General features: G+C 39.4%; 2 protein-coding genes, 1 long non-coding RNA gene and 1 pseudogene across 8 annotated transcripts; 3 read left to right on the top strand and 1 right to left on the bottom strand.

The window, feature by feature from the left end:
- Positions 1-16,947: 16,947 nt before the first annotated feature.
- Positions 16,948-238,312, top strand: CCDC85A (coiled-coil domain containing 85A). 6 transcript variants are annotated; one of them, XM_062208671.1, is made up of 7 exons: positions 16,948-17,208; positions 23,559-24,510; positions 193,480-193,556; positions 226,970-227,104; positions 230,080-230,199; positions 233,504-233,602; positions 237,378-238,312. In XM_062208671.1, exons 1-7 carry the CDS (start codon positions 16,948-16,950, stop codon positions 237,465-237,467), a joined length of 1,734 nt encoding a protein of 577 aa, XP_062064655.1. In that variant the 3' UTR covers positions 237,468-238,312. The 6 variants fall into 6 exon arrangements, with proteins under 6 accessions (XP_062064655.1, XP_062064656.1, XP_062064657.1 ...); XM_062208672.1 differs by lacking the exon at positions 233,504-233,602; XM_062208673.1 differs by lacking the exon at positions 226,970-227,104.
- LOC133772166 (uncharacterized) lies at positions 225,353-326,902 on the bottom strand. The gene is made up of 3 exons (XR_009867757.1): positions 326,834-326,902; positions 262,025-262,072; positions 225,353-225,502 (listed from the first exon to the last, which is right to left on the bottom strand). It is a non-coding gene; the product is annotated as an uncharacterized LOC133772166 (long non-coding RNA).
- LOC133772164 (vasculin-like protein 1) lies at positions 306,122-307,778 on the top strand. The gene is given in 2 exon segments (XM_062208669.1): positions 306,122-307,239; positions 307,241-307,778. Coding segments are annotated over 2 exon segments (1,422 nt in total). The 5' UTR covers positions 306,122-306,355.
- Positions 326,903-328,171: 1,269 nt separating the features above from the next.
- LOC133772338 (small ribosomal subunit protein uS2m-like) lies at positions 328,172-330,736 on the top strand (annotated as a pseudogene).
- The last annotated feature ends 245,980 nt before the right edge of the window (positions 330,737-576,716 follow it).

Raw genomic sequence — 576,716 nt, forward strand, 5'->3', positions numbered from 1 at the left:
ACACTGACATACTTCCAACTCTGAAAATGCCACTTCTGAGGAATGTCAATTATATTTATGAGCATTGATAACAGATCCCTAAGCCATTTTCTGAAGTTTTATGATCTTCTTATTTGCATATCATCCTAGGAGGTTGGCTAAAATTATAGGCAAAGAATGTTTAGGAGGAAACGGTGGAAACAGATCTCAGCTGAATCTCCGAAATTACCATTGCTTGACCTCTCATTGCTTGCAAAAATCAAATTCAAGTTTATCAAGCAGATACTGACCCACCCACTCCACTGAAAGTTCGATCAGAGCCAAAAGAAGCAAAAGAAGCCAAAAGAAACAGCAAACAGTTCGCTGTCTGCCTGTCTGCAAGCAGGAATGGTGGTCTTCTGCCTCTGTACTTGGACTAGACCTGGAACTTATGCCATGACTTTTCTGATTCTTGGGCCCTTTCAGACTTAGACTAGAACTTATGCTATTGACTCCACTGGGTTTCAGGCCTTCAGAGTCAGATTAGAACTACATCCTTGCCTCTTCTACATCTCCAGCTTGCTGACTACATTTCTTAGGTCTCCTCAGCCTCTGTAACTGCACGAATCAGTTCCTTATGATAAATCTGTATCCATCTGTCCACCCCATGTGTGTGTGTGTGCTTCTGTGTCTTGGGAGAACCCACCCTAATACACTAGAGACACCAACTGAGCAAGGGTTGCCTTTTGCTAATTCACACAAAGTTCCCCTAAGGGACTCACTGGATTTACGGGCAGTGACTGCTTACAAAAATCCAATTCAAGTTCATCAAGCAGATACTGACCCCTCCACTGCACTGAAGGGCTGCATCTATGAGGATGAGAAAGAAGTACAGAACACTGCTCGGCCCCAGTGAGCTTATACTGTCCTTGGGAAGACAAAACATTCAGGACTGAAAGAGAGGCAAGACTTGTTTCTCTGGTCACACTATCCTGGGATAAGTTCATGATGAAATTTCCTCTAAGCTAAGTAATTTCATACATTCCAAGGGATTTCCTTCCTCTAGTTCACCAACCTTGTATTTGCCATTGGTTCAGCACCGAGCCCTTGTCACGAGGTAACTTCCCATTCAGTAGTTCTGGGGTGGGGACAGAGGTTCTGTAGTTCTAACATGGTCTTTGGTAAAGTTGGTATTGGTGGTCCATGACCACATGATGAATATTAAAAACAAAGAGTGAAGTTCATATCTCAGGTACTCTACTGCTTTCCTATGCTTTATTTTGATGCCACCTCTGTGTATCTGGGTCCCCTACTCTCTACTACTAGCACTTCCAGCTTTATTTTGAATTTAATGTTTAGAGAACATTTAAACCTGGTGCTGCTTAAGTGTTCATTTGACAATACCAGGTTGTCTAACTTCTGAGAGAATTACAAGTCTCTTATAATCTCCCAAAGGGTGCATAACAAGAAACTTAGAACAAGTTTTATAGAAAGCAGAGTTCCCTAGTTGCCCTAAACATTCTCTCAAAGACTGGTGGCATTGGACTCTCCTTTTTCTTGGGAGTCTTAGCTCATGGTGTATTGGTGATAACAATAGCTCTAAAATCATATCCATAGCTTCTGGTGGGTAGACAGGAAGTACAAATGTAAATAGAAGTCATAGACTACTCTCAAGCATCCCACAACCCAGAAATGAGTGTGTGAATTGGGCTGTTGTCATGACTCTCATTGTAAAGCAAACAAAGAAATATTGTGTGAGGGAGGCAGACGAGCTCCCACATGCTGGCTGACTGCATCAGAAGCAGCCTTTACAAGCATCTTTTCAGGGTGTCACTTCTGACCCACGGAATCAGAGAGTTCCTGGAAGGAATTCGTATTCTTATGAAGCACAGCATGGCTAGGGGCTCCCTGTGCTCTGCTGTGCTGTGTTGAGCAGCAAATATTGAAACACCTGCAATTCATTTACTCAATAAAAGAGTTAAGGGAGGGACTACTACAGGGAAAGCTTAACACAAACAACTCTTATTTCTTTTACAGCTTAAAGTGGAAACTAAACCAAATAGAAAATAATTGCAAATGATGTGTTCTGAGGGAACAAATGAGCTGGTAAACTCAAGACAAAGGATGAGGCGCTCCAGGTGAGTTGGTCAGCGGCGATATCTCTAGTGCAGGGCCATGAAAGCTGAGACTTGGAGGGGCAGGAATTACCCAGCAGCAGAGAGGTTCTTGGGCAGAGAGTATCACATGTGAACAGCCCTGTGGGAAGCAGTGTGTTTGGGGACCTTCTGCAGAGGCTGCCAGGCAAACAGAAGGAACAAGGTCCAACTCCCAACCTTGCAAATTATCCTGAAATTAGGACTCCTTTCCCACGTGGCAAAAGCATCAGGGCTTCATCACCTTTGGAGCCTGTTCACATTCTTGTAGCATCTACTGAATGTAGCACTCTTTGAAGACCTCTGTGGAAGGCCGGGGCCTGACAGCCACCATTCCTGCCTCTTCTGGTGAAAGCAGTCATCAGGCTACTCCATCTTACCCGCACGGGTCTGGCCTGAGCCTCAGACTCATCTTCTGTAACACAGGATACTAACGACTGTCGCAGATGATTCAATAACATGATGTTCCTCATCCCCGAGGCCTCCTGTCCAGTTGCAGTGTGACTATGGCACCTTGGAAGGTTCTGTTCTGAAAGGCAATGAGTTTCATCTGTCATTGATAACTTTTGATTACACTGGTGGCATCAGATGCAAACATCCCAGGTGATACTGTTGGTTCTGGGGCCTGCACTATTTGAGAAATGTCAAGGGCAGATTCCCCCAATCTGCCCAAGAGCAGACTTTTAAATTCAATCGCATTCCATCAGGGTAGCTGGTTTCTGTGTTAGGAGGAAAACAATTTCACTGAGCAAATGTGTGAAGAGGTCTTTTCTCTTGAGAGTCTCTTGCTATTTCAGGCATCTCAGCAAAGGGACTGAAAACTTCCAGATCCCGAAGGGATGGATTTGCACTGGGACAGGAAGGAGTTGGCCAGTTTTGCAGGGAGTTTGCCTTATAGGTCAGACTTGATAGGAAGTGGCCGCTTTTAGCACTTTCTTCTTTTTCTCTACTTGGAGGATTATGGCTTCTCAAAAACAAAGCAAAACATAGAGCACTTCAGGTGACCAGCGCATCCATGCATTATAATAGATGCTTGAGTCCTGTGCAATCTGTAGTTTTCCTATATGGAGATCTCTTCAGGGAGTGGCCTGCCCTCTATGCTTTTCCTGAGCACAAGCCCAAATATAGGCACCCTAGGGACTGAGTATCAGCTCCATCTGAACAAGCTTCGCTGTGCTCCCACCACGAACCCTCTATCTGCCTGGGTGGCAGAAGGAGGGCTCACTGATGAATGTGACAAATTCCCTGCACTCCACAAAGAAAAAAAATCAATAGGTACCCACAAGAAAGACTGTGATAACTACAGTAGGGATACAAAAAAAAAATGTAGTGCTTTGTTATAAATGGTGCTGTATTAGTTTCCTATTGTGACCACAAACTTAACAGCTTAAAAACAACAAAAATTTGTTTTCTTACAGGAGGTCAGAAATCCAAAATAAGCTTCATGGGGCTAAAATAAAGGTGCTGGCAGAGCTGTGTTCCTCCAGAGGCATTAAAAGAGGTTCAATCTTCGACTCTTTTGGTTTCTAGTGACTGTTGGTCTTCCTTGTTTTGTGGCCCTGTCACTCCAACCTCCGTCACATTGCCATCTCTTTTGTGCCTGTGAAATCTCTCTCAGCCTCCCTCTGACAAGGACACTTCCAATTTCATTTTGAACTCACTTGGTTAAGCTAGGATAATTTTCCCATTTTAAGATCTTTAAAGGGATCATGTCTAGAATGTCTGTTTTTCTGCCATATAAGGAAATATTCATGGGTTCCAAGCGTTAGCTCATGGTGGGTATCATTTAAGTAGAGGTCATTATGAAGCTCAGTGCAGGTGCGTTATTGTAGCCGTTAGTCACATGCGACCATTTGACACTTGAAATATAGTGTGTCTGAATTGTGATAGGCTCCATGTGTAAAATACCCACTAGATCTTGAAGACTGAATACAAACTGTAAACTACCTTATAATTGTTATGTTGATTAAATATTGAAGTGATAACATTTTGGATATATTTGGTTAAATACAATATATTATTAAATTAGTATCACTTTTTAAACTTTTTAAATGTAACTACCAGAAATTTTATATGTGGCTTGCATTTGCGGTTTGTATGATGTTTCTATTGAACATTAATAGCACATGGTGAGCTTTTTGAGACCCCAATGCCCAGACAGCACTTATTCAATTAGAGATTTCCAGGAAGGGGGCCAGGCACAGCATGTTTTAGCCTCCCCAGATATTTCAACAAGAGGTAAAGTTGAGAATCCATCAAGTGGAGACCTGGAAGAGGTGCCATAGAAGGGAGTTAGGCAGGGGAGTTGCACCTGCTAATGACTGTATTACTAATGCTGCACATTGCTAATGCTGTACATTCATGCGTTCTTAAGCACAAATCTATCATCTCTGGGAAGGTAGTTTCAGTCTGCATGCCTCTATATTGCTAAGGATGGCTGAGTCTGGGGTCCTGATGAAGGGACAGTAACTACCCCAGGTTGAACTTTCCTCCCAGTGAAGTGTGAAAGTACAGAAGGTTGAGTGGACAGACAGTTGCCTTTTGAGACCTCATAAGAAAAAGAGTACACCATCACTTGCACCCCATTTCCATTAGTAAAGGAACTTTCATGGCCAAACCCAGTACCACTGGAGATGGGTGGAGATAAACTGCTCCCTCAAGTGGAAGGCACTATAGGGGCTGGCGCTGTGGCATAGTGAGTAAAGCTACTGCTTGCAGTGCTGGCTTCCCATATGGACATCGATTCAGTCCTGGCTGCTCCATTTCCATTCCAGCTTTCTGTTATGGCCTAGGAAAGCAGTGGAAGATGGCTTAAGTCCTTGGGCACCTTTACCCATGTGGAAGACCAGGAAGAAACTCTGGCTCCTGGCTTCAGATCAGCGCAGCTCCTGCCATTGCAGCCATCTGGGGAGCAAACCAACAGATGGAAGACTTTCTCTCTCTCTCTCTCTCTCTCTCTCTCTGCCTCTGCCTCTCTGTAACTCTGCCTTCCAAATTAATGAAATAACTTTAAAGAGGTACTATAAAAATTATGAGAAATCATTCGGTCTAGGAGGTGAGACAGCTAGACTTGACTTTTTTAAGGTTGTTCACTTGTGCAGTAGTATAGGGAGCAGATTTAATGCTGGGCTCAGAAACACCAGTGAGAAGGATCAGGAGAGACTTAGAATTTGGGATGGGAAATAGTGAATGAAATGAAGTTGAATCAAACCATCATATTAAACAAACCATCAAAACTTAGGGCCATTTATAGCTGCTTTGCAAATATCTCTAACTTTCATAAATCCAGGTTTGCATAAAGAACTCTAAGTTGTTTACCCAAAGTACATTTTCATTTCTTTTTTTTTTTTGGTGGCAATTTTTAAAAAATTTGTAAATTTTTAATTTTTGTTGTTTTCCTCCAGAAACCTTTATTTAAAGAATACAAATTTCATCATTACAACTTTAAGAACATGGTAATTCTTCCCACCATACCTGCCCTCTCACCCACTCTCCCACCCTCTTCCTCTTTCCTCTCCTATTCTTATTTTTTATTAAGATCTATTTTCAATAAACTTTATACATATATGATTAATTCTATACTAAATAAAGAGGTCAACAAATAGTATGAAAAAAAAAAAACTCTTCCTCAACAGTTGAGACAAGGACTCTTCAAGGTCATTGCTTCTCAAAGTATCAGTTTCATTTCTATAGATTGCCTTTTAGGTGCTCTATTAGTTATCACAGGTCAGGGAGAACATATGGTATCTGTCCTTTTGGACTGGCTTATTTCATTAAGTATGATATTTTCCAGTTTCATACGTTTTTGTTACAAATGACTGGATTTCATTTTTCTTTACTGCTGTATAATATTCCAAGGTGTAGATATTCTATAATTTCTTTATCCAGTCTTCAGTTGATGGGCATTAGGGTTGACCCATACCTAAGCTATTGTGAATTGAGCTGCAATAAACATGGGGGTACAGATAACTCTTTCATATACTGATTTCATTTCCCTTGGAATAATTCCCAGGAGTGGGATGGCTGGATCATATGGCAGGTCTATATTCAGATTTCTGAGGTTTCTCCATATTGTCTTCCATAGTGTCTTTACTAATTTATACTCCCACCAATAGTGGATTATGGTACCTTTTCCCCCATATTCTCACCAGCATTTATTGTTTGTTGATTTCTGTGTGAAAGCCATTCTAACAGGGTTGAGGTGAAACTTCATTGTGTTTTTTTTATTTTTTATTTTTTGACAGGCAGAGTGGACAGTGAGAGAGAGACAGAGAGAAAGGTCTTCCTTTTTGCCGTTGATTCACCCTCCAATGGCCGCCGCGGTAGCGCGCTGCGGCCGGCGCACTGCGCCGATCCGATGGCAGGAGCCAGGTGCTTCTCCTGGTCTCCCATGGGGTGCAGGGCCCAAGGACTTGGGCCATCCTCCACTGTACTCCCTGGCCACAGCAGAGAGCTGGCCTGGAAGAGGGGCAACCGGGACAGGATCGGTGCCCTGACCGGGACTAGAACCCGGTGTGCTGGCGCCGCAAGGCGGAGGATTAGCCTAGTGAGCCGCGGCACCGGCCTTCATTGTGGTTTTGATTTGCATTTCCCTAACAGCTAGTGATCCTGAGCATTTTTTCATGTGTCTGTTGGCTATTTGGGTTTTCTCTTTTGAAAATGCCTGTTTAAGTCCTTTGCCCATTTCTTCACTGGGTTGTTTGTTTTGTGGTTGTTGAGTTTCTTGATCTCTTTATATATGCTTGTTATTAATCCTTTATCAGCTGCAAAGTTTGCAAATAATTTCTCCCATTATATAGGTTGCCTTATCACTTTGCTGAGTGTTTCTTTTGCAGTGCAAAATTGTGTCAATTTTATGTAATCCCATTTGTCAATTTTGGCTTTGATTGCCTGTGCCTCTGGGGTCTTTTCCAAGAATCATTTGCTTAAGCCAATGTCTTGCAGGTTTTCCTCAATGTTCTCTAATAATTTGATGGTATTGGGTTGTAGATTTATGTCTTCAATCCATTTTGAGTGGATTTTTGGATTATAACTGCCCTGTAGTATGTCTTGAAATCTGGTATTGTGATGTCTCTGGCTTTGTTTTTGTTGTATAAAATTGCCTTAGCTATTCAGGGTCTCCTGTGTTTCCATATGAATTTCAACATGTATATTTTTTTCCTATATCTGAGAAGAATGTCCTAGGTATGTTGATTGGTATTGCATTGAATCTGTAAATTGCTTTCAGTATTATGGACAGACAAATAACCAAGACAGAAATTGAATCAGTAATAAAGACCCTCACAACAAAGAAAACCCCAGGATTGGATGGATTCACTGCTGAATACTACCAGGCATTTAAAGAAGAACTAACTCTAATTCTTTTCAAACTATTCAAAACAATTGAAAGAGAGGGAATCCTCCCAAATTCTTCCTATGCAGCCAGCATCACCTTAATTCCTAAACCTGAAAAAGATACAGCAGAAAGAGAACTACAGACCAATTTCCCTGATGAACATAGATGTAAAAATCCTCAACAAAATACTAGCCAATTGAATCCAACAACACATCAGAAAGATCATAACCAGTTTATTTAAAAGACTTGTTAAGGGACTTAAAGGGAGACTTAGACACCAATACAATAGTACTGGGGGACTTCAATACTCCACTCTCAGAGATAGATCATCAGGACAGAAGATCAACAAGGAGACAGAAAATTTAAATGACACTATAGCCCAAATGGACCTAACAGATATCTACAGAACTTTTTATCCTACACAGAAAGCATTTACATTCTTCTCAGCAGTACATGGAACCTTCTCTAGGATTGACCACATACTAGGCCATAAAGCAAGTCTCAGCAAATTCAAAAGAATTAGAATCATACCATGCAGCTTCTCAGACCACAAAGGAATGAAGTTGGAAATTAGCAACTCAGGAATCACTAGAGCATATGCAAACACATGGAGACTGAACAACATGCTCCTGAATGAACAATGGGTCATAGAAGAAATTAAAAGAGAAATCAAAAATTTTCTGGAAGTAAATGAGGATAAAAGCACAACATACCAAAACCTATGGGATACAGCAAAAGCAGTGTTAAAAGAAAAGTTTATATCAATAGGTGCCTACATCAAGAAATTGGAAAGGCACCAAATAGATGAGCTTTAAGTTCATCTCAAGGATCTAGAAAATCGGCAGCAAACCAGACCCAAAGCAAGTAGGAGAAGAGAAATAATTAAAATCAGAGAAGAAATAAACAGGATTGAATAAAAAAAATTACAAAAAATCAGCCAAATGAGGAGCTGGTTTTTTAAAAAATAAACAAAATTGACACCCCATTGGCCCAACTAACTAAAAAAAGAAGAGAAAAGACCCAAATCAATAAAATCAGAGATGAAAAAGGAAATGGAACAACAGACACCACAGAAATAAAAAGAATCATCAGAAATTACTACAAGGACTTGTATGCCAGCAAACAGGGAAATCTATCAGAAATGGATAGATTCCTGGACACATACATCCTACCTAAATTGAACCAGGAAGACATAGAAAACCTAAACAGACCCATAACTGAGTCAGAAATTGAAACAGTAATAAAGGCCCTCCCAACAAAGAAAAGCCCAGGACCAGATGGATTCACTGCTGAATTCTACCAGACATTTAAAGAAGATGTAACTCCAATTCTTCTCAAACTATTCAGAACAATCGAAAAAGAGGGAATCCTCCCAAATTCTTTCTATGAAGTCAGCATCACCTTAATTCCTAAGCCAGAAAAAGATGCAGCATTGAAAGAAAATTACAGACCAATATCCCTGATGAACATAGATGCAAAAATCCTCAATAAAATTCTGGCCAATAGAATGCAACATCACATCAGAAAGATCATCCACCCAGACCAAGTGGGATTTATCCCTGGTATGCAGGGATGGTTCAATGTTTGCAAAACAATCAACATGATACACCACATTAACAGACTGCAGAAGAAAAGCCATATGATTATCTCAATAGATGCAGAGAAAGCATTTGATAAAATACAACACCCTTTCATGATGAAAACCCTAAGCAAACTGGGTATGGAAGGAACATTCCTCAATACAATCAAAGCAATTTATGAAAAACCCATGGCCAGTATCCTATTGAATGGGGAAAAGTTGGAAGCATTTCCACTGAGATCTGGTACCAGACAGGGATGCCCACTCTCACCATTGCTATTCAATATAGTTCTGGAAGTTTTAGCCAGAGCTATTAGGCAAGAAAAAGAAATTAAAGGGATACAAATTGGGAAGGAAGAACTCAAACTATCCCTCTTTGGAGATGATATGATTCTTTATTTAGGGGACCCAAAGAACTCTACTAAGAGACTATTGGAACTCATAGAAGAGTTTGGCAAAGTAGCAGGATATAAAATCAATGCAAAAGAAATCAACAGCCTTTGTGTACACAGGCGATGCCTCGGCTGAGGAAGAACTTCTAAGATCAATCCCATTCACAATAGCTACAAAAACAATCAAATACCTTGGAATAAACTTAACCAATGACATTAAAGATCTCTATGATGAAAACTACAAAACCTTAAAGAAAGAAGTAGAAGAGGATACCAAAAAATGGAAAAATCTTCCATGCTCATGGATTGGAAGAATCAATATCATCAAAATGTCCATTCTCCCAAAAGCAATTTACAGATTCAGTGCAATACCAATCAAGATACCAAAGGCATTCTTCTCAGATCTGGAAAAAATGATGCTGAAATTCATATGGAGACACAGGAGACCTCGAATAGCTAAAGCAATCTTGTACAATAAAAACAAAACCGGAGGCATCACAATACCAGATTTCAGGACATACTACAGGGCAGTAGTTATCAAAACAGCATGGTACTGGTACAGAAACAGATGGATAGACCAATGGAACAGAATAGAAACACCAGAAATCAATCCAAACATCTATAGCCAACTTATATTTGATCAAGGTTCCAAAACTAATCCCTGGAGTAAGGACAGTCTGTTTAATAAATGGTGCTGGGAAACCTGGATTTCCATGTGCAGAAACATGAAGCAAGATCCCTACCTTTCACCTTACACAAAAATTCACTCAACATGGATTAAAGATCTAAATCTATGACCTGAAACCATCAAATTATTAGAGAGCATTGGAGAAACCCTGCAAGATATAGGTACTGGCAATGACTTCTTGGAAAATACCCCAGAAGCACAGGCAGTCAAAGCCAAAATTAACATTTGGGATTGCATCAAATTGAGAAGTTTCTGTACTTCAAAAGAAACAGTCAGGAAAGTGAATAGGCAACCGACAGAATGGGAAAAAATATTTGCAAACTATACTACAGATAAAGGGTTGATAACCAGAATCTACAAAGAAATCAAGAAACTCCACAACATCAAAACAAACAACTCACTTAAGAGATGGGCCAAGGACCTCAATAGACATTTTTCCAAAGAGGAAATCCACATGGCCAACAGACACATGAAAAAATGTTCAAGATCACTAGCCATCAGGGAAATGCAAATCAAAACCACAATGAGGTTTCACCTCACCCCGGTGAGAATGGCGCACATTCAGAAATCTGCCAACAATAGATGCTGGAGAGGATGTGGGGGAAAAGGGACACTAACCCACTGTTGGTAGGAATGCAAACTGGTTAAGCCACTATGGAAGTCAGTCTGGAGATTCCTCAGAAACCTGAATATAACCCTACCATACAACCCAGCCATCCCACTCCTTGGAATTTACCCAAAGGAAATTAAATTGGCAAATAAAAAAAGCTGTCTGCACATGAATGTTTATTGCAGCTCAATTCACTACAGCTAAGACCTGGAACCAACCCAAATGCCCATCAACAGTAGACTGGATAAAGAAATTATGGGACATGTACTCTATAGAATACTATACAGCAGTAAAAAAATTAAAACTGGTCATTTGCAACAAAATGGAGGAATTTGGAAAACATCATGCTGAGTGAATTAAGCCAGTCCCAAAAACACAAATATCATTTGTTTTCCTTGATCGGAGACAACTAACTGAGCACCAAAGTGGAAACCTGTTGAAGTGAAATGGGCACTATGAGAAACAGTGACTTGATCAGCTCTTGTCCTGACTGTTGATGTACAATGTAAATCTTTATCCATTTTAGTATTCTTTTTGTTCTAGTACTATTGGTTGAACTCTGTAATTAACACACAATTATTCTTAGGTGTTTAAATTTAACTGAAAAGAGATCCCTGTTAAATTTAAGAGTGGGAAAAAGAGAGGGAGGAGATTATAATTTGGGGCATGCTCAATCGGACTTGCCCCAAATGGTGGAGTTAGAAATGTGCCAGGGGATTCCAATACAATCTCATCAAGGTGGCATGTACCAATGCCATCTCACTAGTCCAGGTGGTCATCTTCAGTTCACAATTGATCACACTGATAGGTCTAAGAGTCAAAGGGATCACACAAACAAGACTAGTGTCTGCTAATACTAACTGATAGAACCAAAAAGGGAGAGAATGATCCAACATGGGAAGTGGAATACACAGCACACTCATAGAATGGCAGATGTCCTAAATAACACTCTGGTCTCAGAATCAGCCCTTAAGGCATTTGGATCTGGCTCAAGAGCCCATGAGAGTATTTTAGGCATGGAAAGCCAAGACACTCTGAAAAAAAAAAAAAAAAAGAAGAAGAAGAAGAAGAAGAAGAAGACCTAAATCAAAGATCTCTGCAAGTGAGATCCCAGTGGGAAGAACAGGGCCATTGAAGAAGGAGGTACCTTTCTCTGAAGGGAGGAGAGAACTTCCACTTTGACTATGACCCTGTTGGAATAAGATCAAAGTCGGCAAACCCTAACGGCTTCCATAACCTTGGCAACTCATGACTAGAGCCTAGGGAGATTACTGACACCATAAACAAGAGTTTCAAATTGTTTAATCAACAACAGGCGTCACTGTGTACTTACATCTCATGTGGGATCTGTCCTTAATGTGTTGTCCAATGTGAAGTAATGCTATAACTAGTACTGAAACAGTATTTTTACACCTTGTGTTTCTGTGTGGGTGCAAACTGATGAAACCCTTACTTAGTATATACTGAATCGATCTTCTGTATATAAAGATAATTGAAAATGAAAAAAAAAAACCACTTGGTTTTAAATTGGAAATTGCATAGAAAATTAATCAATTCTTAAAAAAATATCATGTAGGATCGCTGTCCTTAATGTGCTGTACATTGTGATTTAATGCTATAACTAGTACTCAAACAGTATTTTTCACTTGGTGTTGCTATCTGAGGACAAACTGTTGAAATCTTTACTTAATATATACTAAACTGATATTCTGTATATAAAGAGAATTGAAAATGAATCTTGATGTGAACGGAAGGGGAGAGGGAGTAGAAAAGGGGAGGGTTGCAGGTGGGAGGGAAGTTATGGGGGGGGGGGAGCCATTGTAATCCATAAGCTGTTCTTTGGACATTTATATTCATTAAATAAAAGTTTTTTAAAAAAAGAAAGAAAGATCATCCACCCAGACCAAGTGGGATTTATCCCTGGTATGCAGAGATGGTTTAATATTAACAAGTAAATCAATGTGATACATCACATTAACATATTGAATAACAGAAACCACATGATTATTTCAATAGATGCAGAGAAAGCATTTGATAAAATTCAACACCCTTTCATGATGAAAACTCTAAGCAAATTGGGTATAGAAGGAACATTCCTCAACACAATCAAGGCAATTTATGACAAATCCATGGCCAGTGTACTATTGAATGGGGAAAAGTTGGAAGCATATCCACTGAGATCTGGTACCAGACAGGGATGCCCACTCTCACCATTGCTATTCAATATAGTACTGGAAGTTTTAGCCAGAGCCATTAGGGAAAAAGAGAAAAAACAAATCAAAGGGATACAAATAGAGAGGTAGGAAGTCAAACTATCCCTATTTGCAGATGACATGATTCTATATATAAGGGATCCAAGAACTCCACTAAGAGAGTATTGGAACTCATAGAAGAGTTTGGTAAAGTGGCAGGATATAAAATCAATGCATGGAATTCAACAGCCTTTGTATACACAGACATTTCCACAGCTGAGAAAGAGCTTCTAAGATCAATCTCATTCACAATAGCTACAAAAAAAAACCCACCCAAGTACCTTGGAATAAATTTAACCAAGGCCCTCAAAGATCTCTGTGATGAGAATTACAAAACATTAAAGAAATTGAAGAAGAAACAAAAAAGTGGAAAAATCTTCCTAGTTCATGGATTGGAAGAATCAATATCATCAAAATGTCAATAGATCTTCATCTTAGAAAATCTCTGATTTTACTTGTGACATTAATATGCCCAAATTAAAAAGAAAAATGTATAGCTTCCCTTTCAGCTTGGGGTGATCATATGGCAGGCTTTTGCTGGTAGGAAAGCAATGAGATTCACTAGGTCCTGTTACCAAGATAAGTGCTTAAAGTGGTATGTGTCATTTTGCTATTTGCTCCTGCCTTGATCTTGCTCTAGTTAGAAATCATTGGTTGGAACTCCAACAGCCTTCTTGTGGACATGAGACAACTCGGCCTAAAATGCGTAGAGAGATGGAACCATAAATCTTTGATGACAACAAAAAAATGTCACACTCTTCAACTGCCTGTATTTTGAATACTAGTTATGTGAGAAAATTTTAAATGACTTTCTTGATTTTTTTCTGTTCTCAGCAGCCTCACAAAACTCATAGCTGATACCACAGCTGACCTTAACAACACAGAGCAGCATCATTCATTTGCTAAGTACCCTGAATCAGTGACCAAAATGAGAAACATTCAAACTTCCTCAGGGTGATTCAGCCCAAGAGTAAGCAGCTGCTAGTATATACATTCACAGAGAAGCTTTCTTTGGTTCCTTCTTCCTCATGCTCCCAACACAAATTCAGTCCTTCTCTCAGCTGTCTATCTGACATCTAGTATGTTCTTGGATATTTACTGGTCTGAGGCAGTTAGCCAGGATGGGGGCTGGCTGTGTCATTTTACATTAGAAGTCCTGGAGAACAAACCTATGGGAGGAAGGAACTCAGCAGAGGCCGTGGCTCCAATTCCAGACAAGCGGCTGCCCAGATATGGTATCAGCAACAACACGGTGACTCAGCAAAGCACTTCATGTACCTCACATCGTGAGCCTGTGAGGTTGGACAGACGATTTGTTCAAGGACGTGAACAAGCAACAGACCGGATTCGTATTTTCCCGACTTGTAATTTCCCTTCCTGTGCACAAACTGGCAGTAGGAACTGTGTTGAAGAGAGCGTACTGTGGGCAGGTGGGAAGAGGAAGTGTGAAAGAAACACGACATTAATCAGGCAAGGGAGACTTTATTCCAACAGCAGGGTGACTCAACCAGCTCTACTGCAATAAGGCAGAGAGAAACCCAATCAACACCATTGCAGTAAAAGGAGGGAAGGCTGTTAGGCGCTAAGGCGAGCTGTTGGAGCAGTGCTGCTGGACAGCGGGCTGCGGCATTGGTCCTGGGCAGAGGCACCTGTGTTTGCCACTTGCAACTTAACCACGTTAGGCTCCTATCCACCAAAGAAACTGGGAGTGGCACCACGTCATCTTTGATCTCTTTGATCGTGACATTGCACAGGGATGCCTCGTGGTCCTTGAGAAAGACCTGCTTTTTTTTTTTTTTTTTAAGGTTTATTTATGTTATTTGAAAGGAAAAGTTACAGGCAGAGAGGGAGAGAGAGAATCTTCCATCTGCTGGTTCTCTTCCCAAATGGCCACAATGACTGGAGCTGGGCCACATGGAAGCCACATGGATGCAGGCGCCCAAGCACTTGGGTCAGCTTCCGCTGCTTTCCCAGGCGCATTAGCCCGGAGCTGGATTTGAAGTGGAGCAGCCGGGACTTGAACCGGTGTCCACGTTGGATGCCAGTGTTGCAGATGGCCGCTCAAGCTGCTGTGCTGCAGCGCTGCCTGACCTTCCTGGCTTGTAAAGCCTACAGAAAGCTGAGAGCTTTATAACAAACTTTGCTGAAGTACGTACTCTAAGACAGGGCCGGCCAGGTGCCCAGAGTTATGAGGACGTCAGTCTAGAAGATCCATTTAAAGTTCAGTCAAGCTCAAGGGGATGGGAAGGGGTTCTGGGTCCGAGGGCAGCACTCCCACTTCCCTTTCTCTCCAGGAAGCCCAATCCCAGAGCCCCTGCGAGCACCCTCTAACAGGTGGCAGCTTTATCGGGTGACACACCCGGACCCACTGGTGGCGGGACTGTTAGAACCTCATTCTGCCAGAGAGCTGCCGCTTGACGCAGGTTCACTGAGGCCCACTGTGGCCCATGCCTGCAGTTTCCCGGCCCTGTCCCCATCGCTGACGTGACAAGCCCAGGGCGGGCCGAGGGATCCACTTCTTGAGGCAGAAAGCGTGCTTTCAGCTACACGTCCATTTTGCTCATCTTCAGGAGAGAGTGGCCGGAGGTAGCAGTCAGCGACTCCGAGTTCCTTCTTCCAGAAAACACCATCATGAAAAGATGACCCTGTGGAAACGTCCTTGGCGGGCATCTCGGCGTGCCTAGGGGGCCCTGCTTTTACTCCGATGGGAGGTTAACTGGACTGACCTGAAAACCCAGGGCTTGGGGAGCAGGAGATGAAGGCATTCTATTTTCCCCTGAAGGCGCTGATGCTTTCTAATTAAATTTAAAGATTCCGTACCTTCCCCTGCAGCTCCTTCACAGAGCAGCGGATTTTTGGAAAAGACAAAGGCCTGGGGGTGGAGGTGGGTCTTCCCGATTGGGCAGTGGCCTGCAGCCTCCTTTCTCCTCTTCAGAGCGCTTCCTCAAACTCACAGCCCTCCCTGTCTTACCCCCTTCTGCCAAGTGCTCATTTCTCAGCTTCGGCTACCTCATCCGTCCTGATCCCCAAATACCAAGCCCCTCTCTTTCCGTTGCTGCTGTTCACCCTGTTTGCTGACAAACCCGGCGTGCAGAGGGCGGAGGATGGGGCTTCTTCGGCCACACGGTGGCGCGCGCGAGCCTCCCAAGGCCCGGCGGCCCCGGCGCCGCACCTTTCCCCGCTCTCGCAGCCCCGCCCGCGCCCGGGCGCCCAAGGAGCCGCGCCCCCAGCCCTCCCGGGCCGGACGGAGGCTGAGCGCGCCTCCGGGGTCCGGGCCGCGGGCGAGCTGCCGCCGCGCCTGGGCCGCGAGGGAGGCAGGTGCCGCCGGCTGCGGGCGACCCCGGCTCTTGGCTCCTCCTCCTGCCGGCCTCCCACCCTCCACCCTCCACCCTCCACCCGTCTTGGGCTCGGCTGTGCCAATCGAAGGCTTCCCGGAGCAGCCTCGGAGCGGCGGTGGGGGCAGCGGAGGCTGCAGGGGGAGCGCAGCCGGCCGGCCCTGCGCGGGGAGAAGCGGGGGGCCGCAGTGGGGCCCGGGGAGGACAGTGCGAGTGCGTGTGCGTGTGCATGAGAGAGTGTGTGTGAGCGCGAGAGCGAGCGTGGGGGGCGACCGTCTCGAATTAGGGCGGGCCATCGGGGCTGCAGCCCCCGGGGCGCCCCCACGCCTGTCTCCCGGGTTTGCCCGCGGCGGCTCGCGCTCCCTGGTGTCCTTCACCATGGACTTGCGCGCAGTTGGGACGGGCCTCGGCAGCACCGCGCGGGCAGCTGCCCGGCCCTGGGGCTGCGCGGGCGCGCCCACGGGGATGGCGCGGTAGGATGGGCGCCCAGCGCGACCCCCGCCGCCCCAACCCAGCGGCCCCCGGGCGGTGCCGCTGACTCCGCCGGAGCGCCCAGGGGTGGGCGGAGGCAGCCCCGCCGCGCCCGCGCCTTCGGGAGTCGCTCTGCCTCTTCAACCCACTCGCACCTGCCACCGCGCCGATACCATGTCGAAGGCGGCTGGCGGCGCGGCGGCGGCGGCGGAAAGTTGTCCGCCGGCTCCAGCCGGCTCGACCGCGCCCGCCGCCGTGGAGGACCTGTCCAAGGTGTCGGACGAGGAGCTGCTGCAGTGGAGCAAGGAGGAGCTGATCCGCAGCCTGCGGCGCGCCGAGGCGGAGAAGGTGAGCGCGATGCTGGACCACAGCAACCTCATCCGCGAGGTGAACCGCCGCCTGCAGCTGCACCTCGGCGAGATCCGCGGCCTCAAGGTGAGCGCGGGCGGGGCTGCCTTTCCCTGCTTCCATCAACAGGTGGTCCTCCCCCCTTCTCCCAGTCAGCACCCCGGGGGCCCCCGGCCCCAGTCCTTGGGAAACTTTTCCAAACTTTGGGGGCGTTTGCGCCCCTCCTTTTCCCCAAGCGGGGCGCACCGCCCCGGCGCCCGCTCTCTATGGGATCTCCGCGGCAGGAGGCGCTGGCACCTAGGGTGCTGGCAGGCAAGCAGAAACCCGAATTTCCCGGGAAACGCGCACAGTCAGCTCTTTGGGGAAACTGGGTTAGGAACGGCCCATGGGGACAAGGTGAGCGAGAGAGAGCGTGAGTCCCTGGCATTTTTCTTCCTTGAGGGTCGAGATACAGCTGCTCTGGCCCTACCAGCTCTCCTGCGGGGCAGAGGGGCTGGCGGGGGCCGGGGGAGAAGCCGGAGGCGCCACCCCCGCAGCCGGCCGGTGTCACCCGGTGCAGAGGAGCTTAGGCGCTGCCTTCCAGGGCTCTGGGAGCTGCTGTGCTTTCCTTCTCCTTGCGATGGCGTTACCCGGAGTTGTCTTCCTCCTTCTCCCCTCCCCAATTCGTCAGCAGCTTGATTTTCAATTTTCTGCAGCTCGTGGGGGTTGGGGGACAGGAGGCAAAGGGACTCAGTGTGGAAGGCGCGCTAGGTTTGGGAAAGGTACCCCAAGTGTGGCTCAGTGAGCCCTCCTCCCTCTGCTGTTAGGAAAGGGGGTACCCTCGAAGCCCACCAAAGTTTCTTTTCTCCGTGGAGAACCAGGGTGCCCGCGGCGTGCTGGCCTGGCTGCAGCAGGCCGGTGGCGGGGAACCGCCCTGCCGGCCTTGTGCACTGCAAACTTCCTCTGCTTCCAGCTTGAGCCGGTGTCTCCAGCTACTCCTTCCTCTCATTGTTCTGCCTTTGCTTATAGGAAGCCAGGCACAAATGAAGTCACCGGCAGGGACCTCAGGGAGCGAGTCCCCGCAGGCACACGCTGTTCTTGTCCCCTTTGCCTCCCCTCTCCTCTGGCAGGGGACACTGTTCTTGGACTGCCTCTGTGCTCCAGCGCTGGGACTCTGGGGCAGAGAAGAGTGGGAGGTGGGAAATGGCTGGGTCCAGGCTGGGTCAGGATGCCCCTCCCCCGAGGCCCCAACTCACTGTCACATGGTTCCTCCAGTAGGTGCAGGTAGGAAGAGCCACAGTCAGAAAAACCCCACTGCCAGCCCTCTCCTTTGGCTTAATTCATCGCTAATGGAGTATTTATTAAGTCCCAGGCTCTTTGGGGAATAGAGGCAGGTTAATGGAGTAGGAAGCTCATCTCAGAGACCTGAACCTGGAATCCTCATTTGCCAGGAAGGTGAGCCTGGGTATTGGGTGATTAATTTCTCAGGCCCTTGTTTTATTCACTAATGACCTGTGAATGATCAGCATTTCCTAGGGTGTCATGACCGGAAGTTACAGTAACGTAGAGGGAGGCTGAACACTGCACTTGACTGCACAGAATGGTAGTTTTCAGTTCAGTGGATGACACAGACGTGTGCAGCTGTGTGCCTTCAGGATGTAGGTTTCTTTGGCAAAGCTGAGTAATGGTGTTAGTTTGAAACCCTCCAATTTAATCTTTTTTGTGTGGTTTGAACCATAATGTGCTTGGAAGTTTTAAACTAGTTGATTTCCTGAAGATTCCACTGTGGAACACTGGCTTAATACTTCAGCGTTTTCTTTTGGTTGTGTGGATTTACTGTATGTGCGTGGGCTTATGTGTGCATTGTGGGGGGAGTGGCATGAATGGTGGCGTGCCTGGCCTTCCTGCTAGTAGCTTCATTTAGAGAAATAGCTATGAAGCCAGTTAAGGGCAATCAGACCCAAGTAGGAAAGTCTCCTTATGGTCTAGATTTATGATTTGGCATTATAAGAATCTCTAGTACAGAAATGATAGAGGGTGATTACTTGCTAACGTAGCATCTATTTTCCATTTCATGCCCTCCCTGGCCAGCTGCATGGGAGTTGACTCCAAGGCTTCCGGCCCACCTCTAGTGATGGTGTGGCTTTCAGGCTCTGCATTGGCATGCCTTAGACACAGCAGTTAAGATACCACTTGGGATTCCCACGTTCTGTAGCAGAGTGCTTGGGTTCAAGTCTTTGTTCCACTCTTGATTCAGGCTTCATGCTAATGCATACCCTGGGAAGCAGCAGGTGATGGCTCATATACTTGGATCTTTGCCACCCATATTGGAGACCTGGATTGAGTTCCTCACTCCTGGCCTTGGCCTGGCCCAGCCCTGGATGTTGTGGGCCTTTGGGGGAGTGAATCAGTAAATGGGCAATCTTGCTGCCTTTCAGATCACTCCATCTGTCTCTGCTGAGAGGTCAGCCTTCTCCCCTCTTTATGTCATTGTGACTCAGAACTTCCTTGGACACCATAGGGATCTATAAGTGAGGTTGACTGAATAAATGACAGGTACATTTACTTATGTGAACTTAGCTGGAAGAATGGGATCTTATTGTTTGGTCTCTGAGTGGTTAGGCACTCTCGACTGTAAATGCAGGGCAATTGAGGGCACCACACTTTTCTTTTTGATTCCCCCTTTTGCAAGTGGATTTAAAGTTGCATCTAAACATCTTTAAGGCTGCTAGGTTGTCTTGCAGCTGTTAACATGGGAAATGGACACATGGATTCTTTCATTTTCTTTCAAGGACTTGTGGCTGGGTCCCAACTCTGGCAGACTTGTTTGTGTTCAGACACTGGGGACACAGGGCCCTGTGGGAGCAGTGGGAAGATAAAGGTGGCTTGGGAAAACTGTTAACCTCTCTGTGCCTCAGTCTTCTTATCCCCTCAATGGGCATTTTATTATTACTTGAGGTTTTATGAGAGTTAAATGTTGCCTAGATGAAGAAACCTTGTGAAGTTAGATAGCTGTCTCAAGGTCACAGAGGTATAAAGTGTTCAAATCGGCTGCATTTCTTTTCTTACAGTGGATTGATTGATGCTCCTTGCTTACAATGAGTGGTTCTGTAAGGGGTGGAGAAAGGAGATCCAGGTAAGGGTCTGACGTCATCAGAAGTCTTATTCCTGAGAACCACATGTGCATTCCAGTGTATTCCAGCACTCCAGCTGCCTTGAGGACAAATCCTCCCCAGGCCCATTTAAAGGAACTGAATCTGTTGGTTCTCCACTGTATTAGTGTCCCTCCTTGCTTCTGATGCACCAAGCCCCTGCCCTGCAGTAAAGAGAAAGAACAAACCAGAACAATTTGTCTTTACTTGTAAATCCAGTCCTGTTGTCCTAAGCTTGAAATGTTGGGTGGTATGAGGTGGACTTAAACTTTTAAATGTCCCCTTTAGACTCGGATAATATCTGGTGGCCTGTGCCAATGTTAAAAAGACACCTAATGTTTTGAAAAAGAGACCCTAATTTTTTTTATTAGAAGATTTATTTATTTATTTGACAGACTTACACAAAGAAAGGGAAAGACAGAGAGAGAGAGATTAACAGAGAGAGAGAAAGAGAGAGAGAGATTCTCCATCTGTTAGTTCACTCCCCAAGTGGCTGCAATGGCCAGGAGTGAGCCAGGCCAAAGGGAGCCAAGAGCTTCATCTCTTGTGGGTGGCAGGGGCCAACCACTTGGGCCACCTTCCACTGCATTCCACAGGCCATTAGCAGGAGTGGGATTGAAAGTGGATTATCCAGGACTTGAACTAGCACCTATTATGGGATGCCGACCTCACAAGGCCATCCCTGAGACGCCAAATCTTAATGTGTCAGATTTGAATTGAAGAGGTTGGCTCCCAAACTGGTTGCTTCGCTGTTCATGAGAAGGTAATGGGAATACATGAAAATTGGAGAGTAAATATATTCCAAAGAAAACTAATAATAAGAGTGAGAAATTGTGTTAGAGAACATTGAATGAGACCAGAGCCTTCCCTGTGACTCCATCTGAAATCCCTGGGAGTCTGTTTCACTTCCATTAATTCCGGAAGGCCCATGGTGGCACCAGTCCTGTGTACTTTCTCATTCTTCAGAACTCAGGGATAGCCATGGGGTCGTTAAAGGGAAGTGTTTTTAGGTGGAAATTCACTTATTTAAAGAACATGACTTGAACATTCTACGAAATGCCAGGATTAAACTACATTTGAGTAATTTTGAAGCTCAGATTAATTTCCATAAGTGTTATTTACCCCCAAATATCTGTAGCCCTCCATGATCTCCAAAGCTTCAGTATCAAGTGATAACAGCTGTAGACTCCAGCATAGCAGGGGTTTGCTGAAAAGAGGAATAAGAAACCCTTTCTCAGTACTCATGTCTGTAGCCTGTGTTATTCATGGGTCCATGGCTTTAAAGGGTTGATCAGTCCGTAAACACACGCTTTGTGTCTACTATATGCAAGGCACAATGCCATGTATGTTGTGTATTACAAAGAAAGGAGCTAAGATATCCATATTAGAAAGGAGAAAAATAAAATTGGTACCCCTGAGAGGCCTAGCTAGTATGAGAGGCATGAAGCTGTGACTAGGAAAGTGACCTCGTCCATTCATTTGTGGGTGCTGCTCTCATGCTTGGGGAGACCTCTCAGCAGAATCTCTGTGCTGAAGGGTTACTTTCTTGTTCAAATATCAGGCGTATCGGGATTCACAGCTCAGCTGGTTTACAGAAGGGGAGCTAACGGGAGAAAGGCGGGAGAAAGGCAGGAGAAGGCCGTTCAGGCCTGGCCAGGGGAGGGGATCAGGGTTGACACATGGGGAAAAACGTGCACAGGGGGTTTCTGAAGCTACCTCTGATAGAGGAGATTCTGGAGTGGGCAGGGGAAGACAGAGGCTGGGGCAGACAAGGCGGGGAGGCGTGGTGCAAAGCTGTTGGCAAAGGTCAGGCCTGAAGGCAGAAAGAGCAGAGAGAGGCAAGAGGAGGTGGTGGGCACGAGAAACCAAGAGACAGAGGCGAGGGCAATGCCACGAATTAGGACTGGAGTAGAAATCTCATCCCCAGCCTCTTCCTCAGGCCTGAAAAATCCTCTCCCATCTTTGGCTTCATGACGGCCAGGAAGTGAACAGAGGGTGTGGTTGGCAGTTGTTTTATAGCTTACTTTCTTGTCAGTGTCTGGGAGAATGTTGGACTCAGTCTCAGTTCCAGAGAATTAGGTCCCCTTTTTGAGTACCTCTAGCTCTGTCTTGGATGAAGGAGGAGCAAGACCAGAGGTTTTTAGGCTTTGTAAAGTGGGGGCATCTTGGGCTGTCCCTGTCGCATCCTTACCAAATCATGGTGCCTCAAGGCACAGTCGGCCCCTTTCCTGTGTCTGGGAATGAAGGGAAAGTGGGGCTTCACAATATATTGTAGAAATTGCTTGGTTTCATGTGTCTCCAGTGGGTTGCTGTGCTCTGGAGGTGGATAGAAGAGATGAGGTCTCCATTCTCAGAACTCTAACGAGGCTGTGGACTTGAACTGATGGGCATGCATTTGCATGTGTGGTTATGCACTGTACTAATTGCCGCAGAGGGAACATCTGCAGGATGATGGTCGAGCAAGCTGTGGATTGGTAGTGGACCTTCAGAATGGCTTCTGTGGGGAAGTGGCCTAACAAATAAGACCTGGTGGTTGTCTAAAAAGACAGCTTTGTGACAAGATGAGCTGAATTTTGGAGGTAAACTTCCAAAGACTTGTTTGGCTCACAAGTGGAAGGTTAGGGAGAAGGGATGCCAGAGATGACCCCAGGTTCTTCTGAAGAGCGTCAGGGTGGGTGGAGGTGGCAATTGCTGGGGTGCATTTTGGGGAGGGATGCTCTATCTGTAATTGCAAGATGCCTGGGAGACATCTGGATAGGTTCGGCAAGCAAGTTGGATGTGTAGGATGAAAATGCCACTAGGGGGCAATTGTGCAATTCCTTTGTGTGTGTGGCTGAGGGGGGATTGTGGCTGCTCTTCCCCATGGGATGGGCAGGAAAACCAAGCAGAGCTTGTTTGCTCTTTTGGAAGACATGGTGCCATCGAGCTTATGAGCATTTCCTTGGTTTTTCTCTGGATTGATTCCTGCCAATTAAAAACTGACTACTGTGGGGTGACCTTGAACAAGTGAAGCTTTATGAGCTCTGATTTCCCCTTCTGTAAAAGAACCATAATACTTATCCCCTAAGTGTTTTGGTGAAGATTAAATGAGATAATGCACATGGAGTCTTGTATAACTGATGCCTGTTAGCTTAAATTTTATGTATAGTGATAAGCCTGCAGCTTACTGCTGCCCTCTCACCTCCTCCCCAACATGGGCGGGAATTCACCTTCATCACTTCCAGGCTCTCCCACCTCCCAGGCAGTATGAGCCTGATGCCTGCTCATATGTGTACTGCCCTCATGTGGCTGGGTCTCTCTTTCCAGGACATCAACCAGAAACTCCAGGAGGACAACCAGGAGCTGAGGGACCTCTGCTGCTTCTTGGATGATGACCGGCAGAAAGGGAAGAGGGTGTCCCGGGAGTGGCAGAGACTGGGCCGCTACACGGCCGGGGTGATGCACAAGGAAGTGGCCTTATACCTGCAGAAGCTGAAGGAGCTGGAGGTGAAGCAGGAGGAGGTGGTCAAGGAGAACATGGAGCTCAAGGAGCTCTGTGTGTTGCTGGACGAAGAGAAGGGTGCCGGCTGCGCGGGCAGCCGCTGCTCCATCGACAGCCAGGCCAGCCTGTGCCAGCTGGCCGCCCCTACCGCACCCTCAGTGCGTGACGTGGGTGACGGCAGCAGCACCTCCAGCGCGGGCAGCACAGACAGCCCCGACCACCACAAGCACCACGCGAGTGGCGGCAGCCCGGAGCACCTGCAGAAACCCCGGGGCGAGGGCAGCCCTGAGCACTCCAAGCACAGAAGCGCCAGCCCTGAGCATGTGCAGAAACCCAGGCCCCCCGGGACCCCGGATCACTCCAAAGCACTCAAAGGACCTAGCCCTGAGCACCACAAACCCTTGTGCAAGGGCAGCCCGGAACAGCAAAGGCACCCGCACCCAGGGGGCAGCCCTGAAACGCTGCCCAAGCATGTGTTGAGTGGGAGCCCAGAACACTTCCAGAAGCACAGACCAGGGGGCAGCCCTGAACACGCCAGGCACAGCGGAGGGAGCCCTGAGCACCTTCAGAAACATGCCCTCGGCGGGAGCCTGGAACACCTGCCCAGAGTCAGGGGCACCAGCCCCGAGCACCTCAAGCAGCATTTTGGGGGAAGCCCTGATCACAAACACGGAGGAGGTGGCGGCGGCGGCGGCGGCAGCAGGGAGGGCACCCTGAGACGGCAGGCACAGGAAGACGCATCGCCCCATCACCGGAATGTCTACAGCGGCATGAATGGTGGGTCAGTATGTGCTGGGCAACTGTGGGCAGCTGGGCAGTCAGGAACGATGATGGCCTTTCCAGCCATGTTAGCAAGTGCGGAGTCGGGGCAGGAGGGAAGCTTTGCTCTCAGATCATAATGTGTGTTTCTTCCTGTCCCTGTGTTTTTCTTTTCCATAGAGAACAATCAAGTAGCCTGAAGAAGGCATGACAGAGGTCAGCAGAGGGCAAGGAGCGGGTTCTTAGGGTCCTGAATTGTCAGGGTTGAATTTGTGGGCATCAGGGATAACAATGGAATGGAACTATTCTAAGATTTTTTTTTTAAATTATTGGACTTGAGCATTTTCTTAGAGGTATGCTGTTTCATACGAGGGCTTGCTTGTGAAATGGTGACCAAAATATTTTTGAATACAGGTAAAAGAATATTGGCAGGAAGAAGTGAATATTTATCATGAAAAACAACAACAAGCTTAAAAAAGAAAGACAGTGTTCCCAAGCAGGCTTGATATTTGAATGATTTAACTTTGACCTTGAGGACTTTAAACATTGTGTTGGGGACTATTGCATGAATCTGTGACTCTCCTTTGCATCTAAAATGCGATAAATAGTTGCCTTCCCTCTTACCAACTCTCTGACTAAACTCCCTTCACTGTGTTCTGGATAGTTTGCTTTTTCAATACAGAAGCTATCTGTCCTGTTGTTGAAATGTCCCTCTTTAACACAGATGTATTTAGATGCTCTTCTCGTTTTGAAAGCGTTAACATCCACATTTGCTGAGGTGGCTCCGAACCTGAGCTTTTAAACCTTTGGAAGAGGCTTAATTTTCTGCATCTTGGTTCTGAAACCTCTTTGAACTCAAGAGAGAAAGAAATCATTTCTTAAAGAAGAAATAAAAAAAAAAATGCACAATTCTCCTGTGTTACCTCTGGTTGATTTGGAGCTAAAATGGTCGGTTTTATAAACTATGGATTTTTTTCATTCAAAACGTCTGAGGCTTTTTGCTCTATGTGAAAGATGCTGTAGAGTCTATATGCAGACAGTTCTGAGCAATGAAGGAGACTGACCGCTTTAGCAGCCACACAAAGGGGTAAATTTTCAATCCTGTACATGGGGATTTACCTGTTGGATTCCATTTCATCCTAATCCTTTTCTCATAGTGCTGCAAATGACTCCAGAAGCTTGGTTTCTAATGCATGCAGGCTCCCTTTAAGTGCAAAGGGAACTAGAAAGAATAGGGCAGATAGGAAGCTGCTGTTGTCTTGGTTGTTGGTGTTCAGAGGTGGAGGCAGGGAGAAACCAGTTCACCCTCAAGTTGAGGCCTCCTGGTTGGTGCCTTTACCAGTGATTGAACCTTCACTGTCTTCCCAGGAGACGCAGGGATGCTGCCCCCGTTGCTGTGGGCAGCCTTGGCTAAGCAGTTCCCTACAAGAGATGAAAGTAACATAAAAAGATATTTTGGGTTGTTACTATCGAAAGATGGGATCATTGGCATAACACTTGTCTTCAGGGCTAGTAATAGGTTAATGAGAAGGTAACATTAATGATTTTTCCTTTACATGATTACTTTTTAAAGAGCTTGAGAAGTAAATATCCTATCTTAATGAAACTTTGTTTCTTAAAATAAAAAAATAATAGGGACAGGTAGTTTACTTGCAAAATAATTTTCTTTCCAAAAGTTCTCTTAAAAGAACTCTGTAGTTTTTTATTTTATTTTTAAAATCTATTATTAATATTATTTTGGATTGACAAATCAGAATTGTATACACTTATGGGGTACAATGTTATGTTTTGGTCCATGTATACAATGTGACGTGAATAAATCAAGCTAATAATATATCCACTACCTTGCTTACCAGTCATTTTCTATAGGGTGACATTTGAAATTTACTTTCTTACTGACTTTGAAACACATGATCCGTTACTAGTGACTATATTCTACTGTGGGGTAGATCATAAAACCTAGCCTTTCCACCTTCTGAAACTTTGTACCCTTTGAGCAGCGACTCCCTATTTCTTCCCTCTCCCCCACCCAGCTTCTCAGAACCGTTGTTCTTTCTACTTCTGTCAGTTCAGCTTTATTACATTCCACATGTATGTGGTACTTGTCTTTCTGTACTTGGCTTATTCTACTTCACATAATATATTCCAGATTCAATCTTGTTGTTGGACATGACATGATTTCCTTCTTTTTAATTGCTGAATAGTATGAGGGGTCTTTGGAGATGAGTAGTCCCCAGAAATAGTATGGATTCCAAATTAGTTTTGTACCAAAATTATCTTTTAATTCAGTTTTCCATGAACTTTCTGAAATATCCATGTAGATCTGAATATCCACATTGAAATCAATATATAGAAGGGATAGCTGCACTCCCATGCTTGAAGACCCCTCATATATCCAGGCATGGAAGTACTTGTGTCTGAGGGTTGGCAAAGCATGAAATGCCCCTTAAACTGAGAAGCTATCTGGAGACCAGAGAATGAGGATAAGAATAAAAATGTTTCCTACACAACATATATCTGGAATTCTAGACCAGGATGGATGGGTGATCTAGGCCCACAAAATCCTGCAGCATGCATTTTTTTCTGCAGAGGGTAGCAGAACAGGCAATGTTTTATTCCTTCACAAACCCAAAGGGAGATGGGAGTTGGAACTTGTGATACAGCACTCCTTTACTATTGGAATTTAGCCCCTTGAGAATTTTGCTGGTTTTCCTGAACCTTATCAGAAAGGGTTGTGACAGCACTTAAACTGTATAGCTGGATGGTGGCGTTAGTTAACTTGGCATGTGGTCACCATTCTTCTGGGAGAGAGAGGGCAAAATTGAAGGACATTAAAATGGTTTGCTGTGTATCCGGAAGTGGGATTGCTGGTTTGTATTGTAGTTCGACATTTGGTTTTCTGAGGAAGTTCAATACCATTTTCTGTAATGACTGTATTAGTTTATATTCCTACCAACAATGTATTAGAGTTCCCTTTTTTCTGCTTCTTCTCTAAAATGTACATTTCATCTTTTTGAAATAAGCTATTCTAACAGGAATGAGGTTCTATCTCATTGTGGTTTTAGCTTGTGTGATCTAATGATAGTGATGTTCAGCATTTTTTCATGTATCTACTGGCCATTTGTGTATCTCCTTTAAAGAAATGTCTGTTTAGGGTCTTTGAGTTTTTTTTTTTTTTAATATTTATCTATTTTTTTAAAAAAAGTCAGAGTTACACACACACACACACACACACAGAGAGAGAGAGAGAGAGAGAGAGAGGGAGAGAGAGAGGGAGAGGTCTTCCATCCACTGGTTCACTCCCCAATTGGCTGCAATGGCTGGAGCTGTGCCAATCCGAAGCCAGAAGTCAGCAGCTTCTTCTGGGTCTTCCACGTGGTGCGGAGGCCCAAGGACTTGGGCCATCTTCCACTGCTTTCCCAGGCCATCAGCAGAGAGCTGGATAGGAAGTGGAGCAGCCAGGACTCGAACTGGTGCACATATGGGATGCTGGCACTGAAGGCAGCAGCTTTACTCGCTATGCCACAACGCCAGCCCCTTGGCTATTTTTTAGTCAGATTTTCTTGATGTTGAGTTCTAGAGTTCCTTATATATTGCAGATATTAACTTGCTATCAGATGTAAGGTTTACAAATACATTTTCTCATTCTGTAGGTTTTCTCTTCTCTCTTTGAATTGTTGTCTTTCCTCTGAAGAGGCAATCCTACATTTTTTGTGTGGTTGCCTGCACTTTTGTGGTCATATCCACAAAGTAATTGTGCAGACAGTGTTGTAAAACTTTCTCCCAGTATTTTTTTCCAATAGCTTTACAGTTACAGGTCTTATATGTAAGTCTTTAATCCATTGTGATGATTTGATAATGGTTTTCATATGTGGTATAGGATAATGATCTAATTTCATTCTTTTGCATGTGGATATCTTAGTTTTCCCAACACCATTTATATCAGAGACTGTTTTCTCCCCATTGTGTGTTCTTGGTACCTGTGTGAAAAACATTTGACTGTAAATGCATGGGTTGGTTTCTGGGGTTTCCATCATGTTCCATTGGTAGATGTGTGGATTACAATCGCTTTGTAATGTATTTTGAAACCAGGGAGTATGAGGCCTATAGTTTTGTTCTTTTTACTCAAGATTGTTTTACCTATTCAATATTTTTTTCTTTTTCTTTTCATTATTCTGTACAAATTTAAAGATTTTTTTTTTGTTTCTGTGAAAAAGGATATTGGAATTTCCATAGAGATTGCAACAGATCTGTAGATCGATAACTTAGGGTACTTGTGGACAGTTTCACAACACTATATTTCTTTCAATTTGTAAATATGGGATATCTTTCCATGTAATTGTATTTGCTTCAATTTCCTTCATTGGCATTTTAGTATTTTTATTTTTTAAAAGATTTGTTTATTTATTTGAAAGTCAGAGTTACAGAGGGAGAGGGGAGAGGGAAGAGGAAAGAGGGGAGAGGACTTGGGCCATCTTCTAATGCTTTCCCAGGCCATAGCAGAGAGCTGGATTGGAAGTGGAGCAGCCAGGTCTCAAACCTGTGCCCATATGGGATGCCAGTGCTTCAGGCCAGGGCGTTAACCTGCTGCACCACATCGCTGGCCCCTAAAGATTTATTTATTTATTTGAAAGTCAAAGTTACACAGAGAGAGAAGGAGAGGCAGAGAGAGAGAGAGGTCTTCCATCCGCTGGTTCACTCCCCAATTGGTCACAATGGTCGGAGCTGCACTGAACTGAAGCCAGGAGCCAGTAGCTTCTATATCACTATTTCATATATATATATATATATATATATATATATATATATATGAGATACTGTCATCAGAAAATAGATTCAGTTTCTCTTCCTCCTTTCCTGTTTGGATGCCTTTTGTTTCTTTCATTTGCTTACTTGTTCTGGCTGGGACTTCCAGTATTATGTTGAACAGAAGTGATTAGAGTAGACATCCTTATCTTGCCCCTGATATTAGAGGAAAATCTTTCAGTTTTTTACCACTAAGAACAATGCTAGTTACAAGGTTGTTGGATAGGGCCTTTATTTTATTAAGGCACATTTCTTCTAAACTTTCATGTTGAGAGTTTTCCTCATGAAGGATGTTGAATTTTTTCAAAGATTTTCCTGCATTATTTAGACTGTCCCTTTGGCATGATTAATGTAGAATTTAACTGATAAGAAAAGTTTTAGGTGCAAGTTTTAAATACCTTGCATAAGGTGTATCTCTAGATAAATAGAGTTAGTATATCATAGCTTATTATTACCTGAATTCAAATAAAGCTAGTGGGTTAGACAAATGTTTCTTAAAATTTGCCAATTTAATGTATAGATTTGATATAACAGATGTACTATAGAATGATACTATAGTTCGATTCTTGTGTCTACTTCAAGTTGTCTCACTCTTACATGGCGAATCTTCTGCTGACAGTTGATATCCTCACCAGAGTATATTTGCAGTACATTAGCATTACATTTTTATTTCAGTAATTAATTGGAAAATGAAGTGGCACAATAAGATGTTTATGAATCATCAGCCTATAAACTTGGGCACTGGTAGCTTGTATTTATCCTGCTGTTACAAATTAAATTTTGATACGGATGGTAAGACATGCTTTCTCATACTTTTAAATCCCCACACAATTTGTTTGAATCATTGGTGTATAAACAGATAGGAACCAGTAGCGATGTTAATTTCAAATTACACATTTGCTGAGTCATTTCTAGAGCCAATCTGTAAGGACTTGGTGTGAAAAATGAGTGTTTTGCCTGAGCATTTGCATTTTTTTTAAAGATTTATTTTATTTATTTGAAAGGCAGAGTTACAGAGGAAGAGAGAGAGAGAGAAAGAGAAAGAAAAGGAGAGAGAAAGAGAAAGAGGTCCTTCATCCACTGGTTCACTCCTAAATGGCTGCATTGGCCAGGGCTGGGCCAGACCAAAACCAGGAGCCAGGGGGTTCTTACAGGTTTCCCTCATGGGTGGTGGGTGCAAGGACATGAGCACTTGGGCCATATTGAGCTGGATCAGAAGTGGATCTGCTGGGACTTGAACCAACGCCCATATGGGATGCTGGCATCACCAGTGGCAGTGGCTTTACCTGCTACACCACAATGCCGGCCTGAACTTAAATATTTTTACATACAGTTTAATACAAGTGGAAAATGTGTCTACATTATGTCTGACTGAGATGGAATATATATGTGCAGGTGTTGTCCTACCTACAAGGATGTGCATTTCTTCCAAATACAGATATGTATGCACACCATTGACTGAGTCTTGGGCATCTTTAAATCTTCTTATGCTTTCAATTATAGACTCAATGGACAAAGCAGCTGAATTTGAATCCGAAGAGTTTCTTTTGGTTAAAAGAGTTAATCTCCAACTGGAGTAAAAAAGGTGGATTTCAAGTATTTTTCTTCTCTTAGAAGTATCTAAGCCTATATAACAATTTCTTCATTAGTAGTTGATTAAAAAAACAGCAAATGCAAAAGAAACACAAAACAACCTCTAAACGAAGCAAAATCCTTGTGAGTGCAATTTCTTCGATGCTTTCCCAAGCACATTAGGAGGAAGCTGGATGGGAAGTGGAGCAGTTGGGACAGTTCTATTTTCAGATAATAAGTAGATTTCACATTACCACGTCTAGATGTTAAAACATTTGCCCATTCATTCAAGTTTCTTGCTGTATTCCAGATTTGTAAATTAAGTAATGGAATAGTCACTACTTGCTACAAATGTATACAAATTGTCAACCTCAGCTGGTAAAAATTGGGAGTTTCAATTAGCTCATTCCTTTGAAATCGAAGGTTAGTTTGAATTTTGTTAAGTGAAAGTGTTTCTTTCCACAGTGAAAGCAAGGAGTTTTGTTTCCACATACCAGCTGCCAGATCTTTGCTTTTCAATGATAACTGTTTTAGCCCAGGTCATGGATGTCTTGCTTGATTAAGGTTCTTCTTGCAATAGCTGTTACTTGTTGAACTTTCAGACCAGGATGATTCTGATGATCAGAGGCTCTTCCAAGCAATTTACCTACTGGGCATTATGAATCCAAATTAAACATGTAGTAAAATAGTTTGCTGTTAATTCTAGAGGTACATATTCTTGATTAAAAGCAAATCAATAGAAATAAATAGAAAAAGAAACTACCATTTATTTTATTATTTTCACTCTTCTAAAATATAGACTCACATAATTCTCCTTGGAGGGTCTTATTCCTTTTACTGTCTTAAAGCACAATGCAATGAACAGTAGGGTCATATCCTCCTTCGACATTGCCCGAAGTGTGAGAGCACAGGGGAGGAAAGTTTCACTTGTGTTGGACAAGGTCCGTTTAGAACTACTTAGGCCTTGCTGGTTGCAATATCAGGGATTTAAGTCCTCAGTCTGAGAGCTTATTACTCCTTCTATTCTTTTGAGAGGGTATCTCTAGAGATCGAAAGAGCAAGCTCTTTGTCCCAACAGCTCCTCTTCTAGTTCAGGATTTCTTACAGTGGCACCCAGGACATTTTGGATGGGATAGTTATTTTTGTGAGGTTCTGTCTTGTGCATTTTAGGTGGTTTAGCAGCATCTCTGGGCTTTACACAAGGGAGACTGAAGCATGTCTCCAGACACTGCCCAATGTTTCAGGATGGAGTGTGAGCAAAATGGCCACTGATTTAAAACTGCTGCTTTAGAGCAGTGGGTTTCAGTCTGGCTGCAGGTTAAAACCACTATGATGGCTTTGAAAAAATACCAGGAGGCTGAACCTTCCACTTAGAGATGAAAATTGAGTGGGTCTGGCACTGGGTCTGGGCCTTTGTCAAAAAGAGCTCTTCAGGTGATTGAAATGAATGGCTCAGGTGAGCATCACTACCCTAAATGAGTTGGTGTGAGATTCCCTTAAAAACCCTAAGCATCCTGGGAAGAAGAAAGCTAACATCTCCTCTTTGCTGAAGTCTAGGATGAAGAAGGACCTTCTCCAGCTGGTATTGTGAAACTTCTCCCTTTTCAACTCCAGTCCAAGGCTAGCTAATAATACACTACTTTGGGGGATGGGTTTAAAATTTACGTTTTTGGCAGCTGGGATTGTTAGGTTATTTGGGGGGAAACTTTTGGCATATGAGTAGTTCGAGATTGCTTTGTGTTGAAACGCCTTCACATCCAGGTGGAGCGAGGACCCCTTGGGTTTCTAATCCATTGACTGTGGATGTCTGCGATGCTTAGAGAACATGAACCACCTTCAGTGCTAATGAGCATTTCTCAGAAGAAAATGTTATATTGCAAATCTCCCACCTTATAGGTGTTACTCTGAGTTCTAAGGTTGCTCCTTGTTTTCTATCGAGGCTATTAAAGAAATAAACGCTGATCACCTGAAGGGGCCCTGTCTGCTAGGACTACGATACCCTGAGTGTGGAAGGAAGACTGTAGCAGGCTTCCTCTGAAGCATGGCTGGCTGTGAATTTAGTAGAGGTGTGCTAGAACCTGAGTAATTACCCTCATAAATATTTTATTTTGCTTAGAAAAAGTCAGAACAACACTTATGAATGAAATTGGATGTTAGAATGTCTCTTGGGAGAAAAATTCAAGCAGTTAATGAATACTAGAACTGATATTGAGGGTCTCTGAGTGTTTTTTTTTTTTTTTTTTTAATTTTTGACAGGCAGAGTGGACAGTGAGAGAGAGACAGAGAGAAAGGTCTTCCTTTTTTGCCGTTGGTTCACCCTCCAATGGCCGCCGCAGTAGTGCGCTGCGGCCAGCGCACCGCGCTGATCCGATGGCAGGAGCCAGGTGCTTCTCCTGGTCTCCCATGGGGTGCAGGGCCCAAGCACTTGGGCCATCCTCCACTGCACTCCCTGGCCACAGCAGAGAGCTGGCCTGGAAGAGGGGCAACCGGGACAGGATCGGTGCCCCGACCAGGACTAGAACCTGCTGTGCCGGCGCCGGTAGGTGGAGGATTAGCCTAGTGAGCCGCGGCGCCGGCCTTTGAGTGTATTTTCTGATACACACAGATGGTTAGAGAAATAAAGGTTGATTTTTTTTTGTTGTTGTTGTTCTTTATGCTGCAATACAGTAACTTAAACCTTATACACTTTGATAGGACACCAAATTAAGAATTTTTTTTTTTTTGACAGGCAGAGTGGACAGTGAGAGAGAGACAGAGAGGAAGGTCTTCCTTTTGCCGTTGGTTCACCCTCCAATGGCTGCCGCGGTTGGCGCGCTGCGGCCGGCGCACCGCGCTGATCCGATGGCAGGAGCCAGGGGCTTATCCTGGTCACCCAGAATTTTTAAAAAACAGAATCAACTTATTGTATTATACTGGCATGTAAAAAGACTACTGTGTTTATTACAAGACTGCATTTTGATTCAATGACATAAAAAGCTTAATACTAGAAATGTAGTTTAAGGAAATTGCAAAAATACCAGGTGAACTATTAGAAAATTTAGATGACTTAGAAAAGGATTTTCTAGTCCAGTGTAAGGTTTTCAACTCTGCTTGAGTTTGTACAGTAGTACAAAGCTGTAAGTGTCCTTTGAGTCTAGGGGGCCATTTTTGTCTTTCCACTAAGGAGATTGTCTATCCATATTATGTATATGTATTCATGTATATTTATCTGGATGTTGGTAACATCAGAGTTGCATCTGAACAATGCCAAACATTCAGCTGATTTTTGTTAAGTCAACTATTCAGCTGCACCTGGCCTCCAGTCACATAAGCTAGTTGCTGCTGTAAGGTAAACCAAGAACTCAGCTGATTGTGATCTTGTCCTCCTAGATCCACTTAATCAATTGAGTTTTTATAGTTTTGTTTATTGCAACTCTTCAGAAGATACAGTGGAAAACAATAGATGACTGAATTAGCGATGCATTTATTTCATTGTAAGTGAAATAATTTAGCCCCAAGTACGAGGAAATAAAAAGCTCTGGTGAGTTACTCCATTTCAAGTAATAAAGCTTTGCCAGGTATCAAATGACTCAGATATGTGAAAACTCATAAATACATGAATAATTGGATACAAATACAGAATGTATGTATCTGCACATTTCCTCATGTTAGTGATATACCATTCTGGAGACATTGGTAGAAGGTCTTAGGCCTCACTGGTCAGAAATAAGTGTGTGGAAGCAAACCTTGCTAAAGCTTTAAAAAATGAATGATGATACTGTTAGAATTGACTTGTGTTATACCGTTGGGCCAACATGTACTTGATGAAAGCATTTCCCAGACTGAAGTTTTATGTGACCTTAGAATCAAAAATTTCTTATATTTTAGCCACTTCATTTTGATGGTTAAAACTACAACTGTGAGTCTGTAATTAAATGGCCCCCAATGGATATCCTTCCCCATCCCCATTCCCAGTAGCTCCTTAAAATAATGGGATTCTAGGCATTTCTAATAGCACCGTGGTGTCACCTGTACCCCTTACTGCCCCCAGAACACCCAGATCTATATCATTTTCCCAATTCTGCTGAATTCTGTTATTTCTAGTGGCTGATGATGGCTTTGGAAAATGGATAACTGCACTGGTTACAACTGTGTTTAAAATGAGAATAAATAACCTGAGTACTTAACTTTCTAAGAATAAGGTGGTGCATATGTCCTCCATCTATAAGAGTTTTTGGCTGTGCAAGTTTCCTGCTTGCTTATTGGCTGGATCTTGACTTTCCTTGATATAGTTTAGATATTTGTGTAATAGTAAAAGAACTCTTATATTTACTTCTCAGGTACTTTGTTATAACTGTTTTTTCCTAATAGTAATTTAATGCATTGTACTTACGGTAGGTACTGTGCATACTTGAAATGGTATTTGAGTTTGGTTCTAGGAATATTAAGAATTCTTTCATGTTTTAAAATGCACTGATTCTCAAGAATGCTGGGAAACTTGAGATTTAGTCTCAAGAAGAGACCATGGGTCCTTACGAATATAGACATGGAATCCCGCTCTAATTTATAAGAGACTCTAATCTGCACAAGAGTGAAGTTCGAGTTACTGCAGCTTCTGACACAAATTGCTTTCTCTTCAGAGTGCCTTTCAAGTGTTTCCAATAAAAAGAACTGCTCTTTTTGAAACAGGATCCTTAAGTAGCAGAGAGGCAGAAGAGATATCTAGAAAAGAGAAAATGACAAAATAGTAGTGGGTTGCATTATCAGCCTTAGAAAGGCTGTACTGGCTTGTTCTTAAGATCAAAGGCAGTAAATGGGAGCTCCATACAATGGTTGTTCATTTACAGTTTTGCATCACAGAGAATTATGTATCATGGAACTTTGGTGCTCAGGTCACTATAGGAGAGTCCAGGAAGTCTTGGCACTTAGTCCTGGCCCTCAGCCATTTCTGGGTGATATTTAGTTGTTGGAGAAATGCAATTCAAGACTAATATTTTAGAAAAAATTTTCTTTTTTTTTTCTGAATGTTGATATTTAGGCCTTCTGAAAACTTTTCTGTAAGACATAATTTAGGGAAAAATACTAGATTTAATAATTACTTAAACTGTATTTCAGTTATTCGTGCTCTCTCCTCCCCTGTCTTTCCCATGGTGTACACAGCACTTAGGATTCTTTTGTGTGCATTTAATAGAATATGACATGCAATAAACTTAAAGGCATTAGATGGCTTTTTCATGCATATTTCATCTTTGTTTTCAGTCATAGAAAACAAAATAAATCTTAAATTTTAAAATCTGGTAAACAAAGTGTGTGTAGCAGCATTTTTTGCCTGCTCATATAGCTGACAGAGTATGTTGGCCAACTTTTGATGACCAGACATTGGAAGCTGCTTCCTCATGGTTCTTCAGTGATTTGGCTATTCTAGTCAAGTCTGTTCATCATTGCATTAAACTCAGAATTCTGTCTTTGGGTCTTGATTATCTTCTCAAATATTGAGGGGTATATTGGCTTTTAGGGAAATTTCTGATCCTGATTGTAGCCACAGCTACCTAAGTGTCCATAATTGCTAATTGGTTAAACAATATTAAGCATGATTTTTTGTGTGCGTGATGTGCGTTTTCTTATATGAAAATGAATTGGTGATGAATATGTTTATAGATATGTATATACACATAGATGAGTCTGTACATTTGCCAGGGTACTTCAAGAATCTTGTGGGAAATAGAATTAAAAAAAAAAGTTTATTTGGTACAAAGTTTTTAAATTCATGGTTTTCTATAATATTCATTTTCCATGGAATTTTGAAGACCCCTTATGTGCATGGATTTTAAACCTTTTTGCAAGAAAATAACTTTACCTTTCAATTCCATTTTCCAGATTTTTTGCAGTACCCTTCTACAGGCACACACTGTGAAACAATTACAGTTTTGGATGATGATGGACTACATATAAAACGGTGGTCCCTTAAGTTCTAAATGGCGCTGTAAAATCCCTGTTCCTTGTTTGTTTTTTTTTTCTCTATGATTTTCTTTGTTTAAATATGTTTTATGCACAAATACTTCACTAATGTGTTAAGAATGCCTGAAGTATTCAATAGAGTAACATGCTGTATAGGTTTGGAGCTCAGGAGCAGTAAACTATATACACCTTATAACTGAGATGCATAATAGGCTATACCATCTATGTTTGCATAACTACACTATGATTGTATAGTGACAAAATAACCTAACAATGCAGTTCTCCAAACATATCCTTGTTTTTGTCATTCTTGACTTTATGTGTAAGTATATAGTTGTTTATTCCTAAGTTAATTGAGAATACCTGCCTTGATGCCAAAAAATAGAAAGAAATTAGGGTTTAATTCAGAAATTCACATAATTACAGAACTTAAAGCTGTTAAATACTTTACATCTCTGGTGCAATTCTCATTCCGAATGAGAAAATTGACTTTGAGAGAAGTTGAGTGAATTTCTCAAGGCCAATTTCCAACTTGTAGAGGACTAGAAGGAATGAAGCTGCTCTCAGGGCACAGAATCAGTTTTAGAAATGAGACGCTTATTCTTTAACCATTTGATTGTGGTAGAGGTGATGTTAATGCAAGAGGAACCATTCTTCACCATTTCTACTGGAAATCCCGGAGGACTAGAGAAGTATAATTTTGAAAGTATGAGATAAGATGGGCGTTGAGAAGGTATGGCATTGACATACCAAAAAAGACTTGGTGAGTTCCTAGGTGAGCTTGGGTCAGTTGTCTGGGAACCTTTGGCTTAGCCAGATGGGGTGCACAGTTCACAGCTGGATGGACAACTGCCAAAGTGCATTCCTAATGGAAGGAGTATTCTGCCTACTCAGCCTGGGAGTCCAACTTTGCTACCCTTTTTCTTCCCACACAAACTCTGTCCACCCCAAGGTCATATTCCTTCCAGATAAACATTCTTGAACATGGACTGACCTTTGTCCGGTCATTCACACACCCATGTGTATTCACAGCCAAATGCGGTGTGTCTGAAGTGTCAGATTCTGGACTGCAAGAAATGGAAGGGAAAGAGACCTGGAGAAAAGGGATTGGCCAGATGGCAACACCAACTGCTCTCAAGGAGTTGCTTTTTTTAATAACTCGGCTTACTGCAAACAAAACTAATTAAGCCAGTTATTCTGATTTATGCTACTATAGGCAGAAGTAAGTACACTTACATTCCATTTTGATGGCACTTAAAAGGTCAGAATAACTGAGTTGCAGATTTTTGTTCATAGCAGCCTGGTCTGTTGAACCACTTGAGAATTCAAATTAACTGTGCTCATTAATTCAGCATCTCTTGTATTTCCCTGGATAGCAAGTGCCAGTTCACCCATCCACTGAAACAGAATAATAAAACCCTGAAAGATGAGTCGTTAGTCGGATCTGCAGATGATGGACTAGATGAGATACAATGGGAAAATTAGGTAAAAGTCATCTTACAGTAAGGGAGAGAGAATAAAAATAGCAGACAGCTAGTTGAGAGACACTGGTTTGTGAGGAGGTCTCTGGAGATTTTAAAAGAATTTGTTTGGTCACCCGTGGCGTTAATGGTTTTATGCTGATGGCAGGGCAGATCTCTTCATAGATACAGAAGCTCACCAACGTGGCCCTGGTTATGGAGTCGGGGAAACTGGCTGAACTGGCCGGTGTGTTCTACATCTGAGAACTCTTCTGAAAAGAGTTCCTTTACAATTGGGTCAGTCTGAGGTCTAGGAATAAACACTGGTTCATTCTCCAGTTCTCCAGAAAGAAAGGCTTAGAATTAGCATGTTTTCTACCGTATCTCTTGAGCACTTAAATAGTGACCAGTTCTTCTGTTCTTACCCTAAAACTATATGCCAAGTGGTTTTCATCCTTAATTTCTTTTACTTTTTGTATGTGTTACAGTTTTAAAATTAACCACTTTGGAGTTTGTTGGCCTACCACATAAATCTCTCCTTGATAGAAACGTTGTTTTCAGAGTCTCTACAGGTGTGTATGCATTGGTTTTAAAAAACAGAACAAGGCTGGTACTATACCTACTCAAAAATCATAGCTAGGTAATTTTTCTTCATGGGTATCTCTGTGGAAGTTCAGTCTGTTAGAGGAATCTATAGGTTTCCATCCTTAAGTTAGCAAATGGCATCTAAGTCCTATTTACAGCTTTTAAGCAATGCAAACAATTGTGTAAATGCCTTTCAGTTAAATTCTCTTTTAATAATGTGTAAAAATGAGATTTAAGATGTGTTTTAAAACACCTTAAAATAATAGATTGAAATTACAGGTGCACTAACTTCCTAGAAGACAGGATGGCACACTTAACCAGATGGAGGTGGAAATACAGGTAGATACTCCCACTTTGTTGGTGTGTAACCTTTAGTGCATCATCAAACTCTGGACAAAATAACTTTCCTAACAATAGTGGACAAGGAGTAGAAACTTTCTAAGTCAGTAGTTAACAGAATTTGGATTTCACAGATAAATTAAACGTGAGAGTAAACCTAAAATTGCCAATTCTTCACTCGTTAGATTTGAACAGTAAAATAATAATCTTCATCTTTTTTTCTGTTTGTTTGTTTTTGACAGGCAGAGTGGACAGTGAGAGAGAGAGAGACAGAGAGAAAGGTCTTCCTTTGCCGTCGGCTCACCCTCCAATGGCCGCCACGGCCGGCGCACCGCGCTGATCCGATGGCAGGAGCCAGGTGCTTCTCCTGGTCTCCCTTGGGGTGCAGCGCCCAAGCACTTGGGCCATCCTCCACTGCACTCCCTGGCCACAGCAGAGAGCTGGCCTGGAAGAGGGGCAACCGGGACAGAATCTGGCACCCCGACAGGGACTAGAACCTGGGGTGCTGGTGCCGCAAGGCGGAGGATTAGCCTGTTGAGCCACGGCGCCGGCCATAATCTTCATCTTTTAATGTGATCATTTCATAAAAGAAGATTCTTTGAACAATTCACAGAAAACATTTGCATTTACTGGAGGAAAGTATTCAAATGTTAAATTTATTTGAAAAGCAGAGAAAGAGAAAGATCTTTTTATCTACTGGTTCAGTCCACAAATGCTCACAAACGTCTGGGGTTTGGACTAGGCTGAAGCCAGGAGTCAGGAACTTGTTCTAGGTCTCTCATGTGATTGGTAGGGACCCAAGTACCTAGGCAATCATTAGCTACAAGCTGGATTTAGGAGTGGAGGTGGTGTTTGAACCTAGGCACTCTGGTGTGGTACACAGGTGTCCAAAGTGGGGTCTTAATTGTTGCACCAAATGTCCACTCAGATAAAGGTTGTCTCTGAAGAAATGGCTGATAACGTTCTACTAATGCATAACTGTTGAATTTTTTTGAGTAATAACATAGCTCAGGGTTCAAATTCAACAATGTAACACAAAGTGCATTTCAAATGTCATATTTTGGAACTTTATACAAGTTATAGGAAATCTAGTTTCCCATATATCTATATTTAATAAACATGGAAGGCCCAGTTTTAACTCAGTTTCACTTAGAGTATGGGCAAGGAAGCCAGGAACCATAACACATCTGCTGCTTCTAGCTTCCTGCCATTCCTGTTAATAGGAGAGGAAAAAAGATTCTTCAACGAAGCTGTAGTGCAGATGACCTGAGATTTGTATAGCTCTAAAATATGTTGATTCTAAATTTATTTTGCATGGTCATTTCTCAGATGGCATATGGAAAAGGATCTGGCCATGTGTGAAGCATGTGTGTCCTGTGTCTAGACTCTTCTGTGTTTTCCCATGTTGCTTTGTGGGGTGCTGCTCTGAAAAATCAGAGTGAAGATTTTATTTTCCATTCCCACTGTAGACTGGGTTTTCTCCAGTCTCTTTACTGTCTCTACCCCTGATGGGAGGGTAAGGCTTATCAACTAAACAGACTAAGCCAAAGTAATGGCAGTGGCACTAGGTTCATTGTGGGCTTGGGTTTTATCCCATATAGCCAGATGCCTTTGTCCATTTTCTGTGACTGTGACAGAACATCAGACAATGAATAAACAGATTTTTCACTTTGGATCACAGTTCTAGAAGTCCATGCACATGGTGCTGGCATCTGCTGAGCTTCTGGTGAGGGCCATGTGCTGCTCCAACTCTTGGCAGAAAGCAGAATAGCATGCCATGAGATTGAGGGAAGGTTCTAGGTTTGCTTATAACAGCTTCCTGTTTTTGATAACTAGTCTTAACTAATCCAGTCTCTCAAAAAAAAAAAAGTTAATCTCTTGTAGAGACCCCACTACCTCTCAACATTGTTATAGTGGGGAGAAAACCTCAGTATGAGTTTTGGTAGGCACAGAGATATTCAGACAATAGCACCTGATGGTGGTGATATTTTCCTGGAGCTTGTGGACAGAAGACAAGACCTCACTCTGCTCCTTTGGCACTTCAGTTCCATGACTTCACAGCTGTCATTTGAACCACTTGGACAATGAAAATGGGATAGTAACAGTAACTAAATGGAGGGCACAATCTATACCAATTTCGTTATAAAACATTGCCTTAACTAATCAGGCAGCCGTACATTGTAAACAATGTCAGGGATAATAGAGATTTATTACAGCAAATTAAATGCTAATCAGAGTGTGTCCTTAGATGAACAACATGGTAAAAACAAACATAAATGATAATAGGGGTAAACAGGAGCTGATCAACGACTCATGGGTTTAGTTGGTAGAAGGAAACCAAAATCTGTTTTTCACTTGCTTAGTACAGATTTCTGTATGGTTCCATTGACAGTTAAAGAGATTGAGGATAAACCCATACTTACAGAGCATGCCATGTGCGTGTTAGGAAGGTGACAGATAATGAAATGGAGCAGAAATGTAAGCCATGGGCCCTTCCTTCCAGGAGTGAGTTGTCTGCCATGTCCCCAGGAATAGGTAAGTAACGAGGAAGGTGAGAACACATCGCACCCATGGTCCTCCATGGGCCTGGGTAATGCCCTCTTTTTTTTTTTTTTTTTTTTTCTTGGACAGGCAGAATGGACAGTAGAGGGAGACAGAGAGAAAGGTCTTCCTTTTTGCCGTTGGTTCACCCTCCAATGGCCGCCGCGGTAGGCGCGCTGCGGCCGGCGCACCGCGCTGTTCCGATGGCAGGAGCCAGGTGCTTCTCCTGGTCTCCCATGGGGTGCAGGGCCCAAGCACTGGGGCCATCCTCCACTGCACTCCCGGGCCACAGCAGTAGAGCTGGCCTGGAAGAGGGGCAACCGGGACAGGATCGGTGCCCCGACCGGGACTTGCGGCGCCGGCCCGGGTAATGCCCTCTTAAAGGAGGTTTGTTGTATGGTTGATTGCTAAGGAGGGGTTGGATGTGGATACACTGGGAGAGGGGATGAGGATGCATGGCAATAAAGGCTCAGAAGTGGAAATGAACAAATTGTGTTGAAGGAACAGTGAGAAAATGAGTAGGAGTGTGCTAAGGTCTTTGCTAGGCTATGGCAGACAGTTTTGGAACATGGGGAGAAGCCAGAGTACAGAGGGTGTCAGGTGTTATCCAGAGGTGTTTCCTTATACTGACGCTGCTTCTGCATACAGTGAGGAATGCAAAATGTTCTTCCTTCTTTAGGCCTGTGATTAAACTGAGTGGATGGAAAGCCAGCATTTTTGGCATTAAGGGAAAATCCCCCTTTAGGATTTCGTAACTTACTTTAATTCCTGTAGTTTATGGTTTTATTTCTTAAGGGTTCCTGAACCAAGAGGTTTATTATGATCAGTGGTTGTGGTCTTTATGCACCCAGATTTATGCCATCATTTAAGCCTCTTCCATTTATTTTATTTTTCTAGCAAAGGTTACACTGAATTACTGTTCATCTTAGTGGGAGAGTTTTACCCTGAGGGAGTAATCAGTTAAGAAAATTCATTTTCTGGCTAATATCTTCTGAGTCAATAATGAAGATGTTGTAAGGTTTTGAGGGAAAATATGGCCCAGTTGCCTGGAAGGCAGAAATACACTGCTAAGTGAAAATCAATAAGCTAATTCTGTTAAAACAGTGATGGTAGAAAAGTAATCTTTGAGCCTTTTTCACCCTTTGGTTGGTACAATGCAGTAAAATTAATATACCTTTTAAATTTTATGCATTTTAAAGTTTTTTTTTTCCACCTTAAATTTTGACCTCAGTTTAGCTTGCTGGGTTCTGTGTTGAGTCTCAAATGATTCTTCATCCTGTGCTCCATTGAGCCCTGGAGGGTTTGTGGAGCTCCATTGGGGCTGGTGAGGGATAAATAGGGAAGAGTAGATACCCTCTGCCACCCCACACACAACCAGATGCTGTTCAACAGGAGCAGTTCTACATTTAACCCGTCTGACTGTTCTCACTTGTGGTTAACTGTTTTAACCCTAGTCAGCCAATTCGCAGTCAACATTGCAGCTGGCCACTTACTTACACATCTTTTCGATGGAGCCACATTGGTCCTAACTTCTCTAAGCCTTGCAATTATTTAAAGAAAAGCGACTATACGTAGTTTGAAAATCTCTTGTCTAATCTAGTGACACCAAAACAACCCAGCATTTTGGATACAGCAGCCAGATATCTAGACCAGGAACTAGATGGTCCTAGATAAGTTTCTTGATTCCCCTTGACACTGAGTGTGGGTTGCTGAGCTCAGCTAGGATGACAGGCATGTTATGAAAACATACAATCAAGTTAATTTATAGTCATGGGCCTTTGTTCTTCACAGGTAGGCATTTAATTTGGTGTGTCTTTGAAAACACTCACCTTCAGTTTCTCCTTAGTATCCACCATCTGTTCTTTATTTTGTGTTGCCTCCTGGGACTGGAGAGGAAGCAAAATATGAATTGTTTAATGGAATCCAAGTTTTTTGCAAAGTTCTACCTATAGTTGGTGAGGTGCTGATAATATTTAATGGTTTTTGTAGGAAGCAATAAACTTAAGAAGCAACCTCATGTTTCTATTTGATGCCACCGACACTTAGTCTTTTCCTGTTTGAACCTCTTGGTTATTATTCTCTGCAGAACTATTGGGGCAGAATTTGTCAGTGGCTTATGTGGTAACTGTGACCTTTATTATGACATAAGTGAATTGTCATTCAAAAAGTTGTTTGAGATTGACGTTTCTTAGTTGCATGAATGTCTTCAATTCTGGGTTCTTATAGGAATGTTTATTTTTTAGGAGCTAACTTTTTATACTATTTTATTAGCCCAGAAAAAAAACTAAGCTAAATCATCTATTTTATCTATGAAATTAAATTGTGTTTTAGTGCCATCTTCCCCTGCCACCCGCCTACTCATGCACACATAAAAACATTTGCATAAACCAACACCAACTTTGGAAACTCCCTCAAGATAGTGTTTTATGGCAGCAGGGTATTTTGAAATAGTAGTGTGTTATAACACAGGATGCTTTATTTTTGGCAGTCACAGCTTTTGGAATCCTGGGATAATGTAAATCAAGTAGTGTCTGGTTTAGCAGGGAGGATCTTGGTAGAATTTATTGGGCATATGGTAAACCACTTGCCATAGGGTCAGGCAATGTCTTGAGCCCAGCTTGACTTAGAGCAGTTTTCTTAGTAAATTTTAGAGGCTTGAAAATGATAAAATTTCAAGCTTCCCCCTCAATCTTCTCCAGGCTTACTTAGCCTTGTGATAAGGGGAGGCAAGGGCTGTTATCAGGAAAGTCAACAGCCTGGACTCATCTCAGGATGTTTCCTCCCATCTTCTTGTAACATTCTATTAATTTATTTGAAAGGCAGAGTTACAGAGAGAGAGAAAGAGAGGTCTTGTATCTGCTGGTTCACTGCCCAAGTGGCTGCAATGGCTAGAGCTGTGCTGATTTGAAGCCAGGAGCTTCTTCTGGGTCTCCCATGTGGGTGCAAGAGCCTAAGGACTTGGGCCATCTTCTGTTGCTTTCCCAGGCTGTAGCAGAGAGCTGGATTGGAAGTGGAGCAGTTGGGACTAGAATCGGTGCCCATATGGATGCTGACACTGCAGGTGGCAGCTTCACCTGCTACACCACAGCGCTGGCCCCCTTCTTTTAACTCTTAATACTCCAGTCTTCAGTATCCACTCATAAATAGCAAAGAAACTGGGATTTCCTGGATATCTCATATCAAACTTCAGAGCCTTTCTATTTATAATCTAGGTTGGAGGAAGCAGGACTTACTGACCTTTTTCAGGGATTTCCTTGTGCAGATAGGCCTGAGGTCTGGTCTAACTCATGCAACCAGCAAAGAAAGGAGAAGATCATTTGGTCAGGATGTTAAAAATGTGGCCATCAACCAACACAAGCTTTTTACAGATTTACCAATACAACTCATCACAATGTACATATTAAGCATAGTGGCTGATTATAAGAATAACTTTTCAGAAAAATTTTAAAGAAATGGAGTATTGTAAGACAGCTTCACAATATACAGCACTATTACAATGACTGCATGATTATGTCAAAATAAAAATATTTACTTTCTGTTGGAAAAAAAAAATGTGGCCATCACGAGCCATTCACTTCTGAAGGCCCGCTGACCAGAACTGAGGTGACAAATTGAAATTTGCTGTCCGGGTATATATCCAAAATTTCCTTGATATCAAAATTAAATATCAAGAAGCTCACTAGCACAGATGGCTGTGGTATAGTGATTTCACAGAAATTAAATAGGTTGTATTCAACAAATTAGCATTTCTATTTGAAAGTAAACATTCTTGCTGAATCCCACGTGAGTTCTTGTCTCTGTTCCTCATAAAGAAAATTAAACAGACCAACAAATAAAATCCTAGTTATTTACAAGAAGATTCATTTAGGCCTGAGTAATATTTGGGATAAATTAGAGATATAAATGTTGTTTTTCTTTTCAGAGCTAAATGTTGATTTGTATGTAGAATTCCCTAATGAAAATGTCATTTTGGGTTTTCCTAATACTTTTGTTTTGGACAAAGTTTTTAATGTATAGTGGACTTTAAATGAACTAGCTGTATTAGTAGGTCTTTAGTTATGGAAGTTCAGGAAACTCATTTTTTTTAGATCTAATTTATATTAGTTTAGGGTATAAATGCATATAAATTAAATCATAACTGTGGAGATACAATAGTAGAGTATAAATGAAGACCAGACCACTCATCCGTTAATATTATTTATCCATGCATTTATTTATGCACTTATTTTTTATTGAGCTACTGCTGTGTACTAGGCTCTGGCTCTGAGTTCTGTACTGCCCTTTCGGTCCACAGCTAAATTCTTGCTTTGTAGGTAATAGATTGCAAGTGTGTCACTTGAGTTCCTATGTATGACTTCCAAACTTACTGGCCCTTGACTTTTGTTTTCATCTCCAAACTTACTGGCCCTTGACTTTTGTTTTCATCTCCATGGCTTTGGGGTGTTAGAGTATGGACTTTAAATCGACCAGTTTTAGAAACCAAGTGAATCCTGGAATGTTTTGGGAATCAGTTTTGGAATTATCTTGGTTTTCTTTAGAGCCAACCCTTGTCCAGTGTCTTTTGAGGAAAACAGCACCAAAGGCCAGTGTGGTTCAGAGTGACATCAACAAGGTGGTCTGAATCACTGTGTGCTTTTTGAAAGTTGCTGCAATGAGGGCACATCTCTTTGCCTTCCAGAAACCTACATACTCTTGAGGAGTTGAAGCCAGTGATCCAAGGGCCAAATCTAGTCACACAAAAAGTAGCAATTGAGAAAGTTACTTATAAATCCAAGTTTCTGCTTTCTCTGGATAAACTGCAAGATTTGATACTGACTATGGAAACAGGGCAGTGGCTCCTCTTTAGTGGAGGTATTCTGGTTTTCTATGGCTGTGTAAGAAATATAGGACCTGACACTTAGTATTGTAAAATGGCAATCCTTTCACTAAACTCACAAGATTGGCAGGCCACATTGGTTTTTAAGATTAATTTATTTATTTGAAAGGCAAAGTTAGACAGGGAGAGATAGAATCACAGGCTGGTTCACTCCCCAAGTGGCTGTAATGGCTGGAGCTGGGCAGTCCAAAACCAGGAGCCAGGACCTTCATCTGGGTCTCTCATGAGGGTGCAGGGGCCCAAGCACTTGGGTCATCCTCTGCTGCCTTCCCAGGCACCCCAGCAGGGAGCTAGATTGGAAGTGGAACAGCTGGGACTTGAGCCAGTGCCCATATGGGATGCTGGTGCTGCAGGTTGTGGCTTTGTTGGCTTGTGATCACTATGCCACAGCACCGGCCCCCTGTGGGCCACATTTTTACTCCACTATATTAGAGCCTCAACTGAGAAGACCTAAATTCTGGGGCTTGGATCATCTGGAGGCACCTTGACTCACATGTCGGGTGCCTGGCTAGCATGGCTTGATGTAACTGGGGCATGCCCTGAATCTCTGTCCGTGTGGTATTTCCATGTGTCTTATGGCACATGATAGCCTCGGAATTGTTGACATTGCAACATGGCTGTGTGATCCAATAGCAAGTCTTCTAGTAGAACAGAGCAAAACCCACCTTATATGAACTAACTTCAGGAGTCCTGCTGCTTCACTCTCTTATGATCTGTTGGTGGAAACAGTCACATGCCCCACAAAGGTGCATAGAGAAGGGTTATAGTCTCCACGCTTTGCTGAACTAAGTGTTTATTGCAGCTGTGTTTTAGAATCACTGAAGGGAGCCAACATACTTCCTTTTGTGGCATTCTCCACCATTCCCTCTCAAATTTCATCAAGGCCACACTACCAATTTCTATTACCTGGCTGTCCCTGAGGGTATTTGAGTTGGGAATCACTATCTGCATTGGTGACTCTAAATATAGAAAAGCTTAAGATCTAGCTAGGGTTTAACTTTTGTCTGCATTCATAACGATGAATTTGAGTGTTCCCCTTGGAGAAGAGAGTGGGAGGCAACATGGAATCACACAGCAACCTTCCTGTAGAAAACTGTGGGATTTTTGTAGGGAAGATAATCTACCAGGGTGTGATTCAGGCTACTTTTGGTAATGTCCTGTATTTGTACTTGCAGAAATGTGTTCTCTTATTCATACATTTATTTCCTTGTTTCTTAATTCAGGCTATGTGCACTTCCTCCTTCAATTCCTTATTCTGGGGATATGGGTCAGCTCCATTTCCTTGATGATTTAAAATACCCTATGGGTGTTATTACTGTCATTGTAAATAATGAAATCTTACTTAGTGGTTCTACATTACTAGGAATGTTAAAAAATAAGGCAACCACAGTTTAAAAACAAACTAAACAAAAGTATGTAAAACTATTATCTTAATTTTTACCAAACTTTATTCTTGTAGTGAAGTTTCACAAAATGATCTTTTATCACAGTTGCCCCCATTTAAATACTGGATGTTATTCCAGATTATTCTGTGCTCATTATTCTGGACTATCAACAAATTGGGGCAGTGTATTCTCCCAGTTACTCCTTCTTCTGTCTACTGTCCCCACTATTATTCCCTTAGTGCAGACCTATGTAATTTCTGAGTTGGGGTTTTGGGTAGTCAAACCAAAGTGATGTTCCCATTTCTTCTATCTTCTCATTCCAAAGCATTCTGTATTTTAGAGCCATCTTCATAAAACCTCCATCCAATCCTGCTAGGTCTCTGCTAACAAGCCAACAGTGGCATCTCTGTGCCTCTGGATAAATTCCGTTTCCTCTTGCATGTGGCACAGGAGTGCCTAGAAGATCTGGATCCAGCTTAACTTAGGCTTCATATCCAAGTTGCTTCCATACTTTCATGCTCCAAGTTGTGCTAGTCACAAATGGCTTCCTGTTTCCTACCTTCCAGGTTTCCCTACCCCAATTCTCCACGGGTGTGTGTGTGGGTGGGTGGGTGTGTGTGTAGAGTTTTTTGTTGGTGTTCTGTCTTTCCCATGCCAAATGCTTCATTTCTGTTTCTGTAGCATCCTATAGCATTTATCCCAGTATAATAATTTGTTTACTGTCTGTCTTCTCAGTTGTAATTCAAATTTCTTGAGGGAAGAAACCATCTTTTGTCGCCGTATATCAATGCCTCTCAGTGACTATTGGTGGAATAACTAAGTGAAGCCCACCAATGATTCAGTCCCAAAATTGCAGTTTCTGAACAGCAGTGTTCAGAGAGTTCTTGGAATAAATAGAGAGGACCCTTTGGGTGCGTAGTTGACAGGGAGGATACATTGTTCCTGTGCTTTCCACACTGGAAGAGAAAACATAAATATGTGTTTTGCAGGAAAACTATGAAAGATATTTACCTGAAATTCATCTTTCATTGTGTTTGCATATATCAGCAGTGAAAGACTATAAACCAGAAAAGCATCCCTTCGTGTGTGTCTGCACTTTGACACGTCTTAGCTGCTCTTCCCTCGGTGACCAACCAGAATCTTCAGATGCAGTCTAGTACAGTGGGAGGGACTTGAGCTTTGGAGCCTGATTCTAGTTTCTTCCTAAGACTCACATAGTTGCAGACGGATTACTTTGCCTCCCCAAGCCTCACCTTATTTATAAAATGTAGCTAGTTGTTCATAGTGGCAGGCAGAAGATGTTAGGTCCCTTTCCCCTTGCATAGGGGAAATACAAATGTTCATACTTTGATAGATTTTTTGACAGATGGATAGCCATCTTCTTCACCTCATGGCTCCTTATTTTGTCATTTTAATCTCAGCCACTTAGACATTATTAATCTTGCATGTAAGCTAATTGTCTCTGACTATGTGTAAAGAGGGTGTAATATCACAGAACCAAGGAAATGAGAGGCAAAGAACTCTCAACTGACTACAGTCTTGGGGAAAATTCTTAAGTCAGCTCTCTCAGCTCTCCAACAAGTCACCTTTAGCACTATTGCTTGTGAAAGAAGAAATGTGAATTTAAATGTGCTTTGAGTGTGTCTGAATGTAATGATTTCAAGTTCTGGATATCTGATTTAATTTAATGATTCTTAGTCCTGGAACTCTGTTACCTGCTGTTAGGATATTAGGGCAATATTTTATGCATATTTATATCATTTTGCATCTTGTAGAAAATGGGTAAGTATGATTTGAGTGGCAAGGTGGTTATGTGGTCATTGGAATCCACAGTCTTGTTTTTTGAAGAGTTTAGATTTGTTTTGGGAGCAGGTTCTCTGTGTTACCAAGAGTCAGTACTGAAACTACTTATGTTTCAAACAAAGAGCTCTGGGAACTGCATTTTTCTAGGAGGCTGGAGAAAGAGGGGGGATGGATGACTGTAATGTGGATCCCCAGACTCTAGGATGTATGCCAAACAGGGATTGAACTGCTTCTTCAAATTTTTATTACTATGCACTCTAGGAACCCCTTGAAAAGAGACTAATGTGCTTTTAATGACAAGATATTAAAAAGTGTTTATTTCAAGGATAAAAAGTTGCTGTTGAAGTGATTTTCTTTTGTCCTCTGCATCAATTCGGACATAGAAGGGGCAAAGTCTAATAACTAGAAATAGAACGACCAAAAATAGTGTTTTGACATCAATGAGATACAATTACAGGGGCTTGGGTTTGTCAGGGAAGCATTTTGTAGTGAATTGGGATTTAGTGGGTGGGGCATGCAGTCAAGAGCAGGGATGGGAGGTAGGTAGAGGGCCATGATACGGCACCAGTCTTGTCCATTAAGGCTAGACAGGCATTGGAGACCAGGCTTGGCTGATAGTGGTAGGCTTCAATGCTGTACTCTCAGACAAGACTGCATGGATAAGCACATCCTTCTGGGGAAAAGTTAACATTAGTATATGTACTATGTTGTTAAGAATTCAGGCTTTTGGGCCAGACTATGTGTGAATCCTGGCTTTTCTAGTCACTGCTTGAATGATGATAGACAAGTTCAACCTCTGTAGGCTTCAGGTTTCTCAATTGTAAGAGGATGTAATAATTTCTACCTCATAGGGATGTTGTATTGGGGGAGTCAGTGTTTGTAAAGTTTGTAGATGGGTACCTATGCATTGAAAGTGCTACATCAATGTTGAGGTTGAAATTTTCCATTGATGGCCACACTACATAGAAACTACACATAACAGTTAATCAGCATGCTGAGAGTCTTTCATGTGTTAACATTATCTAGTGGGTGAATTTTGGTTTTTGCATTTAAGTGTGTGATCCATTTTGAATTAATTGTGTTGAAATATGTAAGACCTGTGTATGTAATAATTTGATGGTGGAGTAGACAGGGAGCTGAGAGAGGCCAATGAAATCCTTATTTGTGGGAAAAACTTTTTTAGTTGAATTGACTTCACTGATTTGTTAGAGAACAGTTGACCATGTTTTTGTGGACCTATTTCTTGAGCTGTATCCTGTAAGTATCTGTTCTTTAATTCTACATTGTCTTTATTACTGGGGCTTTTGAGTATTTTACAAATAGGATATGTGAGTCCTCCAAATTGGTTCTTCAGGATTGTGTTGGCTTTTCTGGGCCTTTTGCCTTCCCATCTAAATTTGGAATCAGTCTGTTGATAACTACACAATGGAATTGATTGGGAATTCATTGAACATGTAGTTCAAGTTGGGAAAAATTGATGTTTTAACTAAATTGAGTATTTCAATCTGTAAATGCAGAATGTATCTTGGCTTATTTAGATTTTTTTTTTAATTTCTTTCAGAGTTGTGTAGTTTTCTACATAGAGGCCTGTTTGATTTGTACCTCAGATTTCAAGTCGTTTGTTAAATTTTGAATTTCAGTTGTTCATTGCTGGTATATTGAAAATAATGGACTTTTGTATGATGTTGGTTGGGATTAGTAATAAGGACATTCCTGTCTTGTTCCCAAACTTAAGGACAAATGATCCAGTTTCTCGCTATTAAATATTATGTAACTATAGGAACTTTTTGTAGACGTTATCAAGTTAAATTCCTTCTATTCCTAATTTGTGGAGAGTTTTATCAAGACTGGGTGTTGGATTTTGTTAAGTATTTTACATTATCAATTAACATTAAATAATTCTTTAGATTCTCTAATTTTTTAAAATGCTCAATCTTGGGCTTGAAGGTTCATCAATCTTGTGCAAGTAGTTGTGCTTCATAGATTTTGATAATGCTGTGTGTCAAGAGTTGGCTTATAAGCCATGACTACGCAGCTGCTTGTTTTTCTATGACTTGCAAACTGATAATGAGTCTTACATTTTTAAGTGGTTGAAGAATATCTAAAAATAATTTGATGTGAAAGTTTTGACAATGAAATTTCATTGCTTATAAATACATTTTGATTGGAGCATGACCATAGTCACGTACATATGTATTGCATGTTGCTGATTTTGTGTTACACTGGCAGAGTTGAGTAAAGACATCATAGATTCTCAAAATATAAACTATTTACTGTCTGTTTTGCAGGAAAATTTTCCTTATTGTATTCTATGTGATCATTTCACAAAATATTCTGATGGGCTAGTTTTTAGCAATTATGTGAAGTTGTCATGAGCATTTCTCTATGAATATATTCACTTGGGCTTCTAAAACTGTTCTTTTTTCCTCCAATTTCTCTTTTTGATGACTTACTCAATCCTGTCTACTGTTTTTGATTGTCAGTTTACTTGTATCATTCTATTTCTACTTCTAATTATGCTTTCCATTTCATTATTTAAATTTTTAATCTGAACTCTGTCAGATTATTTTCAGGAAACTTGTTTCTTCTTTTATGAGCTCTTCTATCTAAAATATCTCTGGAGTTATGGAGTGCTATTTGCCTGAGTTTTTTCATTTTCTTGTTTTTCTTACAGGGCTAGGGGAACATGAGCTGGAGAAACCTGAATCTTGGTTTTACCTTTTGCTTCAAATGGCCACTCACCTAATACGTTATTTTCATTGCCCTGTTTTAGTGTTTAGCCTTTAACAGGTTATGTGACACACAGCAAAGATACAAGTATCAAAGGTGTTGGGTGTGGTGTCCTGGCCTTGCTACTTTGTTCCTTACAGTCTCACTTCTCAGAGGTTAGACTGGTGGTAACACAAGTCAGGATGCGAAAAAAGGTTCCTACATGAGCCCATAACTCCATGACATTCTGGCTGTTGTGGATTTTCATTGCCTCCGGATGTTGCCCGTATGACCACCATCCAATCTCCCTGTCCCTCCCCAAGCCTGCAAATGAACACTTTCTTCTGGTTGCCCCGGTCATTTCATGAGCATTTCTCTAGTGTGTCGAGCTTTTAGGAGACCCTGTTTGACCTGATGTAGAAGGAGGGCTAGGGAGTAATGTCTCCCTCTGTTGTTGCTGAGTTGCACTTCACAGTTTGCACTTGGGAGTTGTCATGGTGTACATATTTTTTAACATTTAATTTTTGGTTTGTTTCAATTGGTATTAAAAGAGGGTGGTTTCTTTGTTTAGCCACCTTTAACTACAAGTTATAAGTTGCCTTTGGTGCTTTAGAGTATACTAATGTTTTCTTTGACCAAATAAGTAGATAATTGATTTGTTTTGCTTTTATACCCCCAATGTGTCAGTGTCACTTAAAGGGAGCCAGCATTAGTAAGGTGCTTTCTTTCCAAAGGCATGGACATCTGGAATAGAAGGAAAAATCTTTTCTTTTTTATTTTGTTTTTGTTTTTTAATTTTATTTGAAAGAGTTACACAGAGAGGAGAGGCAGAGAGAGACAGAGACAGAGAGGTCTTCTCTCTGGTTCACTCCCCAGTTGGCCACAAAGGCCGGAGCTGCACTGATCTGAAGCCAGGAGCTTCCTCCTGGTCTCCCACGTGGGTGCAAGGGCCCAAGGACTTGGACCATCTTCCACTGCTTTCCCAGGCCATAGCACAGAGCTGGATCAGAAGAGGAGCAGCTGGTACTAGAACCGGCACCCATGTGGGATGCCGGTGCTTCAGGCCAGGGTGCTAACCTGCTGCGCCAAAGCACCGGCCCAGAAAAATCCTTTTTCTACAGGGAATAAAACCAAAATGCTCAAAATAGTGATTTTTCTTTCCAAAAACTTAATGTTGTATGTCTTAATTATCCAGGATTAAAGCATATGATACAGATACTGTATTAATTGTACATGAAAATCATGCCAAACATCTGAATATACATCTTTGGATGTAATTTGCCAACTTATTTGTTAGTCATAATTATCTCTTTCTTAATTAGGTTTGCCAAGTTATTGGTTTCTTAAAATATGTGCATATTTTAAGGATCATAGGAAGTCAATTTATGGAAGAACATCGTTAAACTCATTTTACAGGCTCTGAGTTGTTCTGCTGAGGTATAGGGACATACGGTGTCTTATATCTTGTGTGAAAAATCTTACTCAGAAACCAAAACAAAAAAACGCAAAAAATAAAATGGACTTCAGCAACATAAAATTTTCCTCAATGTTAATAAGTAACTTTTGCAAATATACTAGTTGTGACTACAGACACAGTGCTAAATGTATTGTTTTTATTTTGAAAGCATTTAAAACAAATTGGAAAGTGGAAACTACAATATGAAATATTTTAAAGCAGAACTATATATGCAAAAGAATGATTTATAGTTTCCTATTAAAAAAAATTGAGAGGAAGAGAGAGAGCTCCCGTCTGTCGGTTCACATTCCAAATTCTTGCCCTAATTTTTTCTAATTTGAGGAAATAGAATAAAATAAAGTGGTAGAAGGGCATGAGCAGAACATGAAATCATGAGGACAGAATCTTTGAGTATTTGTATTGATGTCATCTAGATGCCTAGGAGAGTACCTGGCACATAGTAAGGGCTAAATAATTATGACTGAATGAGGGTTGTTCTCATATAATGTTTTGCCCAAGATCTTACTAAAAGATAATTAAAAATATGTAATTTCAGGTCCAGCATTGAGGTATAATGGGTTAGGCTGCTAACTGCAACACAGGCATCCCGTATGGGCACCAATTCATGTCCTGGCTGCTCCCCTTCTAATCCAGCTCCCTGCTAATGTACCTGGGAAAGCAATGGAGGCTGGCCCAGGAGCTTAGGCCTCTGCCATCCATGTAGGAGATGCAGAAGTTCCTGGCTCCTGTCTTTGGCCTGTTCCTGCAATCATTTAGGGAGTAACCCAATGGATGCAATATAACTATTTCTCTCTCCCCCAGCCCTCTTCCTCTCTATAAATCTGCCTTTCAAATAAATGAGCAAATATTTAATAAATAAAAACCCTTTTAGGTAATACAAAAGCAATAGTTATACATAGATTAAAATTATTGAATAGAAATAAGAAAATTCATGAAAATGAAAACAACATCTTCCCACCATACAGCTAATTATTGTTAATGCTATATCATACATTTTAACATTTACATATATATTTAAATATATACACATATATAAACATGCATTTTATAACAGTTTGCATGTATAGCTCTATCTGTGGATTTCACATCTGTGTATTCAACTAACCTTAGATTGAAAATGCTCATAGAAAAAAATTAAGTCTGTACTGCTCAGGGACAGTTTTTCTTGTCATTATTCCTTTCAGAATACAGTTGATCAACTATTTCTATAACATTTACATTGTATTAGGTACTACAGGTAACTAGAGCTGATTTAAAATAGCATAGGGTAGCATGCGCGTAGCTAATGTGTAAATACTATGCCATCTTGTATAAGGGCCTTGAGCATCCGTGGATTTTGGTATCTGGGGGGTCCTGGTACTAATCACTTGAGGATACAAGGGACAACTTTATCTGGTTTTTGTAAACTGAGATAAGATCACACTCTAGGTGCTTTTTTGTAGAATGCTTTCTATAGTTAATAATCACCAACTTTATTATTTCACAACCACATCAATAAATGCATATTTTCTATTAGCTGGTTCATATTCAAAATGTAGTAAGTATCCCCAAAATATCCTTTAGAGCTTGTTTGTCCATTTAGGAGTCCATTCCAGACTCCTGCTTTTAGCTAGTGATTGTGTACCTTGATAACTTAGTCTCCACCTTTTGTCCTCACACTGACTGGTTGAAGAGGCTGGGCCTGATAACCTGAGCGAGATGTGCTATTCTCCGATTGTTGAGAATGTAGTTTTCTGAGGTAGTACTTAGCTTCTTGGTTCATTAAAAATTCACTGCTTATGAGGTTTACAAAGGACTAGAGGCTATAGTAAGGCAAGAGAGATATGAGCACATTAGTGATAAGAGAAAAGCCTTTTCTTCATCTGCAAGAGCATGCCAATTATTGGTTACCTAATTAGTAATTAGTCTAAGAGAATGTTTTCCAAAATTGTGAGGCTCTGAATTTGGTAAACCCCTCTTCCATTTTTTTTTACTGTATTAAGCCAGGATGATCATCGCATTAATACACTAAAGAGATTGGTAGTAGCACAGGGGTTCCTTTGTTAAATTTGGTTTGTACGAGTTTTTGTCCTCACACTGACTTTGTTTAATGTAAGTGCATGCGTCTTTGCATGTACACACACAAACACACTTCCCCGAGCCACTCCAGACCCCTATGCACATGCTGAAACAATATTTTAGAGTACCTTCAATGTGCCTGTGTTAGCTGTTAGGGACACAACAAAGACTCAATGATAAGTTACACAGTGTCTTCCATAAAGGCATCCCTATAAACAGAAATATGGAGAAAATTTCCACTGGAAATATGAAGAAATAGTCTAAGGGCATTGATTTGGCATTTACCTAATAATCAAGGTGGCATTAAAATACATCATGATTGTCCCTTATATATAATAATAAGCATCCATGTAAGTGCCTTGTCTTATTTTGAACTGTCCCTTGCTTCATCCTGTTGCAGTAACAGACTACTTGTGAAGTCTCCCACACATTCTGCCTCTTTGTCCTTCCAATTGTTCAATGTATTTTTTTGATTTTTTGCATAGTTCCTCTGTCTAGGTTGCCCTCCACCCATTCCTAGATTCCACATCCTCCTCTGTGTTCCTAGAAGACCATGTGTGCCACACTATTTATCAAAGAGTGACTGCTTCATGTTCTTCTACTTCACCTGTCCCCATTGCCAAACATTGCATGTTCCATTTTTGTGTTTCATTCACTTGGTAAATATTTGTCCAGTGACTGTTATACTCCTCTATCAGGCTTAATGTTAGACCCTGGAGTAGATAAAATTTAGACATTGTCCTTTTTTTTTCTTTTTTTGACAGAGTTAGACAGTGAGAGAGAGAGAAAGGTCTTCCTTCCATTGGTTCACCCCCCAAATGGCCACTATGGCTGGCGTGCCATGCTGATCCGAAGCCAGGAGCCAGGTGCTTCCTCCTGGTCTCCCATGCAGGTGTAGGGCCCAAGCACTTGGGCCATCCTTCGCTGCCTTCCCAGGCCACAGCAGAGAGCTGGACTGGAAGAGGGGCAACCGGGACAGAGTCCGGCGCCCTAGGCACCTTAACCAGGACTAGAAACCGGGGTGCCGGTGCCGCAGGCGGAGGATTAGCCTAGTGAGCTGCGGCACTGGCCGACATTGTCCGTTTGTTCATGGGGCTAACATATAGAACTGACAGTGAGAAACAGTCAAAATACAGTGTGATAAAGGTAATAGAACTAGGTGCCTTTGTCTGTGGGAGCTGGGAGTAAGGAATGATCAACCTTTTGGGGAAGAAAGTGCTTTTTTTTTTTTTTTTTTTTTTTTTGACAGAGTGGATAGAGAGACAGAGAAAGGTCTTCCTTTGCCATTGGTTCACCCTCCAATGGCTGCCGCGGCCGGCGCACTGCGCTGATCCGAAGCCAGGAGCCAGGTGCTTCTCCTGGTCTCCCACGGGGTGCAGGGCCCAAGGACTTGGGCCATCCTCCACTGCTTTCCCGGGCCACAGCAGAGAGCTGGCCTGGAAGAGGAGCAACTGGGACAGAATCCGGTGCCCCCACCGGGACTAGAACCCGGTGTGCCGGCGCTGCAAGGCGGAAGATGAGCCTATTGAGCCATGGCGCCGGCCAAGAAAGTGCTCTTCACCAAGGTTACAACTGAAGTTAATTCTAAAGACTGACTGGGGGCCGGCGGCGCCATGGCTCAACAGGCTAATCCTCCACCTAGAGGCGCGGGCACACCAGGTTCTAGTCCCGGTCGGGGTGCTGGATTCTGTCCCGGTTGCCCCTGGAGGATGGCCCAAGTGCTTGGGCCCTGCACCCCATGGGAGACCAGGATAAGCACCTGGCTCTTGCCTGTGGATCAGCGCGGTGCACCAGCTGCTGCGAACCAACGGCAAAGGAAGACCTTTCTCTCTGTCTCTCTCTCTCACTGTCCACTCTGCCTGTCAAAAAATAAAAATAAAGACTTACTGGGGTTTGCCAAATAGAGATGAGCAGGGCAACTGAGTAGAGGAAGAAATAAATATAAATGGCAGCTGCGTGGTGGTCAGAAGTTAAGACCCGTTTCGGGAATTCTGAGATGTTGGTGTTCTTGGAAAACCCTTTCTTGGATACGAGTATAATTTGTGCAGGCACAAATATTCCATCTGTAACCCCTTTTGATTGAATTTCCTACCAAATCTTGTCAATTTTTTGAAAGATTTTACTTGAAAGTCAGAGTTGCATATAAGGGGAGAGAGGGAGAGGGAGAGAGAAAGAGAGGAGAGAGAGAGAGATCTTCCATCTGCCATTTCACTCCTCAGATGGCCAGAATGGCCAGGGCTGGATCAGGCTGGAGCCAGGAACTAGGAGCTTCATTTGGGTCATGGGTGGCAGGGGCCCAAATACTTGGGCTCTTGTACACTGATTTTCTCAGGCCATTAACAGGGAGCTGGATTGGAAGGGAACTAGTCCTCGTATGGGATGCTGGTGTTTCAGGGTAAAGTGGTGACTTTACCTGATATGCCAGCCCCTAATCTCCTAAATTTATGAAATTACTTATTGGCAAGGAGAGAAAGGGTAGAATTCCCATGTGCCCATTCACTCTCTAAATGCCTGCAATGCCTAGGGCTGGGCCAGAACTCCAGCTAGGAGCTGGAATTGCAATCCGGATCTTCCACATGGGTGGCAGGAACCCAATTAGTTGAGTCATTACCATTGCCACCCGAGGAAGCTGGAGTCAGGAGCCAGAGTCAGGGGTTGGAACCAGGCACTCTGATACAGGATGCAGGCATTTTAACTGCTAGGTAAAACATTTGATTCCTCTACTTAATTAAACTTCTTCACTCTACAACTGTATTTTTTTACTTAAAGGGATGTTTAGTCAGATAGTTTCCACATTCAAAAACAAAAAACCAGGATTTAAAAAAAAAATGAAGTCAGGCTTGTGTAATACACAGATGAAATAGTAAACTATTAATATCAGGGAATGTGATGCAATTATTTATAGCAATTCAGCATTAACCTTTCATTATGCATTTGAAAACAGCCAGCTTTTATAGTAATGATTCTCTGAAGGAAGACAAATACACTTCCAAAGAAAAAACTAGGACAGAAAGCCACACAGAGGGAGTGATTGTTTTCCAGAAGCTTCATCACTTAATATTCCTTTCATAGCAGACAGTTTAGCAGGTCAGACGTTTCTGAGAAGGCAGCTTGTACTTCATTATTTCCTCTCTGTAGCTAAATGGCATTCCGGAAGATCACACATCAGAAATGTCAGCGTGCTTAATGATAGGACCAGCCACAAATGGATTGTCTAAAAGCTAAGTAAGACTGGCTTTACCTAGCAAAATAGCAGTGAAAGTGGATCTCCATTGATAACCTTTTCTCTTTTGTTTCCTCATTACCAAAAATAGCATGTAAGGGGAAAAATACGCAGGTGGTCAAACATGCAGGGTCTCTTGATGGACTCTTAAATGCCTTCTGCATTTCGACCAAAGCCTCCAGCCACTACCCCAACGCCCTATTTGGCTCATTAGATTGGGCTACCTCTTCTCTTTTTTTAAAAGAAATTCTGATATTTTTAAAACATCCACATTTAACATACCAGTTCTCTAGATTTTTTTTTTCTTGTGGTTTGATTTTCTGACTCTTATTTCCTGGTATACCAATAACAAGCATCAACTTATGAATAAGATATGAGCACATAGAAATGTATTAGGTGGCCTTGGAGTCATAAATAGCTACTCAAGCATAGAATCAACTTGTGTGCAGTTTCTCATGGCATTTTAGATTATCAACTGCAAAGCATTTTGGTCTTATCACAAAGTCATGTACCACTTGTACGCTTACTGTGTAATAGATGCGTATTTATGCAGCTTCTACTTAACCTATTTAATATAACTGATGCTTTCCATTTTTCTGTAAAGTATATCGACTAATGACCATTGTATTCATAACATTTGCAGATAGAAGAACACTTTTATATGATTGTGTATTTCTGGTTGAATTATTTGCTTACTAGGAGTTTTGGTATATATTCTCAAATCTGTTTTATGTCACTTGAATTTGGTATAATTTTTTAATTTAGTAAAACAGTATATAGATGCTGAATTATAATTGTAAAATGAGAGTTACTTTACAATGATAAGTAAATAAAAAGCTATGGAAAGATTCAGTAGAGGTAAAGTTTCTTTTTAAATAAAAATTGCTATCAGAGTTGGATAAGAAAAAGGTAAAATATTTGGAAATAAAATTTTACAAAATCTAGAATGAATTTGCTAGGGTGTAAATTCTCTCTACATTAAAATTGTTAAATGTTCTTAATTTCTTACTATACAAAATCAAAACTAGAAAATTTAGGTGGTGCATTTTGCATTGGTTTTTGAATCATTACAGTGTAGACCCTGAGAAAGTGGTCTTTGACTATATTTATCATTTAAAAAATTACTCCCAACTTAATTGGATCAATATAATTTAAAGTATATATTTTGATATATATGTACACTGATTCCCCACTCTTAAAATTAACCTCTGCTGTATCTCCTGTGCAAGACTTGAGAAGCAGCTGAAACACAAATGCTCCCTGCTTTCTGTGCATGCAAAGAGGACTACTTCCTGTTAGTTCTGCTGGGCTGAAACACTTCACTTTTATAAAAGAACGAGATTCTGGACCTAGTCAGGAAAGGAGACATGCAGGCCCTTCTGCTATTAGGAACCCCATCATAGATAATTGAACCATGGAGAGTTCATGTCCCTGTAAATCTGTTTGCCTGGCACATAATATTCAGGGGCATATCAGCCACATTTTCCCACTCGTTGATAACAAGTGTAGCATAAGTCCCAAATATGAGATGTGACTGGGAAATAAGGAGACAGATTTAACCAATATACCAGAATTTATACATCCAAATGAGCTTTCTTTTTCAAAATAATGATGGTAGGAGGTTCAACAATTATTCCAAAGATGCTGTCTCTACTCAGTATCATTTTTGGAATTCATTTGAAATTACTTTCAGAGACAATTTACATGATTCATGGGAGTGCTGGTTCAATTGCTGCAGAGACATACCTGATTTTAAATCAATGATAGTTACATCTGTCTTCATTTAGCATCTTGGTTGAAAATAGCTACCTACCTACCCATAAGTGCCAGTTCCATTGGTAGAATATTTTTCCATGGGTAGAAAACTTTTAAAAATCTCACATTTCAGACTTATTCCCATGGGAAGTTTCAGGAAATCCTTGAACAGTGCTGGCATCACTGAAATAAATATATGCCATGTAAAGAGGTGAATGTTTTGAAGAGGAAATTATGTGTTTGGATGTATATGTGATTTGTTAATTAAAAAGTCAATTTAGTAGTTTTTTCTAGAAAGGAGTCAGCTAAATTTTTTTCTAAAAGGCCAGAAAATAGATATTTTAGACTTTGCTATAGATTTTTGTCACAATTAAGCTGTGCACAAAAAAAGATAAATGAATGCACAGGGATTTATCCACAAATTTTGATAGTAGCGTGTTGAGTTTTACCCATGGTCCATAGTTTGTCAGCCTTTATTCTATGGAGTCCTGAAAAATAACTTATTCTCAAAAGTTCAATCTCAGTCTTATCAACTGAAAATATAGATTGGAATTATTATATGCACCTTGGATACAATAATCACATTTTACAGGCAGCTATTTGGATCAAAGAAAAAAATTCTGTCCAGTAGCCTAAGACATAAAGGGGAATTTACTTCTGTGTTTAATCAAGTAAAAATGTTCATGACCCATGCAGTGTTCTGGCTTTCATTAGGTTGTCCCCAAGTCCAGTCTTGCTCATACCTAGAATGGCTCCCTCTGGGATTTAAGCAGGATCTGAGGGGGCGAGTCTTGCCATTTCCCTCACTGATATTCTAGGATCCACTTCAACTGTTAAGTGGCATGTTTAGGCTTCTGGCTAGCTCTCTTTCATGCCCTGTCTTCTCCTTCTTCCCTTCTTTAATCTGTTATCTTTATGATACTATTCACATACTATAAAATGCACTCACATAAAGTATATAGTTCAATGGTTTTTAGTATATATTCAGAGATGGTTAACCATCACCATAAGCAACGTTAGAACATTGTTGTCTTCTCAAAATAGAATTTGAGTTTAACCCCATACTCATTAATAGTGAATCCACATATTTCCCTACAACCTCAAAGAGACCACTTATCTACTTCCTACTCTTTTAAAGATTTATTGTGAAAGGCAGAGATAGAAGGAAAGAGAGAAAGAAAGACTGACCAATCCCTCTATCCGCTGGCTCACTCTCCAAATGGCCCCAATGGCCAGGGCTGAGCCAGGCCAGGGCCAGGAGTTTCTTCGAGGTCTCCCAGGTGGGTAAGGGGGCCCAAGAACTTGGGCCATTTTCTGTCACTTTCCCAGATGCGTTAGCAGAGAGCAGGATCAGAAGTAGAGCAGCTGGCACTCAAACCGGTGCTTATATGGAAAGCTAGCACTGCAGGCAAAGGCTTAACCTTCTACACAGCGCCAGCCCCTCTACTCTCTGTCTCTACGTATTCTATTAAGGACATATCATAGAAATGGAATCATATAATATAAGGCTTTTATGACTGTATTTTTTTCCTCTTAACATACTTTTTTGGGATTTATCCACCTTTTAGCATATATAAGTACTTCATTCCTTTATATTGATGAATAATATATTGTAAACATGTTTATAATTATCCGTAAGATGATGGACTTTCAGGTTGTTTTCACTTGCAGGTATTGCTACCATGAAAATTATTGTGCAGATGTTTTTATATTTGGATAAATAGCTAAGAATATAATTGCTGGGTTATATATCCACATACAGCAACAATATTACCTGTATTCAACATTTTGGGAGCTGCCGATGTTTTCCAAAGTGACTATATCATTTTACAGTCTGATCAGCAATACATGAGTGTTCTACTTACTCTACATTCTTAAACACTTATTGTTTCTTTTTAACTATCACCTTTCCAGCGAATATGAAGTAATATCTCAATGTGGTTTTGATTTGCGTTTCCTTAATGACTAGTGATGTTGAATATTCTTTGATGTGCTATTGACTTTTATATGTATCTTTGGAGAAATGTCTATTCAAGTCTTTGCCCATTTTTATTATTGAGTTACAAATGTTTTTAATATAGATATGTCCCTGATCAGATGTGTGATTTACATTTTATTTTGCATTCTATGGTTTGCCTTCCTAGTTTTCTTGATGTACCTTTTCAAGTACAAAACAAAAATAATATGGATTTGGTGAATAATTACAAAGTTTTTTTTTTTTATTAAACTTTTATTTAATGAATATAAATTTCCAAAGTATAGCTTATGGGTTACAATGGCTTCCCCCCTCCCATAACTTCCCTCCCGCCCGCAACCCTCCCCCCTCCCGCTCCCTCTCCCCTTCCATTCATGTAAAGATTCATTTTCAATTCTCTTTGTATACAGAAGATCAGTTTAGTATATACTAGGTAAAGATTTCAACATTTTGCCCATATAGCAACATCAAGTGAAAAAACTACCATTGGATTACTAATTATAGCATTAATTAGCAATGTACAGCACATTAAAGACAGAGATCCTACATAATTTTTTTTTCAAAATAATTAATTTTCTATGCCATTTCCATTTTAACACCAGGTTGTTTTTTTTTTTTTTTTTTCATTTCCAATTCTCTTTATATACAGAAGATCACTTCAGTATATAATTAGCAAAGACCTCATCAGTCTGCGCCCACACAGAAACGCAAAGTATAAAAATACTCTTTCAGTACCAGTCCTAGCATCACTTGGCTTTAGACGACACATTAGGGACAGATCCCGCATGGGGTGTAAGTACACAGTGACTCCTGTTGCTGACTTAACAATTTGACACTCCTGTTCATGGCGTCAGTAATCTCCCTGGGCTCTAGTCATGAGTTGCCAGGGCTATGGAAGCCTTTAGATTTCGCTGACTTTGATATTGTTCCGATAGGGTCATAGTCAAAGTGGAGGTTCTCTCCTCCCTTCGGAGAAGGGTACCTCCTTCTTTGAAGGCCCCGTTCTTTCCACTGGGATCTCACTCACAGAGATCATTCATTTAGATCTTTTTTTTTTTTTTCCCATGATATCTTGGCTTTCCATGCCTGCTATACTCTCATGGGCTCTTCAGCCAGATCTGAATGCCTTGAGGGCTGATTCTGAGGCCCGAGTGCTGTCTAAGACATCTGCCATCCTATGAGTCTGCTGTGTATCCCACTTCCCATGTTGGATCTTTCTCTCCCTTTTTGATTCTATCAGTTAGTATTAGCAGATACTTGTCTTGTTTGTGTGATCTCTTTGACTCTTAGACCTATCGGAGCTATCAATTGTGAGCTGAAATTGATTACTTGGACTAGTGCGATGGCATTGGTACATGCCATCTTGATGGAATTGTGTTGGAATCCCCTGCACATTTCTGACTCCACCATTTGCGGCCAGTCCGATTGAGCATGTTCCTAATTGTTCATTTCCTCCCTCTCTTTTTCCACTCTTAGATTTAACAGGGATCACTTTTCAGTTAAAATTTAAACACCTGAGAATAATTGTGTGTTAATTACTGAGTTCAACCAATAGTACTAGAACAACAACAACAACAACAAATACTAAAAAGGATAAAGTATTACATTGTACATCTAAAGTCAGGACAGGAGCTGATCAGTTCATTGTTGCTTATAGTGTCCATTTCACTTAACAGGTTTTCTCTTTGGCGCTCAGTTGTCACCGATCAGGGAAAACAAATGATATTTCTCTCTTTGGGACTGGCTCAATTCACTCAGCATGATGTTTTCCAGATTGCTCCATCTTGTTGCAAATGACTGGGTTTCATTGTTTCTTACTGCTGTATAGTATTCTATGGAGTACATGTCCCACAATTTCTTTATCCAGTCTACTGTTGATGGGCATTTGGGTTGGTTCCAGGTCTTAGCTATTGTGAATTGAGCTGCAATAAACATTAATGTGCAGATGGCTTTTTTATTTGCCAAATTAAATTCCTTTGGGTAAATTCCAAGGAGTGGGATGGCTGGGTTGTATGGTAGGGTTATGTTCAGGTTTCTGAGGAATCTCCAGACAGACTTCCATAGTGGCTTAACCAGTTTGCATTCCCACCAACAGTGGGTTAGTGTCCCTTTTTCCCCACATCCTCTCCAGCATCTGTTGTTGGTAGATTTCTGAATGTGAGCCATTCTCACCGGGGTGAGATGGAACCTCATTGTGGTTTTGATTTGCATTTCTCTGATTGCTAGTGATCTTGAACATTTTTTCATGTGTCTGTTGGCCATTTGGATTTCCTCTTTCGAAAAATGTCTATTGAGGTCCTTGGCCGATCTCTTAAGTGGGTTGTTTGTTTTGTTGTTGTGGATTTTCTTGATTTCTTTGTAGATTCTGGTTATCAATCCCTTATCTGTAGTACAGTTTGCGAGTATTTTTTCCCATTCTGTTGGTTGCCTCTTCACTTTCCTGACTGTTTCTTTTGAAGTACAGAAACTTCTCAATTTGATGCAATCCCAAATGTTAATTTTGGTTTTGACTGCCTGTGCTGTTGGAGTATTTTCCAGGAAGTCTTTGCCTGTGCCTATATCTTGCAGGGTTTCTCCAATGCCCTCTAATAATTTGATGGTTTCGGGTCGTAGATTTAAGTCTTTAATCCATGTTGAGTGAATTTTTGTGTAAGGTGAAAGGTATGGGTCTTGCTTTAAGCTTCTGCACATTGAAATCCAATTTTCCCAGCACCATTTATTGAATAGACTGTCCTTATTCCAGGGATTAGATTTGGATCTTTGGTCAAATATAAGTTGGCTGTAGATGTTTGGATTGATTTCTGGTGTTTCTATTCTGTTCCATTGGTCTATCCATCTGTTTCTGTACCAGTACCATGCTGTTTTGATAACAACTGCCCTGTAGTATGTCCTGAAATCAGGTATTGTGATGCCTCCGGCTTTGTTTTTGTTGTACAGGATTGCTTTGGCTATTCGAGGTCTTCTGTGTCTCCATATGAATTTCAGCATCATTTTTTCCAGATCTGAGAAGAAGGTCTTGGGGATCTTGATGGGTATTGCATTGAATGTATAAATTGCTTTTGGGAGGATAGACATTTTGATGATATTGATTCTTCCAATCCATGAGCATGGAAGATTTCTCCATTTTTTGGTATCCTCTTCTATTTCTTTCTGTAAGGTTTTGTAGTTTTCATCATAGAGATCTTTAACGTCCTTGGTTAAGTTTATTCCAAGGTATTTGATTGTTTTTGTAGCTATTGTGAATGGGATTGATTTTAGAAGTTCTTCCTCAGCCGTGGCATTGCCTGTGTATACAAAGGCTGTTGATTTTTGTGCATTGATTTTATATCCTGCTACTTTGCCAAACTCTTCGATGAGTTCCAGCAGTCTCTTAGTAGAGTTCTTTGGGTCCCCTAAATAAAGAATCATATCATCTGCAAAGAGGGATAGTTTGAGTTCATCCTTCCCGATTTGTATCCCTTTAATTTCTTTTTCTTGCCTAATAGCTCTGGCCAAAACTTCCAGAACTATATTGAATAGCAGTGGCGAGAGAGGGCATCCCTGTCTGGTACCAGATTTCAGTGGAAATGCTTCCAACTTTTCCCCATTCAATAGGATGTTGGCCGTGGGTTTTTCATATATTGCTTTGATTGTATTAAGGAATGTTCCTTCCATACCCAGTTTGCTTAGAGTTTTCATCATGAAAGGGTGTTGTATTTTATCAAATGCTTTCTCTGCGTCTATTGAGAGAATCATATGGTTTTTCTTCTGCAGTCTGTTAATGTAGTGTATTACGTTGATTGTTTTGCGAATGTTGAACCATCCCTGCATACCGGGGATGAATCCCACTTGGTCTGGGTGGATGATCTTTCTGATGTGTTGTTGCATTCTATTGGCCAGAATTTTATTGAGAATTTTTGCATCTATGTTCATCAGGGATATTGGTCTGTAATTCTCTTTCAATGTTGCGTCTCTTTCTGGCTTAGGAATTAAGGTGATGGTGGCTTCATAGAAAGAATTTGGGAGGATTCCCTCTTTTTCGATTGCTCTGAATAGTTTGAGAAGAATTGGAGTTAGTTCTTCTCTAAATGTCTGGTAGAACTCAGCAGTGAATCCGTCTGGCCCTGGGCTTTTCTTTGTTGGGAGGGCCTTTATTACTGTTTCAATTTCTGTGTCAGTTATTGGTCTGTTTAGGTTTTCTCTGTCTTCCTGGCTCAATTTAGGGAGGTTGTATGTGTCCAAGAATCTGTCCATTTCTGATAGATTTCCCTGTTTGCTGGCATACAAGTCCTTGTAGTAATTTCTGATGATTCTTTTTATTTCTGTGGCGTCTGTTGTTACGTTTCCCATTTCATCTCTGATCCTATTGATTTGGGTCTTTTCTCTTCTTTTTTTAGTTAGTTGGGCCAATGGGGTGTCAATTTTGTTTATTTTTTCAAAAAACCAGCTCCTCGTTTGGCTGATTTTTTGTAATGTTTTTTTGGATTCAATCCTGTTGATTTCTTCTCTGATTTTAATTATTTCTCTTCTCCTACTGGGTTTGGGTTTGGTTTGCTGCAGATTTTCTAGATCCTTGAGATGGCTTGAAAGCTCATCTATTTGGTGCCTTTCCAATTTCTTGATGTAGGCACCTATTGATATAAACTTTCCTCTTAACACTGCTTTTGTTGTATCCCATAGGTTTTGGTATGTTGTGCTGTTATCCTCATTTACTTCCAGAAAATTTTTGATTTCTCTTTTAATTTCTTCTATGACCCATTGTTCATTCAGGAGCATGTTGTTCAATCTCCATGTGTTTGCACGTGCTCTAGGGATTCCTGAGTTGCCAATTTCCAATTTCATTCCTTTGTGGTCTGAGAAGCTGCATGGTATGATTCTAATTCTTTTGAATTTGCTGAGACTTGCTTTATGGCCTAGTATGTGGTCAATCCTAGAGAGGGTTCCATGTACTGCTGAGAAGAATGTAAAGTCCTTAGATGTAGGATGAAATGTTCTGTAGATGTCTGTTAGATCCATTTGGGCTATAGTGTCATTTAAATCTACTGTCTCCTTGTTGATCTTCTGTCCTATTGATCTGTCTATCTCTGAGAGTGGAGTATTGAAGTCCCCCAGTACTATTGTATTGGGGTCTAAGTCTCCCTTTAAGTCCCTTAACAAGTCTTTTAAATAAGCTGGTGCCCTGTAATTAGGTGCATATACGTTGAGAATCGTTATATCTTCCTGTTGAATGGATCCCTTAATCATTATATAGTGCCCCTCTTTGTCTCTCCTAACAGTTTTTGTGGTAAAGTTTATGTTGTCCGATATTAAGATGGCTACGCCCGCTCTCTTTTCATTTCTGTTGGCGTGGTATATCTTTTTCCAGCCTTTCACTCTCAGCTTGTATGGATCATTGTTGGATAGATGGGTTTCTTGTAAGCAGCAAAAGGATGGGTTTTGTTCCTTAACCCAATCGGCCAATCGGTGTCTTTTAACTGGACAGTTCAAGCCATTAACATTCAATGTGACTATTGAGAAGGAGTAACTTTGCCCTGCCATTTGCCAAAGATATTTTTTAATATATGGTTTGAGATTCCTGTGATCTTTTGCTCTGAGGTTTCCTTCCTTTACCTTCTTTCATATTGGTGACCGTGTTTCTGTGTTTCTGTATGTAACACATCTTTAAGCATCTTTTGCAGGGCTGGACGAGTGGCGACAAATTCTTTCAATTTCTGTTTGCTGTGAAAGGTCTTAATTTCACCTTCATTCACAAATGAGAGCTTTGCAGGATATAATATTCTGGGCTGGCAGTTTTTCTCTCTTAGTACCTGGGCTATATCTCGCCATTCTCTCCTGGCTTGTAGGGTTTCTGATGAGAAATCAGCTGTAAGTCTAATTGGAGATCCTCTGAGAGTAATCTGGCGTTTCTCTCTTGCACATTTTAGGATCTTTTCTTTGTGTTTCACTGTGGTGAGTTTGATTACGACGTGTCGTGGTGAGGATCTCTTTTGATCATGTTTATTAGGGGTTCTCTGAGCTTCCTGTACTAGGATGTCTCTGTCCTTCTCCAAACCTGGGAAATTTTCTGCTAGTATCTCACTAAAAAGGCCTTCTAATCCTTTCTCCCTGTCCATGCCTTCAGGAACACCTAGAACCCGAATGTTGGGTTTTTTAATAGTATCCTGTAGATTCCTGACAGTATTTTTTAGATTTCTGATTTCTTCTTCTTTTCTTTGATTTGACTGTTTCCTTTCCTGTTCTCTGTCTTCTAATTCCGATATTCTCTCTTCTGCTTCATCCATTCTGTTTTTAAGGCTCTCTAATGTGTTTGCCATTTGATCTATTGAGTTCTTCATTTCATTGATGTTTTTTGCCAGTATTGCAGTTTCCTGTTCCAATAATTTTTTCATTTCATTTTGATTCCTCCTTAATATTTCATTTTCACGGGAGAGATTTTCTATCTTGTCCATTAAGGATTTCTGTAGTTCAAGAATTTGTTTTTGAGAACTTCTTAATGTTCTTATGAATTTTTTAAAATCTGCTTCTTGCATTTGCTCTATCTCTTCATCTGCATAATCTTGCATTGGCGTGTCTTGATCACCTGGGGGCGTCATAGTGCTTTCGTTGTTCTTGGTACCTCCGCTTCTATGTTTCTTGCTTGGCATGTTGGAGATAATTTGTGGTGTTTTTGTTTTTGTTTTTTTTTTCTCTCGTTATACTATGCCTCTAAGTGAGCTGTCTGTTTAGTTGGAGCCTTAGGGGCTGTGATGGGTGTGGCCAGAGAGCTATGCTTGTTTCTTGAGGTTTAAGGCTGTGTAAAGAGTGACTCTCCCAGAATACTTGCTCCTTGCTGGGATACTCACTCTCTCTCTCTCTCTTTTTTTTTTTTTTTTCTTTTGACTCAGTTGGGAGTGGAGTTGAGGGTAGTTGAAATCTAGCCTCTGTGAGTATTCCTTTGATCTACCCCTGGGACCACACAAAGAGTTTATGCAGCCCTCAATGTGTTCTCCAGTTTCGCTAAAGATACTGAGTTTGGCTGAGCTTTACATATGTAAAATCGCGGTGCTCTTTGTTTTGCTTGGTGAGTGAAGGGAGAGGCCTCTGTTCCCCCTCCCCCCAATGTCTCGGACTTCTCAGGTCTTTGTCTTACCCTCCTGGGTTCCCGCGCTGGCGAGATTCTGTGGCTCTGGCTCCGCTCCCGCAGCTGCCGCTCGGCTTGTCTCGGTTGGTTTTCCACGCGGTGGGTTCCCTGTAAGTCCTCTGTGTCTCATCCACAAGATCCGGAAGCGTTTCCTCTGCAGTTTTTTTTCTTGAGTCTTTTCCTGAGGCTACAGTAGTTCCACTTTTATGAAAGTTTATTTTCCCAAAGTAAGGCACACGTCCTCACTATCCGCCATCTTGGCTCCGCCCCCCATTTACAAAGTTTTAATATTTTAAATTTTGATGAAGCTAATTCCTGCTTATGATTTTGATACTATATCTAAGAAAGCATTGCTTAACCCAAGTTTATGAAGATTTACCTGCTTACTTGTAAAAGTTTTATGGTTTTTGCTTTTACAGTATGAAGTGGAGAGGATTCAGATTAATTCCTTTGCACAGCGATGTCCAGTTTTCCCAGTCCCATTTGTTGAAAATGCTTTTTATCCCCTTTGACTGTCTTTGAGACCCTTGCAAAAATTATGGCCATAAATGTTAAGGTTTACTTTTGAATTTCAATTCTGTTCCATTTACCTCTATGCCAATTATTTTTTTTAAAATTTATTTTATTTGAGAGAGAGGCAACAGCTTTACCTCCTACACCACAATGCTGGCCCCCACTATGACAGTTACTTCAGTACCACACTGTATTACTATAGCTGTACACTAAGTTTTGAAATGGGGATCTGAGTCTTCTAGCTTTGTCCTCTACCACCATGTTGTTTGAGCTATTCCGGGTGCTTTGAATTTCCATATGTGGCCTTCGCTGTGTCATAGCTGGTAAAGCCTCTGCCTACAGTGCTGGCATCCTATATAAAGTGCTGGTCCAAGTCCTGGCTGCACTACTACCGGTCTAGCTCCCTGCTAATACAGCTGGGAAAGCAGCAGAGGATGGCCCGAGTGCACCCACGTGGGAAAACCTGATGAAGCTCCTGGTTCTTGGCTTTAGATTGGCCCAGCTCTAGCCACTGTGGCCATTTGGGGAGTGAACCAGTAGTTGGAAGATCTCTTCCTGTTTCTCTCTCTCTGTAACTCTGCCATTCAAATAAATAAGTCTTAATAAAAAGATTTTCTTTTTTTAAACTTTTATTTAATATAAATTTCCAAAATACAGCTTTTGGATTACAGTGGCTTTTTCCCCCCTATAACTTCCCTCCCACCTGCAACCCTCCCATCTCCAGCTCCCTCTCCCATCCCATTCACATCAAGATTCATTTTCAATTATCTTTATACACAGAAGATCAGTTTAGTGTATACTAAGTAAAGATTTCAACAGTTTGCACCCACACAGAAACACAAAGTGTAAAGTACTGTTTGAGTACTAGTTATAGCATTAATTTACATGTACAACACATTAAAGGCAGAGATCCTACATGGGGAGTAAGTACACAGTGACTGCTGTTGTTGATTTAACAATTGACAGCTCACACACTTTTACTTCATTGCACTTCATTATGTTTGGTGTTAACTTTAATATTAAGAATTTTATCTTCCTTGGATTTTATTGAACATTTGCATCTTCATCCTTGTGCCCTCCATATGTGTAAGTGGCAGCCATTCTCCAGCTCCCAAACTCTCCCCCACTGGCTTTTAGTATTGATGAACTTAGTGATCCTGGTATTCATACCCTTAGAGTTGGCCAAATTTTCTCCTTAGTACAGACATGTGACTTCCTAGCATGAGAAGAGCGCTGTTAGGATAGATTGGAGATGCACTTTTAGAATTTTTTGTGTATTGATCTTTTAATATGAGTATAATCATTTCTTGATAGCCATGGAGGATTGGTTCCTGGACCTCCTATGAATACCAAAAACAACTAGTAGATGGTCAGGTCCCTTACATAAAATGAAATAGTACTTGTATATCAACTATAAACATCTTCCTGTAGATGTTAAAGTGTCTCCAGGTTACTTATAAGACTTAATACAAGGGCTGGCACCGTGGCTCACTTGGTTAATCCTCCGCCTGTGGCGCCGGCATCCCATATGGGCACCGGGTTCTAGTCCCGGTTGCTCCTCTTGCAGTCCAGCTCTCTGCTGTGGCCTGGGAGGGCAGTGGAGGATGGCCCAAGTGCTTGGGCGCCTGCACCCGCATGGGAGACCAGGAGGAATCACCTGGCTCCTGGCTTCGGATTGGTGCAGCGGCAGCCGTAGCGGCCATTATGGGAGTGAATCAATGGAAGGACCTTTCTCTCTGTCTCTCTCACTGTCTATAACTCTACCTGTCAAATAAATAAGACTTAATACAACGTAAATGCTGTGTAAATGAGCACACTGCATTGTTTAGGGAAGAGTCCACAGGTTCAGTACCCTTACACTTTTTGTTTGTTGAAGCTGCGGATTTGGGAGCCATGGGAACAGAAGGGTGACTATATTCAATTTGGGGGCATGCATCGAGTAATTTTAATAGGTAAAATTTAGCACTTTTTACTTCAGAAAGGGACAGGAGCTCATGAAAACCATTCAGTAAATGAAAAATGCATAATTGCAGCTAATGTCATAAGAGCAACATTGCTCTGTTTTCCTGTCTGTAGCAGTTTAGATAACTGCGTAGAATATTCCTTTGCTACTCATTCTCCACACTGAGGCTTCCGCACTTGAAGAACTCATGGTGTGCTGTTCCCAGTGATTTCTTCGGAGTTTCATTTCTACCTGTCCCCTTCTCTTTTACTTATTTTTCAGAAGTTCACTCTGTAACCAAGGTATGCTGTTTCTATATCCCTTCTATACAACTGAGGAAGTTAATCAAGATCTCAGATTGTATCACAGCAAAAGTGTGTTGCTTAGCAACAGAGGCAAAGATAAAATGTTTTCACATTTTAAAAATTCAAGGTTTTATTATTCTTTTTATTTAAATGGTTTCGTTATTTGTGGGAAAATAGCCTCGAGGAAGAGAATGGGCCACAGCAGCAATCTTTCTTCATCTTCTAGGAAATATTCTAAGCAACAAGAGGTGTGTTTTTTTTTTTTTTTTCTTTTCCCAATTTGGGTTATTAGATACTCTGGCTGGCTCTCAGGTTCTTGATGGAGATGATGTGTGAAGCAATATTCTATTTCTTCTTTTCATAGTGCCACTGCAAAACATTACAGCCCACAGGTTCTGGTTCTCCAGAAACCTTGCCCTCAGCCACAGCCTCTGCCTGACACTGCACCTCCCCCACCTTCTCAGTGTTGTTGAATAGTTGTGTATTCATAGTGATTACATATTGGGCCAGCCTCCCTCCCCCATCGAAGCCCAAGGTACCTGAAGGCTTATCTTGGAACCCCTGGTGAGGTTGTTTTAAGGTTTGCTGATGGTCTGATCGTCCGTTTTCTGAAGAATGACCAATTGGATTTCAAGAATTGTGAGAGGTTCTGTACTTGGGATTCCTATACACTCTGCACTGTACTTAGCACTGGTATGTGAGCCTTTGCTGTGATTTGCACGATAGATCAGTCCTATTTCGGAATCACAGAAACAACTGAGCTGTTGAGAGATTGAGAGAGACTTTTCTGAAAGGCCTGGCACACAGAAAAGCTGGGGACTAAAGTTTTCAAAGTAGCACCAGGAGCTATGTAGGGAACTGGGTTCTTCCTTTACAATGCCTCCTTGGAAGTTCCATGATACGGAAGTTAACAAGTCTGTTAACTTCTCTGTATTAATTTATTGAGTACAATAATAGTATCCATATGATAGGTTCTCATAATTAAGTGAGACAATACCCTATCCGACAAAATAAATGTACAATGAGTATTTGCCTTAGTTAATGCTAAAATTAGAACTTAAAAGCAATAACTTCAAAGTCCATACTATGTCTTTTATCTTCCTCCCCTCTCCTTATTCTTCCTCCCATTTCTTTATTTCTGTTGTACTTGTTTATGTCAAATTTTAAAATCAAGTAGAAATAAGAATTTTTTATCTGCCTCCCAAACATTATAGTCATTAGACACACTAATATATTTAATTAGCTTTCATATTAAGGCTTTTCTTACAACACAATTGAAACAAAAAGAACTGGATCCGTAGGATGATTTAAGAATTTTGAAGATGCTGTGAACTTCCTGATTGAATCTCATTTGTAATGAAAAACAACATGACCCAAAGAAAAAATGCCCATCATTGTCTGATTGCTGTGACAAATGTACATGCCCCAGTAGATTTTAAGACCTTTTTTTTTTTTTAATTTGACAGAGTTAGACAGTGAGAGAGAGAGACAGAGAGAAAGGTCTTCTTTCCGTTGGTTCACCCCCTAAATGGCTGCTACGGCCGGAGCTACACTGATCCAGAGCCAGGAGGCAGGTGCTTCCTCCTGGTCTCCCATGCGGGAGACCAAAGGGAAAGAAAGAAAGTTTTAAAGTGAGAATATAATTTTCCTCATGGGTATTGTCTACCTTAGAAAAACTACTACAGAACATGCCTGTGACTATAGACTTGTAGTTCAGGCCACCGAAGATTAGAGATGGGACTTGGGCACTCCCTTGACTTGCATCCTCTGGTCTGCTTAAAACAAAAACCAGGAGGAAAAGAAAGCTCGGCATCAGAAGCAATGGGTGGCAGGCCTATTAATGGCTGATCTGTACAGTGATCTGCCCTCAAGGAGACCCAACAGGCCAGTCCACTGCAGTGGCTTTCAATGTGGTAAGCCTGGGCTTCAGCAGAAGTCAGCTTGTGAAGAGCCCTGGCAGCTCTGCCAAGAGTGGGATCACTGGAGATGGACCTGCCCTGGAGTCGAAGGATGCCCAGGTCAGAGCCACAGATCTTATTGGCTCTAAGCTGAAAAGCCCTTCACTCAGCCCAACTTCCAAAGTGACCACTGCAGCTGAGGGGATGGTCAAGTAGGGTCAGCAACATTGCAGGCAGAACTGTAAATTTCTTGTTAGAGATGCCCCCTGCCTTTACCTGGCCAGCTCTCCTCCCAGCCCAGCCAAGTAATGAAAGTCAACAGAGTGCCTTCCCCTGGGAGGTTCACACCTCCCTTAGGACGTACCCCATGTGAAGAGATAGATAGGTCTGGGCCTCTTAACTTACAAGGCCTAAAGCCCACCAGATTATTATCAAGCCCCTTCTGTCAGGTTCTATTTGCCTCTCAATCAGAAAACTTAATTGTAGCTTAGACAGCTCCTTTCTTAGCTCCTCTAATAATGACTCTGTCCTTTGTTCTAGACCCTGTCTAGCGCACTTGGGCCTCATTCCTTTGTAATCATAACCTCTACTCTACCACCAATGGCTCTACTCCCAACCTGTGTGTACTGATGGTCCTCTTCCCCACTTAATGCTGTATAATTGTTCAGACCTGGTTCATGCCACTCTTAGGATCATTGGTTACTATCCTCACCCTGTCTTTTATGACCTTGTCTAAATATGATCAGAGTCGGCAAACTTGGAAGGCTTCCATAGCCTTGGCAACTCATGACGACAGCCTAGGGTGGTTACTGGCGCCATAAACTAGAGTGTCAATTTGTTGGGTCAACAACAAGAGCCACTGTGCGCTTGCTCCTGATGTGGGATCTCTGTCGTTAATGTGCTGTACATTGTGATTTAATGCTATAACTAGTACTCAAACAGTATGTTTCACTTTGTGTTTCTATGTGGGTGCAAACTGTTGAAATCTTTACTTAATATATACTAAATTGATCTTCTGAATATAAAGAGAGTTGAAAATGAATCTTGATGTGAATGGAAGGGGAGAGGGAGCGGGAATGGCGAGGGTTGCAGGTGGGAGGGAAGTTGTGGGAGGGGGAAGCCATTGTAATCCATAAGCTGTACTTTGGAAATTTATATTCATTAAATAAAAGTTTAAAAAAAAACAAATATGCAAATGATCAACTGTTGAAAAACAATATGTGGTTCAAATTGGTATTAAAGAGGCTATACTGTCTTTGTGTTTTATTTGGAGCAAAGAGGAGTCACCTCAACAAGTGGGTTTTCCTCAGGAAATCAGGGTGACTTTTACCTTCAGCTAACTGTGCTTTCGAATAAACAAGATACATCTGAATTTTGCCTCTGATATTTCACCAAGAAAACTTGTTTCATTTTACACTTGTCAAAATTGTATTGAGATCAATACAGATATTAATGTCAGTAAAAATATGCTTTGGTAAATACTGCTGGCCAATTATTTTAGAAGATTCTGAACAGGCTGACTCATTGTCAGGATCTTTAGTGAAATTTAGCAATTATTTGTCCAGCATATTCAACATCTTGCTTTCTGTATCTCATGCATCATTCAAATTTTTGTTCTGAACATTTTCTTGAGGCTGGTGAAATTTGCAGTTACTTAGATTAAACTAATGCTTTCTCTGCTCATGATTTTGGTGACTTGTGACTGATACCTTGGAAATAGCGACTTATTCTAGGGACAGATACTTTGGGTACATGATGTAATTCCTGGGCACAGGCAGTGAAAGTACAAAGCAGTTGTTATTTTTCTGTGTTCCCTACATTCTTAACTAGGTATGAAAACATCATAAAAGAAGTAATGACTCACTCCTTTTTATAGGCAATCCCAGGAATTCATGTTTATTTTCTTATTAGAAATACTGCTGGTAAACTGCAGAGCCTGAGCCATTTGCCAGTGGTTTTAAGCTTTATGTTGGAAATGTGATTTTAAAAACCCAAGTTGAATCTTCTGAGGGTGGGTTATCCTTGTCTCTTGGGTCTCAGTTTAAAGTAAGTTTATTTTGCTGCAAGACTTTTTTTCATCCTACATGAACAATGTGTATTATGACAGAACTATGCATGTACTTCAAAAATTGTTGCAATAAAATAAACTTATATTTTATAATATTTTGAGAGGTAGAGAGAAACAGAGACAGAGCTCCTATCTGCTGGTTCACTCTCCAGATGCCACAATGGCCAGGGGCCAGGGCAGGCTGAAACTGAGAGCCATGACTCCAATCCAGGTCTCCTGCATGAACGATGGCGACTCTGTTGCCTGAGCCATCATCTGCCTCCTAAAGTGTGCAAAAGCAGGCAGCTGAAATTGGGAGCAGAGCTGGAACATGAATCCAGGTACTGGAATATGGGATGGGGGCATCTCAAGTGGTGTCTTAACTGCTACACTAAATGCCTACTCCAAAAAATATCTGTAATCACATTTTTCTTGAACTTTTTGAAGTATTCTCATATTACCTCTTCTGAGAGTTGTCTACTGACCACCCAATTAAAATCCATCTTTCTTCTCCTGACCCTTGCTTAATTTGTTCAAAGCAACAATCTTTGTTTGAAAATTGGTTAATTCTTTGCTTTTATTTGTTTGTTGTTTTCTCTCATTTGCGTAAATATGAGACTGCATAGTTCAAGGACCTTATCTGTGATCTAGACAATTTGTCCCTGACCTCTGAAAGGGTCTCATGGATGACTGCTGGAGGAAACAAGGAAAGAACAATAATGAACTATTTTAGATTCAGATTCTGCTTCTGCTTTATTTTGCTGTCGAAGATCTGTTTATATGCTTGAATGAGATGTAAAGCATTGTGGATAAATTTTGCTTATTTGTTTGTATCTTCTGATTGCTTTAAAAATTAGAATAAACTTGCCCTGCACTGAGCAGTATCTTTCCTTACAGTAAAGGGCAACATGTCAAGCAAAGTTGAGATTTATGGGTGAACTGGGGGTATAAAATATTAATTCATTAAATAGTAGTTTGTCTTTATCAAATTTTGACTCTTTGATATACTAAACTTGATAGTATGATATACTTAGCAGCTCAATTAGCATGACACCAGAGTCTGTCCTGGAAGAATTTGGAAGAAGAAAAATGTCTTGACTGCCTTCTTGGCAAAACATCTTCCGGGAGTCATATTCTCCTGATCCTGAGATGAAAAGCAAGTCAGACAAGATACGGTATTCATGCCTCTGAATATGGTCTCTTGGGAGCCTTGGTTCTGGCACAACCTCCTCAATCTAGCAAGTGGCCCTTAAAGAAAGCAGGGCAATAGCCCAACTCATTAAAAAGATTTATTTATTTATTTTGAAAGACTTCCAGAGAGGGAGGGTTCTGGTTGACTCCCCATAAAGCCATAATGGCCATGACTGGGGCAGGTTGAAGCCCGGAACTTTATCCAAGTCTCCGACATGGGGGCAGGAGCTCAAACATGTGGGCCATCTTCCACTGCTTTTCCTAGGCCATTAGCAGGGAGCTGGTTTCAAAGTAGAGCAACCCAGACATGAACTGGTGCCCCTATGGGATGCTGCTATCACAGGTGGTGGCTTCAGTCTCTACACCACAAAGCCATCCCCAGCCAGACTCCATCTTAACTAGCATAATCATCTGAGTCCTGAATACCTAAGGACTAGAAGAGCTCCACAGGGAAGGTGGGAGGCCGATAACACTAGAGTTGTCTGTGGTCTTAGGATTTTTGGTTTTAAATTAAGAATCAGTTTGGATGAAAGGAGCTAGCACAGCACATGTTTTTCTAATTTCTGTTTTTACTTCCTTGCTTTCATGTTCCTTTCTTATCCAAATCCAGTAGTTCTTCTGTTCCCAGTACTTCACTGAGACAGCATGGTGGTAATCCCAGATGGCCTGCTCTCCTGCTTGATGAATCACAGCATTGGACAAGAGTGACCATTTCTGTCCTTGTAACATATTGTCCCTTGGTGTTCATGACAGCACACTCCCCTTGCCTGCTTTTCTGAATGTTCTTTCTCTTAAACTTGGCTCACTCCTTTGCCAAATTAAGGTCCCACATAACTAGGTAATTTCCTTGAATTCTTTTTTTAAAATATTAATTTAATAAAGATGGCTTCCAAATATGTACCCAGAGTCATGATTTTTCCCTAGGAATTCCAGTGCTCATAAGTAGATACATGTCTAGGATGTCTGTTTGACATCTGACACTTAATATACCCAAAACAAGACTCTGGATTTATTTGCCATAGCTACTTCCCCTGGTGCTGAACTTGGATTTTAGGCCTGAGCAATCGAGTGGCACCATTTTCTATCAGTTGCATTTGATTCCTTGAATTTCCTGCCATCCATATCTAGCCTGTTGATAAGAACATTTTTCTAACTTGACCTCTAAAATATTTTGATAATCCTGCATTTTTAATATAACATAAGTTCAATGTGCCATCATTGTTCTTGACTCAACAACTTTTAGTTTTTAGATACAAGTCTTGGAATTGTCATCTTTATGTACTTTTACAATAAATTCATTGGAATACTCCATGAATTAAAACTTACTAGTTCAAGTAGTTCAAGTTTCCTTAACTTCTAGAAGATTCTGCATTACCTGAACTGCTCCAGCCCACACTATCCCTTATTTCTTCCTCCTGAACTCACTGATTCTTCCCTCCTTTGGGCTTTTGAATTGGATAGTGCTGCTTCCTGGGCAGCTGTTCCTCCCAGCTTTGTGTTACTGTCTCTTACATTCATTTCTCATCTTAACTCTTGCTTCTTAAGAGATCACTTGGTACTCTTTGGTATTTGTAAAAAAAAAAATTTGTTGGGGGGGTGGGGTGGGCAAAGAGATCTCATCCACTTGTTCACTTTCTAAATGCCCACAGCAGCCAGGCGCTGGACAAAGTCAGTTTGGGAGCTAGAAACTCAATCCAAGTCTCCCACATGGGTTGCAGGGACGCCGTTACCTGCTGCCTCACAGGGTGTGCATTAGTAGCAAGCTGGCAGCTGGAGCAGAGTTTGGGCATGAACCTGGTGCTCTGCTATGGAATTTAGATGTCTTTACCATTAGGCTGAACATTTTTCATATTGATTTATTTATTATCAATTCACCAAATGTATGTGAATGCATATAAGGATGCACTTTTTAAGTTTGGTTTTTTTTTTTTTTTTTTTGCCAGGCAGAGTTAGAGACAGAGAGCTATAGACAGTGAGAGAGAGACAGAGAGAAAGGTCTTCCTTCCGTTGGTTCATTCCCCCAATGGCCACTACAGCCAGCTGTTCCAAAGCCAGGAGCCAGGTGCTTTCTCCTGGTCTCCCATGCGGATGCAGGGACCCAAGCACTTGGGCCATCCTCCACTGCCTTCCCGGGCCACAGCAGAGAGCTGGACTGGAAGAGGGGCAACCGGGATTAGGGGTGCCGGTGCCACAGGCGGAGGATTAGCCAAGTGAGCCACGGCGCCAGCAAGATTTATTTTTTAAAAATTTATTTATTTGAAAGAGTTACACAGAGGAGGAGAGGCAGAGAGAGAGGTTGTCCACCCACTGGTTCACTCCCCAGTTGGCCGCAACTGCCGGAGCTGCACCTATCCAAAGCCAGGAGGCTTCTTCTGGGTCTCCCATATGGGTGCAGGGACCCAAGGACTTGAGCCATCTTAAACTGCTTTCCCAGGACATAGCAGAGAACTGGATCAGAAGTGGAGCAGCCGGGAATTGAACTGGTGCCCGTATGGGATGCCGGCACTGTAGGTGGTGGCTTTATCTGCTATGCCACGGCGCCGTCCCTGCACATTTGATTTGAGTCTTTCCTGTAGAATATCAGTTGTCCATTGCTCTATGTTGATCATCTGAGATGTGCCTGCTACGTTGTGAGAGCTCTACTAATACTCATTGAATGAACTGATGGATGAATGATTATACTCAAATGGACCTAAGGACATTATGAATGATACTAGCAACACCACTGGTTTGTGGTTGTTATCTTTTGTGTCATATATGAACAATGCTTCTCATATTGTATAAATAGAAACATCTCAAACATGCATGTCAATGAAGGACTTGCATCTGAAGTAAGAATGTAAGGCCCAGAACTCAATAGCCTGTTCAGCTGCTGGTAGACATGAGCCACTGATGGGTTGGTGTGAATTGATAATACTCTTGGATAGGTGAGGAAACTAGGCTGATGGGCTAAATCACCTGACAGATTACAGATCTGGTGAATGAGGACCCAGAACTGGAATTCCATCTTTCTCATTCCAGATCCTGTTTCATAATGTATGAGGCCATACACCTTCCTTGTTCCATCCTTTGAAAAAATAGAGGAAATTCATACTAAATACCTGTGCTGAAAAATCACGGCGTGCTTAAGTTGGATAGTAAGACTTAGGCTGGCCTCGCATGGCAAAGATCACTGTTCGAACTACCCAGCCCTGATATTGTAATACCAAGAAGTCACAGAAAATTTTTGAGTGCCTATAGCTGTGTTGTGTTAGGATTTGATTTGTGGACATGGAAATTGGAATTCATCAAATTGTCACATCACAAAATATTTAGAATTTTTTTCAACCATTTAAAATTCAGAAATCATTTCAAGCTTATAGACCAAATAAAAGCAGTGGGTTGGATTTAGCACAGGAGCAGTCATTTGCTGACCCCTGCTCTGAGAGAAGTTGTTGAAATATGCCTATCCTGTAACTGGCCCCTGAATTGCAATGGTTGTGAGCTGCTTGAGGGAACAAAGGGCTTTATGATGTATTTCTCACCACATTTCTTTATTGATGCTTTTTGAGTAGACCTCATTTGTTCAGTCTTATTTTGCAGTATGCATGGATTGAAGACGCTCATACTTTTGGTCAAAAAAGGGAAAAAGCTGGCCAGTGTATAATCAGATTGGAAATGATCAGGATTGTGTTTTTCAAGCATTATTTTCATTCTTTATAGATAAAACTTACTTTAAAATCCAGTGTTGTAGAAACTTGAAAAATACTGTCTCTTTGAGACTAGCTAGAACATCTTATTTGTTGCTACTATTCATCAGTAGTTATGTGTGCACTTAATTAATGCCCACCATTGCTATAACTTACTCTGATCCTCTTATTTTCAGGTTATTTCTTTTCAGTCTAATTCTATGCAAACGAGGAAAATCAAGTTTACTTATAGAAGGATTTCTGTTTGACTTTGTGTTTTTCTGTGAATGAGAAGGGCTCATGATGAGTGTCCTTCATAAAGAGGGGCTCTGTCTCTTGCTCGTTTCTCTGGGTTCTGCTCTCCTGCCAGTTAGTGTGCCATGTATCATGGCTTTTGGGTATGGTGCTGTGCTTTTTTCATTTCCATGGGCTACAGGAGGGCAGGATCCATTCAGCAGCTCATAGTATGGTGATTTGCGCCTAGTGGGATCTCAGTAAATAGCTGATGAGTGTGGCTGGCTCCCCTCTGAGCTGTCTAAGCCTTTCATTGCTAGTTACTGCTCTTATCACTTAAAAACGTCTTGGCTACAGTTAATTTCATGATTAAAAAACAAACCTCCATGGATTTTCATTGTCACTCATATTTCATGCACCTTTCCATCTTGGTTCATTATGGCACTCCTCAGTCTTTCAAATTTGCCTTTCTCATTTCAGTCCCTCATTCTTCTCATTTACCCTTTGTCCTCGCTGGGTTTCTGTTCCCTTTCAGGGGTATGTGTTCTCCAGAGTCAGCTTGTACTTTGTGGAAGACGTTGGGAACTGATGCAATCTCCCTAATAACTTCTGATTATGCATTCATGTTCCTTTGCCTGAGTGTTTACCCATTCTTCTCTTGTTCTGACTATTTGGTAACTTTAGGAAAGACACTATGTTTTAATTATTTGTTGAATAATAATCACCACATTATGAAAGGTTGAACAGTTTTTATTATCTCTGCTGATAGGAATAGCTTAGCAGTTATTTGGATATCCTTATAAGCTTGAGCATAAATGAGTTCATCTCAGGTTGTGAAAAACAATTTATTAAAATCAGAAATGAATCAAAATAAAGTTTTCAGTCTTTAATTTGCATAAAATTTCCATTGAGACCTATGACCAAACTAAAGAAACCTTCAGTGAATTATATGAAATTCCTTCAATAATGTGCAATGCGATAAAAAGTATAAAACTAAATATTAAGTTATCCCTAATCTGCAAACTTGTCTAAATGAAAATGTGGACAGTTGTATTACTTGGAATAATTAATAGTCACATAGCAAATTTTTGGTACAGATTCTGCTCTTAATTTCATCTTAAGGTACATTTACTATAGAAACAACCAGAACTTTGAAAAAACAGCTCTCAATAGATTTATTTAAAAATAATACTGTAGGATACTAACTTTAATATTGGTTTTTATGTTATTAAAAAAGGGTAAATTACAGAAAAGACTAAACAACTCAAGCATAAAAAAGTAGAATGTATAATACACTGAGAATAGAAATTAGATGTTCTTAAAGTTGATGCTTTCTTAAGACATTCCTGGAGCAAATTGTATTGTGCATCCAACACTGAACACAAGTATCAATATCATAATACCCAGTCTCTTGAAAGTGGGTGATCTAGCCAAGGAAAGACAAATGCACACAGTAAAATTTAAGTTTCTCAAAACTAGTACTCAAAAGATCTGAATTAAGAAAAAAGACTTAATTTTGGATAAGATGTATGAAGTTCTCCTTGAGAAGGTAGATCAACTTTGAAAACAGGCTATATTTTAAATAGGAGAGTGTTTGTGCTGAAGGTAAGACCACTGATCAGCAAAAGACCAAAGGGGAAGAACTTTAAGGCTTGGATAGAGAATAGGGAAGCAATCTGTTTTTCGTTTTTGTTTTTGTTTTTTTTTTGACAGGCAGGGTGGACAGTGAGAGAGACAGAAAGGTCTTCCTTGTGCTGTTGGTTCACCCTCCAATGGCTGCTGCGGTAGTCGCGCTGCAGCACACCGCAATAATCCAATGGCAGGAGCCAGGTGCTTCTCCTGGTCTCCCATGCGGGTACAGGGCCCAAGAACCTGGGCCATCCTCCACTGCACTCCCGGGCCACAGCAGAGAGCTGGCCTGGAAGAGGGGCAACTGGGGCAGAATGCGGCGCTCCAACAGGGACTAGAACCCAGGGTGCTGGTGCCCCAGGCGGAGGATTAGCTTATTGAGCCATGGCGCCGGCCAGCAATCTGTTTTGTTAGGGTTCAAAGAACAATGCTGCAATATATATGCAACCAAACATACAGTTTGGTTAATATGAAATATAATTTTAGTGATAACAGAAAAATCACAGTATCGTGAAAGGGTCACTGTAAGCACGGGGCATAATGAAGGGAAGGTTCTGTTTAGTACTTTGTAATTAATATGCCCTCCATGTTGGTGACCCTGACTGCAGGGAGGTGTTCCTTGTGTTGGAACAGGGAAGTGGTATCGTGTGGACACTGGAAGATTAGGACGTATGCCTGATGGGTTAGAGTGGGCAGAGGTCTGCAGTTGGGAGACCAGGAGAGATGACGATCTATGGTCTGTGCCTGCCTTCTGTAATTCATCTCTGACTTGTCCTCCATCTGAAATTGGAAGTCGGGTACAGATGATAAAGGAATAGGAAGTTGGAGGAAGATTTACCGAAAAGGGAAGAGAAAGCACAGGTGATGGATAGGAGACAAGAGATCTCCCACTTCTTAGCCTATTATGAGCGTGCCTTATTATGCTTTGTTAATTATTCTCCCACACTTTACACATTCCACTTCAGAATCTAAAATGTCCTGCAGAATGTCAGGACAAGGGGTGATAATGCAGGGCAGACAAGATAAAATGATCATGAGACACCCAGTAGAGGAAGGAGAACCCTAACTCTTGTACGTCCTTTATACTTTGTAAATGGTGACTTGAGTCTTGTGGCCTCACATTTGAGGAAACTGGTAAGGTTTTTTTATGTCTGCATTGTCCTCATTCCTGTTCTTATGCCTGAATGACTAAATAATTCTCAATTACAGTTACCAGCGGGTACCACGATTGTCTCTCTGGAAGTTATGAAGTTACATCCCATGTAAGAATGATGATTCTGTAGTATTCTCTTCTGTCACGCCCAGCTTTTCTGTGAACTTCCTATTTACATAGCTCATCAAAATATACCGTAGCTGATTACCACTCTGTTCAAAACATCAATTTGTTGCAAAGGGGGAATTTCTTAAAGGTACTTAACTTTAGCATTTTTCGGGGTAGACCTTGAGTCTTATGGCTTCACTAAGAGGACTAATGGCAGGCCTTGCACATAATGGAGGGTTGTTCATACAGATGAGATTTATGTGCTTCCACCACAGCCAGATATCCTTATTAGATTTCTGGCATGGTATAAAGAATACAAGTCTACACTTCGTCAAATTTATTCTTGTTACAGTTACCATTGAAATAAAAGGCTAGCCCCATTCATTTGGCTCGGGAGCTTGGGTTCAAGAGGCAGCAAGGAGGTATCTGTATATGTTTCTATCTTGATACTGCTTTTGTGGAATGTGATAGAGATTCAGCAGGTTTATACATAGAGAAATTCAGTGAAAATTTTTTCTATGTAATTACTGAGTACCAAGCATTTTGTTAAGCAATTATATGGATATTTTTTTAAGATTTATTTATTTATTTTTAACTTTTATTTAATAAATAAATTTCCAAAGTACAGCTTTTGGATTACAGTGGCTTCCCCACCTCCCATAACTTCCCTCCCACCAGCAAACTTTCTATCTCCTGCTCCCTCTTCCATTCCATTCATATCAAGATTCATTTTCAATTATCTTTATACACAGAAGATCAATTTAGTATATATTAAGTAAAGATTTTAGCAGTTTGCACCCACACAGAAATACAAATTGTGAAGTACTGTTTGAGTACTAGTTATAGCTTGATTCACATTGTACAACACATTAAGGACAGAGATCCTACATGAGGGTAAGTGCACAGTGACTCCTGTTGTTGATTTAACAATTTGACTCTCTTGTTCATGGTGTCAGTAATCTCCCTAGGCTCTAGTCATGAGTTGCCAAGGCTATGGAAGCCTTTAGGGTTTGCCAACTTCGATCTTATTCTGACAGGGTCATAGTCAAAGTGGAAGTTCTCTGCTCCCTTCAGAGAAAGGTACCTCCTTCTTTGATGGCCCATTCTTTCCACTGGGATCACTTGCAGAGATCTTTCATTTAGTTGTCTTTTTTTTTTTTTAACAGAGTGTCTTGATTTTCATGCCTAAAATACTCTCATGGGCTCTTCAGCTAGATCCAAATGCCTTAAGGGCTGATTCTGAGGCCAGAGTGCTGTTTAGGACATTGCCATACTATGAGTCTGCTGTGTATCCTGCTTCCTATGTTGGATTGTTCTCTCCTTTTTAATTTTATCAGTTAGTATTAGCAGACACTAGACCTATCAGTGTGATCAATTGTGAACTGAAGATGATCACTTGGACTAATGAGATGGCATTGGTACATGCAACCTTGATGGGATTGAATTGGAATCCCCTGGTATGTTTCTAACTCCACCATTTGGGGCAAGTCCGATTGAGCATGTCCCAAATTGTACATCTGTTCCCTCTCTTATTCCCACTCTTATATTTAACAGGGATCACTTTTCAGTTAAATTTAAACACCTAAGAATAATTGTGTGTTAATTATAGAGTTCAAGCAATAGTATTAAGTAGAACAAAAAAAATACTAAAAGGGATAAAGTATTAAGTTGTTCATCAACAGTCAGGGCAAGGGCTGATCAAGTCAGTTTCTCATAGTGTCCATTTCACTTCAACAGGTTTCCTTTTTGGTGCTCAGTTAGTTGTCACCGATCAGGGAGAACATATGATATTTGTCCCTTTGGGACTGGCTTATTTCACTCAGCATGATGTTTTCCAGATTCCTCCATTTTGTTGCAAATGACTGGATTTCATTGTTTTTTACTGCTGTATAGTATTTTATAGACTACATTGGATATTTATTTTGAACACCACAGGATGACTTTTTCATCACTATTTCAAAGACAGGACTTTATTTCATTCTTTAGTATATTTTAGCATGTATATATACCACAATTTCTTCATCAGTCATCGGTTGATGTACATCTGGGTTGATTCCATATCTTAGCTATTTTGAATTGAGTTGTAATAAACATGGGGGTGCAGATCACTGTTTCATATGCTAATTTCATTTCCTTTTGGTAAATTCCAAGTAGTGAAATGGCTGGTATATGTACTAGATATATTTTCAAATTCTGAAGAATCTCCATACTGTGTTTTTAAAGATGATACTAGTTTAGTTTCCCACTAACACCATATTAAGGTACCTTTCCCCCCATATCCCTGCCAGCATTTTTACTTTTTGATTTTTGAATGACAGTCATTCTAACTGGGGTGAGGTGAAACTTTATTGTGGTTTTTATTTGCATTTCCTTGATATCTGGTGATCCTTACCTTGTGTCATTTTTCACATTGGCCATCTGTATTTCATCCTTTGAAAAATGCCTGTTCATGTCCTTTGCCCATCTCTTAGATTGCTTGTTTTGTTGTTGAGTTTTTTAAGTTCCTTATATTTCCTGGAAACTAATCCTTTATCAGATAATAGTTAGCAAATATTTTCTCCAAATCTTTCATTTGCCTCTTTGTTGAGTGTTTGCTTTGGTGAGCAAAGTGTTTTAGCTTGATGTATTATCATGTGTCTGTTTTTGCCTGCATTTCCTGTGGTTCTGGGGTCTTAGGCAAGAAGTCTTTGCCTATGCCAATGTCTTGTAGCATTTTGGCTGTTTCCCTCTAGTAATTTGATTTCAGGTCTTAGATTTAGATCCCTGATCCACTGTGAATTGATTTTTATATATGGTATAAGGTAGGAGTCTTATTTCATACCATTTGTTGAAGTTACTAGTTACTATCTTTTCTCTAGAGAGTGATTTTAGCTCATTTGTCAAAGATTAGTAGGTTGCAGATGTGTGGATTAATTTCTGGGGCCTCTAATCTGATTGGTGCACATGTCTATTCTTATGCCAGTATGAAACTGTTTTGATTATAATTGGCCTGTAATATGTCTTGAAATCTGGCATTGTGATGCCTTTAGCTTTATTTTTATTGTTTAAGATTGTTTTAGATATTTGGTGTATTTTGTGATTCTGTATAATTTTTGGATTGTTTTTTCCTAGATCTGAGAAGAATGTCTTTGTATTTTGATTGGGGTTGCATTGCATCTGTAAATTGCTTTGGGTAATATGGATGTTTTGATAATACTAATCATTCCAATCCATGAACATTGAAGACTTTTCCATTTTTTGTGTCTGTGTGGTCTTCATTTTACCCCTTAATGTTTTGTAATTTTCATTGTTGATTGTTCAGGTCCTTCGTTAAATTTATTTCAACCAGCTTACATTTTTTTTGTAGCTTTTGTGAATGGGTCTGATTGTGCATTTTCTTTCTCAGTCTTGGCATTATTTGCGTATATAAATACTATTGATTTTTGTGTCTTGATTTTAGAACCTGCAACTTAGCCAAATTCTCTTATGAATTCCAATAATCTCTTAGTGAAATCTTTTGGCTCCCCTGTATATAAGGTCATGCCATCTGTAAATAGGGATTATTTGACTGCTCTCGCTGTATCTTACAAATTTTTATATGTTGTGTTGCCATCTTCATTTGTTTCTTGGAATGCTGTCTTTCACAACAAAATAGATGCAACTGGAGACCATTATGCTTAGTGATATAAACCAATTGCTAAACTGCAAGTATTACATTTTCCCTGATTAGTGGTAACTAATATACAGAATACAAAAAGGTAATGTATATGAATGAAATTGACATTTTGAGATTTGATTATTGTTTATATTCCTTTTAATACTTGCTGAATTAAGCTTGTGGTTTTTAAGTAAATTGAAAGTATGTCATAGCAAAAAATTAAAAGAAAAATAAAGAGAAGATAGGTATCATTATGCTCTGAAAATTACATATATGAAATACATGAAATTTGTTCCATGTATATAAATAAAAAAATTAAAAATTGAATGAGATTAAATAAAACTAAATTTATGAACAAAAAAGAGACAGTGGTACTGAGGTTGAGAGCTTAAGAAATTTGGTTCAGATTGATGAATCAATATGCAATAGAGCTAGGATTGAGATTCAGTCTCATGCTTCTTGTATTGGATTACTTAACTGTGGTGCCATACTGCTGAGATTAAATTTAGAGAAGAGGGCCAGCGCTGTAGTGTAGTGAGTAAAGCCGCCACCTGCAGTGCCAGCATCCCATATGGGCACTGGTTTGAGTCCGGCTGCTCTACTTCTGATCCAGTTTTCTGCTATGGTTTGGGAAGGCAGTGCACCCACAGGAAAGACCTTCAAGAATCTCCTGGCTCCTCCCTTTGGATCAGCACAGCTCTGGCAGTGTGGCCATCTAGAATGAACCAACAGATAGAAGACCTCTCTCTCTACCTCAGCCTCTCCATAACTCTGCCTTTCAAATAAAATAAATCTTTCAAAAGAATTAAAGGAGGGGGCAAAGTTTGCTACAATAGAATTTTTTTTTTTAATTGAAAATGAGGGTGGAGATATGGAGAGAAGGTTGGGGGTGGAGAGAGAGGCAGAAAGTCAGACAGATGTTGATCTCTCATCCACTGATTGACTCCCTGAACCCCTGCCACAAATGGCAGCACTGGGCCAGGCCAAAGCTAGGAACTGAGAGCTCTATCCAAGACTCCAAAATGGATGGCAGGGATCCGAGCACTTGAATGATTGCCTGCTGTTTCCTGTTGTATGCACCATCGGGAAGCTAGAGTCGGTAGTGGAGCCAGAGCCTGGACCCAGGCCCTTGGACGTGGGGATCCAAATGGTGTCCCAATTTCTGCACCAAATGTCTGCCCTGCAATTTCTTTTGTAAATGAAGAGAAGAATATTGACAGGAATTAGTACTTGCTCTAGTGTGCCATGTACTGCATTATGCGTGAAATACTTATTTTCTTGCATCCTCATGGCAGCTTTGAAAAGGGAATGTTTCTGATGTCAGAGTTGAAAGCTGAGGTTTGTAGTGGTAACAGCCAGTTCATGGCAGTGCTGGAGTTTGAACCTAGGTCTGCTGGACTGTGTTGTTGCTGTCAGCTATTTCCACTGTGCATCTTGCCACAGGGCAACATATTAATATGAAAGCAGCACTTAGCCTTGAATTAACTCATTTAAAAAACTGAAACATAATATATATTATTTTTTTCAGCACAGGGTGCATTATCTACGTCTGGTTTCTGACACACACTGTGTAGCTCAAAGTTGGATTTGTTGAACTTTATGCAAATCAAACATGTAGAATATAAAAACTTTGAAAATTATTTGGAGACTTTATATTGAATGTTAAGTAGGAGTGACTAAATTGTGAAGTTTGTTCATTGTAATGTCATTGGAATTCTTTCTTGTTAAAGAATTTTTCTTCATAGAAGGAGCCAGTGTGCAACAGTGAAAAGCTCATACTGTTTTTTAACATGTGTTTGATGTACACAAAACTAGTCTTTTTTACTGAGGACTGACCCATTCGGTAGTTGTCATGCATAACCTTAGTTGTAAGGCTTTGCAGTGGGTTTTACTAAGGATTATTTAGCTACTTTGTGTTTTTATAAAAATTAATATTTTCTTTGAGATAGAGCATCATACTGGTCTGCATACTACTTCTACAAGAGTGTAATTGATCTCTGTAATTAAGAATTTCCTTGGCAGCTGTAAACAAATGTAAGGAAACTTGAAGATTTGGCTTCCTCTCCAAAACGTGCTAAAATTTAAAACATCAAGGAGAGAGGAATTTGCCTGTTGAGAATCCCTGAGTAGACATTTCACTATTAGTTTTATTCAACCCGACGTCAAAGTTGCTGTATGACCATAGACTCTGCATAATCAGCCTGTTGAGGCCAGTAAAAGATAACTAATAAATGTCATCATTCTCAAGATATTTGTCACACTGTTGTTTGAGTGGTGGCTAGGAGAGAGAAACCTCTGGATGATGATGCCCCAAAGACAAATGGCATAAAGCAATATATTTTTGAAGCTACCTGGGGTACACACTGTCAGGAAGTTATCAGGAACAGAGCCAGTATCTGAACCCAGGCACGTGAATATGGGGTGCATGCATTCTAAGCAGTGACCCAACCATTGCACCAAACACCTGCCCTGTAATTTCTTTTGTAAATGAGGAGAATATTGGTTGACTGCCTATTATAAGTAGTGCTACTCTAAAGTCAGCCAGACTTATGCCTTGTTGTGTTGTGGGGCGCACCGATGAAAAACACAGCGAGACTTTGGAGGTCAACTTAGGAGTCTTTATTGGCCGGCTGGTGACTGCCCTCTCACAGAGTAAGTCTGTAGGAGACAACCTCAATTGCAATGGTTGGGGGTTTTAAAGGCAGAAACTACATTTTGCTGGCCTTCACCATTCTCAAGCAGGCAAGCATAAGTACAGAAGCCAGAAATGTGCCAGTTAGAGCCGGAGGAGCAGACTGGTATCTATAACTTGTTTCTCTCAAAGGAACAGTCCGTGCTTAAGCAAGATAACCTAAACCACTTAAGCAGGCTATGTCCCATGGGAAAACCTTAAACTTAAAGCCACCCTGTCACATTCCCCGCTGGTTTTACTTGGGAGTCAAACCATTGACTCTCCTTGAGGCTCTCCTTTTTCCTCCTTAGTTGTTGGTAGTGAGTTTGAGGCACTAGTAATATGACTATAGCCAATCTACTGGTAATATACCCTGAGAAACAATTGAGGATGCATGGCCCTATAAGAGTTCCTGTAAGTACGAGGGCTGGTGGTCCAGTAGGGGATGACAACGTGTGTTTAGTCCTGTCTACTTTGTTGGCCTCTCTGTAACAAATGTTAAGGATAATGTTGGCTGAAGGACCGGAGAGTTACCGGGCATGGGCTGGGGAGCAGGAGGGGGCCTTGCAGGTGGTAACTGTGGTCTCGTCTCCCTTCCCAGCCTGATGGGATTAAGGCTTCGCTTTGTGGGGTAACATTGAATGGTGATTTTTTAATCTAGGGTCATGGCCAAGTACATACAATCTAAGTCCCCAAATGTGTCCAGTTGCCCACCCCTTGCCTTTTATGATAATGGGATTACACTGGCCCTTTTGGCATCATTGTTTATAAGCCTCTCCCAGGTACCTAAAGTGGTCTTTGTTAGTCCAGTCTGCTATGGTCTCACTGTCTCAGCTAGCACAGTGATTAGTCTGTTCCCTCACACTTGGGAAACTCCTAGAGACAGACATAGAACCAGTCTTTTGAGTGATTTTGTTCTACTGAAGCTTCCCCACAGTGTAGGATCATGGGTAGAGCCCTGATAAGTAACAGGCCTGGTCCCCCTTTTTCGATAGTAAATTCTTTTAGTGCTGGATCCAAACAATGAAGAAAAGTCAAATTGAAACCAAGGAGATGCTAAGAAGGAGTTTTTTACAATGACAGTGCCATCCCCAGTCCTAGGCAACTCCCAGGTATAGTTGACCAATTGGTATAGATGGGTGTGTCCACACTCTCCCCTGTTGTTAGCATGTTAAACACCAAAATGCATATAAAGCATGGGAAAGTCTTACCTTCAACAGGCCTCCCAGAGGGCTGGCGCTCCATCGCCCTGGGGCCTTTGAGGAGGAGGCTCTTTTTACTTGAGTGTTTTTTTTTTTTTTTTTTTTAACTTCTTCGGCTGCCGTCATCATGCTCTTAATTCCACCTTTTTGGTAAGCTGCAGTGGCCAACCTTTAATGTTGGGTGGCCACTGGAAGGAACCACTAATCTCTTTATAGCTCTACAGGTTCAAAGGGTGATTTTTGGGAAACCAGGTCATCCTGACGAGGCCCCGTATATTGGTCTGGATGGATTTTATCATAGACCCCCCCAACATGGCTGAAAGCCAGCCTAAAGAAACAGGTAAGGTCATCAAAGGGAAAGAGTGTTTGAGCAACCCGAGGGAAAGATAAGCCACCCTGTCACAGTTGACCGATTATTTTCCGTAGATTTCCTCTGGTGTGTTCCAATTTGTCCAAAACAACTTTGTAGGAAACTACTTGTTTCTGGGAAGAAGCCAAGTGCATTTCAGTTCAAATCACCTGAATTAGGAGCTGGAGCCTGGCAAAAGCGTTCTGATGGAAACTAGAGCACATTACTTACATGGGAAATGGATGTATTTAATTTTTTCTGATGAATATTTTTCTTAAGATTTTGTTTATTGGATTGTTAGTTACAGCCAGAGAGAAGGAGAGACAGAGAAAGGTTTTCCATCTGCTGGTTCACTCCCCAGATAGCCACAATGGCTAGCACTGGGCCAATCCAAAGCCAGGAGCTTCTTCTGGGTCTCCCACATGGGTGCAGGGGCCCAAGCACTTGGGCCATCTTCCGCTGCTTTCCCAGGCCATTAGAAGGGAGCTGGATAGGAAGAGGAGCAGCTGGGACATGAACTGGCACCCATATGGGACACTGGAATTGCAGGTGGCAGCTTAGCCTACTCTGCCACAGCAACAAGCCCCAAGATGTATTTAGCAGTGTTTCTGGGGTGTTTTGTTTTGCTGAGAGCATTCATAAGTTACTGAGTTTGAAACTGAAGAGGAAGCTAAAGAGAAATCCCGGGCTGGGAGTTGAACCATGGTCTGGCTACCTCCAGTGAACATGTTGTTGTGACTTTTCTAAGTGGCAATAACTGGACATGTGTAAAAATTCGTTGGGAAATTCTCTTGGAAATTACTAGAATCCTACTTTTAGGGACCATCATAACTTGAGATATTTTTTCTGCTTATTACTTTGTATTTGAGGTACTTGAAAATGTTTGAAGACTTTCGATGCCGAAAAATTCAAAATCCATGTGAAATTGTTTCCTGATAGACATTTACTGTGGACTTTCTTCGAGATGCTCATATCTGTGTCTGTTCTACGGTAAATTTTTTGATGGAAATACTTGAGCTTTTACTAGAAGTTCAAATACTTTTTTTTTTTTTGACAGGCAGAGTGGACAGAGAGAGAGAAAGGTCTTCCTTTTGCCGTTGGTTCACCCTCCAATGGCTGCCATGGCCGGCGCACTGCGCTGATCCGAAGGCAGGAGCCAGGTGCTTCTCCTGGTCTCCCATGGGGTGCAGGGTCCAAGGACTTGGGCCATCCTCCACTGCACTCCCGGGCCATAGCAGAGAGCTGGCCTGGAAGAGGGGCAACCAGGACAGAATCCGGTGCCCCGACTGGGACTAGAACCCGGTGTGCAGGCTCCGCAGGATTGAGCCATGGCACTGGCCCTAAGTTCAAATACTTTTAAAATCTGCATAAAACTCAAGTGTGATCTGTCTTCTAAAAATTGAGAAAATTCACATTATCTGGCGATTCATGCTTTTATAATTGAGTGGTTTAAATATATTTATCAGCTACACAACAAACAACGTTATCTAATATCAGTCCATCCGCATCCCTGCAACAGAAACATAATACCTATTAGTAGTTGCTTCTGGTTGTCCCCTCCTTTAGCCCCCAGCCAGCATTAATATACTTTCTATGGTTTTGTCTGTTTTGGAAATTTAATGCAAATGGACTCATGCAATATTAAGTGGACTTTTGCATATGCCTCTATTACTCAGCATGATGTTTTTAAGGTTCATTCATATTATAGTATATATCAGCACTTTATTCCTTTATAAAGCTTAGAAGTAGTCCATTTTCCGCCTTGCGGCACCGGCACACCGGGTTCTAGTCCCGGTCGGGGCACCGGATTCTGTCCTGGTTGCCCCTCTTCCAGGCCCAAGTGCTTGGGCCCTGCACCCCATGGGAGACCAGGAGAAGCACCTGGCTCCTGGTTTGGGATCAGCGCAGTGCGCCGGCCGCAGTGCGCCAGCCGCAGCGGCCATTGGAGGGTGAACCAATGGCAAAGGAAGACCTTTCTCTCTGTCTGTCTCTCTCTGTCCACTCTGCCTGTCAAAAAAAAAAAAGTCCATTTTATGGATATACAATATTTTATATATTGATTGATCAATTGATGAGCATTAGAGTTTCTATTTTTTTTTTTTTTTGCTATTATGAGTGATGCCACTATCAACATTTGTGTATTAGTGTTTATGTGGATACATGTTTGGAATACTTCTTGAGTGGAATTGCTACATCATATAGGTACTCTGTTTAACTTTTAAAAAGAATGCCATGCTGTTTTGCCATTTTACATTCCCACCAACATATTTCCACCAGGGTTTTTATTTCTCTGTATCATAACCAATATTTGCTGTTGTCTGTTTAGATCATGGCTGTCCTATTCAGTGTGGAGTGATACTTCACTATCATTTTGATTTGATTTTTTATTTGAATTTCCCTACAAACTAACATATACCATTTATGTCCAGTTATCCATTTGCATAAGTAAGAATGTGTATTCAAATTCTTTGACCAATTTTTAAAAATTGGTTTATGCGGGCTGGCACCATGGCTAACTTGGTTTATCCTCTGCCTTTGGCGCTGGCATCCCATATGGGCACCAAGTTCTAGTCCCGGTTGCTCCTCTTCCAGTCCAGAGGACTCCTCTCATGGTATTAAGTATTAAAGCCTTTATTCAGCAGGCTTCACATTGTATTTGGATTGCTTGTCCTGCTTTCAACCATGTATAGACACATCAAGAAGGCCCTCATAAGATCAAATGCAAGCTCTTTTAAAGATTTTTTTTTTTTTTTTGAGAGGCAAAGAGAAAGGAAAACACTCTTTTATGTGGTGGTTGATGTACCAAATGTTGCGACAGTCGGGGATAGGCCAAAGCCAGAGCCAGGAGCCAGAAATGCAATTTAGGTTTTCCATATTAGTGGCAGGAATCCAATCATTTAAGTCATTACTGTTGTTTCCCAATGTTTGAACTGATGGTAAAGCTGGATCAAGAACTGTAGTCGGGAATTGAATACAGGCAGTCTGATGATAGATGTGAGCATCTTCACTGCCAAGACAAATGCACTGTCCCAGTTGTTAGCTCCTTGATCTTGGACTGTTCAACATCCAGACTATTAGAAATAAGTAACTATTCCTTGTATATTGAACAGTGTCAGGTGTTCTTTGCAGCAGCAGAGAATGGACTGGGACAGGTTTTGTGTGTGTGTGTGTGTATGTAAGTTTTATTGTTTGTGAGTTCTTCATATAATCTAGATGTCATTTGCCTATTGGATGAATTATTTGCACATGCTTTTTTTCTGTTTGTGAATTGTATTTTCACTTTCTTGATAATGTCACTTGAAGTTCAAATGACATTAATTTTGGCGAAGTTGTTTATTTTTCTCTGCTTATGTGTTCAGTGTCAACTGTCTAATACAAAGTTATAGATTTATACCTATGTTCTAAAAGTTTATAGTTTTAGCTCTTTTAGTGATTTGATTCAAGTTAATTTTTGTATATGGCATAAAGTTGAGTTCCAACTCTGTTCTTTTATATGTAAGTATCTAGTTGTCGTAGCACTATTGCTTGAAAAGACTACTCTTTGTCCACTGAATTGCCTTGGCATTCTTGTGTAAGAATAAGATAGCCATAAACATGAGGATTTATTTCTAACTATCTATGTCAGTATCTATCCGTATGTCAGTATCATTGTCTTAACTACTGAGGCTTGGAAGTAAGTCTTGTCTTTGGAAAGTACAAGTTTTCTTTGTTCTTTTTAAAGGTTTTTTTTTTTTTTCTGTTATTCTGGGCCCCTTGGAATTCCATAACTGATTTTTGGATTTTTGGATCAGATTATCAGTTTCTGCAAAGAAGGCAGTTGGGATTTTGATACAGATCGTGTTGCATCTATAGATCATTTGGGGAATATTGTACTATTAACAGTGTTACATCTTCTGATGGATGAGCATGGACTATGTCTAATATTATGTCTTTAATTTCTTAACAATATTATAATTTTCAGTGTAAAAATTTTAAACTTCTTTTATTAAATTTACCCCTAAGTATTTTATTCTTTTGTATGTCTTTATAAATAGAATTTCTTAATATCATTTCTGGGTTATTCATTCCTAATTTGGAGAAATATAATTAATTTTTAAAACAGATCAATCTCTCTCTGCCTTTCAAATAATTAATCTTCCATTGCTGGTTCATTCCCTATATGGCTGCAATGGCTGGGGTTGTGCAAGGTGGAAGCCAGGAGCCAGAAATTTGTTCCATGTTTCCCACTTGGGTGCAAGGGCCCAAACACTTGGGCCATCTTCTGCTGCTCTCCCAGGCCTTTAGCAGAGAGCTGCATCAGAAGTTCAGCAGCCAGGAATTGGGCTGGTGCCTGTATGGGATGCCGGCACTGAAGACCGTGGCTTATATTGCTGTGCCACAGGCCAACCCCTATGCAAACTTTATTTTTTAAAAGATTTTATTTATTTGAAATACAGAGTTACAGAGAGAGGTAGAAACGGAGGTCTTCCATCCGCTGGTTCACTCCCCAGATGGCCGCAATGGCCAGAGCTGCACCCATCTGAAGCCAGGAGCTTCTTCTGGGTCTCCCATGTGGGTGCAGGGGCCCAAGGACTTGGGCTATCTTCTGCTGCTTTCCCAGGCCATAACAGAGAGTTGGACTGGAAGAGGAGCAGCCGGGACTAGAACTGGTACCAATATAGGATGCCAGCACTGCAGTCCAGGGCTTTAACCCGCTACGCCACAGCTCCAGCCCCGCAAACTTTTTAAAACACAGCTTAGCAGAGTCACAAACCATTGAAACAGTATCAGGGAGGAAGGAGAACACAGAAAAAAGGTCTCTGAACACAGTACGATAATTAGGTTAGGTTTGAACATCTTAGTTTTCATTATGTGGTCTTTGAGATTTTCTAAAAAAGATAATAAAAGCTAACATTTATTTACTGAATATATTTATGTCCTGTTCTGTTTTGGTAGGTCAGTGACTTCAGGATCTTTCACTTCTGACATCGTAATTCGAAAATATATTTATTTTTGAGAGAGGACAGTTAATTTCAGTTGTTCTTGCCATCCAAGCATATGTGAATGTCTTAAAGAAATAATGGTAATTACAATTTTCCTCAACATTTTCCTATTCAAGTTCATCAGAGTTTCAAACTCCATGATATTTTTATGATGACAACTTAGATACACTGCATACTAAGTCATGTCCTCTCAGAACTTTGTTATGCCATCATACAGCTTCTGCCCAGGAACCCAGATGGGCATGGGTTTGTATGACAAGCGTCTCTGCTCAACATCAGTGGAATAATTTAAAGATGACCAGAACACAGTGGGATTCCAGATCTTTTCCTGTCTGTGTCATGTATCCTACTTGGACTTGCACAGGGGGCTTTCTGACCTTGGGTTATAAAGGAAATAGGTTATAAGGGAAGAATAATGGTAACTCTCTATATACAGTGACAATGAGTAATGAGAAAGTTTAATTTTATTTTAATGCCGATCTGGAGAGGGCATGCATGGAAAGGACAAGGTCTTTTCTTTTTTAATTTTTTGTTCCTGGAATAGGAAAGATGAGGATATAAACTTGGAAGACATCTTCCTTCTGCAGTTTTGCCTTACAGAAATTATAAAACTGGTACGATTACAAGAGGGTCCCTCCGCAATTTTAGGTTAGTTGGGGTGTTGTCCTGATTTTTCTTATTGAGACTTCTAGTGCTTTTAATGCAGTAAGAGCCCACAGGGAGAAACAGCATTTTTGAAGCCACCTTATTTAAGGTTGAAGTGTTTTGTTTGTGTATTTCCAAACTGCCTTGTTTTTGATGACAACCGATAAAAGTGTCTCCTTTGTGCTTTGATAAAAATGTGAAATGAGAAAGACCAGACTATTAAAAAATACCAGTATATAAAAAGATATCGTAAAGGATTTAAGGGACATAGAAGATATCTTTTTCCTCCTAATACAATTTCATAAAATCTAGCTTTAATTCTCTTTAGATCAGAGAAAGAAAGGCACGCATTGATTTAAATAACTGGGTGAAAGATCTGGGGGTACTGGAAGTAGGACCAATCAGTCGCTGATACTGGGATCTATTCATGCCCCTTGGAGGTGCTGCAGAAGCCCTACTATCATTTGCCAAGGATCATGGAGGCAGGTCTGTTAACTGATGCTGTACATGCTCAGCAGAAAGTCACAGCCACTTTATTTTTCTCATTGGGTCATTTCAGAAAGTGACAGGGGATTGAAGTGATACTACTCAGATGGCTATTTCTAGATGTCTCAGTTTCTGGAAGTCACAGAATGTCATTGTGATAGATGCTGTTACTGCTGAATATTCCGCATGAAAATTGGCTCTGCCAGCTGGTGGGAAGGGGGATAGGTTTGGGGTGAAAGGCATCCTCAGGGCTTGCCTGGCCCTAGATGGGATCCTTAGCTTGGGCCTCCAGCCTTGGTGACTTCTGCTTTGGGGTCAGCCCTGGTGTCTCAGGATCCAAGTGTGGCAGTGGACTCCATGCTGTCTGGCGTGTTTCTGTTTTAACAAGAGACTGACAAGACAGACAACACAAATGAGAGAGAGAAAGACAGCAGTGGAAGTCCGTGAGAAAGGAGCTAGCAAGTGGTGATTGTAAATAGTAACCATGATAAAAACAATAGCTCACTTCTTTTGAGCACCTTCACACAGCAGGGACTGAGCTAACACCCACCTGTATGGTTTAATGGTCATTACTCTGTAATTGAGTTCCACTGGGATCCTGCTGGTGAGGAACTATGAAGAGGGCTGATCTAAGATCTCATTGATACTGGCTGATAAAAAATCCAAAGTCATTTTGGGTAGTCTGATGTCAAAACTCATACTATTAGCTACTGTAGATGAAAAATCATGTCAGGGTGCTTGTATTGGTCAGGGATCTGGCAAAAACAGATGGGACTCTTGGCAAGGACAGGGGCATGAGGCTATGGCCTTCAGTTAAGGGGTGAACAGTGCTTGGCCAAGGTGACTTTGGAGGGAGGCAGTGAAAGGAATCACTACCAGGATTTGAGTTAACTCCCATGTGTGGTGTTTTGTGGGTACTTTCCAGTTACTGAGCCTAGAGAGAAGCCAGAGGCCAGGAGGACCGACTGTTGGCAATCCATAAAGATCAGAGCTGTAGGGCAAAGGGGAGGAAGTGGTTATTGCCATAGGAATAGGGAACGCAAATATAAGCTTGGAGCTTGGACTTTGGAGGAGGAGTATCAAACCATGGCTTTTTACTCCTTTTTTTCCCCCTCTCACTGGCAGTGCCCAGTGAGGAGCTAGAAGACAGGGACCTGGGCTGATGCACAGAGCAGGAGCATGGAGGGAATCTCAAAAAGCAATGGAAGAAAATGTCACACAGGGCCCCTATGTAAGTTGGTTCCTGAAGCAAACCTCAGAAGACACAGGCTTTAGGGTCACTGAGTTATTGGCCAGCAGTTAGTTGCCTTTGTCTGTACAGCGTCTTTCATGAACCCAGTAACTTGACCTTGTTAGACAACAGTTTTCTTCCAGCCTTCAAGAAGCTTGCATCAATTTGTTTTTCTAAGTAAAATCCAGTATGTTTGCAGAAGGCTGATCTCTCCACATCTGGATTTGTGTGCTTAGCAAATTCTTGACCTTGGGTGACCCTGGCATGTAGTTATTCCTGTGTCTACACCTGGGGCCTGGGGCAATTGTGTCCTTTGGATGCCCCTTCTTATGGTAAACTTCCTGAAGGTTCAGCATTTTCCGTGTCTCATTAAAATTTAATTTGCTGTAACATTGCCAGGCCCTCCCTGCTATAGTTATATTTAAAATGTTTCTTTTTTCTTTCTTTCTTTTTTTTTTTTTTTTTTTTTTGCATTGCTGCTGCTTTTGAGGATTTAGTAGTGGTAAATAAATGCCTTTAGTTGTGCTGGAAGCCATGAAGGGCAGTGGGACTTTGCGGATGAAATGTATATTCATAGGTTTTGCCCCTCTAAAGTATGCAGGCAAGGACGGTGGGGTTATGAGAGTGAAAGAGATGGGAAGGGCCTAGTGGGACAGAGGAAATATCTAGAAATAGTGTTAATTCATTTAAGAACTCCTTACTTGTTTGGTTTGGGAAAGTCATGCAAAAAATAAGATTTTAAATCGGAATGCTCTTCCAAGAATGGAGAATGGAAATGTGCCCTGAACTCCTTTCTGCAGTATTCCCAGAGACTGTGGTGGATTTTTACAGTTATCTCCATGCACCTAAGCCTGTGTATGTGCAATATTTAGCAAATATTTTTAGCTCAACGTTAGAAAGTAAATTTTTTTCTTTAGCATTGTAGAGAAGAATATTGTGTTACTATTTCAAGAATAAAATGGATAAAGACTAGCCAAGGAAAATAAAGAAAAGTCCTTATTAGATACACTGACATGGCCCTCTAGTGACCTCAGGAAGCAATTGGGTGGATGGAAGACTCTGGGAAGTTGGAGGATTCAGGGCTCCAGACCTTCAGGCTGAGGACAGAGAATTTCAGGTTTCCTTGGAAACACTAAACAGTAATTTCTTTTCTGGTTTTCAAAAAATGGATATAGGATCATTATGCTCTTAAAGCTGTGTATCTGCAATACATTAAATTTGTTCCCTTCATATAAAAATTATAAAACAAAAGTGATATATGGGAAGGATTATAATGTGATTCATGTTGTGTACCTTTTTTTTAAGGTTTATTTATTTGAAAGTCAGAATTACAGAGAGGGAGAGACAGAACAGAGCAGGTCAAATGTAAATGTCCCCTGAACTATTTTTCTGCAATTGTCAGACAATGGTTTTCAGTTTACAGTTTTACATTCCGCTGGTTCACTCCCCAAATGGCCACAAGGACAGGGGCTGGGCAGGGCCAAAGCTAGAGCTAGGAGTTTCTTCTGGACCTCCCACATGGGTTCAGGGCCGCAAGCACTTGGGCCTTCCTCTGCTGCTTTTCCAGGTGCATTAGCAGGGAGCTGGATTGGTAGTAGAGCAGCTGGGAGAGAAATGCGTACCCCTGTGAGATACAGGCATACCAGATAGCAGCTTAACCTGTTGAGCCACAGTGCCAACACTCCTCTTTCTTATTGGGTGCCCAATACTTCTATCTGACCGTCTTTTCTTTGTTGGTGTGTTTTTATTTGCTCTGATTTATCTGACTGACTTCAATCCTTTTTAAATTTCAGTTTTGTTCTTTCTCGTGTGTCTGTGTGCTATTCTTGTTAGATGTTTTTGGTCTGATGCTATATTTCATCTGATATTACCTGTGCCAGGTGTCTCATCCGTTCTCTCCTCCCCCAGGGGTGTCCCTTGGAACCTGTAAGGAATGTTGCAGAACACTGGGGAACTTCAGGGAAGCCCTGCGCCTAGGTTGTGATGGACTTTCCCTCAGGCAGCGTTGTCTTGGACCGCTTTGCTTCCTCCTGGCAGGTGGCAAGTTCTCTGTGAGCCAAGTCTGCCCAGTGCCTGATATGTTATTAGGTGTTTGTTTAATGAGTATTTGTTGAACAAGTTATTGGAAAAATTGGATGCGTGTGATTAGAGAAAAATAAGGATTGCTGTTGAGGGAAATAGTTTCTCTTGGGTTGCTCCTCTTCTGGTGGCTTTGCCATTTTGTTTCTGTTTAGTCTTGACTGTTTATTTCCCAACTGTGTATCTGCGAATTCTGTTTCCTAACCCCCATGTCTATAGATGTTTATATCATGTTGCTGCTCCCCCTGTGATTTAACTTCTCTTGGTCTGCCTGGCTGCTTGCCCAGGTCTGCTTTCTCTTGTCTTCCTCGCTGTTTCCATGCCAGCTCCTTTCTGAGTTTTGCCCTGCTCTGCCTCTTCTTGCTTTTCCTGTGATTCTTCACCTTTTTCCCATTCTTTGGTCCTTCTATTCTTTCCTTCTGCCTTCAAGAGCAACACAAGGTTTGATCTTTGTAGGATAAGAATTGTTGTGGCCGGCGAGGTGGTAAAGTGGGTAAAGCCACCTCCTAAAGTGCCGGCATCCCATATGGGTGCCATTTCAAGTCCGGGGGCACTTCTGATCCAGCTCTCTACTGTGGCCCAGGAAGGCAGTGGAGGATGGCCCAAGTGCTTGGGCTCCTGAGCCCACATGGGAGACCCAGAAATTCCTGGCTTTGGATTGACTCTGCTCAGGCCATTGGAACCAGCAGGTGGAAAGCACCTCTTTCTGTTTGTCTCTCTCTCTCTGCCTCTGCCTCTTTGTAACTCTGCCTTTCAAATAAATACATACATCTTTAAAAAAATTGTATCAGGTGGGTACTGAGAATTGAAAGGGATGCTCAACAACAGAATGTGCAGAGCAAGAGAAAGCTGCCGTTGTTTCCTATCAGCTATTCTGTGCTATTCAAAATGGCCTGTTCAACATGCAAGGTTCATCCTAGAAGTTTCTCTGTCCAAGCCATCAAATATTTCAAAATATTAGGCCAGGCATTGTAGGATCAATGATGAGTAAATCTGGTGTGCTTGCACAGGATTTACATTCCAATAGGAGGCAGATAGACCATCAAATAATATAAAATGATGGCTATGAAAACATAGTTTGTGAAAAAGGAAATCTACTAGGGTCAGGATGCTGTATGTATCTTACAATGGCTTTTTGTCAGCCAGCGCCATGGCTCACTAGGCTAATCCTCCACCTGCGCCGCCGGCACCCCAGGTTCTAGTCCCGATCGGGGTGCCGGATTCTGTCCTGGTTGCTCCTCTTCCAGTCCAGCTCTCTGCTGTGGCCCAGGAAGGCAGTGCAGGATGGCCCAAGTGCTTGGGCCCTGCACCTGCGTGGGAGACTAGGAGGAAGCACCTGGCTCCTGGCTTCAGATTGGTGCAGCGCGCCGGCTGTAGTGGCAATTTTGGGGGGTGAACCAATGGAAGGAAGACCTTTCTCTCTGTATCTCTCACTGTCCAACTCTGCCTGTCAAAAAAAATAAAAAATAAAACAATGGCTTTTTGTCAAAATGTACACATAGAATAATATGCATGTTATAGATGAATAGCTCAACCAATTTCCCCAAACATTAACACTCCTGTGTAACTAGCATGCATATGAAGAAAGAGAAATTCATCAGCACCCAGAGCTCTCTGTTTGTTTTCTTTGAATTTCTACCCCCATCAGAGGATAAATTGCTGTTGTGACTTCTAACAACACAGGCTGTTGAGGGATTTTTATCTAGTATAGCAGCCAGAAAAGACCTCCTAAGGAGTGTTGCCTGAGCTGAGAGCTGGAGGATGAATAGGACAGAACTTGAAGCAAAGATGGGTAAGGAAGAATCCCAGTGTTAGAAATCCCATTGCAGCAGGGAACAGGGAAGCATTGGAAGAACTAAAAGATCAGAGTGGAATGGGGAGAGAGGGTTCCTGGTAGAGGATAAGGCTGGAGAGAAAGGTCAGATTGGCCATGCCAAATTTCATGGGCCAAGATAGGTGGTTTTGTTTGATTCTAAAGCAGTGGAGTTGGGGGGAGGGATGATAAAATTTGAATTTCAAAAAGATCAATTTGGATGGAGGGTGGAAAATTGATTGAAGAAAGGGTTGGGGCTGGCGCTGTGGCGAAGTGGGTAGAGCCACTGCCTGCAGTGCTGGCATCTCTTATGGATGCCAGCTCATGTTCTGCCTGCTCCACTTCTGATCCAGCTCTCTGCTATGGCCTGGGAAAGCAGTAGAAGATGGCCCAAGTCCTTGGGCCCCTGCACCCACATGGGAGACCTGGAAGAAGCTCCTGGCTTCGGATAGGTGCAGCTCTGGCTGTTGCAGCCAACTGGGGAGTGAACAAGTGGATGGAAGATTCTCTCTCTCTCTGCCTCCCTTTCTCTGTAACTCTGAATTTCAAGTAAATAAATAAATCTTAAAAAAAGAAAAAGAAGAAAAAGGGTAGAGTAAGGATACACCAGTTATAAGGTATTGTGATATTCTGAGCTTGAAGAGGTGACTTGTTCAAGGATGGTGATAGCAATGCTGAGAAGTGGGTGGACTGGGGAGTTGGTTGAGAACAAAGACCGACATGATTGATTGATGGTTCAGCCATGAGCTCACAGGAAGGTGTCAAGGATGGCTTTGACCAAGAATGGGCAAGCCAAAGCCGGCGCCGCGGCTCACTAGGCTAATCCTCCACCTTGCGGCGCCGGCACACCGGGTTCTAGTCCCGGTCGGGGCACCGGATTCTGTCCCGGTTGCCCCTCTTCCAGGCCAGCTCTCTGCTGTGGCCAGGGAGTGCAGTGGAGGATGGCCCAAGTGCTTGGGCCCTGCACCCCATGGGAGACCAGGAGAAGCACCTGGCTCCTGCCATCGGATCAGCGCGGTGCGCCAGCCGCAGCACGCCTACCGCGGCGGCCATTGGAGGGTGAACCAAGGGCAAAGGAAGACCTTTCTCTCTGTCTCTCTCTCTCTCACTGTCCACTCTGCCTGTCAAAAAAAAAAAAAAAAAAAAAGGGCAAGCCAGTTGCTGAGATCGTCCACCAGCTTAACCAGAATTACTCTGTACTATGGAAATTTGGGACAAAGGGTGGCAGAACTTGTAGTTGATACTGTAGCCATCTAGGCAAATGTTGGTTATGATAGTTCGAAGTTTCAGATTGGCACATTTGGGAATGAATGGGCTAGTTTATTCATGCATCCCTTCACTTATTTCCCTCATCGCTACTAATGAGTAGGATACACACACATATGTACACCTATGCACACACATGCAAGTGTTCATAGAATGTGTATGTATTTTGACATAGTTTATGTGTATTTTTGCTCAGTAGGCAGGGGTTGGCTAGAATACTTCCTATTCAGTATTTGAAGTAATTATGAGGGCTGTTGAATTTGATGAATATGAAAGGATTAATACTTGGCTCCTATTCACAGCTCATAAAAATCTACTTAACAAGTCCTCAGAGGGGCTGCAACTGTCTTGATGCTGCTGGTAGGTTTTATTGAAGCTGTCTCCCTGTACTTGGGGGTGGAGGTGGTAGCAGTGATATCAAAATTAAAAATGTAGACCCTGCCCTGGATCAGTTGAGTAGAGAGGATGAGACATTCATTCCACCATTGTTATGGGAACACATAAATATGATATCTGGGATGACCCCCTAAAATGTATATCAAAATGTGGCCCTTTAAAGTTCCCCAGAAGTGCCATCTGGGATGCCACATATGTTACCGGACTTTGGGATGCCATACGATATCACCATATGCTTATTAATCCCCAAATTAATAAGCCCTAGAGGGTTCTTGCCTATTATTTAGAGAAGAACTCTAAATACCGGCATTAATAAACGAGCAGCATGGTACAAATAGAGGATTGGATCTAGCAGGGACCTCAGCAGAGGCTTCCTGGGGGAAGTGGTGTTTTAAATTGAAAGAAGAATGGTATTTGAACAACAGAAGGAATAGGGAATAGGTTCCCTATAATAGGGTTATTTGAAAAGATGAGAGGGAAAGCAGGCTGTTATCTGAAGAATACATTATACCCTAGATACCAGGGGCTGAACATCACAAAGGTTTGTTTTTCTCACTACATGAACTATGCAGCTTGGGGAGATGGTTGTACACTTCATGGGTACTTAAGGAAACTTACGATGGAGACTTTCTGTTCTGGAGCATTGCTGGTTGCTATGGCAGGAGAAGGGAACACATGCGGGTCTCATACCTGTTTTTTCTGTTCCTGTCTAGCTGTAATTGAATGCTTTGACTCACGGTCTCTTGGCCAGACTGATCAAATGACCTCCCTAACTGTAAGGGACTGAATGGTTGTTTTCTGTGTAAGAATATAAAAACCTTCTTTGAAGTATGATTATGGCTATGTAAAAAAGTAAAGGATATTAATAACCAAACCATGCAAATGATGTCCCAGAATGATGTGGTAGCTGGTAACATGTGGGTGGTGAAGGAAGGAAGGGGGCGTCAAAGAGGGAGGCAGCCTTTTGTACGTGGATTAATTGTAGAGTTTTGGTATCATTTGCAAAATTAAGGAAGTGACAAACTTTGGGGGAAGGGAAATGGCTGAGGTCATATTTAGTTTGGGGTAATAAGATATCCAACAGGTTGGTGAAAGTGTACGACTGTAATTTAGTAGGGATGTGAGGGTAAGAGAATTCTTAGGTACTACAAATAGAAGTGATATGTAAAATAAAGGAGATAGGACATAGTATGCACTAGCCCTGGGGGAACATTTATGTACAGCTGGCACCAAAGGGAAGAAGCATCATCAATGGAGCAATAAGAGGATAACACATGGAGTTACTGTAGTCAGGAGAAGGTGCATTTCACAAGGAAGGAAGAGCCAGCACTGTCAAATGCTGTAGATAGTGAAGAGTAAGGCCAAGTCATCGAGTTAGCGAATTGAGGAGGTCATTGATGATTTAACAAGGTTAAAGAAATGTTAGAGTCTTGTGTGATTATCAAAGTCATGGCTCAGGATTATTGTTATTTTCAGTTTTGGTTTGTTTTGGTAGGGGTGGAAGAGGGAGTAAAACCTGAACGTGATGATAGAAAAAAGAACACGTGGAGAAAGAAAAATTGAAAACACAGAATAAGAATTAGAGGAGACAAAAGTGAATGGAATACAGGGCTATTACCCTTGGCAATAGGGAAAGGCATTTCTTTCTGTTGAGATAAGATCAATAGAAGGGAAGAGAGTGAAAATACAGGGAACTATCTAAGGCAATGAAGAGATGGAAATGTGTGCATATCCTGTATAGCATTAAAGATCTTTAGAGATTACCTGTTCATAATTCTGAGAGGCACAGTAAATTGCATGGCAGAACTACATATTCAAGTTAGCTCAAAGGAGTTAAAATTAGTTATATATATTGATACATTGTATATCATTGTATATTTGAGTATCTATATAGATATATATAGGAATATAGATAACTGACTACAATACTAATGGTTCCTGAAAGAACTAGTGTTGGAAATTGAAAGCAATAGTAAATGTTGCATTTTGAGTACTATGCATTTATTATTGTGCTGTATTTTATGAGAACATAGAACCAACCTGCTCAGTAGAATTGACTACATATCTTTTAAACAGAGTCAGCACACCTTGTGGGATTATGTATAAGAATTAATTAAAGAGAATATCTTTCAGATGTCAGGAACTTGCTTATTATCACTGTTTATTATGTGGGCACAATGTGTCCTTGGTGGCCTATTGATCAGTATTATCGGTTTAAACCCTGTCAGTCAGCCTAGCTGTGAACTGTCTAAAGAAAATTCAGTTAGATAGTAGTTGACTAAAATAGCTCACAGGTAAGGAGGAAATGAGTTATATTCACCAGAATTTATCTGAAGTATTAACTCAGATATTCTTAGGGGATTAGGGCTGCAGTGTTCACTTATAAAAATCAAAGTAGGGAAGGCCTTTTTAATTCTTATTTAGAAGCCACATACACCCTTGCCCAGACAATAAAATAAACTTCCTGGCCCAAGGCCGAAGCTGTGTGAATGACTTCCATTGGTGAGTTTTCTGTGCCTTCACAAGTTGTGAAAACGGTGAGCAGCCCTCAGACTTATTTGAAAAGATTTTAAAAAATCAAGCACCAAATGCAAAGTGTTACTGGATGAATGCCATTTATTTGTTGCTTTGTGCTTCAAAGTTTTAAAAATAACTGGTAGTAATTTCAAACAGATGAAGCTTGTCAAAATGTTTGAGAGAGAAAGGGAAAGAACTCAGAGTGGGAACATTAAACTGAGCTGAAGTCCATATGATGCCAGCCTTCCACGCCTTAATATGGAATAACTAAAATGACCCATGACCCTATTGTATAATAGTCCTCGGTTCGTTTTTTATGGTACTCACTAACTAATGAGTATCTCCCACATGCAAAGTGTATGATCTGGGCATTCTGAAAGCACAGATTTAAAATAAGACCCATTCCTTGACCTAAGAAATCTGAAAGTATCACATATGTCTGTGTAGAGGGAAGATAGTAGCAAGGCATGAATAATTATGATGCAAACCAAAATGTGATGCCGCAGTTTGGGCCCAACATACTATAAAAGTTTCAAGGAAGGAAGGGAGGCATTATTATCATTTAAGGACTAGGAAAGCCTTCATGAAAAAGGTAGCATTTGAAGAAAACCTTAAATTATGAGGTAGACCTAAATTATGGGGGAAGAGGAATGTGGGCAGCAAGGGATACAGGCACCACAAAGGATAAACAATAGGAGAAAAACACGTGGTAAGAAAATATGAGATGTGCATAGCCATGTACTTTGACCGAAGCAATATGGGGAAGGATGTCACATGAAAAACTACTGCCAAGATGGTATATTTCGGCACATTGAGGAGACCCTTAGGAACCTGAGTGGTACTTTTGAGTGGAAGAGTGAGAAAACCAAACAGAATTAAGAAGCTTGGCTGGCGCCGCGGCTCACTTGGCTAATCCTCCACCTGTGGCGCCGGCACCCCGGGTTCTAGTCCTGAGGGACGCTGGATTCTGTCCCGGTTGCTACTCTTCCAATGCAGCTCTCTGCTGTGGCCCAGGAAGGCAGTGGAGGATGGCCCAGGTCCTTGGGCCCTGCACCCGCATGGGAGACCAGGAGGAAGCACCTGGCTCCTGGCTTCGGATCGGTGCAGTAGCGGCCATTTGGGGGTGAACCAATGGAAGGAAGACCTTTCTGTCTCTCTCTCTGTATAAAAAAAGAAAGCGGAGTCCAGCAGTCCACCTGCAGTTAGGAGGTGGTGGGGAAGGTGTTGAAGCGTGACTGAGGGAGGAGATGGAGTAGCGTGGCAGTCAGGCAGGGAGGAAAAGGATGAGGCCATGAAGCGACAGAGAACCCAGTGGAAGGAAGAGGGAGGAGAATGAGGAAAACTAAGGAAGAGAGAATGTCTGTGGACACTGAAGGTCAGGGTGCAAGAATTTATGGGAGAGGGGCTGGTGTAAAAGTGAAGGCTGAATGTTCATCCATCTCTGATACTCTGTGCCATGCTCTCTGCTGCCTTCCTCCCTAGCCACCCAGTCAGACTTCACTATGCTTCACCATTGGGCATGGCCTAGGCTTGGCTCGAGGGTCCCTCTCTGCAGGGAATTACAGCGAGCCTCTACAAAACAGAGTTGGCCATAGGATGACAGTGTTTGATGTCACCGTTTAAGCTTTCCTGTCTGCAGTTTTGATAGAGTAGGGAGGTAGTTTGAAAAGGAAAATGGGAGCTAGGACAGGAGAGACCTCAATAAAATTGTGAGAGGATGAAGTCAGTAGACCTTGGGGTGGAATTATGAGAGAAAGGGGTTAAAGGATATTAAGTCTCTGCAGAAACACAATGGGATGAAATCAAGTCTGGATTTGGCAAGACAAGGAGAAGGGACATTTAAATATTTTTTATTTATTTGAAAGAGAATATGAATATGAATAGAGAGAGATCTTCCATCTGCTGGTTCACTCCCCAAATGGCCACAACTGCTGGAGCTGGGCTGATCTGGAGCCAGGATCCAGGAGATTGTTCCAGTCTCCCACATGGGAGCAGGGACCCTAGGACTTGTGCCATTCTCTGCTGTTTTCCCAGGTGCATTAACAGGGAGCTGGATTGAAGTGGAGCAGCCAGGACCCAACTCGGCGCCCATATGGGATGTCAGTGCTGCAGGCTGGAGCTTCACCAACTGCGCCATGGTGCTGGCCCCTGAAATGCCTGCTTTCTGAAATGAGCCTCTTTAGGTACTTAGGATGGCACAGGTCATTCTTGTCTATTTAGATACTGAATGTTTAACTTCTCATTGCTCATCTTTGGAGCCAGTCAGATAACGGGATCACTCCCACCAAACCCATGTACATTTTTCTTTATCTGTGTTGGTAAGACCTAAATGCTCATTTTAGGATATTGCCATATTGAATTGGGGCGTTAACCAAGAGAGTAGTTGAACATACAAATGAGCATTTAAGACAAGGAAATAGAAATTGAATGTGAAGAGACTCAGAGTCAAAAAGCAGAAAGACATGAAATGAAAACCAGAGGAATGCCAAGATATGAATCAGTCTCAAGGGCTGAACAAGTAATAAAAGACCAAAAAGGGAAAGTGGACAGAGCAATGGATAATATAATCAGTTACTCATGCTATCCCTGAAACACTCTTTAGTTAGTTTCCTGCCGGAGTAGAGATTTTCTAGAGCTTCAGTTTCAGCTAGAATTGGAATAGAGGTGGAGATAAAAATAAAGGTATATCCTGACAGAAAACCCAAGATTGTTTCCTTTGATCAGTGTGCTTGTCAACATGTTTCCCACTGCTCATAATGTGAGAAGTCATGCTTGAAATAAACACTTTAGTGGAACCAATTTATTCAAACTTAGGTTTACATGAACATGATAAATTTATCCAATTTTTTTGAGCTGCTCCAATGTCATGGCAGCTTATCTGCCAGCAGGAGTAGCACAATGATACTGCTGTGGAGTTCAGCCTAATGAGCGGGGCAGGGTTAGTGATCCTGGTGCATCCATGACCTTCACTAGGTACTGTAGCCAGGAGGCATCATTTGAGGTGAGGTTGCCTGGAATTGCCATAAGCTTCTTTTTCTGGAATATATTATGTATTCATATATCTACATATATGTGTATATATATATATATACACACACATATGTGTTTGTGTATACACATACACACACTCATTCAGGTGTAAACTTGAGCAGGTTTTTACTTCAGTATAAGGAAAATATCACTTGGACATATATAAGAGTGTTACCTTTTAAGCATTATACTGATTCCATTTGTTGGTTTAATGTCTTATTGAGCCTGATTATCTCTGTATTAATTTTTGATTATTAGATTTCCCTTTTCTCATTAACATTGCCTTCACAAAAACTAACAAAACTTTTAAAATGTACTTTGACAGTATAAAATCAACTTGTACAAAATTAGTGTTTTTTTTAAGGTAGGAAAATCTTATTTAGTGATGAAATTGACACAGCACTGAGCAGGCACCCTTGGTTAGCATCCTCAGTCAGTCTTGTTGTGGGTGCTCAAGGGAAATTTACAGAGCCTCTCGGGGCGGAGGGGCATCTAAGCTCCCACTTGGAACTACTACATCCCATTTTGGGTTTGAGTCCATTGCAACTTTTTGGTCTTTGCCTTTTTGGTCTTTTGTTATTTGTTCAGCCCTCCAGACGCAGACTTTGTGCTAGTGCACATCCCGGGAGGCAGCAGATGATGGTTCAGGTAGCTGGGTCTCTGCTGTCCATGTAGGACACCCAGATTGAGTTCTTAACTCCTGCCTTTGTCCTGGCCTAGCATTGCTCTTGTGGACATTTGGGGAGTGAACCAATGAATGGGAAATTTCTCTTTTTCTCTACCTTTCAAATAGCTAGCCCAAAACCACTATCTCTTTTTCAAATTTTTAATTCTTTTAAGGTAAACAAATTCCATGTATTTCATGTATACAGATTTAGGAGCGCAGTGATAAGTCCCACCTTACCTTCCCTCCCACCCATGCTCTCACCCTTCGGCCTCCTTCTTTCCTTATTCCTCCTTTTAAGTTTTACAATAACATACTTTCAGTTTATTGTTTATAGCCCTTGCCTCTACTGTTGAGGGTCAGTGTCTTTTTCTAAATCAGAATCATAAAAGCTTCTTGGATATGCAGTTCCCTTATCTCATAAATGGAAATAACGAGGCTTCCTTCATCAGGGAGAAGATGAAGGAACCTGTGAAAGCACGTTGAAAATCATAGTTCTATACACACATGCTATTTTGGGGCTAGAACTAAGACTCTAAACCTTGCAGAGAGATAATGATACAAAATAGTTAGAAGCACAAACGTTCTTGCCCTCTTTTTACCCCTTTGTTGGCTTTGTATGCACATTGCCAATGTACTTGGTTGTATACCTCATCCAAGGTGACTGTCACAGTCTTGTTGCCATTTTCAGCATCCACATATCAGTTAACCAATTCATATGAAAAGATTTATCTCTCAAGCCAATCTGAAATTTGACATGCATTGTAATGCAGTAGGATAATTTATGTTTCATGTTGCTTAGTTTAATTTACCTAACAGCATTTACTGAATGAGCATCTAATATGTCCTAGGTATGGTACTGGGTGCAGTGGAGTATTATACAAAGATATGCATGATATAGACCCTGTCCTTAGGGACTTGCTCTCTGATAAAATGAAAATAAGGTAGGTAGAAATAGAGCTTTGAAATAGCAACCAGGCCCAGTGACTTGATCAATCATGCTGTAGGTGAAGTATGTTGGAATACTCTAATATGTCCATTCCTGATACCCTCTGCTCAGGTTCTATGGCTCTTAACTGTCCAGAGGCAAAGGCCATGCCATGTTCTGGGCCTTCATATTTAGTATCCTTTAGTACCCAGTGTCCAGGTAGGCATCCATGAAAGAGCTGATGAAATCAACTATTCATTCATTCACTAGGTATGTAGTGAGCATCTGTCATATTACATATTACAGGGTTTTGAAGACCAAAGGAGGTAATTTCCCGAGTCAAACACCACTCTGGTTGTATTAGGAATATGACTGTTGAAATTTGAAAGATCAGTGGGACAGTCAGTCTCCTATAGCTGCCATTAACCCTCCTATATGTTAAACAAATTCTTATATCTTGATTGAAGTAAAGATAATTAAAAGGTGAATTATGTAGAATTTACTGTTGGTTGTACATGCTTTGTTGTTATTTTAGTATAGTAGGAATATACTACACATTCTGGGAATTGCAAAGAGTAATAAAGTTTGCTTACAAAGAATGCTTTGTTCATTTCTGTAGCTAATTGCTGGAAATGTGGATTATTTTTGTCACTCTAATACAAATTGGCTTTTGCCCAGATTTCTGTGGGTTCTAATTTTTTTTTTTCTGTATAAGAAAGTCTGGACTGGGAGATTTAGCACTGCTGGATAAACTGGTGTGACTCAACTGCCGTAGGAAATCAAGAATTGTCTTCATCTCACTGGGAGATGTTCAGTACTAATGGTGACTATCAATAAGCCATCCACACAGCGCTAAGGTTTCATTAAATTCTCTGTGGTATCAGGTATCAGGCAGCAATTGTTTGTGAGAGACCACAGCAGGATCGGACCTGGTGTTCTAACTAAGGTTAGGACACATTGTTGCTGTCTCTAGCTTCTCAGTACTTGTATTATGCTTTCCAATGGGGCCATCGCAGGCAAGCTCCTTGGCAAAGAAGGTGTCCACATAATGCCAGGACAGCAACTCACAAATAGGAAATTTAAGTGTTCAGCCGTGTGTCTCTAACCTGGGCATCTTGTTTGGCCACTTCTACCTCCTACTGGGTCATGCCATTTCTTTGGCAAAGTACAGCTACAGCTTCTGTTCTGTTGCTTGGAAAGTAAGAGGTACATCAGAAAACTTTTTTTTTTTTTATGACCACTTAAAGCATTGATTGACAGCAGGGAGCAAATACTTAGTTCAAAACAGCACTGGAAATACCACAAGCAGCCCAAAGCAAGTCAGGGTACTTAATTAGATTGTGTAAAACTTGACCTTTCTGCGGGGGACTGTGACATTCTTTGGAAATACAGTGCAAATCAGAGGTACAGAGCCCCTCAGAGCTCAGTACCCTCAGCCTTGCCATAGTGCTGATGCACAGTGAGAGATGATATCATAGAGTTCTTTGTCTTGTTCTACAGGGTAGTGTTTGTTCTCTAAGTATTTAAACTTAATTGTTAAATCCATTCTTACTTAAGACTTCAGTGAATGGAGACAAAAAGAAAAATTTGTTTCCAAGAGGAGCAAATACCAATCTATGTAGTTGAATTTGAACAAGACCCCAGAGTTCCAGAATTGAGTTCTGTGTTCCAATTCCCTTCTGTGTTTGACTGGAAAGGTGAATGAAGAGAGTCCTTGGGTCCAGCAAAGTCCTGGTTGGGATATTTCCAAGAGTGTCCTCTCACTGGTCCTGTGGAAGTGTGGGTTGGATGTGAATGTGTATATAGGAGGAATATGTTCCGGGATGAGAGATGAGTGGGATGGGTGGACACTGGAACAGACTTCTTCCTGCAATAGAGAGCGTGGCTCTTGGGAACTGTGCATCCACTGATTTTCCTATTACAGTGGGGAAAGTATGAAAATGTATACAAGACTCTTTCCCAGTCTCCTCTATTGATTTCTCTGCCTCGCCCCAACTTAGAAACTACAACCTAGATTTCCAGGAGTCTCAGTCCTTGATCCTCTTGCTTTTTCTGTCTCTACTTAAACTCGGACAATTTCATCCAGCCTCATAGTGTTCATCCATTCTTGATAGTTGTTCTATTCTCTCAACTCTCAAATTTTATCTCCAGCCTAAACCTTCTCCTAGATGCCCAAATTGGTATTTTTTAAAGATGTTTATTTATTTGAAAGAGAGATTGAGATTGATTTTTCCATATAGTGGTTCACTCCCCAAATGGCCACAACAGCTAAGTCTGGGCCATTCTGAAGGCTGGAGCCCAGAATTCCATCCTGTCTCCTACATGGATGGCAGAGACTCAGGTTCTTTGACCATCTTCCACTGCCTTTCCAGGCACAGCAGCGGGAAGCTGGATCAGAAGTGCAGTAGCTGGGACTTGAACTGGTGTTCCAGTGTAGGATGCTGGTGTCAGAGCAGCAGTCAGATCCACTGTGCCATAATTCCAAGCCTTAGAACTCCAGTTTTTTTTTACATCAGACTGCCTATTTGATATTTCTTCATGAATATACAGATTTTTTACCTTAGCACATCCGAAAACTTCTCATGTTTCCCTTCCTCCTAAAACCTCCTCTGCCTGCCTTCCCCTTAGTAGAGGGCAATACTATCTTTTCTGTTTCTGGGACTTGTATCCTAGAAGTTACCCTTGTACATCACAAATTATTTGTTTCATAAATAATATCCAGACTACCAGCAAATCCTATCAGCTTTATTATGGGAAAAAAAAAAAAAAAAAGGACTCAATCTGTTCAGTTTCCCTATCGACTCATCCTGAACTGAATCACCATCATTTCTCTCCTAGATTATTTAGTAGCTTCCTAACTGGCCTCCCTGCTTGTAACTGCTTCCTGTGTCACATTTTTAAGGAGACCTTCCTGGGCTTGCCTATTTAAAACAACACAATAAACAACCCCTCCCCTTTGGTGTTACATCTGCCCCTTATTTTCCTTTATGTTTCTCCATAGTACTTACTATGCTATTTTTTGGCCCAGAGTACAGGCCTGGCTCATAGATGCTGCCACATCTTAGACAAGGAGTAGAAGATGGAAGATGAAACAGAGATGCTGAAATGGAAAGGAAAAGCTATCTTTCAGTTGCCTACACTTAAACCAACTCAATAGAGTAATGTTTTTCTGTGGAGAACATTTCTGTTAACACAGATACTAATGAAGATTAATGGTGATTTTTACAACATGAATTGAAGAAAGGCTTGGGTTTTGTAGATTTAGGGCTCATGGCTTTGAATTTTCATTAATAGTCTTCCAGGTTTTAACAGCCTCCTGATTGCTGGTATGTGAGTTTCTCTGACCTTTGCCTCTATGGGACTGCTATTGTCACCTGCTTATAGCTATCTCTTTTAGCTACATATTCTTTATTGAAAAGGAATGCTAGCAAGTTGTTCCAATGAAAAAATTTGATACAAGAGCAATGAATTAAGGCTTTTCTGCTTCAGTTACATGAAGAATAGGCTGAAAAACATTAACATTCGAGGGGATGTATTGGTTTGCTTGAAAGACACAGTGGATAATTGTCAGAATCATTCCCTACTGAGAAACAAGATCTCTGGGGTTTTTTCTGTTCGACAAGTTCCATGTGCCTGCACACACGAGGATAGCATTATCTTTTTTCCACCAAAAAAAATGTGTTGTAGGAATAATGTAGCTTGTAATTATGGACAATGAAATATGTTTATGGGCTTGGTTTGTGATATTTCCAACTGAGAAGTAGACATTCTTCTAAAATGGAACAGTTTTCACTGGCACTAAAAATAGTGATTAACTCCTCCTCCACTGTCCTCCGGGCCCCAGTCCCTTGCCAGTTCTCACCATCCCTCACTGAGACTGCAGAATAGGTTCCGAGCCAGCTCCCAGGCTGTGTCTGTCTAACCAGGCTGCTCTTTAATGTTTCTCCCTCCCTCCCTTTCTACAAAAACTCTCTTCTGTGAAAGGGTTGATTAAATCTGAGAGTGACAGTGTCAGAAGTGCTCATTGTGTTTTTACATACGGTACATGGTTAAATTATTCTAGCTAGATTTTTACCCATGCGGATTTGGGGTTCTTCCTCAAAAAGGTAATTGTTATATTCAATGTAGTACATAAACTGATGAATTCACTCTCAGGGGACCAGATACGATGAATGTGGAATGCTAACAGGGCTTGGGAGTACTGGCATCCCAAGTGAGCTCACAAGACTTTAAGGAGGTGTGTTGAATGCTCACAGCCCTTGTGAAGCATAAAACTATGTTTTATAGTTAACCTCAGAAGGGAACCAGATAGATCCATAATTTACTGAAAACACTAAGAAGTGGAATTCAGTGTTATTCAAGTATATGGGTGTAACTACTAGGATTTAGAAACATCTGAAATTCTCCTTGAACATAATTTAGAGGAAAAGGCTAAAAAGGGTAGCAGTGCTAGAGGCAAAAACATTTTGTGTGTTGTTTGATAGGCTCAGAAAGCCTATGTTAACAATCATTCCTAAGGAGCAATTTCAAGGATAAATCTCAAAGACTTGGAATGTTCACTCTTCTGTGTGGTGGTTGAATGGTAGCCCTGAAGCTTCATATACAAATAAAAGAAAATCTGGGGAAGGGGGTAAGAGGGAAAGAACCACTATATTCTTAAAGTTGTATCTATGAAAAAATGCATTCATTAAATAAAAACTAAAGAAAAAAAAAACTTAGATCTGATTATACAGTTAGACTTTTTGGGTTAATGTATTTTATATTGGAAAATTTACATGAGCTCTTCAGGTTAACATTAAGTAACTTAAGTTTGTAATTTTTTCTGGGATATATATATATATATATAATAGTACTTATAGTATACTATATATTATGTATATTATGTAGTATAATTATCCAGTGTAATGTTGAAGATAAGGATTTTTGAGGTAGAGGCAGATCCAGGTTTGGTGAGACTTGAAACAAAATTTTAGGGAACTTCTTAAAGGAAAACTCAGAAGGTTACAAATAATTTACAAATAGAATATTCAGAATGAGAAAGTAGATCACAAAAATATAACTTTTTTTTTTTTTGGCAAAACTGACATACTGCCATTATACTAAAATATCCAGGAAAATTATCCAGCATTTTTTTAATAGTTGCCCCACTGTTTTGTTAAAGTAAAAGAAGTTTAGGAAGCCAAATGTTTAAGTATATCTCTATAAGATGTTAATGACTTACTGTAAGTATATCTCTAAGATTTTAAAGACTTTTCCATGATTTGTTTCTGGCTCTGAACATTTATTAGTATGCTCTTTTTCTCCTTTTCACCCTATTTCTTGGTGTTGGACAAGGCAGGCCACATTTATTTCCTAATCTCTGTTTTTATATCTTTGGGTCAATAGGGGAAATTGGGACAGTGAATCGTAGGAACATTCTGGAAGCCATTTCTCCACCAGAGCCTATAGCAATAACCTACTTTACTTAAAAGCACATAACACATCTCACTAAATCCCAATTAAATGTACTCCCTGCTCAACTTCTTTTAGATGGATCTGAAAATGCCCATAGGCACTACTGAACCCTTTTGCAGTGGTGTGTGTGTGTGTGTGTAGGAGGAATAGAATGTACAGGAGAAATCCTGATGGTAGAGGTAATAGAGCTGACTTTTTGAGGGTCTGTGTGAACATATTTCTAGGGCTTCTTGAAAGAGGTCAATGCAAAAGTGGGCCTCCAGGCGTATACTTCATTATCTTCACAGTAAATTTGCTTTTGCTAATATGTATTGATGATTCATCGAATCCATCACCAAGGGTGCTCTCCAGAGAACAAGTATGGTATTTTCCCTCACCAGCAACTCCAGTCCTCAGTCACATCCAGGTCTCATAATTTAATCATGTGCATTAAAATCCTCTAGACTTTAATTGTTACTGTCTCATTCCTCTCATTAGTACCGACATTCCTCTCACTAAAAAAAAAAAAAAATCTTTATTTTTAAAGTGATTATACGTAGATGTTAGGCTGATTCTGGGTACCAGGTGGATGGTGGATTTAACATCCATTCATTCCCTTGAGTTATCTCATGTGACCCACTCCCATCAACAGCACTATTATATTTTCTAGCCGATTTAATTTTGCTGGTAATTTTTATTTTACACTCAACATGGTGTATGCATATCTGTCAGTTGGAGTGCAGTAAGGAGTTCTGTCTGCTAAATGCTTTATCACAGTTGTGCCATTGTCAGACTATGTGAATGTCAGTTTCATTTTGTACAGAAATAGCTTGTCAAGTGCACTCTACCTGTTTTCTCTTCTGCAGGCATTATTATCTTGGTAGGTGAGTCTACATGTGTGTTTATACTGATATGTACTGGCTGATTTCATTTTTCCTTTGTACTAATTAGTGGTGCTATTTAGAGAGAGTTGATGATTCTTAGCTAGTGGAAACTGACAAAATTTCAGAAATTATGGGAAAATTTGCATTATTTTTCTAAGTACTATTCAAATAACTTAATATTTTGTTAGCAAGGGGCAATATATTCAAGAAAAGTTCAGTTAGTTTCTTCTATTAATTCACTAGATTATATTTGAATGCCTTTTTTAAGATTTATTTATTTGAAAGTCAGAGTTACACAGAGAGGAGAGGCAAAGAGCGAGGGCGTCCTCCATCCACTGGTTCACTCCCCAGTTGGCCACAAAGGCTGGAGCTGTACCAGTCCGAAGCCAGGAGCTTCTTCTGGGTTTCCCATGTGGGTGCAGGGACCCAAGGACTTGGACCTTCTTCTACTATTTTCCCAGGCCATAGCAGAGAGCTGGATCAGAAATGGAGCAGCCAGTTCCTGAACTGGCGCCTATATGGGATGCCGGTGCTTCAGGCCAAGGTGTCAACCTACTGCGCCACAGCACCAGCCCCATATTTGAATACTTTTAAGGAGTCCTGGGTAGTTGGGTAAAATGTTGCTGCTGTTCATATTCTAATGAAAATGTGATCTGAAAATGACAAAATCTCTGAATGGAGTAGTTTATTGCTTCTTTCATATAAATACCTGCAATGAAAAGTTGTAGATACTTTATAGGTATCTGAAATATTATATCTGTTCCTAGAAGAGCTATTTTTCTTAAATATTGATTTATTTGAAACTCAGTTACACAGAAGGAGAGGCAGATAGAGAGGTCTTCCATTCAACAGTTCACTCCCCAACTGGCCACACAGCTGGAGCTGCGCCGATCCAAAGCCAGGAGCCTCCTCTGTGTCTCCAACATGAATGCAGGGGCCCAAGGACTTGGACCATCATCTACTGATTTCCCTGGCCAGAACAGAGAGCTGAATCGGAAATGGAACAGCTGGGGCCCCAACTGACACCCACATGGAATGCCAGCTCCACAGACTGTGGCCCTACCCTTTATGCCACAGCACTGGCCCCAAAGAGCTATTTTTACAGTTATTTATACAAGTTAAAATTAATTTTAATAACCTCTCATTTTTTATTTTTGTTTAATGTGGATAGAGTACTTCATTGGCTTTGACTGATGGGCCTTTTGTGTATAATTGAAGGTTGAGGAATTTGGAAGTATCCAGAAGTCAGCAATGAAGATAAAGGTAATTAGGAACTCAAGGACTCCATCCAGGCAGATAGTGTCTGTGTGATGTTTTCCAGACACGCTGTGCAGTCCTTTATGGGAAGACTACTAAACTTACTGGTTCAAGTCAGCTTTGGTGGAAGGGGTGAACATTTATCAAGTGTTTACTATAATCAAGTACTGGATAATTGCTATATTATTTCATTGAATCCTCACAACTCTTTAAATTGGGATTTACTGTTGTCTCTATTTTCCAGATAAAGAGATAAATTCAAAGAGATGCAATGATTTGCCCAAGATCTATAGCAAATTGGTGGCAAGTTAGAATTGAACCCAGGTCTGTCTGGCTCCAAGGTGTACTCTTACTAATGTACTCTGTCTCCTCTCCTGCAGAATTTACTAGGCAGGAGTTATGAGGAAGAGCCAGATTGAAGTCAGTTGTAAGTTTTAGGAGCTGATTTGGGTCAGGAATTGTACTTCAGTAGGGATAAGAATAATTTGAGGAATGAAACTCAAGCAGCAAACAGAACACAGCGATTTGGTTGATAGATCCTGAGTATGTTTAGGTAAGCAAGGGATTGGATCCACACAACTAAGCCATAGTGAAGAGGAACAGACCAGTATCGTTGGGTAGGTTTCTAGGATCAAAATCCTAGAAAGCAAGAACATTAACCGGGGGTGGAGGACTTTGTATGTGAACCAGAGCTGCTCCCTCTGTTGTTTGATGCAGGCTGCTTGCTTTGCATTCACAAGCACTACACAGCAGGTGTTCAAGTGTGTTTCAGGGTAGAGATACTGGGCATTGCATTATGAAGAGACAGGCTAGAGGCATTAGATCATTTTTGCTTTTTTTTTTTTTCTGTCAAGTTCCCATGGTCCATCAATATATCCCAGATACTGGACCAATTAGGAAGTCTCCATTGCTGAACAACTATCCAAGCTGCTGGGAGGGTGAGGCATAGACTTAGTACAGTTCCTGCCTTTGCGTCTGAGCAGCAGAGATGCACCAGGTCGGGACGCTAAGTCAGATATTGGACTCCTTAGCCAAAGTGATGCTTGGGAGAGAAAGATGTCAGAACTTGGCTATTCCTTTTAGTAGCAGACCACATGTGGCCAGGTTCCTGCTGTATTTGGCAAAGGATGACAAAAATGAGGTAGAGGATATAGACTCAATTCCTGTACCATTTGGATATGTGTACTTCCCTCCAGTCTTATGATCTTTTTTTTGTTTTTTAAAAACTTTTTATTTACTTAAAAGGCAGAGGAGGAGGAGAGAGATCTTTGATTTGCTAGTTCATTCCCCAGATGGCTACAAAGGTCAGGACTAGGCCAGGTGCAAGCCAAGCAACGAGAGCTTCATCTGGGTCTCCCATATGGGTGCAGGGTCCCAAGCATTTGGTCTGTCATCTGCTGCTTTCCCAAGCACAGTAGCAGGGATCTGGGTTGGAAGTTGAGCAGCCGGCACCCAAACCCATATGGGATTTCAACATCTCATGTAGCAGTTCAACCTGCTATGCTATAATGCTGGCCCCCGGTCTTAGATTGTTACCTAGAAATGGAACTCTGGTTTGGGCTAAGGAAGAGGGAGGATTATGTTTGTTTCCAAGTATGCTTGCCTAGGGGGCCGGCACTGTGGCTCACTTGGTTAATCCTCCTCCTGTGGCACCAGCATCCCATGTGGGCGCTGGATTCTAGTCCCGGTTGCTCCTCTTCCAGTACAGCTCTCTGCTGTGGCCCAGAAAGGCAGTGGAGGATGGCCCAAGTGCTTGGGCCCCTGCATCCACATGGGAGACCAGGAAGAAGCATCTGGCTCCTGGCTTCGGATCGGCACAGTGCCAGCTGTAGCGGCCTTTTGGGGAGTGATCCAACAGAAGGAAGATTCTCTCTCTCTCTCTCTCTCTCTCTCTCTCTCTCTCTCTCTCTCTCTCTCTCGTTGTCTATAACTCTACCTGTCAAATAAAAAAAAAAAGTATGCTTGCCTACGTGTATATCTGATACTAAGACTGTTTAAGTACCTTTGCTTTAAAAGCCATATTTGCTATGGTAAATTGACTACTTTTATTTCTTCCTCTCCACTCAAGAGACTACCAAATAATACTAAAGTGATTAAGTGTTAATATTAAGTATTAATCATAAGGGTAAAGAAGATGGGGGAGGAGGTATGGATGAGCAAATGGTTTTGGTAAAGGTTAGTAAGTTAAAAGCAGGTGGAAGAGTAGTAATCAACTTTGTAAAACTGAGAAAGTTACAACCTGCCACCCTGCAAAGGCAGATAGATACTAACTAGAAGCAAGTAAATTGATTTTATTAACCTTGTGGGTCATATAAGTTCTGGATCTCACAGAAGGTGGCCATTGGATGGGGCTAAAAACACTCAGAAGGTTCATAAGTTATTGAATCCTTGGCCACCCTTCCACCTAACATGGTCCCTTGATACTCTCCTCACCACCTCCCATCCCCTTCTCACAGATCTGAGTCTTGGTATTTGGAGAAATAACTGGGAAGCTCCACACCCAGGGAAATCATGTCATGAAGAAGACACAGGTGAAGTACAACACTGAACCAGGGGGACTTGGTAAATCTACACAGGAGGTGTACCTGAGGCAGGAGAGCAGAAAATTAATGTCTTAAGACATAGAATGACTCTTGCATAAAAATATTTCCAGAACCTTAAATTGGGGTCTCTCAAAAATGGGGCAAGAGGGGGGTCTTAGCTTTGAGAAGCTAAACTTCCATGAAGCTTAAGGCAACATCTTCAGTCCATACGTTCCAACCTCCCAAAGACAGTTTTAGTGTCTCATTTTAAAACATGAATATATAGGCAAAGACTATTATAAGGCCTTTGCAAGAAGCTTCTGACATGGAAGGTAAATGCACATGAGCAAATTGGAAAAAAAGGTAGTAGGGGAAATTAAAATGCCTCTCTAAAAATAAACAAAAAGCAAGGATATGAAAAACAGGCTGTAAAAGATAAGGAAAGTAGGAGATATAGTTCAAATCTAATAGGAATTGTAGAAGAAAGACCAGAGGGATAGGGGACAGGAAATTAACATAGAAGTGACATAAAAAAATCTCAAAACTGAAACATTTAAGATTTATTTATTTGAAAGAATTACAGAGATAGAGGGAGAGACAGATCTTCCATCCCAGTGGTTCACTTCCCAGATGGTTGCAATGGCCAGCACTGGGCCAGGATGAAGCCAGGAGCTTCATCCAGGTATCCCACATGAGAGGCAGGGGTCCAAGCACTTGGGCCATCTTTTGCTACTTTTCTCAGGCCATTACCAGGGTCCTGGATTGGAAGTAGAGCAGCCTGGACACAAACCAATGCCCATGTGGGTTGCTGGCATGGCAGACATTGGCTTTACCTACTAAGCCACAACACCAGCCCCAACATCTATTTCTAACAGGTACACTGAGCACATTACTAAGCGGGAGGGTAAAGTCTAGGTCAGTGAAGACCATTATAGGATTCCACAGCACAGGAGAAAGAAAGGAATTGGAATTACTGGATTATAGTGAGGACAGTGGATTCAAGAAACAAAGTAACATTGCCTTTAAAATTGAGAATGAATTATTTTCAACTTAACATTTCATATCCAAGCAAATTATAGTCAAGTGTGAAGTAAAATAATAATTTTTGGCAATAAAAGGATTTGAAAAATGTGCCTTCTGTGTAACCTCTCAGGAAGTTTTTGGGGGATATACTCTGGTAAAATATGAATAAATAAACCAAGAAAAAGGAGGGTAGATTCCAGAAGGAAATACAACCCTGGAAAATGAAAAGGGAAGTCCCAGGATGACCTGGTATCGCAAAACTGGGACTGAGAATAGGCTGATCTGGGTGTAACTCTAAGGAAGATGCCAGATGAAGCATAGAATTGAGGGTTCTCATTTTGGAGGGAACATTTTTGTCAGCTATATGCATATTTAATGGAAAATACTGAAGAAAAATGAATTGAAGCTTATATTAGTGCAGAAACCGGGCCACTATTCTCTCTAGGGATAAAAAGGACAATAGTATATAATACTAAAGTTTTAATTTAACTGTATTTGGAGGACAGGAGAGAGATCAAATCAGTTGAAAAGTATAAAACAGCTACCTTGGATGTCACATGGCTCTGTAATGCTACCTCAACCCTGTGGGTACCTTGAGAAGGATATGTGTGATGTTTCCTTTACCCCTGCAGCCACCACACACTTCGGTGTGGTCCATGTTTTTTTGATACTGTTCCGCTGATCCTGTGTGTCAGTTCCATAGAGCAGTAGAACCAATATATGTGCATTTATGAGTATTTGTGTGAGAGAGAGATGGGAAAGTGATTTTAAGGATGGTTGTGGATGGTGGCCAGTCTGAAATTTGCAGTACTAGCTGGTAGGCTGGAAACTTAAGAGTTGATGTTGCAGTTTTGATTGGACTCCACAGGACAGGGCAGCAGGCTTGAACCTCGGGTAGAGTTTCTGTATTGCACTCTTGAGGCAAGAAAATTTTTGGAAAAACTCAAGACACTCAACTGATTGGATGAACCCCACTGGGGTTATGGGAGATACTCTGCTTTACTTAAAGAGTACTGGTTGTAAATGTTAATCACATCCAGAAATACCTTCGCAGTCAGATCCAGGGCAGCATTTGACCAAATAAGTGGGCACCACCATCAAGCTGCGTTCACCTATGAAGTTGACCATCAGAACCTGCTAAGCACAACCTTTGTCTTAGTCTGTTCTTGCTGTTATGATAAAAACACTATAGATGGGATGACTTAAAAAGTTTTGGAGCTGAAACTCAAGATCGAGGGGTCAGCAAGGTGAATATGTAGTGAAGGCTGTTGAGTTGCACATCCTGCCTTCTTGCTGATAAGTCCGCAGTGAGGCATTGCTTTAACTCTGTGTGTGGTGAAGAGAGAGAAAACACCGTCTGGTGTCTCTTCTCATAGACACAGATCCCACGAGGTTACCACTCATGACCTCATCTAAACCTAATACCAGATACCATCCAGATAACATCACATGGAGGACAAGGACTTTGTGAAGGTTCCTTTTAGGTGTCAACTTGATTGGATTAATGAATACCTAGAAACCTGGTAAAGCATTGCATTGGGTGTGTCTGTAAGGGTATTTCCAAAAAATATCAGCTTGTAATTCTGAGCATCCTAGGTGGGAAGACCTGGCTACAATGTGGTGGGCACTATCAATTAATAGGGAGCTGGGAGAGAATAAATAAGAATAAATATAGAAGGTGAATTGATCTCTCTCTGAGCGCAGGATTTCTTTGTTTCCTGCCTTAAATATCAGAACTCTAAGCATGGTGGCCTTTGAGCTCTAGCACCTAAACCAGTAGTCCACTGGAGGGTACTTACGCCTTGAGCTGAGTTATACCATAACTCTGCTTCCCTGGTTTTGAGGCATCCATCCCGACTTGGAATGAGCCTTGCTACCAGTATGTCAATGGCTGTAGTCATCTAGGGCCTACTGTGAATCAGTTCACCTAATAAATCCCCTTTTGTAAATGTGTGTACATAGGTATCCATCCATCTGTTCTTCCATCTGTCCATCCATCCTTCCATCCTATTCATGCTGTCTATAGAATGCTAACTAATGTAGACTTCAAAATATGTAGCTGATGGAGGGCCTAATTCAGTCCATAACAATGTGCTAATGTGCTTAGGCTTACCATTGATCTGTTGTGATTTGGTTGTCATATTGGCCTTGCTGGCAGCAAATGCATCCATCTCCAGCTATGCAATGGCAGGAATGAAACAACCATATTTGTAGGACTTTGCATAATGTCTCTCCTGGTGTGTATTCCAGTGGCTCAATATAGCTGTAAGTTATAGTTCAAATAGTTTCACTGTGGAGCATATAGTCATTGCCACAGATGCCACTGAAAAAGAAATTAGTTTTTTTTAAAAAGATTTTATTTATTCATTTGAGAGGTAGAGTTACAGTCAGTGAGAGGGAGAGACAGAAAGGTCTTCCTTCTGTTGGTTCACTCTATGATCTGAAGCCAGGAGCCAGGTGCTTCTTCTTGGTCTCTAATGCAAGTGCAGGGGCCCAACCACTTGGGCCATATTCTGCTGCTTTCCAAGGCCATAGCAGAGAACTGGATTGGAAGAACAGCCAGGACTAGAACTGGCACCCATATGGAATGCTGGCGCTGCAGGTAGAGGGTTAACCTACTGTGCCATGGTGCTGGCCCCTGTTTATTGATTTTGAGAGTTAGAAGATTTCTGTCTCTTCTCTCTCTAACTGCTGGTTCACTCTCTAGATGGCCACAGTGGCCAGCGCTGGGCCAGGCGGAAGCCAGGAACCAGGAGCCTCATCCAGGTCTCCCACATGGGGTGGCAGGGTGCCATACACTTGGGCCATCTTCTGCTGTTCTTCCAGGCCATTAGCAGGGAGCAGCATTGGAAATGGAGCAGCTAGGACATGAACCAGCACCCATATGGGATGCTGGCATTGTAGGTGGCGGTTTTACCTGCTGTGTCACAGTGCTGCCCCCCACAGATGCCATTTTTAAAGAGAATCAGTTACACCTGCTGTGTTGCACCATGTAGACCACACACTCAAGTTAATAAATGGATACCCACTTCTGAGCTGGTTGTCAGTACCCTCTATTATAGTGAAAGTGAGAATTAAGTTAGTTTTAGACCAGTGACCAATATTGAGCCTGAGTACACAGATCTATGAAAGGTTCCACCTTTCAACTGGCTTTCAGGTGTTGTCGGCTTAATGTAGTATTTTGTAGACATAGTTGTAAATATATCCCTGTACTCTTCTGGTAGTGTTTATCTTCATCATGACCTTTATACCTTGATTCACCTGTGACAAATTAGATTTTGTTCTGTTACTTTTACCCACAAGCAAAATGGAAGTCATTTCTCACTTCTGAAAATCAGCAGGTGACGTTCATTGTGAGCCTCCAGAGTAAGTCTGTCCTTTGGTTTTAGTACTCTTTATGGGTCTAGTTTTGTTAATGAGGAGAAAAGGCTGAGATCCTGAGATAGAACATCAGTATTTTGTAGGTTAGCCGCATGATATTTCCTCACTCTGCATAAATGTCCTATTGAAATTTGTTTCAGGAATGAAGGATTTCATACTTAATCCATTTAGTCAGATTGATACCTTTGAGAGATTTTCATGCCATAAGAAATAAACATAGGGTGCACCCCTCTTATATTCATATTAGATAAATTTAAAAACCCATTAATTTTTTTACTGGGACTATTTGTATAAATCTAAATTATTCCCAGGAATTTGTCAAGATTAGTTAACAAGGTTATAGACTTAAAAACATTTTTTTTCTTGAATATTTTTTTTCCTGGCTTTTAGTATAATGCTTTGAGATGATGAGTGAATAGGGTGTCCCAGAGAATACATATAGTCATTTGTGTGTATTTTAACTGGAAGGTTGATGCACATTCAGATTGCATATGAAAAGCAGTAAACATTAACCCAAAGACATCTGCTTCAGCAGCTAGCTTTGTATTCAGCTTCTAGCCAGTGCTGAAGACACTGGGGTCTTAGAATCATTACATAACCTAAGGAGAGAGAACATAGTCTCCAAATCCCCCCAAGCAGGTGATATCTAAGCTGACTTGTTGGACTCTGGTCTGAGTTGCAGAGTCCTCTCTATTTTTCCTTGAATTATTGTTCGATTCTTTGGTAACACCTCAGTAGCTTAAATGAAGGAGCTGAATCCTGGATGCCAAATTGGCAATTCTTTTGAAATATTTCCCCTGATCTTCCCTAATGGGCCTTTGAGGTCTGTTTTCTAATAATTAGGAAGGGAGAAAGGAGGTAAGTTTAAATATTAGGCCACTTGGGACAGATGGTCTGCTTTTTTCCCCCTGAAAACTCCTTGTGAGCGGAAAATCCAAAAAAGCCCCCCCACTTTATTCCGTTTTAAGAGGTTGGTTCTTAGACCAACTAAAACATCATCTAAGTTAAATATAGTATTAAATTGGGCTCCTTTCCCTATTGATTCTGCAGGAACAGAGAGTCATAGTGCCATTTTGGAGCTGCACAGAAATCTTTAGAGATTATTGAGCTATTCTTTCTTTTTGACATCAGAGACATGGAAGCATAAAGAAAAAAATTGCAGGATTTAAAATCATAGACTAGTACCCAAAGTGACTTACTATATCATGAATGCTTCACATTTTTCAAAAACTTCTGGAAGAAATCCTTGACAGACTTTGTCTTCATTAGTACATTCACTTACTCCCTCAGCTGCCCTTAATTAACTACTTCTATGTACAAGGCCTTTTGCTCTGCATGGAGAATACTACCATGAGTAAGGGGAGATTTATGCCTTAGGCTTAGAGTCTCCTAAAGAGCTACCCTTTAATGTTTTCTCCTAGACAGTGTCATAATGTAATAACAATAGCAGTATGCCAGCTATGTTTTTAAGAGGTGGTGACTCTTGCTCTGAGTTGAAGAATATGCATTGGAGTAGCTCAGACAAAGGCATTAGTAAAGCGTCTACTAGATAGAGTAGTTTGCAAAGGAAATAACACAGGTGACATCATGTGTCTTCAAATAACTTGGTATGGATGGGACTAGATAAGCAGATAAAAACATGTGAGATGTGACTGGGGAGGCAGACAAGGTCATTACCTTTTTTTAAAAAAAATTATTTAAGGTATACAGATTTCATGCATTACATGTACACAGATTTAAGAACATAGTGATACTTCCCCCTCAGTCCTCCCTCCCACTTACAATCACACCTTTCCTCCTCCTTCCTTTCCTGTTCCCTTTCATGATTTTCACAGTGATCTATTTTCAGTTCACTTTATACCCATAAGATTAAACCTACACTAAGTGAAGAGTTCAACAAATAGTATGAAGAAAAAAACACTGTACCTCAACAGTAGAGACAAGGGCTGTAAACAATCATTGAAGCTCTGAATGTCAATTTCACTCAGACATTACATTTTTGGTACTCTATTAGGTCAGAGAAGACACATGGTATTTGTTTTTGGGGGTTGGCTTATTTCACTAAGTATAATGGCTTCCAGTTGCATCCATTTTGTTGTGAAAGACAGGATTCCATTCTTTTTAACTGTTGAGTAGTATTCCATAGTGTATATATACCATAATTTCTTTATCTAGTCATCAGTTGCTAGACATCTGGGTTGATTCCATATCTTAGCTATTGTGAGTTGAGCTGCAGTAATCATGGGGGTACAGATCACTCTGTTACATGCTGATTTCATTTCCCTTGTGTAAATTCCCTGAAGTGGGTTTTCTGGGATGTTTGAATATCTATTTTCAGCTTTCTGAGGTATCCCCATACTGTTTTCCACAATGGCTGTACTAGTTTACATTGTCACCAACAGTGGATCAGGGTACCTTTTTCCCCACATCCTCACCAGTATGTATAGTTTGTTGATTTCTGTATGAGAGACACTCTAACTGGAGTGAAGTGAAACTTCACTGTGGTTTCCATTTACATTTCCCTGATGGCTAGTGATCTTGAGCTTATTTTCATGTGTGGGCTAGCCATTTGAATTTCCTCGTTTGAAAACTGCCTATTCAAGTCATTTGCCCATTTCTTAGCTGGATTGTTTTGTTTTTTAGTTTCTTGGGCTCTTTATATATTTGTGATATTAATCTTTTATCAGTTGCTTATTTTGCAGACATTTTCTCCCACTCTGTCGTTTGTCTCTTGACTTTGCTGAGTGTTTCTTTTGCAATGTAGAAGCTTCTCAGCCTGGTATGAAACAAGACTCCTGCCTTATACCTTATAGACAGATCAATTCAAAATGGATCAGAGATATGAATCTATGACATGATACCATCAAATTACTAGTGGAGAACATGCGGGAAACTCTGAAAGACACTGGCATAGGGAAAGACTTCTTGGAAAAGACCCCAGGAACACAATCAAAGCCAAAATAGACAGAAGAGCCCATACTTCTAATGATTTTTGATGTTGAAGAAGCCATCAGGAAGACTTTGAGATGTAGATGGGGAGAACATGCTGTGATCAGAGTTGTTCCTCCAGATTGTTATAGCATTGTTGGAGAATGACTGCAACAGAAGAGGAGGTGGGTTGGGGATGGAAGAGGAAAGTGGTCCATATGAGAGCTAATCAAAGTGCTGAAGCAGTACCGGGTGAATCAACTGAGAATATGTTAATGTGAGAGCCAATGATTATATCAGTCTTGAATTTACCGAGTGTGGGGAGCTTATAAAACACCTCAGTTTGATATCCTGTGAGCAGTTGGAAATGTTGGTCTGGAACTCAGGACTTCAGTCCTGGCTAGGGACTTAGGCAGGTTACTGTCTGAGTGAAAGTGCCTTTAGACTCTTTGTCCTTTGTTGTTGTTGTTGTTGTTTTTTTTTTACCATGCCAGTCTTCAGATCCTCAGTGTTGGTTGAATTATCTTCTCTACTCTTCTTTTTCTTGCGAAGAATATTTTCTGATCTCATGAACTGTGTTTTTTGAGTCTTAACAGGATTGAATGTACATATGAAATGGTTTTGTTTTTCTTTAATCACATTCTTCAACCATGCTGTGTTGAGCTGTTCTTTGTTGTCTGGGGTATATCTCACAGCTTTCTATTACATGTAGGTACATAGCAAAGTCTAGAGCTGCCTAGTTCAGCTGAATACTGAAAGCTTATATCTGACCTGGGGCCCACATTATCCTCTGGTCTTTAGTGTGCTCACTCTGAGGTACTTGCTGTAGGGAAAGCATGGTTTGCTTGCTTATTCTGTTCATCTCTTCTGGGTCCCTTTCTTTTCTCATGTGCGTGTTAGCAGAAAGAAACATGATTGGAGGGAGAGGCAAACCACCTTCTTAACTGGTGAAAGCTGCCGACATTGTTGGCAAGGGTCCATGCTTTGGGGTGGTCCAGGCCCAGAGGTGGTTTCTCAGAGGGCTGGGTGTTCCACAGTCCTCTCTCTGCCAGCCTGCGTCTGTACTTCGGTTGGCATGAAGCTTCATGGGTCATGAGCCAGAACATGCCCCTCAGGCAGACTCAGGATGGGTATGTGGCCAGTGCTGTCTCTTTAAAGTCTTTAGAAATTGGAATTATATCTCCAAAGCTATGGATAGACTTTTAGAGAAGCAAATTTGTGCTGTCACTCTAGGTTCTTGGACCATGAAGCCAAGTTTTCTAATCCCTAAACCCAAAACCCTGAAAGAAAGGAAACCCAAACAAAATGTGTTATTTTAAAGTCTGTTGGAAACTACTTGGCAAATCTCCCTCACCCCCCAAAAACACAAAACACACATTCCCTAACCCATGGTGCTGCATTTTTCTCAGAACCATCCTCTCTGTGGTACTTTGCTGCTCCGCAAAATTTGATGGTTCACAGAGTTGTGCTGCCTGGGCATCTGGAGTGGGTTCTGCCCTGTGCAAGGGCTTCTTCCTTCCTTACCCTGAGGTTATGTAATTTGCCTGGAATTATGACTTTCTGGGCCTCAGTTTTCTTATTCCTTAGAAAAGCATTTTATATTTTCTTTAGAGACATCTCAAGTTCCATTAACTTGGTGTTTGGAAAATGCTTCGTAGCTTTAGGGGAGCTAAGTCTTAGTCAAAAGAAGTGAAATGCTTGAAGATCAAAGCAGTTTGCCAGCAGTGACTGGAATGAAGATCTAGCCAGGGAGAAAATCCCTTCTTATCGTGTTTAGTGTCAGATAGTATCTGAGAAAAAAGTAGGAATGGGAGACAGTGTTAGCAAATACATCTAACAGAAAAGTTGTTTCTGGCTCATTCTCTGTCTTCCTCTCACAGACTTTTGGTGGGGAGCTAGTTACATGCTAATCAAGTTAGATTGTTAACTGAGCACACCCACAAAACAATTAAACTTCAGACTATCTTTGGCATTAGAAATTAATAGTCATTTTTGCTAAGATTATTTTGACTATTTGAGGTCAAGTATGTGGACATGCCTTTGTATCAATTTCTATGAAGAAAGCCTGATAAATTTCAGTTGGAATTCTGTTGCATCTATATATTTTAATAATAATGAATCTCCAAATCTATGCTTCGTTTATTTAAACTTCCTGCCAATTTCTTTTGGCGGGATTATGTAGTCTCCAGAATAGTAACCTTGCATGGATTTTGTTAAATTTATTCCTAAATATTTAAATTTTGTACTTTTGTTAATAGTATTAAAACACTCTCATTTTTTTCTCCAAATATACAGAAATAGTTACTTTTGGTTATATATCCTATGATAATATTTAAATTCACTTATGCAAGTCACTAATATTTAAGAGTTTCTTTGTCAACAATCATGGCATTGGCAAATAGACATTTTTGCCTCTTTTTTTTTTTTTTTTTTTTTTTTGACAGGCAGAGTGGACAGTGAGAGAGACAGAGAGAAAGGTCTTCCTTTGCCATTGGTTCACCCTCCAATGGCCGCCGCGGTTGGTGTGCTACAGCCGGCGCACTGCGCAGATCCGATGGCAGGAGCCAGGTGCTTATCCTGGTCTCCCATGGGGTGCAGGGCCCAAGCACTTGGGCCATCCTCCACTGCACTCCCTGGCCACAGCAGAGAGCTGGCCTGGAAGAGGGGCAACCGGGACAGGATCGGTGCCCCGACCAGGACTAGAACCCGGTGTGCCGGCGCCGCAAGGCGGAGGATTAGCCTAGTGAACCGCGGCGCCAGCCGACATTTTTACCTCTTATTTTCCAATACATCCTTATTTATGTGTATGGCCTTGAGGTACATGTTAAGAATTCAAGAACTGTATCTCCTAAAAATGATGAAGATCCTTTCTGATATTAAAGGAGAAATACTGAATATCCAATGTTAACTATTGGTTTTTTGTAGTTGTCTTTTATAATACTATTTCTTTGTATTCTGGTTTTCTGAGAATTTTTACTATAAGTAGATATTCATTTTGTCACGAGCTTTTCTGTAGCAATTGTGATAAAATTAGTTATCTTTCATTCTTTTAATGTGAATGACATTGAATTTTAGCAACTTCTATTTTGGGTACACCCCATTTTGTTATAAAGTTTTCCTGTTCAGATTTTCTGGGATTAGATAGGCTACTATTTGGCTAAGATTTGTGGGGATTTTTTAGTTGTCTTTTTTGAAGAATTTTGATAGCATTTTTTTAAATCATTCTTCTTGAATCAATTTGCCGATCTGTAGTTTGAAGGAATATGTTTGTTCTATGTAAGTTCTTAAAAGTAGTGGTATGAGATTGTGATATCTGTGGAATCTGTAATGATACATCTCTCCTTTATGATATTGACAATTTTCCTGTTTGTAAGCTTTTTTGTATCAGTATAACTAAAGGTTTATCAATTTTACTAATCTTATAAATGAATAGACTAGCATTATTAATTTTTTCATTGCTTGTTATTTTCAATATTTTTTACTTTTGAATCTAATTTTCCTGTTAAAATGTTTACTTTCATTGTATTTGAAAGAGGGAGGGAAAGAAAGGAAAAAGTAGGAGGAAGGAAGAGAAGAGGAGTGAAAGGTAAATGGAAAGGAATCTTCTATCCTCTTCACAGATACCTGCAACAGGACTAGGCCAATCTGATTCCAGGAACCTAAAACTCAAGTCAGGTCCTCCCCATGGGTGCTAGGACCCTAAGTCATTGAACCATCATCTTCTGCCTCTCAGGATGCACATTGGCAGGAACCTGGATCAGAAGTGGAAGGACAAAGCCTCAGACAGGCACTCTGATATGATGATATGGGATGTGGTTGTCCCAAACTGTTACTCACTTAATCCCTGCCCCTCTTTTTCTGTATCTTTTTAAGAAGGAAGCTTAGCTTACAGATTTTAAACCTTTTATCTTTAAGTATTTAAACTTCTTTTTTTCTTTTTTCTTTTTTTTTTTTTTTTTGACAGGCAGAGTGGACAGTGAGAGAGAGACAGAGAGAAAGGTCTTCCTTTTGCCGTTGGTTCACCCTCCAATGGCCGCCGCGGTAGCGCGCTGCGGCCGGCGCACCGCGCTGTTCCGATGGCAGGAGCCAGGTGCTTCTCCTGGTCTCCCATGGGGTGCAGGGCCCAAGGACTTTGGGCCATCCTCCACTGCACTCCCTGGCCACAGCAGAGAGCTGGGCTGGAAGAGGGGCAACTGGGACAGGATCGGTGCCCCGACCGGGACTAGAACCCGGTGTGCCGGCGCCGCAAGGCGGAGGATTAGCCTGTTGAGCCACGGCGCCGGCCTTTAAGTATTTAAACTTCTATGTGCCTTTCTAAGCTCTACCTGATCTGCATTTCCTAATTTTTTTAAAAAGTTTATATATTGGGGTTGATGTTGTGGTGCAGAGGGTTACACCACCACTTGTGATGCCAGCAGGCTGTATGAAAACATATTTTAAGTTGATATTACAGTAAAAAAGGCTAATGCTTCACAGAATAAGATGTTTAACAAGTAAAAAGCAAAAAGACCCTAGCTTGGGAATATACATGATGGCTATAAACCATTATTAAATGGAGAATGACCATTTAAAATCATTGCTCTGGGAACTATAGTAGGCTCATGGAATTTATCATAGTTTTCTGAGGATGCATATTATATGCTTTGTGTACATTGTATGATATTTTCTTCATATAATTCTCATTTTTTGTGTATTGCCATTTTTTTCTATATGCATTGTACAGTCTGTAATGTAGTTGTATTTTGCCATTAAATAATCATAATTCACTTAATGAAATTAAGAGATGTTTGCTTTTTCTGTTAACCTACATATTTACTGTCTTCACTGCTCTTCTTTCCGGTGAGTACTGGGCTGGTGTTACTCCCCTTCAGCCTGAAGAAATTTCTTCCTGTAGTGCAAATTACTGGAAATACATCTTCTTAGGCTTTGTATTTATTCTGATTTCTTGATTTCACCTTCAAGATTGTAAGATATGTTTGCTGGGTATAAAATTCTAGTATCACAGTCTCTCACCCCTTGGGCTGGATAAAGATCTGTTTCTCTGTATCTAATACATTTGTTTTACTCTGGCTGCTTTAAGTAATCTCTGTATCCTTGGTTTTCAGCACTTTGGCATTGTATGGTTAGTGGTGATTTTCTTTGTATTTATTTGTGGTTCACTAAGCTTTTTGGATCTGTAGATGTTTTTCATCAAATTGGAAAATACTCTGCTATTATTGCTTTAAGTATTTTTCTGCTTTTCTGTCTTTCTGCTGATCTAAGTCTTAGACATGTAGAGACCATTAGGCATTACAATGCTGTCTTCACTGAGGCTCTTTTCATTTTTCAAATACTGTTATCTGTGTTCTTCAAGTTGGGTACTTTGCACCGATAGGTCTTCAAGTTCTCTGATCCTCCATACTATACTCACCAGTCTACTACTGAGCCCCCTCAGTGAGCTTTGTTTTAAATGTATTACTTTTTCAGAACTGGAATTGGTTCTCTTTTATTTTTCTCATCTCTGTTGAGATCACTCCATCTGTTCACTCATATGTCCATATTTTCCTCTGAGCCCTTGAATGTATTTATAATAACTTTAAAAAAATCCTCTGTTCATTCCTACGTATGGGACATTTCTTGGTCTCTGTATTGGCGGCTTATTTATTATGAGTCGCATTCTCATAACTTTTTGTGCGACTTGTAATTTTTATTGTAAATGGGACATTGAGGGTACATTCTTGTAAGGAATCTGGAGTATGTTGTCTTTGAAAGGAAGTTGAAGTTTCTTTGGGCAGGCAGTTAAATTACTGGTGGATCTTCTTGATCCTGTTGGACTCAGGTTTGTTCTCTGTTAAGATGGCTGTTTGAGGCTTTGTTCTTAGACCTAGGACAGGGCCTGTACTTTGGGAAGTGGTATTTTCCTCAAAGGTCTAGCCTTTCTGAGTCTTAATTTAATGCTGGGGTGTTTGAAAAAATTTCTCTGGCTGCCCCAGAGCTCCAGTGTCTGCCAGCATAGCTTCAACACCTGCTGTCTCTGCTCTCTCTCAGCATCTGGGTAGCTACTTCCTGTTGCATCTGGAAGAACATCCTCTTTGTCAAAGCCCTGTGGGAGACTTTCAAAGCATCCTTCTTGGTGCCCCACTGCCTCCTGGGAAACCGTTTCCTTCTCAGTATTCCGCCTATCAAAGTCTGCCTGTTCCAGTGCGCCTATCAAAGTCTGCCTGTTTCAGTGGCTGTGAGCTTCAGTCTCCATCTACTCAGCTCAGGGACAAAATGCTCGGCTCTGGCCCCACTTGTGTGTACCACAGTCTGGGAAGTGTCCCCATACAGAAAGCCAGAACAAATGGGCTCAATTTAAGAGGGTTTTAATTTTCTCATGGATTACTGTTTGCCAGTGCCTGTTGTGTAGTTTCTGAAAACCCATGCCTGTGTTCCTCCAATTTCTTAGCTGATTAAAACAGGAGGATGAGACCAGACAGTTACTCTGTTGTGGCCTGAAGTGTCAGGCACTTTCTCTGGAATGCACATTAGAGTTGTGTGACTGATGCTATGTCTTCTTTTTCTACCGGCTCTGTGCCAAACCCAGCCTCTCTGACCCAGGGTTTATGTGGCTCCTCTTTCTTGGACCTAAGCCTGTTCTTTCTCCTTTATTGTCTCGCCTTTTCCCTTTTTGACTGCTTCCTCATTTCACAGTTTGCCTGAATTTAAGAAATGAAACACTGTAGCACCCAAGACACAATATTCTATGCATATAAATGTGGTCTATTTTGGGGAGTGTGAGATTTTCTTTCGAATTTGGAGCAGACATTAAATCTCTTAAGTCTCTGCCCTGTTTTCTGTGGGTTTTTCCCTGTTCACCAGACTCTTGCCACAAGGCAATGCCAATCACAGTAGAAACACTTTGGGGAAACTTTGGTGCCTATTGCCTTCCATTCCTTCTCTGAGGCCCCTTTGCAGACCCTGCAAAGCCTCTCATCTGTACCCCATTCTTGGGATGATTGAGAGTTCACTGCTACCACTGAGGGGCAGACACTGATGTCCTGGTGATTATTCATTACAGGGGGATGGATGGACTGAGGGAGATAGAGGTCTCACATGAATGGGATGAATGGTTTTATACCTGTTCACAATTCCAGTGTCTGTAATTGCAACAAGCGCCTCATGGCTCACCAGGCTTTATCTTTGCTTGACACTGCTTCCTACTTAAAATTTCCTTTTGTTCTTTATTCTTCCCCTTTTAGCATCAAAATAATCAGATGCTTATATATTTCCCAAAGCAGAAAATGAGGAATGAGTTACAAAGAAAATCACTGCCAGTTTTAAGCTCTTCCTATAAACAAACTAGTTTAATGGTTTTGATTGACACTCTTCAATAAATAGATAATGAAGTTATTATGAAATAAGTTAAAATTAGTTGTGTCTGCATATTTTAGCCTCAGAGTGTGTTTAATTAGATACTTGTGATGCATTCAACATAATTATGTTTTCCTTTAATTTGGCATGAAAACAACATTTCCAGAACCCAGTTTAGTGGTGTATTTCTAACACACCAATCGAGGACTACATTCCATCTCCTGGGGCTTTGTTTCTGCTTCCCCTTCTCACTGCCACCATCTTTCAGGGCAGTTAAGTAATTAATTTTCTGGCAAATCTGGTTGTGCCCAAATTGTAAATCGTTAAGACCAGAGCACCACAATTAACACCATATTCCTGGTCACTGAACCTTACAAATTTGTAGGTCAGTGTGTGCACTAATGAATCCTATTACTTGTGGGTGGGTGGGTGGGTGGGTAGGGATGTCACATCTGTTTTCAGTAGCAGAAGAGTGATAATTGTGCAGGGAGCCTTGTGCCCATACTGATACTCATACAGAGTGATCTTTGGTTGTTGGGGGTTTCACGAACAATGCTGAGAGCATCTCAACAGTGTTAGCAGAGGTGACATAAAAGTACCACTGGGCGGGGGAGGGGAGAGTGAGGCCTGGGGAGCAGACCAGGGTTCTGGGGAACAGGCAGAACTGCCCAACCTGTAGAGGAATTTCAAATCAAAGTGATAAGCAGCAGGGCCCATGGTTTCTGATTGTCTGAATTCAGTTTAAGGATTTTTTCATGTATTTATTCATTCTACAATATTATCAATCCCTGTTTCCTATTCAGTATGGCAACATAGGAGATACAGGCCTGTACAATAAGTTGTCATTAGAGACCAGAGTCTGAGTGTTCTGGTATAAAATTGTCCCTCAGTATTCATGGAAAATTGGCTCCTAGACCCCTGGTGGACATCAAATTCCACAGATGTTCAGGTCCCTCAAATGGCAAAATATTTGCATATAACCTACACACATTCTCCCATATACTATATGTTTAAATCATCTCTAGGTTAAGTATTTTTATATGTAAGTGCACATTTTGTTCTTATTGATATAAAGAGAACCAATGTCAAAGTAGTTCATAGGTAACAATAGCTGTTGCAGTACAGCAGCATCCCACATGCGGCTAGTGTTGATCATTAAGTCTAGGTCATCCTGGGACATGACCCAGGTGTCCACCCCAACATTTTGTCTGTTTTGCCATCTGAAGTATCATGTTCCTTAGAGGTGTGTGTTGTGTTGTATGGTTAGTCTCAGGGGAGCAAAATTTAAGTATGTATCAGGACAAAGTAGTATAGCTGACATTAGAAGGAACTGAGCATGTTTACAATGAGTAGTGTTCTTCATCTTTATCCCATTATGTTTAATACAATGTAAGTGCTATGTTAAGAGTTCTTAGACTGTATTGTTTAAGGAATAATGATTAAAAAAATTCTGTATTTGTTTAGTACTTACACACTTCAAATTTTTTAATCCATATATGCCAAACCCAAAGATACAGAGGGCAGGCTGTTACAATGTGAGCACTGGGGGATGCAGTTTACCCAGGCTGAGATGGAAGGGAGCTCATGGGAAGCATCTCAGCCGGGTCTTGAAAGAGGAGTGGGATTTGGCTGGGGAGCCAGGGGGTGATGTGGGTGATGTAACCAGATGTAGCAGTGTGAGAGAACATGCCTTGCTTCACAGCTGTGCAACTTAGTATGCTTGGGGTGTAGAGTTCAAAGTGGATATTTTTAAAAAGGAGTGTTTATATACATATGTGCATTTGTGTGTATGTATAAAGATGTGATCAGAATTTAAGCAGTGATTACTAGAGGCCTGGAAGGGTGAGGGTAGGGGAGTGGAGGGAGAAGGGGTAATGGATACTAAAACACAGTAAGGTGAATGTGACAGGTTCTGGTGTGGGCAGCACAGTAGGGTGACTGTGGTTCCTGATGGTGTAGGGTGTAATATTCTGTATAAAGATCTGGAACATAGGGGTTAGTTGGCTCTAAGCACAAAGAAGAGAAGGAAATGAAAGGGTTAGTTGCCTGGTGTGGTCAGCTTAAGCTGTGTGTATGTGTTGGACATTTTTAAGGCACACAAGACAATGTCTCAAGGGTTAGATGTTAATTCAAAATTTAAAAGTAAGCTAAAAATAAAGCTATAATGGTGTGTATGTGTCTGGATGTTTGTAATATAGGTGCACATGGGGTTAGTGAGAGATGCTGCTGGAGAGGAACATACAGGCTAGTTTCTGAAAAGCCAGACATCCCAATTGTCACCCTACTATTTCTTTCCCTGTTTCAGTTTACTGTGAACTTCATGGAGTATATAAACTCTAGCTGTGCTGTCAGGATTGTCTTGAGTTTCAAGTAGTGAAGCTTAATTCAATAGCTTTATTTTTTTAAAGATTCATTTATTAGTTTAAAAGGAAGAGTAAGAGAGGCAGAAGCAGAGAGAGAGAAAAGTATTCCATCTGCTGGTTCACTCCCCAAAAGGCCACAATGGCTGGAGCTGGGCCATGCCAAAGCCAGGAGCTTCTTCCACATCTCCCACGTGGGTTCAAGGGTCCAAGGACCTGGGCCATCATCCACTGCTTTTCCAAGCCATAAGCAGAGAGCTGGATCAGTAGTGAAGCAGCTGGAATTTGAACTAGTATCAATATGGGATGCTGGCACTGCATGCAGCAGCTTTACTCACTAGGCATCAGCGCTGTCCCCTAGCTTTATTACTTTTAAGGGGATAGAGTTACAGCCCACGAGAACATTCTAGTCATAAAAGAACATATAGGTCATGAATTATAATCTGTCAGCTTTTATCTATGTTAATATTTCAACTACAAATCAAGATAGGAGCTTACTCTGTACTAGGCTCCCAGTCACACTTTATGCTGGACTCATTAGGGTGGGAATTATTTGGTTCCAAGTCAGATCCATTTTTCCTGCCATTATCTGGTTCTGACTTGGTCTCCCGTCTACTTCTCTCTGTGTTCTGTCCTGGCCACATCCTTCTACAGTTCCATTCTCTTACCTTTGCCTTAGTGCTGATACTTCCTTTGTAGTGAGTTCTCGATCTCTCTGTCTATAATCAAAGATCACTCTTAGATAGAAGCCATTATCTTTCTGACATTCTAGCTATTTTGGTTCTTAATTATAAACTATATCATATAACCCATGCAAATGATAAAGATATAACTTTGTGAGCACTAATACTGCATCATTTTATCTTTAAATGTGCCTTCTCCCCTTGGTTTATTGGGAGGGGCCTTAGGAAGATGCATCATCTCATGGATGAGGTGGGAAAGATGATAGCTCTGTGCCATTTCCTGTGTTTATAAGATGATTAAATATGCCTGATTCATGGGCTCTTTGTTATAGCACATGAGGTCAAATGAACTATGTTTGTGTCTGTGATGAAACTTTTGTGTTTAATTGTTGCAGACTTACCAGTCTTTGAGCCTTTAGTTAGTAACATCACTAATTATCATTTGACTACCTGAAAGATAAACCAAAGAAGAAAATAATGTAGACAATTCTGAAATCCTGTAATCAACTTCTGGTCTACACTTACTTGACCTTAACTGACTACCATGGTGAATGTTTCAAATACAGCTCACCAGCATCATCGCATTGAACTCATTGAATCTCTCAAGAAAATTCAATTTGGCATTTTCTTCTGTACATTTTTAGAAAATATTTCAAAGTGTGTAGCAAAGAATATTATTTCTTAGGGAGGTTGATAAAAAGCTGGTTTTGCTGTCAAATATTCAAAGTCATGGGTAAAACAAAGTTAATCAGGTTTCTTTTGGAGCCTTTAATAATTCTTTGGGAGGCTTTAAAATGCTAATGTACCTTGTGAATTTCCAAGGCAAGAGAAAACAAATTTATTTGCAATGCTTCCCAAATTCATTTGCATAATTCTTTTGGGAGATAATTTTCTTTTTTTTTTTTTTTAAAGTATTTACTTATTTGAAAGGCAGAGTTTGCCAGAGAGAGAGAAAAAAGAGATATCTTCCATCTACTGGTTCACTCTCCAAATGGCCATAACAGCTTAGGCTGGGACAGCCAGAGCCAGGAGCTTCTTTCCAGTCTCCTATGCATGTGTAGGGGTCCAAGGACTTGGGCCATCTTCAACTGATTTTCCAGGCCACTAGCAGGGAGCTGGATAGGAAGTGGAGCAGCTGGAACTCAAACCAGCACCATATGGGATGCCAGTGTCACAGGGGGCAGCTTTACCCACTATGCTACAGTGCCAGGCCCAGGAAATATTTTCAGAATACATACATATTGTATGGTAATAATAATGACCACAACTGATGATGACTTGTGAAACTTTAATCTTAAAAATTTTAAATGTATTAGTTTCTTTTAGACAGTTACTAAAGAGTTGAAATAGATAAATGAATGAACTGATGCAACAATAATGAATTAATGTATAAAACCATGTGTTAGATTCTGACTTATCAGTCATTGAGCAAGTACTAAAGGAATACTCCACTATGAGACAGGCCCTATGCTGGGCACTAGTGACACTGCTGACCAGGAAAGCATTAAAGAGTGAGATAAAGACCTTCCCAGGGACTGGCACTGTGGCACAGTAGGTTAATCCTCTGCCTGCGGCACTGGCTTCGCATGTGGGTGCCAGTTCTAGTCCCAGCTGCTCCCCTTCCAATCCAGCTCTCTGCTATGGCCTGGGATAGCAGTAGAAGATGGCCCAAGTCCTTCGGACCCTGCACCTGCTTGGGAGGCCAGGAAGAATCACCTGGCTTCAGATTGGTGCAGCTCTGGTCGTTGTGGCCATCTGGGGAGTGAACCAATGGAAGGAAGACCTTTATCTCTGTCTCTCCCTCTCACTGTCTGTAACTCTACCTCTCAAACAAATAAAATCTTTAAAAAAGACCATCCCAACCAAAAAAAAAAAAAAGGATAGGATGGTTTCACTGTTGAATTCTACCTGACATTTAAAGAACTAACTCCAATTCTGAAGCTATTCAAAACAATAGAAATAATTCCTTCTATGAAGCCAGCATCACCTTAATTCCTAAGCCAGAAAAAGCTGCAACAGAGAAAGCAAACTACAGACCAATATCCCTGATCAATATAGATAAAAAAATCCTCAAAAAAATAGTAGCTAGGCCGGCGCCACGGCCCAATAGGCTAATCCTCTGCCTGCGGCACCAGCACCCCAGGTTCTAGTCCTGGTCAGGGCACTGGATTCTGTCCTGGTTGCTCCTCTTCCAGTCCAGCTCTCTGCTGTGGTCCAGGAGTGCAGTGGAGGATGGCTCAAGTGCTTGGGCCCTGCACCCGCATGGGAGACCAGAAGCACCTGGTTCCTGGCTTCGGATCAGCTCTGTGCGCCAGCTGCAGTGGCCATTGGTGGGTGAACCAATGGAAAAGGAAGACCTTTCTTTCTCTTTCTCACTGTCCACTCTGCCTGTCAAAAAAAAAAAAAATACTAGCTAATTTAGTCCAACAACACAACAAAAAGATCATTCACTTAGACCAAATGGGATTTATCCCTGGTATGCAGGGATGATTCAACATTTGCAAATTAATGAATGTGATACATCACATTAAAAAATTGAGGAACAAAAACCATATGGTTATCTCAATAGATGCAGATAAAATATTTGATAAGGTTTACAATATCATTTCATGATGAAAACCTTTAGCAAATTGGATATAGAAAGAGCATTCCTCAACACAATCAAGGCAGTTTATGACAAACTCATGGCCAGCATCCTATTAAATGGGGAAAAGATGGAAGCATTCCTCCCGAGATTTGGAACCAGACAAGGATGCCCACTCTCACTATTGCTATTTAATATAGTCATGGAAGTTTTAGCAAGAGCCAGAAGAGTATGGTAAAGTGGCAGCATATAAAATCAACGCACAAAAGTCAATTGCCTTTGTATACACAGGCAATATCATGGCTAAGAAAGAACTTTTAAGATCAGTCCCCTTCACAATCGTTCCAAAAGGAATTAAATACCTTGGAATAAAGTTAACCAATAATGTCAAAGACCTCTACAATGAAAATCACAGAACACTAAAGAAAAATAGAATTAAAAATGGAAAAAATGTTCAACATTCAGGGATTGGAAGAATCAACATCATCAAAATGTCCATACTACCTAAAGCAATTTACATATTCAATGTGATACCAGTTAAAATACCAATTGACCTACAAAATGATGTTAAAAATCATATGGAAACACAAAAGACCTTGAATTGCTAAAGCAAGCTTTTACAACAAAAGCAAAGCTAGAGACATCACAGTACCAGATATCAAGACATACTACAGAGCAGTTATAATCAAAACGGCCTTGTACTGGCACAAAAATAGATGTGTAGACCAATGGAACAGAATGGAAACTCTAGAAATAAGTTGCTTTTGGATGCTGGATTTATCTTTGATAAAGGAGCTGAAATCAATCCCTGGAGCAAGGACAGTGTCTTCAACAAAGGATGCTGGGGAAACTGGTTCTCAACATGCAGAAGTATGAAACTAGATCCCTACCTTACAACTTACACAAATCTACTCAAAATGGATCAAAGATCTAAATCTACAACTTGATACCATCAAATTAATAGAGAACATTTGGGAAACACTGCAAGGCATTGGCCTAAGCCAAGCCTTCTTAGAAAAGATCCCAAAAACACAGGCAATCAAAGCCAAAATTGACCAATGGGATTACATGAAACTGAGAAACTTCTATACTTCAAAAGGAAAACTCAGCAAAGTGAAGAGACACAGAGTGGGAGAAAATATTTGCAAAATTTTGAACCAATAAAGGCTTACCATCCAGAATCTTTATAAAGAACTCAAGAAATTCAACAACACCAAGACAAACAATCCAGCTAAGAAATGGGCAAAGGACTTGATTAGGCATTTTTCAAGAAAGGAAATTCAAATGGCCAACAGACACTTGAAAAAATGCTCAAGATCACTAGTCATCAGGGAAAGCAAATAAAAACAATAATGAGGTTTCACCTCACTCCAGTTAGAATGGCTGTCATACAGATATCAGCAAATGACAAATGCTGGTGAAGATGTGGGGAGAAAGGTACCCTGGTCCACTGTAGGTGGGGATGTAAACTGGTGCAGCCACTGTGGAAGACAATACAGAGATACCTCTAAAATCTGAATATAGACCTACCATGTGATCCAGCCATCCCACTCTGGGAATTTACCCAATCCAAAATAAATCAGCATAGGAGAAAGTTATCTGTACCTACATGTTCATTGTAGCTCAAATCACAATAGCTAAGATAAGGAATCAACCCAGATGTCCATCAACTGTTGACTGTATAAAGAAATTATTATACACACACACACACACTATGGAGTGCTACTGTACTACTCTTCTGTAAAAAAAACAAAAAACTATCTTTTGCAACAAGATGGACACAACTGGAAACCATTACATACTACATGTTACATTGAAGTTACATGTCTAACTTTTATTCAAAGAAAAATGAGAAGCCTTTGTAGAATTTCAAGGAGAAGGATGGCATAACCCAATTTTTATGCTAGAAAGTATATTTTGACTCCTGAGTAGAGAAAATTGTAGAGGAAAAGAGTGGAAGTAGAAGGGACCATTTTGAGGCTGGTGCAGGCCCTAGTGAGAGATGGTAAAAGCTGACTTGTACTAGGATGGTATTTATGGATATAAATGGAAGGAATTAGACAATTTGAGGTATCTGTTTTATTTAGATGCAATTCTCAAATAAGACATTTACTATCGCAAAAAAGGCACATATTGAGTTGCAGTATAATTTTCAACTTAACCGAGGATACACATTTTCTTCTACTTCCCTATAGTCCAGTGTATTTATTTTTGATACTGTGAAGAAGCTAGATGCCTCTCTCTCCATAGCATTCTGTTATCTCCTGGGAAAAAGATGGTCATATGATCAGGCAGTTGGAATGATAGGATGAGGGACAAGAAATTAGTCTGGCATGCCTTTATTCTTGTAGGTCACTTGGACCTACATCTCATCCAGACCCCCCCCAAAAAAAAAAGGGGGAATGCCCCATGTGATCCATCATTCGGGGCTCTATCCTTAGGATGTACCCTTGTGCATAAATCTTCCCAGTGGCCACAAAAGCACTGTGACTGACTTAAGGCAGAATTTTGACATTGTATATTTTGGCTCCTGGCTGAATATCAACCCATCCCCTTATGGCTAACAGTAATACTATCATCTACAAAAAGAAGCTGACAATGAGGTAGTGTGCAAACTAATATGGTGTCATTTTCCCCAGATTTTAAGACTAGAATATATAACCCCATGAATCCAACATATACACAAACTGGAAGAAAGAAAGGAGGGTTACGACAGATCCCATGCTGCTTCATGTCACGGTAACTACAGAAACGATAGCATCTGCAAAGTACGATGCAGTAAGTGGGTTAGGCTACTCCCAGATGGGGAAGACCAGAGTCAAGGCTCAGCTTCCTTGAGTCCTTGATTGTGGTTTTGATAGAGGAGGATTGACCTCTTTGGCATATTAGTTACCCACAAAATAAACCAGTTGGAATGTTGTAGGCTGGAGGATTCCATTTGAAGAGCCAAAGGTATGCCAGTAGTGAGCCAGTTCTCTGGGTCATGATGTTTGTTTCCATTCTGTAGCACTGGTTAAGGTTAGTGACATCTGCTCAGTGAGATTCTTGGTTTGGGTGTGGCCAGCCTCTTGGAAATAATTTATTTCCTTGTTGATTTCATTCACACAGCTCTCCGAGTTGAATATTAGATTCACAACTTAAAAAATTTTTTTTTCATTTTATTTGAAAGGTGTACACATGAGCATGCATATGCGCACACACAGAGTCTTCCACCTGCTGGTTCATTCTCACGATGCCCACAACAGCCAGTGCTCGCCTAGACTAAAGCCAGGAACTTGATCCAGGTTTCTCAAACCGTTGGCAGGAACCCATGTGATTGAGTTATCAGAAGATAATTCAAGGGTACCTCCAAGGGTATGCATTAGCAGGAAGCTGGATTGGAGGCTGAGTTGGGATTGGAGCCCTAACACTGATATGGGATGTAGATGTCCCATAGGGTCTTCGCTGTTGCATCAAATGCTCACACCCCCATGTCTTATTTTAGTTACTTGTTCTGTAGTCACATAGGAAATAACTGACCATAACAGGCAGTTAAACAGCATCAGAATGTGGTTATTTGTGTTTGTAAAGATTATAATATTCCTGGGTCACTGAACTGGGGAAAACTGGGATATTGAATTGGGGAAAATCACACTTAAGAGTAAGACCTATGTAGTATAGTGCTTTGAAGAGAGATTTAACTACAAGGTAGTACTTGCATAATGGTTCTGTAGGCCAGTACTTCTAATTACTAGCTCCTCGAAATACTCAGAATGGATTGGTGTTAATAGTAGTAATAATGATGACCATAATTGTGGCAGTGCTTGAGATTAAATACATGATAGCATAAACGTGGGTTGCTGAGTCATTGAGTTGTATGCATTGCTTTTATGGATTCAGAGGTCTGCCAGGTCTTGGTTGCTATGTTTTGCTCTTAGATTGTTTTTCCTGGATTGACCATTTTTTTTTCTTCTTAAAGTTTAATGAGTCTGACTTCCCCCTATATATTTCTCCCTAAAAATATTGTCTGACAACTTCAAAGGAAGAGGTCAGTTTGACCAGTAAGCTTATTCACTCTTATTTTTCTTCATAGTTGTTAAGATCATTGTTTCTGAACTTCGTTATTAGACTGTTTTTGGTCTTTTATGGTCATTTTGGGACCCTAATCAAGGTTTCTATTTTGTTAAGTCATAATCTTCCAGCTGAGTTGGTTTGCTTCACAAGTGGCCAGATTTTCATATGATACTTATATAACTTAATACTGTACTGCTAGCTTTTCCCTCTAGTAATGTGGAGGCTCAGCCTACACATTGTTAGTGAAAAGAAGGTTGACTTCTTTCCGAAAGGATGAGTTGGAGTCACTCTAAGGGCCCTTAGAGGGTCTACAATAGGTGTGGGTGGCAAGTGCTTGACTCTAGTGAAGAGAAATGGCCCCTCTCTCCAGGAGTGTGGAATTTTGCCAGTTATTATTGTTCTTTCTGTCCAAATCATGGCTTAATTTGTCCATACACATATTAAGAAAATTGTGTTTGTGCAGTGACTTCTTCCCATGAAATAGCTTTGGCATCAGTGTCTTTGTAAGGAAGCTCTTTAGAGCATAGAATTGGAAGGACACACTGGGAGGAATCCACCTCCCTCCCACACCATGATAACTCTTGGCTTCAGGCAGAGGCCCAGTGGTGAGAGTTAAGAGGTAAGGTGGAAGCCACCAGTATCACTGCCCAGGTACTATGTGCCTGAGGATTTCTGTGTCAGAATTCTGCAAATCTAGCTGACAGGTTTTTCTACTGCTTTCCAATTAAGTCTGTAAGTGTTGACATCTTTCTTACATATACGAAAAGGAAAGGAAGGCAGGTGGCCCAGAAAATGAAAAAGAAATCAGTTTTTAAAATGTGAAATCTACAGGCAGCAATTTTCCTTTCCTCAACGTTAAAATGACACCAGGAACTTTAGCACCCTGGCAGGATCTCATGGGCATAACTTTCATTAGCTTTTTATTTTGCTCCTCAATATTCCCCACTTATGTAAGTATCCAAATGTGTTTCTGATGGCATGTGTGCCCTTTTTTTGCTACAATAACAGCACCTGTGTTAAAGGCTTATCCCCAAGAGACATTAATAGTTCAAAAGGGTTACTTCTTGCACGGCTATGCCAGGAGCTTACGACATACCTTAAAAACACTTCATAACATACTTACTGAGAAGTGCCGACAACGTGGTGGTTTCTTTTTCCCTCTCCCATAACAGCAAAAGAAAATGAGACGAGGAACCACTGAAGCCTGCCACACCTGTAGAGAAGACTGTAGAACTGTCACCAGGACACTCTGTTATTACTTAGATGGGGGCATCCTGGTGGTCCCCAACCAGTGTTTTTTTTTTTCCCTAAACCAAGGTGGTAGTTTGTACAGCGACAAAGGGAAATTAGTTGACTTCTGTAAATGAACCGTAAGCAGACATCCTGAATAGTGTTCCTCTAGCTTGTAACCTATTCTGTACAAGAATCATAGGACAACTGTGTATCTTGGGCATGTGGAAGGGTCCAGTTTGTTTTGGAAGGGGATTTTCCATTTTTTTTTTTGTGGCAAGTAATGAACTATCACTAATAATGGAAAGAGAAAAGAGTCATTTAAACAATTTACATAGAAATTAATAACAGTTATCTGTTTATTTAAAATGGGCTAGAAATGCCTAGTTTAATGGGATATTATTTTATCACAAGTATTAAAATAGAATAATACCATACAGAAGAGTAGTAAAAATGAAATATGACTTTTGAAAACAAATTCATATATAAAATATTTATGATACAGGCTCAGTAGTGTTTGCATTTAATCATTTTTATTATATATCAGGGGTTAGTCACTTCATTCTAGATTCTGAAAAATGAACATAAGATGTTTTGCAAGCACTGCTCTTTTTGGAGTGTGTTCTCAGTGGGATTTACTGAGGAAATGCTTATTTGTGGAGAGGTGGGGGTACATGTCTGTAAACGCATTACAAATGCTTCCCACAGAGGTACTAAAATGATCAGAGGAAATGAGGGGCAAGCTGAGCAAATTTGTTTCATTGAAATGGAGTCTGACTGGTATGCTATGTGGATGGATGGACTGTGGATGAGTTGGCAAAATTTATTCAGAGTAGGGAAGGCAGTGTTTCCTTTCTAGCTATGTATTTAGAAAACCATCTCCCTTTTTTAGGTTTGTTGGACATTACTAGTCTCTGTAGTAATGCAGGTTTCCCATTGTGTGATCTTTGTCTGGAATATTGTACTTTGCTGTTTCCAAAGCATGTATATATGATTATTCAAAGATTAGAGCCAAGGATTTGAGATACAGCTATTCAATAATTAAGAGTTAGTTGGCTACATAATGATACTATTCATATATTTGGTGGAATCATGATGTACAGCCATGGAAACTGGTTCCTCATTGTTAGCTTTTCTGTGTTAAACTGAAATTTTGGAGTATATACCTCTACCCTTCATTTAGTGAAGTCCAATGGCATAGGGCAGTGGGAAAACCATCTGCTTGCTAAATATAGATGAATGTCAGAACTTGCTGCTTGAGATGATGTGGGTGCCTTGGATATAGAGTCCAGATGCACAGTCTCTTTCAGACCATTTGGCCAAACTGGGTGGCACTTGCATTCAGTTAGCTGGAGATTGCAACAAACCATTGGCAGCGTTTAGGGCTGTAGAAAGGGCTCTGAAATGGTTCCAACCTGATCTGTGTTGGGATACTATGACCTGCTAGCAGAAACATATTCATCTCTGGGAAAGGTTACAGCTGTGGTTGCTGGCTGTGCCATACAGCACAAACTACAGAGGAGATTTACCAGGTCATGTCCCAGGTACCAGAGCCACCTTCCATAGCCCTGAAACCTTCCTGGAATTGATGTTATGTTGAGAAATGATGATTCCATATGAATGCATGCACTGGCTGAATGGAAACTTGAGCCAAGAAGGTATTTTCAGATAATTTGAAGTAGACTGAGTAGTACTGATTGAGAAATGGCAGAAAGAGAGGGAATACACAAGACTGAAATGATACCCAGTGCTCTGAGTTTGATACAGGGGTCATTAGAGAAAGAAGGTTCTGGTGTGTGAAAAAAATTCTAGACAGACTCCTGCATTGCCTAGAAAGTACCATGGAACTTCAGATTGGAAAGGGGCCTAAATGAAGTGATCTTGTTCCCCAGTTGGCTAAAGGGACATAGTAACACCTACAGTCCATTGTCCTATCTTCTGGTTTTCTTTGGCTCAGGTGAATTTTAATTCTGAAATTTTTGAGAAAACCTCTTTTGCGTATGGTATCATGCATTCCCTGAGGATTTAATGGGCTTAGGGAATCTCTTAAAACTATTGTCCTTTTTTTCCAGATTCATTTTTTTCAAGTCTTGTTGGGACAGTTGGAATCCAGGAAATGACAAAAATGAGATGCGGTGATATCAATGATCCACAGATTAGAGCACACCTGGAAACTAGGAGAGGCAATGATAAATAGGTTTGAAATTGGGGGACTTTGAATTGAGGTTTGACTTGAAGGAGTACATAACCATGCATGTCATTTCTGCTTGTTTTCATGGTCTTTGACATGCTGTGATTTTATTAGCTAGCCAAGTCTCAAGGCTCTGGAGGGGAGAGCACTGGGGCTTCTGGCACAGAGTAGGCAAAAAAGCTGGAGGGGAGCCGAAGGACAGGATCAAAGGTACAGCTTCTTCCTCAACTCTGTCATTCCCATTACCATTTTGGACACACAGGGCAGCAAATCCAGTCACACTGCAGCAAATGCCAGGCTTAGGCTTGCATTAGCGTGGCAGGCCTGAAGAAAGCTTTCTGCACCTGTAGTTCTCATGCATTATTTATCCCTGGTACCTCCGCTCTCGCTCCTCTTACGACTGCACTCAGTCTGGAAGAGTAAAGGGTTTGCAGGAAATCCTCAGCTCCTGGCCTAGTGCACTTAGAGAATATCGCCTGCCAATTTTGTAACTGTGATAACTGCAGCAATATTCTTTGGTAGCTTGTTTCCAGGGCATCTTTAATGGGAGAAGAGGATGTAAGGAGGCTATTAGCCTTGGCTGTGCTAAGTTTAGATTGCTGTCAATGATCCACAGCGTGGATGCCCCCTGCTGATTTCTTCCTTGATTAGTCTTTTCTAATGTTCTTGCCTGGATGCCTTTGTGCTGCAATAGAGAATTAAAATTCATAATCTTGGCTTGGGATCCTGAGGCTGTACTCTGCTCTGGAGCCCAGATGTCTTTTGTTTCCTATCTTTGCCACTGGAAACAGATTTGCTGGCAAGTTGGCTGATCTTGGAGAAGAATTGAACAGGGTAAAGAAGATGCTGGGAATGGAGTTTGGTCTGTTGCAGTCTGTCTGACTAAGACGATGAGATTCCAGCTGCTCTGCAGATTAGAAAGGGTCATAGAGAGTGAAAATGTTTGTCCTAAGTCAAGAAACTGGATAAGGTCAAGGACATGGCACTTTGCAAATACAGACTAAATAAAATCCCTAAATACTGTGAGCTGTGACTCTCCTGCCATTGTCCTAATGGAATCAGCTAGTGCATGCCTGTTGCCCCCATTTTTAAAAAAATTGTTTTTAATATTTATTTGAAAGATGAGAGAGCGCGAGAAAGTGAGCGCACAGGCGAGCAGCCAGGACTTGAACTGGCATTGCATGCAGTGGCTTAACATGCTGTGCCATAATGTGGGCCCTACCCCCATTAATTTCTATAACTGTGTTAATATGTCTGACATGGGGCTGAGGAGTCAGTTTTTCCCAACTAGAGACATGCAGTAATTCAGGACAGGTGCAAAGAGGACACCTTTCTTAGAGCTCTCTGATGCAGTGACTCAAAGAGCAGAACATAGAAGTAGAGGAGTTAACTGGACAGAGTTGGGGACAATGAGAAGAAAGGAGCAGTGAGGCCAACATGTTCAGCCTGTCCTACTGTAGGAAAAGAGGGAGAATGGTAGGAGGTGAGATGGAGGCGTGTGGGTGACAAAAGAGGTGTATTCCAACATAGCCGGCAAGGCGGCCACCATGCAGAAACAGAGCATTTCAATCCAGAATAGACCCTTCCATGGAGCATGGGATTCCCAAAACTAGAGGAATTGCCTTTCTGGACAGGTTAAGGACAAATTATCTTGGATATTAGGGGAGTTGATAGATCATACTCCTCCTTTGTTGAAGGGAGGGATGGAGTTTCACTTTATTACCTAGATCTTAACACCTTTGAAAATAAACATCATGTTCATACAAAGAGGTTCTAAATAAATCTTTGAGTAGGTCAATGAACTTGGAGAAATCCTATTTCTTGGTGCTGAGAATAGACTCATATGAAGTCTGCCAGAAAGGGTTATTTATTTTATTTAAGGAGCAGAGAGAGACAGGTCCCATCCTCAGGTTTACTCCCCAGATGCCCATACTTACTGAATCCAGGAACTCAACCAGGTCTCCCGTGTGTGTTTCAGGCACCCAGTGACCTGAGCCATCACTACTACCTCCCAAGGTCCACAGTAACAGGAAGTCTGATCAAGTGACTTTAGTGGGTGGAAGAGAAATGGAGGAGCAGATGACAATATACATGATCCTGTGCTCAGATACACTGACTTTCAACACCTTTGCATTTATGAATGCAATGAATTCGTGCTGTTTCTTTTCTTTCCCAAATGGTCAAAGGAAGCTATCTGTTAAAACATAACCTCATGTGATAACAACAAATCAACAAAAAACAGGTGATAGTATTGGGCATTCCAGTCAGTCTGGATGGGACTGGCCCATTCTTCTAATCTCCCATCTGAGGACAGTGCTTTCTGTAGGCTTGATTTGCATTTTTTTTAAATTTTACAGGTAGAGTTATAGACAGTGAGAGAGAAAGAGGTCTACCTTCCGTTGGTACACTCCCCAAATGGCCGCCACGGCCAGAGCTACGCCAATCCGAAGCCAGGAGCCAGATGCTTCTTCCTGGTCTCCCATGCGGGTGTAGGGCCCAAGCACTTGGGCAATCCCCCACTGCCCTCCCAGGCCACAACAGAGAGCTGGACTGGAAGAGGAGCAGCTGGGACTAGAACCCAGTGCCCATATGGGATGCTGGCGCTGCAGGCGGAGGATTAACCAAGTAAGCCACAATGCCAGCCCCACTTGATTGTATTTATGATGTTTGCCCTTCCAGGGCAGTGAATCTTGCCTCACAAGTCTGAGCAAAATTTAGTTGTAGTAGTTTTCACTATAAATACAACTGCAGAATTTGGAGTATCATCTAGATAATCTGGATTTTGACATCCTCATTTTTATGAGTGCAAACAGTGAGAATCATCTTTTTTTTGGAATCTGAAAAGGCCGCATAATAAAGTAAGTTTGCATTGAAAATTTTGTACAAAGTGAACCTCTAGATTATGGATGCTGTATTTACAAAATAATAACTTTATCATAAAACCTTTTTTTCATTCAGAATAGCATTCACTTCTGTTGTGTTAAATGTCCTTGAAGCCAATTAAATCACTCTGTGGTCACTAATTGTGTTATGTGTTTCTGTATGTTGTGTATGATGGGTACAGTATGTCCCATGTGTGCACACACGTGTAGGTGTACACAGTGCTGTAACAGGCTAAACTCAGAGTCGTGCACTGTTAGAGTATGACCTTCCTACCACTTGTGGCATAATTGCCTGGGTGCTGTTTCAGATGTCATTTGTTGGGTCCCAAGTTCTCAGCCAGAATTTCTTGACTGGGGCTGGTGCTGTAGCATAGCCCGTGAAGCCACTGCCTGCAGTGCTGGCATCCCTTATGGGCGCTGGTTCGAGTCCTGGCTGCTCCACTTTGGATCCAGCTCTCTGTTATGGCCTGGGAAAGCAGTAGAGGATGGCACAAGTCCTTGTGCCCCTGCATTCGCATGGGAGACTCTGAAGAAGCTCCTGGCTTCAGATTGGCGCAGCTTTGGCCGTTGTGGACAATTGGAGTGAACCAGTGGATGGAAGACTCTGTCTCTCTCTCTGCCTCTCCTTCTCTCTCTGTGTAACTCTGACTTTCAAATGAATAAATAAATATTTTAAAAAATTTCTTGACTGGGGATCTTTATTGGAAACAAGTACCTTTCCAGTGATCCTGCTACACGAGGATATAGGTATGAACAGTGCTTTTCTTTTGACAATACATGATCAATACCAAGTGAGTGAGTAGTAACACAAGAAAGGTCATTGCAGATAGTTTTGAGATTTTGTATACAGATTTTATAGAAAATATAGAGTCTGATTATTTTCCAGGTGATGGCAGGGGCGCAGACATTTAGTGAATTTGGAATGGCTTGAACAAAAGGTAGAGTTTAAAAGAAAGTATTTCTGCCCCATCAGAGTAAAGGATTTGTTTCACCTAGGGTGGCAGAAGATACTTGGATAGGTAGGATGATAGAAGGTAGAATGAGGGGGACATCTGAGGGATTTTGGAGTTGAACTTTAGGGGGCAGGAATGAGACTGGTGAAGCCCTTGAAATAACACACAGTGCCCTAGCCCATGTGGGCACTTTGCCTGCCACCTGTCAGAGAATTTTGGAACAGAAAAACAAAGCCACGTGATTGCAGGAGGAAAACTATTTGGGAGAAATAGTTCATCCAGACACCATCTTTCCAGTGCAAAGAGCTTTCGTAATCTTAGACTCTGATTGTAATTTCAGCCTAGAGCTCATTTTCACAGACATCTAAGTCACATTCACTGTGTGTGAATAATAAAAGCTCCCTAGCTTTTATCTCCTACACTGTAGCTAGCCAGTGTCAGGATTGAGAGCAAGCCCTTAGGAAGCCACATTTTCTTCTCCTTCCTCTCACTTGAAGTTCACATGAACACTGAAAGACAGGCGAGTTCAACAGACATCGTTAGGACATTTGAGCTGTGATGGCCAAGTGGGAGGAAGGTTCAGCCAGGCAACTTGCTCAGTGTCCTGCCCAGCTACATGAGTGTGAGACAAGACAGGTTTGTAGGTGCCCAAGGCCATTCTTTGTTTATACATCATGTCTCCGTTGAATGGACCCGCCGATTTCCCATCCCAGGGATAATCTTTCACAGATCTCTCTCATTGCATTGCATTTGTTTACTTACCTTTCCATTTCTTGTACTAGATTCAATGGGATATTTTTGAGGCCTAGGATGATGTCTCCCTCCTGTATACCATCTATCGCCAGTCTTGGCATGCAGTGCAGCCATTATGGAATATTAAATGAAAGACTCCGCATGCTTTTGTGGTTAAAACAAAAATAATTCAAAGGTCATAATACTGAACTACAGGAACCAGGAGGGCATTGGCTGTTACATCTCCCTTTCTTGTACCCTCCATTCCTGACACAATACTGAGTATAGCTGAAGTACATAATTAGCTTTTATTGCATAGAGAAATGGAGGAATATCAGAAAAGACTGTTTTGGGTAGAAATAAAAGAACTTGATTAGCACTGTGAGCCTGGTCAAGTAAGTAGGCCTTGCTTGGAGATCACCAAGGAAAAGAAGCACCATGTTTGTTTTCTTAAAGTTGACAGATAGAGCTCCTATCTGCTAGCTCCCCCTCCAGATATCTGCAATGGCCAGGGACAGAGCCAGGAGTCTAGAACTCAATCCAGGTATTCTAAGTGGATGTCAGGGGCCCAACTACGTGAAACATCACCTGCCACCCCCTGGAGTCTGCACTGGCAGAAAGTTGGGGGGAGCTGGAGCTGAATAGAAAACCCAGGTGCTTTACTGTGGAATGCAGACATTTTAATCACCAGGCCAAACAACCACCCCAAGGAAGGCATTCTAAGGATAGTAGTTGATGTGAGCAAAAGACTTGGCAGAAAGAGATGTTTGTCTTTATGAGAGCTGCAATATATTTTCCTGCTTTGAATGGTTGCTATGTCTACAGTGTAGACAAACTACCAAGCGCTTTTTTTTTTTTTTGGTAGAAGAAAATTACTACATCCATAAGGATTTCAAACTGCCTTTGGTGAATGCAAGGATCAATTATTTGATCAGTATGAATTACAATGTAGACTGTTAGGTTCTGGTGTCGCTAATGGATGAGCAGTGTGTTGGTTGACATGAGTGTCTCCCAGTGGAGATTGCTTAGCAGCTAAGTCTAAAAGGACATTTTGGGGAATGACACTAAGAGCAGAGGACGTGCATCATATCCAGGAAAGCCACAAGGAGCTGGGAAAGAGATAAGAAATGGAACAAAAAGAGGAAAGAGTGGCTATTAATGATTTGCACCAAGTGAAAGCAGTTATATAAGTTGTTCCAGTTAGGTGGTCATTGTGACTGTCTCCTGCATGGCTGTAAAGTGGGCTGTGTTTACTGTGTTCTCATTAGGAGATATGACCTGTCACTTGAAACCTGTCCCATTTCGTGACCAATGCCTCTGACAATAAGGTTCACTTTTGATTCTGTAATTGTAATTGAATGTAGCACCTGTTCTTTGGGATGTCTTGGCTTACAGAGAATTCACAGAACTGATATTTCAAACAAATAATGTTTTTGAAATATTTTCATGTTCACACTAAACAATGGCACTGAAGATGTATTCTGAGTAGAATTTTAAGTCTGAGGAATATGATACACATGTAAATTTGACTTTTGTGCAGTGGCATCTATAATTTACTCTAGGGCTGATGTATTCATGTGAGAGTTCACCAGGCCAAATAGACTTAATTATGAGGTGAGAGAACACTCTGTGATCTTATTTGGATCTATGCTAGTGGCAGAATAAGAAATTTACATTATGAGAAGAACTGTTATAGTGCTCACAATAATATTGTGATGAAAGTGAAACAGAAATGTTAAAATAGCAAATGTAGAAAAAATAGAACCTGCTTGATCTTACTCTGAACTTTTATTCATGGGGGTATTTGGGAGATAAAAACATTTCCCAAGAGTTTTAAAGAAAATGTCTGACTTGCATATACTACTTTAGCACTGTAAAAAAAAAAAAGCATTTATATTATATTCAGGATTATTAGGAAAACAAAAGTATAGTGATGGCTATTGTTTTGTTTAGACATACTGTTGATATTACTTGAAGGAATAGAGGTGAATATATGTGTCTATCATTAATGACTAACATATACTAAAGAGTTAAGCTTTAGCAAATATTGTTTTAGGCATTTTGTGAGCATTTTTTTATCTTCTAGCAAGCATGTGAGGTACTATTATCCCCATTTCACTGATGCATAAACTAAAGTACAGAGAGCTTATGTAACCTACTGTGGGTCACACAGCTGGTTAGTAGTAAGTTCGATTTGGGCAGCCTCTAGTTGCAATGCTCTTCACCATCATAATATATTCCTTCTGTGTTTGGAGATGGGTGACTACTTTGAGTTACTCAATTTCCACTGCCAGATTTACCAAAAATGTAAGGCCACTGCCCACAGATAATGACATTTCCAGGAGATTCTGCAGTTTATATAGCTGCCTCACAGGCAGCACAATTAGGTTTCAACAATGACTTAAGTTTCATTACTTGCAGAATTCAGCAAGTTGTATCTCAACATTTACTGATTGAGGTCATGGTCTCTTTTAATTGATTGGCTGGTTTATATGCTTAAAATTCAATATTGATATTTATAAGTGGGCACACTGGTTTTGATTAAGTGCTGAATTTAATTCAGCACAGAGTACCTCTGATCTTGTAATCAACATTGCTGATTTAATAATCAAGTCCTCCTGCCTCCCAGATAATGACATTAGCTACAAAAAAATGACAATTGGAAGACTGACACATTTCTTTTTAGTTGAACTGTACCCTTGTTCCAAGAAAGGATTCCCTCCTGTCTCTTGACTCTCTTCCTTCTTTCTTTGCCTTCACAAACATTGTAGTAAGTCTTGCCAGGTCTGAGAACTCTGCTAACCATGTTGGCTACCATGATGAACAGAACAGGGATGTGGTTGTCTCTCCCTGTTTATTATTTCTGTAAGACTTCCCAATGCAGCAGATCTTCTTCATAAACATTACTTTTTAATTGGATTCAAAATGTTTGGCAAAAATATTCAAATTTGAACTCATATTACCTAACTTGATATAACCATACACTCAAATGTCATTAGGTCAGAGAAATTGTAGGGTTATTGGGTTAGAGGTACTAAAAGACATGAATTACAAGTGCTTTACTCCCATCCTTGTATGTAGTAACCTGAGCAAAGGCCTATACTATCTCTACCCAGGTATGCTAAAATTTTAGGTAGGCCTATTCATCACTTGTTTGGGAATAGCTGTTTATTGAACAGGCCCAAGCTGGGTTTGAGTTATTGAAGTGAGCAAGATGCAGCATATGCCCACCCAGATAGGGTAATCTAGTAGAACACTGCCAGATTTGAAAAGATAATCATCTACACTGGGTTACATTTATTTTTTCTCTCTCAGCTCTTGCCATGTTAGGAGTATGGCTTGTCTAGATAAGGAAATTTTGGCCTATTTCAGATTGATTGAAAATTCAGAATTAGTGACTTTACTTGATCCAACATTTACGTGACTCTCTAAAGATTTAGATTTTAAGATGGAGATAAACTTAAGCACTTTTTAAAATGTCCAGATCTACAACCCAAACCAGAGAAATCTAAGAGGTGTCTTTAAAACTTATTGCCTATGCTTTGAATAAATGCTTTTATAAAGAATGTTTTATTACAAATATGCTTTTAGACTTTTTAGTTTCTTACGTTAAAGGGATTGCCTAGTTTTAAAATTATAAAGCAGCAAAAATGATAACAAAGTTTATCATGAAATATATTAATTATATGGTACAGAAATTATTGCATATGCTTAAAATACTAGGTACAAGTCCCAGTGAAGTCACATCAGCTTTTCAGCAGAATCTAGCTCTATGCAAACTTACCTCATTTACAGGGGTACAGGTATAGGAGATAAGATAGAAATTTAATGAACTAATAAATACTTGTTGCATAAATGATCCCACATGCATGAACTTTGGGTTTGCTCTTTGTTGATGTCATCAGGTAGAAAGAATAATAATCACCATGATATAGACTAAGTTAAATAAAGGAAACAAACACCTAGTTATTCCTTAGTCTTAGAGCAATTCTACAAGGGATTATTATCTTCATTTTACAGGTGAGGAGACAAGCTCAGGGAGATGACTGCCCTAAGTGAAGTACCCAAAACTGGCGGTGCCAGAATAGAGAGCACGTTCCCATGGCTTCACAACCCATGTGTCCTGTCCACATGCTGTGAAGACGGTAGATTCTGTTATGGCTTAGTTAGAAAGAACAGCATGCACACAGAGCCAGAGGACATTCCAGTATTGTTCCGAAGTGAAGCAAGGCTGATAGAGTAGCTTGTAATGTTTGTTGTTTAGTTCTACTTATTTCAACGCCTGTGATGTGTCTGCCTACTTCCAGCATTGCTACAGAAGGCGAAGGACTTCTGTCTAAAGTAAACCTGTTACAAAATGATTTGACACAAAGAACTTCTTACTTAAAAACACAAAAACTTTTCTAGATTCATCTATTATGAATGCACAGGTAAATACGGATTTTTATACAGGACTGATTTCTTGAGTGCTATGAGTAGTGGTTATTGACAGTTAAAGTAAGCATGGCTATGCATAAGAATAGGCCTTTCTGAACACAGTCATGATGACATCATTGTCCGCATCAAACACTTCTGTGTCTTTATGTTTTATGAACATTTCCTATGAATCACTCCAATTCTGAAGTTCATTCATCCCCATGCCATCCTGTCTGTGCTCTTAGAGCGTGAGTCGGCCTGTAAGGAGGATGTCTGATGACCTGGTGGGCTGACAGCACTCCAGACCACTCTGAATCTTGACATGTCCTCAAACTAGTCCTGAGAAATCGGCATAGTTCCCCACTTGCAGATATTTTGTTAAGATTTTTCATTTAGTTCATCAAAACGTTCTTAAGTCCACACTTTGGTCTGTATCCCTATAGAAAGAATTTCTGTCCTTCTACCCAAACTGTCACGAATGCTAGCTAATGTCATGAAAGACAATGTTCTGCGTTCTGATTCAATTCATGTACATTAGAGAGAGTGGTTTTATGTAGGAAGCTGCAAAACTGAAGATTCTCTGAAGATGGGTGGGGAGAAGATGGGCTTTTGGACTCTGAAGACTAAGGTTCAAATTGAGGATATGCTGCTTTCCACCAGGGCACACATGAAAAACAGCAAAAGCCAAGAATGAAATTTCTCTGAGCTTCGGTTTCCCTCTGAGAAATGAGACCTAAAAATACCAACTTTGTATGTTTGTAATTTTTTATTTTTCATAAGTTTTAAATATTTATTTCCTTATTTTGAAAGTCAAAGTTGCAGAGAGGGAGAGATTGAGAGAGAGAGCGATCTTCCATCCACTGGTTCATTCCCCAGATGACCACAATGGCCAGTGCTGTGCCAGTTTAAGGCTGGGACACTGGGCCTCCCTCATGGGTGGCAATGGTTCAAACCACTTGGGCCATCTTCTGCTTTTCTCAGGCCATTGACAGGGAGCGGATTGGAATTGGAGCAGCCAGGACATAAACAAATGCCTATATGGGATGCTGGCCTTTCAAGTGGTGACTTTACCCACTATGCCACAACACTGGCCCCTGTCTATTTGCTTTTGATATCAACTTTCACTAAAAGTAAAGTCAGATTTGATTTCGGGTGGTATTTGTTTATGAGGCAGAAGAAAGAAAACTTTTTTTTTTTTTTTTTTTTTAATCAGAGATCAGAAGGAGAGGGAGGGAGAGCAAAAGTGAGTGAGCTCTAAGTTGCTGGTTTACTCTGCTGATGCCTGCAATGGCTGAGACTGCGCCAGGTCAAAGCTGGGAAATCAATCTAAGTCTTCTATGTGGGTGGCAGGGTCCATCACTGCTGCCCCCCAGTGCCCGCACGGGCAGAAAGATGGAGTGAAAAGCTGGAACTGGATATCGACTCGGCACTCTGATATGGATGTGGGCCTCTTAATCACTTGACCAAAGACCTACTCCAGATGAATCCTATTGATTCATGTCTACTCAGCTAAATCTTTTGGCACATACTGTGTCATTTAATTTCTACTACAGTGGAAAGAACATGATTTGGCTTTGAAGTCATAGATTTCAGATTAAGTCTTGGCCTTGTAATTTTGTAAATTATTTACATAAACTGAATAATTTCATGTATTTCATATATACAGATTTAGGTACATAGCTTGTAATTTCTAGGCTTTCAGATGGTGTATAGGGAAGCAGGAGAAGATTTCGCCTTTTACCAGGAGTAGGCTGGAGAAAAAGGAGAGGAGGGTTCTCAAGAAAGCACAGCTGTCTGTGGAGGTAGAGAGATGCTTCCTCCTCCCCCAGCTTCTAAAGTTCCCCAGTTGAGATTTGGGACTACGCTTCCTATAGAAATTAAGGGATGATACTATTAATGGATAGTTCTGTTGTACTGAGAGTTACTTGGTCATGTAGGAACTTAGGCATTACTTTTGTTAGAAAATTAAATAGGAGCATAGTAAACATTTATCGCAGAACTTTTTCATAAGAAGGTAATAGAGTCAAATTTCAGAAGGTTATTTCTTGCTCATGGATTGTTCAGAAGAAAGAAACAAATGGCTTATAAGGTCTTCCTGTGATGGTTAAAATTAAATTTCTTTACATCAGACCTAGCTCTTGAATCTGATAGGCAGCTATAACAGATGTAAATGTTTGGACTTCAGCTTGCAACACATTAAATGACACTGCAACATAATTGACACAAAAGCTTCACAGACCCTATTGGCATTATAGATGAGGTTCCCAGAACACTTTATTTTGTAATGGTAATTTGTTTAGTACCACAGAGTATGACATTGGTCAGAAAGTAACTGATCCTGCAGTAAGGGGTATCAACATTATTTGGAGCATTTGGTTAACAAGAAAATTGATTTTAAAACAGAGAAAGTTGAGTGAATTGGAACAGATGACTGGACTGGGGCAGGTGAATCTTTTTGCTAATGGTTCATGTTTTGACCATGACATTTAGAAAATAGCTTTCAGAAGAATTTGAACAAATAAGGAAGCTACCATGTGTCTCAATGGGAAAGGCTGCTATTGATTGTGACTTCGGTGCTCACTGAGGGCATGAAAAGATGTTGACTAAGAAACTGAATTCTCCAGAGAGTGCTCTAGGCTTCTGGCAGTGAGTTTGAGGCTGGCTCCCTCACAGCACGCTTGGCAGGATGTCATCTCCATGCCTGCATTTTTTATGGTTGCTTCCTAAGTGGTTATAATGTGCTCTTAGCCTAGGAGAGAAAAAGATTTTTTTTTTTCTCACCTTTAGTGCTTGGCCTTTTATGTAATTGTACAAGGCCCTAAAGAAGTCACACTGTTTACATCATCAATATTTACCTGTTTGTTCCTTATGATATATGAATTGGAAATCTAAAGAAATTTCTTGTTCTAGGCCCCATCTAACTTATAACAGGATTAGAGTCTTTTGCTGTCTCTGTTTGCATGCACTGTTTAAGCTAGACGTATAGTTCCCAGTGAGACAGTCACATGCCTTGGGTGAAGTATCACAATCATGTTCTCTGATAAAACTCATTGTTGGCTGGATGCCTGTGCATTTTGCCACAAAGCAAAGTCAAGGCAGGGGTGCTGTCCCAATATAATCAGTTTTTGCCTGAGGACCCACTTAGCGTACTGAGGAGGGTTGCATGTTTTCTGGCTAGAATTTAGTTCTGTTACTCAGGCTTGTCAATTGCGGCTACCAGAAGCAACAAAAAATCCCGCAACAGGAAGTTCAGAACAATTCTTTTGGGAAAGAATGGCTTGCCTATATTCCATGTTTGCAAAGTGGGACCACAATGATGGGTGATGATATGTTAAGAACCAAGTCGATTCAAAGGACACATGTCAAGCAAGTGATAACAGCTGATTTATCTCAGCACTGCAGAATGCCCTTTAGACTGTGCCCCAAAGATGGCAAAAGAAAAACTGAGTTCTCGTGTTAGGGTTGTTCCTTTCACACATAATGGTATAAGCTTTACAGCACACTATACCATTATGGAAAAATGGACCGAATTTTTTCTGTATGCAGAATGGAAGCAAGGTAATATGGACAACTGCACATGTTTTCAGGATGAGGGAGTTCATGCAAAGGTTTTCCACTTCATGTTCACAAGTCTGCTAGTCAGAAAACATGGCGGCTGCTGAAGCCCTGTTCTTCCCACCATGCGAACCTTCAAGGAACTCGACTTCTTGTAGTGCTAGTGACTTCTTTTCATTTATGAAGAAAATAGACAATAGGACCTTCTTCACCCAAATTTTTCGTAAGTTCAATAACAATGTTCTTAGAGCTTTAGGGTCTGATTCTTAAATGCTAGTGTTTTGACTTATAATGTAGGTAGGACATAATAATTTTGATCCATATTTTGTTCCAGCTTTCAAAAAGTCCTCAGAATTCTTGATTCTGTGGTATGAAGGTTCAGAGGGAAAGAGAGGAACGTGAATATGATATGAGCCATTCATATACCAACCATCGTGGGTCACTTGGAGCAGCCTTTTTTGCTTCCCATTTCTGTTTTGCCTTCATTCATACTGCATAGTGCACACATTCATCAGGTGTCAATGCTTTACCTCATTTGATAGTTTCCATCTGTGCTTAAACATAGGATTTTTGCTTTTGCTGCTTTTGGAAATTCTGCTAAAAATTGTTTTTTAGACTGTAAAAGCTCAAACTAAATGACCTGTTAATTTTTGTTTTGTTTTGTTTTAATGTCTTTGCAAAGGAGAGCAACACTTAGTGAGACTCTAACCATATGTCAGGCTCTGTGCTAAGAACTTTCACATGAGTTCTGTTGATCTTTGTAATCCCAAAGTGTAAAATACAGCTTTCCTTTTGCAGATGTGAAAACAGCTCTGCAGGTTGTACAACCAACTGCGGGTCTCAGCAGGTGTGGGGCGGAGCAGGGATTCAGGCATCTGTAGGACACTGATATTTTGCTTCTCAAAGGGTTGACCCTAGGCTAGTTGTGAGAAAATCATCCCAGAACAGTTTGCTATAGTTTAGCAAAATCCACAGGAGAGTTGAATGCACATTCAGGTGTAACAAGGACTGCTTTACTCCCAAGTTCATTTGTGCTCAAATCTGTAGTAGATAAGAGACTGAGGCATTTGCTTCCTGGTACACATTCCAGTGTGATACTGGGCATCTGGTTTTCTACTTTTGAATGAAGCAGGGGATATGAGAAAAAAGTAAAAAGAAATGATGACCTATGGACTAATTTGGGGGGTATAGGAACACGACTATTACTATCATCATCAATAGCAAAACATCTGTGAAACACCTCTTGGTTCTCAGTTGATGAAGGTTTAGAATGCCTCTGCTACAAAAGACATTTGTCAGGAGAAAATTGGAGCCTAAATCAAGATTTCTTGGACAGTGTTTGAACACCTGGAGGCATGCTAAGAAGGCAGGAGACCATTGTTAATTAAATGTCAGATATTTATTATAGCTACCACAGTAGTTATGTTTGACTATATACTGTTATATTTTGTAGTGTAGGTACAATTGATGATGCATTGGAGCCCTTTGTATAATCAATGTGTACTGTGCATGTTTCTCATATTATTGGAATTGAACAATAACCTTCTTTAAGTGATTATAAAAATATTTTATCTTTTATGACATTAAAGATCATACTTGTGACAGCTGTTTGGTCAGAAACACTCAATTACCAGATAGTCCTGGTAGGAAAGCATAATTTGCTTTATGTGTGAACTTTTTAAAACATTTTTAAGGATTTGAACTTGGCAAAAAGGAAATACTGTCTATTCAGCTCTTTTGTCATCTCAGTCCTTTGACATTTATTTAGTGCCTATCAAGTGATATGTAAATCCACCCCCAATTCAAAAATTGTGCAGTAGTCACAAGTCCTAAAGCTGGTTTCACTTGATCTTAGCTAAAAGGTCTACATGCAATCTGAAAATGGTTTTAGTAATATTGCTAGACTTTTCCATGTCAGGGGTAACATTTGTTATAGTTTTATCCTGAGATTACAAAAGCATGACAGCTAAGTTGATAGAGCACTTTCTGCTTCGAAAATACATTCATACACATCATCACATTTAAGTATCACATTGGGTAGGTCTTAACATGCCCATTTTGTGGAAGGATGGATGAGTCGGATCATCTTACTGCCCTTTGTGTGTTGAAAGTCTTTTATGTTCCCAGTTGATGAATTGCCATATTGTTCTGAACTTCCATGGTTGTTACAGTTAGTAAAAGTCAATTGCCCATTAATCATGTTGCTTTTTGTGATAACTCTGCCCTCTAATTTTTATCTTAATAGTCTTTAAATCATATTTATCTTTTAATACATTTCAGTCTTATTTTATGAACTAACCTGAGACTCTCATGTGCATTATATTTTTTATATAACTTATTTTGCATTGTAGGTCATCAATAAATATAGTTGAATCTGAGGCGTGAATAAGGAGAACTGATACTCCGACTTGCATATTATGCTCACTCGTTTCATTCCCTGGGCAGTGTTTGCTAGGCCACTCACACCTGGGCTGCGCTCTGCTTTCCAGCCCTTTGCTTTAAGCTGTGTCATTGTCTAGCAGACCATGGAGCAACAAAGAGGATTTGGAGGCCGATATACTTGGTTCTGCCAAACGTTCACTGCTCTAATAAATCATCTATTGGCTAAGCTAACTTTGGGGAATTATCTATGGGCTGTAATTCTATTTGCCAGCCCCATCTGGTTGCCATGGATACTTGCTGTGCAGAAGGTTGTCCCACAGTTCCTGGTACATGATGTTGCCTGTGGAAACAAATAGCTCAGTAGGTGGCAGAGGAGCAGGGCTGGGGCACAGGTACCAGGTACTTGGAAGGGGAAGACTTTGCTGGACCTAGCAGAGGCTGTAAGAGTCACTCTCATCAGGGAGTAAAGTTTGGGCCTGTTGAGGGGAATAGGTGGTATGAGGAGACAGTGTTGTTTTAAGCAGGGAATTAGCATTGAAGAGTTCCATTTAGGACAGCAGGTAATGTTTTGACTGGTGATCAGCTGTGCTGGGACAGGGATTCTGGAGGCAGTTAATTTGCAGACATGCAGCTGAAACTGGGCCTGGTATTAAGGAGGACAGATAAGGGGTAGGAGTCAAGGGCTTTCTTGAATGAACTTGGGCACTTAGCCATGGGTGGAGGAGGAAAGCAGGGCCTCAGGATTATCAGGCTGGGAGGTAGGGCTAAGGCCCAGCTTCTTAGAATTCAGCCTGAGGCTAGAGCTGAGGTCAGAACAGGTGTGATGGAGCGAAAGCAAGAGTACTGACCTAGAGTAGAAAATTCCGAGTTCCAGTCCTTGCCCCCCCATATAGTAACCTGCAATCTTTAGGAGTTAAGTTGCTTCTCTATGCCTTGTCTCATCTGTAGAATAAAGAGGCTGGGTTAATGTGTAGTTTTCAACCTATAACCTACAGAGAGTTATTCTTGGCAAAAAGTTGCTTGTGTTAAAATAGTTTTAGAAATGTTGTATAGGGCCGGCACCACAGTTCACTAGGCTAATCTTCCACCTGTGGCACCAGCACCCCGGGTTCTAGTTCCGGTTGGGGCGCCGAATGCTGTCTCTGTTGCCCCTCTTCCAGGCCAGCTCTCTGCTGTGGCCCAGGAGTGCAGTGGAGGATGGCCCAAGTCCTTGGGCCCTGTACCCGCATGGGAGACCAGAAGGAAGCACCTGGCTTCCTGGCTTCGGATCAGCGCAGTACACCAGCCGCAAAGTGCTGGCCGTAGTGGCCACTTGGGGGGGTGAACCAACGGAAAAAAGGAAGACCTTTCTCTCTCTCTCTCACTGTCTAACTCTGCCTGTCAAAAGAAAAAAAGAAAAAGAAAAAGAAAAGATGTTGTATAGATATCTACCCCCAACTTTGCCAAAGTTTACATTGTTCATTTTTATCTTAAGATAGCCAGTGATGGACCATGACTGATTTCATTTAGCCTAATGATCCTGATACTTATCAACTATGTAATGTTTCTTTCCCTTCCACAGCCGTTAACTTGTAGAGGGAATCTAGAATTTGAACAAACAGAGCTCAGGAAGGAATAGACTCTGATTTCTCACATGCCTTCCATTTGACCCTAACTTCAAATACATCATCTATTCACTTATGAGACTGCTGACGTACAAGTGCCCTATATAGCTGGGTGGCCTCTTTTATTCCCACCACTTGAACATGGTGTCTCCTCTCCCGTTTCTCTAGATTAGTGTAGTGTAGATTCTGCTGCTGCTGATAGGCGTTTCCTCTCTCACAACACTAATACACTGGCCCCTGCTTCCTAGATCATCTCTTGGGGGAAGGGGTGTGGTTAGTGCCTGTAATTGTTCGTCCTTCCTCTCCAGAACCCTGGTGTTGAGTTGAAGTCAGTCTCCCCAGAGTTTCTCTTCCTCCTAGTGCCCTATACTTCATCTATCACAGTACTCTGGGAAACTACCCTCTACCCATAGCATCATTGGGATTGTGTTTTCCTCTTTCCAACAACTGATTTACAAATAATCTTTTGGAATTCTGCCCACCCGTCACCTCCCATAGGATTGACTGAGGTAATTCCTTGAACACAATCTGTTTAAACAGTTTGTAATATGAGTAGAAAAAATGCTAATTGTTTTATCAGATTTCATTTTTGCATAAATAACTTAAGAACAGCTTGCCTTTTATTTTCACAGCAGCTTTTTGGGAATGAGAAAATTTTATAAAATAAAGTTGGTGGAAATAAATAAAAGTAACTGCTGTTGAATTAAGTTATGGTAAATCTTTTAAGACTGGAAATACTTACTCAAATAGTATTTATGTAGTTTATGGCATGCATCTACCAGTGTACCTGTATTCAAACTTCTGCCCTCAAGAAAGGCACACAACTAAGGAGGAGATACCACCATATGGAATGAAAAATAATTCACTATTAACTGTATAGTATTTTATTGATTTAGGGAAGTATGCTAAAAACTCAGAGATGGACATGACACATATAAGTTAAAATAGTCAAGGGAGGTACGGCTAGATGGAAGGATCTAAGGGTCTGCTCTACAAAGTTAGGTGCAGAGAGAAGGGATAATGTTGATATGGGTAGAAACATAAGCAAATAAATTCTCCTCAAGTAATAAATATTTTATACCTTACTGTTAGCTAGGCAATGCATTTTGTATCAGGTGATACTAAGAACTGCCTCATTGAGGTAGCAAGTTGAGTATGTAGGACGTGTGAGAATGCATGTGTGTAAATAGTAACTACAGAGTGAGAAAAACAGCTGCCCCCAACTTCCATGCATAGCTTTAAGTTAGATTGTTCCTAGCTTTATGGGATTGTGTAGACCAGTTAGAGGGGAACAGTTCAGTGGTGCACCTGCTTTTGGGACTCCTGGGTCTAGATAGAGTGGTGGCAGGGGAACATAATGTCAAGGTTCCCTCTGAGATGTATTTATGAAAAACATTTAGAGTTTTGGACTAGTTAGCACCTAATGAGATTATAAATTAAAAAAAAATTGTTGGTGATTTTCATTTGAAATAATGTTAAGAACTTTCCAGTGGCAAACTTGGCTTGGAGAGCTTTTAACCATTAATCTCTGGAAAGGCACAGTTGGCTATGTGGCCCCCTCATTATCTGTTCTAGGATAGCAGAAAAAAGCTGATTTGTGCACATCTTGGATATTTTTTTTCCCATATACTTAAAGCCTCAGCATTTTCATTGCTTTAGAGTGGGTTTGAGGACCTATGCAAAGGATTTTTGGTCTATATCAGTCTGGTGAATCACTTGAGTTTTATTTGTAATTTCATTGTTGACATGAATTGACAGACTCTTGATGAAGCTCAGTGGTCACTTCTGTCAAAGCTTCTGAACTGGTTTAGTGGTGTAGACACAATCTTAGTTTTCATTAAGGAAGTGCATCACTTAACTACTGAATCCCATCTGCCCTGTCTGTTGAAGAGAGAGAAAACTATTGTGAGAACAAAACAGTGTCACAGAATTACATAGTAAGGAGATGTTCTGTTAAATAGTCTCTTAGACTTTTTACTTCCATACAGACACATAGTTGACTGCCCATGAACGTGTGAATAAATTGTGGTTGAAAATTCTAACTGCTTGTTCATGCAGTTATTCACAAAATGGCAAAGTGTCACTTTTCCACAGTAAACAGACATCATTGACATTCATTAAATTGAAAGTATTAATAATAGTTGTCACAAAGGTTTTTAAAATGCCTTTTTCTTCTTTGTGCCTTATACATGTCTAGGAAAATATTTCTAAACGAGTCATAATTTTTCTTATGCTGTAGTGGGCTTTCCATTTGGCAAATTTTAGCTTCAAATACTGAAAAATTAACTGAGGTTATCTCCTGTTACAAGAGTTGCACATATAAATAGAAGATGGTAAAGTGGAAAATTTGTATTTTCCTGTTATTAAAAGACTGTATGTCTCATAGCTAAGCCAATTTAGCAGACTTTTAAGTACCAGTTATTTAAGGTTTTTCTCCCAAGCAGAAAGCTTTAATTAAAATATATAGTTGCTATGGTTTCCTAGCCATCCATTTAAGCAATTTATCTATAAAGATTTTCACAAAATAAATTCTGTATTAATTGGAGGTTTACTTTCTGTATAAAAAAAAGCACACCTACGCTAGTCTGAAGTAATTCTGAGGTCTAAACAGGCATTAGAAGTGTAGCATTTCCCCCATATATTCTCTCCAGATGACACATTATATCATTTTTCACAAATACTAATATATGAACTAAAGTTGTCTCTCTTGTCTTGCATAGTAAGTAGAAAATTAAATACATAGCCAGGCAATCCAGTTCATCTGTCCCCATACTTTGTCTCCTCATTAAGAGGAAATTTTGTTTGAAATATTGGAGTTCTATTAATAATTGGAAGTGAGTTTTTCAGAGGGACTTTGAGAAAGGCATTTATTTCAAAGTCTCTCTGCAGAGTGTTTTGATGGATGCTCTTGAACAATCTTTGGAGTTTAAACTTTTTTAAATCCTCATTTAAGTTTAGGAAAGGGAGTTAGAGGAATTTTAAGTTCCAAGTTCTTTATGAATCTGTCTGTCTGTTTCTATGTAGTATCTGCTTCCCACTTTATCCATATGACCAACACTCTCAGATAGGGTCCTGTAGGCATGAAGTTGGGGAATTATCTATATTGAGTCATGATATCATTTACTAACTAGATGACCACAAAATTTCTTAAATATAATCCATCTTCTAATGAAGGCTGAAGACTACTGTGCCTATCATCTGCTGAAATGCCTTCCTCTGGCATTTTTCTACAGTCCACCCTAGGTGCTTCAGTCATTGAATCTTATCCGTGCCTATTGATAGATCACTTCCTACAGAAATTATAGGATTTTATTTGAAAGGTGAAAGGAAAAAGTTTGAAGGAATCAAATGACACTCATCATCTAGCTGGTTTGAGAGACCAGACCTTAATGCTTAATTAATACTCTTTTTGAATTGTGCTATCCAAAAAACTATTTTCCTATAAGACTCTGTGTAACTTTGTCTCTGCTTATCTCATAATCTTACTGTTAGGTTACAATATACTTTAAGTCCCTCCATCATGCTAAGCTCATCCCTACCACAGGACCTTTGTATGAACTGTCCCTTCAGTGTCCCTCAGCTTCAAACCATAACCATGGCTTTCATTCATTCAATCATTATTTCATAGGTTATCTTCAATGTCTCTGAGAATTCAGTCTTTCTCCTTTCATTGTACATAGCACATTTTCAATTTCATTTTTGTTTATTTCTTGTGTACTATTATCTATTTCTTTGTTCTCCATTATGTCCCTATATCTGGAACATCTAAGTGTTTTCTGAATAAATTAATGTACTATTTATTTAAAATCTTTTCTTTGGGCCACATTGAGTGTTTACTAGCAGTCAGATCGTAGCTAGTCATTTAGTAATAGTAGTTGGATACATTTTTTGCATATAGTCATTTGGTCAGTGCTGTCCAGAAACATAAGACATCTACTCTCCTCTAAATCTTCTCATCTGATTTTCACTTGTGTTTCATAGATTCCTCCTGCTTGTGTTTAGTGCTTTGTAAAGTGGTCAGGGTACACTCCATGAAAGGTGCTGACTTTTGCTGGTGTTAAAAATTAAGTATGGGTGGCTGAATGACAGGTCAGACTGTGAAGGTCTAGGTCAGGAACCTGGACTGAAGACTGTGTGGGCTGCAATGGGTAGAAGGTGGTTTAAAATGCTGATCATGATCCAGTCTGTCATCATGGCACTGGTACTGGAGCATAGAGTAGGACTACTCTCATTGAAGCAGCCTACTCTGGTGGAGTGAGTCAGACTTCGGGAAGTGGTGGTGGTATCAGCACACAGTACTAGAACAGAGAAGGGTAATAATAGCTAGGACTTACTACATGCAGGTACCATCGTAAGTGGCTTACACATAGTAACTCAGTTTTCATACCAGTCCTATTTAGGGGTAGGTACTGTTATTAATGCATTTTACAAACAGACAATCGGAGACACATGCTTGAGGCTACAGAACTGGGAGTAGAACCAGGCTTGAAAACCAAGCAGTCTAGCTTAAGCATTCTTACTTTTTTTTTTTTTTTAAGATTTGTTTATTTGAAAGTCAGAGTTACACAGAGGAGAGGCAGAGAGAGAAGTCTTCCATCCACTGATTCACTCTCCAATTGGCTGCAATGGCTGGAGCTGTGTCGATCCAAAACCAGGAGCCAGGAGCTTCTTCTGGGTCTCCCATGTGGGTGCAGGGGCCCAAGGACTTGGGCCATCTCCTACTGATTTCCCAGGCCATAGCAGAGAGCTGGATCAGAAGAGGAGCAGCCAGGACTAGAACTGGCACCCATACAGGATGCCAGTGCTTCAGGCTAGGGCGTTAACCTGCTGCACCACAGTGCTGGCCCCCAAAGAATTCCTACTTTTAACTAATAGTCTTCACAGAATTCCAGCTGAATATCTTCAATAGCATAGAAGGAATATTGACAAAGAATAACTTTTAAAGACACAAAAAGAACAGTTTTAGATTTATTTGTGAGGTAGAGCTCCTAACTCCTGGTTCACTACCCCAAATTCCATCAACAACCAGAGCTGGAACAAGAGTGAAGCCAAAAACTAGACATTTAATCCTGGTGCTCCACATGAGTGACAGGAACATGACTATTTGAGTTGTCACTGCTGCCTCCCAGGGTCTGTATCACCAGGAAGCTGGAATTCAGAAGCAAAGCCGGGAATTTAATCCAACCACTTCAGTAGGGAACATGAGTGTCTTAACTGATTTTTTTTTTTTGATTAAAGATTGTATTGTTTCATTTTTTAACTTTTATTTAATAAATATAAATTCCCAAAGTACAACTTTTGAATTATAGCAGATTTCCCCCCCCATAACCTCCCTCCTACCCACAACCATCCCATCTCCCACTCCTTCTCCCATCCCATTCACATCAAGATTCATTTTCAATTATCTTTATATACAGAAGATCAACTTAGTATATATTAAGTAAAGATTTCAACAGTTTGCACCCACACAGAAACATGAAGTATAAAGTACTGTTTCAGTACTAGTTATACCTTTAATTCACATAGTACAACACATTAAGGACAGAGATCCTACATGGAGAGTAAGTGCACAGTGACTCCTATTGTTGATTTAACAACTGACACTCTTGTTTATGGCATCAGTAATCACCCAAGGCTCTTGTCATGAGCTGCCAAGGCTATGGAAGCCTTTTGAGTTTGCCAACTCCAATCTTATTTAGACAAGGTCATAGTCAAAGTGGAAGTTCTCGCCTCCCTTCAGAGAAAGGTACCTCCTTTGATGGCCTGTTCTTTCTACTGGGATCTCACTCAAGATCTTTTGTTTAGGTCATTGCATTGTTTTTTTTTGTTTTTTTTTTTTCCAGGGTGTCTTGGCTTTCCATGCCTAAAATACTCTCATGGGCTCTTTAGCCAGATCCAAATGCCTTAAGGGCTGATTCTGAGGCCAGAGTGCTGTTTAGGACATCAGCTCTTCTATGAGTTTGCTGTGTATCCTGCTTCCTTGTTGGATCGTTCTCTCCCTTTTTGATTCTATCAGTTAGTATTAGTAGACACTAGTCTTGTTTATGTGATCCCTTTGTCTCTTAGACCTATCAGTATGATCAATTGTGAACTGAAATTGATCACTTGGACTAGTGAGATGGCATTGGTACATGCCACCTTGATGGGATTGAATTGGAATCCCCTGGCACATTTCTGACTCTATCATTTGGGGCAAGTCATCTTGAGCATGTCCCAAATTGTACATCTCCTCCCTCTCTTATTCCCACATTATATTAAACACCTAAGAATAATTGTGTGTTAATACTATTGGTTGAACTCTGTAATTAAGTAGAACAAAACATACTAAAATGGATAAAGTATTACATTGTACATCAACAGTCAGGACAAGGGCTGATCAAGTCATTGTTTCTCATAGTGTCCATTTCACTTCAACAGGTTTCCTTTTTTTTTTTTTTAACCACTAGGTTGAACAATCATCCCAAGAATAAAATTTAAAAATAACAGGTTAACTCTTGTTAAATGTTGTTTTTCAATCAATAAATACTGGTGCTTTCTTCAGATTTTGGTAAACATAGAATGAAGTATATAGAAAATATAATAAAAATATTTTAAAAATTTACTCAAGAGAGGAGGAAAGATAAGTTAATAGTAAACTTGTTGGTTCACTTTCCAAATGCTCATATTGGCCAGGGTTGGGCCTGGGGCTGAAGATGTGGGCCAAGAAATCATTCCAGATCTCTGACATGGATGGCAGGAACCCAGTACTTGAGCCATCGACTGCTGCTTCCTAGGGTGTGCATTAGCAGGAAGGTGGAATTGAGAGCTGGATTTGGGAATTGAATCCAGCTATTCCAAAGTGGGACATCAGTATCTTAATTGGCAATTTAACCATTAGATCAAATGCCTGCACAAGATAATAAGTTAAGGATGGGTGTAATCGATACTGTAATGATGCTGAACATAAAGAAATCTGTAAATTATATTTTATGCATCTATCAGTCATAATTTCAAGTGCAACCTCTAGTTTGACACTTTCAGATTGGCTTCACAAGTTTTGTGTGGACAGCTGAAGTCAGGCAAAATATCCTGCTTCTGCAGAGAGAACCCTGGGTGATGTCCAGAAGATTGACTGGATGCCACATTCAAAGGATTGGGCAATGAACAGACTTCAGCTGCTGAAATATTGAACAGCAAGACAGTGTTTAACTTCTGAAAGTAGAGGGAATGGGGGCCAATCTAACCATTGTGAGGTAGACTGGCTTAAAGCTCCAGAAAGATTTTATGTTGAGGCTAACTTTGGTGCTCCTATGCCATCTGCTTGTTTCTTTTTAAATTATTATTTTTTAAATGCTTACTTATTTGAAAGGCAGAGCAACAGAGACACAAATGGACAGTCAGACATAGAGACAGATCTTTCATCTGCTGATTCACTACCCAAATGATTACTACAGCCAAGTCTGGGCCAGGCTGAAGAAAGGAGCTAGGAACTCCATCCTGGTCTCCCACTTGGGTGGCAGGGACACAAGTACTTGAGCCACCTTCTGCTGCATTCCCAGGCCATTAGCAGAGAACTGCATGAGAAGCAGAGTACTTGGGACTTTAACCAGTACTTGGATATGGGATGCCAAATCTCAAATGGTGGCTTAAACTATTGTGTCACAATATAGCCCCCATCTTTTTGTTATTTAGCCCAATGAGCAGAAAATTGTAACAAATTTCCTGACGCTTGGGTTTGTGATCTTTCAAAAGTACCCTTTTTTTTGTATTCCTTTCTGGGGCAGATGCTTCCTTAAGCTTATGGAGGTCTTGGCTGAGCTCCTGAAATTATTTTTCCTCCCTATCAATCTATCAAATATGCAATCATGGTAGGGATCAAAAGCAAGTGTTTGTCTAAATCTCTATTCAAAAAAACTAATTAAATCTTATGAACATAGAATTGAGAGTACCCTTTCTAAGAATTCAGTTTTTTCCATAGGTATTAGGAACTAAGTTTTCAGTTTGATAGCAGTGATAGAGTGAGAAGACAATGTCTCTTGCTGATAAACTGACTTCTCAGCCACCCTTGTATAGACAGCAAATAGAATAAAGTTCAAGTGAATTATTATTAGACTAAGTAGAATAATCTATTGATCAGTTAATTAAAATGACCATTAATGGAAAAATATGTACTTTGGCAAATATAAGAATGAATGTGCATCATTTTCTATGGATTTGAATTTACATGGGCAAGGGCCTACTGTTTTGCTCGATTCTAATGTTCCCAGTTACTTGTTAAGGACAGACTGTAAATTAAAAACAATTCATCTTGCTTCATTGCTGGGTCTAATTTGATTTAAGAAGCCCTTATCCGTAAATATGCTACACCAGTAACCTCAAATAGAAGCTCCAGTTTGGTTGTTTTTGTTAACAACAGAAAACGTAGCTGCTGGAAGAGGGGGGAAGGGTATATTTATAGGTAATTCTCTTAACAGACTATCCACTTTCTTGCATTGTCTTAAAATCCCACGTAGTTTCCTTATTCCCAGGAGAAAATAGACTCATAATTCTTTTTACATATGACAGAGCTCTCTGTAGCTATGTACTCCCAGAGGGGTAGGAGAATGACTTTAGTAATTAACTAAAAAAATAAGGCAGGAGGAACCCTACTGGCCAGCCTTTCTTTACCCACTGTGCCCTGAGATATATTATTGGAATGAAATTTTCACAAGTTTACAAAAATGGATTTTTTTTCTTTTAGCATGACTCATCAAGCCATTTGGGGTCTAGTAGACTTGTTTTTTAAAATGTGTTCTAAAAAAGAATTTTTAAAATTGTGATCTTATTTGTGCTTAAATATACTCAAAGTGGTATTTGAGATCAATTGCATGTATTTTCTTTAAAAAAAAAAAAGGATTTATTTATTTGAAAGGCAGAGTTAGAGAGATTGATCTTCTATTCACTGGTTTACTTCCCAAATGACTACAACAGGCATGGAGGGCCAAGGGAAGCCAGCAGTCTGGAACTCCATTTGGGTCTCCAATGTAGGTAGCAGGGCCCTGAATCCTTGAGCCATCTTCTACCACTTTCCCAGCCACATCAGCAGGGAACTGGATCAAAAATGAAGCAGCTGGGATATCAACAGGCACTACTATGGGATACCAGCATCACAACAGGCACTAATATGGGATATCCAGCACAGGATACCACCTGCTGCACCACAATGCTGGCCCCACAGGAATTTCTTATAGCTCTCAAAATCTTGAACTTTATGGAGAAATCTTTAACTCTTAAAATGCCCAAACATAATATTTTTATGTCAAAGAGGCGTGCATCTTAGTTTGACAACTATTTGGTGTTTAATATTGGTTCAGACTTGTGCTTACAAAGATGGGTAAAATACAGTTCCTTCCTATGGGACATGAGGTTCACGGTGTATTTTATGATTTCAGTCTACACAGTCTATTCATTTTTTAACATTTTGATTTATCTATTTATTTATATTACGATTTTTCCTCAACAGAATGACTATGTACTGCAAAGAGGCAATTCAATTGAAAACTTAGATTTTCAATTCTATCAGCTTTGAAAGTTAAAGAAGCAATCTTGTGTTTTGTGAGGGTGAATAACAATCATTGATTTAAAAATGTCATTTTATAATACAGCACACAACATTTCTAGGGTAATATAAAATCAATGTGAAAATTAGTGTAGGCAGAGTACAATTTAATGGAATCATTGTATGGCCAAAATGAATTTAAAATATCCTTTTGGGTTTTGTTTGTGTAATTAGAGGCTATATGCAGTTGTATTTGGCTTAAGAAACCATTATTTGAAGATTATAGTTATTTAGGTATAGAAGTTTATTATTCTTACCCCAGTTTCCCAGGAATTATAAATATTGATTTATGTTCTCTGAGTCCATAGGATGTTGTGTGGACAGAGATGGTTATTTTTAAAATAGCATATTGAGATACTTGATTTGGGGAAATAACCAATTTTTGCTCTAATTCCTATGATTACTTCTGTTAGGTGACAGACATTCTATCCTCTTTTGTTATCACTCAGGAATGGTGTTTACGTATCACTAGGAATGACTTTAAGCAGAGTGAATGCCTCACTAGGTTCTGTAGTTGCCCAGAAGAAAGTCAGGCAAAATTTGGGGAAGCACCTCCTTTGAAACCAAAATTAGATATTTACATGTTAGAACAAACCATCTTTACGTCCATCATTTTCTTCTAAGCCTACAGAGTTCTGAGATTTGAGTCGTAAAAAGTTTGTGAAAATTTCCATAGGTTGAATTGTGAGTGGCATCTTATTTATCACCTCCCCTAACAGTTTAGTTGACCCAGGCACTTGGCTGGACTTGAGATGACTTGGTTGTTCCTGACTGTGAAACTTGGTGTCTTCACATGGTAGACTGTTCTTTACCTGAAGGCATCACTAAATGAATTGAAAAGATGATGCAGTTATTGTATCTTAGGAAAAACACAGCTTTCATTCCTTCAAAAATGGATCAATTAAGTGATGGTATAATGTTCCAGTGAGGAAAAGGCTTAAACACATTCTTGGTGCCCATCAAATTCATTTTTAATTGTTTAATTTGGCCTTTACTTTGTCTCTCTGCAGGGTTTAAGTTCTCCAGCAGTGAGACATATTTATCATGCTGCTGCTGATGGGCTTTGCAGGGAAGACTTTGGGTTGAATTACAGAATGACAGCCTACTACTAGGTTTGTAACTTGAATGAGTTCCTAAACCTCTTGAAGCCTTCAGTCTTCTGTCTCTAAGATGGGGCTAATAATAACTGCCTTTGAAGTTCATGGTGATGATTAAAGCATCCATGCATATGAAAAATGTGGTACATGATAAATCAAAGTTCTTGTGTCATCTGATTGGCTTGCTTAACTACGTTGACTAGTGTATTGATGGTTACCGAACAGTTTTGTGAAAACAAAATTAATGAATGCCTGTGAAACTGTAAGAGCCCAAACGAACTCCAAGGTCAGCAGGAATTTTCCTGGCTAGAACTTTCTGTCCCCCACCTTACTGTAAAATAGCTCTAAAACCAGAGTATGAAGAGCAGGGTGATTGCACTGAGGTTGTCCTGTGCTGGGTGTATATGATGGACCATTTAGATTTAGTTTATATTCCAATTTTACTAATGACAGTAAAAATACCTGATGTATTAGGGTTAGGCAGAACAGCACTGTCAAATAAAATGCTTGAAGTGATTCTTTTATGATTTTTGGATTAGTTTTTAGAATTCAGTAAATTTTTCCTAATGATATCAAATACTAATTCTTTATTTTAAGATTGAAGTTTTTTTTTTTTTTTCAAAACCTTATATTTCTGTTTACTGGTAGCAGTTTTTAGAAGGGAAATCTGTAAGGAGATCTTCTTAAATAATAATATTTTTAAATGTACACAGGTCCAGATAAACGTGACTAACTGTTGTAATTGAAACTGGGATACAGTATCACATGAGTGTGCTTTGTTCCCTTTATATGTGCGACCATGACTTAGATATTCTCTGCTTCCTCAAGACCTTGTACCTGGTGGATATTCCATAAATGTTTGTTTAATGAGTAAGTGGAAGCATAGCAACATAACATAATATACCTTTCACAATACAATTTTTTTCTGCCAGTAGCAATGAAACCACTAGTAATGATTATTGTAAAATGCATAACAATTCTAACCCAAGGAATTGTGAGTGTTAAAGAAAGGTCATCTACTTTAATGTTCATGTCTCCTGATTGAAAATTAAAACCTGTAATGACATTAATGTGCCTAGGCACCTAGAGAGCTGGAATTAAAAATGAACTCTAACTTTCCAGCCAAGAGCTGTTTGAATTAATAAATTCCTTTCCTGTTGTGGTGGTTTCTTAGAATGCATAACAGAATAACTTGAGCTTTCCTTGTATGTGTCTTCTGTTATTTATAATCATTCCTAAGGCTCTGTATTATTTACCTTTTATGCTAAACCACTATGGTTTGCTACATTAAAAAATTAAACCATGACAAATGATCTATCGCATCATCTTAGAAGTATAAATAATCTAATCTTAGTGGAAATGTTCAGCATGGCATGGTTCACCTAGCTAGGTCAATTCTTAAAATGGAAGTCCATAGGAATAAGTTGAATTAGATGTCTATATTCATGGGAAGAGTTTTGTTTTTCCTTTGCTATAAATCAGGAATGACAAGAATCATGGACCAAGTGCTGAGATGATTATAGTAAGGCAAAGGAAGAATTTTTTTTAATTGAACTTTATTTTTTATTAACATAAAGAGAACACATTTCATACATTTCAATGATATAATTCTAAGAACATAACGATATTCCTCTCCCACCCCCACTTCCTATCTCCCTCCTTCCTTCTTTTTACTTTTAATTTTTACAATAACATGTTCAACTTATTTTTTTTCTTTTCAACTTTTATTTAATAAATATAAATTCCCAAAGTACAACTTTAGAAGTATAGAAGCTTTTACCCCCATGACCTCCCTCCCACCGGCAACCATCCCATCTCCCACTCCATCTCCCATCCCATTCTTCATCATGCCTCATTTTCAATTATCTTTATGTACAGAAAATCTAGATTTCAACAGATTGCATCCACAAAGACACAAAAAGTATAGAGCACTGTTTGAGTAGTAGTTTCACCATTATTTCTCATAGTACAACACATTAAGGACAGAGGTCCTACATGGGGGGCAGGTGCACAGTGACTCCCGTTTTTAATTTAACAACTGACACTCTTATTTATGACATCAGTGATCACCTGAGGTTCTTGTCATGAGCTGCCAAGGCCATGGAAGCCTCCTGAGTTTACCAACTCCGATCTTATTTGGACAAGGCCATATTCAAAGTGGAAGTTCTCTCCTCCCTTCAGAGAAAGGAACAGCCATCTTCGATGGCCTGTTCTTTCCGCTGGGATCTCACTCACAGAGATCTTTCATTTAGGTCTTTTGCAAAAAAAAAAAAAAAAAAAAAAAAAAGTGTCTTGGCTTTCCATGCCTGTGAAACTCTCATGGGCTTTTTATCCAGATCCGAATGCCCTAAGGGCTGATTCTGAGGCAAGAGTGCTGTTCAGAGCTTTTGCCATTCTGAGTCTGCTGTGTATCCCACTTCCCATGTAGGATCATTCTGTCCTTTTTAATTATATCAATTATTTGCAGACAGTGGTCTTATTTATGTAATCCCGTTGACAATCCCATCTTTTTGATCAATTATGAACTTAAACTGATCACTTTGATTAGTTAGATGACATTGGTACATGCAACCTTGATGGGATTGAATTGGAATCCCCTGGTACATTGCTAACTCTACCATTAGGGGTAAGTCTACGTGAGCATGTGCCGAACTGTACATCTCCTCCCTCTCTTATTAAAGGAAGAATTTAAGCATTGACCTTCACTCTTTGATTTCTCAGACTGATGCCCACTAAATTCCTACTCCTAGGCCATCCTTTACATATTTTCCATTATTCACATAATTCTTACAACAATCCAGTAAGAGAGGTACTGTTATTGTCCCCTTGAACAGATGAGGCTACTATGGCATAGTGAGTTAAATGAAGTCACGCACTCAAAGGTTTTACAGTGGAAGGGAAAGCGCTCTCCTCTGAACCCAGAAGTCTAACAGAGATAGCTTTCTAGTTACTGTGCTCTACTTCCTTTATCCCTTACAAAGTTATTGTTGGAGAGCAAGTGATCTCAAATGAAGGAGGGAGCCACACTTGTTCTAGTAGATGTGCAAAAAAAAAGTGAGGACCAGGTTTAGGGACAAAACAGAGGGCCAGAGAGACCTTGTTAAAATGTCCCCCAGCAGAGGAGGCACAAGATTTGTGCCTGTGTCCACACGGGAATTGGGGTACTTGCTTGGAGCTGAGCAGAAGGGCACTGCAGACAGATGCCTCGACGTGGCACTGCCGTCTGCAGACCCTTCTTACTCCCGGCTTCCTTCCCACAACAGCTCTGGACTCCACATTTAATCCCAAACCTCAGACCTGTGAGTTCCAGACTCATGCATTAAGTTTCCTCTGTATTTTACCTCAGCTGTCTGAGGTAAATAAACAAAACATAACTGTTGATTTCAAGGCCCAAGCTTGTTCTTATCCATCACATAGTCATCTCCATTATCCCCTAGTTGCTCATGCCAAAGGTAATACAGGGATTCAGGTACTATATTTACTTTTTTTTTCTTTTTAAGTAATTTGAAAAGCATAGTTGCGTGCGCGTGCACACACACACACAATGTGCATTATCTTTCACCCATTGGTTCACTCTCCAAATGGCTGCAATGGCAGGGGGCTGGGCCAGGCTGAAGTCATGAGCCAAAAGCTTCATCTGGGTCTCCCATGTGGGTGGCAGGGACCCAAGTTCTTGGGCCACTTTCTGCTTCAGCCTACCTCCACTTTTGTTCCTCTTGTCTCCCTCTTCCCTGGAGAAGCCAGAATGACCATTTTAAAGTAGCAATCAGGCTGGCATTGTAGCATAATGCATTAGGCTAACATCTCAAACAGCCTCAGGTTCAAGTCCCAGCTGCGTTACTTCCTATCCTGCTAATGGTCCTGAGAAAGCAGCAGAAGATGGCCCAAGTGCTTGGGCCCCTGTCACTCAGCTGGGAGATGCAGAAGAAGCTCCTGGCTTCGGCCAGGCCCAGCTTATGGCTGTTGTGGCCATTTAGGGAGTGAACCAGCAAATTAAAGATTCTCTCCCCCCCCTCCACCGCTCCCTCCCTGTAAACTCTACCTTTCAAATAAATACTCTTTAAAAAAAATAAAAATCATGTGATGTTGCTATACACACTACATCCTCCCTTCCCCAGTGGCTCCCTACTGCAAATAGCACAAAAGTTATCACCCTAATGTTAGTTTACTGAGGCACTAGGACTTGTCTCCTTCCTGAGACAACTGTATCCTATCTCCTCTCCCCTTGTTTCTTCCCCTCACTTTGACTGTTTGTGCCTTTGCTCTGTTCTTGAGTCTCTCAGACTTATTCCTATCTTGGAGATGTTTCAAATGCTATTCTTGTTTCTGCCTGGAAAGTTCAGTGTGATGTTTGCATTGACATCTGGACTTGGATGTCTCAGCTCTTCTTAGGTGATCTAGATGTAAGTTAAGGAGGTGAGAGACATACAGGGCAATGGAGAACTTATGTGTCTGTTTTCTTAGCAGAGTGTTCCTTGTCAGAAGTCTTGTTTTTTGTTTTTATTTTTTCAATGAAGAATCTCTAGCACATCAAGTGCTAGGACATACGGAATACTCAATAAATATTTTAAGTCATATTAGTTAAAAAGTACTTGATAATTAAACCAAGACCACTAACAAAAATATTTCAAAGTATGTAGTCTTTTCAATACTGTTAATGTAAAATAGCTAGATTAATCTGATATCTACTTGGATACAGAATGGTTATACGGCTAAAATATTGTGAAAACTTTGCTTTACTTCTGTAAGGGAACTTTGCCTTCATTATTATGCTGTGAGGTTTCATTTTGTTTTGTTTCATGTTTTTGCCAACTGTTGTTTCAGAGCCAGTACAGAGAGTACATGTAAGATAAATTCAACATGATTTTTATGAACTTGCAATTAAGAGCTTACAGTAATGACGCTTTGTTGTACAATTTGATTAAAAAAAAAAACCTTATTTTTCTAAAATGTATAATGACAGCCAAAAAGCAACTAGCTCTAGACTTTTAAAAACATCCAAATAGACACAAAAAGTGAGAATAATTATCTTAAGAGGAAGTAACATTTTTATAGGTTTGCTGTCTTTTGAAATCTTGTTTTTTTACAGATTTCCATCCTCCTGCATTCACTGACAACATGCACTTCAAGGGGGCTGTGTACATTAAGGAAAATTGTTACATTTATTAAAATGGCATCCATTTTTATCCTCTGGCATTAGGGAAAGGCAGTTATTTTCTCTGGGAAATGACAACAGTAACTGCAGCCACATAACCATGGAAAGACAGACACATTTAACCCCGAAGAGCTGTTAAAATGCTACTTATGCTAAACAGCTCTTCAGAAGTCAAAATACTTTCCATATGGTTCCCAGTTCTTTAGCTGAAGTCACTGCTACTTACCTAGAACCTTCTGTGCAGAGGTGATGAATTCAAAGGGAAGAATAAGACGGAAGACTACTTTAGAGCATCTGAAAGTTGCTCCGAGCCAGCCTTCAGTATTGAGTTAACTTCGTCAAACTGTGCTGCGAGCACACAACTTCAGCAGTAGCAGCAGTTGGGAACAGACTGACAAGGGCCTTCGAACATTCCTCCAACAACAACTTGTATATTGGGAGGAAGGATGGGGAGCAGCAGTTTCTTTTCATTACTAATTTATTCCATTTAAAAAATTTTAGACAAGGGCCGGCGCTGCGGCTCACTAGGCTAAAACTCCGCCTGCGGTGCCAGCACCCCGGGTTCTAGTCCCGGTTGGGGTGCTGGATTCTGTCCCAGTTGCTCCTCTTCCAGTCCAGCTCTCTGCTGTGGCCCAGGAGTGCAGTGGAGGATGGCCCAAGTGCACCCTGCACCCGCATGGGAGACCAGGAGAGGCTCCTGGTTCCAGATCGGCGCAGTTACGGCCTTAACGGCCATTAGGGGAGTGAACCAATGGAAAGAAGACCTTTCTCTGTCTCTCTGTCACTGTCTATAACTCTCTCTCTGTCTCTCTCTCTTTCACTGTCTAACTCTGCCTGGCCAAAAAAAAAAATTTAGACATGTTAAAGTTGTACTTATTTATGGGGTATCATGATGTTTGCTACATGTATATGGTGTATAGTGTTGAATCATGGTAAACAGTAAGTTGGGAAACATTTGTGTAGCACTGTGCTGGTCTTAAGGCTGCTTGCCACATAGAGCCCACAGGTTACATAGAGAAATGGAAGCTGAAACAACCAGGTGCCGATTCTTGAGGAGCAAGGAAATAAGTGTCAAGCAGCAAACCCCTGACAAAATGCCATTTCCCTCTATTATCAAAACCCTTTCCTAGGGAAAAGGATACACTTGAGCAAGTATATAGTTATTATTTTCTAATGCAAAAAGGGCATAGACTGATTTTTTTCTGATTTCTAAATTGACTTATACGCAGATCATCAGTTTTAGATGCCCATTGAACTACTTACTCTTTTCTAGAAAACAATAAAATGTTTGGACCCAAAAAATCAGAACTGTTTGAGGAAAAGCAGCACTGGAAGAATAGCTAGCATTCATGATTTTTCTGTCAAACCACACTTGGAAAATGGTTCAGTATCTCCAGGCCTCATTCGGATGAAAATGAACAGGACAGTGTGTTGCTCTGCTGTTCTTTTCCTTTGGAATGACAGTATCCTCTCATCATAAAGCGAAGCCTGTTTGGATGTGGCCCACTGCCCACCAGCTGTCATTGCACAGCTCAGAGCCCCTCGCTTACTCCGCAGTGGATGCCTGCCCATGCAGCGCCTGCGGTTGCGCACTCTGCACCCTCCTTCAGTGAGGGACGTGGTGCGAGACTGTCCGCGAGTGTTAATTCCTTCCGGTGGATGTTTCTGACCAAAAGGGCGCCCGATTCACTTCAGGTTTCCAGCTGCAGGGCATTTGCAGTGTAGTCCAAGATTGTCCTAGTAGGAACAGTCTCTATTTTCTATACCTTTAGAACTTACATGTCCACCTCTCCCAACCTACCACCATCTAAATCCTATCAGGATGACATAACAATATCTCATTTTGGGTAATTTGTAAGCAACAAAAATGTGTTTCTACAGTTCTGAGGCTGGGAAGTCCAAGGTAAGGCACCAGCAGCAGACCCAGTGTCTGGGGAAGGCCCGTTCCTCAGAGAACGCACCTGCCTGCCATGTGGCAGAACGGCAAAAGAGCTGCCTCCACTGTTGAAGGCGCTGATTCCATGTCCTCCTGACCCAGTCACCTCCTGGAGGCCCCCACATCACAGTACCATCACCAGGGGGGTTAAGTTCCAGCATCTGAATTCTGGGGAGGACACAGATGATCAGATTATACAACAAACACATACCCACACGTAGATTCTCTCTCTGACACACACACCCCATTTTGAGTCTTGTGGAAATACATTTCAGATTTTCTTATTGACATTACCCACAAATGGATGAATCTGACATCATTTGAGAATCTGTCTAAAGCTTGCATCCAATGTCTATTGTTCCAGAGAATGATTTTCAAATGACACAACAGAATTGATATTATACTCCATTTAAATACAAATGCTGTCTTTCCTAGAATGACTGAAAAGTATACTTACACTATGAAACACTTTCTTTTCAGGGTACTTTCTACATGATTCACTAACTTCATTCAGTAAAATTATATTGTGCCAGACACTAGTTTAGGCACTTGGACTGTGTCACTAGACACAATCAAGATTGGTGTCTCGTGGAGTTTACGTTCTTTGTGGTAGGGAGAGACAAAGATTATGCAATAAACACAGCATAGGAAGAAGCTAAGTTGTATGCTAGAAGTTGATAAAATACTTTGAAAAAGTACAACAGAGGTAAATCAGGAGTATGAGATAAAGGTGGTAGCAGGTGCTGGATTACATGAGGAGGGCTGAGGGAGGCTACTTGAGAAGTTGAGATTTGAACCAAGGGTTGTAGAAGGTGAGGAAGTCAGCCAAGCAGGTTTCTGGCAAAGAGCATTCCAGGAGGACGGGATGATTAGCCAGAGTGTTCAGAAGCAAACAGATGCCTCATGGTTGTAGCAGAGTGAGTGAGGGCATGAAGTTGGAGAGGAGAGGTAGTAGGTGTTCAGATGATGTCAATCCCTGCTAGACTTGTCAAAGAGTTTGGCATCTATGTGGGCAAAATGGTGAACTACTGTAGGGTCTGGAATAAGGATTGATGTCATTGGACTTTTTAAAACCCTGGCTGCTCTGTTTGAAATAGATTTTGAGTTAAAATAGACCAGGGGAGGAGGCAAGAACAGATGCAGAGCACTTGTTAGGACACTTTTGTGAGGATGCGTTCTCGAGATATTTTGGAGGTAGATTCACCAGAATTTCTCAATGGATGAAAAGTGAGAGGATGTGTGAGAGAGGAACCACTTATAATGCTATGATTTGTTAAAAAGAGAGCCGGACAAAGAATCTAAAACTAGGTCCACGTGCAAGCAGCCCAGAAAGGCAGAGTCTTAAAAATTGAACCAGAGGAGAAAGATAAGACAGATCCCTGTCTGAAGCTGCTGTCACTTCTCCCAGAGAGAATGGATACCAGAATAGAGGTTGTCCAGCCAGGGTCTGAGCACTGTGTTTCCTTTTGCCCAGAATTCTTTTCTCCACGATTTTTGCATAGTTGGCACATTCATAGGTTATAGTCCTCTGAGCTCTTCCCAGCAAGTGACCCCTAAAGTAAGTTGCCTTCTCGAAAGCTCTCTATCCTGCTGTGCTGTTTGGTTTTTTGGCCTTTATCACATATATCACCTTCAAAATACCCTATTTGCCTTCTTTTTATTGTCAGTCTTTCCCAGCAGCATGTGAGCGCCATAAAACACAGATCTTACCACTCTTGCTTGCTGCTGTATCTCCGGTTCTCTGGACAGCGTCTGACACATAGCAGATAACAAGTATTGTGTGGAAATATGTTCTATTATTAAAGTAAAACATCAAGTATGCATTAAACTCCTACAGGCAACACCACTAGTCCGTTTATGGAGGCTTGGGGAATACTGTCTTGTAGTATATTTGAGCACAAACTGAATATAACATGAGAAAGCAGGTAGAGAAATCATAAGATGCCCTGTATATATGTTTCATTGGCAAATGAGCTTGGAGAAGGGAAACTGAAAGATTCATGGAATGGGATGGATTTAAAATTATAGAATTATTGACCTTCAGAATTTACGGGACTAGCCCAATAGCATACATAGGTGAAAAACTCTGCAAATTTTCATTGAACTTTTTCTAATCACCCCCAATTGTATGAAATGTTGTACAAAGTAGTTTATTACAGTCTTTGGTGATTCTGTTTAACACAAAGCTAATTTTATTTGTATGAATAGAAAACTATTCTCACATAGAAGGGAGTATTTGATTAGGCAGAGTGAAATAATGAGAGTACTTCTGTGTGGAAGAAAATGTGGCAGAGACACAGAGCAAAGAGGACACTGGACCACTGAGAAACTTGGCACGTTCCTTCTGGGATCCTAGTAGAGAGAGAATAATTATTTTCTATTTCTTTCAAGTTAGCCCAGAGAGAAGGATCAGAGAAGGGTGGACTTTGCTTCATGGATGGTGAAACAGACCAAGAGTTAATACCAGTTTTTATTTATTTAGGGCAATTCAGTGCTATTAAAAATTCTCTTTGCCAGTAAGGTATTGTGAAATAGCCAGACAAGGATAAAAATGCTGATTCAGCAGTGTTTTTAATAAGAGAAACATCAAATTATAGTGAAGATTATAATCACTTATGCTTCTGTAGCAAATATGAATTCTAAGTAGAAGACTGAACTTTGCTTGCCTAAGGAAGAAATTTTTTTTGTCAGAACAGTAATAATTTTTAAAATAATTCTTAAGTAACTTTGTTACAAATGTGTAAAAGCCTACGACTAGTGGGATTAATTTGAGACTACATAAGTGTCTTAAGAGCTTGAGGTTTATTAATGAGATGGCCTGTGAACTGGAAATCACGTGGTTGTTGGATTATTTTGCTGGGATAAACTAGCTTAGTCTGTTTTGTGCTGCTATAACACAGTACCACAGACTTTGTAATGTGTAATAATCAGAAATTGACTGACTCGGTTCTAGAGGTTGGAAGTCCGAGATGGAGGGATCAGCACGTGGAGAGGAACTGTTTCCTATATCATCCTTGGCTGACAGCAAAAGGGCAAGACCAAGAAGGGGACTTAGCTCACCTGTTGTGATGGCACCAATCTTAGCCACCAGGGCAGAGTCCTCATGGCCTGAACACTTCTTAAATAACAACTAAATTGTAACAAAATCCACTGCCTGCCTGCACCTCCTGACTCTAGCTTCCTGATGATGCACATCCTGGGACACAACAGTGATGGTTCAAGTGATTGGGTTCCTACCACCCACTTGGGAGAACTGGATTAAGTTCCTGTCTCCCAGCTCCATCTCTGCCAGTCCAAGCCACTGTGAGCATTTGCAGAATGAGCCAGTGGATGGGGCAGCTCTCTCTCTCTCTGCCTCTCAAATAGAATAAATTTCATTGTAAGTTTTAAAAGAGACAAACATTCAAATCTCAGCACACACTATCTGTTAGCTGTTGCAAAAACTAACATCTATAAACTCATGCCACTGTAGACTTCCAAATGATTTTCCTTCTGTATAGTCTGGAGATGATGTAGCTTGTATTAGACTGAACCATTGCTAGGCTTTATTTTCTACCCTAAAATTTTGAAGATGTCACAGCATTTCATCTAATCAAAACCACTCAAATTTGACAAACCTTAGACAGTTGCAGCTATCCATGATAAGTCTTTTATAAAGCACATAACCACAGTAATACACAGGCAATTTCAAGGATAGATGTTTCACTAGAGAACGGAAACTGCTTCAGAAAACAAAGGGAAATACACAGTTTAATATTTTGATTATAGTATTTTTAGACTAGCAGAGGAAAAAAATGAGGCCCTTATATAATTAAATGCATTTCAGGTAAATTGAACTGAAATCAAGTCAAGGAAATTGTCTAAGGAAACTATCAAGTTATTGCAAAGGTAAATCCGTCAAGAATATCTAAAGTCAGGAAGAAAAAAGGATAATTTGTTTTTTAACTGTGTAAGTAGTTTGATATCCTTCATGATTAAAATAGCCAAGAATGGAATCACTGTGGGACACCAGGAATGAAACAAAATCTTTTAATATACTTAGATTTGACTAATCCTTAGTGTTACGGGCTAAGTTCACTACATTTTGGACTTCAGTTCTGTCATCTGCAAAATGAGACAGAGGCTTGGGGGACAAGTTGGATTACCAAAACCCTAAGGCACATTCCACCTCTAAAATTGGAATTCTTCAGAAGATGCAGAGTTTAGCAAAAATCCTGTGCATGTTCCTTACGCCTGTGTAACTGCAGTTAGTGCTATGAACTTCTATGTGTAAATTGAAAGAAAAAGATGCATGTAGCTAAGTGGTTTCTGCTTTTAAAATGTGCCCAGGATGGAAAGAGCAATGAAATACTTTTCAAAGAGGTGAAAAGTGCAAATTTCCACCTGGAGGACTGGGATTTGAAGTTGGCTTTTGCGGATCTGTGATTGTGGGACACGAGCTCAGCTTTGCTCCTGTGACCTCAGCAGGTCCCTTTCTCTTCCATCAGATCTTTTCTGTTCACAATAGGATCATTCTTGGCTTCTGGACCTTGTCTGTTCTGTGGCACCATTAGTATTTCTCCAGCCTATCAAAATTCTGTTGATCCATTTTAAACTTGAGTTTCTCTTTCATAAGAACTACAATTAATTCTGATCTCTTCCTTTTTTCCTGTTACATGTGATTTAGCATTTAATTTCATATTATCTTACTGGATTTAAAACTTTTTCCCCTCTTATTTCCCTCCAACTAGTTCTGTATTTCTTGAAGATAGTCATCCTCAGATACACAGTATATATTTGTGTGCTTAACAGCAAAGGATTTGGCTAGTGTTGGTGTTCTTTTGGAACTTGATTCTCAGAATTCTGGAAGCTGAAATGGCATCCTGAAATCTCATTTTTATAAACTTGTCAGCCAACGTACAATAGGTAATGGTCAATTAAAATAACAGCACATCCCAGTGCAGTCTTATGGTAAGAAACGTGCAAAGTTTTGTCACATACTTCTCATAGATCAATGTCCAGGTGTCCTTGTGTTCCCTGCTTGTTATGAGAGAATGGATTATTTTCTAGCTGACACCCTGGAGAAAGGAATTAAGAAGAAAGAGGAAAAAGGAGCATTGAACAGATGTGGTCAAATACTCACATGTTCCAGGACCTCAGTGGCGTTTTCTTTCTTACTCCATAAGAAAATTCTACCCAGTATTTCTAGTAGTTATTTCTTCTAGGACTGGGATGTGGATTGTGACGTAACTGTTTTCAAAGTGTGGAGTTTTTGTACTTAATCCTATTCCATGTTATTTAAAAATCATATACTCATTTTCTATCCCATTAATAGTTATGTAATGCTGGTCAGGCTCAAACAATATATAGTACAGTAACAATTCAACCATGAAAACCCAACAACATAAATAGCTTTCTTTCATGGTATAGCTGGTGAGTTTTTTTTTTTTTTTTTTTTTTTAGCTCTTTGTATATAGATTCAGGAATCCAGTGCTAATCAAACAGTACATTCCAGAGAAGTGTTTTCTACTCCATTTCAAGTAAAGGACAATACGATTCCTCACTGAATACAGTTAATAACCTGAATATTCTTATACTTCAGGAATTCTTTTGACCTTTTTTTTTTTTTTTTGAAATTTTTTTATTTGAAAGAAGTACAGCGAGAGGGAAAGAAAGTGATTTTCCATCCTCTGGTTCACTCCCAAGATGGCTGCAATGGTCAGGGCTGGGCCAGGCTTAAGCCAGGAGCTTCTTCCATGTCTCCCATATGGGTAGCAAGGGCCCAAACACTTGGACCATCTTCCAATGCTTTTCCAAGGCCATAAGCAGGGAGCTGGGCCAGAAGTGGAATAACTGGGACATGAACTTGCATCCAGAGAGGATGCTAGCATTGCAGGTGGTGTCTTTACCAGCTAACCATGACCCTGGCCCGTAATTCTTCCGATTTTATTTCTCCCAGGAGAGTACTGTTAATTTGAGATGTCTGTTAATTGTTAAGCAATAATTGCAACAGAGGTAAGAGCTTGCAGTAATTAGTGGGACCTTCTGGAACATAGTACTTGAGTTTGTAAAGGGAATTTAGATTCTGAGAATGTTGTTAATACTTAAGACAACTGGCTTCTCTTCCTCCCAACCCCAGGACAGTGTTTGACACAAATTGGTGACATAATATTTATTTGTTGAATGAATGAGCTCCAAACTTCCTTAACTTTATCTTCACTGCCTGTTTAAATTTTTTGTTTTGTTTTTAATCTCTTCCTGGCCCAGCCCATGTTTGTAGTAAATGATTTGGAATAAAGATTCAGACTTGATCTATTACAATCCAACATTAAAAATGGGAGTTGGGAAATATTTTCCAAAGTCAGGAATTTTCCCCTCTTTTTCTGAGCTATTTTCATAATTTAGGGAAGAATCTTAGTGATAGCACCAAATATGTAAACTTTAAACATTTAAAAGAGAAACAAATTACAGTGCTGGAGATAGTCACTGATTCACAACAAATTTTAATCTGTGGCACTTTGATATCACCTGAATCATTCTGTATAGCCCTTTCAGCCAGTTTAAGTGTTACAGCCTCAGAGTCAGTGCAGTATAGGGGTAATAAATGATAACGTGTCAGTTGTGAACAAAAGAGAAAATACATTTTTGTGTGTGGGTTAATTAAAATATTGCTGATCCACTTTTCATTTGGGCAGCACTTATGAAGTGGTTGTTTTTCTAGAGAGACTAGGGCTGACAAGATGTGTAAATCAGGCAATCTACATTCATATCTTGATGAACTGCAAATCACTTATTCATTTGCTAGAGAAACATAGAATCATGAAATTGATAATTTTGTTATGTACTTTTTTCCCTTTGAAAGAGTCTATAAAGTAGTTTTAACATTTGACTATGCTAAAAAAATGAAAGCAGGTCTCTGCAAATGTCTTCAGTTTCCTTTATCTTGTGATTCTATCTTCTTAAATGAGGGATGCTCAAGGCTAATCCCATTCATGTGAGGTTACTGTGTCCTTATTAATGACAGTGAAGGGCTTTCTGCAAACCTTTTATGAAAACAGGCATTCAGTAAACTGGTCAGGGATGAGCTTAACTGTTCCATTTATGAATTAAGGACTGGTACTTCTTACGTATTTTAGAATATAGAAAGTTAATTTGTTGCTTTAGAGGTCACAAAAATGGAATTTGCATTCACCTAAACAATTTCCATGTAAGAATAACAATAATTTTTGCATGATTAATATCAGGTGCAGATATTAATTTGCATCAATATCCCATCCTAACTTGAATTGTTAAGGGCTCTAAATACTTTTTTCTTGAATACTACCATCATGCCTTTTGATTTTGTGTTTCTGAGGCTAAGGAGCATGAACATAAAGGAAGTTCTGCTGCGTTAATACTAACCATGGAAATATGTTCTGAGAAATTCTACTGCCATGTACCTTTCATTATACCTGAAATACGATTGCCCTTGGGTAATGAATTAGTTGCAGCTATGTTGCTGTGTGATGCACTTGGATGCACATAGCTGCTATCAGATTGTTCCCAAAATGAAACTCTACTTTCTTCTACCCATGATCATTTTTTTATGACAGAAAATTATAAAGTTGAGACTTTGAATATGGAGAAGAAACTGATCATGATGGTGATATTTGGCTTTCAGCACATGTGTGAGCTTCTGAAAAAAAATAAAAACAAGAATAAATTCTACAGGCCAGCGCCACGGCCCAATAGGCTAATCCTCCGCCTGCAGTGCTGGCACACCGGGTTCTAGTCCTGGTCGGGGCACCGGATTCTGTCCCGGTTGCCCCTCTTCCAGGCCAGCTCTCCTGTGGCCCGGGAGTGCAGAGGCCCAAGTGTTTGGGCCCTGCACCCACATGGGAGACCAGGAGAAGCACCTGGCTCCTGGCTTTGGATCAGTGTGGTGCGCCGGCCACAGCAGCCATTGGAGGGTGAACCAGCGGCAAAGGAAGACCTTTCTCTCTCTCTCTCTCAGTGTCCACTCTGCCTGTCAAAAAATATATATATATATATATATATATATATATATATATATATAGGTCTTCCTCTGGTTTATCTAAAGATTTGGGGAAAATCTGGGTCTTTGTCTCATTCATGCAAGATAAAAACCCAGCCTATATCTAAATGGTTAGCCCTGTCATAGCTGTTCTCTGAATTAGTTAATATCTGTAGAATTATGAGAACAAACACTGCTAAGAGTTGGAACATTTATGAGGAAAATGAAGGTAACTAAATATTTAAAATGTTTTTCTTGTATTCTATTTTTAATAGCATCTTGTAGTTTAGTTTGGTTAGTGTGTATACAAAATCTATTGTGTGGGATGACTCATTTAAAATTCACAATGTCCAACATAAGGAGGAAAGAGGGAAACATTGTCCTCATGATACCTAATGTTCTGAAAGCTGGTTGAGTGTGTAAAAGCCTACAATTTCACTTCCTATAAACTTCTGATACTTACTAATACTGTATGATTGTTCAAAACTGTAGTTTTATTCTTGTTTTTCAGGGAGGGGGGAGGGCGGTTACTACTTTGTTTTTCTTAAGTAATAGTATGTAGTCACTACCTAATTTGAATATGTCAAACCAGAAATACCCTTGAGCGTGCACCAAGTAAGAGATGTGTGGATAATGTGAGTTCTTTCTTTTCAATTTTAGAATCAACCTTGTCCTATGTTAGGCAGCTGGAGGCAAGAGTAAGACAGCTGGAGGAAGAGAATCGCATGCTGCCCCAGGTGGGTGACTTCAAGAAGCTCATAGCTAGTCAGTGTCATTTGAGTTGTAGCATTTTATTTAGAATTTAAAGTCTCAGTGACATTTCTCCTTTAAGTGTTCAAAATCATTTTGTTAACAACCATTCATCAATGTATAGTGTGATTATGTTCCATGATGGCCATCATATTACCCAGATTTCTAAGTTTGCACTAAAGGGTTCAGTTGTCCAAAATAAGAATGTGAAGTAAGTTTAAAAGGAAGACAGAAGAACTCAAAGGGGTTTGAAAATGAAGATACTTCCATATCATCACTCATATACATCAAATGTGTAGTTGGTGGATATAGAAAAGGGACTCATTTACAAGGAAAACTTGATAATTTATGAGCTAGGTAAAGTTGTAGGTAGTTTGAAAGTTTCAAACTTAATTAAAAGTAGTAATTCCTAGTACTCTTTGTGGTATAATGGAATTCCTTCAGTGTAATATAGTGATGTCAGCAATTGACAATTTTTACTTTGGGAATTGATATTTTTTCTCTGAGTGCAAAATGGCACCTTTTCTGGGATATTGAATGTATTATCATATATGTCATTTCAAAGATGATTTTTGTGTCCTGTTACATTGGTGAAAATGATGGGCTTTTTAAGGTAGTAGTTTTCAGAAAATGTTTTGAGTAGTTGAACAAATCTAATGATTTTGTGTTTCCTTTATGGCATGCACATAATGATGTATTATATATTTTATACAAAGAGGTTTTCTAAACAATTAGTCACTAGTGCTCATTCTTTCCACATTCTGGCAATGACTTTTATCTTTTAACTAGCTAATGTAAAGTCACCATCTAAAAAACTAGTAAACAGTAGTTTAAATAAAAACAAAGACTAGTTATATTTCAAGAGGAGAGATTTAAACATTAAGGGAAATATTTTTGGAAAGACACTAGAGTTCTTTTCAATCTTTTTTTTTCTTTTAAACGACCCATATTCATTAATGATGATTTGTGCTATCACTTCCTGTGTATAAGAATGCTTTTTTCTTTTTCCCATTGCCCAATAAATTGCCTAGAAATCATGAAATTAAAGAAATGAACCTAGTCTCCTTTCTCAAAAGTGTACATATGTTAAAATTCAAGATGACACAAGGGGTTATTTGCATCACATAATAAAATACTAGTAGTAGGAATTTTTATTCTTGTTCTCATTTACTGTTCCCTTATTTTCAAAATGTTTGTCTTTTTATGCCTTTTATAGCAGATCCACAGTAAACCTCACTAGGGCCTTTGACTGAAAATGTCTACCTTCTTTCCTGTTATAAAGAACACTAAAAAATATAGTTAATTATACATAGTTAATACCACCTATCAGGCAACTGAAATGTCAAAGAAATAAAATAGAAAAAAACCCTCAAGAAATGTTTCTTGGTTTCCCTCTGAGTGGGCATTATGGCTTACATCCACATTGAAATGCCAGTAAGTGTGCCCTTTTATTAAAAATCAGGCATAAAAATATGAAAATAGGAAAATTTTTAAAGTCTGAAAGTATTGAAGGACAATCAGAAGAATCAACTATCTTTGATATATACATGTATAACTTAAATGCCTAATACCTGCATAGTTAAGGAGAGATTCAACAACTTGTCACTTAAAGTCTTCAATTATATGCTTTCAAATGCATTCCTGTTTTGCTATCAAGAAATGATGCCTTGTTTCATTTTCTTTTCCCTCTCAGAAATGGCTAAGCAAGATCAGGTTTTATCTAATTTAAGATGTTATTGATATGGTATGCATCTTTCTTATATGTGCCACTACATATAAAGGGAAAAGATATTGTCAATTATATTTTGTCAGATCCTTTTTGATCTCAGAGATGTTAAAAATGGGAAGTTTATATTTTAGATTTAATAAATAGCTATTTATATGTCAAAGTACTTTAATGAAAACAATCATTTTTAAAATATGCTATTGGACATACACAAAGAATACAATAACTATGTCTCAGTTCAAAAACAATATTGCTGTTAAATTTCTAATTGGAGTGTTTCATTTACAGCTAAGGTAGATATGATAGAATCAGCAGATACACCTACTTTGTAAACACAAACTGACATGAACAAAATTATTAGATGAGCCCTAGGATAGAACATGATATGTGGATCTTAGAACAGTGGGAATAGATAAATGGAAATTTTTATGGAAGGCTAAAACTTGGGATGGCATGCACAAAGCCATCTATAACTTATTCTTAGATATTGTTGGTACTATTAAAAATGATGTATAATGTGATTTCCCTGCAGAAATAATTTCTCACTGCATCATGTTAGCTGATTTACAAGGTCAATTCAATGCGACAAGCTGACATTTCTGCATAAATTAGCCTCAATGTTTGAATACTTGATTTTTAATTATAAGAAGCTGTACACTGTGCCTTGATTGGAAAGCTATCCTTTTTAATCCCAGCTTTATATATAATGATATGTCCATTTGTCTTAGAATAAACAGAAACAAGAATATAGATGGCAACTGGAATCCTAAGTGTGTCAGATGTCTACTGCAGTAGTGGGTGACCAGGTTCTTTATTTATAGTTGAGGCTAATTATGTAAAGCACCCAAAGCATTTTTCTGAAGGACCTACCATCTTTCCTTAATTCTTACCTTTATTCTGTATATAAAACTGGGTATAAAAAGTAGAATTTTGCCATATAAAAGACAAGGGTGTAATGCTTGTGATTATCTTGATTATTTTATGGTTCTTCAAAGGCTTGTATCTGTGCCTTATGCCCATACACAGCTACCAAGTCCCAAAATGAAGAGCTCTTTAGTCAAGAACAGATGGAGAAAGATGGTGCAAATTGAGTTGGTTCTGCCCAGTGGTGAAAAGGAGCCCACAGGAAGTGCAGGTGGAATGTCAGCTGAGCTGCCAAGGCAGGTCAGCATGTGGCAAGTACAGTGTGCTTTTCTCTGCTGAGGTGACTGCAATGCCCCACAGGAATCACTGGGCTGCACTTTGAATCCGGTTTGTGAATGCAACATTTCACAAGTATACTAAATAAGCACAGTTTTATTATTTTTAGGGACTGCAGTATTATTTGCTAGCTATTAGTATTTGAAAAAAACGTGCTTTTTAAAAATTGACACAAATGGTACTTAAATGTCACCTAAGTTAGGGTGTTCTTTGAGTGCTCAAAAAAACTAATGTGAACAGTTTTTAAAAAAAAAAATTTAAAAACATTGCAAAGGATTATGTATACCCTCTCATGAAATCTACAATGCTAAAACTGTTCAGACTGGTCTATCAGTTCTAGTATGTACATATTTATTGTCTTCTGAACCCAAAATGAAGACTGTTATTTAAATAAATCCAGTTTCTATATATGAAATGTTAATAACATTTGAAATGAAAAATAGTGACCCACAATAATATAAGTAGCATGTATAAGTGACTTTATGGTATAAAATTATGGTTTTCATATGCACCTATTTTCTGTATACACTTATAAAACAAATACATTCACTGGATAATGAGTTGTAGATTTTGAGAGCTGAGTAGAACCTTACATATCACATAAGGACAATTTCCTTTTAAACCAAAACATATCAGATTAACAGAGGTTAGGTGTGTTGTCATGATCAGATAACTAATTAAGGATGAACTCAAGCCAAGATATCAGCTGATCTGGTATTCTTTTTAGCAGTGTCTCCAGTAGTCATATCATCCATTAATGTAATTCAGGATAATTAAGCCATTAAATCTGTTTTCATCTTACTGTCAAATTCAGTTTCTTCAATATTTATCCAGAAAATTAACATTAGATCTGTTTAGCCATTTAAGATTTGTTAGACATTTATTCTATTACTGTTTCAAAGGAATTAACATTCTATTTTTCTTAATGGTATCTCTTATAAATAAAAACTGTATATTTTACAGGGTCATCTTCTCCCCAACATATTTCCAAAAAACTTTGAATCTTAAAATTTTTTTAAAGGTAGAGTTGAGAGAGAGAGAGATCGAGAGAGATCGATCTTCCATCTGCTAGTTAACTCTCCAAATGGCCACAAAGGCAGGAGACAGGAGCTTCTTGCTGGTCTCCCTCATGGGTACAAGGGTCCAAGCACTTGGGCCATCCTCCTCTGCTTTGCCTGGCATATTAACAGGGCGCTATATTAGATGTGCAGCAGCTAGGGCTGGAGCCAGCTTCTGTATGGGATGCTGGCACTGCAGACAGCAGCTTAACCCACTACGCCACAACACTGACCTTTAAAGTTTATACATAACACAAAAATACTCATATCTGCATAGAAAATTCATGCTTAATAGAATTTGATTAGAGGGGCTTTTCTGTTCAGCGTAAAGTGGAGGTGGGTGGTTGAAGGGAACAAAGTGGCGATTTTAAAGTTGAGATGTGGTTTTAAAGCCACGTTCAAAATCTTATTTAAATTTTTCTACTCATTTCGTTGTCCTTTTTTCATGGTCAAAAGCACTTTGTAATCCATAGCCAGTATCTTTCTGTGCTGCATTGCAGTTAAGAATTCTATTCAACTAGGAAGTATTTTTTTTCCACATTTATTTTCTTTATTTGAAAGGCAGAGTTATTGGGGGGGGGGGGGGGGGAGAAGATCTTCCATCCATTAGTTCACTCCCTAAATGGCCACAACCGCCAGGGTTGGGCCAGGCAGAAGCCCAGAGCTTCATCTGAGGCTCCGGTTTTGGTGCAGGGACCTAAGGACTTGGGTTATCTTCTGCTGCTTTCTCAGACACATCAGCAGAGAGCTGGAACAGAAGTAGAGAAACTGAGACTTGAACTGGCGCCTCTATGGGATGCCAGCATTGCAAGCAGTGGCTTAACCCACTACGCCACTATGCTGGCCCCTAGAAAATATTTTTAAGTGGAAGGTACAGAATATCTACCTGATGACTTTATTGCAAATAAAAAATACTGCCCTTTGAAGATATTTATTCAGATCTAGCCCTGGTGTAAAATGATTATTACTTCTTTTAACTATTCTCATCTATTCCATAATGGCTTTGGGTTTTGCATCTTGAAGAGGGCTAGAGCAGTTTGCTGCAGCTCCAAAGTCAATTCAGTGCATTTTTTTAAAAGTCCTATTGAGAAAACTGTTCCCTTTGATCAAATGCTCTGGCACCAGCATGTGCTTGGCCAAGCATTGTAGCTGCTTTGTGCTTCAGAGACCCTCCCCAAAACAAACCACCCACCTCTTGAGACTGGCATTTGAGAGCCAGTTTTCAGAAGCCATGATGGCACCTGGACTTTCTGCTGTCTTACTCCTGCCCGTGTGTTCTGTTGCTGCTATTTGAAAGGCCATGTGCTGTTTGAAAGGCAGACCCTGGGATTGCCACTGAGTGGTCCCCTTTCAGCAAATGTTTCTATTTCTGTTGTGCTAGCACACACAAAAGAGGCTAATTTTAGGAATGGAAATGAAAAATCTTGCTTGCCTGTAATTTGGTCACAATGTGAACTCACAATGTAGTCTTTCAGTGCCTTAGGAAGGAGGCAGGGCTGTTTGCAGAGCAGTTTCAGAACAAAGGAAAAGAGCCTGTCACCCTTGCCAGAAGGACTAAGAAGGATACACAGGAGCTAGGGAAATCAAGCTTCTCACTTCCATGGCAACACAGCCTGGATCCTGCATCACGGCTCCGAGGTGCTCCCTCACCTCGCCTGTGTTCTCATGCAGAAATTGCCATCAGGCTGGGCATAGATGGGAGTGGGTGGGACTTCTGCAATGTGTAGATTCCCTTAGGAGCTTTTTCTTTCCTTTTTTTTTTTTTTTTTTTGCCATAGAAATAGTTAGGCATTGTTTTTGTTCTTTCTCCTTTTCATATTTTCTGACATTATGTTTTTGCCAATTTGTTTTATCTTACAAGGCCACAAATACACGGCTTTTTAGCATTGGAATTGCTGGGAGAAAAAAATCAGGAACAGTCACACAAAAAAACAGTCACAGAGTATGCTTTCCAGGATGCTTAAACCAGCACGTGTATTCTTCCACTGTTACTTGCATAGAAATTACCATTCAGGCACTCATAAGGAGTTACTTGCTCAGAATTATTTTATACCTATGAATAGCAATACTAATTTTGGTTGCATAACCTGGGTAGAAGCCGGATGCTACTACTAATAGGGAAAAATAGTTAAATTCATTAAAGGTTGGTTGCTGCTGGAGTCATATTTTTTTTGGGGGGAAAATGGACTGCACTAGATGAACGGTGCCGTGGATGAGCGTTTTCTTCAAGTTGACATCATTATCTGATTAAAGAAAAAGGTTCTTATGTGTAGTTCAGCACAGCCTTCAGAGGCTAGAGGGGAGATCCTTGGGAGGTGTGGGGTATGATGGAATAGAAGAGATAAGTAGATATGGAAAAGTCATCCCAGGAAACGCAAGTAAGTGAGACTAGGTTAAGGGAAAAGCTAACATTTATACCAGAGAAAATATCAAAGACAGAAAAATTCATAGACAGAATGTCTAAGGAACGACGGAGACTGAAAGAGAAGGAATTTATAACATTTTTTTCTGAGATTCATGCTTGAGAGTTCTTGTAGGAGAATCTCTGAAATGTGATGAGAATTTTTTTTTAAAGATTTATTTGAAAGAAAGGGAGAAAGAGGGATACACACACACACACACACACATGGAGCAAGAGCAGAGAAAGATTTCTACCCACGGATTCACTGTTCAAATGGGTACAAGAACCCAAGCACTTGAGCCGTTCTCCACTGCCTTTCCTAGGTGCATTAGCAGAGATATGGATGGGAAGTGGAGCTGCAGGGGCTCAAACTGGCACCGATATGGGATGCTGGTGCTGTAGGCAGCAACTTAACGCACTGTACCACAGTGCTAGCCTCTAGAACTCTTTGTTCTAATGAGAGAGTATAGTTGAAACGGGAATGCAAATGGAAGATATGTGCCAGTTCCTAACTTTATTAATAATATAATTGCTGAATTTAAAAGTAGTGAATTGTTTGTGGGACTTTTTAAATCAATAATTAATATTTAATAATGTTGCATTTTTAGCCACACTTGGCACATAAATAATTCTAACACTACACATTCAGTTTTTAAAACATAGTATTTTATCACCTGCCCTTGACAGAATGTGTCACAGAATCTTATGAACCATATCAGTATCTGGTTTTGCTGTTTAGAAGTATCAAAGAAAATCATAGATATTTGAATGAGAATTAATATCAAGCATTATTTGGGAAAATTTTGAAGGGGAACTATAACAGAAACTATTATCGCCTTATAGAATGGCTTTCTAACCAGACTTCACTTTTTGAAAAATCCAAGATAAAACCAAAAACTAGAAGTTAAAAGATCTGTCTTCCTTTTCTAATAGGATAAGGTAACATTTTCACAGAAAGTGGAAAAACATAGTGTAAATCTGATTTTAGGATTTATTTATTATATAAAAAATCAATTAAATGCAATATCACTGAAATATGGATATTAAAAAGGCTGTAAGTTCTGACAGCTTGGCTTCATTGAAGCGTCTAGGGTCTGTGAGTCCCTTTAGATCCCAGTCTTTGAGCTCTATTTCCTGCTGAAGAGCAGTACCTCTTGGCCTGATGGAAAAGAAGTATCTAATCTAAGCTGTATTCCTCTGGTTGTTCAGAGTTTTCACAAAGGAGTACAGGATTTTTTTTTTTAATCTAAAAGTATTGTATGTCCAGTCCTTTGCTGTAGCTTGAACAAAGTGAATGTTTCTCAATATAACATTAAAATGAAATTTGGAACCTCTTAATTATCTACATATTTCACATTTAAAATAGATCAATTAAATGTAATATCTATATTGCCTTACTATAAATGTAATATAGGAAACTAGCCATGTTCTTTGACAAAATAAGACAGTTTAAGTGAATAAATTTCTATGTGATTTGAGACTTCCTGAAATTATATTTCAAAAGCTGTCATTGTATGAAAAATAAGCAAAACATAACAGAGTCATGGTTAGGAAACTCAGAAATAATCAGCAATGACTTTGATTAAAAGAGTTACTATGATTTGCTAGAAGGAACACTGAATAAGGATTTCCAGAACTGGTTCTTGGCCTGCTCTTTCCTTACGTAGCTGTAAGCCAGGAGCCCGCTGTTATCTCTCTCTGACGTGGAATGCTCTACTCGGCTCTGCAAATCTACGACTTTGCTTTCCTAGAGAACATTTAATGTTTATGTACACTGCTGGATATACAAATAGTACAAATAGATGTGTACTTTTAAATTTTATACTAATATTCCTTAAAATTAGGACTTTATATCATTTGGGGCCTTCTATTTACAAGTATCTATTCATGTCTATTGTGGGTTATTCTACACTCTGGGTTCAAATGTTAAAATTTCATCAGATAGCTATTAAGTCTATGAAGTAGTATACAGTCACGGTTATATAAGTTTGCAGCTCATATCATTTCAAATACACAAATATACTAGTGCAAACACTGGTAGATAATGTGTATTATGAGATATGCAGTCCCTTTAATGCTTTTAAAAATTACTCATATAAAATCGTGTACAGTGAACACAAAGGTAATAGTTGTCCCTAACAGTATACACACTTGTAAATAAAAGGAGTATGAAATGCTTCTGAGTTTTCTCTTGGCTGATGTAGTTCAAGTTTGGTTTGCAAGTATTGTTCCTCCTATCCACATCTGCGAGCCAAAATGCTAACAGCAGCTTGAGCCTGTGACATATGTCATGCAAAGTTACTATGCCCTAGAAAGAATGGCTCTCCATTCCAGAATAGATGGAGAAAGGGGGTCCATGCTGAGCTGGTTGTGCCCACTGGTGAAGAGGAGCCCCTGGGGAGTGCAGGTTGGCTGTCTGTAGGGCCACCATGGCAGGTCAGCGCCCAGTGATGGCAGTATCCCACAAGGATCACTGAACTGCATTTTCAATTCAGTCTGTGAGTGCAACATTTCAAAATATGAATAGTCATTATTTTTAGAAAATGCAGTGCTGTCGATGGGTATTTGAGAAAAAAATGCCATTTTAAAAGTAGTTAAGAATGATAGCTAAAGATCACCTGCACTTAAGAATATTCTTTCCTGAAGACATAAGCAAAGTGAACATCTTAAAGACATCACATTTAAAAACATTTCAAAGGGTTGTATACAACAAAAGGAAGCATGACATTTCATAGAGGGAATTTTTGAAATTCGGATGAGAGAGATTGCCAATATAGGAAATGTAAGAAAATTAACTTTTATCTTCCTCTAATTTATATTCAAGCAATGTGTATTCTTTATTTCAGAATGTAGCACATTTTTCTGCAATTCAATTCTGAGATGAGCCAAAATAAATTACTACAAAAAAAGGGATGACAAAGACATGAGATAGCACACATTAGTTGTTTTTTTTTTTTTTGTAGTGTAGCTAGACTGAGGAGAATAACAAAAGAGAAATTGCATATAAATCAAAGTCAGCTGCACTTGCACACATAAAGAACAATGTACAGAGGAGGAAAATGTTTTCTCAAGCAGGATCTGACTTACTGGATTCATTGTGTAGACTAAAGCATCTGAAATAATAGCCAACAAGAAGTGGACAGAGCCTTTCTTAAAGAGTTTCTTGTCGATATGGAGAAGGAAAGAATTGTCAGTTCACTGTGAGACAATTACCAGCTTTTATAGGTTACAACAGCTCTTACACATTGTCTTTTAGGTCGAATGCCATTGAGCACTGATGCTAACTGAAGCATGCATAGAGAAGCAATATGAAGAAGGGCAGCATCTAAAATAAATAAGACTTTTGCTCAATTGTTTACTACTTAAGGGCTTTCAGTGGCTTGGCAAATAATGCTAAGAAAATATGTGAGTTTATTTTATAATTTATTATAGAAATTCTACAACATATTTTTATATCGATAAGCAATGGAGTATTTTGAAAAACAACTTACAATGGCAAATTTGGCATTACTGAACAGTAGTGTTTCCTCAGGCTATTCCAGCCCAAATTGGAGTCATGGAGATGGGACCATGTGTTATCCATTGGCTCCACCCATTTGAGTACTATTCCTTCCTCAAGGACACAGATTTCCATCTACTCACTGAAGTTCAGTTCTATGGGTTTCCAAGCTTCCCCCTATATGAACCTGCCTTTGGCTGTTGACTGGCTGCCCCAGTGATGCCTTGGCCATTCCTTATGATGCCTATGATCAGAGCTTCCACGTGCTCTGATATTCTCTAGGCTGAGAAAGTTTCCACACCCTTACTTGGATTCTACCTTATCCCAGCCCCTAAACCCACTGAAAAAGTAGCTCCTTATTCAAGGATTTTAGTTGTAAGCCCAGGTATGGAGGTGGGAAGGAATAATTACCATTAAGAGATAGTCTATTCAAAATTGTTCCTCCCTTTTGAAAACATGTCATGTCCTCCATTCACATGTATCTACAAGATCATGATCTATTTCTTTTTTTAAAAAAATGGATTTATATGAAAGGAAGAGTGAGAGAGAGAGTGTGTGTGTGAGTGTGTGTGTGTGTGTGTGTGTGTGAGAGAGAGAGAGAATACCCCATCTGCTGGTTCACTCCCCATATGGGTGCAATGGCCAAGTCTGGATACCTTTGGGAGTGTTCTTATTCTCAAACTTCACAGTACTTTATGCAAATTGACTCATCTCAACTACTTGCAATTTCAGCAGTGTTTAGTTGAAACACAAAAATACTGAAACCTTCTGTGAAAGTTTTTATACTCTGGAGATGTTTGTAACCTCTATAATGTAGGTTGGTGGTGTAGAAGAAACTTTTGAACTATTCTTAAAAAGGAGAAAAATACAACATAACAAAGAGACACCTAACTTCTTTAAGGATCTCTGGATTAATTATTTCTGCTAGTTTATTTAGTTTTTTTTTTCTTAGCAGTTATGTTAGGAAAAAGAGAAATACACAGATTCCAAAAGAAAAATAAATCTCAGATGCAGAATAGCAAATAAAAGAATATAGCACTGTCTATTCATGACCTGGAATGCCTCACATTTGCAACAGAAGAACATTCAAGGCAGGAGTTCTGACGTTTGACAGATAACAAATAACTAATAAACCCAGGACCAGATGGGAGCCATTCTGGACTTACATAAAAGCTGGCTATAAGAAAGGAAGCTTTTTAATCGCCAAGATATATCAGCTGGTTTTGACACCTAAAGCAGGTGTGTCTTAATGTCAAAGAGAGATAATTTTTTCTTTAAACATTTTCATATGCTAGGAAATTTAAAACCTGTAACTATTGAAATTTCATAAGAAGAAAACCTAAAATGCACACTCAGAAATAAATCATCACACATTAAATTTGATCATAATTAAATTTTGTGAAAATGATTGGTTTTTATTCTTTTGGATGCCTCACAAGTGTTGAGTGCCAGAAATTAACAGACATTGCAGTTAGAATTTAGATGCCATTTTTCTGACAGAGTTTTAGACAAAGGGATAGGCGCTTTAGCAACTTTGTGCTTTAATTCTTTTTTTTTAATTTTTGGAGAGACCATCACATTCACCTTCCACTCCAGTTTCCACCCCACTTCTTTTTTGGTGTATGATTCCTGAACCAGCAAAACTCACGTGTTTTGTCTACAAGTTCTACAAATGGTAAGATACAGACAGTAGCCCTTTGAAAACCCCTTGGGAGAGGTCAGTTTAAGACTGGACCATTTAAGTCACTGTGAAGGAGATAGCTCATTTATGGCCTCATGGACATGGGTTTTATTCGGAGAAGATGCTCTCAGGGAAACTAGTTATCCTGAGCTTTTCATGCTTGAGGAAGGGATGTAGATGGCTAAGAGCAAATGTAAAGGCAGCTGCTATCCTGTTAAATATAGACCTGCTGACAATGTTGATATTGATGGAGTTCACTAAGCTCAGTCATGACAGTGTGACAAGGCAGTTCTCAGTTCTAGACAGAGGTATATATGTATGGTTTCTTATGATTATAGATACTGCCATAGTAACTTTTTAATCATTAGGACTTTAAATCAGTAGAGGGTATTCAATGTTATTATGTTTCTAATATATTATTGTCTCATTAAGTTATACTTTTTATATAGATTTTATGTAAATCTTTTAAAAGGGATTTATCCTACTGGATTTTCAGTGTGTGTTTTAGTACCACAAGTCTTAAATGAATATAAGTCATTGAATACTTTGCAATTCCTTTATTTTTCTGTGACCTTTCTCCTATTAAATGTTGGGGTTGCAGCCTGAAATGAACTTTCTTTCTCTGATCAGAACTTGGCTGACAGGAGAGTGGATATTTCCCGAGCAGCTGTAACCCTTGCAGCTGGGTCTGCTTTAGTATGGAGTGCATGGGATAGAGACAGTTGGGTAACCAGTTCTACCCTGGTTGTTTCTGAGTCAAGCTGATCTGTTAGATCAGCTGGGATCCTGGATGTTTCCCCTGCAGTCAGTCCTTCTTGGTGTTGATTCCTCTCCTGACCACGACCCCCATGACTGTCTTTATTTTGTGGATGGGTATCATTTGTGTGAAATTGGGAATTGGTCAGGGTGGTGGTTCAATTTCCAAGTCCATCTGTTTTGATATTCACAATGAGATATCAGTGCTGTAACATTGATTTGCCTAGAATGAGAAGCTATTATCTTTTAACAGTGTTAAGGACATTTCTAGCCCCCAAATGATTCCTCAGGAAATCATTTTTGTTTGTCTGTTTCAATGATAACTTCCTTTTAAGCCTTTGCCTCCTTCTCCAGAAATATCCCACACTATTCCAATCTGCAGTCTTCATTAGCTTTACTAGGAGATGGTAAACCTGTTTAAGTCAAGGGCTTGATAGTAAACATTTTCAGACTTCTGGGCATATGGGACCTTGCATGTACTCATGTCAACCATTGTAGCATGAGAAAGCAGAGAACAGCCACAGAGAATATATAAATCAATGAGCCTGGCCTCGTTCAAGTAAAACTTTATTTACAAAACAGGCAGTGGGCTGGATTTAACACTGGCAATAGTGTTCTTACCTCTGCTCAACACAACAATTGCTTTCTAATCAATTACTCTGGGCTATTACTTGTCTTTTAGGAAAAAATGACTTTAATATTGTCAATTCAGTTTTCATTTGCACTTAGACTTTATTGTACCCAAATAGTCTTCCCTGTATTTGCTTTATATTTTTTCAGTAATTTTTTTTTTTATTGGAAAGTAAAAGTAGCAAAGTTTATTAGGGAAGGGACATCTGTAAGAATGGATGGGCACCTCTCCAGACAGGACCTGAGAGAGAGTGCCCAGTCGCTCAGACTGGGGGGGAGGAAAGGAGCGAGGTTACATGCTTGAGTGGAGAGAGTACACCTGGCCAGACCAGGCAGGCAGCTCAGCAGAGGCAAAGGGCTGAGCGCGCAGTCCTTGAGGCCGGGGGTGGGGGGGTTTAAGGAGTTGGGTCTTTGTCTTTACACACTTCCTCCTGAAACAAAGGACTTTATGGAAGAAACATCTCCCTGAGTTTTGCAAATGTTAAGAAGCTTCTCCCTGAGTTTTCTGAAACAAAAGGACTTTATGGATGCAAATATTATCCTACAGGAGAAAGAGAGCAGGGTGTTTGAGATGCAGATACTGGGCTTCACCTGGGAGATTGTGGAAGATTGTCAGGCAGAAGGGGTGGGGACCTCCACCTGGCAGGTTATCAGGTAGAAGGGGGCAGGGCAGGGCAGGATGTGCATACCGGGCTGCCCCCGAAACACCATCAGGATGACCTTGAGATGCAGCATATGCTGGACATAGATGTCATTATGTCACACACACATAAGCTCATAACTGACTTCCTACCTAACATTCCCCCCTCAAGAGGCAATACCCAAAATTCTTCTTTGGGATTATGGATGGAGATCCATTTTCTGTAACTTCTTCAAAGCTGGCATATGGGCGTCGAGGGGGATTTGGGTATTTCCTCTTGCTATCTGTCCTATGGTGTGCCTTGGAAAGACTGTCCTGCTCGGTCCAGAGGGCTGCTCAGGTCATCCAGTGGAATGGGCTGGAAGCCTTGTCTGATGACCATTTGGAGTTTGACAGCTTTTAGTCTGTTAGTGACAAAACAGAACAAGGGCATTAAAAACACATGGTCCAAAGAGAAGCATCAAGACTACAGAAGTTATTGGGTCAAGGAGAGGAAATAGCCAGGATTTCCATGACCAGATGTCAGGCCAGAAGTCCCAGCCCTGCTTGGCCTGGTCCTGGAGCTATTTGGCTTTGTCCAGGAAAAGTACGAATTTGGATTTGTACCTGTCTAGTCTGATTGACCCAGAGACAACATTTTTCCTGGAACATGGCACAGATACCTCCTGGAGCAGCAGTTAGCATGTCCAATATTTTTTTTTTATAACCTTCTGTGATTTTCGCACACCTTCTTTAACTTACTTGAAACATTTCATAATTTTCATTTTAGTCTAGAGTAAACTAGCCATCAGGATTTTTAGAAACCATGTCCTTTTCTTTTTTTTTTAAAAAAAAAAAAACTCTTTTCTTTTTAACCTTCCTTACCAAGAACTTTTTACTTTTTAACCTTTTTTACCAAGCACACATTTTTATACTTGTGATGTTTTTTATAGAGCCTGGTTGGCTCTTTCTACCTTATTGGAAGACTGAGGTCTCCATGCAGAGTGAAGGGCTGGGTTGTTTCTAGGGTCTTACAAATCCCTTGTGTAGTCTGGGAGATGAAGGAAGGCCCGTTGTTGCTTTGTAAAGATTTTGGGAGACAAAAGCATGGAATAACTTCCTTCAGGAGGGTTTTGGTCACTTCCTGAGCTCTTTTAGTTCTGGTTGGGGAGGCTTCTACCCATCCAGTAAAGGTGTCTATAAGTACAAGCAAGTAGGTACCTATATATTGACAGAGGCTGTGTAAAATCTGTTTGCCAGTCTTCCCCAGGGTAAGTTCCCTTTTGCTGCATCGGTTTAATTAAAGGTGGGGATCGAGACCCTTGGGAGTTATTTATAGCACACAGAGTGCAATTTTGACAGACTCTTTGGATGGTTTTGGCTAGGCCCTTTTCACAAAATAGTTTATCACACAGCTTCTTAAGTTTATCTCTCCCAAAATGACAAGAGTCATGAAGCCCTTTTATGACTTTGCATTGTAATGCCTGGGGAAGATATGTTATTTCTCCCCACTGGTACCATCCTTCTATTGTCCTGGCATATCCCTGTTCTTTGGCCCTGGCCTCTTCCTTGGGGTGTAATAGGGAGTCGGGGCCTCTCCAGAGACTGCTGGGATTAGAGGACCTAGGAGGTCAGGCTAAGCAGTGGCAGCCTTTTTAGCTACTGAGTCTGCAAAGGAGTTACCTAGGGAAATCTCGTCAGAGCCTCTTTGGTGGCCTCTGCAGTGCATGACTGCAGTCTCTCTGGGCAGATTTACAGCCTCAAGGAGCTTGAGGATCTGAGGTCCATACTTGATGGGGGTGTCTCTAGCTGTCAGGTATCCCCTTTCTTTCCATATTGCTGCATGAGCATGCAAGACTAAAAAGGCATATTTTGAATCTGTATATACATTAATTCTCTTGTCCTTACCCAGTTCTAGAGCCCTGGTTAAGGCAATCAGTTCTGCTAGCTGAGCAGAAGTTCCTGGGGGCAGGGCACGAGCTTCAATAACGTGCTGTGCCGTGACTATTGCATATCCTGAGAAGCGGGTTCCGTCCCTGACAAAGCTGCTTCCATCTGTGAACCAAACTTCATTTGCATTAGTCAGGGGGCTGTCTTTTAGGTTCCTTCTGCTGGCATAGATTAAGTCTATAGTCTCAGTACAGGAGTGGAGGGGACCACTTTCCCCTGGAACTGGCATTAAAGTAACCAGGTGTAGAGTAGAGCAATGCCTTATTTTTACCTGAGGGTTTTCTAGAAGGAGGACCTGATATTTTAGTATTGTACTATCTGTGAGCCAGTGAGAGCCCTTTTGCTCTAATAGAGAATTTATTTGATGTGAGGTATAAAGGGCGATATTTTGCCCCAATGTAATTTTAGAAGCCTCCTTTGCCAGCAAGGCTGCTGCTGATATTATCCTTAGGCAGTGAGGCCATCCTTGTGGAACCATGTCCAAGGTTTTAGAAAAGTAACCCACAGGTTGCTTAACAGGTCCCAGATCCTGAGTTAGCACTCCTAAGGCGACTCCCTGCCTCTCAGTGACATACAACTGGTAGGGTTTCTCTGGGTTTGGCAATCCTAGCGTAGGGGCTTTAGTCATAGCATCCTTTAGCTGAGCAAAAGCTGTAGTTTGCTCTTTTTCCCAGAGAAGGCGGCCTTGTTTTGGGCTATCTTTTAGAGCCTGGTATAGAGGCCTTGCTACTTTTCCATATTTTGGAATCCATAACCTACAATACCCAGTCAGTCTGAGGAATGCTCGGAGTTGCCTTAAAGCGGTAGGGGTGGGGATTTGCTGTATGGCCTGTATTCTCTCTGGGGCTAGTCTCCTCTCCCCAGGAGTGAGGATGAGCCCTAAATAGTTAACTTCCTGGCGGACTAGCTGTGCCTTTTTCTTGGATACTTGGTAGCCACATTCTGCCAGGAAGTTAAGGGTTTTGATTAAATGCTTAAGGCCAGAGTCTCCGGTGGGAGAACAGGTAAGCAAGTCATCTACATATTGGAGTATCCTCCCACCCCCCTCAAGAGATAGGTCCCTGAGGTCCTCTGAAAGGGCCTGCCCCAACAGGTGTGGCGAATCCCGGAACCCCTGTGGTAATAGGGTCCAGTTTAGCTGTTGCTTTAAGTTCTATTGACCCATTCAAAGGCAAACAAAAACTGACAAGAGGGGGTCTATAGGGATACAGAAAAAAGCATCCTTAAGTTCTAAGACTGAAAACCACTTAATCCCTGGAGGTATTTCTCCCAGTATTGAATAGGGATTAGGCACAATAGGGTGAATGGGTATTACTGCCTCATTACTGCCCGCAAGTCTTGAACTAATCTGTAGTCCCCATCTTTCTTTCTAACTGGCAGGATAGGCGTATTGCAAGGGGAATTGCAGGGTGTCAACAACCCGTGCTTTAGGAACTTGTCAATCAGTGGCCGAAGGCCTTCGTTAGCTTCTGGCTTTATAGGATATTGCTTCCGATTTGGAAAATTATTAGGGTCTTTAAGTTTGATAAAGATTAGGCGGGCATTCAAGGCCCAGCCAGGTATGTCTGAGGCCCATACCTGTGGGTTACCTTGTAGTTCTGTCTCTTTACATGGTATGTCAGAAGACAGGGGATGGCACATGGCAGTAATAGGAATCTGGCCATCCTCATGTGCAGAGAAAGTCACTCGAGTTCCCAGCTTACTTAGGAGGTCCCTTCCAAATAGGGGAGTGGGACACTCGGCCATTACTAAGAACTGGTGGGAAAATATGGTCTTCCCCCAAAGGCAACATAAAGGGGGTGTGAATCTTCTTAGGGAAGGCATTTTTTCAGTAATTTAAGTTGCTTTGTCCGGTCACTCCTGATTTGCCCTAAGTTACCAGAAAAGAGATGTGAATGTGCTGAATCACATGAGTAGCTGAAAAAGAGGCTAGGTACTCTTTCCTTGAGATGAAAATTTTAGGCAGATTGAGATGCTTGCATTTGACCTGAAAAGACAATACTCTGTCACTTAGGAGAGACAGTGTTGTGGTACCATTGGAAAGGAAATTTGTACTTCTCTGAAATGCATCACTTGAGTGAGTGATTATATTGCTTTTGTGTCCTGGCTATTCTTGCATGTCTTAGATTGCTAGGAAAATAACATGGGACAGGCTTGTCTTTAAAATAGATATTACATGGTGACAGCTTGGAAAGAACATGAATTTCTGTACAGTCCTTCGCAGGTGAAATTCTAAATCCACATTTATCAGTGTATGAGGGAAGACATTTCTGGAGTCAATTTCTTGTTTTCCTTAAGTAAGGGCATTTCAGGAAAGAATGAGGAAGAGGGGGATTACTAATAGGAAGTGATTCTGCCTTTTTTAGATCCTTGAAGTTGATATTTTCTTTTTTTCCAAATTTTATTTAATAAATATAAATTTCCAAAGTACAACTTTTGAATTATAGTGGCTTTTCCTCCCATAATCTCCGTCCCACCTACAACCATCCCATCTCCCACTCCCTCTCCCATCCCATTCTCATCAAGATCCATTTTCAATTATCTTTATATACAGAAGATCAATTTAGTATATACTAAGTAAATATTTCAATAGTTTGCACACACACAGACACACAAAGTATAGAGTACTGTTTGAGTAGTAGTTTTACCATTAATTCTCATAGTACAACACATTAAAGGCAGAGGTCCTACATGGGGAACAGGTGCACAGTGACTCCAATGTTGATTTAACAACTGACACTCTTTTTTACTTATTTATTTTAACTTTTATTTAATAAATACAAATTTCCAAAGTACAACTTTTGAATTATAGCGGATTTTTCCCCCCATAACCTCCCTCCCACCCACAACCATCCCATCTCCCGCTCCCTCTCCCATCCCATTCTTCATCAAGATTCATTTTCAATTATCTTTATATACAGAAGATCAATTTAGTATATACTAAGTAAAGCTTTCAACAATTTGCACTCATACAGACACACAAAGTATAAAGTACTGTTTGAGTACTAATTATGCCGTTAATTCACATAGTACAACACATTAAGGACAGAGATCCTACATGGGGAGTAAGTGCACAGTGATTCCTGTTGTTGATTTAACAATTGACACTCTTGTTTATGGTGTCAGTAATCACCCAAGGCTCTTGTAATGAGCTGCTAAGGCTATGGAAGCCTTCTGAGTTTGCCAGCTCCACTTTTATTTAGACAAGGCCATAGTCAAAGTGGAAGTTATCTCCTCCCTTCAGAGAAAGGTACCTCCTCTTTTGATGGCCCATACTTTCTGCTGGGATCTCACTCATAAAGATCTTTCATTTAGGTCACATTTTTTTTTTTTTTCTTTGCCAGAGTGTCTTGGCTTTCCATGCCTGCAAAACTCTCATGGGCTTTTTAGCTGGATCTGAAAACCTTAAGGGCTGATTCTGAGGCCTGAGTGCTGTTTAGGACATCTGCCATTCTTTGAGTCTGCTGTGTATCCTGCTTCCCATGTTGGATCGTTCTCTCCTTTTTAATTCTATCAGTTAGTATTCGCAGACACTAGTCTTGTTTATGTGATCCCATTGACTCTTAGACCTATCAGCATGATCAATTGTGAACTGAAATTGATCACTTGGACTAGTGAGATGGCATTGGTACATGCCACCTTGATGGGATTGTATTGGAATCCCCTGGCATGTTTCTAACTCTACCATTTGGGGCAAGTCAGCTTGAGCATGTCCCAAATTGTACATCTCCTCCCTCTCTTATTCCCACATTATATTTAACAGGAATCACGTTTCAGTTAAATTTAAACACCTAAGCATAATTGTGTATTAATTAAAGAGTTTAACTAATGGTATTAAGTAGAACAAAAAAATACTAAAAGGAAAAATAAAATATTAAGTTGTTCCTCGACAGTCAGCACAAGGGCTGATCAAGTCATTGTTTCTCATGGTGTCCATCTCACTTTAACAGGTTTCCTTTCAGGTGCTGTTGTCACCATAAGGGAGAACATATGGTATTTGTCCCTTTGGGACTGGCTTATTTCACATTCAGCATGATGTGCTCCAGATTCCTCCATCTTGTTGCAAATGACCAGATTCCATTGTTTTTGACTGCTGTATAGTATTCTATAGAGTACATGTCCCATAGTTTCTTTATCCAGTCTACTATTGATGGGCATTTGGGTTGGTTCCAGGTCTTAGCTATTGTGAATTGAGCTGCAAGAAACATTAATGTGCAGATGGCTTTTTTATTAGGCAAATTAATTTCCTTTGGGTAAATTCCAAGGAGTGGGATGGCTGGGTTGTATGGTAGGGTTATGTTCAGGTTTCTGAGGAATCTCCAGACTGACTTCCATAGTGGCTTAACCAGTTTGCATTCCCACCAACAGTGGGTTAGTGTCCCTTTTCCCCCACATCCTCACCAGCATCTGTTATTGGTAGATTTCTGTATGTAAGCCATTCTAACCAGGGTGAGGTAAAACCTCATTGTGGTTTTGATTTGCATTTCCCTGGCTAGTGTCTAGTGATCCTGAACATTTTTTCATGTGTCTGTTGGCCATTTGGATTTCCTCTTTTGAAAAATATCTATTGAGGTCCTTGGCCCATCTCTTAAGTGGGTTGTTTTGTTGTTGTGGAGTTTCTTGATCTCTTTGTAGATTCTGGTTATTAAACCTTTATCGGTTGCATAGTTTGCAAATATTTTTTCCCATTCTGTGGTTGCCTTGAAGTTGATATTTTCATCTCTGATGATCTTTCTCACGTATTTAGTGTTTAATCATTATAAGGAAAGAAAAGGCCTGTGGTTGGCCATTGATGCAGCACAATTTTCACTGGGGATTGGCAAAGTTTTTTGAAAAAAAAAGAAATACAGGAACAGCTACTACCCATCTCTAGTATGCTTTCTATAGATCAGGACTTAACAGAAAATGCAAAGAATCTTGATGTGCTTGTCTTTGTCATCAGTAAAAAGCCAAGAAAGAGCCAAGGGGAGGAGGAGAGCTTAAAGATTAGCCAATGTGATGTTTCACATTGTACCTCATCAATACATGCAATTAGTATTTGCCAATGAAAAATAAAATGTAAAAAAAAAAAAAATTAGCCAAGTGGACTGAAAATGCTTAGGTGGTAACTGATGGCAACCCAGCAATTATCAAGCCTCTGCATAGCACTTCATGTTGTCAGAGTACTTGGCAGGCAGCTTTATTAGTCACTCTTCACAACCACCACATGAGCCAATTGATAGGCCTCTCCATTTCCGCACTGAGGACAAGTGACTTGCTAAGTGTCAAGTGGTGTGAGGCTGATGGAGGTTGTTAGTCTGAGTCATTGCTCTCTGTAGCAAGGAGTATGCTTCTAATCTTTAGAAGACACCTCTAGGTGGCCTTGGAAAAATTAGTACTCTTTACCTGCAGCATTCTCCCAGGTAATACTATTACAGACATTCTTATTTTAAAATTTCTTTTTATGATTTGCCTTTCTTAGAGCTTTACACTTTTTCCAGGACTTCTCAGTTGCTTTTTTCAGAAAATTATGGCTCTACATTTAAGGGTAGTGCCTTCAGAATTTTGGCCATGTTCTCTCAGGTCACTCAACCAGAGATTTCAGGAAAAATAAAATATTTTTAACTGGGTACTCTTGTTTTGTGGCATTAGCTGTGGCCAAAGTTTGTATGGAGGGAAGAGATGAAATTTTCCTTAGCAGCTGTTGATGCTTTTCCCCCCAGAATATCATATACATTACATAGAAGCAATAACTTTTGCAAATTAGAATGAGAAATATTGACAGCATTGGATTGGTACAGGGCTATTCATTCAATTGTCGGTGATTTGTGTATTTCCTCTGCTTTCCTTAGCACAACCAAACACTCTTAAGAGATAGGGAGTAGGATGTTTGTAGGTTATAGAATGCTGATGTGTTGGCTATTCATTCAGTCTTTTACCTCTTGATTATTTATACCATCTCATGTATAAAGACAGTTTTAGATGATGGTGTATACAGTCATGGATAAGTGAGTTAACATCTTGAGCCAGGCATTGTGGCACAGTGGGTTAAGCCACTTCTTATGATGCCCACATCTCATATCAAAGTGTCTGGGATCCAGCCTACACTTCCAATCCAACTTCTTGCTAATGCACACCATGGAAGGCAGCAGATGCTATCCCAAGAACCTGGACTCTTCCCACATGGGAGACTCAGATGTAGTTCCTGGCTCCTGACCTAGACCTGGCCCAGCCTTTGCTCTTATAGGCATTTGGGGAATGGAAGATTCTCATTCATTCTCTTTCTCTTTCTCTTTTTCTCTGTGTGTGTGTGTGTGCGTGCATGTCACTTTCTCTGTCTGCCACCCTATCCTTAATAAAGTAAGTTTACCTGCTAATAGATGGATTATCATTTTCAAAACTTTAAATATGTAACAAACTACCTGGAAGAGCTTATCACTATGTAGAAAACAAAAGCAGAGTGTAGAATTAATTGAAGAATGATTGGACTGAGAGAATTTTATGTGGAGTTACAAAAGGCCTCTCTGAGGAAGTGACATCTGTAAAGAACTAAATGAGAGACTGAATGTGGCAGGTAAAGAGTATTCTAGGAGGTGAGGACAGCAAAGACAAGTCCTATGTAGAAACACGCTAGACATGTTCGAGGAAACAAACCAGAAAAATGTCAGCATGATTGGAACAGAGTGAGATGGTGAATAGCAGAAGATAGGTTTGGAGAGAGAGAGGCGTGAAACATACCTTCTGGTCTCTATTGGCCAAACTCAAGTGTTTGGATCTTGGAGGAATTGGGCAGAGGTGTCCATTCTACTTATATAGCTCTGCTTCCATGTTTGAAACATTACTCACAATGTTATGTAGAAATCACACTGAAGGTAGAGACAGGGAGAGGAGACACAGGGACACACATTAGAGAACTAGTTTTACAGTCTAACAGAGCTGATGGTAGCTCAAACTATGTGGTAGAGAGGTGATGAAGAGAAGGGGTTGGATTCACAATACATTGTGAAATAGAGCTAAGAGTAGTTGCCAATAAATTGAGTGCAGAAAAACAGGTCCTCACAGGATAACCCCAGAAGGAACCATTCCCAGAGACTATGCAGTGAATTTTGGGTATCGGCACTGCAGGCAGAGGCTTAACCATCTACACTACAGTGCTAGGCCCAAAATATAGATATTTGAAAACTGTGTGACTGAATGAGAATTTGAGTGAATGTTGAGAAAAAAAGATGTTTGTAAACTGTATCCTAAGTGGACCATAAGATTTAAATATAGGGAAGGAGAGAGGTGGCAATGCAGAATGGAAAGACAGACTAATTTGTGTTTTTTTAGTTTTCCAAAATTATTAAGGGCTTGGGAACTTCTCTGTGAATTAACCCCACAAAGTTATTTTACATTTTAACTTTCTGGTGGGTCCAAGGCTTTTTCTTTTGAATATTATTCATTTAAATGAACATATGTAGTCTGCATCTGAAACTTGTATTTTCCATCATAAATTATTTTAGGTGAGGAGGCAAGCTACAAATATATTTTAAATATTTTCCGTCTTTCTTTCTACTAAGAGCTGTTTGTAAGGAAAAAAACAACTGTATTTCTGTGATGCTTCCTTTTGTGCTCTGGTGATGTTCTCACTAATGGCAGATTTCATTTTTCCCTGCTGGTGACTTTATTACTACTAAGTATGGAGAAGCTATATTGCCTAGCTTCATTTTTGGCCACTCTAACTTATGTAAATTTTAAGCTCTCAGATAGAACTCTGAACAGATAGGCATGGATGGAACTGCTGTCTAAAATGCAGGTGTACTTATTTGTATTACTGATTATATATATATATAATTTCTAAAAGGTATCTGTCATTGTATAAAGCCGACCCTTTTTACCTCTCAATTGGCATCCCTTGTGTTCTTTTTTAATGTCCTCTTTGTTTATTTCTTATTTTTATTTGTTCAACAGGCAGAGAGACAGATAGAAAGAGCACTCCCATCTACTGCTTCCCTCCCCAGAAGTCCACACAGGCCAATGCTAGGAGCCAGGAACTCCATCTGGATCTTACACATGGGTGGCACGTGTCCAAGAACTTGGGCCATCTTCCACTGCCTTCCAAGGCACGTTAGCAGGAGGCTTGATAGGAACTGTGGAGCTGCTAGGACTTGAACCAGCACTCAGTCCGAAATGGGATGCTAGTGTCACAAGTGGCAACTTAATCCACTGTGTCGCAACACCCGTTCCAACTAGTAATTCTTGGAATAGCTGTGTAGTTACTGGGACTCGAGTTCTATGTCCCACTGGGCTGGGATCCCATGCTGAGGTATTTTAACACACTCATTAATGGGCCATCCTCTGCAAGGTAAATGCAACGTTGATTAGCAGTACTATTTTGCTATTGCATCTGCAGTGACATTCAGTTCCATGCCTTTATATTCTCTGTCCTACTTATGCCCCACTTTTCTCCCTTCTTTTTTTTTTTTTTTTTTTATAAGTCCAAGACTTGAAAGTGCTGGGATAATGTTTCTCTGAACAAAAGTGTCACGAGGTTTTAATATTTAGTGTCAATCTGATTGGAAAGCATTTTAGATACATTCTTCTTTTTTTCCTAGAAAATTCAGTATTTTTCACTGAAGGCTGCATGGCTAATAGAAGGCAAAAATTAAGTGAATAACCTCATCATCTTGAATGCATGAAAATCCAGTTGTCCACGTTTCCTACCTGTTGAACAGCTGTTTTTCACCAGGCCTTCATTGTTGTTCTTTGTGTGCTACTATTCTGTCTACAAAGATTCAGGGTGTTTACTGTCTTAGTTCTTTCAAGATACTAATTCTTTTACTCCTTTGATTTGCCCTCTGTAATTCTTGCAGATAGGCATCTGCTAGCCTTCTGTAATCAATTTGCTATTTTTTCTGGATACTTTATCTGTACATTTCACCTGGACTTGTGCATATTTCAATATTATTTCATATTCCTTCTAAGAACTTTACTTGATCAGATATTTTCATCAGTGACACAGTAGTCATTGAATGATGTTAAAATCATTTTTAATTTAAGTATTTTGCAAACTCTTTTATCTCACATGTTAGAAGAAAACTATTTGGAGGGCATCTGTGAGAAAGAATGCTTCAGGGTTTTGTTTTGTTAATCATGTCTTTGATCTTGATTTTAAAAATCAGAGGAAGGAATTAGATACGTTACTTTCCTGGTATTTCCTATCCTGGTTAATGGCATGACCATTTAGCTGGTACCTTGCCAGAAGGCTGGGAGCCATTCTTTATTCCTTTTGCAACTTCACTGCCTTCATTCAAATAAACATTGAGACTCAAAAGATTTCATCCTTTAATCCATCAATATCACCTTTTCCATTCCTTCTGTGATTATGCAGTCTAGACCATAGTCATCGCTTGTCACTTGAGGTTATTTAATCTCCTTACTGGAACTTCATCTCAGCTAGCCTTTCCTTTTAAAGCCCAGATTGCTCTAAAAACATAAGGTAGTTTCTCATACAGCCCATGGGTCTACATGGAGTAAATTTCCATGGAAAGTTCTCCATGACCTGCCTTCTGCCTGTCACTTCAGCCTCAGCCTCTGCTGCCCTGTGCCTTGCATTACAGGCTCCCATCCTGTTTAATTGCTTCTAAGATTTCAAGCTCTGTGAACTGAAGTAGGAGAGAGACATGCTGGTTCACACTGGTGTGGGACAAGTAAAACAAAGTCACTTAAAGTCATTCATGAAAAGCCCACTTCAGAATACTGTATGGTGATGCTCAATGAAGTGCAATATGGGTCCAGTAAATGCAGTGATGATATCAACAGAGGAGCCTATATCCTGTTGTAACTTTTTTGGGGGGATTCCATTGATACTTTTCTGGATCCTATGTTTTTCTTGTCCCAGATCTTGGTAATTGTGTCCCATATCTTGATTCCATATCTTGGTAATGGAGACTACTGTTACAATGGTCATGAATGGAAATACAGATGTCTCTTCACCATGCTGATTGAATTTCTTTTAGATTTATGCCTAGCAGTGGAATTTCTGGATTAGATATATGATTCTACTGTTTAATTTTTTGAAAAACCTCCATAATGTTTTCCATAATGGCTGTATGAATTCACACATTCCCACCAATTAAGAGTAAGGTTTCCTTTTTGTTCACATACTTGTCAATACTAAAAGATGTGAGGAGATCTCATGATTGTTTTGATTCATATTTATGATGATTGGCAAGGTTGGGCTTTGTTTTTTCATATACCTATAAGCAATTTGGATTTTTTTATAAAAAATGTACATATTCCTTGCCTAGTTAAAAATGTGGTGGTTTTCTTGCTATTGAGTTGATTTCCTTATATACATGTATGCAGATATTCACTATTAATGATTGAATAAGTATCAGCATGTAGTAGGAGCTCATATTAGCCAGTTATCAGTAATCTCTTAATTGACAGCACTTAGGGTAGTCCTAAAAAGTAATAGTTCAGTGACTAAGAGCTGTTATGACCAGACATACCTCTAGGAGGAGTCTTCTCTCTACTGAAGAGGCAAATATGTAGGTAGACTGCCACCCTTAGCCAAGTATGAAGAAAATAATGATCACTGTTCTGGTCCAGCTTTCTTTCTGATTTCTCTGCATGTTGTGTAATGCTGTCATTGGCACTAGGGTGTTGTCTCATTTGTCCAGGACCTTCCATTGTATTTGCTGGAAATTTTTATTTTTCCTATTGTGACTAATGAAGTTAAGCAAAGAATCTTTTCCTTGTGTTGTTAATGAATCTTTGTTTGGCATAATTTCCACAAGGTGCCCTGTCAGTTTTCTTTTGAATTCTAAAGTGTTACAGTGTATTCTCTCTCTCTCTCTCTTCTTAAACTTCTCTGTTCTTTGGACCACTGCCCTGTCCCTGACCATTTTGTATTCTTTCTGCTGACGTTGTTGTTGCAATAGAATGTTTTGAGTACGTCTAATCCTTTTGTTAAAAAGAGGAGTTTCCTATTTTGGGGTGCATGCATTCCGTATCTTGCCTTTACCCTTAGAACACATAGGGACTGAAGTTCAGGCAATTTCCATTTAAATCATCTGCTATGGGGCTGTCATGAGAGTTTGCTTTGCAATTTTCCAACATAGTTCTTTTTCTGTAAATCAAGGTTTCTCAACTTTTAAATCAAGGACTCTGTAGGCTGGGTAATTCTTTGTTGTGTGAGGGAACTGTCTTGCATGTTATGCAATGTTTAGCAGTATCCTTGGCCTGTATCCACAAAATACCACCAGAAACAACCAGCTTTGACAACTAAAAATATCTGTAGACTTATTTGCCAAATGTCCCTCCTGCAGGGCCAGATCTCTGGTTGAAGACTACTGCTCTAAAAAACATGGGGAAGTAAACTGACAAGTTATAAAATGTGTTGACAAGCAAAACAAAAACATTCATGATAGTGACAGTAAATACTTAGAGAGCTCTTTTGCAACCCAAGCACTGTTTTTATAACTCTTTTCTTACTAAACCCATGGAGTGTACCATTTTTATCCACATTTTATAGGTAAGAAAACTGAGGCATAGAGTGGTACTATGGCTTGCCCGAAGTCCCAGTTTATGTCAGATAAAGAATCTAAACCCAGGCTGTGTGACTCTAACATACATGATTTGAACTCACTGTGTTTCTCCAACAAAATTTGTTAAGATAGGTAACTATATGGCATTGCTTCTGGTAGATGCTTAGTAAATTTTCAAGTGAATAAATATATTAATATCTGTAAGTACAGAAAATTATTTAATATTTAAGCAGTATTGAAAATATTCTTTATTAATTTAAATGAGAAATGCACTTTTCTATTAATATGGCTAACTAAATAATTTATCATTATAGCAAATCAGAAATCTCCAGCACTTCTAAGTCTATGCACAGGAATCACTTGGAAGGGATTTGCAAGGTGACCTTTCAAGTCTTTTCTAATCTGAGCTTCTATTTATGTGCTAGTGCATTTCTTCAATATGTCAGCATGAGGATTGGCCAAACTGAACAAAATATTATTTTCCTAATGATATTAAGCAAAACATCTGTTCATGCCCTCTAATAAGCAAAGACTGAATCCATCTCCTCTCCTTCCTAAAGTAGCCATGCATTCTAATGAGGTAAGAGGCACTGTATGATAGTTTGACCAAGCTTCAGGACTTAAAAAAAAATTTAACGTCTTGAACTAATAGGAAACCACCTAAGCTGATCAATTTTTAAGATTCCATACTTGTCTTCCCATAATAGGTAAAAGGGTTGGGCTCTAAAATTAGTTACACATTCATTACATCTGATTTACACCCAAGTGGGAAACCTACATTTTATATGTCTCTATAATATTACTTTATGAATGTGACTTTAGTTAATTGAAAATAAACACTCATTTACACACATATATATCTCTGTATATTAGTAAGAATACTATTTATCTATCTTCCATTATTCCCGAGTAGAAAAAAAAAAAAAACAAACAGGAAGCATTTTTATTTTAAACTTACATTTACTTTGGCTCTAATACTAAAAGAAACATTGTAAAGAATTTTTCTAGCAGGTCTATAGTTGAATTTTTTCCATCACAGAGATCACAATCAAATTGAGTGGTCATACTTTTGTGATTTGTGTTTTTACAACATGTAATGATATGTTAGTGTTTTTCATTATTCCTATTAATGAACAATTACACTTTTTGGATACACTGATTTGAGCAAAGTATGACTGATTAAAAAGATAAATTGTGTATTTTTTTTTTTTTGCAAAATAGGTTTTGTTTCCTTCATTTATATATAGAACCCACTGAGAGAGGCAAGAGAAACTGTTCTCTTATGGAACCTGGTATGTATTTAAGTAAATAGATGAGAGCTGTTTACTATTGGAATAGTCATAGTTTGAGGGCAAAATGTTGGCGATGTAGTGTTGTTTTAAACTCCCAGGTTGAATTTAAATTTAAGCACACAGGTGAAGAGAGAACCATCCTGCCTCTAATTCCTACAAGTGCCGACACTACAGGCTCTGGCTCATGCCATGCTCCTATGAAGGCCTGTGTGAGAATTAATCTGCCCATTTCTTCTTCCTTTGAAAGTCAGCAAAGTCAAGTCCCCAGATCAGACTGACTCATAATCTCTTAGCTTAAGCAGAGGTCACTTTTTTTATTTTCCAATTCCTTATTACCCACAGTTTCCAATGAATATACTTGATAATTTTTTCTTCTATCAATTTTCCAAGAGAAACAGTTCTTCAAAAATTTTATTTTTAAAGATTTATTTGAAAGTCAGTGTTAGAGGGAGAGACAGATCTTCCATTTGCTGATTGACTTCCCAAATGCTGCAATGGCCAGGGCTGGGCCAGGCAGAAGCCAGGAGCTTCATGTGGGTCTCCAGCGTGGGTGCAGGGACCCAAATATTGTGCCATCTTCTGCTGCTTTCCCAGGCACCCCAGCAAGGAGCTGGATTGGAAGTGGAAAAGCCTGCCCATATGGGATGCTGGCATTGCAGGCAGTGGCTATGTGACTATGCCACAGTGACATCCCCCACAAATTTTATTGTATATTGCCCATTTGCAGCCTCTCAAAGAAACTATGACATCCTCTCTCATCTGTTGGCTAACTTTCCAAATGCCCACAATAGTTGGGGCTGAAACAAGGAGCTTGTGAATCAACCCAGGTCTAAATCTAGTGTGGTATGAACCCAATTACTGGAGCAGGTTTTCACTACCTTCACGCGTCTGCGTTAGCGGGAAGCTGGAATCAAGAGCCAGAGCTGGGAATTGAACTTAGGTATTCCCATGTGGGACATGGGCATCTTACCCATTGGGCTGAATGGCTGCCCCATCCAAAGGAACTGTTGTGTATGATATCAGAGGTTGACTGTGGTGGCCTGAGCACAGCCTGGATTGTGTCTTTTCCCTTCCTCTTGGGACTTTGCTTTCATTTTTCTTTCTTCCTCACAGATTTCACAGTTACTTTATTTTACATAAAACTATGCAGTATCCTTCTTAGAAAGGTTTTCAGAATTTTGAAGGAATAAAAACTGTGGAGTAGCATACAATTGCACTGTAACTTTTTTTTTTTCTTAAGATTTATTTTAGGCCAGCAAAGTCAAGATTTTTTGTTTTAGGCCAGCGCCATGGCTCACTAGGCTAATCCTCCGCCTGCGGCGCCGGCACACCAGGTTCTAGTCCCAGTCAGATCGCCGGATTCTGTCCCGGTTGCCCCTCTTCCAGGCCAGCTCTCTGCTGTGGCCTGGGAAGGCAGTGGAGGATGGCCCAAGTGCTTGGGCCCTGCACCCGCATGGGAGACCAGGAGAAGCACCTGGCTCCTGGCTTCGGATCAGCGCGGTGTGCCAGCTGTAGCGGCCATTGGAGGGTGAACCAATGGTAAAGGAAGACCTTCCTCCCTGTCTCTCTCTCACTCTCCACTCTACCTGTCCAAAAAAAAAAAAAAAAATTATTTATTTGAAAGGCAGAAAGGGAGAGACAGAGATCTTCCATCCACTGGTTCACTCCCCAGATGGCTGCAATGGTCTGGGCTGGGCCAGGCTTAAGCCAGGAGCTTCTTCTGGGTCTCCCATGTGAGTGCAGGGGCCCAAGCACTTGGGCCATCTTCCACTGCTTTCCCAGGTGTATAGCAGGGAGCTGGATCAGAAGTGGAGCTAGCCAGGATGCCAGTATCCCAGGTGGTGACTTTACCTGCTATGCCACAACGCTGGCCCCGGTTCTTAATTCTTGACTTTTACTTGTCTACCTACCAGTATATATATATATTTTGTTACTGATGCACACTGCATAATTAAGTATGGGAATTATATAGAGGAATGTAAATCTTGGATAATTTTATAAATTTCAAAAACAATCCCAATTTAATGACAAGTAGATGACTAAATGTCACATGGAACCCAGTTCTATGTGGCTATTTCTTTCTTCTTCATAAAGCTAGGTAATTGTTCAACTTGGGTAGTTAGGTTAGCTAACTGCATTAGTCAGCTTTTCAGTACTCCAGCTAAAATACTTAGGAAGCCATAAAGTTCATTTCAGCTTACAGTTTTGGATTTTCATAATTAAAAACCAGGCAGTCTTATATATAGTCTGGCATCTGAATAGGGCAAAGCACAGGAGGAGCAAGGATCATATGGCAAGCCCGGAACCAGGGAGCCATTCTTCAGATACCATCCTTGTTGCCTCGTCTCATAAAGCCAGCGTGATTCAATTGGGGTTTCACTGTAATACAGTAATCCCATCCAATCCTGTCCGTGTTTGAAAGGTTTCATAATCAAATAAGTACCCATAATTGAACTAAGCATCTACCCTTAATATCAACCATTACTCTGTTAACCATTAATATAAGACTTTAGGGTTTAAACATCTGTATGAGTTTGGGGAACAAAATCCTGTTCAAATAATAACACTAATGAAACAACAGCTCTGAGAGGTGGAAAATGTAAACTTCAAGTTCCCTCTGAATTTTGCTCTGCTTTGAAGACTGTTCTTTTATTGGCCATTCTTGCTTATAAGATGAATAAAGATCAGGGTAAAAAGGGGCGGGACTGGCACTGTGGCTTGGCGGGTAAAGCCACCACCTGCAGTGCCAGCACACCATATAGACACTGGTTCAAGTCCCAGCTTCTCCACTTCCAATCCAGCTCCCTGCTTATAGCCTGGGAAAGCAGTGGAAGATGGCCCAAGTGCTTGGACCCCTGCACCCCTGCACCCACATGGGAGACCCAGAAGAAGCTCCTGGCTTCAGATGGGCTCAGCTTCAGCGGCCATTCAAGGAGTGAACCAGCAGGTGGATGATTTCGGTCTCTCCCTGCTTCTGCCTCTAACTCTGACTTTCAAATGAATAATTAAAAAAAAAAAAAAAGGGTGGGCTGGATAAGACCCCTATATACCCTTGTGAAGAGAAACATTATGTTATGGTTGTGAATAGTGTCTTTTTTCTTTTTTGGAAAGAAATACCTATGAATCTCATCAGAATTTATAATAGTGGGAATATTTAAAGAATGTAGAGTTGTTGTTGGTGAAGAAGAACTATATTCACTTTATTACAAAAAGAACATATTTTGAAAATCTCAAAAATAGTTAAAACACAAGATTTTTTTGCTTTTATTTTACTTCATATGCCAAAGCAAAAAAATAAAATAAAATAAACCAGGATGTTCTCGTTATTTTTTAAAAATGTCATTCTGTATGGAAAATAAAATGGAAACTTCCAGTGTGAATTTTACGAAAAATAACTATAACTAAAACATGAAATAGCATAGGCAATCACAATAGCTTCATCTTGTACCAGTGTTGTTTAATTCATGAATTAATAATCATTTTACCATAAATCTGTTTTTTACCTTAGATTTTCGGGGTATGGTAGTAAATTTTGTTACAATGGAGCATTATGATCTTATCACAGATTAATGAAGATATGAAAGTAGGAATTCCTGTGCTGGTTGTTGAATCTGAAACACATAAGGTCAGAAAATTGCATAAATCATGGAAAAGAACCCAATCTAGGATGAAAAATTTTCTGATTTATAAAAAGTTACTATAACAATTTGCATAACTCAGAAATACAAAGGTGAAGATACTGGAAAGAGGTGAATTTTAAGCCACCTGTATCTATACACTGTATTATAAACTGTTGGATACAACTCTTTTGATTATGGAAAGAGACACTTGTAAAATAATTACCAATAGGGAAATGTTGAAAATTAGTTTTGCATTGTTACATTTACATTTGGGCTATAATGAAAATTGAATGATTCTGTATGTTTGTGAAAATAGAGTATGTCATCTTTATTTAGTAGGTAAATGGTGCTGATTTCACAAATGCAGAAGAGTTTCATGGGTATCAGGAGCTAGACATCATTGCTTCTCATTTTTATGCAGGATATGGCACATTTTCTTTATTGGTTAGCCTACATAAGTTACAGAAGACTGAAAATTAGACCAGTGATATTTACAATAGAGAACTAACTTCCAGGAAAATAAATCGGCCACAACTAAAACATTACGTTTTCAATTACAGTCTCTTAAAATTAACCTCTACATTTAGTCTCTGGAATTTTTGGACCATTTTTTGAAATTTCCATAATACTTTTTATGTTCTTAATCCTGGAGACACAGTTCATAGTTAAAGGTATTACTGAAACTTGGCAGGAATGGAAAGTCATGTTCGGATAAGTATATTTTGCTTTTGATCATTTTAATAGGAATAAACATTTGGTCACAGAAAAAGATGAAATTTAGGGAATTTTTTGCATTTTTATCTCAGTGATGTTATATCAGTGAGTGCAGACAGTGTAGAGCTAACAGAAATTTTGATAAGTATTAGGTTTCCTATGCACAATAATAATTAGTTCATTCCATACTGAAGTGTAGAAATTTAGTTGAGAATTTGATGCAGTATCATTTTTCTCAGTATTCTTGGAGATTATATATATGTGTATATATATACTTTATATATATTTATTATATATATGTATACACCCAACTTGCATTTCTTAAAAACAAAAGGGCATAGTGTTCAAAATTCTATTTCAAATTGTTTAAGTTCGGAAGTTACAGTGTAAATACTTGGAAGACCATGGTAATTCTCTTTCTCACAGGTAAAGTCCATGAATCAAACTTGTTTAAATGACTTCACTTTTTTTTTTTTTTTTTTTTTTTTGGTAATTTTGTCAAGTACACTTTTTGATAGCTTGAGAATACAGTCATACTTTTGCCAAAATCTGAAAAAGAGTATTAGCTCTAATCTATAGGACTGTGGATTGTTTTTATTTTTCCCCTAGTGACAGGTGCATGTTACAGCTTGCCATTGTGGTCATTGTGGTTCATTTCATTAAGCTTCTTGTTCTATCTGCTTTATTGAGACTTGGGAAACAGTATTTTTCTGAGTGATTGTACCATGTTGTTCCAAATATAAGGCCACCCAGAATAGAAGGCAACCTCCAACTAGAAACAGCTCAAATATGGAGAAAGGCTGGGGGCCCAGAGCCCGGCGGGTCTTGCAGTGGTGGCAAGGGTGCCGAGGAATAGGACGATGCCTGCCCACTCTGCCGGTGAGTGAAGAGGAGTCAGCTGGCTGCACTTGGCTGCATAACCAGATGGCTTCTGTTGTTAGAGGAAACAGTTATGCTGGGTGGGGGAGAGAATAAGGCCATTTACACGAAAGACAGTTGCTGGATGTCTGACTCTGGGGAGGAAGGATGGGAGGAGGAGAGACTTTGACCTCCTTGACATTAGTCTTCAGTGTCCTTTTTCCTGAACCTGGAGGTTAAAGTTGAGCAACTCCAAATGGAGAGAAGAACAAAGGTACCCTGGACCTTTTATGAAAAGAAATATATAAGGTCAGTGACCATGAAAATTAACACCCTCAGATGTATCTAGAACAGCCTAGAAAATTATACCTTGTCTTTTCCAAGAGGTGGTACATGTGGTCATGTGTAGCTTGAAAATAACTCCTATCCAAGTATTAACCTGGCCTGACCCTGCTTAGGTTCTAAGATCAGGTGGTATCAGGCACATTCAGTGTGTTAGGGTCTGTTTACATTTTATTTGTCGAACTCTATTTAGTGGAGCTAATAAGCCTCTGACAATGAAAATTTAAAATGTGCTGTCTCAAACAAATATTAAAAAAAAAAAAAAACTCAAATTGGGAGTCCACTTCTCCAGTCCTGTTAAGAATTTTCCTCTTTTTAAACTTCCTCTCTCCTGAGTCAGCCAAGAACAATTTAAATAAATGGGCTTAATATTATTGAAATAAACTCAAAGGTACTGTTCAAGATCATTTGGTGTTCAGTGAAAATGTTTTAGTCAATTCAGAGTACATGCCAACTGAACCTAAATAATTCCCTAAATATTGGTATTATTCTACTGAGCACATTAAAACCAAACTTTTCATTCTATGGCACTAGATGAGGTCTAATAAAATGAGGTGCTGGATTCTTTTGTTCTAGGAAACTATATAGCACTTGTTAGTGCTAAACTTTACCAGTCAAGCATTTGATCATGTCTGCAGTTCACAAAAAGCATAAAGTAAAAAACTTTAATTTTCTGGTTGATCTCTAGTCCTAATTAACTGTTAATGCTAATTAGAAATAGAAATTTAATCCCCCTCCCCCCCACACACACACTGTATATTCCAAGAAAGAGCCTATTGTAGCCTTTTAAGATACTACTTGAATAAATGAGTGTCTTTTTTTTTATGAGTAAGTGTGGCCAAAACAGGACTCTCCTTAAATACAAACAATACAAAATTGCCCAGATGACTTGGTTTAAAGAGGCTGTTTACATTGATCTTAGAAATTCTCCACCCTGAAAGATAGAGGCCCCGTGACCAAACTAAGACATGCTAGCATTGATACGCCTGCTGTTTTGCCAAATTTGCGAAGGAAACTTTGACAACAGAAAGGCTGTATAGAAAGGGAAGGAAGAACTGGATGGAGCACAGTCCAGAGGGGAAGGATTATTGGCTTCTGAAGTAGATGACCAGTCAGAGGGAAAATGGTGCTGCCCTCCTGGGTCTTAAATGAGAGGGCTGAAGTGCATTCTGTGAAAACTCAGAAGTCTGTGCAAGAGTTCATAAGGATGGGTCCAGTAAAGAAAAAGAAGAGTTTCCTTTGTATCTTCTGAGTTTTGGTACAATTTGATCTCTACAGAGGAAGAAGCTGTTCACACTTGGACAGTAGGGGCAGGAGAAAGTGCCTCCCCCTTTAGCATCTTAAAACATTTTCCCTTAGTTATCTGCATCAGGCATTATGATGTCTGGCTGGATCTGAGTTAGAAATTCCAGAAAGTAGATCTTGTCATTGGGACGGTTATGATCAGCCATCCTATGCCACCAGTTGCTATTACTTTGTTAGTAGTAAGGGAGGACAGAAGCTGAAGAAGTTTCATTCCACCTGAGTGCGGAGCAGGGCGGGACTTGATTGAACAAGAAATGACAGCAACAAGAGAAGGGAGAAAATTTTCCAAAGTGAATCAATAATTGTCTCCTTAAAAATGAATGTTGATTGTAATTTTATAAATAGCATGGTTTACATACAAACCATACCTGTAACTGTTGCTGTATGCAGCACTTCCCTCTCATTCCCCACGTGTACATTGTAAAAGTTCAAATTCATATCCCAAGCCATTGTTGTTTCTCCCTTAGTGATATACCTTCAGTGGCTCCTACTTAGGGGATTGGATTGATGGAGTCAGTTCCAACAAAGCAGTTGCTACTCTATTAGGAGAAAAATCTGTGGATAAAATCTCTGTGTCTCTGAGTATAATGATTTACGTAAAAGCTGGTTTGGAAAAAATCCAGTTTGATTGCTATTTCTGGAAGAGTTGGTGACTAGTATCCTCCCCACCACACTGATCCATCATCTTTCCCCAAGCAACCTGTTGAAAAAGTACAGTCCCCTGTACACAAAGGTCTAACTGATCACACTTGAGTTCTGATTTCTTACCAATTAAGTTGAAGAATCACTAGGAGAAACATAGGTAATTTGTATATTTTGTTTCATTTTTTTAAATGGCCAGAAAATGAAGAATTGTTTAATGTCAAATTTGGTTAAATCTCCTTGGAAAATGCCCTACTGTAGGTCTTTTTTTCTTAAGAGTTTTGTAACAATGCAAGGATGTGATGCGTCTGCATTTTCTGATACATATGGAATATGGCATTTGGCTTGCTGAGTGAGCATGTTTAACTCAGCTGTGGTGTAACTCAAATATTCCCCATCCTTGAGTATCTTTAAGTTTCAAAAATCACTCTTGAAATATTCTTAATGGCCATTCCCTTTGGGAGATTGTTCTTTGGTAAATCAGAGATGACATCTGGACATGCATAGAGATGACTTTTGGTTAAGGTTTTTGCCAGTCAAGCAGCAAGTGTATTCCACTTAACAGGTTAATAGCATTGCAGGACAGTCTAGAAAAAAGTAACAAAATGACTCATTGTCATTTGGCAGTGAAACTGAATATTGAATGACATCTATATAGTTTTAAACGACTTTTGTTTTAATAACAAAGTTGTTGATTTTCTACTAAGGGTTCTTTTAGGTTGTCATCAGGGGCTGATGGGAATAACAGTTCACCCAACTCTCCTGCTAGCTTCAGTGGACATACCACACCTTCTCAGCAGCCTGAACCTGTGGTACATTCTCTTAAGGTAACCAACTGTGTGCAACCATTTATCCAGAACTTCAGTTGTGTCGTGGCTTGTTTGCTGTAGTCTGGTAGTCTTCACAGTCTTTCTTTATCCATAGATGCTTTATTTTTTTTGACCTCGTATGGTGTAACATTTTTATCTTAATTTGTAAAGTATGATTTTTGTTTTTTAAAAAAGTGAGCTCGAGTACTTATGGGTGCCTCTCTAGTTTTATCATTTTTGTTTTGAGTAATGTGATTCATAGTGATCTGCATTGAAGTTCAAGTCTGACATGCATGTGTATCCCTGTATGTAAAATATTGTTAGAGGTAAATTTTGTGCAATGTTTGTAGCATGGATGTCTTCAAATGTAGGGAATTAATAGTTGGTCAAAATAAAGAAGGACATTGTGTCTTTCTTTATGCAATGGAAGTATACTATGCAACTTAAAGTACTGAAAATAAAACCTACCTTCCTTTACTAAATTAAGTTTTCAATTTTTGCTGTTTTATATAGAGTATTAGGAAAGAATTCATGGTCTAATACATAAAGACCATTTAATTTTGGCCTTTAGTTCAGATTATGCAATGATTTTATAGAAATCTTGACTGTCATTTATCAATTTTAACCAATAATTAACTTCTCAATCAGTGCTATACCTAAAATTAATAGGCAAATATTTACATTATTTGTTTACCTAAGAGGAGAAACTGATCCTGGTAATAACCATCCTGGAACTTGAGCCAGCTACTAGAAATTTATCAATTCCTAAGCATGAAACATTGTCCTTTAGATTTACCTTTGTTACCTGTGGTCTTGTGTACCCTTTTGAGCTGTAAAGTGGGTAGAGTGCCTCAGTTCTGCTTTTGCCACATGCATTTCACAACCTTTCTTCAAATGGTTTCAGTTTCAGAATGATTTATCAGAATAAAGATATACTTTAGAGTGGCCTACACTTTCCTTGACATATATAAAGCAAATAAATAGATGGGAACCCCAATATGTTTGATTTTGTGAGGATTTAGTTTTAACAGAAAATTTAGCTCCCTTAATATACTTTGCTTTAGTTTTTGTAAAATGCTTTAACATTCTCAAAACGTTGACTGTTGATGAGGGAAGGTAGGACCATGCTGTTGGCCAGTGGCCATGCACTTGGCATTTCCTGTCTGGGTTGGGACAATTCAGATTGAATGAGAGGAATCCGTGGGAAGGCACAAACAGTGTGGGCACTGCTCTGCACCTGGTACACGTTGGTTCACCCACTAGTGAACCAGTGCAATAGTATTTGTATGAAATTTAGCATGAATCGGGCATTAGCTATCCGAAAAGCACTTTAGAAGTGGAAAATGAATCAGAAAATGGCTTTAATATTGTAGTATTATAGTGTCTGCACATACTCCAAAAGCAATGCTTTGTTACCACTAAAGATTTTTGAAAGCAATTGCAGCCTGTTGAGTTTTTAAGTGGCATGTGTCCTTTGAATCTGATGGGACATAGGGAGTTGCAGTGGAAACTTCCCCTCATTTCTCAATACAACTGTTAATGTCGCCCACAGGGAGGTAGGGCAAGGAAAAGCTCAATTTTTGTCCTAATTCATTCTCTAATTTTCATATGAAATTTTATCTCAAGAGGATCAGATAATATGTTATAATCAGAAAAGTGTCCTTGGTTGGCAGATGGGTGATACTGAGCAATTGAGTATCTTTATTGGATAACTAGGGGCTCTCCACTGTAAAATGTGTTTGCTTCCATAAGTTAATTGTGCCATGAAATGGAAATATGTGCAAACATAATCGTTGAGAAAAGTATCTTAGGAGGATCTCAGTGTAAAACAAAATGGGGCCACTTGACACATTGTTCTTTAAAGCTACCTATCTTGAGTTGATTTATATAATAACACTATTCTGTTTAGAAATGGATAAATCAAACTGGCTCAGTTTCTCACTTTCCTCTAGGCTTTGACAAACTTGATGGTCATGGGTTTTGAGGAAACGTAAGTCAGAGGGAGAAGTTAGCTCCTTTGAATTGATGCCATATTTCTTGTGGCTTTAAAATTCATGGTAACTATTAATTGGAGCTTCCTTTCAGGAGCTTCCTTTCATTTTGAAATTATCAGATTTGAAGTACATACTTGTGATGTATTACAAATCAAATCTGCAAGAAAATGAGCTTGTTTAAGGAGCTCTTTAAGTTTTCTATGAATATTCACTGAGTGCAGACACTGATTTCCTCTAAGTATGTAACACTTGTGAATTGGCTGTAAAATGAGCTATCCTGACTTTGAGGAAGTGATGCCTCTCTGTTAATAATGGCTAAGAGTTCTGAATGAGAGAGCAGTTTATCAATTAGATTATGCACTGCAGGATTAAACTGTGGTCAGTCTTGGTATCTATGAACTTGACACAAAGCTCCCACTTCAAATAGGTATTTAATTTGCTTCTTTTGGTCCAGTTGTCTATTGGAACAAATTCTAAGGGGAAAGTTTTAGTCATCAGCATCAGCATTGACCACGAGGTCAATAGAACAGTAAGTAGTTTAGCTGTGTGAGCTCTCTAGAAGCTCTTAAGACACAAATATTTTTGCTACATTAATACTCCGGTTTCTCAAAGCCAAAGTTTTGCCCCTCTTCCTATTATAGAAAGTATCCATTTAGGGATAATTTAGTTGAGTGGAACATGGACTTCTAAAATTGTTTAGAGCAATGTCCAGAGATTCAAAGCTCAATGAAAAATATTTAAAGTAGCTCACATGTTTTTTGTATAAAATGCCAATATTTCTCTCTGCTACTGTGAAAGAGCCATCTCTGCCTCAGGCCCCAGTAGCTGTACAGGCAGGAACTGTGAGGTCAGTAGTTGGGGCGTATTCTTGGGTTCTGACTAGTTCTACCTGTCACTATCATCATTTGTTAGTCATCTTTTCTATAGGCCATGTCTACATATCATTTGGACTGTTTGACACATATGATTAACGACATTGCTTACCATAATGGAGTGAGATTTATTGAGTATCTACTGGTTATTAGACTATCTTAATAACCAAATTAAATGCACCTAATTATTTTACACATGATTGAATTCAATTGGTTATTAGTGATGCAATGGATTGCTTTTAGTGGCTATCCAAAAATGTCATCGAATCCGTTCCAGATAAGTTTCAGGACAATCAACTGCTTTTTAAAAGGTCTTGCTATATGCTAATCCATTCTGATGTGCAGACATGGAGAAAAGTAAAGATTTTACAAAGTGGAGTTCCTTGATGGTTTTATCATAACTAACAAGTTTGTTTCTTTCATGTGAAATTTGCTTTTGTTTTTCAACAAATCCAGGTCTTGGATGTTCAGGAAACTATAGATCGTCAACAGGGTAAAGAGTATGAACATGACCTTAGTGAGACAGAAAAAGCTATAGTCAGAGAAATGTGCAATGTAAGTTTAATGTGCTTTACTGTGTATTCTGTGTTGAAAGCCTCATTATAGCTTAGTTACCTGCTTTCTAAAATGCTGACCAAATGCTTTTGTTTTATATGAAGATAATAGAACCAATTCCCCTTGTTCTTATCTTCAGCATGGTTTATTACAGTTTTACTAACAGAATAATCATGTTACAAAATATTCAGGATAGAGATTATCAGCCAATTATCTATTCCAGAATTAATTATAAACATTTCCAAGTATTGAATTTATTGCCTAAAATATGTACTGCTAATTTTGATGAAATCTTTAAAAAGGGTTTTTTAAAGGTCAGTATTTAAAAACTGATGCTAAATAAAATAGAGCCTCTTCAGATTTATTTGTAACTATTAGAAGTCAATATCTCCCCTGGTAACATGGCTTATTTCTTAATACATGTGATAGGTGTGTTTTATGTCTTGCATCCAGTGGTTGACCCAAACTCAAAGCAGTTACACAAATAGAAATCTACCCAGGAAGAATGCAAAATAGTAAAAAGATGAAAAAAATGCTATTTACCTGATGCATATCCAGTGTAATTATTAATATAGTTTGGATTTTATTAATCCTTTATTAAATTTTTGGCATGATATGCATGGATATACACTTAATTAAGAACACAATTTGTGAAGCTGTAAAGAGCTAAATGGAATACTGTAGAGACTGTCATTTGTAAGCACTGGTTTTATGGGGTATTAGAGGGTACTTCTAAATGTTTATGGAAAAATGGAGTTGAAAGATATTTAGGTGCATAATTTTTCACAATACATATTTTCCATAAACTTTTTGAGGTAGCCTTATACTTTTACCCTGTGATTTTTTTTTCTTCACTACTTTATCAAAATTACTTAGAAATACCCACTAGATTTAGGAATAGTAGGACCAGCTTTTCTCAGATATATTTATCAACCTTCTTGATGTTTCTGGACTCTAGTAACTGTTACATAATAAATGCCATAGGCATTTTATATTGCTGGGGTGACAGTTTTAGTCTCCTGCTTACCTGTGTCGTGGCTGCTTTTTCTTTTGTGACCCTTCTCAAGTTATTTTTCTTTCCTGCATATCCTTTGTTGTCTGTTTTCCTGGAATCACTAGTTCTAGATGCCATAATTCCCTAAACACACCACTGTTCAACGTGTGCTGTGCTAATTTGACTGTTTCCCTCAGATAAATTTTAAAATTCAAGTGAAATTGCTAAAAATGCCTGTTTCTTTCCATCTGTTGACTATGGGATGAGCAATAAAATTCAAGCAATAGGTGTTAGATAACAAAAATGGGATCAGTGGCCACAAAAGAGTAGAACATCAGACCATGAGCAACTCAGAAATGTACCTCTGGGTAAGAGCCCCCAACATGCACCCCTTTTAAGAAACCAAGTTCCCTTGAAATTAAGTTATTTAAAAGACTTTCTAATAAGCAGTGAAGTTGGGACTATACCCCCATTTCCACTGACAACCACCTCTTTCCATTTTATGAAATGTGGTGAATCTGGGGACTTCCCTTTGCTTTCCTCTGTGTCTTAGAGAAGACCAACTCCACTGTGTTTAATTTCAGAATTTCTGTTAAGAAATCCCACAGTTTTTCTCCTTCATCTGCCCTTTTTTCCTTTCTTAGAAAAGATGTCTCTGTCCCAGAAGAAACCCACTACTGGATTAGATCTTAACTAGTTTTTTGTTCATGTATATTTCCAAAAATGCTTCAAAAATCACCATCCAGTAGTGTTCTTGTTAGTATTTAATAGTTTCAGGATGTTGAAATCTTGCCCTATTGATGTTATGTAGGATATCTTTTCTAACTGTTCACTTTTATCTTTCATTTCCAAAGTTTGAGGAAAATAAATGAAAAAGCAATGTAAATAATGACTTATATGAAACAATTTAAAAGCCAAGAAAAATGTTGGTTTAAAATACCAGTTGTGTCACCATTATATGAACATCAGAAATACTTAGAATCTGAATAAAGAAAACTGCAGGTTTCAAGGAAGTAATTTCTTAGAAACTTGCAAACATTACAGAGTTCCTATTGGAAAAAATCTGCTTTTATAATGTTGTGCAAGTATAAAGCTTAAGATAATATAAGATTTGCCATAGTTTCTGATATTCATCCTGAAGATTAATTGTTGCCATCTATATAGTGAAGAGACTATTATCCATAGCACCATCATATTGGTTGGTGACCACTTAAACTATGATACGCAAATATACTTCCCTTTAAAGAATAATGAATCTATATTGTTTTTAGTAGGCTCTTGTAAATTCCCTGAGGACAGCTGAAATACATGACTAGTCTCATAGCTTGCTTTTCTTAGTTTAAAAGTCACTATGTCTACTTTGGAATCCTTGGTTTATTTCAGAGCTCTGCCTTCTGGGAGAGTTGATTTTGACAATGTAGTGATACAGTTATGTTAAGATCCACTGTGTTCCATACTTAAGGAAATGTACTTTTGAGTGTTAGCCATCTAGTGCTTTGTGTCTATAATCTGTGTGAGGGCTTCAAGTATATCCTCTTTCTAAACCAGACAATGTTTAGAGGCTAGAAAAGCAAAAATTCTTGATTCAGTGTTTGTTCTTCTTGAGCCAAATTAGAAAACAAGAATCTACTAACCTCCCTTGTGGATAGCATGAACAGATCATTGTGATATCATTCCTTTCCAAATATTTAATGACCATAGTAACTAATGCTCCCTTCAAGTATAAAAGGACATTTTACATGTAGTAGTGTCTGCTGAAACAGACTGAGTTCCACTGGCTTGGAAATGATGTCAGAGCCCTCTATCCTTACCTGTTTCCATGAAAGGTAATGGGTAATGATAAAAGTAGTATCCATTTCTATTTCAAAACAAAACACATTCTATGAATAACTAATAAACAAACTGGTTTTATATCAAGTTAGAGCCCCATCACATCCTGTGGAATTTTATTAACCAACATTCTCATGTGAAACCCTCCAGAAGGGTTATGGCTGTTACTCTGTATGAACATATCTGTGTGTATTCCAGTTAGTGTAAGTTTACTGGCAAATTCAGTAGTTTCCTATTGATAACATTCCTTGAAAATGGCCCCATCTTTAACATGTTTATAAATGTTATCTCTTCCATGATTTTTTTTTTCCATCCTATATTTGGATGGTTTGTTTTGTAAATCTGAAAGATCCTGTTGTTTAGTAGCTCAGGATCATGATGGATGAGTCAGTCTCCCACTCTAGGAGAAATCCAGGGAATTTAATAAGTAACTGACCATAGACTACCAGCTCCAGAATTAAGTAGCCGAAGACTAAAACCTCCTTCATTTTCTCCAATGGATTAAGAATTTGATATCCTTTGCTGTTTGTATGAGATAGGAACTGGGATGATCTTGCTTGGGAGTTCTTAATTCTTCCATCACGTTAAGAATTGCTTCGGGAGCTTTTAAAACATGTCTATGCCTCACCACCACCAATAAAATCACAATTTCTGAAGGAGGGAGTTACATTAAGAGTTCCCCAGGTGCTTAGTGTATAGTTAGAGTTGAGGACCACTAATATAAGAGTAAGTTGGCACATGACTGTTCAGTTTTGGCCCTGGTTACTATCCAGGTGTGACAGTCTCTCTCTTGAGCAGTTCCTGTGTTTCAGAAACTTGTCATCACATTTTATTTTATGTTTGAGCTCATTCAATTGGATATTTTGTCTTCATATCCATTTTTGCCCCTCTCATAGTTTCAAATCTCTTGGGAGAAAAAAGACAAGTAAAATGCTTTTTTCTTTTTTCAAGGTTGTGTGGAGGAAACTTGGAGATGCTGCAGGTTCCTGTCCTGGAATTAGGCAACATTTATCAGGAAACCAGTACAAAGGACCAATGTGAAAAGCACTCAAATGTGACATCAACACTGCCAGAGAACAAAGAAAAGAAGAAAAAAGACTGAATTTCCACCAACCTAGACTCATGCAGTGATTGTACATTGCACATATCTCTTCTCAAAATATTTAGTACAACTTCCCCTAAAAGCTGATATTCTGTGTGTTTCATTTCAGTGTCCACAACAGTCCATCTCAAAGAAGGTAGCTTTGACAATTACCATTTTGGTACCAATATTTTCATTATGTCTAAAGCATTTTTAATTCCCCAGGTTTAAGAGAGTAAGGCAACCTGCATGGTTAGAAGAATCTAGTAGAGCCTTAGTGGTCTCGATAGAGTTGGCTCATTGCGTATAGTGATGGAGTTTTCTCCCATGTTGTGTTCAAGAATAAAGAGGTGTTTTTCAACTTCTCAGTTTTGAGAGTTGGGCACCTACCTCTTATACTTCAATAGACAAAGTATTAGTTTATAATGCATAATTCATTTGGATGCAAGATATTATTTGGTTTAATTTTTTGAGGTGCTAAAACTACAACAATTCTCTTCCAATCTAGAAGAGTAGCAAGATTTTGTAGAGTGCTTATCAGAGAATACCATTTGTTTCAATTCATCAAAGTCAATATATCTTTTTTTTTAAACAAATGCTTATCATGGGGACATATCAACCTTCATAGTCACTCAGTATATCTTTGATGTTAATACTAACAGTCATCTAAAAAACAAGAAAAAATTTTTTCTAAGTGTTTTGAGCTGTGGGACGTCGATTTCTACAATTTAGTTTCTAGACATGCTATAAATTTATGAAACTTTATGTAAACTTTAAAATATTGCACTGCATTTATGAAAAGCTTTCTTTGCCTACTACAGCTAACATTTTATGAAATTCTCGCATGCCTTTCATTATTGAGACTAAAAGCTCTTATTCAGATTGCTTGAGGTTTGAAAAGAGGTGTGCTAGCTTTGCTTAGTTTTTTATTTTTGGTATATATAAAAAATACACATATAATAATAGAATGTGTGTATTGGAAATGCTATGATAGGTATTTTGTGTTTATCTAAATGCAATGATAGTTTCTTGTATGAATGTGCAAGAGGCCTGTGACAGAATGCTACGTTTTTACTGTAGTTTAAGATTATAAAAGTAGGAATGCAACAATTCCCAGTTTTTTAATATCTTCTAAATTATTGAAATTTGATTCATAATAGATATTTTTAAATAGGCTCATTATACAGTGTATTAGTTGTCATTGGTGGGGAAATGTAAAGGAATTTTGTTATACTTTAAAAACATGTTACTGTGATGAAAACCCAGACCTTCCTTTTCAGAAAGTATTTATGAATTAATTCACTATAGAATTCTCTCTAATTATCATAATTGGATTATAGTTTAAGCCTCTCATTCTTTTTAAATGTTATATTTTTTAAATATTATTACTCTGTAAGGGGAAATTGCTTGCTATATTTACACCTTCTCTCATAAAAGAGCTTTCATCCATCCTTAAATTGTTGTATTCCTACGCTCCAAGTTTTCATGCCGGCAGCAGAGCCTGCAGAAACTAATACAAGAGACACTGGTCTTTTGACAATATATGTGTGTAAATTTTGATACTGTATTAAAACTATTTTTTTAAAGTTCCACATAAAATTGAGTATCAAGTATATGTGTTCATCTTAGCAATGGTAATAAATTATTTAATCTCACAGTATTTTTGTCATCTTAAAATGTTTTTCCTAAGTTGAGTGGATTTCTCCTAGGTGATGGGATAATAACAGTAATATGGATGATTTGTAATCTTAAATATAGAACAAAGACTTTTAAAATGTTTATAATGACATTAAATATTCATTCTCTCAATTTGCACATTCTCTATACTAATGTAGTTAAAAATTTAGAATGATATTGAGCGATGCTAAAGACTATTTTAAAATTGGTTATAAAATCCTCATTCTTTTTAATTTATACAGATTAAATTATTAACTATTAAAACACTAATCACAAGAAGGAAATATACTATAAGGGAAGGACTACAGAAATGGGAATCTTTGCCATTTGCCAAACTTAAAATTATCTTTAAGAAGCATACACATTGGGGAAAGGCATAATATATACATATGATTAAGACACAAAGGGGAAAACATACTTCTCTATCACTAGTGAGATTGTGGAATAATGCTTCCTACACTTAGCATTTGTCCCAATTTTAAATTACAGACTGGATCAATCAAAATGAGTGCACCATTCTCTTTATGTGACCACTTTTTTAGATTATTGTAAGGAAGAATTGACCAATCTTGGCAGAGCCTTGAAGCTGATAGACTGGCAATCAGCATCTGGCTTTTAAATGAATACCTTTACATTATTTACATATGCTTGAAGCAAAGTAGAAAATTCAGGTAAATTTCTATGCCTTTAAGTAAAATACTGACAGCCTAATTGGCACAACTGTTCCCTCGGTCAGCATGTAATGACTGCCTGCTGCTGCCATGGGAATAAACAGTTTTGATTCCTGACCCGTGGTATTAAATAATTTCAAGAGATGAGTCAGAAGGGTTAACAAGATGGCAGCTAAGATGCTCCAGTGTCACTGCACCCCCCTGCCCAGAGACAGCAGTTTAAACAGCTATTCACTCAACAAACCATCTTCACAACAACTAAGGAGACCAGGTAACAAAGAATGCCTCACTTTAGTAAAATAAAAAAAGAAGAAAACATTAAACAAAGGAATTAGTTGCTTGAGTCAATGCCTGTCTCCAGCCCCCAGCAATACTGTTTGGTGAGAGGTTTCTTCTCTCACTCTTGGAATTAAGTCTGGGCCTTAGGTGTGAAACCCACTACCAGGCTCACTATGGTGAAACCAATGCTAGACAGAGCCCCAGAGAGTGTGCTCTCAGAGAAGTAGCTGCAGCTTGGAACTCTGGAACTTCCTTGGCCAGGTATCCAAGGGATTCTTTTTTTTTTTAACTTTTATTTAATGAATATAAATTTTCAGTGTATAGTTTATGAATTACAATGGCTTCCCCTTCTTTCTACCACTCCTGCCTGTGCCTTGGAGCTCAGTGTTGGGCCTGCCATAGTGACACCCAGCAGCAATAGACCTCAAAGCTATCTATCCCAAGGCCAGTGCTCACAGATGGAGCCTCTAGACCTGTCCTTTGTCAGCTGGAGACCAGTGAGCTTTGACCTGGTTGGATGAGTTTGTTTTGGCTTACATGCACCCCCTAGACTGCAAAGGCTATGGTGGATTTGAGATGCAGGGGACTACCTCCACCACCCCTTTTCCAACATTGGAAGGCAGCAAGGAGTGAGACTACAGCCACAGAAAATAGAGTGGGAACAGTAGCTCAGAACTGCCTCTTGGGACTCAGTGCTCACCTGGTAAATCCCAACTCAGGAGTGGCAGCCCATAGCAGTTCGACTCTTTATCCTATCCCTGTGCTGTTGTGATCTTGATGAGCTTGTAGGCACCAGAGTGATCTTGCATTTCAGCATTGGTAGCTTTAGGATTAGCTATCTGGGCCTACCAAGAGAAATTTCAAGGGATGGAGTGCTCATTTTTGGGCATTTCCCCAGTTCATTTTAAACAATACATCAACTGAAGATTTACAACAACCTGGAACTGGGGTGCTTTTTAGTGCTAAAACTGGGAGAAAACAGAGGACTCATAGAAGCATCAACTTAGGTTGCCTCCTATTTCTATAACAGAAGAATTTCTGATGACTCAGAGAAAATAATTTGCTTAGAATTTTGAGAAGGACAACAACAAAGCCAGATTATGAAGACTGGGAGAAAAAAATACCTGAAACTTTAATATGCAGATGGCTTCATAGGAGAAAAAGGACTTTCGGGGAACCATGCCCTCACCAGAGAAACAAAATAATGTGCCAGAAACCAAACAGATAGCAAATGACATCTGGAAATCTGCAGGTGAAGAACTCAAAATAACTTTTTAAGAAAACTCAATGAACTTCCATAATAAAGGAATAGAGTGATTTAACACTCTAACAGAGATTTAATGGAGAGATGAAAGTAATTGCAAAATAGTCAAATTCTAGAGATTAAAAAACTACATTAAGAAATTAACAATGTGATAGAAGGCATCAATAGCAGAATAGCTCTAACAGAAGAAAAAATTTGTGAGCTCAAACCTGGCCATTTGAAAAACTGTTGGTGAGTAAAGTAGAAAAAAAGAATAAAGAGGAATAAAGGAAATTTAGAGAAACTCTGTGACAGCATGACAAGAGCAAATACTCAAGCTATTAGAGTTTAAAGGTGATATGAGAAAGATATAGTCAAAGAGGTAAGAAGAGAAAACATCCCAAACCTGGAAAAATACACAATTATCCAGATATATCACCACTGAAATTCAACTCAAACCAAGTCTACCCCATGTCATCCTATAATCAAGCTCTCTAAAGATAGAAATAAAAATATTTTCAAAATTGCATGAGAATAGAAACATTTAAACATGTCTTAATTTCCCCAATTGTCAATTTATCGGCAGAACGTGTGTGGGCCAGGAGGGAATGAGATGTAATTTTGACAGTGCTGAAGGAAAAACAAGAAAAACTTCCAATCAAGATTCTATACCTAAGAAAGCTAGCCCTTGGATATAAAAGAGAGATAAAGATATTGCCAGAGAAATGGGAGAATTTAACACCAGACCCTGTCTTACAAGAAATGGTAAAGGAATTTTGAATGAAAGAGGTTCTACGAACTAAGAAGACATCAGAAAGTAAAAAGCTCACAGATAAGATTAACTATGCAGACAATATTGGAAACGTGGTATATCGACCATGCTTTTAGTACTAAGACTAAAAACAGTTGGGAATGATGTTAATATGTGAAGAGACAAGCAATATAGAACTATAGTTAAATGGGACATCAAAAAATTTTAAATATGGGGGCTGGTGATATGAAGCAGCAGGTTAAGGTACCACTGCCAATGGCAGCACTCCATTTCCAAGGGCATTTCAAGTCCTGGCAACTCTGCTTCCAGTAGTTAACTTCCTGTGTACATTCCTGGGAAGATTAAGATAGCAAAAGATAGTGAAGGACCTAGATGGAGTCCGTAGCTCCAGGGTTTGGCCTGGTTCAGACCTGGCTATTGTGGCCATTTGGGAAGTGAGTAAGTGGATGAAGATCTCAAAAAATCTAGACCCTATGCTTGCTCTAACTCTCGAACTCTTCCTGTCATCCAACCTTTCACATAAAGCTTCCCAAAAAGTTAAGATGTAGGAAGAAGTGGAGTACAAATACAGAGTTCTTTATTTTTAGTATTTTGTATCTCTTCCTTTGTTTCTTGCCTATCTTTATAATCAATGTTAAAAAGCTATTATTGCAAAATAACTTGTTATAATGAAAAGATTTTCATAAATGTCATGGTTAACCACAAAGTGAAAATCATAACAGACTTACCAAAACTAATAAGGAATGAAAATATACTAGTGAAAATCACTTAAATACAAAGGAAAAGTTCTAAGAGAGCAAGCAAGCAAGGAACTACACTAAAACTAGGAAACAAGTATCAAAATGGCAGTAGTAGGACTTTGCTTATCAATCATTACCTTAAATATAAATGGGCTAAATCTCAAATTGCAAAGAGTGAATGGATAAATAAAATCCAACCATATGCTGCTGAGAACAAACTCATTTCACCTCTGGATATGCTTACTCAGGGAAGGAAGGGATTTAGATATTTCGTATTCTACACAAAATGAATCATGAATAGTCATACTTCTATTGGATAAAGTAGATTTTTAAATGAAAAGCAGTAAAAGGACAAGGAAGGTCATCATATTGATAAAGGTTCACTTAAGCAAGAAGAAATACATGTATATATTTATATACCGAATACCAGAGTGCTTAATATATAAAACAAATATTAATAGACTTAAAAGAGATAGTGGGGAAAGTCTCCTATATTATAGTATGAGTCTATCAGCAATGGATAGATCATGAAAACAAAATCACTGAAGAAACCAGCAGAGTTAAATTGCACCCTAGACCAATTTACATCTAACCAATATCTAAAGGCTGTTTCAGGCCGGCGCCCTGCCTCACTTGGTTAATCCTCCGCCTGTGGCGCTGGAATCCACATGGGCACTGGGTTCTGGCCCGGTTGCCCCTCTTCCAGTCCAGCTCTCTGCTGTGGCCCAGGAAGACAGTGGAGGATGGCCCAAGTGCTTGGACCCTGCACCCGCCTGGGAGACCAGGAAAAAGCACTTGGCTCCTGGCTTCGGATTGGCGCAACACCAGCCGTGGCAGCCGTTTGGGGGGTGAACCAATGGAAGGAAGACCTTTCTCTCTGTTTCTCTCTCTATCTGAAAAAATAAAAATAAAAAAAAAAGGGTGTTTCATACAATGACTGCGGAGCATGCTTTCTTTTTCACAATTCATGGAATGTTCTCCAGAATAGATCATATGATGGATCACAAGGCAGATAACAACATATTTTTAAAAACTGAGGCATATCAAATATCTTTTCTGACCACAATGCAATAAAACTAGAACTCAGTAAGAAAAACTATGGAATCTATACATATATGGGGAAATTAAATAACATTCCTGAATAATCATTGGATCAAGGAATAAATTAGGAAGTAAAGTATTTCTTGAAATATGGAAATGGAAATACAACACACTACAACCTATGAGATTTAGTGAAAACAGTACTAACAGGAAAAGTTTATAGTAATCAATGCCTCATCCAAAAAGCAGAAAGATCTCAAAAACCTATTGCTTCATCTAAAGGTTTTAGAAAAACCAGAGCAAACCAAACAAGATTTTAGAAGGGATGATGTAATAAATTTCAGGGCATAAATAAGTGAAATTGAGATTTGAAGAGCATAAAGGAAACAAGGAAACAGACTGGGTTCTTTAAAAAGACAGAACTGAAAAACTTATCTGAGAGAGAGAGAAAACTAATAAAATCAGAGATGGAAAAGGAGGCATTACAATTTACACCAGAGAAATAGAAAGGATTGTTGGAAATTACTAGAATGGTAATTTTTCCATTTTATTTAAAAGGCTGAAGGAAGGAGGGATCACCCATCTGCTGATTCACTTGCCAAATACCTTAACACCTCTGGGGAGCTAAGCCAAAATTAGGAGCCAGGAATTCCATCCAAGTATCCTACGTGGCTGGCAGGGACCCAAATACCTAATTGAGCCATCATCTGCTGCTTCCCAGGAAGCACATTGAAACAGGAAGCTGGATTGGAGGTGGGGTAGCCAGGATTCGACCCAGCAACTCTCATATGGGATGTGGATGTCCCAAGGGGCAACCTAACAGCTCTGCCAAATGTTCACCTCTACACCAACAAGTCTGATAACCTAGAAGGAATGGACACCTTCCTGGACAAACAGTCCTTACCAATATGGATGATCAAGAAACAGAATGCTTAAAGATAACAATAAGGAGTAGCAAGGCTGAATCTGTGAAACAGATTTTACATCAAAGCCCAGAATGAGATGGCTTCACTGCTGAAATCTACTAAATGTTTAAAGGAGAACTAATACTAATTACTTTTTTAAAAGAATGTTCTAAATTCACTCTGAGTCCAGAATTACCTTAAAAATAAAACTTCATAAGAACACAACAACAACAAAAAGAACACTACAGGCAAGTATCTGTAATAAACATATGCAAATCAGTAAACAAAATATACCACATCAACAGAGTGATGTACAAAAACCATGAGATAAACACATTATGAGCAGAAAATACATTCGATAAAAACAAACATCTATTCATGTTAAAAATTCTGAACAAGTTAGGCATGGAAGAAATGTATCTTTATATACTAATGGTTGTTTCTCAGAGGGCTTTAAAATTAATGAAAAATGGAATAAAAAAGTAAATAAGCCATGTTTTCCTTGAACACTTGAAACCCCTCATTTACAAGCCAATAGCTAACATAATACTGAGTGGGAAGAGCTTAAGCCTTTTCTGTAAGATCTGGAACAAAACAAGGATATGTGCATTCGCCACTTTTATTCAGCATAGTACTCCAAGTCCTTGACAGATCGATTAGGCAAGAAAAAATAAAGGGCACCCAAATTAGGAAAGAGGAAATAAATTTGTTGCTATTTGTAGATGACAATCTTTTATAGAAAAAAACTCCAAAGACTCCACCAAAAATAAAACTAATAGAACTAATAGGTAACCAAAAACACACAAGCAAAATTTCAGAATAAAGAGTCAAAATACCAGAATTAGTAGTACTGTTATACACTGACAGTGAATTTTCTGAAAATCACATCAAGAGGGGCTAGCATTATGATGCAGTGAGCTAAGCTGCCACCTGCAATTCTGGTATCCCATATTGCAATGATGGTATATTGGAATGAGTCCCAGCTGCTCTGCTTCCTATCCAGCTCCATGCTGATATGCCTGGGAAAGCAGTGGAGGATGGCCCAAGTGCTTGGGCCCCTGCCACTCATGTGGGAGACCTGGATGGATCTGTCCTCAGCCTGGACCAGCCCTGGCCATTGTGGTCATTTGAGGAGTGGACAAAGTATGGAAGGTACTACCATATGGCATTTGGGGCATGAACCAGAAGATGGGAATTCTCTATCTCAGAAATAAATAAATAGAAATTTAAAACATTGATGAAAGAAATTGAAGGAGACAGATTCAATACCTATGGACTTGAAGAATGAATATTGTTAAAATGTTCATAATACTCAAAGACATCTACAGACTTTATGCAATCCCTATCAAAGTAACAATGACATTCTTTACTGAACTAGCAAAAACAGTATTGAAATTTATGTGGAATTGCAAAAGATCCCCTATAGCCGAAGCAATCGAGCAAAAATAACAAAGCAATAAAATGCTTGCCATCAAAATATACTACAAAGCTATAGTAATTAAAACAGAATGGTGTTGACATAAACACAGCACAATGGAGCAGAATAAAGAGCCTAGAAGTCAATCCCCACATATGTAGCCAACTGATTTCTGACAAAGGTGGTAAGAACATGTATTAGATAAAGGATGACCTTTTCTGTAATGGTACTGGAAAAATTGATTGTCTCTATCCAGAAGAATCAAACTTGACACCTGTTTTCAGCATATGCTAAAACACAAAGTGGATCATACTTTTAATTCTAAGACTTAAAACTATTATAATGAAGCATAGGAAAAATGCTTTAGGATATTGGAATGTGCAAGGATTTTTTGGATCAGATCCCCAAGCATAGGAAATATCAAAAATAGACACATGCGATTACATCAAACCAAAACCTTTCTCACAGCAATGGAAGCCATCAACAGAGTGAAGAGATAACCTACAGAATAGGAGAAGGTATTTGCAAGCTACACATTTGAGAAGGTGTTAATAACCAGTATATGTAAGGAATTAAACTTTGTTTTTCAATACAAAATGATAAATGTTTGGATAAATATGCTTGCTCTGTTTAAATACTACAAAATGTATACAAGTACTGAGCAATCACATGGTATTCCAAAAATACATACAATTTTTGTGTCAGTTAATTTTTTTAAAAAGTCTTAAAAACGTACATAGAAGAGTGCCATCTTGGACTCCAGATGGACCTTCCCTTCTCCTTGAAATTAAGATTTCTTCAAACAGCCATTTTCTTGCTCAGAGGAAGTAGCAAGCTTCTAATTATGTCTACTCATTTTAGGAGTTTGTACTTTGTGGTGAGCATCTTATTTCTTCATCCCATTTGCACCTCAAGGGCAAAATTTTTCCATTAGAAATCTTGGCACGATTCCTGAGTAGGCTCTGCCTACCTCAACCTGCCTTCCCAAGGTAGATTCCCAACAGGCTCAAGGCAGCTTTATGAAGAACCCATACATTGGCTTCTAAAGAATAAATGTATCTCTACACACTTATACAATTAAAGACAATATATTAGGTATCAACCAATATTTGGCCATCCTCAAACTATGAAAACAGCAGTTTCACTTGGCTCAATCTCATGATGAAATTTTTTTGGTGGAGATTAGAGGAAAAATACAAAAATTAGAAAACAGAGAGTCATCCCATTGGGCTGGGGACATCTTAAAATATGCCCTACCAAAGCATAATATTTAAAGAGTGTTTAACTTCAGAGAGGCACACTTTGAGCCACCAAGTTCATCAGTTGCCTCTGTAATTAGGTCTGTGAGTTGGAACAACTTGACCTGACTACACCTTGTTTTCTCACATGATGAATGGAGATAACATCTATATTTTTGGGTTAATATAAGGTTCTTACTGACCTATTTAATTCTAAAGTTCAATAGTCTTCCAGTACATACATAATAATAGCAAGTCTTCTAACATATATAAACTTCAACCCACGGGCTTTGGTAATTTGTAGTATCAGGCTGGAAGAGCGAAACCACATTAACACTGAGGGGTCTATTTACCAACACAAAAAGAAATCATAGCACTTCAATATCTTAATGGAATAATTAAAATGCCTTTGGAATCCCTGCATAGTTTTCTCATAATATGCATTTCCCATGAACTTTTTTTTTTAGGTACCCTTGTATGCATGATTTTCAAAACTTTTTTCTGAAGCAAAACAAACATCTTTAAATTTCAATTTCCCATGAACCTTTTTTTTTTTTTAATTTCAGAGAAAGAAAAAGAGATACACAGAAGCAGAGAGTTCCCATCTGCTGCTTCACTCCAGACATGCAAACAGTCATCTAGGCAGGGCCAGGCCAAGGTGAAAAGCTGACAATTCAGTCCTGGTCCATCATGCAGATGAAAGCAATCTAATTACTTGAACCATCCAATGCCTCTTAGAGTCTGCATTAGCAGGTAGTGGAGTCAAGAACCAGAGTTAGATATCAAACCCAAGTGTTCTGATGTGGGATGTGGGTGCCTTAATTTTTTTTTAGCCACTCGTTTAGATACCTATCCCTTTCAACTTTCGGAAGTACTCTCATCTATCAGTCTTTATGCTTTACATGTCATTCAGCCTACCACAGGCCTTGTCATGGCCAATTACTGAACATGACACTTGAAAAACACACTTTCTATATACACTTAATTATGCAATTTTCAGTCACTGAGAAAACATGAAAATAATGACTTCTATTTCTATATTGCTTCAAGTTCCTCTTTTTGCCATAAATTCTAAACATGACCTAAACTATACTTTAAAAATAAATCAATAATCCCAATAGACCATAAAAGATAGTGTGCTCCATAGGCCAGCGAATATAATTAATTCTTTCTAGGGAGATAAACAATATCTGAATGATGAATGAATTCATAATGCAGAGTACACGAGGGAGGATAATGCTATCAAGGGAGACAGCAGTGGGGGTACTCTAAACAGGGAAGAGTTTGATACATGCATTGTATGGAATCATGGAGAGACTGATGGTAGCCAGATATATTGATCCTTACATATAAGCACTCCCTCTGTGGGCCACGCAGATAACAACAGAGAGTGTTTCTGACCACAGCGGTGAGAATATCTGTAGTAGGGTAAAGGGGCAATGGCCTCACAGTTGGCACCACCTAGGGGAAAAATAATTCTCTGTACACAAATCATTAGCTACTGGCTCAGTCTACCTAGAAATTCACCTCACTGTTTTTACACCTTAGAGAGGTATAAGCATCTCTTCTCCTACAAGCAAGCTGAAGTCGGACACGACCCCCTAAATTCTACACTGAAATGTGGTCCCTTAAAGTTCCCAAGAAGTGTTATCTGGGGTGCCACATGTGCTACCGGATTTTGGGGTGCCATACGATTTCATCATGTGCCTATTAATAAATCCCCAATACTAATAAGCCCAAGAGGGTTCTTGCCTAAAATTTAGAAAAGAATTCTAAATACCAGCACAGATAAATGAGGCAGCATGGTACATTTTAGGCTTTTATTTAGTGTGAGAGGTATCTAGGAAAGTGAGGGTTTAGTTCAGGTAGGAGAGGGGGGAAAGTCTGGAAACTAGGGGAGCATCCATACCAAGCAGGGAGCAGGCTAAAGCCACGTGCAGCAAGCACCTCGAGCTGCTATCCACCACTTATCACCAGCAGCAATGCAGAGGCCGAGAGTAAGGTAAATCTGGGTTCATACCAAGCACCAGGAACCAGCCACGTGGAGGAGCTGACGTCACACAGGGGCGTGCCAAAGGTATCAGGTAGGGCCTGAAGTCACACAGGGGTGTGGCGAAGGCGTGGTCTTCCAGTTTCACAAATCTAATCAATTTTAGCCTGTATGCCTGCCTACTTCAAAGCTATAGAATAAACAATACACTAACATGGAAATTTTCAAATAAAGATAAGCACACAACCAAAAATTGTACAACACTGGGGGAAAGCCATGGCCATGAATCAAAGGCACAAAACTAAACAATAAATAAATAAATAAAAAATAAATGGAGAGAGAGGAGACAGACTATAAACAAGGATATGAATTTAAATTGGGAGGACTTCAGAGGACAACAAATATTCTTAGAAATGTAAGTACTGCGCTACTTAAAAAGAACTTTACATCTTAAAAGAAATTTTAGCACAAAAGAGCACAACATACTGACTACATAGTAGAAAGGACACTGCTGAAGAACAGTTAGTGAGCTTGAGGTCAAGAAAGGCTGCCCAAATTCCACAGGTGTTTTAAATTCTGAAAAGTAAGAGAAATCTGGTCTCCATTCTAAAGTCCTCACAGCTCTCTCTCACCTGTTTCCTCCCACTTTTAGTTGCTTTATAATTACCCTATGTTATATGACTCTTAATACTGAAGGCTATTTCAAAATCATTTAGAAGTAAAAATAAATGATGAATGTGTATAGTCCCATTTCCTTGAGATTCACCAATGTCCCTTTAAAACACAAAACTCTTTCATTATGCACAAGGTTTGTCTTCATTCTGATGTTCAACTTATAATTCCATTTGGCCTTATTACCAAGACGCATTTGTTTTCTATTCCAGGGCTTTCAATTTTCTAGATCCTGTTCTGTGGTGATAATTTACAACATAGGACTTCATAATTGCCATAGCAATAGATTCATATGCTAATCAGGAACGCAGGTTTGTAGCAGCACAAAGCACCTGAGTTTCTCTCCTCCTTGATCCTATGGAATGTTGTTGGGTAAGGGCCAAGCTGCATGAGCATGATACAACATTTCAGGAAGGCCCTATGAAAATCTGTTTTCCTTTTGCAAGAATACTGGATAGGCAGGAATGGGTTTCGTCAGACCAAGTAATAGTTTCTAGGATACTTTTTCTCTTCACCATAACCACTCTTCAGGTTCAGTTTGCCATTCCATTACGTAGTAAATACATTGATTAGCTACCCAGGATTCATTTTCTCTTCCTTATGCCTAAAATAAGCCCTCGTTTGCTTTCAAAACTCACCCCTTCCACACTGCCCAATAGAAGCAGGAGAAGCAGTTTCCAACTCCTAAGCTGACTTGCGATTAATGTCATGCCTCACTCAACACAAAGCTTACCTTGGTTATCCCACCCTACAGGGTACTCACTTCAAAAACACCCATTCTTAAGCTAATCATCATATGGTGTTTCTATGTCTCATGCTGGCCATGGGATCTAATACGCTTCATTTAACCTCTTGAGGAAAAATTTTATTTCATGGGCAAAGGAGGATTTTTTTTCCTATTTCTTGGTGGCTGTGTTAGGGAAGAGTTGTTTGTTCCCAGCAGCTATGTCTGCCATTAGAGAAATCATCCAGAGAAGAAAGCATACCTGGAAAAGAGTAAAGCAGCGAGAACACTGGAGAAACAGAGTTACAGTATTGATTCTTTCTTGCCTGAAGTCCTCTCTGCTTCCAGATTCCTAACTAGGGAGATTTCAACTTGCCTTCCTGTCTTAAAACTAATTTGTATTTGGAATTTTGTTACTGACTGCCCAAAGTCATGCTCAACTAAACTGTGCACTTTAAATATTATGAATTTGATATATAATCTCCTGAAACAGAAAATTAGAGGATACTTTATCTGATGGTTTACTTATAGTACGAAGAATAAAGAATGCATTTATTTGCTAACCAGACATGCCCTTTTTAAAAAGACAATTTGTGGCCGGCACTGCGGCTCACTAGGCTAATCCTCCGCCTTGCGGCGCTGGCACACCAGGTTCTAGTCCCGGTCGGGGCAACGGATTCTGCCCCGGTTGCCCCTCTTCCAAGCCAGCTCTCTGCTGTGGCCAGGGAGTGCAGTGGAGGATGGCCCAAGTCCTTGGGCCCTGCACCCCATGGGAGACCAGGAGAAGCACCTGGCTCCTGCCATCAGATCAGTGCGGTGCACCGGCCGCAGCACGCCAGCTGCAGCAGCCATTGGAGGGTGAACCAATGGCAAAGGAAGACCTTTCTCTCTGTCTCTCTCACTGTCCACTCTGCCTGTCAAAAAAAAAAAAAAGAAAAGACAATTTGTATTCATTTGAAAGGCAAAGTGATAGAAAGAGGGGGGCAGCAGGAGGAGAGAGAGCAAGCGAGAGAAAGAGAGAGAAAATCTAACTCCTCAAAATGGCCGGCTTTGGTCCAGGCCAAATACAGGAGCTTAGAACTCCTTAGGGTCTCCCACATTGTGGCAGGGGCTGAAGTACTTGAGCCATCTTCTGATGCTTTCCTAGGTGCATCATCAGGGAGTTGGATCAGGGGCCAGCGCTGTGGTGTAGCTGGTAAAGCCGCAGCATGTAGCGCCAGCATCCCATGTGGGTGCTGGTTCAAGTCCTGGCTGCTCCACTTCTGATCCAGCTTTCTGCTATGGCCTGGGAAAGCAGTGGAGGATGGCCCAAGTCCTGACCCCTGCACCTGCATGGGATGTCTAGAGCAGGTTCATGGCTCCTGATTTCGGATTGGCACAGCTCTGGCTGATGCGACCATTTGGGGAGTGGATGGAAGACCCCCTCTCTCCCTCTCCTCTCTCTCTGCTTTTCAAATAAATAAATAAATCTAAAAAAAAAAGTGGAGCATCTAGGACTAGATCTACCCTCAGATAAGGTATATCAGGGTTTTAAGTGGCAGTTTAACCAGCTGTATCACAATGCAAGCCCCAAAGGAGTGTATTTCAGCAACTAATACCTTTAACTACTATCATAAAACATGTTGTGCTATCTTTATGTAAAGGAATATGAAGAAGCCAGGAAGTACTATTGCACAGTTTTCCTCATTCTTTTTATTTCATTTCACTTTTATTAGCTGCTCCCCTGCTGATTCCGCCATCCTATAATTCATCTGGGAGAAAAGGCCAGAAACACCGCAGAGACAATGCCAACAATAAACTAAGACGGTTTGTTGCAGTGTGAAGATATTTGCAAGGAGAAAATAACTTAGTGTAAGCCATGGTGGGGCTGAAAAAAGAGGAGGAGAAGTTGGAGGAATCAGAATGCTGAGTCCAGGTTGATGTGGGCTAGAGACTGTCACTAGGAAGAAAGGAAAGAATCCTCACAGTAATAGAGTTTCCAAGAACAAAAGTGGATCAGAGTGTTAAATAAGATTCCAGATTGGAGGCTTCCTAAAAATAAAGCAAAAATAGAGAGTGCTTTACTGAATGTTAATATTATTGTAAGTAATCTGCAGATTCAACGCAATCTTTCTCAAAATACCAATGACATTCATTCATGATAGGACTAGAAAGAAGTCCTCAAATTCATATGAAGCCACTGAAGACGCCAAGAGCCAAAGAAATCTTAAGCAAAGAGAACAAAGGAAAGGTGTTATTTTACCTGGCTTTGAAATATACTACAAAGCTATAGCAATCAAAACACCATGGTATTGGCATTATAGATAGCTAGACCAATGGAACATAATAGAGAATAGGTAGCTAAGTAAATAAGTAAGCCCAGCAGTAAGTCCACATATCTTCAAGCAACTGATTTCAACAAAAGTTCTAAGAGCACATACCGAGGAAAAGACAGAGTTTTCAGTAAACATTTCTGGGAAAATGAGCATCCACACACAGAAGGATTAAATTTATCCAGATTTATTTCCACGTGCAGAAGCATGAAGCAAGACCCTACCTTTCACCTTACACAAAAATTCACTCCACATGGATTAAAGACTTAAATCTACGACCCGAAACCATCAAATTATTAGAGAGCATTGGAGAAACCCTGCAAGATATAGGTACAGGCAAAGACTTCTTGGAAAAGACCCCAGAAGCACAGGCAGTAAAAACCAAAATTAACATTTGGAATTGCATCAAATTGAGAAGTTTCTGTACTGCAAAAGAAACAGTCAGGAAAGTGAATAGGCAACCGACAGAATGGGAAAAAATATTTGCAAACTATGCTACAGACAAAGGGTTGATAACCAGAATCTACAAAGAAATCAAGAAACTCCACAACAAAACAAACAACCCACTGAAGAGATGGGCCAAGGACCTCAATAGACATTTTTCCAAAGAGGAAATCCAAATGGCCAACAGACACATGAAAAAATGTTCAAGATCACTAGCAATCAGAGAAATACAAATCAAAACTACAATGAGGTTTCACCTAACCCCGGTTAGAATGGCTCACATTCAGAAAGCTACCAACAATAGATGCTGGCGAGGATGTGGGGAAAAAGAGACACTAACCCACTGTTGGTGGGAATGCAAACTGGTTAAGCCACTATGGAAGTCAGTCTGGAGATTCCTCAGAAACCTGAATATAACCCTACCATACAACCCAGCCATCCCACTCCTTGGAATTTACCCAAAGGAAATTAAGTTGGCAAACAAAAAAGCCATCTGCACATTAATGTTTATTGCAGCTCAATTCACAATAGCTAAGACCTGGAACCAACCCAAATGCCCATCAACAGTAGACTGGATAAAGAAATTATGGGGGCCGATGCCGCGGCTCAACAGGTTAATCCTCCACCTTGCGGCGCCAGCACACCAGGTTTTAGTCCTGGTCAGGGCACCGGATTCTATCCCAGTTACTCCTCTTCCAGGCCAGCTCTCTGCTATGGCCCAGGAAGGCAGTGGAGGATGGCCCAAGTCCTTGGGCCCTGCACCGCATGGGAGACCAGGAGAAGCACCTAGCTCCTGGCTTCAGGTCAGCGCAATGCACTGGCCACGGCGGCCATTGGAGGGTGCACCAATGGCAAAAAGGAAGACCTTTCTCTCTGTCTCTCTCTCTATCCATTCTGCTTATCAAAAAAAAAAAAAAAAGAAGAAGAAATTATGGCACATGTACTCTAAAGAATACTATACAGCAGTAAAAACAATGAAACCCGGTCATTTGCAACAAGATGAAGGAATCTGGAAAATATCATGCTGAGTGAATTAAGCCAGTCCCAAAGAGACAAATATCATTTGTTTTCCCTGATCGGTGACAACTAACTGAGCACAAAAGGGGAAACCTTTTGAAGTGAAAAGTGAAATGGACACTATGAGAAACAATGACTTGATCAGCCCTTGTCCTAACTGTTGATGTACAATGTAATACTTTATCCTTTTTAGTATTTGTTGTTGTTGTTGTTGTTCTAGCACTAGTGGTTGAACTCTGTAATTAACACAAAATTATTCTCAGGTGTTTAAATTTTAACTGAAAAGTGATCCCTGTTAAATATAAGAGTGGGAATAAGAGAGGGTGGAGATGTACAATTTGGGACATGCTCAATCGGACTTGCCCCAAATGGTGGAGTTAGAAACGTGCCAGGGGATTCCAATACAATCCCATCAAGGTGGCATGTACCAATGCCATCTTACTAGTCCAAGAGATCAATTTCAGTTCACATTCGATGGCTCTGATAGGTCTAAGAGTCAAAGGGATCACACAAACAAGACTAGTGTCTCCAAATACTAACTGATAGAATCAAAAAGGAAGCGAATGATCCAACATAGGAAGCGGGATACACAGCAGACTCATAGAATGACAGATGTCCTAAATAGCACTCTGGCCTCAGAATCAGCCCTTAAGGCATTCGGATCTGGCTCAAGAGCCCATGAGAGTATTGTAGGCATGGAAAGCCAAGATGCCATGGAAAAGAAAAAAAAAAAAAAAGACCTAAATGAAAGATATCTGCGAGTGAGATCCCAGTGGAAAGAATGGGGCCATCAAAGAAGGAGGTACCTTTCTCTGAAGGGAGGAGAGAACTTCCACTTTGACTATGACCCTATCGGAATAAGATCAAAGTCGGCAAACCCTAAAGGCTTCCATAGCCTTGGCAACTCATGACTAGAGCCTAGGGAGATTGCTGATGCCATAAACAAGAGTGTCAAATTGTTAATTCAACAACAGGAGTCACTGTGTACTTACGTCTCATGTGGGATCTGTCCTTAATGTGTTGTCTAATGCGAAGTGATGCTATAACTAGTACTAAAACAGTATTTTTATACTTTGTGTTTCTGTGTGGGTGCAAACTGATGAAATCTTTACTTAGTATATACTGAATCGATCTGCTATATATAAAGAGAATTGAATGAAAAAAAAACTTGGTGTTAAATTGGAAATTGCATAGAAAATTAATTTTTAAAAAATATCATGTAGGATCTCTGTCTTTAATGTGCTGTACATTGTGATTTAATGCTATAACTAGTACTCCAACAGTATTTTTTCACTTTGTGTTGCTATGTGAGGGCAAACTGTTGAAATCTTTATATTAAACTTATCTTCTGTATATAAAGAGAATTGAAAATGAATCTTGATGTGAATGGAAGGGGAGAGGGAGCGGGAAAGGGGAGGGTTGCGGGTGGGAGGGAAGTTATGGGAGGGGGGAAGCCATTGTAATCCATAAGCTGTACTTTGGAAATTTATATTCATTAAATAAAAGTTAAAAAAAAATTAATCCAGATTTCCTACTATATACAAACATCAACTCGAAATGGACAGATGAAAGGCTACAGGACATTAATTCACACCAAGGAGTATGGATAAGATCAAACACAGGAAACAAAAGCAATGACTGATTAGATATCACCAATCTAAAATGTTTCTGCACAGTCAAGGAAGCAGTCAACAGAATTGACAATCTACAGAGTAGGAGAAATTATTTTCAAATTATACTTTTAGAAGAGATTACTATATAGAATACATAAGGAACTAAAAATCCGCCCCCCAAAAAAATTAACATCAAAAATAAACAACAGAGGGCCGGCCCTGTTGCTTACTGGGTTAACACCCTGGCCTGGAGCACCAGCATCCCATATGGGCACTGGTTCGAATCCCGGCTGCTCTTCTTCCAATCCAGCTCTCTGCTATGGCCTGGAAAAGCAGTGGAAGATGGCCCAAGTCCTTGGGCCCTGCACCCACATGGGAGACCCGGAAGAAGCTCCTGGCTCCTGGCTTTGGATTTTCACAGCTCCAGCCTTTGCAGCCAATTGGGGAGTGAACCATCGGATTGAAGACCTCTCTCTCTCTCTCTGCCTCTCTTCTCTCTGTGTGGCTCTGCCTTTCAAATAAATAAATAAATCTTTAAAAAAAATTATACAACAGACCTCAACAGATATTTATTGAAAAAAGACATAAAAATGGCCAACAGGTATATGAATGAACAGTCATTATCATTAAACACTGAGCAATGCAAATCATAGCTATAATTAGATAGCACATCAATCATGTTAGAATGGTAAGGACATGGAGAAAAGGAAACACAAAATGTTGGAGGAAATGTAAATTAACATAGTCACTGTGGAAAAGTGTAAAGAGTATCCAAAAATTAAAGCAGAATTACCACACAATCCAGCAATCCCACTACTGGGTATCTATCTAAAGTAAATGAAATCATATGTCAGCAAGACTTCTAGACTACCATGTTGATTGCAGCATTTTTTCGTAACTGCCATCATTAGTGTTTATGGGTCTAAAGCTTTTCCTCTTGACATTTATGCTCTTTCACTGTTTCTCTATTAGGTTGTATTTTTCAGGGATTTATACATTCATTTTAGCATGTCTTTGGGGGCTATATACATTACCTTCAATTTTTTCATGACATTTCTTATATAGAACTCTTTTGATGTTTATGCAAACATTTTGGTCTGCTCAGTGATATCTGCTTTTCTGCTTTTTTAGGAAGTCCACCTTAAAATTAAAAAGGAAATCTTGAAACTGGCACTGTGGCACGGAGTCTTAAAGCCCTGGCCTGCAGCATCGGCATCCAATTTGGGCTCCAGTTCAAGTCCCGGCTGCCCCACTTCTAATCCAGCTCCCAGCTAATGTGCCTGGGAAAGCAGTGTGGGATAGCCTTAGTGGTTGGGTCCCTGCAGCCATGTGGGAGACCCAGAAGAAGCTCCTGGCTCCTGGCTTCACATCAGCTCAGCTATGGCCACTGTAGCCATCTGGGGAGTGAACCAGCAGATGGAAGACCTCTCTGTCTCTACCTTTCTCCATAACTCTGTTTTTCAAATAAATACATATTTTTTTAAAAAAAGATAATCTTATATTCTAAAAGTTTCAAATTTTTGCTATTCTCATGTTTATCTTTATTCATCTATAATTTATTTTTGTTTTATGAGGTAAGGTTCTAATTTTATTTTGTTTTCTTATTATCTGAGAGCAATATGTTAGGTAGCACATTCTTTTGCACTAATTTATAGTTCCACCACTGTCATCTACTGTGATCTACCAACAGTGTGTATGTCTGTGAATATGATTCTCAAGTTTAGATTTCCATCTTTATTCATTGCTTTGTCTATATGTGTAACAATATCTCATTGTTTTAATTATTTACTTTATCTTCTTTGTGCCTATACAGCTTATTCCTCTCTTTCAATATTGATTCTCTCTGCAATATAAATTTAGGAGATTAATTTATCATTTTTCATAAAATGTCCTGTCTGGGAGTTGGATTAGAATTGAATTGGATCTGTTTATCTATCTATAATTTTGAATTTACCTTCCATTAATATTCAAATTTACTCAGATATTTAATATCCTTTAATAATAGCCTGTCGTTTTATTCATGAAGGACTCACACATCTTTTGTTAGATTTATTCCTGGAAGCTTTAAACATTTTGTTGATATTATGACTAGGATATTTGTTTTTATTTCATGTTTTTCTAATTAGTTATTAAAAAGGAATAAGAATACTGTTTATGTTTCCTTGTTGATCTTTTATCAAGGAGCTCTGGGGAACAGTGAGTTCTTATGCCCTGTTGATTTTCCAATGTATACAATTACATAATTGTCTAGTTACAGCTTTGTATCTTATAGCCATTCTATATGTGCTGAGTAGTTAAGAGCACAGTCTTTGAAATTAGATTGACTGGACTTCAATCCTTATACGCTGTGTAACCTTGAACTTCACACTTTACATTCCTCATCCTTATAATGGGCTAATAACATCTATTCTTGGTGAGGATTAAATGAGTTAATAAATGTAATGTAAGCCAAAAAAGTGTTTCATATATAACATTTAAATGAATAATGCTATGATCATTACAATTTTTATTTTTACTGTTGATATAGCTAAAGTATATGGTGTCATGTAGAAATAGAAGGTATGAATAAAGGCATCATTACATTTTCATTACTTAAAAAAATGCTGTTAAGCTAAAACCATTTGGGGTAATATAAAGTTAACAACCTCTATGGCTTATTTAACTTTTGGATCAGATCTAAAATGTTTCTAATAAAAAATATTGGCTTTGCTAAAAAATGTCCACCTGTGAGTATAGACAGAATAGACCAGCTCTTCACCCAAAGGAGAATAGTATACTGTTGATCAACTGTTATAAGAAAATATCAGTTTATCCACCGGCTCATTTGGTTTGCAAAGCACTTGGAGCTGGCTTCAATGCAGAGTCAGTATAGAAATCTATGTTGCAATCACTGGTCAGAGAATTTAATTTTTCTACCATGTACCTCTTAACAACCTGAGAAAAAAATCTACTAAGGAAAAATAAGGTACTTACAACTTTTAGAATTTAAAGCTGTCATTAAAACAAATTAGATTGCCATGTTTGCATTAAAAACTAGACTAAAGGATGACCTTCACTCACTTGCACTAAATATTTAACATAGTACAATTTTGTTTTACATTTAAGTTTTTTATTCCTTGTGAATTACCTTTTTTTTAAAAAAAAAAACTTATTTAATGAATACAAATTTCCAAAGTACAGCTTATGGATTACAATGGCTTCCCCCCTCCCATAACTTCCCTCCCACCCGCAACCCTCTCCTTTCCCACTCCCTCTCCCCTTCCATTCACATCAAGATTCATTTTCAATCCTCTTTATATACAGAAGACCAGTTTAGTATATATTAAGTAAAGATTTCAACAGTTTGCACCCACATAGAAACACAAAGTGAAAAATACTGTTTGAGTACTAGTTATAGCATTAAATCACAATGTACAGCACATTAAGGACAGAGATCCTACATGAGGAGTAAGTGCACAGTGACTCCTGTTGTTGACTTAACAAATTGACACTCTTGTTTATAGCATCAGTAATCACCCTAGGCTCTTGTCATGAGTTGCCAAGGATATGGAAGCCTTTTGAGTTCACCGACTGATCATATTTAGACAAGGTTGTAGTCAAAGTGGAAGTTCTCACCTCTGGTACCTCCTTCTTTGATGACTGTTCCTTCCACTGGGATCTCACTCGTGGAGACCTTTCATTTAGGTCATTTTTTTTTTTTTGACAGAGTGTCTTGGCTTTCTGAGCACCAAAGGGGAAACTTGTTGAAGTGAAATGGACACTATGAGAAACAATGACTTGATCAGCCCTTGTCCTGACTGTTGATGTACAATGTAATAATTTATCCCTTTTAGTATTTTTTTTTTGTTCTAGTACTATTGGTTGAACTCTGTAATTAACACACAATTATTCTTAGGTGTTTAAATTTAACTGAAAAGTGATCCCTATTAAATATAAGAGTGGGAATAAGAGAGGGAGGAGATGTACAATTTGGGACATGCTCAATCGGACTTGCCCCAAATGGTGGAGTTAGAAACGTGCCAGGGGATTCCAATACAATCCCATCAAGGTGGCATGTACCAATGCCACCTCACTAGACCAAGTGATCAATTTCAGTTCACATTTGATGGCTCTGATAGGTGTAAGAGTCAAAGGGATCACACAAACAAGACTAGTGTCTCCAAATACTAACTGATAGAATAAAAAAGGGAGAGAACGATCCAACATGGGAAGTAGGGTACACAGCAGACTCATAGAATGATGTCCTAAATAGCACTCTGGCCTAGAATCAGCCCTTAAGGCATTCATATCTGGCTGAAAAGCCAATGAGAGTATTTCAGGCAAGGAACATAGTACAATTTTATGAAATGATTATATACTTGCTGTAAAAATGTTGTCAAGCATAATGTTCATTGATTAGACAGATCTCATATCCATTCTCAAATGAAACATTCATTTCACAGTTTGTAGCTGGGAAATGCTTGACTCATCAAGTAAGGAAGTGGTGAGGTTTTCTCTCCTCTTCATCTGGGATGTTTAAACTTTGTGGGGTCGACCTTCTAGTTTGGTTATCAGCAACTCCAGAGCCATGTTAGAAGTTCAGTTACACAAACAGGATTGACCAACCACTCTATTATATTTAAATTTCTATTTCTTTAACAGTCCCTATTTTCCTTTTCTTAGTTTTTAATTTGCATTATCCATGCCCTCATATTCTTTCTGTAATCTTATTAAATATTCTGAGAGGTCTATGACACAGATGCATTCAGGACTTTAAAAGTACTGTCAAGCTACAGGAACAGTATTAAGGTAATATTAAGCCAAACACAATAAAAGCAAAACAAAGAGTCTACGAACTATGGTTCCTCCCCCCCCCCTTTTCTTTTAGATTTACTGATGTGAATAAACCTTTCACTTAAATTTTGGAGTAAATGATAAATATTTTAAGATAATTGGCATTTTGAATAAACATTTAGTGTTTAAGTTAAGCTACTTGAACTAGCTTTTCCCATAATGAATACAAGTAATTCTTATTCTTTGCTCAGATACTAGAACTACTTCTAAAATTTCAACAGGAGCCTTTCATAGAAAAGAGATCTTTGCAGACAACGTACATTGACTTTTATCCCCACAATGCTAGTAACTCACAGCAGGGAGCCTAATTTCTTTTATCTTGAGCTAAGTTTCCTCAGCTCCCAATGGGAAGATGGTACAAGTTGAAGGCATGTCTCATGATTAATAAACATATCTTTTTCCATATTACAACCCCAAATTGACATTTATATTGGATGAAGTATATTCAGCTCACAGAAGAGGCCTTGCACAAAGATTTTAAAAAACAAAGAATTCAAATTGGTTCAGTTTGATAGTTAAAATTCTATGCAGTCAAGCATAGAGAACTGATTTTTCTTTATCTGCTCTTCTGTGTTCTTTGCCATAACATTATTCAGGAGTTCAACTTGCAGCAATTTGATGTCACTAAGTGACAGTACTCACCAACGTGTTCCTTCTCCAATGAAGAACTCTCGGTGAATGAATAATGTACAAGTTCTCTCTCTTGTATTTAGTGCTCACTAATCTGAACCATTTGCAGATGGCTCCACCCCCTTATCAGAAGGGAACAACAGTAGCGGTTTTGAGCTAACACCCTTGTCAATGCTATGCCTTACTGATGTTGCTCAAAGTCACAGATTTTAAACATCATTCAATCCATCATAGCTTTAAGAATAAAATCTAATGGGAAGAATGCCAGGGATAATGAATTTGATGCAATTGGTACTTACTTGGCTTTTGTTTTGAATCTCTCCTGTCTTCTAAAGAAAGTGATGAGACTGAAAAATAAGGAACAAAAAACAATAGTTAGAGAAAGAATGCCTGGAAGGGTTGAAAACTGACAACTGCATTCCTAAAGACTCCCGGTTTTTGGAAATAGGTTTTGTTTACCCAAAGCAAGTCATTCAATCTACTTAATGCTTATTCAGTTCCATGCACTATGTTTTGCAATCTACATACCACAGACAAGGTTAGACACTAGGGGTATAGCAATAAACAAGATATTCCAATTCCTTCTCTTGTGTAGTTCATACACTAGCAGGAAAGATAAGCTTTGAAAAAACAACTGCCCATGAGTTCAATGAAATGAACTATAAATACAGGGAGGTATGAAAGCTCAAAAAATATTTTAGGTTAGGTTTTTCTGAAAAAAAGGAAAAAAAAGATGCTTGTGCAAGATAAGTACTCTGCAGAGAAATGGGAAAGGAAATGGGGGAAGCAGGACAGTAAAGGGGAGGAACTCGAGCAAGAGCACAGCTTCTAGAGGCCGCCTTTAACCTGATGCAGAAAGAAACCACAGAATGTAAATTGCACCTTGGGGTTTGTCTTGAGCCAAAGCAAGTAAGCTGGACTTTCGTCCTGCCATACCATTCACCACTTGGAAAGGACTGAAAAATCACAAAGAGTGTGAGCATGGTGGTTGTGACTGTAAGTCCAGACACTTTCACCTGTTTGCACAAGTGCCTCTGGTAACTGGGAGAGCAGTAGGGCCAAAAAGATTCACAGGTGCCAGCCACTGGAGGCAAAACTACAAAGGTATTGGGAGCAGGGTGGGCAGCAATGATAAAGGGATATGAGGGACTCCGGATATAACTGGGACACTTTGCATTATGGTCCCACTCTTTATGTTTCTCTCACCATTTGCATCCTGCATTAAGTTTAATTTATCCTGTTTTTTTTTTTTTTTTCTTTTTTGAGGGGGGGGATTGTGGTCACCTTAATTTCCAGGGGAAAACATAAAAATTAGTGGCATGGACAACAACCCCTATGACTGCTGTTGGTTGCAAAGTCCTAATTGATTTTTATCACCTATCTTCTCTGTCATGTAAGTCCCTCTCACTCTTAAATAGTACTTCTGCTGGTCCAGTTGACTTGCCTCATGAGATGACCTAGACTTTCCTTACTAAAGATTTTATTTATTTGAAAGGCAGAGAGACAGAGACCTTCCATCCTCTGGTTTAATCCCCAAATGGATGCAATGACCTTAGCTAGGCCAGGATGAAGCCAGGAGCTTCCTCTGGGTCTCCCAAGTGGGTATAGGGGCACAAGCACTTGGACCATCTGCTGTTTTCCAGGCATATAAGCAGGGAGCTGGATTGGAAATAGAACATTTGGGACTCAACCAGTACCCACATGGGACGCCAGCACTGCAGGAGGTGGCCTTCTTTGTTACACTACAAGCACAGGCCCCAGTGACCTTTTTTTTTTTTTATTTGACAGAGTTAGTGAGAGAGAGAGGGAGACAAAGAGAAAGGTCTTCCATCTTTTCGTGTTTCACTCCCCAAATGGCCTCTGCAGCCCGAGCTTTGCTGATCCGAAGCCAGGAGCCAGGTGCGTCTTCCTGGTCTCCCATGCGGGTGCAGGGCCCAAGGACCTGGGCCATCCTCCACTGCCTTCCTGGGCCACAGCAGAGAGCTGGACTGGAAAAGGAGCAACCAGGACAGAATGTGGCGCCCGACCAGCACTAGAACCAGGGGTGCTGGTCCACAGGAGGAGGATTAACCTAGTGAGCCACGGCACTGGCCCCCAGACCTAGAGTTTCAACAATGAGAGTTGTCTTGTGGTCATCAGGCCCTTATCTGTTATGGTTGTTGAACTGCCCATTCACATTTGAAAATAGGTAGAGGAACAAAATAGGTAGAGGAAAAAAAGTTTGAGGGGTGTTTTATCATTAACAGGTACTGAATTTTGCCAAATACTTCTCTACATCTACTCAGGTGATCAGTTTGTTATTGTCTTTAATTTGGTAATTGTAGTGAGTGGCACATAATATTTTTATATGTTGAATCAACCTTGCTCTCTGATGACATTCTTCAAAAACAATGCTTACATGGGTTTTGTGGTGAAAGCATTTTTTAGGAATAAATGCCTATGTAAGGAGAAGAAATGAAATTATATTTTTCTGAACAATTAAACATTAACTATAAAACGTTCTTCATATTTTTAAATATTCTTTGGTTTAATCTACTGAATTTGATGTAAATAATAGCTATACCTGCTTTCTAAGTCTTATTATTTGCATGGTGTCTGTTTCATATTTATGCTTTCCACCTATGTCCCCATGGGTGTCAGAAACCCAAGTACCTGGGGCATCATCTGACGCCTCACGGACACATAAGCAGGACATTGGATTGGAAGCAGAGGAAGACTCAATCCCAGCTACTATGATATGCGACACAAGCATCCCAAGCATAAGGTGAATATCCATCCCAGGTTGGTTTTAAAAAATGATCTAGTATGACATTCTTTACTTTTCCTGAACAATATTTTAATTAGAATCAATAATTTCCCTAGTTTTTTTTTTTTTTTTTTTTTTTTTTTTTTTTTTTTGACAGGCAGAGTGGACAGTGAGAGAGAGAGACAGAGAGAAAGGTCTTCCTTTGCCGTTGGTTCACCCTCCAATGGCCGAAGCTGGCGTGCTGCAGCTGGCACACTGCGCTGATCCGAAGCCAGGAGCCAGGTGCTTCTCCTGGTCTCCTATGTGGATGCAGGGCCCAAGCACTTGGGCCATCCTCCACTGCACTCCCGGGTCACAGCAGAGAGCTGGCCTGGAAGAGGGGCAACCGGGACAGAATCCAGTGCCCCGACTGGGACTAGAATCTGGTGTGCCAGCGCCGCAGGCGGAGGATTAGCCTGTTGAGCCGCGGCGATGGCCTAATTTCCTTAGTTTTTAAAATAAACTTTGTCTTTTACAATTTTAGGTTCAGAGCAAACTTGAGTGGAAATTACAGAGTTCTTGTATTTCTTTGTCCTCACATATGCAGAGTCTCCCCCAGTATTGACATTCCTCACCACACTGGTACACTGGTTATAATCAAAGTCCAAAGTCCACAGTCTACATTAGGGCTTATTCCTGGTGTTATGCCTGCTATAGGTTTTCACAAATGTATGACAACACATATCTACCATTGTAGCGTCATACAAAATAGTTTCATTGCCCTACAGTTTTCTACCTATTCATGCTTCCCGAAAACCATTTCTTTTTACTTTCTCCACAGTTTGCCTTTTACAGAGTGTCATATACAAGGAATGGTGTAACATGTAGGTTTTTCAAATTACCTTTACTTTTAAGTTTCTTCCATGTCTTTCCATGTCTTGATAGCACATTTCTTTCAGTACTGAAGAAGTGCATTTATTCCAAGAGTTGAATACTTATAATAAATACTACTTGGCTATGGTGTATAACTTTTAATACATTGCTGGATTTGATTTTCTAATATTTTGCTCATGGCAATACCCCTTTGTTTATGAAATATATTTATACTTTTCTTATATTGCCTTTGTGTCAAACTGTTATTAGAGAAATGCTGACCTCATAGAATAAGTCAGAAAGCATTCTTTCTGCTGATATATTCTGGAAGAGATTCTATATAATTAGCATATTTTACTCCTTAAATGTTTAGCAGAATTAATCAGTGAATCAACTTGAGCCTGACACTCTATGTTTTAGAAGATTATTAATTATTAATTAAACTTCTTTACTAGATATAAGCCAATTAATATAGCTTGTCTCTTTTCAAAAGATTTATGTATTTCTGTATTTGGAAGTCCATGAGAGATGGCAGAATAGGGAAAGGACTTACTGCTTTAGGCTAGGGAAAAATAGTAGCAAGAAAGTAGAAGAAGTGCATTCCTAGGGGAGAGTTGGAGAGAAATCTGCAGTAAAATTCCACAGAAGGAAGAGGCACACAATGGATCAGCTAGAAGGTGAGGATGCACAGCAACAAGGGCGGACAAAACACATGATCTCTGTAGCGGAGAGCCGAAGGAAGCACCAGCTTTGGGAAGCAGGTAAGAACAGACTGCAGCAGCCCATGCCATTGGCAATATAGCCACAGTAAGAGTCTGGCAGAATACACTATCTTTGAGTCTGGCCTGGAATCCTAAGGGAACAGGGTAGCTGCCTGACCAGGGAACAAAGGGCATGCTTCTCTCTCTCCATCTCCCCAAAACGATGCCAGGCAACCAGCTGGAAAATGACGCCATTTTGGCATCAGTAGCAGCTGTGGCAGCTCTTGTGCATGCTTGTAATCCAGGGATTTTACCAGAAGGAAAAATCTGCATTCCCCACTGACTTTGAGTATGGCTGGGAGTAAAGAAGAGACTGAGCGAATATGTAAGACCTTGAGGTGCCCCCAACATCTAAATATATCAAGGCCCCAGGGCTCACCACCAAGTTAAATCATCTACAGACAGCTGGATCTGAGAATGTCTCTACCTCTCCATCAACAGGATAGGCTAGTGGGGCAGAGCAGATCCTCTGCACAACATGACATTGGGGCCTTGTATGCAGAGACTGTGGAAAATCTGGGATGGCACAATGGAGTCACAGGGTGTAGCTGGCTTTCTGGGCAATCACTATGTGTGAATCAAAAGGCCCAGAGCTCCTGGATTGCCTGGGGTGGATCATTGCAGTGGGACCCATGTTCACATGAGGGCTGCACAGAACCTTTGTGTGGTTCATGTGGCAGCACAGGAGACTGTTGCACTCACAGTGGGCTAACAAAGGACAATGATCATCTTGGAAGAGGTAAGGGTATGATTACAATAACAAAGGTGATCATCATACCCTCTTCCATGCTGACAACAGAAGAGACCAAACACACCCAACTTGGATGTCACCCTAGGTAGTTGCCAAACCCTGGAGCACTGATCAGAGCTCCCAGGCCATACTATGCACATGCCTCTGAGTATTCACTAAAACAACAGACACTCCACTAAGCTACAGAGGTACAGTTCAAAAATAAAAGCCATCAGGGGAGAGAATCAATAAGTACTTCCACAAATGCCAAAAAATAAATGCAGAAATTCAAGAAACAAGAATAAGGAAGATAACGTGACTCCACCAAAGGAACAAAACAACACTTCAATATTAGAATGTGATGACAAAGAGATTGATGAAATGCCTGAAAATGAATTCAAAATATTAATCATAGGATTACTCAGAATCAATGAGAAAAATATTCATGAGTTAAAGAAATTCATATTTGACATGGAAGAAAAATTATCACAGAAGATTGAAATTAGGAGAAAATGGAAGACACAATCCAAGTCTTATAAGAAAAGAATTGTCCACCCAGAATATTTTACCCTTCAAAGCTCTCATTTATAAGAGAAATCAAACTGAAATATTATAAATCAAGAAATAAATGTGTTGTGCAAAAACTACAGCAGAAAGTCATATCAACAAACTTGCTGAGGCAGAAGAAAGGAAGTCTAAAAGACAAATCTGGGGAAATTTCCCAGACCAAAAAAATCATAAAAATTAAAAAACCGTGTTGGAGATTTATGGGATACTATCAAATGACCCAACATATGGGTCTTAGGTATTCCTGAAGAACTGTGGAAAGAGATAATGGATTAGAAGGCCTACTCAATGAAATAATAATAGAAAAGTTACCTAATTTGGAAAAAGGGACATCCAAGTACATGAGGCACAGAGAATTCTTAACAGACATGACCAGAAAATATCTTCACCATGATACATTGTTGTCAATCTTTCAACAATGTAACATACAGAAGAAAGTGAATGAGAGAAATGCCAGATTACTTTCAGATGATCTGCAATTAGACTAACAACTGACTTCTCATCAGAAATCCTGTAGGCTAGGAGAAAATGGAAGGCACAGTACAAGTCTTATAAGAATTGTCCACCCAGAATATTGTACCCTGCAAAGCTCTCATTTATAAGTGAAGGTGAAATGAAGGCTACCATGACAAACTGATATTGAAAGTGTTTGTCACCACTCATTGTCACCACTCACCCAGCTTTACAAATGACGTACTAAATGATGTACTACATATAGAAACACAGAATAATAATAATTATTATTAAAGAATATGAAGGTCTAAAATCTCTCAGTAAAAGTGCAAAGGAAATCTAAAGCAAACAATAGGAGTATTCATGGAAAAATGGCAAGGCCAAACCATCATTTATCAATAGTAACTTTGAATGTAAATGGCCTAAACTCTTTAATTAAAAAAATACAAGCTGTCTGAATAGATTAAAAAGCAAGACATATGTATTTGCTGCCTTCAAGAAACTCACCTCATCAACAAAGATACAGACAGACTGAAAGTGAAAAGATGAAAAAATTATTCCATACTACTGGAAAGCAAAAAAGAGCAAATGAGGTGAGATGAAACCACTGTAGCCCATGTCACTGGAAAAAAACCAACAGGAAGAGCATAGAGGGAACAAGGCTTGAAGCCCCGTGGGGGAAAGTGTACCAGCCAAACTAGGGGAGAGGGGAAAAAAAAAAAAAGAAAGAAAGGATGATACAGAGATATTTCCTTCTCTCCAATAACCTAATAAAGGTTTACAGGCCAATAGAGTGGGTGCCATTTTGGACATACCTAACAGCTATACCGGCTGATTGCTGGGCACAGACCCGAGCTAAGCGGAGATTCTTGACTCCTGTGGAGAGAAATAAAAGCAGGGTAGAGCCTGTGACTGTGTGAACCTTCTGAACCAGGACTGTGAAAAAAAAAAAAAAATGAGGGTGTGTGGGAGAACTCACAGTGTGGCAGGGACTTTGATCAGTCTAAGTGGGAGATGCCACAAGATTGGAGGTTCCTGGTTACCTGGTAAGAGACATTGCTGGGTAATCTGAATTGGGACAGAGCAGATGAATATGATACCCACTGAGGCTAGCGCTCAGGCACTAGACTCCATCAAGGGGAAGAGCTCAGCTGAGCAGAAGTACTTCCCTTCTGATTAAAAAAGAGAGAGAGAGAGATTTACCACACTAAACTTAGTGTGTCACCTTAGGCACACCCTTAATCCTGGGGAACTGAACAGAGCTCTCTGGCCACACCCATTACAAATCTCTAGAGATTCACTGAAAGCAGACAGTCTACTTATCTACAGAGTCATAGTACAAAATAAAAGCTGCCACAGCAGGAACCAATGAGTATCTCCACAAAGCTGAACAACCAACTCAACAATCCAACAAACATGAATAAGGAAGATAACATGATGCTCCCAAAAGAACACGGCACTTCAAGACTAGATTATGGACGGCGCCGTGGCTCAACAGGCTAATCCTCCGCCTGCGGCGCTGGCACACCAGGTTCTAGTCCCTGTCGGGGCACTGGATTCTGTCCCGGTTACCCCTCTTCCAGGCCAGCTTTCTGCTATGGCCTGGGAGTGCAGTGGAGGATGGCCCAAGTCCTTGGGCCCTGCACCCCATGGGAGACCAGGATAAGCACCTGGCTCCTGCCTTCAGATCAGCGCAGTGCGCCAGCTGTAGCGCGCTGGCCGCGGCGGCCATTGGAGGGTGAACCAACGGCAAAGGAAGACCTTTCTCTCTGTCTCTCTCTCTCTCACTGTCCACTCTGCCTGTCAAAAAAAAAAAAGACTAGATTATGAAGATGATGAGATAGAAGAAATGCAAAAATGGAAATCAAAAAATTGATTATAAGATTACATAGAAGTAATAAAAGCAAATGCACGAACTGCTGAAATCCATGCAGGACATGAAAGAAAATCTCTCCCATGAAATTGAAATCTTAAGGAGGAATCAAAAATAGAAGAATTTAATAGAACACAAAGTTGTATTCTAAAGAGAAATCAAAATGAAATGAAGAATTCAATAGAACACATAAAAACTGAAGTGGAGAGCCTTAAAAACATAATCTGTGAGGTAGAAGAGATAATATCCAACCTAGAGGACACAGCACAGGAAAGTTTATAGTCAAACCAAGGACAAGAAGAGGAAATTGGAAATCTAAAAAACATGGTTGGGAATCATAGGATACTATAAAAAAAATCCAACATTCAGATTCTAGGAGTTCCTGAAGGCATGGAGAAAGAGAAAGGATTAGGAGCCCTTATTAGTGAAATACCAGCAGAAAACTTCCTGCGTTCAAAGAAAAAAAACATCCAAGTAGAAGAAGCACACAGAACTCCCAATAGACATGAACAGAAAAGATATTCGCCATGACACATTGTAATCAAACTCACCACAGTGAAACGTAGAGAGAGGATTCTAAAATGTACAAGAGAGAAATGCAAGATTACTTTCAGAGGCTCTCCAATTAGACTCACAGCAGACTTCTCATCAGAAACCCTACAGGCTAGGAGGGAATGGCGAAATATAGACCAAGTCCTAAGAGACAAAACTGTCATCCCAGAATATTATATCCTGCAAAGCTCTCATTTGTGAATGAAGGTGAAATAAAGAGCTTTCATAACAAATAGAAATTGAAAGAATTTGTCACCACTCATCCAGACCTGCAAAAGATGCTTAAAGATATGTTACACACAGAAACACGGTCATCAATACAAAAGAAGGTAAAGGAAGGAAATATCTCAGTAAAAGATAACAGGAAGTTCAAAGTTTAAATTAGGAATATCTTTGAAAAATTAGCAGGGCAAAATCATTATTTATCAATAGTCACGTTGAATGTATATGGCCTCAACTCCCCAGTTAAAAGGCATAAACTGGCTGAATGCATTAACAAACAAAAAGCCATCTATATGCTGAATACAATAAACACATCGTTCTAACAAAGGTGCATGCAGACTGACAGTGAAAGGCTGGAAAATATATTCCATGCCAACAGAAACCAAAAAAGTGTTAGCGTAGCAATCTCAGTATCAGATAAAATAGACTAACACAAAAACTGTTAAAAGAGACAAAGAAGGACACTATATAATGATTAAGGGATCAATTCAATAGGAAGATGTAACTATTAAAAACATATGCACCTAATTACAAGCCACATGGTTATTTAGGATATGTTAAGGGATTTGAAGGGAGACTTAGACTCCAATACAATAGTATTGGGGAACTTCAATATTCAACTTTCAGCAATGGACAGATTTACCATACAGAATATCAACAAGGAAACAGGAAACAACAGATTTAATTCACACTATAGACCAAATGGTCCTAACAGATATCTACAGAAGTTATCATCTTACAGTTGCAGAATACGCATTCTTCTCAGTAGTGCATGGAACTCTCTCTAGGATTGACCACATACTTGGCCATAAAGTTTCAACAAGTTCAAAAAAATTGAAATCATACCATGCATCTTCTCAGACCACAATGGAATGAAGCTAGAAAGCAGCAACTCAGGAATTTCTAGTACATATGCAAACACATGGAGACTGAACAATATGTTCCTGAATCAACAGTGGGTCACTTAGAAATCAAAAGAAAAATAAAAAACTTTCTGGAAGCAAATGAAGATAACAACCCAACATATCAAAACTTATGAGATACAGCCAAAGCAATATTAAGAGGAAAATTTATAGTAATAGGTGCCTACATCAAGAAGTTGGAAAGGCACCAAATAAATGAGCTATCAATGCATTTCAAAGATCTAGAAAAACTACAGCAAACCAAACCCAAAACTAGTAGAAGAAATAAATAAAATTAGAGCAGAAATCTACAAAATTGAATCCAAAGAAACATTACAAACATTACAGAAGATCAGCAAAATGAAGAGGTTTTTGAAAAAAAAAAAATTGACACACTATTGGCCAAATAAACTAAAAAAGGGGTAGAGAAGACACAAATCAATAAAATCAGAGATGAAAATGTGAATATAACAAAAGAAAGCACAGAAATAAAAAGAGTCATCAGAAATTACTACAAAGAGTTGTATGCCAACAAACTGGGAAATCTAGAAGAAATGAATAGATTCCTGGAAACATACAACCCACCTAAATTGAACCATGAAGACATAGAAAACCTAAAAAGACCTATAACCAAGATGAAAACTGAATAAGTGATAATGTCTCTCCCAACAAATAAAAGCCCAGGACCAGATGGATTGACCGCTGAATTCTACCAGACATTTAAAGAAGAACCAACTCCAGTTGTTCTCAAGCTATTCAAAAACAATTGAAAGAGAGTAAATCCTCCCAAATTCTGTCTATGAAGCCAACATTACTTTAATTCCTAAACCTGAAAAAGATGCAGCAGAGAAAGAGAATTACAGACCAATTTCCCTGATGAATACAGATGTAAAAATCCTCAATAATATTCTAGCCAATAGAATCCAACAACACATCAGAAAAATCATCCACCCAGACCAAGTGGGATTTATTCCTGGTATACAGGGATGGTTCAACATTTGCAATTCAATCAATGTGATAACACCAATTAACAAACTGCAGAAGTAAAACAATATGATTATCTGAATAGAAGCAGAGAAAGCATTTGATAAAATACAAACTTTCATGATGAAAACTAAGCAAATTGGGTATAGAAGGAACATTCCTCAACACAATCAAGGCAATTTATAACAAACCCATGGCCAGCATCATAGTAAATGAGGAAAAGTTGGAAGGATTCCCACGCAGATCTGGTAACAGAGAGGCCTACTCTCACCATTGTTATTCAATATAGTATTGGAAGTTTTAGCCAGAGCCAGTAGGCAAGAAAAAGAAATTAAAGGGATACAAATTGGGAAGGAAGAAGTCAAAATATCCCTCTTTGCAGATTATATAACTATTTTTTTAGATTTTTTTTTTTTTTAGAATTTACAGACAGTGAGAGAGAGAGAGAGAGAGAGAGAGAGAGAGAGAGAGAGAGAGAGAAAGCTCTTCCTTCCACTGGTTCACTCTCCAAATGGTTGCAACAGCCGGAGCTGTGCCAATCTGAAGCCAGGAGCCAGGAGTTTCTTCCTGGTCTCCCATGCAAGTGCAGGGGCCCAGCCACTTGGGCCATCCTACACTGCCATCTCAGGCCACAGCATAGAGCTGGATTGGAAGAGGAGCAACTAGAACTAGAACCCGGTGCCCATATGGGATGCCAGTGCTGCAGGCAGAGGATTAACCTAGTGTGCCATGGCACCTGATACAATTCTTTATTCAGGGGATCCAAAGAGCTCCACTAAGAGACTATTGGAACTATAGAAGAGTTTGGTAAAGCAGCAGGATATAAAAGCAATATACAAAAATCAATAGCCTTGGCTGGTGTCGCAGCTCACTAGGCTAATCCTCCACCTGCGGTGCCGGCACCCGGGGTTCTAGTTCTGGACGGGCCACTGGTTCTGTCCCGGTTGCTCCTCTTCCAGTCGAGCTCTCTGCTGTGGCCCGAGAAGGCAGTGGAGTATGGCCCAGGTGCTTGGGCCCTGCACCTGCATGGGAGACCAGGAGGAAGCACCTGGCTCCTGGCTTTGGATTGGCGCAGCATGCCAGCCGTAGCAGCCATTTTGGGGGGTGAGCCAATGGAAAGAAGGAAGACCTTTTTCTCTGTCTCTCTCTCTCTAACTCTGTCAAAAAAAATCAATAGCCTTTATATACACAGACAATGGCATGGCTGAGAAAGAACTTTTAAGATCAATCCCATTCACAATAGCTACAAAAACAATCTAATACCTTGCAATAAACTTACCCAAGGATGTCAAAGATCTCTACAATGAGAATTACTAAGCTTTAAAGAAAGAAATAGAAGAGGATACCAAAAAAAAAAGAAAAAAGAAAAAAGAAAAAGAAAAATCTGCTATGCTCATGGATTGGAAGAATGAATATCAAAATGTCCATTCTTCCAAAAAAAACTTTACATATTCAGTGTGATACCAACCAAAACCCCAAAGACATTCTTCTCAGATCTGGAAAAAATGATGCTGAAATTCATATGAAGGCACAGGAGACCTCAAATAGCTAAAGTTATCTTATACAACAAAAACAAAACCAAAGGCATCACAATATTAGATTTCAAGACATACTACATCAGGGCTGGTGCCGGGGCTCATTTGGTTAATCCTCCACCTGCAGTACCAGCATCCCATATGGGTGCCAGATTCTAGTCCCAGTGGCTCCTCTTCCAGTCCAGCTCTGCTGTGGCCCGGGAGGGCAGTGGAGGATGGTCCAAGTGCTTGGGCACCTGCACCCGCGTGGGAGACAGGAGGTAGCACCTGGATCATGGCTTCAGATCAGTGTAGCTCCAGCCTTAGCGGCCATTTGCGGGGTGAACCAACTGAAGGAAGACCTTTCTCTCTATCTCACTGTCTAAAAAAAAAAAAAGACATACTACAGGGCAGTTATAATCAAAACAGTATGGTACTGGTACGAAAACAAATGGATAGACCAATAGAACAGAACAGAAATGGCAGAAATCAATTCAAACATCTACAACCAACAACAACAGGAGTCACTGTGTACTTACTTTTCATGTGGGATCTGTCCTTAATGTGTTGTTCAATGTGAAGCAATGCTATAACTAGTACTAAAACAGCCTTTTACACTTTGTGTTTCTGAGTGGGTGCAAACTGATGAAATCTTTACTTAATATATACTAAATCAATCTTCTGTATATAAAGATAATTGAAAATGAATCTTGATGTGAATGGAATTGGAGAGGGAGTGGGAGATGGGAGGGGTGCAAGTGGGAGGGAAGTTATGGGGGGGCAGCCATTGTAATCCATAAACTGTACTTTGGAAATTTATATTTACTAAATAAAAGTAAAAAAAAGAATAATTTTATAGACTAAAATATGCAGAAATATAAAGAGGTACTTATAGAAATTACAATTCAAATATGATCTTAATAAATCAGTAACTTTATAAATCATAAAAAAAATTGATAGTATTAAAAAGTAGAAGCAGGCCACACAGCAGACTCTAAACAGCACTGTGGCCTCAGAATCAGCCCTTAAGGCATTCGGATTTGGCTAAAGAGCCCAACAGAGCATTTCAGGCATGGAAAAACCAGACACTATGGCAAAAAATGACCTACATGAAAGATCTCTGTGATTGAGATCCCAGTGGAAAGAAGGGGCCATCGAAAGAGATAACTTTCTCTGAAGGGAGGAGAGAACTTCCACTTTGATTCTGGCCTCGTCGAAATAATGTCAGAGTTTGTGGACTCAAGAGACTTCCATAGTCTTGGCAGCTCATGTCAAGAGCCTCAGGTGATCACTGACGTCATAAATAACAGTGTCAATTGTTAAATCAAAAACAGGAGTCACTGAGCACTTGCTCCCCATGTAGGACCACTGTCCTTAATGTGTTGTACTATGAGAATTAACAGTAAAACTAGTCTTCAAACAGTACTTTATACTTTGTGTATCTTTGTGGGTGCAAATTGTTGAAATCTTTACTTAGTATAGAGTTGATCTTCTGTATATAAAGATAATTCAAAATGAATCTTAATTAAGAATGGGATGGGAGAGGGAGTAGAAGGTGGGATGGTTTGAGGATGGGAGGGCAGGTATGTGGGGAAGAACCGCTACTATATAAAAGTTGTACTTATGAAATTTATATTTATCAAATAAAAGTTTTCTGTAAAAATGTAAACATCCTAATATCAGACAAAATAGTCTTTAACATGAGAACTATTAAAAGAGACAAAGAAGGGTACTATGTAATGATTAAAGAATCAATTCAACAGAAAGATGTTACTATAGTAAATGTATATGCACCTGGTGCAAGAGCACCTGGATATTTAAAACAAATGTTATTGATCTAAATGGAGACATAGACTCCCATACAATAGCAATGGGGGATTTCAATACACCACTTTCATCAGTAGATAGATCAACCAGTCAGAAAATCAACAACAACAACAACAACAAAACACAGCTAATTGACACTATGGACCAAGTGGACTTAACTGATATCTACAGAACCTTTCATCCCACAGTTGCAGAATACACATTCTATTCATTAGTGCATGGAACTTTCTCTAGGATAGACCACATAACAGGCCACAAAGCACACATTTCATCAAATTAAAAAGCACTGAAACCATATCATGTGTCTGTTCTTACCACAATGGAATTAACCTGGAAATTAATGACTGGAGAATCTCTAGAACATATATACACACATGGAGACTGAAAAATATGCTCCTAAATGAACAGTGAGTCATAGAAGAAATCAAATGAGAAACTTAAAAAAATTCTATAAATGAATGAAGATGACATTACAACATATCAAAACCTATGGGACTGGGGCTGGCATGGTGGCATAGTAGGCTAGGCCTCCACTTGCGATCCCAGAAGGCCTCCAGTTCTAGTCCCAGCTGCTCCTCTTTCAATCCAACTCTCTACTATGGCCTGAGAAAGCAGTGGCAGATGGCCTGGGTGCTTGAGCCCCTGCACCCACGTGGGAGACTCAGAAGAGGCTTGTGGCATTGGATCAATTCAACTCTGGCTGTTGCAGTCATTTATGGAGTGAATCAGCAGATGGAGGACCTTTTTTTCATCTCTCCCTGTCTCTCTGTAACTCTACCTATCAAATAAATAAATGAAATATTAAAAAAAAAAAACCTATGTGATATAGCAAAAAGCAGGTTAAGAGGGAAGTTTATAGCAATTGGTGCCTACAACAAGAAATTGGAAAGGGACCAAATAAATAAGCTGTCAATGCACCTCAAAGACCTAGAAAAACAAACCAAACCCAGAATTAGAATGGAAAAAGAAATAGTTTAAATTACAGAAGAAATAAACAAAATTGAAACCAGAAAAAAAAATGCAAAAGATTAGTGAAATTAAGCGGTGAGTTTTTGAAAAAAAAATTCACAATACTATATACTATTGGCCCAACTAACCAAACAAGGGGGAGAACACCAAAATCAATAAAATCAGATGAAAAAGCAGATGTAACAACAAATACTACAGAAATAAAAAACAATCAACAGGAATTACTACAAAGAACTGTGTGCAACAAATTGGGGAATCTAGAAGAAATGGACAGATTCTTGGACACATACAATCTACCAAAATTGAATCATGAAGACATAGGAAACTAAAACAAAACAAAACAAAACAAAAAACAACAATGACAAAGATGGAAACTGAATCAGCAATACTCTCCCAACAAAGAAAAGTCCAGGACTAAATGCCTTCACTTCTGAATTCCATCAAATATTTAATGAAATCTTTAAAGAAAATATCTTCTTTAAATTGAAAGAATTCTTCTCAAACTCCTACAAAACCAGCATCACCTTATTTCCTAAACCAGAAAAAGATTCAACAGTGCTTGAGAACTGTATACCAATATCCATGATAAATTTAGATGCAAAAATCCTTAATGAAATACTGATTGAATTCAACAAGACATCAGAAAGATCATTCACCCAAACTAAGTGGGATTTATCCCTGGTATGCAGAGATGATTCAGCATTCACATATCAACAAATGTGATACATCATTAACAAATTGAAGAACAAAAACCATATGATTATCTCAACAGATACAGAGAAACATTTGATAAAACACAACTTCCTTTCATGACGAAAACCTTAAGCAATGGGATGGCGCTGTGCCATAGCCAGTAAAGCCACCTCCTGTGATGATGGCATCCCATATGGGTGCCGGTTCAAGTCCCGGTTGCTCCACTTCCAATCCAGCTCCCTGCTAATGTGCCTGTGAATGTTCCAAATCCTTGGGCCCCTGCACCCATGTAGGAGACCCAGAAGAAGCTCCTGGATCCTGCCTTCAGATAGGCCCAGCATTGGCTATTACAGCCATTTCAGGCATGAACCAGTAAATGGAATATTCTCTCTCTCTGCCTCTCAAATAAATAAATAAATCTTTAAAAAAATTAAGCAAATTGTGCATAGAAGGAACATTCCTCAACACTATCAAGGCAATTTATGACAAACCCATAGCCAGCATCTTATGGAATTGAGAAAAGCTGGAAGCATGCCCACTGAGATCTGGAACTACAGAAGCATGCCCACTCTCACCGTTGCTATTCAATACAGTACTAGAAGTTTTAGCCAGAGTCATTAGGCAAGAAAAATAAATCTAAGTGATACAAAATGGAATGAAAGAAGTCAAATTATCCCTACTTATAGATGACACTACTCTATAAATGGGATCCAAAAGACTAAGAGATATTGGAACTCATAAAAGAACTTGTAAAGTGGAAAGATATAAAATTAACACACAAAAATCAATAGTTTTTGTATACACAGCCAATGCTATGGCTCAGAAAGAATGTACAAGATCAATCCCATTTACAATAGCTACAGAAAAAAAATCAAATACCCTGAAATACATTTAACCAAGGAAATGAATGATCTCTATGATGAAAATTAAATAGAAGACACCAAAAAATGGAAAAATGGTCCATGTTCATGGATTGAAGATTTAATATCATCAAAATAATCATTCTGCTAGATTTCAAGACATATTGCAGGGCAGTTATAATCAAATCAAGCTGGTTCTGGCACAAAAATAGACATTCAGACCAATGGAACAGGACAGAAACACCAGGAATCAATCCACACACCTACAACCACTAATTTTTTACAAAGTAGCTAAAATAAATCCCTGGAGAAAGGACAGTTTCTTTAACAAATGGTGTTAGGAAAATTGGATCTTCACAAGCAGAAGTATGAAATGAGTCCCCTACTTTACACCTTATGAAAAGATCAACTCAAAATGGATCAAGGATCTAAGTCTATGAGTTTATACCACCAAGTTACTAGAGGAGAATAATTGGAAACTTTGCAAAACATTGGCATATACAAACAGTTTGGGAAAATACCCCAGAAGCACAGGCAATTAAAGCCAAACTAGACAAATGGGATTATATCAAGCTGAGAAGCTTCTGCACTGCAAAGGAAACACTCAGCAAAATGAAGAGGCAACCAACAGATGGGAGAAAATATTTGTCAACTATGCAGTGGATAAAGGATTAATATCCAGAATCTATAGAGATCAAGAAACTCAACAACAAAAACAAACAATCCGGTAAGAAATGAACAGAGGACTTGGACAAGCATTTTTCAAAAGAGGGAATTCAAATGGCCAATCCACAAATGAAAAAATGCCTAGAATCACTAGCCATCAGAGAAATGCAAATCAGAACCACAGTGAGGTTTCTTCACCCCAGTTAGAATGGCTCTCATACTGAGATCGATAAACAATAAATTCTGGTGAGGATTGGGAAAAAGGTACCATAATTCACTGCTGGTAAGATTATAAACTAGTACAGCCATTGTGGAAGACAGTATAGAGATTCCTCAGAAAGCTGAAAATAGATATACATTATGACCCAGCAATCCCACTCCTGGGAATTTACCCAAAGGAAATGAAACAGCATATGAAAGAGTTATCTGTACCCCTATGTTCATTGAAGCTCAATTCAAAATAGCTAAGACATGGAATCAACAAATGTCCTTCAACTGATTACTAAAGAAATTGTCATACATACACACACACACACACACACACTATGGAATACTATTCAGCCATAAAAAGAATGAAATCCCATCTTTTATAATGAAATGAATGCAGTTGGAAAACGTTATACTTAGTGAAATAAACCAATCCCCAAAGATATAAATGCCATGTTTTTCCTGATCTGTGTTAACAGTGTACCAAAAATATAATTATTAGGAGTTTAATTGACATTTTGAGCTTTGGTGATTGTCTACAGCCCTTGTCTCTACTGTTGAGGAACAGTTTTTCTTCTTACTATTTGTTGAACTATTTACTTAGTCCAGGGCTAATCTTAGGAGTATAAAGCAAACTGAAAGTAGATCATTGTAAAAAAATCAAGAGAAGGAATAGGGGAGGAAGGAGAAAGAAGGGTGGGAGCATGGTTGGGAGTAGGGAAGAGTGGGAAGTATCTCTATGTTCCTAAAACTGTCTATATAATATACACAAAATTTGTATTCATTAAATAAAATTTTTAAAAAAGTGACCTTTACAAGGAGAAAAATTGAAAATCAGTGCAACAGAGAAAGAAGGAGAGGAAGAGAGCTTCCACCTGCTGGTTCACTTTCTAAATGGCTGCAATGATGGCCTTCCTGAGGCAGATCAAAGCCAGGAGCCTGTCTCCCATGTGGATGGCAGGGCCCAAGCTCTTGGACTGTCTTCTGCTCCTTTCCCAGGTACATTAGCATGGTCCTGGATCAGCAGCAGAGCAGCCAGCACTCAAACCCATGCTCCCATACGGGATAGCTGCATTGAAGTTAGTGGCAAACTTTGCTGTGCTACAATGCTGATCAAGTCTGTTTCCTCTTTTGTGTGTTTTTAAATATTTTGTCTTTCAAGGTTTGGTCTGTTTCATCTACATTATAAATTGAATTAAATAGTATTTAGTTCAATTATGTAAGCCAGTTTCAACATCTGGAAGTCAGTTAATGTAATATCACACCAACAGGCTAAGAAAGAAGTATCATGACGACAACATCAAAAAATGCAGAAAAAGTATTTGCCAAAATGCAACACCTACTCATGACAAATAAAGGTGCAGCAAGCTGAGATAGAGGGAACTAATTCAACTTGATTAACAACATCTACTAAAACTTACAGCTGTGAAACTAAATGCTTCTGTGGCCATGGCATTATTAATAATGTTCCCTTATATTTTTAGTGCCATGGTATCTGTGGTGATATTTCTTCTTTCATTTCTGATACTAGCAATTTGTGTTTGTTTTTTTTTTCTTAATTCACAGGCTTGTCAATTTTATTCATCTTTTCCAAGAATCAGCTTTAGGTTTCATTGATGTTTGTTTTTAATTTCATGTATTTTTTCTTTCATCTCTTTCCTTCTGTGTATTCTGGATTTAAGTAGCTTTATTTCTTTCTAGTTTCCTAAGAAGGAGACCCAGCTGGTTGATTTTAGTTCTGTTTCTAAACAGAGACCTTCAAAGCTATACGTTTCCCTCTAAACACTGTTTTCACTGTGTCCCACACATTTACAGTTTACTTATGCCCAATATTTGTACATATTCATGAGGCACAATATACCTTGAGATATGTGTACAACCTGTAATGACCAAATCAATGTAACCAGTATTTGTACCTTCGCAAACATTAATCTTTTCTGTCACAGAACCAGCTGGAGCTGGCTATTTCTCTTTCTTCAGGTAGATTATGCTCTGATAAAGCTAGGCTCTGACAAAATAGTTCCTCCAGAGGGTAGCCCTTAGTAAGGACAGAATACTCAGGTCTATTTCAAGATGGTTTCTCCTTCACTTCCCCTTCTAGACGCATGAGGACATTTTGTCCCTTAACATTCACTGTGATGATCTCAGAGAGTTCCTGGATATAAAACTAGTAAAAGAATATGCTTCCAAACCAGACATCTCTCTGTGGTAGTTATTCATTCATTTGAGAGAGATGGAGGGGGGGGGGAGGGAGAGAGAGAGAGAAAGAGAGAGAGAGGAAGAGGGGGGAAGGAGGGGGGGAGGGTACTCCTCAAAAGCTGACAACAGAGAGAACTTCTGAGTTCCTCTATCTGTTCTTTTCTTTGCCCAGATCACTCTATTGAGATGCATTGGCTTAGTAGCTACTCCCTGAATTCACCAGACATGTTCCCACCTTATATCATAGCTATCAACTGCCCTTGTTTCTGAGAATGGTCCTTTTCAAGATTCAAATAGCCTCAGCCTCCTCAAATCCTTTCAGGCAAACTGCAGTGAGGCTCACCCTATATAATGTTACAACTCCCCCACATATACACTGCTGTATCACCTTGCTCTGCTCCATTCTTTTTTCCACATAGTGCTAACCATCTTCTTACATCATATGAACATATTGACTTTTTTGTTAGGCTGTGTATCTGTTTTGTACTAGAATGTAAGCTCATGAGGGTGCAACTGTTTCCAGTTTTCTTCAACAATTTGTTCTGAATGCCCACAACAATGCTTGGAATATGGTAGGTGCTCAAATAGTATTTTCTGGGTAAGAAAGTTCATTATTCTGATATTTAAGTACAAAACAACATTTTACCTTATTTAGTTTGGGACATAAAGGAATGCATCATGGCTTAAATATGTCTATATACCTGGAGAAAATATATATTATAGAGAAAACCTTCCAAGTATCAAAAGACAAAGAAATGAAACTGGTAAATAAAATAACCACCACCACCACCACATGAAAAATCCATAGAATCAATAAGCAACAGCAATAGTGGACAGCAAAAACCCCAATTTTGCCAGTGTGTTTTATTAACTGTAGAGCTTACACTGTAAAATCTTCTACAAGAAATTATTTCCATGGCAACATGTCCAATCTCTACCTTATGATATAAACTTACAAGACAAAATGAAAAGGACTCCACCAAACACAGAAAAACAAAATAGGGAACAAGGAATAATTGCAGCATACAGGTAATTTATATTCACTGACTACAAATGAATAGTAACATAAAGCTACATATTTTTATCATTTTAAAATTTAGCAGTTTATACTGCTAGGTACAAATCTCAAATACCTAAAAAAACTATTTTTCAATAATCATCATTTGAAATTCAATACTCACAGCATAATGATACTTTGTATGCAAGTGATAAATTCCTATGTTGGTTCAGATTTCTTACAGAAAGATTTCAACCCTGAGTGAAAGATCAAGGACATCCAGTGGGGATTCTCTTTAATTACCATTTCTTCCACAGTCTAAAGGGACTCAGACTGGAGAAGCAACTAGCATTTCATTTTGACAGTTATTTGAATTATTGCAAATAACAGGAGACTTTACATGATACATTTATGGTTTTGGCAAAGCAATCAGTTGTAAAATGCCTTTTGTGTAACTGCAGAATTCAGTGGGACCACAACAAAAAGAAGTGGGGGGAAGCTAATAAAGATAAATTCATTTTACTTTTCAAGTAGCACTTTTGTTTTCATCACATTGGAGACTCTGCTCTTAACATTCCAGTTTTCCGTTTTCTTTTTCCACTGCCAAATAAAGCCCTAGCCTTACTTTTCAATTTCTCTCCTACAGTCTCCCCTGCCAAATACTATTAATAAGAATTTATATTTGTGGCTGTGTGTTTTGCAGCAAGTAATTATAGTAAGTCTCTCCTTTATCTCTTTCATTATGGCTAAATCAAAATTCTCTTGAAAGTTCCTCTCAAATCACATCAAGTGCTCTATGATGGCACTTGTATATTTCTGAGTAGCTCCATTGCCATTTCTCAAGCTTGTCACCAATGTACCACATCTGTATGGGGTTTTCAGACTAAATGGGGTAGGATTTAGCGCACTCTTTGGTAAGCTTGCAATTTTCTCCATTACACCAAAAGCAAGTTGTATTGCATTCCAATTCCTCAAAATTATTGAATCTTTCCCTTATTCCCTCCGTTTCCACTACCTCAGGGTTAGAAATGATGGCAGCTTGGACACAGGCAAAGGTGTGTACAAGAGCCCACAGTAGAGGCCAGCGCTGTGGCACAGCAGGTTAAGTCACCATCTTCAGTGCCAGCATTCTGTATGAGTGCTGGTTCAAGCCTCGGCTGCTCCACTTCCATGTGGCTATATGAGAAGTGAACCAGCAGATGGACGCTCTCCATCTTGCTGTTTCTCCCTTTCTCTCCATAATTCTACCTTTCAAATAAAAATGTTTGTAAAAAAAAAAAAAATCCCACACAATTATTGAGATTGTGTTAGTGTTTCAAGTTGTCTATTTCTAAAAGAAGAAAGAGTCAGGCATAAAGTCCAGGGTCCCTGGGTGACTCTGAATGTGACACAGTAGGTATGTAAGCCTTGTGAATTTGAACAGACACTGTGTGTGGATTTATGAATTTAACTAGAAGTTTTCCAAAATCCACCAAAAGTCACTTATAATGGAAATTAGTTTTCTGTCACCTCTTGAGAATATATGTCCAGTATTTCCATGCTAACAGTTTTGTTGACATGCTGGGAGATATCTGAAATCTGCACATTTTGGTTCACACTGACATTTATCCACTTCCCCCATCCCTAATATCATCAATACACAGTACTTGCTAAGTAGTTAATTATAGAAGGAGTTAATAGCTGACAATGGTTAGGAATATTGCTTTGGAGCTAGGCAGGACTGGACTCAAGTCCCAGCTCTAGCACTTTAAAATTTTTTTAAAAATTTTTTTGACAGGTAGAGTTATAGACAGTGAGAGAGAGAGACAGAGAAGAGAGGTCTTACTTCCGTTGGTTCACTCCCCAAATGGCCACCATGGCTGGCGCTGTGCCAATCCGAAGCCAGGAGCCAGGTGCTCCTCCTGGTCTCCCATGCCGGTGCAGGGGCACAAGCACCTGGGCCATCCTCCACTGCCCTCCCGGGCCACAGCAAAGAGCTGGACTGGAAGAGGAGCAACCGGGACTAGAACCAGCACCCACATGGGATGCTGGTGCTAAAGGCGGAGGACCAACCAAGTGAGTCATGGTGCCAGCCCCTCTAGCACTTTCTTAAAACTAGCCTTAGGCAAGTTACAGACTGTCTAAGCCCAAGTTATAAAATGGATATAAGAAGTATACTTGTGGCTGGCGCTGCGGCTCACTAGGCTAATCCTCTGCCTTGCGGCGCCGGCACAGCGGGTTCTAGTCCCGGTCGGGGCGCCGGATTCTGTCCCGGTTGCCCCTCTTCCAGGCCAGCTCTCTGCTGTGGTCAGGGAGTGCAGTGGAGGATGGCCCAAGTGCTTGGGTCCTGCACCCCATGGGAGACCAGGAGAAGCACCTGGCTCCTGCCATTGGATCAGCGCAGTGCGTCGGCCGCAGCGCGCTACTGCGGCGGCCATTGGAGGGTGAACCAACAGCAAAAGGAAGACCTTTCTCTCTGTCTCTCTCTCACTGTCCACTCTGCCTGTCAAAAAAAAAAAAAAAAAAAAAAAAAGAAGAAGTATACTTGTCTCATAGGATGATTTTGAGGAATGTCAATAATGCAAGGAAAAGTACACACAAAGATCTGAAAAGTTCATGTCTTAATAAAATACGTTTTTCCCCCCCCCGGTTGCATGGGATTTATTACGAACCAAAACCAGATTGAAACAGCCTCCTAGTGCTACCTGTGTCCAGCTTTCTGACTATACAGACCAAGGCATACTTGCAGGAAATAGCAAAATGATATGTTACCGGAGAAATGTAGGGTTCTTGTCTTCACGCAAGAAAGAATTCAGGTGTGAGACAGAGTAGTGGGAGGTAAAATAGCAAGGTTTATTAGGGAAGGGACATCCGTAAGAATGGATGGGCACCTCTCCAGACAGAACCTGAGAGAGTGCCCAGTCGCTTGGACTGGGGGGGGAGGGGGGGTGGCGAGGCTACATGGTTGAGTAGAGAGATTACACCTGGCCAGACCAGGCGGGCAGCTCAGCAGAGAGGCAGAGGGCTGAGTGTACAGTCCGGTTGAAGCCAGGGGTTTTTAAGGAGATGGGTCTTGCTTCCCAACCTCTGCTCCTCTTGGAACAAAGGGCTTTTTGGATGTAAATAGAAAAACTTCTGAGTTTTCCCTTGAAGGTCTGAAACAAAGGACTTAATGGAAGCAAATATTAAGAAGCTCCTCCCTGAGTTTTCCCTCCTCCTGAAACAAAGGACTCTGGATGCAAATGTTATCAGACAGGAGGAATGGTGAGCAGGACCCCCTAGAGAATTGGGATGGAGCAGGTTGTTTGAAATGCAGATACTGGGCTGCACCTGGGAGATTATGGAAGATTTGTCAGGCAGAAGGGGTGGGGACCCCCTACCTGGCAGGTTATCAGGTAGAAGAGGGCAGGGCAGGATGCGAATACCAGGCTGCCCCTGAAACATTGTCAGGATGACTTTGAGATGTAGAAGCATATGCTGAACATGTGGCCTGCCACACACACATAAGCTCATATCTAACTTTCCTACCTAACATTTCCCCGTCAAGAGGCAATACCCAAAATTCTTTGGGATTATGGATGGAGATCCATTTTCTGTAACTTCTTCAAAGCTGGCATATGGGCGTCGAGGGGGATTTGGGTATTTCCTCTTCCTATCTATCTTATGGTGTGCAACAGTGGCCTTGGAAAGACTGTGCTGCTCAGTCCAGAGGGCTGCTCAGGTCGTCCAATGGAATGGGCTGGAAGCCTTGTCTGACGACCATTTGGAATTTGACAGCTTTTAGTATGTTAGAGACAAAACAAACAAGGGCATTAAAAACACACGGTCCAAAGAGAAGCATCAAGATTACAGAAGTTATTGGGGCAAGGAGAGGAAATAGCCAGGATTTCCATGACCAGATGCCAGGCCAGAAATCCCAGCCCTGCTTGGCCTGGTCCTGCAGCTGTTTGGCTTTGTCCAGGAAAAGTACGAATTTGGATTTGTACCTGTCTAGTACAAAGACAGAGACAACATTCTTCCTGGAACATGGCACAGATACCCCCGGAGCAGCAGTTAGCATGTCCAATATTTCTTTCTTTCATAACCTTTTGTGACTTCCGCACACCCTCTTCAACTTACTTGAAACGTTCCATCATTTCCATTCCAGTCTAGAGTAAACTAGCCACCAGGATTCTTACAAACCATGTCCTTTCCTTATTTAAAAAGCTCTTTCCTTTTTAACCCTTCTCACCAAGGACACTCTTTCCTTCTAAACCTTTCTTACCAAGCACACATTTCTGTACTTGTGATGTTTTCCATAGAGCCTGGTTGGCTCTTTCTACCTTACCGGAAGACTGAGGTCTCCATGCAGAGTGAAGGGCTGGGTTATTCCTAGGGCCTTACAAATCCCTTGTGTAACCTGGGAGATGAGGGAAGGCCCATTGTCACTTTGTAAAGATTTTGGGAGACAAAAGCGTGGAATAACTTCCTTCAGGAGAGTTTTGGTCACTTCCTGAGCTCTTTTAGTTCTGGTTGGGAAGGCTTCTACCCATCCAGTAAAGGTGTCTATAAGTACAAGCAGGTACCTATAGCCTTGACAGAGTGGCATCTGTGTAAAATCTATTTGCCAGTCTTCCCTGGGGTAAGTTCCCTTTTGCTGCATAGGTTTAATTAAAGGCGGGGGTCAAGACCCCTGGGAGTTATTTTCTCTCGTCCTTACCTAGTTCTAGAGCTCTGGTTAAGTGATCAGTTCTCTTAACTGAGCAAAAGTTTCTGGGGGCAGAGCACGCTTCAATAACGTGTCATGCCATAACTATTGCATACCCTAACAAAGCTGCTTCCATCTATGAACCAAACCTCATCTGCATTAGTCAGGGGGCTGTCTTTTGGGTCCCTTCTGAAGCATAGATCAAGTCTATAGTCTTAGTACAGGAGTGGAGGGGACCACTTTCCCCTGGAACTGGCATTAAAGTAGCTGGGTTTATAGTAGAGCAATGCCTTATTTTTACCTGAGGGTTTTCTAGAAGGAGGACCTGATATTTTAGTATCCTACTATCTGTGAGCCAGTGAGAGCCCTTTTGCTCTAATAGAGAATTTATTTGATGTGAGGTATAAAGGGCGATATCTTGTCCCAGTGTAATTCTAGATACCTCCTCTGTCAGCAAGGCAGCTGCCGCTATCATCCTTAGGCAGTGAGGCCATCTTTGTGCAACCATGTCTAAGGTTTTAGAAAAGTAGCCCACAGGTTGCTTAACAGGTCCCAGATCCTGAGTTAACCCTCTGAAGGTGACTCCCTGCCTCCCAGTGACATACAGCTGGGAGGGTCCCTCTGTGTTTGGCAGTCCTAGCACAGGGGCTTTAGTCATAGCATCCTTTAGCTGAGCAAAGGCTGTGGTTTGTTCTTTCCCCAAAGGAGGGGGCTCCGCTTTGGCTGCCTGTCGAGATCCTGGTTTAGGAACTGTGCTATTTCCCTGTATCTAGGAACCTGTAACCTGATAGAGAAAAGCTGGGACTGCCTGAAGTTTGCAGAAGTAGGGATTTGCTGCATGGCCCATATCCTCTCTGGGGCAGGTTTTCTCTCCCCAGGGGCGAGGATTTTTATGGACTGCTTAGTTAATGGAATTATCCCTTATATCTCTTGTCTACCTTTATTTCCTCAGTAATACTAAAAAGATAAAACATAAATCACAACTGAAGATTGGATGAGATGGGAAAAATACCCCGATACCTACAAAGCTTTACAAACCTCGCACATAAGGCAGAAAAGCAATTCTCTGAGAGAACCATTAGATATTTAGGAAAAAAAACATGAATATGCATCTCTATCTTTAACAAACTCAGATTCCCCTGGACCGGGTTCCTTTCTTTTCAACAGTTTTTATGTATCTATCAATAACAGATTCTAAACACATAATTTTTTACAAACATAATTTGATTTATATTTTTATTTATGGTTGGGAAATGCCAATTGCATTGCCTTATTTTATGATTCAGGGTGTGAGGGGAATGTCAACAGCTAGTGGAATATCAGAAATCCAACTAGTAACTCCACAGGCAAGAAACTCCTCTGAAAATGCAGGAACTTGGGAGTAACTATGAGTTACCACCTTGGACTGCAGAACTGAGAAAAGCCACAATTGAGTGGTAAGAAGAAGTTACCTTTGTCTTCCCTCCCGCAAGCCAGCACAGCACCCCACACAGAAAAATTTCCTGGACTGGTGATTTCACAATGGCAGAAGTAAGGTGAAGGCAGACATTCAGCTTTTATACCACATCACGACCTACCATAGGAGGCTCACTCTTGTCACTTTCCACCGGAAACAGTGGGAATACCAGCAGGGAGAGTCTAGTTGGGGTCATTTGGAAAACAAAGAAAAAAAGTGGTACAGCGCCCATCACACACATTTTGGTGGTTGTTCTGCATTCTAGACAATGGAAGTTCCACTAAGGAGAAGCCAAACAAAGACCAGCACTATGGTGTAGTGGGTAAAGCCTCTGCCTGCAGTGCTGGCATCCAACATGGGCGCCAGTTTGAGTCTCGGCTGCTCTACTTCCAATCCAGCTCTCTGCTATGGCCTGGGAAAGCAGCAGAAGATGGATCAAGTGCTTGGGCCCCTGCACCCACGTGGGAGACCAGGGAGAAGCTCCTGGCTCCTGGCTTCAGATTGGCTCAGCTCCAGCTTTTGTGTAGCCATTTGGGGAGTGAACCAGTGGATGGAAGATCTCTTGCTCTCTCTCTGCCTCTGCCTGCCTCTCTGTAACTCTGCCTTTCAAATAAATAAATAAATAAATCATAAGAAAAAAAGAGAGAGAGAAAGAAGCCAACCAACAGTGTCACACTCTAGGAAACATGATCCATGGATCTTTCAGGTTTGGGTCCCTAGCTGGCTTCTTCACATAACCCAAGTACTCTCATTAAATCTTTCTCAGACTGAGAGACAGCAGCAGATCAGTGATCACCCACCGAGGGAACATCTGGCCCTGCTGAAACCCTAGCAGCAGAGAGGTGATCAAACTAAATTTCAGTCCTTAATGAAGTCTCCTCTAGACTGAAAAGCCATTTCAGGCCATCAATTACCTGCAAAAGAAACATCTGGCCTGGCCCAATCTTACTGACGGGAGGTGGTGAAACTGAATTCTAGTGTTCACATTATGTTTTCCACAGTCCCAGAAGCAACTGCAGGTCAGCAATTACTGACAGAGGCAACAGCTGGCACCACCTAGTCCCTGCTGAAGAGCAGTGACTCCACCAAGCCTTTGCACTTGTCTTAAAATATTCTAGATTTGGAGGCAAATCCAACTATAAACATTTATATAGTATCTGCCCCTACACATCCAATGCTCCCCAGCAGCAACCCCAGGAACTCTATCCATCCCTGGTGCCACTTACATGGACATGCCCGAGTACAGATTCAAATGGCAATACTTTCCAGGCAGGGAAGACACACCTGCAGCCTTGCCTGACTGGATATTATCACAGAGCAAAGTCAGCAGCCTCTCCTGACAGCAGACTCTAGCTAGTGGTATCATCAGCCCATGGAGCATGGTCAGCAATACTGCCACACCCCAGAGCTCCAGAGCACAGGAAAAAAAAAAAACAATAAGAAAAAATAAAATAAAAAAACCTGGCCTATTTAGAAAACCTGACAACTAAGGTCTGTCTCTCTGGTATTTCTACCAGCTGGCGCATGCATAAATCAGTGTTAAACAAAATGAATTAAGGTCTATTCTCACTAAAGAACACATGCAAAGGTCAGAAGAGCTGACCATCTTTCCAAATTTGTAAGCATCAGTGTAAAGCCAGAAGGATTATGAGAAATCAGAGAAATATAATACCACTATGAGAAACTAATAGAGCCCCAGGCATGGACCCAAAAAAATGGAGATCTACGAAATGACTGACAAAAAATTCACAATAATCCTCTTAAAAAGGTTCAGCGAACTGCAAGGAGATATAAATAGAAAAATTGGATTTGGACAACAATTCACATACAAAGAAATAAGTTTGACAAAGGAATAGAGACCAGAAACCAATAGAAATCCTAGAGATGAAAAGGTTTAATAACTCAACTGAAAATTCAATAGAAAGCTTCAGTGATAGACTGATTCTAGCAGAAGACAGAATCAGTGAACATGATGATCGGACATTTGAAATCATGCAATCAGAAGAACAAAAATGAAAATATAAAGACAATGTACATAGATTATGGGACATTATCAAGTGAACAAATGTGCACACCCTATGATTTTTCCAAGGAGATGAGAGGGAGAAAAGCCCTGGGAAGCATCATTAAGGAAATCATGGCTAAAAATCTCCCAAATCTGGGGAGAGAAACTGCTTCCAGGTAAATGAAGCTTTGAAAGCATCAAAGAATTCAATCCAGAGGAGTTCACCAAGACACTTAATAATCAAATTGTCAAATGTCAAAGATAATGAAAAATGAAAGTACATAGTTAAGGATTCCACTTGAGATTTAGGAGGATTTTTAAGTAGAAATTCTGCAAGCTGGGAGAGTAAGATGATATATTCAAAGTGCAGAATGAAAAAAAAAATGCCACCTACCAGTGTACTTCGCTTAGCAAAAATGTCCCTCAGAAATGAGAGAAACAAAAACTTTCCCAACAAATCAAACCTAAGGGAGTTCATCAGCAATGGACTTTCTTTCCAGGAAGTGCTAAAGGTAATTCCTTAAGATGAAAACAAAAGATTCTAATTAATAGCAAAAGAATATAAAAACATAACACTCTTAAAAAATATGCAGTCATGCTCAGAAATATATAATACCATAAAGGGGGGTATATAAAACAATGTATGCTTACTATGGGGAGTTAAAGGAAGTATTAAAAATAAATGTAACAACAACAAATTGGTAAGACACAAATTGCAAAAGAAAATGTGTATTTTAATTTCAAAATATTAAAAAGGTGAGAAAGAGGGAGTAAAAGGATACAATTAATATATTCAATTAAAGGAAAGTTATTGGTTTATAGAAGCCTGTTAAAAAGATATTTTATATAACCCTGATAATAGCCACAAGCAAAAACAATAGTGGTTGTATGTAACATAGAAAGGATTTAAAGTATATGACCACAGAAAACAATCAAACTATAAAAGAAGACCTCAGTATCCCACTTACAAAAATGGATAGATAGCATAGATGGAAAATAAATACTGAACTTGAATTTCATTTTAGATCAAATGAACCTAAAATATCATGTACAGGATATTCAATCTAACAGCAGCACAGTACCCATTCTTCTCAAGTGCACACAGAATAATCTCCATGATAGAGCATATTCAAGACTGTAGAACAAATCTTAACATGTTTAAGTAGATTTAAATTATATCAAATTTCTCTTCAGATCATGATGGCATGAAACTAGAAATAAATGACATGATTACCCTGGAAAATATACATGCCCCTAAAACAACATGCCCCTAAAAAACTAGGAGGCTATAGAAGAAAACACAAAGAAAACAAATTACCTTGAGACATAGGAAAACAGAAATATACCAAAACTTAGGACCTGCAACAAAAACAATCATAACACAGAAATTTATAGTAAAAAAAGGATAAAGATCACATAGAGCCTAATGTAACTCCTCAAGGAGCTAGAAAAAGAATGAACTGAGCACACAGCAGGAAGAAGGAAGTAAGAACAGAGATTAAACAACCAATTAAAAAAACAACAATGGAAGTTGATATTTTGAAAAGATAAAGTCAACAAATTCTTAACTAATCCAACTATAAGAAAAAAACTACCCAAATGCTCAACAGAAATGAAAAAGGATATATTGCTAGTGATAACTAGAAAATACAGAAGAATCCATGAGTAATTGTACACCAACAAATTGGGTAATTCAGAAGGGATGAATTCCTACACATATATACAACACACCAACACTGAATTATAAAGATACAGAAAGTCCAAATAGACAAAAATGAGTAAGAAGATTGAATCTGTAATAAAAAGTCTTCCCTCAAAGCAGAGCTCGGATCAGATGGTTTCACTGCTAAATTCTACCAAACATTTAAAGAAGCATGAAAAGTAATTCTTGTCAAACTATGTCAAGGGAATATTTCCAAATTGAATTTATGATGCTCCCATTATCCTGATATCAATGCCATAAGAAATATGAACAGATACAAGTTTTTTAAAATATTAGTAAACAGAATTCAAGAGCACACTTTTAAAAAGGAGAAAATTTTAGTTCAGAAAGCTTAAAATTTATAGAAAACTTAAATTTAAAAGTTAATTTAAAAATAAACCGCCATCAGTTGTGATTTATCCTAGACATGAAAGGATGGTTTAACATATGCAAATCAGTAAATGTGATATATCACATTAGCAAACTGAAGGGCAAAATTATGATCATCTTAATAGACAAAAAATGTATTTTACAAATGCTTTCATGATAAAAGTCCCACAGATTTAGTAGAGAAGGAACTCACCTCAGCACAATAATGGACATCTATGAAAATTTATCAATAACATGATTCTAAACAGTGAAAAGTTAAGCTATTTTACTATAAGATTATGAGAGGGAAGGATGCCCAGTTTTACTACTTCTTTGTAATGTAGTATTGGATATTATTCCAGAGAAATTAGGAAAGAGAGGGGCTAGCTCTGTGGTACAGTGGGTTAAAGCCCTGGCCTGAAGTGCCAGCATCCAATATGGGCGCCGTTTCTAGTCCTGACTTCTCCTCTTCCATTCCAGCTCTCTGCTGTGGCCTGGGATAGCAGTAGAGGATGGCCCAAGTCCTTTAGCTCCTGCACCCGCAGGGAGAAGCTCCTGGCTCCTGGCTTTGGATCGGCGCAGCTCCAAGTTTTGTGGTCATCTGGGGTGTGAACCAGCGAATGGAAGACCTCTCTCTCAGCCTCTACATCTCTCTGTAACTCTTTCAAATAAATAAAATAAATCTTAAAAAAAAATTAGAAAAGAAAAAAAAAATAAAAATTATGTGGGAAAGAAGATATGTAATTGTTTCTATTTGGTGACAACAAGATCTCTCTATAGAAAACTCCGGCCGGTGCCGTGGCTCAACAGGCTTATCCTCCACCTTGTGGCGCTGGCACACGGGGTTCTAGTCCCGGTCGGGGCACCGGATTCTGTCCCGGTTGCCCCTCTTCCAGGCCAGCTCTCTGCTGTGGCCAGGGAGTGCAGATGGAGGATGGCCCAAGTGCTTGGGTCCTGCACCCCATGGGAGACCAGGAGAAGCACCTGGCTCCTGCCATCGGAACAGCGCGGTGCGCAGGCCGCAGCGCACCGGCCACGGCGGCCATTGGAGGGTGAACCAACAGCAAAAGGAAGACCTTTCTCTGTCTCTCTCTCTCACTGTCCACTCTGCCTGTCAAAAAAAAAAAAAAAGAAAAAAGAAAGAAAACTCCAAAGACTCAATCAAAAAATAGTTCTAACAAATGAATTCAATGAAGCTGCAAAATACTAAATTCAGAATACAAAAATCGGTGGTAGAGAGTGATGGAAGCAAATGGCTGACTAGAAGTCCTTAGTGCTTTTCTCTCCACCCAAAACACAAATAAATAATGAACAATTATATTTTAATGAAAAAAACTAAAAGTGAGTACTGAAGTAGATCAGAGATGTAAGCAGAAACTCTGTTACACACAGAAGCCAGGATGGTCAGGTAGAAAACAGGAGGAAATCTGTGGCTCTGCAATCCCTTCCCCAATAATGATGAGCTCAGAATTATGGGTAGACTTCCCTCTTCAGGTGACAGGTAAACAAGAGTATTGCAGGGGCCGGCGCCTTAGTGCACTGGGTTAATCCTCCGCCTGCGGCGCCGGCATCCCATATGGGCGCCGGTTCTAGTCCTGGTTGCTCCTCTTCCAGTCCAGCTCGCTGCTGTGGCCCAGGAAGGCAGTAGAGAATGTCCCAAGTGCTTGGGCCCCTGCAGCCATGGGGGAGACCCAGAAGAAGCTCCTGGCTCCAGATCGGCGCAGCTCTGGCAGCTGCGGCCACTTGGGGAGTGAACCAATGGAAAGAAGACCTCTCTCTCTGCCTCTCCTCTCCTCTGTCTGTAACTCTACCTGTCAAATAAAAAATAAAATCTTAAAAACAAAAAACAAAAAAAAAACAAGAGGATTCCAGCATCTCTTGTCAACACCTTGGACCCCTACAGTCATCACTGGTAGGGACCCTGCAGTCCTCATAGGCAATAAAACCAGTTGAGTAAGCTGCCCCTAATCCATACAGCCGAGCACCTCCAGAAAAGGAGCAGACACTTAGTACAGAGTTACTGTACTAAGCCACCTTGGAGCCACAAACAATGCTGGATCTTGTCCTGTTTCAGGGGAAAGTGTCCACAGCTCCTCCCAATCCCTGAGGCTGAATCACCACTGAAACATGACCATCCAGTGGGCTGCCATCCATAACCTGAGTTGTATGATTCACCTCAAGTCCAAGCTCCCATCGAGCTGATCCATTTACCCTTCTCAGTTGCTGATCCAATTTGCCTGCCTTAGAGCCTGAGCTGAAGCTACATGCTGCCTCCTAAGAAAACAGTACCTTGGCCAACCAAAGAAATCATTCCTGCTCCATGTGCCTGAATTATAGTAGCACCCTGCCTCCCAGGAAATGCAAGGGGTCATACCTCTGGTTGTCACTTGTAGTGGCAAATTACCTAGACAGAATCAGTTCCTTGACCAAGCAAAGCAGTGATACATCCATAGACTGATGTGATATGGTATTCCATTCACCAGGAAAACAGACCATTGGCTAAGGTGAAGCACTCTAACAGACCAGACAGCCTTAGTATTCTGCTTCAGAGGACAGGAGCAAAACTCTAGAATCTGAGTTGCTGAGACAACTACCTCCACCTGGGTGTGCTGTTGCTGGCAGTGCCCTGTCCTTCTACATTCTAAGTGACAGCTGTACTGTTCTGGGGTCCTTGAAGCCACTTCATCTAGCCTCACAGAATCTGAGATTCTTCTGTGTCCTACCACCCCAGGATCACTGCCACATGACATCAGATCCCACAGCACCTGAATTGCTGCTGTGCCCTAATGACTTTTATTCCTAAATGCATCTATGGCCAACTTTCAGGGACAAAAACTCCTGACCACTCTTTCTACCTTGCATTTCAGCCAGTGCTGCATCCTATCTCCAGAGTCAGAAACACAGCTACAGCCTGAGCATCTGGACTCAAGATTTTAGGAGGTTCCTCAGAGTTACGGACCTGATCTCCAAGGACAACCTGCATCCAATTCTGCCTCAGAGAGTGAACCTGTACTCCAAGACTGATATATCAAAATAGGTTTGTAAGATTGCAAGCCTAGCACACTGGCTCTACAGCCACACTGAACACCTATACCTGGGACCCAGTAACACTGCAACTGCATGTAGACTGTGTCAGATCTAAAATGAAGAGGGAATCCCTTGGTTAAAGCTCCCTGTAGTGGAGAAATAAAAAATAGGAAGACTCCAAATTCCTTGCTAATACAGACCTTAACAATCTGTGCTGTCATTGCCAATGCCACAAACTCTTAGCACCTAGGCCACTAAGGAAGCACAGTCATTACTGATGGTTGAATGCAGCTGAAGAAGCTTTTCGGAGGACATACCACACCCTTCCCAATCACCACACTGAGACCTATTGGCATGGGAAAGTCTTTATGAAGTCTTTCCACACATTTTGGAAGATGTGATTTTTCTACTGTTTGAATAGACACCAAGGCAGGGACAAAAGCAACATGAAGAACAAAAGAAGCATGATGTCACCAAAGGAAAATAGTATCTATCACGTAACTGATTCTCAGAAAAGTTTACAAATTGCTTGTGAAGAAATTCAAAAGGAGGATTGTAAAGAAATTCAGTGAGATACAAGAGAATGAAGATTGATAATTCAGTGAAATCAGAATAGTTCACAATCTGAGTAACTTAATAGAGAGATAAAAAGAACCAAACAGAAATCTTAAAGTGAGGAATTCAATGAATGAAATAAGAAATACAATTAGAAACTTTAATATTAGGCAGATCAATAGAGAAAGAATCTTTGAAGACGATTCTTTTGAAATTTGCAGGAAAAAAAAAAAACTGAAGACAGCCTGTGAGAATTATGTGATATCAAAACACAATAAAAATATGCATAATAGGAAATTGAGAAGGAAAAGAGACAATGATAGATGGAAGAAACTTATCTAATGAAATAATCGCCAAAAGCTTCCCAAGTTTTGAAAAAGATATAAAAATCCAGAGAAATTAAGTTTAAATTTCCCCAAAGATTCTTCACTGAGGCACATTATAATTAAACTGCAAAACGAGTATTTTAAAAGCAACAAGAGAAAAGTTTCAGGTCACATATGAATATAAAAAAATCCTGCATCAGCACATTTGCTGGTAGAAACCCTGCAGCCCAACAGAGAATGGGATGATAGATTCCAAGTCCTAAAAGAAAAAAAAAAAAAAAGACCAAACAAGAGGACTATGTCCAGCAAAGTTATTCATCAGGAATAAAGGAGAAACAAGTTCTCTCTCAGACAAATAAAAGTAGAGTGAATTAATCACAAGTCCCATCTTATAAGAAATATGTAAGGGCTGTCTGCAAGTAGAAATGAAAGAAACAATTAATGGAAAGTATGAACGTGTAATATTCATTTGTAAAGCAATACTGATGTGGTGCTCTGCAAATCAAATCTACTATGAAAGTTAAAAGTCAAAATAGTCAAAAATAATACTTTAAGAAATAAGAATTTTAAGAAATATGTAACATAAAAAGCTGGAAATTGTGATTTTGTTTGCAAAATAGAGATTTTGTTTGCAATTAAAGTTGTCAATGTAAAATTATTTATAATAACCATAAGATGTTTTAATAAACCTCAGAGTAACCACAAATAAAAAATATCATATACTCAAAAGCTGAAGAAAAGACGGCCGGCGCTGCAGCTCACTTGGCTAATCCTCCGCCTGCAGCGCCGGCACCCTGGGTTCTAGTCCAGGTCAGGGCGCCAGACTCTGTTCCGGTTGCCCCTCTTCCAGTCAAGCTCTCTGCTGTGGCTGGGGAGTGCAGTGGAGGATGGCCCAGGTCCTTAGGCCCTGCACCCCATGGGAGACCAGGAGGAAGCACCTGGCCCCTGGCTTCAGATCAGCGCGGTGCGCTGGCCACAGCGGCCATTGGGGGGTGAACCAATGTAAAAAGAAGACCTTTCTTTCTGTCTCTCTCTCACTGTCCACTCTGCCTGTCAAAAATAAAAAAAAAATAGATAAATAAAAATAAATAAAAGTTTTTAAAAAGCTGAAGAAAAGGAACCAAAATACAGGATTAAATAAAATCAGTAAAATCACAAAGAAAGGGACAAAAAAATCTGCAGAATCAGCAAACTCTAAAATGATGCTAAGTCCTTACCTATAAGTAATTACTTTGGATGCAAATAGATTAAAAAACACTGTGGAGTGACATATAGTAGCTATATGAATTTGAAAACAAGATTCTACATGGTGTCTACTAAAGAACCACATATAAGTTATAAATAAAAGGATAGAAGGAGATATTACATGTAAATGTTAGCTAAAAGACAGCAAGGTGTCTATACTTAGATAAAATATACTTTAGCTTAAAATGGATACAAGAGACAAAGAATGTCATTTAATGATAAAGGGTTCAATCAAGAAGACATTGTGAAAATGCCTTTACTAAACATTGGAATAGCTAAACATATAAAGCAAATATTCATGGACATTAGGAAGAAATGGATAGTAGTACAATAGTAGTGCACTTCAATATCATTTTACAAAAGTGGGCATAAACAAAAATTTGTAACAGAAATATTCAAGTTGAACTGCATATTAGACCAAATCAACCACTACATATATATATAATATATAAATGATATTGAAGTGCACTACTATATATAAATGTATATATAGTAGATACAGCAAAAGCAGTGTTGAGTGGGAAGTTTATAGCAATCAGTGCCTACATGAAGTAATGGGAAGGCAGCAAATAAATGAACTATCAATGCATCTCAAGGGCATAGAAAGAGAACAAACCAAATCCAAAATAGGAAGAAAGATATAATTAAAATTAAATAAACAAGACAGAAACAAAAACAATAAAGATCAATGAAATAAAGACCTGAGTTTGATAAAAATAAACAAAATTGATGCATCCTTGGCCCAACGAGCCAAAGAAAACAAATACCAAAATTAATAAAATCAGAGATGAAAAAGGAAAGAATGGATACCACAGAAATAAATAGAATTATCAGGAATTGCTATGAAAAGCTATATGCTAACAAACTGGAAAATCTACAGAAAATGGAGAGATTCCCAGACACATACAGTCCAAAAAAATTAAGTCATGAAGACATAGAAAGGGGCTGGCGCTGTGGCGCAGTGGGTTAACACTCTGGCCTGAAGCACCAGCATCCCATATGGGTGCCAGTTCAAGACTCAGCTGCTCCATTCCAATCCAGCTCACTGCTAATGGCCTGGTAAAGCAGTAGAAGATAGCCCAAGTCCTTGGGCCCCTGCACCTGCATGGGAGACCCGGAAGAAGCTCCAGGCTCTTGGCTTCAGATTGGCGCAGCTCCGGCCGTTGTGAACAATTGGGTAGTGAACCATTGAATGGAAGACCTCTCTCTCTCCCTCTCTGCCTCTCCTCCTTCTGTGTAACTCTGACTTTCAAATAAATAAATCTTTAGAAAAAGAAAGAGAAAACCTAATCAATAACCAAGATAGAGATTGAATCAGTAATAAAGATTCTTCCAATAATGAAAAGCCCAGAACTAGATGGCTTTACTGCTGAATTCTACCAATCATTTAAACGATCCTGTCCCGGTTGCCCCTCTTCCAGGCCAGCTCTCTGCTGTGGCCAGGGAGTGCAGTGGAGGATGGCCCAGGTGCTTGGGCCCTGCACCCCATGGGAGACCAGGAGAAGCACCTGGCTCCTGCCATCGGAACAGCGCGGTGCGCCGGCTGCAGCGCGCTACCGTGGCGGCCATTGGAGGGTGAACCAACGGCAAAAGGAAGACCTTTCTCTCTGTCTCTCTCTCTCTCTCACTGTCCACTCTGCCTGTCAAAATAAAAAAAAAGAAAAAAAAAAAAAGAAAAAAAAAAAAGAATCTATAAAGAGCTCACGAAATTCAACAACAACATAACAAACAATCCAGTTAAGTATTGGGCCAAAGAACTTCAACAGTTATTTTTCAAAAAGAAGAAATCCAAATGGCCAATAAACACATGAAAAAATGCTCAGGATAACTATCAGGGAAATGAAAAATCAAAAACACAGGCCGGCGCCGCGGCTCACTAGGCTAATCCTCCGCCTTGCGGCGCCGGCACACCGGGTTCTAGTCCCGGTCAGGGCACCGATCCTGTCCCGGTTGCCCCTCTTCCAGGCCAGCTCTCTGCTCTGGCCAGGGAGTGCAGTGGAGGATGGCCCAAGTCCTTGGGCCCTGCACCCCATGGGAGACCAGGAGAAGCACCTGGCTCCTGCCATCGGATCAGCGCGGTGCGCCGGCCGCAGCGCGCTACCGCGGCGGCCATTGGAGGGTGAACCAACAGCAAAAGGAAGACCTTTCCTCTGTCTCTCTCTCACTGTCCACTCTGCCTGTCAAAAATAAAAAAAAAAAATGTGAAAACAAAATTCCATTTCATATAATAAATGATATGCAAATGCTCTTGACAAGATAATTCTTTAAAAAAAAAAAAAAAAAGAAAAATCAAAAACACAATGAGGTTTCACTTCACCCCAGTTCATACAGAAATCAACAAACAACCAATGCTGGTGAGGGTGTGGGGAAAAAAGGCACCCTACTTCACTGTTGGTGGGAATGTATACTTGTCCAGTCACTGTGGAAAGACAGTCTGGAGATACCTCAGAAATCTGAATTTAGACCTACCATATGACCTAGCCAACCAACTCCTGGGAATTTACCCAAAGGAAATGAAATCAGCAAATGAAAGAGTTATATACCCCCATGTTTATTGCAGCTCAATTCACAATAGCTAAGATATGGAATCAACCCAGATGTTCATCAACTGAAGACTGGAGAAAGAAATTATGAGATATGTACCCCATGGAATACCACCCAATGGTAAAAAAAAAAAAAAAAAAAAGAAACCTTGTCATTTGCAACAAAATGGATGCAAATAGAAAACATTATACTTAGTGAAATAAGCCAATCCCAAAAAGACAAATACCATATGTTCTCCCTGATCTATGGTAACAGAGCACCTAAAACCTAATCTATAGAAGTGAAATTGACACTTTGAGATGTGATGACTTTGAAAAGCACTTGTCTCAACTATTGAAGAAAAATGTTATTTTTAATACTATTTGTTGCACTCTTTACTTAGTGTAGGGTTAATCTTATATGTAAAAGTTACACATGTAACACAAGTCCTTTGGCCCCTACACCTACATGGGAGTCTCGGAAGGAAGCTCCTGGCTCCTGGCTCCGGAACAGATCTGCTCCGGCCATTGTGGCCAATTAGGGAGTGAGCCAGCAGATGGAGGACCTCTCTCTCCTTAATATAGCTTAAATGTTTCTAGGTATATAAAAAAGAACAAGGTTTGTGGTAATGAATACGTACATTAAAAAAAAAAAGAGCAAGATAGCAACTAAGTAAGATGTTCAGTAATTGTGTCCTCTGAAAGATGCCAATTGCAATAGTTATTCATGTACCAAGACACTTTTGCAAGATTTAAGGAAGCCAGGTGAGAGATCACAGGACTTGCTTTAGAATAATAATAGAAATGGATGTATTGAAGAGAGCAAGCAAGAGTTACCTGCACCACCACCACATCTTCTTCCAGTGTCAACTAACTAGTACAACAATGATAGAAATGCCATACTTCATAGTTTTGAGAGTGAGAAGGAACTAAATACAGACCTTTTACTTGAAACCAGTACCAAGCTTAGTATTGTGCAGCTATGCTAGACAGGACTCCATGGCACTTGCTCTCAGGTCACTTCCCACAGTGTTAGCCTATGGACCCTCCTTAGCCAAGGGTCCAAGGAACTGCCTCTGCCACTCTTGCCCTCATCTCCAACAGATAGAGGAACAAGATTCTAGCCACCTGAGAATAGGGCAGTAAAATAACCTCAGGACTCTGCCTTGGAGCTCAGTGCTGGGACTGCCATGTTAATATCCAATGTCAGATAAAGTCTAAAGACCTCTATTCCTAGACTGGTGCTAAGAGACAGAGCTTCTAGACCCAGTATGGTCAGTTACAGACCTGTAAAACATGGGGAAAGGATCACATTGGTATGTATCACTGACAGTCTCATAGGCTTGGTGTGTACCTCCAAGACTATACAGGTCTATGACTGTGACCCTAGTGTAATCTTGCTTAGTGTTAGCCTGGATGGCCCAGGGACTGTCTCTACCATCTTATGATGGTCCTAACCTCACATAGACAAGGAGAAATGACTTCAAACAGAAGGAAGGAGGTTGGGAAAATGAGATCAGGACTGTCTTGCAGAAATAAATGTCAGACCGGTAAAAGTCAACACTGGGCGGATCATAATGCTCTCCGCAGGCAAAAGCCAGTTAGATAGAGCCTCTGCAGCTTCCCTGGTGCCAAGCAGAGACCTGTAGCTCCTGTTGATTGGACTTTTATCCCAGTAAGCTTCACTTGTTGTTGCTTTCAGCTTTCTCAGCTTGGAATCCATCTCAGCAGCAGGCAGCCCATCATAAAGTGAGCCTTTGTCCTATCCTTGTACTGTGTTGGTTTTGGTAGACTGTTGGCTCCAAACATGATCTAGCATTGCTGCATTGATGGCCAAAGAACAAGGTAACTTGACTGCCTCAGCCCAGAAACAGGTTTGCAAGGATGACTTACTACTTTTTAGACACTCCTAATTCATTCTGAAGAACAAGCTAACTGAAGATTTGCACAAAACTGGGCTTGAGGCTCCCTCTAGTGCTGGAGTAGTACAAGTACCCCAACAGTGGACTCGGTAAACTTCAACTTCAGGCACAATATAGTGCTGAAATAGAAGTGTTCATAGGCTCAGAGAAAATAAACTGAGTGCTGACAATTTGTGGAAGGACAGTCACAAACAAAGCCAGATTATGTAGACTGGAAAAGCTAACTAACTTTTCTAACGCACAGATGTTGCAGTACTTCACAAAAATTAAGAATTTTCAAGTAACAATGACTTCACCTAAGGAATAAAATAAAGTGCTAAAAGCTGACCATATACTAACTGACAGCTGCAAATTCTCAGATGGAGAAATCAAAATATCTTCACTCCAGGACCTTCAAGAGAACAATGAGAAACATATACATTGATAGAGAGATATAACAGAGTGAATGGAAGTTGTCATAACATTCAAAAGGAAACCCCCACTGAAAAGTACACAATATAAATATTTAAAATGCAACAGAAGGCATCAATAGATCAAAAGGAAGGAGTTGTAGGTTCAAAGGCAGGCTATTAGAACATACACAGGAAAATGAGAAGAGAAAAATAATCAAGAGGGGTGAAGAAATGCTATAGAAAATTTGAGAGGGCATTAAAAGAGCAAATTTTGAGTTATTGAGGTTGTCCAAAGGGGTAGGAAATATTTTCAAGGAGACAATAAAAGAAAAATTTGTAAATATAGAGAAAGATGCAATTAACCAGTATAGGACGATCAGAGGTTACTGGCAGGATTCAACTCAATCAAATATATTCCAAGACATATAATCAAGTTTTCCAAGGTTCAGAATGAAGACAGGGCGAGTATTTGTTTTAGTGGTTAACACATCACTTGGGACTCCCACATTTCATATTGGATTGTCTGAATTTGAGTTCTGGCTCTTTTCTCAAGTCTGTCTTCCTACCAATGCCCATACTGGGATGAATCAGGTGATTATCTAAGTAGCTGGGTCCCTGTAACCCATATAAGAGACCCAGATTGCATTTCTCACTCCTTACTTCATTCTGTCCCAGCCTAGGATTTTGTAGACACTTATGGGTAAACCAGAGATGGGCTATCTCTGTGTGTACCTCTCACAATTGTATATTAACCTTATGCCAAAGGCCTTTAAAACAAATTTTTTAAAAAATAGAGGATTCTCAAAGCCACAAGAGAACATAAAAAGGCATCCCAATTTACCTAACTAAACACCTCACAACAGAGTTCTTTCAAGCCAGGTGGGAATGCAATTAGACTTTCAAAGTCCTGAAATAAGAAGCCTGCCAACCAAAAATACTATATATAGCAAAGCTGTTCTATCTATATGAAGGAGGGATAAAGTCATTCCCAGACCAACACAAGCTGAGAATCTATCACTGCTAAATGTGGCTTAAAAGAAATGTTAAAGGGAGTTCTTTAAACTGAAGAAAGAGATGGTAATGAGTAAGAAAAGAATTAGATGGTAAAAAAAACTTACTGGTAAAATGACTATAAAATTCAGAGTGCTCTAGTATTGTACACATGGTGAGTAAATCATACGTATCTTTACTGTGAAGAGTAAAACTACTGAGAATGATAGCAATAATAGCTCTATTAATATGTTCGGAGTAAGATGATACAGAATGATGTGAACTGGGGCATCAGAATTTCAAAAGGGAAGTGGAACAGAATGAAAATGTAGACTTCTGCTAGTATTTTAAATCTTTTATTTTTTCCTATTTTTAAAATTCATGTTAAGCTAATCACTACAGATTAGCTTGTAATTATCAAGACTTTTTCCAATCCTCACTGAATCCACAAATAATCTATAGTGGACTTACCATTTTCCAACAATAGTAAGTAGAAAAATCAAAACACACTATTAGAGAAAAATCACATAATTACAAAAGAGGGAAAAAGAAAGCAAAGAACTATCATAGAACTGTAATACAGTAACAAAATGGTAGCAGTAAGACTTCCATCTGTCAATAATTGCCTTAGATGTAAATTGACAAAATTTTCTAGTTAAAAAACAGAGGAGCTGAAGAAAAAAAATGACTTGATTATATGATACCTACAAGAAACTCATTTCACCTTTAAGTTCACATAGTTCCAATTCTTAAAGTACTCAAAACAATTTAAAGGGAAGGAATCCTCCAAACTCCTTCTATGAGGTCAGCATCACCTTAATTCCTAAACTAGAAAAAGATACAAGAAAAAAGACCTATAGACCAATATCATTGGTGAACAGAAATGTAAACATCCTCAAGAAATCACTAGCTAATGGAATCCAACAACACATCAGAAAGATCATTCAACCAGATCAAGTAGGATTTATCCCTGGTATGCAGGGATGGTTCAACATAAACAAAATCAATGTGATACATCACATTAACAAACTAAAAAGCAAAAACCATATTGTCTCAATAGACGCAGAAAAAGCATTTGATAATATGAAACATCCTTTCATGATTAAAATCGTAAGCAAATTAGGTATAGAAGGAACATTCCTCAACACAATCAAGGCAACATATGAAAAGCCAAAGCTAGCATCATATTGAATCAGAAAAATTTGGAAATATTTCCACTAAGATCTAGAACAAACAAGGATATTAACAATCAGCATTGTTATTTGATATAGTCTGGAAGTTTTAGCTAGGCAATAAAAAGAAGTTAAAGGAATATGAATTGGGAGCCATTTTGGGAAGAGCTTTGTTATGGTTGTGGGCTAGTCACCTCTGCCAGGTCGAGAGGCTGGGCCCTCGTCTTCAGACGCCGCGTCTCGTCCCTGCTGTAGCCCTGCCGCTGCCCGAGTTGTGAATTTGTGTGGCCTTTTTAATGATTGAAATGGATCCAAAATAATAAGTGATTTCTCCACTGAAGCATTGAAGATTCTTTGAATCACCTTCCAGTAGCTGGATACAGTTTGGGGGAAGGAGCAGAGCAAGTAAAATAAAGAAACCAGAAGAGAAGCAAACCTCATTTTGGAACTGTCTTTCTCCTTGTCTATCCTTTACTCCTCTCTTTTTACTTATTTGAATTTTGCTCTGAATTTATGAAGACCAAAGAAATAGAATATACATTTAGGAGCTTTATACCAAGAAATTTGCCTTGAAAGCTGCTATTCCTTGGAGGGAAAAGTATATCAAGTTCTTGATTTTTTTTTTAATTTTATAAACAAGATTTCTCCTATCCTTAGATTTTGAAGGTTAAGTATAAATATATATCTGCACACTTTTTAGTAGTTGAGTGAGAATAACGAGATTTATGTTTTAAGGGCTTTGTCATGTGGGTATTTTGCCACTGGAGTTGACTACTCAGAAGATCTTTTATAGTGCTTTAATATTTTATTTTTCATTTTTTTTATTTTTTTATTTTATTTTTATTTTTTTTTTTGACAGGCAGAGTGGATAGTGAGAGAGAGACAGAGAGAAAGGTCTTCCTTTTGCCGTTGGTTCACCCTCCAATGGCCGCCGCGGTAGCGCGCTGCGGCCGGCGCACCGCGCTGATCCGATGGCAGGAGCCAGGTGCTTCTCCTGGTCTCCCATGGGGTGCAGGGCCCAAGGACTTGGGCCATCCTCCACTGCACTCCCTGGCCAGAGCAGAGAGCTGGCCTGGAAGAGGGGCAACCGGGACAGGATCGGTGCCCTGACCGGGACTAGAACCCGGTGTGCCGGCGCCGCAAGGCGGAGGATTAGCCTAGTGAGCCGCGGCGCCGGCCTTTTATTTTTCATTTATCACCTTAATGACAGTGTTTGCCCACATATGAGCTTACCTGTCTCTCTAGCTATGACCTTGTTATGAACAGTGTTTGCACTCACTGTGCAAACGCCCATGTATTACCCATTTAAGCAACATCATAGTGCCATTACTCAAGGAAGTTGAATGAGTTGAATGTAGACATAGCTCTTTCCCCTTCCCCCCTTTTTTAAATGTAACAAATACTTTTTATGTTCCCCTTCTCCCTTCCCCCTTCCCCCCATTTGGAAATGTGTCAGAAACTAGATAGTTAAGATGAGCAATTGAGGGGACTGAGAGAGATCCACGCGGAGCCTGGCATTTTCTGTGCTTCATCACAAGGCGTGCTGCTGGCCAGGCTACTTAAGCACCCTTTTCACAAGAAAATCTCATGGGAGATCCAGCTGGCAGACTCAAGGAGTTCAAGAAACAGGACCACAGAGGTTACACTCTGGGATCCTGGCCATGAGGTTGGATGCCTCACCTTGCTAAAAAGAGACACTGGACCTAAATGGCACAGCATGACTTTGTTCCTGCTTGGCTAAATTTCTCAACACCACAGTCAGCTAAGTCACCTACAGCCACCTTCGAAAAACATAGAGAACATCTTCCCCGAGGAGAAGGTAGATTTGGAGTAAGCCGCCGTCGACACAATTCCTCTGATGGCTTTTTTAACAATGGACCCCTACAAACTACAGATTCCTGGCACCAGCCCTCCCTGTTCCACCATGATTCTGTGGACTCTGGTGTCTCTAAAGGAGCATACGCTGGAATCACAGGGAACACATCTGGTTGGCATGGCTCTTCGCGAGGTCATCGCGATGGTGTGAGCCAGCGGAGTGGAGGTGGAGCAGGGAACCATCGACACTGGAATGGCAGCTTGCATACCCGGAAAGGCTGTGCCTTTCAGGAAAAGCCTCCAACAGAGATTAGGGAAGAAAAGAAAGAAGACAAGGTGGAAAAACTACAATTTGAAGAGGAAGATTTTCCTTCTTTGAATCCAGAAGCTGGCAAACAGAATCAGCCATGCAGACCTATTGGGACCCTTTCTGGAGTGTGGAAAAACCCACCTAGTGCCAAGCAACCTTCCAAGATGTTAGTCATCAAAAAAATTTCCAAAGAGGATCCTGCTGCTGCCTTCTCTGCTGCATTCACCTCACCAGGATCTCACCATGCAAATGGGAACAAAGCATGAACCATGGTTCCAAGTGTCTATAAGAACTTGGTTCCTAAGCCTGCACCACCTCCTTCCAAGCTCAATGCATGGAAAGCTAACAGATTGGAACACAAATCAGGATCCCTTTCCTCTAGCCAGGAGTCTGCTTTTACCAGTCCAATCTCTGTTACTAAGCCAGTGGCACAGGCTGGTGCTGCAGTTCTAAACTCTCCCAAAGAGTCCCTCCAGCACCACCCCTCCAATTGAGATCAGCTCCTCTCGTCTGACCAAGTTGACCCGCCGAACCACTGACAGGAAGAGTGAGTTCCTGAAGACTCTGAAGGATGACCGAAATGGAGACTTCTCAGAGAGCAGAGACTGTGGCAAACCTGAGGATCTGGAGGACAACAGCACACCTGAACCAAAGGAAAATAGAGATGAAGGCTGTCATCAGAATGGTCTTTCTCTCCCTGTAGTGGAAGAAGGGGAGGTCCTCTCACACTCCCTGGAGGCGGAGCACAGGTTACTGAAAGCAATGGGATGGCAGGAATACCCTGAAAATGATGAGAATTGCCTTCCCCTCACAGAAGATGAGCTCAAAGAGTTCCACAGGAAGACAGAGCAGCTGAGAGGAAACGGCTTCAGGAAAAATGGCTTCTTGCAGAGCCGCAGTTCCGGCCTGTTCTCCCCTTGGAGAAGCACTGGTAAAGCAGAGTTTGAGGACTCAGACACGGAAACCAGTAGCAGTGAAGCATCAGATGATGATGCCTGGAAATAGACATAGAAATGCTCAGTCATTTGTGACCCAGCAAACTTGGCCTGTGTGTTTAGGGAAAGAAATCGTTCTTTTCCTTTCCTTATGTTTTCATTGACTTCTTCATGCACAAGGGAAATAATCGTAACCCAAAGAGAAAGTGATTGGCTTGTTTAGCTTTTGTTGTTGTTCTTCCATGTTATCTGCTTAACACAAAGAAGTTTGTGTGGAGGAAAGATTTTTAAAGTATATGTGTACACACACCCAGTGTACATGGGGTGATGCACAGGTGGGAGCTGGCAGTGCAGAGATGCAGAGGAGACACTGGTCTGCAGCAACAGCTTCTACTACCAGCCCTGGGGCACGCACCCCTGTGCTCAAGCAATCATTGTCAATGACAAAGTATTTTATTTTATTTTTGGCTGCTCGGGTAACTTTAGCCCTTAATCAAGCATATGTGGTTTTTTGTTTTTATTTTTGGGTACAGCTGTAAAATATTTGGATATAGGAAATGTGTTATTCTTGCAGCCTTGATATTCAGGGTAGATTGTAAAATATAAATTTTTGTGAGATTTCAAAGATTAAGATTATTTTGATAACATTATTTACAGATTTAAAAGATGTGGTTATCACAGGTCTGTTGAGGGGGAAAACTACTGCATAAAATAACTAACTTGGAATAAATATTTTGCATCGGTAAAAAAAAAGGAATATGAATTGGAATGGAGAAAGTCAAATTATACTTGTTTACAGATGACATGAATCTATATATAGAGGAACCAAAAGCCTCCACACTAAGGTACTATTGAGACTTATAAGAAAGTTTGGTAAATTGGCAAGATATAAAATTAAACACACAGAAATCAATAGCCTTTGTATACACAGACAATGCCACGTCTCAGAAAGAACTTCTAAGATCAATCCCATGCACAATAACTGCAAAAAAACTTAAAGACATTAGAATAAATTTAACAAGGAGGTGAGGGCTTTCTACAATGAAAATTACAAAACATTAAATAAAGAAATGAAGAAGACACACATACGAAAAAAGGAGAAATCTTCCATGTTCGCGGATTGGAAGAATCAATATCAGCAAAATGTCCATACACTGAAAGAAATTTACAGATTCAATGTGATCTCAATCAAAATACTGACATTCTTCTCAGATCTAGAAAAAAATGTTAATTGCAGCACAGTTCACAATATCTAAGTTATGGAATCAACCTAAATGCCCATCAGCCGACAATTGGATAACAAAAATATGGCATATATATATACACACACACTGTGTAATATTACTTAGCCATAGGAAGAATGAAATCCTTCCTTTTGCAACAAAATGGGTGCAACTGGAAACAATTACACTTAATGAAATAAGCCAGTCCCAAAAAGACAAATACCATATGATCTGCCTGATCTGTGGTAACTAATAGAGTACAAAAATGTATGTATATGGGTGAAATTAACATTTTGAGAATTGGTTACTATTTATAGCTCTTGTCTATACTCTTGAGGAACAGCGGTTTTTCTCTTCTTACTATTTGTTGAACTCTTTACTTAGTGGAGTGTTAATCTAATGATTATAAAATAAAGTCACCATGGCTCCCTAGGCTAATCCTCCGCCTGTGGTGCCGGCACACCGGGTTCTAGTCCTGGTTGGGGCTCTGGTTCTGTCCCGGTTGCTCCTCTTTCAGTCCAGCTCTCTGCTGTGGCCTGGGAAGGCAGTGGAGGATGGCCCAAGTGCTTGGACCCCTGCACCCACATGGGAGACCAGGAAGAAGCACCTGGCTCCTGGCTTTGCATCAGTGCTGCACGCCGGCCATAGTGGCCATTTGGGGGGTGAACCAACAAAAAGAAGGAAGACCTTTCTCTCTGTCTCTCTCTCTCACTGTCTAACTCTGTCAAAAAATAAAAATAAAAATAAAGTCAAAGCATGTCATTGTGAAAATGAAAAGAGGAAGGAGGAGGGAGGGTGGGAGTGTGGGTAAGAGGAAAGATAGAGTGGTATATATCACTATGCTCCTAATTCTATATATAAAAATACACGAAACCTGTTCATCTTACATAAAAATATAATGAACAAAAAAGAAACTGAAGGAATGAAGAAAGTCCATGAAAATGAAATCCAAAAGAAAGCAGGAGCGGCAATACTTAATTACAGATAAAACAGTGAAAAAGATTATTACATAATGGTGAAAGATTCCATTAAGAGAAAAATAATAATTATAAATTAAATTATATATGTAAATTATACATATTCACATATATATCCAATAATAGGGTACCTACATTTATAAAATATTAATAGATAGTAGAAAATAATAAACAATGATAGTAGCATACTTTGGTACTCACTTGCAGGGTTGCTCATTAAGACAGAAATTCCACAAGGGCAGTGGAAGATGGCACAAGCACTTGGGTTCCTGCCACCCACAAGGGAGACCCAACTGCAGTTCCTGGGTCCTTGCTTCAGCCTGGTTGAGCCCCAGCTATTACAGTCATTTGGCCAGTGAATCAGCAGATATAAGATAGTCTCCCTCTCCCTCTGTCTTTCCTTCTTTCTCTGTACCACTCTGCCTTTCAAATAAATAAAATCAATCTTAAAAAAATAAAATAAATTACAAAATTAAACTGTACCCTAAATAAAATAGACCTAAAAGACATCTGCAGAATATTCCATCCAAAAGTTGAAGAATACAGATCCTTTCAAACAGCACAAGGGACACTCAAACAGCACAAGGACAGATTTCATGATAAATCACAATACAAGGTCTGAACATACTAAAAAAATTATAACCATATCAAATTCCATTTCAGACCATAATGCATTAATACTAGAAACTGATAACAAAAAGGCTTTAGAATTTATATAAGTATGTGGAAATTAAACAACTTACTCCAGAACAGCCAGATATATCAAAGAAGAAATGATGGAGATTTTTAGGGGCTGGCATTATGGCGCAGTGGGTTAAGCCACCATTTTTTACACTGGTATCCTATATCAGAGTGCTAGTTCAAGATCTAGCTACTCGGCTTCCAATCCACCTCATTGCCTATTGCCTAGTAAGGCAGTAGATGATGGCCCAAGTAGTTGGGGCCCTACCACCCATGTGGGAAACCAGGATGTTGTTCCTGTTCCTGGCTTTGATCTGGCCCAGACCTGGCTGCTGTGGCCACATCGTCAGCAGACCAGTAACTAGAAGATCTCTCCTTTCTTTCTCCCTCTCTGACTCTGTATTTCAAACAAACCATTCTTTAAAAAAATCTTCAAATGAGTGAAAACGGATTTACTGAAGACACAGGAAGCAATACTAAGAGGAAAGTTTAAGGCAACAAATGCCTTTATCAAAATAGTCATTAAGGGGGGATTTCCAAGATGGTGGAGTAGAGAAGGAGCTTACTGCTCTAGTCCAGAAGAAGATTAAAAAATTGGAGAGAGTGCAGTCTCAGAGAAGAGTTAGGGAGAAAATGGTAGAGGAAACAATCGAAATTAGAGGGACACGGAGGACCTACGTGGAGGGCGGGGATGCCCACAGCTCAAGACTGCATCAGCATGAGCCTACACACCAGCGTTGGAAAGTGAGGCAAGACCAGACTGCAGCAGCCCAAGCCATTGGTGCTAAAGCTACAGGAAGAGCCCAGAAGGAACCCTGCTTGGAGTCTGGTGGGAGATAGTGCACCTGCCAAACTACAGGAGAAAAAGAAAAAAAGGAGGGACATGTATCTCTCTCCCTGATCACTTTACAACAGCATCCTATAACAAGCTGATTGAGCAGGTGTCATTTTGAACAGGCAATAGCTGCACCAGCTCCTGTCCATACCCAGCAACTGGCCAAGTGGAGACTCCTGACTCTGATGGGGAGAACTAACAGGGGCTAGGAGCTTATGACTGTGAGAGGCTTCTGTACCAGGACTGTGGAAAAACAAAACAAAACAAAACAAAACTGAGGCTTTGTGGGAGGACTCAAGGTGTGGCTGGGACTTTGGGCAGTCACTGTGGGTAGACTCCACACGCTCAGGGCTTCCTGGTTACCTTGTGAGGGACATTGCTGGGAATCTGAGCTTACACTGAGGACTGCACAGATCCTTTCCACTGGAGCTAGCACTGGTCTCCTTTGAGGAGAGGAGCTCAGCTGAGCAGAATAAACTTCCCTTCTGATTAAAAAAGAGATTTACCATGCCAAACCTAGGTGTGTCACCTTAGACACACCATTCAACCTGGAGAACTGAACAGAGCACCCTGGCCACACCCATACAACCCTTTAGATATTCACTGAAAGCAGACACTCCACTTACCTACAGAAGGAAAGTACAAAGATAGAAGCCACCACAGCAAACAACAAAGAAGAAATCAACAAGTATCTGCACAAATGCTGAAAAACTAATGTACCAATTCAAGAAACAAGAATAAGGAAGACATCATGACACCCCCAAAACAACACAACACTTCATTAGTAGATTGTGAAAATTAGAATAGATGGAAGCAATGGAATTCAAAAAACTGATTCTAAGATTACATAGAAGTAATCAGAAGCAAATACACAAACTACTGAAATTCATTCAGGACATGAAAGAAATTAGGATCTTAAAGAGAAATAAAAATGAAATGAAGAATTCAATAGAACATGAAAATGAGATGCTTAAGAGAAATCAAAATGAAATGAAGAATTCAACAGAAAAAAAATTAAAAATGCAGTGGAGAGCCTTAAAAACAGAATTGGTGAAGCAGAAGAAAGAATATCAGACTTAAAACAAAGCACAGAAAAGTATACAGTCAAACCGAAAACAAGAAGAGGAAATTAGAAAAAAATGTTGGGAATCTATAGGATACTATCAAATGACCCAAAAAACGGATTCTAGGAGTTCCTGAAGGCATGGGGGGAGAGAGAGAGTGCGCGCGTGAGAGAGAGCGAGAGAGAGAGAGAGAGAGAGAGGATTAGAAGAACTTTTTAGTGAAATATTAGCAGAAAACATCCATGGTTTGGAGAAAGAAAAGGACATCCAAGTACAGGAAGCACACAGAACTCCCAATAGATATGACCAGAAAAGATCCTCACTATGATGCATTGTAATCAAACTCACCACAGTGAAACAAAGAGAAGAGGATAATTTTAAAATGTGCAAGGGAGAAATGTCAGATTACTTGCAGAGGATTTCTAATTAGACTCACAGTAGACTTCTCACCGGAAACACTACAGGCTAGGAGAGAATGGTGAGATATAGTCCAAGTCTTAAGAGAAAAAAAACTGTCATTCCAGAATATTATACCCTACAAATTCTCAATTATGTATGAAGGCGAAATAAAGACAACCACAACAAACAGAAATTGAAAGAATTTGTCACCACCCATCCAGCCCTACAAAGGATGCTTTAAGGATGTGCTGCAGCCAGGAACACAGAAACATTGTCATCACTACAAAAGAAGGTACAAGAAAATCTCTCAGTAAAAGATCAAAGGAAATTCAAAGTAAAAATTGGAATATTTTTGGAAAAATGGCAGGGCAAAGTCATTACTTATAAATAGTCACTTTGAATTTAAATGGCCTCAACTCCCCAGTTAAAAGGCACAGACTGGCTGAATGGATTAAAAAATAAAACCCATCTATTTTATGAATACAATAAACACATCTATCCAACAATGACACACAGACTGAAAGTGTAAGAATGGAAAAATATATTCCATGCTAACAGTAACTAAAAAAGAGCTGGTTTACCCATCTTAATATCAGACAAAATAGACTAATAAAAAATCTGTCAAAAGTGACAAAGAAAGGCACTATATAATTATTAAGGGATAAATTCATCAGGAATATGTAACTACTACAAATGTATATGCACCTAATTACAGGGCACTGGGCTATTTAAAATAAATGTTAAGGGATATGAAGGGAGAAATAGACTCCAATACAATAGTAATGGGGGACTTGAGTACTCCACTTTTATCAATGGAGAGAACAACCAGACAGAAAAATCAGCAAGCAAACAGAATTAAGCGACACTATAAAACAAATGGAAGTTTTCATCCTACAGTTGCAGAATACACATTCTTCTCAGCACTGTATGGAACTCTCTCAAGAATTGAACACATACTAGAACATAAAGCAAGTCTCAGCAAATTCAAAACAATTGAAATCATGCCATGCATCTTCTTGGACCACAATGGAATGAAGCTGGAAATCAGTAACTCAGGAATCTCTAGAACATATGAAAACACATGGAGACTGAACAACATGCTCCTGAATGAACAGTGGATCACAGAAGAAATCAAAAGAGAAATAAAAAAAAATTTCTGGAAAAAAATGAAGATTAAAAATACAACATATCAACACTTATGGGATACAGCAAAAGCAGTGTTAAGAGAAAAGTTTTGAGCAATTGGTGCCTACATCAAAAAAATGGAAAGGCACTAAATAAATGTACTATCAATGCAGCTTAAGGATCCAGAAAAACTACAGAAAACCAAACCCAAAACTAGTAGGAAAAAATAAATAATTAAAATTAGAAAAGAAATAAACAAAACTGAATCCATAGACACATTACAGAAGATCAGCAAAACAAAGAGCTAGTTTTTTGAAAAAATAAACAAAATTGACACATCATTGGCCTAACTAACCAAAAAAGGAGAGAGAAGACCCAAATCAATAGAGTTAGAGTTGAAAAATTAAATGCAACAACAGATACCACAGAAATAAAAAGAGTCATCAGAAATTACTACAAAGAGCTGTATGTCAACAAACTGGGAAACCTAGAAGAAACAGATACAATCCTGGACACATATAACCTACCTAAATTAAACTATGAAGACATAGAAAATCTAAACAGACCCACAACCAAGACAGAAATTGAATCAGTAATAAAGGCCCTCCCAAAAAGAAAAGCCCAGGACCAGATGGCTTCACTGCTGAATTCTACCAGACATTTAAAGAAGAACTAACTATAATTCTTCTCAAGTTATTCAAAACAATTGAAAGGGAGGGAATCCTCCTAAATTCTTTCTATGAAGCCAGGATCACCTTAATTCCAAAACCTGAACAAGATGCAATAAAGAGAATTACAGACCAATTTCTCTGATTAATACAGATGCAAAAATCCTCAACAAAATTCTAGCCAACCGAATCCAACAACACATCATAAAGATCATCCACCCAGACCAAGTGGAATTTATCCCTAGTATTCAACGATGGTTCAACATTCACAAAATAATCAATGTGATGCATCACTTTAACAGAGAACAAAACCATATGATTTTCTCAATAGATGCAGAGAAAGCATTTGATAAAATACAACAACCTTTCATGATGAAAAGCAAATTGGGTATAGAAGGAACATTCTTCAACACAATCAAGGCAATTTATGACAAACCCACGGATACCATCATATTGAATGGGGAAATGTTGGAAGCATTCTCACTGAGATCCAATACCAGACAATGATTCCCCCTCTTACCATTGCCATTCAATGTAGTCCTAGAAGATTTAGTCGGTGCCATTAAGCAAGAAAAAGAAATCAAAGGGATGCAAACCGGGAAGTAATAAGTCAAACTATCCCTATTTGCAGATAAATGATTCTATATATAGGAGATCCAAAACACTCCACTAAGAGACTATTGGAACTCATAGAAGAGTTTAGTAAAGTAGCAGGATATAAAGTCACTACACAAAAATTAGCAGCTTTTGTATACATGGACAATGCCAAGGCTGAGTTGAGCTTCTAAAATCAATCCCATACACAATAGCTACAAAAAAAATTAAAAACTGTGCAATAAATTTAAGTAAGAATGTCAAAAATCTCTACTTTGAGAATTACGAAAAAGAAATAGAAGATCCAAAAAAGGGAAATCTTCTATGCTCATGGATTAGAAGTATAAATATCATCAAAATATCCATTCTTCCAAAGGCAATTCATAGATTCAATGCAATACATATCAAAATATCAAAGACATTCTTCTTAAATACAGAAAAAATGATGCTGAAATTTATATGGAAACACAGGAGACCTTGAATAGCTAAATCAATCTTATACAACAAAAACAAAGTCAGAGGCATCACAATACCAGATTTCAAGGCATACTATAAGGCAGTTATAATCAAAACAGCCTGGTACTGCTACAAAAATAAATGGATAGATCAACAGAACAGAATAGAAACACCAGAAATCAATCTAAACATCTACAACCAACTTGTATTTGGTCAAGGAGCTAAAACCAATCTCTGGGGCAAAGAGTCTCTTCAACAAATGGTGTTGGGAAATGTGGATTTCCACATGCAGAATTGGAGAAAAAATCCACTCAACATGGGTTAAAGATCTAAATCTATGACCTGACACCATCAAATTATTATAGAACATTGGGGACACCCTGCAAGACATTGGCACAGGCAAAGAATTCTTGGAAAAGACGCCAGGGTCACAGGCATTCACAGCCTAAATCAACAAACGGTATCACATCAGATTGAAAAGTTTCTGTATGGCAAAAGAAACACTCAGGAAAGTGAAGAGGCAACTGACAGAATGGAAGAAATTATTTGAAAACTATGCAACTGATAAAGGATTGATAACCAGAATACACAAAGAGACCAAGAAACTCCATAACAAAACGATCCAGTGAAGACATGAGCCAAGGAGTTAAACAGACATTATTCAAAAGAGGAAATCCAAATGGCCAACAGACACATGAAAAAATGTTCAGGATCATTAACTGTCAGGGAAATGCAAATCAAAACCACAATGAGTTTTCACCTCACCCCAGTTAGAATGGCTTTCATACAGAAATCAACAAACAACAAATGCCTGCAAGAATGTGGGGGAAAAGTTACCCTATTCCACTGTTGAACTGCATCAATTTCACACATATGATTATGTGTGAATTGAGCTGCAGTTAGCATAGAGGTGCAGATAACTGTTTCCTTTACTGATTTCATTTCCCTTGAATAAATTCCCAGGTGTGGGTTGACTGGGTCATATGATAGGTCTATATTCAGATTTTTGAGGTATCACCAACTGGCTGATCATTTCAGGTATACAAAGCCAAGAGACTATGGCAAAAAAAAAAAAATGCCCTACATTAAGGATCTCTGAGTCAGACTCCAGCAGAAAGAAGTGGCCATAAAAGAAGGATGTATTCTTCTCTGAAGGGAATAGAGAACTTCCACTTTGCTTATGATCTTGTCCAAATACTGACAGAGTTTGAGGACTCAAAAAGGCTTCCATAGCTCATGTCAAAGTCATCAGGTGGTCACTGATGTCCTACATAAAAGTTTTAATTGTTAAATTAACAGTAGGATTCACTGTGCAATAATTCTCCATTCAGAACCCTTGTATTCAATGAGTTGTTTTATGAGAATTAACTGTAAAACTAGTTCACAGTTTGTGAACAAATTATTGAACTCTTTACTTATTATAGTCAGTCTTCTGTGTACACAGTTAACTGAAAATGGATCTTAATGGAGAATAGGACTGGCAAAGGGAGAGGAAGGAGAAGGAGGGGGTAGGAGTGTGGGTATGGTGGGAAGAATAACTATATTCCTAAAGTTGGGCTTAAGAAATTTGTATTCCTTAAAGAATAAATTGTAAAAAGTCATAAGGGCTTAAGTTAGACAACTATACTTGTACCTCAAGAAACCCGAAAAAATAAGAACCAAATAGATTTTTAGTAGAAGGAAAAAAGTAAAACTAATGAATGAGACTAAAAATTCAATACAAAGGTATATTATCTGAATTTATACTATAAAACTACAGTAATTAATATAGCACGGTATTGACATAAAAATTGCAGGGCATGAGGGCAGCCATGGTGCAGTCAGGCCAGGCCCGGGGACTCCGCATGTAGTAGCTTCCCCCTGGGCAACCCACTACTACCTGAGCTGCACGGAGCCACATGGAGCCAGCCCGCGAGCTAACCCGAGCCAGTGGCCTGGAGCCAGCCAGTGAGCATCCTGGAGGTGGCGGTGCAGGGAGCGGCCGGCAAGCACACATGTGTCCCCGGCCGCCGCCATGGCGGATAGTGGCTCCTGCCCCCAGACCGGGCAGCGGTGGCCCAGGGCCCTGCGTCTACTTCCAGAGCCCCCCTGGGGCGGCCAGCGAGGGCCCCAGCGGCACAGACGACGGGGGGCCCTTGTGGTGCCAAGGAGGGGTCACCATGAAGTGAGACCACAAGGAGCTCCGCAGGTGCCTCAACCTGGAGGACTGGATCCTGGAGCAGCTCACGCGGCCACCACAGTCCCTGGCAAGAGGACGGTTGGGTACCAGATGAAGAGGAACCAGCCTGTGGACGATGATACTGGCAGCCTCTTCTCCAGTGGGCCCTATGAGAGGGAAAATGAGGAGGTGGACGCCATCTGTGCAGCGCTGGACAAGAAGATGGGGCAGAGAGGAAGTTAGATGGGCAGAGTCCGAGTTGTTTACAAGGAAGCTTGACTGGGCACAGGCATCAGGAGAGATGATGTCAGCATGTGGAAACCGAGTGCATGATAGGGTAACCTTTAAAACGACTGGCTGGTTTCTCTTCCCCTCCCCTATAGCATTGAGGTTTTTTTCTTTAAAAGAGGCTTACTATGCAATAATAAACAAGTTCCTGCTTGACTCGACTCCCCACTGCATCTGATTGTCTCTGGGATCAAGGGAGCCTGGGGAACAGGCGAGTGGTGCACTTACCTTTCCTCAGACCCAGTCCATCCTTGTTCGGGTGGACGAAGACCCTACACCATTGACATAAAAATAAACACAGAGACCAACAAAACAGAATAGAGATCCAAGTGTTAAACTCATGAACCTATAACAAACTCATCTTTCACAAATTTCTAAGAACATGTGCTAGAGAAAGCAGAATTTTTGAATATTTGCTGCTGGAGAAATTAGATATCCATATGCAGAATGAAACAAGATTTCTGTATCTCTTCATGTACAAATCATCAACTCAATATAAAGACCCAAATACAAGAACTGAACCTCCGAAAATACTAGAAGGAAATATAGGAAAAGCTCTTCAGTACAATGGAACGGACAAGAACTTTTTGGATCAGACTCCAAAAGCACAAAAGCAAAAAAAGACAAATACAGTTTCAACAAAGAAGCTTTTGCATAATGAATAAATTGAGTGAATAGATAATCTACAGAATTGGCAAAATATTTTGAAACTGTTGATCTGACATTAACAGTAAGAACATAATTTAGAACTCAAAGAACTCAATAAAGAAACATATCAACCAATCAAACAGAAAAATGGGAAATAGATCCCATTATAATATTTTTCAAAAGAAGACATACATATAGCCACCAGGTACTGAAAAAATGCTCAGTGTCATCCATAAGTGAAATTCAAATCAAATCCATAATGAGATATCACCACATAGAGATTGGGCATGAACAAAAGGATAAAATATAACAAGTACTGAAGAGGATGTAGAAAAAGGGAACATTTCCACACTGTTGGTGGGATTGTAAATTATTACAGCCATTGTGGAAAACATTATGGAGGCTCCTTAAAAAGTTGAAAATAGAATGACCGTGTGATCCAACAACACTATCATGTATATTCAAAAGATGTGAAATTAATCTGTTGAAGAGACACCTGCACTAATGACACCTGCATTAATGAAATACTATTCACAGTAATGAAGAAATGGAAAAAAAAAAACCTAAGAGCCCATGAATTCATAAATGGACAAATAAAAAATGGTATGTACACACAATAGAACACTATTCAGCCACTGAGAAGAACAAAATCTTGTCTTTTCTAGCGACATGGGTGGAACTGAAAATCATTATGTTAAGTGAAATAATCCAGGCACATAAAGACAAGTACCTAAGTGTCTCACTCAAGTGTGGAATTTGAAAAAAAAGTTCTCATAGAAGCTGAGAAGAGATTAGTTTTAACTAGAGGCTGGAGTGCATAGTAGGGGGGTGGGATGGGGAAGGTTGATTAATGACACTAAATATAGTTAAACAAGAGTAAGAAGAATTGGAGTTCTATTGCACACTAAGGTGACTATGGATAGCAATAATATAATGTGTGCATATACATATGTATACATATGTATGTATATATAACAATAAAAATCTACAAGAATAGTTGGAATGTCTTCATCATACATGTTTCAGCAGATATGTTTACAGTGAGTACCAAAACATCACATGGTAGCATATAAATGCATAATTCTTGCATATCAATTAAAAAAAGAAGTGCATGAATAGTAAAAAGAACAAAAGCAGAAACATCTCTAATAAGCAACTTAATAATAAGCCTAAAGAAGGGTGTAGCACTGTGCAGCAATGAGTTAAGTTGTAACCTGCAAGGCTGGCATCTCACTAGATTTTTGGTTCAAGGTCTGGCTCTTCCATTTCCAAACTAGCTCCCTGGTATTGCACATGGTAAAGCAGTAGAAATTAGTCCAAGTGCTTGGGTCCCTGTTACTCATGTAGGAAACTTGGATGGAGTTCCAGGTTCCTGGATTTGCTGTGACCCAGCCTCAGCTATTGTGGCCATTTATGGAGTAAAACATTAGATAGAACACTTCTTTATCTATTCCCCTCCCCTTTGTCTCTCCCTATCTCCTTCTGTAACTCTTTCAAATAAATAAACAAATCTTTAAAAAAACCTCAAGGAATTTGAAAAATTAAAAAACTAAAATTAAAGAAATTTAAAATCAGTTCAGAAATTAATGAAATAGACTAAAAATATGAATGATTAACAAAATGAAGTGGTGGTATTTTGAAAATATTAACAAAAGAAATATTTAACCACATTAAGAAAATAAAGACTCAAAGAATAAAATTAGTGACAGAAAAGGAGACATTATTGCTAATACAAAGAAATACACAGGAATGTAAGACTATCTTGTATCATCTGCCAGCAAACTGCAACCTAGATGAATAAATTCCTAGAAACATACAACCAACATTGAACCAAGAACAAGCAGAAAAATTAAAAAAGACCAAGAGGCCGGCGCCGTGGCTCAACAGGCTAATCCTCCGCCTTGCGGCGCCGGCACACCGGGTTCTAGTCCCGGTCGGGGCACCGATCCTGTCCCGGTTGCCCCTCTTCCAGGCCAGCTCTCTGCTCTGGCCAGGGAGTGCAGTGGAGGATGGCCAAAGTGCTTGGGCTCTGCACCCCATGGGAGACCAGGATAAGCACCTGGCTCCTGCCATCGGAACAGCGCAGTGCGCCGGCCACAGCGCGCTACTGCGGCGGCCATTGGAGGGTGACCCAACGGCAAAAGGAAGACCTTTCTCTCTGTCTCTTTCTCACTGTCCACTCTGCCTGTCAAAAATAAAAAAAAAATTAAAAAAAAAAAAACAAGAAATAAAGATAGAGACAGTAATAAAAACTATCCAATCAAACCAAATGCCGGACAAATGGCTTCAGTGTTGAACTTTACAATAAAATACCAGACAACTGAATTCAATACGCCATTAAACAGATATTTACCCTGATCAACTGGGAATTCTCTCAGTGATACAAGAATATACATGTTATTAAGTATGATATATCTTATTCACTAAATGAGGGACAAAAACCATAGGATCATTTCAATAGACATAAATAAAGCATTTGACAAAATTCAATATTCCTTCATGTTAAAAACTCTCACAACAAATTAGACAAAGAATGTACATACCCCAATACAAATAAGGCATGCTTGACAAACTTGTAAGTAAAACATAATGAATGGGTAAAGTGTTTAAAACCTATATGTATGCCTATTTTCACTACTTTTATTCAACATAGCATTGGATGTCCTAGCCAGACAATAAGGCAAGAGAAAGAAAACAAACACATTGATAAGGAAGACCTCCAATTCTTTCTTTCTGCAAACATGATCATTTATACAGAAAATCCTGAAGACCCCACCTCAAAATTTTTCCAACTAAAAAGAGAGTAAAGTTGCAGGGAACAAAAGTAACTTCCAAAAATCCATACCAAATTATGTGATAAAGAAATGAAAATAGCAATCTCATCTACAGTTGCCATTAAAAAGAACATGACTTGAAATAATTCTAATAAAGTAAATGATATCTACAAAGGAAACTGAAATGTGGATGAAAGAAATTGAAGAGGATGCAAATAAATGGAAAGATAGCCCATATTAATAGTAAAATTATTTACATGTCCATAGAGTTCAAAACAATTTAGAAATTGAATGCAATCCATGTCAAGCTACCAATGACATTATTTAATTTTTTTTGAAATATCATTCAAATATTTTGTAGAGAGCCACAAAGAACCTGAACAAAGACGTCTCCAGGACAATGAACAAAGCTGCAGGTATCACATTACCAGACCTCAAATTATGTTACAAAACCATAATAACCAAAACAGCATAGTACCAGTTAAAATCAGATGCATAGACCCATTGAATAGAATAGAGAGCCCAGAAATAAGTCCATGTACCTACAGTCAACTAATTTTTTTTTTTTTTGACAGGCAGAGTTAGACAGTGAGAGAAACAGAGAGAAAGGTCTTCCTTCCATTGGTTCACCCCCCCAAATGGCTGCTGCAGCTGGCGTTGCGCCAATCTGAAACCAGGAGCCAGGTGCTTCCTCCTAGTCTCCCATGTGGGTGCAGGGCCCAAGGACTTGGGCCATCCTCCACTGCACTCCCAGGCCACAGCAGAGAGCTGGACTGGAAGAGGAGCAATGGGGACAGAATCTGGCGCCCCGACCGGGACTAGAACCCGGGGTGCCAGCACTGCAGGCAGAGGATTAGCCTGCTGATAGTTAATAATGGAAAGAATAGTCTATAGTTAACAAATAGTGCTTAGACAACTAGAAATCCATGTGAAAAATAATGAAATTAGGCCATTACCTTACACCATTTTTGTAAATCAATTCAAAATAGATTTAAAAATTAAATGTGAGACTTGAAACTATAAGAAAGTGTGACACTGGTTTGTACTAGGAGTATTCGTATCAGACTCAGTAAGGCAACAAAAACAAAAAAAGAAAAATTGGGTGGCAAACAGAAAGCTCTTGTATGGCAAAGGAAACCATCAAGAATATAGAGAAAATTTATAGAATTGTAGAACAGATTTGCAAAATAGTTAACAAAGAAGGGCTTAATATTGAGTATGTGAGTAAGTCCACTGCAGTGGCTTTCAATGTGGTAAGCCTGGGCTTCAGCAGAAGTCAGCTTGTGAAGAGCCCTGGCAGCTCTGCCAAGAGTTGGATCACTGGAAATGGACCTGCCCTGGAGTCGAAGGATGCCCAGGTCAGAGCCACAGATCTTATTGGCTCTAAGCTGAAAAGCCCTTCACTCAGCCCAACTTCCAAAGTGACCACTGCAGCTGAGGGGATGGTCAAGTAGGGTCAGCAACATTGCAGGCAGAACTGTAAATTTCTTGTTAGAGATGCCCCCTGCCTTGACCTGGCCAGCTCTCCTCCCAGGCCAGCCAAGTAATGAAAGTCAACAGAGTGCCTTCCCCTAGGAGGTTCACACCTCCCTTAGGATATACCCCATGTGAAGAGATAGATAGGTCTGGGCCTCTTAACTTACAAGACCTAAAGCCCAACAGATTATTATCAAGCCCCTTCTATCAGGTTCTATTTGCCTCTCAATCAGAAAAATTACTTGTAGCTTAGACAGCACCTTTCTTAGCACATCTAATAATGACTCTGTCCTTTGTTCTAGACCCTGTCTAGCACACTTGGGCCTCATTCCTTTGTAATCATAACCTCTACTCTACCACCAATGGCTCTACTTCCAACCTGTGTGTACTGATGGTCCTCTTCCCCACTTAATGCTGTATAATTGTTCAAACCTGGTAAATGCCACTCTTAGGATCATTGGTTACTATCCTCACTCTGTCTTTTATGACCTTGTCTAAATATGATCAGAGTCGGCAAACTTGGAAGGCTTCCATAGCCTTGGCAACTCATGACGACAGCCTAGGGTGGTTACTGGTGCCATAAACTAGAGTGTCAATTTGTTGGGTCAACAACAAGAGCCACTGTGCACTTGCTCCTCATGTGGGATCTCTGTCCTTAATGTGCTGTACATTGTGATTTAATGCTATAACTAGTACTCAAACAGTATGTTTCACTTTGTGTTTCTATGTGGGTGCAAACTGTTGAAATCTTTATACTAAATTGATCTTCTGTATATAAAGAGAATTGAAAATGAATGTTGATGTGAATGGAAGGGGAGAAGGAGCAGGAGAGGGGAGGGTTGCGGGTGGGAGGGAAGTTATGGGAGGGGGAAGCCATTGTAATCCATAAGCTGTACACTGGAAATTTATATTCATTAAATAAAAGTTAAAAAAAATAAATAAATATCAAAAAAAAAAAGAAATCCAACAACACAATAGCCATAATTCAAATAACTATTTGAAAAATGGGCAAAATATCTGAATAGACGTTTTCCAAAAGAATATATATAAACAGCCTACAGGAACATGAAAAACGCTAACGTTACTGATCATCAGGGAAACAAAAGTCAAAATAAGATATCGCCTCACTTCACTTGTTAAATTGGCTATTATCAAAAAGACAAAAGATAACAAGAGCTGGTAAGTTTGTGGAGAAAAGGAATCCTATGTAAACCATTGATGAGAATATAAATTTCTATGGTCATTATGGATAACAATATACACGTGATTCAAAAAGTCAAAGCAGATCTACTATATGATTCAACAATCCCACTACTGGGTAAAGACCCCAAGGAAATCAGATCAGTATGTTGAAGATTATCTTTAATCCTATTATTCAGATTATTCAAGACATGGGATCAACCCAAATGTTCATCAATGGATGAATAAAGAAAATGTGGTACATATAAGAGGAGACAGAAAGGGTTACAGTTAGGCAGGCAGATAAAGAGCTGGCCATAGCTCTCAGAAAGAGAACAGAATGTGAAAAATTGTTTGATGTTGTGTCTTGGAAAACCCACTAATCACTCTCAAGGAGCTCATTTCTGAGAAGTAGATGGATGTTAGCAAAAGTACCAGCTGAGCTCAAAAATCTTCTAGCTGCAAAATTATTTGGCTCTAAGACTGCTTGTTAAAAAAGAAAAAGAAAAAAAAAAAAGTTAGCTGACGAGAGGCCCTAACCCAATGATTGGCTATTAATCTTGTTGATGTCTTATTTTCAGGATTGACCACTTAGCCAATCAAAATAAATCCCCAATTACCAAGATAAAACTGTGCCCCAAAGTGAGCCTGATGGATCCCTCCTCTAGGAGCCCCTTTGTTGCTGAGAATGTTTTTGCCTTTTCCTTCATCAGTAAACATGCTTCTCCTCACTCCTCCCTATCTGTGACTTTCACTCTTTATTGGCATGGGACAAAAATCTGGTCAGAATCCATTCAAGTACTGACACCAGAATTCCTGCATCAGACACATAATGAAACATTCAACCACATAAAGGATGAAACATGGACTCCTGGAGGACGTTATGTGAAGTGAAATAAGCCAGGCACAGAAGGACACACACTGTATGTTGTAACTCTTAAGTGGAATCTAAAATTGTTGATCTTATGCAGTGAAGAGAATACTGGCTACCAGAGGCTGGGAACGGAAGGAGGTAGGGAAAGCCTGGTCAACAAGTACAATGTTATAGGTAGAAAGAGGAATGAATTCTGTTAATATGTTGCACACTAGGTTGAGTATATTTAACAGTAATATATTGTGTTTTCTGAATAGCTATAAAAGGAGAATTTTTAACATTTTCACCACAAAGACATGATAAATGTTTGAGGTAATGGAAATGCTAATTAACCTACTTTACACAATGTGTGTGTGTGTGTGTGTATAAACATCCCATGGTAACCTACAGGTATGTAGAATTATGTCTCCATTAAAAACAAAATAAAACTAAAACAATCAGGGGCAGTTCTACATAACAGTGAATGATACAAAAAGGAAATTAAGAAAACAATGCCCTGGGGCCAGCGCTGTGGCATAGTGCTGGTAAAGCCTCTGCCTGCAGCGCTGGCATCCCATATGGGTGTTGGTTCGAGCCTGGCTGCTCCACTTCTGATCTAGCTCTCTGCTATGGTCTGGGAAAGCAGTGGAAGATGGCCCAAGTGCTTGGGTCCCTGCAACTGAGTAGGAGACCCAGAGGAAGCTCCTGGCTTCGGATTGGCCCAGCTCCAACCATTGCAGCCATTTGGGGAGTGAACCAGCAGATGGAAGACCCCTCTCTTCCTCTGCCTCTGTTACTCTGCCTTTCAAATAAATAAATAAATAAATCTTTAAAAAAAGAAAACAATGCCATTTACAATCGCAACAAAAACATTAACTGCTTAGGTATAAACAGCAATTGAAGATTCATATACTGAAAACTATAGATACTGATAGAAGAAAGTGGAAAAAATGGATAGAAATCTTGTGTTCACGAATTGGAAAAATTAATATTGAAAATTTCTATACTACCCAAAGCAGTCTAGTGAGTCAATGCGATTCTTATCAAAATTCCACTGTTTTACAGACATCAAAAACAAATTATCTTAAATTTGAATGGAACCATAGAAGACCTCAAATAGCCAAATCAATCAATCAAATAGAACAAAGCTGGAGCATCATGCTAATTTCAAAAGATAGTATAAAGCCACTGAAGTCAAAACAGCATGCAGCTGGCATTAAAATAGAGACATCAGCTAAGGAAGCAGATATAGAAAACTTAGGAATGGACTCATCCATTTATGGTCAACTGATTTTTTTTTTCCAAAAATGCCAAGAATTACATTAGGAAAAACAAACTTTCTTCAGTAAATAGTGTTGGGTAAACTGTATATCCACATGCAGAAGAACAAAACTAGATCTTTATTTTGCACTAGATATAAACTCAAAATGGATTAAAAGCTTAAATATATAAGACCTTATATCATAAAACTATTAGAGAAAAACATAGGGGGGCAGGCCATTTGATATTAGTTTAGGAAATAAGTCTGTGGATAGGATCCTAGTGTTATGGGCTGGGTTTATGGCCTAAATTAGTTTTCCAGGTCCTTGCCTTTTACTTAGAATTCTAAATACAGGCCCAAACACGGCATGCAGTGTGATAAACCTTATTTTCAAAGTGAGAAAAATACACAGGCCCTTTAGGGCTTTATTTAGTAAAAAGGGGCCAAAGAAAGGGAATTATCATACCCCTCTCTGCTCGTCCGGAGTCCTCATGGAGGAGAGTGAGCATTCCGTCTTCCTAGCTTTTTATGCACTTAGAAAAACGGAAGTGTTTACGTGGTACCACCCCCACGTCACAGATAAGAGGAGGTACTTCCTGGGGAGGAGTCTCCTGATTGACAGGTAGATGAACATGTCAACACAAAATGAAGAATTTGCGCTTCCAGCTCATGAACTTAAAATTATCTATCTAATGTTTACCACATCACTAGAAGCACAGACAAGAAAGCAAAAATTAACAATTAGTAAACAATTAACAAAGTGAAGTGATATCCACAATTGGGAGAAAATATTTGCAAACTATATATAGGGGATAAAGATCCAAATATATAAGGAATTCAGACAACTCAGAAAGAGGAAACAAGTTATCTAATTATAAAAGGGCAAAGGACCTGACCAGACCTTTCTCTGAAGAAGACATAGAAATGGCAAACAGGTACATAAAAAAGAGGTCCACATCACTAATCATTATGGAATCACAGCTGTTGCGTCTTTCATTTAGCAGAGGGCTAAGCAGAGAAAAGGGAATGGGGAAGCAGGACGGAAAGTGGAAGAAACCAAGCAAAAACACAATTTCTAAACACCAGCTTTAGCCTGATGCAGCAAGAAACTGTAGAATGTAAACTGAAAGCATGTCCTTGCAAACATTTTTTAAAAATAAGAAAGGAAAGAGGAAGGAGGAGGGAGAGCAGGTTGGGGTGGGCAGTTTCATTATGCTCTTTAAACTGTATATATGAAATACATGAAATGTGTTCCCTTTATGTACATTTTAAAAATCACAGCTCTTAGAATGGAGTTTATGAAAAAGTTAAAAGATAAGTTTTAGAGTGTCGGACCCTCGCCAGCGAGGGTCCAACGCAGTCACGACACGGTCACTGTTCATCAGTTCTCAAGGAACTTTATATTTGTGGGGGCAAAAGGAAAGTGGGGAGAGGAGAAAAGAAGGGGAGGGGCGGCGGCAGCCGCGCTGGCCCACCCAGATCCCAATGTCCCTTTATGCTGATATCGTCCAGTCAGATGAAAGGGCACGTATAGCCTCAGGTTGAAAGTTCATCTGTTTCACCTGGTTCTTCCTAGTTGTTTATGCAGTCTGTCCTGCCTCAACTTCATCTGTTTCACCGGGTTCCTCCAGGTTGTTTATGCAGAGTCCATTCTGTTTCATCTGTTTCACCTGGCTGTTTTCGTAGGCCTTGTGGTCGACCGATTGCTGTAAACCATGTAGAGGAGGTTCCCACAGGTGGCCAGCCTGCGGTTCCCCACATTAGAGAGGATGTAGAGAAAAGAGAACTCATATCTTTGGCGGGAATGTACATTAGGAGAGCCATCATGGATAATGTATGGAGGTTCCACACAAAGTAAAAATAGAACTACCCTAGGCTCATTAATGGTTGGTACAGGAGCAGATACAGAGGGGTATAGTTTGCTGAACCAGCACCTAATTTTCGGAGCCAAAACAGATCTACCAAGATCCTGGTGACTGGGCGAGCCCCTCAGATGTCCTGGCTTCTGGAGCCACCTAACGAACCAGTGTGCTTTTTGGCTTTTTTTTTTTTTTCTTTCCTGCTCATTTACTGGTGCTGCCCTATAACAATTTAAGAAGTATTTTAAGTTGGTACTCTGTGTGTTTGTTCTTCCTTCCACTGCCTTTAAATCTCACCCTAAAAGATTATATTCAACCTCTATCAAACAGGAACCAATTCAGAGTTATTGATCCTCATGGTACCTCATTCAAGCAGGCAGAAGGATCTGTAGAAGTCTGGCTTTATAAGTAAACAAAGGACAAACAAAAAATGAACACAAATATGCCTTATGCCTTAGCATAAATGAAAACAAATATCCCCATGCCTCAGCCTAGCCACTCCTTTCTGCTCATGCACTCTTTCCCTGTTGATGCTCCAGATCCCCGTGTTTATTCCCGCTGATCTCACCTGTGCTTATCCAAGTGCCATCAGTCTTTAAATACCCAGGTCAAACGGTAGTACTTCCACAAAGCGTTCTGCAATTCCCCAGAGTTTGGTTTAAACAGGCCTACAGAGTCTTTGATTCTAGTACTCTCTCTCACAGAAGGCGGAGTCTCATTCATTTCCCTTCAACTATGAGCTAGCTTTAGTGAATTAATTTTAATGAACAGATTGTGACAGAAGTGACTTTTAAGAAAGGCTAGATTAGAAAAGGTCACCGGCTTCCACCTGGCACTGTTTCTGCAGACACAGGCAAGCTGGAGAGACCAGGGAGATGGTTCACAAGAAGACAGAGTCGGAGTGCCCGGGGAGCCGCAGCTGTGCCGGCCAACCAGCCCCTCGAGTCTAGTCAGCCAGCTGCCAGGCATGCAAACAAACGAGCCTTCCGATGACTACAGCCCTTCGACTTCTAGTTGTGTGGCTGAGCTTCCAGACTATAAGAAGCAGAGGCAAACTGTCCTAACTCCCTAACACAGAACACTAGCAGCTAATAAGCACCACTAAGTCTTGGGATGACCTGTTACACAGCCGTAACTGAAAAATCTCACTTTTCTGGATCATTGTATCTCTGCCTGCGAAGTGCTTTATTTTAGTTTTTTACTATTGTTATTACAAACTTGTTCTATCTCCCAGCCTACACTGCTCAGCCCTTGAAGGCAGAATGCACAGACTATGGATTTTTCTTGGCTTCAATAATGATTTTCTCTAAAATGTGCTCAAAATCTTAGTGAATTTGTAACTTCCAATGTAGACAAAAAGCACCCTATTAAGACACTGTTCTGTTTTTGTCTGGTTCCAAATTCCTATCTATAATTGTCAAGTGTACTCATCTACTTTAATTAAATTATGGCCTTGTAGTACATTGAGGCCAACGATAACAAGAGGAAATACTGACAGGAACTAAATGTAAAAGAATACTTATAACATTTAAAATATATAAATTTTAAGCCATATATAAATTTTCTGATATATAAATTTTCTGATACTATGACAGGCCTATATGAATATTAAGTATTGTTACTTCATAATACCACATTTTAAGATGATTCTAGAAAAAAAGTGGACGAGATAATTCAGCTGGTTAACAGTCATTACCTTTTAAAAACAGACTCTCGCTCGTCCTGGCCATGCTGCGGTGCCTGCTGTGCGTAGGTTCCTGGCGCCGGCCCCAGCTCTGCAGGCTGCAGGACGCTGGGCAGCGGTCCATGCGGCGGTCAGCGAGCACCAGGACCACGGAGATGTCAGAGACCGGGTTCTGAGGGAGCCGCTCAAGCACACGGACTTATTCAACGTCCAGGACCCATTCTCCGTGAAAAGCCTTTTCAACTTCCCGCTTGCGCCTGAGAGACAAAGCCGGCTGTCGACATGGGTTCATGGAGCCCTGCCTCTTTGGGAGCTGCCTGGCCTGAGACATCATCGACCTGGAGCAGACGGCCTCGCACCCGCAGCTGGCCCCGGATTTCACCGCCCATGTGGCCGACGGTGAGGGGGGCGTCATCCTGTTCGTGAGCCAAGCCGGTAGCTCTCGCACTTGGTCGAGAACGCAGTGCGAGCCTGCAGCAAGTTCACCCACACCTGCTACTTCAAGGACGGCCTGCAGTCCAGCGCCAACCTCATGGTCTTCCTGCACTCACTCAACAACGTCTTTGAGCCCCACGTGGCCGTGAGAGACGCAGCCAAGATGAACATCCTCGCAGTGGGTATCGTGGACACCACCTGCAACCCCTCCTGGTTCCCAGCAACGGCTTCTCATCCCCGGCGGTCCACCTCTTCTGCCGGCTCTTCGGAGTCACCATCAGCGCGCCGAGGAGAAGCGGCAGCAGCATCTCCGTGGACACGGCCGGCTGCAGGAGAGACCCAGAGCCTCAGTCTTCGATGGCTGGGAAACACAGGTCTCCCGGGAGTCTGAGTAGCCATCGCTGCCGCCTTCACGTGGCCCCGTGCAGGAAAGCTCCGAGACCACCCGGGTTTTTCTCAGTGCTAATCTCCTTCAGCCGCACCCTGGGGTGGTAGCCTGGGTGTGGAGGCAGAGGAGTGAACCTCTGGCTAGCTCCCAGCTGCAGAGCAGGTGCACATCCCAGCAGAAATAAAGCTTAGAGTTGGGCAGGAAAAAAAAATTAAAGACTCTTCCTTAAATGTCAGCATTTCTAGGGAGCACAAGTGTCTAAGGGAATTGGAAAGAAATGAAGCTTTTCATCTGGGTGGTCCTGCCTTGGATATTAATCTGTTGATTAGGCAGTTTTTTAGGCCAAGTATGAATATCCTTGTGCTGGTGCCAGTTTCAGCCTAGCCACAGAATTCCACTGCATCCAGTTCTGAGAGTGAAATGACAAATCCTATTATTAAGCAAGAAAATTATTTTCTAATTTGACCTAAATGGGAAACTTCCTTCCATTTCTCTGGCTGTACAGGCATGCTACCTATAATTGCATCCTATATTTTGGCTACCTTGTTACCTTGAACTTTTTCTTAGTCTACATCTTTATTTTCCCCAGATCCTCTATGAACTGTCTCTATGAACATCCCCATATACAAGCACAATCCTAGGTCCAGTTCCTTACTGAGGGATGAATCCATCAGCCCTGCCCGACTGGAGCCCTGTTTTATTGCTCTGCTCGTGCAAATTCACAGCCAATAAGATCCAGGGGTTCATTGCGCTTTGAACCTATTCTATAAAGCCAAATTTTTGTTTATATTTCCCACCTTTGTTATCACATCTGTTGCAAAAACTGCAAGCTACAACTGATGGCCAGATTCTAGTTTAATAGTTTGTGCAAATAGGTTTTCATTTAGATACTATGTTGTGGAGAATTTGGGCATGTTGGATTGCATTTGATCCAATTTGAAAGAATTCATTAAAGGTTTGGATTAGGTAATGTGTGATTCAGTTTAGTTCAAAGAGCTACATGGAGACTTTTTATACAATTATTCAGGCAGTTCTCTTCCATCCTTCCTTGTTCTGAGGATTCTTTTGACCTGTGTCACATACGTGACATAAAATCTTCAGAATGGCTCACATTCCAGATTAGGCAGGTTTAGTACTATGAGGTTAAATGTCAATGGAACATCCATGCCTGGAAAAGTCTTAGAATAAAAAGAAATAAATGCCTTTAAACAGAGGAGATGCCTTTCCTTCAAAGAGCAAGCACTCTGTGTCCTTCATACATTTTTGCTTTTTTGGTTAAATGTTCCTAAAGGAAATGGTGATACCTTTCATGTTGTTCAGAGGGCAACATTGGTACCTGCACTGCCAGCATCAATTGAAAGACTGAATCCTCCAGAGACACGATGAAAAGCATACCCGTGGCAAGTGAATGCGAGAGCTTCAGAGCATCACTCTTTGGGAAGTCGTGAATGGAGGGAAGCATCACAGAGCAGGGGGAAGCCGCACTTCAGTGCCTGCAATGAACTCCTGTACACGCCCTTCTTGATGGCAGATAAAGCTTCTGTGAGTTGAGGGACTCAGGGAGTCAGGGAACAGAAGCTTCCCTCCTCAACTGGTTCTGATGCCCAAGATCAAAAGGTGGAAGGAACCAGGACTCTTTGTCTAGATTCCTTCCTATATTATACGCCTTAAAGTCTGGCGTCTTATGTAAACAGAGCCTCAGGGATGTCCCAGTGGAAAGTCATGGCCCTTGGCAACAGTTCAGAATCAATACTAAGAAAGCCAAAGGGCTCCTTTGGCCATGAATTTAAGGATCTTATTCAGATTATTTTGGAGACTCACCCAGGGCAGGGAAGGCTATTGTCTAAGAGCAGCAGTTGTTTATTTTTTTTTTTTTGACAGGCAGAGTTAGACAGTGAGAGAGAGAGACAGAGAGAAAGGTCTTCCTTCCTCCTTCCATTGGTTCACCCCCCAAGTGGCCGCTACAGCCAGCGCACTGCGCCGATCCGAAGCCAGGAGCCAGGTGCTTCCTCCTGGTCTCTCATGCGAGTGCAAGGCCAAAGCACTTGGGCCATCCTCCACTGCCTTCCTGGGCCACAGCAGAGAGCTGGACTGGAAGAGGAGCAACCGGGACAGAATCCGGCGCCCCAATTGGGACTAGAACCCGGGGTGCCAGCACTATAGGTGGAGGATTAGACTAGTGAGCTGCGTCCCCAGCCAGAGCGGCAGTTCTTAAACATGCATATGCAGAAGACTAATTGGAATAATTTGTCCAAAGCGCCTCACTTCCAGATATTTGGATTTGGTTGCTTTGGTTCGTGACCCACAAATATGAACTTTAAAATAAGCACCCTAGGAAATTTTGATGAGGTCTAGAGCACAGTTTGGAAAACACTGGAAAAGCAGAACTCAAATCCCTATGTCTTTAGTGGTCCATTTCCCATGATTTAGGTAAACATTTTAGAAAAAGAGAATTTTTGAATGCAGATTATGGAGAACATAGCTCATAGACGACCACAAGAAGGCCATCTATCCATCAGCTCTTTTCTGACTTACAATGAGTGTGTGAGTGAGGCTAACAGGTGGAACATTTCATACGTTTTCTGGTGCTGATGCATCTTACTGAGCAGCTTCCCATCAGCAGATGTAAAGAGGCCCAGAGTATGAGTCAGAAGACTTAGAGTCAGTTTCTTTAAGTATGTAGTATGTGAGAAATCGAGCAAACCATTCCACTTATCTAAGTCTGTTTACTCATGTGTTGTTAGAAGGTTGGGATAGATCATTTTGAGGTTCCTTTAAAACCTGGTGATGTGTATATCTTCTTATGAAAATTTTTATAAGTACCTAAAAGTGTAACGTTTAAGGGGCTGGCACTGTGGTGTGGCAGGTAAAGCTACTGCCTGCAATGCCAACATCTCATATGGTGTCCAGCTTCCTGCTAACGCTCCGGGAAAAGCAGTGGTGAATGGCCCAAGTCCCTGGACCTCTGTACCCATATTGGAGATCCGGAGGAAGCTCCTGGCTTTTGGCTTTGGCCTGACCCAGCCCAACCATTGCTGCCATTTGGTAAGCAAACCAACGGATGGAAGATCTCTCTCTCTCTCCCTCTTTCTCTCAATTTGACTCTACCTCTTTATAACTCTGCCTTTCAAATAAATAAACTTTAAAAATAGTAACGGTTTTGATATTTGATATCAAAATGGCATATCGCCATATCATGGTTGTCCCTGCTATCATTTCCTTCTCTGAGAAGCAATTATACCGTGCATGTGAGGTCATGAAAATGATCTCACATCTGCTAAGACAGCAAAGTCTTCATTTGGTTTAGATTTAGAAAGACTTCTTCATGGCCTGATATTTTCTTTCCTTATTCTCATTTTACATGTATTTTTTCTTCTCTAGAATTGTTTGTCATAATCCTATATATAGCAGATAACATAATAGAAGACAAGAGAGCACAGTCGTTGGTGATGTGGACCCTTTGTTTGTGTGGATCGGATACAAATCCCTGTTTCTAAAGCTTGCTGGTCATTTAATCTTGGGAAAATGGCTTAACCACTCCAAGTTCTGTAACCTCCCATATAACATGGGTATAATCATAATGCTAACTACCTAATACAGTTATTGTAGGGAGTAAATGAGTCAATGCTTGTGAAGAATTTAATACAATGTTTGACATATACCAAGAGCTCAACAAATACTACTTTTTATTATGTCAAAAGTCCTGAGCTATGCCACAATAGGATCACCAGCAACCTTTTCAATAAATTCCAGTGTCAAAGCTCCACCTAGGGCGAATTAAATAAGAATTTGTGAGGTTGGGGTATATTTTGAAAGCACTGCTGGTGATTCTATGTATTGTAGTAGTAGAGAGCATCTGGCATTTGCCACACGGCATTTATGAGTATTGATCAGGGAGGATAGGATGTTTTTTGCCTCACATGTAAATATGACTATTAGGCATGGTCAATACAGGTGATAAGATTTCCCCAAAGATGTAGGAGATCAGCCTTTAGTAATCACTATAGTGTTTATTCTTAAACAGTCATTGGCTGGTGCCCCAGTGCCAAAGCCATAATGGGGTAGCAAGAAAACAGAACACATGTTGGGGAGCCTATTTTAACTTGGAGAGTCTAGTAGATCATTCTGAATTCTGCTATCTCTGGTTTTGAGGATTTGTTTCACAACCTTTCTGGTTCAATTGCTGTTAGCAAAAACCAGCACAACAAGAAAATCTGATAAAAGCTGTGTGAGAAATATAAGGAAGGTAGCATTTTCCTGAGGGTGAGAAAAGATGGGTTTGGGGCTCTTGGGGGTTCATTATGCGTTTTCACTGATTGTTGGTCCCCTGATTCAACTCTGAGCACAGAACAGGCTCAGCAACGTTGATTACATTTTAGGGGATTTCCCCTGAGTGAGTGTCCTGAGAGGCCACTTTGACAGTTGTAGCTTTGAGGGAAACTCTTTCTGGACTCTGCCCTTTACTGCTGTGATCCTAACTGGTTCTTAATCTTGGTGGTGTCTGAAAAGATAAGGCAAATGCCAGACTTCCCCAGAACCTTTCCAAGACTTGTGGCAGTGCTTTGCTAGGGTTTACCGTAGAAAGAGTCCATTCCTAAAGCTCTGTCACAAATTTAAAGATACGCCATTACAGCTTTTGGAGTGAGCTGAATCAGGACACACTGAAGTAAGGCAACAATTTACACCCATTTTTCTGATGGAGTCTCCTTTCCCATTTCACTGAAGGAGAGTTCAAATATTTGTTACAGGTTCCACATTTGTGGGGTGCAGGATCGTGGATACAGGGAGAGCAGACGTGACTGTTGCACAGTAGATGAGCAGTTAGAGGATAAGAAATTCCTGGAGGATGAAAAAGGACAGCAGTGGAAAGCCCTCACAGCGTTTCATCATCTAGTGGGCCACTGTTGTTTTTAACCTTCTCGAAAGTCATTTCCTTCTCCCAGTATCCGCAGTCAGAGAGCACGTGTGCATGTTCCCACCGCTGACAACTGATGTTTCCGTGGGTCTGCAGACAGAGAGAACCCATGTAGGAACCATCAGAACTCTTCCTTGGTATGCCTATACGCCAAGGAAAGCACTTACTGCTGCTGATGGACCATCACCACAAGGAGGCAGTGTGCTTTAGAATGAAACAAACATGGAGGTAAGAGGACAGAGAGGGAGGGAGAAACCCCATGATTCAGCTGTGCCTGAGCCCAGACCTCTCCTCAGCCTTTCACCAATGTGAGATAGACAGTCCCTCCACCTTGTCTCTCTCAAGCTAGCTAAGTGGCGTTACTTTCACACAACGTTCCATTTCAGAGTTTTTGCAATTATTTTTCCACAGTTAGCACCAATAGGATTTTCTCCTCAGCGTTGTTGTGAACAGGCTGCCTCTCCTAACAGGAAAGTCCTTGAATGGTACAGTTCATCTGGAGCTATTCCCTTTGTAGCCACATTTCTCTGGTCTTCCCCACATTTATCTTACCCTTGTTAGATTAAAACCTTCTCAGGCGGCTGATTCTGGATTTAGACCATGGCACCTAAACTCAAGACTGCACACTTGCCTTATTCCTACCCAATTTCCTTCTTTTCAGCCAGGGCAGCTCCCTCAGTTAAATGCTGCCTGGAAACCAAAGCGTATAGAAAAGGCAAGGGAAGGCGAATCAGAACCGGAGACAACACTATACCTAATGATCAGAAGCCACCAGTGCCCATTGTATTTCCTCTTCACAGCAAACCAATGCTTTCGTTTGGGGATCCAGGAACTAAAATAATCCATCAGGGGCAATTCTCTGGAGATACTGGGGTCTTTAGAAAGAGACAACCTATAGATTATTCTGTCTGGGTAGAATTAACTGGATTCTTTTGAAGAATACTAGAAATAGGTCTTTAAGGAATTTAACCCATCTCTTTACAGAAAACCTGCTGCTGGTGTTAAGAGTGCTCTGTTGATGGGGACTGATTTGGGGGAGGCATACTTTAGAAGAGGCAGCTTTCCAAGCAATTAGGAAAGAACCATGAAGTGATTCTTTTATTTTTTGAAGATGTATTTATTTGAAATGCAGAGTTAGAGAGAAGGAGAAGGAGAGAGAGAGAGAAAGAGAGAGAGAGAGAGAGAGAGAGAGAGAGAGAGATCTTCTATCTGCTGGTTCTTTCCCCAAATGGTGTGTTAGGCCACAGTGTTGGCCCCTAAAAATATTTTTTGAGGGCCAGCATTGTGTCACAGTAGGGTGAGCACCATCTGTGAAGCTGACATCCCATATAAACTCCATATCAAGTCCCAGCTGCTCCACTTCCAATCCAGCTTCCCACTAATGGCCTTGGGTATCTAGGTCATTTCGCTTAGTATTGTTCAAAGTTCATTTATATTATAGAATGTATCAAATTCATACCTGCTTAAGGTTGGATAAGAGTGGATTAGATGGGTATGCCATGTTTGGTTTATCTATTCATCAGCTGATAAATATTTGAGTGATTTTTCACTTCTTGGCTGTTAGGAATATGCTGCTATGAGCATTTGTGTGCAAGTTTTTTGTGTGGACATATATCTTCTATTCTCTTTGATGTCCATGTTTGAGTGGAATTGCTAGGACATATGTAGCTATATTTAACATTTCAAGCCATGCCAACTTTTTTCCAAAGTAGCTGTACCATTTTACATTTCACTTGCAATGTTTGATGAATCTGATTTTTCAGAAATCTCAATAACACTTTTGATTATCCGTCTTTTATTGTAGCCTACTAGTGAGAATGATGTGGCATCTCAATGTGTTTTTGATTTGAATTTCCCTAATAACTTATGATGTTGAACACTTTGTCTTGCACTTGGCCATTTGTTTATCTTTTGGAGAAATGTTGATTTGGATCTTTTTTTCATTTCTTAATTGGTTTGGTAGTATTTTTGTTGTTAACTTGTAGAGTTCTATTTATGCTCTGTACAGTTTATATACTAACTCATAATTATGTGAGCCATTTTCCAAATTAATCACCACATATATACTCCCTTAATAAATCTCATATACATGTATATCTATATCTATATAGAGATTCTATGGATTATGTTTCTAGGAAGTACTAAAGCTAGGTTTTTCTCTCTGTTTTTGTTAGAATCCAAAGTTGATGCTATTTCCATATTGTTGTACATTTTCCCTTGCTTCTATGTGCCATAGTTTTCTAAAACTTAGACTTTGTTAGCTGCATAAATGTTGTCTTATTACATTCATACACACAAATCTTTCACTTCAATTTTAAGCTGAAATATTTTGAAAGATAATTTATCCACTTATTTTGTTTCTTTGTCAAATTTTTTTTGAAATCCACACATAGTGCTTTCATAATATACATTTTCTGAGAACATTTTTTTTCCTATGTGTCAGGCCTTGTGAGCTATATGGTCTCTTGTCATAGCTACTCAACTCTGCTGTTGTGGTGTGAAAGCTTTCACAGATTGTATGTTAACAAATAAGCCTTCTTGTGTCCCAATAAAACTTTATTATCAACAAAATTTGGGTTTAAATTGATTTAATGCATCTTGCAATATTCTATTTTTTCTGAGTACTTAAAAATTGTACAAATTACTCTCAGCTCATGAACTGTACAGAAATAGTGGGCCCCATTTGGTCATAGTTTCTAACCCTTTAGCTAGATCAATATTCTGTAGACTCCAAAATATTTTGGTTTGATTAATTTTTATTCAAATGTCAAATATTCTTGGATGTATTTTTAAATCCATAATTCACCAGTTATGTGGATTTCAAATTAGGTATGTGATTTCTCTTGAATGTGAACATTGACAAATGTTGCATTTGCTCTTCAGTTATAAAAGTGGACAAAACTTTAGGGAAATATTTTAATGATTAAAATTTTATTATAATACCATTAGCCTTGCCACCCACTGCTTAGAAAAGTCAAAGCAATGAATTCACAACATTTAGATAATCTTCTTCCCACAGAGTCCTTTTGCCTTATTATTAACACCTTGAATATAAAATAAATGTCAATGGAAGTGAGCCGAGTAAAAAGTGAGGTAGCTACTAAAATGAAAAAAATTTACAATGGAAGCGGCTGGCATTGATGGAGTAAATTAGGTGTCATACGGTCTTTAATTTCATTACTAGCAAAATTTTAATACTTGAACTATAATAATTTTCTCCAGATATTTCTATCTATTCAATGGTATACTTTTATATTTAAAGAAAAGAGTATCTTAATTTATGGTGACAATTTCTTAGCAGAGCCTCTGCCTGTCTGCAGTACTCTCGACGTCTACTTCGAGTCCTAGAGAAAGAATAATTTTTGTCCCTATTTGTGTAAAAACACAGCGTAATTTAGCCCCTTGAGGCTTGCAGTGAAGACAGCATTGTTTACCACCCGAGAGGCCTGTCAATTTAGAGACCACCAAGAGGCTACGGGGCAGAGCAGGGGTCCCACAGAAGGCACAGGCAACAGTAGCAGCTCCAAAAGCAAAGCTCTGCCCTCCAGCAGCCCCGAGGGCAGCAGATGTTCCCAGAGAGATAAAAAGCAGATGGGAAAGATGTGAGCAGACTTCACAGTGAGCCACGTCGGGATGCGAGGCCTCTCAGAAGTTGCCAGGTGAAGCCACCCTGTTGAGTATGATGAACCAGATAGAGTGGGTAGGAAGCCAGATGTTGCAGCATCTGATCCCATAGTTTTGAATTGGGGCTTGCAACAAAAAAAGGCAGGCAAGGAACTGCAAGCCAGTGGCCTAGGTTTTGGACCACATAGCAGAAAATCTTTTTTAAAAAATTTAGTTTATTTTCCTTATTTTTATTTGAAAGGCAGAAAGAGAGCAAAAAAGAGAGACTCAAGCCCAAGCCCTCCAAGACAGGGTGCAGGAACCCCTAGTGCCATCTTTGTTTTTTAAAAAATATTTATTTATTTGAAAGTCAGAGTTATACACAGAAAGAAGGAGAGGCAGAGAGAGAGAGAGAGAGAGAGAGAGGGAGGGAAGGAGGGAGGAAGGGAGGGAGAAGTCTTCCATCAGCTGGTTCACTCCCCAGATGGCTGCAATGGCCAAAGCTGAGCAGATCTGAAGCCAGGAGCCAGGAGCTTCCTCCAAGTCTCCCATGCAGATATAGGGGCCCAAGGACTTAGGCCATCTTCCGCTGCTTTCCCAGGCCATAGCAGAGAGCTGGATCAGAAGCAGAGCAGCCAGGACTCAAACTGGTGCCCATATTGGATGCCAGCGCTGCATGCAATGGCTTTACCCTTATGCCACAGCACCTGCCCCCTGAGTGCCATCTTAACACCTATTTCCAAACACTGTCCCCCAGGAAAATTTTTAACAAAACAAAAGCATCTGACATATTTCTATTTTTTCCCCTGAGGCATGATAAAGGAGACTAGCAAAGACTTCATTTGAGCTTGTTGGAACTCAGTTTCTTCATTTCTGATTGCGAACAACAATAGCATTTAACAGAGTTTCTAGGAGAACTAAACTGTATTATACCAATGAAGAGCTGAACAAGTTTCCTGAACATACAAGTTTTGATCAAAGCTATTTTTTATTCTTATCTTTACTTGTTAATAGTAGTAAGGTATTTTTGCCTATATCTTCCAAACTGACATACAGAAGACAGCTAGACCCTTTAGCATAAATCTTAGACGCAAGCAGTTTGGATACATTGTTTCCAGGCAGAGTTAGTTGGAAGCTGGGGGGTGGGGGATGTGACCTAGGTGGGTGTCAGAACCTTTTGCCTTGGGGCTGGCGCTGTGGCATACTGGGCAAGGCTGCTGCCTGGAGCACCAGAATCCCATATGGGCACTGGTTTGAGTCCTGGTTGCTCCACTTCTGAGCCAGCTCCCTACTAATGCACCTAGGAAAGCAGTGGAAAATGACCCAAGTGCTTGGGCCCCTGCAGCCATGTGGGAGACTGGGAAGAAGCTCCTGGCTCCTGGCTTCCGTCTGGCCCAGTCCTGGTCGTTGCAGCCGTTTGGGGTGTGAATCAGCAGACCTTTGAATTGGAAGACCTTTCTATCTCTCCCCCTCCTCTGTAACTCTGCCCTTCAAATAAATAAAATAAACCTAAAGAAAAGACAGATAAAATTCAAAAAAGAACTTTTTGCCTTAAAAATAATTATATGGATTTAGATATTCAACTCATGTTTTATCTCTGCCCTGGACACATTCTTTTCAGAATATAGCAAGGTATATAGGTATGAATAGCATGACTCCATGATATCACTATCTTTCAAGTGCCTCCAGTTATTTTTTTTATTTTTTTATTACACTTTTATTTAATGAAAATAAATTTCCAAAGTACAGCTTATGGGTTACAATGGCTCCCCCCCTTCCATAACTTTCCTCCCACCCGCAACCCTCCCCTTTCCTGCTCCCTCTCCCCTTCCATTCACATCAAGCTTCATTTTCAATTCTCTTTATATACAGAAGATCAGTTTAGTATATATTAGGTAAAGATTTCAACAGTTTACCCCCATATAGCAACACAAAGTGAAAAAAAATACTGTTGGAGTACTAGTTATAGCATTAAATAACAGTGTACAGCACATTAAAGACAGAGATCCTACATAATATTTTTTTTAAAAATTAATTAATTTTCTATGCCATTTCCAATTTAACACCAGGTTTTTTTTCATTTCCAATTATCTTTATATACTGAAGATCGATTCAGTATATAATTAGTAAATATCTCATCAGTTTGTACCCACGCAAAAACACAAAGTGTAAAAATACTGTTTCAGTACTAGTTATAGCATCACTACACATTAGACAATACATTAAGGACAGATCCCACATGGGATGTAAGTACACAGTGACTCCTGTTGCTGACTTAACAATTTGACACTCCTGTTCATGGCGTCAGTAATCTCCCTAGGCTCTAGTCATGAGTTGCCAGGGCTATGGAAGCCTTTAGAGTTCGCTGACTTTGATCTTATTCCGATAGGGTCATAGTCAGAGCCCATGAGAGTATTGTAGGCATGGAAAGCCAAGATACCATGGAAAAGAAAAAAAAGAAGAAGACCTAAATGAAAGATCTCTGCGAGTGAGATCCCAGTGGAAAGAACGGGGCCATCAAAGAAGGAGGTACCTTTCTCTGAAGGGAGGAGAGAACTTCCACTTTGACCAGTTATTTTTATTTACTATAGTACATCACAAGTATACCAGAGGATTTAGAAAACAGCACAATATGCCAAAGAAAGAAATTGGACAGGAAGAGATTAACTAGGGTAGGCTTTCCATAAAACATCAAGGACAAATTCCTGTGTGGTTCATCAACTCAGTAGTTAATATGTCAGTGTCACTTCCTCTTTGGCACCATGGATGTATCTGCTGACTTTGAGCAAACGCCTAGGAATTAAACTCTAAAAGTTAGAATTTACAATTTCATCTCTGCAAACAATTTGTATTCATTTTCAATCACATTGAGATTCCTAAGTTTATACCATTCTGAATATTTATTAAATTATTTTTTGATAGGATGGTCATTGTGGAAAACATGGAAAATGCACAAATGCTCTCAAATCTTCAATAATACCTGCCCTCAGTATAGCAGTGAAAATTTTCATTGTGTTAATATTTTACTATAGTTTCCATATGACACATCAATATTACATATAAATGCATTTTTCCTATGCAAACAGTACCATGTGTACATACTTTTTCCTGAATGCTTATTTTTCTTTTATGATGTATAATGAACCTCACCATTTCCACATCATTGGATGTTCTCCTAGAGCATGATTTTCCATGACTAGATTATATGAATGTATAATTTATATAAACAATTTCCTATTGTTGTGCAAATAGTTCATTCCATTTTTTTCACTATGATGACTTTGTGCGCATCCCTATTTCCAAGTGACATTCCTTGCAAGTGCAAAGAACTGAATTCATTTCTAGAAGTGGGCTTTTAGAAGAAAGGTATGTGCACATGTAAGATTTTATTCCAAAAATGTTTTCTAGGAAGGTTGAGCTAATGTGCATTCCCTCTAGCATCACATAACAGCATTTGCTTCCCGTACTATTGTTAATATTATTTTAAATTACCAATTTGTTAGGCAGTAAATAGTATTTCATTGCTTTGGTTGTTAATGATTACCTCATTTGTATTTCTTTGTGAGTTGTTATTCTGGTTCCTTTGATTATCTTCCCATTGTTATATTGATTTAATTATTGATCTATATGAACTTTTATGTATGAGATTTATTAGCCACTCATTGTCTTTATATTTTACAATAAAATCCATGCATCCCCAAATTCTCATTGCTTTTTACTTTTCCTTATGGTAGATTTTAGCTTGATAGAAATCTTAAAATGTATCATAAAGTATTATATTTCCTTCTGACCTCATTGTGATTTATACCTTAAGACTTGTATCCACTTGACAGAAGATACACATCACATATTTTAAATGTTATTTTATTAGACACATTTTCATTATTTAGCTCTTAAATATGTAAACTTATTTTATGATAGTGGATTGCTATTTATTTATTTATAGTAGACTGTATTTGAGTCTGCTCTATCTTAAATCTGTTTTTGTGCATTTTTAAAAATAGGTTTTTTATTTATCTGAGAGAGTTACAGACAGTGAGAGGAAGAGATGGAGAGAAATTTCTTCTGTTGGTTCACTCTCCAAAAAGCTGGAAAGGCCAGAGCTGTGCCGATCTGAAGCCAGGAGCCAGGTGCTTCTTCCCAGTCTCCACGAGGGTGCAGGGGCCCAAGCACTACTGCTTTCCCAGGCCACAGCAGAGAGCTGAATCAGAAAAGGAGCAGCCACAACTAGAACCAGCACCCATATGGGATGCCTGTGCTGCAGGCTGAGACTTAGCCCACTATGCCACAGCGCCAGCCCCTCTGTGCACCCTAAGAGCTATAAAGCGCTATAAAGGTACGCTGCTTCTAAATTGTCAACATTTTCTTTATCATTCAAATTGACTGATATTTAAAATTCTTTAAAGTTGCAATCCCTTTTTTGTTTTGTTCACCTTAAAAATTTGAAGTAGAAATTTCACATTTCATATTTACAGATTGAGGAGCATAGTAATACTTCCCACCCTGCCATCCCCTCCCTCCTACGCCCCCACCCTTTCTCCATCCTCCTTTTTCCATTGTAAAGTTTCAGTCTTGAAAGGGTAAGCCCACACCCCTTCTGCTGCATTTTTTCCTGGGTATCAGGGTCTCTTGTCACGTGGTTTTATTGATGTGTCTGGATCCATCTTGCGGAGTTAAAGAGCTGCTGGTGATTCCAGTCTTCTTCAGGGACATCTGCTCTCTGAAGCAGCTGAGTCTATCACCTTGACAGTGGCGTCTGTGGGTCTCATAGTGTCCTATATGCTCATTTGCTTTTCAAGAGTTGTTTGTAAGGTTTTTATTATCTCACAGGCAGTTAAACCTCCTCAATATTAGCCTGAGCATCCTTTATTCTTCTATAATTACAGGTCAGGGTCACACAGCAATTTCCAAAGTATTCTTTACAAGAAAACTCAAATCTATTTCATGAGCATAGGAGAATAAACTTGGAGGATTTTAGGTACAGGTACCTGTCGTAGGCAGGATTCTAAGACATCTGCACTCCCAAGATTTTGCGACTTAATCTCTATGAATATGATGCTGTATTACGGTCCTAAAAATATTACGTTACCTGGAAAAAAGGACTTTGAGGATATGATTATTGTTACTAGTCAATTGGTCTTGAAATAGGGAGATTCTCCCAGGTTATAATTCTGCTTCATCTAATCACCGAAGCCCTTTAGAGACAGGAAATTTCTTTGACCGGCAGCAGAAAGGGAGTCAGCAATTTAAGGCACAAAGGAGACTCAATGCTTCATGGCTGCCTTCAAAGATGCAGGGGCCAAGTACTAAGGAAAGCAAGTGGCCTCCAGGAATTGATAGTAGCTCCCAGCTGACAGGTGGCAAGGAAAGGAGTCCCAGCCTCACAACTGCGGGAACTGAACTGGGCCTCTAAGTGGGTTCTTTGCCAAAACTCCAGATGCTAAATAGCCTATCTTGTGTGACATCCTGATTTTGACCTATGGAAACATGAGAATCAAACCCACCCTGTGCTGTACTTTCGACCTGTAGACATTCTGAAATAAATGTTGTTACTTGGTGCCACTGAAGACATTTGGGATCATTTTTAAAATTTTTTTAAAAATTTTTTATTTTTTAATTAGACAGGCAGAGTTAGATAGTGAGAGAGACAGAGAGAAAGGTCCTCCCTCCGTTGGTTCACCCTCCAAATGGCCACCATGGCTGGCGCACTGCGCCAATCCGAAGCCAGGAGTCAAGTGCCTCCTCCTGGTCTCCCATGCAGGAGCAGGGCCCAAGCACTTGGGCCATCCTCCACTGCCCTCCTGGGTCACAGCAGAGAGCTGGACTGGAAGAGGAGCAGCTGGGACTAGAACCCAGTGCACATATGGGATGCCAGTGCCGCAGGTGGAGAATTAACCAAGTGAGGAATGGCGCTGGCCCCATTTGGGATCATTTGTTAAAGTAGGAGCAGGAACTCCAACAATTCCTGCATAGGGGCTCTCATTTTCACAAGGGCACAGATGACATCTCACAGTGGTAGGTGGAAGGACTGTGCTGGAGTCTATGTCCTCATCGGAAGAGACTCCTCCTGCCCAGTCCCTGCATTGAAGAGAGATGGGTAGGACACGGGGCCTCTGATTAATGTGCACACATCACCCTCTTTTCAGATATTCCTTCCTCCAATAGGCAGTTCTGTAACCTTGGGGGGCAGGAGGAGCATCCCACAAACGGATGGCCATGAGAAGCTTTGCAGGCTGTGTGAGGCTGAACTACTTGCCACCAGCACTTGCTTGCCAATACAGAGAGAGCTGATCTCTTGTGTACTTTGTTCCAGAAAGATCATGGGAATAAAACATCATGTGGTGGCCACTCAGCTCTGTGACTGCACAGGCCACTCCAGAGCTGCCACTCTAGAAGATGCTCTCCAATGCCAATACAGCCTTTACCCTGAGGTCACACTTCCTATGACTGCTCCCAGTCAGTGACAGAGTAAGGCCGGGATATTCCTAGGAAAAATTCCCGTTTTTCTTTTATGAGAAATGGTGCTTTGAGCATGACCCAACGGCTCAGTTGACTTGCCATAAAACTGCTTTCATGTAGGATGCTTCCAGCCGACCTTCCTCTCTCCCCCCTCCTCCCTTGCTGTCAACCCTTCAGTGCTGTCTGAAAATTCTCCCAAACCTCTTCCTGTTTTCTGATTCTTCCCAATTTTCTGTCCTGGGCATTTCCTCTAATGTATTTCTTTTTTTTTTAAAGATTTTATTTATTTATTTATTTATTTATTTATTTATTTATTTATTTATTTATATTTATTTGACAGGTAGTTAGTGAGAGAGAGAGAAAGTCTTCCTGTGCCAATCCGAAGCCAGGAGCTTCTTCCTGGTCTCCCAGCGGGTGCAGGGGCCCAAGCACTTGGGCCATCCTCCACTGCCCTCTCGGGCCATAGCAGAGAGCTGGACTGGAAGAGGAGCAGCCGGGACTAGAACCGGCGCCCATAGGGGATGTCGGTGCCTCAGGAGGAGGATTAACCGAGTGAGCCACGGCACCGGCCCCCTAATGTATTTCTAACCATGTGATCCTGTCTTGGTATCTGGGTCTGTTTCTTTGAAGACCCAGATCTAAGGGCAAGGTATGAGCGAGATGGCTCCTTGGGAATGAGGCTCTGGCTCACTTGAGTTCAGAGAGCACAAGACTTAGAAAGATGCAGGGCTGCTTGGAGGTCAGCATGGAGAGGCCCTTCAATCTTTATAGGGTCCAGAAGAACACAAATCCTGAACCTCTGGTAGGTGGACTTCATAGGTACCCTTACCCTGGGGATTATGTCTATGACAAGCAGGCCTGCCCAGGGATCTGATGCATCTGCACATTTCCTTACACATAAAAGGAGAGCCCAACTCCACTCTTCTGGTAAGAATGTGTGATTAGGCCCCAGAAACTTTGAGGGTTCCTCCAAAATTTCTTTAGCCTGCGGTATGATTTTTGGGTGCCAGGGGAAGTCTGGGAAGTCAAGATAACGAAATGAGGATAATTAGTGATCCTCAGGCTTCCCTCGTTAAGCAGGGAACGGTTGCGGAAACTGGTCGATGACAGACAACCGCCTCCAGGGGGCATCGTTAGAGACTAATTTTGAAGGTCAGCGGCTGTGGTGCTCACTCAGCTTTGACTCCGGTAAAGAAGGGTTTATTAGAGGTAGGCGGCAAGATGGTGGAATAGGCAGGGAGCACACTTAGTCTGGGGGGAGAGAAAGTTTAATATAAGTGGAGATACTGCAGGGTCAAGGAAGAGTAGGGGATGAAACAGCAGAGGAAACTCTTCCGGAACTAGTGATTCACAGTGGACCTGCGTGGAGAGCGTGGGAGCCCAAGTTCGGGACACCAGTGGCAGACTCAACGCACCAGCGCTGGAACACGAGGTGAGCTGAACCACAATAGCCCGAGACACCAGCGGGCAAGCGGAAAGAGGAGGCTAGAGGGAACGAGGCTTGAAACTCCGTGGGGAAAAGTTCACCAGGCTAACTAGAAGAGAGAGAAAAAAAATAAAAAAAGTGACTGATACGGACACAAGTTTCTCTCTCTCCGCTCACCTCTCAAAGGCGAGCAAGACAGAGCAGGCGCCATTTTGGACATACGTCATAAGCAGGGCGACCTCAGGTCTGCACCACCCCTGAGCCTAGCAGAAAAACCTGACTCTGTGGGGAGGGGTGAAATAACAGGAGATTAGCATCTAACTTGGCAACCCGGTGGGAGACTGCAGGAGAATTGGAGCCCACACTGAGGGCAGCAGAGATTCCCTGTGTGGTCCTTGGGAAAGAGCTTCCGATCTCTGGCTCCTGTGGGTATATCATTTGCCTGCTAACTACCTCCAATTACATTCAGCTGTGCAGAATTACTTCCCTTTTAAATCAAAAAAAGAAAGAGAGATTTACCACACCTAACCTGGGAGTGTCATCCTTGACACACCCTCAACCCTGAGGAACCAAACACAGCTCTCAGTCCACACTCATCTCAAGCCTCTAAGGCTCCACTGAAAGCAGACAGTCCACTTAATATAGAGCCATAGTGTAACAAGAAAAAACACCACAGTGAAGAAACCAAATATCTCCAACATGCCAAACAACAAACGCAAAAACCAAGCTAACAAGAACAAGGAAGAAACTATGACGCCCCCAAATGAAAAAGACACCCCAATTCAAGATTATGAAGATGATGAGATCGAAGAAATGCAAGAAGCAGATCTCAAAAAATTGATAAGAACATTAAGAAGTTCTCAAAAACAAATTCTTGAACTACAGAAATCCTTCATGGACAAGATAGAAAATCTCTCTCGCGAAAGTGAAATATTAAGGAGGAATCAAAATGAAATGAAACAACTAATGGAACAAGAAACTCTGATAGTGACTAGAAATCATAATGAAATGAAGAGTTCAATAGATCAAATGACAAACACATTAGAGAGCCTTAAAAACAGAATGGGCGAAGCAGAAGAGAGAATATCAGACTTAGAAGACAGAGAACAGGAAAGGAAACAGGCAAACCAAAGAAAAGAAGAAGAAATTAGAAATCTAAAAAATATTGTCGGGAATCTACAGGATACTATTAAAAAACCCAACATTCGGGTTCTAGGAGTTCCTGAAGGCATGGAGAGGGAGAAAGGATTAGAAGGCATTTTCAGTGACATACTAGCAGAAAATTTCCCAGGTTTGGAGAAGGACAGAGGCATCTTAGTACAGGAAGCTTATAGAACCCCTAATAAACATGACCAAAAGAGATCCTCACCACGACATGTTGTAATCAAACTCACCACAGTGAAACATAAAGAAAAGATTCTAAAAGGTGCAAGAGAGAAACGTCAGATCACTCTTAGAGGATCTCCAATTAGATTCACAGCAGACTTCTCATCAGAAACCCTACAAGCTAGAAGGGAATGGCGAGACATAGCCCAGGTACTAAGAGAGAAAAACTGCCAGCCCAGAATACTATATCCTGCAAAGCTCTCATTTGTGAATGAAGGTGAAATTAAGACTTTTCATAGCAAACAGAAACTGAAAGAATTTGTTGCCACTCATCCTGCCCTGCAAAAGATGCTTAAAGATGTCTTACACACAGAAACACAGAAACATGGTCACCAATATGAAAGAAGGTAAAGGAAGGAAACCTCACAGCAAAAGATCACAGGAAGCTCAATTTCTCTTTGACATAGAATTAAACTCTGATGCTCTGTTAAAGCAATGTGTTAAAGTAATCTATTATGTTCTCTTGATGTCTGTTAAATTCTAATTGTTCAAAAACAGCTGAATTGTTATTAAGAGCTACAGGTTATTTAAATATGTGCTTTTTTCAAAAATTTGAATAATCACCTTGTAACAATGATCAAATTTGGTCTATGTTATGTCATGATTTTAAGGAATCTTATTTCAACCAGATATTTTGGATTTTGAGCCTTCTTGGCATTCTTGACAGGCATTCAAAAAATCAAAGTTTCAAACAATCTGGTCTCTAAAATTTCCAGTAAATCCTGGACTTTGGTTTTTCCAGTTTGGGCCCAACTGAAAAAATCGAAGGACCTATGTCTCTCATCTTATAGAGACACCAACTAATCAGGCTATTTGGATTATATTAGAAGTACTGTCAAGATGTGATGTGGTACCAAACTTTAGTTTCTATAATGGAAAATGCTATTAATACAAATGTTTGAGAATTAAAAAGTCTAATGATCTTGTGTTACTAGACATGATAGTTATCTTAGTGAGAAAGCCCCAGAGGCCTAAAAGGTTAAATACTTGTAAAATCCTACAGGTGCTTTCAAAAATACTGGGAAGTAAGCAAGTGCCTCTTGTTAGTTGATGAGTTTATAATTTTAAACATGGCGACTTAAAGTCTTTTGTCATCCACAGTTATATATGATGTGCTGCTCATAAAACTAAAGCGTTGTTGGTTCTGTGTTTAGCTGTCCTCCTATAGGTTCCTATGGACTTTTTCCAGCCACTTCCATTGTATTCAGTACTTTGGGATGGCTCTGTAAACAGATGAAGCCAATAATGTATTAACAGTACCAACTGAGAGAAAGTATGGTTAACTGAGGTTACTAAAAAAGCAATTCAAATCAATTGGCAATCTACAAAAAGAATTAAAGATTTTAAAAGCTATTATTAAAATTGCTATATTGGTCTATTATGCTATGTTATATGTGTGTACATATTGTATGTCCACATGGGGAAATTTTATTAAGAGTTTTATTTTAAATGGCTTATAGATAAGATTGTCCATAAATTTAAGCTGCTAAAATCAATCAAAGATACATTTTAATTTGTGTGACCTGAATCTGTGTATCACATGTTTTAAACTTGTTGGTAGAAAGAAACTAAAGACATTTTATATGGTTGTGCTTAAGTTTACTGGTTAAACAAACTACACCATGTTAGATATTTAAGAGGTGTTTTCAAATACATGATTCTTAAAATTTAGAGAAGGCATTGGACCTTCTGGTAAATGTTTTCTTAAGTTGTTATCTAATGGTTGAAACTGTTTGCTAAGTATTCATGTGATATTGCTATTGTCAGCAAGCGATCTAGGACTTGCTCCCTCATTTCTCTATTCTAAGCCCAACTTGTTCTTTCATTTCTCTATTCTCTTCAAGGTAGGAAACTAATTCTATTATGAAGGAATCTGTAGGACGCACAATTTAATCTTTAGACCTTATAAAAGAGATGGCTAACATTTTTCTGTAATAGCATAGCCAAAATAAGAACTTAAATAATAATCTCATAGCTAGATTCACTTTGCCATCAGCGAAGTATACAGTAAGTAGAAAAAACCTCCCTTTCAGACCAAAGGGAAAGAAAGTTTTAAAGTGAGAATATAATTTTCCTCATGGGCATTGTCTACCTTAGAAAAACTACTACAGAACATGCCTGTGACTATAGACTTGTAGTTCAGGCCACCGAAGATTAGAGATGGGACACGGGCACTCCCTTGACTTGCATCCTCTGGTCTGCTTTAACACAAACCAGGAGGAAAAGAAAGCTCGGCATCAGAAGCAATGGGTGGCAGGCCTATTAATGGCTGATCTGTACAGTGATCTGCCCTCAAGGAGACCCAACAGGCCAGTCCACTGCAGTGGCTTTCAATGTGGTAAGCCTGGGCTTCAGCAGAAGTCAGCTTGTGAAGAGTCCTGGCAGCTCTGCCAAGAGTTGGATCACTGGAAATGGACCTGCCCTGGAGTCGAAGGACTTCAGGTCAGAGCCACAGATCTTATTGGCTCTAAGCTGAAAAGCCCTTCACTCAGCCCAACTTCCAAAGTGACCACTGCAGCTGAGGGGATGGTCAAGTAGGGTCAGCAACATTGCAGGCAGAACTGTAAATTTACTGTTAGAGATGCCCCCTGCCTTTACCTGGCCAGCTCTCCTCCCAGGCCAGCCAAGTAATGAAAGTCAACAGAGTGCCTTCCCCTAGGAGGTTCACACCTCCCTTAGGCTATACCCCATGTGAAGAGATAGATAGGTCTGGGCCTCTTAACTTACAAGGCCTAAAGCCCAACAGATTATTATCAAGCCCCTTCTATCAGGTTCTATTTGCCTCTCAATCAGAAAACTTACTTGTAGCGTAGACAGCACCTTTCTTAGCTCCTCTAATAATGACTCTGTCCTTTGTTCTAGGTCCTGTCTAGCACACTTGGGCCTCATTCCTTTGTAATCATAACCTCTACTCTACCACCAATGGCTCTACTCCCAACCTGTGTGTACTGATGGTCCTCTTCCCCACTTAATGCTGTATAATTGTTCAGACCTGGTTAATGCCACTCTTAGGATCATTGGTTACTATCCTCACCCTGTCTTTTATGACCTTGTCTAAATATGATCAGAGTCAGCGAACTTGGAAGGCTTCCATAGCCTTGGCAACTCATGACGACAGCCTAGGGTGGTTACTGGCGCCATAAACTAGAGTGTCGATTTGTTGGGTCAACAACAGGAGTCACTGTGCACTTGCTCCTCATGTGGGATCTCTGTCCTTAATGTGCTGTACATTTTGATTTGATGCTATAACTAGTACTCAAACAGTATGTTTCACTTTGTGTGTCTATGTGGGTGCAAACTCTTGAAACCTTTATACTAAATTGATCTTCTGTATATAAAGAGAATTGAAAATGAATCTTGATGTGAATGGAAGGGTAGAGGGAGCGGGAGAGGGGAGGGTTGCGGGTGGGAGGGAAGTTATGGGAGGGGGAAGCCACTGTAATCCATAAGCTGTACTTTGGAAATTTATATTCATTAAATAAAAGTTAAAAAAAAATAAAGTGAAAATAGAAATGAAAGTGAAAATAAAAAAAAAAAAAAAGAAGGGTTTATTAGACACACACACACACACACACTCACACACACACTCACACATGTCTCATAAAGGATAGAAAACAGCATCACATAATCTTCGCACTAAAACAGAGATCACCTTACGGTTGGGGAAAACAAGGCCTGGAGAAGTTAATGGCCTTGCAGTGAGCCCCTGCACGGCCGATTAGTGATGTAGCAGGGGTGGAAAGCCACTTGCAGAGTGACTCTCTCCTGCTCTCAGCTGAAGGCGCATCCCTTTAGAAGCAACTCGAACAGATGAGCTGTAGGTCAGAGGCGATGTGGAAGGGAATGTTATTTAGAGTCTGGTGTCACTTTCCACGCGATTACTTCAGCTCTGTCACTTGGGTCACCATAAAACCTTCCGCTGATTTACTCTGGCCTTGCCTCATAAAGGAATCTCTGTAATTCTCAGCCGGGACCATCCACTAGGATGACAAATAACATCGATCATTAAAAATGACATCTGTAATTTTGCAGCCAGAGAAGACGATTTTTTAAAGCTGTCAGTGAAACAAAGAGGATTTTAGGAGATGCTGATGCGATCTCCTGAAAATCTTCGGGAATTCTAAAGCATGAAGATGAGCTGTCAGCTTTGGAATGGCAGGATGAATCCTGTGCTAAGGCTCACCCCATGCAGGCCCATTGTATCACCAGTGTAGCACTGAAGGCGAGGATGGAAGCAAACAGGGTTCCCTGTGTTCAATCATTCACTTGCTTGGTGACCCAAGAGTCAAAGGAGTTAATGAGCTTTGCGGAGAGCTACAAGAAGGCAAGCAGAGAGAGGAAACCACACTGTGGGTTGTAGGGAGAGAGGTGGGAAGCACAGTCACCAAGGGCAGGAGGGAGAGGCTGAGGTGGAGGTGCCCACTCTGCTTAGGGGTTGGTGATAATTTAAACAATGAAACAAATCCTGCCTCACAATCCCTTCATCTCAGATGCTCAAGTCACCTTAATGAGGAGTATTGTCTCTTCTCTTCTTCATTACATTTTCCAGGACAGTAAAACTGCTGAATTGTCAGCCTGTCAACCTCCACAGCTATGCAAAAAACCACGTTGGAGAAGAAAAGAAATTTGATGTCCATTTTCCAAAAAAAGGAGGTAGAAGGAAGAGGAAAGGAGTGAGACTATCTCATGTCCCTTTCTCACCGGTGGCAGGAAGCTCATTAGTCTAAACAAGAGGCTCAGCACACCAAGACTAATGAACACACTTGCTCTCTCCCAGTAGGAAATAGGAATCCTGCAAACAGCTGCAACTGCAGAAGAGCGAGAGCTGAGGGGGGCCGAGGTCCCTTGTCCCCAGCCAGGGCCGGTGTGGGCGAGTGATGGTGCCTCGGAGGTGCAGGTCTGTGTTTGCAGTCTACATATCTGAGTCAATGGACACAATGCCTATATCCACACTAGATCTGCTTTCCCACGCCAATCCCAACGATGCTTTTTATTTATTCCTTTGGTTATATTCTGGAGAAAACTCTAACTGCAATAGTGATTGCACAAGAGTCTGCAAAACTGGTGACCTACATGTGAGCTACATTCATTTCCTGGAAATCCTTCCCTGTTTTGTAACCTGGTTTGATGTTTTCTTTTGCTGTTCTTGGTCTGCAGGGAAGTGTGGACTTGCTGCTGGCCCCTCACCACCCCTGGGATACTCTGGGAGGTTGCAGTCGATATGTCAGACTCTGAGGTGAAAGTCAATGCTAAGAAATAGAATACTTTTCCTATGCCATTGCTTGCTGACTTGGCATTTAGTGTGAATACCTCCTGCTTCCAAGATACCTCTTCCATAATTACTAGGCATGATTCTATTTTCAGTGCAATTGCTGAGAGGGTGTAATTGGAAACCACAGAGGAAGATTATTTTCTCCTTCTTTAAGGGGCTTTTTGCTATCATCATATAATCTTTTCCTCCCACTCACTCCTACCAGGTGCTTCTCTTGCTGTAGTAGAATATGCACTGGTTCTGAGACTCTTCCTGTGTAGGGGTTATACTCCTTGAAATCTGCAAGAGTGATGAAACTTTGTTGACCAGGATATCAATGTTCTACTCTGCTTGACTACACTCTGTCCAGTTTACTTCCTGATTATGGGTCTCTGACCTCCCTTTTCTTAGAGTATGTTCTTTAGAAACATAATTGTAAATTATTTCTCTGCCCCCTTGAGATGTAATTATTCAACCCACCCATGTTTTTCTCAAAGACTGAGGGGCCATCCCTTGAAATACAGTCATGCAGGTAGCACCCTGTCTCCCAGTCCCTGGATTGGTAAGGACCCTAACTTCAATAAGCAGACACTGATGGCCGAATGATGCCGACAAGCGTCCTTCCCAATTTCCTCTGGTAGGTTTGCATTGTCCTACCCCAGTGCTGAAAACTCTATCTTTTGTGTTAAGAGTTGAATTCAATCTCTCTCCCCTGTTGCAATAGTCTAGGCCTCATTGCAATAATCTTAAATAAAATCTTACTTTCCTCTAACTTAGTGTTTAGCTCAGTTCTGTACTGAAATCTGCCTCCCTTATTGCAGGAGCTCAGATAAAATCTTTCATTTTTTCATGAGTGTCCACTGCAAATCCTCTTTAACACAGTGTACTTGAACATCACTTTTTCTTTCAGCACCATATAAAAAGGTATTTTCTGGATATTTTAAATTTAAGGAGCCAGCGATTAACTAAGTCATCTAACTGCCATGAATTGGAGACATCGTTTTCTATTAAAATATATTTTTTAAAAATCTAGCCAGCGCCATGGCTCAACAGGCTAATCCTCCACCTTGTGGCACCGGCACACCGGGTTCTAGTCCTGGTCGGGGCACCGGATTCTTTCCTGGTTGCCCCTCTTCCAGGCCAGCTCTCTGCTGTGGCCAGGGAGTGCAGTGGAGGATGGCCCAAGTGCTTGGGCCCTGCACCCCATGGGAGACCAGGAGAAGCACCTGGCTCCTGGCTTCGGATCAGCGCGGTGTGCCGGCCACAGCGCGCTGGCCGCGGCAGCCATTGGAGGGTGAACCAATGGCAAAGGAAGACCTTTCTCTCTGTTTCTCTCTCTCTCACTGTCCACTCAGCCTGTCAAAAAAAAAAAATCTATTGAGTTCCTATTGTAAAGTGACCACTGGTGATACAATGGTGAGAAAAAATATACTGGATGCCATTGCATCATACAACGAAATACAAAATTGTGAATATGGAAAGTGCTATTAGGGGAAAGTATGTGGCTCTCTAAGAGCATGATAGTGTGGAAATGATGTCATCAGGAAGGTCAAGGAATCCCTGAAGGCATTCACAGATGTAGGATACATTCTTGGATACTCCATCCAGTTTTCCTCCCCAAGCCTCACCTAGCCAGGTAAAGAGATCAGGTAGTTCAACGATGCTCTCTGACATGGTAGGGGAACACCAAAGACTTTGGTCTAGAAGAGACGGCTTCTAATATCTCTATTATCCTCCAAAAATGCACAAATACATTTGTTCCTAAGCCCAGGAATCCCCAGCTATCTGGAGGTTTCGTTTAGGGTTGCTTTAAAACAGGTTTGTTTATTATATTGAGGTGGCTCAACTGGTATCTGATGTGCTTGGATGGTTTTGCTTTTTACTGTTTTCAACAATCGATCTACCAAATGGGGGCTAGTAGCACATTCTAGGGAGAAAAAATTATTTTATAAACATAACTCTGGTTTCCACTATTTGGAGATAACTCACTCTCTGCATATCCCAGGGCCATTATTGGCTTAACAATAATTAAATTCAGAAATTCAGGATTGCTTTTCTGGGCAGTTCTAGAGTTTTGAGTTTATTATTAACCTTTCATTTTCCCCTCTTGCTTTCGGAAGGAAGAAAAAGCTTACCAGTCACAAGTTTCCTTCCCAAAATCTCTTCAGGTAGCTGTCTAGAAACATGTGGCAGAGGTCCCTGCTAATGCACCTGGGAAAGCAGTGGAAGATGGCCCAAGTCCTCGGGCCCCCATACCCATAGAGGAGACCCAGAAGAAGCTCCTGGGCCCTGGATTCAGACTGTCCCAGGTCTGGCCATTGTAGTTATTTGGGAAGTAAACCAGTGGATGGAAGATCTCTGTCTCTGTCTCTCTCTCTCTCTAACTCTGCCTTTCAAATACATAAATAAATCTAAAAAAAAAAAAAAAACAAATAAAGATGTTGGTGTGTGAATTTAGTTCTCAACATACTTAAATGCAAAAGATGAAGAGAATGTCTTGATTCTGAAGAACAAGTTCCAATATATGAAACGTTCATTAGTACGAAAGGCTAGTAGAAGTTAGTAAATAGAATGGAAAAGAGTTCAAACAAGAGGTCTTCTTAGTGTAGCAGATGAAATAGCTAGATTGCCCACTTGAAAGCATACTTTCTGTTGGTCAGCTATAGGGAGGCTAGTAGATTTATATTTTCATGGGTTCTTTGTTCCCAAGAATTCTCCACTTTAGCTTAATCCTAGCTAAAAACAAAAATGTGTTATATATTACACAAAAGTCTGAACTCCAGTTTCTTTAAGTTGTAATGCTACTAATATAATTTGAAATATAATATTTGGTTATACAAAAATATATGTAATAAATTATATATATATACACACACACACACACACACATATATATATACATGTATATATCCATGAACTCACCACTCAACCCACAGATTCAAGAGTTCCAAATACTTTACTACTTCCCATTTGTTTGCACACTCTCATCCTATCTCTGCTTCCTCACCAAAATGAATTGTTTCTAGATGCTTCACGCTGCATATTTTTCCCATGGGTCCAGCAATTCTCTAGCATTTACTTCCTCTCCAAAAGTCCCTTCTACGATGTATCCCTCTCTGATTCTTTTCTTCCTACTGAAAAATAGAAGTGATCACTTTTATGGAACTGAAATGTTTTTTTTTTTTTTTTTTTTGACAGGCAGAGTTAGTGAGAGAAAGAGAGAGAGAAAGGTCTTCCTTTTCCGTTGGTTCACTTCCCAAATGGCCACTACGGCCGGAGCTACGCTGATCCGAAGCCAGGAGCCAGGTGCTTCCTACTGGTCTCCCATGTGGGTGCAGGGCCCAAGCACTTGGGCCATCCTCCACTGCCTTCCTGGGCCACAGCAGAGAGCTGGACTAGAAGAGAAGCAACCAGACAGAATCCGGCACCCCAACTGGGACTAGACCCCCGGGGTGCCAGCGCCACAGGCAGAGGATTAGCCTAGTGAGCCACAGTGCCGGCCTACCTGGTTTCTTTTAAAAGTACTCTTTATCAGCTAATCAATTTTATTGTAATATTTAAAAAAACTGAATCATTTGAGAAGTTTTCATCCATTGTCATTTCACTTCCCTCTGAAAATGAAAAGGAATGGCTTTTTTGCTTCTGTGATAAATTGTGACTCAACTGAATCTATACAATTTATCATGGGTGTTTTCCTATTGTGTTAATGGAGATCAAAGAAAAAATAACATTAAAATATATACTACATTATACATCACATGTAATAAGTATTCTAAGTGTAATAAGACTAAGAAATTCTCAAGACATTAAAAACAAAACAAATTTTTAAGTCAAAACAATTGTAAGATGAAAGCACAATTAGCCTATTTAATGCAATAGAATTTAGATTTGGGGATAAGGGAGATGGGGAAGGTTTCTGACTGAGTTATTAATTGAAGTGACTTTTGAAACGCAGTACAGCTTCCACTGCATTCTTGTTTTTATAATTTCAAAGCAAATATACACACAACCCAACACCAGGCAAAGAACATACAGTGAGCTTGAACCTCAGGAGAATTTATGATTGTTCAAAAGACTCCTGTAATGACTTATTGTCAATTTGCTTTCCATTCATTGATGTTCTTGAAGAAAATTAAGAGCTAAGGAAGTTTAGGAGAAAAAGTTTATCAGCAGAGAAATTCTTTAAAGAACTGTATCGTGTCTCGTTAGTTTCTAAGTTATGTGGTCAAATGTAAAACTTTTTAAAAACATCTCTTTTTTATAACTTACCATCTAAGTGGTCAGTGCATTCACATATTTGTCAATGGGAGGTACACAGTAAATTACTGAGAAAAGCTGTGTGTTCTAGTGCTACATTCTGAGTTGAACAAGCACACTGCATTCTCCTTTCATCTCATACACATAATACACTTTTCCACATTCACATTTAATGTTCCATTTTCCTGCCTTGAAAATGAGGACAATGCTAACCTCAATTCCACAGATTCTATCCGGGTTAAATCAGTAATTGAGTGATGGGGGAATGAAGGACTGTGAAAGAATAAGTGTGTGAAATTAGACTGTAAAGCATTATAGACTGTGAAGGCAGTAGGTAGATTTAAGTGCTGAATGAAATACTAGAACCCACTGGTTCATGAAATGTTCTTGAGATTCCAGGAGAACTCAAAGGCCTGGGGCTGTGATGTAAGACTCCTTTTCCCATTGAAACAGTATACATATTTCAAGAAGCAGGGCTAATATGATATTCACAGGGTGAAAATGAAGTTCTTTCTATGGATGTAGACTTTGTCAGACAAAACAGCAGCAGCTACAATTGATTGGCATGTGGTAGAAAAAGCAGAAAAATCTAATGTGACCAATAGCATCATTTAGCACAGGAAGCATCTGAGCTAAAAGGCCAGAATTGAGAGACGTTCAAGAGTTTCCCAACTGTGGGCTGCTTGCATACACACATCGGGTGTGGAGAAGCCATAAGCCATGGTGTAAGTCCCTGAAGAGGATGCTGTCTTTGCCACACAAACCCACCAAAAGTTGGCAAAGCATTCCTTTTCTCTTTCTTAAAATATTTGTATTTATTTATTTATTTGAAAGGCAGAGCTACAGACAGGCAGAAGCAGAGAAAGAGAGAGAGAGAGAGAGAGAGAGAGAGAGAGAGAGAGAGAGAGAGATCTTCCATTCACTGGTTTGCTCCTCTGATGGACACAATGGCTGGATCTGCACTGATCTGAATGCCAGAAGCCAGGAGCTTCTTCCGAGTCTCCCGTGTGGGTGCAGGGGCCCAAGTACTTGGGCCATCTTCTACTGCTTTCCCAGGCCATAGCAGAGAGATGGATCAGAAGTGGAGCAGCCAGGACTTGAACCGGCACCCATATGGGATGCCAGCACTGCGGTGGCGGCTTCACCCACTATGCCACAGTAGCATTCCTTTTCCACAGGCTCTGGAAAGAGGAATCTTCTTTTCCCAGCCTGCACTGCCAATTTTTGAGATCCTCTAGGCTGTGGACAGTCTGTGGTATGGCACAGGGATGCGAAGAATTGTCACAACCATCCAGCTCCCGCCACTGTTCCCTGATACACTTTCTCTCTTTGGAGGAAAGTGAAGTAAGAGGACCGATTTTATGCTTGTTATAAACATACACTCTCCCTGACATGGAGGGAAGGAGTACAAATTTCACTTTGAGGAGAAATGTCTCAGTTTTTAAAAACTCAATTAAGCTACCTACCATGCTCCTTTGATTTTGTCAGTTTTGAAAATCATGATCAAGTTTTGCTGCATACTTTATGCTTGATCTTAATCAATACAGTCTTGTACATTCTTTGCTCCCATGTATCAGAAAATAAGACAGGAAATCACTAAAACTATTTTCCATGATTACTTTGTCCTAAAAAATCTATTCCTTTGCATGTGTGGGGAGGAAGATAGGAACTTGCAGGGAAGGCACAATAATTCCATAATTACTTCCCACCAGAAATAGGAAACCCAGATAGTATGTTTATCATAAATAATTTGAGAAACATTTTCTTTCACATTGACAGAGTAATCTTATAACAAATAACGTGTGAATAACAACAGAATATTGCTGTGTTAGTCATGCTGCTATTGTTGGGAGGCCACAGTGCTGGACCCAGTGGCCTCACACCATATTTTGGGGTTGAATGAAGCCTTTGTTTCTAGTTTGGAACTCCTAATAGAACCACCTTCCCTTGATAAATTGAAATGAAGAGATAGAATCTCAGATGGCACCATGCCCTCAGTCCCCTTCTCCTGGCCATTCCTCAAGGACTCTTGCAAGCCATCCATTCTATGAAGTAATTCCTATCCACATCATGAAGGCTTTCCAAAGTCACAATAGGATAACCACTGGTTTCCTCTTGTTTTCTCTAAGATGATATTAGAACGTCTTTCTTCATATTGTTTTCCATTAAAGAATAAAGAGAAGAAAAACAACATAAAGACCCCCTCCAAAGGCCATGTGGCATGATTGGTCAGTTGGTTCTCAAATTAGAGTGCCTGCTATTGATTCTTGACTGATCAGTAGTGTATCCTTTGAACACGTCATTTTAGACCCACCTTTCTGTTGCTCCTGTTGTATTTTCACGTGACTATATGCAGCCCAAAGGGGACACTACTTCTGCTGGGCCTGTGAAATCCTCACTGTGCTTCTCAAATCAAGTCACTGTGTCTTCCAGAGCCATCATTCGTATTCCTCATGATGTGGAGGTCCTGGTCCTTTCTGCCCAGAGAAATCACTGCTAAGTTCTCTCTACAGGACTTGGCTCTTTTTTTATAAGCAGAGCATCCCACCAAACATCACCTCTCTAGAGTTATAGAAAACATGTATTTTCAGTTTATTTCAGTAAATTATGATCATCTTCTTATGTGTCTTCTAGATAAGCAATTGTTTTTATTAAGATATCAGAACCTCAGATTGCATTTCTCTCCAGTCAATGTAAACTCTTCCTTTAAGAAAAGACTTATTTATTTCTTTGAAAGTAGAGTTACAGGGTCGGGGTGGGGGAAGAGACATCTTTCATCTGTTGGTTCACACCCCAAATGGCTGTAATGGCCAGGGCTTGGCCAGCCAATGCCAAGCGCTTTATTCAGTTTCCTAACTAGGTGCGGGGACTCAAGGACTTCAGCCATCTTTTGCTGCTTTTCCCAGGCCATAGCAGGGAGCTGGATCAGAAGTGGAGCAGCTGGAACATGAACTGGCTCCTTTATGGGATGGTGGTTTTACTTGCTATGCCATAATGCTGGCCCCCTAAATGTAAACTCTTACCATTTTCTTCCCCATGAGACTCCTCTAATGATATTAATAACAATAAAACTTTATTGGACACACAATGCTTAAGGGTCTCTGTGAACTGCTTTCAATATAATTATAATTAATTTTAACTCATCTTCAACAGTTCTTTGTGGAGGATTATTAGTTTTAGTTATGCAGGCAAAGAAACTGAAAATTCCAGAAATAAATGCTTGATGCTGTCTTATTAACCAACAGGTGATTCTGTCTCATGAAATTCTTCCAACTTTGAGATCCAGGATTCAGACATTCTCTTCTGCAGGCTAATCTCTCCTGAAGGCCAAGAACTCCTGAAGGCCAAGAACCAGTGCTATTCACCTGGCCTCTCGAGTTCTTCCAGGGGGTCTCATTGCTCCCATTTTAGAGACAAGAAATGGAAATGTATAAAAGGAAGAGTCCTGTGCTTACACATTTTCCTCCTTAGCCCGCCAAAGGATTAGTACTCCATTTATAGCAAGGGTAGAGTGAAAAACTGAATTTAGCTTTAAATTTGGAAACTCCAAATAGGGCTGCAAGTACTTTTCCTTAAAATTAAAGAAACCTGGCAACCACAGAATTAAACATGTCCAATCCTGAAAATAGCACCTTAGTAATGAATGTGGTTATTCATGAAGGCCCATAAATTAAATGGAAGCTTTTCAGGCCCAGGCCCCCTACACAGACACACACATCTCTATGCATCTCTACAGCCTTGAGCTAGAAGCTGAAGTGCTGATGTGCACATTACAATGCTATGATTGCCAACCTGTGGTTAGGTCCTGGCATTCCCATCCTATTCCCAGCCTCTGCAGAGCTGAGTCCCCCTACCCAATCCCCTTTTTTGATGCTAGTGAAGAAGGTCAAGCTTTGAAAATGACATAGAGGGAGCTCAATGTCACCTTAAACCTGTGTTTATTCACCCTCCGACTGTGAGAGGTTAAAAGTACTGGGAGGAACCTACATCAAGGTTATGTGAGGAAGCTGTGGGAAGGAGATGAGTAAGCAATCGCACTTTCTCATCTTTCTCCCCTATCAAGGACTTCTAAACCTTGCTGCCTTTCCGCTTTCAAAAGGATGCCTGTGTCATGGGTGGGGAATGTCAACAAACCACACCAAATCATCACATTCTCTCTCCCTAAAGTGGGCTTCTCACCTCGGCATAATCATTCATTGTGAGTTCTGCTTTAGCCAGCCATGTGTTCTTAGATAAATCACTGAACAACGTTCAATGCTGCAGTTCCCTGCAGAATGGGAAGTGCATCACACAACATCATAGGAGCCGAGTTCCAGCCTATCGCTTGCTATTGCTATTTCTCCACACTGGGAAAATCACTTTACGTTGTGGATGCTCTCCTTCCTACTTTCCAGAATTTTTATCATATTTCTGATGATTAAATGAGGGTGTTACACACACATGCCCCATATATAAATATATATAGCAAACATATCTATTGGTTGTATGGAATATGTTGATAAACCACATCTTTATTACACATGTGCCTGTATCTGTATGATGTTCTTTGTGCACTCTAAAGTTCTATGTAGATACAAAATATTGATACCACGTTTGGTGTTTGCAGACTTAGTGATGTCTAGCCTGAGAGGGCACCAGGAGCTCTCCTTTTGCTATTACCATCTCTTTGTTATGGCACTGTATTAAATCTGATGAAGATGGATGGACCACCAAACTCCCTGACTGCCCATCAAGTCAACATCCACCAAATTTTATTCTTTTTTCAGCTGTTTCTTTTCTTGTGGGATTCCTGTAAGACAGAAACATTAAGATGACATAGATGGTTGTAAAAATGGCCCTCATAAAGGAACTCACGGAGGGATCCCCATATAAACTCAGCGCCTAAAGCTTAAGTCAGGAGTTTTGTGTTGAACTTGTCCCCAGAAGTACTCACAGATGTTTACAAACACAAATGAGAGTTTTTCTTGAAAGTCACAATATATTGTTCAATGGAAAAGATGCTGGGCACAATTTTAAATAGACACTTAAATAGAAGGATTGCTTTCTTCCATGAAGACTGGTTAGGAAACAACACTGACTTCAAGCAGCCCTTTTTCATAGAACATCTTTTCATCTCCTTTTGCTCCTCCTGCCTTTCCTTTCCTCTTTTCCTCTCCTCTCCTGATGCCCGTGTATTTGCTTTATGGAAGCGCTGTTGAGTACTGAGGGGGAACGGCACAACTTTGTCAAGGCCAACTGATTCCACATTTTGTTCCTGCCTAGCATCACCCACTTGGCATGCTTTTCCAGTTAAGAACAACAACCGAGAAGGGGGAAAAGGGGAAAGCAAAGCTGCCTCAGAGTTGGCAGCAGAGAACCGAGTTGCAGGAAGGCCGGTGTGAAACATGCACTTTTCCTTCTTGCATTGTGCATGCTTGCATGTCGCAGCACGCCGGGCTGCCCTTCTATCCCTGCTCAACTCCCCAGGCCTAGGCTCTGACATTTTAGGAGGAGCTGATCTGTCTGTCCCTGTAGCTTTTGGTCGATTTACAGAAGTTTTTGTCTCTGCAGTGGCAAAACCTTTGGGCTATTTGATGTGCCAGTTTATCAAGCACATTTTCTCCACTTATCCACAAAAGAAACTCAAAGAAATAAACTCTCTAAGTCATCTAAAGGGGCCTCTGATTTTATCTGTATCTGGGAGCTGGAATTAGAAATGACCACTAAGGATTCTGAAAAGAACCCATGAAGGTGGTTTCTAATTAGCTGTTCCCCCAACCCTCCCATTTTCCCAGAAGTACCAACATTCTCTATAGTCTCAGCAAGGCTGAGTGGGGTCCCCAACTTTTCTGTTAGGCACAAGTCTTCTGCTTCTCAGAATTTTCTTTTTCTCTCTCCCCACAAGATTTCACACTAAGATTACACATGCAGGAACTCAGCAAATATTGATTTGAAGAAAGAACATTTGGATTTGATAATGATATTGCAGAAAGGTTGAGAGATAGAGGATTTTCATTCTACATCTCATTTAAAATCTACAACAACCTTATATTTGTGAGAGTTATTTCAGTAGAGAGCCTACAAACTTCTCTAGAGGGGAAGTTTTGGACAGAGCAGGGCACACTGACAAAGCCATGGAGGAAAGAGGGAGAAGTGGTTAAAATTAAAGTCATTGTTTCTCAGTGGAGAGTTTTTGATGCTGAAGGATGGCAGACCTGCTGTGCTTAGGAGCTATCATCTCATTTCCCCTATTGGTCTATGAGAATTCCATACAGCCTGTTCCACAGAGAATCATCTTCAGTTATAATACACGAGAAACATCTTTGTCAGCAGCTCTTAAATACTCAGAACTGGATCTCTTAGATTTCTAATGCATTTAAGATATGTGAAGTTTTGATGTAATAAACTAGTTTAGGTAAATATTTCCTCTTTCAAAGGCTATTTACAGAACACCTTCTCTAAGTGATAAGAATAATAGTGTTCCATGGATCATGCATTGAGAAATATTGGCTTGTATCATCTTTCTAGGAGAATCAGATCATTCCTAGTTCAGGCCAGGACAAGACAACCAAATCTTAGGCTGTTATAGGTTCACATGAAGCAGAATGCTGTAGGAGGGTCAGATTGAAGATCGGATGGAGCACCTCATGAGGAATGGCTTGACTGAAAACCAGTCGCAAGGGAGGAGGCCAGGACAGGATCCAGCTTCTTTAGTGGGGCCAACTTATTTGAAGAGGACATATCCAGACTAGGGCCGAGGTGACTCTGACCCAAGCTTCTGAGGTCTGCAATAACTTGGTTTCCCTCCTGACTGGCTTATTTCATAGGAGTATGAAGGCATGCCTACTGGCCACATGTCCTTCTGAGTAATATGACGTACCATTAGTAAGAGCAATGTGGGGCCGGGAACTGCAGTGCAACAGGATAAGTCACTGCCTGTGACATCAGCATTCCATATGGGTGCCACTTGTTCTTCTCCCAGCTGCTCTACTTCTGATCCAGCTCCGTGCTAATGGCTTTGGAAAAGCAGTAGAAGATGGCCCAAATGTTTGGGCCCCTGCTACCCACATGGGAGACTCAAACGAAGCTCCTGTCTCGCTTCATCCTGGCCCAGCACTGGCCATGACAGCTACCTGGGTAGTGAACCAGGAGATGGAGGGTCTCTCTCTTTCTCTCTGTGTGTATATGTCTCCATTTTTCTCTGTAACTCTATCAAATAAATAAATAAAATCTTAAAAAAAGAGCATGCCACACTATTATTACGTACAAGCTGATATCATGTGGGAGGTATTATATGGGAGCCTACCATCTTAATACTCCAGCCAAACCTTGTAAAATTGATTTGTGTCTGGCACTGTGTAGCTTCTTCTTTAGTCTTGAAGAGGAATAATTTTATTTGGTATATTTTTAATGTTTCAGAGTATACCAAGGAGGATACTGGCAGCTAAGCAATCTTTTCCTACACATCAAAGCAGATCCACTCATATGTAAACATACTGCATATTGCTTTATGTTCAAAGAGCTAGGCAGAGATCTATTCACATACATGAATGGTATTTGACCACCAGCCTGACAACTCCAGGTGGGCAGCATTGCTCTCATGGTTGCCACTAGAATTGCTGAAATAGCCAAGCTGGTGCTGTAGTCCTGCAACACAAGGTTTTCCCCACACAAATGCCTCCCTGCCAGAATTTCTTGCTGACCAGTATCTCAGCTGATAGGGGAGCAGTCAGAAGACCAATTGAGCGATTTGGCTCATCTCAGCCTAAAGATTTTGCTTTTGTCTCTGGTGTTTAGCAGAAAATGGTGCTCATTTTAAGAAATGTCTCAATGGTGTATAAGAAAAGCTTGTGTTGCCAAGTTGTGAATAGTGTATCCCCTACAGACCTGCTGTTTTAATGCTTGTACCATGTTTTTACTTTGTTAACAGAAGGTGAACTCTCCTGCCTCACAATCCTGCATATTATTTGTGATGAAGATACACTGAAGATTTTTGGTCTATGGAAAATAGAGAAAAATCTATGGTTGATACATTGGGTATGTGGAAAACTATAAATGAGTTGTGATGTTCTTGTGCTTACAGTGTAAGAGAGTTTGGGTGGGCAGTTAGGGTGCTAACTAACATTGAGTATATGCTCATAAAATGAACTAGATAATCTGTGTATGCTATTTCATTTAGCTCTACTTTTATAGATTAGAGATAGACTTATAAACTCTAATGGATGTTTCTAAGGCTAAAGGCAATAGAAAGTAGCAGAACTAGGATTCAGATCTAGGACCATATGACCCTGTGGCCCAACCTCTTTCTATTTAACATCAGAAAAACATAAACCTGGGCTGTACTTTTTACGTGTTGATAGTCTGTTGATTTGAGTTAGCAGGCAGGAGATCTGCATCCTTTTTACACACATCAGCAGCTCTAGTGGGTGGGTTGAACTGTTGAAAAAAACATCAAAAGTAACCCTGGGAAGCTGGGCCTGGCAATGAGCCACTGGCCTGTTTCTGTTGTGAAAAAACAGCTATCAAAGTAGCTCCTGGAGGCCCATTTTTTATAGCACTAATCCTACTTATGAGAGCTTTGACCTCCCAATCTAAAATCTTACCCAAGAGCCTTTTTTTTTTTTAACCTAGAAACCTTTTATTTAAGGTATTCATGTATTTCCTATATACAAATTTAGGAACATAGTGATTCTTCCCACCCAACCCTCCCTCTTGCCTGCACTCCCACTCTCTGCCTCCTCCTTCTCCTATGCCTGTTCTTATTTTCTACAAGGATCTAATTTCAGTTAACTTTATACTTAAAAGATTAGTCCTACATTAAGTAAAGAGTTCTTCTACTAGTATTACCTTGGTGGTTTGGATTTCAATACTCAAATTTGCAGGGACTCACACACACATTCGGATGGTGGCATTCCAGTCCCCAAAGGTCTCCCAACTTAGAAGCTCTGATGCCCAGGGACTGGGGAAGATGAATGTTCCCAGCTCAAGGGAAAAGAGATAATTTTCCCTTCCTCTGTCTTTTTGTTCTAGTCTGGCCTTTAATGGACTGGAGGATGCCTACTGACATTGGTGAGGATGATCTACTAATTAGAATGCTAATTTATTTTCCAGACATCCTCACAGACACACCCACAAATAATATTTTACCAGCTATCTGGACATCCCTAGGCAGTCAAGTTAAGACAGCTCTCACCTGCAACAGGAATGAGACAAGTATAAACTATTTCCAAGACTGGACTATTTGGTCCCATAGTCTTGGGCTTTTATTATTTGTTGATTTTCTTGAAGGAAGATTCATGCAAGGGCTAGAGAAGAGGTTACAGAGACAGGAGTTTAAAAAAATCATTTGAAGAAAGTTCCAGTTTAGTTTAAATAATTCAAAATTGATGCTGACATTTGTCTTCAAGTTGATTGAAAAGACTAGTTTGGAATTTGGACTAAAGGATAAAGGAACAAAATTTACATTATAAAATTACTGCCTTTAAAATTTAGAACTTTTCCAGTCATATGTGTAAGATTTTTCTATGAAACAGGTAGATGTGTTTTGGTCATTGATGATTAGCATTGTCACATCCAGGATAAACATATCAAGATTCTGAACAAGTGACTGTTAATCCTGATTACATATTAGTGTCACCTGGAGATCTTTAAACTCTCATGTTCAGTCTACTCCAGACCAAGTAGATCAGAATCTCAGGGAGGGGGCACAGCAACAGTAATTTTTAAGCTTCACAGGTGATTTTATTGTGAAGCCAAGATTGAGAATTAGTAGTTTAAATTGAAGCAGCGACAAGGATGAAAAAGATGTCTAGTTAAAAGATGCATGCAGAAAGTGGATGACCATTATATGTGGGTATGAGAAAAATGGACTACACACAGGTACTCAGAAGATTAATTTGATATACAACGTGCTAAGAAAGTAATTACAAGGAGAATACAGGCTTGAAGGACTAGAATTTGAGTTTTTTATTGCTTATATTAGTTTTTGCTGTGCCTGTGTGGTGTATGTAATATGAGACTACTCAAGTGCATGATCTCAAGTGCTTGTTGAAAGCAAAGTGTTATTAAGGTGGGTTTCAAATACCGTCCAAGGGAGCAGTGATGAGAAGAAGGCAGACTCTCCTTCTAACACCAGATAAATGGGCCACTCACAGGACATAGGGAGGGCACTACGGTCATTGGGTGACTGTGGAAGCAATGGTCACTCATTTATGTCTTATACTGACTTAACATGTTTTTCATTCTAATAAGTCATAGTGAATCACGAGGAGTCATTTCCTCAGCGATGCCCTGAGTGACAACTGAAATCAGGCAGGATAGAGGGAGAACCATCATTGTTCCTACTAGTAAAGAAACAAATAAACAAACAAGTTCAGTGAGATTGCACTCAAAGCAGAGAATAATTATGATAAAAAGATTAGAAGAACAAAAAGAAGGAAGGGGAGGAAATGAAGAGAAGAAAGAGGAGGGAGAGAGACCCAACATGATTTTTTTAAGAGCTGAGTAGTGTGGTAGAATTCTGTAACATAACAAAACAGACTACAAGGTAACAATCAAATGCTGTATGACTTAGTCTATCACTGAGAATCTGTAGGGAAACAGAAGGATTGAAGAGGAGTTACTGGTTGTTAAGACTTGAGCTGTTGTATACTTTTAATTCAATGTAGTGGACATTTACTGAATAGTCTCTCTGGGAGATCTACTCTGTGGATGCCATGAAGTTGACCAAAGTAATGTATTATTTTATCTAATGACATTATAACCTAGGGTTTTGAAAAACATTGTTTAATGTATTGGTAAATGATTTGTCCATTTTTAGTTTAAACATGTTTTTATTCTTTGAATATAAAACATCATTTAATACACATGTTTTAATGGTTAACTTCATTTGGTTTCTTAGTAGGAATAAAAATTGAATGCTCTTCTCTTGCTGAATCATTCTTACTTCTTGCCTTCCATTATTCCATAATTACCTTGGTTGTTTTTTGAGAGGAGGGGGTTTCTATGTCTTTCTTTGCCAGTGAATTCTTTTATCCATTAAATATTATTGTTCCTTAATATTCACTTTCTATTAATGATCTCACCCAATCTTGTGAACTCAGTAATCACCTGCAAGAAAGAATCAATCCATTTTTATCTCCAATCCAGATTTTTCCAGTGAGTTACAGATCTGTATATCCAATTTCTTACTAGGCTTCTGCACTTAGTTGTCATAGTAAAAGCATCTCTAATTTAAAAAAAATTAAATAAGAGCTCTCCTCAACCCCTCTCTTTTTCAAAAGCAAAAGAAACAAAGCAAACATGCATAATAAGAAACATCCCAAGTTAGTTCTGTTCTAATCTCCTCTACATCATTCAGTGCTACCACCATTCTTTAGGTTAGATAATCAAGAAATATGGATGCCATTCGTTATTTTGCCTTTTTCATCTGCCAATTTTTTAAACCAAGTTCTTTGATATTTATATCCCTACACATTGGTTTATATCTTTATCTCCATTTTCAGAATCATTAGGTTAATCCAATCCACTGTCTGATCCCTTCTACACTACGAATTTAGCTTCTTACCTGCTCTACATTTTCACTGTTGCCTCTTCTCCATCTCTAGCCTGACAACTCCTTTCATAGTGTAAATCCAACCCTGCACTCAACACTTGTCAGTGGTTTCCAGTTCAACGTAGAGAGGAAATCTTCAAACCAGCTTGCAAGGCTTTCTAAGACCTGGCCCTTCCGAGTTTCCATCTTCTCCTCCTTCCAATTTCCTCTGCATCTCTTCTGTATTACTTCTTGACATTTCAGCATGACAAAATAACTCATTCCCATCTAAAGGCCTTCGTAATTTTTCCCCCAGCATGAATTTCTCTCCTCCCAGAACTCTGATGACTAACTCCTGAGATCATCCAAACTTCAGGTGGAATGTCACCTGCTTAGATGGACCCTCCCTACAGGGCTAGGTACTCTGCAATCTAGCACCATCTTATTCTATTACTGGCATTTTTTTTTTTTTAGATTTTATTTATTTGAGAGGTAGAGTTACAGACAGTGAGAGGGAGAGACAGAGAGAAAGGTCTTCCTTCCGTTGGTTCACCCCCCAAACGGCCGCTACCGAATCCAAGAGCCAGCTGCTTCCTCCTGGTCTCCCATGCGGGTGCAGGGCCCAAGCACTTGGACCATTCTCCACTGCCCTCCCGGGGCACAGCAGAGAGCTGGCCTGGAAGAGGAGTGATCGGGACAGAACTAGTCCCTGACCAGGACTAGAACCCAGGATGCCAGCGCCACAGGCAGAGGATTAGCCTAGTGAGCCACGGTGCCAGCTGCCATATATTTTTAACACAATATTTACTACTATAAATTTGAAATTTCAATTCTTCATATAATTATCAATGCCTATCTTCTTCCCAAACTATGATCTTCATTAATGTCAGGCTTGTATCAGTCTTTTTTATTATCCCTGGGCAAAAGATAGGATAGAGTTTGGCACACAGTAGATATTAAAATATTTGGATGCGTGAATCCTTATAGTTAACACATTTGTTGAATGCCTAGGAGTACCAGCTTCTTTTCTGTCTAGGTTCAAGGATATACAATACTGAACAAACAGGCAACAAAAGTTCTTACAGAGTTTTCATTGTAGGTTGTAAATATGTACACATGTAAATATTCCTGTATCTTATTTTTTCACACTCTGAATAGCTTATACCTAATATGAAGCCGCCTGAAGTGAGAACTAGGAATCCTGGAAACATCGTGATTAATATTAATAACTGTTCTTAGTAAAGGGAAGGACCATGAACCTAGTATTAGCAGCTAGAAATAAAATCATAGTCTGAAGTAGTGGTCCTCAGACCATTAATTTCCAACCAATAAAATCAGAAAATAGGGACCAATATTCATAGACCATTTAAAAAGAGTAACCAAACACAACCTTTCAAAATAAAAATGTATAACTTATTTTTAGAAAGGACATCTTAACATCAAAAACAGTGAAACTTTGAATACAAACTTTGAAATACACTTGACAAAACTTCTAAACACTGTACAAAAACTATACCACACAATTTTGGTTTTAGTAAATTACATCATATGCAATGATTCTCTTCATAATTGTTAATGTGGATACATGTATTAACATGTCAACATGAAGCATAGCCTAAATATTTATTTTTATCAGAATCATTACCAATAAGCAAGTGTCACACAATTGTATTAATGAAAGCAGAACTACCGTTTTCTAAGCTATTTCACTCAGGACGGCATATTTTATGTGAACCACAACTGTCTCTTATGGCTTCTCCCTGAAGGGCAGCAGGAAATTGGCTAGTGATGGGTTGCAGGGTACAGGCTGTTCTCAATATGGTCAGTCCTGCGAGGCTGCATGGCTACCCTATAAGGATTTATCACCCAGTGATGCAGACACACCTTCCTGTGGGATGAAGACCGTAGCCTTCTCTGAGGACTTTGGTTCTGCTGTTGTGAATCCTGAATCTCATACTTTAAGCCACCACCAAGCATGATAAAGGATGCAAATAGTCATCCTCACACTAATGCATGCGTCCATTTAACTGAGAAATGATGCTGCAGCGGGCGGGCTCTGTGATGAGCACTCTACGTACATAATCTGATTCAGTCAAAGTTATGAAGGACGGTATCATTATTATGACAGTTCCCTAGCAGAGCAAACTGAGGTACTGAAAGGTGACTGCCCAAACTCACACAGTTTCTGAGTCAGAAAGCGAGAATTTATTCCAGGAGTATGACCTTAGAGCTGAAACTCTTCCTTTCACTGTCTTTGCAAGTGGAATCCCTTTCTGAAACATTCAAGCATGAGTTCATTTTCTTTTACTCCAGGTCAAATTATTTAAAAGTATCTGATTCATTCTACTGAGGCCTAACCTAATCATGCTGAGTGGGCCTATTTGCCAGTCCTGAGATGTCCTGGCTTCTTTTTAGTAGCTTCATACTTTCAAGGTAAAGCAGGTGCCTGCAGACCACGTAGGGAACTCCACACTGTTAGGTCAGAGTAGGGCTCAGGATCAAGCAGGCCTTGAGTGGATCCAGGAGTTTGACAGGTAGAGTTATAGACAGTGAGAGAGAGACAAAGGTCTTCCTTCTGTTGGTTCACTTCCCAAATGGCCGCTACAGCCAGTGCTGCGCTGATCCGAAGCCAGGAGCCAGGTGCTTCTCCTGGTCTCCCATGCGGGTGCAGGGTCCAAGCACTTGGGCCATCCTCCACTGCCCTCCTGGGCCACAGCAGAGAGCTGGACTGGAAGAGGAGCAGCCGGCACTAGAACTGGCACCCATATGGGATGCCGGTGCCACAGGTGGAGGATTAACCAAGTGAGCCACGGCGCCGGCCCCTCTGATGCAGTTTTAAAACAGTATTTTTTTAAACTTTTATTTAATAAATAAAAATTTCCAAAGTACAACTTTTGAATTATAGCGGCTTTTTTCCCCCATAACCACTCTCCCACCCACAACCACCCCATCTTCCACTCCCTCTCCCATCCATAAAGCCTGGTAAAAGCTCAGTGTAGACACGCATGGGTCAGGTTGTGTGGGAATCGACCACTTCAGCCGATTCCCATCTTGAGGCTATGAAGGAGCTGTCATGCCAGACATCTGCAGACCTTGCCACGACACTTCTGACCTTGTCTTAACACCACTTAGGCGTTTCACTGCTTCTTTCCTTCACGGCTATCCAGAGCTAGAAGGTTGTTCAGGGAAACTGGAAATGCACACTTGCTTACAACAAAAGGGGCTCACCCACTTGCCTCAGGTCTGAAATTCCTCCAGCCCCAAGGGAGAAGATGAAACACGAGGGGAAAGAGTCTAGGGTTGAGGCAGACTCAGAATGAGGACATTACAGAGGCTAGGAGCACAGAAGAAGGACATATTAACTACTTAGCTCATTTGTGATTTCATGTCATTGGCAATTTATCTCTCAGATAATGAACTATATATTGATTTTTAAGTGAAGCCCTGTTTTCATAGCTATGGGAGGAAAGTCTCTAGAGAAAATAAATATAACCATGCCTCTTGTAGGTGTCAGCGACGCTTATCTCAGTGAACTGTTTGGAGAGGAAATAGAAGTGCTTTCATTTTTATTAGTGAATCTATAAAACCCTGGGCAGCCACTTATCTTCTGTTGACCTGCGCACCTAGCAATGATGCAGGTGACTTGACTTCCCTCTCTGCTCCCTCAGTCATCTCTCCGAATACAGGGGGTGAGAAGAGAGCAAATAAACAGCATTACAGGTAAGAAGGCTATCAGTAGCTCCCAACCTTCAAACTCCAAGATATGATAGTATGTCACTGAGTTCATGCCACTTAGTTAATCACTTCTAATATGCATCTGAGCACATTGTAATGGCTTATCAGTGCCAATAGTGTAATTCATGAGGATGAGTTAAAAATAGCACGAGGCAATTATGCAGCCTTCACTGGCCTGTGCATATTATCCCCAGATTGCCCTGAGAGCACGCTGTCCTGGAACGATTCCAGAGAAGTGATTTCTTTGTACTCTCAGCCATCAGAGCATCCCAGGAAAGCATGATTTCAGGTTCCAGCTACATGATGCTGTCTGTGTCTGTTACACAAAGTTCAGAGTTGGTGGGACTGAGAGATAAGGGGGCCAAAACAAAATCACATAAAATACTTGACACAAAAAGCTGTATCTCTCATAATATTCTAGGGCTTTACTTTTGCATTACTCAACTTCAAGGGAAACTATACTAAAAACACTTATATCTGCGTTATGGATGAGTAATGGTGTCAAGCAATTCAAATATCTGTTTCCCATTTCATGAATTCAGAGAAGCTCTTAAGCCCCAAGTAGAATAAACTGGTATTCACTCCAATTTTTCAGACCATGGAGCTGGAGGCCACAAATAGCTCCAGATTCTCTCTGGCTCAGTTAGTTGCTTGCATTTAATAAATGTTCAGTATTAAAAGCATCCAAATGTGTACCGATCTGAAACAAACCCAACACGCCTGCTTCTACTCTTTCCCTTGGCTTCCTACAGTGAATTGAGTGATTCTTTTTTGGTTCTCTCTCTCAGATAAAGCTGGAACTGACCAAAATCTCATTAGAACTGGACAGCACACAAGGAACTTGCCAAGAATCTTCTTCATTTTTATCAATCTGTGAAATAAGTCACACATTGGAGTATGGAATTTTAACTATTAAAAGTCTGAAATACCTAACCATCACTCCTTTCTCTACCTTTAAAAAATAATTGAGTTACTTTAGGTCTCATTTTAAAAAATCTAACAGGCTTATATTTGGAGTTAATCAGTGGATTTTTAAGATTCCTCACTGACGTATAATTTGCAAACCAAAATATTAACATTTTTAAAGGACATAATTCAATGATTTTTAAGTAAACATATGGAGTTGTATAACCATTCTCACAATTTTAGAATAATTTCATTATTCAAAAAAGATTTCTTATACCTCCTTGTATTGTTTTGACATCTTTGTAGAAAAATCAGATGAACATAACCATAACACCTTATTTCTGGACTCCTCAAATTCTGTTTCATTGGTCAACATCTCTCTCTTCAAGACACTTGCTTTGTAGGAAATTCTGAAATCAGGAGTATGAGTTCTCCATCTTCATTCTTCATTTTCAGGATTTTTTTGGCTACTCTTGGTCTTTTAAAATTTCATATGAGTATTAAGATTAAAGATTTATTTGAAAGGCAGAGTTACAGAGAGGTAAAGGCAGAGAAAGACAGAGAAATCTTCCATCCGATGATTTATCCCCCAAATGGCCACAATGACTGGAGCTGTGCTGATCCGAAGCCAGGAGCCTCTTCTGAATCTCCCATGTGGGTATAGGGGTCCAAGGATTTGGGCCATCTTCCACTGCCTTCCCAGGCCACAGCAGAGAGCTGGATCAGAAGTGGAGCAGCTGGGGCTCGAACAAGTGCCCACATGGGATCCCAGCACTGCAAGTGGAGGCTTTACCCACCAAGACAGAGCTTCAGCTCCAAACTTTTCAATTTTTGCAACAACAACAACAAAAAAAAAAAAAAAAAAAAAAGGAAAAGAAAAAAGAAAAAAGAAAAAAAGAAAAGTAAAAGAAAAAGCAGCTGAGATGTTGCCAGGGATTGCATTTAATTTGTAGATCAATTTGGGGATCTCAAGCTCCTCACATATCTTGGAAACAATATATTTTATTCTTTGACATGATTGCAAATAGAATTATATTCTTAATTTACCTTTCAGGTAAATTCAGAAATATAACATTCTTTTTAAAGTCTTAGGGCAAGACTTCATTTCTAAAGGCTCACCAACCTCTTAGTAGAGTGATCCTATAGATTAAGATAAATAAGGAGATCCTTTTGCTTTTCAGCAGGCATATCTGTGATATGGTTCAGAGAGGGAAAAATGAGTGAATTCATTGCACATCACATTAACGAAGACTTAAAAGAACCCTTCCCTTGGGCTGCATGTTAGTAAATAGATTATTTGGTTGCAGGAAACAGTACTGAAACTAGGAAAGAGGAACCAGCAGGTTTAATGTAATTTAAAGGCAGGAAAGGTACAGCTATCTTCTTTTGAAGATTTATGTTATTTATTTGAAAGGCAGAGTGAGAGAGAACGGGAGACACACAGAGAGGTCCTCCATCCTCCATCCACCTCCTGAAATGGCTGAGTTGTGATTGGACCAGGCTAAAGCCAGGAGCCAGGCATTCTATCTGGGTTTCCCACTTGAGTGACAAGGGCCATCATCTGCTGCTTTTCGGGTACATTAGCAGGGGGCTGGATTAGAAGCGGAGCAGCTGGGATTGGAACCTGCAAACTGACATGTGTAGCTTTTGTTTTAACGGCAGCTTAATCTGCTGTGCTGCACGACTGGCTCCAAGAACCTTCATTTTTAAACACGTGCTTATTTATCCTTGCTTTTTAAAATCCATGCCTCTCTTCTTCCCTTACTTCTTCACTCCTCTCCAGGCTGCCATGGCTCACCAGTGGGTCATAAAATGGTCTTCAGTTCAAGTGATTAATGGGTTTGGTTCCAAATGATAAGAAGCTAGAACTCGATTGGCTGATTTTGGGGTTGGATGTCTATTCCTGATCTAAGATCTGCGGCCATAGTACGGGCACATGTAGGCTATGCGTACTATGAGGCTCTTCCTCAAAGAACTGTGAGGACTAGGTAGAAACAATGCCTCTTTCAGCTTTCCTATGCTTCAGTACCCATTTCTGAAGCAGGAGAATTTTATGTCTAAATCCCTAGGAGCATTTCAAGCCATTGTCACCATTTTTTCATACTTATTGTCTAGGACAGCTTGATGTAAACTGACTGGAGCCCCAAGTCAGCAGTGTGTACACATCAGGTGGGTCCCTGTGTTCCTGTAGGGATAAAGAGAAAACATAGCATATTTTGATTACTCAGATACAGATTGAAACTACACAGACAGTAGAGATTTTTGAGGGACTCTGAGGTAAGAAGCAGCCTGTGTAGCAATCCTAGCAGAAGAGTGTTGAAATCCCTTTGCATAGATTGGTAAATCATCATTTGTATAAACCTCCCAATGCCCTAACCACCCCTTTGGCACTCTAGATGCTTCCACTGGAAAGCCCCCACCTTTCCAAGATTTCATCAAAATCTTGCCAACTAAGAGTTATCACATGGCTAATTTGGGGACCTCCCAGGAAGGACTATGTGGCCATCTGATCAAGCAGTGTCCTTGCTGTACTAACTTCTAAATGTTTTGATTATCAATTCTAGTGAGGCAAAAATGTAGTTTTTTCAGATAATAAATATTTTTGCTATCTTCCTGACATTTTAGTTCTGTAGAAAGTGTAACAATTAGGTTTGCATCCATCTGAACGCATGCCTGAAATTCAATGATATGTTATGTGTGTTTTAGCCAGGTCTTCTCCACCATCCAAAAAGTGCTCGTTATGCATTCTCCAGCTGCTCCTGTTGTAGACGGTATAATTTCATGGGCTGTATTAACAGTTCTAAACACAGTGCTAAGGAAATTCATTTTATTCCTCTGTTGGGAGATGTTAATTGGTGCCCTACCCCCATCAGCAAGAAGGAATAATTATTAAGATCATAAAAGTTTACCAAATCAAATTAGCACTTAAACACAGAAGTACATGGATTGAGATATTATCTCTAGACATACTATATGTTCTCTTTGAAAAATCTTGCAATTGGGGCAGGCATTTGACATAGTGGTAAGATGCTGCTTGGAATGCCCACGTGCCTGAGTTCAAGTCTGAACTCCTTTTCTGACTCTAGCTTCTTGTTAATACAAGTTGTGAGAGGCAGCAGGTGATGGCTCAAGTACTTGAGCCTCTGTAACCCACATGGGAGACCTAGGATGAAGTCTACATCCTTGCCTTCAGCCTGTCCCAGAAGGTATTTGGGAATAAACCAGCAGATGAAAGAGCTCTTTCTATCTTTCAGCCTTTCAAATAAAATGAAAATACCTAATTTTTAAAAACTGCTACAATGTCTCTATATTGAGATTCAATTTGTGAAATGTGCAATTCTTATTAGGACAATGATATCCTATTAGTAAATTCATTCCTAGCAATTACTATTCCCATTATTATCTCCCCTATTATTCTGCATCCACTTAAAAATGTGTATGGACTCTCTCCTGGAATTTAATTTTGTTCTGAATCTAGCTTGTTTGAATGGCAAACTTATTCAAATGGTTTGATGATTAAATTATAACGGAGAAAGATGAGAATGTAATCTTGACCCATCATTAGATATTTGAGAATTTTACATCATTCCTTAAACTTCTGGTCTTTGTGGGGTGTTCCTAAAGCCCACGTTATCCAGCAATTGCCATACCTGTTCACAGGCTGCTTTTTTATAGCTGGAAAATGCCTCAATAATTGGTATAAGACTGTCCTTAGTGCTACAGCATGCTATCAGCATCCTTTCTTCCAGGTTTATGGTTAATGACTTCATTTTGGATAGTGATAAACCTATATCTAGGTCTCCATTTGTTTCCTTGAGTTTTGGAAATTAACAACTCTTCTCTCTAAGGGTCAACTCTTTCTGAGGCCCATTGGACTGTCAACGACATAAAATTTGGTTAACTAATGAAATTCTCTGAAAATCAGGTCTTGACATCATTTTGTCTCCGCTGGATATTTAAGTCATCTTAGCTAAAAAACTTCATTTTTCATCTTTTGGGGGGGGCTTAACGTGGCCATCTAATAGTGTTATACATATGCCTTTTTTCTCCTTTTGGCCCTGAATTAAAAATAATCAATTCAATACATTTCTGTAATAAAACTTATCTACAAAGAATATAGCAGGAACAGGACCTTTTCCTATCAACTTTCATCTACTTTACCCTTGCTGCAGCTGCAAATCTTGTCACAGTGACTCAGAAAAAATTTGGCCTGGCCTTCTGGACACTGGATGGCCAACTTAGCAGTGACAGGAGTAGATGCAAAGAAACAGGTTTATACAAGAGGGTAGGACAACAGAGGGTGGGAGTGGGGATGTGAACCCCCGTCTCAAAATACTTGTGTCACTATGCCAGTTAGTGAGCCCAGACTTAAAGGATGTATGGGGCTTTGGAGAAGTCAGGGAGGATAATGAGCTCAGTTGACTGTAGAGCAGGTTTCCAAGGTCGGCTTCAGTCAGTCAGTAGCGGTCCCTTTGATGCAAGGGTTGACTATCCACAGTGGGTAGTCCCAGTCCATGGTCATGTTTTGTGATTCCAGTCATTTCCCTGTAGTGTAGTCCCTGGAATCCTTAAGCAAGCATTGTTTGTCTTTTAAACATAATTCCTGTTAGTCAGGAGATCAGCAATTAGCTTAATCAGAATGCGAAAAGGGAAAGGAAGATGTATTCACTAGGGCTACATCAATGTTTGCATAAACCCTTATTATGCCTCCCTACGTACACTGACTACTAAATTAGTCACTTCCTCCCAAGGCCAGCTTCTCCCTCTCCCCTCTGCCAGAACTCCACAGTGAAGGGAAAAGGGAAGTATGCTTAGCAAGGAGACCTATGTGCCATTGAACGCCACTTTTCTTAGCACCTGTTGCCCCTCTTACCAATGTCTGGGTGCTGTTTGGGGTCTGGATTGTCATCCCTTGCACTGTTCTCTCTACCAGGCTCCAACCTGGTTCCTGTTATCCTAGTTCCCACCCAGTTTCTTAATACCCAGAGAGCCTTGTGTATTTTTTGAGAGTTTTTCAATTGCAAATGAAATGACCCAGAACAAAGTGATAAGCAAAACTCAGTATTTAATTTCCTGTCACTGAACTGAGAAGCCTTGGAATACATGTGGCTTCAGGCCAGTTTGATTCAGATGTTCGTATTCTGTCATTTAAAATCTGCCTCTCTACAATTCGGGGTTCTTTTAAAAGACATTTATTTGTTATTTATTTGAAAAGCTGTGTGCCAGAGAGAGGGAGAGACAGAGAGAGAGAAAGATTTATTCCCCAGGTAGCTCCAATAGTTGTGCCAGACTTTTCAGCCAGGTCTTCTACATGGGTGACAGGAGCCCAGCCAACTGGGCCATCATCAGCTGCCTCTCCAGGCACAGTAGTAGGCAGCTGGATAGGGAGCCAGGCAGCTGGATAGGGAGCCAGGCATCTGCCACTTGGTTCACACACAGACACGCTGGTGTGGGATGCCTGTGTTGCAGGTGGCAGCCAAACCCACTGTACCACACCTACCCCTAACCCTATATTCTGATCATGGTTTTACTGGAGTTTGACTGTCTGCTTTCTCATTTTTAATCACAAAAGAACTACTTTCCATTCTGTCATAGTCTCACCAGCTCTGACCAGAGAATCTCCATATGCATTGTTTGGAAGACAGGAAAACAAACATATGCCTGGAATGACTGAGCTCAATTTTCAAACTAGTTTTTTTTTTTTTTTTTTGACAGGCAGAGTGGATAGTGAGAGAGAGAGACAGAGAGAAAGGTCTTCCTTTTTGCCATTGGTTCACCCTCCAATGGCCGCAGCGGCCGGCGTATCTCGCTGATCCGAAGCCAGGAGCCAGGTGCTTCTCCTGGTCTCCCATGCAGGGGCAGGGCCCAAGGACTTGGGCCATCCTCCACTGCCTTCCCGGGCCATAGCAGAGAGCTGGCCTGGAAGAGGGGCAACCGGGATAGAATCCGGCGCCCCAACCGGGACTAGAACCCGGTGTGCCAGCACCGCAAGGTGGAGGATTAGCCTGTTAAGCCACGGCACCAGCCTAAAACTAGTTTTTCTACAGAAATCTTTCACTGATTTAAACTTTTCAAATTTAAACTGTTCAGTGTTTATGGAGATAGGCATGCTAACTAACCCGATTTGATCTTCACACAGGGAACACATGTATTAAGTTATCACACTGTACTGTGCCACACAAAAATGTAAAATTAAAATAAAAGCAAACATAAAAACAAAAGTTTTTTAAAACATTTATGAGAGACAGAGAACTCCCATCCACTGGTTTAATCCCTATATGACGGGGCCAGAGTCTGAGAACTCAGTTTAGGTCTCACGAATGGATGTCAGGAGTGCAATTACCAGAGCAATCCCTGCTGCCCCCTGCAGACTGTATTACCAGGAAGCTGGAGTCAGGAGCCAAAGGTGGGCATTGAACCCCTGCGGGACAAGAGTGTCTGCACCACTAGGCCAAGTCCTTGCTCCAGCAAAAATGACTGAAAGGGGCAAAGAATGGTTGTTGTACATGAGAGTGAACTTCAAAGTACTACTGGAAAGATGGTTCAGATTCTTTTTGAGTAGATTTCTGTGGATGGAACAGCTGAGTGTTCAGGCACCATTGCTAACATTTTCTCGGAGGGAGTTGTGTCCCAAGTGAAAAATGATTGACAGATTTTTTGCACATGAGCAGATCAAACTGCTTTAATTCCTCTTCAAGTCAATGACTAACTGAATTTCACTGGGCATTCTATGTGAGATATTCTCATTATGCTTGTCTAAATGTTTATTGAATAAGCACTTGGTCTCTTGTCTTTTGAGCAGATCCTTAGTCTAGATGAATATATTGTTAGGTTTTCCACCAATCTTGCTTTATCACTCCTGAAATTTTGCACTTGTACAGCAGTATTTACTAATCTCTGGTAATGTCTACATGTTTTTTCCTCCAAATATAAAACATACAAAATATGTATGGTCTCAAGGCCTCATCAACCTGTGGAAAGAGTCCAGAGAAAAAATTATACTCAAACCCTGCTGCAGCAGTGCCCCACGTGCTTAAGTTAGGAATTCAGCTTCTCAGAAAATCCCCTGACTCTGGCACTCTGAAACCCCTAAAAATATTATTGGAATCCTTAGGAAGTATCCTTAGGAAGTGTGTGTGTGTGTGTGTGTGTTTTCATGAAATCCCACCAGAAATTGTATTCTCCTATCTGACTTCGGTTTTTTTGGAGAGCAGGCCCTGGGTTTCCATCCTGTGCCACCCATTAGATATGTGACATTGGAAACGTTGCTTGAATTCTAGCCAGTGTTATCTGGACAGAGGTGATTTTTTAGATTTGAATGAGATAATGCTCTTGGGGTACTTGGAAAGTGTCTGACTTGGGTTAAGTGCTTCATAAAGATCAATCACTACCATTATCCATAGCAGCTTCTCCTGCTGCTTCTCTTTTCAAAGGCTCCTGCCTGGAACAATAGTACATGGCTCTCAAAATCTTCAAATCCAGAGGATATCAGAAGAGTGTTCCATACTAGAGAGCCATTGCATATTCATCACGGCTCAATGCTTTCTATGGGGCTATTTTGGGTCAGATGGCTAAGTTCTCTATTTCTCATTTGACTTTCAGGCTCTTGAATATTAATAGGTTCATTCTTACAGGCACCCTTCTCCTGATGAAAATCAGTCATGAAGCCTGGGTAGTGATGAGGCTGGGAGGTGAATCGAATCCAGCCCCAGAACCCCACCTCGGTGACTTTTCTTTATGGTCAGCTATGACCTCTGCCTGCAGAAGGCACTCTTTTCTCCAGTGCACTTCCCACTTCCATCTATCCCAACTGCAGCTGCCAAATATTAACTGAATTAGTGGACTGAATCCATACAATTTCAGCCAGAACCTTAGCTTCCTTTGCACTTATATAGATATTTTGGTGTATTTTATTCCTTCAATTCTACAATTCACTCTACTTCTCCATGCTTTGAGAAAATAGTATCTAAAAATAGTTTAAGCAAAATAATTCGATTATATTTAGAATGAAGGTGACAATATATTTAGCAAATACATTTAAAAGTGCTTCAAAAAGTTTTACTATAGAATAACTATTTCTGACTGATTTAATGTTTTCTTATTTTAGGTCAGCTCCAGGATATACAATGCTTTATTTTAAGATCATAAGGACAAACCAGACCACATGAAATCCTTTTAATGGGTGACAAGTCTCTTCAAATCTGACTTAGTTTGGTATTTATTAATTCAGAAAGGCAGGACAGTGCCAGGATTAGGTGGGAGGGCTGGAGCTAGTTTGTCTAGTTTGAATAATGCCTCTACTTTTTAGTAGCTGTAGACCTTGAGAAAGTACTTAAACCTCTGTATGTTTCATAGTGCTTCTGTATAAAATGAGCACAATTATATACCATATGTAACAGTAAGGAATTATGATTTGTTGTTAAAGATTTATTAATTTTTTTGAATGGCAGAATTAAAGAGAGAAAGGGAGAGAGATAGAGATCGATCTCCTATCTGCTGGAACAGATGGCTGCATTGGCAGGGCTGGGCCAGGCCAAAGCCAGGAGCCAGGAGTTTCACTTGGATCTTTCATGTGGGTGTCAGGGGCCCATGTACTCAGGCCATCTACTTTCCCAGGTGCATTAGCAGGGAGCTAGATCAGAGGTGGTGCAACCAGGACCCTAAAAAGAGCTAGTATGAGATGCTGGCTTTGCAGCTGGCAGCTCAACCCGCTGCAGCACAATGCTGCCCCTTATATCCATGGGTTCTTCAACCATGGATTCAACAAATGGGAACTATAAAATATTTGAAGAAAATGGCCAGCGCCGTGGCTCAATAGGCTAATCCTCCACCTTGTGGCGCCAGCACACAGGGTTCTAGTCCCGGTTGGGGCACCGGATTCTGTCCCAGTTGCCCCTCTTCCAGGCCAGCTCTCAGCTATGGCCCGGGAGTGCAGTGGAGGATGGCCCAAGTGCTTGGGCCCTGCACCCCATGGGAGACCAGGGGAAGCACCTGGCTCCTGGCTTCGGATCAGTGCGATGTGCCGGCCGCAGCGCGCCGGCTGCGGCAGCCATTGGAGGGTGAACCAACGGCAAAAAGGAAGACCTTTCTCTCTGTCTCTCTCTCACTGTCCACTCTGCCTGTCAAAAAAAAGAAAAAATATTTGAAGAAAATGTTATATCTATACAGAGCATGTAGAGATTATTTTTCATTATTCCCTACATAATATACAGCAACTATTTACACAGCATTTTCATTGGATTACATATTTAACTAACCTAGAGATGACTTAAAGTATGTGGGGGAATATGCATAGATTATATGCAAATACTACACCTTTTTCATTAGGGACTTTAGCATCCCATCAGCAGATATGGGTATCTGAGGAGAATTCTGAAATGAGTTCCCTACATATACAGAGACAACTGCAGTCAATCACTATCAGCTGGCATTAGTAACCATGTCAGAAATATTGGACAAGAGGTGAGAATTGTGAGAACCAGCGCCCATATAGGATGCCTGTGCTGCAGGCGGAGGATTAGCCTATTGTGTGGCGGCACCGGCCCCTCCATAGCTTCGGGCTTTGGCTTGGCCTTGATCTGGTTTCTACAGTAATTGAGGAGTGAGCCAGTGGATGGAAGATCTGTCACTGTGCCTTTCAAATAATTAAACAAAAAAAAGCTTTTAAAAGATATTGGAGAGGGCCGGCGCTGCGGCTCACTAGGCTAATCCTCTGCCTTGCGGCGCCGGCACACTGGGTTCTAGTCCCGGTCGGGGCACCGATCCTGTCCTGGTTGCCCCTCTTCCAGGCCAGCTCTCTGCTGTGGCCAGGGAGTGCAGTGGAGGATGGCCCAAGTGCTTGGGCCCTGCACCCCATGGGAGACCAGGAGAAGCACCTGGCTCCTGCCATCGGATCAAGCGCGGTGCGCCGGCCGCAGCGCACCTACCGCGGCAGCCATTGGAGGGTGAACCAACGGCAAAAGGAAGACCTTTCTCTCTGTCTCTCTCTCACTGTCCACTCTGCCTGTCAAAAATTAAAAAAAAAAAAAAGATATTGGAGAAAAAGAATGTGGAATCATTTATTTAACAGATATTTATAGAGCACCCGACTGTATATGTTGGGAACTATGCTAGATTCCGGACCTCCCTCAGGGAACCAGTCATTGTATGTGGTAAATTTTCCAGATGATTTCTTTCAACATTTCACTTTTGAGAACAGCTCCATTCATGGCATAGTTTATCAAAGAGATTCTTATTTTGAAAAGAAGACAGATAAATTCTGAATTTAATGAAGAATTTTGAAAAAAATATATTCAGTAATACTTATTCCTTTTTTGTCCCAAATTTCTAATTTCAAGGAAATACAGCTATGTAGATGAATAGCTTTAATGGAATATGACTAACTAGGAAGAGTCAATGCAGACTGCAGAGAAAGCTTTATACTTTCATCCTCTGGAATTCATTAAAATAATTTTAAAATTAGCCTTGTGCAGATAAACTAAAATAATTTCCATTTTTAATGCAACATTGTTTAATTAGCATTTTCCCATTTATTTAGCATTTCTGTCCTTCAAAGAATAAGGGTTATTTAAACTTGACAGCTGAGTTTAAATAACTAGAAGTAGCACTTTCCTATCTTTTGCAGAAAATGCATTTTTTGAAATTCAGCATTATCAAACAGAATTCTTAAAAATGACACAAATCGGAAAATAATTTAGCTTCCCAAGTATATTTAGAATTTGTAAACAAGATTGCTTATCAATCTCTTAGGGGGGAATATAAGTAAGTGGTCAGCAAAGAGTGCCTATGTAAGTTTTGAAGAGAAACTGACCTTGTGCCAGTCTCTCAACCTCTCCTTAACAGATGAATGTCATTTGCTGTGTCGGTGGTTTGAAGTCAATAACCATTGATACTCTCCTTTGGGAACTCCTGGGCTTACAAAGGCAATATTTTAGAATGAGGGCACAGTTTGCTGATGAGTAAGTACCTCTAAGATGGCAGGAAGAAATGTTACTTTGAAGCTCTGAAATTCAAAAGAATTACGGCTGCTCTGTTCTTTTTAATAGTGATTAAACAATAATGGTGTATAGTCCCCACTAAACTCCAGAAGGAAAGAAAGGTTACATCCAATAAGAATTTTAAAATATGTGTTTTAAAATACATCACTCATGATCTCTTTGGAGAGAAATTTCAAAACGCTGACCCCGGTAAGAAAGTGTGTAGGACAACACCTTTTTAACTGAAATTATTCATTTGGGACTAGGTTAGAAAGGCGTGTAGACATGTGCTTTTCCATCTACACGTGTTCTCACATTCTGTCTTGCCGTTGGAGTCCTCATTCCAGTGCTGTTGCTTACTTTGGGCAAATTATGAATGTTAGTCTCATGATCAGTTAAAATCTATACCATGAGATGCTCTCAAGGTATGTTTTTAAAAGATTTATTTATTTGAAAGTCAGAGTTACACAGAGAGAAGGAGAGGCAGAGAGAGGTCTTCCATCCGATGGTTCACTCTCCAATTGGCCGCAATGGCTGAAACTGTGCCGATCCAAAGCCAGGAGCCAGGAGCTTCTTCCAGGTCTCCCATGAGGGTGCTGGGTCCCAAGGACTTGGGCCATCTTCTGCTGCTTTCCCAGGCCATAGCAGAGAGCTGGATGGGAAGTGGAGCAGCTGGGACTAGAACCCGCGCCCATATGAGATGCCAGCGTTTCAGGCCAGGGCATTAACCTGCTGCGCCACAGCACTGACCCCTCCCAAGGCATTTTAATAATTACATCTTCATTTTTGTGCCCTCATATCCTTTTAAACACAATACAGTATTTAAAACATTTCGTGGCAGACTTAGCTATGTCCTCAATAATTGGCATTAAGAGCTAAAATTGTCCACAGATCTTGCTATCAGAGACAGGTAGACTGGGCTATTCACAAGTCTGACTCCACGAAGTGGTTTTGTCTTCCTCCTAATTGTGTGAACCCAGGGCCTGGATAGGAGCTATTAGAGGTGATGTGATTCCTACCTGAATGTTCAGGTCCTAGAAAAATGGCCAGTGGAATATGAGCTGTTTGTTGTAAGGTCCGTGTTTGCCTTTGGGATCTAGCCAAGAATGAATCCTATAACTCAACATAAAGTGTGTAATAGTTCTCCTCACCTCAAAAAGGGCATTTTATAATGTAGGGGTGAGGAGAGATTCAGATAATTCAACCCCCATTCCTTATATCTTCTTCCAAAACCCTCTTTAATTTAAACAAATGGAATGACCATAAAGTTGATAGATTGAGACAGCTACACTATGTTTCCATAGCACTTTGTCAAAGCATTTGTCACACCATATTGTAATTTATCTTTTTATGTGTCTATTTCCCCTCTAGACTTAGACCTTCTCAAAGCAGAGATTGTGTTTTACTGCTGGTTCCTCACTGCCTGGCACAAGGGCTGTCATAGAGAAGATATTAAGTGTTCAATAAGAGAATGAACAAGTGAAAACCAAGGAGCGTCAGCTTGGGGCTGATCACTTCAAGAAATGTTTTGCTAGTGTATACTGCAGAGATTAGAATGTGTTCTAAACCCAATTTAAAAACGTGATGTTTCTCAACTGGTCAACAAGTAAATGGAAAACATGCCTATGAATGCTGAAAGAAGCTAATGCCTGAACCTAGGAGAACACGGTATCACTGAACGTCACGGATGTTTTTATATGCAGCTATTGTATTGCTAAGACAGTTGAGTCATTTCCAAGTGATTATTTCCTATTATTATCACAGTTTCTGAGTGTGGTTAGTTTGTATCAACTCCACAGGACTGACACCTTCAGAGAGCATCCTCATAACAGCCTTTCTGACTAACCAATCATCATTCACAGCTCTTGGAATTTCAACTCAGTGTTTACAAACACAGAAGTTTTATAATTTTATAAATACTTGGTCTTATTTAAAATCAAATTAATATAGTAGATTTCCCTTTAAAAGATAAATTTAGCTAGAGTTTGTATAAACCTTGGTATTAATAATAATTGGAAGCAAACTCAATAAATATGTGCAGATACCCTTACATCATGTGGTATAAGATTCAGTCTTCTCATTGAGTTTTTTTTTTTTTTAAGATTTATTTATCTGAAAGGAAGGGTGAGAAGGAGGGAGTAGGGAGAGGAAAAGAGGGAGAAAGAGACAGAAATTCTGAGAGAGAGATTTTTCATCTTCTGGTTTACTCCTCAAATGCCTGCAACAGCTGGGACTGGGCCACGAGGAAGCCAGGAGCCAGGAGCTCCTCTACCTGGGTCTCACATGTAGGCAGCAGGGACCCAAATATTTGAGCCATTGTCTGCTACCTCCTAGGCGCAATGGCAGGAAGCAGAATCAGAGCAGTGGAACTATAACCAAGGCATTCTGACATAGGACGTGCATGTCCCAAATGGTACCTCTTAACTAAAACACTCACCTCACATTCACTTTTTCTCCTGGCTTTGGATTGGTACAGCTCCAGCCGTTGTGGCCATCTGGGGAGTGAACCAGCAGATGGAGGACCTTTCTGTTTCTTCCTCTCACTGTCTATAACTCTACTTCTCCAATAAATAAAATCTTAAAAAAAAAAAAAAAGAACTGGGAGCCTCTTGAAACCAACCCTGTGCATTTGATGGAAAGGAATCCAATATGAAATGAAACTTTTCTTCCCAAATACTTTGTGAGATATTATATGTTAATAGATGTATTTCTGAATAGGTGAGTACCATGCCATGCTGTCACAAAAGTTCTCTTTGATCTCTCATATAATCTTTTTACTCACCATATACATATACATATGTGTATATGGGTATATGTGAACATACACAAAGATATGTTAATGGTTTACTATATGTAATCCAGATACGAAAGATTTCAGATCTCTTAAAGTTGAATCTACAATTAATGCAATCCTTTTAAATATCAACATTTTGAAGCATCTGATAAAATGATAAATTTTTTTAAACTTTTTTTATTTGACAGGTAGAGTTATAGACAGTGAGAGAGAAAGGTCTTCCTTCCTTTGGTTCACCCCCCAAATGGCCGCTACAGCCAGAGCTACACCGATCCAAAGCCAGGAGCCAGGTGCCCCTTCCCAGTCTCCCATGTGAAGTGCAGGGGTCCAAGCACTTGGGCCATCCTCCACTGCCTTCCTGGGCCACAGCAGAATGCTGGACTGGAAGAGGAGCAACCAGGACTAGAATCAGCATCCCATATGGGCGCCACAGGCAGAGGATTAACCAAGTGAGCCATGGCGCTGGCCCCTAAAATGATAAATTTAAGAGCAATAATAAAGTGTGATTATATTCTTAGAGTCTAATGGAGCTTACATTATAGCTGAGATGCAAACACATAATAAAATATGTACAGTTCTTTAGATGGTACAAAGTGGTCTGGAAGTTAAGCACAGACAGGGGAAGGGAAGGGCATCTGTGAGGATTTAGTTTTAGACGAGGTCCACAGGGATTGTCTATGATTAAGTATTAGCTTCATTTTATAGAAGAGACCTTTCATATTTCTAACACGTATGAGAGGCTATCTGAAATTCACTAGTGGGTCTAACAGAATTTGGTTAAAATATTTGAAATATTTAAAATATTTAAATTAAAACTCGAAAGATCTGAACTATAAAATCAAACCCACAAAATTTAACAAATGCCTATCAATTTATGGGATCTCTATGTTAAACAATTAGTGGGTGAAAAATAAAGACTTTGCCCAAAAATTTGTGTAAAATAATGAAAATGAAAATAGTAAGCTTTAGAATTTATCGATATAAGAACAGTAGGATACAGTGTGATTCCTGCATAAGAAAATTGAATAATAAATGAATTATTCATTCAGATCAAGTTTTTGGGAAAGATCAACAAATAGTAACTAAGAAAAGGAGAAAGAAGGAATTAGAAGTGACAGTAGAGTATTATACACTCTGCCACATCCGATGGGTTCTCCGTTGCTGCCGGGGGACGAGGTCGACAATGCTCCTCTCTTCATCTAACAGCACATTGATTTCAATGCCGTCCAGATCTAAGGCACCATCGAGACCTCGCTGTGCCCAGAAGTGGCTGGCTATGTCTGCCAGCTTTTCAATCGCCCATGTTAGTTCCTGCAGCCTGTCTTCTTTCTCCTTTTCATCCATATCCTGGAATTCTGCGATGTCATCTGTGATGCTCAAGTTCCCAGCTAGGAGCTCCTGAGCCCCTTCGTCAGAGAGCTGGTATGTAGAATGGATAATTGACCTTCCATGCCACACGTTCTTAATTTCGTAGGTGGTCATATCCAGTTCCCAAATGACGCTCACAGCATATCTGTCAACACCAAAGAGCACAAATTGGAGCTAAGGACGGAGGGCAGCATGTCATAGCGCCGGTCGGGCACATAGTACGTGGTGGCCCTAGCCCTAGCTTCGTTATGCAGGTAAGATTTCGGCTTCACAAAGTACGTTACATCTGCTATATGCACGCCCAGCTCCAGGCTGCCGCTGCTCAGAGTGCGCACGGACAGCGCGTGGTCCACATCTTCACACCCTTTTGGGTCAATTGTAAACACGACACAGAGAATCCATCGGATGGTGGCAGAGTGTATGATACTCGCCAACCACTGGGTGGCCAGGAAAATCTGCGGAAGCTTCCCCAGGCAGGCCCTGCTGCGCCGGCACCCGCCTCCACGCCAGAACCTCTTCTTGGAGCTCAAGCAGAGCGCCACGGCCGGAGGGTTCCACACTGATACAAGTTCCAACAGATCCCTGGCGCTTTCACTCGATAATGTGTACGACTTTTCCGACCCGACGGTCAACAAGCTGCTGCGGAACATGGCTGCGCTGGCCGTGTCCAGTGCACTGTACTTGTCGACAGGCTCCTGCAGGGAGCCCGAGTTCCACCATTACGGACTTGGCCCAGACAGATACACTCACTTCGCCGCACCAATAAGACGATAGGCTGATATTATAGCGCATCGATTATTGATTGCGGCTATTGCGAAAGACAAAACAGAAACTGAGCTGAGTTTGTTAAGTGATCGAAGTCTCGAAGAGTTATGTGATCATATCAATGACCGACACAGGGTTGCGAAACTGTGCCAGAGGCAGGCAACGGGTGCCACTTCTTCAGAGACAAAGATGCGGACCGAGAGGAGCGCTGCGTCACCGACGGTATCATCTACGCCTTCCGGGACACCGGGGTACAGCTCTACATCCCCAGGTATGGGATTAAAGGAACCGCAAGTTTGAAAACCAAAGATGGCTGTGTCCTCCATTTTGGGCCCAATGCTGAAAAAATTGGCTGGGGCCCAGGAGCACTTTGGTGATCATATAACACAGACTGTGTCTCATCCAGCGGGCAGGGCGTCACTCTCCGGATGTTCGAGCGTGTTACAGTGAAAATATCTGTACAAGTTCTACAGTATCATCCTAATAAGATAGGACTAGACATAATAAGCAAGAAAGCATCCGTGGCCCCAGAGGCAAGGCGTACTCCCCAAAGCTCCCCGTCACCCACGAGAGAGTTAGTGGAGGAAAACACTCAGTGTGCCGAAGACAGCAAAGAAAATCTCCCTGAAGAATACAGGCAGTTTCGGCAGACAAAGGGAGAGAGCCTCTATACTCTGCTGGAAGAGATGAAGAATCTAGCTATCCAGGACGTTTCGAACGATCTTGGAATTTTATGAAGCTTTTTTGATGTCAATCAGGATTGACTATTTTTACATTTACTGTACATTTACTGTACACGTTATTTGTACAGGATTAACATTAGTACGTATTGTACTGTTATCATTTTGTAGCCACCTCCTATTGCTATGGAGACAACTTCAAGTGCTGTATCTGCTTAAGATGCCGTGGGACAGTGATCAATTCTGTGTGCCCTCATCTTCCCAGCAGATTGTAAACCACAGTAAAAGTGATCTCTTGATCTGGCATATTTTTACCATAAATAATAAATGTATTTATTACAAAAAAAGTGAAAGTAGAACTTTATTTATATAAAAAATAGAACTGACAAATAAATCCAAGATTCTTAAAATGTTTTTAACAAACAATAAGCATGTATATTTGTGGGCTACATTGTGGCATTTCATTACATGACACAATGCATACTGATCAAGTCAGAGTAATCAACATTTAGCCTTCTTTGATGTTATCTTATGATTGGAAACTGGGAGTCCCTTTCTTCTATTCCCTCATAAAATACATAAAAGGTTATTGTAAACTATAGCCACCCACAGTGCTGTGAAACAGTAGGAACTTATTCCTTCACCTTAGTGCTGATTTGGTACCCATTATCCAAACTGCCTCTATTCCTTTCTACTCTTCCCAGCCTCTAGTAATCACTATTCTGGGGTCAGACTGAGTAGTATTACAGATTCCACATGAGTGAGATTATATGGTATTTGTCTGTGTCTGACTTATTTTACTTTATATTATGTCTTCCAGATCCATCCATTTTTCTGCAAATAAGATTTCATTCATTATATGGCTAAATAATATTTAATTGTGAATATATATATACACAACATATTTTACATTTTTATTCATTCAGCAGATGATGGACACTTTGGTTTGTTCCATATGTTAGCTAGTGTGAATAGTGCTGGAATATACGTGGTAGAATGGGTATCTCTGATATAATATGTATTTTGCATATATAATCAGTAGTGGGATTGCTGAATCATGACAGTACTATTTCTAGCTTTTTCAGGGATCTCCACACTGTTCTTCATAGTGACTGTATTAACTACATTCCTACCAACATTGTGTAAGGTTTCCCTTTGCTCTACATCATAAACATTTATAATTTTCTTTTTGATAACAATTCTAACAGGAATGAGGTGATGTTTCATTGTGGTTCTGATTTGCATTTCCCTGATAATTAGTGATATTGGGTATTATTTAAATATATTTGTTGGCCACTTGTATTTCTTCTGAGAAATGTCTATTTACATACTTTTTCCATTTCTTAATTGGATTGACATTTTGTTGTTGAGTTTGAGTTGCTATATATTCTGGATATTAATCCTTTGTTGGATAGGTAGCTTGCAAATATTTTCTCCCATTCTATCTTCATCCCTTCACTCTGTTGATTCTTTCCTTTGCAATGAAGAAGCTTCTGAGATTGATATAATCTTTTTATGTCTAGTTTCGCTTTTGTTGGCTATTCTTTTTGGATTCTATCTAAAAGTCATCACCTACACCAATATATTAAAATGTTTAATTTTTCTTATAGCAATTTTAATTTCAGGTCTTACTTTTAAATATTTGATCCATCTTGAATTCATTTTTTTTTTGACAGGCAGAGTTAGACAGTGAGAGAGAGAGAGAGAGAGAGGTCTTCCTTCCTTCCATTGGTTCACTTCCCAAATGGCTGCTACGGCCAGCGTGCTGCAGCTGGTGCAATGCGCCAATCCAAAAACAGGAGCCAGGTGCTTCCTCCTGCTCTCCCATGTGTGTGCAGGGCCCAAGCACTTGGGCAATCCTCCACTGTCCTCCTGGGCCATAGCAGAGAGCTGCCTGGAAGAGGAACAACCAGGACAGAATCCAGCACCCCAACTGGGACTAGAACCTGGGGTGCCAGCGCCACAGGCAGAGGATTAGCCAAGTGAGCTGCACCGCCGGCCCATCTTGAATTCACTTTTGTATATGGTTAGAAGCATTGGATATAATTTCATTTATTGACATATGTATTTCCCATTTGGTTAGCACCACTTATTAAAAAGTTTATATTTTCTCTAATATATGTTCTTGGTTCATTTGTCAAAAATAAGTTAGCTGTATCTATGTGAATTAATTTCTGAGTTCTTAATTTTGTTCTCTAATTTGTTTAAGATTTTATGCCTGTACCATGCTACTTTAATTACTATAGCTTTATAATATGCTTTGATTTCAACTATCATCAAAATACTTGAAAGATACAAGATTAGAAACCAAAGTGAGAAAATAACCAACCACATATAGAAGAAAAATAAACCTAGTTATAAATGAATATATTATAATGGTCTCTCCAAATACTTGAAAAACTAAATGAAAAAATTTGAAAAACTAGATGAAATGAAAGTTTTTGAAAATCAGAAAGAAAATTGAGAGAATAATTTATGTTAGTTTCCCACAGATATTTTATTGGGAAGATTTTACCAATGACATCTTTCAAATATTTTAGAAATATCAAATTCTGTTAGGTAATTTCCATTATATAAAAATAAATTTATTTATTTATTTTTTATTTTGACAGGCAGAGTTAGACAGTGTGAGAGAAAGAAAGGTCTTCCTTTTGTTGGTTCACCCTATAAAAGGCCACTACGGCCAGTGCGCTGTGCTGATCTGAAGCCAGGAGCCAGGTGCTTCTCCTGGTCTCCCATGCGAGTGCAGGGCCCAAGCACTTGGGCCATCCTCCACTGCCTTCCTGGGTCACAGCAGAGAGCTGGACTGGAAGAGGAGCAACCGGGACTAGAACCCTGTGCCCATATGGGATACTGGTGCTGCAGGCGGAGGATTAACCAAGTGAGCCATGGTGCCGGCCTAAAAAGAAATTTTTGAAACAAATAATTTGATTAGGAAAACAAAGTAAAACCTTACTACAGATGACTTCATCATCCTATGAAAGGGTTTTAATTTAATTAATTGATTTGCAAAACAAATCCTTGGCAGATAGATCAGAGCTATGTGTAGGTTTATTTTTGCTTTTAATTTGGAAACCTATGAATATGGTTTACTGAATTAAGAGGGTAAATGAAAGTTAAGATGCTAAAAATGCAGCTTTTTGGATATATATGTCTGGGTACATACACACACACACAAAAAGTAAATATGCACTTCCATGTTCATTGCAGCATTATTTGTAATAGCCAAGATGTAGAATCAACTTGAATGTATGTCAATGGGTGAATGGATAGGAAAGTTTGGTATTTATACACAATCCAGCCTTGAAAAGGGGGCATTATGTCATATGCAGCACAATGGATAAATCTGAAGAACATTATGCTAAGTGAAATAAACCAGGCACAGAGAGACAAATGCCATGTCACCTCATTTACATGTGGAATCTAATAAAATTAAGCTAAAAGAAGTAGAAAGCAGAAGGATGGTTATGAAATACCAGGAGTGTGGGGATAGAGGAAATAAAGAGTTGTTGATCAAAGAGTTTCAGATAGACACATCTTTTGACCATCAGAATGAATATAGTCAAAATACATATTTTAAAATAATCAAGAGATCAAATGTCTCATCATGAGATGCTGATTAACTTGGTTTAATTATATCATTGTACACACAGAGTAACACATACTATATACCATGAGTGTATACAAAAACTATTTGTCTATCAAAAATAAAAGTTGCTTAAATATAATATATATTTTTAAAATATTTTATTTATTTGAGAGGTAGAGTTACAGACAGTGAGAGAAACAGAGAGAAAGGTTTTCCTTCCGTTAGTTCACCCCCCAAATGGCTGCTACAGCTGGAACTATGCCGATCCGAAGCCAGGAGCCAGGTGCTTCCTCCTGGTCTCCCATGTGGGTGCAGGGCCCAAGCACTTGGGCCATCCTCCACTGCCGTCCAGGTCCACAGCAGAGAGCTGGACTGGAAAAGGAGCAACCAGGACAGAATCCAGCACCCATATGGGATGCTGGCGCCTCAGGCAAAGGATTAACCAAGTGAGCCATGGCGCCAGCCCCAGTATATTTACTTTTTAATATAAAACTTAACATTCTTAAAATTGAAGTGGCATGAAATAAAAGTATGTCTTAATTTAAAAGGAACCGTCAAGTTTAATAATGAAGCAGTGAGATAGTCTTGTTATCTCCTGCTAATATAGGAGATAATAAAAAGGAGAACTATAAAGATGCCCTTTGTATCATCATAATTTACTGTTTTTCTGGCAGAGCAGTCAGTAGAAGATAAAAATGAAATTAGACTTATAAATCTTGGAAAATGTGGGTTAAATTTTCATTTTGCAAATGAGAGCAAAGTAAACCTAAAATGTCTAAAAGAATCAGTTAAAATTATTACAAAATAATTTAATGAAGTAACAGATGAAAATTAATAACCAAAATTCTCCTATCTATAAAAACTACCAACTTAGAAAAACAGTGGAGTAAAATATTTAATATATAATACCTGGGAATAAAGTTAATGATAATTGTGTAGTACTTAGGTATTAAAAAATCTTTAAATCTTCTCTATGACAATGTTAATCCTTGCCATAAATGTGTATATTTTTTCAACTAGTACTATAATACCTTCAAATACCATTAAGATTGTTTGATAAAATTTGCAAAATGATACTGAATTTTTTTTCAAAATTAAATAGGTAGGGATAAAGTGAGAAGATTGTAAATAAGAGTAGGAATGACAACAAGCTCTACCAGATACATAAATTGTAAATGTAAAGGACATGAGTTTGCTACCTATTTAAAAATAGACTGAAGAGAATCAATAGTGTATAAACAAAAGTCAAAATACATAGAAATCTAATATATGATAAAGGCAGAACTCAGGTAAGTAGGGGGAAAGTAACTGGTTATTTAATAAATGGTCTTCAGTCAATTGGCTTAATATTTGGGGAAACAAAGTGCTTTCTTGATCTCATTTCTCACTTAATTTCATATGGCTTAGAAGCCGGAACACATACAAAAATAAAGTGATGAAAGCAATTGGGTAAAGCACTGGATGTTAGTGTAGGGAAGGCCATCCTGAGATGTGATAAAATTCAGACATCTTAAAGGAAGACTGGTAAGTTTGAGGGCCCCCAAATTAAATCCACCCATTAAAAAATAATCAAAATCAAAACATGAATGGCACCTCAAGAAACTAATTAGAAAAGCCATAATAAAAGGCTAATTTCTTTCTAGTACTCATAAATTAAGAAAAATTATCAGAACTCTATAGAAATATGTATTACAAAAGTCTATAAACAATCTAAGTGCTTATCAATTATAGTTAATATAAATAGGATATACTACACAAATTTTATTTTAAAATGAGGCAGATATTTTTAGCAGACATTAAAAATTTCCAAACAGGGACTGGCATCATGGGGCAGCTGGATAAACCACAAATGATGGCATCCCAGATGTACACTGCTTTGACACCAGTTACTCTACTTCCCATCCAGCTCCCTGATAATGACCCTGGGAAAGCAGCAGAAGACGAACCAAGATCTTGGGTCCCTGCAACCCATGTGGGACACCTGGATTGAGTCCTAGGATCATGACTTCAGCCTGTTTCAGCCCTGACCATTGTGGCCATTTGGGGAGTGAACCAGCAGATGGAAGATCTGTCTCCCTTTCCCTCTGTAAATCTGTTTTTCAAATATATAGATAAATCTTTTAAAAGTTCCAAACAAAATTTTTATGTGAATAAAAAAAAGTGAGCTAAAAGTATTCACAGATTTATTTTACTCCTGAAAAAGTGATACTCATACAATTTATGAGATGATACGCAAGGTTTGGCTTATTGTATTTAGCATCTCTGTGGAGTAGGCATACATTGAAAGGTTCTTAGATTTAAAGAATTTTGGATGTTTTTAGGGACTAAAGTGTGTGTATATACATTATTTTATATAGATTTAAGTAAAGTCCATTTAAATAAATATGATAGCATTAATCTAGGCAGAGAGGCAGTGAGGAAGGAGGAGCTGAGCTTGCCAGCCACTCAGTGGGCAACTACAGCTTCTGCGTTCCCCCTTACAACCAATGCCAACATGGTTGCCCATTGTGTCACCATATTTGGCTCATTAACATTATAGTAAAAAAGACATACCCACTTACATCATGCACCTGATGCCATCAAATTTCAGTTTTTCACAAAAGAATAAAGAATACTCTCCTTGAGTATTCAATGAAACTTTTTTCCAGACACTATCTCTTTTGCCTTCAGCTCATATAAAGGGTGGACCTGAACCTCACAGAATACAGCACAAACTTTGAGCATGAACTTTCATTTTGCATGTAGATAAATCTTGCTTTTCTGCTAACCTTTACCTATGTCTCTTCCTTGAATTTTTTTTTCTTACATCAGGAACAAATACCTGGACCCAGTCAATCTATCTTATAATAAAAATAAATCTTGTTTTCTGAATGGGTACTTAGTCTAGGGGATAGCCTGCTCGTTTCCACCCTGGAGTGTCCGAGTTCAGTTCATGGCTCCAGCTTCTGACTGCAGTTTTCATGTCACTGTAGATCCTGGGAGCAGCAGTGATGGCTCAAGTAACTGGGTTCCTGCCTCCCACAGGAGAGACCTCTATTGTATTCCTGACTCCCTGCTGCAGCCTCCCCCAGCCCTGGCTATTTCATTCATCTGAGGAGTGAACCAGTGGATGGGAGCTCTCTCTCTGTTACTTTGTTCTCTCCTTTCTCTCTCCTTCCTACTCAAACAAAAAATTTTAAACATGTAAATATATAAAAATAAATATATACAGTAAAGCACAAGGGGCATGGTTGCCTAGATTCCCAAGGAGGACCATCGAGCTAATGCAAAGACAAGTAATCTCTAGCCCATCCTCTGGGTGTGTAACTTGAGAATGGGCTAGATGTTGTTATAAATCCAGCTGTAGTGACTGCTGTGCTACTTTAACATTTTCAACTAATTAATAGCATTTCAAATAAATAACATTTGCTAAAATTCTTTAGAAATGGAGTGCCAAGAATTCAAATGAATTTAACTTGATGTTTTCAATGATTTAGAGTACTACTCTTCAAACCAACATTTGATACTTTTGCCTTTCATAATAAAAAGACTGTCCACTCTCCAAAGTAAAGGGTGAGAAGCAATTCCATTTTGCAAATGAGTTTTTCAAGCATAACTTCAGTTCAATCCATCAAATATTAGGGCCCACTCTATTAAGCTGTAGTAGTAAATAAATTTGCCACTAGGTTGATTCCTGGCATCAAAAAAATCCAGACTATTTTTGTAATCCATTCCCTTGCCTGTAGTATGTCTACTGCAAATGGTCACCAGTGATTAAGGTAATAGCTCTGTCATTACTATTTGCAGTTATATTTACTTAATGCAGAATGCAGAACTTAATGAGTCTAGCCTGTGACAATAGGTAATTATTTCAAAAATCAAACTAAACAGAATATAAAAGAAAAGGGAAAAGGGAATATAAACACTGAAATGTATGTGGTTGAATGCATTATGTTGATTCCTATGGAACTGATTTTATGTCAGTTTTTGAGACAAAATTTAATGTTTTGGCTTGGAGATATGCATTCTAAAATATATAATATGATGTGGAACTTAATAGGAGACCTATATGAAACAAAGAAGGCTAAATTATTCAGCTTGTTATACCAGTAGAATAGCAAATAATTCCAAAGCCATTTTCTGATGGTACATAGCTTATTTAGTTGGAAAACAATGGCCTTTTATAATTTGTCTTTTTAGTTGCATGATAATTTTTCTATGGCTGTTCCCTCAGAATAAAGAATTGTTATCGAAATCTCTAGGTAGTTGTACCTAATTATTTTATTTTAAAGGAAAAAAAAAACATGATATACTTTTTGTTCAATTGCTGAAAGTCCCTGGAGGGGAAAAAACTGTCTCTTTTGATACTTTGCTTATTTCTTAATCTTTGTTCTCAGGGTTTTAAAAAGATGTGAAAACTTCCCATTCTTTCCTTTGTAGGATTTTTGTTAAAGAATACTGTGTCTTCAAATATGAATCAAGCATAAACCAGAGGAATAAAATTCATCATCCATGAAACATATAATTGGCTATTAAAAATCTGAAAATTAATTGATCACAGGGCTGACTTTATCTTTTCCCATTTTTTTAAATCAAGTTTTTACATAAACACAATTTAATGAGCAAATAGGAGGTTTCATGAAGTCAATTATTGTGTTCATTCTATGATCAACAGAATGGGTTAAGAGCAGTTTCATGCTTCTTAAAAGATAGATTTTGAATTTAAAATATTTAGTAGGCAAAGATTGTTTATAGTGTATAAAAGATGTGCCATATGATGATTTAACTAAATTTATATTCCAGCAAGTTTATTCATAGAATCATCTGTTATTGATTTGGGAATAACTCATCTTCATGGATTTAGTTTGAGGCTTCAAAACTAATGGGTAGAATTAAATTTAGAGATGATACTATTAAGGACTTGGTTGGTAGAGTTGCTGCCATCCGTTTCTTTGAGTAGAGCATGATGAAGCTATGTTCTGTTCTATTGGCTGTGTCAAAAATTTCACCCATGGGGTCACTCTTGTTGTGATTGCTAGATCTAGAAGCCATGAAATTGGTCACCCACAGGCAATGGTTATTTTAGCTCCACAATAGGCAGAAGAAAAAGAAAATGCATCTCCCCATGCAAATACTAAGTGCTGTTTATTTTTGGAAGGCTCACTCTCTAAGTACATGGTGTTCTTTGCAACAGTTTTGAAACCCTAAACTCCTGTCATTGCTCCTGGTTTTGCTAGGGATTTAAACTGTCACTACTCTTCTTTCCTAAAAATTTCCCTAAATAGTGAATTTATTATTATTTGAGGGAGAAATTTTGGAGTTCTTATCTGTCACTCACTGACTCCCTTAACCCACTCCCTTAGCTTTCATATATTTAAAATCAGGGGTGAACACATGGCTTAGTGGGTTAAGCCACTTGGGAGGTCCACATCCCATGTTGGGAGTGCCATGTTGGGACCAAGTCTTGCCTCTGCTTCTGATCCATCCTGCTTCCTGCTTATGCACACAGTTAGCTCAAGTACTTGGGTCCCTGCCACACACAGGGGAGATCTGGATTGGGTTTCCAGTCCCTTGTTTTGATCTGGTACAGCCTTGGCAGTTACAGGCATTTGAGGATTGATTGAACCAGTGGACAAACAATCTCTCTCTCTCCTTCCACCTTCCTCTCACTCTTTCCTTCCTCTCCTGTTTTGACTTTCAAATAAACACAAATAAATTCTAAAATCAATTAAAATTTTGTGAGTACTATCAGGCAGTTATTCGATTACATCATTTGGCAGCTTAAAGTTATTTTATAAATCTGTTAAATTTTGTATCTAATAGATTGTCAACTGCTATTTTATTATTTTAATCCAACAGGTAAATTCCATTGTGTTCTCATCTCAATTTTGGTGATATAACATACTCAATGTATACCTACAAAACTTTTCTTCATTCTGTCTTTCATGTAGCAAATAGAAGATGGGTTGTCATTTGTAAATTTCCTGTATTCTAAAAGCATTTTTTATATAATAACATTTCCATTGTGATTGAAAGAAATAGAAGGGATATACTTCTAAATGATATCAAGCTGATTTACAAGTTTAATTGGTGATTGTCTATAAGATACAATTTCAGGGACTTCACAATATTAGAAAATTAAGTCTGTAAACATTGTTTATCTCATGGGATTTTATTCAACTGCCTTAAGCCGTTTGGTCAATATTAAAAAGTATATAAGATCGTTGGAGTTTTCAGTTAGGTATGTAATTATATATTGAGAATTTCCAGTAAATTGATTTAAAAAATAGGAGAGACTGAAGAGACATCACAAGGACTCTGGAGACTTAATGTTGGGAGCAGGAAAGAGTACATGGAAGAGAGATGGGGGATAAAGACGCTATTTTTAGCAGAGATTGCCTTCTTTAGCTCGGGCTGAGATCCAGAATAAAGTTAACTGAGGTTGAAGGATGAAGGATTGTGAACTGGGAGGACCATTTAGAGTTGAAGCACAATGCAGGTCAGGATCTTCATATACTCTAAAATAGACTAGTCACTGAGTGTCAAAGGCAACTTTGAATGAGGCAGCTCTCAGAGGTGTACTTTGTTGAGAGCCGTAAGCCAGTTGGTTTCCCAATAGCTAGAGGGAAGGAAAGAAGAATCAGTGTTTCAGACCTGAAGCAGGACTATGCAACAAATCTCCGTGGTTACCACAGCACGGTCATGCTATTTATTGCATAAAGTTTGGAAAATGTAGAGTATAAAAAGAAAGACAAAGGCAGCTCCTGATGTCATCACCCAGAGTTAATTCTTGTTAATATTTTGATATTTCCCCTCTCCTTTTTCAGTGTATCTAGATTTCCTACATATTTAAAACCTCACCCAAATAATTTCATGTTGCTACATCATTTAAGATTGTTTGTCATATTAAACACAATTTCTATCTTTATTTTTAGAGACTTTAAATATTTCATCTTATTGCTATACAAAAATGTACCTAATATCTTCCCTATTGTAAGTTATGGTCTCCTAAATTTTCTTGGACATAGAAAATATTAGTATAACTTACTGTTCCCTAATCTAAACATATCTGAAAGAGTTCTCATTCTTTTTGTTGATTGAAAAATGAACTTATTAGAGTCTATCAATTTTCCCTTCCTGAAATTGTGCATGTTTTTTGTGCTAGGGAAAAGAAATCTGTGCATCTTCTGATTTTCTTGTGTTTTAATTCTAATTTACCACTTACCAAATTTGTGATTTTTAGACTAGTCAGTTAAGTTTTCTAACCCTAAGATTTTTTTTTAATCATAAGATGTGTAACACCTGCTCTTCTCCTTTGCATTTGAAAAACTTGAATGCTCTACCAACATGGAAGGGGTTGATTTGTAATCGTGTCACATTTAGGGACTGGAGACTAGCATGATGGGCAGAACTAAAGAGAAAGGAAAAAAAAAAAAACAAACTTTTTTTGTTTCAAACTGTCCCAGTTTGCTTAACATCAGGAATATATATATATATATATATATGCACAGAGAAATGCAACTAATGTAACTTATTAGTTTTGTTTCAAAAATGAGAGACTGTGCCTCCATAGAAACCAGCAAACATGATGGAAAAAGGCAGGTTTCAGCGGATGGTCTGGAAGCTTGCTGATATTCACAATGTGTACAAAGCATCTGGATGGCTGACTGGGTCTCTTGTTTATCACTTAGATGCTTGGTCTTACGTAGACAAAGCTGTAAGTTGGTTATAGGGGAGAAAATATTCCACATAGTCAGAAATGCATAGGTCCTAGTTTGTTATTTTTGAATATATGTACCCGAATATTGAATGTTGAATATATATGTCTCTCAGTACCCTCTTAAGTGGGAATATTAGGCAGCCCATGATAAAAACAGGAGAGCCATGAAGACAGCAGGGATGTAAAGATGATGTGATAAATAATAGTCCATCTCATTAGAGATAAGCAGAAGGAAACCTTTTTAAAAACAATATTCTGTAAATCATCCCAACTGGATGTGTTTTGATTCTTTCACATAATGTTTTTCCAAACTGTGGGATTTCCAAAAGAAATGAATCATTGTAATTGGGGGAAAAACCCATAGAATCTGAGAATGACAAGATTGGAGACACTTCAGAATGTGATGCCAATGAGTGAAAAACCTCAGGCTCTGACCTAAGACTGGAATCAATGCTCTCACGTTGGAGATTGAGTTAAGAGGTTCAGGGTATTAAGATGGCTCATTTATTACCAATCTCAAACCAGGGAGATAGGAAAGGAGAGGCAAATATTTTTCTACAGGGAGAAGTATGTAAGCCTTTTCAGTCCCTATTCTTTTTCCTTCTCGAGGTTTCTTTGGGAGAACTTTGGAAATGTAATTGGTTGTTTTAAAATAAGTTTACCCATGGTTATTACTAATCAGATGTTAATAAACAATGCCATTTCTTCTCAGGGTTTTCATTTGCTCTGTATTGGATACAAATATACAATATATAACATATAGCATTAACTTGAATTGAAACAACACTATCACAAGCTTTTTTTTTTTTTTTTTAAGCAATTCAGGATGTACTTGCATATGTACTAGGCACCCCAAGCCCCACGAAGTTTATGAAGAAATAGTTCCTTCTACTTGTTCTCTCCTTATCTCTCAGTCATCGCTGAACCCCCTGAAATATGACTTCTGTTCTTACAAGTTAATTGAAATCTCTTTTGCCAAGGTCAATGATGAGCATTTTGTTGATAAATTCAATAGGCAATCTGTAGTTTGACTTCTCAGCAACCTTCCATAATGTTGACTAGTTTTTTCTAGGAAAAAGCCTCTTCCCAAGCTTCTGGGTTTCCCACCACTTCTCTTGGCTGCCTCTTTCTTTGGTTCTTAGCGTGTTTCTCCCTTCTCTGCTAATCCCTTGAAGTTGTGGTTTTTCAGGGTTCTGCTGTAGCTTCTCTTCTTCCCCTGTCCTTCCTCATCTCTCCTGCACTTTCCCGGCCTCACTCTACTCAAATGTCTTAGTTCATAGAGCTATTTCAATGATTTGGAAATCTCAAATCCTAATGTTTACCAAATATTTTCTTCTCTATCATTGTTTTAATATTTATAGTTCATCTCAGACCTGGACACTGGCCTCTATATCTAATTGCTCCCTGAATGTTATTAGTAATATCACAGAAAAGCCTATCTTCCCACACAAATTCGACTCTCATCCATTTTGCTTTTCTCCCTGAATGATACTAAAATTTAACCCATTGTATAAGTCAGAAATATGAGTGGCATGGGAGACACTTCTTTCACTCCTGATGCATGCTTTATGGAATTTAGTGCAAATTATTCTCAAGTACTTACACCATCTTTCTTCTCTCTATGAATACCTCACCATTTTGCCCCAGTTTAGTGTGTAACTCCTTAAATATGCAAAATTTGGAAAAGAGTATGAATACAGTACGTTTTTAGGAAGAAAGTCTTAACGTTAGCCAAACTAGAATAAACAAGGGTTAGTTAAATGTAACACAGTATTTCTTCAACATTTATCTTTTGACTACCTTTCTGCTTCAGATGGAAATTTGTGATCACCTTCTGCTCTCCTCTCCTTCACTCTCCCAGCCATACCTTTGCTTCTCTCTCACACTCTCACCACAAATACCTTAAGATCTTGAGGTTCTAATGGCTCCTAACTTCATGCTGTGGAGTGGCTCTAGCTCTCAACTATGTCATAGTTGGAGGAAACTTTATGGATTTCATGTGCTTTAGACTTTTATTTTTTGCCAGCATTGGGTGCCCCTGTGGACATAACATTTCTGTATTACCATACTACCCAAATCTTTCTCTCTACAACTGAGAACAGAGGAGAGCTGACTCAGTATTGTGTTAATTGTTCTAATTTCCTCAGTTGCCTCTATTAAATACTCTCTCCTTTCTTCAGAGTAAGATTTCAAAAAGGAAAGTATTCCCTGCTTAACAATCTCCATTGTTGGGGCTTCCTATTGCCATTAAGGGAAGTGCCAACTCCTTGGCATAGAGGACTAGTCCACCTTCTTTCATACTTGACCTGTTACCACACACTCTCCCTTCCCTCACCCTTAGCTGCACTAGATTTCTTTCAAGTTCTTATATTATCTACTTCTCCCCTATTTCTAGTCCTTTGCACATGCTACTCCATCTATCTCAGACATTCGTTACATCTCAATTTTCATTTTTTCATTTAATATGTTCTTTCCCAAAGGCAGTCAAACATACGGCACAGCAGTTAAGCCTCTACTTGGGAAGCATATATACCATACCAAAGTGCCTGGGTTAAAGTCCCAGCTCTCCTTCAGATTCCAGCTTCCTGCTAATGTACAATCTGGGGAGGCAGCAGGTGGTAGATTAAGTGGTTGAGTCTCTGCTACCCACATGCAGACCTGAACTGAATTCCTGGATCCTGATTTTGACCCAACACCTGCTGTTGTGGGCACTTGGGGAGTGAACCAGCAGATGGAAGATCTCTTTTATCTGTCTTTGTGTCTTTCAAATACATTTGAAAAATAAAAAGAGATTCTTTCTCTTGCATCCCCAGTTCTCCTTTCTACAGATAGATAAAAAATGTGAATTTGAGTCCCATATGAGTATTTGTTTATATTCTATCCTTTTTTTAAACCTCTCAATAACAGCAAGCCTCAAGTTGTACTCCTGTCTACTGTAAATTAATAAAAGTGCCTCCTGTATGGGAGGTGTTATGATTCCTTTTGTCTGTTAGCTAATAGCTATCTTCAGGTGGAGGATGATGGAATGTGATTTCTAGTTTGGATTGTGCCAAGGGTTGTCCCAGCTGTGGGGGTAAAGCAAACTCCTACAAAAGATGACCACAATAAACTGCGAGCTGTTGTTTAATCGGATGTGTTGCTGTCAGAGATGTGGATGAGGGATTGTTTTAGCAGAAGGAATTAAATACCTGTCAACATACTCTGGAGCATTAGCACAGGAAAAAAATCACTCCCAACAGTTTTCTGGGCTGATTCAATGAGTAGTTACTGGCATCATTATTAGGTAGGAGAATTTCTATCAAAAGAATTGATGTATTTCTTGTTCCTACTTTAAATGTTTTCCCTCTGTTAGCAAGCAGGATGTTATCATCTGTTAGATTTGATGGTGGAAGCAAAGCAGAAAGCAGAAAACATGAAATTGTTAGCTCAAGCAGTAACGATAATAAGAAAAGGAAACAATCCCACGAGAAAGAATTGGGTAAACTTGACAGGTTTTCAAATGTATTATTTTTCATGAAACTCTTCCTATGGCTCAAAGAGTTTAAAGTGTTGTCATCCATGTTCATCTCCATGATATACAGTTGGTCTATGTGGACCCAACTGACTAAGGATTGAACATAGACATGCAGATGTTTTTTCCTTGTCATAATTCACTACAAGGTGCAGCATAAGAACTACTTACATATCATTTGCATTGTATTAAGTAATATAAGGGGCCTGGAGATGATTTAAAGTATGTGAAAGGATTGCTGAGGTTATATGCAGGTTACATACCATTCTAAGGAACAAGTGCATCTGAGGGATTTGTTTTCTGTCAGGGCCCTGGTACTGATCTCAACGGAAACTGAGGTATGATCATACCATAAAAATCACTTTAATTATTAATGAAGCAGAGTTGAAAGGCATTAACACAGTGGCAATTGGCATACTGATATTTCTACCCAATTTAAAAATGATCTTCATGATTTTCTTAAGGTTATGATGGGTTCAAAGAACATGAATGGCACAAGACAAAATAAAAAGCACCATTTTACAATGTGGGAATGACTTATTTAAATCTTTATCTTTGGACCTCATTCTGAGGTAGTATCAGAACCTGAAGCAAAATATATTGTGTTTGTTTGTGTAACCTTGATTTTGGAAGGTTGTAACAATTTCCTATCCCTCAAAAACAGGTATTTTGGGCCCTGCTACATAGCATGGTGTTGCAAGCATAGGCTGTAGAAATCTTAGAGTGTCTATCTACTGCAGAGAGTCAAGTGATCATCACAGCTCCCATGTGTCTCTTCAGAATTCTGCAGATTCTGGCTTTATGTGAAGTTCAGGATTATATTCCTCAGAGAGAGTGAGCTACCAGGGGCAATGGAGGCCAGAGGCAATAAGCATGTTCATTTAGGCAGCAATTTCATTTTTCAAAAAAGATTTGAGAGGCAGAGTGATACACACTGTGTGTGTGTATGTATCATATATATAATCTATAAATTAAGTACATATCCAGGAGCCAGGAACTCAGGGGCCCAAATTCTTGGGCCATCTTCTGCTGCCTTCGAAGGTGCTTTAGTAAGGGAAATAAACCAGAAATAGAGTATCCAGGAGAGGAACCTGGGCTCCGGTATGGGATGTGGCATTGAAGCTGGCAGTTTAGCTGGCCCCTAGGTAGTAATTTCTGCCTCACCTATTATAAACTCTTTTAGAATGGCTAGCACACAGCTAAAAGGACAGTGATTCTGGCTTATTTTTATTTCTCTCATCTCTCATCTCCACTTAAATGAAGGGTAGTAACTAGCAGTGAAATGACCAACCATCGAGAGAGAAGGAAAAGGAATGCAAACATCCAGTATCACCCGAGACAGGACACATGGCCTGCGGATACAAGGCAGCAGCTCTGTCTCACTGGAAGAGGCTGCTGTTTTCTATGGAGAGTCAGGGGAACACATAAGTGAAAACACCATAGATTGTTTTCATTGCAGCTTGAGACCATCCTGATTGTTTTTCCTGGGCTCCCCAGGCTCAGGGTGCAGGGCTGAGGGTACACACAGCTTGAGTGTAGGATGGAGCATCTGGGTTGTATGTACATAGCATTATTCAAACAACTCATATGCCCACGTTTCAGACAATTCTGACAGCTGCTGGGACAAACTATTTTTCCAGTACAATTATACAAAGCCAAAAGCAGTCAGCAAATGCATTTACCATTGTGAATTGTGTTCCAAATCTTATTCTCTTGTGAAATACTCATTTTAATTAGCCAAAGAGGCTCACTTTAAAAAAATAAAAGGTTTTGCATGTAAGCATCTTCACAATGTTTTTTATATCATCTGGTAGCATTACCATGTTTCATCCTGAATATACTTTGATTCTTAAGTTAGAGCCTGCTATAGCAAAAACTGCATTGCAATAGGTTGGACTGCTCATGCTAGGTATTTCTTGAGATCTTATTGTCTTGATCCAATAGGAATAGACTATATGGTGGCAAATTTGGCAGATGGAATCCTTAAGATATTTGTCTTCAATCTCTGAAAAATATAGGTTGCCAGAAGAGTAAAATCACATGCCAATAAAGGAATATTTTTCAGTTTAACTTTCTGAAACCACTAATATTAAAGGCAGAGAAAGCTCTGAAAATTCAAACTCCTAGAAAATCCATCTGTCCATTAATTTTAGATTATCTTTGCTCTGATTGAATTTATTGTTCTTTTTACCACCTGGCAGAAGTGCTAATAACAAATGGCATAACTAATGATAGAAGTTAAATGAAATGTCTTGTCCCTTGTATATTCATTGAGCCTTGTGCACCCCTGCATTGTCACCTTAAATTTGTTGTCCTGGAATTGTGCAAGTTTCCCCTCTAGCCCATGGGTTGACAGACTACATCATGAGAGCCAAATCCTGCTCCCTCTGTTTGTGTAAACAAAATGTTATTGCAAAAGAGCTGTATGCACCTGCGTATGATCATCTAGGGCTGTTTTTGTGTTGCCATGGCAGAGATGAGTAATTGTAATACAGCCTGTATGGCCAGCAAATCTCAGAGATTTATTACAGAAAATGTTAGTGGACTTCCACTCTAGATCATGACCTCTTGAGAGCTGTGACTCTTTTGCTTTCTGTGAATCTCAAGAGACTAACACAGTCTCTGGCATATAATACAAGACACTCAATGTCATTATGAAGCATCAGCTTTTGGGTGGAGTCTTCAGTATTTTCTCAATATAAGATAATGTTAACAAAGAGACAATTTCTCTATCTTTTCCTATTTGGATGTCTTATGTCTTGCTCTTGCCTAATTGTTCTGGCTAGGCCAATGAAAAATGCTCAATATTAGTATTCAGAGAAATGCAATTTATTTATTTTTAAAATATTTACTTACTTACTTATTTGAAAGGCAAAGTAACAGAATGAGAAAGAAAGGAACAGAGCAAGAGAGAGGAAGAGAAATCTTCCAGCTGCTGGTTCACACTCCAAATGTTTGCAACAGCCAGTTCTGGGCCAGGCTGAAGCCAGGGGCCAAGAACTCCATTCTAGTCTCCCACATGGGTGGCAGGGGTCCCAGTAATTGGGCCATCTTCTGCTGCCTTCTGAGGCACATTAGCAGGAAGCCGACCAGAAGCAGAGCAACTGAGACTCAAATGGTGCTCAGATGTGGGATGCCAGAATGGAAAGTGGCAGCTTAATCCACTGTGCCACAACACTCACCCCTGAAATGCAATTTAAAATCACCATAAAATCTAACATCATCTCTGTTAGCTTGATGAAAATGATCAAAGAGACCTAGTCTTGCATAGATGTAGAGTAAAGGAAATTGTTGTACACTATCGGTGACATTGTAAATTAGCAGAACTATTTTGGAAAACTGTGTGGAGATTCCTCAAAATACTAAAAACAGAATTACCAAATGATCCAGCAATCTTACGATTGTGTATGTGCTCAAAGAATTGAAATCAGTATGCCAAAGTGACACCTGTAGTTCTGCGTTTATGGCAGCATTATTTACAACAGTAAATACATAGAAACAACCTAAATGCCCATTAATGGCTGATGGGTTTATGAGAACTAGTCAGTCAAAAAAACATAAAAGTCTGTAGTTTGCCAAAACATGGATAAAGGCAGAGGACATTATATTAAATGTATTATGCCAGGCGGACAGAGACAAATACCATACAATCTCATTTGTATGTGGAATGTAAACAAGTTCAATTTACAGAAACAGAAAGTGTGATAGTGATTACCAGAGAAGTTACACAGATGGGTTGGGGGTGGGAAAAGAAAAGATGTTGAGGCCGGCGCCGTGGCTCAACAGGCTAATCCTCTGCCTTGCGGCGCCGGCACACCGGGTTCTAGTCCCGGTCGGGGCACCGGATTCTGTCCCGATTGGCCCCTCTTCCAGGCCAGCTCTCTGCTGTGGCCAGGGAGTGCAGTGGAGGATGGCCCAAGTGTTTGGGCTCTGCACCCCATGGGAGACCAGGAGAAGCACCTGGCTCCTGCCATCGGAACAGCGCGGTGCGCCGGCCGCAGCGCACTACTGCAGCGGCCATTGGAGGGTGAACCAACGGCAAAAGGAAGACCTTTCTGTCTCTCTCTCACTGTCCACTCTGCCTGTCAAAAAAAAAAAAAAGAAAAGAAAAAGAAAAAAAAAAGAAAAGATGTTGGTAAGTCAGTGTAAAGTTGTAGTTAGATAGGAGGAACAAGTACTTGTATTCTATTGCACAGCATGGTGACTGTAGTTAATCATAGCAATGTATTGTAGATTTCAAGATAGCTGAAAGTATTTTACCACAAAGACAGGGTAAATTCCCAAGATGATGTGATAAGTAGGCTTATTTGATCATTCTATAATATATACAGGGATGGAAACATCACATTGTATTCATAAATGCCGAGTTGTTATTTGTCAGTTTAAAGTAATGCAAAAAAAAAAAAAAAAGGAAAAAAAAAGTATCAGTAGAAATGATATTAGTTGACAGCTTACTATCTCTTTGGTGCTCTGCTAAGTATTAAGTGTGTTTAGCCATATGACTGTATTGATTCCTTACAACAACCCCATGAGGTGGGTATGCTATTCCTGCCCTTACTTTAATAGGGGAAGAAACTAATACAGAAAGAAGCTGAATAATTTTTGAAGTCACACAACTGGTATGTACTGGGACCAGCAGTAAAATCTCAAGATCTGCTCTGTCTACATGATCAATGAAAAGTAAGTTCAGCACAGCCAAGGGTCTGGGAGCCTCCATACTGCATCAGTACAAGGGGTTCCAGGAAGGATACATGCTATGAACCACTATTCTAGAACGTAGAGAAAGTGAAAAGGAAAAAAAAAAAAAGAACAGCACTTTTTTCGCCTTCTTTTTCCACTGCACTGGTAAGAAAAGTCTGTGTCTTTTACCAGGCAAAGCTTACCAGCCGGCTAACCTGGGCCAGCATGAGCCCCTGGAGGGAAGGAAACATGGAGGGATGCAGCACAAGGACAGTCTCTGGATCAAGTCTCACAGCTCTCTGCTATTCCATCTAGCCTAGGTGGTTAAGGGAGGAGATGGGGATGAGGACAGAAGCCCTAGCCGTGGTAATGGTGGCGCATTTGGCTGGTTGGGACTTTGTGTCATCTCTCAGGAAATCTGAGGCAGTGAGGGTTTGGATTTGGAGCAGTACTAATGGAGCCAAGGGAGTCCTAACATCTGCCACAACCAGCAACAGGGAACCTCAACAGTTGGTAATCGACCAGCAAACCCTGTCTGCCTCAAAATGCAATAATAGCAGCTTTTTTTCCTTCAAATAGTGGGTGGTAAATGTAAAGAATTCCTGGGGCATAGGAGTTTTAGCTTCCCCAATTTTTAGGAAAATAAGAAATGACAGAGATTCAAGAAATATTTCTATAGCATAATCAGTTACTAATGGAGAATAATGTGTTTAGAATAATTTATAACCTGGGCAGACAGTAGATAAGCTAGTTTTTAAACTATGGCAAATATTCAGATCTCTAGTGAAATATTATTTATGCAGCTAAAAATAAGCGATCTAGCTGTCATACACATATGCATGACTTATATATAATGTTAGCAGAGATATGCATGTATACATTTTATACATACACACACATGTATATTAGGATGGCTTATTTATCATGCCCAGAATATAAACTTAATTTTCGATTACATTTTTAATATTTAAAGAACAATTAAATTTTAATATGAGTCTTGATAAGGAGTTTGCAGTGTTTTAATCAAATGATTTGATAGTCTCAAACAACCCAAAGCTATTTTCTGATTGTTTATTGATTCCTGTTGGTTTATTTCCCGGTATTGTTATTCTTCTCATCTTCCACTGTTCCTGAAACCATAGCACAGTGGCCAGCACAGACCTACAAGCAAGCATGGAGAGTAGATGAGAAACCTGGAAAGCTTGATTAAATTTCCAGGACACAAGTAAGAATTGCTGTGCCAAGGTAGTCATTTATGGAAAGTCAAAACCGTTTCTCTTTACATTCTCTTGTTACCACCTCAGGGGACCATAGAAATCTTCTGAGTTCTTTGTTGTGCTCACACATTCTGTTTTCTCCAGGATGAACGTACTAGGTTTGTTTTCAAATACAGCTTTACTCACTAACCTCTGAAATTACAATATGGAAAACATATAATTATGGAAGCAAGCAAAGCAATAATCATTTTGTACAAAACACCAAAAGCCTACAACTGTGGCAATTAGTGTGCTACACCTAGCCCAGATCAAATTTGCATAGTGTTAAAGCCAAAGTAATGCTTCCATGTGGCTCAAAAGAATAGAGTTATTTCTAATCCAAGAGGACTTGTGAACTGATACCCTCAGAAAGCAAGCAGGATGTCTTCCATGACCTGACAAATTTATCTATCTTCCCTTCTGAAATTGCTGGCTTGGTTAGTTTTTTTTTTTTTCCTCCTTTTGTTTGTATAATCATCAATGAATGGCTTTCAAGTATTTCTACCATGAGTCTCTGAAGCATGGCACATCTTGATCATTGTCATAGACTTTGGTTTATTCTTGTAACATCCCTGTGAGGTGAACAGCAAGCTATTTTTGCTCTCAAATGGCATCTGTGTTCCAGGTAATTCAAGTGATTTTCCCAAGACAGCCAGAACATGTGGAATTGCTGAGTAACACGAACTCAGCATTTGACTCGAAATTCTCTTCCTTAGTGAAGTGAAAAATCACATCTTTAATCTGCCCCCTAAACTCCTCTATTTCCCTCTTTTTGGTCCTAGCTATAAATAGCTACAGTTAAATACTAGATTACATTCAGTCTCACTTTCATAATGTGAGGGAAGCAGACTATATCTAAACCCTTCTCAGCTTTCACTTAATTACTTCTGAGATTTTTTTGGAAAGTGATGCCAGCATACAGAACATTCTGTGAATGACAATAATAGTTAACACTTAAGAACATGCTCAACACTCCACTGAACCCTATGAGCTAGGTGATATAAATGGGGAAACTGAAGCCTAAAGAAGTATACATAATTTATTCAAGGGTTCATAGCCATAAGTGTAGAGCTGGGATTCAGCCAGTCTGGCTCCAGTGCCCAGACACGAATATTGCTGTGCTGTAGGTTGGCTGTATTTTTTATATCTAGAGGGATGTGAATTTATGCTTAGCTATATAGAGATAAACATAGCAGACAGGTAACAGAAGCCAAGAGATGAAAATGGGCATTATGCCTTCCTGGCAATAGAAGGAGGCAAGCATCAGAGACTTTCTTTCTACATGTTTCTGTAAAACTCTGGTGACCTTCATGTGCATTCTAGAGACATTGAACAAGAAAGGACAGCGTGCTGACCTCTGGGTGCCTTTGTTTGGTAATCCTCATTGCAGAACATTGTGCTTTGGAGGTATTGATGGTGATCTCAGAAGCTCTCCATTTCCATCTTCACTGAAATGTGCCCAATGTGGTCTATGGTTAGTTACCACCGTATAGTGCATTAAGTCAGCCTCCTGTTTGACAGTGTCATGCTGATGTTGGCAGCAGTCACACTTCAATGTGGATTTTAACTTAGTTTCTTAGCTTTTCCATTCTATTACCCTTCTATATTTATATATATTTATATTATATATATTATATATATTTATATTATCTAAATATAGCCCTATCATATACATGAATGTGTTGCAATAGAGTCAAAAGAATCCACAGGGCCTGTGTAGCTGTCAGGATAACTCAAGTGGGCTTTCATCTATGGGCAGTGGCCATGGTGAAGCCATGGGCCACACATACTACCTTGAGACTCCTTCTGCCTGCCAGAGCATTGTGCAGTGACGACCATTCAATCATCACATATGTGGAAGCATTCACAAATGCTTGATGACTATGCTTTCATTTAGACATACGTACTTTCGCAACATTGGAAAGTAAACAAAGTAGTATTTTAGATTGTTGGCAAGGAATTCTGTTCTCAAAAAGTACCATTTAAGACAAATCTTGGCCAAACCACAATTCTAATGGAAAGCCTTGTTTCCAATTTCTCTATTTAATCAGATCTTTTTGTGATGCTCTTGCTGTAATATTTCTCAATGCATATAACACCTCTCTTATATGAAAATTAGGATTCTGTCCCAGCCCTGTATCTATGTTGTAATTATATACTAGCAATCGCCTGTCCTGCTCTGTACTGTGTCTATCTATCTGTGTATCAGTTTGTAAGAGAGTGGGAAAATAGGATGCAGTCTCAAAATGACCACAATTTGATATTTACAAAGACAAATACAATATGTCAAAATGTATATTCTTCAGAATAAACATGTATATCTTATTTGTCCTTATGTATATTTATGTATATTCTTAAGTATATTTATTCTTATGTGGATTCTTATAATCATATGTATTATATATTCTTATGTATATTTATTCTTATATATATTCTTATGTATCTTATATATTCCTACATATATATATTGTTCTTATGTATACTCTTATGAATATATTTATTCTTATGAATAGTATGCTTATTAGAGTGAGTAGACATATAAACACAAATCAAATGACTACTGCAGATAAGCTAATTAACTTTTACCTTTCATAGTTAACTCCTTTAGGTAAAGGAGTAAGAATGCTTAAGATATACTGTTTACAATTTTTCTGTACAGATAATATTTTATTTATTTTTATTTTTTATTTAATAAATGTGAATTTACAAAGTGCAACTTTTGTATTGTTGTGGCTTCCCCCCCCCCAACATCCCTCCCTCCCTTGGCCCTCCCCTCTCCCACTCCCTCTCCCATCCCGCCCTTCATCGAGTTTCATTTTCAATTACTTTCATATACAGCAGATCAACTTAGTATATACTAAGCAAGGATTTCAACAGGCTGCACTCACACAACCGTACCAGGTATAGGGTATTGTTTGACTAGTAGTGTTGTTTTTAAGTTTCATAGTAAACCACATTAAGGACAGAGATCCTACATGGGGAGCCTGTACCCAGTGACTCCCGTTGTAGATTTAACAACTGGCACTCTTATTTATGGCGTCAGCAATCACCCAAGGCTCTTGCCATGAGCTGTCTAGGCTATGGAAGCCCCTGGAGTTCACCAGCTTTGAACTTGTTTAGTCAAGGCCATATCACAGTGGAGGTTCCTTCCTCCCTTCGGAGAAAGGCGCCTCCCTCCTTGATGGCCTATTCCTTCTGCTGGGGTCTTGTTCACCAGGATCTTTCATTTAGATTGTTTTTGCCACCATGTCGTGGTTTTCCATGCCTGTGAGACTCTCATAGGCCTTTTAGCCAGATCCGAATGCCCCAAGGGTTGATTCTGAGGCAGGAGTGCTGTTTCGGGCATTTGCCATTCTATGAGTCTGCTGTGTGTCCTGTCTCCCCCGCAGGATCATTCTTTCCCTTTTAATTCAATCCTTCATTATTTGCTTACACTGGTCTTGTTTGTAAAATCACAGATATTATCATCAACTGTGGTCATATTGCAGTAGGTTAGATACCTAGATTTACTCATCCTACATAATGCAAGTTTGTTTCCTTTTACCCACACCTCCCATTTCCTCACCATCCCTACTTCTGGTAACCACCCTTCTACTGTTTCTTTGTTTTACTTTTTCTTAGAGTCTACCTGTAAACTGAAATATTTTTCTTTCTGTATCTGGCTTATTTCATTTAGAATAGTGACCTCAGGTTTCATCCAACTCTCACAAATGAAAGGATCCCATCTTTTAAGGCTGAACAATATTCCATTGCATGTGCCACAATAAAAAAAAATACTACTTTAACTTTTTAAAATGCACTGGTGTTCTGATCATTCCAACTGAAGTCAAGATTGAACATTCCTATAAGTTTTTATAACAATAGACGTAGCCTCAGAAAATTTCATATAAATTACCTTTCCTAACCTCAGCCACAGGTTAAACATTTTAAAAAATGTTTTTGTAGAACTTTCCATGTGTTTAAATCTAGTATTATGCTTCTTTTTTGGGGCAAAGTAAAATGCTGGTTTATGGACATTTAGTTTGATTCTATATGTTGACTATCGTATATAGCACTGCGGTAAACATTGGAGTGTAGAGCTCTCTTTGTCATACTGATTTGATTTCTTTCACATGAGTTCCAAGTCATGGGATTGCTGGATTCTAGGGAAGTTCTACTTTCACTCACTGAAAAACAGATGCTTTATGCCAAAACTCACTGGTAATTTCTCACACCTGTTTGCATTAGTGTTAGTGTTTTATGTTGTACTATTTTGAGAAGACAATTTGATGTTTTTGTTTTTCACATCTCCAAATATCTCAATTTAGGTATCTGGCAGTCTAAAGTGGCATCAATGGGGGCTATTGTTAAAAAATATAAACTGAGTGTCTTGTAAACAGGAATTTCTCACATTCCTGCTGGCTGAGAAGTACAAAATAAAGGCACTGGCATATTTGTTGTGTGATGAGGTACTTCTTGGACCACAGAAGGGCATGGTAGAAGGGGTAATACAGTTCTCTGGGCCCTCTTTAAAAAAACAGTAGTCTCATTAATGAGGGCTTTGCTCTCATGATCTAATCATCCCTCAAAAACTCAATCTTCTAATACCATCACCATCTAGGTTAAAATTTCAACACAAAATTTGGAAAGACACAAATTTCCTGACTACAGCATGGGGTCCTATTCTAGGCAATGTATATTAGCGTAAGTTATATATCGTACTCCCTTCAGGTTATTTAAGCAATGTACTTAGGTATTCCTTTTGGTAGAAGTCTGTTTATTTGCAAGTCTCTTGATTGTAGTTCTGGAACATGAAAAGAATGAGTGGGAGCACTAGAATGTAATATAATTGGAAAGTTCTCAAACTTTGTATATAGTTTCTGTAGCTTTCTATGGCTTTCCCTATTCATTATAACCCCACCCCCCATTTAGGTGATTTGGATATGTATTTGTGATGCCAGTTTTCTCCCAAAAGTTTTTCAATTTTTATTGGTACTTCTTTGTTTCTGTACCTCTTTTGGGTTTATCATTCATTGAGCAAATAGTTCTTATCTGTGATGTGCTGAATACTGTCCTAGTTCTCCAGTGGTCTTGCAGTTTTCTCAAACTGATGAAGAGAAGGAGGTACCTTCCCTAACAGTGTGTCCTATATTTATTTACTTTTAAAAATTTTATTTATTTGAAGGGCACAGTTAGGGAGAGGGAGAGAGAAACAGATGTCTCCCATCATCTGGTTCATTACCCAAAAGGCCACAATAACTGGGGCTGGGCCAGCCAAAGCCAATACCTTCATCTAGGTCTTCCATGCAGGTACAGAGGGCCAAGCACTTGGACCCTCTTCTTCTGCTTTCCCAGGTGCATTAGCAGAGAGCTGGATTGGAAGGAGAGCAACTGGGACTTGAACTGGTGCCCATATGGGATGAATACATTACAGATGGCAACTTAACCTATTACAACACAACACTGGCCCTAAGTGTGTCTTTAATTACCAAATGTGAATTGAAGACAAACTCTTTTCCAGGGGTAATAAACTTTGTAATTTTATTTAAGTAGAGGGGTTATGAACTTTGGTAAAGGGATTCTGATATTGAGGTGGCTAGGTTCTTGAATTTAGGACGTATTGTCTATATGTAGAGTACTGCCTCTCTGGAATTCACAGCTAATCAGAAGTTTGATCTCAAAAACTGGGTCTCTGCATGCAGAAGCATGAAACAAGACCCCTAGCTTATACTTTACACAAAACTCCACTCAAAATGGACCAGAGAGCAATATCTATGACCTGATGCTATCAAATTACTGAAGAACACTGGGGAAACTCTGCAAGACATTGGCATAGGCAAGCCTTCTTGGAGAAGACCTCAGAGACACAGGAAATAAAGCCAATATTGACAAATGGGGTTACGTCAAGCTGAGAAACTTCTGCACTGCAAAAGATATATTTAGCAAAGTAAAGAGGCAACTGACAGAATGGGAGAAAATATTTGCAAACTACAAAATGACGTAGTATTAATATCGAGAATTTATAAAGATCTCAGGAAACTCAACACCACAATCAATCAATCAAATTAAGAAATGAGCAAAGGACTTCAGCAGGCATTTTTCAAGAGAGTAAAATCAAATGGCTGATAGACATTTGAAAAAAAAAAATGCTCAGGATCACTAGCCATCAGGACAATGCAAATCAAAACTACAATGAGGTTTCACCTCACCGGAGTTCGAATGAGTCTCATACAGAAATCAACAAACAAATGCTGGCAAGGATACAGGGAAAAAGGCACACTAATTCACTGTTGGTGGAAACATAAAATAGTTCAACCATTGTGGAAGATAGGCAGACATCTCTGAAAGCTGAAAATAGATGTATCATATGACTCAATCTCACACCTTGGAATTTACCCAAGGGAAGTGAAATCAACATATGAAAGTTATCTCTATCCATGTTCATTGTAGCTCAATTCACAATAGCCAAGATATGGAATCAGCCCAGATGTCCATCAACTGATGACTGGAAATTATTGCATATGTACACTATGGAGTACTACTCTGTGGTAACTAATGGAGTACCTAAAAAGGTAATCTATAGAAGTGAAATTGACACTGAGTTGTGATGATTTAATAGCCTTCGTCTCTTCTGTTAAAGAACAGTGTTTTTCCCCCCTCATACTATTTTGTTGAGCTCTTTACTTACTGTAGGGTAAATCTTAAGAGTATAAAGTGAAGTAAAAATAGATCTTTGTAAAAATTAAGAGTGGGAATAAGAAAGAGAAGAAGGGTTGGAGAATGGGCAGGAGGGATGATAGGGTGGAAAGATTCACTATGTTCCTAAATCTACCTACATATGAAATGCATGAGATTTGTATACCTTAAATAAAATTTTAAAAAAGAAGCTTGAGTTAAAGGAACCCCTGGAGTCTTGATCTCTTTCTTTCATGTAGCAGGTGAGAAAGCCGAGATAGCAGAGGTTCTGAATTTCCAAAGGCTTCATATCTTTGCGTCAGAACTAACACCAGTCCCTGATTCTGAGTCAGTCTGAAAGCCTTTACTCTGCCAGAGTCTGGGGAGAACCTAAAGCAGAGTGATCTCAGAGAAGACTAAAAGGCTAAAAATTAAACTCAGTGAAGCATTTGTAAGGATTTCACACGACAAAGCAGGGCTAGTAGAAGACTCCACAACTGATTGCATTTGAGGGTTATAAACAGCTTTTACAGTAAAAATGACAAACATGTATTAATAATTGTGAAGGTATAAAAATACCATTATAATAAAGCTGCAATGTGACGATCTGGGTGAGGTATAAAAAACTGATGTTAAATGTAGGAAGATATTTTGAGAAAAATTGATGAGAAATTATTTTAAAAGAGGATTTCAAATCAAAACCACAGTGAGATATCTCCTCATCCCTATTAGAATAGCTAAAATCCAAACAACAGAGTAACAAATGCTGCAAAGGATGTGGGGAAAAAGGAACACTTAGACACTGCTGGGAGGAATCTCAGGGAATCAAACAGAAATGTTTGTGTGTATCAATATTACTGCAAATACAGTTTGTAAAGCTTTGTTTTATGCCTTTGTAAAACCGGTGGTTAAGAATGTTATCCTACCAGTTTTAATGATCTATAATTACTTAAAGATTTACCACATAAGGATGAAATGCTCATTTTTCTACTCAATTACTGTTTACAGTCGTTGTCTATAGCCTCACTAACTGGCATAATTTTGTTCTTTACTCATTAAACTTATCTGGTAAAGTAAAAAAAAAAGATTTTAGAAAGTCATCTAGATCTGGATTCATGATGTGTGTGTGTGTGTGTGCGCGCGCGTACGTGCACGCACACATGTGTATTTAGTTGAAAACCTGTTCAGTTAGAAAGAGGCCCAGGAGAAAGGAGAGCTGGCCTTAGATATAATCTCACCTGCTCACAGAGCGTTGTGTTCCTCAGAGCCCAGTCTGAATGAAAAGCCCCAAGCCAGATCATCTTTGCCCAGAATGGTTTTACCTTAGGGCAGAGAGAGGCATTATGAGAGTGCTTCAGCTCTGACATTCCAGGAAGAGCTCTCTGCCTGAATAGTAAGAAGTAGTTTGGCAATGTACGTGCTATTCAACAGTCATCGACTCATGCCCTTTCATTTCAACTAAATTGAATAATCAGTGCTCAACATAAGCCCTTGCACACAGTGGGCTCTTGACAAATATTTGATGAACAAATGCTGTTCTTTGATACAGCAGATCTCTAATTCTCTTAATGAGTTGGTGAAAGCCATGACAAGTCACTGGCACATAGTTAATCTTGGCTTCCTATGCTCTCTAGACAGCATATTGGATTTCACCCCACGGGATGGCTGCCAAAGATACAATTTTTCCCGGCTCTGTTTCTGCTTGTAGATGACGCAGGAGCTGTGATGGCTGTGGCAGCAGAAACAGGAGACCTAGATCTGGGGCCAACCTGAGTCAGTCAATATCTTCCTGCTCAGCACTTCACAAATGTTTCCGGTATTAACCTCTTTGAACAGTAAAAAAAAAAAAAAAAAAAAAAAAAGGATTTTTTAAAAGAGCAACTTATAAATATAGAACAGACCTGAATAGGCTCTGGATTGGGCTTGTTTTACAACCAGAATTGTCATAACTGAATTTTTTCCTCCTTTTTTCTGCTCTGGCTTCACAGGCTATAGGGAAGTTACTCCAAGGCATTATAATTTTGCATGTTGCCAAGTCAATCTACCATTCTACATGTGTGGCTTCGGAGAACAGGAATTAGTTTTCCTAGGTTAACTTACTTTTCAAAAACCCAACAAATGATTTCATATATGGTATATAAGGAAGGTAGACATTTTATAACTACTCTCCCTCCACCTTCATGAAGTACATTTTTTAATGTTACTTTTTTGGGCAGTTCTTTCTTCTTTTTACTTATCATGCAATAGCCTAAAATAATCTGGCAATAAAAAAAAGTGACCCAAAATATCAAACATAGAAAATGTTTCAATTTTTAGTGATTTGTTATAGACATTGTTCATACAACATTATATCATGCTAATCAAAGTGTAGATTGAATTATATATTCCATTTTGTGCTGAAATTGATGTTACATATATTTTCCATGTTGAATGGAAATATTAGTGGATATATATGTATAAATACAAATATATAGTTCTGGTGGATGTACTACATCTTGGACTTTTTTCTGAGTGATTTCACATATGTAGATTTTTTTCTTCCTTTTAAAAAAATACAGCATAGAGATGATCCCAAGCCTAAAGAAACTTACATTTTAGTAGAGAGAGACATGAAATAAAACAAGTGGGTAGCAGTTGCTATAGCAGCTGAGTACAGTGAGACAGATGATAATGGTGAAACCCTGATGGGTCAGAATGTTTTATAACTATTTACGTATATATCCATATACGAAGTGATGCTGTTATTTTATCAAGTCTTGGACCATGCATAGACTTTAACCAGGTTGTGTAAACAGAAAAGGAATTATGGACACAGGGAAAACTTTGTGAGAGGGCATAGAGGTCTGGTAAATTCCAGGACCTTCTAGTATTAGGAATGACTGGAAGTCAATGTGAAGGAGGGTCCGTTTTAGGACTAACGTGGGAATCGGATGACAAAGAACCTGTGTGCCCATCTTAGGAATGGGGCTTTTATCATGTAGGCGGTGCTATTAAGAGGTTTTAAGAAAATGGGAGAGATATCTAATTTCTATTTGCCATCTTTTGAGGAGAGATGTGAGATCCAGAGATCTACAATTATGATACTGCATGTAGAAGGGGAAAAGTGCTTTGAGCACATTGAATTTTATATGCTTGTGGGCTCAGGGCAGAACTAAAGATTTTGAATTTCTTCATACATATGACCCTTGGAAATATCTGAGTGAATGATATCACCAAGGAAGATTGGGTAAAATGAGGCAGAGCCAATGGCAGAGGTTTGGAAAGTGAAGGCAGCTACAGAGGGGCCAGGATAGGGAAAGGAAGCAAAGGCAAAATGCCACCCAAAACAGCAGCAGGTGAATCATTTTATGTAATCGAAGTTTTTTACTGGATACATGTATTTTGACCAAAAATGTTTTACTTTTGTTCATGGAGTTACCTTTGTTTCAAGCCATATTAACAATCTATGTGAGCTTTCCATATCATGTAACCTATTAGTCATTATAAAGGTCATATTAGATATCTACCATTAATAGTCCAGTTTTGATGCTTTTATCATTATATTTTATCTATCATGAGTGCACACAACAATGTTAAAATAGTTGAATTGTGATGCATTTCCTTCATTGAAAATGAGACATTTGGACAAAAACTGAAAGAGGATGTAGGCATTATTCAAGTAGGTATTTGGAGTTGAACCATTTCAGGTTGAGGAAGCAACAATAGCGAGGGTGCAGTGTTCAAGAAATAGCAGACAGCATGGCTGTAACTGAGTGGGTGAGTGGGTTGGTGGTAGTAGGTCAGAGATCACAAAGTATTTGAATGGTGCTGTAAATTGTTACTCAAAAACAGGGAGTCATTGCATTGGTATTGAACGAAGCAGTAACATGGTCTGCCATGTTTTAACAGGATGGACTTGGATACTGAGATAGGAATAGGCAGCAGGTGTAATGTAGTGGAGGAAGTCATTGAAAATAGTCGATCTGGTTGAGGTTGACTATAACAGTCTTGGAAGATGATGCATGATAGATGCAGGGAAGGTGATACAAAATGGTCAGAGTACAGATAGTCTGGGGGTATGGGGAGAAAGGGAAGAGTAAAATGAAGACTACAAGGCTTGTGTCTTGGGCAACTGGTAAGATAGACTGGTACCACTGCAGATAGCATAGGGGGACATCAGTTCAGTTGTGACCATGCATATTTTGATGTGTCTAGTTGTTATCACCAATTTGAACTCTTTGATGGGCAGAAAAATAGATGACCCATAGTAATAAATTGGGAGTCATTATACAGATCTTCACTGTTCAATACAATAGACACTGCTACATGCACTAGCACATTTAAAGTACATAGTAGTAGCACCATGCACTTAGATGTTTCTGTACTAGATATTGTATAAATGGGAGATATCCAATTCTGATGGACAGCAGTGATATAGCTAGTATTTCAAGTAATCAGTTTGGATAACATCACTAATGGAGTAATAAGGAAAGAAAAAGATTTGACTAAGGTAATTAATATTAAGGTGTTAAGGGAAAAAGAAATAAGACTGGAAATGGAAGTAGTGATACATGAGGTAAATCAAGACTATCTGATTAAAGCATATCATCCCATCATCATGACAAAATTAAGCTTTAATTATTTAAATTTATTTATTTATTTGAGAAAACTGAGGCTCAGAGGATGAAAGACACATGCTTCCTGTCACAGAGCTACTTTTGATAGCAGAAATTTTGAGCATCCTCTTTTGGGACAGATCTAGCTGGCTGTGGATGTGCTAATGGTGACTCCTTTTTAAAATACCTATTTAAGCCATACAAGTTTCATATATTTCCTTTATACCATTATAGGAACATAGTGGCTCTACCCCCCACCATCCCTCCCATCCACCTCCAACCCTTCCTCCCACTCCTCCTTGTATTCCCACTCTTAATCTTTACAATGATTTTTTAGTACACTTAATGCATGTATAGTTAATGCTATCCTAAGTAAAATAATTCAAAAAACAGTATGAAAACAAAGCAATGCAAAAACAAAATACTGTTCCTCAACAAAAGACCCAGGGCTATAAACCATCACTGATTCTCAAAAATGTCTATTTCACTTCAATACCTTATATTTCAGGTACTCTATTCATTATTTCTCATCAGAAAACATGAAATCTGTCCTTTTGGGACAAGTTTATCTCACTAAGCATAATATCACAGGGCACACTTGATCCCTAATATCAATACTGTTCTCACATTTTTATCTTAATTTTGGGATCAAGGAAATCAGGTTAAAATCTTTGTTTTGATGCTTTTTTAATGTCTGACTTTGGGGAAGCTAATTAATAGTTTTGCACATGAATATTGTCATATGTAAAATTTAAATAGACATATTAACTTATTTCAAGAATTATAGGACACACAGACACATGCCAGGCATGGATTTCATACTTAGTAATGATTAGTTTTACTTTCCTTTAAAAAAGTTTATTTAACTCTTTTCCTTCCCTAACTTATTTCTTCCTGTTTGAATAGGAAGTAGAAGCATACTCATTGTCATCAACAATAAAAAAAAGTAGAAGAGCAATTTAATATTCCACTACATTAAATAAATAGTATTAGACTCTCATAGAATTCTGCTAGGATATGGACAAATAAAAATTGTAAGAACAAATAACAATGTCAGTTAATTATCCCTATTTTATACTAAAAATCCATATTATCACCTAATTTTCCTTTTTATGAAAAGTGAAAACATGTTAGAAAAAAAACAAGCTATTAATTCTACTTCTGTTGGCTGTACCAGGCATATTGGCGATTATAAGTTCTGAATTTTCTACAAAACACCTTCATATCTGCTTATCTTTACGGCAGCACACTTGTTCCCTATTGTTTTCCTGTTTCCAGCCCTTTTATCTGGAGATGAAGGGAGAGAAGAAATGTCAACAAGTCTACATACTGAAAGGTCAGGGTATTTGCACGCATACTGTTTCACTTTTTGGAATGTATTCATCAATACAAGCCCGACTTCTCAACTTTCAGATATCAAATTGAGGTTGTGCCATTTTCTCTCCTAGCAATGAGTTTTGAGATCATGAAAGTGTGCAAGTGATAGTAAAATGAAGCCTGGATGATTCAAAATTGAGAACATCTTCACCTGATGGGTAGTGAGTAAGAACAAACAATGCTTTTTCTGTTTTCTTGTAATGCTTCAAGGAATAAAGAACATCAACACAAATTTTAGGTTGTTGTTTCCTCACTGAAGTTTTCCTCTATACACTGATTAAACTCTTTGTACAGCTGTAAAAATGCTACTTTGCTATTTAACACTAATGGAAAGTTGGTCTTAGAAATTTTCACTTGTGAAGAATGGAAAAAAGTAGAACGCGTAGAAAAGGAAAAAGTGGAAGGAGTAGAAAGGGCATTGTCTGTGAGTGGAAGAGAGGACCTGGGGCTCTGTAGTCAGAGAATTTTGTGCAGTAATTTGTTTTGCTGTCTGCCTGGCACACTCAAGCATGATACCTTGGCTTCTAGCAAACAGAATGGGTCATAGTCGTCCGAAAATTGTAAATTTACAGGTAGTAAACAATAAATTTGACCATACAAATTTTTTAAATGAAAGAAAAATAAGCAAAAATCAAGGATAAATGGGGGAGGTGTTTGGCATAACAAAGTTACTGCCTGGTACTGGTTAGAGTACCCTACTTCCAGTTCAGTTTCCTGCTAATGTGCTCTCCAGCAGGTAGGAGATAATAGCTAAAGTATTTGGGTACCTGCCACCCATATGAGGGATATGGATTGAGTTCTGGGCTCTTGGCTTCAGCCTGCTGCGGTGTTAGCTATTGCAGGCATTTGGGGAATAAACCAGCAGATAGACGATCTCTACCCGTCTCTGTTTTTCTCTCTGCTTTTCAAAAAATGAGAATAAGTAAAGGCAGTTGACAAATTAGGAAAAAATATTTTCAGGATATAAATTGTATGAAGGTGTAATATCACTAATATTAAGTATTTCCCTTCTTAGTTCTAAAAATTAGAAGTGAAATAATGCACAAACAGTATAGGGCACGAACAGATAACTCACAAAGTAGTCTTGAAACATAATAATGCATTTAGCTTGAGTAATAATTAGAACAGTGAAAATTAAAGATATTCTCAGAAGCCACTTGCCACCTTTCCCACTGGTGAAAAAGAAAAGATCTATTATCACTCAGCTAGGGCTGCAACAACAAAGTACAGCAGAAAGTTATTTTTTCACAGTTCTGGTGCTAACGGGCCCAATATCAAGGTTCAGTCTAATTTGGTGTCTTTTAAGGGTTGTCTTCCCAGTCTGTAGACTGTTACTGGAACAGGGCTTTGATATATGAATTTTGGGGAACACAAACACTCAGTATAAAACAGGTAGCTCTATCCAAAACTACTGAATTTAAACTGATTGGATCCCCAGATCAGTTACCAATTTACAGTAGAGGAAAATGTAAATGGTATCAAGGACTATTCAGAACAATTCTGTAACACTCTATAGGAATGATGAAACTTCAATTTTGGAAGTATTTTTGTAGCCTTGTCACTTGTGATTCATGGTCTGCTTTTTTGTCCATTTTTATGGTTCTGATTTAGGTAGAGAAGTAGTTAGCAAGGAGGAGGTGAGGTCACCAGCCCCTCCCTGCTCCCTGACCTGTACCACCTGAACCCCACCTTTCCATGGAGCAGAAAACCGTAGCCTCCATGAGCTTGTCATTTAGAAATGGTGCCAGCCAGAAGTAAACAGCATGTCTGCTGGTTGTGCCCCTACAGTGATCTAAATAATTGTAAAGTCGCTATAATGAAATTACCATGGTGGCACACCTACTCTCACATGTACCTGCTGCCATGACACTCTTGAGATTTTCAAAAGCAATGAAATGGGTGGTGCTCAAGCCCACCACAAATCCCAGACTTCATGAATATTAAATTCCATCCACACTCCACTCCCTAAGGTTCCAGTTTATATAAAGAGATGGCATCTTACTGAGTGCACCTCTCTAACATGAGTGCACTCCTTGAGTGTGTATTTGCGCTTTGCATGCAAATATTGCTTCTCTTTTGAACTTTACCTATGTCTTTTCTTCAAATTCCTTCTCACATTGGAAACAAGAACCTGGTCTCAGTCACCCCATGGCATTTCTGCGGCTGTTTAATGAGATAATTGCTATGACTTAGTCTTCCTGCCTGTGAGGTCTACCAAGTTTTTAGTCCATGAATTATGCAAAAAAAACCCTTGCCATTATTCATATATAAGCAAGCTCTTGAAAATTCACCATTTTCCAATGGTTAAAGAGAATATTCTTTATCCCAATATGGAAATATTGGTCCTATCTGGAAGCAATCGTCTTGTCATCTTTTCTCTCACCATCTGCAATTAACACATTCTCATCGTCTCATAGTATCTCTACAACTTTTGGTGCATTTGGACTTTATATTTGCTGAGGCTCATGCTGTAATAATTTCCTTTCTACTTGGAGAATGCTTTCTCATCTTTCACAATCCATCTCAAAAAGCTGTGATGTTTTGTTCTTCATGCCCTGCTATTGCCAATGTAGGCACACTTAGGTTTCTTCCTAGCAAACATTTTGTTACTAGAATTTATCAAATCGTGTTGTGATTATTATGTCACTTTTTATCTAGCACGCACCTGGCATAATTACTGGTACTGAATTAATGTTAAGTTGACTGAATGCAGGAGACTATGCAGGGGCTGCTTCTGATGGAAAAAAAAATAATCTTCTGCTACTATGCAAATGTGTGTCACTACAAAGGTCTACTGGATTAGGAATAAAGATAACTGTTATAATAATCAAGCACTTTATATGAATTCTATGTTATAAATAAATTGCCAGCACCGTGGCTCACTTGGCTAATCTTCTGCCTGTGATGCCGGCACCCTGGGGTTCTAGTCTCGGTCAGGGCGCTGGATTCTGTCCTGGTTGCCCCTCTTCCAGTCCAGCTCTCTGCTGTGGCCCGGAGTAGGGCGGCAGTGGAGGATGGCCCAAGTGCTTGGGCCCTGCACCCACATGGGAGACCAGGAGAAGCACCTGGCTCCTGGCTTCAGATCGGCCCAGCGCTGGCCATAGCGGCCATTAGGGGAGTGAACAAACAGAAGGAAGACTTTCCTGTCTCTCACTGTCTATAACTCTTTATAACTTTATAACTCTGCCTGGCCAAAAAAAAAAAAATGACTGAAATTAAGTTGATTTGTGGTATACATTTTTATAGGGAAACATTGAGTTACAAATAAATGATAAAAACTCTGGTCTTATTTAATCTATAAGAATGGTATGAAATTGCTTTTGAAAACTGTTTATTAAATATGAGCTTCAGACAGATAAGAATGAGAAACTTTATTTTATGGATCTAATTTAATTAGTTATCCAGTTTCCATGATTATATAAAATTTCATAATATATGGTTTATATATATAGCTTTACATCAAACATCAGTTATGCTTTTGAATAAGAGTTCCTGTTAAACTATCTGGAAAAGAAATCTCCATCTCATCAGAATCTAAGTGTTGTTTTTTCCTTGCAGAGGAATCATATTCATATATTAGAAGTAGGTAACACCATTTTGGAGTCTGAAATTATGAGTCGGTATTCCTCTAGAAAATTCAGACATTTCTTAATGAAGAAACCTCCAGTAATATCACTTGCATAATTTAATGCCCTAAACTTGACAGCTTTTTTTCTCTAAAGATTTTTTCTTTACTTATTTGAGAGGTAGAGTTACAGACAGTGAGAAGGAGAGACAGAGAGAAAGGTCTTCTATCTGACGGTTCACTCCCCAATTGGTTGCAATGGCCGGAGCTGCTCCGATCTGAAGCCAGGAGTCAGAAGCTTCTTCTGGGTCTCCCATGTGGATGCAGGGGCCCAAGGACTCGGGCCATCTCCACTGCTTTCCTGGGCCACAGCAGAGAGCTGGATTGGAAGAAGAGCAGCTGGGTCTCAAACCAGGGTCCACAAGGGATTCTGGTGCTTCAGGAGGATTAACCTCCTGTGCCATGGCGCTGGCCCCAAGTTGACAGCTTTGAATGGACTGCCTTGTTTTCTAAGAAATTCTTGTACTTTTGCCTGTAAGTGATAGATGTCCTTTCTCTAATAGGGTTTTAAAGGGTTTATACTGGAGTGTCAACTGCATTTCCTTCAGGCACTATGATGGAGAGAGAACATTTTTCCACAAAGTCTTTTTGTTTACAAAAATATCATTTTGACTCTATATAGGACTGTTTATGATATTTTAAAAGATTTTCTTTATGAGAGAGGGAGGGAAGAGAGAGAGAGAGAATGAGGTTATCTCCCATCTGCTGCTGGTTCACTCCGCAGTGCAGTATCTGGATCTGCCACGTGAGTCACTTGGGCTATTTTCTGCTGCCTTTCCAGCCACAGTAGCAGAGAGCTGAATTGGAAGCAGAGCAGCCAGGACTTGAACTGGTGCTCCAATCTGAAATGTTGTCATCATGAGCGGCATCTTAATTAACCTAATGCATCACAACACCAGCCCCTGTTTACAACCTTTTGTGTGTGTGTGCATGTATTTGTATGTGTTCCAGACAATAGAGATGTTTCTAAGTTGTTTCAGAAACAAAATGTCAAGTCCTCTCTGACCTTAGCACTAAAGTCAGCTTCCAGATTTGTATTCTTTTCCTCACAATTGAACTTGTGATAGACAAGAGTTGCATGAGGTTGGAGGGGCAAGAAGGATCCTGCTGTGAGAGAAGGGGTAAATCCGCACTAGTTTAAGCTGATATTCACAGCAGTTAATTCTTTTGGCTCTCAACCAGACTTGGTCATATCATTTCTTGTGCTCAAAGAGTAGCAAACATTTAAACATGCCTACATTGTTCTCCATTTCAGGTATAGTATAATCTGGACTTTGGCTGAAAAGTAAACCAAATCAACCAAATAAATGAAGCCAATGAAGCAAAGTAAACTAAGAGAAAATAAATCTTGTCAAAGACTCTTTTACATAATCTGAGAGAAATGATACCCAGTTCTTTCCTATGAAGCATTGAGCACCACATTGGAAAATAATAGTTCAATGATATGCTACAAAGGGGATTTTTTATTCTACAAGTGTTCATATTTCAAAGACTACACTCAGGGCTCCTTCCTTAAATGTAGTTTCAGAGATAAGATGAAAAACACCTCCAGTTACAGTGACAGGTTTTCTCATTTTTTCCGCTTATATTAATATTCAACAAAGCATTTAAGGCTTGGGAGCCTCACTGACTAGGAGAAACAGGAGACCAGATCCATGGGTTATATTTTCCATTCTTAATTTTTTTCTGTTCAGAATCCGAGTCATTGTGAGCTGAGTGACCTGAGCAGACTGAGGCTCCCTAGACCCATTGCCCTGAGGAAGAGAACAGTGGCGGATGTTTCCACCAGCACCTGTGTTTGAAAGGATGCTGTTGTCCAGCTGAAGGTTTAACATTCACATCTACTTATTTAATGTGAAGAACACACCACTTCCTCATCCTTGGTGCAGAAATTGATTTCAAGGGGGCAAACCTTTCCTTCTACAGTGAAGAAGGGAGGATGATACATGCATCTTTGGGACAAGGGGGATTTTGCCTCAAATTCATGCTAAAATAAAAAGTGAAGTAATTATTAGAAAATAAAAACAATCTCCTCCCAAATTAAGTTTGATAGATGGAGAGAAGAGAACAAGAGGCAGAAGAAGGAAAATGTGTCGTAAAACTAGGAGACACCGAGAGGAATGGATTAAGAGGCTGGGAAATCACAGGTCAGCTCCGACACCGGCTCTCCATTCTTACAGTTTGGCGTGTCTGCACTTACATTTAAAGCCGTTAGCAACTTTGTGACCGTAGCTGTGACTGTTATTTTAGTTTTATCCTCTTAGATGCCTTGAAGTAGTTGCTAAAATTGTGCCAGACTGGGCTGATTATGGAAATTTTTTTCCTTTTTTTAACCCACACAGAACTAGGTCACTCTTTTTATAATCATGCTTGCAGGCATTCTTGTAAGTATTTCTCTTCTTTCTGCTTGAATATGTCCCTTATAGGAAAAACATACAATTCTTTAAAAATTCCCATTTCAGTTGACACAGCAATTGACTAATTATCCTTAAAGACTGCGATCATGATTCATCTAGTCCTTTGACAGCTTCCTGTTAGAAGTGCTAAGTTCTAGGAATCGATTAATGCCTAGGAAAAGCACAGGAATCACAACATATTTCTTACTAGTAATAAAATACAACAGGCTTGGTCCCATTGCTGAGACTGTATTCATAAACAGTACCACATCAATGCTATGATTTACCTTTAATGTCTTCCAATTCTGCCATCATTAGAGGTTTTTCACAATTGAGCAGTCTACTTACTATTCCTTTTAGAGGATGGAAATCATGGAATTGAGCCTACGCTAGAATTTATTTCCAGTTTCTGTTGTGGTCTTTGAAAAGGCCTGACATCGTTGTTATCCAGTTTCATCAACAGAGAAACTACCTCTAAAAACTGCTCAAGGAGTTTGCACAGTGTTTAGATCATTTAAGGCATTGTTCTCAACCACATATTCTCATTTTCCTGGCTTCCTTAGTTTGCTGCTTAAAATACTGATGATGAAATTAAGAAACGGTCATTCTGTAATATTTTTTGACTCTTTGCTGTTTCCAAGTCACTATGATAGATCTACAGAAATAGGATATCCTCCTCTTCAGAAATGTCAGAGCTAGGAAGGAGGGCCAGCTAAAACATTCATAAATAATTTGGGCATATATAATCTGTATTTGGCACACAACAGCTACATATTTACTGCGCATATACTAGGTACGACACACTGTTCTAAGTGCTGCAGGTGAAAAAGAAAATGGAGTCCATGAAGTACCTCAGTGGTGTTGTACAGATATATGAAGCACAGTCTGATGTGAAACAAAATATGGGAGCAGACTGAAGGCAGGGCAGAATGCCAGATTTATAGTAAGTATGTTAATAAATGTTAAGAACTTACTGACAGAAGACAGGGAGAATGGAATAACCCTTTCTGGGGCATTAAGAATGGTGGTCTAATACAACATAGAGTGGGAAGTGAGGAGGTGACACTCTGGGTAGGAAAGCAACAGCAGCAGATGTCAAAAATATATCCTGGCACGATAAGAGAGACTGGGCAGGAGGAACTTGGGTGGGAACAAGAAGGAGACTTACAGGTCAGGTAACTTGTTCAGCTAAGAATAATGGCATAGCCTACAATTTATTGTATATTTCACAGTAACTAGAGGAGTTTGAAAGTTCCCAATACACAGAACTGCTACTTGCCCTGGTTTGATCATTATACATTGTACACATGAACTGAATTATCACTATACACCATAAGTACGTACAGGTACTATGTGTCCTTTAAAAATAAGAATGGATGCAATTTAAACCTGGGAAATCTGATCTTAACTCATAAGAGTCACAGATAAGGTTATACCTATTCCAGATGTGGCAACCTTGAATTTGGGCATGATTTTCATTTTGTAGATACTTAGAGAGATTTACTTAATATTTTCTTGTCTTCATGCTATGAATATTAGCAGTTGCTTTAATATTGGAATTAGGGACTCTGAATGGAGAGAACTTTTTGAAATGATGGCTTATAAATCAATCCAGATATTGAAAAGTAATCTTTTTTAACTTTTGAAATTCTAATATTCTGATAAGTAGCCTACCACCCTTCTGTTAATGATTTTCTGCTGAGTACTGTTGCAGGTTCATAAAAGAGATATTTTCTAACTAAGATATGACTTCCTTGAGATTCTATGTGGGAAACTTATTTCCAGAATTTGTAATAAAACAAATATTTAAAAGGACTAAAAAGGAGGTAGAAAAGAGAGTCCTATCTCTGAAATCAATAAGGAGAATCTGAAAGGAAAATGCCATAGAACAAGAAATATATTATCCACAGCAGCATGAATAAGGTCTTGGCATGAATTGTTCATCTGTATAGGCTGTTTGGATGCACACTATGAAACATCAGCACATAAGCTAATATGCCTTCTTGGAAAGATAACTCAAAAAAATTGAGGGTGATAACACTTGGGACTATAAATGTTTAAAAATAAGTGTAATCAATGCCAATGAAAAATATTGACAACTATTGGCCATTTTTTGTGTCACTCTAGTATAATTCATTAACATAGTTTTTAATTAACTCAGTTGACAGTATTATATTTCTCTTGAAGCAGCTAACTAAAAATCTAGGGCAAATTCCAGCATTAATTCTGCTAAATCTCTTCAGGGAAAAAGTGAAAGTGATAATACTTATTAACTTTCCAGTGGTGTGTGTTAGCAGAATTTTTTTTTAGTACTTGGATATTTTCATTTTGTTCCTTTGAAATCATGGAAATCTGAGTTGTATGAATTAGAAGAAAAAATTCACTTTATAGAGAGAACTATTTAAGAGAAATTATTTTGAATAGGCAAATTCTTGGGTATCTGTGTGACTAAGCCTATTTAGTAGCTCAGTGCTGGGTGATGTGGCATCTTTTCTGTTTCTGTATTCACAGATCCTGAAACTATGCCTCAGAACTGCAACAAAGACCTGGCAACTTAGACTTTCCCATATTTTCATACACTCTGTGCCAAAATTTAATAAAAGGCATTTTACATTATTTCTGGGTCTAAAAAAATGCATTTAGTCTTTTGCAATTTTTTGAATTTTGAATTTCTGAGTCTACAGTATTAAAAATGCATAGATTTACCAAAATATATAGAAAAATTTATTTGGATATAATCTTTTAATATTACTAATTTCTTTTACCTTTCTCCTTCTTATGTTTAAGCCAAGTAAAATTTGCAGTTTGATATAGGAATTTAAACCAAGCAAACTGGGGTGAAAAATCATGTTCATAAGTTCATTTCTGATACAGCTGGAGGTTTGTTTATTACACATTTTCTGATTTTATGTTATTTAATATTATTTCTCCATATAGTTCTGGCTATCAATCCATATAATAACTTTGTCATACTACTATAATCAGATTTTTAAAGATTTACTTTTTCTTTTACTTTGAAACATGTTTCCTGTATTTCCATTCAAGGAAAATTTATTTGGTACCTGATACATTTTTCATAAAGTAAATAATGAGTTCAGGTTATTTCAAGCAAAATAGAAAATCTGAGAGGATTTTCAAGTTTTCTATAGGGCAAATGAACCTTGCAGTGGGCATATATTCTTTTTGGCTTCTCAGCAACCAAGATCTAAACGTCCTTCTGACTATAGGATAGTCCCAACAGTAGTAGTAAGTGGAGTACTTCCTTGCACTGCAAAGCTGAGAAGGGGGTGATAATTCTTTGATTTCCTGGAAGCTTTGGTTACCCAGATACTATAAGTGAAACCTTGAATATTAGGGAAAGCATTCAATGAAAAGGGGCATTGGCCAGTCACAGCGAGTTTCCAGGGGGCATGGCTCCCACAGCTAAGGGGATGAGTGCCGGATTGGACTTATGTATGACCTCAGTTGTACTTTAGTTCCCTTTATTTCTCCCCCCTTTTTTCATCTTCATCTTCTCAGTCTTTCTGTGAGCTATCACCCTTTCTACAAATCTGTCTTCTGATTAATTAGCCACAGTGGATTTCAGATGTTTGCAACCAAGAAGCATGGAGATTGCCTTCTGTCCTCGGCTACTATTAATTTTTTTAAATTGCAGATGAACTTACCAATATATAGTAATACCCAGTGTATTTGCAGGTGAACTATACCAGATATAGTAATAACTACATAGTAATGACTTTGGTTTGTACGGTTCAACAATATTTTTGAAGTACTCATTTGCTCTTATTTAATTTTAAGGATATTGCTATGAAATACTGTAATCAAATACTGTTTCTATCTCTGAATAATGTAGGAAAACTGTGGCAAAGAAACATTAAATGACTTGCTTATGAACTCAGTGAGAAGAGCTTAGAAGATGGACCTCCTGAGCCTTGAGAACACATTTTCCCGTATTTGTTCATATTACTTTATATCAGGATTGTGCCAGTAAAGGTCTTAGTCAACCAAAATGAATAACCTAGACTAATTTTAACCTAGCAACTATTCATTGAATAAATCTTCATTCTTTTACTTAGGCAAATAAAAACAAAATTATGACTTGATGAACAAACGTATGTGTCCCTATTGTGTACAGAGAATTTATGCAGTATGGAAATGAACTTATTATGAGAGCATGGGTGAATCTTACTCAAACAGCACTTATTGAGGCCGAGGCACTGAATTTTATTTTCTGAGAAGGAATAGGATTTCAATCGTTACATATAAGGCCAGGACAATTTTCCAGCGGTAACCTCTGAAATGAGCCGAGGAACAAAGTGAATGCTTTCAGGGGTGCCCAGCTGTTAGCCCTGTAGAAATTTAATAAAGGTGAACCCTCAGTGAGAGAATGCAGATGAGGAGTCATGAGAAGAACTAACTTTTGAGTTCATTGTCTAAAGCAGTAGTTTCAAGAAATCTCCAGGGAAATCTGGTTTCTCAGGCTTCATTTTCTGAGAGTCTCAGTATTTAAAAACATTTATTTGGAGGGCAGAGTTCAGAGAGGGAAAGATTACACCTGGGCAGGCAGGTGGGCGACTCAGCATATACTTAAATTGTATGTCAAAGAATGTATTGTGACAAAGGTATTTAAATCCATGCCTAATAATGGTAAACAAAGAGGTCTTTGGATAGTAAGAAGTGCAAAAATAATTAACATATTGATAGGAATGTTGTCTCCTTTGAGGATATGATTCCAATGCAGCCACATAGACTTAGAGACTTGAATGTTGTCTTCAAGTTTTCCAGGCTCCTCCAAGTACTCTAAGTAACTGACCACCACTGCCAACTGTTAAGTCTGAGAGCTTGTCTGAAACAGTTATCACTGCAAGATCAAATAAACAATAAGTCTATTTATTTTAGCCCTAAACTTAAATTTGAATTTTTGAATGCATACTGTCAAGAGATTTGATTTTTTTTTTTGGATGACTTGATATTTCAACATCACAGAAACTCTGGTTCAGTCTCTTTAATAAAGCAAAGGTCAAATGAACTTGTTGTCATATAAGAACAGTTTATATTACTATAATATGTTTGGCAACTTAATTATTTGAAAATTAGTGTTATGAGTTCAGTGTATAATTAGATAATTCCTGTCCCGGTTGCCCCTCTTCCAGGCCAGCTCTCTGCTGTGGCTAGGGAGTGCAGTGGAGGATGGCCCAAGTCCTTGGGTCCTGCACCCCATGGGAGACCAGGAGAAACACCTGGCTCCTGCCATCGGAACAGCGCGGTGCGCCGGCCGCAGCGCGCTACCGCGGCGGCCATTGGAGGGTGAACCAACGGCAAAAGGAAGACCTTTCTCTCTGTCTCTCTCTCTCACTGTCCACTCTGCCTGTCAAAAAAAAAAAAAAAAAAAAAGTTCCTAAAAAGCTCTTTCCTGTTGAAGTTATGAATAAGAAACTATTATTGTCCTTTATAAGCATTTTATTAAGTAGTGTTTATGCAGAGATAGGGATGAATATAGAAAAAATTTAAAAATGATTGTAAAATTAGGCAAAACTTGCTTTGTCTTGATTCCCAATACCCAAATAACCTGGGTGCGACCACTAATTCTGAAGGTTCTCACAATTAGAACAAAACCTGCAGCATTTACTTACTAGCTGTGAAATAGTTTGTAACATTAAACAAACTGAATTAGTATATTGATTTTTAAATTAATATTCTCATTAATTTACATTTTGAGGAAAATATTTCCAAAGTGTCAATGCTTTGAGTATAAATAAATGTTATATTTTAAACCTTGGACCATCCCTGCCAGTGGAGCCAAAATCATAGTAGTTTATTTCAGCAAATAAGTTTTTATTTCAACCATAAGTTGATTTTATAAAGGTAAAATATCTTGCAATATACTTTGTGCATTTGTATGTCTTTATTCAATGCCATATCCAAACTTTTCCTGTTCAGTTATAGAATGCACAGACATACCACATTGATGAATTTCAATTATCTTTGATATTTTGCCCAATGTAAGTCACTTAAAAGCATATTTTTACATATTTTTCCTCTTAAATAATTATGAAGGTAGATTTGTCAAGATAAAAGACACTTTTTTATTTAAGTGTGTTAGCTTGGTTCACAACTTTGAGATATTTAGGCAGATAATATGTGGACTTCCTTTTGACTCCTGTTGTAGGTTCCATAACTTTTAGGGGTATACTTAACATGAACATGTTCTTGAATATTTTTCCATTTCATGATATCTTAGGATAAATTTGTAGAACAGGATTGCAAAGGTAAAGAGAACACATGGCTTGTGTGTATTATGATGGCCTGGCAAAACATCTATAATGAATGCAAATATTGTTTACCGAATACTGCTTACTATCTTGGTACTATAACACTTTATTAAATTCTGTTTTTGAAAATATAAGTTATTAGTGTTGCTATATTCTAATGCTTGGAATTCTGTAAAGCTATTCCATCGGCTCTGAAGAGGCAGACAGGAAATCAGAAGACCGGGGCAAGTTGGTGGGATCACTATAGAGGACATATACTGCAGAAATACTGATCTAGTACTTTTGAATTTCTATTTCCCCATGCTATGTGCTATGTTATCTATATGTACAAGTGTCATTTCATGCACACACACACAGATTTTTTTATAAAGTATGTTTTTAATTTAAAAGGAAGAGAGAGAGAAAGAGAGGTATCTTCCATCTGCCAGTTCAGTACACAAATGTCCACAACAACATAGACCAGACCAGACAAACGGCAGAAGCCAGGAACTCATTGCAGATCATTGACATGGGTGGTAGGGACTCAAGTACTTGTGTAATCACCTGCTGCCTCCCAGAGTGCACATCAGCAAGAAGCTGGAACTGGATGTAGAGCTGGAACTCAAACTCAAGCCCTCTGATATGGAATGTGGACATCCCAAAGAGGTGTTTTAACTACGTGCCCAAGGCTCACTCCTCACACACACCTTTCATGATGTGTTTCATCCCTATGTAATATACTGTGATCATCTATCCTTGCCAATATATATATAGGGTTGTATTTTTATGCACATTTGCCAAAATTCTCATCTACTATTTATGGCACATTCTTAGATATCTAAGGTGTTTTACTTCCATAACATTTCAAATACATTGTTACTCTATCATCTCAGTTTTCTCTGAGGCCTACATTTGCCCTCCTGCTCTAATATGGACTCAGTCAGATATGCAATTTTCATCTTGCAACTTCTCTGTCCCATCAGACTAAGAATTTCCTTTTCCTCACTAATATAGTAAAGCTGATATCCTGGATTCATGTGCATTGTAAATAAACTTCACTTAGGTACTTAAAAAGAGACATGGAATAATTGCTTAAGCAAGCTACAGATTGGATTTACACTATGTGATCTGCTAGATCTATGCAGATCCGGAACCTGATATCTTTGCTCCTTCTGTCTGTGACACCATGCTCATTCATGGATTTCTTTCAGAAGTTTTGCTGAGTCCCGGTTATCATATACACATTCAAAAGAGGAAACAGGAGAAAGACGTGCAGAGAAGACAGAAGGGTTCCTGTCAGCTGTGTGGGCTCTGTTGAAGGATCAGTTTTGCAAGTCTCCACTTAGGTATGACTCACTTCGCCATATAGAAGTAAAACTTGGGGTCCTAACGCAGCCTTTCGTTTAGGCATTACCATCTGAATCCTGTTAGGATGCATAATTCAGTTAATTTTCTTGATTTCAAAATGGCACAATATCTTTGCCCTCATTTGTGCAGCCTCACTTCCCCAGGTTCTTAGGCAAAGATTTTCCAGAAATGCTGTTCAAGCCATCTGCCTGGGGTCAAAGCAGACACAAGAGCGTTAATTCTCTTTCTAAAGATTTTCAACAAATCCTCTCCTTTTCAGGTCTGTTTTCTACTTCTGCTTATATAGCTGTCTATACAAGTAAATTTCTTGGGGTTTTCCAGCTATAATTTGCTTCTTCAGTTTGGTTTTCTTTCATGCAGGCATTCAAGTTACAACTGTCTATCTGTATTGCAAGAGTTACCGCTCATGAATCTCACTTTTATCTCTACATCTTTATTGAAATGTGTGTGTGTGCGCGCGCACATACACAAGAAGTGCACTCTAGTTAACACTTCATTTCCCTCATCCTGGTATATTATCTGTTTTTAAAATTTCATTTTGGTGATGTATTTGAAGCTTTCAGATAAACACGTGCTCACTCTTGTGTTTATCAAGATTTCTATTGAATGCTATAGCTTCTCCAGACAATGTGTAAGTGGTCTCAAGCACATGAACTAAGAGGGTGTTTTATTGTTAAGTGACCAAACAGAACTAATTATTCCGAGTTGACATCAGACTGCTTTTGCTGACAGGGTTTCCACAGTTGGTGCCATAAGCTTTCAATAAAAGAGGGATCTGGTAATTCATCCGCACTTTCTCAGTTCTCTATCATGATGACTCCTACAGCTGCTACCTTTATCAGATGAATAAGGCAGACATGCTGAGATATGAAAGATGCTCATTTGATTATCTAATAAAATATAATTTGGAGATAATGTAGTTTGTATATCTTCCACCTTTCACTTCAAAACTAATTTTCATGTTGGCCATCATGAATAACAAGTATTTGAATTATCTTATCTCATTGTGAGGCTCTATACAACACACCTTTGATCATGAATTTAGTGAAATGGCATTATTGTTTGAATTGCTCCGATTTAATGCATTTTGCACTTTGCTTCAATTTAGCTCAACATCTGCCTATTATGTGGAAGCCACTTTTCAGATGACATGATGCTTCAGATGCCATTGTGGGAATAAATAGTTGCATTTGATTATTGATTATTTCTTAACAGATCAGTAGAAAGCTGTGGTAAAATATAGTAAGGCTTAGTCTCTCAGTAAAAGAGATTACTTCATTTCAGTTTCTGTATCTTGTGTCTTTAGGAAATGCTAACTCAGATTATTAAGAGGTACACTGCATTATATGTCTCAAGAGTGGAAGGTTTTGTAACCTAATTAAACATTTCCTGTGTTAACCAAAACTAAGAGAACAGCAAAAATATTTGGCTTTAAGTTTACAGATGTTAAGAAGGAGGGTAAAATGCAGAGAGGTTTACAGGGTGTTTTTAAATTAAAAATATATATTTGTGATAATAGGAAGATGTGAGGACAAAATTTTTCTTGGAAAAAATGAAATTTTTCCTGAGACTCTATATAGAGAATATCTCGAAATAAAATCTTAAAATTTAAAAAGACATTACCCAAACTAATGACTCCTGTATCAACCATCAATAGAAGCAAAGGACATTACATTAAGTTGTGTCTCAGTGAAAGCAATTCTTTTAAAGTCTGCAATAATGTGGTAAATGCTTTACTGTTTGATGGTTTAATACAGGGAGGGGTCTTGGGGAGTCAAATAAATGGATACCAGGACATCCATTAGGCCCTTTCCAGTGTCATGGGTAGAAAGATCTTTGAAGTCTACAGGATTTCTTGTGGAAATTCAGTTCTTCCTTGGCCCTTTAGGAGTATGAGAGGATTACTTAATTCTGAAGTAATCATGATTATAGGGCATAGTCCCTAAAATGACATTCTTTTTGATGTTTATACATTGTGGTATCATCTCCAATCCATTTCCTCAATATGGGAAATGATATCCATTATTGATTCCTTGTTCCTACAGAAAGTTTGGTTATTGTTGATATCCACAGGAAGCTGACTATTCAGGAAGAAGATGAGTGAAATGGAAATTCATAATCTCTTTAAATAACTTCCTAATTAAAACCATAAATTTAAAGATATGTGGTTCAACAATTTACAATACGATTATTTCCTTTCATATTTAATGCTAAAAAATCTGGTAATATTACTTGGCTTTCTATGCCCCAAATTCTAGTTGATTTGTCTAGAATAAATCGTTTGCCCGTGCTTGTGAACTATGACTGTGACCGTCTGTCTGACTAAAGGTATCTGGTCTCATTCAAGGAAGCTTGCATTTCCTATTTTGCCTTTCTCTCTCCCTTTTCATTTTCAGAAAGGGCATTAGCAGACTCAGTTTAAGATAAATTCTTGGTTCAACGACTTAGATGATGGAAAAGAAAGGGAGAAGAGAAAGCTCAGATGCAATGCAGATTTTTTTGTGAACATGCCATTTATCAAACACATTGTCATATCTATTTTCCATCAAGGATAAAACACATGTTTAAATTCATATGATTTCAGCTGCTTAGGATAACATTGTATGTCATCCTAAGCATATATATGTACACTTATGTACACATTATATGCATGCAATAATGTGCATATTACTTCTATAAATTTCATGTGAATCCACACATACAATATAAAATTTAACATTTTCATTTAGGCAAAGTTTCAATATTTTTACTTATTTGCTGCTAACTACAACTTTACACTAAACCTAAACAGGATAGGCTCAAGTCATCAGTATTTGAGTCAGGCTCTTTTTCTTCAAAAAAAGGGCTTGTAATTTGTCACCAGGATTGACTGTATGAAAATGTAATATGTGTAGATTTTGGTAAACGAATTAGAGTGTTACATCTAAAATAGGTTTATTTCACTTCATACTCAAACCTAGTGAATGAATTCAAAAAGTGCATGGAAAACAGAATTAAAAGAAAAGACTATATTGGTGTAAAAATCTTTGTACGACATGCATGTGGAAGATCTTCAAAAAGTTCATGAAAATGCATATTATTAAAAGTTATACATGGATTTCAAAATGTTTTGTGTTAAAATAGGTTTCATTACATTTCTTTTTTCCACAAACCTTTTGAAGTACTCCCATATGTTATTTAAGTTCCTGAGACTACAGCAAGCTCATCGAAAGACTTAGAGCAGATTTCTTTCTATGTGTGCTATCCGCAGAATGAGGAACACCGATTGGTAGGGTGTAATAAATATAAGCGTAACAATGCATGTACTTCATTTGCATCATTTGTGTATACATGATACAATAGGGTAGGGTAGAAAAATGAAGACTGTCTATATTCCTATGTATGTGTTTCAGTGAACTGTGAATTCTTTGAGGACAGGTTCCATAACATACATACATACACTGTTTCCCTCCAACAGTATTTTTGTAAAATAGGGGCTCTAGAAATGCTTAGTGACTGATAGAATGAACATCTTCAAAAATATCTAGACAATAGCATAATTGAGCTAATCTTTCTAAAAAGGTTATTTATTTGAAAGACTCTCACAGAGAGAGGAGAAAGAGAAGGGGAGAGAAAGGGAGATCCACCTTTCATCCTGTGGTTCACTTCCCAAATGCCTACAACAAATGAGTGTGGAACTACAGCTGGGTCTCCCACATGGGTGTCAGAGACTCAAAAACTTGGGAAGGCAGCAGACAATAGCCCAAGCACATTAGCAGGAAGTTGCATTGGAAGCAAAGTAGCCAGGATTTGAATTTGTACTCCAATAAGGAATGTAGACACCTCAAGTGGTGGCTTAACCTCTTGTGCCAAAATGCTTGCCCCTGATCCAATCTTTTCATTTTACTTAAAGATCAACTGGGGTAGCTCACAGGCAAATTGATGTTTATCTATTATTACTAAAATCCTGAAGTATCATATTTTATTGCAGTGATTTATAAAGTCTCTAATTTAATTTAAAATTTAAACCCAGATTCCGATCAAAATATTAACTTTAGGGCTTTGCTCTTATGTTGCTTGTTACTTTTCTTCCTTTTCTACTTGATTTTTGAGGATTACCCTGAGCTAAAAAAAAATATTTCCTACCTCATTAAAGGTTGTGGATGATAAGCCCTTGATTGAAAATTGCAATGATATTTACATAAGACTAGAAACTTTAGACTTTTTAAAAAAAATTCAAGGATGGGTTTACAAAAACTTCAGACAGACCCAGAGATTACAAAGTCAAGGTCATTTTGCAGGGTGAAATTATTAAATTCTAGTTAACCTGAGGAATTTGATCCAATGCTAATTCAGATCATTGCTTTATATATTCTTGTGAATTCCTTCCTTAGAACGCATTTACTTAATTGTGTGATTTATTCTAGGGTCAGATAGTTGGTAAATATTAATAATGCTCTATCACAGACAAGGTAGTGAGATGAGTAAAAAAATTGCAAAATATTGAGAATTTTTATGTTTAATATCCAGGAGTTAATGAATTTATAGCACTGTATATTCAGTTTGGTGGAAGTAATATCCATAGAGAAACACTGTGGTGTTGTTATTTTTAAAGGAATTGAAGAACTTTCAGATGAAGTTAGATAGTAGATGTCTATTACTTATAAACTTAAAAAAAATCCAGCCAGCAATCTTTGTAGACATTACTTTTGGCAATGTCAAAGAGTAAATTAGGAAGGCTTCCTACCAGTTTATGACTAAATAGCAGAGGCAACATTGTCTGGTGTTTGGCGTATGCTTTGTTGATTTAAGGCATTATTTTCAGTTCTCAGTTCTCCATCTTACTAGTTTTGCCTACCTTGGCAAATTACTTTAGTGTTTGATATGTAATAGTTCTGCAGTAAGTGGTAGCTACTATCATTAGCTAATAGCTAAGGTGTCTTTGTGGAGTATTCACAAGTTTTAAATCAATATGTACATAGAATATTTTTGGTCAATATCAGGCTGAAGTCAATAGTAGGGTTCAGTCTTTGTGCTAGGAGTTTCCTTGCTCAAATAATCAGATATTCCTAGAAGCTTTAAAATGTAGAGATGCAGGTACTTGCACACTCGATCTCATTTTTGTTAAACATTTAAAGAGGAGGAAATTTTTTCCCTTTAGTAGTATTGAGAAAACATAACTTCTAAAATTTGGTCATTCATTCAGGAAGATAGTGATGGTAGCTGATAGAAAAATTGTGAGTTCATGATCCTGGAAGTGTTTCTTATTGATCAATGCATCATAAGATATATTCACATTTGGGTTATAGATTGTACTGGCTACTTCATTTTAAATAATGGAGACAGACAGAATTGAATGAAAAGATCCTGAGGTTTCTTACTCACTTTTTCATTTTATAAGAATTGAGACCAAACTTTGTCAAGTCCAAAAAATACATGCTTGATCAATTCCTCAGATTATATTGAGTTTTAACTATTTGATTATGAGGTTAGAAATTGTAGCTTAGTTATTAACTGTGTGATAATGTTTGAGTTACTGAAACTTCCTGAACTTAGTGTTCTCATCCGTAAAATGTTAGTGATATGTTCACAGTATTATAAATTTTGTCTAGAATGCTATTACCTACATAATGCATTCAAAATACTTGTCTTAATGTGTGATGAATAGAAGCTTCTGAGGCTTGAAACAGCAAAAAAGGTAAGCAACAGCTGTTAAGTAGGCAAAATACTGTATGTGTAGTATAATGAACAGTTATTACACACATATATTTATCTCATTTAATCCACATAGCCAATATGTGAAGTGGGTCTCATTACTTTTGTATACTGGAGAGATAACTAAGGCTCCAGCTGGTTAATACGTTTATTAAATGACACACTAGTGAATAACACCACCAGAAGTTTGCTTAGTTGGTCTATTTCTCAAATGGCTTCTATTTTTATGAAGGCACCCTGTCCCCATGTCTGTATTCTTTGCTGCCACAGAAATATCTTTATTTCTCATAAGTATATTCCTTTTGTTTTCATTTTGTTTGAAAGATAGAAAGAGAGAGAAGTATCTTCCATATGCTGGTTAACTCCCCAAATACTTGAAACATTCAGGGTTGGGTTTGGTTAAATCCAGGAGCCAGGAACTCAATCTAGGCAGCAAATGTGGGTGACAGGGACCCAAGAACTTGAACCATCATGTGCTGCTTTGCAGAGTGCATATCATCAGGAAGCTGGATTAGGAGTAGAGGAGCTGGGACGTGAATGAGCAGGATATGTACATCCCAGACAGCAACTTAATTGCTGTGCCAAATGACCATCCCGAGTATTTTTTGTTATATTGAGCCAGTGTACTTTGCTTTGTCCTACATACTTGCCTGATTTAGGGCTGGGAAATCTGCATCTACCATTTTAACCATCAAGAAGTTCATGCTACTGATTTTCTGATTAGCATGGATAAGCAAGAAGGGATGAGATTTTTACAGGACATTTTGCAACCTTATTATTTAACTTCAAAAGCTACCATTCTTTTTACATGCATTTAATAAGCAAGCAGCCAATGATATCGGATTCCTTGATATCTTTCTGCAAAGACATCAAATATAACAGATTTATTAATATTTTTCTCATTAAGTTACTTATGACTTTATACAATGGTGAGGTCTGCATATCTATGGTAAAATCAGGCATGGCGGAAAGACATCCTTCGTAGTTGCCAGGAAATATTAATACAGCTCCTAGGAGTGGAACTGCTGTTATCTCTGTGTCCACTTGCCAAAAGACTTGCAACAAGGGCATACAAAACCAGAAATCTTGCAGCTGTACTAAAATGACATCTCTGAAATGATTTGAAAGTAGAAAAAAAAAAAGAATGAGATATGCTGATTGTCAGTTCCAACCTTGGACAAATCTAATCTTTCAGGGAAAGTGAAGAATTCAGATATGAGTAAGTTGATTTTTCACTCTTCTTGTCACTCATACCTAAATTCATATTTTCTATTTGAAGATGGTTGATTGAGAAATGCAAAGCAAATATTTCATAAACTTAGAGAAACCCTTGTATACAGAATGTGAGAAAAAATTCAAGATAATTTTACTTGAAGATTTAAAATAAGTAACAAAAATGAATTTCTCAGGTTATAGATAGCATGAGAATAATACTGACAATTATTCCACTGTTTCATACTAATGCTTCATGGATGATGAGGAACCACACTTCTTAAACTTTTACTGACCTCTCTTTACACAGGACTTACATAGACTCAGGAGCACACAAGGAAAATCTAGGCCTTTTGACTTCATTCTTTTGCATTCCTGTCCTTTTCTCATCATACACCCTGCTGTCACCTCAACAAATGAGGCTATATCAGTGAAAACACAGGAACCACCCACCATGAATCTCTTTCAATCTCATTGCCCATAAGTGTTTCTACTTCTGCATACTTTAAAGGGGAAGAGTCTAGGCTGTTCCATTTTCTGGTGCTCTGTACTCTACTCCTTCCTGCCTGCCCGAGTTTCTTATTACACCCATGATTACTGCCTCTATTCTTTATCAGTAATACCTCTCTCTTCACTTGATCCTTTATTCTAAATTTGTAAATATCCATACATTTAACAAATGTTAAGAATCTACTTGGTGATGGTTATTTTCTATGCCCTTAAGACAGAGTATTAAAGGAAATGGGAAAATGTATATAAACCATGGAAATTAAATTTTAATGGGGGAAACAGAGTTAAAAATATATAAATATACAATATCAGATGATGAAGTGTTTTCTATTAGAGAAAGTGGTGTGAAAAGACTTTACTAGCATGATATTTATATAAGATTTGTACAAATACACATGTACTACAGAGACATGCAATCTGGGAGAATTTTAGTACATATATCCTAAAAGATGTGGATGCCTGCCATCTACAAAGAACAATAAGGAGTGGCTTGAATAATTAGTGAAAGAAAGAATAGGAGGTAAATTTAGAAATGTAATGGTGCAAATCAAGCAGCACTTTGTAGGCAATTATTTGGGTCTCAGCTTTTACTCTGAGTAAGACAGAGATCCATTGAGGGGACTAAACAGAGAAATGAGGATTCAACTTAAGTTTTATCAATACCACCTAGCTTCTTTGTTATAACAAAGGTCTTGGAGAGCCATGGCAGAAGCAAGAAGATCAAGTTGAGAGCCATGATGAATCTCGGGAGGTAGATGAATGTGGCTTGAACAAGAGAGGTGTTTGTAGAGTTGGCAAGTAGCAGTATGGATTCTTTAAATTAAATTTAGTTCATTTATTTGAAAGGCAGACATGGAGGGTAGGAAGTGGAAGGGGAAGAAGATTTCTTTCCCATCACTGGCCCACTCCCCAAAATGTTCACAAAAACCAGAGCTTGGTCAAGCTGAAGCCAGGATCCAGGAACTCCAGCCTAGTCTTCCCACATAAGTGTTAGAGACCGAAGTACTTGAAGCATCATCTATTACTTTCCAGGGTATGCATTATAAAGAAGATGGAATCTGGATCAGAACCCAGGCTAACAGCCAGGTATTTTAGTATGGGATCGAACATTCTAACTGGCATCTTTACCTCTACACCAAATGTCTGTCCCAGAATCTGGAATGTTCTTATGATAGAGTCAATAATTTGGTAATGGATAGATGATAGGACATAAAATAGTGGACTCAAATCCTTACTGAGATTTCCCATTGTATACTTAAGATGCAAAGAGCTGGAAAAACATCATTCCCTTCTATACAAAAATAAAAATGTCAAATGATCCAAACATTTACAGATTTTCATGTCCATTAGAGAACTTATGCTGTAAAGCAACCAATTTCTCTGAAACATGAGTGAATACAAGTATTTGCAAGGAGATACAACACACAAACATTTGCTTACATGGGGAAGACACATCAGATGCTAGGTAAGGATAATTTAGTTAAAATTGTTAAGGAATTGGTAAGGACTGGGACTGGTCTATAGAAGAGACTATAGAACACCTGAGATACAAGGTTATAAGGGAATTTGCATGTACTTGCAGGCTCTACTCTGTGGACCACAGTGAATCCTTACTCAGTGGGAGTCAGTAGGAGGGCTTTTAAAAAAATAGTTCATTTTTTTGAAATGCAGAGTTACTGGAGGAGAGGGAGGAGAGGGAGGAGAGGGGGATCTTCCATCTGCTTGTTTACTTCCCAAATGGTTGTAATGGCCAAGGCTGGGCTAAGTTGAAAACAAGAGCCAGGAACTTCATCCAGGTTTCCCATATGCGTGGCAGGGTCCAAGTACTTGGGCCTTCCTCTGTTGCTTTCCCACGTACATTACCAGGGAGCGGATTGATCAGAAGTGGAGCAGTTGGGACTTGAACTGGCATTCAAATGGGATGCCAGCATTGCAGATGGTGGTTTGGCCCATTGTGCCACAGTGGGATTCCTAAGAAACTGTCCCTTATGATACAACCTCGGAGGATGGGGAAGAGCAGCCACCTTGGGAAGGGACAAAACATTCAAGATCTTTCTCTCTTAAACCAGTAAACTGCTAGGTGTATGGGTTAAGTAACCAATACCAATACGTTTAGGACACTCATGGAAACCATTTAGTTGTATGGAGGGCAAAGAAATATTCCCTACCCTGGGGGGAGGTGAAGCAGTATAAACTTTTCTATATTAAAAATTATAAAAAGTCTAACAGAAATAGTATTGGGCAACTGGTAGAACTCAGTAACTCAATAACGGTTAACTGAACTTGAGAAGCTGCAGAGAGTAAAGGATTGGTAATGATAGGTTTTTTTTAGATACACAAAAATAAAACCTCCACTCAACCATACAGTTCTCTGTTGCTTTACCTGTGGTTCCCTACAACCACGTTTCTGTCTTCACATCCTGTGACCAAGGGTCAAGAAGGGCCTTTTATTGAATCTTCGGCTCCACATTTTGTTCCCATCAGCTCTTATTTTCATATGTGCTCCTGAAGTTTTGACTTGGGACTTACCTCTATTTTCCTATCTTGATCCTTGATACGGTTTTAGGGCTTTTGCTAAATCAACTTGACTCTTTTTGCTCTTTGCTACTTAGAACAGAATGCCCAATGGAACTACCACCCCCAGAAACCCCCAACTGTTATTTACGTGCTTGATCAGTGCCCAGAAGGTAACACTCGATGTATGGTCTACCTGGAAGAATCATTAACTTTCCAATTTATATTCTTACTGCAGCTCTCCTATGATTAAATGAAGTATAATATTCAAAGAATTTCTGGCAACAGTTGGCATGTAACAAGTTGGCAACGCATTCTAGATGTTAATATTAATCAAATTATATTCTTGTCTTCCTGTTATTGTTACTTTGCTGTATTTGTTCTATTTCATTTTGGTCTCTCTTCTTCAATTTGGTTAAATTTTACCTTCGCTATGAGTATGATCACTGGTCACTTGAGTTATACACTTAGAGTTACCCTAATTTCTCCAGCGTTTCTCTAATTTCCTTTAGCCATCAACTGCCCTAAAGCTTATCTCCTGAACATGTATCATATTTCTCACAGTCTGTTTATTCATATTGCTCGTATCTGCATATGTTGCCTGAACAGAGCAACATTTTCCTGACTGGATTCCTGTTCTGTAAATCACACTTCTCATGATTCCAGAAGTATATTTCCAACATGCTCTCATGTTTAAAATTCTTTAAATACTTTACATTCATTCACATTAGGATATCCATGAAAATTTTCATTGTATCCCCCCTTTAAGTACCCATATCACTTTGCTAAATGATCAATACTACTCTACAATACTACTTTCCCAAATCATTTATACTTTTTTGATTTTTGTATGCATATAATTTTGGATAGTAACATATCCATTTTGTAGGAGGGGAACACAACTTAAATGCCACCTTATTTCTGAAGTCTTCTCTGATATTAATTGCTATTCAGTCTTTAGTGAAATCATTCAAAATATTCCATCTTAAATTTCCTGTTTTTTAGAAATTTAAAAGGTATTTCAAAAAGTTTTCTATTTCTATTAGATTATTTGTGCCTTTATTTCAAATAGTTCAGTTCTCCAACTTTTGGTTTACTACGGGACACATCAATGGTTCAATAAAAGAATGATGGATTGAATAAACAAAATGAACTAGAATGGATTGAGTTAGCCTCAGAAGTCTGTTGGAATTTTCCATGTTTATAATCTCAATACATTTAAATTGAATTTAAGATAAGGATCTACTTTTAAAGTATATAGATATAAAAGTCAAATACTATGTAGTTTTTCATTTTAAAAGCATCAAACCCATCAATAAATCCTTTTCCTGAATTTTCTATCATTGTTCAACTCACAGTCCATAGATGCATATGGGTTTAAATTGTCTTAATTTTATATATACCATTTTTAACTTCAAAGTAATGATAAAAGTTTGATCTGGCTATCAATTTTTAGCTACAGAAAAATGCTTTCTGTGCATGAACTCTAATTCTATACTTCAGTGCTGAAATTTTATCTATCCTGAATTTATTTGAAGGCATATTGAAAACACGGCCAATGATGAACCCCATAAGAAAGAAGTATTGAATATAAAAGGATGAATTAAAATACTGAATAATCACCTGTTGCTCACAGATACCATTTAACCTTTTGATTTGGTTATATGAATATCCAAAATTGGATCCAGACTGAATTGCTACTGAGTAGTAGCCATGTTATATCACTTCAGCAGATTTCTTTGTCTCCATATCTTATAGATTGGATTTATAGATCTTGCTTCTAAAAAGTTTAACTTTGAGTATCATTGGATTAAATAAAACAACCAAACTATGTGCAATATTGTTAAGGAGGATGAATTAGAAAAATACTTCCATAATGCTTCTTTTTTGGTGTCAAGCTAATGCTATTCTTATTAATACTTATTTTGAAACTACAATAATCATGTTAGGTATTGCTATGTGTCAAACACTGTGCCAATAAATTCATACTGTTAAATTTAAGCATCATAGAAAGTCTTATGTAGTAGACACAGATGACAAAGGACACTAAGACCAAGATTTTAACAAATTTACTGAAAGCCACATAGTGATTAAGTACTTTAGTCGGAATCATTATCCAAAGATTCTGACAGTACATCTTGCTCTTCCCTATTACAACCTATTATTTCACAAGAAAAATAATGTGACCAGTTGAAAAGCATAGGAACTAACTCACAGTACAATATGCAACCTAGGAATATCAGGCAGTACATGATTAATTGCCAAAAGACTGACCATACAAAGTCTTTGTGTTTACTCTAATACCTAAGTATTCCCTGATTTTGTTTTTCAAGAAGAGGTACAAACAAAACAAATACCAGTCTCTGTAACTAAAATTTAAAAAAAATGCAGAATCATGTGAATTTACTCAATATTTTTCCCATACTCAAATGTACTAATTTTTGCTTTATTGATATACATCTATAAATGTATTGCATGCTTATGTATATAAATTATCCCAACCACTTACATGTATATCCAAATGATAGCTTTTGTTGAATTTTGCAAAAATTAGTTAAACTAAAGTATTCTGAATTATCCATCAAATGTGTTTATATCAGGTAGCTGTGTGGTAATGATGAATATCTGACTGTGACCGATAAAGGAACATTTCAAAATATTTTTTCTTCGACTACTTCAATTTTGACCTATTTTTAAGTTCTTCTCCATGATACTTATAATATCACAAAATTCAGAAGTAGCTACTAGCTACATTCCATCCGAATGAATAGGACTCCAGAGATACATGATGGGACCACATGGCTGTGTAGAAGTGGAGTCATGTGATGATGATCTTCCCTGATTACAAGAAGCTTTTTTAGAAAATCGGTTGAGCATTTCGCCCCTCCCCATTTCCGTGGAAATCACTGCTTCTTTGGCTATAGCTTACATCAGGATTTGTAGGGAAAGAGGAAGAAGAAAGCCTTCAAGTGTCCTTTCAGTGGTTATTTACTGAAACAACAACCTTGGTAGAGATGGTTTTAACCATTGCTTTCCCAAAGAATCAGAAATTTTAAAATATAGGTAACCTTCAAATTTAGGCTTATTAATTTCACAAATATTTATGCTCAGGGTAAACAGTTTCAGTTCATAGGTGATCCATGTGAAGAAATGAACTCAGATAACTATATAAAGGTTTCATGACAACTATAACATAAATACGAATATATAAGGCAGGAAACGATTAAGTCTTAGCCTAATCAAGTGACTTTTGTTTACAACAAGGTTTGAATAGTGGTGGCGCAAACCCCTAAATGCAAAAGGGCACAGTTAGTTTTTAATTCACAAAACCACTTGACTGGTGGGGTTTATTTTGAGCATCTGGGCTTGATTTTCTATTTGCAAATCTATTTATAGAAAAGCAAGAAGCCCTCGATATGACCAATTTTTTACTTTTCAAAATATTCTCGTGCACTTTGGATGTGGTGGTGATTGCCTGATTGACTCCAAAGCTGCTATGATATGCAATTTAATTTCTCCAGCACCATATTATGTTAACATTTACAATGCCACACTTTCTGGGTTTTTATATAAAGTAAGAGCTCAGCCATGAGTCTCTAAAATGCATGTCCTCATTTATTAGGGTATAAGCGTCTCCAAATTTCAGTAATCTTCTTTGATAAGAAGGAAAACTTACAGAGCATGACTCTTTTGAGAGTTACATTAAAAAGTATGCCAAAAGGCATCACAAATTATCCCTATTATACAAGTGTTAGTCATTGTAGTCATTTTCCATAATAAATATTTAATTATGAACTTAATTTTTAGTCAACCAGAAAGTAATTTCTACTTTTTTTAACATGCAGTTTTTCTCTTGTTTGGTGCTTGATCATGCTTCTCAGGCTCAGTTAATTCATTTCTTTTAGATTAAAAATCAGCTTTTCTCAGTAAGGAAGGCACTGCTCACTTAATCCTCTTTTGGAAAAAACCTGAGCCTCACCCATCTACTCTAGGAACTTTTCACCGAGTCCAACCCTATGTATGCCGCAATCAGCTGCTTTCAAAGCAGATTCTTTACAGATTTGGAAAGGGATTTCAAAGTTAGAGGAAAATTAAATATTTGAGCTTGTCATCTTTCTCTTGGATGCCATCACTTAATGCAATATTTTATAGTTTATTATTTGATAGGATTTATTAATGTATGGCAAAATCTTTTATCCTAACAGTCATTGTAAAGGAATGCTATAAACAACTCGCTGAAAGGATACTACTTGGAGACATTTTTATTGCATTTTCTTTGATCTGAGCATCAGTTGATGTCTATAAAGAGACCTGATATGTCCAAAAAAACTGTAGAACAGTTGATTAACTGGGAGCAGAAGGTAATCCTAGATTACACGAAGAATAAAATCAAATCAAAGGTAAGAGCTGAATTTGATAAAGGAGCAGTGGGGAAGAAAGAATCACGATTTTTTTGAAAATATTATAGCCGTGTTGAGGTTTCTAAAGCAGGTAGAATCTTTCAAGTATGCCTTTTTCCCACTGTAGCCTTACACAATATTAGTTTTTACTCATAAATTAATTGATTCTAAAGCAAAACCTTGCTAAACAAGCAAAACAAAAATGTTAGTGGTGTTAGCTTCTGTGTCAAGAGTGAAGAATGTGATTTTAAAGTTATTTATTTGCATTTTTCAAATTTTGATTAACATGTACCATAAAATCATGGAACACTGATAAATTATCTTAATTTGAGCATTTTCAATGTTGCCTATATTTATGGTTTACACATCAGAAATGTACCGCTAAACATTGACTAATTGACTAATGTATTAAATTCTAAAGCTCTGAACCCCTTTGTAGCTAAATAAGATGGCATCTGTTGAGATGGGTAGGAAAATTCTCTGGAAAGTGTTGCTTGGTTGCCTAGCAATTAGTCACCTGATATGTTTGGGGACCCAGGCAATGAACAAGAATGCTGACAAAAGAGAGAAGTCACAAGATCTTTTACAAAGGCTAATTACATATACAGTAGCATCTGTTTTAGCTTCTGCTTGGGTGCATCAATATTTGAAACTAGGCCAAGAGTACCTTTGGATAAGCTTCACTGTGGAGAAAGAGTGATCTGGCAACAGTTGTATTGAATTACTCCTATGATTTTCTTGGAAGATAGAAACTGTAAGGAAAGAAGAACAGGACTAAGAGGAGGCAAGACACGAGCTCACAGGCAGAACAGGCTTATTCAGGGAACGAACCTACCAATGTGCACACAGGGTATATACATAGTAGAGAACCCCACCTCCTTATAGGCTGAGGCTTGTATAGTCAAGGCAGCTGAAGGTCATCAGGTGGAGGGCATTAGGTGGGGCTGAGCTGCTTTCTGTGGGTGTTTTCAGGGCACAGGCTTTTGAAACTTGGTGAACCTTCCTCTCTTCCGACTGGGTGGTTGGGGAAGAATGCAGAGGGTGTGGGGGAAAAGAATGTAGCGGGTTGGATTGAGCTGGTTAAGAAAGAATGCAAAGGATTGGTTTTTATCCTTGTTCCATCAGAGACCATACTCTAGGGAGGTTTCTGGGAATCCAAAAAGATCACCAGTGCCTATAAAATGGATTGTGATGCCCTTAGAAGCAACATTTTGAAAACATTTTTTGGAATCTCAGCAGGAAATTTTAATTGATATGAACAATTAATTCTATTATCTTGCTTAGTTGTTCATATAAGCTGTTTTCTTATCAGAGAATGGTAGAAAATAAAATTGCCATAAGGAGGCATTGACAATTGATATGAACATTCCATAGCTTTTTTTTTTTTAAGGAAAGTTAGGATGAATAACTACTTCCTGCTATGGATTAATTCATTAGATAGTCTTTTTCCAGACATTTTGGGACATCTTTATGTAATAAAGTTTGAGACTAAAATGCTGGAGCCATCTAACATGATATTGTCTATTACACTATTACTGCATCAGAATTTGGCTGTTACTTAATCTTACAAAATAATAGATTAAAAATTTCAGCCTTACCCTAATTTTGATGTGGTAATAGTATACAATTCAGTGTTTTTAGTACATTCACAAAATTGTATCACCACTAATTCCAGAAAATTTTAATTAGCCTCCCCACTAAGCCCATAGAAAGAAATCTTTTCTGCTTCAATGGGTTTAGTTATTCTGAATATTTCAAGCAATTGAACTCATAAGTAGTATTGTAGTTCTGTCTTTTGCTTACCGTGATTTCTTCAAGACTCATTCATATTGTAGCATGTGTTAGGATTTTAATCCTCTGAATTGCATAAATTAAACAACATCATTTTTTCCTCAAGTGTAAATAGACATCTGGATAGTTCATGTTTAGGCTAATTATTAGTAATACTAGTACAATCATCCACGTACAGATTTTTGTGTGAATATGTTTTCTCTTAGAAAGTAATGAATTCTATCTAGGAGAATTTATTGATAATATTAAGCCTATGTTTATCTTTGAGGAACTGCCAATTTTCCACATCATTTCCAAAACTATTTCCCGAGTATGCCTTTACTATAGCAATCCTGGTAGGTAACTTGTCTGAACTGCAGTTTCCTAACAACTAATGCTGTTGACCATATTTTTATGTGCTTATTGCATCCACTCGTCAACTAAAACAAAATATTACAAAAACCTATAGCAGTCGCATGTGAAATTTATTGAAAATGAGAAGCAAATGAGAGGTAAGGTAACCGATTGGTGGCCGGCGCCGGGACTTAACAGGCTAATCCTCCGCTTTGCGGCGCCAGCACACCGGGTTCTAGTCCTGGTTGGGGTGCCGGATTCTATCCCGGTTGCCCCTCTTCCAGGCCAGCTCTCTGCTATGGCCCGGGAAGGCAGTGGAGGATGGCCCAAGCCCTTGGGCCCTGCTCCCGCATGGGAGACCAGGAGAAGAACCTGGCTCCTGGCTTCGGATCAGTGTGATGAGCCGGCCACAGCAGCCATTGGAGGGTGAACCAATGGCAAAAAAGGAAGACCTTTCTGTCTCTCTCTCTCACTATCCACTCTGCCTGTCAAAAAAAAAAAAAAGGTAACCGATTGGGACTGGCCACCGATCAGGACCAACACTCCTTATCAAAGTGCGGCCCCACCAGCAGGTTACACGGCTTTTTATATTATTCTGTCCACTAGGGTTCACAATTTCGAACCAGACACCTGGCATGCAGTGAACAATAAAGAGGAAAACCAGAATATGGTTGTAAGATAATAGTTAATAACAAACCTAGTAACAGATCCAAAATATGGCTGTAAGATAACAGTGAAGGACACATTTCAGTCAACCTAGTTCCTGAGAATTTGGGCCCACATAGTTTCACAAGATACACCCTTAGTCATTAGCAAGCAAAGCTAATATGTACAGAAGCAAGAGATCTGCAATTAGCTTTTAGCCGCACTCAATACATTTTGATTCTGATTTTACACCAGTTATAAATTGATTGAGTTTTTGTTGGTGGTGGTGAGTTATAAGAGTTCTTTGTAGTTTCTAGGTACTAGAATACAATTTATTAGAAATATAATTGTGAATTTTTCTACTTATTTTATGGTATTTTTGATGAACAATAGTTTTAAAAGATTTACTTGCTTTTATTTGACAGAGGAGAGAGAAAGAGATATATTTCCCATATGATGGTTTACTCCCAAAATGCCTGCAATGGCAGGGGCTGGACCAAGATGAAGTAAGGAGCCAAAAACTCAGTCTAACTCTCCATTTGAGTGGCAGGGACCCAATTACTTGAGTCATCACCTCCTGACTCCCAGGGTACACGTTAGCAGGAAGCTAGAATCAGGAAGGAGCCGGGACTCAAATCTAGGTTCATCCCAAATTGTGACTTGGCTGCTAGACCAAACATCCACTCAAGCTTTTAATGTTAATTTAGTCCAATTTATGCACTTTCTCCTTTGGTTGCTAATGATTTTAGTGACATGTATAGTAAAATGTTGCCTAACTCAAGGTCATGAAAATACTTTCCGCCTAAGGATTTCAAAGTTTTAGCTTAGACTGGTCTTTCATCTACTTTGATTTTTGGATGTGGTATGATACAGGGATGCAAAGATTTTTTGGCATGTGGCTATCTAGTAACCCCATTTACATTTTTGGAAAACGAAACAGTTCAGTCTCTATTGAGCAGTCTAGGCACCCATGTTGAAAATCAATTAGCCATAAAAGTGTGATTCTCAATTATATTCCACTGATCTGTATACCTATACTTATGCCAGTACTATATTGATTCGGTTCTAAGTATTGAAATTGGGAAGTGCAACTTCTTAAAGTTTGCTCTTTCATAGTATTGGTTTGGCTATTCTGGGTTCCTTGTAATTCCAAATGAAATTTTTAAATGAGCTAGGAGTCGCTGTCTCTTTTTCTGATTACTTTCAGAAGGAAAGACATCAATTGTTTTAAGTATTTTGCATAATTTAGCAGTGAAGAAGTCTTATCTTGGGTTCTTCTTTTTTGGAAATTCAAAAAATTTTATTATTCCTGATTTAATCTCTTTACTGTTAAATATTATTTTTTCTTGATTTGTTGTTTAGTGTATACTGCCTTTTGGTTTTGTTTACTTCTTTATATTTTTTGTATATTCCATTTTATTCATCTCTGCTCTAATTGTTATTCTTTCTTTCTACACTTCAAGTTTATGTTCTTTTCCAGTTTCTTTTTAACTGATACACAATTATACATTTACGAATTATAATGTGTTTCAATACATGTCTACATTGTATAATTATACATTGTACACATTGTATAATATCCTAATCAGGTTAAACACACCTATCTCTTCAAAACATCTCAGCTTTTTAGTATTGAGCTCTCTTAAAGTGATTCAACTTTTATTCCAGGTCTCCCATGTGAGTGCAGGAACCCAAACATCCAGGATGTTCTTTGTGGCTTTCCCAGGCACATTAGCAGGGAGCTGGATCAGAAGTAGAGCAGCTGGTCCTCGAACTGGCACCTTTATTGGATGATGACCTGCAGGCATTGGCTTAAAATGCAACGCCACAATACTGGACCTAGTTCTGAGGTTTTTAAGACAGAGTTACAGAGAGAAGGGTCTTCCATCCACTGGTTCACTCCCCATATGGCTGCAACAACTGGAGCTGCACCAATCCGAAGCCAGGAGTTTCTTCCGGGTCTCCATCTGGGTGCAGGGGCCCAAGGATTTGGGTCATCTTCTACTGCTTTCCCAAGCCATAGCAACATTTTATTGTTTCTGATGCTATTCTAAAAATGGAATTGTTTTCCTAATTTCCTGTTCAGATTGCTCATTGTTAGTGTATATATTTGGTTCCTTTTTAACAATTATCTATTATTGGTATTATCTATAGTTTATTCTACAGCTCACAGCAGGCAGCCACAAATCCAGCTGGCAGTCATACTCTTATTGGATGCAGTAGCCAATATGCAAAGAGAAGGAGTAAAAAGTTTAAAAAGAACATGGAATCTGTTCAGATGTCATCCTTCCTTGTGCCACCTCCAACACTGTCTTCAGATTTGTCTGTTTGACTCAAATAGCCCTGATTTGCTTAAAATAGTTCAATTCTATTTTCAGGTATTGGTAAACAGTTCTGATGAATAGACATCATTTCAATAGTGATATTCTTTAGTCTGCATTGTCTCAATTGAACCTATAATATTAACTGAATTCAAAATAGTCTTACATCCACTTGTTCTCACCCTGTAACTCATAAGACTTATGACTACTTTTCTACCTTTTCTGTTGATAAGGCTAAAAATATGGCTGTGGTGCCAGGCAAAATACCATCCAACTACCAATTACCACCAAACTACCGGGGGAGGGAGTAGTACCCTCCATACACCTGTACCTAGTATGATACGTTGCCTCATTCTCTCAAAAATATTAGAATCATTAATATGTGGTAATGCAAGTACTTTATGCCTCTGGCTCAGTTCATAGGTACTGAAACATCTCTCATGTTTATTCCCCCAATTCTATTCACAATAATCCTGTACACAGTTACAGCAGATTAGTGAACCAAGACAAAGTGTCGTGGCTGATGATTCCTCACCATCCATCCCGACCTTCTTTTCCAGGGCATGTTCTGCTTACTACTCTCACAAAGAATCAAAATACTTACTGCTCAGGAAATAACTTCAGGCCCACAGATGGAAGTGTTAGTTTCCTGTGTAACTCAACTACCAATATATATTTTTTAAAAAACACATTTGAAAGCAGACACACAGAGAGATCTTCTATTCACTGGTTCACTCCTCCCAAAAGCCTACAGCAGCTAGAGCTAGGCGAGACTGAAGCAGGGAGCCCGGAACTTAATTCAGGTCCCATGTAGGTGGCAGCAACCCAAGTACTTGGTCCATCACCTTCTGCTTCCCAGAGAACACATCAGCAGGAGGTGGGAGTTGAAAGCAGACTGAGACTCAAACCCAGGCCCTCCAAAAGGGGATCCAGGTATCCCAAGTGAAGTCTCAATCTGCCAATTCACCCTGTAATAGCTTTATATTAACTGGACACGTTTGCAGGTAAAGCCACAGCCTGTGATGCTGGCATCCCATATGGGCACCTATTTGAGTTCTGGCTGCTCCACTTCCCATCCAGCTCCCTACTAATGCACATGGGAAAGCAGTGGAAGATGCCAAAGTGCTTGCGTCTCTGCACCTCTATGGGAGATTGGAATGAAGCTGCTGGCTCCTGGTTTTGGTGTGGCCCAGCCCTGGCAGTTACAGCCATCTGTCCCTCTCTCCCTCTCTCCTCCCCCTCCTCCCCTCCCTCCCACATTCTAACTCTGCCTTGAAAATACATTTTTCAAAAAAATTTTTTAAAAAGGATACTTTTAAAATGTGATAGGACTTTTGTTTTCCCACAAAGATAGAAATAAAGGCTGAAACAAATGTAACCCAGTAGGTACTTGAATTTTTAGACAGTGAACAAGCTTCAACATTTCACAGAAAATAATCCCTTGGTTACATTTATACCACAAGCAATTAATTTGGCTAATATAAATATTCTTTGATGACCATCTAGAATGAAGCAGAATGATTTTAATATGATAGAATTATTATTGACTGGGGAATATCATGCAAAATTGGTGTAACCAAGTAAAGATCAAAAGGGCTCTCTGATTATAAAACTTCAAAGGCTTCATGCAAGTCTTCCCTCAGAGACAAGCCTAAAATATCGGAGTACCCATTTATACCATTACATTAAGGAATAATTTTAATGAGTGTTCCCTTGAGATGATAGACTAAGGTAAAATTGCAGAATTGCACGGCATTAATTCCATGAGCTGCTTACAGAGAAATGGTTCACCCACACTCAAGCACACTCACATTATTTTAAAATGTATGGTTTTGGGGAAAGTATGATTTTCAGGTAGCTCCAGGTTGGCCAATTACTAGCCATTTAACCTCAGGTTATGCTCAGTATCTCAACATTTTTTCCTTTCGTAACAACACTTTTATGAGAATTAAAGGAGGCCATGAATTAGTGCATTTTCTGTAGCTGTAACAAAAGCTTCAGATTGAACAGGATGATGAGGATGTAGGGGAAAAGATATCCTAATTCACTGTTAGTGGGGATGTTAACTAGTACAGCCACTATGGCAGACAGTATGGAGATACCTCAGAAAGCTGAAAACAGATCTACCACATGACCCAGTCATCTCCTGGGAATTTATCCAATGGAAAAGAAATCAGCATGTGAGTTATCTGTACTCATGTTTATTGCAGCCGAATTCATAATATCCGAGATACAGACTCAACCCAGATGTCCATCATCTGAAACTGGAGGAAGGAAATGTTATATATGTAAACTATTGAATGCTACTCAGCCACAAAACAGAATGAAACCCCATCTTTTGCAACAAAATGAATGTAATAGACCATTATGCTTAGTGAAATAAGCCAATACCCCAAAAAACAAATGTCATAGGTTTTCCCTGATCTGTGGCAACTCATATATAAAGTGTATAAAAAAGTAATGTAAACGAGCCAAATTGACATTTTGAGATTTGATTGTTCATAGCCCTTGTCTAAATTCTTGAGGAATGGTGAATTTCCTACATATGACTTGTCAACTTATTTAGTGGAGGGTTAAGCTTGTGATTGTAAATAAACTGGAGGTATGTCATTTTAAAAATTAAAAAAATTAAGAAAGGAAGGAGGAGGAAAGGTGCAAGCATGGGTGGAAAGTTAGGATAAATATCATTATGCTCTTAAATCTGTACATACGAAATACATGACAATTGTTCACTTTATATTTATAAAATTTTTCAAATTATATTTTTCCATAATTTAATTTTGAACATATCTCCCTCACAGTTCTCATAGCTTTATGTGAGGCCAACATATTTGACAGTTAGGACTACTGATAATGTACCTGGAGAGTGCATTTAGTATTGGGCAATGTGTGATACTCTGTAGCTAAATGGGACTGCTGACTCCAACACTGCTTCAGTCTGTCAAGGCGAGATGATAATTATAAAAAGAGTCAAATCATATTTAACTCTCCTCCTTTTAAAACCATGTGACAAGTATATAATTTTAATTCTAATCATTGAGAGAAAAAATGAATCAAGGCAAGGAATACTATGTAGATCATATTTTTTAATAAATATATTTGATGTATTAATATAGTGATACTTTGTATAGTTCTGAGTCATTTCAGTAGTCATTACATATTATTCTGTATTAAATGATCACAAAGTGAGTGTTGTGAACGAAACCATCAGGGTAAGGAATTCCAGAAATCTACCCCTTCATAAAAATCTATAAAGCATTGGCAATATCTGCCATAATCCTTTTTTATTTTGGAACTCTAGAAATGGACCAGATACTTACAGCAAATAAAGGGATATTTAATAAAGAACCGGTGAACAGAAAACACTGGGGTTCTAACTTACTTGTCACAATGTTCAGGATCTGGCTCAAATGTGACCTTGAAGATGATGGCTCACCTTCCAATAGAGAGCAATGCCAGTAGGAACTGCCCTGACATTCACAGATGTCCTGGTTGCTCACTCAACCTCTGGTGGATCCTTGGATCAAGGACTTTCCTTTCTCTTACCTAACTCAGCCATCTAAGCACTGTAGTCACTCTATCCGAGAGCTGATGTTTAAGTTTATAGATAAATGGACTCTTTCTCATCAGCCTCACAAACAATTCTGAGAAAGTGTTCTAAACTGGTACTTCTTTGTCAGAGACTACTTCTTGCTAAATTTTGGGGAAACAATGATTTGAGTCGGTCTGGCTTCTATGACCAGAGCTGGAAACAAGGGGGAAATGGACAGAAAAGTCAGTTTAATGTTTAATTTATAACTGAGCAGTTACTTTATGTCTATTAAATTGGGAATGATCTAGAAAGGTAAATTTTTTGTAGTTTCAAAACTTTTTACTTGGCAAGACCACAATATTTTTAAATCACAGCTACTCAAATCTTTCTTTTGGAAAATGGAAGCAGACATAAACAGTATGTAAATAAATGTGCTGTGTTCCAATAAAATTTTATTTACAAAAGGGTCAATGTTAGGTGGATGTTCTAGTACAGGTTAAGCTGCTACTTGGGATGCCTGCATCTCATATAAAGTGCTGGTTTGAGTCCCAACTACTCTGTTTTTAATATAGCTTCCTGCTAATGTATCTAGGAGGGTCTAAGTCTTTGTGCCCTTGCCACACATGTGGGAGACCCAGAAAGAGATGCCGGCACTTATGTTTGGCCTGGCCTACGTCTAACCATTGTAGGCATTTGGGGAGTGAACCAGTAGATGGAAGTCTGTTTTTATAAGTCTCTGCCTCTCTGTCACTCTACCTTTAAAATAAATGTTAAAAATCTTTTAAAATTTAGTCAGCATACAAGATTTGCTCCATAAAGTATAAATTATTGACCCTTCACCTATATTATCAATGCCCAACATATATATATAAGGTAGTATTTGCTTTCCCAGGCTTAGACTAATTTCCAACTCTTAAAAAACAAAAACAAAAACAAAAACAAACAGAACGAAACTAAAAACTCGAGGCGGGCTCTGTGGTGTAGAGCATTAAACTGTGGTCTGTAGAACCAAGCCAGCATCCCATATGGGTACCCATCTGAGTCCCAGCTCCTCCACTTGTAATCTAACTCCCTGCTAATGTGCCTGGGAAAGCAACAGAAGATGGCTTGAGTTCTTGGACCCTTGCACCTATGTGGGAGATGAAGCTCCTGTCTCCTGGCTATAGCCCGGCCCAGCACTGGTCATTGCAGCCATCTGGGGAGTGAACCAGCAGATGAATGATTTCTCCTCTTTCTCTGTGTGTGTGTGTGTGTGTGTGTATAAAACACCGACTTTCAAATAAATAAACTTAAAAAACCTCAATTCTGGTAAATTATAAAATTTTCCATTTTCACAAATGTACAGTTGAGTAGTGATAAGTATATTCAGATTGTATAAAACATTTTCATTTTGTAAAACTTGTATTTTGTATCCATTACAGAACAACTTTCTAATTCTCCTTTCCCCAGAATACTCTTCATTGTCTTCCCTGCAGTCCCAAGAAACACACCATTTGTCCTTCTGTTTCTATAAATTTAACTACTGTAGACACCTTATATAAGTGGAATTATATAGTATTTGTTTCCAGAACTAGCTTATTTCTCTCAGCATAATGTCTCCAAAGTTCATCCATAATGAAGCATGTATCAAAAATGAGGATTAATGATCCATTTTGTGTATAAGCTGCATTTTGTACATATATTTGTCCATTGATGGAACTTGAGTTCTTTCCATATTTCGTATTATAAATAGTGCTCCTGTGAGTATGGGTTTCTACACCATCTCTTTCATCTTGCTTTCAATGATTTCAGATTCAAACTCAGAAGGAAGATTTCTGGACTACATGGTAAGTTTATTTTGATTTTTTTTGGGAAACTTCTCTTTTCCATATTAGTTATATCATGTTACATTGCCATTTACAGAGCACAAGAGTTCCCATATTTTCACATTGTCAATAACACTTAAATTTCTATTTAAAATTTTAAAATTTAGCGTATTATAAAAATCATTTTTGATTAATGATAATTGTAGAAGTTTTGAGGGTATAATGTGAAATGCCAATATATGTATATAATGTATACTGCTAGAATTCAGATGATTACTGTTTCCTATTCCTAGTAAATACATTATGATGGGGGCCTTGGAATCCTTATCTCCAAGTTGCTTGTGATACATATAAGTTATTGTGCACTACACTCACTCCACTGCACTGTGCAACTCTAGGAACAAATAGAATGCACTCTATCTCTGGCTTATATTGTCAAATGAGAATTACAGATTATGATTCAAAGCAATAATACTATAATTACAGTGCATATAAAAGGGTACATTTTTATATAAAGGGAACAGTTACATTTATTTCATATATCCAGTTTTAAGAGCACAAGGATACTTCCCAGCCATCCTCCATCCCACCTTTCATCTTCTTTCCTTATTTTTCTTTCAATTTTTACAATGATATACATTCAATTTACTCTGTAATCATAAGCTTAAAATCCAGTAAAGAAGGGAATTAACAAGTAATACATTGAAAAAACCACTGCTCCTCAAGAATATAGAGGGGCTATTAAAAAAATCAAATCTCAAAAATGTCAATTTCACTTACACTACTTTTTTGTATTCTCTATATTAGTCGCCACAAATCAGGGAAAATGTATGATATTTATCTTTCAGGGACTGAAAAAAAATGCTGGTTCATAATCTTAGCCTCCACCTTTAATTTATTGACTTGAAAGGCATAGGATGGGAATTAAAATTGCATAGTAGGGAGGGAGCTTGTTGCTTTAGTTTTGGAGAAGATAATTTTTAAGAAAGTGGAGAGTGTAGTCTCAGGGAAGATTTAGGGAGAAAACAGTGGAGGAAACTCTACAAATTGGAGGGACACAGTGGACATACATGGAGGGTGAGGACACACATAACTCAGGTCTCTAGCAGCAGAGAGCTTCCATACCAGCGTTGGAGAGTGAGGTTAGACCAGACTGCAGCAGCCCAAGCCACTGGTGAAAAAAATTGCAAGAAGAACAGAGGGAATCTGGCTTGGAGCCCTTTGAGGGATAGTTTACCTGCCAAACTAGAGAAAAAACAAGGTGGGGTGTAGGGGGCACGTTTTCTTTCCCCCTGATCACTCTTCAACAGCATCCTCTAACAAGCTGAGAGCAGGCACCATTTTGGACATATGAAATAGCTGGGCCAGCTCATGAGTGAAACCAGCACCCAGCCAAGTGGAAACTGTTAGGATTGGTGGGGAGAACAGATGAGGCTTGGTGCTCATGACTGTGCGAGGTTTGTGTCCTGGGACTGTGTAAACACTGAGACTTCATGGGAGGACCCAGGGCGTGACTGGGACTTTTGGCAGTCATTGTGGAGGCTCCACAGGATCAGGGATGCCTGGTTACCTGGTGAGACATTCCTGGGGAACCTGAGCTTATACTGAGGCCTGCACAGATCCTCTGTGTGGTGCTTGTGGAAGAGCAGCAAATAATATTCCCACTGGGGCTGGTGCCCAGGCACTGGTCTCCTTTGAGGAGAGGAGCTCAGCTGAGTCTAAGCCAACAGACAAGAACAAATTTCCCCTCTGATAAGAAAAAGAAAAGAGATTTACCATGCCAAACCTGGGTGTCACTTCAAACGCCCTTCATGCTGGAGCACTGAACAGAGCTTCTTAGCCACACCCACCACATACCTCTAGGTATACCTAGAAAGCAGATACTCCACTAATCAATTCAGACATAGTCCAAAGATAAAAGCTACCACAGTGAAAGAAGAAACCACTTACTTCCCATGCAGGACCCCTGTCCTCAATGAGTTGTATTATGAGAATGAAGTCTAAAACTTGTTCTTACTGTGTGTGTTTGTGTGTGTGCATGCAAATTGTTGAAATCTTTGCTTAGTACAGTGTTGGTCTTCTGTGTATAAAGTTAATTGAAAATGAATCTTAATGGAGAATGGGACTGGGAATGGAAGAGGGAGGAGGAGGTGGGGTAGAACTGGGGACAGGAGGGTGGGTATGGTGGGAATAATCTCTATATTTCTAAAGTTGTGCTTATGAAATTTGTACTCACTAAATAAAAGGTTTCTTTGGGAAAGTAAAAATAAAAGAAAGGCATAGTTAGGAGAAACAAGGAGAAAGATCTTCCATTTTATTCCCCAAATGACCACAACAACCAGAGCTAGGTCAAGCAAAAGCCAGCCGTCAGGAGCTTTGGGTCATCCTCCACTGCTTTCCCAGGTTCATTAGTAGGTATCTGGATCAAAGTAGAGTAACCAGCGATTGAACCAACACTGATATGGGATGCCAGAGTTTCAGGCGGTTGCTTATCCTGTTATGCCACAATGCTGGCCCCCTTAGCCCATTTCTTAACTGGATTGCTTGTTTTACTGTTAATGAGTTTCTTAAGCTCTTTATATATCCCAAATATTAATCCTTTCAGATGTGTAATTTGCAAATTTTTTATCCCATTCTGTCAATTGCCTCTAATTTGTTGAATGTTTCTTTTGCTGGCAGAAGCTTCTTAACTTGATGTAATCTCATTTGTCTATTTTTACTTTTATTGCTTGTGCTTCTGGGGTTTTATCCAAGATATCTTCACCTATGCCAAAGTCTTCCAGAGTTTCCTCTATTTTTTCCTTAGATCTCTTATCCATTGTGAGTTGATTTTTATATAGGGTATAAGATAGAGCTCTTGTTTAATACTTCTACATATGGAGATCCAATTTTCCCAACACCATTTGTTGAAAAGACTGTCCTTTCTCCAGGGAGTGATTTTAGCTTATTCAAAGATTAGTTGGCTTTAAATGTGTAGATTAATTTCTGATGTCTCTAGTCTGTTCCATTGGTTGACATGTCTATTCTTGCACCAGTACCAGGCATTTTGATTACAACTGTCCTGTATTTTTTGAAGGCTGGGATTGTGTTAGAAGGCTACATTCTTGAATTAACTTTTGTTCGCCTACAAATGATAATTCATACTTATATTTACCATCTGCATTCCATATTTTTTTCTGTATAATTCTTTATCCACAAGCTAATTTATCCTTGATTACACACTTATTTAAACTGAACAGTTGACTATACTAAGATTTATGAATGGATATAAATCATTTAGTAGTTTGATAAAGTTAATTTTAGTCATTAGGTTTTACACATTGTGATAGGTGCTGGAAATATAAATGAACAAGACAGATAAGATTATTACCCTCCCTGAGCTTAGTGTTGTACTATGGGGGTAAGTAGTAATAAAAATAATTCCTTAATTATGTGACGTATTTTGTAGAGGAAATTACATAGTGCAGTGAGGGCATGTAAGGAGGACTCCCCCTAACTGGTAGTGGGATAGAGAAGGATGTCATCCTTGAAGATTGACATGTGAATTAAATGTGAAGTTGAGATACATTGAATACGACAATACAAGCTGTTGATTGACATAAGTATATGGATGAAGAGGAGGAGGATTCCAGGCAAGGCAACAAAATAGTCTAAGATTTTGTGGCTGGAAAGAATTTTTTTTTTTTTTTTGACAGGCAGAGTGGACAATGAGAGAGAGAGAGAGAGAAAGGTCTTCCTTTGCCGTTGGTTCACCCTCCAATGGCCGCTGCAGCCGGCACACCGCACTGATCCGAAGGCAGGAGCCAGGTGCTTCTCCTGGCTCCCATGGGGTGCAGGGCCCAAGGACTTGGGCCATCCTCCACTGCACTCCCTGGCCACAGCAGAGAGCTGGCCTGGAAGAGGGGCAACCGGGACATAATCCGGCGCCCTGACCGGGACTAGAACCCGGTGTGCAGGTGCCACAAGGCAGAGGATTAGCCTGTTGAGCCACGGCGCTGGCCGTGGAAAGAATCTTAATTTAGGCAACAATATAGGCTCATCCGAAATAGCTTAAGGAGTAAGAGTGAGGGGCCCACATTGTGGCATAATAGGTAAAGCTGCCATATATAATGCTAGCAACCCATGTAGGTGCCAGTTTGTGTCCTGTCTGCTCTACTTCTGACCCAACTCTTGGCTAATGGCCTTAGAAAGCTGTGGAAATGGTCCAAGTGTTTGGGCCCCTGCTACCTACGCGGGAGATCTGGAAAGAGCCCCTGGCTTTGGTCTGGTTCAATGCTGGCCATGGTGGCCAATTGGGGAGTAAACCAGTGGATGGAACATCTTTCTCTGTCTCTCCCTCTTTCTGTAACTCTTTCAAATAAAGAGAGAGAGAGAGAGAGAGAGAGAGAGAGAGAGGGAGAGAGAGAGAGTGACTTTCTTGTGGTGTAGTGGTTAAAGCCTCGTCTGCAACAGTGGCATCCCATTTGGGCTTCAGTTCAAGTCCCAGCTGCTATACTTCTGATCCAGCTCTCTGCTAATGCACCTGGAAAAGCAGAAGATGGCTGCTAGTGCTTGGCCCCCTGCATCAACAAGGGAGGTGAAGCTCCTGGCTCTTGGTTTTGGTCTGGCCCAGCCCTGGCTGTTGTGGCCGTGTGGGAGGTGAACCAGTGGATGGAAGACCCCCTCCCCCACCTCTCTGTAACCTTGTCTTTCAAATAAATAAGTCATTTTAAAAAAAAGTAACAGGGAAATATAAGCAAGAGCTAAGTTTTGCGGGTTATAATGGACTACACTTTCTAAGAGTGTTTGAGCTTCTGATCAACATTGTAGTTCCAAATATATAGCAATGATGTATAAAATAGAAAAACACTAACAAGTCAAAAACATAGTTGTGCTCCAAATGAAGTTAAATATTTCTGAAGGCCAAAAACAAAAGGACAAAAATATAAAGAATGGATGAAACGATAGTTATTAGCCTGCTGGTATGTGAGGTAGGACATGGCGAGATGTGAAAGAACTGGTTCCTGCAGGGTTGTTGGAACTGAGGGCAGTGAACTAGCGTGGACCTGGAGCCAGAGTTGCTGCCCAGGTCCAAAGAGTGTCATGCCTTGATTCCAAAGCATAGGAAGTTATATAATGCTGAATTAGCCTACCAAGTCAATAACCTTTATGTGTTTATATCTTCAGTAGGAAAGACAAAAATCACCAGTTTCTTTAGTATTATTATATTGAGCACAAAACGAGGCAATATATGTTTAAGAAAAAATCATAGGTGAATATCAGCTATGAATTGGTTTGCCAAAATTGCAAAAAATTCCTTAAAATACTAATACATCCAATTCAGCTGCATTTAAGATTTATTATGACCATCTATCATTGATCAAGTAAAAATATTTCAATATTAAAAAACTGTTAATGTAACATGCAATCAATTTATCAAAGAAATGTAGATGATTATCTCAGTAGAAATGGCAAAAATATAATTCAATATCATTGCATAGATTAAAGGATAAAAGCTCTTATTAGACAGAAAAGCAAATAAAATATGTTGTCTTTGTTGCTTTCTATGGCTATCCAACATCCATTCCTCACTTTTTCCTTAACCTTTTTCTATTGTCAGGATTTAAAAAGTTAATTATTCACTTTCCCAGCCACTCTGGTGTAAGGGTGGTTGAATAACTTAGGTTTGGCCAAATAATTGTAAGGGGGATTCTGATGGAAAGCTTCTGGTAAGTATGGTCCTCCTGGATAAAAGAAGATATAGGATTCTTTTTAATGTGCCTTAGATGGCCCTGTTCCCTCCCCAAGATCATGATTGTATGTAGATCTGGTGCTTCCCATAAGGGAAGGCCAGAGATTCTGTTGCAGTATATGAACAAGCTGCTGAGTAACCCTGCCATCATCCATTTCCAAAGTTATTACTGTATGAGATAAATATATTTATTGCAAACATCAGTATTAGATATTCTTACTTTTGGCTTAACGTATTTCTGATACAAAAGGAAAAAGGTATCTATTCACATTCTATCATAAGAATCATACTAATTGAGAAAAGGTTAGAATTTTCCCATTAAATCCAAGAATGAAAATGATGTCAATATCAGAAATGAAAACAACACCATTTATACCTTGTATTTGACTTAATACTATAGGTCCAGGAAGGGCAGAGTGGAAAGTATCACTATGCTCCTAAATCTGTATATATGGAATACATGAAGTTTGTTCATCTTAAATAAAAATTTAAAATAAAATTACTAAAGTTGGAAAGGAAAACATCTATGACTGCTTTCATAAGAAATGGAAAAACATATAGAACCAGTGAGAAAATTTTTCAAGTTTGTTTCATTTGAGGTTAACTAAAAAATGTTGATTTCCACTATCCACCAGCAACAGAAAATTAATACATATAATAACATCACATAATGATTAAATGCTTAGGAATTTGTCAGAATTTAAAAAATATTTAAGAGGATAATTTCCAAGTGTCACAGATGTATGTAAGACTTAAGTAAAAGATATACCAACTTTAGGAATTAAACACTGTTATCATATCAAATTAATTTAGATTCAGTGCAATCTGTTTAAAATCTAAATGGATTTATTCACAATCTTAATAGCTCCTCAAAAAACTCTGTGAAAGTGTAAAACACCAAGGATTACTGAGATAATTTTGAGAAAGGGCAGGATTGGGGACTGATGGTGTGGTACAGTGGATTAAACTGCCACTTGCAATGCTAACATCCTATATTGGAGTGTCAGTACAAGTCCTGGCTGCTCTGCTTCTGATCTAGCTCCTTGTTAAAGTGCCTAGGAATGAAGATTACCCAAGTATTTGGACATCTGCCTCCCATGTGTGAGACCCGCATGTAGTTTCTGGTTCCTGATTTCAGTATGGCCTGGCCCAGGCCATTGCAGCCATTTGGAGAGTCAACCAATGGATGGAAGATTTCTCTGTGTCTCTCACATTCTCTGTCACTCTAGCCTTTGAATAAATAAGTGTTTAAATAAAAAAGGACAGGAGACTTTATAAAACCTAGTTATAATATTATGATAATACAGTGCAGCAGCTGCTTGAAATAAGGCAGATAGGAAAGTGAGAAATTTTAAGAAACCAGAAACACCTATGTGTACACTAAATATTTTCCAGTTGTGTCAGTGAAATTACTGGGAAAGGATTATCAAGTGTATATTTAAATATTTGAGAAAATGATCTATCCAAAAAGCAATTGGATTTCCATTTCACTTTACATGAATAATTAGGTGGATGAAATAATAAAAATGAAAGCAGGGGCCAGCACTGTGGTATAGCAAGTAAAGCCACCACCTGCCGTGCCAGCATCCCATTTGGGCGCTGGTTCAAGACCTAGCTGCTCCACTTCCGATCCAGCTGTTTGCTTTGGCCTATGAAAGCAGTAGAAGATGGTCCATGTCCTTGGGCCCCTGCACCCATTTGGGAGACCCAGAAGAAGCTCCTGGCTTCATATCGGCACAGCTCTGGCTATTGCTGCCAACTGGAGAGTGAACCAGCAGATGGAGGATCGATCTCTCTCTCTCTGCATAACTCTTTCAAATAAATAAATCTTAAAAAAAATGAAAGCAGACCTTTCACCATTTTATCAGAATTAATGAAAAAATATTTTAATAACATTGAGCTCTGGAATTAGTAAGTTATAAAACAAATATACATTAAGGTAAAAGATTGATAAATTAACTAAAATAATATTTAAAGTTTCTGGTCTTCAAGAGATACTATAAACAAAATTAAAATGTAACCTGTAGTTTGAGAGAAGATATTTGAAATAGTGATTAAATTTGAAATATTGGACAAATAACTAGCATCTAGAGTTATTAAATAATTTCTACAAATTGGGGGAAAAATAGTAATCCAGAAGGTAAGCAGGAAAAATTGAGGAAGAAGGAGGGGAAAGAAACCTATCTCTGCATATGAAAACATTTCCAATCTTACTGAGTATTTGGGGTTATAATTTAAGAACTGAAGTTCCATTTTATAACCAAATTTAAAAATTAACATTCACTGTGACAATTCAGTGAGTTGTTGAGGATGTCAAACAATGAAAACTCTTCTATGTTGGTAGAATGTTCTGACGGTTTTTTGAGCAGAATTTAGCACAATTTATACATCCTAGAGAAAGTTTTGTTAACATTGAATAATAAATGAGATTTTCATGGCAATATTTTTTTGTGAAGACTGAAAATCTAAATGTTCATTAACAAGGGAACAGAACAGAGTTATGACTTCTCAAAACACTATTCATAGTTCAAATGAATGAGCTAGAGAAAGTTACACATCAAAAATATAACAGCATAAAATCAAGTTTCTCAGTGATGTACAAATTATGATTTTGTATAAAGTTTGAAAAAGGAACAAGTCTTCCATTTGCCATTTCTGCATACATGAGTACTCATGGATAACATCATACGAGGCAATGATGAACATACAATTTAAGATAATGTTTCCAATGGGGAAAGTAAAGGAACAGAGCTGGGGATAAATGCATAAAGGCTTCAATGTCCGAAATATTTTATTGAATAGTCTATTACATAGATTTTTTATTGCATATTTTTAGTGTTTTTGCATGCCTGGAATATTTCACAATGACATTTTATCTTTCTTACTCACCCATTCCTATTCTACCTATCTGAAGTACTTGTGGCATAATGGATAATGTACCTATAGATATTTTCTTATTTTCTTTACTTTGATGAATTTTTTGAAGTTTTGATTTTCTAAAAGGTTATGCTTGCTGCTGTGTGGATAATGCATCAGAGGGGACAGATGGAGTGTGGGAGGTCATTGCACCTTATTGCAGTTGTAGCTGGAAGAAAATAGTGAACCTAATAATCGTTTAGCAGTTGAACGGAGGTCAGTGAAAGTGAAATTTAGGAAAAGGTGGGGACATACTCTTTCTGCCTTAGCTCTCTGAGTGTACAATGACACTTCTACAAGGGCCAGAAAACACTTTAGGAAAGAGAGGTGTTGATGGTTAGAGCAAGATAAACCCCTATCTACCTAAATTTGAATATTCACAGTATTTCTTGAGACATTCCTTGATATGTTGTATATCATAATGGGTGTATCCTGGAACCTTGTCATAGACTTTAAACAGAAGGAATTTGTGGCTTGGCTCCTTCTGAGAAGTCCCACTTGAGATGTTCTGTTTGGAGAGAATACAGACGGTCTCAAACTGTACATTCACAGTTTATACCAAAGTGTGTCATGAGGCAGTCTAGAGACATCCATTACTTGGGCAGGAAGGGCTTTGAGCGGCAGAAATGCTGCTGGGATTGAAATAATGCTTACAGTAAAAGGTGCCTGTTAGGAAACATATTGTGTCTGAAGACGCTGGCTAAAGGTTGCAGACTTTGCAGGTGTGCACACTTGGTGGTGATGTGCAACACTTAAGCTAAGAATGCAAGTTAAAAATTCGTGCGGCAGGCACTCTTTCCCAAGTATGAGTTCTGTGGATGCTGCTAATTGATAAGAACTTGCTGCATGTTACTTTGTAGTCATTTTATTTTTGCATAAGTTCTGAATGGAGGATATATATTTTAATTCTTATGCTTTTCCAGCTGTGGTGGGAAGGAATAAACAGTTCTTTTTCACCTTCACAACTGAAAATTACTTAAGACTTTGATCAGGTGCGAATGAACAGGGCTGTAGCAAAGTCTTGGCAAGTAACAGAAGTTTTTGCCTCCATTCTTGTATTACTGATCCCAATGATACAACAGCGTATGGAAAGAGCTAATGGATACTGCCAAATGTTAGCAAAATAGGCTGGTGTGACTCCTTAAGAACAGAAGTCTGCTTGTCAGACACCAGAGACTCAATTCTATCAGGTTTTTTGGTTCACTTTTCTAGTGTTGATTTTGATTGATCCCACCCCTTATTCTGACTCATAATAAATGAATATATGCTTAAAAGTAAAGGAAATATTTAGTTTTGAGCAATTTTATGACACCTACAAAGAAAATTATATTCTTGGTAATTTACGAATAAAATTTTTACTATGCTTTATTCACCTACAAAAAACACAAATTATATTGTTGCCATTTTAGTCCAAGATTGCATCAGTAGGGAGCTAGATTAAAAAGTCAAACACTAAAACAATGAAAATCAATGATAACTTGTGCATGAAAGAGAAGACTCAAACATGTGTCTATTTCCTCCTTGTAAGAAAATGTACCATCTATAAACCTCAGAGTTTGCAAAAATTATGTTCATATACTTTAGGGAACTTATTATTTGGATTTCAGAAATCATAGCCAGTATCTGGTTTGATGTGGTGTAGGCCCCAGGAAGAACTTATCTTTCTAGTACTATTTTAGGCCTTTAATCTCTGGTTATCCAGATTGTGAGTGAACTTACAAATAGATGTTTGTATTCTGTTTTTATGGAAGACTCTTGCTTTCATCATCTACTCAATGTCACAGGTAGTCTGAAGGCTACTGTATGTTTGGAAAAGGTATAGCCTACTCCTACCCCCACCCCCATCTGCCTCCTAAAATCCTCCTCTCACACCTACTGGCTTCTTCTGCTTGCTTAGATACAGTTCTTTGTTCTAGAGCAGGGTTTCCTAACCTGGGCACTACTGACTTTGAGCTGGGATAATTCTTTGTTGTTGGGGACTGCTGTGCACATTGTAGGAGGTATAGCTGCGTTTCTGGTCTCAGCCACTGAATGACAGCAGTATCTACCCACGCAGTGGTGACAACCAAAAGTGTCTAAGTATTGCAAATGTCCATTTCTCTTGGCTGAGAACTGCTCTAAAGATATATTTATATGGGCCTATAATGGGAAAAATGCTAAAAAGAATGCAATTTGGTAAACTTACTTAACCTTGGATTGGGGTTTCCTATAGATATGTTTGTAGGTTTTACTAAAAACTTCATGTGATTGGAACCCTTTTTATAGAAACATCACTGATGTAGAACTCCCATCCTATTATGACTCTTGATAGCAGCATCAATACTTGGACCACTCTTGGACATGAGGGGATATAAATACTACCATGAATGAAAACAATTTTTGCTCTAAAAGGAAGAGGTACTCTGGGCCTTTCTTATAAATCTTTTACCAAAAGGAAAGTTCATATAAGTCAGCATTAATTGTGGACCCTGCATTAGGAACGAACATTACTACCGATGGGACAGCACACATGTATATATTTATTGCTGTGGATAAAAATCTGCTGCTCCTGTATCATTATTAAAGGATGTGTAATACCCAGAGAGATAGTTAAAACCACTTAATTGGTATATGAATAAATGAAATGTTCAATTAAGAGGGCCAAATGCCAGGAATCTGAATTAGTTTAATGCTGTTCTATGACTTGATGTAATGTATTACTGCTAGGCAGCATTTATAAAATCCTCTGCTTTATGAGACAGAGGGTTAATTGCTAAACTCTGGCTTAAAACAATCTATCATCACTTTTTGCTATATTTTTCTTGTGGTGTCCATTGCTTGAATTCATAGAGAATTGTCCTTATTTTAATAAGATATTTCCTATCTTAGGATATTCTGACTTTATTATTCACCAATGCTCTCATTTGGTGCCATTTCACATATTTTAATATATTGTGCAGCTAACAAGATGGAGATGATTTCTTAATTGGAATCTTTCCATTTTCCAGGAGCTAGAACTAATCAAGAAGATTCTACTCTGCTTATTAGGAGTGAGCTAGTTGTAGCTTGTGATGCTGGTGCTAATCTGAAAAATCATCAGCTAAAGAATCATATTTTCCAATTAAATACATTGGGAAGCTTCTATCACTGGCTGGATTTTCAGGGTTTTCTTGTTGTTTGTTTATAGAATAAAATAGTAACACAAACCAACCATACTGATAAACAATATCAATTTGCATTGCTCCGATTTGTTCTGCTTGTTATTCTCCCACTATCCCAGAAAGAATCACTTAAAATAGAAACCTAAGGGTAGGTATTTGGCCTAGTGGCCAAGATGTCACTTGGGAATCTGCATCCTATAGTAGAGTGCATTATGGAACAAAGTATTAAGGTTCAAGTATTTAGGTCTCCGTCACCTACATGGGAATGCTTGATTGAATTTCTAGCTCCTGCTTTCTGATTGGTCTAGCTCTGGCTGTTGTAGGCATTTGGGGAGTGAAGTGGACACACTGTAACTTGCTCTGTGTCTCTCAAATAAAATAAAGGCTTCGTACCCTGAACCTTATGGATGGTATTTTTAAGAAACTTCAGGTAGGGTAAATGACTCCCAGAAAGTCTCAGGAGGAGGTAAAATAGCCATAAAGAATTGCTAATTCTGGCCTGCTGGTATTAGTTTTCTAGTATATATATATCCATGTGACCATCAGAATTATCTTTTTGGATCATTTGATTACATGATTTGACAGTGAGTAAAAAAGAAAGCTAAAGTAATGTTTTATCCAAAGCCAAGAAGTTTTGCATATTAGTTTTTTTTTTTAAAAAAAAGGATGTGTTTTATTTATTTGGAAAGCAGAGTGACAGAGTCACACAGGGCAAAATAGATAGTTAAAAAGGAGAGACAATACACACTGGAGATAGAGCCTAATTCATTTTCATGAGCTATAGTTATTACAATGTGCTGTAAAACATGAGAAACCATTACATTCACCCTAAATTTATTAATGTATACTTTATGGTCCAGATAGGATCTCTTGTTGAACATTTCACGTATCCTGAAAAACATGGGTGGAGTATTCTAGGAATGTCATGTAGACCAGGTTGATAGTGTTGTTCAGGTAGGCTATATGCTGACCGATGTTCTGCCTGCTTGCTTGATATATCTATTACAGAGAAATGTTGACATCTCCAACCTGAATAGATTCATCTGTTTCTCTCTGCAGTTTTATCAGTTTTTTCTTCATGTATTTTTTTCTATAAGGCTTATACAATATTCAGAATTCTTATACAATATTCAGAATTCTTATGTCTTCTTGGAAAATTTATCTTTTACTATTATGTAGTACCCCTATTTATCCCTGATAATTTTCCTTTTTCTTATGCCTGGTTTGTCTGAAATTTAACACATTATTGCAAAATTTCATTTGATCAACAGGATATATTTTTCTCTTTTCCTGTGCTTTTAATCCATCTGAATCCTTATGTTTAAGATGTGTTTCTTACAGGCAATGTGCAAGCTGGTCCTGTTTTTTCTTTAATCCACTCTGACTATACCTGTATTTAATTAGTGTGTTTAGATCATTCATGTGGAAAATGATTATAGATGTAGCTAGATTAATAGCTTTTGCATGTATAACTTTTCTGTTGTTAGTTTTGATCCTTGTTTCCCTCCCCTTTTCATTTTCTGAATTCTCTGGTTTTAACTGAGCATTTTGTGTGATTCTACTTTAGGTCCTCTCTTTATTTAAATAAGTGGACTGTGGAAAAGCAGGTCTAGCTTTACAGGAAAGATAAGCAGAAAGTATAGAGTTCCCTTATACTCCCCTCCTCACCTCATCCTGATTTTTTTTTAACTTTTATTTAATAAATATAAATTTCCAAAGTACAACTTTTGGATTATAGTGGCTCCCCCCCCCCATAACTTCCCTCCCACCCACAACCGTCCCATTTCCCGCTCCCTCTCCCATCCCATTCACATCAAGATTCATTTTCAATTATATTTATATACAGATCAGTTTAGTATATATTAAGTAAAGATTTCAACAGTTTGCACCCACACAAACACAAAGTATAAAGTACTGTTTGAATACTAGTTATACCATTAATTCACATAGTACAACACCTTAAGGACAGAGATCCTACAAGAAGAGTAAGTGCACAGGGACTCCTGTTGTTGACTTAACAATTGACACTGTTGTTGATGGTGTCAGTAATTACCCTAGACTCTAGTCATGAGTTTCCAAGGCTATGGAAACCTTTTGAGTTCACCAACTCCAATCTTATTTAGACAAGTTCATAGTCAGTTTGAAGGACTTCTGAAAATTTACCTGCTAAAAAACTAGGATCTTAGGGAACTCCAGTAAAACAGTTCCTGGAAATTGGGCCGAAACCATGAGTCAAGGGCAGGCAGCTGCAGTTCGAGATAAGGCGCCAGATAAAGGCATGGGAAGCACCCAACCGCCCCTTATCTGTAGGTCCCCGCAGACGGCAAAAGTATGCAGGGTATTTTCTGCACGCCCCCGCCCTGCTTGCTTGGGAAACTGCCCGAACTGCCCCCTTCCTTAGCCCCTTACCCAGTAACCATTAACATATCCAATGAAATTGTAACACGACTACATATGCTAATGTTGTGGTTTTAAGCTTTAAATACCCTGGAAAACTGATGTTCGAGGCCGCACTCTCTGCACTACACTAGAGTGTGCTGTTGAGTCGGCCCATTTGCAAATGAAATAAACTTCCTCTTGTTATTACATCGGTTGGAGTGGAGGTCGTGTTTCTGGGGTCCGGTCAATTTGTGGGACGCCTGCTTAAGGGGTCTTACAAGTTGGAAGTTCTCTCCTCCCTTCAGAGAAAGGTACCTCCTTTTGATGGCCTGTTCTTTCCACTAGGATCCACTCAGATCTTTCATTTAGGTCTTTTTTTTTTTCTGCCACAGTGTCTTGGCTTTCCATACCTGAAATACTCTTGGGCTTTTTAGCCGGTATCCAAATGCCTTAAGGACTGATTCTGAGGCCAGAGTGCTGTTTAGGACATCTGTCATTCTATGAGTCTGCTGTATATCCCACTTCCCATGTTGGATTGTTCTCTACAGCCAACTTATATTTGATCAAGGATCTAAAACCAATTCCTGGAGCAAGGACAGTCTCTTCAACAAATGGTGCTGGGAAAATTGGATTTTTACGTGCAGAAGCATGAAGCAAGACCTCTACCTTACACCTGACACAAAAATCCACTCAACATGGGTTAAAGATCTAATTCTACGAACAGACACCATCGAATTATTAGAGAGCATTGGAGAAACCCTGCAAGATATTAGCAATGGCAAAGACTTCTTGGAAAAGACCCCAAAAGCACAGGCAGTCAAAGCCAAAATTAACAACTGGGATTGCATCAAATTGAGAAGTTTCTGTACTGCAAAAGAAACAGTCACGAGAGTGAAGAGGCAACCGACAGAATGGGAGAAAATATTTGCAAACTATGCTACAGAAAAATGGTTGATAACCAGAATCTACAAAGAAATCAAGAAATGCCACAACAACAAAACAAACAACCCACTTAAGAGATGGGCCAAGGATCTCAATAGACATTTTTCAAAAGAGGAAATCCAAATGGCCAACAGACACATGAAAAAATGTTCAAGATCACTAGCAATCAGGGAAATGCAAATCAAAACCACAATGAGGTTTCACCTCACCCAGGGTTAGAATGGCTCACATTCAGAAATCTACCAACAATAGATGCTGGTGAGGATGTGGGGAAAAAGGGACACTAACCCACTGTTGGTGGGAATGCAAACTGGTAAAGCCACTATGGAAGTCAGTCTGGAGATTCCTCAGAAACCTAAATACAAGCCTACCATACAACCCAGCCATCCCACTTCTTGGAATTTACCCAAAGAAAATGAAATTGGCAAACAAAAAAGCTGTCTGCACCTTAATGTTTATTGCAGCTCAATTCACAATAGCTAAGACCTGGAACCAACCTAAAAACCCATCCACAGTAGACTGGATAAAGAAATTATGGGACATGTACTCTATAGAATACTATACAACAGTCAAAAACAATGAAATCTGGTCATGAGCAACAAAATGGAGAAAACTGGAAAACATCATGCTGAGTGAAATAAGCCAGTCCCAAAGGGACAGATATCATGTTCTCACTGATTGGTGACAACCGAGCACCAAAAAGGAAACCTGTTGAAGTGAAATGGACACTATGAGAAACAGTGACTTGATCACCTCATCCTGATTCTAATATCTTATACTGGTATATATTGATATAGTACCTTGTAACTATTAATGAATAATTATCAATACTTTAGTATTTCCTAAATTCTACAATTTTATTATGTTTCATTCTCAGGTTGTACCTTCCATGAGAATGCAAAACACATAATGTCATGTACCCAACATTATACTATAATGCAGAGTAGTTTCAGTGACATCAAAATACTCTGAGCCACATATTGTTTTCTCCCTTCCTCCTCTTGTATACAACTGATCCCCTGGAAACCACCAATACTTTTATTGTCTGCATAGTTTTGCATTTTCCCAAATGTCATATAGTTGGAATCATACAATGTATAGGTTTTTCAAACTGGCTTCCTCCCTCCCCCTACCTAGTAACCTGCATGTAAAATTCTTAAGTTCTCTCAGTCTTTTTACAGGTTGATAACCTAATTACTTTTTAATCAATGAAAGATATTCTGCTTTATATATGTACTAGCAATGAACAATTGAAATTTGACATTAAGAAAGTACCTCTTGATTATTTTCAATGTTTGGAAATTATGGATAAGGTTGCTATAAATATTTGTGTGTAGGTTTTAGATTTTTATTTTACTTCTTCTGTTTCAATTTATAGCTTTTCCTATTACAGCCCTTATACATACATATGTATATGCATAAGGGCTTCATAACTGCTAAGTGATTTGGGGGAGTGCCAACACAAATAGGGTTATATGTTAATATAAAATTTTAATTGCTCAATTGTACACTGGAAAGAAAGCAATGTTTTTTATTAACTTTGTTCTGCACCCTTGCTAATCATTTAGTTCCAGGAATCTTGAGGTTGTCGATTCCTTAGGATATTTTACATTGACAGTCATATCAGCTGTAAACAGCTATTTCTTCCTGGTACATGTATATTATCTTCTTGTTTTATTTCATTATTTCATTAGGATTTCCAGTACAACAGTGAATAAAAGCAGTGAGAATAGATGCTCTTGCCTCATTCATAACCATGAAGGGTAAAGTTTATATAGTTTCCTACCAGTAAGCACTAGAGTAGTTGTAGAGTTTTTACTTCTGGATTTTTCTTATTTATTTATTTAAGATGCAGAAAGACAAATCTCCTACTTGCAGCTTCACTTTCCACATGCCTGCAATAGCTAAGGCTGTGTCAGGCTGAGGCCACGAAACAAACTCATTCTATATGTCTTATGTGGGTGGCAGGAACCCGATTCCTTGAGCCATCAGCACTACCTCCCAGGGTCTGCATTAATAGGAAGTTGGCTTCAAGATCCAGAAGCAAAAAAAAAAAAAAAAAAAAAAAAGATCCAGAAGCAAGTATTGAACCCAGGCACTCTGATGTGACATGTGGGAATCTTAACTGGCATCTTAACTGCTAGACCAAGTGAATATCCTTGGATTAAAAAAAAATATTTATCAAGTTGAGGAAGTTCCCTTCTACTCAGAGTTTACTGATTTTTTCATAGATAGGTGTTGGATTTTACAAATGCTGGGTTTTGGGGCCAGTGCTGTGGTGTAGTGAGTAAAGCCGCTGCCTGCAGTGCTGGCATTCCGTATGGGCACCAGTTCTGTGGGCAGCCACAGGCAAGTTGCCCCTTTTGTTTAAGCTTAAACATATGGATGGAGACATCCTGGCACAGACAAAAGGCTAAGGAGATTCCAGGAAGAGGCAGGAAGAACCATATCTCACTGCTAAACTTCTCACAAGAGATGATGTAGATAATCAGTCACACCTGAAACCTGCATTTATCACCTATGTGTTTTATTATACCCTTGTAATCAATGATTGATAACATTTTGTGATCTGTTAAGGGAAGAACCTTATTGGGAACTCTTTGTAACCCCAAAAGTCTTCTGGATATGTAAATCTTTAGTGTGCCATGTTTAATGCTGCCATGTTTAAATACTGCTGGATTTGTTGAATAAACAAGCCTTGATCAGGATTTGTCTTGGCTCCATTCTTTGTGTCCTTGTCCCTGCATTCCCACTCTGTTTCAGGAAACCCGGTTCGTTGTGCTGCAGGCCGGCACAAGTTCAAGGCCCGGCTGCTCCATGTCTGATCCAGCACTCTGCTATGACCTGGGAAAAGTGGTAGAAGATGGCTCAAGTCCTTGGGCCCTTGCACCCATTGAGGAGACCTGGAGGAAACTCCAGGCTCCAGATCAGCACAGCTCCAGCCATTGAGGCCAATGGGGGAGTGAACCAGAGGATGAAGACCTCTCTCTCACTCTTTCAAATAAATAAATCTTTTAAAAAATGCTGTTTCTTTTAAAAACATTCCTATGGTTTTAGTTGTCATTATCGATTTCATGAATCAATTTTTAAATATTGAACCAGCCTTACATTCCTGGCATGAGGACAACTGAAATTACATTCCTATTCTTTCCTCTACTTTAGGTTCAGTCAAATACAGTTGAGACAGAAGATATATGTGCTATGAACAAATTTTCTTAAGATAAATTTTTGAACTATGACATTCAATTTTAGCATAACTTATGATATATGCTATTTCTATCTCATGGTCTTACATAAAGTGCATTGTTTAGCTGAGCCACGTTTCTCCTTATGTGCAGTGGGACTTGTAAAACGTTTTTCTTACCTTTCAGTTCTAATGCATCAGAGAGAGTGATAAAAGTTTACAAGTGAGTCTCTTTATAAGTGTACCACCAAGGCCGGTGCCGTGGCTTAACAGGCTAATCCTCCGCCTTGCGGCGCTGGCACACCGGGTTCTAGTCCCGGTTGGGGTGCCGGATTCTATCCCAGTTGCCCCTCTTCCAGGCCAGCTCTCTACTATGGCCCGGGAGTGCAGTGGAGGATGGCTCAAGTCCTTGGGCCCTGCACCCCCATGGGAGACCAGGAGAAGCACCTGGCTCCTGGCTTTGGATCAGCTAGATGCGCCGGCCGCAGCGGCCATTGGAGGGTGAACCAATGGCAAAACAGAAGACCTTTCTATCTGTCTCTCTCTCTCACTATCCACTCTGCCTGTCAAAAAAATAAATAAATAAATAAGTGTACCACTAATTGCACTAATATTCAAATGAATTATTTTCCTGTTTTTAACAGTAGCATAAAATCATTACTGTAAATTTCAACTGACATTCAACTGACTCTATTAGATGTTATTCTGCTAACCAAAGTATCCCTCCTGACCTGCTAATAACTAGCTTAAATAGAATGTCAATTTCTGAACCTGAACTCCAGGAACATCATCTGTAACCAGGAAGTATGACATGCTTTACTGTAAAACATCGTGGGTGTGTTACCTACATACAAATTTTCTTCTATATTAAACTTCAATTGTTTTATAAATAAAACCTGTTTTTAGTAAATCTGCCAAAAGTTGACAATTTGGATTATTTATGGATTACTTAGATCCTGGAGTAATTTCCTACTTTGATATTTCATGTAATTAATTGGCTATAAATATGGAAGTACAGAGAATCTGGGGTTGATTTTAGTCAGAAACAAACCTGTGCTTTTAGATTATAAGGCTTTCCTTAGAGGAATATCTTGGAAAGGAATGTGCTGGATTGTCATATACACTGTGCAGTTGGAAATCTTAAATTTTTATTTTTCTCATTTTCATGTCTGCTTCTGTGTATTTCACATCCGTTTCTATCACTCAGAACTATCTGTCACTCATCTGTTTCCAGGAGACTGATCACATGTTTGATATTTCAGAAGCAAAATGACTTTCATATACAAAGCATACTGTTATGAAATTTTCCAGCAAAAAAAGATCAAAATAATATAAAGATAAAATAAAAATACCTTGAAGGAGGAAAAAAAAATACTTATTTGACCATAGAAAACCTAAAGACTGATTTAGCAGGCTTCAAAAACTCCTGGGTTTATCCGAGTCAAGTGTTAGGCAATGCCTCTAATAAATAGTAGCTGTTATTTCATCTGAATTCAGGCGCACTTCTAAGTGCAGCTGCAGTTATTTCCTGTTCATAGCCGAGTCCAAGCTCATATACTCCTTCACATTTTGGGGGCGGGGCAGGGAACGTAAGAGCTATCTTAATATAGGCAATGAAAGCACTATGTTTATTTCTAAACAAAATATCAAAGCCATGGAGTCCTTAACCTGGATTCCAGTGCCCCTTAAAGGCCCCATAAATCAATATTTTCAATATAATAGACCTAATTTGTAAATTCCATTGTCTTATTTTACACATTTAACACATTTTCCTGGGACAGAACCCACTGACTTCTCCAGACTGCCATAGGGGTACATTGCACTTTTTTAAAAAGTGCTGTTAGAAACATTTGATGAAAAAGTTAAAAATCAGTTTTGACTGCCAAGGGAGCAAATTATTTTCTAAATATAATTGACTAAGCAATTTTCTCATTTTATACTATAGATGCAGTTTTACTGTGTAGTGGTTTAGTAAAATATTCAGAATGCTCCATCAATAGTATGCCATCAACTTACAGGTCACAACACCATTAATGTAGTCTTTCCTGGAACTGTCAATTATGTCTTAAGTGGATATCTTGTAGACTTTTCCTCAGACTAGGCACCACACAACTTATGTTAAAATTAGTGGACTGGTTTTTAATCCCTTAATTCAAGGCTCATAGATATTACAGAGGCAACTGCTGAGAGAGGAACTTAAGTGACCCAGAAATGGGACATATCTAACACAAGTTTAGTAACTACAAGTAAATCCGTGCCCGTGCAATTACTCTCCCACCTAACCTAAAAGAAATATGTGGAAATGATGTAAGTCATTTTAGACCTCTGATACAGGTAAATCTGTCCTTCCAGGGCTCATCCAAATCATTGCTTATCATACTCTTTAATAAAAACGTTCTTCTGATTAGAAAATTGTTTTTGAAGTTTCAAAATTGTAAATTCTTACATTTTATTTATTCGTAAGTGAGGTTGGGTGTGTTTTCTTCATTGGCTCAGTTCCTAAATGCCTGCAATAGCCAGGGTGAGGCCAGACCAAAGCCAGGAGCCCGAAACAAATTCTATGTTTCCCATGTGGGTAGCAAGGACCCAAATACTTGGGCCATCACCTGCTCCTCCAAATTGTGGATTTTGTTGGAAGCTGGAATCAGAAGCAGAGCCAGGACTCAAATCCAGACACTGCATTATGAGATGTAGGTATCCAAAGGGACATTGTAATTGCTGCAAACACTTCCAGTGTGTTTTTAAATTAGAGAAACATAGAATACAGGAAGTCCAAACGTATTAAAAATGATTATTTTGTGAAAAGTGCTTTTGCTTGTGTATATATGTGTATGTTGAATAGAGGAGTAGTGTCATATGTACATGTATTGTGTTGAAATATAAAATGCATTTCTTAATGCAAGTTATAGTCAAATAAGCCTTAATGTGATTTTTTAAAAATTTACAGAGACAGGAAGATAGATATTTTTCATATATTGGTTTACTCCCTAGATGGCCACATTGGCCAGCACTGGGCCAGGTTAAAGCCAGGAGCTTCATCTCTCACATGGGTGGCAGGGGCCCAAACACTTGGGCCATCGTCCTCTGCTTTTCTCAGGCCATTAGCAGGGAACTGGATCAGAAGTGAAGCGATGAGTCATGGACCAGGGCCCATATGGATACTGTATTGCAGACAGTGGCTCTGCCTGCTGTGCCACAATGCCAAGCCCCCTTTATGTTGTTTTTCTAAAATTTTTCAGAAGGTCGATAAATGGTGGATAAATTCAGAAATGGTAGATAAATACATTAAGGAATGTCAAAAAACATGAAACCAAACAGATAATTTAGTGTAAAGGAAAATAGCAACATTAGTGGCCAAGGATTGGCAGATGATATTAAGTACTAATACTAATGATAAATATGATTTTTATACCGATGTTTCTTAGGTGTTTACTATATGCTAATTATTGTTAAGAAATTTCCATGGGCCAACTCATGTAATGTTCCTATTGAAGCTTTATGTCGAAGTATTACTATGTTTACATCACAAGAAAGTAAGGTATGGTATAGAGATTCTTAGTAACCTGACTAATGTTTAGCTGAATGTCAAACTTGTGATTCAAACCCAGGTTCTTCAGTTTAAAGGCTTACACTTAAACCCTATGAAATAATTGCTGCTCATTTAAATGGGATTGAAGCAGAAGGAAATAAAAATTGTCCACTTAAGATTTATTTAGAGAGGTCTGTCTACAACAGCATCTTTCTCCAAAGTACATTTCAGACAACCAGGTTCAGGGCATTCAGGACCTAGACCAGTCAATTTTGCAAATGACATTTTTGCAGAAGGCTTGAACACTATCTAAAAGGTTAATGAGTTTGATACAATAGACTTGTAGTCTTGTAACAGACACTAGCTGACCAGAAAGCTGCGAATTCGGCTCCTTTCAGGATAACACGTTGGACAACTCAGGTTCCCCAACGTTCAGTGCACTGAATTTTTAAAGGACAATTTGATTCACTAACATTTCCTTGAATGCTTTAAGTTGTCTTCATAAAGACCCTAAATTTAACTGGAAATATGAACAAAAGTAAAATCATCCCTTCAAAGTCCCTTGGGAGCAAAACTGTCAACACTTATGTTTATGATGTAAGCCTTAGACTTGAGAACAATCATCTGATTTTAATCATGACTTTAAAAGGTAAAATGAAGACCCTTTAGGTATTTTAGTTTTCTGGATACTTAAATATGGGGCGTTTGTGAAGAAATGTTAACCCAGAAATACAAACAAGATTGAAATCATCCTTTCCAAGTTCGAGCAACTGTAGGTACATTCTGCTGCCAATATGGCAACCTGAAGTGAAGATGAAGTTCAGTTCATTATATTCTTTAACATGTGCACCTGTACAAATTATGCTTTTGTCAATATTGATATATGTATTCCTATAGGTTACTAACTAGCAGCCAGGGCAAGCCAAGGTGAAGTGACCAGGAGGTTTCAGAGTGACGTCTCGGCCTTGAGGGAGCTGGGGCATTTCTCTGACATGTGCTTTCTGCAAATCAAAAATTACTGTTGATTACATCCAAGCATTTGTGAATCCAGCGATTTTTCTCCTTCACCAAATGATCTAGTCTTTTTAGATATTTATGTATGGTGTCACAGATGAGTGAGCAATTTCTGGAGTCTGGAATTTCCCTCAAGGGCTAAACTGTCAACATCAATGTTCATCATGGAAACCTCAGACTTGAGAATAATAATCTGATTTTAATCATGATTTTATATGTAGAACATAGAGTTTAGTTTTCTGAGTTTCTCTTTATGAATTTAGCTATAATTTTTGCTAGAATTGTCAATTCCATGATGAAATTTCCTCTTATTCTACTTATATTCTCTCTCCTACATTTCCTTCCTTGTACCTTTTTCTATCTGTCTTTCTTCATTTTTTTCCCGTTCATCGTTTATTGAAATACTGTTATGTGTGCGACACACTGAGCCTCATTAGGGACACAAATGTATTCTTGTTTATGAGGGGTCACATTGACCTCTTGGTAGTCATTCTTTGTTACTTATTTAAAGATTTATTTGCAACAGGGTTACAGAAAGAGGGAAAGAGATCTTCCATATGCTGATTCACTCCCCAGATGGCCACAATGGTCAGGGCTGGTTCAGGCGGAAGCCAGGAACCAGGAGTTTCTTTTGGGTCTTTCACACAAGTGCAGGGATCCAAGCACCTGGGCTACCTTCTGCTACTTTCCCAGACACATTAGTAGGGAGATCTCTCAGAAGTGGAGCAGCAAAATCTTGAACCTGTACCCAAATGAGATGCCTATGTCTCCCCTGCAGCTTTATCTGCTATGCCACAATGCTGGTGCGTACACACACACACACACACACACACCCTTTTTTTAAAAAAAAAGATTTATTTATATTCTTGGAAGGCACAGAGGGAGAGACAAGAAGATTTATCTTCCATCCATTGCTTTACTCTCAAATAGATGCAATGGAGCAGGGCTAGGCTGAAGCAGCCAGGAAACTGGAACTCCATCTGGATCTCCCACATGGATTTCAGAGGCCCAAGCACTCAGGCCATCTTCTACTACCTTCCCAGGCACATTACAGGGAGATGGGTGGAAAGTGGAACAAGTGGGGTGTGAATCTGTGCCCATATACAATGCTGGTGTCCCAGACAGAGATAGAACTTGCTGTACCACAATTCTAGACCCTGGTCATTCTTAACCACACAATAAGCCACATCCTCCTTTTATCACTTTTGCCAACATAAATTCTGCCCATAACTTTTCTGCTATCCTTTCTGTGCAATTTATTGATTTATGTCCAGGTGGTAGGTGTACCTGGTTGGTATTACCCCATCTAATATGGCTGACAAAGACCAGTAGATTGTGATTTTGCTTTTCCTTCAGAGGAATGGAAATAGATTTAAATTTAATGGAAAATACCAGAAGGGAGGAAGGGGGTTGGAATTCAGTTATGGCAGGTAACCCATAACTACTTTTTAAACGTCTATGGTCTCCGATTGGCTGCTCAATAGCTTGAGATCCTGATTGTCCTAGCGAGAATAAAATCTTTGCATTTTTTGAATTATTAAATACATATAACTCTAGGTATGTTGTCCTTATCACACTTTTTATGCTAATCTACTATCCATATAGTCATAAATTTACCTTTGTAACAACAAATCTGATTATGTTGCTATACTATACACCTTCTGTGTGGGCAGGCACTTGGCCAAGATGCTTAAAATGGTTAGGATGCCCATGTCTCATGTTGCAGTGCCTGTATTCAATTCCCAACCCTGCTTCTGACTCTAGTGTTCCGTTAATGCAGCAGTATTGGCTCAAGTAAGAGGCTCCTTGGCAAACACGTAGGACACCTTGGCTGAGACACCACACCTGGGCTCTGGCCCCAGCTGCCATTTGTTGGGCATTTGGGTCATAAGCCAGATGATGGAGTATGCATGCTCTCTCATATAAATAAATAAAAATGTAAAGTTTGTGTGGCATAAGTTTGCCTAAATGTAAAGGGCAAAGTTTCCTAGCTTCGTGTGGTAAGCCACCCATTTTGTAACCCTTGTAACTTCTCCAGTGTTTTCTTTTGCTGATTTTCCCACTTTCCTCACCATAGTGTAACTATTTAGGATTCTATGACGGTTCCATGTGATTTCATACTTTCATGCCTTTGCATCCTTATTTTCTCTACCTGAAACCCACCCTTACTCCCCTGGTACAGATTCATCAGCAAAAGTCCATCAGTTTCTCAAAATGATGGCAATAACCTAGCACTATCTTTCCTGAAGGTTTTCCCTGAATCCCCAAATCAGAATCACCCACTTTTCACTTCTATGTCCTATTTCTTCTACTTATTTTTATTATTGCCACTCTTACATTGCCATCTCATCACTGTGTATAGATTTGTCTTCTCTATTACATTGGGTTCCTTGAAAGTAGATAGCATGCCTTTTATTCTACTTCATGTTGCCTCCCCCAGTACTTGAACCATAGTAGCTACTCAATAAATATTTACAGTCTTGCAATTAATTCATATGGACCTGCATTTTTTGTTTTTCTTTTTTCTGTGTAAATTTATTCTCAAAGTAGCTTTAATAGCAAGTTTTATATGCTTCCAGACTACGCTAAGTAACTAGTTTTCCCTGGGATCAAAATTAGACTTTATTGTACTTCTCCTGATTGGTAGCTTAATGTAACAATTAGTGTTCTGACATAAAATGTTAAGTGAATTTGGAGTGAAATCTAATTAGATCAATGAGTTAATTGTTTACTCTTTATGGAATGTTCACATCTTTTAGACATTTCCTTTTATGAAGAGATTTAAGTTAATGAAGAAAAAATCAATGGTCAATATACTTCTTTATGGTTGCTTTATGCAGCCTTTAACTTTGGAAGAGTTTATATGTATAATTTTATTTTATTCTCAAAACTGCCCTGTGAATAACAAATTTCACTTATAGAATTTTTTTAAGGAAAAAGTTACAGGCTTCCAGTTAGTTGAGTGCTAAAAAAAGTTAACTGGTCATACACATGGAACAGACATGTTCAGTTAGACACACAGTAGCATTTTTCTTGCTTAGGGTAAATCTATTTTGGACTTTGGACTCAGAATTCTAATATACTATCAAAGAATTTTAAACAACTTAAAGTATTATTATAAGGTACTCATATCCACTAATCAGTAAACTGTTTGCGTAGACAAGTCTCCATGAACTTTGAAATTATAGAATGAATGTAGCTTTAAGAGCACTACTGAACTCAAATAGGGTAAAGTAAGTGCCCATTTCACCCATTTCCTTTTTGTTAATGCTGCCATTAGGACAAGAATAGTGACATCTTGAAAAAAATGGCCTAAATGGCTATTCCCATTTGATTGAAAATTTGAAGATGTATTGATACAGTAGTATCAATTTTTTTTTAAATTGACACTTTGTGTATTAGCATCCAGCCAGAATATTATAATCATTTCATGTGTTTTAATGCAAGGGTATTTAAAACAGGGCATTGATGACATAGATTATCATAGATTGGTATACTGAATTATCACTGAGATTATCATGAACAGGAAGCAGCTATCATTTCTAGGACTGGTTGGTTACTTGTTTCTAGAATCAAGGGGCAAGGGCCTTCCTAGGAAAGGCAGAAGCTCACTTGGGGGGAGGTATGTCTGATGGGAGCAGTCACAGAAGGTGGGACTGTCTATTAAGACAGGGAAGAGATCTTGTCACTCTGGAATGACTCCTCAGCAGGCAAAAAGAAAAGTGGAAGAAATATACTGACTTCTCTCTTGTTCTCACTTTCTCACAGTCCTCTAACATTCCCAAGAGCTGAAACTACTGAGGAGACAAAGAGCAGAGAGGGATATGAGGAAAAACTGGTTTGGGCTAGCGTATCTGCATCTTCAGAAATGTTCAAATATTAAGTTTCATTAGCAAGCAATTAGCCTATTGAAGACGGATATTTTTCATAATTGATGAGATAGAATTCCATGTCATATCTATCAATTTTTAAAGGCATTGTATATAAATGATGGCACTAAAAATACTGATTTCCAAAAGAACTGAAGAAATTCTTCTGGAAAAAACTCCCCCCCCTCCTCAGGGATTCCCGATTATTGCTGGTGTTGTTTGTACATCAGGTTAGATCTAAGGATGGTGTTCCTGGAGTTGTCATCCTGTTCATGATAATGAATTCTGTTGCTTCTATTCAACTTGTGAGAGGGGATCAGAGGAATGCCAGTGGGGAGGCTATGCCCAATCACTGTCTATCCATGTAATTCTGGTCAACTTCTCTTGCATGGAGACGTGGCCCACCTCTGTCCTTCATAAAAAATCCTTATTGCTTACAGGTGTGCATTAAAATTGGATTTTTTTTTAACTGGCTACTGAGTTTACAGATGGAATAGGCAGATGCTTACACATCAAGAAACCAATTTTAAAATTATTCAGTTGAATATTCAGTATAAATGCCTCAAACAAAAATCTATACAATTTTTATGTATCCTTTAAAAAGAAAAATTTTAAAACACCATTTCAGAATATTTATGATAATGAATTCAGATCATTCATTAATGTGCATTATATAAATGTTCAATAATGGTTGCCTAAAGATTAAGAGAATCAAAAAGAGACCCAATGCCCACACAATGGATATTTTCCTATAGCTTATGCCTTAGTTGACATCTTTAGATGTTTTCCCCTTTGATAATATTTTCTACACTGACAGAAAAAAAATGCACATAGTATCATAACTAGGATTTTCTGGTAGTCTTTAGTGGGAAATCAAAAGAATAGCTCACTTGTAACATATTAAATAAAAAACCAATGTGTCTATTCTGATAACATCAATAAACTTTGTGAACAGTATAGAATGTCTTAAATTATAGTTGTATTATCTATATAATCAGTTTGCTTATAGAACAGCAAAAATAATTTGCAGGTTTCCTATTGGAGGTCATGAGTAGAGAAAAGTGAAAGAACACAGACCCTTTTAGCAAGACAAAAGTGTGGTCCACAGTTAAGCATTTTTTTTCCACAAACTCCACCATAAGATAAAAAGCATTTTTCTTGAAAAGATTAAAAACATTCAACCAAATGTAAATAAATTAGGGCACTAGGCGCATCATTATTTCAGCTGATACTTTGTGTGTAGCAACTTTCTCTTGAAGGGAGCAGTGAGAGGCTTTCAGTCTGGTGTACACTCAGCTTGTGGCAGACCATTTTCAGTAGCATGCCCTCAAGCAATAGGAGTGAACCAGGAAAAAGCAGTATGTCAGAAGCGAAGAGAAAGCAACAGCATTCCGCTTCTAATTGAATGAGTTGCTTTATTTGGATTGTTAAAACTATCATTTTTTAGCTTTTATTTAATAAATATGAATTTCCAAAGTATAGCTTTTGGATTACTGTGGCTTTACTGCCCCCCCCCCATAACTTCCCTCCTACCCATAACCCTCCCCTTTCCTGCTCCCTCTCCCAGCCCATACACAGCAAGATTCATTTTCAATTATCAGTATATACAGAAGATCCATTTAGTATATACTAAGTAAAGATTTCAACAGTTTGCACCCACACAGAAACACAAAGTGTAAAGTACTGTTTGAGTACTAGTTATAGCATTAATTCACATTGTACAACACATTAAGGACAGAGATCATACATGGGGAGTAAGTGCACAGGGACTCCTGTTGTTGACTTAACAATTGACACTCTTGTTTATGGCGTCAGTAATCACCCTAGGCTCTTGTCATGAGTTGCCAAGTTATGGAAGCCTTGAGTTTGCCGACTCTGATCTTTAGACAAGGTTGTAGTCAAAGTGGAAGTTCTCTCCTCCCTTCAGAGAAAGGTACCTCCTTATTTGATGGCCTGTTCTTTCCACTGGGATCTCACTTGCGGAGATCTTTCATTTAGGTCTTCTTTTTTCTTTTTTTTTTTTTTTTTTGGCCAGAGTATCTTGGCTTTCCAGGCCTAATACTCTCATGGGCTCTTCAGCCAGATCCAAATGCCTTAAGGGCCGATTCTGAGGCCAGAGTGCTAAAACTATCATTTTTAACATTCATTTATTGCTTCTGTATTTTTCTGTCCTCCAGCTATGGAAGTTCCCAAAGTCCTCCTCCATCCCACTCCCTACCATATTCCTGAATTCCTTCACTAACTCCTCATACTTCGTAGTTTTCACACCCTCAGCTTCCTTGTCATCATTGGGATGTACTGCATTTTGTCAAGGTTGAATTCAAAGTGATGAACTCATGCCTGTTATACATGTAGAACAACCAGTGCAGAGAATATGGGAGCTAGTTGCTCCTGATTCTGTTGCCTCTACACCACAGTCCATGGTTTCCTGTTCACTGGCATGTATAGCTAACTAAAACTTCATTTCTTCTCATTTTCTTCAGATGAACTGGATTTAATTTAGAACTCAGTCATTTGGTGCATTTGTAAACATTATTCATTTTACCCCCCTTTATAAATGTCACCAAAATTATGGCAACTACTATTTGTATAAGAAGTTTCTATGTATTTCTGGAAATAGTTATCTTTACTATCATTTCAATTATTTTTTGAAAAATAGAAATTAAAATACTCACTTCACAGGTATTTTTCAATAAAAAATAATCTGCAGTTAGTGGTAATTTCATTTCACAAATTTCCACAGGACTATTCCCTATAGCTAAGTTTAATCTACAATCTCAGGCACCATCATTGTGCTAGTGAGAAGTAAACATTAGTCAATTTTGAGGTTTGTAGAACTTAAAGAATATATGGGATTTTAGTGTGAATGAGGAGTGGAGAACTGAGTGGCTGAAAAGGTGTGGGGATGAGAGTTTAGGCAACTCAAGAGGAAGGGATAATAGGTGTCAAGCAGGAGGGGCCAAGGTAGGTTTGAGGACTGGATCCAAGCAATTAGAACAGTTTATAAACTATATGTCGTGACAAATGAGGGACAAAAGTGAGATGGGAGTTGAATGACGTAACTAGTTACTCAGACTGTGCAGGCTGTGATGTACAAGGCAGAGGAGGAAGATTCTAGTGCCATTGTACTGAAAGGCTTTGATTCATTAAATTCTTTTGAGCAAGAAAGTATTACTGTGGGCTTTCTATTTCAGTGGAGCATAAACATAGCTGGAGGAAGTGTGTGTGAGCACACTTGTGAGCCGTACAGAAGATGGGGAGCCCCTAGAAGAACAGGTTATAGTGGTCTAGCCCAGCGATACAGGAGGATGCAGACTCGAGGGGGTACTGGAGAGAGCATGAAGGAGGCAATGTTAAAGGAGCGGGACACCAAGATCTCCAGGACAGAATTCTCTTGGTAAAAATAAATTATGTTCATCATCACAGCCTCTTTCACTTCAGGAAATTGCAGACCACCTAGCCTTATTGGCAATCCTGGAAAGTCATCATCTGTGCAACTCCTACGTCCTACCAGTCAATCATCTCTAACCTGGAGCAGTAATTTGTTTCTTAAATAGTGAACAGTGCTATTAGAGGAAAGTTACTTACAGAGTGTAGGGGAAATTAGGAAAACAAGCTGAATTTAGAATGAAGATGATGTATTTAACATACAAGTCCTCTTTCTGATCATTATGTGTTTTACTCACTCAGCAGGTAGTATCCTGACAAGGTTATATAAGTATACATGATATTTTCAGTTTTACTTGAAAGCAACTAATACGAGCCATTCAGAATATAGGTAAGTGAACTAAGCTCAGACAAATGGAGTGTAGGTGAATGAAGTGAGAGTATAAGTTGTGTCCTGTAGCTACTACTATCAAATTAATAGGATCCATGGAATATAAATGCTATGCCATTGCTATTTATATATATATTTTTTTTTCCTATCTCAAGCTCATTACATCTCTCTGATATGTAATGATTTATAACTTTCACAATACCCCTTTGGATAGTCTCCAATCCTCAGAATGATTCTGCCAGGAAGGTGTTTGCTATTTTACCAGACAGAGGCTCTGAAGAAGTTGAACCAATTTTATAGGCTGGCAAATAACAAATGAAAGCTTGACTGTTTTCTTATTTCCTTGTGATGTTTTGTGTACTCTGTCATGCTACCTAAGATATTATAAAAGTTAAAAGAAACTAAATTTCAATGACTTAGGACAAAAACTTCTGTTTACTTATTTTGCTTATACTTGTCCACCAAATGTTGGCTCAAGGCTGTGTGTTTGTGTATTTCCTCAATTCAGAGCACCAAGCCCATAGAGGGACCTGATCTGGTTCACAGGTGGTCATTATGACTGCAGGAAAGTGAATATGGCAACTTGCATACAGATTATAAAGCTTCTGCCATGAGCGACAGGCAGTAAAGTCTTCAGGTCAAGGTAAATTACACAATCACATCCAGATTCAGATAAGCAGGGAGGTAAAATGCTTTCATGTGAGCAGAAAGAGTCAAAATATTTGTTAGATTCTCTGATTACTATCAATTCTTAAAAGTTGCAGTTGAAGAATTAAAATTAGGAAAATAAAAATTTATCTTAAAATGTATTTATTCAAGAGACAAAGAGTTCTCTTTTCTGCCAATTCAGTCTTTAAATGGTGAGAATGACTGGTGCTGAGCTTGGGCTGGAACCAGGATCTAGGAACAAAATCTGGTTCTCCCATGTGGGTGGCAGAAATCTAAATATTTGAGCTGTCACTGCTAATTCCAGAGATGTGTGTTAGTAGGAAGTTGGAGCCAGGAGACAGACAGGAGTGTTGAACCCAGGCACTCCAAATTGGGACACAGGCCTTCTAGGTGGTAGTGCTTAACCACTAGGCTCAATGTTTATCCAGGAAAATCACATGGTTTTATTTTAAATAAAATAGTACTTTACTTTTTATGCAAAGATCACATATGAAATGCTTTCCATTTTTGATGGGAATAATTTTGACAGCTCCGTGCAAGTATTCTCAAAATGAGGAACATATAAGACTGACTGTATTTGCGATGCTTGTATAGGTTATGAAACACTATACACCAAATACTAAGTATCATCTATGCTCTGGGAGACTTTAGTGTAGTTTAGCATGGGAAGCCCGAGGAATCCCAGTGAAGTCTTTAATTTGAAGACATGTGCTTCCTTGTGCATATCTGTAGCATCTACTTGTATCCTGAAAGCTTGATGCGGTCTCAGAAATGCTATATGAAGTCTTGAATATCCACACTTGTTATAAGATAGTAGGTGACTTGACCTTTTAGGACTTCTGATAGGCCTAAATAATGTTGTGACGGGGACAGCATTGTGACTCAGTGGTTAAACTGCCACTTGCCACGCTGCCTTCTGAGTTTGGGCTGCTTTATTTCTAGTATAGCTCCTTTAGATGTTTCTGGGAAAACAGCATAATACGGTCCAAGTACTTGGGCCCCTGCCACCCATCGAATTCCTGGCTCCTGACTGTAGACTGGAAAAGCCCCAGCCATTGCAGCCATTTAGAGGGTGAACCAGCAGATGGAAGCTCTCTAGTAAATAGATCAATCAATCTTCAAAAAAAGAAAATGTTATAGGGTCAGCTCTGTGGTATACCAGGAAAGTTGCTGCCTGTGGGGTCAGCATTCCATATGGATACCAGTTTGAGTCTTGGCTGCTCCACTTCCAGTCTAGTTCCCCGACAATGTACCTAGGAAAGCAATGGAGGACGGCCCAAGTCCTTGGGCCCCTCCATCCACAAGGAGACCACGAATGAGCTTCTGGCTCTGGATTGGCCCAGCTCTGGTCGTTGCAGTCATTTGGGAGTGAACCAGCAGATGAAAGATCTCTCCATAACTATCTTTTTTTTTTTATTTTATTTTTGACAGGCAGAGTGGACAGTGAGAGAGAGACAGAGAGAAAGGTCTTCCTTTTGCCGTTGGTTCACCCTCCAATGGCCGCCACGGTAGCGCGCTGCGGCCGGCGCACCGCGCTGTTCCGATGGCAGGAGCCAGGTGCTTCTCCTGGTCTCCCATGGGGTACAGAGCCCAAACACTTGGGCCATCCTCCACTGCACTCCCTGACCACAGCAGAGAGCTGGCCTGGAAGAGGGGCAACCGGGACAGGATTGGTGCCCCGACCGGGACTAGAACCCTGTGTGCCGGCACCACAAGGCGGAGGATTAGCCTGTTGAGCCACGGCGCCGGCTCCATAACTATCTTTCAAATGGGTAAAATATTTAAGAGAATGTTGTGAATATTAGGCAAACAACATATTCATGTACCTGCCAGTAGGCAGTCAGCTTTTGTTATTTTGTTTTCGGTTCTCCTGTCTCTTTCCCACTTAGAGTGGAAAAACTAAAGGATGGAAAATTATTTGCCATTAACTTTCTCAGTTATTTAATTAACTAGTTCATGTGTTTCTTAAAGATAGCTGGCGAAACAGTGATAGAATAAGCTGCTACACACTTCAATTCTGCTAACTTCTTGTAGAGAACATTAGGAGCCAACCGAGTACGGAAGTCTTGATCTCAAGTATTAACCTGTGGCCCAGAGAATGAAAGCTAAAGGACTTTGGTCAGCAAGGCTGACTGCCACTTTCAGTAATAAGGGCACATTTCCTAAATGTACCTTGAGCAGTGCCTCAGAGCAATTAGAAACATCCGTTTAACATCCGATTTAGCTTTTCTCAATGCTACTCTATCTTCCTTGGTAACAAGAGAGAATTATTTGTCAAGATAAGGATTGCTTGTTAAAACTCATTTTTGAGTAGATTTACCTTGAGGCATGTATAATGAAGAAGAGCCTCTTATGGGTCTCTGAGAAAGTGGAAGCAAATAACAAGCATAGTAGACAAAGGCAGCCTTCTCAATGGGTGTAAAGAAGCGAACTCAAACTCGTAAAAATGAGATCATGAAAATATTAGAAAAGGAAAGCTTTTCTGCTGTAGCACTTTCCAGAGGCATAAGGAGCTGTAAAACTCTTACACTGGATTTACTTATATTCAGGAGTAGCCCAGAAGAAGTTTGTTCTGAGATGTAAGAATTGATCCTTTCTTTCTGTTTATGCCATACTTGGCCAGAGACTATGAGGAAGGAGGCCGATACTACAACCCACTGAAAGGCTGTGTTACTCACCTGTAAACATGCCCAGGACGTTTGAGCTTAAATCTCTTGTTCAGTTATCCATGATCCATAATTTTCTGTAAAATGTCCTGAGACTAAGTGGGATAACATCAGAGTGTGGTGCTCGGGAGACTGGCAAGTATAATTATTTCTTATCAGAAGAAATGAAAGATTCTCTGTAGCCTAGCAGTTGTTGCCTCCTTTGACTCTGACTTCGTCCTTAAGTTGTCCTCTGAAATGTGCTGTGTAACTGTTTCTTTATATAAAAGCTCTCCTCTGCCTGTAATGTCCCTAGAAAGCAGATATCACCATCAGTTCTACCGCGTCTAGGAGTGAGTTTTGAATGCTAATTTTAAGCATTTCTAGGAAACGCTTAAAGGCTGAGGGAACCTAACAGAGTAGACATTACTTCCCCTCTGTTTAATATTGATGGAGAACACATCATAGTACCTCTAAGCTACTAAACAATGTGAACCTTTCCCAACAGGAAACATTCCACAATTGGCACAGAAAGCAAACAGATTTTTCCTCTTAGTGACTTCCAAACTATTGCCATTCACTTACTATTCCACTTATTCTCCTATTCATTAGACATTTGCTAAGGTCTCCTTTTCTTGATTGTATTTTCTCCGTATAATGTACAAGTGGATTTATTGCAAAGACCGCATATTTTACAACAGATTTGGATCCAAAACCAGCCTCATTTATTCCTTGGAAAAGTTATTAAATATTCCATGCCTTTTATTTCATGTATAAAGACAATAAAAATTTTTATATCAGTTTTATTCCTAAATTAAAATACTCATGTATAAAACTATCCAGCAAATAACATCACATAGTTCTTTTAATTTTCATTGCCTTTTTTGATTCTGGGACTGATGCAGATTTGATGATATGGTTCTGGCCCTTGAGAAACCATTTGAGATTGATGTTAGTCAAAGATACAGAAAGTACTTTATTTTCTATTTCTAGGAGATCAGCTTTTTCATATTCCACATATGGCCATGGAGACACTGATCAAAGAATACAAAATTTTAGTTAGGAAAAATAGTCTCAAAAGGTGATCATAGTTGATCAAATATTATATTCTCAAAGAATACTGAGAATATTTTAAGTGTTATTGCAAAAAAAGGACAACATTGTGAGGTAATGAATGTAAGTTAGCTAGAATTAGCCTTTCCACAAGGTGTATGTATTTCCGAACCTGTCATTGTCCAAAACTGAAGAATTTAGATTTTCATAACTTAAAACACAGAAATCCTTTACAATAAATCAGATCAAAAGTACTTAATATAGGAACAGAGATAACAGATGCGTATGAGGATAGTAAACATGTATTTTATATATATTTTATAATCCTCAAATCCTATCAGAATTCCTGGCACTTCATGCTTTTCACTAAGAACTGAATTGATGAATAAGCCTGAAAGAGGTACAAGCAAGGACTGAACCACTGCCAATGAGACAGTTTCTTATACATAAGGTATAGAGTTTGGGCATGCAAGACAGATTCTGAAATCAAGATTTATATAGAGATGGCTTATTGGACAATGATGTCAGCTTCCACACGCACAAAGAAAAGGAAGATGGCAACGTGGGGCAGAGAGAAAAGCTGGGTTGTGAAACATTCATAACCAAAGATTCAGTTAGCTCCATTGAGAGCATAGGAAATAAAAAGTTATCAGTTTTCTTCCTGAGTACTCTTTTTTTTTTTCAACTTTTATTTAATGAATATAAATTTCCAGTATACAGCTTATGGATTACAATGGCTTCCCCTTCCCATAATTTCCCTCCCACCCGCAACCCTCCCCTCTCCCGCTCCCTCTCCCCTTCCATTCACATTAAGATTCATTTTCAATTCTCTTTATATACAGAAGATCAATTTAGTATACATTAAGTAAATATTTCAACAGTTTGCACCCACATAGAAACACAAAGTGAAACATACTGTTTGAGTACTAGTTATAGCATTAAATCAAAATGTACAGTACTTGCATTGGCTACACACATGCTACACTTGGGAAGTGGGCATGACCATTAGCTAACAGAAATTACTTGGTAGGGTTGACAACAGAGGCTAAGCTTCTCAGCAACAAGGAGAATATGTTTACATCACTGCAGGGAGAATCTGGGTGTAGTACAGTGTCTACTAGAGCCTACCCTTGAGCCAATCAAAGCCAGTTCTTCATACCAAGCTGGCAACATCTACTCAAGGACATTGTTGTACCTCTTTTCCTATAGAAACTTATTAAAGGAAAGTAGTAATATAGACACCGCTGCTACAACTTTTCTTGAGATCAAATAATATTCATTGTCTCCCTCTTCAATTATTTATTCAATCTTCCCTTTCAACCTTGACGGTCCCAATGGCATCACTGTTCATGTGATGCAATTCTACAGGATTGGAGCCTCTGTTCACCAAGAACTCTCTAGTCTATGGCTTGTTCACTTGTTGATTTAACATCAAAATTGGACATGTAATTTCCTGGAGATTCCCAAGTTGCTTCACCTAGATGCCAGAAATATTTTCTTCTCCAGTGCATAACAATCTAATCTCTTTCTAGGATCAGGGTCAGTAAATCTGCCAGTATAATGGTTGTTGTTAAATGCTAATTCTTGGGCAAAGTATAGATCTTAAAGTGTGTGGATGGCATATATGTCTTAAAATTTAAATGCGGTACTTAAAATTTAATGGGGGTACTTATTATAAACCATCATGGAAGGGAATCAGATTCTACAAGTAGACCACTCCGTTTCCTGGGCCCATGAGTCCTACATCCTGGGGACCTGGTACCTCTGATGCCTGCCATTTGGAGTATATAAAGCATAATGCAGGATGGCACCCGATCTTTATAGTCTGGCCTTTGGAAGATATTTCAATTATATTTAACAGGTCGTTGTATTGCCATGTCAGACTAGCTTCTGGCTGATGTTTGTGATAGAACTGGCTGAATCACTCTGATGTGCTCACTCCTTCACTCTGTTATAATTAGCTGACTGATTAATGAAGACTATCTGGCATTGTCATCTCCTTGTTCATACTAAAATTGCAGTATACATATGCAAGGATAGCATATGTAGTAGACATTACTATGCTTTTTCCCCAACCAGTTTTCTTCCTACTTTTTCTAATATTAGTGCTACACTTCCCTTTGGGGAAATTATATCTCCTCCATTGTGTGTAGTCTAGATACCATTCCTCATTGATGTGTTTTGCATAATCAACAAAAAGGTAGACATTTCTTTGCCCAAAGAAACCCTCTTGAGTCTAATATTTTAATCTTCAATGTTATCTACAGTGTTATCTAACAGATAGTTCTGTAATCAAGGAAATACTGTATACCTCTAATATCTAATATCATGACCAAATGGGATTGAGCATTTGAAATATGACTAGTTTAAGGAACAAATTTCATTATATTCAATTTTAATTAAATTTTAAGTAGCCACATTTTGATGTTAACTCCTATATTGGACAGCACAGCTTCAGTAGAGCTCACTGGAGAAATCATGCATGGGTGCACATTACTTGATTTCTCAGTACCTTTTTTTTTTTTTTTTTTTTTGACAGGCAGATTTAGACAGTGAGAGAGACAGTGGGCCATCCTCCATTGCCTTCCCAGGCCATAGCAGAGAGCTGGACTGGAAGAGGAGCAACCGGGACAGAATCCGGTGCCCCAAATGGGACTAGAACCTGGTGTGCCTGCGCCACAGGCAGAGGATTAGCCAAGTGAGCCGTGGCACTGGCAGTTTCTTTCTTTCTGAACCTGATTCATTAGCCATTCCTTTCATTCCATTTAAAACAAATCCTTTTTGTTATAGTCATTCTCCTTTCCCTAATAGCTAGACTTTTCATTTGCTTGAAATCAAAGAACACAAACCAAAGAGTTTACAAGGGAAAACTTATTAACTCACTGATGTATCAACAACATTTTAAGTATTTATATCTGTCATGAATTATACATGGTACTTTATCATCCTTACCTTTGAGGAGCTGAGACTAGCAAAGACAGAAATATAAACCATAGTAACGCAATCACAGCAGTCAGGAACTTCAGAATTTTTGGACTCAATAAATTCCAGTTTAAAAAAAAAAAGGAGGTGGTTGAATTGTGGTTCCCCAAAGGATACATCTATCAGAATCAGAATCTGAATATGTGAAAACAGGGTCTTTACAAATATAATTAAGAATGATATCAGAATATTCTAGACTTAGTGTGACCCTAAATCTACTGGCATTTCCTTATGAAAGATATCCAGATAAGAGACAAAGAAGAATAGAAGGGGAATAAAGATGGAAGAAAAGAATGGTGTTATGCTGTCAGAGGTCAAAGAATGCCTGGAGCCACTGAAAGCTGAAGAGGCAAGCATGGGTTCTAACCAGAGTTTTGTGGGGAGGATGGCACTACTGACACCTTGCTTTCAGACTTCTGCCTGCAGGATTATTAGATACTGTATCTTGGTTTCTCTGAAGGGAGGAGAGAACTTCCACTTTGACTATGACCTTGTCTAAATAAGATTGGAGACGGCGAACTCAAAGGCTTCCATAGCCTTGGCAACTCATGACAAGAGCCTAGGGTGATTACTGACATCATAAATATGAGAGTCAATTGTTAAGTCAACAACAGGAGTCACTGTGCTCTTACTCCCCATGTAGGATCTCTGTCCTTAATGTGTTGTACAATGTGAATTAATGCTATAACTAGTACTCACACAGTACTTTACACTTTGTGTTTCTGTGTGGGTGCAAACTGTTGAAATCTTAATATATATTAAATTGATGCTCTGTATATAAAGATAATTGAAAATGAATCTTGCTGTGAATGGGATGGGAGAAGGAGCAGGAGATGGGAGGGTTGCGGGTGGGAGGGAAGTTATTGGGGGGAAAAAGCCACTGTAATCCAAAAGGTATACTTTGGAAATTTATATTTATTCAATAAAAGTTTAAAAAAGATAATGTATCTTGATTATTTTAATATGCAAAGTTTATAGTGATTGTTATGAAAGCCCCAGGGAGCTAATACATATAATAAGATGTTCTCTCCAGTTCTGGTGTCAGAAACATGCTCTAAACACAGTCTTCTGCATTATCCCCTGGATGTTTAACCTAGATTCTCTGTTCTTTCAAAGATGCTAGGCCATTTTGTTTTTATCTGCAACTGGCCGGCAGGGTTCTGCTGCAGTATGGATGTGATATATCTATATTATCTTTAAGTATTAGCCATTCAGCTATAAGCGCCACAGGGGAAAAGGAATTTGTCTAGTTTCTTTAGAACTTTTCAGCACTCAGAATAGTAGCTAGTGTTATTAAGTTTCAAATAAATATTTAGTTGAATGAATGAATATATGAATATTCCTGCTCTGGGTCCTTCCCCTGAACCCTGTCAAACTCCCCTTGTACTTCCACATGCATTATTGATATTAATTTTGGTCTGTTGGAGTTCCCCATCCTTCCTGGATGAATCATATTTAGGCTGCTGGGTACCAGTTTGGAGCTGACTGGTCACTGTTATCCCAATATAAAATGGTCCCTATGTTCTGCTATGCCTCTATCACAAAGTATTCTGAAAAGAGTAAGAAAAAAAATCATTGGGTCACACTGAAATGATGACATCTTTCTGAAACCCAGGATTTTAAAAAGTCCTATCTTCAAATATATTGCTGTGATTACCATATTATCAAACCAATGTCAAATTTGTCTGAGACTTCCACAACTTCAAGCATAATTTCAGATTTAAGTTAGCCATGTTTTATTTCTCACAAATTTATACATTAAAAATCTGGCTGGCGCTGCGGCTCACTAGGCTAATCCTCCGCCTGCAGCACTGGCACCCCGGGTTCTAGTCCCGGTTGGGGCACCGGATTCTGTCCTGGTTGCCCCTCTTTCACTCTAGCTCTCTGCTCTGGCCCAGGAGTGCAGTGGAGGATGGCCCAAGTGCTTGGGCCCTGCACCCGCATGGGAGACCAGGAGGAAGCACCTGGCTCCTGGCTTCGGATTGGCGTAGCTCCGGCCATGGCGGCCATTTGGGGGCTGAATCAACGGAAGAAGACCTTTCTGTCTAACTCTGCCTGTCAAAAAAAAAAAAAAAATCTATGCTTTTATTCTAAAATATCTTCATGTTTGCATTAGGTATTTTTGATGCTCCTTTAACATATACTTAGAAAATTCAATTGTTTGTCCCCCTCCTAAGACGTTTTGTTTTCAGTTCTTAAGACATGCATGCAACACATTGTAATGACTCCTATTAGGTAACATAATCAGTTACAGTCTGGTATTAAGATAAAAGTTATAAGATAAATACAAAAAAAAGTAGCCACATTTTGTACAAAAGACAAGAGCCCTCCAAAGCAGGCAGTAAGGGTTTAACATCTCCCTATGACCTGCAGTAGTATAATAGGCACTCATTATCATTACCTGGTCATAAGAATAACAGACTATTCCAGTGTATTTTATTTGAGATAATACAGGTATAAAATTTACCTTTTAGAACATCACCCTACCAGACAGAATCCCAGTTTCTCACTGTTCAGTTCTACCATTTTTAGAATTCTCTAAAAATTGTGGAGGAGGAAATACTTCCAAAGACATTTTACAAAGACAGAATTACCCTATATCAACATTAATACCCTTCATGAGCATAAGTGCAAAAATCGTCAACACAATATCATTAACTAAATGCTGCAGCACACTAAAAGGATCGCTATGATCAAGTGGGGTTTACCACTAAGGTAAACTGTGTCTGTGCTGACACAATGTCCTCCTGCCTCATTTCTGCTTCTGCAAACAACAAGATTGCATCTTTTTTTATGGCCGAGTACTATTCCACTGTGTAGAGGTAACCAAGTGCTCTTTATCCACTCATCCACCAACGGAGCTCCCAGGTCAACTCCACACCCTGGCTGTGAAGAATGCCAATGGTATTGTGACAGGGACTGCACTGACTCTGTAGGCTAACTTTAGTAGTATGGACACTCAAAAACATTAGTTCTTGAAACCCATGACCATGGGATGGCTTTCCAGGTCTTAGTGATCTCTTCTACCCCTTTGTTTCAATTTATTCCAAGTTATTTTTCGGTTTTTGCTGCTGCTGTTTTAATGGGACTGCTTTCTTCATTTCTTTTCTGTTACTTCTAGGGTATTGAAATGTTACTGATTTTTGCAAGCTGATCTTGTATCCGGCATTTTCACTGAAGTCACGTCAGTTGACAGGGTTTTTGTTTTGTAATTTTTCGGGTTTTTGGAGGAGGTTTTAGTTTTCCTATACATAGGATGTGTCAACTGCAAACAGGGACAATTTGGCTTCCTTCTTTCCAAACTGGATGTCTATTTCTCACTTAATTGCTATGGGTAGCACTCTCAGTCACTGTTGATAAATCTGACTATTATTTTGATTACTGTGCTTTAAACATTTGTAGTAAGGGTAGAATGGTCAGATGGTTATTGTGTTACAGCAAGTTGTGGATGTTAATCATACAAGATTATATTTTGATTCGGCTTGAGATTTGTATTCCTTAAGAAGTTACGTTTCTCTTCTGTAAGGGAAAATGCATAAGTAAATATTATAAAAGTAGATATATTTGAAACTTTATCTTCATGGAGTTTCATAGTGTAAAAAGCCTTTCATTAAGTAACTACCTGTTACTATTTACGCTATTCATTATCATTGTCTCGTAAGGATTCAGTCCTGTCTCTTGTGGCTATCAATTCCAGTTGATACATCAACTCTCCCTTCCACTTTTAACCTCAAAAACAAGGAAAACTGCTCTTTCTATAGCATTTTTTAAATAGTTGTGATATATTCATTTATATTTGAAGTGGCCACTTTTAAGGATAATTAGTTTGGAATATTTTTCAAGGATCTTATTGTACGTGGTGAGAAGCCCCTTCTACCAAGAGGGGTTGCCGTCTTTCTTTTGCACTGTCAATATCCGATGATGAGTAGCAACAGCAGGGCCTTGGAAGATTAGCTCTTCCCACTGCTAAGAATAAAGTTCTCTCTTCACAAATTGGCATACTAAATAATACAATTTCCAGAGCACTAGATATAGTAAAGTCATAACTGGGGAAAAACACCTTGCTTTTCTCCATTCCATCTGGCCTTTGTACATGCTGCCACAAAGTTGATGTTTTAAATTTCTTATTTCGACACTGTTCCTAAATAGTAGAAATGAGGTCTAGTGGTTGAGTTTGGGTATTCATTTTGTATACTTAGCTTTCACTACAATTTCTACCATTGTGGCTCTCAATAGCAACTTATGAAAAATTCCACCTAACTTCTTTGCTCTGTCATGTTACAAAATGGTACATTTTCTTTTTGTAACAAATGAGGCCCCAGGGATACTTTTATAAAGTTGGTGAATGCAATGCAGATTCTTATTCAGCTAATATTATTGAGCAAGAACTATGTGCCAGACATTGCCACATATTTTAGAATACAGTTTAATCACATGAGTTAGTAGCTATAGTGTATAATTACCAAATACGTGCCAGATGATTAATATTGATTTTTCCCAAAGCCATACAGTGAGTAATTGCTGGAGATAATATATGGTTTTCATTTTGGTTGGTTCTTGCTACAGTGTGATATGGCTTGAGCGTGTGGGAAGCTTGGTCCCCAGTGTGGCGATGTAGGAAGTGGTGATACCTTTAAGAGATGGGGCCTAATGCAAGGCAGTTAGGACACTGGGAAATGCTGCCTTTGGAAGGGATTAATGTGGATCTCAAGGAGCGAGTTGGTTCTCTCAAAGTCAGTGGGTTATTACAAAACAGTGAGTCTGATCCCTAAACCTCTTCCTTCCTGTTTCACAACGTTATCTCCTCCACATGTATTCTCACCATTGTATGGACATCTGTCATGAGGCTCTCAGCACAAACCACATCTATAGGCAATCCAATCTTGAGACTACAAAATGTCAGCTAAGTAGACCCCTTTTCTTTGTGAACTACCTGGACTCATGTTTTGTTATAGAAATGCAAAATATACTATTGTAGCTCCATAGTCTATATTTTGCTAATTTTCTCAATGTCATCCAAATTTAATAATTTTATCTCTTCATTTGTACCTCCCTTTTATCATGACATCTCACTTGAGTTTAAGTTACCAAGCATTATACTAAACCTAATCTACAACTTGAACTATACAAATTCAGTGTGCAAATACCCTTGGGAGGTCTTAAGTCTTTGTTGGCTAAAAGTTCAGAAAGATACTAGAGTCAGGCCCAGCGGCAATGAGGTATAGACAAAGTGCGTAAGAGTACGTCATTGGTTTAGTGATGGTGGAGAGAATGTTAAAGAGGCTGAAGTCATGAGGAAAGAGTCCTCATGAATATTATTACTGCTTTTATAACAAAACTGCAGAAAGCTTCCATGTACTCTACCATGTCAAGGCACAGAAAGAAGGCTCCCTCCATGAGTCACAAAGCTGACCTTCACCAGACACCAAATTTGCCCTGACCTTGAATTTCCCTGTTTTCAGAACTGTAGGAAATAAGACTTATTTTGAGCTACCCTATTTGCAATATTTTTATAGTAGTCTGAATGCAATAAGAAAGTTTCCAAGTGTCTTCATCTATAAGATTGAGATGAATAACTTATGGCTGTTATGAATGTAAAGTTCACATGAAATAATGTATCATACACAACACATAGCATGAAGTAAGAGCCCCATGAACAACTCTGGCTGCTGGGCTTTTCTATTTAAATCACTCAAAAAACAGCATAAAATATATATTAGTATCACAGTAATCTTATGTCTTTTCCCTTTCATATTCAAGACATGAATCTAGGGGCAGAATTTTTGTTCCTGTAACTCATAAAAGTAGGTGCAAATTTCACTCAAATGGAAGAGTAGAACAAGAAACAAAGGAGAAGGAACTTTCTGAAATGCTTCAAGTCAAAGCACGGGTGACCTTAAATTTCACTTTGGAGTAAGCTCTGTTCTACCAGTCAAAGATTTCAAAAGGGGAAATTATTTCCTTTACTCTTTTAAAATTTGGGCAGAGAGAAAATAAGCAACTTCTTGATATTTTTTATTTTTGCAGCTAAAACCAAGTTATCAGACACCCTAATGTCCAAATTTGACTCTTACTATACCTAAGATGTTTGGACAAAATTTCACTTCTTTACTTCATCAATAATGAACTTGTTTTTCCCTTTCAAAAACCATATATACTTTGGTTGACATGCCTCTTAGTCACTTCCCGTTTCAAATTTCATTAACTCCAATTATACCACCTCTCCAAGTTTTACTCAGTGTTCTTAGGGAGGAAAAAGAGAGCTTCAGATTTTAACTCTTATAACTTAAGTTTCGCTCCAAAATGGTGATTGAACATTTGGAGGCAAAGTATGACTTATATGAAGTTGTAGGGGAGGGAGACCCTTAGGAGACCTTGAGGATAATGGTATCAAGTTCCTCTGGTCTCCGGCACAATGGCCCCTTTCCTATCTGGTTGCAGCTTGGCTATATGGTATTCATGGCTGTAGGGTGTATGCGATGTAACTGACAGTTCTCCCTATCCCAAGACCTGGCTGACTCAACTTTACAGCAGCTGCAACTTTGTCTTTTAGATCCCTCTTAGATCTGTCTCTAATTTCCGTTCAGCCAGGTACCAGAAATCTGAAATGAATTTCTTACCCAAACATTCTAGAGTATCAGCAGTTTCATAGTCATAAGACCTCTAAGCCTGCGAGTGACTGGTCATCCTGAGCCACACAGTTCCTTTGCTCACTTTTGCTTCTGAGGTTTCCTCTTGTAATACTGGAGGAACAGTGAGTGCCTTGATAGCACTGCTGTTTGTCTCATTAACCCTTCTTTTTGGAGCTTAAGTCTACAAAAGGGAAACTGGGCTTCTGTGCCTTTTTTTTTTTTTTTTTTGACAGGCAGAATGGATAGTGAGAGAGAGAGAGAGAGAGAGGGAGAAAGGCCTTCCTTTTTGCCGTTGGTTTCACCCTCCAATGGACGCTGCGGCCGGCGCATCTCGCTGATTCGAAGCCAGGATCCAGGTGCTTCTCCTGGTCTCCCATGGGGGTGCAGGGCCCAAGGACTTGGGCCATCCTCCACTGCCTTCCCGGGCCATAGCAGAGAGCTGGCCTGGAAGAGGGGCAACCGGGATAGAATCTGGCGCCCCAACTGGGACTAGAACCCGGTGTGCTGGTGCCGCAAGGCGGAGGATTAGCCTGTTAAGCCACGGTGCCGGCCTTGTGCCTCTATTTTTCCTCCTGCCTTTTAACTTCCCCATTTCCCAGGACCCAATTGCATAGGCTTTTTCTTAATAAATCAGACTCCACTGTCATTACTGAATCTAAATGATGAGGAGTATTTCCTGTACTTTACAGTGATAAGTCTATACTTTGTCTTCTCACTTTAGCCCTTGCATTGTTAAGTGGTAATTAAAGGCACATAATTCCTTTCCAAAAAGTGGAATGTTCTTGCCTACCATTATGTCAAAGTGGTCCAGTGCTGGCTCTTTGTTGCTCAAGAATCATAATTAACTTAATCAGAAATCTGCAACATAGCTGTGTTTAAAGGGATATCAAAATGGTGCTGGGAAAACTGGATTTCCATGTGCAGAAACATGAAGCAAGACCCCCACCTTACACAAAAATCCACTCAACATGGATTAAAGACCTAAATCTACGACCCTACACGATTAAATTATTAGAGAACATTGGAGAGACCCTGCAAAATATTGGCAACGGCAAAGACTTCCTGGAAAAGACCCTGGAGGCGCAGGCAGTCAAAGCCAAAATTAACTATTGGGATTGCATCAAATTGAGAAGTTTCTGTACTGCGATAGAAACAGTCAGGAGAGTGAAGAGGCAACCGACAGAATGAGAAAAAATATTTGTAAACTATGCTACAGATAAAGGATTAATAACCAGAATCTACAAAGAGATCAAGAAACTCCACAACAACAAAACAAACAACTCACTTGAGAGATGGGCCAAGGATCTCAATAGACATTTTTCAAAAGAGGAAATCCAAATGACCAACAGACACATGAAAAAATGTTCAAGATCACTAGCCATCAGGGAAATGCAAATCAAAACCACAATGAGGTTTCACCTCACCCCGGTGAGAATGGCTCACACACAGAAATCTACCAATAACAGACGCTGGTGAAGATGTGGGGGAAAAGGGACACTAACCCACTGTTGGTGGGAATGCAAACTGGTTAAGCCACTATGGAAGTCAGTCTGGTGATTCCTCAGAAACCTGAATATAACCCTACCATACAACCCAGCCATCCCACTCCTTGGAATTTACCCAAAGGAAATTAAATTGGCAAACAAAAAAGCCATCTGCACCTTAATGTTTATTGCAGCTCAATTCACAATAGCTAAGACCTGGAATCAACCTAAATGCCCATCCACAGTAGACTGGATAAAGAAATTATGGGACGTGTACTCTATAGAATACTATACAGCAATAAAAAACAATGAAATCCGGTCATTTGCAACAAAATGGAGGAATCTGGAAAACATTATGCTGAGTGAATTAATCCAGTCCCAAAGGGACAAATATCATATGTTCTCCCTGATCAGTGACAACTAACCGAGCACCAAAAAGGAAACCTGTTGAAGTGAAATGGACACTATGAGAAATGGTGACTTGATCAGCCCTTGCCCTGACTGTTGATGAACAACTTAATACTTTATCCCTCTTAGTGTTTTTTTGTTTGTTTGTTTGTTCTACCTAATACTATTGGTTGAATTCTGTAATTAATACACATTTATTCCTAAGTGTTGAAATTCAACTGAAAAGTTATCCCTGTTAAATATAAGAGTGGGAATAAGAGAGAGATGAGATATACAATTTGGGACATGCTCAAGGTGACTTGCCCCAAATGGTAGAGTTAGAAACATACCAGGGGATTCCAATACAATCTCATCAAGGTGGCATGTACCAATGCCATCTCACTAGTCCAAGTGATCAATTTCAGTTCACAATTGATCATGATAGGACTAAGAGTCAAAAGAGATCACATAAACAAGACTAGTGTCTGAATACTACTAACTGATAGAATAAAAAAGGGAGAGAATGATCCAACATGGGAAGCGGGATTCACAGCAGACTCAGAATGGCGGATGTCTTAAACAGCACTCTGGCCTCAGAATCAGCCCTTAATGCATTCGGATCTGGCTGAAAAGCCCATGAGAGTATTTCAGGCATGGAAAGCCAGGACACTCTTTAAAAGAAAAAAAAATGACCTAAATGAAGGATATCCGCATGTGAGATCCCAGTGGAAGGAACGGGTCATCAAAGAAGGAGGTACCTTTCTCTGAAGGAAGAGAGAACTTCCACTTTGACTATGACCTTGTCAAAATATGATCAGAATCGGTGAACTTAAAAGGCTTCCATAGCCTTGGCAACTCATGACAAGAGCCTAGGGTGATTATTGATGCCATCAACAAGAGTGTCAATTTGTTAAATCAACAACAGGAGTCACTGTGCACTTACTCCTCATGTAGGATCTCTGTCCTTATTGTGCTGTACATTGTGATTTAATGCTATAACTAGTACTCAAGCAGTATGTTTCACTTTGTGTTTCTGTGTGGGTGCAAACTGTTGAAATCTTTACTCAATATATACTAAACTGATCTTCTGTATATAAAGAGAATCGAAAATGAATCTTGATGTGAATGGAAGGGGAGAGGGAGTGGGAAAGGGGAGGGTTGCAGGTGGGAGGGAAGTTATTGGGGGGGAAGCCATAGTAATCCATATGCTGTACTTTGGAAATGTATGTTCATTAAATGTTAAAAAAAAGATATCATAATGCACATAAAGGGGACTTCGCTGTGGCGTACTGGGTAAAGCAACCATCTGCAATGCCGCCATCCCATTTGGGCACTGGTTCACATCCTGGCTACTCTTACAACCAGCTCCCTGCTATGGCCTGGGAAAGCAGCAGAATATGTCCCAACTCCTTGGGCCCCTGCTCTTACATGGTAAACCCAGAAGAAGCTCCAGGCTCCTGGCTTTGGACTGACCCAGCTTCTGCAATTTGGGGAGCAAACCAGTGGATGGAAGATCTCTCTCCCTCCTCTCCATCCTCTTCCCCCCCATCTCTGTAACTCTGCCTTTCAAATAAATCTTTCAAAAAAATGCATGTATTATATATATATGATAGGTTAACGTCCATTACTTATGGCCTTGTTTTGAGCAGTCAGTGGCTCTTCCTTTGAAGAATAAAGTCACTTTTATAATAAGCATATTAACCCATTATTTATTGTTAATTTATTGTAATTTCATGGAAACTAAGCTCTGACGCAAAAATCTGTCCTTGGCACAGTGCCTATTAGTAGGCTCTCATTAAGTATTTGCTGAAATAATTCATTATAGCCTAAGTTGATAAAATTTATTTCAACAAGTTTCTTTATGACCTCTGAAAAGGAAATGCAAAACAGTTACTTCTCTGGTATGAAGTTTTTAGAAGCTTTCAAATTTCTTTTAATATTAAAAATTCTGTGGTGTTTTTGTATTTGTTTTGTGCTTTTTCCACTGCCTCCTCCCCATAATTTGGTGAGGAAAGCATGCTTGTGAGGTCAGAATCATACCCAATGTTTGCCTTTTCATTTCTTTTCCACTTTACCCATTACTCATTCATCACTTCTCTACAGTTTTTGAATCTTGTTCTTGTTTCTGAAGTCTCTTCAAGTCTAAATGCAAACAAGTAGGCAACCTTGCTGAACATGCTTCTCAGGTATCTGAGCAATTTTTGCCTATAATTATCTGGGGCCACATAAAAGATTATCTGTCTATTACAATATGCTGCAGCTTCAAAATATCCCAAAGGAAAAGTAAAGCAAGTTTGTAATAGCAAAGTTATAAAAAGAAAAGGAAAAATATTACCATAATGAGCCCTAAAAGATCTTCCTAATAGTGTTTCTATTAGTGGTTCAAATATTTTTTCCAAATATTACTACCCATTTTAGACTCAGTTTATATAATATTCTAGATAATTCTGAAAAATTGTCTGCATATTCTGTTATCAAAATAATTACCAGTGTGGGATTACCTTGGCCATCAACATAACATTCCATCTTAATGAAACTAACCTAAGTGAATTAGGGAAGAAGTTAGTCATTCATTTACAGTAGATCCCCCTTGTCTGTGGGGAACACTTTTCAGGTTCCCCAGTGAATGCCTGAAATCATGGATTGCACTGAACCCTATTTGTACATTTATAATGTTTCTTCTACTACATGCATACCTATAACATTTAACTTATAAATTAGGCATAGTAGGAGCTTAGCAATGACAATTATTAGTCAAATAGAACAATTACAAAATATACCAGATGTGGTCTATCTTGAAATATTAATCAATATTAATATTGTTATATTTCAGTTGACTGTATAACTGAACCTGCAAAAGGCAAAATATGAGACTACTCAATTCCATAGCCGTTTATTGAATATCTAATCTTTGTCAAATGCCCATCTGCAGAAGGGAAATACAAAACAACAGAATATACATTTCTCCCTTTGTGGAGCATATATTAGTGAAGGCAGATACACAAATCAAATATGCACTGAAGATGTCCACATCCCAGTATTTACAAAGTACTCAGAGTTAAAAGTTAATATATCTTGAGTCAAAATTCAGTCTCTTAACTCAAGAGTCATGCGAAATAATTAAATCCAACTTCTAATATTTATGAGAAAACAAGAGGAAATGGGAGAATAGTCACCTGAGTGTTAATAACAGTTACAACAATTCTACTCTAATTGATTACAACTACGTAATCATTAGGCTCTTTATTAATACAAACTCAGTAAAGAAGGCAAGACGCATGATTATTCACAGAAAGACAGGGTAGAAAGACTAGGAGACTCGGAGAGGCAAGGAATTTGATTGTGCTTCTGACAGGTAATTAGTACTAGATCTAGAACCAAGGCATTAAACCGATATTCAATTTTTAGACAAGGTGAATGGAGAAGTGGGTGCTAAGGCCAACACAAGAAAAAGCACAGGACATATGGTTATCTCGTTAGAATTGTATCTATGAAATACATGGAATTTGTTCCTTTCATATTAATGAAAAAAAATTTAGAAAAGCTGCTAATTATAGAAAGATGAAGATTTTAGGTTTTTCATGTTTCAGATTTGAAGTAGTTAAAAGCCAAAGTCATTAAAAAAGAAAACCTCTTCTTACATAAAATTGCATTAGCCCTTTATAAGAAATACTGTTCCTATTGCATATCCTTTAATTTTGATAGAGCAGTTTCTCAATCAAAGCAGAATTATTTTTGGAAGACAATTTTTTATTTTTCCTCATCTCTTTAACATTTAGTTTTTGCCTCTTTTTGGAAATATTTTGTGTCTTGAATATCTTGTATCTAAAACTCATTAACTTTATTCCTTATAAATTTCATTTCAGGGTATGTTGTAGGCATTGTTATTCTCCGATGTGCTGTGGCTAAGAACTTTGAAGCATTCATGCCATCGCCCCTTTTTGGTTTTCCCTTTGCAGCCAGACATCAACATTTTTTGCCTTGCAAGTCTCTTACCACTTCCATTTCTCCAAGGCTAAACCAAAATCTCACTACTTTGTGTTTGGATGACTTTAAATACTGTTAATTTTCTCCACCCCTTTAATTCATTAAACACAGTCAGATAGCTGGGTCATTAGATATACAAAATTACAGTCAACAAAAAGCAATGAAGAATAAGAGAAGGCAATTAATGGGTCAAGAGTATTTTTGGTTGTATTTTATACTTTTTTTTTTTTTTTGACAGGCAGAGTGGACAGTGAGAGAGAGACAGAAAGGTCTTCCATTTGCCGTTGGTTCACCCTCCAATGGCCGTCGCCGCCGGTGCACTGCGGCCGGCGCATCATGCTGATCCGAAGCCAGGAGCCAGGTGCTTCTCCTGGTCTTCCAAGGGGTGCAGGGCCCAAGCACTTGGGCCATCCTCCACTGCACTCCCGGGCCACAGCAGAGAGCTGGCCTGGAAGACGGGCAACCAGGACAGAATCCGGCGCCCCGAATGGGACTAGAACCTGGTGTGCCGGCGCCTCAGGCGGAGGATTAGCCTATTGAGCTGTGGCGCCGGTCTGTATTTTATACTTGATAGAACAAGTATGTTGTCCATCACGTCCACAACCATACTCCATCCTCATTCCTTGAACAGTGTTCTCACGGGCAGACTAGATAATCATGGTATCCATCCTGTAAAATGTGTCTTGCCTCATGATATTTTAATTCCTCCCTCTTAATGTTGGATAAGTCCTATGATCTGCTTCTAATCAATACACTATGGCAAAGATGGGTTGCCATTTTCAGGACTGCATTATAAAAGATGTAACTTCCATCTTGCTAGTGGGCTCTACTGCCTCATTCTTTTACTGGCTTTAATGACAGAGAGTTCCAGGTGGCAGATAGAGAGACCCAGGTGGCAAGGAAATAAGGGTGGTCTCTGAATTGTTAGATTTCAGCTGATAGCTTACAAAGACATGAATCTTGCCAGTAATCAGAAGAGCTTCAAAGTAGATCCATTTTGAGTTGAGCCCTAGAAGAGACTCTAGCTCTGGTCAATGCCTTGTGTGCAACTTTGTGAAAGACACTGAAGTGGAAGTCTAAGCTACGCCATATTGAGAATCCTGATCTACAGAAGTGATGAGATAATAAAGGTACATGGTTGAAAGCTGCTACATTTAGGATAATTTAAAAAATGCATATAATTTGCATTTATTTGGTAGATAATATTTGTCAGATTAGATGAATGAAATATTCTCTCTGATCCTTTTAAATTAACATTCTATACATAAAAATGTTTCCTAAAGAAAAGAAACTTCTTAGTTTCCACAAATGAGTGAGGTATTTGTCTTTCGGTAGTGTCTGTCTTTCTGCACCATGCTCATTTATATTGTCCTCCAATTCCTTGCATATTGCCAGTTGAAAAGAAGCGAGCAGAATAGTGGTTATCAGAGACTTGGAAGAGTGGAGAGGAAGGATGACGGAGAGAAGTTGGGTAGCAGGTACCAGAACAGATATACAGGAGAAATTACTTGTCATTTTCTATAGAAAGTAAGGTAAATATGGTCTACAATAATTTATAATGTATTTCAAAAGAACTATAAAAGAATGATCCAAAGCTTTCTAATACACAGAAAAATATCTGATGAGCTAGACATGCTAATTATCCTTATTTGTTCACATAGTAAATGCATGTATTGAATTGTCATGTTGTAATCCATACATAGCTACATATATTGTGTTAGTTAAAAAATAAGAACCAAAACCAAAAATAACCAACCACTTAAGGAAACTATATTTTAAGCCTAGGACTTTGTCTCAAGGCATTATTCTCTAGTGTTAGGTAATTATGGTATGGCAAACGAGGTGGTGTTTTTGTTATTCAGTTTTGGTTGTTTAATAGCTAAGATCTCTTATGTCATTTGAAGTGTAATTAAATGTGATAATTTCACATAATAGTTAATTAAACCTATATCTATAGACATAAGATGAACATTCTTTTTGTTTTATCATTGCTATTTTGAAGTTTCAAAGTCATTGGTCATATTTTCTAAGGAGGGTGCTTAAATTTGTATTATTTTCAAATACCTTCGCAACCAACAATACTCTGCACCATAGTGTTAGACATGAAAGAAAAATCAAGTTACAAATTGAAATGTTGCAAATACACATTAAAAATTCAATTCTATAGAAGTTACCTCACTAGGCAAAGCCCAATGTCAAAAGATATCTTACTATTTCATATATCCTATAAAATATTTAAAAATCAATTCTCTTGGGAAGAAAAGATAGTTCAATAAAATTAACATCTTCAAAATACAGTGGTACTGGAACACATTTTTGGTAGTTAATGTGAAAGTAAAATTTAAGGATAAAATATGATTACAAGGTAGGAAGTAATGGTTGTGTTTTCATTAGTTTTTGTGAAAAATACGAAATAGATTTAAATGCTCATTTCTATGGTACTTGGTCAATTTCTTGTTTGCATTTTCACTTAACTCATTTTTATCCCATATCAATCCACAAGTAATCTTATCTTTCCATTTCTCAATTATAATGACTGATTTTAAAATTTATCACATCTAACTGAAAGCAATCTCTAGTCAATTAAATGCCTTGAAAAATTTTAAAAAGTATTAGATGAGAGTATATTTAGCAACAGAGCTTGCTAAAATAATTCAGAGTAGAAACATTATTGAAAAAGAAATTATAGATTTGGACAGTATTTAACATGTTTAACAGAATACAAATGGAGAAGAAAAGCTTTGCATGGCTAATATCTTTAAAGATAAACTCAAAATTTAGAAATTGAAGTTTCAATCCCAAGAGTTTTATTTTCTTGGATCAAATGTGATGATTCTTGGGGAGGGGTTAGCTGATAAAGTGGCCTAAAAGGCAGTGTATCATAGAACACATGAATTACAGGGTCAAATGATATTTTATCTGGTGTTTAGTTACTGGGATTAATTTCCAGATAGAATAGAATTATTTAGAAACTGGGGTAGAGGAGAACTAAATATAACAATCTGGTTCAACCTTAGGTCTTAGTCTCTGGTACCTTTCATATGACATCAGGATACTTCATGAGTTAGTCCTTATAATTAAAGTATCATTTTAAAGTTATTTTAATATTTAGAGAAATATTTCAAATGATTAAGATGTTTAAAGAAACTAATCTATTGGTTAGACCAAACACATCTGTATGTCTAACTTTGCCTGAATCCTAAGGTCAATCCTGGAAATATAAGACTTATAACTTAAAGTTTAAATGTTTATACAGATTAAGCTCTCAAGAAAATCTCTAAGACTGAGCTGGAAAGTGTGTCAATTTCAGGTTGAATCATAACATTTCTATAATGCCTTTCCAACATAATTCCTTTGTATAGTGCTGAGAAATTTTATTTAACCATGAGCATTTGAAAATTAGGTAAGAATTTATTAGTGTTTTCACAAAACCAAATGTGTTAAATGACTGTGCCTAATATTGCAATTTTGCCTATTTTTAAATTTTTATTTATTTGAAAGAATTATAGAGAGGTAGAGACAGAGAGAGGTTTTCCATCCGCTGGTTCACTCCCCAGATGGCCACAACGGCTGGAGCTGTGCCGATCCGAAGCCAGGAGCCAAGAGCTTCTTTTGGGTCTCCCACATGGGTGCAGGGGCCTAAGCACTTGGGCCATCTTCTACTTTCCCAGGCCATAGCAGAGAACGGGATGGGAAATGAAGCAGCCGGGACTAGAACCGGCGCCCACGAGATTCAGGCCAGGGCTCTAACCTGCTGCACCACAGCGCTGGCCCCAGCAATTTTGAGTGATTGGTTTCATACGAGATGAGGAAGGTAGATGGAGGAACTTTATAAAATCTTTTTACAGAGCAAAATTCAAAGCTGAGAATTCTAGGTTTGTCCAAAACAGAAAGCTAAGGATCATGGCACTTTAGTTTTTATTAGTTCACTGGGCATCTGCCAGGAATGTTGCTTTACAATTCTGGGATTCTGAGATTAATGAGAAGGGCTTTTGAAAAGACTTGGAGTGGAAAAGAAAACATTGTATCAATGTGGTAAATCCTAGTGTGGTTCTCGGGTTGCTGTTGCTCTGAATGATCATGAAGCAATTTCTTGCCTTTTTATTCTCTAAAGTGGTTCTATTGAGCACCTCTCAATTTTTAATATTTGATGTATTAGCTCCTGGCCAAGAGGAAATCCATAGTTGTTTGTTTTGTTTTTACAAAGACATTATTGACTTAGATTATGTTCACTTTCAGCCAATATACATCTGTTAATCTTTCAGTGTATACTTTTAAGAAAAACATAATGCTTAAGGATATATATCCATATAGCCTTGAGGAAACCATACTTTTTTGTTGACAATTTATTTTCATAGGTTTTATATTATCATTGCCTTTTTAAGTATGTATTTTTAATCATTTAAAAGGCAGAGAGAGAGAGAAAGGAAATATCCTTTATCAGTTGGTTCATACAGCAAACGCCCACAACAGCTGATCCTAGCTGAAGCCAAGATCCAAGAACTCCACCAGGGTCTCCCACGTGAGTAGCAGACACTTAGGTACAAAAACCAGCATCTGCCACCTCCTAGATGCACTGTAGGAAGTTGAATGGGAAGCAGAGGTGGGACTTTTCAGTCATTTCGTTATAGGATGTGGGCATCCTATAGTACAGTTATATATAACAAAATATGAAGTCATGTAAATAATATTGTTTATGAGTTTTTCCCCCCTTTTGTTTTAGTGGTGGAGCTAAGGTAAAATGAGCTATGGAATTTTAAAACTGGAAATAAATTGTTTAAACGATTGTTTAGATGAATCTGTTCATTAATTTAGATAGGAAAGATTTTAGTAACCAAAATTAATTTAGTCAAAGAATCAAAGTAACAGAATCCTACATAAGAGCCCAAATCTCCAGCTTTTTTATATTCTTACCTAACATATTTGTGGCCCCCTGTGCTTATTGCCTTCATTACCACACACTTTAAAAAATACACATTAGAGTTCTGTACTACCTTAGGGGAATCCATGGACACAAAATACGTAAATCATGACTCTTGCTCTCAAACAACAGATCTGTAGACCGAGGCAAGAACTGCTTCTTTTATGGATGTACTCTCTGGGATACTCTTCTGGGCTTTCTCCAGCCATGCTCCTCTCCACTGAGGTCTGGACATTCTCTTCTTGGCCACTTTCTTGTTAACTGCAACCACTGAATTCCCTTTCCCAATTCAGGGCCTGTGTGACCCTTCACGGAGTATGTCCTTCTGAGGTAGGTCTGCACATTTGGTCTCAATAACTCAGAAACTGATCAATGATTCAACCACAGCTTGTTGTGGATGTTGTGGGTGGAGATGTGCTGAGCAGGCTGTGGTTTCTACAGGCCTGCGTGCCGAGACTTCCACTCTGGAATAGTGCAGTGGGAATGAGAACAGGGCAGTGAGCAATCTAAGGGCTATGTATCCATAATCAGAGTGAGGAGTCCAAGAACTATAAATTATGTAGGTTAGCTAGGCATTAGAACATATTTAACAAGAATATGGAATGTATTTCATAAAGTTTTTGCTGGATTTGTAAATGTAAAATATTTACACATTTGCTAAGCGGCCTTTTTTTATCTTGAACTCACAAGTTTTATCAGAAGGATTTTCTCCTATAGAATAGCCTTTGGCCATAAAAATGGCAATAATCCAGTTTAAACTTTTTGATTGAAATTGTGCCTATGACTTTGATATTAGAATTTTAAAAGGTAGCTTAGTTTAGCTGAGTCAAACTTGGCTTATGAGAAATTATAGAATTTCTAATGCCTCTGGAAATGCTCCAGGCAGGATCAGTGGGAGTTTCCCTCTTCTCAAACAGTAAGCAGGTATGAAGAATTATAATAAACCTACCATGACTGGAAGAAAAAGTTTAAGATATAGGCTGTATTATTCCTAATCCTTGTGCTGAAAATGTGACTGTAGAATGGCGAAGCTGCAAAGGAAAACTTAAATACAATAGAAGACTTGTTCATTTATCATCCTGATTATAAGTAGAATCCTCAAAACCGAATTGGGGACATTCATGAAAATAAATCTGAGATAATTAAATAACCCAATTCTCCTAAACCCTCAAGTTCATTAAATGTAACTTTTGTTACAATAGCAGAAACTCCCCTTGCCCGTAGACCTCATACTGACTTTAACCCTGACTAGTGCCTCATAAGATGATGCTTGTTTGCCTCGAGATCTTCTCATGCTAATTCTCATTCCTTTTAGGACAATGACCAGAAGTAAGTTTCTCAGCACTGGCTGTTGAGAGATAAGGTCCCTGCCCATGGAGAAATATCCTATCAGACAGCTTTCAGGATATGGCTATATATATTGGCAGGAACCTGGAGATTGGCTGTAATTCTTTATAAAATAAATTGAGGTAAAGAAACAGGACACAGACTTTAGAGTGGTGCAAAAGTCAGAATGGAGTTAACCTGGAAGACCAGAGAAGCCACTGTCTGCCAGGCTTCTTACAAGCTTCTAAAAGGACATGCTGTCTTCTCTGAGCTATTGGGGAGCCCATGAGTCAGTGGTAAAGAGAAGGGCAGGAGAGTCTTTGAGAAGGCTCGATGAGGTTATTATATGAAGGCCTGCAAACTTGATTCCTTAATATAAGTAGGGATGATATATTCCACAAATTCAGAAGCCAGGATGAAGTGTTCATTTGTCACATATAAGGCAGATGGAACTGCTATAATTGCAATCAAGGGCAGAATGGCAAACAGTGTGACTGGCCCATAGGTTCTATGAAACAAGCTGAGAGACTGTTACAGCCCTAGGGATGAGATAGAATGGCAGTAGATCCTAATATTTATTTGTAGGAATAAAGAATGTGACAGTAGTCACTGAAATAGAAAATCATGTCTTGCCAATTTTTATGTCTATATCAGTTCATAAACCAGAAATTCATTGGCTGAAGGAGACTAATTCTCAGCATTACCACATGGGCAATATTCCATTGTTTGATTCCCAAAGAGATCTGTGATCTTTGCCAGGGTTTAAAAAGAAGACTGACTCAGGTACTTAAAGGCAATTCAGTATGGCTTCTGGGCTGACACCGGCATGGTTCTAAGCAGTGTCATGGGCCTTTGATTAAAGAGGCTAATTGTGGACAAGTTGAAGCCATGAATAGTATAGCTTGGCTCATTGGCCCTCCTCTGAGGTCTTCAGACATCATGTTCTTTGACTTAGACTTCCTAAGTGAGAATTGAAAACATCTTATTTGCAAAAAGTGGAGAGTCATTTTACAGCATCAGAGCTGGAGGAGATGGAGCGCGATAGAGGGTTGACTGCAGACATCTGAATGTGGTTTCAACTGTTTTTAGTTGCATCTGCCCTTGTTTTACTCAGGCTTCTGTGTTGATTCACTTGACCTAATAGCACCTTGTCACATATCTGCTCTCTGTATCTTTTCCCTCTTCTACTTTGGTGTGAAACACTGGAGGATCTACTTGTCACTCATGCACGTACAACCTTGAATTCCAACTTTTAACTAATAGGAAGTGTGAGATGGTGTATAAACTCTTAACCCTTCTCCACCTAAATATGGCCACATAAAACTTAGTAGTAAGTATGTCATAAGACAATCCTGTGAGACAAAGCAAAAATCAGTTGTGCTGGATATCAAGCAGCGACTACCTTCATAACAATTTCTCAGCCTTCTTTTAATGCTGCACCTCACTCTCCATTTCATTTTCTACTACAGCTCTAGGATTTCTCTCACCAAGAAGGTGTTAATATACAAATTACCTCAAGCTCCATTTCTTGGAAACCTGATATATGTCACTTGCCCCCCTCCACACACACATTCTTTTATCTCTCTTATCTGAGTGAGAACTCATGATCCTTCTTTAAGCCCTAGTTAAATATGTGCTGTAAAACTTGATCAACCCTGTACTGTTTCCTCCATTTTGTTACTATTGATTTGCTAGCATATGTCTATGACTATATTTATCATAGTGTTTTACAGTGATATGTATTACTTACTAAAGCATAAACCTCTTGAGAGCCATGTCTTATGCTTCATTGGCTTCCCAACATCACCAGTGGTCTCTGAGACACAGTATGTCATCAAGTATTTTTATAGAATGGATTAATGAGCTAATTAAAATTTAATATTAGACTATCTTCTTGTTAAATGGTCTGAAAGCAGAAAATATACCTAAGAGCTCAGCATTTAGACTGTAGAATTGTGTATTATGTAGTTATATGCACCTAGTACAGAAATATATAATATTCATTTTGTTCACTTAATATTTTATGTATTTATATAGCTGTAGCCTAACAACTTCTAAGAGTGTATAATATCCCTTTGAGAATAAGAAAGATAACAAAGGTCATTGATATAACAATGGAACATGAGGTTACATGTTCAACGTCAAAACACTATATTCTCTGGAAAGATGATTTTTATGGTTTTAGTTAGGAAGTGAGTCTGCATTGCTTCTTTGTTTGGGTCCAGTGTGTTTTGGCACTGGCAGAGACTTTGCTTTTATAATGGTCTCACAGCAGTACTTAAACTAGAAATAGCAAGTGTGAGAAATTACATCATTTTCCCCAGTAACGGAGATGACAATAAGGAAATAAATTTTATTTGCAACCGAAGTAATTGGAGCTTTAAGTCAATGCGATTCCCAAGCAGATATTAATTTATTCACAGATCCCCCTCTAACTTTAGTCATCCCGGTTCAGCCTCCAATAACCACCTAGTACAGTTATTGTTCTGATTTTTAAGTGTCATCTCTTCTATGCTACAGGCTATTTTGCTAGTACAAATGCAGTCATTACATAACTCCCACCTCCATGCCACAGAGAGAAATGTCCACCCACATCCAGATCTTAATCAGTTATTTAACCCTCAGTTTTTTGCCTCAAAAAATCACCAAAAAAATTACTAAATCCTAGAATTCAAAAAGTATAACTTGGGCTTCTGTGCTCTAGAAGACGGTGTTACTCCATGATGATATTTAGAAAGTATAAAATAATTTTATATCAATTTAGAAATATGCTATTAACATCTAAGTATTCCCACTGAATTTACTTCTGACCTGAATGTATTATTTATAGTTAAGGATAAAGGGAGAAGAATCACTCCTTATTTGCTCAATTTGTCCTATTATGATTTATCCAAGAGAATTGTTAATATTTTCTTATTCCAATATTTTACTTTAAGGTAATGCATTCTGAAAATTTATACTGTTTGTCCAGAGTATTTAGAATGAATTAAAACTATTAAAGTCTCTATTGTGTTTTTTATTATCATGTTGTTAAGAGGTTTCTTAGATATCTATTGAGGTATCCAATATTACTAGTTCTAGCTTTGAACTAAATATTACACAAACAGTTCTAGGGGTGAGTGGTTAGTCTCATATTGCCAAAGAGAAATAATATCCATTACTGATAAAATAATAAGTGTTTAGGTTTTCAAGCCCATTTATAATTTTTAAATGTCTATTCAACCATAGCACTTTGATTTTGCCAAAAATACTTATTTCTATCTATTTGAAATAAAGGTCAGCAAGTGGTCGGGAATGGGGTGAAAGAGAAAGACAGAGACAAAGGGAGGAAGATATCTTCTATCTACTGGTTCTCTCCTCAAATGCCTGCAACTGCAAGGACCGTGCAAGGCCAAAGCCAGGAGACCAGAACTCCATCTGGGTCTTTCAAATTGGTGGCATGGGCCCAAGTACTTGAACAATCATTTGCTGCACCCAGGATGCATTATAGGAAGCTGGATTGGAAGTGGAGTAGCTGGGACTTGAACAATACTCCCACATGGTGCGCAGGCATCCCAAGCAATGTTTTAAGTCAAGTCATTGAGCAACACCGTGTATGCCAATCATGGCACTGTAGACAAGGAAATATAAATTAGATATTACTGAATATGATTTATTAATTAATGCCATTTAAGGGGGGGGTCCTAGAAGTTTAGAAAAATAAATCTCAAAGTTTCATATGAAGTATTACAGAATTTTTGTGTACATTTTGTATGCCTCAAATCTCAAATGCTGAAACAATAGCACACTTGGTGGCAGAGAAGAAATATTTGTTAAAGTAAACTACTTGCCAAACAAACCAACCTTGTTCTAGTTTTCACGTATTTTTTCCCCATCTAAAGAGATACAAGGCCTCTGGGATCTCCTAGGACAAACTTTGGAATTGGGTGCTTGTTGGTGAGTTTTCTGTGCTGATCATTGTTGCCCTCAGGCTCAAATCTGATACTAGTTGTGAAATGAGTGCATGCTTCTTCTCCTCTTAAATTTGGCATTGAATATCCAACATTGTAACTCTACCTCTCAAAATCTTGAGAGAAAGAGAGAGAGGTCTTCCTTCCATTGGTTTACTCCCCAGATGGCCACAACAGCCGGAGCTGTGCCAATCTGAAGCCAGGAGCCAGGTGCTTCCTCCCGGTCTCCCACATGGGTGCAGGGGTCCAAGGACTTGGGCCATCTTCTACTTCTTTCCCAGGCCAGCAGAGAGCTGGATTGGAAGACGGGGAGCTAGTACAAGAACCAGCACCCATATGGGATACCAGCACCGCAGGCAGAGGATTAACCTACTGCGCCACAGCGCCAGCACCCCCCCCACCACCACCACCACTTCACAGGTAAGATGAATCCAATTAAAAAAATACTTAAACTGTTAATTCATGGGCATTTCTTCCTCTTTTAGATTATCTTGTATTCCCAATTTTCTGCCATGTTCCCCATTTGTACTAAAATAAGATTTATCTACAATAGCACTATTGATATCTGGTAGGTTAATTCTTCCCAAGGCAGGGGATTGGTTCTTGAGGATGAAGCAGAACTGTCTTGTGTTCACTGTAAAGTACTTAGCAGCATTTCTAATTTCTATCCATTAGATTTCAGGGTCACAATCTTCCTCTACCCCAGTCGTTATGGCTAAAAGTCTCTCTAGACATTGCCAAATATTCAATGGGGTTTAAAATTAGCCTTTGTTTAGAACCACTTTAATAAAAGAAACTTTAGAAGTTTTTAAAAAGGTGATTGTAGCTTCTATTTTTTAAATATGTTGCTTCATGCATTAAGTTTTCTTTCTTATTTTACAGGCAAATACAGATATTGCTGTACAGAGAACTAGCCATAATGTAGTTGAGGAATGTAAACCCCTTAAATCTCACAGATCTACCTTTCTCACAGGAGTTTCAGGTTAATCTATTAATTCAATTCTTAACTGCTTTGGATACAGATATATTTCCATATTTTATCATTTTTAGGTGTAAAATTTTTGAAGACTGGATGGCTCAGCAAGTTCTTTGGTTTTGGGGGGAGCTATCCATGGTCCCGATACTCTATACCCATCCTTTCTGCATTGAAAGATCAACATCCCTGTTCTTGACTCAGTATCTCCCTTAAATGTTATCCTAACTTTAATTGTTGTTTATGCTACTGTCCACTGGACTAAACTGATATGACACTGTTCTTATAGTTAATATTTTTCAACTTCCACTAACTTTCATGCTTGCTTTCCTAAATTAATCTAGTTCTCAGGTACTGTAATATGTACCAATAGCATGTGTACAGCCAATGTTTGGAGAGTTACTTCCATAGGATATCAGCGATTATACAAATCAAACTAATTGTTAATGCTTGTGACATTTCAAACTATTAGATTAAAACCCGAATTTGGAATTTAGATACAAATTAGTAATAGCTTAACTATTATGAGAACAATTTGAATATAATTTAGTATTTCTATTGATTTCTCAAGTTTCTTATCTTAGCCAAGAATTTCAATAGATTATAGGTATGGATGAAATTCCATGGACTGTCTTGATACTCATTATCTTACATGATTACACTGTCACATAATTGTCCTTTTCTGGCTATAAGGAAATATAGGATATCTGGTTTTGGTGCTGTGATTTGATTTTTTCTTCAATGGCTTTAAGCATATGAAGTATATTATTTATGCAAAAACACAATTACTGCATTAAGAAGAACTGTGTTTTTGGGATTAATTCTTCCAAAAAGTGAGTTTTAAAAGCCCGGGGCACAAATAAATGAGCTTGAGGATTATTGATCAGGAAAGATTGCAACATTGGAGTTGACTGGAAAGTGTACTTTGGTGCAGCAAGAAAGCTAGAGAAAATTTCTTAAGAATCCAAAGTAAAATATATTTGATATAAGGAGCTCTAACTTTCAGAATTAGTATCAAGTACTCTCAACAGAAGGAATAAAATGGATTTGCTGGCAAAATGATATACCTGAGATGTTACAATGTTTCTTTGCATCTGGGTTGCCCTTGTATTTACAAGACAAAATACAAATGTGCTTGATTCCTACCTATTTTATTGAAAATAAAATCTGGAAATTTTCACGTGTTTTACTGGTGAAATAATATTGCATACCACTCACTGCAACCATTAAAATGCATGTGTATAGCTCTCCTTTCCAAATTTTTCTGGAATTTAAAAAAATTTTAAAATTTTAAACTTAAAGAAATTTTCCATTTTGAGTTTCCATGTTTTATTTAACTTTAACAAATTCCGTATAGTTTATAGAGATACAATTCTAAGAATTGTGATGTTCCTTTACTTCCTCCATCTCCTTCCCTTCTCCCTCCCACCTAAATGCATGTTCCTTTAAAAAAATTTTTTTTGAAAGGGAGGGAGGGAGAAGAGAGGGGGGAGAGAGAGAGAGGGAGAGGGAGAGAGAGAGAGAGAGAGAGAGAGAGAGAGAAGAGGAAAATCGATCATTTGCTTCTTCATTCCCCAAGTGCCAACAAGAAACAAGAGCTGTAGCTGAGGCAGGCCAAAGCCAAGAGCCCAGAACTTCATGTAGATCTCATGTGGGTGGCAGGGATGCAGTCACCCGAGTCATTGCTGCCTTTGAGAGTGCAGATAAGCAGGAAGCTGGCACCAGGAGTGGAACTGGGGTTCAAGTCAAGGGATATTGGAAGTGATCATCTCAATCCCTAAACCATGCAGTAAGACTCCTTTTTATGTGGCTAATCCCTGTGACATTTGAATAGGAGAAGGGAAAAATACTACTTAAGTAGTATTAACAAAACATACTAATCCAAGATTACTGCTTTTACGTTAACCTCTTAAAATGTTTATAGTATGATCAGCAATAAAAAGTTATACCATTTTAGGCCCATTTTCAGTGATTTCAATAGCAGACACAGCTTAATGGCAATCATTCCTAGACACTAGGATGATTAGTCTAATAAGATAGTATCTATATTGTTGGTCATAGACTTTGAGCTTTGCAGACTGCTTTCATTTTATTTGTACACACATCTGTCAGTTTTATTGTTTATCCAGAACAGAATTGAATTTGAAAGGCCCTAGGGTAAAAAGTCATTTTAAAAGAATAACATTGTTTACTTCTTCAAATCAGGTAATATACAACCATTTCCTTGCCAGTATGTTTAGGATCCTTCTTAAATGTTGTCCAGGACAGTGTTGTACAAACGTTGAGTGTGTGGAGATTGCATATGCATTGTGTTATGGAGAATTTGATAACAGGTCTTCAGTGGAGCCTAAGAGGCTGCATTTCCAAAAGCTCTCACATGCTGTTGCTGGTCTACTGCCTGTGTTTGTTACATAATGATGGCAGACTACTTGACCTTCCTACGTCAAGACCCCCATCTTCACAGTAGGGATGCAATAGGGCTGGTGAAGTCTAATGGTTAAGAGTATGGGTCTCATGTCAGATGATCTATGTTTGAATTCAGTTTTCTACTACTTGGCTCCAAGTTAAACCTTCTGAACCTCAGTTTCATTATATGAAATGTAGGTAATATCTGGTCCTATGTCAAGAAGTTGTGATAGTTATATGAGGTGGTACTTATAAAGTTCCTAGCCCATTGTTGGGTATGTAGTCAGTTCTCTGACATCTTAGATGTTATCATCTATATTTATAGTTCTATGAAGCTGTAGATGCTTTCAGAAGTTATATAGTGTGAGCCTATGTTTTCTGATGTGAAATATGAAAGACAACCCGATTTTCCTTGGATCACTCAGCAACTGCTGGTTAGTAATCTAGATAGGTGGCATATCAGAGACAGGATCTCAGGAAATTTGGAGGGAATGGGGACAATTGAAGCAATCATTTTTGCATTAATCAATAAACAAAGCATCTGTCATAGCACTTAATAGATGTTTAACTTTTGAGCATGTTCCTAATATTTTATTCATTATATTTATGTTTATGGCACTGCTGTACACAATTTTCAGTCATCTTTAGTAGAGAAAAATCTTGAAATGCAAGTAGAAATTTATACTTCAGAAATGGAATAATTGCTTGGTAGAGGACATTCTTTCATACTTAAAGCTCTTGTTCATCTTGAATTAAGTGTCTCCCTACCTGGCTCTGAGATATGCATAATTCTATCTTCCTTACTGATTGTGGCTAAGTCAGTTAATCTATCTCTGGCTCAGTTTCATTAACTATAAAACATTCTTCCCTCCTAGCAGCAAATATAATTCTGGGTGTTGATCAAAAATGTTATTAATATCAGCTCATTATAATACACTCAACAAATGATTAAGGGTGTCAATAACATGGGCAGCTTTGTGTATGGAATCCTGTTAATGGCTTCCAGAAAGAAAGTAAAGACCCAGTTTTTTAAAATGTTCAGAAGAGAAATGGACTTTGTACAAGCTATTAACTGTTAATAATTATCACATAGATCTATACAGATCATGTACAGAACTATGGATTTAAGAAAAAAGCGTGCCTTAAAATATGGTAAGTTTATTTCCTGATGAATTTTTTAGAATATTATAGCATAGATACAAAATCACCTATGATGCTTTATAAGAAATTTCCTTTGGCTGGAGTTGGGATAAACTTACATTTCTCTGCTCTTTTCCTTCTCAAAAAATGATATTCAGTTGGAAATACAAGGTTAATCAGAAAAAATAAACACTCACCACTAAAACCACTTTTTTAAGAGTTAAGGTGCATGCATCACACATCAGAATACCTATGTTTGATACCAGACCCAGGCTCCTGTTGCCAGCTTTCTGCCAATGCAGAACTTGGAAGGCAGTGTTGATGGCTCAGGTGACTGAGTTCCAGCCACCTATGTGGGAGACTGGCAAGTGCAAGCCCTGGTTATTGCAAGCTTTTGGAGAGAAAACAAAAAAATGGATGACCTCTTTTTTTTTTTTTTTTGGACAGGCAGAGCGGACAGTAAGAGAGAGAGACAGAAAGGTCTTGCTTTTGCCGTTGGTTCACCCTCCAATGGCCGCTGCGGCCGGCACACTGCGCTGATCTGAAGCCAGGAGCCAGGCACTTATCCTGGTCTCCCATGCGGATCAGGGCCCAAGCACTTGGTTCATCCTCCACTGTACTCCCTGGCCACAGCAGAGAGCTGGCCTGGAAGAGGGGCAACCGGGACAGAATCCAGCACCCCGACCGGGACTAGAACCCAACGTGCCAGCGCCGCAGGCGGAGGATTAGCCTGTTGAGCCGCGGCACCGGCCTGACCTCTTTCAATCTCAGTCAACCTCTCTGCCTCTCAAAGAAATGGGAAGGAGGGAGAGAAAATGGTTACAGGAAAATAGATCCTCAACTTTTCATTAGAGATGGATTCAAGTTGGTTGATTTATTCTTGCCTTAGGTATGTGTCTCCACAGGAAATGCATTTAAAAGTTCTGGGATCAGTGAGTTTCTTATGTCCCTGAGGATTACTTTTCCCTATTCAAGGTCAAGAATTTCCTAAGAAAAACTTGTTCCCTTTGAAATAAGGGTCATAGGGCTGGCACCATGGCTCACTTGGTTAATCCTCCCCCTGCAGTGCCGCCATCCCCTATAGGCGCCGGTTCTAGTCCTGGTTGCTCCTCTTCCAGTCCAGCTCTCTGCTGTGGCCCAGGAGGGCAGTGGAGGATGGCCTAAGTGCTTGGGCCCTGCACCCGCATGGAAGACCAGGAAGAAGCATCTGGCTCCTGGCTTCGGAATGGCGCAGCGCTGACCGTGGCGGCCATTTTGGGGGTGAACCAATGGAAGGAAGACCTTTCTCTGTCTCTGTCTATAACTCTACCTTCAAATAAAAAAAATATAATAAGGATCATAAAAAATGACTTCTTTATGTTCTCTCAAATAGAGATGACCAAAATTATGTGAGCAGCCTCTTCTGGTTTATTTCTGGAGCTTCTATGTATAAACTCCATTTCCCTATTGATGGTGTTATCATTTCAACATTTCCCATGTGTCTGATGCTGATAAGCCTTGAAATCCAATCCTTTTCACTGACATTTGTCCCTCTGTGGATCATTCAGGAGCATCAGATATAGCTAGTGATTTTATTTATATTTTTCCCCAAGGCAATAGTTGATTCAAGTGTGAAAAATATCTTGAGAAGTAATTTTGGCACTTGGGATACAAAAGTATAATCTCTCTAGGTCTGTTCCCCCTCCCTCATCAAATGCTGTCAATTTCAATACACATTTCCTCAAAACAAAGGACTGAAAGGCGTTCTGGTCTCCTCAGCTCTTAATTTGTAAGATTTTTATTTTTAAGTATTCCATAGTAAAATTTCCAAATAGAAATCAGGGTTGGCCAAGTCCATTTCAAAGTCTGCAAGAAAGATTGTTTTTTCCAGGTGTTTCTTTTATCACATGGATAGTCTGCCTGGGCCCCAGGTAATATTCTGAAAGATGTCTTTGCCAAATCTCAAACACTGTCAATTGAGGAAATTGATTTTTTTTTTACAATAATAGGCTTTGCATATTGCTCAAAATGTGGAGTTGTCTGGAATATATTCAGCAAATATAGAAGTAAAAAATGAAACCCATTTCAAGAAATTTAATTAAAACTGGACCTGCAGTAATCATAAGACTTCTTTCATGTTTAATACAGACCTTTTGATTTGAGCTGTAAGGACAAATTGGGATGTTGGGAGTGGGTCTAGTGAGCAGTTGCACAAAGTATGTGCCTGAACTGTAATAAAGTTAGAAAAAGAATTTCTACCAACAAATCTCTTTTATTTGACATCTGAGTGGTGAACACTGGTATCTGACATATTTGAAGTTAGCATGTGAATGAAAAATATCATTTTGGTAAGTGCATAGGGAAACATTGTTTTGTCACACAATGATGATCTATTGAAAGAATGTAACCACTCTACTGGAAAACTTGCCTTCCTTGATGGACGTATATATTCACTGGGGACAGAATTTGACAGCTGTTTCATTTTGGAAAAAAAAAATCATTTGTACAGAAATTCTTGTTATAGCTGCAACTGGCTTTTAAACATGGGCCCAGTTTGAGTTAATATTAGTGCAAAGACCTAGTCCATCCAAACAGCTGAACTATTTGACTACTCTTGGAGCTGACTTTGATCAGAAATAATCTGGCATAAAAATTATTTGACAAGCCATCTTAAATGCATGTTTGTAGAGTGCTGGTAGTTCATCCCCTTGGAATTATCAGTGGAATGACTGTGCCCTGTAGACCTGCTCCATTACTGTTTTGTTTTATAAGACATTCAATTTCCTGGAAAGCAAACACATTTACTACTCAAAGCAGATCTTGAGACAGAGCATTAAAAAAAAAAAATCACAACTCATAACAAAGGCTAACATTAACTTTTTGTTGCTCTCCATGACTAGTGATGCACTGGGTTTAGTGGACTTCACATTATCTTGGCTTGTAGCCATTAAAAGCTAGGCTGGGGTTTTGCCAATTTTTTTCCATAGTTGGATTCCAACTTGAGATTCTCAGTCAATTGCAGGAAACAGAAATTAAGTCCTGCACTCTGAACAGGCTCTGCCTGAGGCAGCCATTTTGTTAGTGTCTATGTTTTACTTCTGAATACATAGGAGTGGAAAAAACAAATTCTAAAGGAGTTCATCAAAATTCAAAGGTAGTTGTCAGGAAAGGCAGTTTGTCAAGAGAAGGAAAAGCGAGAAGAGTTTATTTGCAAAATAAGAACGAACCTTATCTTTTACTTCCAGGAAAATATGTGAGCCATTATTTGACTAATATACCACCCTAAAGCAAAAGTGGAGAATTGAAACACTTGTTTAAATATTATAGGCAGGGATGTCAGAGTTTTATATCACAAACACACAATCTTATTCGTGTTTGTATATAAATAATTTTGGCCTTTTGCATTATTAATCTGAAAGCAACTATTTTAACCCACATCTGGTTTTGGTTTCTATTTTTTTGCTGCACTGAGAAGTGGTTTTTGTTCATTCCTTTCTTGTACTCCATGTATAAGTCAGGCTCAATAACATGTTTGTTAGCAAGCACCAGAGCTGCCCTGATTACAGATCAGATGAATTTATTGCTAAAAGCTGAGCATCACAGAGCCCTGCTCTGGGAACCTGCAGTGGATGACAGGGCTACCCTGGTTGATCTACTTACTGCCATGAAGCTACATGTCTCCTGCCTGCCAGGGCTGAGTGAAGAGCAAGAAAAAAAGAACAGGGTTATGCAGACACACGAGACAAAGAAACATCAAAACCGTTATGGGAAGGACACACCTTGGAGCTCAAAGGCCTGTGGCCTGCATTTCTCCATGTGATGTCTGACGCCTGTCTGAATCAGGCTAGATGGGATTGTGGACCTCGGTTTCCAGCCCAACAGATAACTTCTTAATACATAGTAAAAAGTTTGCAGATTACTGTTTCTAATCAATGCTCCTTCCAGCACTGTTGATTTAACATGGCTACCTCATCGACAGCATGGCCACTAGTGTTTACTAAGCATTTACCTTGTGCAGGGTACTGTGCTTTACAAGCTTTATCTTCATGAAGTTCTGTAAACGAGGGTATGTCAGCTGTTACAAGTAAAAGGAAACAGGCATGGAGAAATGAGGAACTTTCCTTAAGTCACAACAGTAGTAATGGACAGAGGCAGAACGTACTCCTTCTCTACAGAGTCTTCACTTGATTACTTTTTGTTGAAAAAAATACTTTCGTAGAGACTCTAAAGGAGGGTTAATGAATAGGAAAAGTTTTAGGGAAAAATACCATTAACTCAAATAGCTAAAATTGAACTTTCCAAACTATCTTATCAAATCTAATGTGTTAACAGAAAATTGGAGTTAGACATAAGTTAGAAGGAACACAGATATGGAACAAGGAACAACAGAACAATATCAGCACGTGTTTACTAGAAATTTCCTAGAAAACCTTGAATCAACATAGGCAAATATCAAGTATAGTAAATGATCTTTTGAGTGATTAAGAAACTTTAGTTCCAAATTCAGAATTTCAATTTCATTAACATTCTATTCACTTTCTTATGTTCCATTCCATTTGTTAAAATACTTGGGATATTACTGCATCATTAGGTTAGACTTTTTTAAACCTTTATATTAAAGTATAAAATAATTCCCTGCTTAGATGGTCAATATGTACAAGATCCAACCCATAATAGTTCAAATGGTTTAAAAGTGTCACAGGTTAGTATGAACACTGTTTTGATTAAATTCTCATTCTTTGTATTCAAGGGTTTTATGCCTTCATAATGTGTGACAATACCATATCTGTTTATTAAAGGACTTTGTTATGTTGTTTGTGTCACTCCAGGGCTTTTGAAGGGAAAGCACCAGTCTTGTCAAGTGCCAAAGAAATTAAACTACTAATATCCCAGTTTATAGATGAAATGCATTCTGGTAGCATGGATCACACAGAATATTTCTTTAAAAGAGTTTCGTGATCACAAATATTCGAGAAATGCTCCGAGTTCCTGTATCCCTTGCAAATTGACAAGGCATGCTTCAGCATAAAGAGCCCAGATAAGTCCTTTGATAAATTAACTTTATGTGAAACCTAGACTTAGCCAGCAAACTAATTTGACATAGAACTCTTCCTACATTTTTTTTTTAACTAGCCCTTGAAATTAATGGCCAAGGAAATGCCCAATGGGAAATATCACGTTTTAATATAATAAGGAAATACTGGTTGGACACAGTACTACGCCCTGCTCCTATCTTGGTACTTGAGAGGTCACCTAGTTAGCTTGTCAGACTGGTCATTTCTTGAAGGACAAGGAAGCCTCCATGGAGTCTGTTACGCCCACAAGAGGGCTGTATTTTAGTGTGGGTCTATTTAGAGAATGTGTAAATAGAACATTTAAAACTCAGAGTGATCCATGAGATGATAAAGGAATCAGTGTAGGCTTCATTAGTGAAAAAAACTAGAATGATGTAGATATTAATACCTTGGGCATTACAGTCAGAAGGATATGGTGTCGAATCATCTCTCCCCACCATCTTGTACGTTCTGGAATAACTTTCCCACAGTAAAATGTGGGCTGGGTGCCTAACTTACAGGTCTCTGGAGAGGGTGTGGATTTATTCTATGTATAATTCCTTGAAAGACAAAATTACAGAAGATAAAAATGACAGCTAATATCACATTAGATATAAGTACATTTCTTTTGTCTGTGTCTAAGATGAGTTATGCTCTTAGAAACCTAAGCTGTTTCCACATGATACTAAACACACCCATGAGAAATTAGAACAGAAAAGGAAATCATTGTTGATTATGTCAACATCCAGATGCCTGGCATTGAATAAATAAAACATCTGCTTAAGAAATAAGATTTTCACTTTTCATATGCAAGTTTGGATAGCACTAACTTGGTGTATATTTCTACAAAAAAAATTTCATTTCCAAAATAAAACATTTGACTAGCACAAAAGAGATGTGGTAAAGAGCAGGGAAAACTTTCCAATTTTAGAAAAACTTTAATCTTACAATTAATCTTTAATTTTGTTTCCTACTTGATAATTTTGAATGTTATTATGTACCAAACCCTGCAGTAGGCAATATGGACTTAAAAACAAACACAAATAAACACACACACATAATCCTCACTGAAGATGGGCCACATTAGATGGAAGAAAACAAGTGTTTAGAACAGTGAAAATTTAGTAATTAGCGTTGAAATAGCATCACATTGCCATAGGCTCCCAGCAAGGGCCCTTCTTCCTTCCAGCCACTGCTCAGGAGATGAGGACCATTCTGTGGCAGATGGAGTTTGGAAGGGGACAAATAATCAATGAGCAGACAGTGACATTCATCGTGGATTACGGAAACCTACTTTAGGAGAGTGATGGAGAGGAGACACCAGATTGCAGATACACGTGATGTAAAAGCAACCTGACTCGATACTATAAGGATTTGGGAATGAAGGAAAGTGTGCAGATATCTCTTCATTTTCCAGGTGCCAGAGAAGTAATGACATCTCTACCTAGGATGGGATAGGAGAAAGAGCAACAGAATTTTGGAAAAATAGGGTGAATCTGCTTTTTAGCATTCATGTGAGGTGCAAGAGCCAGCCAACTAGAAGGCTAAGAAGATTAAAAAGATCTGGCTTGAAATATGGATTAAGTAGATATTTAGATTCAATCAGGAATAAGAAACACTATTGTCAATTCAATATTTAAAATGTCTAATGTACTTATATAAATAGTGATCAAAAGTATCAATACAATGGGTATAGGTTTTGAAATGGATTATGAATTCCATTAATGAATAATCTTAGATGGTCTGAAAATTGAAAATAATGACATTTATACCCTTGCAGAATCCAAATATTGATGCCAGTGCTATTATGTATTGAAATTAGCAATAAAGATAAGATTTTGTGGGTTACCTTCTAGAATACCATTTCATTCTAATTTCAAAGACTAAAGATGTGACAAGTAGGTCTTCTACAAGTTCTGGAGTCCATTTTAGTAGTTGAAGGGAATTGTTATTTTTAATTCAAATTTATGTCTATTGGTCTAGCTTGCAGAATAAGTATATGAATAATAGTTTACATATAAAGTGTAAACTAATTTAGTGATACATGGCTTTGCAAACAGTAGCACCTATTTTGTGATGTAATTTTTTGGTAGAATCTCAAATATTGGATTTAAGATGTATTTATTTGAAAAGTAGAGCTGCAGGGGCGAGAGGGCGAGAGGAGGGAATTTCCTCACCTGCCGATTCATTCCTCAAATTCCCACTGACCAAAGGTAAGAGCTGCGAATTCAGTTCTGGTTCCTCATGGGTAGGAAGAATTCAAGTAGTGGAGCCTTGAGCCATCATTTTCTGTCTCCCAAGATGTACATTAGTAGGAAAAGTTGGAAGCAGAGATGGGACTTGAACTTAGGCACCCTGAAAGGAATATGGGTGTTCCAAATGTTCTCTTAACTGCCATGCCAGATATCTAAATATTCTTACTTCAGAAGAATGCTTATTCTGCTTTATGGCTTTAACAACATGCAAGAGGGAGATTATATTTTTCACTTTTTGAGGGCAAATGATGTATATTTTAATGTCTCTCGTTGCTCTGGATTTCCCTTCCAGTGGTTCTTTATAATATTCTATCACACTCAAAATACATATTAAATGTCTAAAAAGTGAGAAAATTATATGTAGTATTACAATACCAAATTAAAAGCAATTCCAATATAATGTAACATCTGGTCCACATTGAAATATCCTGGGTTGCATTTCAGATTCTAATCATTTGAATATTTGGTTGCTATTCAAATCTACATATTGCATTTGCTGTTTTGTCACCAAAATCTGTTTTGAAGAAAACTTCTGACCACGTGGTTACAACATGTACACATGGAAGTTTTTTAAATGCCAAAATATGAAGAGACTGGAGTTGGTAGTTCTCTGGAACATAACACATTGTACATTTACCCACTTCTCCCTGGATATCCTTGTGTATTTATTTCACTTATCAAGTTTAAAAATAAGTTCTATAGAGGAAAAACTACTTCAAGAGTATTAGGAGTAGGCTTTTCTGCCCTACCTTAAAATACCTAGTCACTTGTAACAAATACATGAAACAGTGCATTTCTGACATGGCACAACAAACAGCACAGAACAGAAATCCTTGGAGAGGGAAAGCAAACAAAATGAACCCTATGTTTGCTCTGGTTTGCGGCAACAGAGGATTTCCAGGTTATCTGCAGCTCAGGATCCAAACGCTCAGAGTTTAGTAGTTGCTCGAGTTAGGAGACAAGGATCAGAATTTGGGGAAGGCAAGATGACCAGAATTCAGAGAATGTAATTAGAAGGGATACACATGGGTTCATACACATGCATGCACTGAGAGAGTAAGGGGGAGGGTAAGGGAGAGCGGGGGGGGGGGGGGCACACACAGGAAGGAGAGAGCGTGGCTCCAGAGAGAGGGAGCGAGAGGAGGGGACTGATTTAAATGGACTTTGAGTCTGGTTACTACAGATCAGTGCACACGTGAGGAAAGTCCCTGAGGCTATCTGAAGAACCATCAAGTGAAGCAAATGGGACGATCCCCAGTGGTGAGAGTTATGAACATTTCCTATCCTAACCAACCAAAGAAAAAACACTTCCCCAAACTTGGGCATGGGAAAAGTCCTGCCAGTGGCTTCTCCAGAGTCATGAGGCCAAATTAAAGTCAATATCCAAAACAGTTTATTCTATCAAAGCTTAAAATCAAGCCTTGAAAGGATCAAAGTGTACCCAATAAAAATGATCAAGTGTATTTAAAAAGCTACAAAACTCCCAGTACTCAATATAAAATTCACAAGGTATGGCATCCTATAAAACAATTTTAATGCAAAGAAGTAATATGTATAATTCAGAGAAATTTCAAACAGTACAAATGAGAAAGCGATGGAATAGGTAAACTTATCAAGCATATAATGGCTTAAGATAACCGAGGAAAGTACAAGAGGCAAGAAAGATAAACACAACCAAACTTTCCAGAGATGAAAAATATTAGGCCCAAAAATACATGTGATGGGATTAATAAACTTATAAAATTGAAATAGCAACATTACTTCAAAATGTATCAAAGAAAATGACAAATACAATGAATACTAGACAACAAATAGACCTAATACACATGTGACAGGAGTCTCAGGAGTAGGTGGGGTGGTATTTGAAGATATGTGAAGTATTTCCAAAGCTGATGAAGATCATAAACTCAGTTAAGAAGCTATATAAACCCCAAATCCCAAAATAAATAACAGTAAGCCCCATTATGGTTCAATTTCTTAGCAGTGGTAAAGAGAAGGCAATCAGAAAAAACTGACTTTTATATAAGAGCAAAGACAAGATTGGCAGCTGACTTCTTGTCAAAAACGCTGTAAATGAAAAGGCAATGTAGAACATTTGAAAGATATTGAGGTGTCAGCATTGTGGCACAGCAGGTAACCACCACCTGCAATGCTGGCATTCCATATGGGCGTGGGTTTGTTCCTCAGCTGCTCCACTTCCAATTTAGCTTCCTGCTAATGGTCTAGGAAAAGCAGAGGATGGCTCAAGTGTGTTGGCCCCTGCCACTCACATGGGAGACCTGGATGAAACTTCTGTCTCCTGGCTCTGATCTGGCCCAGCACTGCCACTGAGGCCACTTGCAGAGTGAACCAGCAGATGGAAGATACTCTTTCTCACGCTCTCCCGTAACTTTCAGAACCAATAAACCTAGGTCGGCGCCGCAGCTCAGTAGGCTAATCCTCTGCCTAGCAGTGCTGGCACACCAGGTTCTAGTGCAGGTCAGGGCACTGGATTCTGTCCTGGTTGCCCCTCTTCCATGCCAGCCCTCTGCTATGGCCCGGGAGTGCAGTGGAGGATGGCCCAAGTCCTTGGGCCCTGCCCCCACATGGGAGACCAGGAGAAGCACCTGGCTCCTGGCTTCGGATCAGCGAGGTGCGCTGGCTGCAGCGGCCATTGGAGGGTGAACCAACGGCAAAAAGGAAGACCTTTCTCTCTGTCTCTCTCTCTCACTATCCACTCTGCCTGTCAAAAAAAAAAAAAAAAAAGAGACAATAAACACCCTAATTTATAATTTTATAACTGGCAAACATCTTTTAGTATCAAGACAACTTTTACAGGCATTTAAAAGCCAAGAACATTTGTCACCAGCACTTTAGTACTACAAGTAACGCTGAAGAAAGTTGTTTTACCTATAGGAAAATTTTAAGATTGAAGTTTTTTGTATTATGTGAATCCTAATAGAAAATGTGAGTGATGATTTATAATTCTCTTTGAAAATTAAACTATTTAAGGTGGGGGTGGCAAAATAAAGCCCAAGGGCATATAATCTGGCCTACAACTTTAATGACCTGTGGACTAGGAATATTTCACATTTCTAAGGATGACAAGGCAAAAGCAAAAGCAAAAAGTATGTGTAATGTGTTCTGTAAAGCCTAAAACAATGGCTGCTTTGTTTGTTATTTGCAGTTGTTACAAAAAAATGATCCTGGGTTTAAAGAGGAGACTAATGTAGCATATCATTTATGTTACATAACAAAATGCATGAATATAGGAAAAAGTCCAGGAAAGTGGAAATGAAAGATGTAATACTTCTTCTAGTGCCTTGAAGGGATTAAGAATTACTTAAAGCTAAATTGTAAGAAGTTACATTTGCATGTTAATGACAGTTCATGATAAAACAACCACTTAAAAGATGAATAAATAATTTTCCAATAAAGGAGATACAGTAGAAAGGGCAAGCATTGTGGAACAGGTTAAGCTGCTGCCTGTGATATGAGCAAGCTAGAGTGTTGGTTAGAGTCCCAGCTGCTCCACTTTTGATACAGCTCCTTGCTAATGTGCCCGAGGAAGTATGACTCCCAAGTCACCCACATGGAAGAACCAGATGGAATTCCAACTGGAGCTCCTGGCTTAGACCTGGCCCAGTCCCTGACCATTGCAGTCATTTGGGGACTAAACCAGTGATAGAAGATCTGTCTCTCCCTCTAACTCAGACTTTAAAATAAAGTCTTTTAAAAAAGGACAAGATAGTAGGCTTAAAAAGCATTTTAGGAGATGAAAAAAGGTACAAAGATCAGAAGGATTAAAAAAAAAAAACAAAAGGATAGAACTAACCAAACCATATTTATGAATCAAATATAAACATAGAGACAGAGAGAGAAGATATAGACAGAGAGAGAAGATATAGAGATATATGTTAGGGGCTGGCATTGTAAGCCACAATTTGAGATGGTGGCATCCTATAACAAAGTGCTGGTTCAAGTCCTGACTGCTCTGCTTCCGATTCAGTGTTCTGCTATTGCACTGGGGAAGGAAGGCAGCAGATGATGGCCCAGGTATGTGTGCCCCTGGTACCCACGTGGGAGACAAAGATGTGGTTTTCAGCTCCTGGCTTCAGCCTGACCCAGCCCTGGCTATTGCAGTCAATTGGGAAGTGAACCAGCAGATGGAAGGTCCTTTTCTTGCCCTCTTCCTCTCTACCTTTTAGGTAAATAAAATATAAATATATAAATGGTTGTATCATCCATTAAATGGCAGATGCATAAGTGGATAACAAAGCAAGATGCAAACCGATGCTATATGGAAGATATCCACTTCATATATAAAGAGATTAAAATTGAATAAGACATCAGTGTTCCCTAGGTCAGTTCAAGTTTCAACACAATTCCAAATAAAATCCCTTAGGCTCGTGTTTAGGGAAGAACTGCAGTATTTGACAACTGGATGCTAACATTTATATGGAAACACATGGGAACTAGAAAGGCCAGGAGTTCTGGGGGAAAAAATTACCTGACTGCAAGATTTATGATAAAGCTAGTGTTAAGAATAGTGTCATTCTGCTATAAAGATGGGTCCTAAAGATATTTAGATCAGTGAAACATAACAGAATCCAGGAATAAACATGAACAGTTGTGACCGACTGAATATTCAGAAGTGTGTTGAGGCAATTCAGTGGGGAAAATAACCTTTAACAAACTGTGCAGTAAATATTGAGTAGCTACGTAGAAGAAGTAAACCCCAATCCTTCTCACTCCATAAGGAAAATAAAACCTCAAAATGATCATACGATTATATTTAAGAGCTAAAGCTATAAACCTTCTGGACAAAAACAAGGGAGAGTTTGCTAAAGACTTACAATTACTTTCTGTAATACCCAAAGCAAAATCCATGGTAAAAAGGATGTCATGAAAACTAAAATATTTTGCTCAAGAGATACTATAAGATAATGAAACAGGGAGCTACAGGTTGTCAGATATGTTTTATAAACACCTACCTGGACAACTTCTCTAACATGAGATTTTTACAACTTACTCAGAACAGAAAAAAAAAGGACACCACTGAATAAATAATAACAAATAGAGAATGATAAATGTAATTAGTTACTGAGGAAGTACGAATTTAAATCACTTTGGAATATGTAATAAAGATTCTTCATCTGTCCCACGTGCTGTTAAGGTTGTAAAACAGCTGGCATTCTCACACTGTTGTAAATATGTGAACTGGGTTGAAAATCAGTATGGATTTTTATTAAATTAAATCTACAATGCAATCCAACATCTCCTTTCTCACATGTTTACTCAAGAGAAAAACACACTTACACCAACAGTTGTGCATAAATGGGAATAGCAGCTTTGTAGTAGCTAATGACTAGAAACAATCACATTGTCCACCAATAGGTGGATAAACAAGTTAAACCTGTGCAATGGAATACGGTTTAGAAAAAGTAAACTGTTGATTTAAAATGTAACAAAATGATGCCAAGAAAAATTATACATGCAACAGGGCCATTTATGTAAATATCTAAAAAAATGCAAATAGATGTATACTAGCAGAAAGCAAAGAAGTGGATTCCCAGGTTTGGGGATGGGACGAAATGGATTACAAGTGGACCTACAGACATTTTTTGGAGAAATGCTTGTTCTTTATCTTCGTAGTTGTGATGGTTGTATGGTTTTTATGTCTCAGAACTCAGTTTTCTAAATATGTTGTTTAATATGCCTTAATTACATTACAACACTGTTGAAAAAATTCAGCTAGTTAAAGATATCTCCTTTGTTATTCTGATGTTGCAAAAAATAAATTTACTGAGTGGCTGGTGTTGTGGCACAGAAGTTTAAGCTGCTGCTTGAACACGTGTGTCTCATCAGATCCTTGATCTGAGCCCAGTTACTCCGCTTCTCAGTCAGTTTCCTGCTAATGCACCTGCGAAGGCAGAAGGTGGCCCAAGTACATGTGGGAGACAGGATGGAGTTTCTGGCTCCTGGCTTTGGCCTGGCTAAGCCCTGGCTATTGGGCTATATAAGGGTGAACCAGTGGATGGCAGCTCTCTCTCTCCATCACTTTGTCCCTCTTGCCTTTCAAACCAATGAACAAACTTTTGAAAACATTAGTTTACTTATGCTCTGCAGTTTAAAAAAAAAATTAAAAATTGTCAAACTAAAGGACTATCCTGGCAAGTTACTTGGGTTTTTATATTTATGTAAATTAGGTTTTAATTATTTTTCTGGTTTCCTATGCTTCTATAGTTACTTCTTTCTTGTCAGCTTGTGTTTTATGTCAACACACTACTCCCTTTTTCTTTTCAATTCTCTTTGCTAAAACAGTCTTAATTTTTTAGGGTCTTTAAATGCAATTGTGAAGTTTCTCCAAGGGAGTCCCATGTGAATAAGGTTTGACATTATACATGTTAGAACTGTGTATATTCTTCACTTGAATAAAAAGCTTGAATAAAAGCTAAATATAAATTGTATGACCGTTTCTATATTTAGCATCTGGAAGCTATGCTTAAGTGTCTTTATTATTGACTATTACTATGGAAAAGATACACTATTCCATTTATAAATCTTTTGATCTTTAAATATGCTTCAGTCCACTGTTTTTCTTCAAGGATTCGAGTTGTGTGCATATTGGATCTTCTTTGCTTTTAAAGACTGTATATACAGGGATCAGAAAACATGTTCTGAAAAGGGTCAGCTACTAAGTATTTTAGGCTTTCCAGAGCACATATGGTCATTGTAGTTTGTTCTTTTAAAGAAAACCCTTTAAAGTATAAGTTTAAAAGAAAATCTAGGTGAGATTTTGTAAACAGTACAAACTGAATTTGTCCCATAGGGCTAGTTTTCCTACTCCACATAGAGGTAATTTTCCCTATTTGTTCTATTTTATTGTTTCACTTTATCAAGTGCATTCTCTATGTTCCTTACTGGTTTTCATTTGATGATAGTATCCCTGGTTTTCCTTATTTGCAAGTTTTGTTTCCGCTTTCTTTCCTGAAAGCATGAGTTTCAGTTTAATTCCTTTGGCCATTACCTCCTTTTGTTTGCTCATTTTCTTCTTGATTTCTTGTATTTTCACTGTGGGGGTATTTATACTTGTAATTTCGTCATGAGGATTTTTTTTCTTTCTACCATTTTTCTTGCTGGTGCTTGGTCTTTGGTCTCCAAATAAACATTAAAAATTTTAAAGACAAGTTTATGGAGACAGTGAAATTAAAGAGTGGATTTGTGGAGTGGGAAGAGGATGGGGAGAGAAGGAACTTAATCTGGATCTCCCAAGCAGATGACAGAGACTCAAACACATTAGCTATCACCCGCTGCCTTCCAGGGTGTGCATTAGTAGGAAGCTGGAAGCAGAGGCAGAGCCGGGACTCAAGGCAGGCACTGACAGGAGCGGTCAGCATCTCAAGAGCTGCCTTAAGCACTGCACCAGATACCCACCTCCAGAACTACCTTTGACTGTGGAGATCAAGATAGTGAAGAGTAGGTCAGATCTGGAGGTTACTACTTTATTTCAAAGGTTTGACTTTTTTTGGGACAGGCAGAGTGGACAGAGAGACAGAGAGAAGTCTTCTAGTCTTCTTTTGCCATTGGTTCACCCTCCAATGGCTGCTGCGGCTGGCGCGCTGCAGCTGGCGCACCACACTGATCCAAAGCCGGGAGCCAGGTGCTTCTCCTGGTCTCTCATGTGGGTGCAGGGCCCAAGCACTTGGGCCATCCTCCACTGCACTCCTGGGCCACAGCAGAGAGCTGGACTGGAAGAGGGGCAACTGGGACAGAATCCGGTGCCCCGACCGGGACTAGAACCCGGTGTGCTGGCGCCGCAAGGCAGAGGATTAGCCTATTGAGCTGTGGCTCTGGCTCCATAAGGTTTGGCTTCTAAAGAAAGCAGGTTAGTCTATAAATTGTTTTTAGGTTTTATTCTACTTTAGTATCACTATTTAGCCAAACACATGCTTAAGAGATCATAAACTATATTACTCAGCAATCTTGTTTCATATACTTTTACAGTATGGTAAATTGTCAGATATGCTCAACTGTGCTTCCTTTCTTATCTTAGAATGTACTTTTGTAAATGTTTAGTCATTTATTTTAAAGTCAGAGAGGAAGCATCTTCCATCTTTTGGTTCATTCTCCAGATGCCCATTAACAGCTGGAGCTGGACCAAGCCCAAAGCCAGAATCCAGGAACTCCATCTAAGTATCCTACATGGGCAGCAGGAAACTAAACACTAGAGTCATCTACTACAGCCAAGGCACACTAGCAGGAAGCTGGATCTGAAGGCAGAGGCAGGACTCAATTCCAGACACTCCAATATGGTATATGGGCATCCCAAGTGGCAGCTCAAGCTTCTATGCCACTATGGCTGACCTGTTTTCATTTATTTGCCCTTAAACAATTCAGATCATGCAATCTCCCTTGCTTTAATCCCTTCCATTGGTTTCTCATTTCACTAAACATAAAACCAAAACTGCTTACCATGTCTTACAAGGCCAAGTGATACATTGATCTGTTTTGTTAAGAAGAGATCAATTCAGGGAAAAGAAAATGATATTCACATTTGAACTTGACATTTTCTATTTGCTTTTGCTTTGTGTTCAAGTTTAGTTTTTCTTTCAAGAATAAAAGGTTTATCATGAGATGCAATTCATTCCAGATATATTTAGTGAGTGGATCACATTTATTCAAATTCAGGTTAATATAGGGTAAGATTGGCAAAGAATAGTTCAAGGATTAATTATGTATATCAAAGACATAAATTTAATAGACCTAGCCTCTAAGATGAGAATAGAGCTTAGGATTCCTCAAAAATCTCATCTTTTCTTACTATCAAAGAAACGGAGAAGACAATGCAACAAGTTAGGCAGACTTTGGTTACTTTCCTTGGGTGAGGGAAACAAAACAAGATGTGATATAATATATCATCTCTTTCTCAGGGTTCTTCAGTAATATTGCTGGATTGAGTGATGTTTTCTAGCACCCCTTCCTGTCAAGAATTTTGACAGTTATGTGTACCATAAGCTGAATTCCTTCTACCTTTTCTTTCTACAAGCACATGAGTACACCATTATGACTGAAATGCATGAATCAATGACAATTCCATTGAACATTTGAAAACAAGTTTAATAGTTTTATATTCTTTTCTGTGGAGCTAAACATAAGTGAGTATGCCCACCTACTCCTTCAAGCTAACAAATCTTTTTGAATTCTCTTTGAAGTTACAGCATAAATAAATGTATACACACTCATGTAATTTCTTGCCACAAGTATGGGAATTCAATTTTATGTGAGTGTTTGGCTTATGTTTTTAGTTGCGTGCTTATTTCACTGTTTAACTCTGTTTGTAGGACTCTTGTTTTCACATTTAACAATATTTCTACATTATTTGAAATGCAAAGAGACGATCAGATCTTTCATTTTCTTGTTCATTCCCAAAATATCCACAACAGCCAGGGTTGGGCCAGGTCAAGGCCAAAAACCTAGAACACTGTGCAAGTGTCATAGACGGGCAGCAGGGACCCATGTACTTAAGCCATCGTCTGTTGCCTCTCGGGACGTGCATTAGCAGGAAGCTGGATCTGAAGAGAAGGAATCCAGACTTGAGCCAGGTACTCCAATGAGATGTAGTTATCCCAACAAGCATTTTACATGCTGAACTGTGGTTTGCATATTCTTTATCAAACTCTGTCTAGTGGAGCATTAGGCCTTTGACTATAATGTATGCTTGAAAAAAAAAAATGCTTCATCCACTGCCCACTCTATTGTTTTCACAATTATTTTACCAGACATTTTGGGTTAATAACTACCATCTATATTGTTTTCTGTCGTTTTGCAGGTTTACATCTTATTTTCTACCATACCAGATAATTATTTTATTTTCCATATCATAATACAGGGCCTGGGCCAGAAGAGCTTAGCTGACAATTTTCTGCGACTTCTAAACTGCCAATTGGACATTGATGTCTGTTTCCATTTCTTTTTTACCATATTCAAGTCTTTGAAATGCAGAACAAAGCCTTCATTTTTCCCCAGCTTTGCCCTATATAAACCTAGAGAATTTGGATAAATGTGGTTTACTCGCTAGATTGAAGTTGCAATTCTTTTTTTAAAATCAAGTCTTGATCATGACTCTGTTGAATTCACTATTAGTAATGTGTTTGGCTATGAAAATATTAAGCTGCTGTTCTGTATAAACTCATCTCTCAGCCACAGGGTCACATTGACATAAATGTAACAGCTGCATTGTTAGAAGCTAGGGCTCCAACACAGAGAGGATAATAGAAGCTATTTAAAATGAGGTCATGAAATTTCAATTTAAAATGCTCTGTCAGATAGGTGACACTGCTTCTACTTTCTTCCAGAAGGAAGTATTATAACATTCTCCATTTTCCATGTATATTTTTCAAATGAGAATTATCATTAACTCTTAAGGCTTTTCCCTCAGATTTAATAATGTCATTCTTCAGTCCTTTGTAAAATCACAGCTATCAGCTTTCATTGTGAGCATTTAGTCTGAGACATTTTATCAGATTGGATCATTATTTGGAATAAGGCTTTTTATTTATTCCTTCCATAAATCACCCATTTTTTTCTCTAGCATAATAAAGTCATAGTAAAAGACTCCAAGATTTCCTAAAGACACAATTTGGAATTGCTGGGACCCGGAAGGAAATTACTCTAGTGGGAGTTTTGCATTTTTGGTTATTACAAAGTCACCAGATGCATCACTGTTTAAAATAAAAGGGTTACTATATAATTAATATATCTGCAGCAAGTCTAATAAGATCAGAAAAATTTGAGTACACAGTACACAGTGTTTACTCAGATATTTTGGCTCCAATAAAGACATCTTAAGAATGGTCCAGGGCCGGCGCCACGGCTCACTTGGCTAATCCTCCGCCTGTAGCGCTGGCACCCCAGGTTCTGGTCCCGGTTGTGGCGCCGGATTCTATCCTGGTTACTCCTCTTCCAGTCCAGCTCTCTGCTATGGCCTGGGAAGGCAGTGGAGGATAGCCCAGGTCCTTGGGCCCTGCACCAGCATGGAAAACAGGAGGAAGCACCTGGCTCCTGGCTTTGGATCTGCGCAGCGTGCCAGCCGCAGCGGCCATTTGGGGGGTGAACCAACGGAAAAGGAGGGAAAAGGGGGACCTCTCTGATTCTGCCTGTCAAAAAAAGAAAAAGGATGGTCCAATGTGGTCTAACTAGCTGATTAGGAAGGGTATAAGGCAACCAAGTACCAAAGAAGTCTCCGTCATATAGTTGAAGTAACTTTGTGCAGTGGAGAAGTTTGTGTTCTTGACCCAGAGCCTCCCATGTTTGATCTCTCCCCTACTTCTCTGCTTCCCTATTTGTTCATCTTCTTGTGCTTACAAACCTTTGTTTTAGGTTGAAACTAGTGTGACTATATGAAAATTTTGTCTCGAACAGCATAGAACATGTTGGAATAATATTTAAGTTGTGGATATTGAAGAGTTTGGGTTCAAATTACAACTATCACTTATCAGTTATGTAACCCAGGGAAGTTCAGTTAGGATGGTTTATTCAGTTCAGTAGACCGATTCTTAGGATTTTGTGATAATGTAATGAATTAATCCAGTTGATGACTGATTAAAAGTGTACAATAAATGTCAATAACAGTTGTTATAAGTTATAAAGTTCTGAGGGACAGATGGATTTTAAATCTAATAGTTTAGTCATGGGAAATTTCTTCAACTCTCAAATTAGAAATGGAGGCATTCTGAAGAGAGATCCTCTTTTGATGCCCATGTGAGATAATCAGTTTCCAGGTCTCTGCTACTTGACATCAGTGAGCCAATGTAACTACATCTCATTTAATTTCCACAGGGTGCAACTGAATCATGAAAGTTACTCATACATATTTTCAAGGAAAGCATTGCCTCCATTAATTTTAGACTATGATCACTGGAAAGGACCTCTATGAAAGCATTTAATATTTATACACATTTATAGTCTTTTAGCTATTTTGAACATAATCACTATCTATAGTTAGAGTGGTAGTCTCCCCTTGCTCACTTTGTAGCCGACTTCCTGATATTCTTAAGAGTGCATAAGTCTCCTATGTAAATTCAAAACACTTGTTTGTGACAAACACCATATGTTGAAAATTTGTGTGCCTGTTTTAAAAAGGCCTTGCAGGACCTGACAGGTGGCGTGTCTGCCTATGGGTTGTTCTGGCATGATCATTCATAATGATTCACAAAGGGAGTGTGGGTAATTTGCATATCAAAGGTCCTATGTCAGGAGTTTGCATTAAGAAGCTAACATGAACTTTTAGGCTGGGAAACTATCTTCAGAGACCACATCTCTATTTCAAAGCAATTTCTAGTAAAGACAAATTCACTAATTGTTTTGGTTGGCAGTGTCGCTTTTCATATTTGAAGATAATATTGCTGACTCACATGCATATCACTTTCAATCTTCATGATAATGCCAAGTATTAGGGTCCACACATTATATGGGCCATTGGCTATCCAGCCACTGAGCTAGTGCCCTGTACCCTCATTGTCTCACATACAACTCTCACCTCAGACATCAGCTTCAGTGATTGTGAAATGAAGTCTTGTCCTATGCAAGAAAATGGAGCCATATATTCCAGTAACAGGGAAATGTTTCGTGGTGAAGAAGTGCTTTTCTTTGGACCTTGAAATGTCAGAGTACCACACATCTATTTGGGTGCAGTTAGCTCCTTAGACCACCTTTAAGGCTCTAGGTCAGCACTTTATAATGTGTTATCTGGAAAAAAAACTATGAGGGAGTTTTTTTATCTGCTAGACTTTTCTGATCATATATTATTACATCCAATATTTAGTTCAGAACTATACTTGTCAATTGTGTTAGTAAATTGGTTGCAGATGCAACAATTTGGAAAAAGTCAACCAAAACATCCTATGAGAAATCAACTGACTTAATAGAATTGTGTATTGTACTATTTGATTTTATTATTTACAAACTGTTCTGCCTATCCCATGTCAAAGTACTTTGTGTCTATGTAGGTATACATGATTTTTTTCCTTGAAAAGTTTGTTAATCATGTATAAGGTATTGAGGAAAGAAAAAAAAATCACATTTGGGAGCAACTGGAAGCAGGAGACAAAGAGGGTGCTTAAGATGAACACATACCTAACAACTATTTAAACAGAGTTGGGTCCCTCTGGATTGATGTTGGTGTGTCAAAAAAATTTTTCATGACACTTGTTAAAGGTTATAATGAAGACTTGTTCAACAAGGGGACTGCTGTATGGAAATGCTGGAGTAGAAAGACAGGATTCAATTCTAAATATGAGTGGGAACTTAGGCATAGGAGAAGGATGCGAGTCAGTGCAGAGGAAGTTACTAAGAGGAAACCTCAACACTAGAATTCTTGCTGAAAGCAGTTCACTATGATAAAATGCCAAAGGAGTAAGGGATAATGAGATGTGATCAGTTGTCAAGGGTGAACAGGTACTAAGGGTGGGCGTTTTCACTAAACTAAAATTCTTGCTAAAACTGGACTAAGCAGGCCAAGGACAGAGCCCACAATGGCAGCCTGGTAAAGAAAAGGGCTCAACGGAACCGGACTCATGTATGGTCAAGGGGAAAGCCTTTGTCAGGAAATAGGATCATTGTGTTCTTGACAGACCAAGGTAGTTATTACTACAATGAAAGCACCCAGTGCAACACTGACCTTGAGGCAATTTGGGTGTTGAATAGAAATTGAGATCTGATATGGATACTATCACATTTTTAAATTTTATTTCAATAAGGAAAGTAAAAGCACCTAACAGAGGACTTATATGCATATTTTGGAAAAAGCATCTGTCATAAAATATGGTTTTAATTTCAGCAAATTTTCATGCACAGCATGAGTTGGAGATTTTCACTTTTTTGTCATTATCTTCAATGCCAATTACATTTTTAGGATGCCACTCATTAGAACGTCAGTTTACTTCCATAGCCTCAATTAAAATGCATTATGACCATTTGTCCACATTGCATTATACAGTAGCTCTGGGTTATCTGCATGCTGATGATCCATGATGCATACTCTCTGGGGGCACAAATTTAATCCTGAGGTAGCTTTCTTGCATTTGATTAATTTTCCATAATGATGTCCAGGAGTGTATGAGTTCAGGCAATGCTAATTTATATTAGCAGTATTTTTAAAAGATTTTCTTTATTAGAACTGCAGAGTTGGAGGGGGGAAGAGAGAGAGGTCTTCCATCTGCCAGTTAACTCCCCAAATGACTGCAATGGCTGACCTGGGCAGAACCAAAGCCAGGAGCTTCTTCCTGGTCTCCCAATTGGTTGCAGGAGCCCCAAGACTTGGGCCATCTTCTACTGCTTTCCCAGGCCATCAGCAGGGAGCTGGACCAGAAGCAGAGCAGCTGGGACTCAAACCAGTGCCCCTGTGAGATGCTGGCACTGCAGACAAAGGCTTTACCTGCTATGCTACAGTACCTGCCCCTATATTAGTATTACTTAAAACCCGAGATTATTCCTGTTGCCTAAAGAGATATTACCAATTTCCAAATCAATTCAATGATTTTTCATCTTGGACTGCTGTTGAGATTACTCATCCTGTGTCTCTTTCATATCTCAAGCCTCGTTTCCATTATAAAGATTATTCAGAGATTACTATGCTGCTATTCAACCATTTATCAGAGCTGCTGGGCACTTTCCCAATATTTGAACATCAAGTATTACTTTGTAAGTATATAGCTCTCATCCCGGCCTACATAACAGCATCTCAATTTTTTGAAGAAACCACTTGCTATCCTCCCTGCACAGTTTCACCTGCTATGTTGTCGATAGGCTGTAGCAATGGCAGCAGGCTGATTCCTTGGGGATTAGTAAGAACTTAATAAGTGTGAATGGTATTTGCTTAAGGTGAGTAAAATAAAGGGTGTTTTCTGCAGCGTTTATAATGAAGATAAGAATTTTCTCTATTAGACATCTAGTTCAACAAATCCCAGTATGTACAAATGTAATCATGAATCAAAATTTAATGAAATATGGAGATAAATATATGGACACCCCGATCCCAATTTTATAAACACATTAAGTATGTTTGTGTATTTTAAAAGACTAAAAAGCATTGAATAATAGAGTGGGAGGACTTTGGGTGACTTCAATTTTTTTATTGTCTTTTCTGTAGTTTTCAGTTTCTATCAATGGTGTTTAAGCAGAATGTAAAATGTCACTTCAATAAAATAAAATTTCAAAACCAATTACCAATAACATTCTTTCCCAAAATATATGCCACTCATTTGCTGAAAATAAGGCAATCTTAAATTACTCAAATTTCATGTTTTTATGGAATCACTGATTCCTTACAGTATAGAAGGCTCTTCTATTCATTTCTGTGTCTTTAAGGCTCAGAATGAAGAGTCAAGGATAAGATACACAAGGCAAATGCTATTGAAATTTTAGCCTCAAATTGCATTTCAGTGGCACAATATCTAGAAAAGCATGGGAACTTTTGTAGACAGCATAAGCTACACCCATGCAACCCTAGCACTAGGACTAAAATCTGGAAAATAGAGCCCAGTCCACCAATAACCAAATCTCTGTAGATTCAGGAATGTTTCTGCCATTCAGATGTTAGCGCTGTAGACCATGCCATGTTCTCTCCATTTGCTTCTTTTTTTTTCTATGTAGTCCTTATCCTACACATGTGCTCAGTCTAGCAAATCAAATTTTATGACTTATCTTTAGAAACTGTATCACTAAGTCTCATTCCACCTGATTGTTCATTCTAACATATAGTAAAAGCATAATGAGACCATAGAAAAGGGATAATATCTAATAGCAGTGATTCAGCTCACTGGTATGCCAGAAACCCCTTCTGAATAGGGATGAAGACAGACTACACAGGAGTGGACATCTCACTGTTTAACTTGAGTAATAGCATTCTGATCCACAGGATAAAAATTTCTCCATGAAATGGAGAAGAGGATTGAGGGACATCTGCTATCCTTGGCTCCTTTTGCCTGACTTAACTCCTTTTGGAGATCTGAAAAATTCATGAGAAATTTTCTAGCAATTTCTGCATGTCCTTTATAAGCATTATCTTGTCCTTTCTTGGTAGAAAGATACTTCAAGAATGTCTCTGTGAGAAGTATTTGGTATCAGTAATAACTCAATACTGGATTCCTGATTTCCAGAAAGTCACGATTCTTATTGACTGTACTGCAGCAGCTAGATTTTAAAATAACAAAATAGTCTTTGCATTAACCAGAAGACAACAACTATGAGTCAATTTAATCTTTTTAAAAATGAGATGGTCCTCTACACAAAGGTTTAAGCAACATTAAATCTGACAATTATGGGTGGTACGATAGTAAATGGAGCTGGGCTGTGTTCTTCATTCACATTCCATCATTTATTTACATATATGAATGTAAAGGCAGTAACAGAACACCCACACAAAATACCCAGCTTTCTGGTCTTAGTCACTTCTAATTTAAATAAAATACTTATGCTTGCCTATAGCCATCTCACCTCCATTTGATCCAGCCCAGCTCTCAATACATGTTGAGATGCCGAGTTATTACTGAGGCTGAGTTTGATAGTTCAAGTTTCCATTGAAACTCTGGTCAGGATTTTAGGGTAGCTTCAAAAGGTCATAAAAAGGTAGAAATTTTTGTGCAAAAAATGAAATCCATGCATGGTATTTCATAATATGCATTTTATTTTTGGGAAACACTGTATATGAACTTCAAAAATTTTTGCATCAGAATGTTTTACTTCCATTTTCCACTATCTTTTGGAATTTCTCTTGTATTATTTCATGCCTTAAACAATGATGTAGATGCCACAACCACCATCTCATGGAAGCCTAGATATTCATGAAGCAGATAAGTATATGTGAAAGTTTTATACTCATTGGGTCAGATTTTACTGTTTTATTCCAACTGATGGAACATAAAACAGTGAAATTATTAGTCACACCTCCTTCCATTACTACCAGCTTTCATACCATGATAATCTGATCTTAAAAAGTTTTTTGCACATATCATCTCAGAAGCAATCTCTAGGCTTAACTATAAGTTTTACTCATGCCCCCCCCCAACCCTTGTTTTGCTGGGGTGCCCTTTAATGATTTGTTTGCCAAAAGGTTCAAGTGAATCATCTTGGTCTTTTTAAAATTTGAAAGGCAAGGAGGGAGAGATATCTCCCATCTGCTGGTTTACTCCCCAGAAGGTCTCAATGACAGGGACAGGTCAAAGATAAAGTTGGGAAGTTGTCCCAGGTTGCCCAGTGGGTGGCAGGGTCCCAAGCACTTGGGCCATCTTGTGCTGCTTTCCCCAGACCATTAGCAGGGAGTTGGATCTAAAGTGGAGCAGCTGGGACACCAATTGGTACCTATATGGAACCCTGGCATTGTAGGTGACATCTTTACTCACTATGCCATGTCATAGGCCCCCATCTTGGCCCTTAAGCATCTACAAATGTGTATTTGATTCTTATATAAGTATTTTTTCCCGAAAAATTGAAGATGTAATTGCGTAGTATTTTGGCGACTACATGAGATACAAATTTCATGCCAATTTGATTGTCATGGGTCAGACAAGATTTTATTTTTTCCCCTCTGAGGAAGCTGTTGGCATCTTTTGTTTAGATTTTGAAATTTCATACCAAGTTCCAACCTCATGGTTGGCTTCTTTTGCAGCAACATATTTTTAATAATCAGATTTGTGATTTTATTCAGATTCAGGAATTGAGTTTGTGGTTTTGTTATTATTCCCCTCTTCCATTCCCTCAGTATTTTCATTCTTAATTCATAAGTGATACGTGAAAACACTTCTGGAGGCAATCTCCGGAAAACTAAGCTTTTCTCTCAGATTCGCCCTTTTCCAGGTCTTGCTTCTACTTACTGTGTTTAGTAGTGTGGTGTGGGGCTCAGCGTGTGCCTGAAATGGGTTTTTCCTCTTAGTGGGCGAGCCCTCAGTCCATCTGTAAGCTCGGGGTCACTGGGCTACTTCGATAGCTGAACCTTCTCCTTTCTCTGAGCTTCCACTTCACAAAACAGCATTTGTAGCCTCAGAAGTCCCCACTGTGGTATCACAAAATAGGTGGACCCTGGACTTCTAAGGCCATTCTCAGCATCTGTCTAGGGACAGAATATTCTCAGCTGCTCATAGGTTGATGAGATCGCCTAATGATTGAAGTTTTCCTGGTTATCCTGATGCCTAAATCATGGATTTATAGACTCCACTCTTGGGATTTCTCAGATACCTTATTGGACCTTTAATGTTTCAGCTCTAGGTTGTTTCCTCTGCTTTTTGCTGTCAATCTTGTCTCATTTGCTTTCTACCCTTGTGGGTTTTCTAAGTTTTTTTTTTTAAATATGGATGACATTAGATCTTATTTCCATCTGATGTTATGTGATCTTTTCATAGACTTGTTTCTTTCAGTAATATTTTAGGATGGACAAGATGTAGATGTTTGGGCTCAGCTTAATATTCAAGAATTCCAAGAAAACTAGCTGCACGTGCGACAAGGCTTTCCTGCTGTGCTCGTCTGATGCAGACCACAGCTGAGGATTGGCCCCCAATCACTAGATGCTTGCTTCTCAGATCAGAGTTCAGTAGCTCTCCTGAGAAACAGAAACGTCCATATTACATTCAATTTTATATTAGTCTAGGATCTAAAAATTCTTTAAAAGCTATATTTAAAAAAAGCAATGATAGAGGGGGAGACTCATGTGCAGGTTGGGGGAGAGCGAGACAGAAGGCGAGAGGGAGGGGAGGAAGAAGGAAGGTGGAAGGAAGAAAAAGCATTTGAGAATTCTTCCACCTGCTGGTTCACAGCCAAATGGACAAATGGCCAAATATCTGGGATGGGAGCCTGGAACTCAATCTAGGTCTCCCACATAGGGCCACCTACCACTGCTTTCCTAGGTACAGGAGCAGGGAGCTGCACTGGAAAACTTGAACCAGTGCTCCCACATGGCATGCCAGTGCCACAAGCAGTGGCTTAACCCACTGAGTGACAATACCAGATCCTGAAAATCTAGCAGTTCTATTCCTTCATAGTTGCACTTAATTTATCCACAATGCCTGAATCTTAACATATTGCTAACTCTTTCAGGAGGTAAAAAAATGACACCAAGTGACCTGACATTTTCGTTGCATAAAACTGGACACAATTATGATTTTAGGACACATTATCCTGGGGTCAGTGTTGTGGCATAGTGGGTAAAGCTGCTGACTGCAGTGCTAGCATCCCATGTGGTTGCCAGTTCAAGTCCTGGCTGCTCCACTTCCAATCCAGCTCTTTTCTATGGCCTAGGAGAGTCCTTGGGCCCCTGCATCCACGTGGCAGACCTAGAAGAAGCTCCTGGTTCCTGGCTTCTGATCGGCACAGCTCTGGCCATTGCAGGCACCTGGAGAGTAAGTAAACAAGTGGATGGAAGACCCCTCTCTCTGCCTCTGCCTTTAAAATAAGTAAATCTAAAAAAGACAAAAAATTTTATTTTTTTTGACAGAGTGGACAGCGTGCGCGCGCGAGAGAAAGGTCTTCCTTTACCGTTGGTTCACCCTCCAATGGCCGCCACGGCCAGCACACCGCGCTGATCCAATGGCAGGAGCCAGGTGCTTCTCCTGGTCTCCCATGGAGTGCAGGGCCCAAGCACTTGGGCCATCCTCCACTGCACTCCCTGGCCACAGAGAGCTGGACTGGAAGAGGGGTAACCAGGACAGAATCTGGCGCCCCGACCAGGGCTAGAACCCGGTGTGCCGGCGCCGCAGGCGGAGGCTTAGCCTATTGAGCCACGGAGCCAGCCCACAAACACGTTATTCTAAACTATTAGGTAAAGGGCCCTCATTGGCTGCCTTTGCAGAGCAACACATATAACATTCTTCTCCATCATATTCCCCAGGGTTTTCTGGAGAACACAACCTCCACTCTTTTTCAAAGGTACTGGAGGGTACCTCAGGGTGTCTTAATATTTGTAGCAATAGTAATACACTTTAGAAAAGGTACTAGATAACTCACCGTCAGTCAGGGTTCTAGCGCTTTACCCGTGTTAGCAAAGTTATCTTGGCAACCATCTCATCAGGAACAAATATTACCTACAGATGAAGAAACAGACCCCAGAGCCTATACTTTAACCCAGGAGTTGGCAAACAGAGGCTTGTAGGTCAAATTTGATCAGCTGTCTCCCTTTGTTTTTGGTGTTTACTACTCATGAGCAAAGAGCCTTTCTATTTAAGGTACTGTATTTTAAATTATCATAGAAGTTTAATATCCCCGATTTTGCTTTGGCCCCACATATTTTAAAACATTTACTGGCCGGCGCCACAGCTCACTACGCTAATCCTCCGCCTTGCGGCGCCGGCACACAGGGTTCTAGTCCCGGTCAGGGCACCGATCCTGTCCCGGTTGCCCCTCTTCCAGGCCAGCTCTCTGCTGTGGCCCGGGAGTGCAGTGGAGGATGGCCCAAGTGCTTGGGCCCTGCAGCCCATGGGAGAACAGGAGAAGCACCTGGCTCCTGCCATCGGATCAGCATGGTGCGCCGGCCGCAGCGCGCCTACCGCGGCGGCCATTGGAAGGTGAACCAACGGCAAAGACAGACCTTTCTCTCTGTCTCTCTCTCACTGTCCACTCTGCCTGTCAAAAAAAAAAAAAAAAAAAAAAAAAACCACACATTTACTATCTGGCCCTTTAAAACTCAAGTGTAACCTGCAGGCTATAATTCACAAGCTTGAATTGTTTTAGTTATAACTGGTTGTGGCATAGATCACTGCTTGTGGGCCGAGACTTGCAGTTGAGCGATGTGGCACTAGGATGCACCAATAGGTAGAGTGAAGCCAGGCAGTTTGTGTAATTTTTATTGCTTTTTGTTCCTCCTTCTCACATAAAAAAATTCCAAGTAGGATTTCTGCTTCTCATTTTTACTGCATTTTGAATACATGTAGTTTTTCTTAAGGAAACAGTGGAAGGATTGCATAGTCACAGGAAATCCAGAAATAAGTCAGGGACTCTGCTCTAGCATCTCGGTTGTTTTTAGAATCCATGCTAGCAACTAATCCGGTGGCAGGGAGGGCCTGGAGAAGGAGTCCTATTCACGGAGCCCAATACCTGAACAGAGCTTCAAGTGTGGGCATTGCTTGAAGGTTGGGAAGACTACTACCTCCCATATTCCCAGATGGCCAGGAAACGGCAGTGGGCATTGGTGAGTGTGCAATTATGGCAGAGAAATTGGCTTATTCTCATCTGCAACATGTGTCATACTATTTTCACAGAATGAAAGGGACTATTTCATACTGGGCAGGCAGGACACTCTACATGGTTAAACAAGATTGAAAGTTAAACAAAATTAAGGTTTTGTCAAATTTTCCTAGAGTCCATAACTTGTTAATGCCTTAGTTCATAAGTAGAGATTATGCAGTACTTTCTGTTTGATAATGAGGTATTTTGGTTTTAATTAAATGATTTATGTTCTAGGCAACAAATTTGGGAAAACTGATGCTGAAAATTGCTCTTCACCCAGGAAGAATTGCTCAGTTCATCAATACCAGCTGATTAGAGTCCAAGCATTTCCAAGTCCTTGGGTATCAGGGAGCCATATTTATAAATCCTCATTCACCCTCTTATCCAATTTCAGAGTCAATGCAAACTACCAGCCTTCTGTGTGCATTTGACACTGTAGTATTCTTTACAATCCAAACATTCACTTATAACATTTTCAAGCTGATATATCTCATTGCTTTTCTTCTTAGTTTAACTATCTTGCAAGCACTGAAGCAGCTACCATAATCTAATGAGCCAGTTTTCTGTAAACCCCGTGTAAAATAGTGATAGTTAATTCCAACAAAGGTAGTGACATCCTGCTGTCTTAGAGCTTAGAGGGCTTCCGAAAGTATTTAGGTTAGGAAGTTTATAACACCTTGTAGGGAGATGTAAGACTTTTGGCATCTGACCGACTGTTCTATAACAGTATCAAACATAAAGAGCTCTTACTTCTGAAGTTCTGTTTTACATTCTACTCAGGGATTGATTGAAATGGATTTGGGTGGTTCTCTTTTCAATAAGTCCTGAGATAAGAGAAGTTACTGAACTCTGAGGATCACTGCCCCGACAACCTTTGGCAATCTTATCTCCACCCTATGCGACAGAAATCAAAGTTCTTTGTTTACAGCACATTTTTTTAAAAAAGGCAATTTCCTTGCACACAATTTCTCTTGAGGACAGGCAGCCTGACGCTATAAGCACATCTGTCAGTTCTTTGCAAGAGAATTGGAGAGTGGCCTTACTCATGTGGAAATGTAATAGCGACTTCTTGTCACTCCTTCTTGACCTCCAGTGTGCTGTTCTGGGTCACACAGCTGCCATAGGGGACAACCTGAAGAGATGCTGAACTGGGCCACTTTGCTCAGCTCTTGCAAATTTCACGATCTACCCAGTGCTGTTCTACCAATGACTGGCTTTTAGCAAATGAAGTTGGTAAGCCCCGAGTGTTTTAGTCTGTCACTGATAAGTACAGGTTCTGGCATAATTCATGCAATACAACCCAATTAAAGAAAATAATCAAAGATTGGCAAGATGGCCATTATATATTTCTCTTGTCTTCTTAAGTTTTTACTTTACCATATTATGGTTTATACCTCAGTACATTTTTCACCTTCTCTTTTTAATCAATTGCTGTTAACACAGCTGGTAAATATTGAAGCTACAGTGCATGTTAAATTAATTTTCGAAGTAAATTAAGTACATGAATGAAGGAGAGTATTTTTGAAGGAAGAAATCTTGAGTTGTGGGTTTAAGTAAATCTCAGGAATATAAAGTGACTGTCTATGGAAGGATTCTATTATGATGCAAAAATCTACCTTTCTCAATTGTCTTAAAATATATCCAGAACAAGTTCCAACATGAGAAGCAGATACACATTTTAGAAATATAATGGCATATCTGATATTCAGCGGTCTTTGCTTTAAAAGAATTTGCACTGATCTTAAGTTGAATCTGGCCGAATTTCTCATTCATTTCTTCAAATCAGGCGAGAAAAAATAGGGCAAGATAGTAATATATATAAAGCAATTACTACACTTTAAATAGCTGGCTCTAGTTAGAATTCTAATGTGAATCCTACCCACAAATTATATTAGTCCACTTTGTTGTACTACTATAAAGTAGATTTTAACATGTCTACCCATTCTCTTTCTACTTAGGGATTCTATTCAGATATAGTTTTTTTTTTTTTTTTTTTTTTGACAGGCAGAGTGGACAGTGAGAGAGAGAGACAGAGAGAAAGGTCTTCCTTTGCCTTTGGTTCACCCTCCAATGGCCGCCGCGGTAGCGCGCTGCGGCCGGCGCACCGCGCTGTTCCGATGGCAGGAGCCAGGTGCTTCTCCTGGTCTCCCATGGGGTGCAGGACCCAAGGACTTGGGCCATCCTCCACTGCCTTCCCGGGCCATAGCAGAGAGCTGGCCTGGAAGAGGGGCAACCGGGACAGGATCGGTGCCCCAACCGGGACTAGAACCCGGTGTGCCGGCGCCGCAAGGCGGAGGATTAGCCTGTTGAGCCACGGCGCCGGCCAGATATAGTTTATTAGTTATACTTTATTATTGCATAATAAATTTAACCTAAATATCTTAATCTACATTTATTAGATAAGAGAAAGATCTGTTCCAGGACTGATGGAAAGATTGATGGTTTTCTTCGTAGATGAAAATATAGGAAAGATGTTAAGCTGTGTCAAAGAGCAAACTATCCGTTCCTTCAGTTTTCTATTTTAACGTGGCAGTAGTACCGATTATGTATTACACAGGTTATACATAGTATGTCAAAAGCATTTTCATAAGCACAGGAAAACATTGCATCAAAATAAGCTTATTTTGGGGATGCTGTTGTGGCATAGCAGGTAAAGCTGCTGCTTGTGATGCCAGCATCCCATATGAGCACAGGGTTGAGTCCTGGCTGCTGCACTTCCGATCCAGCTCTCTAATGCACCTGGGAAAGCAATGGAAAAAGGCCCAAGTCCTTGGGCCCCTGCAACCCATGTGGAAGACCCAGAAGAAACTCCTGGTTTTGGCCTGGTCAGGCCCAGCCATTGCAGCCATTTGGGGAGTGAGCCAGCAGATGAAGATTTGCCTCTCCCTAACTCTGCCTTTCAAATTTTTAAAAGCATATTTTCCAAGTTTTTAAAATTTTTAATACAAAAAAGATTATGTATTTCATGTTATCTTTAGTATTTTCCAAAATTTTTAAAATGTACCCAAGTACACAGTCACTTAGCAAATATTTGTCATGTGGTCATATGGCAATTTTAGGAAATTCAGAAGTGTTAGGAGTGTGAAATAGAAGGCCAGGAAGTCTTTTGTGTGAAACATTACCTGGTTTTTGGGGAGATTAGACTTAAGGTGAAAGTTAAAGCCATGGATCCTTTCACAAGAGAAAAGCATATGAAGATTGTTTTATGATTCCCTCTGCAAATAAATACACAATTTGAGGCAAGTGGGGGACTAGGGATAGTGTGACCTGACCCAGGTGGAGACTACCGAAGGGTCATGGAGATAAACTTGCTAATGAAAAGAAAACCAGGGAAGGACAACTTTTCCAGCAAGTGGAACTGCAGGAAGAAGAGGCTGATGAATTATGGAGGCTAACCCTGGCAAATTTTTATGACCAGCAGCTGTGAGTTCTAAGATGTCAGATAAAATAGAGTATGCTCAGATAAAACTGAGTTTCCAATAAATACAAGTGCTTTTTAGGTATATCCTAGGGATTGTGTAGGACATACTTATGAATAATTGTTTATTCCATTTTCCAATTTAAGTGGGCATTCTTTGTTTTCAGTTGCTAATTAAAGAAACTTAGGTAAGGGCCATTGACGCTGCCTGCCGAGTCTAACAGGTTCTATGAAAGGATGAGAGGCTCTAGGAGGCTTTATACAAATGTCTGGAATCAAGTGAAGGTTGAACTTGTTAGACATACACTTCTGGTCACATCACCAAACCTGCCTGAAGTTTGTGTTAGTGTGAAGCAATGAAATGAACTCAATGGCAGTCATATCTGTACTACACTGAATACCAAAATGTTAAATATGTGGGGGCTTAGTTGTCTTTTATTTAATGCCCTCACCTTTACAGAAAATTAGCACAAAAGTAAGGTTACTTTTCCAGGAGCCCAGATTTCTGCCTATGATTATATGTCTATTTGTAGAATCTGCATGTATTGCTGCTTTGTTCAGTACTTTCCCTGTACATTGTACTTTTATCTTCCTAGACCACAGGAAATAGTGTAAAGTGCTTTGCAAATTTTAATATGCAAAAATAGGTAGAATGGTTGTTAATTACTTTAATTCAGAATTCTATTTCAGGAAGAAAAGAACTAGTACCAGAACTTCAAAAAGATTAAGACTCTGGACTCTTGGATGCTCTTTTGGAAACCACAACTGATCAATTCAAAGAGAAATTAAAAACCAAGTTACCATTTCTAGATCTGCTAAATCTGCTTCATAGGAAGGCAGCCAAAGCTATGCGAGTAGGGCAAATATCCCGAGATGTACACAAACCAGCCCTTTACATGTCACTGTTAAGTCAGGCTGGATGTACAACTTGTAGATTGCTGTCTGACTTGTAGGAGACAGATTCTTTATTGCAAACCAAGTCACATCCCTGCCAACGCTTATAACTGCTCTGTCACTGTGGCAATGACAGGATGACACCTCCCGGATGCTTTGATTCCCTCCCTCAGTTTTAATAAATGATCGAGGCAGGGGTGGGAGATGGGAAAGTAATATTACTTTCCCACAGACAGATAATGCTAAGGAAGTGTTTAGATAGAGGAGAGGCTGATTGAGCACAGGAAGAGATAGCTAAGGGTAATGTATGAGATCCAAAGACTGAGAACATTTGAGATCCCGCCCTACAGGGGAGATTTGAGCCTCTAGTTTTGACAGGCAGAGTTAGACCCTGAGAGAGAGAGAGAGAGAGAAAGGTCTTCCTTTTTCCGTTGGTTCACCCCCCAAATGGCTGCTACAGCCGGCCGGCGCGCTGCACCGATCCGAAGCCAGGAGCCAGGTGCTTCTCCTTGTCTCCCATGAGGGTGCAGGGCTCAAGCACCTGGGCCATCCTCCACTGCCTTCCCAGGCCACAGCAGAGAGCTGGACTGGAAGGGGAGCAACCGGGACAGAATCCGGTGCCCCAACTGGGACTAGAACCTGGGGTGCCGGCGCCACAGGCAGAGGATCAGCCTAGTGAGCCGCGGCGCCAGCCTCTTTAGTTTCTGTTCCTTTGCCATCATCATGGATTATATCCTCACCTTTCCCATAATTGACATTTTTGGCTCAATTAAGAATTTGTAAACTCCTAATATTAAATTGAGAGGTTGAATTTGTGTAAGATTTCCTCTTCTGAAATGATTCAGTGAGAGTTGGGCTTATTTTTAATCACTAAATGGCATATTCTGTATGTAAATGAAATTTTGCTTGAATAAATTATAGAAAAATATTTTAAGATATGTAAAGCTTTTAATCCAAATTATCTTTATTCTTTCCTGTGTGCTTATTGTTTGCTCAAAATTATATGCCTTATGTAAATATCATGAATATACTCACTTAACAGTCCAAAAATTAGTTTCTCATAGGACGTGTTAAAAACCTCAATTCTGTCATCTTTTGCATATAACAAGCTATTTTTGTAGTCTCACAGAAGTCTATAATCTTGCTTTAATTTACATTGCCCTTTAGTGGTACTGACAAATCATCAAGTAGATTAAATACTGCTTTTTCCTTTAATAAAACCAGAAGAGGGGCTTCAGTTGGCAAGTTATATGCAGGTTTTCCCTTTTGTTAATAACCAAATCCAGTTGAGGGCGACTGAGTTCAAAAAGTTCATGGTCAGTATAGCAGTCTCTTACAAGAAAAAAATAAGTTTGAAAACACACTTGGATAAAGAAATTTGATGTATGTGCACATATGCTACTCCCCCAAACTCCACATCTCTAGGTTTCCTTCTGAAACATTTCCTCCTTGTCGATTTTGTCCCTGTAATCACCTATCTTGTGCTAGTCATTATACTTCATAACATTTGAGTTGCCTTAACTGTTTGTCTTCTTAAATCAGTTTCAAGTCTGACAACTTTGGAGGCCGTTTATAACTTCTGAGTTGGTGGGAAAGGCTTTTTGTGAGTGTTCATGTTTTGACCAATTTAGGAGAGCTTGCAGATTAAAGTTTAAGAAGGGTAAAGTGTAACTCATCTTTTAAATACAGTGTGAACCAGACTGCTGTTTTGGTGTTTCAGTTTGTTCCCCTCTTCTCCTTCCTCTCTGTATTTTGACCACATTTGTCACCCGAATCATTAAGTTCAATCTTAATTTTCTGCCTATCAAGTTTCTCACTCCTTTAAAAAAAAAATCCTTCTCATGCCTCTGGATATGGTAAGGGTAGATTCATATGATTGAGTCCAAGACTTGTAATACATTCCTCTGAGAATTTCAGAAGCAAAATGTATTGCTTATAATCAAGATTTTTTTTAACTGAATCCCCCAGATAATTCCCAGGTTTCAGGGAGTACCGATTTGCGTTTCTTTTTAAAGTTAACTTGAAAGAAAAAGGGACAGAGAAATCCTTTCTGCTGGCTAAGGCCAAAGCTGGGAACTCAACCCAGGTCTCCCATATGGGTTACAGGAACTCAGCAATTGGGGCTGTTACCACTATCTCCCAGGGCCTGCCTGCATTACCAGGAAGTTAGAATCAGAGGTTAGAGTCTGGAGACAAACCTAGGTTATTTGATATGGAAGGTATACACCCTAACCAGTATGTTAGCCACTAGGCCAAACACCCACCAATTGTGCACTCTACAAACTTCGACAGAAGGGCTTCCTGAAAGCTGATGCAACTAGGACTATGTCGGTGTTTGTTTGAAACGGACATCGACCTGAAGAGAACGTGCTCCCACAGACAGAAGATAACCACTCTAGCACTAGCAATTATAGTTGCTGAACTGCAGAAGATGGCAGTGGTATTGTGGAAGTTATGTCTACTTTGTGGATAAAGAAACTAGGAATCAGTGTTATTTAATATAATCCCTTAGAAAAAACCTCATTATATAATGATGACTAACACAATGTAAGAGGAGTTATTTTGGCACAGTGAGGATGTGTTTTTCCCTTGGAGTTTTGTAACAGTTTCCTAGCTATTAGATAACTATGTCAGCAAAGTTTCATTTGCACTTTCAAAAAAATGTAAGACAGTTTAGTATTTTCCAACTGAGGATTGTGTTGCATTTGCTATGGCTGAGAATCTTAACGATTTTTGTAAATAGAAATTAAAGTCTAAGACCTACAAATTTTGTCCTTAATGAAAGGGATTTCACCTGTGTTTACTTAACTTCAAAAACACCCAGGTGGACTCCTTCCCGGTGTCAATCTAGTTGCTCCCACTCTTTCACCCCTCCCTCACCACCCAAGTCTGTTCTCCCTCTGAGCTTTCTCTTGCACCTGTTGTAGTCCCTATATCATCGCAACCGCCATGTTCAAAGCCCATCCTTCCCTTAGCTAGGAAGTACAACAGGCTCATCACCATCTCCTCGTCTCCCATCATCCTCATCTTCCCATTTACATGCCGTAGTACAGCAGTCCTAAGATTCATTAAGCACAAAAGCAAGTAGTTCATTCTTCACACCAACTTTGCCATCTCCCTCTAGTCTTTGAGCTTAAAGCTAAGCTCCTCAAAGTTGTATAGGGCTCAGCAGGTTCCTTTAATTGCTCCTCTAGTTCCATCTCTATTTCTTCCCTCATATTTTTAGATTTGGAATTAGAGGGCTACTTTCACTTTCTAGATTCCATTCTGTTCCTATGATTTTTTTCCACAGGCAGCTCTTTTACTGAAACTGTCTGTTTTGGTTGCACACTAGCGTTAGTCTCGCTAATATCTGTTCTTTTCAAAACCCTCCTCTAGTATTACCTCCTTTTGGAAGTTAGAGTACCCCCATTGTCCCTGTGTTGAGACACTACATTTTGGTGAGAGAAAGCATATGCTCTTGAGTCAGAGTTCCAGCATCAAGTCCTAACGCCATCTTTTAGTAGATGTTACCCTGGGTAGGCTATTTTGTTTCCCTGTACCTTAACTGAGACCTCATATTTTGCTTTGCTCATTAGGTATTTATCAGAAGTACAATAACTAGTAACCTAAAGAGTGCTGGGGAAGGTTCCAGACTGGCTGGGTCTAGGTTCTTGTCTGGTCACTGAAGGAATTCAGGAAAGAGACATAGAGAAGTCAGTAGAGAAACAAGAGTTATTTTAAGCGAAAAATCCCACCCTAAAGAGGAACTACCCTCAAGCTCTGAAGAGAAAGAGCTGAGCTTAACAGGCTTTAGGAACGCCCTTTTATAGGATCTGGGAGACACAGAGATTGGTGTCTGGGGAGTGGCTTTAATTGAATATTCAAAGAGGGCGGGACAGGGCTTTAGTGCTGCTCATTCCTTCATGCTTTATTGGAAATCTCTGCAGTGTTAGGACACCAGGTGCATAATAAGAGTGGGAGTGTTGGCTATAGTAATTCTATCGCAATGATAATACAATAAACTAAAGGTCCTTGTGGGATGCAGCCAGCAGCTGTAGTAGATTTAGGTGGCACAGGTTCTTAAACCCTGGCAGCTGTGGCCTCTGCAGAAGAGGGTGAGGTTGGGTTTTGATGGTGGACAGGCTGCAGCACAGTGCTGGTGATCCTCCATTCCTCTTTGCTAGCTGTTTTCCTGCCGACATCAAGAGTTCTTTACACATAGTAAGGGATCAATAAATTATTATAACTACTCATTTGTGCAACTTATGTTTTAGACTGAAATATTATTATTTGCTTATATTCCAGTATCTCACACTAACATTGAATAAGAACTTTTATTGAAAAGATCAGATTTTATTCATCTTTGAATCTTCAAAAGTTGCTATCAAGGCAGGAATGCAGTAGACACTCAGTAATGTTTGTTGAGATGGAAGTGCTTTTAACAATTATGATTAAATATCAAGCAATATTCTGCTATGAAAAAGAAAGTACAAGGAAAATTATGATTTAGTTATGACTCAGAGTTAAAACTGATATTGGCTCAGATTTTAAGATGTACATTGTTTCAGCTACCATAAATATATTTGTAAAAAACACAGTGTTCTGATCGGTTAGTAAACAAAGCAAGTAATTTCCACATTCTGTTGGCTAACACACAGTGTGTGCGCCAATGAAATTCCAGCTGTTGAACATGGAGCCCCCATTGTGCCTCAGATGCCTGTTTCCCTGAAAACCTAATGCCAGGGCCACCCTCCTGCTATCATTGCTGCACTGGATCCATTGCCCTGAAATTCCACAAATATGAACTTATGCGATTTGCCAATACCCTTTCAGATGATGTTGGCAGTGAGGTAGCCAGCAAAGAGGAGCTAAGGATTGCTGGCACCCATGAGGCCGCACGATCAACACAGACAACCCTGTGTGCACTGCCCAAACCCCACCTCCTTCCATGCAGACTACAGCTGCTGGGGTTTCACTGCTTAAAAACTAGCTCTGGCTAAGATTATCTAATACAGCTGCCATAGTTCATTATAAGGTCATTATAATAAAATTACCACAGCTGACACCCCAACTACTATGGTGCACAGGATGCCAAAACATTTCTGAGATTACAAAAAAAGGGCAAGGAAATGGGTAGTGCTCAAGCCATCCCCAAAGTCCACCCTCTGTGAATATTCAATTAAACTTCACACCAAACACCATTCTCTGCCCTGAGATCACATAAAATGATGGCCCTAACTCCTTTAATTTTTTGGCTGTCTCTCCTGAGCTTGTTTGTATTCACTCCTGAATATGTGCTTTCGCTTTAAATAAATCTTGTTTTTCTGCTGTATATCTATGCTGTGTCCTTGAATCTCTCCTCACACTGAGGCAAGAACTTGGATCCCAGAAGTATCAACCCTTTCACTAGAACATCCATACCTCTCAGAAACTTCCAGGGCCCTGGTAATGACTACAGGGCCTAATTTTACAGAGCCCTTCTTTCAAACCAATAAATTTCAACTGTGCTTGAACTGAAGTTGGGAAGTGGCAGGAACCACATCCAGAATTCTGAACAACACAGTTTAAAATTATCTTTAGATGATTTGCAAGTTGAGCACAGTCTAGCCTACCAAATCCATGTAAACTGATAATTGAGAGCAGATTGTACATTTTGTCAGACTATTTTTAAAGAAGCACATAAAATCTGAAGGTTACAACTGCTTTTTCAGATGGATTTTTGAAAACTCTGCATTAGTCTAAGAGAAACATAAAAATAACACTATGGGAAGACAAGACCAGAGATTTGAATAAAGGTTAAAATTAAACCAACTTAAGTAGCAATCATGAAACTACAGAAGTCATGCCTGGCACTTTGACCTGATGCATATACCTTAGATCATATGTCTGTCTCAATGGTCATTTCGAGACAAACTGTTGAAGACCAAGAGACTGAAAATATTCAAGGTAAAATTTCCTAATTGCACTGGGGGAGCGATGCAAGCAGAATGACTATAAGCAATTCTAAAAATAAATGATTGAATAGTTTTAAAAAAACAGACTGACTTGCGTATTTCATTTTTGTAAAAATCAAAAGCAGGGGCTGGCACTGTGGCATAACGAGGAAAGCTGCTGCCTGTAGTGCCAGCATTCCATATGGGCGTTGGTTCGGGACCAGGCTGCTCCACTTCTGATCCAGCTCTCTGCTATGGCCTGGGAAAGCAGTAGAAGATGGCCCAGTCCTTGGGCCCCTGCACTCACATGGGAGACCCAGAAGTAGCTCCTGGCCCCTGGCTTTGGAAAGATACAGCTCTGACCATTGCGGCCAACTGGGGAGTGACCAAGCAGATGGAAGACCTCGGTCTCTTTCTTTCTCTTTCTCTCTCCCTCTCTGTGTAACTCTGATTTTCAAAAAATGAATAAAGCATTAAAACATTCTAAGATTTTTTTTTAAATAGCAAGAGCAGTAATCTTAAAATCCTAACAATTCTATAAACGTCTATGCAGTTTTTCTTTAACACCAAGGACAATTAATGATGTGTACATAACTTCTTCATTTTAAATTAGAAAAGTACAAAACTGAAAAAGCAACTGAAAATTTTCTATTGGCTTGTGGCAAATTCCTGAATTTCCTGCTGTTTTGGGGTGTAAAACTGTCCAATGCATTAGATATAAGAACATTGAGTAGACAGGTGTTAAACTGAAAGAAAATTTTGCAGATATAGTGGACTTTGTTTCATAATCAATTCTGCATATTCCTGGCTCTGTAGTATGAAATTCCAATATGAATGTGAGAAACGATGTGTCAATTTAAAAAGAAAAAAAAGGACTGTTGACAGTAAGTAGAAGACAACATATGATATTGGGGGTGCACACACCACATGGCTGGTTAATCTTCAAGGCTCATTTCACGTCAGAAAACAGAGCCAAGTGAAAACAATCCTTTTCAAATCCAGTCTGCCGCACAAAAGCTAACAATCCAGTTTAGTATTATCTCATTAAGCAAAGCTGTTTTCCTCTGATCAATCACCTGGTACTAAAAAAATAAAAAGATAGTTTTCTTTTTTGAAATGTAAAATTGGTGAAATTCAAGAACACTGTTGGCATATATTCTGCCTATGCAGTCCCAGTTCTTCCTCAGCATCAGCTGTTTTCAGGGAAAACAGCAATTGACACTAATTAATACTAATTACCATCTTGCTTTTATTTTTATCTGGCCTTACCAATACATACTGTTTAAGTTCAACATGCTCTCAAGGACTAGAGAATCTTTCAGCTCAGCTCTAACCAGGATATTTTCCAAGCATGCTTTTCTCAGTGTAGGCAGGAAAAGGAAGAACAAGTGGGCTGTGGTCATGTACAGGTGATGTACTTAGATCCCAGGTCAGATTATGAGCTTCTTTAAAGATTCAGTGTTTTGTCATGGTGTTTATAAGTGACAATGCATTCTACATGTGTATAGTTATCATAAATAGAGAACACAGAAGCTATTATTAGGACTATCTGTATGGCTCAAAATCACAGGTTTTTGTGCTGAAAAATCATCAAAGACTCTTCATTGCCCACTGAGTTAAGAATAGGATTTTCAATTTAGGGATTAGGGGCTTCACAGATAATACAGTCCTATCCTCCCTCTCAAGTCTCCTCTTGTATTATTTCCCAGTCATACCATGGGATCCTGCTAACTCCAGTGATCAAGACTTCCAACCATGTTCTGGGCTGTTCAGTTTGTGTGCCATTCTTGACTCATGCTTTGCTCTTCCATTTCTAGTTTCTTTGACCTGCCCAATTTCTTACGAATAAAAGTTGTTTTACTTTACTACTCATAGAATTTTCTACTTTTGTCAATAGCACTTACCTCATTCAATCATGTGTACTTGTGTCTGCCTAGTATCCAACATCTGACAAGTCATATTAAATGACATTTTCTAGCAGATTAAAGCTATTTTCTACTCTTTACTAGAAGAGTTATGGATATAAACTAACATATTTTCTGGGTTTTAGACAAGGACTATTTGCATAATAGAAATACTTACATGTGATTACAGAGACATATTTTCCTGGTACATACTTCAGAACATTCTCCTGGAACCCGCATATTTGAAATCCCTCTACATTTTTAAGGGGTATTCTGATGAACTTTAATATTTTATCTTGGTTTTCAGCATATGCTGAATAAAGGACTACTAAATCAGATCTGATGATCTAACAATCATAAAGGGGACTGGGGACTAGGATGGTTGAATTTTGTCCCAGAAATTGATATTCAGTCTTACAAATGGACATTCCTATCTACATCAGTCTGAAACATGGCTTCTCCTCTCCTGTGACCCAGTCCTGGTCTAAGTTGAAACATTATGAGACGTGTCATAGATGGGAAATTAATGGCAACTGAAATTTGTCACTTCACTAGCTTTAGAGGCAGGAGTAGGTGGGGAGAAAGGAAAGGGAGAAATCCTATCCACTGGGTTGTTCCCCAAATGGCCATGAATTGAGGCTGGAACTCAATTTAGACCTCCCAAATGGGTGGTAGGAAACTAAGTACTTGAGCCATCACCACTGCCTTCCAGAGTCTGCTTTAGCAGGAAGCAGGAGTCAGGAACTTGAGCTGGGAATCGAACCCCGTTACTCAGATATGGGACAGGGCATCCTAAACAGACATCATAACCACTAGGCCAAATACTTGCCCATTTCATTCTTCTAACATGGGTGTTTACTCCCTTTTCCCTAATATCCTTTCCACAAGATACAATGATCTATGTTTCTGTAAGAGCCTTCCTAATTTAAACCCTGTTCAATACCTCAATCTCAATTTTGCTTTTCGTAAGTAAATTTGGTGTTATATTCTTGACAAAATCACTAAATCAGAATTTTATGCCTCATGAAATTGGTCACTGGACTGATTTACATGAGTCGTTATAATAGGAGTTAAATCCATGGGTAGCTAAGGGTATGTGACACTAAACAGCAATGTGTATTTGGGGGACACTGAGGGGTGCATGTGTGTTGTGTGTTGTGTTGTGTGTGTGTATATGACAAATATCCATATATATATAATACCCTGGTAAAAAGTCTATGATTCACCTAATAGATTCCGTGGAGTGACTTCAATGGGTGGAGGAGAATGAAGGTGCAGGAATTCACAAGTATGTCTTCAAGAGAGTCCTCAACATTGAAAACCTATGAGATCAGGATGGTGGTACAGTAAAATTGATGACACAATATAAATTACAATCTTTTCCTTTCTTTTGCATTTACTGTAGACATTTCCTGAGAATTAAGTAACTGTTGTGTGGAAGTATGGAAAACTTGAAAACACATTTTATGTTCCTCAGGTATTCTTGCAATTTCATTACTGAACTTGGGCTATCCATCATGTAAATGTTTTTATGGTGCTAGAGCTTTATATGAGTTAACTTATCAGCAAGATGTCTGAATAGCAATTAGTACATCCTCTCTCCCAGACAGAAAGTACTATCTGTTGGGACCACTTGTTCCCACATGTCTGGTTTACTTATTTGAGTATTCAAACCATATTGATTTGAGAAAGAAATTTCTCCAGAGAAAAGTGAGATGGTGAATCTGTATGAGATGATTTCAAGCAGGGGAATAAGAAAGCTAATAGCCTTCTTTTTTCATTGGTATTTATTCAGAAAGTCATTTGAAATTTTATAGTCAACTTCTGCCATACCACTCTAAGTACAGAAGAAAGAGGAGTCATGGGAGAGGGTGTTTCCTCACAGAGATACTGCTCATTCTTTCGGGAGTGCTAACTCTTAAAATGAGTTCTCACTTGTACAATTCAATAGCCCTCAGGAATTTTCCAACAATTTTCTAGATTGTGGTTTACATTTTATCGGTGATTTCTATGGGAACCTGAAGGTGGGAAAGGCAAAAAATTAGACATACAATAGCTTTCTTCATTGTCAGACTAATCAATAACCTTAAGGACCACAGCTCCATGCTGCCTCCTCCTCCTCCTTCTTTTCTCTCCCTTTCTCTCTCTCCCTCTCAAATGCATATTTTAGATGAAAATTTAATACAACCAAAATGAAAACCATGAGAGTTATAAAAGTTTGTCAGAGTAGAAATACATGTGTCATGGCATATGGAGGTAAAATGATAAAGGGGACACTGGATTGATTACAAGATATGGAACCAGTTTCTGTGTGTCCAAGCACATCACAACAAATAAAGAATCACATATGTTTGGTGGCCTCCCCTCAATTAGGAGTTATTGGTGTTAAAAGATGACAATACAGAAGTTAGGGGCAAATCAGCCTGTTGGCAGAGCCTCAGAGTATTGAAACACAGTAGTAAACTCCCTTCTGAGTTTTACTCTTCCAGAAATTTAGTTTCGCCAGAGCACAATGTATGGTCACATGTAGGGGGAGTGATACTTGCTAAACTATGTCAGAGACAATCACATGTAATCTGCCCCAACCAAAGGATTTACAAAAGGCAGTGAGCATTCCCTTTCATAAAATACATATTTTATAGTTCCTCTTCAGGGAAATTTCTGTATATATCAGGGTATTTGGGGGCTACCTCAATAATTAGAAGTCGACTGCATCACCAAAATGATTTAAGAGCTATTTCATCTAATCCATGCAAAATAACAAAAGCTGATGAAAACCATTCTTGTATAGTTAACATCCCAAGTGACAGGCATTGAAGTGTGGCAGCTTCTGTTTCTTTCTTAGTCACTGCTGGATAAACAGTGATAGAATCTTACTTTCCACTCTCCTTTTGTTTAGGATCCTTTATTTATTTATTTATTTTTTGATAGGTAGAGTTAGACAGTGAGAGAGAGACAGAGAGAGAGAGAGAGAGAGACAGGAGCCAGGTGCTTCCTCCTGGTGCAGGGCCCAAGCACCTGGGCCATCCTCCACTGCCCTCCCGGGCCACAGCAGAGAGCTGGACTGGAAGAGAAGCAACAGGGACTAGTACCCGGCGCCCCAACTGGGACTAGAACCCAGGGTGCTGGCGCCGCAGGCGGAGGATTAGCCAAGTGAGCCATTGCACCGGCCAGTTTAGGATCCTTGAATGACTGTATATACACTTTTTTGAGTTAATGCCAGTAGGATTATTTAGACAAAATATAAAAAACAGTGACGTTTTTGTTAGGGCACCCACACCCCATATTAGAGTTCTTGGGTTTAGTACTCAGCTCTTGATCCTGATCCTAGCTTCCTGGTAATAGACATCCTGGGAAACAGTGGTTTTGCCTTAAGTAACTGGGTGCCTACCACCCACATGGGAGACCTGAATTGAGTTGTTTACCCCAAACTCTGATGCTGGCCCTGTTCTGGCCATTGAGACAGTGGGTGGGAGTTCTCTCCTATCTGTTAATCAGTCTCTCAAACAAATAAATTTTAAAAGTTAAAAGGAAAGAAAATCTATTCTTTGTTCTTCAACATTTCTTGTTTTGATGGCCTAAAATACAATGAGCCAGAATATTGATTTTAAAAATTGTCTATATACTATGTGCAATGAAATTTTGCCCTGTGAAGGTTAACACAATTCCGTTTCTAATCCACAGCATAATAAACCACCTAACTTTCCCATTTAGAAAATAATTTTTTCTTGTATTTATCACATGCTGTTTCTGCAGGGTGGGGCTGTAAAGCTATGATATATACAGTAAGAAAATGATCATTAGCTCCAAGAAACTTTGGGGTAAGTCCAGTTTCAATATTCAATATGCCATAGAGCATGTTAAGTTGAAATCTTAATATTTGTTGCTTAATTTCTTCATATGCAGCTTGAACATTTTTAAGCATCACTTCATACTCTATAGCAGTGTATGCATTGTTCCATACTTTAAAAGGTGAACTATACTGATCACACATGGCAGGTTCTTTATTGGCTTGGAGCCCTTGTGTCTTCTACTCTCTCCACTCAAGACCCTATTCTTCCATTCAACTATTGGTAAAGCAAATTCCTGGTCATTTTAAAAGTCTCACTTTATGTGTTGATCAGAGCCTTAAGTAGCTATCATCAACTAAGCCAGTGCCCTATTATATTTTCTTAGAATGTGCTGTGCTTACTCATCCATATGGGTTGCTTCGCCTTCCTTTCCAGTGTGACATTATGGTGCCATCAGAATTTGAAATGGCCACTTTCCTAAACCAGGTACAAACGTTCTAATAAAATTTGCTGGGAGAAAACTTAAAATGGCAATTTCCCTTCCCCTTTGATATTCAAATGAGCGATATGCAGACTTAAGCTTTTTTTCTCTTCCTCTAATAAGATGGTCTGAAACACTGCTGATTGTCTGAAACACTGGAATCTTTACTACTTAAAGTCTCCCTTTGTGTAGCCATGAAATTAGCAATGTTTGCCCATGGATGAGGCAGTATCTTTATTGTCCATTAACTTTGATTTTCATCAGCATCTATTGCTATTTGGGGGATGTGAATTTCCCAAACCCCCAGTTGGAGTATAGGCCTGTGAGCTGTGAGTCTCTGAGAAGCTGGTTCTATTATGGTAAGCTGGGGAGCCCAGCAAACCTCCAAGTCCACTTCCAGGGCTTCCACAATTCCTTCCTGTCCCTGTGAGGCAGTGCATTATATGTTGGCTTAAGGCCAGGAGTCCACAGCTGTGACTAATCAGCTGGTGTGTTCCCTCAGGCTCTCCCAGAGTAACTGGGGTGGGTGGAAGTATGCATATTGGAAATTTCAGTGCATTTTATATGCTTCTCAGTGCTCTTTGGTTAAGGGAACAAGGATGAAGCATGGCAGAATATGCCACCCCAAATATGCCGCTTTGGCATAAGGATTTCTCTGAGCTAAATGCACTTGAAAATCATAGACGAAAGAAGGGCATTCTAATCTTTGTTTTTTTTTTTTTCCCCCTGAAAACAGGAGACAAAACTTCATGTGACAGATGCCCTTCCAGTGCCAAGGAAAAGTAAACATTCTCTCTTTCTTAGATGAGAGAATTCTGTGCAAATAGAACTTGTTAAAATAGTTCTTACCTTTCTTTAGTCTCCCACACAATTCAGTTACTTCTCCACAATAGGCTCTTTTTTTCAATTTATACTCATAAAGGCAGGTAGGATTTGACCTTTCGATCTTCTTTTCCTTATAAGGATTCTTGAGTCGCACAGAATTTGTATTGTACATTTGTTTGCTTTTCTCTTATTATTAATTTGATGGATACTAGGCTATAGCTAGATAGGAGTAAGAAGTTTCTAGAGTTCTATCACACAGAGTGACTATAGATAATGTTAATATATTGTATATTTCTGTATAGAGAAAAACAAGATAGGATTTTGGATATTTTCTCTATAAAGAAATGTTTGTTTGAGATGAATATATTTACCCTGATTGGATATTATACAATGTGTACATGTACAAAAACATCACAAAGTGTCCCATAAATATGTACAAGTTTTATGTTAAAACAATAAAATTAAAAAAGTAATTATTAGGCACAACCAAAAACCTTAAGAGAGCTGCAGTCCTACCCGCCAAGAGCAAAGTGAGGAAGTTTATTTTTTCCCCCTTTTCTAGAGTAACCTTATCCTTGGCTTAGTAGGGATGGAGCAGATTTCAGTCTTTTTCTTGCTTTCAGGAAAGTTTTATTCATGAGTTTTCTATATTTTTGCAGTTGCTTCAAATGGTTGGTTTTAAGGCCTTGTGGAGGTTTTGCTTATCTTGGCAAATCGAGCATCAGTGAGCATATACGAGGCTTGACAACAACTCAAAAATAGCAAGACCATGAATGTTTTAACTTCTTTCTAGGTGACATCTCTTAATAATGTAGCAGATTTAGGAATATAGTTGCTAAGATTCTTACAATTGTATTCAGAATCCAGTATTTATGGGGAGTATAGAGAAAAGAAATCAAGCAGGTTTTTTTTTTTTTTTAAGGTGGTGATTTATCTATAGCTTTTAATGTAATTTTTAATTCTCAAGAAAATGTATTAGGACCATAGAATTATAGGACTCCTGTAGAGGTGACAACTGGGCAAATTTATCTTCATTTGTTAAGTTATTTACATGTTTATAGCAATCCTGGCTCTGGGCAGCAGGCAGAGAATTCCTAGTCAACCAAATGCTTTCCTCACACAATCATTCTCAGCTTCCAAGTAAACAAAGTAAATTGCATACTCATTTCAAATTTGCTACTTAGCTTACTGTGTCTAAAGACATAGTCATCTAAAAATTTTTAAATCTGTTGGTTATTCAAAATAAAGTTTGTTGATTCTTTTCAGGAATGTGAAAAAAAAAGTTGGGAGGTTGGGAAAGTAATAAACCATGAAAGATAGGATGGAGGTGGTACAGAAGGAAAAAAATAAATGAGACATTGTTCTCTGCAGTCAATTCATTTGTCTCAGAAGAAATAATCCCGAGGAAGGAAAAAAAAGTGTCTTCCTTTAGGCACATGAAAGGTGCCCTGATTTTATCTGATATTAAAAATCATGACAAGTGTCATAAGGCTGTCAGGACTCTGAGATAATATTGACTTTCATTTCAGGCAGTGCTCTGCCACCGCTGATTTTACATTTAACACAGAGTCCATCTCTTCATTTCACCTTCAGAGTAGGTGAATTCGAGATTTATTGATCTGGTGTCAATCAAATGTACTTTATTTTCTGAATCTTTGCCTTACCAGTCCGTATCCTCTGGACGAGAGAAGCCTCTTCACACTGAGGAATGTGTATTGCAGCTTGGCGACTGAAGGAGGGGAGGTTTACCTGGGTGGGTTTGGTTAGATGGTCAGTGCTGACACAGAGAGTTTTGGGTCATGGTGCTTCACCTGCAGGGCGAATAGGCAGAAAAAAGTTCTGCTGAAACAGTGTATAGACCAGGAGAGGATAGAAGCGCAGGTTATAATGCTGGAAAAAAGGACAGAATTGCTTTCTTTGGTGAGATATTATAATCTTGGCATTGCATAACACAAGTGAGCATATTTACTGAACATAATTAGCAACTACTTCATTGCTTGTAAAATAATGTATCAAAATATGTATCAAATATAAAGTTATGAAAAATATAAACATTAAGTGACAAATATCATTCGAGTATAAATCACTAGCCACTCCATGACATCTGTGGACTCTGCTGTTTGCTGTGATTCCAGTCTCCACCAGCCCAGGACCCCTGAGCTCAGTGGGAGCTGCACCTCCAGCTGGCCTCTCTCTTCTTGGTATTTCTTAGCCCAGATAGAGATGTCATTACTGGTGCCTGTGGGTAGCTTGTGTGCCTAGGCTGGAGGGTGTGTTTCAATGGTTTTGATTTCTTTCCTTGTCATCCCCAAATAGGTGCTATGTCCGGAGTCTCACCTCTTGCTTCCTGGCTCAGACAACTGCCTTCCCAGGCTCCTCTAGGCAGACCCACACCAGTTTTTTTCATGTGGTGATGAGGTAGAGTGGAGGAGATAAGAAGGGCTGGCAGGGAGATGTCAGGAAGAGGGAAAGAGGAGGCTACTGGAGACAGAGGGCAGAGAGCTGAGTGTCCTGACCTTGAACACTTGTATAACTACAGAAGGACTGGTATTGAAGATTTTTAAAAGTAGCAAGGCAAAAATTAGTGGTTTTCAAACTTCTCTCCATGTTGAAGCTTTAAAAATACTGAAGCTGGGGTCATTGCTGTGGCTTACTTGGTTAATCCTCCACCTGCAGCACCGGTATCCCCTATGGGCGCCGGGTTCTAGTCCCGGTTGCCCCTCATTCAGTCCAGCTCTCTGCTGTGGCCCGGGAAGGCAGTGGAGGATGGCCCAAGTCCTTGGGCCCTGCACCTGCATGGGAGACCAGGAGGAAGCACCTGGCTCCTGGCTTCGGATAGGCGTAGCTCCGGCCGTAGTGGCCATTTGGGGGGTGAACCAAAGGAAGGAAGACCTTTCTCTCTCTCTCTCTAACTCCGCATGCCAAAAAAAAAAAAAAAAAAAAAAAAAAAAAACTGAAGCTTGGGCCCTACTCTCCACCCCCTCCAGAAATGTTGATATGAACCATCTGGGTTGTGGCTCTCTCTCATCATAAGGTTACAACTCTCAATTCCAATATGCTGCTAAGGTTGATAAATACAACTGTCAGCAAATAATGGGGTCTTGAAAACCAGAATGATATTCAGTAAATGGAAGATGCAGCTGTTACTTTTATTTTAATCAAAGGGAAAGAGGCTCATTCCATGTGCCAGGAACAGTGCTGAGTGGTTATATTATCTTTTTGGATTTTCACAGGAACACTGTAAAGTGGACAATCTCATTTAACAGGTGAAGAAAGTGAGGCTCAGGGAGAAATACCTTGCCCAGGGTGACACTGTGTGTGGAGGTGAAGTTAGCAGCTGGAATTCAATCAGGGAATCAGGGTGTGTGTGATTCCTCTTTTTTTTTTTTTTTTCCTGCACTTTTACTTTAAGATTCTAATATGAAGCTTATGAATTTCTAGAGGACC

Source organism: Lepus europaeus, chromosome 13 (assembly GCF_033115175.1).
Source record: "Lepus europaeus isolate LE1 chromosome 13, mLepTim1.pri, whole genome shotgun sequence".
Lineage (NCBI taxonomy): Eukaryota > Metazoa > Chordata > Mammalia > Lagomorpha > Leporidae > Lepus > Lepus europaeus.

Coding starts and splice junctions, on each gene's coding strand:
- CCDC85A (XM_062208671.1), top strand. CDS start 16,948: ATGTCGAAGGCGGCTGGCGGCGCGGCGGCGGCGGCGGAAAGTTGTCCG. Junction 193,557..226,969: donor AGAATCGCATGCTGCCCCAG/GTGGGTGACTTC, acceptor TCCAAATATAAG/GCCACCCAGAATAGAAGGCA. Junction 233,603..237,377: donor TAGTCAGAGAAATGTGCAAT/GTAAGTTTAATG, acceptor TCTTTTTTCAAG/GTTGTGTGGAGGAAACTTGG.